At 40.7% G+C, this 474,190-nt stretch overlaps 2 protein-coding genes across 3 annotated transcripts; both read left to right on the forward strand.

The window, feature by feature from the left end:
- Window positions 1–129,861: 129,861 nt before the first annotated feature.
- LOC136857271 (carnitine O-palmitoyltransferase 1, liver isoform) lies at window positions 129,862–466,445 on the forward strand. Of its 2 annotated transcripts, XM_067135788.2 has the most exons (17): window positions 129,862–130,203; window positions 233,724–233,867; window positions 343,983–344,160; window positions 348,466–348,602; window positions 358,146–358,422; window positions 367,794–367,915; window positions 381,651–381,852; window positions 384,983–385,182; window positions 396,933–397,137; window positions 404,851–404,958; window positions 416,953–416,978; window positions 420,092–420,163; window positions 427,963–428,074; window positions 433,949–434,083; window positions 443,303–443,437; window positions 453,002–453,361; window positions 464,374–466,445. In XM_067135788.2, the coding sequence occupies exons 3-17, from the start codon at window positions 344,020–344,022 to the stop codon at window positions 464,467–464,469; spliced, it is 2,328 nt and encodes a 775-aa protein (XP_066991889.2). In that variant the 5' UTR covers window positions 129,862–130,203; window positions 233,724–233,867; window positions 343,983–344,019; the 3' UTR covers window positions 464,470–466,445. The 2 variants fall into 2 exon arrangements, with proteins under 2 accessions (XP_066991889.2, XP_068081220.1); XM_068225119.1 differs by lacking the exons at window positions 129,862–130,203; window positions 233,724–233,867 and adding an exon at window positions 289,027–289,044.
- On the forward strand, window positions 297,596–298,381 carry LOC136885209 (protein GVQW3). The gene has a single exon (XM_068227180.1). It carries the CDS (start codon window positions 297,596–297,598, stop codon window positions 298,094–298,096), a length of 501 nt encoding a protein of 166 aa, XP_068083281.1. The 3' UTR covers window positions 298,097–298,381.
- Window positions 466,446–474,190: the final 7,745 nt, after the last annotated feature.

Consider the following 474,190-nt stretch of genomic DNA (forward strand, 5'->3'; position numbering starts at 1 on the left):
AGCTGCAATTGGTGAGCTTCAATTAGATAAAGCAGGCAATTAGTAAATTCAGTAAAGTAAATTCTAAATCCCTCCATGCTTTAAGGAACTTTTCCGATTCATCTCATTTTTTTGTATAATAAATTCATTTGTATTTTATATTGCGTTAATTTTCTTTCTTAAGCGATACTTAATGGTTAATTATTTAAAATCCTACCGCTGTGATTTAAGTATAAGTCTCTATGCTAGTAAATATAAATTTTGGTTCACAGTTTTGTTTAAAACTGTAACCGTGGCGCCCAAACATCACATAGAGAAATGGGAAACCATGGAATGTTAATTGTTTCTATTTGCGTGGCAATTTGCAGGCAAGCCACATATAGTTTATTTGATATTCATGTGTCCCAAGGTAATAACTTTCATCTCCCCAAGTGTCTTGATGAGGAGAGCGAACAGTTACATTTGTCACACCAACGTGGAGCTCGAAAATCATTAAGTATTCGTGGAAAGAAAGCAGTAAAGTAGAGTCTGTGTTTGTGGGGTTAAGTGAGTGTCCATATAATTTGTATGTGTGATTTTGGGGGAATCATGGCTGCACAAGGTGAAAAGGACATGAAATTACGTAGCGAAAACTTAGTAAAGGGAGGCGAGACGCTGAATTCTAGGAATGTTGTAGATGGAAGCATTGAAGTAGATAAAACGGTAGAGAGTGGTGGGAGCATGGAAAAAAGCACAGAATCTGATGTAGCTAGGATGGAGGGCGAGAAAAAAAGTAATACGAATAGTGAAATGAATATTCAACAACTGTTTTTAATGATGCAAGGGATATTAGAGCAAACGAAAGGGATAGATGAAATTCAGAAGGAAACGAAAGGGATAGATGAAATTAAGAAGGAAGTAGAGAGAACGAAAACCGAAATAAGCAGAGAAATAGAACAGATTAAAACTGAAATTAGCAGAGAAGTGAATGCTAGGATGGATGCTTTAAATCATAGATTAGATGAAGCACTAGAGCAGCAGAAACATTTTGAGAATCAGTTAGCGGAACAGGAGATGAGACGCAGCCAACATTAGAAAGTGGTAGAAAGAAAGTTAACTGCACATAAAAGCGAAGTCATAGAACTGGTAGAGAAAGAAAATAGTAAAGTTAGAGAACGAGTACAACAACAATACGATGATCTGTGTGGTAAGATAAAGACTAATGCTAAAATATGTAATGAAATGTTGGTGAAGTGCAAAGATAGAGTTATTTACCTGTTGTTATGTTGTAAATATTATGAGTGTTGCTGACAAACTTTCGGAAGAAAATCGGCAGGAATTATTACTAATGTTATCTGGTATTGTTGAAACAGACACTCTACAGTGAGATAAAAGATTTGATTATGTATGTTTTTTATTAAGTGTTTGTAAGATGTAATGATGTGTATATCAGCCGTTTTGGTGTAGTGTGTTTTTGTCATATATGTTATATCTGTAAATAACAGGAGGGCGTATGTAACCGTCCAGGCTTCTCCAGCCCTACTAATTTAATATAATATCATTTTACACGATATCATTTGATATCAAGTTTATCCACCATCGGTAATTATTCGTAATAACATATTTATTCTACGTCAAGCATTTGTAAATAAGGTTTTTGCAATCATATTGTATATATTATAACATCATTTATTATTTATTATTATATTATGAAAGATAGGAATTTATTATGTATTGGACTTGGTTAATATGTTGAGACATAGTTGTTGTCATTTCATCTCATATTTGTGTATACGGAGGTTATTCTCATAGCGGAAAATTACATGACTCATGGGTTTAACTCTTGAGCACCAAGAAGTAAACAGTGAACCGCGTGCGAGGCTTGCAAGCTGGTCAGCGACATCATTGCCACGCCTACTGGACTTGTCAAGAAAGAAGAGAAGGGGAGTTGATAATTCGATCCACGAATCAGATACTTCGTTGTATATGAATATTGAGATTGAACTGTTACCAAGAGTGGGGGTGAGCCCGGATATATAGAGATTCTCACCACGAGAACGGGATCCTAACTACTACTTCTGCTGTGAACCTATCTACTATTAGAACATCTACTTTGAACGACGTTATTGATTTTGAAACAGTGTGTGGTCGCTCTGCGACAGTTATTTTTGTACAATGTGTTATCGCTTCGATACAGTACTGAGTTGCGGTTATGTTATCGGATCTGCGTGAGACGAAACAAGCTTACGGCTTGTTTTATATTCAGTAAATCTTCTGGATGAAGAACTATGTTTAGTTCAAGTCTACGGAATTTGGTACAAGTGTGTACCGTATAAATAGTATAGCTCAGTTGGATTGAGATTTCTACTAATATGGAAAAAATTCATATCTCTGAATTTTCCCCTCATACGATCAACGCTGATCAGCTTTTACAAGTATAGGTCCAATGTCTAATTTAAAGACTAGGCAATTCGGGAGTGCTAGTCCAGATAGCCCGTACTACATCAGAGATGGAAGGAAGGATGCCCATGGAGCCAATTCTACATCAAGAAGAAGAGAACGAGTAACCACGGAAACCCGATGACTTCAACGAAAGCTGCAATTGGTGAGCTTCAATTAGATAAAGCAAGCAATTAGTAAATTCAGTAAAGTAAATTCTAAATCCCTCCATGCTTTAAGGAACTTTTCCGATTCATCTCATTTTTTTGTATAATAAATTCATTTGTATTTTATATTGCGTTAATTTTCTTTCTTAAGCGATACTTAATGGTTAATTATTTAAAATCCTACCGCTGTGATTTAAGTATAAGTCTCTATGCTAGTAAATATAAATTTTGGTTCACAGTTTTGTTTAAAACTGTAACCGTGGCGCCCAAACATCACATAGAGAAATGGGAAACCATGGAATGTTAATTGTTTCTATTTGCGTGGCAATTTGCAGGCAAGCCACATATAGTTTATTTGATATTCATGTGTCCCAAGGTAATAACTTTCATCTCCCCAAGTGTCTTGATGAGGAGAGCGAACAGTTACATTTGTCGCACCAACGTGGAGCTCGAAAATCATTAAGTATTCGTGGAAAGAAAGCAGTAAAGTAGAGTCTGTGTTTGTGGGGTTAAGTGAGTGTCCATATAATTTGTATGTGTGATTTTGGGGGAATCATGGCTGCACAAGGTGAAAAGGACATGAAATTACGTAGCGAAAACTTAGTAAAGGGAGGCGAGACGCTGAATTCTAGGAATGTTGTAGATGGAAGCATTGAAGTAGATAAAACAGTAGAGAGTGGTGGGAGCATGGAAAAAAGCACAGAATCTGATGTAGCTAGGATGGAGGGCGAGAAAAAAAGTAATACGAATAGTGAAATGAATATTCAACAACTGTTTTTAATGATGCAAGGGATATTAGAGCAAACGAAAGGGATAGATGAAATTCAGAAGGAAACGAAAGGGATAGATGAAATTAAGAAGGAAGTAGAGAGAACGAAAACCGAAATAAGCAGAGAAATAGAACAGATTAAAACTGAAATTAGCAGAGAAGTGAATGCTAGGATGGATGCTTTAAATCATAGATTAGATGAAGCACTAGAGCAGCAGAAACATTTTGAGAATCAGTTAGCGGAACAGGAGATGAGACGCAGCCAACATTAGAAAGTGGTAGAAAGAAAGTTAACTGCACATAAAAGCGAAGTCATAGAACTGGTAGAGAAAGAAAATAGTAAAGTTAGAGAACGAGTACAACAACAATACGATGATCTGTGTGGTAAGATAGAGACTAATGCTAAAATATGTAATGAAATGTTGGTGAAGTGCAAAGATAGAGTTATTTACCTGTTGTTATGTTGTAAATATTATGAGTGTTGCTGACAAACTTTCGGAAGAAAATCGGCAGGAATTATTACTAATGTTATCTGGTATTGTTGAAACAGACACTCTACAGTGAGATAAAAGATTTGATTATGTATGTTTTTTATTAAGTGTTTGTAAGATGTAATGATGTGTATATCAGCCGTTTTGGTGTAGTGTGTTTTTGTCATATATGTTATATCTGTAAATAACAGGAGGGCGTATGTAACCGTCCAGGCTTCTCCAGCCCTACTAATTTAATATAATATCATTTTACGCGATATCATTTGATATCAAGTTTATCCACCATCGGTAATTATTCGTAATAACATATTTATTCTACGTCAAGCATTTGTAAATAAGGTTTTTGCAATCATATTGTATATATTATAACATCATTTATTATTTATTATTATATTATGAAAGATAGGAATTTATTATGTATTGGACTTGGTTAATATGTTGAGACATAGTTGTTGTCATTTCATCTCATATTTGTGTATACGGAGGTTATTCTCATAGCGGAAAATTACATGACTCATGGGTTTAACTCTTGAGCACCAAGAAGTAAACAGTGAACCGCGCGCGAGGCTTGCAAGCTGGTCAGCGACATCATTGCCACGCCTACTGGACTTGTCAAGAAAGAAGAGAAGGGGAGTTGATAATTCGATCCACGAATCAGATACTTCGTTGTATATGAATATTGAGATTGAACTGTTACCAAGAGTGGGGGTGAGCCCGGATATATAGAGATTCTCACCACGAGAACGGGATCCTAACTACTACTTCTGCTGTGAACCTATCTACTATTAGAACATCTACTTTGAACGACGTTATTGATTTTGAAACAGTGTGTGGTCGCTCTGCGACAGTTATTTTTGTACAATGTGTTATCGCTTCGATACAGTACTGAGTTGCGGTTATGTTATCGGATCTGCGTGAGACGAAACAAGCTTACGGCTTGTTTTATATTCAGTAAATCTTCTGGACGAAGAACTATGTTTAGTTCAAGTCTACGGAATTTGGTACAAGTCTGTACCATATAAATAGGATAGCTCAGTTGGATTGAGATTTCTACTAATATGGAAAAATTCATATCTCTGAATTTTCTCCTCATACGATCAACGCTGATCAGTTTTCACAAGTATAGGGCCAATGTCTAATTTAAAGACTAGGCAATTAGGGAGTGCTAGTCCAGATAGCCCGTACTACATCAGAGATGGAAGGAAGGATGCCCATGGAGCCAATTCTACATCAAGAAGAAGAGAACGAGTAACCACGGAAACCCGATGACTTCAACGAAAGCTGCAATTGGTGAGCTTCAATTAGATAAAGCAAGCAATTAGTAAATTCAGTAAAGTAAATTCTAAATCCCTCCATGCTTTAAGGAACTTTTCCGATTCATCTCATTTTTTTGTATAATAAATTCATTTGTATTTTATATTGCGTTAATTTTCTTTCTTAAGCGATACTTAATGGTTAATTATTTAAAATCCTACCGCTGTGATTTAAGTATAAGTCTCTATGCTAGTAAATATAAATTTTGGTTCACAGTTTTGTTTAAAACTGTAACCGTGGCGCCCAAACATCACATAGAGAAATGGGAAACCATGGAATGTTAATTGTTTCTATTTGCGTGGCAATTTGCAGGCAAGCCACATATAGTTTATTTGATATTCATGTGTCCCAAGGTAATAACTTTCATCTCCCCAAGTGTCTTGATGAGGAGAGCGAACAGTTACATTTGTCCCACCAACGTGGAGCTCGAAAATCATTAAGTATTCGTGGAAAGAAAGCAGTAAAGTAGAGTCTGTGTTTGTGGGGTTAAGTGAGTGTCCATATAATTTGTATGTGTGATTTTGGGGGAATCATGGCTGCACAAGGTGAAAAGGACATGAAATTACGTAGCGAAAACTTAGTAAAGGGAGGCGAGACGCTGAATTCTAGGAATGTTGTAGATGGAAGCATTGAAGTAGATAAAACGGTAGAGAGTGGTGGGAGCATGGAAAAAAGCACAGAATCTGATGTAGCTAGGATGGAGGGCGAGAAAAAAAGTAATACGAATAGTGAAATGAATATTCAACAACTGTTTTTAATGATGCAAGGGATATTAGAGCAAACGAAAGGGATAGATGAAATTCAGAAGGAAACGAAAGGGATAGATGAAATTAAGAAGGAAGTAGAGAGAACGAAAACCGAAATAAGCAGAGAAATAGAACAGATTAAAACTGAAATTAGCAGAGAAGTGAATGCTAGGATGGATGCTTTAAATCATAGATTAGATGAAGCACTAGAGCAGCAGAAACATTTTGAGAATCAGTTAGCGGAACAGGAGATGAGACGCAGCCAACATGAGAAAGTGGTAGAAAGAAAGTTAACTGCACATAAAAGCGAAGTCATAGAACTGGTAGAGAAAGAAAATAGTAAAGTTAGAGAACGAGTACAACAACAATACGATGATCTGTGTGGTAAGATGAAGACTAATGCTAAAATATGTAATGAAATGTTGGTGAAGTGCAAAGATAGAGTTATTTACCTGTTGTTATGTTGTAAATATTATGAGTGTTGCTGACAAACTTTCGGAAGAAAATCGGCAGGAATTATTACTAATGTTATCTGGTATTGTTGAAACAGACACTCTACAGTGAGATAAAAGATTTGATTATGTATGTTTTTATTAAGTGTTTGTAAGATGTAATGATGTGTATATCAGCCGTTTTGGTGTAGTGTGTTTTTGTCATATATGTTATATCTGTAAATAACAGGAGGGCGTATGTAACCGTCCAGGCTTCTCCAGCCCTACTAATTTAATATAATATCATTTTACGCGATATCATTTGATATCAAGTTTATCCACCATCGGTAATTATTCGTAATAACATATTTATTCTACGTCAAGCATTTGTAAATAAGGTTTTTGCAATCATATTGTATATATTATAACATCATTTATTATTTATTATTATATTATGAAAGATAGGAATTTATTATGTATTGGACTTGGTTAATATGTTGAGACATAGTTGTTGTCATTTCATCTCATATTTGTGTATACGGAGGTTATTCTCATAGCGGAAAATTACATGACTCATGGGTTTAACTCTTGAGCACCAAGAAGTAAACAGTGAACCGCGCGCGAGGCTTGCAAGCTGGTCAGCGACATCATTGCCACGCCTACTGGACTTGTCAAGAAAGAAGAGAAGGGGAGTTGATAATTCGATCCACGAATCAGATACTTCGTTGTATATGAATATTGAGATTGAACTGTTACCAAGAGTGGGGGTGAGCCCGGATATATAGAGATTCTCACCACGAGAACGGGATCCTAACTACTACTTCTGCTGTGAACCTATCTACTATTAGAACATCTACTTTGAACGACGTTATTGATTTTGAAACAGTGTGTGGTCGCTCTGCGACAGTTATTTTTGTACAATGTGTTATCGCTTCGATACAGTACTGAGTTGCGGTTATGTTATCGGATCTGCGTGAGACGAAACAAGCTTACGGCTTGTTTTATATTCAGTAAATCTTCTGGACGAAGAACTATGTTTAGTTCAAGTCTACGGAATTTGGTACAAGTCTGTACCATATAAATAGGATAGCTCAGTTGGATTGAGATTTCTACTAATATGGAAAAATTCATATCTCTGAATTTTCTCCTCATACGATCAACGCTGATCAGTTTTCACAAGTATAGGGCCAATGTCTAATTTAAAGACTAGGCAATTAGGGAGTGCTAGTCCAGATAGCCCGTACTACATCAGAGATGGAAGGAAGGATGCCCATGGAGCCAATTCTACATCAAGAAGAAGAGAACGAGTAACCACGGAAACCCGATGACTTCAACGAAAGCTGCAATTGGTGAGCTTCAATTAGATAAAGCAAGCAATTAGTAAATTCAGTAAAGTAAATTCTAAATCCCTCCATGCTTTAAGGAACTTTTCCGATTCATCTCATTTTTTTGTATAATAAATTCATTTGTATTTTATATTGCGTTAATTTTCTTTCTTAAGCGATACTTAATGGTTAATTATTTAAAATCCTACCGCTGTGATTTAAGTATAAGTCTCTATGCTAGTAAATATAAATTTTGGTTCACAGTTTTGTTTAAAACTGTAACCGTGGCGCCCAAACATCACATAGAGAAATGGGAAACCATGGAATGTTAATTGTTTCTATTTGCGTGGCAATTTGCAGGCAAGCCACATATAGTTTATTTGATATTCATGTGTCCCAAGGTAATAACTTTCATCTCCCCAAGTGTCTTGATGAGGAGAGCGAACAGTTACATTTGTCCCACCAACGTGGAGCTCGAAAATCATTAAGTATTCGTGGAAAGAAAGCAGTAAAGTAGAGTCTGTGTTTGTGGGGTTAAGTGAGTGTCCATATAATTTGTATGTGTGATTTTGGGGGAATCATGGCTGCACAAGGTGAAAAGGACATGAAATTACGTAGCGAAAACTTAGTAAAGGGAGGCGAGACGCTGAATTCTAGGAATGTTGTAGATGGAAGCATTGAAGTAGATAAAACGGTAGAGAGTGGTGGGAGCATGGAAAAAAGCACAGAATCTGATGTAGCTAGGATGGAGGGCGAGAAAAAAAGTAATACGAATAGTGAAATGAATATTCAACAACTGTTTTTAATGATGCAAGGGATATTAGAGCAAACGAAAGGGATAGATGAAATTCAGAAGGAAACGAAAGGGATAGATGAAATTAAGAAGGAAGTAGAGAGAACGAAAACCGAAATAAGCAGAGAAATAGAACAGATTAAAACTGAAATTAGCAGAGAAGTGAATGCTAGGATGGATGCTTTAAATCATAGATTAGATGAAGCACTAGAGCAGCAGAAACATTTTGAGAATCAGTTAGCGGAACAGGAGATGAGACGCAGCCAACATGAGAAAGTGGTAGAAAGAAAGTTAACTGCACATAAAAGCGAAGTCATAGAACTGGTAGAGAAAGAAAATAGTAAAGTTAGAGAACGAGTACAACAACAATACGATGATCTGTGTGGTAAGATGAAGACTAATGCTAAAATATGTAATGAAATGTTGGTGAAGTGCAAAGATAGAGTTATTTACCTGTTGTTATGTTGTAAATATTATGAGTGTTGCTGACAAACTTTCGGAAGAAAATCGGCAGGAATTATTACTAATGTTATCTGGTATTGTTGAAACAGACACTCTACAGTGAGATAAAAGATTTGATTATGTATGTTTTTATTAAGTGTTTGTAAGATGTAATGATGTGTATATCAGCCGTTTTGGTGTAGTGTGTTTTTGTCATATATGTTATATCTGTAAATAACAGGAGGGCGTATGTAACCGTCCAGGCTTCTCCAGCCCTACTAATTTAATATAATATCATTTTACGCGATATCATTTGATATCAAGTTTATCCACCATCGGTAATTATTCGTAATAACATATTTATTCTACGTCAAGCATTTGTAAATAAGGTTTTTGCAATCATATTGTATATATTATAACATCATTTATTATTTATTATTATATTATGAAAGATAGGAATTTATTATGTATTGGACTTGGTTAATATGTTGAGACATAGTTGTTGTCATTTCATCTCATATTTGTGTATACGGAGGTTATTCTCATAGCGGAAAATTACATGACTCATGGGTTTAACTCTTGAGCACCAAGAAGTAAACAGTGAACCGCGCGCGAGGCTTGCAAGCTGGTCAGCGACATCATTGCCACGCCTACTGGACTTGTCAAGAAAGAAGAGAAGGGGAGTTGATAATTCGATCCACGAATCAGATACTTCGTTGTATATGAATATTGAGATTGAACTGTTACCAAGAGTGGGGGTGAGCCCGGATATATAGAGATTCTCACCACGAGAACGGGATCCTAACTACTACTTCTGCTGTGAACCTATCTACTATTAGAACATCTACTTTGAACGACGTTATTGATTTTGAAACAGTGTGTGGTCGCTCTGCGACAGTTATTTTTGTACAATGTGTTATCGCTTCGATACAGTACTGAGTTGCGGTTATGTTATCGGATCTGCGTGAGACGAAACAAGCTTACGGCTTGTTTTATATTCAGTAAATCTTCTGGACGAAGAACTATGTTTAGTTCAAGTCTACGGAATTTGGTACAAGTCTGTACCATATAAATAGGATAGCTCAGTTGGATTGAGATTTCTACTAATATGGAAAAATTCATATCTCTGAATTTTCTCCTCATACGATCAACGCTGATCAGTTTTCACAAGTATAGGGCCAATGTCTAATTTAAAGACTAGGCAATTAGGGAGTGCTAGTCCAGATAGCCCGTACTACATCAGAGATGGAAGGAAGGATGCCCATGGAGCCAATTCTACATCAAGAAGAAGAGAACGAGTAACCACGGAAACCCGATGACTTCAACGAAAGCTGCAATTGGTGAGCTTCAATTAGATAAAGCAAGCAATTAGTAAATTCAGTAAAGTAAATTCTAAATCCCTCCATGCTTTAAGGAACTTTTCCGATTCATCTCATTTTTTTGTATAATAAATTCTTTTGTATTTTATATTGCGTTAATTTTCTTTCTTAAGCGATACTTAATGGTTAATTATTTAAAATCCTACCGCTGTGATTTAAGTATAAGTCTCTATGCTAGTAAATATAAATTTTGGTTCACAGTTTTGTTTAAAACTGTAACCGTGGCGCCCAAACATCACATAGAGAAATGGGAAACCATGGAATGTTAATTGTTTCTATTTGCGTGGCAATTTGCAGGCAAGCCACATATAGTTTATTTGATATTCATGTGTCCCAAGGTAATAACTTTCATCTCCCCAAGTGTCTTGATGAGGAGAGCGAACAGTTACATTTGTCCCACCAACGTGGAGCTCGAAAATCATTAAGTATTCGTGGAAAGAAAGCAGTAAAGTAGAGTCTGTGTTTGTGGGGTTAAGTGAGTGTCCATATAATTTGTATGTGTGATTTTGGGGGAATCATGGCTGCACAAGGTGAAAAGGACATGAAATTACGTAGCGAAAACTTAGTAAAGGGAGGCGAGACGCTGAATTCTAGGAATGTTGTAGATGGAAGCATTGAAGTAGATAAAACGGTAGAGAGTGGTGGGAGCATGGAAAAAAGCACAGAATCTGATGTAGCTAGGATGGAGGGCGAGAAAAAAAGTAATACGAATAGTGAAATGAATATTCAACAACTGTTTTTAATGATGCAAGGGATATTAGAGCAAACGAAAGGGATAGATGAAATTCAGAAGGAAACGAAAGGGATAGATGAAATTAAGAAGGAAGTAGAGAGAACGAAAACCGAAATAAGCAGAGAAATAGAACAGATTAAAACTGAAATTAGCAGAGAAGTGAATGCTAGGATGGATGCTTTAAATCATAGATTAGATGAAGCACTAGAGCAGCAGAAACATTTTGAGAATCAGTTAGCGGAACAGGAGATGAGACGCAGCCAACATGAGAAAGTGGTAGAAAGAAAGTTAACTGCACATAAAAGCGAAGTCATAGAACTGGTAGAGAAAGAAAATAGTAAAGTTAGAGAACGAGTACAACAACAATACGATGATCTGTGTGGTAAGATGAAGACTAATGCTAAAATATGTAATGAAATGTTGGTGAAGTGCAAAGATAGAGTTATTTACCTGTTGTTATGTTGTAAATATTATGAGTGTTGCTGACAAACTTTCGGAAGAAAATCGGCAGGAATTATTACTAATGTTATCTGGTATTGTTGAAACAGACACTCTACAGTGAGATAAAAGATTTGATTATGTATGTTTTTTATTAAGTGTTTGTAAGATGTAATGATGTGTATATCAGCCGTTTTGGTGTAGTGTGTTTTTGTCATATATGTTATATCTGTAAATAACAGGAGGGCGTATGTAACCGTCCAGGCTTCTCCAGCCCTACTAATTTAATATAATATCATTTTACGCGATATCATTTGATATCAAGTTTATCCACCATCGGTAATTATTCGTAATAACATATTTATTCTACGTCAAGCATTTGTAAATAAGGTTTTTGCAATCATATTGTATATATTATAACATCATTTATTATTTATTATTATATTATGAAAGATAGGAATTTATTATGTATTGGACTTGGTTAATATGTTGAGACATAGTTGTTGTCATTTCATCTCATATTTGTGTATACGGAGGTTATTCTCATAGCGGAAAATTACATGACTCATGGGTTTAACTCTTGAGCACCAAGAAGTAAACAGTGAACCGCGCGCGAGGCTTGCAAGCTGGTCAGCGACATCATTGCCACGCCTACTGGACTTGTCAAGAAAGAAGAGAAGGGGAGTTGATAATTCGATCCACGAATCAGATACTTCGTTGTATATGAATATTGAGATTGAACTGTTACCAAGAGTGGGGGTGAGCCCGGATATATAGAGATTCTCACCACGAGAACGGGATCCTAACTACTACTTCTGCTGTGAACCTATCTACTATTAGAACATCTACTTTGAACGACGTTATTGATTTTGAAACAGTGTGTGGTCGCTCTGCGACAGTTATTTTTGTACAATGTGTTATCGCTTCGATACAGTACTGAGTTGCGGTTATGTTATCGGATCTGCGTGAGACGAAACAAGCTTACGGCTTGTTTTATATTCAGTAAATCTTCTGGACGAAGAACTATGTTTAGTTCAAGTCTACGGAATTTGGTACAAGTCTGTACCATATAAATAGGATAGCTCAGTTGGATTGAGATTTCTACTAATATGGAAAAATTCATATCTCTGAATTTTCTCCTCATACGATCAACGCTGATCAGTTTTCACAAGTATAGGGCCAATGTCTAATTTAAAGACTAGGCAATTAGGGAGTGCTAGTCCAGATAGCCCGTACTACATCAGAGATGGAAGGAAGGATGCCCATGGAGCCAATTCTACATCAAGAAGAAGAGAACGAGTAACCACGGAAACCCGATGACTTCAACGAAAGCTGCAATTGGTGAGCTTCAATTAGATAAAGCAAGCAATTAGTAAATTCAGTAAAGTAAATTCTAAATCCCTCCATGCTTTAAGGAACTTTTCCGATTCATCTCATTTTTTTGTATAATAAATTCATTTGTATTTTATATTGCGTTAATTTTCTTTCTTAAGCGATACTTAATGGTTAATTATTTAAAATCCTACCGCTGTGATTTAAGTATAAGTCTCTATGCTAGTAAATATAAATTTTGGTTCACAGTTTTGTTTAAAACTGTAACCGTGGCGCCCAAACATCACATAGAGAAATGGGAAACCATGGAATGTTAATTGTTTCTATTTGCGTGGCAATTTGCAGGCAAGCCACATATAGTTTATTTGATATTCATGTGTCCCAAGGTAATAACTTTCATCTCCCCAAGTGTCTTGATGAGGAGAGCGAACAGTTACATTTGTCCCACCAACGTGGAGCTCGAAAATCATTAAGTATTCGTGGAAAGAAAGCAGTAAAGTAGAGTCTGTGTTTGTGGGGTTAAGTGAGTGTCCATATAATTTGTATGTGTGATTTTGGGGGAATCATGGCTGCACAAGGTGAAAAGGACATGAAATTACGTAGCGAAAACTTAGTAAAGGGAGGCGAGACGCTGAATTCTAGGAATGTTGTAGATGGAAGCATTGAAGTAGATAAAACGGTAGAGAGTGGTGGGAGCATGGAAAAAAGCACAGAATCTGATGTAGCTAGGATGGAGGGCGAGAAAAAAAGTAATACGAATAGTGAAATGAATATTCAACAACTGTTTTTAATGATGCAAGGGATATTAGAGCAAACGAAAGGGATAGATGAAATTCAGAAGGAAACGAAAGGGATAGATGAAATTAAGAAGGAAGTAGAGAGAACGAAAACCGAAATAAGCAGAGAAATAGAACAGATTAAAACTGAAATTAGCAGAGAAGTGAATGCTAGGATGGATGCTTTAAATCATAGATTAGATGAAGCACTAGAGCAGCAGAAACATTTTGAGAATCAGTTAGCGGAACAGGAGATGAGACGCAGCCAACATGAGAAAGTGGTAGAAAGAAAGTTAACTGCACATAAAAGCGAAGTCATAGAACTGGTAGAGAAAGAAAATAGTAAAGTTAGAGAACGAGTACAACAACAATACGATGATCTGTGTGGTAAGATGAAGACTAATGCTAAAATATGTAATGAAATGTTGGTGAAGTGCAAAGATAGAGTTATTTACCTGTTGTTATGTTGTAAATATTATGAGTGTTGCTGACAAACTTTCGGAAGAAAATCGGCAGGAATTATTACTAATGTTATCTGGTATTGTTGAAACAGACACTCTACAGTGAGATAAAAGATTTGATTATGTATGTTTTTTATTAAGTGTTTGTAAGATGTAATGATGTGTATATCAGCCGTTTTGGTGTAGTGTGTTTTTGTCATATATGTTATATCTGTAAATAACAGGAGGGCGTATGTAACCGTCCAGGCTTCTCCAGCCCTACTAATTTAATATAATATCATTTTACGCGATATCATTTGATATCAAGTTTATCCACCATCGGTAATTATTCGTAATAACATATTTATTCTACGTCAAGCATTTGTAAATAAGGTTTTTGCAATCATATTGTATATATTATAACATCATTTATTATTTATTATTATATTATGAAAGATAGGAATTTATTATGTATTGGACTTGGTTAATATGTTGAGACATAGTTGTTGTCATTTCATCTCATATTTGTGTATACGGAGGTTATTCTCATAGCGGAAAATTACATGACTCATGGGTTTAACTCTTGAGCACCAAGAAGTAAACAGTGAACCGCGCGCGAGGCTTGCAAGCTGGTCAGCGACATCATTGCCACGCCTACTGGACTTGTCAAGAAAGAAGAGAAGGGGAGTTGATAATTCGATCCACGAATCAGATACTTCGTTGTATATGAATATTGAGATTGAACTGTTACCAAGAGTGGGGGTGAGCCCGGATATATAGAGATTCTCACCACGAGAACGGGATCCTAACTACTACTTCTGCTGTGAACCTATCTACTATTAGAACATCTACTTTGAACGACGTTATTGATTTTGAAACAGTGTGTGGTCGCTCTGCGACAGTAATTTTTGTACAATGTGTTATCGCTTCGATACAGTACTGAGTTGCGGTTATGTTATCGGATCTGCGTGAGACGAAACAAGCTTACGGCTTGTTTTATATTCAGTAAATCTTCTGGACGAAGAACTATGTTTAGTTCAAGTCTACGGAATTTGGTACAAGTCTGTACCATATAAATAGGATAGCTCAGTTGGATTGAGATTTCTACTAATATGGAAAAATTCATATCTCTGAATTTTCTCCTCATACGATCAACGCTGATCAGCTTTTACAAGTATAGGTCCAATGTCTAATTTAAAGACTAGGCAATTAGGGAGTGCTAGTCCAGATAGCCCGTACTACATCAGAGATGGAAGGAAGGATGCCCATGGAGCCAATTCTACATCAAGAAGAAGAGAACGAGTAACCACGGAAACCCGATGACTTCAACGAAAGCTGCAATTGGTGAGCTTCAATTAGATAAAGCAAGCAATTAGTAAATTCAGTAAAGTAAATTCTAAATCCCTCCATGCTTTAAGGAACTTTTCCGATTCATCTCATTTTTTTGTATAATAAATTCATTTGTATTTTATATTGCGTTAATTTTCTTTCTTAAGCGATACTTAATGGTTAATTATTTAAAATCCTACCGCTGTGATTTAAGTATAAGTCTCTATGCTAGTAAATATAAATTTTGGTTCACAGTTTTGTTTAAAACTGTAACCGTGGCGCCCAAACATCACATAGAGAAATGGGAAACCATGGAATAATAATTGTTTCTATTTGCGTGGCAATTTGCAGGCAAGCCACATATAGTTTATTTGATATTCATGTGTCCCAAGGTAATAACTTTCATCTCCCCAAGTGTCTTGATGAGGAGAGCGAACAGTTACATTTGTCGCACCAACGTGGAGCTCGAAAATCATTAAGTATTCGTGGAAAGAAAGCAGTAAAGTAGAGTCTGTGTTTGTGGGGTTAAGTGAGTGTCGATATAATTTGTATGTGTGATTTTGGGGGAATCATGGCTGCACAAGGTGAAAAGGACATGAAATTACGTAGCGAAAACTTAGTAAAGGGAGGCGAGACGCTGAATTCTAGGAATGTTGTAGATGGAAGCATTGAAGTAGATAAAACAGTAGAGAGTGGTGGGAGCATGGAAAAAAGCACAGAATCTGATGTAGCTAGGATGGAGGGCGAGAAAAAAAGTAATACGAATAGTGAAATGAATATTCAACAACTGTTTTTAATGATGCAAGGGATATTAGAGCAAACGAAAGGGATAGATGAAATTCAGAAGGAAACGAAAGGGATAGATGAAATTAAGAAGGAAGTAGAGAGAACGAAAACCGAAATAAGCAGAGAAATAGAACAGATTAAAACTGAAATTAGCAGAGAAGTGAATGCTAGGATGGATGCTTTAAATCATAGATTAGATGAAGCACTAGAGCAGCAGAAACATTTTGAGAATCAGTTAGCGGAACAGGAGATGAGACGCAGCCAACATTAGAAAGTGGTAGAAAGAAAGTTAACTGCACATAAAAGCGAAGTCATAGAACTGGTAGAGAAAGAAAATAGTAAAGTTAGAGAACGAGTACAACAACAATACGATGATCTGTGTGGTAAGATAGAGACTAATGCTAAAATATGTAATGAAATGTTGGTGAAGTGCAAAGATAGAGTTATTTACCTGTTGTTATGTTGTAAATATTATGAGTGTTGCTGACAAACTTTCGGAAGAAAATCGGCAGGAATTATTACTAATGTTATCTGGTATTGTTGAAACAGACACTCTACAGTGAGATAAAAGATTTGATTATGTATGTTTTTTATTAAGTGTTTGTAAGATGTAATGATGTGTATATCAGCCGTTTTGGTGTAGTGTGTTTTTGTCATATATGTTATATCTGTAAATAACAGGAGGGCGTATGTAACCGTCCAGGCTTCTCCAGCCCTACTAATTTAATATAATATCATTTTACGCGATATCATTTGATATCAAGTTTATCCACCATCGGTAATTATTCGTAATAACATATTTATTCTACGTCAAGCATTTGTAAATAAGGTTTTTGCAATCATATTGTATATATTATAACATCATTTATTATTTATTATTATATTATGAAAGATAGGAATTTATTATGTATTGGACTTGGTTAATATGTTGAGACATAGTTGTTGTCATTTCATCTCATATTTGTGTATACGGAGGTTATTCTCATAGCGGAAAATTACATGACTCATGGGTTTAACTCTTGAGCACCAAGAAGTAAACAGTGAACCGCGCGCGAGGCTTGCAAGCTGGTCAGCGACATCATTGCCACGCCTACTGGACTTGTCAAGAAAGAAGAGAAGGGGAGTTGATAATTCGATCCACGAATCAGATACTTCGTTGTATATGAATATTGAGATTGAACTGTTACCAAGAGTGGGGGTGAGCCCGGATATATAGAGATTCTCACCACGAGAACGGGATCCTAACTACTACTTCTGCTGTGAACCTATCTACTATTAGAACATCTACTTTGAACGACGTTATTGATTTTGAAACAGTGTGTGGTCGCTCTGCGACAGTTATTTTTGTACAATGTGTTATCGCTTCGATACAGTACTGAGTTGCGGTTATGTTATCGGATCTGCGTGAGACGAAACAAGCTTACGGCTTGTTTTATATTCAGTAAATCTTCTGGACGAAGAACTATGTTTAGTTCAAGTCTACGGAATTTGGTACAAGTCTGTACCATATAAATAGGATAGCTCAGTTGGATTGAGATTTCTACTAATATGGAAAAATTCATATCTCTGAATTTTCTCCTCATACGATCAACGCTGATCAGTTTTCACAAGTATAGGGCCAATGTCTAATTTAAAGACTAGGCAATTAGGGAGTGCTAGTCCAGATAGCCCGTACTACATCAGAGATGGAAGGAAGGATGCCCATGGAGCCAATTCTACATCAAGAAGAAGAGAACGAGTAACCACGGAAACCCGATGACTTCAACGAAAGCTGCAATTGGTGAGCTTCAATTAGATAAAGCAAGCAATTAGTAAATTCAGTAAAGTAAATTCTAAATCCCTCCATGCTTTAAGGAACTTTTCCGATTCATCTCATTTTTTTGTATAATAAATTCTTTTGTATTTTATATTGCGTTAATTTTCTTTCTTAAGCGATACTTAATGGTTAATTATTTAAAATCCTACCGCTGTGATTTAAGTATAAGTCTCTATGCTAGTAAATATAAATTTTGGTTCACAGTTTTGTTTAAAACTGTAACCGTGGCGCCCAAACATCACATAGAGAAATGGGAAACCATGGAATGTTAATTGTTTCTATTTGCGTGGCAATTTGCAGGCAAGCCACATATAGTTTATTTGATATTCATGTGTCCCAAGGTAATAACTTTCATCTCCCCAAGTGTCTTGATGAGGAGAGCGAACAGTTACATTTGTCCCACCAACGTGGAGCTCGAAAATCATTAAGTATTCGTGGAAAGAAAGCAGTAAAGTAGAGTCTGTGTTTGTGGGGTTAAGTGAGTGTCCATATAATTTGTATGTGTGATTTTGGGGGAATCATGGCTGCACAAGGTGAAAAGGACATGAAATTACGTAGCGAAAACTTAGTAAAGGGAGGCGAGACGCTGAATTCTAGGAATGTTGTAGATGGAAGCATTGAAGTAGATAAAACGGTAGAGAGTGGTGGGAGCATGGAAAAAAGCACAGAATCTGATGTAGCTAGGATGGAGGGCGAGAAAAAAAGTAATACGAATAGTGAAATGAATATTCAACAACTGTTTTTAATGATGCAAGGGATATTAGAGCAAACGAAAGGGATAGATGAAATTCAGAAGGAAACGAAAGGGATAGATGAAATTAAGAAGGAAGTAGAGAGAACGAAAACCGAAATAAGCAGAGAAATAGAACAGATTAAAACTGAAATTAGCAGAGAAGTGAATGCTAGGATGGATGCTTTAAATCATAGATTAGATGAAGCACTAGAGCAGCAGAAACATTTTGAGAATCAGTTAGCGGAACAGGAGATGAGACGCAGCCAACATGAGAAAGTGGTAGAAAGAAAGTTAACTGCACATAAAAGCGAAGTCATAGAACTGGTAGAGAAAGAAAATAGTAAAGTTAGAGAACGAGTACAACAACAATACGATGATCTGTGTGGTAAGATGAAGACTAATGCTAAAATATGTAATGAAATGTTGGTGAAGTGCAAAGATAGAGTTATTTACCTGTTGTTATGTTGTAAATATTATGAGTGTTGCTGACAAACTTTCGGAAGAAAATCGGCAGGAATTATTACTAATGTTATCTGGTATTGTTGAAACAGACACTCTACAGTGAGATAAAAGATTTGATTATGTATGTTTTTTATTAAGTGTTTGTAAGATGTAATGATGTGTATATCAGCCGTTTTGGTGTAGTGTGTTTTTGTCATATATGTTATATCTGTAAATAACAGGAGGGCGTATGTAACCGTCCAGGCTTCTCCAGCCCTACTAATTTAATATAATATCATTTTACGCGATATCATTTGATATCAAGTTTATCCACCATCGGTAATTATTCGTAATAACATATTTATTCTACGTCAAGCATTTGTAAATAAGGTTTTTGCAATCATATTGTATATATTATAACATCATTTATTATTTATTATTATATTATGAAAGATAGGAATTTATTATGTATTGGACTTGGTTAATATGTTGAGACATAGTTGTTGTCATTTCATCTCATATTTGTGTATACGGAGGTTATTCTCATAGCGGAAAATTACATGACTCATGGGTTTAACTCTTGAGCACCAAGAAGTAAACAGTGAACCGCGCGCGAGGCTTGCAAGCTGGTCAGCGACATCATTGCCACGCCTACTGGACTTGTCAAGAAAGAAGAGAAGGGGAGTTGATAATTCGATCCACGAATCAGATACTTCGTTGTATATGAATATTGAGATTGAACTGTTACCAAGAGTGGGGGTGAGCCCGGATATATAGAGATTCTCACCACGAGAACGGGATCCTAACTACTACTTCTGCTGTGAACCTATCTACTATTAGAACATCTACTTTGAACGACGTTATTGATTTTGAAACAGTGTGTGGTCGCTCTGCGACAGTTATTTTTGTACAATGTGTTATCGCTTCGATACAGTACTGAGTTGCGGTTATGTTATCGGATCTGCATGAGACGAAACAAGCTTACGGCTTGTTTTATATTCAGTAAATCTTCTGGACGAAGAACTATGTTTAGTTCAAGTCTACGGAATTTGGTACAAGTCTGTACCATATAAATAGGATAGCTCAGTTGGATTGAGATTTCTACTAATATGGAAAAATTCATATCTCTGAATTTTCTCCTCATACGATCAACGCTGATCAGTTTTCACAAGTATAGGGCCAATGTCTAATTTAAAGACTAGGCAATTAGGGAGTGCTAGTCCAGATAGCCCGTACTACATCAGAGATGGAAGGAAGGATGCCCATGGAGCCAATTCTACATCAAGAAGAAGAGAACGAGTAACCACGGAAACCCGATGACTTCAACGAAAGCTGCAATTGGTGAGCTTCAATTAGATAAAGCAAGCAATTAGTAAATTCAGTAAAGTAAATTCTAAATCCCTCCATGCTTTAAGGAACTTTTCCGATTCATCTCATTTTTTTGTATAATAAATTCATTTGTATTTTATATTGCGTTAATTTTCTTTCTTAAGCGATACTTAATGGTTAATTATTTAAAATCCTACCGCTGTGATTTAAGTATAAGTCTCTATGCTAGTAAATATAAATTTTGGTTCACAGTTTTGTTTAAAACTGTAACCGTGGCGCCCAAACATCACATAGAGAAATGGGAAACCATGGAATGTTAATTGTTTCTATTTGCGTGGCAATTTGCAGGCAAGCCACATATAGTTTATTTGATATTCATGTGTCCCAAGGTAATAACTTTCATCTCCCCAAGTGTCTTGATGAGGAGAGCGAACAGTTACATTTGTCACACCAACGTGGAGCTCGAAAATCATTAAGTATTCGTGGAAAGAAAGCAGTAAAGTAGAGTCTGTGTTTGTGGGGTTAAGTGAGTGTCCATATAATTTGTATGTGTGATTTTGGGGGAATCATGGCTGCACAAGGTGAAAAGGACATGAAATTACGTAGCGAAAACTTAGTAAAGGGAGGCGAGACGCTGAATTCTAGGAATGTTGTAGATGGAAGCATTGAAGTAGATAAAACGGTAGAGAGTGGTGGGAGCATGGAAAAAAGCACAGAATCTGATGTAGCTAGGATGGAGGGCGAGAAAAAAAGTAATACGAATAGTGAAATGAATATTCAACAACTGTTTTTAATGATGCAAGGGATATTAGAGCAAACGAAAGGGATAGATGAAATTCAGAAGGAAACGAAAGGGATAGATGAAATTAAGAAGGAAGTAGAGAGAACGAAAACCGAAATAAGCAGAGAAATAGAACAGATTAAAACTGAAATTAGCAGAGAAGTGAATGCTAGGATGGATGCTTTAAATCATAGATTAGATGAAGCACTAGAGCAGCAGAAACATTTTGAGAATCAGTTAGCGGAACAGGAGATGAGACGCAGCCAACATTAGAAAGTGGTAGAAAGAAAGTTAACTGCACATAAAAGCGAAGTCATAGAACTGGTAGAGAAAGAAAATAGTAAAGTTAGAGAACGAGTACAACAACAATACGATGATCTGTGTGGTAAGATAAAGACTAATGCTAAAATATGTAATGAAATGTTGGTGAAGTGCAAAGATAGAGTTATTTACCTGTTGTTATGTTGTAAATATTATGAGTGTTGCTGACAAACTTTCGGAAGAAAATCGGCAGGAATTATTACTAATGTTATCTGGTATTGTTGAAACAGACACTCTACAGTGAGATAAAAGATTTGATTATGTATGTTTTTTATTAAGTGTTTGTAAGATGTAATGATGTGTATATCAGCCGTTTTGGTGTAGTGTGTTTTTGTCATATATGTTATATCTGTAAATAACAGGAGGGCGTATGTAACCGTCCAGGCTTCTCCAGCCCTACTAATTTAATATAATATCATTTTACACGATATCATTTGATATCAAGTTTATCCACCATCGGTAATTATTCGTAATAACATATTTATTCTACGTCAAGCATTTGTAAATAAGGTTTTTGCAATCATATTGTATATATTATAACATCATTTATTATTTATTATTATATTATGAAAGATAGGAATTTATTATGTATTGGACTTGGTTAATATGTTGAGACATAGTTGTTGTCATTTCATCTCATATTTGTGTATACGGAGGTTATTCTCATAGCGGAAAATTACATGACTCATGGGTTTAACTCTTGAGCACCAAGAAGTAAACAGTGAACCGCGTGCGAGGCTTGCAAGCTGGTCAGCGACATCATTGCCACGCCTACTGGACTTGTCAAGAAAGAAGAGAAGGGGAGTTGATAATTCGATCCACGAATCAGATACTTCGTTGTATATGAATATTGAGATTGAACTGTTACCAAGAGTGGGGGTGAGCCCGGATATATAGAGATTCTCACCACGAGAACGGGATCCTAACTACTACTTCTGCTGTGAACCTATCTACTATTAGAACATCTACTTTGAACGACGTTATTGATTTTGAAACAGTGTGTGGTCGCTCTGCGACAGTTATTTTTGTACAATGTGTTATCGCTTCGATACAGTACTGAGTTGCGGTTATGTTATCGGATCTGCGTGAGACGAAACAAGCTTACGGCTTGTTTTATATTCAGTAAATCTTCTGGATGAAGAACTATGTTTAGTTCAAGTCTACGGAATTTGGTACAAGTGTGTACCGTATAAATAGTATAGCTCAGTTGGATTGAGATTTCTACTAATATGGAAAAAATTCATATCTCTGAATTTTCCCCTCATACGATCAACGCTGATCAGCTTTTACAAGTATAGGTCCAATATCTAATTTAAAGACTAGGCAATTAGGGAGTGCTAGTCCAGATAGCCCGTACTACATCAGAGAAGGAAGGAAGGATGCCCATGGAGCCAATTCTACATCGAGAAGAAGAGAACGAGTAACCACGGAAACCCGATGACTTCAACGAAAGCTGCAATTGGTGAGCTTCAATTACATAAAGCAAGCAATTAGTAAATTAAGTAAAGTAAAATAAATCCCTCCATGCTTTAAGGAACTTTTCCGATTCATCTCATTTTTTTTGTATAATAAATTCATTTGTATTTTATATTGCGTTAATTTTCTTTCTTAAGCGATACTTAATGGTTAATTTAAAATCCTACCCCTGTGATTTTAAGTCTCTATGCTAGTAAATATAAATTTTGGTTCACAGTTTTGTTTAAAACTGTAACCGTGGCGCCCAAACATCACATAGAGAAATGGGAAACCATGGAATGTTAATTGTTTCTATTTGCGTGGCAATTTGCAGGCAAGCCACATATAGTTTATTTGATATTCATGTGTTCCAAGGTAATAAATTTCATCTCCCCAAGTGTCTTGATGAGGAGAGCGAACAGTTACAATGGTTGCCACTAACATCTTTTGTTATTGCTCTGAAGACGATCGTGGTTGCAGGTTCAAAACACGTCACCACATATTAAGTATTACACGATCTAACATCCCCAAAATTATATATTATAGCAATGATATACCTCAAAAATGTAGTTCCCATTAGGGAACCATAATTTGATTTCACCAAAAGAGATTATCAAATCAAGAAGTATTGATAGCATTCAATCTTCTCGATTTTAAAATAACCAGCGTTTCGCTCCAGTGTGCCTCTGCATTATCCTGCATTAATAATCACAGATTTAACCCTTGACAAGACATTGCAAAATACTTCCTATTTTGAGTTTTCCTCAATTTTTTAATAAAGATTTTGTTAATTAGTTTGATCTCATCACTTATGAAAGAAGACCTCATATTGTCAGTTTTTCAGATGATGTGTGCACAAACTGAAAATCATAAAGAACTAAACTTATTTTTTGTACTAAGCATTTTGATTATTACCAAATTTAATTTATAATTTGCAGTTGTTATAATTTGTTTTCCATTTTCAACCATTAGGACAGCTCTTTTTCTCTCCTGTAAAATCTGGTTTTTGTTACATACAAAGTCTCCATTCTCAAGCGATGGTATGTGACTATCCTGTTTCTAAGAGTAGGCTACATGAAGGTTACAGTATATTTGTTGCTTGGAAAATTCATAATTCATTCATTTTAGGGGCACACAGCAGTGAGCTTACATTCTGGAGGTAGTGAGTTCGAACCCCACTGTCAGCAGCCCTGAAGATGGTTTTCCGTGGTGCCCATATTCACACCAGGTAAATGCTGGGGCTATACCTTAATTAAGGTCACGGCCACTTCCTCCCCACTCTTAGCCCTTTCCTCTCCCATCATCGCCATAAGACCTATTTGTGTTGGTGTGACATAAAGCCAGTTATTAAAAAAATGTGTACATGATGGTTAAAATATTACTAAGCGGTCCAGTAGAAGGACTGGAAATTTTCTATGTAAGGGTATACTTTGCCTTCCATTTCTGCGTTTGACAGTTTCCACTTAATCCAGGGTGATTTACTTTACATTTTGCAGTAAAATTAAGGGACTGGGAAAATTTTCCATTAAAGGCAAGTTTCCGCTTAGTAGACAGGTTTTACTGTAATTTGTTATGCACATTTATAAAACACGATTTCCAAGTGTCATTTTTGTGTTATTAGCAGTTGCTACTCATCATTGATGGGTTAGGCTTTTTAAACTACAGCAGTAATGCCATCTAGCAGAGATGAGTGGCAGCAACAATGACATAACAACCCCAACAAATAACACTAGTCAGTCAGCATAATGTTATTGTTGATAAGGAGTTTGGAATATTGTATCGCCCAAAAGCGTATTTTATTGTTTTTTTGGTTTTTTACCGTAGTAATGTTATGGGGTCCCTCTCCCTTTTTCGTACGCGCAGTAGCCGTATCTCAAAAGTTTATTGAAATTCTAAGCTAATTAACAGTGTCATGTTTTCCTTAACAATGTAGCTATAACTCTGAGATGGGAAAGTCAAATTAGTATCTATATGTAACATAAAATCTTCAAGCTTTGTTTTGAAAAGTTATGTTTGTACTTTTAGAAAACTGCTTATCTACCAAATGTTTGAAGTTCTTGAGATACGCATTTAGGATTCAATCTTTTCTTTTATAATTCTATTTTGCCCTCATCAAATTTTTCTTCACAACTCGTTAGTCATCTTAATTTTTTTCCTAATAACCACATGGTTTTGCAGCTTGTAAAAACAATCATGACAACCATTGTAAATTAGTTTGTTAACATCAGCATGACGACTGAACGTGAACAATATTTTTGCATCAGCAAACTTGCCATTGATGGACTTCATAATGAAAATCTAAATACGTAATTATCTCTATCTTATGGGAAAAATCTATCAGATACAAAATATTGTAAATAGCATTTTCTATCATTTTAGTTATGTACAGTATTTAGATACCTAGAACTAATATTTGCCGAGATGTTTGAGTGTGTAAAAATTTTAATAAGAACACCCCAGTTATTATTTGTCAAATGCATAAAACGTATGCCTAATGCATAACCCAGCTATCCCTGAACTGAAATTATTAAAGCCTTTTTCTCGTGATGTCGCCACAAATAGAAGACAAAATCAAACTGAACCTATTTTCAACCTTTGTATACTTAATCTGAGATGAAAACGAAGTATGAGGCGAAAATTTGAATTATTTATATAGATGACATTACTACCTACCAATGTAAAGAATTTTTTTTTTTTTTCTCTACAAATTTGTGGGAACCAAAGCTTTCTGTGTTAATTGATTAAAGGAGGAGAATTTTGAATAGAACCACATGAGGGTAGAATATTGTTCTAAATTGAACTTGATAAATGTCAGAGACTTGTTTGTAGATTAGTTTCTTGTCTAATATATACCATCTTTATTTCAAAGATATAAATTATTTTGTACAATGTAAGTCACGAGCGTCAAAGCTTGCCTGCCGTAAGTGCTGTGCCTGTGCTAGAAATACCAGTGCACGAGGGTGCAAGTCGCTTCCCCTCAGTTGGTTTTACTTCGCCACGTTGCTGACTCAGGGCTGTGCACGCCTACCGGTGATAGGCTCCAGTTACCTGTTTTGGTCTACAAGTAATGGTTGAAACATTCAGATGCATAGGTTGTGGCTTAAGGATTGACAGATTAATTTTTCAGTTTGTGTTTGTGTACTTCTATATCAACACGGTTGCTTGAAGAGATGCTACTTCAATCATAGCCTATTTTCCTTTGTCCAAGTTTATTAAAAAAATGTTATGCTACAGAAGCGATGTGGAAGCAGCATACTATTCGGTATTATTCTGCTTCATAATTGCTCATAGGAGAGTTGAGCATGTTAAGCCTCTAAACAAGTAAAAGCCTTATATTTTGTACTTCATTCCATGTGGCAACTTTTAAATTAGTTATTTATTTTCCTGGTACACAGTGATTACAAATCATGTTGTTCAGCTCATTTTATGCAAACGCCATCTTGAACACATTTAATTATGTATCTCCTTATATGAAAGAATATATGCATGAATTGCACAGAGTATCATATTTATGAACATGTAATGTACACCCCTCCACACTTACGCTACCTGATAACGTCTTGGACTAGCGTTCGTAACACCTGTTTCTCATCCACACAGAGCTGTCAGTCAGCTCGTGATCTTGACATGCCTGCTGTAGGTAATCTAAAAATGTCAAGTTTTCTATTTTTAAGATTTTTAATATTTCCATACCACATTAATCAGCAGTTCCAAAATTCTATGTGTGGAACCCTAGGATTTTTGCAAAATCCTTGTAGGAGTTCAGTGAAAAAACTTAAAGATCAAATTGAAAGTGAACTGAAAAACCAAACAGTTAGGGAAACCGTGATCGCCAACCCACGCTCCCAAGTTGAGAGCCTTTGGTGGTCCCACTTTTAGTCGCCTCCTACGACAGGTAGGGGATACCGCGAATGCTATTCTACCAACCCGCTGACCCGGGGTATGACGTCAACGTCGAGTATATTCAGCTAATGACGTGCATTAGTAAGAGATTATGTACACTGACTGAGCAAATGTCATGGGATAGCGCAGCACTGATGCGCATGTGTGTTGTCTGCGCACTACACGCCCCCTGTGCCAGCGGCAGTTGTATAGGAGACCTTTGTGAGCAGTGGCTGTGCGTGTCACAGGTGTAACATGGAACATCGTCGTGAGCTGACACCGTTCGAACGGGGTATGGTAATCGGTGCCCGACGGATGGGAAGTGCGATTTCGGAAGTGGTGCGGGAATTCGGCTTCACACAATCAACCGTGTCCAGGGTGTATCGTGAATGGTTGAATGCGGGTGTCACCGTCCACAACAAACGAACGACCGGCCGTCCAGCCACCCTCGATGACCGTGACCGGCGACATCTGAGGCGGATTGTCAATAGTGACAGACGGGCAACCGTGCAACAAATCACGCCTCAATTCAACACAGTCCGTGCTAGACACGTCTCCAAGTGGTCAATCCGTAGGAACATGGGTTCTATGGGGTATGGGAGCCGGCGCCGCACACGGGTGCCACTGTTAACCCAACGTCATCAGCCACAATGACGCGCATTTGTCGCCAGTCACCAGGGATGGACACTGGAACAATGGCGTATGGTGGGACGAATCACGATTTCAACTGCACCATGCCGATGAGAGGCACCGTGTATGGCGCAGACCACATGAAGGATGGATCCCACCTGCCTCGAAGGTGTGGTCCAGGGGCTGGTGTCTCTGTTATGGTCTGGGGTGCATTTTTCTGGTATGGAATGGGCCCCCTAGTTGTTCTGGAAGAGACTTTGAATGGTACGCGGCATGTTGGGCTGCTCGGAGACCATCTCCACAGATTTTTGGCCTTCCAGCGCCCAGACGGTCCTGCGGTGTTTCAAGATGTTAACGCGCCGCCACATCGCTCCCACGTCGCCCGGGAATGGTTCCAGGAACATGCAGCGGAGGTCTAACGACTGCCATGGCCACCCAGGAGCCCCGATATGAACCCTATCGAGCACATCTGGGATGTCCTGGAACGCAGGCTCCGTACCATGGATCCTGCACCCACTAACAGACCAGCATTGGCGGCCGCTCTGCAAACGATTTGGTATCAGCTGCGTCCAGAGGATTACCAGGGACTTGTTGACTCACTTCCACGGCGTCTCACTGCAGTTCGCAGGGCCAGAGGAGGCCCCACACGCTATTAGGTGACTATCCCATGACATTTGCTAAGTCAGTGTACATCAAGCAATAAATAATATATAAATATTTTATATAGTATAAAAATAATATAGCACCGGGCGAGTTGGCCGTGCGGTTAGGGGCGCACAGCTGTGAGCTCGCATCCGGGAGATATTGGGTTCGAACCCCACTGTCGGTAGCCCTGAAGATGGTTTTTCGTCGTTTCTCATTTTCACACCAGGAAAATGCTGGGACTGTACCTTAATTAAGGCCACGGCCGCTTCCTTCCCATTCCTAGGCCTTTCCTGCCCCATCGTCGCCATAAGACCTATCTGTGTCGGTGCGACGTAAAGCAAATACCGGTAGCAAAATAATAATAATAATAATAATAATAATAATATAGCCATAAATTCTCAAAGAAAATTCTGGAAAAGGTGCAAATTTGGACTTTTGTTATGACAGTGGCCTGGATGAGTGACTCAGACGGCTTTCTCAGCCCGAATTGGTGGGTTCTATTCCGACTATGGCCGGTGATCTTTGAGGGAGCTGAAATACGTTAACCTCGTGTCGGTAGATTTACTGGCACATAAAAGAACTTCTGCGGGACGTAATTCCAGCACCTCAGCACGTTCAGTACATCACTGAACGTATGGCATTTTGTTGTGGAACGTTCGTTTAACGTTTTGGGCATTTGGTACTTCATATTTTTGATAGAAACTTCATAGAGTGTGGATACATCATGTCAGTTTCGTTCTTCAGCCTTGACATATTTGTCTAAAATTAATGTCAATATATTTTATTGCTTTCGTTGATTTCCCTGTTATGTAAAGTGTCTTAGCTATCATATATACAAATAACCGTTAATTAAATGATATGATTATAGTAGGTTCGAGTCCCACTATCGGCAGCCCTGAAGATGGTTTTCCGTGGTTTCCCATTTTCACACCAGGCAAATGCTGGGGCTGTACCTTAATTAAGGCCACGGCCGCTTCCTTCCAAATCCTAGGCCTTTCCTATCCCATCGTCGCCATAAGACCTATCTGTGTCGGTGCGACGTAAAACCCCTAGCAAAAAAAAAAAAATGATATGATTAGTGTGTATCCAGAACTCGAGCTCATAAGGCTAGCGCACTACAGTTTGAGCTGCTCAGCCCGGCTGGCTCTTCATATTTTAATTCATGTTCCTCATTCTTCCTTCAACGTCTTGTTACTATCTTCTGAATATTATTAATATCAATTGATTGTCAGTTTTGTTCTCTTATGTGACACCATATAGTTCTTCTGTACATACTCTCCTCATTTTCCTCTCAGCGTTAATCTGGTTTTAAATATCGTACTGATACAATTGTCCTGCATTAAATATTTTCATACGTAGTTGAAGTGCAGCTGTGGTGAATCATGTGTTTGTGCTGTCCCCAACATCCCTGCAACTCACACACCACACATAACACCATCCTCCACCATAATAACACGCAGTGTCCTACACAATGGCATATTTACTACGCAAAATGAAACAGACGTTACAAAATTGTAGCCTAGAGTTGTGAAAAAAATACGTTTATAAGATTTTATTTGGATATTTATGAATATGTTCTGTTCGAACATAGTAAAATAAATATACCGTAACGTGATATAATAATAATGATAATAATAATAATAATAATAATAATAATAATAATAATAATAATAATAATAATAATAATAATAATAATAATAATAATTGTACCGGGCGGTACACCTCTACACCGTTTATTTAAAAGTTGCGCCAGTTGAAACTCCTCTTCTGGAGGAAGGTTGAACTTTATCTATTCTATTAATTCTCTACTTTCTCAGAAGATGTCACCACGTGGAAAATTTTGAGTTTTTGAACTGTGTCACTTTTGATGTGTTTTTGTTTCGCTTGAAGTAAGAAGTGTGAACTTTCTCTTCTAGAGGACACTACTGAAGATCAACAATAGCGCACCCTAGTGCGGAGTCAAAGAACTATTTTGTTGGAGAAATTTTTATTTCAAAAGTTTGTTTCTTGTTAAATTTCTTTCTGTTATTGTTTAAGTTGGCTGTATACCCCTCTTTTTCCCCTTGTTTTAGATTTATCCAATCCCGAATTTCTTTTAGTAATTTCTGACCAATCTGGTGTATCTTCCCCCAACTTGTATCTGTTGCGGGGTCCTATCCAATAAAAACATTGTGGGCGGGTGTTTTCATTCCCCTAACGCCTAGAAACTTCCGCGAGAGTATATAAACTGCTGATTTTGGGGTCTCCGGGCCACTTCTGTTCCATCTTTCAGTGTATTAAGTACATAGCAGGAGGCGGGAAGCGCCTCTTTCTTCTTCAGCCGTTCAACACCAGGTAATGGCCTATTAATAACTTCTTTTCTTGCTAGGTAGGCAGTTTAACACTCGCGGCGGGTTCGAAGCATTTCCATCATGTAACCTTTTCCTAAAATGTAATTACTCTTTTCATCTTTTTCTTGTAAAGCTACATATTGGGATAGAGAGTGCTAACCCTCTCGAGCTCCCACTCACATTTGTTTTGAGGTGAACTTATTTTCTCAAACTATTCTTCGTTTATGTAATGTAAAGTGTTCTTCTCTAAGTCACCTCTGTAGTATGGGATTAGCCCTTGCGTTAGCGGCCCAGAGCCAGATTAGGTTTTAAAAACAAAGTGTATTAGGAGTGCAAGTTCGCCTCCTCTCAAATTGTTATTTTAGAGGTCATGTAATCAATCTTCTTTTCATGTAATAGACCTCCGTAGGTTGGGTATTTTACCCCTGTGAATACGTCCTTAGAGGACAGCTTGAAGGTAGAGTTTGGTGTGGCCTTGTGATAGGCTTACAATTTTGAGAGCGGATCGCTCTTTGAAATTTGTTTCTGTATGCCTCGTGCAGGCTTTATGTGTAATGTTAGGAGCCAGTGCTCCTGGGCATGAATGGGGTTTTCTGCCCCTTGGCTAAATTTTTTTTTTTTTTTTGGAGTAAGGCGGGGCTGATCGCCCAAGAGTTATGAAGTAAGGGCACTGAGCCCGAATCCAGTAATATTGTACCTACATTTTTGCTACTCTGCACCTGTTATGATTGTTATCTCTTGTTTTTGAAAAGAAAATATAACCTAGTTAAATTTTAAATTAATTTTACATTGCACGTTAATTTCGTAGCTTGAAACCCATTCACACCCGCACCTTCTTTCACCTCTACCTACCACGGATATCTCCGTAACAAGTGGTAGCAGAGCGTGGTTGAATGGGTCTCAATTTAGCCCCTTTTGACGGCTAAACATTGCTTTAATTCGAACTCTAACAATTTTCTCAGTTGCTGGAATTTTTTGAGTTTTTTTTATTGTTCTGTCATCATGTCCGGCCCTCGCGATGTTCTCCTCCTTAACTATTTGCGCAAAGAGGAGTTGATATACGAGTTAACTATCAGAAACGTTCAATCTGGAGGCACGGTTGCAATAGACACTAACAAGCTTAGAGAGTCCCTTGATTTGCCCATTTCCATCCCCAATTTGGGAGAGAAAGAAATTGACGACTCTCTTTCCACGATCACGGAGAATATTACTGGGCTAGCTTCCGTAGTTAGTTTTTTTGATGAAAATGATCCGTCTCCTAACCAAATTAAGCGTGTGCAAGGCAGATTATATCACTTTTCAAATAGAGTTAATGATCTGTTGTCTCTGAAGGTGAATGACGTTCAGAGGAAGCAAACTAATACGCTCCTTGAAACTATCTCTGAATTGTCTAGTAAAGTCACTCAATTGTTAACTGGGGAAGTTCCTCCCAAATCTGATCAGCCCACCATAGTGAATGTAAGTAGGGAGGAAGAACCTGCTAAGGGAGAAGGCAATAGGATAACCGTTGCTGCTCAAACTATCTCTGCCCCATTGGACAACGAGTCTGAACGCCGCACATCGTTGAACAATGTACGTGCTGAATTAACTTCCTTGCCATTGAAACCTTTACCTACTATGTCGCCCGGGTTTAGCAGCTTGCCTCATCCATTGGCAATGTTGCTCAGAGGTATATCCAAGTTTTCCGTTAATACCACCAGTGACGTAATTTCATTTTTAAGATTTCTAGTGGAATTTCAGGATCATGCCCTTGTGTTTTCTCTTTCCCCATGTCAAATTTTGCAAATTATCTATCCTTATGCTATTGGGGTTCTCTCAGATAAAATAGTAAGAGCCATAGCTGAACAGTCATCTATCGAAGATTTCCATGCACATCTGCTTGCAAATTTTATTCCTGCCCGCGCGAGGTCATCTCTTATTCAGAAATACTATTATCGGGTACAGCGCTTGGATGAAAACCTGGCAGACTTCATCCAAGATATTAAGTTTTATACTAGGGTGTTTGCTCTCCACTTCCCTGAGGATCAGATCGTGCAAGCTATTGTCGAAGGGATTTCACCACCCTACAGGTCATATTTGTGTTTCGCGGCGTGCCCGCAAACCTTCTCTGAACTGGAAGCATTAGCCGTCTCTGCGGAAGGAGTTAGGTATGCCGATTCCTTGCGTGTGGCAAAAGAACCCCCGCCTTCTTTTAGTAATACTCGGCTTCCACCTCGCCGATCAGTCACCCCTCGTAAATGTTATGCTTGCGGGTCGCCTGACCATCTGCGCAATAAGTGTCCTCTGATCAAGTCTAGTAGGGCAAATAATGGAGCTGGTTCATCACAAGGCTGTTTTAAGTGTGGGGCCTTCTCACATATCGCCAAAAATTGCCCAAACTCAAATAGCACCCCCTCCTGCTCAACTTCTGGTGCAAATTCCACCTATGCCAATAATAAAAAGTGACTAGTGGCATCGGCTGAGTCGACTAATCCATCTTCCCGAGACTCAGCCCCTAGTAAACAGGTTGTAAATGCAGAGAACAATCAGCCTTCAAATTCATCTTTTGAATGCCCTAAAGAATGTCTTAGGATTGCGGCGGATACCCCCGCACCTGTTCCTTTTCTTAAGATTGAGTTAAATAACGAGCCTATAACAGCTCTCTTAGATTCAGGCAGTGTTTGTTCGATTATTTCGGCTGAATGGTATTCTAAATTGAAATCTGTTTGTAAACTACCTGACCATGTCTCAGCTCTTATTCAATATGTTTCGGCTAATTCATCGCCATTAGAAATTCTAGGTTCCGTACTGGTCAAAATTCGTATTTTTAACTTTACATGGAAAATCAAACTGTTTGTGGCTAAGCACTTGTCTTGCCCCATCATATTGGGAGCGGACTTCATTTCTCACACTGGTCTTGTGCTCGATCTCCAGAGTAGGTCGTGCACATTCAAATTTGCGTCCAATTGTAGAATTCCCTTGTTAAAGTGTAATTCTGTATCATGTTCATCTATTTCGCCTACCCAGGATGAGATGTTGTTAGACCTTAGACATCTACCTGAGGAGCAGGCTGATAGTATTCGGAAACTGTGTCAGTCGTTTCCCGAGGTGTTCTCTGATACTCTTGGTGTTACTGACCTTATTGAATACAAAATTGAGGTCACGGATTCGATTCCTGTCCGTTTTCCACCGTATAGGCTATCTCCACCTAAAATGAAGGCTCTGAAAGAAATCATCGATCAGATGTTGAAGGATGGTATTATTAGGCCCTCTAAGTCAGCGTATTCTTCGCCTATTTTTCTAGTCCCGAAACCCCAAGGAGGCTTCAGGCCTGTCATTGATTACAGGGCTCTCAATCGGAAGGTGGTGTTGCAATCTGTGCCCCTTCCCGACCTTCATTCTTGCTTTTCATGGTTTCGTAAGGCCAAGTTCTTCACCATCTTGGACTTGAATCAGGCCTATAATCAAATTCCCCTTGCCGAAGAGTCTAAACATCTTACAGCGTTTGCCACGGACTGGAACTTATACGAATACAACCGCGTGCCTTTCGGGCTCCCCACGGGGGCAGCTGTGCTCACTAGGCTACTAGATAGGGTCTTTTCCGACATCAAATTTGAGTACTTATATCACTACTTGGATGATGTCGTCGTATTTTCCGAGACTTTTGAAGAACATCTAGATCATCTGCGAGAAGTTCTGAATCGCCTTCGTAAGGCTGGGTTAACTGTCAAGTTGTCCAAGGTTGCCTTTGCTAAGCCCTCTATGTCATTCCTAGGGCATATTGTGTCACCCGATGGGGTAGCTGTCGATCATTCTAGAACACAGGCCATCCGTGATTTTAAACCTCCTAAGGACATCAAAGGTATCGCTAGATTCATTGGTATGGTGAATTTCTTCAGGAAGTTTATTCCTAACTTCGCTAATAGAGCGGCGCCCTTAAACCTTCTTCGTAGGAAAGGCATCAAATTCGAGTGGGGACCTTCTCAACAAGCCGCTTTCGAAGATCTTAAATTAGCTCTCTGTAATGCCCCTGTACTTGCTATGCCTGATTTCTCGAAGAAATTCATCGTCCAAACGGACGCGTCGTCGTCAGCTGTAGCTGCAGTCCTTCTTCAAGAGACTGAACTAGGGAGGCGTCCCATCGCCTATGCATCTAGGACTCTATCGGCTCAAGAAGCCAAGTATTCCATCTATGAGCTCGAAGGGTTGGCAGTCTTATTCGCCTTAGAAAAGTTCCGTCTCTATCTGGAACATGTCAAATTCGACCTGGAGACAGATAACCAAGCCTTAAGCTGGGTCTTAGGTAGACCGCGTCGTACTGGTCGTATAGCCCGTTGGGCCATCCGTATTTCCGCCTTCCAATTCGATGTCAGGCATATCAGAGGTACCGAAAATGTTGTGGCTGATGGACTCAGCCGTATGTTTTCAAACGAGGTCGAGACCCATGAACCGGTCGACAGTTCATCACCTTCCGAGTCCATACTATCCGAGGTTAATGCCATCCTAACCGATGCTCCCATGCTCTTTAGGGATATCGAGAAATACCAACGTGAAGATCCTACGCTGGCTCCGATAATGGAAACCCTTTCTTCTGGGGAACATGCTGTCCCTTATGTTCTGAGGAATGGTGTTCTATGTTGCCCTTCGAGGCATGATAAGTTGATGAAAGTTGTTGTTCCAGCGGTTCTTGTACCTATGATCTTCAAATACTATCATGAGACCCCATTGGGGGGGCATCTTGGAATCTTTAAAACTCGTGAAAAGATTCGTGAAATGTTCATATGGAAAGGTATGGACGGTGAAATTCGGGAACTTGTAAAAGCTTGTAAATCTTGTTTGATCAGTAAACCCACCATGTCCACTAAAGTAGGCCTTTTGTCTTCTCATCAAGCGTCGCGCCCCATGGAACGCCTGTATATTGATTATGTGGGACCCTTCCCCCAGTCAAAGGGTAATGCCAACAAGTTCATCTTTGTGTGTGTAGATGGTTTTACAAGATTTTCCTGGTTATTTCCGACTAAGCTGGCTACCGCTCAGTCAACCATTACTTGCTTAAATTCTATTTTCGCTTCTTTTGGTCCGTGCCAATACATTGTATCTGATAATGCTAAGGCTTTTACATCTAATTTATTTCGTAAATTCTGTTTTGACTTGTCCATCTCTCATGTAACTACTTCCGCTTATTACCCTCAACCATCTCTGGCTGAACGGGTTAACCGTAATCTCAGGTCCGCACTTATTGCCTATCATCATGAAGATCATTCTAGGTGGGACACGTCCCTGCATTGGTTAGCTTTTGCTTTGAATTCGGCGGTCCATGAATCACACAAATTTACTCCAGCTTCTTTGATGTTCAAGTTTGTTCCCAACTCGCCGCTCTCTAACCTCTGGTCTTTGAATGACATTCTACCCGAGACAATAGATCCGGATAACATTAAAGATCTTTGGAAGAAGGCTAAAGCCAATCTTAAAGTGTCTCATGAAAAGGTTAGGGAAAGGTATGATCGTGGACGGAGACCCACCACTTTGAAGGTAGGTGACCAGGTTATGGTCAAAAATTTTGTTCCCGCGGGCAAGCTTGCCCCCAGATTTCATGGGCCTTGTATCATTCTCGATTTTCTTACGCCGGTTACCTTATTACTAAGTAATCCAGCCACCGAGAGGATATTTAGAGTTCACCTGTCCCAGGTGAAACCGGTGTAATTTCTGTGTTAACTTGCTTCATATTATTTTGAAAGGATATGAAGGTTATTTTTTTTTTTGAGTTTCACTTTTAAGGCATTCTGCCCCTTCTGTAATATTTTGGTTTTAGATGTAAGCCTTGTGTAAAACCTGCCCCGACCCGTTAAACTGCCATCCTGTTCTTGCCACGGCCATTACCACGCTCCCGTCTCCTGCTCCACCTTACACTGTGGCTTCATAATAGTAAATGCCATGGATATCTACACGCCGCTGGCCCCTCAACCTCTCCACAAGCCTGTACCCTCAAAGAAGATGATAGTCCAACACAATTCTGCCGCCTAGCTTTAATGTTTCAGCGCCCCCGCAGCCGCGCAGCGCCGTGCAGCGACTGGGGAGGGGGATGGGCCCCCTCCTCTCCAGCGAGGACGACATGTGCACGGCGAGCCGGAGCTCTCCTCCCGGCCAAGGCTGATGTGCGGCGCACGACCTGCTACATGCCCGCAGCCTGTATCTGTTCACCGCGGGCGCGGCGTACTTCAACACCTCTGCTCCCCTCATAGTGCGGGCGAGCGGTATCTCAGGGTACTTGAGGGGTCCGAGCGGCCTCCGTTGGACGCAAGCTGCAACGGCCGGTCTGGCCATCCGACTCAATCTACATCAACTACATGGACAGTCACCATAAGCAATAACTACACTTGGGAATTCAACAACAATATTTGGTGGACATTGCAAAATTTTTCTTCACCTTTAAGTATTAAAAGTTTATCTTCAGAAATTCAAATTCTACAAACATAAAGACTTTCATTCACCTGCAACAACAACATTTTGAAACTGAATTAAGAAATCTTGTAAATGCTTCTGCTATCTATCTTCGTATCAACATCATTACTTGGACTTTGTTTCAAACTGATTTCATGTGTCACCCCTGGAGGAACTTTTGGGGGGGGGAGGTCTGTACCGGGCGGTACACCTCTACACCGTTTATTTAAAAGTTGCGCCAGTTGAAACTCCTCTTCTGGAGGAAGGTTGAACTTTATCTATTCTATTAATTCTCTACTTTCTCAGAAGATGTCACCACGTGGAAAATTTTGAGTTTTTGAACTGTGTCACTTTTGATGTGTTTTTGTTTCGCTTGAAGTAAGAAGTGTGAACTTTCTCTTCTAGAGGACACTACTGAAGATCAACAATAGCGCACCCTAGTGCGGAGTCAAAGAACTATTTTGTTGGAGAAATTTTTATTTCAAAAGTTTGTTTCTTGTTAAATTTCTTTCTGTTATTGTTTAAGTTGGCTGTATACCCCTCTTTTTCCCCTTGTTTTAGATTTATCCAATCCCGAATTTCTTTTAGTAATTTCTGACCAATCTGGTGTATCTTCCCCCAACTTGCATCTGTTGCGGGGTCCTATCCAATAAAAACATTGTGGGCGGGTGTTTTCATTCCCCTAACGCCTAGAAACTTCCGCGAGAGTATATAAACTGCTGATTTTGGGGTCTCCGGGCCACTTCTGTTCCATCTTTCAGTGTATTAAGTACATAGCAGGAGGCGGGAAGCGCCTCTTTCTTCTTCAGCCGTTCAACACCAGGTAATGGCCTATTAATAACTTCTTTTCTTGCTAGGTAGGCAGTTTAACACTCGCGGCGGGTTCGAAGCATTTCCATCATGTAACCTTTTCCTAAAATGTAATTACTCTTTTCATCTTTTTCTTGTAAAGCTACATATTGGGATAGAGAGTGCTAACCCTCTCGAGCTCCCACTCACATTTGTTTTGAGGTGAACTTATTTTCTCAAACTATTCTTCGTTTATGTAATGTAAAGTGTTCTTCTCTAAGTCACCTCTGTAGTATGGGATTAGCCCTTGCGTTAGCGGCCCAGAGCCAGATTAGGTTTTAAAAACAAAGTGTATTAGGAGTGCAAGTTCGCCTCCTCTCAAATTGTTATTTTAGAGGTCATGTAATCAATCTTCTTTTCATGTAATAGACCTCCGTAGGTTGGGTATTTTACCCCTGTGAATACGTCCTTAGAGGACAGCTTGAAGGTAGAGTTTGGTGTGGCCTTGTGATAGGCTTACAATTTTGAGAGCGGATCGCTCTTTGAAATTTGTTTCTGTATGCCTCGTGCAGGCTTTATGTGTAATGTTAGGAGCCAGTGCTCCTGGGCATGAATGGGGTTTTCTGCCCCTTGGCTAAATTTTTTTTTTTTTTTGGAGTAAGGCGGGGCTGATCGCCCAAGAGTTATGAAGTAAGGGCACTGAGCCCGAATCCAGTAATATTGTACCTACATTTTTGCTACTCTGTACCTGTTATGATTGTTATCTCTTGTTTTTGAAAAGAAAATATAACCTAGTTAAATTTTAAATTAATTTTACATTGCACGTTAATTTCGTAGCTTGAAACCCATTCACACCCGCACCTTCTTTCACCTCTACCTACCACGGATATCTCCGTAACAATAATAATACACAAAATTGAAAATACCCATAATAACAGTTGTGAACAATTTTAATAATGACCCCTTAACAAAATTCTGCGTAGTTATAATCACGATATCCCGGATTCTTCCTCGGAAGGCAACGATACGAAGATGCGGCAATAGTAAATGAACATATGCGAAGTACTGGATATGATTCAATCTGATATAATACGAGATAAAGTTAATTGACGCCGTTAAAAGAGTACTGGAAATATTTAAAAAGCACGGTAATTATCATAGGCATATTAAACTGCTCGTGTCATTATATTCATTACACAATTTCACGTATATGCTGTGGGTATTCAACGTTCATCAATCAACAAATTGAAAGAGTAAAGTCTAGCACGCGATTATAAGTACGATTACGACGACGAAGTCCGACTCGTTGGCTGAATGGTCAGCGTACTGGCCTTCGGTTCAGAGGGTCCCGGGTTCGATTCCCGGCCGGGTCGGGGATTTTAACCTTCATTGGTTAATTCCAATGGCCGCGGGCTGGGTGTTTGTGCTGTCCCCAACATCCCTGCAACTCACACACCACACATAACACCATCCTCCACCACAATAACACGCAGTGTCCTACACATGGCAGATGCCGCCCACCCTCATCGGAGGGTCTGCCTTACAAGGGCTGCACTCGGCTAGAAATAGCCACACGAAATTAAAGTTAAACGACGACGAATATTTTTTTAAAATTTAATTTAGCTATTCCTGGCCCGGTTACTTAGAAATGAAAATGAAGGTAGACCTTCTGACAAGCGGCGGCGACATTTGCCGTCTATAGGAAGCTGCGTGTAATTGTGGGAGGACAGTGTTGTGTGTGTGTGGTGAGTGAGTTGCAGAGATGTCGAGGACATAACAAACACCCAGTCCCCGAGCCTGGGGAATTAACCGTTTTAAGGTTAAATTCTCCGAGGAAGATGAAGTATTGTGTTGTATTAAGGTAATAATGCTGTCAGGTAAGTCCTATCGTAAGAATTACATTCATAAATCTATGAACACAATAATTGTAACTATTTTAATTTAATTTTTGAACTTATATTTAACTAGTGAATTGGTCAGAGGAGGACGATGTGGCGAAATTTGCCCAGAAGAGGACATAGAATGATAGGACACATCTTAAGACACCCAGGACTTGTTCAGTTAGTTTTTAAGGGAAGTGTAGGCGGTAAGAATGGTATGAGTAGATAAAGGTATGAATGCGACAAACAGATTAGCGTAGATGTAGGATGTAGTAGTTACTTAGAAATGAAAAGTTTAACACAGGATAGGATGGCATGGACAGCTGCATCAAACCTGTTTATGGACTGATGACCGAAACAACAACATAGTGTAGGCGAGTCATCGACGAAGGGTAGTTTTTGCAATTGCTAGATCTAGCGGAGATGAGAAGTAGCAAGAGAGACGGTATGCACATGTTCATGAAATACAGTCAGTCACTGAACTAGGTGGCCTGCTTACCAATTTCGACATTCCGATTGTGCTGCTGTCTACCAACGAAACCGGAATTCTACTGGATGGCTCGTATGGCTCAGTTAATTTAATTTTGACAGACCGAGGTCTATAGCTGCAGTCGCTTAAGTGCGGCCAGTGTCTAGTATTCGGGAGATAGTCGGTTCGAATCCATCTGTCGGTAGCACTGAAGATGTCTTTCCCCATTTTCACACCAGGGAAATGCTGGGGCTGTACTTTAATTGAGGCTACAGCTGCTTCCTTCCCACTCTTAGCCCTTTCCTGTCCCATCGTCACCATAAGAAAAAGACCAATTGCTATTATTGCGTAAATTATACCTAAAGTACCGAAGGCTTCCTTTTTTCCTCTTTCCTGACTAATAATATGTGAGACTATACCAAATCCTGGAAGAATTAAAATATATATTTCATGGTGTCCAAAGACATAACTGTGTCGGAACGACGTAAAACAACTTGTTAAAAAAAACATTGACAGATGACACTGAGAACGCCACCAGAGATCTTTAACACGCTAACAACATGGAGAGCTAAGGCCTTTCACCGCCCTTAAAAAATCCACAATCTCAGCCGGTATCGAACCCGTGAACTTATCATGAAGCGGACACTCTACCACTCAGTGAGTGCTGCCACTTTGAACAACTTCAGCACAGTACAGAACTCATTAAATATACTAACGTGCAAATACATTATTATTATTATTATTATTATTATTATTATTATTATTATTATTATTATTATTATTATTATTATTATTATTATTATTATTGAACAAGTGGAAATACGAGGAAAACTTCAACTGAGCCGTTAAATGATGTGATAAAAAAGTGTACCGAACACCTAATATGAATAAACTCAAATTAATGAAGAAAAGAATAGCATTTCTTATTTTGATTGAGAATTGCTTTGTTTACTTTATAAAAACCTAATTTAATTGTAGTGTATCAGTTTTTCAAGACACTGTTTGACACTGGGAATGCACACCTTAGGTTTAGTGGAGAAGGAGAGGAAAGTACCACTCGCTGGAATGAATTCTCGATTGGAACATACATTAATTCCAGAGTAAAAGTAATCGAATTACTTGTAACGAATACTATTTTGACAATTTTTACTTTAAAGCGTTAGGTTTTACAAAATGTAATTCTACTGGTAATTTACTTCTTGAAATAAACTTCTCCACGAAAGGGACTTACGTTCTAGTAAACGATATACAGAGTGGCCGGAAACAACGTGAACCGAGTATATGAGCGTTGGTCATACTGATAGGTAATTTGAAAAAAATTATGTCGATATCTCGCACCGTTGTTATTTTATTCAGCTGCTGAAGTTAGCCTATCAGATCTCTCCGCGGGCGAATTCAAATCGGCTTTACGAGGCGGTGTTGCTAAATCTGCTTGTGGCTTGGTGGGGCTTGAGAGCCATGGCGAGAAATGAGCATCAAACACTAACACACCCTGGGTTTCAGCCAGTGCCATCTATCAGCAGGGAGGACCTTGTTCAAGACCCTCCCCTGGAGAAGTTTATTTCTTCTAATGGTGCTCTCAAGCCGGTCATAAGCCACGTGCAGAATTAGCAACACCGCCTTGAAAGCCCATCTGAAATCGCCCGCGAAGCGATCTGATTGGCTTACTTCAACAGCAGTTAAATGGCAACGGCGCGAGATATCGAATTATTTTTTTCCAATTACTTTTATGTATGACCAACTCTCTAACGTCAATATATCCGGTTCACGTTGCTTCCGACCACCCTGTATAATGCATGGAAGCAGAAAGAAAAAAAAAGTGATACCAAGCTCGATAGCTGCAGCTGCTTAAGTGTGGCCAGTATCCACTGTTTGAGAGACAGTGGGTTCGAATCCCACTGTCGGCAGCCCTGAAGATTTTTTTCCGTGGTTTCCCATTTTCACACCAGGCAAGTGCTGAGGATGTGCCTTAATTAAGGCCACGGCCACTTCCTTCCCACTCTTAGCCCTTTCCTGTCTCATCGTCGCCATAAAACCTGTCTGTGTTGGTGCGACGTAAAACCAATTGAAAAAAAATGATAAAGATAACTTTTTCAGTTCCACTACAGCAAAACCAGTAGTTTCACCAGAACTGTACGAGATAATTTCTTACCTCTACAGCACGCCTCATTCTCAGAGGCATAACGAATATGATACCTGCTCGCCTGCAGGAATTAGTTGGGCTCCCTCAAAGAAACGGTTTATGACCTAACAATAACACACATAAATTAACCGCAGCAAATACAAACATAACTTCAATGCAAACTATATCCCATTAATACAGTGTATGCAAAAGACTAGCTGTAATATTACAAGACTAATTCATAGATTATATTTTTTAAATTAAATATTTTGTATCTACTATCTTTTGCTTTGTTTTTTAACTCACGTCAAAGCCTAATGAAGCTAGGCCATGCGGCATGCTTTCTGGGATGCGAAAGTATTGACGTTTCACTGATATTCAGTGCTGAGGAGACTGATTTCAGTGAGTCTGTCTTGGGTCATAGTTAGTAGTTTGTAAGTTCTAGTTTGGAAAAATGATCGCCCGGCGGAAGAAACAGTAACAGGAAAACTTAGAAACTGGTAAAAGCCCGTGCATAAGTCTGAGACGCTTGCAAATATGATTAGTTTATCTACTATTGATAGCTGCATTTAACTCATATCTACTTGCGAATTGTAGAAACAGTCTTTTTCAACCCATTCTCCAAAAGCATCATTATGTAAACTTTCTCGTTCAGAATGGTTTTCGGGTATATTTTTTATTAATTTACTTATTATTTGTGAGGAAATCTGCGGACCCTCTTAAGCCCCAGGCTCGTTTGCATTGCAGGCCCTAACGGCAAAAATAATAACAACAATAAGATGCATGTTTATGCTCATCTTTCATGTGGGATTTTAAGAGAACTGTGGAATGAAATCTGGCGATGAGCGTAGTATTATAGTTTAAATACAATGAGTCATAACCATTATAAAAATAAAATCCATTAGGCCTATATGTTTTAAGCATATTCATTAGGTTTAAAAATTTCTGCTAGGTTAGCTTATTCGATTTTCTATTTCCATTACAGCACAACCGTCCTTTACATTTTAAAACCAAGACGACACAATTATGTGGATTTTAATATTTTAATTGTATATACTTACTGATGATGGAACTAAGTTTCCGAAAACCGGTTCTGAATTAATAAATGTTATTTTGTGGTGTCCGGTTCCATGGCTAAATAGTTAGCGTGCTGGCCTTTGGCCACAGGGGTCCCTGGTTCGATTCCCGGCAGGGTCGGGAATTTTAACCATAATTGGTTAATTCCGCTGGCACGGGGGCTGGGTGTATGTGTCGTCTTCATCATCATTTCATCATGACGACACGCGGGTCGCCTACGGACGTCAATCAAAAGACCTGCATCTGGCGAGCCGAACTTGTCCTCGGGCACTCCCGGCACTAAAAGCCATACGCCATTTCATTTCATTTTATTTCAATATGTGGTGATATAGACTGCTGTTAATTTTAAGAAATGTAAATACAATCAGTCAAGTCAGAAAATGTCGGCATAATAGACCACGGGCATTTAATTGCACGTCTCTATTTGTCGAGATCAGGAAAAATGGTATGGTATGCTAAAACCATGAAAGATGAAAACATTAATCTAACATGGGTGAAGCCATGAAAAATAAACAAAATTCTAGCATAGATGTATGTCCAACCCTTGTCCTGTTCCTCTACGGGGTAATGTATGAAGTCAGATGAATCTTCCTAGCGAGGTTTTATGACCGGATGTCCTTTCTGACGTCAACGTCATCAGAGGTTCTGATGGCGAAAATCAGAACGGGACTCGAACTGGCTAACCACGGTGTCCGACCGTTTAAGATTTCAATGCCTTAACGATCATGGCCACCAGGAGGGCTAAAATTCTGACTTAGATAAAAACCATTAAATTTAAACACAACGAATGAAGCTGTAGCATCTTGGCCCTATGAAAGAAAATATAGAAACTCATAGAACTATTTTTTGCGAGATCAAGGAGGCATGGAGTAAAAAGAATGGTAAAAAACATGTATATCTATATATAAAATAACTTGTCCTGACTGACTGACTCATCATCGCCGAGCCAAAACTACTGGACATAAAGAAATGAAACTTTGGGATACATTCATATTAAGATGTAGGTAATCGCTAAGAGAGGATGTTTGGAAATTCCGTCGCTAAGGGGGTGAAAAGAGGGGTTAAATTTTAAAATGAGTGTATCTATATCTCAAAACTTTAAAAGTTTACAGATGTAAAAAGTTGGTATTTTAAATCTTCTTTAAAAATAAGGAAACACGTATTTTTTGTTTTCGGAAAATACCAGTAGAAGGGGTGAAAAGGGGTGAAAAAGTTGTTGAATGCCTTTAATCAGGATACCGGTACTTATATTTCAGAAACTGAAGATATTACAGACCTGAAAATTGGTACTTTTGATCTCTTTTAAAAATAAGGAAACACGTATTTTTTTGTTTTTGCAAAATCCAAATAGTGGGAGGGTGAATAGGGAGGTGAATTTTTAAAATGAGTGTATCTATATCTCAAAACTTTGGAAGTTTACAGATGTAAAAATTGGCATTTAGAATCTTCATTAAAAATAAAGAAACACGTATTTTTTTGTTTTCGGAAAATCCCATTAGGAGGAGTGAAAAGGGGTGAAAATGGGGTTGAATGCCTTTAATGACGATACTTATATCTCAGAAACTAAAGATATTACGGACCTGAAAATCGGTATTTGGGATCTCCTTTAAAAATAAGGAAACACATATTTTTTGTTTTTGGAAAATCCAATTAATGGGAGGTTGAAAAGGAGGGTGGATTTTTAAAATGAGTGTATATATATATACATATCAAAACTTTTAAAGTGTGCAGATGTAAAAATTGGTATTTAGAATTCCCTTTAAAAAAGAAACACTTTTTTTTCGGAAAATCCCAATAGGAGGGGTGAAAAAGGGATTTAATGCTTTAAATGAGGATACTTATATCTCAGAAACAGAAGATATTACAGACCTGCACATTGGTATTTGGGATCTCCTTTGAAAATAAAGGAACACTTTTTTTTTTGAAAATATACTTAATGGGGGTTAAACAGGAGTGACAAATTGGGGTGAATTTTTAGAAAGACTATATCTACAGTATATCTCAGAAACGTAAAATGTTCAGACGTAAAAATGGGTATTTATTATTTATTTATTATATATTTGTGTCTTTATTAAGTGGCGAAGTTAGGGCTCTTGGCCCTCTAACACTTTGGAATCTCCTGTAAAAGTAAATAAACATAGTTGATTTGTTTCTGGAAACTCCACTTAAGGGGAACTAAAAAGGGGTGAAATTTTAAAATGAGCATTTCTACAGTTTACCTCAAACTCTTAACATGTTACCGAAGTGAAAAATAGTAGGTATTTTTTTATCTCTATTGAAAATGAAGAACATGTATTTTTGTTTTCTGAAAAACCACTTGGGTGGAGGGGTGAAAGTGACTGAAAATGGGGTTGATTTCTTTTAATTAGGATACTGATATCTCAAAAGCTGAAGATGTTACAGACGTGAAATTTGGGGTTAGGAATTTCCTTCAAAAATAAAGGAATACATATTTTTTGTTTTCGGAAATCCACCTAAAGGGAGGAGGGAAATTGAAAATTTAGTTGAATTATTTGTATGAGGATACTATTATCTCAAAAGCGAAAGATTTTGCAGATGTGAAAATTGGTATTTGGAATCTGCTTTAAAATTAAACAAACACGTATTTTCAGAAAATCCAATAAAGGGGGGGGGGCGGAGGTGAAAAATTGAAAAATTAATTGAATTAATTGTATGAGGATACTTACATCTAATAAAAACTAAAGTTGTTACAGACGTAAAAATTGATATTTGGATCACCTTTAAAAACAAGAATAAAGCGTTCTTGAGCGAAATCATTTTGGGGGGCGGGGGTGAAAAGGATTTGAATTCCTTTTATGTGGACACATATCTCAAAAACTGAAGATGTTAGAGTCGTGATAATTGGTGTTTAGAAGATCCTTTACTATTAAAGAGACAAGTATTTTTAACGGGAAATTCAATTAGGTGGGGGGGGGGGGAGTGTGAAAGGAAGTGAAAAAAATGAATAACTTTTGTGGGGATACTTTTTATCTCAAAACTGAAGGTAACAGACGTGAACATTGGTATTTGAAATATCCTTTAAACATAAGGAAATACGCCTTCTTTTTGGGGGGTGGGGGGGAATGGGGGGTCAATCAACTCAACGGCAGTGGGGTGAAAAAGGAGTTGAGATCAATTGATTTTACTGTTCATAATGTACTTATTCTGATCATAAACTGATCATTTTTAATCTTTCCTGGGTTCGTTTTCAAGAACCATATTTTCCTTTGGAGTACATAATATTAGATTACAGTAGATTCTCATGGCATATAAATAAAAATTTAAACACATTTGAAATAAACTATATGAATGATATTGACCGTGCAATTGTTCACCTCTATAATAAGGTCAATAAATCACCGAAGTACACTGACTGACAGAGCAAATGCAACACCAAGAAGGAGTGGTTCGAAAGGGATGAAAGTTGGGGAAAAAACAGAGACGGCACGGACGAATAATTGATGTTTATTTCAAACCGATATACAGGTTACACAATGCGCACGGCATCGACTCAGTAGGATGTAGGACCACCGCGAGCGGCGATGCACGCAGAAACACGTCGAGGTACAGAGTCAATAAGAGTGCGGATGGTGTCCTGAGGGATGGTTCTCCATTCTCTGTCAACCATTTGCCACAGTTGGTCGTCCGTACGAGGCTGGGGCAGAGTTTGTAAACGGCGTCCAATGAGATCCCACACGTGTTCGATTGGTGAGAGATCCGGAGAGTACGCTGGCCACGGAAGCATCTGTACACCTCGTAGAGCCTGTTGGGAGATGCGAGCAGTGTGTGGGCGGGCATTATCCTGCTGAAACAGAGCATTGGGCAGCCCCTGAAGGTACGGGAGTGCCACCGGCCGCAGCACATGCTGCACGTAGCGGTGGGCATTTAACGTGCCTTGAATACGCACTAGAGGTGACGTGGAATCATACGCAATAGCGCCCCAAACCATGATGCCGCGTTGTCTAGCGGTAGGGCGCTCCACAGTTACTGCCGGATTTGACCTTTCTCCACGCCGACGCCACACGCGTCTGCGGTGACTATCACTGACAGAACAGAAGCGTGACTCATCGGAGAACACGACGTTCCGCCATTCCCTCATCCAAGTCGCTCTAGCCCGGCACCATGCCAGGCGTGCACGTCTATGCTGTGGAGTCAATGGTAGTCTTCTGAGCGGACGCCGGGAGTGCAGGCCTCCTTCAACCAATCGACGGGAAATTGTTCTGGTCGATATTGGAACAGACAGGGTGTCTTGCACATGCTGAAGAATGGCGGTTGACGTGGCGTGCGGGGCTGCCACCGCTTGGCGGCGGATGCGCCGATCCTCGCGTGCTGACGTCACTCGGGCCGCGCCTGGACCCCTCGTACGTGCCACATGTCCCTGCGCCAACCATCTTCGCCACAGGCGCTGCACCGTGGACACATCCCTATGGGTATCGGCTGCGATTTGACGAAGCGACCAACCTGCCCTTCTCAGCCCGATCACCATACCCCTCGTAAAGTCGTCTGTCTGCTGGAAATGCCTCCGTTGACGGCGGCCTGGCATTCTTAGCTATACACGTGTCCTGTGGCACACGACAACACGTTCTACAATGACTGTCGGCTGAGAAATCACGGTACGAAGTGGGCCATTCGCCAACGCCGTGTCCCATTTATCGTTCGCTACGTGCGCAGCACAGCGGCGCATTTCACATCATAAGCATACCTCAGTGACGTCAGTCTACCCTGCAATTGGCATAAAGTTCTGACCACTCCTTCTTGGTGTTGTATTTGCTCTGTCAGTCAGTGTATATCATTCGTGTCGCCAGAAATCTCGCGCACTTGCCTACGCGCGTCGATGGTGCTGGTCACATTGTCAGCAATGACAATGGCAGAGGATGTAATTTACCGCCAAGTAGCGGTCTTGCATCTTGCTGTGGATTCCAGACTATCAATAATAATAATAATAATAATAATAATAATAATAATGTTCTGGACCGTCGTCAAAATGTGCGGACCGCGCTGGAAACGGGTCCTGGCCGGGTAATGACTACGATTGCAGTCCGGCCGCGGGTTCAGTACCGCCAAGGCACCCAAGACGACACCACGCCGGATCTCCTCAAGGATTTGATCCATATTAAAATGCTTATAGGAAAAGATGGTAAAGATTTAGGGACCCAACTGGCCGGAATACCTGGACCTAGCCCGGGAAGTACGAAATCGATTGCTGGAAAGAAAGATTGAAAAATGGGAGGAACTTTGCCATAATCTCTCAGAAAACGAGTCAGATCACGAATTTCGGCAGATTCTCTCAGAAAACGATTTAGATCGCGAATTTCGGCGGATTATATACCGTATAAAACGTTAAGCATTCAATTATAAATTTCATTATAATACCGTAGCGAAGCACTGGTATCTTGCTAGTTCTTTAATAAATAAAATGTTGTCCGCCTCTGTGATGTAGTGGTTAGTGTAATTAGCTGCCACCCCCGGAGGCCGGGGTTCGATTCCCCACTCAGCCTTGGGAGGTTAGCTGAGTAGAGGGGGTTCGATTCTCTCCTCAGCCATCCTCGAAGTGGTTTTTCGTGGTTTTCCACTTCTCCTCCAGGCAAATGCCGTAATGGTACCTAACTTAAAGCCACGGCCGCTTCTTTCCCTATTCCTTGTCTATCCCTTCCGATCTTCCCATCCCCCCACAAGGCCCCTTTTCAGCATAGAAGGTGAGACTGCCTGGACGAGGTACTGGTCCTCCTTCCCAGTCGTATCCCAGACTCAATGTTTCACGCTCCGGGACACTGCCTTTGAGGCGGTAAAGGTGGGATCTCTCGCTGAGTTCGAGGGAAAAACCAACCCTGGAGGGAAAACGGAATAAGAAAGAAATAGAATGTCTGTGTATTTAACATTGGTTATATTTAATTATAAATACATTTAAAAATCAAACGTGCATCAAAGCCTTAACCAAACTCGCCAGTGTTGACTCCATACACGTTGGTGGCTATACTAATAAATAAAATCGCTGTATGCCTACTCAGCGTACCTAGTGTCACAAGAATGAGCGATACGGGCCTTGGCCTGCCAAGCGACCACTGCTCAACCCGAAGGCCTACAGATAACGAGGTTACTCGTGGACAGCACGGCGAATCCTGTCGACCGTTATTCTTCGCTTTCTAGACTGGGGCCGCTACCTCAGCTTCAGGTAGCTCCTTAATTGTAATCACGTAGGCTCAATGGATCTCCAACTAGCCCTCAGATCCAGGTAAAAATCCCCGATCCTAGGCTGTGGAGCCGGCTATGATGATGCACACTAATTGGTTAAAATATTTGCTGTAAAATCATACTGTAGACACTCGCCCATTTTTCTGTTTCATGTCATTGAAGTGCAAATTGCAGATTATTTAAATGTAGTCTGCATTGTCTTATTTATTTATTTATTTATTTATTTATTTATTTATTTATTTATTTAATTTATTTTAGTTCCGTTTGGGCCTGCTATGGACCACGTGGTTCTTACGTCTAGCAACTTTCTTCTTAGACCAGTACTCCTTCATTCTTGCACTGTGAACGTCTTTCCGCTCCTGAGTCCATTTCACACCTCCTCCCGGACGCACAGTTTTTTCTGTTCGTGAGTGGAAAGAGTTTGATGTTCTGATCAACGTTCTGTACCTATTCCTGTCATAGATTTCACTGGGAGCAATGTCCAATTTGTTGAAGGTCTTTTCTGACAAGTATTGCCCACTTGGCATTAGTGGCTTTCCTTCTAGAGATAGTGAAGATTCTGGAGGTGAGCCTCTGATTGTCCATTCTCATGACATGACCATAGAAGTTCAATCTCCTCTTCCTCATAGATGTTGTAATGCTCTCTAATTATTGATACAGTTCGTTGTTGTGCCTGATTCTGTACTTGCTTTCTTCTTTAATAGGGCCCATTATTTTTATTTATTTATTTATTTATTTATTTATTTATTTATTTATTTATTTATTTATTTATTTATTTATTTATTTATTTATTTATTTATTTATTTACATCGTTCTAGCCAACTGTGGACGACGATTACACAAGCTACCTCTCTCTTTCTCTTTCTTAGGCTCACGCCTTTTTCTTTACATTGTAAAACCAAAGGTTTTTCAACCTCTCGCTCCTTTTCAGCCATTCTTCCGCCGAGGTGTTTCTTTAGCAGGTTTTTCTCTGAATCATCCGTAAACATCGCAGGTTTCTTTCTATACATGATCCTCTCCATTATGTCCTCCGGTCCTATATCATTTACCTGGATGTTTTTGTGCACCTCCTTCAGCCAGCAGGGATGAGATTTACATTTTTCCTGGAAAGTGAACAATTCGTGCGCTAATCTGTCCGGGTTCATTCTCTTCAGGTGACCGTAAAACCTTCGAGTTTTCATAACGATAGTAGTAGTAGTAATAGTAGTAGTAGTAGAGCCTCCGTGGCTCAGGCCTCTCACTTCTCGGTTGCGTGGTTCAAATCGCGATCACTCCATGTGAGATTTGTGCTGGACAAAGCGGAGGCGGGGCAGGTTGAACTCCGGGTACTCCGTTTCCCCCGTTATTTTTCATTCCAGCAACACTCTCCAATATCATTTCATTTCATCTGTCAGTCATTAATCATTGCCCCAGAGGAATGCGACAGGCTTCGGCAACCGGCACAATTCCTTTCCTCCCCGCTAGATGAGGCTTCATTCGTTCCATTCCTGACCCGGTGAAATGTTTGGAAACAGGCCATCATTATTGTTATCGTCAAAATGCTACATTATCAATAACGATTATAAATTGAAAACCAAACCAAAACCAAACTCCATGGCACTACAGCCCTTGAAGGGCCTTGGTCTACCAAGCGACCGCTGCTCAGCCCGAAGGCCTGCAGATTGCGAGGTGTCGTGTGGTCAGCTCGACGAATCTTCTCGGCTGTTAATCTTGTCTTTTGCATCCGGGAGATAGTAGGTTCGAATCCCACTATCGGCAGCCCTGAAAATGGTTTTCCGTGGTTTCCCATTTTCACACCAGGCAAATGCTGGGGCTGTACCTTAATTAAGGCCACGGCCGCTTCCTTCCAACTCCTAGGCCTTTCCTATCCCATCGTCGCCATAAGACCTATCTGTGTCGGCGCGACGTAAAGCCCCTAGCAAAAAAAAAATCTTGTCTTTCGAGGCCGGGGCCGCTACCTCACCGTCAGATAGCTCCTCAATTCTAATCACGTAGGCTGAGTGGACCTCGAACCAGCCCTCAGGTCCAGGTAAAAATCCCTGACCTGGCCGGAATCGAACCCGGGGCCTCCGGGTAAGAGGCAGGCACGCTACCCCTACACCGCGGGATAATTTTCTCTTTGTTTTATCGTACAAGTTATCAGGGGAGGAACGCGAAACTATAGTAAATCACTCTTATAGGCTCCGAGCGTATAGCAATGTGCTGCTGCGGGTGGATACTACGAGAACTACTCAGAGACAAGTTCATCAACGAATTGACCATACGGAACTGGAGTTCGGGCGATGTTTACATGCATGTATTCAATCATTTTATAGTGCTTTCTTTAGATTAATAATTTTTAATGCCATAACGTTCCCGCAGAACAATGTGCTTACTGTTGGGTCCTTAAATAGGTACTGTAATACACAGTTTTCTTTCACGATCTAGTGAAATTGATTTCAAAAGACGGAGAATCTTCACAGTAAACTGCAAGAAGTAAATCGGTTTAAATACTTTAATACAAAATAACTGTTTATGAAACTTATTTTATTGTTTTACAAATAGGTTAACAGTTACAAACAAATTATTATAGCAATGCTAAGAGGACTGATTAACAAAGACTGAGACGGATTTTTTCCTGTAGCTTCCGTGATACCGGTAGTTTCCTATCTGTAACATAAATATTTGAAAAGAGCAGGGTTTTATGTATAATGTGCGTAGGCGGCAGCACTCTCGTATCGGTAGGTTGGTAGTAATGATCTATTTTGTAGACGCTACGTGCATTTCGCATACCAGACAATGGTGGTGACACGAGAGGAGCAGTACAGGGCAATCAAATTCTGTTTTCGTTTAAACTATACAGGCACTGAAACTTACGAAAAGCTGAAGCATCATTATGATCCTGAAGGAAAACAAGCTTGCACAGTGTGGGAATCGCCAAAAAAAGGCAAAAGTTGTTCCATCTGCAAGGAAAGTGATGGTGATCACATTTTTTGACTGTAATGGAATGATTTACCAGCCTCACCCCCTCACACTACTGTTACTACACGTCAGTATTTGCTACACTGAGGAAGCACATTGCAAATAAACTAGCAGAGCTTTCTTGGACTAGATGGCGACTTCATCATGACAATGCACGGCCTCAAGTCGCAAATCAAGTCATGCAGTTTCTGGCTCGATTTAACTTTACCTGTGTACCACATCCACCTTATAGCCCTGATCTTTCACCCTGTGATTTTTTTATACCCATCACTAAAGGCAAAGATTAGGGGCATTCGATTTGAGAACTCTGAAGCAGTGCTCAAGAAAAGTGAAGCGATTCTCAAGGCCCTGACAAAGAATGGTCTGCAGCATGTGTTCAAGACTGGCAGAGACCCTATAAAAAGTGCATTGAAGTAGGAGGGGACTACTTTGAAAAAGATTATGTGAACATTGAAATGGAGTAATAAACATCTTAAAAAAAAAAAAAAACCAGTGTCACTCTTTGTTGATCAGCCTTCGTATATTTGCAAAGTAAGCTGCAGTAGGCAATCTTTTTTTAAAGCACACTAGTCGACACAATGTTGTAGTCTATAACCGTACTCTTAATGATAAGCAGTATATAATAATAATAATAATAATAATAATAATAATAATAATAATAATAATAATAATAATAATAATAATAATAATAATAATAATAATAATATGTCATATTTCAATACAGAGCAACGTGTGAATTTCGATAGTATTCAGTCACAACCTCAAATAATTAATTTTAAAATGCAGTATATAGAAATATAATGTTCGGCTGCATGGCTGATTGGTTAGCGTACTGGCCTTTGATCACGCGGGTGCCGGGTTCGATTCCCAGCAGCGTGAAGAATTTTAACCATCACTGGTTAATTCCGCTGGCACGGAGTGGATGTATATTATGTCGTCTTCGTCATAATTTTACCCTCATCACGACGCGCAGGTCGCCTACGAGTGTCAAATAAAAAATGACCTGCACCTGGAGAGCCGGACATGCCCTCGGACACGCCCCGGCACTAAAAGCCATATGCCATTTCATTTTAGGAATATAATTACATAAATAGGCCTACGTTACACAATAGCAATAGCTCACAGAAATACCTTATTTTACAAATGCGTGATCGTACGTAAATTCGTGTCCTCGTCTCGATGTGGTGTAACTATTTTCAAGCACAGCCGTAGTGGAAATGATCTGGATATACCGTTTTAACCACACAACAGCCTTAATACCAATCTTACATTTCTGGCAGTATCAGGAATCAAACAGGGAACCCTAGGACGGTGGCTAATAGCGCTAACGATTACACTACGGACGTGGACTTCATCACTGGTACTATAAATACAGAAATATAATGTAAATAATCATTCATTGCGTCAGTGCATCATCAGAGTCAAGGATGTCGGTTTCAGAGTCAGCAGTCTCGACCCGTCACGACATCGTTTGCAACACATTGCTACTGTACAGTCGATATCTTGAATAGCTGTAATTAGGTACGCAACTATATAAATCTACGCGCATGCTTCGTTCATACCCTTTCCGCGCATGCTTAACCTACACCTCGATAGGGACATGAAATGTAGTAGTGTTGGCTACTGAATGCATGTTTCGAAGCAGTGTATCGATTCATTCAAGTGTCCGAGTGAATCGATTCACAGGAACGGCGAGCTCACGGCACACGATTCAGCTTACTCCCGGCGGACAGTGCTGAGTGGCGCACTCACTGGACGTTGACGGGGAGCCGAGCTTCCGCTGCAGCGAGACAGTGAATCATGGCACATCGAATCGTGAACGAGCACGGCTCAGTGAGACACAAGATACGCACGGCTCCTTATCGGCACACTGGACACTGGCGGAGAGCCGAGCTTCCGCTGTGAGACATACAGTGAGCCATGGTACACTGAAAGATTCGTATGTTGTAATGGACTCTCGAGCTCAGCTCATTTGAAAATAATACCCACTTGCATTCACTGTCCTCTTCTTACAGGGAGGTTTAAATAATAGATGGATTTATTTGCAGTGTTAAAAAGGTAGTCAAAACATAATTCTGAGGTAGCTAGTAAGTAGGTAGGCTATTAGGTTGTACTATTTATTAGTTTAATGAATCTTATATAATAACTTAGTTGACATTTGACAATTAAACTCGACTCTAGCCTGCCCTATGACTATGAGTCATGCTCATGACCACTCAAAAGTACCGGTTTTATATTGGGAAGAACAGCTCAGTATTCTCTCAGTTCATATGTCACATCGTTTCACAAGACTCCAATCATATGTGGACAGTAAATGAACCGACTGACGCAGTAACTTAACCAACAGTATGTTGAATCAGAAAACCAGCGGGCTACTGTACATCTCGGGTAGCCTACATAAAATATGACAATTTAAAAAATCCTCAGCTGATAGAAAATTACATATTTTAAAAAATGACAGCGAGTTGGACGTTCGGTTAGTATCGCGTAGCTATGCGCTTGCATTCGGCGGATGGTGGGTTCGAATCCCACCGTCGGCAGCCGTTAAAATGGTTTTCCGTAGTTTCCCCATTTTCACACCAGGAAATGCTGGGACTGTACCTTTATTTTTTATTTTTTATTTTTTTGCTAGTTGCTTTATGTCGCACCGACACAGATAGGTCTTATGGCGACGATGGGACAGGGCTAGGAGTGGGAAGGAAGCGGCCGTGGCCTTAATTAAGGTACAGCCCCAGCATTTGCCTGGCGTGAAAATGGAAAACCACGGAAAACCATTTTCAGGGCTGCCGACAGTGGGATTCGAACCTACTATCTCCCGAATACTGGATACTGGCCGCACTTAAGCGACTGCAGCTATCGAGCTCGGTGTACCTTAATTAAGGCCGTGGCTGTTACCTTTCACATCCTAGACCTTTCCCATCCTGCGTCTCCGGAAACCTTCGATGTATTAGAGTGACTAGCATTTTTTTCTAAGAAAGGCGTTCATAGTATTATGAAGACTAGATGGCAGCTGCGAGCACTGAATATTGTTGCTGCTGTCTTACCAGTACATACTACACAGATGCAGTAGGAGCGGTGACTAATGTGCCGTGAATCGGATCACTGTATCGATTCAGTAACGTGAACATAATCAAATGAATCGATTCAGTAAAATGAATCGAATGTCCCATCACTAAAATGTAGCAATCAAATATTGGACAGACTCTCCCCCGAGTGGCATTTACCCACAAATTATACACTACTAAATAGTTCTCAAATTATGTTTATTTTTGAACACGGTGTACTCCGTATACCATGCAAACCAAAATCATCGGGGCATCAAGGTCGGATAAGAAAGGTCAAAGATGTAAGGAAGCCTGGCCCATGTACGTGGAAGCAATGCAGGCTCAGATAAAGTAGGGTTCCTATCGTCGCCTACCCACGTGTACAAGTTGAGAGCTTCTGGGGAATCACTACTGTTAGTTGCTACTTATGACAGCAACCATGCTCGGTTCACAAAGCAAAGCAAAGCAAAGCAAAGTAAAGTCACCTCCGTAGAGGCCATGAAGGCCCTTGGAGGAGTCTAAGTTAAAGGCTTCCACCATTGTTAACCTCGGCACATGATGGGGTAGAGTGGATAGCTATACGCCCGGCCGCCTTTGCCCTCAGAAATTAACCTGGTACTCATTTTTGGTGCAGGCTGAGTGAACCTCAGGGCAATATGCACCTCCAGAAGTGGAAATCTCGTTTATTAAATTTTACGACTTTCTGATGGGGATTCGAACCACGTCCTTCCGAGCGAACCGAGCACGCCTTTACCGCCTCGGCCAGGCAGCCCCTATGGTCGGTTCACGCGGGTTTGATTCCCATTCAGGAAGTCGAAATATTTAGAAACGAGATTTCCACTTCTGAAGAGGCCCATCCTCTGAGGTTTAGTCAGTCTACTACAAACGAGAACAAAGTTAATTCGCAGGCGGCCGAGCAAAGAGCTAATCGTTCCGCCCCGTTTAAAACCGAGGTTACGGATAGCTGAAGCCTTTACCTTCTGTTTACTCTCAAGGCTTCCATGATTTGACTATGACAGGCATGGGATATTGGGTTTCTCTTCCATTCCCCACCTACAGAGGCAACAACTAACCTAAATTAACCCTAAAGTAGGTGAAATATAGAACTGACATGAAAGATTTTAAGTTCGAAAGTTTGTATTCTCTCCAGAATAATTATAGGCCTTTTATTTTTACTCACACAAATATTAAACTGTTCTGGTTTAGCGTCCTTATCACACACTTTCACTATATCTTGCAATTGTATTGCGAGCCTCACTACGAATAACCTCACCACGCTTCCTTTTACTTGGCTGAGACATCGTAAGTTAATTGACTCATCCATTGACAAAGATTGACTGATGTAATGGTGCCCACTGTAGTGATTTAAATTCTTACCATCCCGGAGAGTTAAGTTTCACCTTTCTCTCAGACTCAAAGAGTAATAAGTCTACAGTAAACATAAAATCACGACAACATGCAGTCGTTGCTTGAGGAAAACACAAATACAGTATTTATTACCTACACTTCTTGACTACTTAATGACCAAGAGCGGCGGACGTTGAGTTGTCACGTTTCAGTTATACAGATAGCTGACCACAGTGTTGCCAGGTCTCCCGAATTTTTGTAACACACCAGAAAACACGAAAAAACAAAACAAATAAATCTCCCGAAATTTCTTCTAATCCAAAGTTAAGGAAAATGAATAATAATCATTAATGGTACATAATAGATTTGTGGCACACAAAAAAACTCTTTCCTCGTCTCGCTGCATGACGTTTTATCGATAACATCACTCGTTAGGTACTTCCCCGCATTCACTTTAGGCTCGAATTACACGATCTCTTCCCTCTTATTGAACTCAAAACTCAGGCTTGATTGCATCATTCGAAGGGAAATCCCCGACCCACATATAGAATATAAAATCTGCATCCTGCTACAAATTCAAAATTGGTACACAATTTCTACGCCTGGTGAAAAACTAGATCTACAGGAGAAGTAGGAAGAAGAAGAAGAAGAAGAAGCATAGAATGCTCAGAGAGTACAGATGAGTGAAATTGTAAATATTTCTCATAATAACTTCACATGACTATTGCATTCTTTAATTTAGTTATATTATGAAAATTAAATGAAATGGCGTATGGCTTTGAGTGCCGGGAGTGTCCGAGGACATGTTCGGCTCGCCAGGTGCAGGTCTTTTGATTTGACTCCCGTAGGCGACCTGCGCATCATGATGAGGATGAAATGATGATGAAGACGACACATACACCCAGCCCTGTGCCAGCGAAATTAACCAATAATTGAATCGGTCATTGTTAGAAGGCACTAAGTCAATTTTTGTCAAAATTGAGATTTCCATGGATACGTATAGTATGAATGTAGACGCATCTAGCTATGTTAAAAGGAACTAAGTCTGCCCGTCCAGTATGCTGTAAAACTACTAGCTGAATTAAACGTTCAGTGTTAAAGAGAACTAAGTCATTGACTTAGTTCCATTTAACAGTGAAGCAGATTATGTTGGCAGCAAGCAGTGTTGTTCTTCTGTCACAGAAGAACACGGAAGTGTGTTGTACAAGCTTGTTTGCCCAACGTAATAATGGAGGGAATAAAGAAAGGCAAGAAACGTTGCATAAATACTGGTAATTACCATAGAAATACGGTTAAGAAGGCAAGAGTGAAAGGTTCGGAATATGTTACAGCTACAGGAAAAATAATGCCAGCCAAGAAAACTGGAGAAGATTGCCGGTAAGTAGTAAGGTGAAGCTTAATTTTACTGATAGGTTATGAGCAGGGAAAGCATCATATTATAATATCAAGATACTAGGTGTGGTGGAAATTTTAGTCTCCAATATTAATTTTCCTCGTTCGCGTATTGTTACAGGTGCCGAAAGAGATGTTTCCTCCGTACCAGTGATTGTAACCAAATCAATATTCTTACAGCATTTCATGACCTTGAGACTAAAAACAAACAAGATCTTCATTTGCAGCGTCTAATAGAAGCAAAACAGGTGAAACATCGCAGACCACGCAAAGTAGATATCAATGGGAAAGCAAATGAAAGGCAAGCTGCATTCAAATATCATGTGCTTGTTGGAAGTGAGAAAACTGAGGTATGTAGGCGAGCATTCTTGAGTCTTCATGCGGTGTCACAAAAGAGAATATACCGAATTAACAGTCTGCTGCTTAGAGGGGAAACACCAAGGGATAGGCGTGGGTTCCATCCAAGTACCCGTAAAACACCATTGGAAGTGGAGCAACTCATACACAATCACATTGAAACATTTCCGGTAAAATCAACTCACTATTCTGGTTCTGAGATAAAATATTTGGATGCTAGGTTAGATGTGAAGCAGATGTACCATCTTTTCAGAGAGAAACATCCAAACTTGAACGTGAAATACAAATTCTACCTGAAATATTATAATGAAAACTTCGCTCTCCGCTTTGGAAGGCCACAGATAGACGTATGTAGTACATGTGAAGAGCTACAGGTAAAAATGAAATCTCCACACTTGGCTGAGAATGTGAAGCGCGCAGCCGCCTCCGAGTTAGCCATTCATAAACGTCGAAGTGCCAAGTTTTATAGAGCTTTAAAGAAAACACAGGAAGCTTGCAAAATGAACGCTCATATTGGTGGGCTTTTTTTTGATTTCATGCAGAACTTACGCTCCCGCATCTTCCAGTGCAGGAGATTTTCTATCTGCGTCAGCTATGGGTTTATTGCTTCTGTGTGCATGATTTGAAATCCGAAACCAGTTTTCTCTTCTTATACCACGAAGACATTGCAAACAAAGGTGCAAATGAGGTTTGTTCTTTTCTAATGCACTACATTAATGCTTACTTGACTCCAGAAATCACGGAACTTCATCTTTACTCAGACGGTTGCGTAGCTCAAAATAAGAACCACGCTGTCATTCGCATGTGCCTGAGTTTAACACAGTCTGGAAGATTTAAGGATATAATTCACCGGTATCCTGTGAGAGGCCATTCCTTCCTCCCTTGTGATAGGGATTTTGGAATCTTCAGAAGAAAAATCAAGAAGACTGATAGGATATATACCCCACAAGAATACTGTTGTCTGCTGGCAAACAGTAAATCAAATGTACTTGTGCACATGGTGGAATCGTCTGAAATCCTAAATTTCAGTGCCTGGTGGCCTTCCTTCTACAAGAAAACCTGCATCGCTAATGAAACTCAAACTGCTCCTCGTTGTGAAAAGGTCACCTTTGCCCCCATGTCATTCAAGGAATTCAGGTATTCAGTTGAGAAACCAGGTGTTATAGAAGCATATCCATTCATTGACGGACTTGTTAAATACACATTTCCCGTTGCGAAACCTCACGTATATGATACCTTCAGCATGAATATTCCTCAGGCTTATGTTTTGGAGAAAGTCCCCATTAACAAGAAAAAGATTGTGGATATCCAAAAAGTGTACAAGTATGTTGAAGTTGATAAGGAAGCCGTTTCGTTTTATAAGGACATATTGGTGTGGCCAACAACGGAACACAATAATGATGAATAAAGTGTTTAACACATATCACAGCGTCATCATCAGAAGGTTATTAGGCAATTACCTACCTAGGCATTACAAACTGTAACTTCCTTTCTGAACGTTTTGGTTCTATTTGCCCACTACTGTATTACTAGCATTGAAAATATAGTAATATGCTATAACGGTAAAAATAAATCTATATATTTGTCATGAAAGTGAACTAACTACTGTTTAAAGATCTGATTCATTGTTAAAGGGAACTAAGTCATAAATTTCTTTTTCTATTTTCTCACTTTTTAAAAGGATAAATCTGTTCAAATAGACCTCTCTAGAACAGCATTATTGCAGGCAATGATACTTACACGTGACAGCAACTATGCTTTACAAATAAGTGAGAGAAACAGTTTTTGTCAATTATCTCAATTCTTACAAAAATGACTTAGTGCCTTCTAACAATGACCGATTCAATTGTTAAAATTCCCGACCCTGCCGGGAATCGAACCCGGGACCGCTGTGACCAAAGGCCAGCACGCTAACCATTCAGCCATGAAGGCGGATAGTTATATTATAACATTTTAGTACTCGAGATACTACCAACATTTTTATTAAAACTCCCGACATTTTGTGTACAATCTACCGATTTTTTATTTGTAGACCTGGCAACACTGGCTGACCACATGTATAGCTTGCAGTGGTGTCGCTACCGGCGTGCTAGCCGGGCATTTTCTTGGGAAGGTGCGGTGTCCAATTGATGAGCCCATGACGCACTGGGGTGAAACACTGGTAATTTTTGACGATTGAATTTCCTGAATTTTATTTATACAGATTGTTGTTTGGGTCTTCCGTCCATAAATTGATTTGATACAGCTCTCCTATCTTGTGTTATTCTTTTCATTTCTATATAACTACTACATCCTACATCTACTCTAATATGTTTGTCACATCCATGCCTTAGTATATCCCTACAATTCCCTCAAAACAACTGAACAAGTCTTGGGTGTCTTACGATGGTTTCGCCAAATAATTCTCCTCTCAGTAATTCAGTACCTCTTCATTCATGATTCGATCTACCCATCTCACCTTCAGCGTTCTGTAACACCACACACTAGCTTCTATTCTCTTTCTGAGCTACTTATTGTCCGTGTTTCACTTGCATACAATGCCATGCTCCTAAATGAATGTTCGAAGTGAACACATTTATTTTCTTAAGAAAGGCCTTTCTTGTTTGAGTTATGACTATTGCTCACGGTAAAATGTTTCGTAAAATTTGTTGTACAATTAATTTTATAAAAATTATGTGAAAACAAGTTGTGTTGCCCATGGTAAAATTATTTTATAAAATCAGTGGAAGCATCAGGATGGCCATCTATGAACTCACTTCTGAACTAAGACGTGTATGTGCTGCCATCTATCAATACACTGTTAAATCAAGAATCAGCTGTTGAACTTACATTGCTTTTGAGAGTATGGCTCCAACAAACAAAGCAAAACGTGCTGCTTTAGCTGCAATTATATGTTGTACAGTGGTAAAAAGGAAGAAAAGAAATGCCAGGAAATGCTGGACTCGGGATTGGATCAAAAGAAGAGAAGAAGGTAGAGGATTGCTGTCCTTGGTCGAAATTTACTTGAGGTTAGAAGACCAGCATTCATATAGGAAGTAGGCGAATCTGTTTTCTGCCTCTCTTCTTGCATTTCTGTTGTGGTAATGTGGCGTTTTAATTTCATGCAGACAAGGATATTTCTGGTATTCGTCCAGTAAAACGCTAACAGCTTCCTTAGTTCACCCGAATCCTGCCATTTTAGAAAAAAGTGTTTGTTTACAATCGAGCTTCACAATGTTCTCACGACGTAGCGCCAGCATCATCGTGATGTCAGCTTCGCTGATTGGTTCGTTTCGTAAAATTAATTTTACGGAATAGAACATGTCCTATTTTATGAAAAGTTTTATCAAAGGTTTTACAAAACTTGAATTTGACCGTGAGCAACAGAAATTTTATAAAATTAAATTATTGTACAATAAACTTGACAGAAAATTTTACCGTGAGCGACAGGCATTAGTCTATTTTTTATGTCCTCCTGACTTCTGCCATCGTTATTTATTCTACTATCAAAGTAACAGTATTCGTCCATTTCCTTTAAGACTTCATTCCCTAACCTCATATTTCCTGCACACAGATACTAGTGATAAAATACGGTATGTCATAATTATTACATAAGAATCCGGACCCTGCTTATTACCATGAGCTCACTAGCAAGTAACGGCGCATGTAAAGACCTAGCGAGTATTGCCAGGTTAATTTAAATACAAATGCTCATTCTGTATCGTACTGGAAAGCAAAATAGGTTGTCCTCAACTTACAACTGAGCATGTGTGTGTGTTGTAATATCTAAGGCAATTTATAACTGTTAAGTTCTTCAGTTTGTAGAAATTAATTTTGAGTAATAAATGTATAAACTGTCTGAAAAAGAAAACATATGGTAACAGAATCATACTTGAAAAAGAAACAGTTAAAATAGAATGGCATATTTAGTTCTTGAAAGAATATCATCAGATTCCATCAAATCACATTCAAATTTTTAGAAAAGGTATAAATATTTATGTTTATTTCTGTTTAAATACTTAGGAACTTGAACTGGAACTTATCTTTATGAAGATCTTCTGTCTCTCCACTCAAGCATAGGATGGGATGTGTTGAAAAACCATTGTTCTGTGATTGGCGTGAGTCCAGCCGGCTAGCCAGTCATATCGCTCAGTGTTGCTAGATGGAGGGAAATTTATTTCGGAGTTGGGAAAAATTACTAAAAATTTGCAGTGATGGTAAAAAGGAAATATTCTGAAAATTTTTAACTTCTACTTGACAGATTATTTCCTGTAGCTTGAACTTAAAAAAGCCTACAATGGTGTAGTATAATAAGTAGCGACGATAATTCGTGACATTTACTGATAAAGAAGGCAACACTGTGAAATAGTGATAATTGTTCGTGATATTTACGGATACAGAAACATAAGTGTTTGAGCATAATAAAAAACTTTTAAGAAATCTGTGACTCCAAGTTCGATTATGAGAAGAGAGAAAATTAGAGCATGTCTCCATTTAAAGTTTTGCAAGAACCACATTTCTGGCAGACTTCTTGATATACGAAATGTTTACATTAGATTGTGTCCGGCTCCATAGCTAAATGGTTGGTCTCACGGATCCTAGGTTCGGTTCCCGACCGGTTCGGGGATTTTAACTTTCATTAATTGATTCCTATGGCTCGGGGACTGGGTGTTTGTGCCGTTTTCACCATTAGGAATCATCCTATGTAGGGCTCCATCCTCATGGACGCGCAGGTCGCCTGTACGAAAGACCTGCGCCAGGCCTCTCTGGACGCCACACGTCATTATTAATACTAGATCGTTAGGCCTATTTATTAATTTGTATTGATTTACGTTATATTATTTCTACATTTACAGTACGTTGATGGTTGTAATGCTAGCCATAGTAAATTTGGGGCGTAGAGTTCTTAGTAGAAAAAAGGAAATTCCATTGCTTTATTCGGGAAAACTATTATCAACTATCTGGGAGCACTGCATGTCGGAAACTGTACGTTTCCGGACGAGGGTTCCTATTGATAAGATTAATACTCAGTCCCCTCTACAAGCCCTAGACCCACCGTGGGTGGAGGCTGTAGAACACATCCACGGTATCCCCTACCTGTCGTAATAGCGGACCCAGGGGCTTTAATCATGAGAGTGTGGGTTGGCGAGTTCGGGTCTCCTAGCCGAGTCTGGTATTGTTCCACTTAATGGTGTCAGTCTCTTTCCCTTCATCTTTCCTATCCGAACGCCCTTGGTAGATTCTTGTTTTCTTCTAACCCCGTTGATATTTTGCAGTAGCGGCAGGTGAAGTTTGTATAGGAGGGGCATGTTTTGGTTTAAATACAGACGGATAATACCTATACTGTAAATCTAAAATACTCACATATACTTACACATGCAAGTAAAAATAATAAAAGACAATATGCCAAAACACACCTGAGTTTACATTGTTATTAATTCCTATGTCAGATCCACCCTTCTTTCTTTAGCTGTAGCAAATAACTCGATCATAGCCTGCGCATTTTTACGTCATAGTTTTCATTGTACTTCTCAGGAATATCTTTATTCTATCTAATGTTGTTGGTATGGTTGTAGTATTATTTTCAACAATAGCACGTCCGGAAATACAAATCAATGAACCGTGCAGCCATTTTTTTCTTTTTTTCAGAGAACTACCCTTCTTGGTCACTATTTGCTTGTGACCGAGGCTCTCTCATTACAATCGATCTCTTTCCCAAGAAACATAACCAGCGGCAACGTTTGCAGACCATTTACTTTAAAAGACTGTTCTACGGTCACATGGGGGTTGTGACCAAGAGCTAATATACAGTACACGATTTTACGCTTTATCCTCAAGCCAGACTTCGCAGTTTAGACGTAACAGTCATCTTCCTTATGAGCATAAAACCTGAATCTTCCTGTGTATGATGTACTGAGAAGTAAAAATTAAAAGATTACTGTTTATTGGGAGGGCACGTGACCTTATTTTGCCTGCCTGAGTGGCTCAGAGGCGCTGGCTTTCTGACCCCAGCTTGGCAGGTTCGATCCTGGCTCAGTCCGGTGGTATTTGAAGGTGCTCAGATACCCTCCTGTCGGTAGATTTACTGGCACGTAAAATAACTCCTGTGGAAAAAAATTCAGGCACCTCGACGTCACCGAAAACCGTCAAGAGTAGTTAGTGGGACGTAAAAATAACATTATTATTACACTTTATTTTGCTGACACCGCCATTCTTCGAAGAGTCGGACCTTTCCCACTTTCCTTCTGATTAGTGTTAATAGAGAATGGTTGTCCAGTTGCACTTCCTCTTAAAACAATAATCACCACCACTACCACAAGCTAGCGACATTGAGCCATGTCTTCTCTTGTCTACAATTTCCTATTTTCATTGCAAACACCGACAGTATATTTTTTTTTGCTAGGGGCTTTACGTCGCACCGACATAGATAGGTCTTATGGCGACGATGGGATAGGAAAGGCCTAGGAGTTGGAAGGAAGCGCCGTGGCCTTAATTAAGGTACAGCCCCAGCATTTGCCTGGTGTGAAAATGGGAAACCACGGAAAACCATCTTCAGGGCTGCCGATAGTGGGATTCGAACCTACTATCTCCCGGATGCAAGCTCACAGCCGCACGCCTCTACGCGCACGGCCAACTCGCCCGGTACCGACAGTATAAACACGGAAATTATATTTATGTAACATTATTATGATATAACATATTTTGCTTCTTTTCCGTAGGACGCAAATTATATCTGATTACTCTATCAGTTGAGAGCTATTGCGTAAGCGGATATTACTTTAAAATTCATTATTTGGTACTCACTGACCGTGAAGCTCTAAGCAGGTCTCAAAGTAAAGTACCCTCAGGGGAATATTCGAGTCCCGTCTCGCCGTTAGATTCCAGGAATTCTGTTTTGAGTTCCGTTCCTATACAAACGACGTCTCCATTCCCATTTTGCAGGCTTAGGACTGTCTCTAATATTTTATGTAAATTACTTTTCGAACCATTTTCTTATAAATATGAAATATATTGTGTGTTGCGAAACGATCACCAATTCGTGCAATCAAAAACAAATGAACACAGATATTTAATTTGTCCGCCTGTTAAGTCTTCAGCCCAGAGGCTGGTTGGATCCTCAAATAGCACCATCAAAGATTATAAGGTTATAAGTAAACTGCTAAGCCGATGGTGGCACTACAAGGCTTACAAGACATGGTGAGGAGTGACATAGTTTGCCATTGTTTTCCTCTCTGGAGATAGTGGGTTCGAATCCCACTGTCGGCAGCCCTGAAGATGGTTTTCCGTTGTTTCCCATTTTCACACCAGGCAAATGCTGGGGCTGTATCTTAATTAAGGCCACGGCCGCTTCCTTCCCATTCCTAGGCCGTTCCGGTCCCATGGTCGCTGTAAGACCTATCTGTGTTGGTCTTTCCTCTCTGGGACAGAAACTGTTATTGCAGCACGACCAGCTCTATGAGTAGAACCTTCTGTAACATCCGAAATGATGCAACTATTCGTTTATAAGGAAAGGAATTAGGGCTTGGAATAATTTGCCAAGGGAGATGTTCCAAATATCATTTAAGAAAAGATCATTGGTAGATTATGTCCCAGTTCGTCCACTCCGCTGCTTGTTCCTAACTGAGCCAAGAAGGAACGCACGTTCTCCCAATCCAGTAGTGTTGCTTTCCGTGGAGGAGCCTTCTTAAAAGCATTCCCGAAATTCATTCATAAAATGGGCCTTTGAATCGTGTGCGGTCTCTCATGCACCCATACACAGGCCACAAATAGCTTTTCAATTGAGTGACTGCCTGTGTCTGCCATGGTACATCCACGGTATCCACCGCCTCCCGTGATCACTCTTGTTCTCTTACAACTCCGACGGTATTAGGTCTGCCGTGTCGTCTCAAAATATCCGAGTCTCAAAACATTTGAATGTCAAAATATCCGAATTCCAGAGTACAGTGTAACAAGGCAGTGTGCTACCTGGACGACGAGTCTCAAAATATCCGATTTTTCCAGTGTTGGTACTGTTTCAAAACACCCTGCATGTATAAAGTATTGTCATAATAAGCATAAAGTAATACAAGAAGATGTGAAAAAGTTCATTCTTAGCATCAGCTGGGGCTGTGTGACCTCTTCTAAAATGGTAACTTAATCTTGAGGTGTGCTTGCCAAATAGCCTCGCACAAACATATAGGATAGGGACCAGTAGACCGAATATGCTAAATCTTGCGGCCTACAAAGTTACGCCTAGTCCCATTTTTAAAATGCAGCAATTGCGTTGTCAGATATGAACAGCCTTGATCATTTATTAATTTGACTATGAAGATGTTACAGGTTTCCTACAGGTTGTTGCCACAGGCTTCACATTTTGATGACGTTAGAGATTATTCTGGGGAAAAAAAGTCGATGTCTCCAGTGTCCTCGTATTTAGCTGTAGACCTCTTGATTCTTTGATCTAAAATGCAATATTTCTTCCTCCTCTTCGAACCTTCCACATTCATATTCATCCTGGCTCTTTGAAAATTAGATATTCCAGCTTCTTTTTTCAAACAAGATACCAACACATTGAAGCGGGGATGAGGTCTTTGTACCAGACGGTTGAACTTAGAATACCATCCTCCAACGGCATTGTTTGTTCGGTGACCATTTCCATAACAATTCCACGGCTCAAGTAGCATTTGTAGATTTTTCAGCCACTGGTCGTCGAAGTAACCGAAAAAATCTTTCAAATAAAATTAATAATAACTTAATAATAATTAAAATATCACCCTCAACTTAGCAAAGTACGGGCACCCAGCCAGTAAACTTAAGAACTGTTTGTTTTTAAAGTCCCTATCACCTACGCAGCTACCTACACTTCTTGGATAATTTGCGACTCATTAGCTTATTTATTTCGACTACATATTTCTTGCAGATATTTTGATACTGCTTTCTGTCAATTTCATGTTCGGATATTTTGAGGCTGCACCAGGTCTGCGAGGCCTTTCATGACCGTTCTCTTTCTTTTGTCAATGCCTTCATTCTTCGGGGTGTCGGACCTCTTCCTGTTTTCCTTCTGATTATTGTTAAGAGAGGATGATTGCCCAGTTATTCTTCTTCTTAAAACATTAATAACCACTACCACCGTTCTGCCATGGTAACGCAGCAACGGGACAGACAGTCTCTCAACATTCAACATTCTCTATTTGTCGTGTGCTTCCGTGTGATCGATTTTGTTGCAAGGCACAGATATATTATTACGTCGGGGTAATGTGACATCTGGCAGTTATATCGGTAATCCAGGTTAAGTACGTGGACACACCTGGCGTACAATACAGGTAGCTAGGAACATAATTCCACTTGACCTTCTAATGATCCTGAGTCAGACCTCAACCTCTCAGTTTTTAAACACCTTCACACAGTCCTCTGCCCTGGGGTATGACATTGTATCAAGGTCTAACGTGCGGTGTTGGAATCGAGTGACGTGGACATTGGGCCATCGATTTATTCCTCACCATCTCGTTATCTGTGACAGGAGGACTATCAACATCTCCACCCACTTCGTTCTAGTGAACAGATTTGCTTTTACTCACTCCTCATCTAGTAGTGTACGAGAAATTAGAAATGGAACAGTGTATTTGTTTTTAAACAACTGACCAAATCAGTGTGCGTGCATGTGGAATTCATTGCGAAGTGAGCGAACTTAAATAATTAGGGTTAGTACTGAGAATAAGAAGCCAGGTATGTACTAGTGGTTCTTTAAGGATTGTTTGGATATTGTTTCATAGCCAGAACTGCCCTTCTTCATTTATGGAAGCAGCATTTTTTTAATTTACCTGTTGATATAGGTTTCGTTTATAAAGTCGTAGGAAAGACGCTTCGGAGCTAATAATAATAAGAAGAAGAATATAGTCCAATATAATTAGCTCCCTTGCCTTTTCCCCCATTTATTGGGCTTGGCGCTTGATAAGTTGATTCGATCTAGTTTTACGGTCAGATGCCCTTCCTGACACCAACCCTACGCGGAGGGATGTATTCACTGTTGCATGTTACCGTGGTAGTTGCTAGTACGGTGTATTGTATTTACCAGGCGAGCAAAATACAAGTGGTCCGGAACATATTTACAATAGAACTGATGCGGGATTGACCCTCCTTAAATGAGCATTACAGAAGATGCTCGAAATGGTCTCATCTGAAGAAATAATTAAATGAAAAACTGAGGATCCTATCAATCAATCACTACTGATCTGCATTTAGGGCAATCGCCCAAGTGGCAGATTCCCTATCTGTTGTTTTCCTAACCTTTTCTTAAATGATTGCAAAGAAATTGGAAATTTATTGAACATCTCCCTGGTAAATTATTCCAATCCCTAACTCTCCTTCCTAAAAATGAATATTTGCCCCAATTTGTTCTCTTGAATTCCAAATTTATCTTCATATTGTGATCTTTCCTACTTTTAACGACACCACTCAAACTTATTCGTCTACTGATATCATTCCACGCTATCTCTCCACTGTCTGGCTCCATGGTTAATGGTTAGCGTGCTGGCCTTCTATTCTAGACGGCAACCTGACCGTAATGGAAAATGCTTGCGGCCCGTGCAATTCCGTTATGGGCAGGTTTGACTGTACTACGATCCCAACAGTTTCACGTAGTTGAAACAGGGTAAAGCAACAACATTTCAAGAGTGGTTGAGTTATAAGGGAACTATTTGGGTGGGAATAGACCGAATGCAGGGAAACTTGATAGGATGATCAAGTAAGACATCTTAAACTTAAGAGTAAAAGTCATTCTGCAGTAAAGTAATACTTACACCGAGTGAATTGGCCGTGCGGTTAGGGGCGCACAGCTGTGAGCTTGCATTCGGGAGATAGTGGGTTCGAATTCCACTGTCGGCAGCCCTGAAGATGGTTTTCCGTGGTTTCCCATTTTCATAATAGGCAAATCCTAGCGATGTACCTTCCATTTCCCAGCCATTTCCTATCCCATCGTCGTCATAAGATCTTTCTGTGTCGGTGCGACGTAAAGTCAATCGTAATATATATATATTTGCATATCTAAATAATAGTCACTTGTTGCTCCAGTTTTACACTGAATGTGGTGTGCTGGAGACATTGATAGCAATGAAGCTTGTCAGGGTATCAGAACATCGCTGCGAACCAGGCTCAGTCCGATGCTATTTGAAGGTGCTCAAATACGTCAGGCGACGTACAAATAATGATGATGATGATGATGATGCTTGTTGCTTAAAGGGGCCAAACATCGAAGTCATCGGCCCCGTACAAATATTATTATTATTATTATTATTATTATTATTATTATTATTATTATTATTATTATTATTATTATTATTATTATTATTATTATTACATAGGCAATCACAGCATGACACAATGAGTGGTTCTGAATAGGAATTTGGCAGTTTACTTGTTTGTGCTAATAAAATATTATATTAATCATTGCACGTTTATCTATAGTTGCCCAGGATTTCAATCTGCATGACGGGGTATTTTAGTTTCCATTAAAATGATACTGAAGTATTAAAACCCTAATAATGATATATTCGTATTCGTACGTGTTATTACTGTAAGTCTGCAGAGTGTGAAATTCTGTTCTTTTTGCCCTTCGGTCTGAGGGGCAGCGTGTTTGCCTCTCATCCAGAGGCTGTGGGTTCGATTGTCGGCCAGGCCAGGATTCGTTCGTAGAGGTCCACTCAACCTTCGTGATTACAATTGAGGAGATATCTGACGGTGTGATGGCGCCCCAGTGTAGAAAGCCTAAAATAACGGACAAGAGGATCCGCCGCACCTCGTGGTCTGCAGGCCTTCGGGCTGAGCAACGTTCTCTTGGTAGACCAAGATCCACCAGTTCTGTAGTGCCATGGGGTTCGTTTTAGGTAACTTTAAAACAGAACTATTGGTATTTGTACAGTGCATGCTCAAGGTAAATTTACGTCATCAGCTAACTGCTCCAAGCTCTTCAGCCATTCTTCAGGAATTAATTATAACACTACCGTCAGAGTGGCCATGATCGTTAAGACATCGTGGTTAGCCGGTTCGAGTCCCGTTGGTCGAAACAAATTTCATCATCAGAATGATGGCCGGCAGGATAGGAGAGCTGGTGGTATACAAATTCTGATCAATAGGTAGCGTGCCAAAAGCGTGGATTCAACTCCAAAACATCTCCGCAGTATTCATATTGAGTGAGGGCATATGACGATTTTGACGGCGATTCTTCCGTCGGATGGAGACGTTAAGTCTTCGGCAGACCCCTTGGTGCTAATCGACAGGCTATATGTCGGCTTCGAGTTTCACCCTCTCCCATTCTTCTATTATTCATTTCATCTCATTAAGTCCTCTGACAAGGTGGACGCCAGGAAGGGGTCCGGTCGTAAAAACTCGCTACGATGACCCCGTACGAAATCGGGACAAAGGTTGGACATATTGCCGTTGATACTACGACAAAATTAATATTACCATTACATTCAGGATTTTTCCGACTCCTTGGCCGAATGGTCAGCATTGATGCCTTCGGTTCAGAGGACCCCAAGTTCGATTCCTGGCCGGGTCGGAGATTTTAATCGAGTCTGATGTCCGGCTCCATGGCTAAATGGTTAGTATGCTGGCCTTCGGTCCAGGTGGTCCCGGGTTCCATTCCCTGCCGGGCCGGGGGTTTCAAACTTCATTGGTTAATTCCGATGGCTCGGGGGCTTCGTGTGTGTGCCATCTTCATCACTAGAATTCATCATAGATAGTAGGGCCCCGTCCTCATAGACACATAGGTCGCCTATACGGCGTCAATTCTAAAGATCTGCACACGGCCTCTTCGGAGCCACACGCCATCTATCTATCTATCTATCTATCTATCTATCTATCTATCTATCTATCTATCTATCTATCTATCTATCTATCTATCTATCTATCTATCTATCTATCTATCGAGTCCTTCTGGCTTGGGGGATGGGTGTATTACAATAGGCAATTTAAAACGTTAAGGTCCGAAACTAAGTCTGCAATTAAATCCTCATATAACGATTATGTAAAAACTGTAGTGCAGGATATCACTGATAACACCAAAACCTTTTGGACGTGGGTTAAGAATAAAAGGAAAACAACAATAATCGCAATACCTATGAATACGACTCTAAAGTATTAGAGAGAATGATAGGAACATTACGGAAGGGTTTGCAACGTACTTTCGGTCTGTATATTCTCAAAATAGAGCTCAGTATAACATTCCAAACGTTCCATCAGGAACCACTGGCAATATCCACATTGACAGCATTACTGTAGAGGATGTTGAACTAGCGTTAAAAAAGCTGAAGCCAAAGTCTTCCGCGGGACCAGATCAGATACCGCCGTATGTTATAAAAGATTGCAAAGATGTACTGAAATATCCTCTCCTCTTCATTTATAACTTAATTCTCAAAACATCCGTATTTCCCACAGTATGGAAACTGTCCCGAGTATGTCCTGTGTTTAAATCGGGTAATCCAATGTCAATAAAAAACTACCGACCAATATCAATTATTTCAGCTATAGCCAAGGTTTTCGAATTTATATTATTATGTCGTAGACTCACAGTCTATACAAGACCTTTAATATCAAAACAGAAACATGGATTTATTTCAGGACGATCTGCAGTAAAAAATGTCATAAATTTTACACAGTCAATATCCGCAGAACTTGATAGAGGTAGCCAGATAGATGCAATATTTACTGACTTCGAAAAGGCCTTTGACAAAATTGACCACGACATACTCCTAAAAAAGTTAAATATGCTTGGATTATCTTACCCACTACTATGTCTTTTCAGCTCCTACCTAAGAGATAGAAAGCAGTATGTAATTTATCAAAGAAACTCATCCAGAGAATACCCTGTAAATTCAGGAATAGTCCAGGGCTCTAATCTAGGGACGTGGATGTTCCTGGTGCTAATTAATGGCTTACCTGAACGAATAAAATTCTCGGACTCTCTCTTATACGCCGATGACTTTAAGGTATTCAAATTCATTATCACCATTAACGACTGCGAACTTCTCCAGGCTGACTTCAGTAATTTACTACTATGGACGACTGAAAATCAACTATATCTAAACGTAGAGAAATGTGTATCCACGTCGTTCACTCAAAATAAAACGTGTATTTCCTTTAACTATAAACTAGGTTACGATGACCTGAAACCAGTAAATGAGGTTAAAGACCTCGGGATATTTTTAGACTCGCCTACACCCCACATATACAGAAGGTAGTTGCTGAGTCATACAGGCCATTAGGAATTGTGATGAGGAATGTCAAACCCTTTAAACCAATAAACTCCTAAAAACCTGTATACACCTCTACAGCTCTCTCGTCAGGCCCAAAGTAGATACGCAAGCGTTATATGGAATCCAGCAAAACAAAATATATATTGCACAGATCGAAAAAATAAAATACATTTTAAAAAACGGTAGGGTAATTATCCACACATAGCATACAACGAACCTCTCCTAAATTTTGAAATAGAAAGCTTGGAACTGAGGAAGCAAAAGGATGACATGACGTTTCTGTACAAAACTATGAATTCTATTACTGACAACCCTGACTTTTAATGCCTCTTGAGCTTCCACGTGCCCCGCTTTAATGCGAGGACAAGTGTAACTTTTCATAATAAAAAAGTCAGAACAACCGCTCACAAAAATTCCCCACTCTACAGGCTATACAATGTCTACCAGTGCAGTTCAGAAAAATAATTCTTTAGACTTCTGTATATCTCTAGACCTGTTCTTACAACAATTCACCATCTCCGCGAAAACTCTAATTTGTAATGCTGATTTGAACCACAAAATGTATTATAAACATTCTACATTAAGCCCTATCCCGTAAGTGTTAGAACTAGAAGAAAATAATAGTTTAGATATGAAATTGCGATTTTTTAATTTTTATTTTACTCTTTCATGTAAAGATTAAATTAGATTAGGTGTGAAATACTGTTCATTTCTCTTTGTAACTATGATATTAAAATAGTTTAGGTATTAGGTTATTAGAGTAGTTTAGATACGAAATTATGTTTTTATCTACTTGTTTCTTGTAAGGATTAGATATGTAATATTATTTATTTCTCAACGTTAATATAATATTAGAATAGTTTAGATATTAGGTTATTAGACTGACTGAAACTTTTTTTAAAACGTGTAAACATTTGCCACTGTAATTGGGATTAGAAATCCTGTAGTGCGCAATAAATAAATAAATAAATAAATAAATAAATAAATAAATAAATAATAGCAACCACCATATAAATACGCAATAGTGATTACATCCCTCCATGCAGAGCTGGCACCAGGAAGGACATCCGTCTGCAAAACTGGGCCAAATCCACATGTGCTACACAGTTCGCTTCCGCGATCCCACTGGTGTGGGAAAAGCGGCAGAAGATGATGATGACATTTAGGATACCTTTATTGATCATTTACCCATGTTCATTAAAATCTGTCTCGTCCGACCCAAATAGTACCCTTGTTAGAGACTCGAACTCACTCGTCTCGAGAAGAAAAGCTTGAGCAGACTGAAATGTTCCACGTGCGCATTTTCATACGAAAACCGTGCCTGGCTGTATTCATTTTCTGCCTTCAGTGGGCTGTTATTGATCTTTCAAAGTATGCTCTTCATGTCAGCGTGCACGGTGTCTATAAAGCTGTACATGGCCTGTCATTTTACTGGTCACACGTGTCATATAATCATTACTTATTGACTGTTAGTGAACTATGGAGTAGAAGGCACAGCCAACGTCCGTAATTGTAGGCCAGCGAGCTGACACTGCTCTTACCGTACCGGCGGTCAATACCTGTTACGACCTAATTCCAACATTGGTATGCTAGCGTTGTGCTCAGCACTGTACAGGTCGTGGGACCGACTTAAAATTCTTCGTCACTGTCTCCTATCCTGTAGCTCTGCCGTGGAGTCATAGTGAAAGTTGTGGCTATTAGCAGTGACATCGTACACACTTGGAACTCGTCACATGTCAACAGCTGTCTCACCTGTTCGCCACGAGGTAAGGGATTGCACTGAAACTTCATTCTCATTCTTGCTTAACTTAAGAGGCCATAAATCATTTATCATGAGTAGAGTTCGGAAGTGTATGACCTAAAGAAGTACAAAATATGCTTTAAAAACTAGCTAAATACGACATAAAAGAAGTAAAATATGACTTAAGCATTTTAGGGACAGGTAGCAAGTATAGAGTGTTACTAGCATTAAACGTACCAAGAGGGGATTAGCGATAATACAACATTTATCATGCAAACTGACAGAGCAACAGTCTTCTTCTTCTTCTTTTCTACCGCTTTTCCCACACCTGTGGGGTAGCGGGTGCGAACTGCGTCGTACATGTGGATTTGGCCCTGTTTTATGTCCGGATGCCCTTCCTGACGCCAACCGTATATGGAGGGGTGTAATCACTATTGCGTGTTTCTGTGGTGGTTGGTAGAGTGGTATGATGCCTGAACATGAAGAGGAGAGTGTTGGGACGGACACAACTTGCCAGTCCCCGAGCCAGAATAATTAATCAGAAGCGGTTAAAATCCTCGACGCGGCCAGGAATCGAACCCGGGACCCTCTGAACCGAAGGCCAGTACGCTGACTATTCAGTCAACGACTCGGACTGTCAGAGCAACAGTAAGTACGTTAAAACTCAGGGGCGTAACGAATGCGCCCTCTCAAATAAAACGCAAAATCCTATGAATAGCTAATGTAAATTTCATTACAGCAGGTAGAAGTGATGCAATATACTGTCAAATTACTGTATATGGATAAAGGGATTATTCGTTATCATAAGGTTATTAAAAATAATGTTTAATAGGTTTCATTTGACTGCCACCGTGGTTTAACGGCTAAGCTGCTGAGCTGCCAACCATGAAGCAAGGTTACGAACATGCCGAGTGGATTACTTCTCATTCAGCGCTCATCACTTCTTTCTTTTCACACAGGAAGCTGAGAGATGCAAAACAAACCCATATATTTCAATAGTAGCGTTCTTGCCGGCACTTCACTCATCCCTCTTCTCTCCGCTCCTCCGTCAAGAATCAAATCGGTTTGATTCTGGAACGATGTGCTTCTTGAGCGGTGTTCTGTGATTGGTTGGCTCAAGGACACGGCCGCCTACTCATAATATTATCGGCCTACGTTCACTGAAGGTGAAATATCAATCTATACTAATATATGAAGAGGTAAAGCTTGTTTGTGTGTAATAGCTAATCTCAGGGACTACTGGACCGTTTCTAAAAATTATTTTATGTTATCCCTGAGGGACATGGGCTGTATTTTATTTTCAAAACAATTCAAGGGGAGGGAGGCACGGTGGGAGATATAAAAATACTAGCCTAAGATAGGCGAAATATCGAATTTGTCGTGCAAGGACGAGACAAAGTTCAATTTAAGCCCCTTGACGCAAAGAACAAAACTCGGTAAGGCCCTAAAACCAACCGTTATGGAGAAATTGGCACCACACTAACCCTGCTCTAGGAATCGGATAAAGAAATGAAATGCCGTAACCATGGCAACGTCAGCTCCAGTATTCTTACAGCAGCGAGAGTATCTATATCACAAAAACCTAACGTGTTACAGACATGAAAATTGATACACAAATTTTTGTTTTCAGAAAATCCTCTTAAGTGATGAGGGGAGGTGGAGGGGGTGAAAAGAAGTGAGGAAGGAGTTGAATTCTTTATATGGGGATACATACAGTAGTGGCATTAATTCTGGACGGATTATTGATATGTTCATTCATTGTAACATCACGAAATATACGTAAGTTGTCGTACACTTTATCTTTTGTTTATGATATGTGTACTAAATATTTATCATTTTTCGAAAGTGGGATATGTTGTATATTTGTTAAAAGTAAGTAAATAGATATAACTAACAAGGATTAAAAAAACATTATTTTACATGCTTTTGCAGCTGTAAAACAAGTTTTTAATTTGTTTTGTTCCGACAGATCAAACAATGAATGCGTATTATTATTGCTTTATCCAGTGAGAAAAAGCATTATGATCATTGTTGTAACAGTAACAGCCAGCAAAAAAATGATGATGTTGTTGTTGTTGTTGTTGTTGTTGTTGTTGTTGTTGTTGTTGTTGTTGTTGTTGTTGTTGTTGTTGAAGTGTAAGATTTCTTTAAAGTGAGCTGTTTTGAGACGGAATACAGTATTGAAAACAATGTATCCTGTACCGAAACGTGCTGATTGGTCACCGAGTGAAAGGAGTAAGGCAATAATACTCCGTGAAGACGGTTATACAGTACTTACAAAGAAATACACACTTGAGTCTAGGGAATGTCGAACGAGCAGCCATCATCGGCTTTGCTCGTGACTGCTCGAGAAACCTCGGCGTTTAGTACCGCCTACCTAGCTATTGCGCGCCACGTGTGGGGCAAGGAGAAGAAGAAGCTCTGTTTTGTTTGTTGTTGGTTGCAGCTTTTCGCGAAGCCAGTATTTCTTTTAAATCGTGCTGCTGTGTTCAGACTGTGTTAATAGACTTCTGCAGTATTTGGAGGTCCACTTCATGAAACAGTGAATTAGTTACGTGCATTAAGTGGTTTATTGCGCATTGTAGTGAACTTTTTGTGCTTGCACAATGGACAATTTCGTATGTAGTGAGTGTAATCAATTTTTCAATTACAGGAAAAATTTAAATCATCACGTAAGAACAAAGCACACTAACAAAAACCCTAAATTTTCGTGTGATTTGTGTAGTTTTACCTCTCACACAAAATACAATTTAGAACGACATAAAAATTCACAACATAAGACTGCGAAGTGTGAACAACCTCAAGTAAAATGTCCGCTTTGTGTAGAAGAATGTGCTACAAAATCCGAAATGGTGGCACATTTTATTAATTTTCATGAGATTCGTATCGCAAAGGAAAGTTTAAAATTTGCGAATGAAGAGGATTTCCTTAAGTGGAAACGTGAAAAAGAAAGTGAGCAAGTGTGTGAATTTGTTGTATGTCGCTCCAAGTACGAATGTAAAGATGGTTCTTCTAAAATGAAATACAGGTGTCACAGGGATGGGACCTTTAACTCAAGGGGTAATCATGAGCGTCACCAGAAAGTACTTGGAAGCAACAAGATAAGTGGTCATTGTCCAGCAAATATTGATGTTACTTTTCAGTCTGGAGAAGTGCATGTTTCATTTTGTGCAACACATGTAGGCCACCAAGAAGAGTTAGGTCGCATGAGGTTATCGCTGTCGGAAAGAAATGACTTAGCGAGGAAGATTGCGATGAAAATTCCTTTCGATAGAATCCTTGATGAGGTTAGAGATTCTATTGGTGAAACTGACATTGAACGCATTCATCTTCTGACCAGAAAAGATCTATTTAACATTGAGCAAGAGTACAATTTAAAATCTGAAGCTGTGCGGCATGAGAATGATTGTACGAGTGTCGAAGCATGGATTCGTGAAATGGACGAACGTGGAGGAATAGTACGCTTTCAATCAATCAATCAATCAATCAATACTGATCTGCATTTAGGGCAGTCGCCCAGGTGGCAGATTCCCTATTTGTTGTTTTCCTAGCCTTTTCCTAAATGATTTCAAAGAAATTGGAAATTTATTGAACATCTCTCTTGGTAAGTTATTCCAATCCCTAACTCCCCTTCCTATAAATGAATATTTGCCCCAGTTTGTCCTCTTGAATTCCAACTTTATCTTCATATTGTGATCTTTCCTACTTTTATAAACGCCATTCAAACTTATTCGTCTACTAATGTCATTCCACGCCATCTCTCCGCTGACAGCCCGAAACATACCACTTAGTCGAGCAGCTCTTCTTCTTTCTCTCAATTCTTCCCAACCCAAACATTGCAACATTTTTGTAACGCTACTCTTTTGTCGGAAATCGCCCAGAACAAATCGAGCTGCTTTTCTTTGGATTTTTTCCAGTTCTTGAATCAGGTAATCCTGGTGAGGGTCCCATACACTGGAACCATACTCTAGTTGGGGTCTTACCAGAGACTTATATGCCCTCTCCTTTACATCCTTACTACAACCCCTAAACACCCTCATAACCATGTGCAGAGATCTGTACCCTTTATTTACAATCCCATTTATGTGATTACCCCAATGAAGATCTTTCCTTATATTAACACCTAGATACTTACAATGATCCCCAAAAGGAACTTTCACCCCATCAATGCAGTAATTAAAACTGAGAGGACTTTTCCTACTTGTAAAACTCACAACCTGACTTTTAACCCCGTTTATCAACATACCATTGCCTGCTGTCCATCTCACAACATTTTCGAGGTCACATTGCAGTTGCTCACAATCTTGTAACTTATTTATCACTCTATAGAGAATAACATCATCCGCAAAAAGCCTTACCTCCGATTCCACTCCTTTACTCATATCATTTATATATATAAGAAAACATAAAGGTCCGATAATACTGCCTTGAGGAATTCCCCTCTTAATTATTACAGGGTCAGATAAAGCTTCACCTACTCTAATTCTCTGAGATCTATTTTCTAGAAATATAGCAACCCATTCAGTCACTCTTTTGTCTAGTCCAATTGCACTCATTTTTGCCAGTAGTCTCCCATGATCTACCCTATCAAATGCTTTAGACAGGTTGTACCCTCAATTAAAACCAGAGGACTTCGTTCTAATTATAATGAATGAGGCGCAGCAAGAAATGTTACTACGATACGGCGACAAGTTCATTTGTATTGACAGCACACATGGTTTAAATAAGTACGGATTTGAACTAACTACCCTCCTAGTCGTAGATGACAAGTTCCAAGGATTTCCGTGTGTGTTCATGCTATCAAATAGGACGGATGCATTTGTGATGGAAGTGTTTTACAGAGTTATTAAAGAGGCTCTGCAAGTGACACTACAGCCAAAAGTGTTCATGTCAGACATGGCAGAAACATTTTACAGTGCCTGGCTATGCGTAATGATGCCTGCCAAATTCCGCCTGTTCTGTTCGTGGCATGTTGACCGTGCTTGGAGGAAAAACCTTTCTAAAGTTAAAGGCCGAGAGAAACAGGTGGAGGTGTACAAGGAGCTCAGAGTATTGTTGGAGGAAAGAGACGAGGCTGCTTTTTCGAGAATGCTCTATCAAGAAATAAATAAATTAAAAAGTGACCCTGACACAAGAGATTTTGGTATTTATTTCGAGGCCAATTATGAACACTCTGCAAGTAGCTGGGCTTATTGTAAACGTCTCAATGCCGGCCTTAACACTAACATGCATCTAGAGCGCATGCATGGAGTAATTAAACACATATACATGGAGGGTAAGAAGCCTAAGAGACTGGACATCGCAATCCATATCCTCATGCGATTTGTGAGAGATAAACTTTATGACCGCCTTATTTACATGAATAAAGGCAAACTTACAAATAAACTCTCACAAATAAGACTAAGGCATGCCAATTCATTATCGTTACAACCAGGAGAAATTATTTGCAGTGAGGATGTATGGACTGTTCCATCCACGAAGAAAAGTGAACTGTACGAGGTCAGAAGAACGGGTGAAATGAATTGCGGCTGTGACCTGAAGTGTACAGAGTGCAATACCTGCATTCATTCGTACGTTTGTACATGCCACGACTCTTCAATTAAATTTAATATGTGCAAACATATACACCTAGTGGCTAAATATATTGGTGGTGCTAATGAACACATTTTAGAATCAGATACAAATTTAGTCATTCAGGAAGCACCTTCAAATGAAGAAAAGGACATTATCCTGAAGGAACTGCGTAATCCCATGAAAAGAAGGCTAAGTGAGGACATAGAAGAGCACAAGGCCAAGCTTCGAGAAAAATTTGAAAGCATTCTCGCAACAATAGAATCACCAAAACATGTAGATATAATTGAGAAACAGCTCCAACCAATAATCCCAACTATACATGCCCATAGCACAAAAGCGATGATCAGCACACCACCTTCTACTTCAAGGGGGATAAAGTGTGAAACACAGTGACGATTATTTTCCACAAAAAAAGTCCCATACGAAAACTTCTTCTTCCTACAGGCAATTGCTGCAAATTTGTTACTCCACTAAGAAAAATGTGTTATAGGCCCTACTTCAGTACAATTGTTGGCTGCACCTGAGCAGTACTGGTGGAGAAAGAAGTTTTTAAGTGAGAAACAAATAGTGTTGCGTAGGCACAAGGATAATCCGAGAGTTATTGCTTGGATAGTTAAAGAGTGGATCAGCGAAAATAATCTGAACAAATATTTAAATGCCATGAGGAATCTGTGTGAAAAGAACGTGAATTCGGAAGGTTGCGCAGTTGTAAATAGTGATGATGTAAATGACCAAACAGATCGGAATTTAAATGGTTAAGAGTACAGACCAGCTTCAGCAGAAAAAAGGTTTTGCGCACTCATCAAAAGGTCATGTTCTATCGGGACCAAGTGACAGTGGTATATCGTAATACTAGGTCGGTTGGCTCCTTGCAGGGAACAGATGAGTAAGCACCAGGCATTAGTTTGCATAATGTTGTGCTACTTATTTACTATATTTTTTCATACTTACGAAGAAATAGCAAAAAGGTTGGGTGGAGGAGCTACGAAGTCGGGTATGAGGAAAGTTTGCAAGCGGTATGAAGAAACTGGGTCAACCAAAACTGCTCCAAGAACTGACAGAATACAAATATTGACTGATCAAGACTGTCCTAGAATCTGTCGTCTTTCTCTAGAAGATCGTCGGCGTACCGCAAAATATATGAATGTCATCTTGAAGACTTCAGGGGTTGAAGTTTCACATCGAACGGTCAGACAGAAACTTTGTGAAAATGGTTTACGAGCGAGGACTCCAAGGAAGAAGTCTTATCTGAACAAAATGCAGACGCAGAAACATTTAGCACACAAGGAATGGACGCAAGAAGACTGGGCTAGAGTCATTTGGAGTGACAAGACAAAGATCAGCAACTTTGGAAACGATGGAATAATCTCAATGCTACTTCGCACCCTACATTAATAATTTGGAACTCATTTTGCAAATACTTATGAAGTCTTACTTTAGTCTCCTCTGTCCATTTATATTTAATGAATCTCACATCTTTTTCTCTCTGACTCGTGCCTTTTCCCAACCTATCCCCGTGCTCCAGTCTCCTCAAGTTTGTAGATATCGGGGCGTGATGAAATTCAGCCCAGTTAACAACCTCCATATTATTTATTCTCGCTAACATCTCCGAGCTGATTACCAAGTCGATAACACTCCCTCCTTGCTTTGTAATATATGTTAACTCCCCCTCTTTATCCCCAGTCCACCATCCATTCAGAATGTACCTGCCGAATATAATTCCAGCATTTTCTGCCCATACCCATTTATTTCAATATCTTTACTCCTTCTTTCGTTCTTCCTTATTCCTTTCGTCTCTTTATTGTATATGGGACTTAAGTTCGCTATTCTAGCATTCCAGTCACCCATCAATATCATCCCCGCTTCTTCATACTTCTCATTGAACCCACTAATTTCCACCATCAGCTAGATTAACCCTCACCCAAATCCGTCTTCCATCCGATTTTCTAATACTTCAATCATATCGCATATTTCTTCCTTTATTAGCAATGCTATTCTGCCTGGGTTTCTTCCCCTCCTCCCCAGTTTTTCTTCGTTATGTTCCTTACCACAAACCCTTTCCACGTCAAACTCATTACTTCTCCTAACCATGTCTCCCAAAGGGCCACAATGTCAAAACGCTCCACTACTTCCATCACCCCCACCCCTTCACCCAATTTACTTAGCACCCCTTCAATATTTACAAATCCTATTTTCCAATATAGCTATTTATTCCCCTCTCCATCCACTTCCCTTCCTCCTTTAAATGTATTTCCTTCTGATGTGTTGATCGTTCTACTTCTCGTTACCCCCGCTCCTTCTCTTCTGCTCCCCCTTCTTCCTTTATATTTATTTTGGTGCTCTCCTTACCAGCCTTATCGTCCTGACCTTTGTTTTTCTTACCTCACAAGACTTTTAAACTTAGGCTCCTTCCCCTACCCAGACCTTCTCGGCGTCTTCTTTCTTCTTATTCCACTGCTCCGCTTCCATGTGACAGCACCAATCCCTCCTCCCTCGACGATCTTCCCAATACTCCTTCCTCCTCTGGACACTGGACTTCGGTTATTTCGTCATGATTATTCACTACTATGTCAACACACTCAGCACTTGCTTCGACATTCCTTCCACGTTCACCCGCCGATTGTTCGCCAACCTGCTGATGTTTGTCATCCATTTCCTGAACCTTGTTCACGCCCCACACACGTGACCACCTGCCGTTTCCAACTACCAACTGCCGACCTCTAATGTGTGCTCTTAGGCCTTGTTTTCTCGCTACCCAAAGATGTTTCCTTAAAATTCTCAGCTCTTTACTTGCTTCGCTACCAATATCACTCTTCAACCACACTTCCTCCCCTTTTAAATTTCCTGCGTTCCTTAACACAATATCCGCCTTCAGGGTGGATAAGAGCGACACTTTAATGGGCCTATTGCCCTTCCTTCTCCCCACTCTATACACATCATCAATGTCAACCTCGCTAAAGTTGATCTTCAATTTGTTTTGCACCACATCCACCACGTTATACACTAAATCCACTTTATTTTCTCTGACCCCTTCTTGAATACCATAAATAAAGATGTTTTTCCTTCTTCTTTCCTGGTCATCATTAATTCTTTCCATCTTCACCTTTACCAGCTCCTCTTCCAGGTTTTTGATCTTCCGTAATATTTCTACCTCTTCTCTGTTGTTTTCCACCTTCCCCTTTAGTTCTTTCATCTCCTCCTTGATGTACTGCTTAATGTCCTCAGCCTGGTTCGTTATCAGTTCCCTTACTTGATCTGCCTGACAAGCCTTCTTCACCAGCTATTGTATTGCCTCAATTTCTTCCCATCCAAGAGCGCCCATATGACCTGGACCCGGTCCTGGATTCGTCTCCACTCCCCCTATCATTAGCAACACTGCTACCACCACTGCGACAAGCAGCGCTGCCATTAACCCCTCTTTCGTATCATTCGTCTTCTTATCCTTCACCTCATTACTCTTCCATCTGCACTGCCAACTTCCTATCGCAGATCTATATTGTTGCAAAGTGTTCCCCATTCCGCAGCACTCATTCAGCACATCCGTTCCCTCTGCTTGCTTACTCAAGACTGTTACTGCAAATGCTTTCACTCATTCTAAGCTCGGCGCACAGCCTACAGCTGACTCGGGCTTTCTCTACCTGGGAGACTACCTTGTTTCTGCACAGTGGCACAAAATTATCTGTGACAAAAATAACACACAGCCCACACATTCACGCGCATAATAACAGGCTGACTTATCAATACATACATAAATCAGGACTCCCAGTAAAACACCATGGCTTTCTAGCCTTTCTCTTGTCATTTCAGCCCCGTCAACATCTCACGGCAATTCTAGCCTCACACATAAAAGTTCCTTGGTTCGATAACCGTTACATTCATGAACTTGCCTGCCGGCAAAGTTGAAGACCCTGTTCTATATTCAACGTTGAATATAACTCTACCATCACATCTCCTTGCAATTGGAAATGCATGCGTCATGCATAGAAAACGTCCTGACCTTATGCTGTCTCTAATCTACTCCGAATAAAATTGTGACGCTGACAGCGCGCAGCCCATTTGGTATTACGAAGAATCTGCCCAACATCTCTATAAAAAATCAACTCATACAGGAATAAAATACTAATAACTACTGCACATATCTAACCTAGTATGTCCCTTGTTCCCATCTAATTTATATATAACAATTAGCTCGGGGCCTAAACATGCATACAGCCTTGAACGTATTTAATCTCACTAAAACTGAGCAAAGCAAATGCCGCACTGGCTTATATTTAACCATTAAGTTATTTAAGAATGAACTAGGAACTAGTGCATCAAGTATTACTTTACATGCTTATAGAACAAAAGGACTTAACACAGCAGCCATCTCTCCATCAGCGAAGATTCACATGACCGTGCCTAGCCCATAATGACAGCAGTCAGCACAGGGATGAAGGTCCTCGTCTCGAGTCCTGGATACATCTTCGTAGTCGTCTGCTTGATCCTGGTCGTGTCTGGAATTTGCGAAGTTACTTCAGAACATCTACTTCACCACTGAGCGTGATCGTACACAAGATTTCAACCTTAGTGTTAGGCTACCATTGACTATAGTCTCCGCGCAAATATTAGACCCAATCTGTGTGGCATCTAATTACGGGATTTAGTCCGGTTGAAATCAGTCCTTGACAGCGGTTATATTTACACGGTCCGCACACGTTACTACCGTGATCCGCGTACACGTTATAAATGTGTATGGTACTTAATATCCTATCATTCGATAATTCTGTTCTTAACTATGTGTGGTGTCAGATATGTGGAATTTAGCATAGTGGCGGATTTACTGACTTAAATTCAGATGACTCCAGCCCTGGGGATGAGAGGTTTGTCAAACTGTGACAATTGTTCTGTAGATCCCCTCGTTTAAATCTCACTCCCTCTCGGTTGCTGCCCTTGGGCTTAGTGTTCTATTAGCGATCTAAATGAATGAAATCACAGCTTGCGGTTCAATTCCAACTCGAGGAATTCGTTCCTTCCGGAGCAATATGGGGTTCTTATGGCCTATAGCACGGCCATCCAGGGCTCCTTCCTTCACTCCCTGCGACTCTATGACGCGCTAAATAAAATTATGCCACAGTGTTTTTTGAATATATTGAAGCATATTACGATATGGTTCAATCTGCCACCCATTCTCTTTCTATATCCTTAAGCTGCTTGTTGTCTAATGTTTGAAACCTTTCACTATTTTTTCCATGTACTTCTGTCTAACTTCCTCGGTCCTAGAGATTTTCTACCTTACCGAGTAAGTTGGCCGTGCGGTTAGGGTCGCGCAGCTGTGAGCTTGCATTCGGGAGATAAAGGATTTGAACCCCACTGTAAGCAGCCCTGAAGACGCTTTTCGGTTGTTTCCCTTTTTCATTCACGGTCATTTCCTTCTCACTCCTAACTCTTTTCTATCCCATCGTCTCCATAAAATCTATCGGTGTCGGTGCGACGTAAAGCAAATAGTTAAAAGAAAAAATACCCTTATTTGTCTGCAGACAGATTTCATTTTCTTTACGCTAGGCCTAGAGTGACTTAGTTCACTATAGATCAGATCGTGGTCTGTATCTTCATAAAGTATCCGGAGTACCCTCAATTCCTAACAGATGTCCTGAATTCGAAGTCGTTTAGAATAAAGTCTGTTATGGATCTCTGGTGCCCCTGCCCTCCCATGTGTAGCGGTGAATAGCCTTATACTAATCCCATACTAGCACAGAAGTCCAGTAAACGCTTCCCATTCCTATTAGCTTCCGTATCGTCTCCACATTTACCAATCACACTCTTGTGTCCTTCAGTTCTATTTCTAACTCTCGCATTGAAATTCTATCCTTGGTGTCGACGCTGACTATGATGTCACTCAGTGCTTCATAAAACTTCTGAACATCACCCCCGCATAGTGAATAGACTGAGACGATTCTGGTCCCAATTCCTCCAAGTGCTAAATCTACCCACATCATTCGCACAGAAACTATATTGCAAGCAACAGAATTCCTGATGAACAGTCTTACCCCATAGCTTATCCTTCCCTTTTTTTTTAACACGTGTTAAAAACGCTTGAATCTCGTATCTCTTCCTCGTTATCTCACTTACTCAAATATCGTCAACCTCCCATAACACATCCAGACGCATCCTATTCGGTGACTCAGCCAGTTCTACTTTCTTTATTCCATAAGTCCCACATAGCTGGCCGAAACAACAACAACAACAACAACAAAATAATAATAATAATAATAATAATAATAATAATAATAATAATAATTTTTCTAGTGGTTTAACGTCGCACTAACACATCCAAGATTTTCAGCGACACGGGAATGGTAAAGGGCTAGGATTGGAAAGGTAGCGTCCGTGGCCTTAATTAAGCTAGAACTGGTGTAAACGTGGGGAACCACGGAAAACCAAATTCAGAGCTGCCGACGGTTGGTTTCGAACCCACCATCTCCCGAATGCAAACTAACGGCAAACTGACTCTTACCGCACGTCCAACTCGTTCGATGTAATACTACAATAATTAAAAAGACTCTAATAGACACCAGATCCAAAACTTAATACATAGGAAAATTATCAGAACCCTTCGAAATAAGAACGGAAGTCAGAAAGGCGTTACCACTATTCAACCGAATACTAGATAGGGGTCCCGGGTTCGATTCTCGGCAGGGTCGGGAATTTTAACTATCATCGGTTAATTCCGCTGGCACGGGGTCGGAGCGTATGTGTCGTCTTCATCATCATTTCATCCTCATCACGACGCGCAGGTCGCCTACAGGAGTCATATCAAAAGACCTGCACCTGGCGAGCTGAGCATGTTCTCGGACACTTCCGGCACTAAAAGCCATACGTCATTTCATTTCAATACTTGATAGAACAATCAGGGAATAGAAAAAAGGACTAAAGACACAGGGCTCGCATATACCTATCAGGTTAGGAAGGAAGGCCAAAGGAATAGACATCAGTTGTCTGGCAGAAACTGTATACACATAAGTTATATTGATCATGAGTCGGATAGGTGAACTAGAAACCATTCAAACGACTATAAGGACGAAGCAAGGACGAATCACCAGAAAAATTCTAGGACCCAATAAGACAGAAGAAAAACAGGCTGTGGATTACACAAGAGATGGAACAGATATCGAACATAATACACGACATGATGAAACACTACTGAAATTCTACGGGTATATCAAGAGAATGCCGGACCCCAACTGACTCAACAGATCATGGAGTTCACAGGAAGTTTCAAGAATATGAAGTGGGGTCACCGAAGTCAAAGAACTCTTGAATGACGCTGGCATAACAGACTTAGACATTCAAGACAGAGAAACATTCAAACACAAAGCACACAGGTGAAAAGTGAGCGGAGATATCAAGGAAATGGAACAACTTGGTCTCAAGAAAGGAAGAAAGCGTACAGTGAGGAGAAGAATAAAGAAGTGTGGCGCCTGAGATAATCTCACATCAAGCAGACGCTTCATGTGGTCCACTTAGGGGGCCATACGTGTAATAATAATAATAATAGAGGTACACCTCATCCCTGTGCATTTAAATAAATCTCCTAGAAGAACGCTATCTAACATACAAAACTTTAAACACCTAGTGCAACAGATGTCACAACTAAAGTGATAAAGTAATATGTTATTTTAAAGTTTCCTAAACTGACTGGATTTCTTTGTTTTGTTTTGATGTATCACTGGTTGCAACAACTATTTCAAGAAATTTGAACTTTTCTCCATAGATGTCTCTATTAAAGAACTGAGGTCATGCACTCTGGTGCAAACTGGAATAACTAGAAATTTAAAGAAGCTTTGTGTTTATAGGTTTTCTCAACAGAATTAACTTTCATTATTTTTGATACTTCAAGGTTTGCAACACTTCCTTCTCATCCCGCCAGCTTTGGAGTCTGGCCAATCAGAAATTTTGTGCATTTATTTTTCAGCCAATCGTAGGCTTCTTTTAACCTTTTTTCCGTCCAATAAAATGAGAGGGTGTGTCCGGATTTAGTCCAGAGCCTTCTCGAAACTTCCTCTTGGGTATAAAAGCTGTCACTTTTTCGAGTTAACTTGTCTTATTGATCGTCGAATTACTGAGTCTGTGTGTTAAGAGAGGAGGCGGGGTGCCTCATTCTTCGGCAGGCAGAATATCAGCCCAGGTAATGGCCACCAGTTTTCTATCTCTGTAGTTATCTCCGCAAGCCGAACTCGAGGGGAAGGTTCCAATTTTTAAATATGTAACACCAATTTCCTAAAATGTTAACTTTCTTCCTTCTCGTGTAAAATTTCATGTAAGTCCTGATGACTTAAACTGTAAATCGGGGGTAGAGAGTGTGTTACCCTCTCGAATTCCTCCTTCAATTAATCTTGAGGTGACTACGATTTTGTAACTGCTTATCTCTTGTAAATTATAAATTAACTTCTCCATCTAGTCACCTCAGTAGTTTGGGATTAGCCTCTGCATCATCGGGGCGCATGCCCAAGTAGGGTTTTAACCGAGGTTTTCAAGGAGCGCAAGTTTACGCCTCCATACATTTTTGAGTTTGGGCCAGTAAGTTATCCTGTTCTTTTTCACGAAGGCCCAGTAGAATGGATACTAGATACCCCTTTATAAACTAAAAAGTAATTAATATGGTATCGTAATTTGTAGGTTGTGTTTAGAGAGGCCTGAAAGTGTAATTTTATTGAGGAGAGACGCTCTCTTCCGTCTTGTAATAGTTGATGGTTGCCTTGAGTAGGCCGTAAGAGTTCGGGAGCGTGTAGAAGTTGTAGAGCATGTAAGCTCTCTTCTGGTAATGTAATAGATAGTTGTGTAATATTGAGTGGTGCCTTTGGAAGACCGTAAATTGTAACCATTGGAGCAAAGTGCTCTTGAAAATTGCGTTTTGGGAGATATCTCTTGTTGTGTGTGTCCTCCGCATCGCAAGCTCTGCGCCTACAAGCTCCGCAACCCGCCGTAGCACCGAAGTTTCTAGCAGCTACGAAGTGTCACTGCGCCTGGCACGCTCACCGATGACGTCAGCCAGCGGTATATAAGGAGCTTCGTTCCGAGCCTCTCCAGGACTACCCCAATGTTCCACGACCAGACCACACCGCAAGTCAGACACGGAGGCATTCCACTTAAAAACGTGTTTTGAACAGGTGGACAAATTGCTGGCCGTGAGGTTTCACCTCTGAACATTGCCTCATTATCCTGATCCCCGTAGCCACGTCGAGCCCCGAGTATAGCATTCTGCTACTCCCTTTAGTCCTCACTAGTGCTCCGACGTCCACCTTAGCATTCTGGTATTTGAATAAATTAATGCAAGTTCCTTGCAAGTATAAACCTAGTACCAGCATTCTGCCTCTCTCTACAAGTTACGCTTGTAATTTTACAGAAGATAGTTTTCGACTATCAGGACAATTTATTAGTGAACCAGACTATCTCCTCAAGATAGAACTAAGTGTATACAGAACTCTCGTATTGTATAATTGTACATATGCAACAGACATTCAATCTAAGATTTAATTTCAACATTAACTGCGTGCATTCAAACAAGTTTCAAGAAGAATTCAGTTTTATTTCTTATATATATTGTATCAAATCATTGAAACAATAAACTTTATGTTGTGTCACTGTATACCAACTTCCTTGTATACAACATCTCTCCTTGTTTATCTAACTAAACGCAACATTAGCGATGTTGGGACCTTTGTAAATTATGAGCTTGAAGCTCAAAATTGTAAATTACCAATTCTTGGTTTTTCTGTTTTATACCAAAATTGCTCTTTACCTGAAATCTTGTTCTTTCACCCAGTGAAGAATTTTGTTAAAATTTAAGTTCTGAAAAGAAATATAACCTTTATTTTAAAGTTTTAAATTCATCTTTGACTATCGTAGATAGACCCATTCCCACCAGCATTATTATTATTATTATTATTATTATTATTATTATTATTATTATTATTATTATTATTATTATTATTATTATTATTATTGTAGCCAGTCCCTGCTATGAATGGTGTGAAAATGTTGCTCATAGGGTCGGTTGGTGCATGCATTTCAGTGGGCTTGGCAGACTGATATGTAATAGCAACTTCTGGCTCGGTGAGGAAAGCAACGGGAAACTACCTCACTCCTCATTTTCCCTAGTACGCCCCTTAGTGATGCCTAGGCCATCTATGACAGCTGATGGTAGAGCTGTTGAGGATCCCACCAGCGGAATCGCTGACGGACTGAACATTATTATTATTATTATTATTATTATTATTATTATTATTATTATTATTATTATTATTATTATTATTATCTTGAAAATGTCAAATGTAGGAATTTAGTCCTTAGTAAAATTGTTTAGGTCACGGTAAATTATCCGATTGTAAAAGAGAGAAAGAGGAAAACAACACCAATAAAGTCAGCACTACTCAATCTCACTGCATACTATTTCTTCTAATAGGTATTCCTATCAATAATAATTTAATTTCGTGTGGCTATTTCTAGCCGAGTGCAGCCCTTGTAAGGCAGACCCTCCGATGAGGGTGGGCGGCATCTGCCATGTGTAGGTAACTGCGTGTTATTGTGGTGGAGGATAGTGTTATATGTGGTGTGTGAGTTGTAGGGATGTTGGGGACATCACAAACACCCAGCCCCCGGGCCATTGGAATTAACCAATGAAGGTTAAAATCCCCGACCCGGCCGGGAATCGAACCCGGGACCCTCTGAACCGAAGGCCAGTACACTGACCATTCAGCCAACGAGTCGGACTCCTATCAATAAAAACTATGTAATAAAGTGACCACTAATTCCAACGGAGCACTTCGGATTCCACACAGCCATTATTCTAATTTCATTCATATAGTAGTGTTCATGAGGGCTGCCTAGCTGATGGGGCAAAGGCGTATTCGGCTACCGGGGCAGGAGGGGGGGGGGTCGATTCCTCGACAGGGCGACGAAAAATTCACCAAGTCTGCATTAGAAAAGAGTACCAGGTTAATTCCTGAGTACAAAGTTGGCCGGGCAGAGAACTACAGTAACTTAGTGCCGAGGTTACGGGAAGCCTTTATCGTCCGCTCCTCCAAGGGCCTTAATGGCCTAATGCGGAGAAAGCTTTGCTTTACTATTTTCATTCTAATACAAAACTAACGCACAGGAAGAAGTTTGAAGCAGATTAGCTTGCTTGCGAAATTCTTATCGGTCGTTGGGAACAACTTGTCGAGCTTAGACATGGAAACCACGTTCCTTTCCTCGTTGTATCTCGCACAGACTGTACTTGGTTTATGTGAGAGAGGAAGTTATCTGTTATCAGGTGTTGTTGAAAATGAGTCAGCCAGGGAGGCTGGGACAATGGCTCTTATTTAGAAAGTTGGAAGAATGCTTCACTATATATATCCTGTGAAATCTAATAAATTACTAAAATAGTTTTCCTACTGTTTCATACTGGCAGGTTCCTCGAATTACTCACTCTGTCAAGGAAGTTAACGTTTTCTCCTTAAATACCGAGCGTTAATCATAGTATGAATAAAAGTAGAATTAAGAAATTACCTTTCTAGCCTGTGTTGCCGTGCCTATTGAATTTCCAACAGATCTCGTAATGTGATTTTCTGTTCAGCAGCTGACGAACAACTGAAATAGGTCTCCATTCTTTGCTGTTTTGAAGCTTAATACAACAAATCTTTACGAAACTAAGATTAATTAATCAGTCGCCTCAGAAGAACCATATATAGCTAAATAGAAAAACAATATTGTATGTACGCTTGTCTTCGACAGCCGAAATTACTATGTGAAAAGTAACTTGAAATTTGAAATGTACATAAACTTGCACAAGGTCGACAGTCGTAATTATTGCAATCTCACCTTGCTGAATTAACGACATTCTATTGATAAAGAACCAAGCATGCGGAATTCCATCTTTACCGAATCATATCCCTACAATGGAGCATATACAGTAGAATCAAAGGTTGTTAGATTCTCCATATTCACCGGCAACAGTGCTGGATGGAGGTAATATCGTTGCATACGCCAGAATGGTGAAAATGATTAACTCTCTTCACCGACAGAAGGTATTTTTCACTAAACATTTTAAGAGTGATGATCATCTTTGTATTGTTCTTATAACCTATATCTGGAGTCAGTTCCAGACTTCTAAACGTCCTCACTTTCCAGGGGCATGCACTGGTCGAAGCAAATGAAGCACTGCTTTACTAAAACAGCTAAAACAGCAGTCAAATTAGTTTCAAAATTCCTTTAAAATTGAAGTAATGTTTACTATTTTATCTTGGGTGAGCGTTCAGGTTTGTTTTCATCCGTGACTAAATTCGTTGCTTCAGTTAGTGCTGAAGGTTACAGAGTGAAGCTGTAGGAGTTTGCTCCTACAACATCCTACGCCCGCAAAGCATTACTTGCAGTATATACCAGAGGTGTTCAGCTGGGCACCCGTTGAGGCTAGCCCAGTGCGACCGGGCTGGCGTGACGTAAATGCGGGCAGCTAACGTCACAGTGAAGCGAGAGAGCGAACACGCTTTGTAGGGAAGCGAGGGAGCATTGACGTCGGTTGTGATTATGAAGCTCTTCTCCACTACCCAGTGAAGTGCTGACTGGGATAAATTATTTAAAATAAAACTCTATAACCGCAACAAAAACTGACCTTTTCAAGATATTCCGGTTTGATTTATACTGCGCTCGACATAGTTTTATTTTATTACATTTTTTTATTGAAAGAAAACTGACACGTTAGAATTCTTGTGTTACAATATACAAAAGTACAGGGTTTAAGCGTACAAGCTACGATTTACAATTCTTTGGGTGGATTTTCATTTAAAGAAAGTAAAATTCCTGTTATTAATATTAAGCATAAAGTAATATAATTACACAGTGCAACCATGATTTTGCACAGTGTTGTAATGTTGTGTGACTTCCCTGTTCACTGTATTTCCGAAAATAGTATTTAAAATTTAACAGGCGTCCGTTGATAATAGCTAGCCTCTAAATAGCTAGAGGGAGTTTCATTACGAGTGATGACATAGATATTTACTACAAATAGATATACAGTATGCCTACAAATAAATTACCTCATTGATTTTATTCCCGGTAAGCAATCTAATGATTGTTGATGAGTTTATCAGATAATTTAAACCGAAACAACCACAAGCCACAGCTTATCCACATTAACTTGGTATTATATTAGGAATGTTTGTAAAGCACCTCTTAAGATGTAATAGTGAAAATTGTAATTAATTACGTACATTATAAAAATATTTGAGGTTATAGGCCTAACTCTTTATTGTATCCGGTCAAAGTACATAAAGTGCAATGAACATAAATAACTTATTTCTTGCAAGGTAAGGTAAGGGTTATTCTGCCCGAAGGCAGGTCCGAACCTCCGCAGAGGTGTTCCTGACCCGGAGTTTACGTGCGGTAGGGTGGCCAGTTCCTTTCCGCTCCTCCATTCCCTTACCCCCACCACACCAACTCCTGACCACGCCCAATGTTGCTTAACTTCGGAGATCTCACGGGATCCGGTGTTTCAACACGGCTACGGCCGTTGGCTATTTCTTGCAACGTAAATTGAAAATGGCGTGAATTTCTTCCCTCTTTCTTTCATTATTTTCTTCCTCTATTTCAAACTGGGGTATCGCAGCAGTGACCTTCACGGCTTGTGACGTAGCCACGTCACTGTGACTGATTAGCATACGATGCGCTTATCGCCTGCACTCTGATATATACTAATCTACTGTTTGGAGCTCACTAAGTGCTAGGTTGAGGAATGAGACCGCCGGAAACTCGCCGCCAGCCAGTCTGCATGAAGCGACTTTAGGCTCTTTTTTCGGAAGCGACTTTCGATTTTTTTTTTTCAGTTTGATAGAGCTATCCAAGACTCACAATTTGAAACCTTTCTGGGCTCTTTAGCCCTTCAACTTTCGGCACAACTGAGGAAATTGCTTAGTTTTACGTTTTTCGTAGTATGGGGATTCCTACCTTGCTAAGAAATGGTTTCAACATTAAAACAAAATGCTATCAAACCTTGCCAAATCTTTTTAAATCTTGTCAAACCTTCAGCAGTGGTGAACAGCCTTTGATAAGATTTGACAACTTTTCTTATGAAGTAGGTATTGAATTGAAAGGAACATTTGATGGTGTACAACAGGCATTAGACCGAGAGAAGCGAGCGCAGGCAGCTAGTAGTATTATCTGCGCACTTTTTATCGATAGATTTGTGTACGGGTTTGAGGAGTAAGGAGGGAGCAATTCCGGTTCCGTAAGTACTGCCAACTGAATGGAAATGAAATCTGAATTGAATCGATAATATGATCGATCGATATGAATTTTGCTAAACCTTTGTTATCTTAAGCCAATAACTGTGTCACACACACATTGTATAACATTTTTCGATGCGAATCTTATTCCTAAAGTGAATTCTATAGTTTGGCTTTGCTGTGTAAATAACAACAGTACTAGTACGTAAAGTGTACGCCAGATGTCGCACAGCGATGCATAAGCGATTCATAGTTTGTGTTTCAAAGGTTGCCAGTACGAATCTCGAAGATTGCCGGGGTCGACCAATTCAGCACTAGGGTGTAAATCTATCCAGAAAAGGTGCGCAGATAATACTTACTCGGTGCATCATCATCATCATCATCATCCGGCAGTGCCTGTACTGCAGTTCCTTCGTTCATCACCATACCGTGGCGCCTTCAAGTATGGAGTCGAGGATAATAATCTGTCTGAAGTGGATTGAAAAGAAGAGAAACTTTCGCTCTGTACCCATGTTGCAAAGATGCTAAGCCAGCACTGGACAATGAGGGACATAGTGAAATGAAATGGCGTATGGCTTTTAGTGCCGGGAGTGTCCGAGGACAAGTTCGGCTCGCCAGATGCAGGTCTTTTGATTTGACTCCCGTAGGCGACCTGCGCCTCGTGATAAGGATGAAATGATGATGAAGACGGCATATACACCCAGCCCCCGTGCCAGAGAAATTAACCAATTAAGGTTAAAATTCCCGACCCTGCCCGGAATCGAACCCGGGACCCCTGTGACCAAAGGCCAGCACGCCAACCATTTAGCCACGGAGCCGGACAAGGGACATAGTAATAACGGCTTTTGTTTCACACTTAAGAAACGCTAGTACCTAAGGCCTATACATTTATACACTCAAAATATTTTTAAAAAATATTTTAATAGTAGAATATCTAAAATTAATAGTAATATCTCACACTATATTCTATAACTGATGTATTCAGTTTTAAACTGAATTATTTTCCCCATTGCAATGCTTATTACTTGAACTTCGATCACATTTATTAACTTATATCTTACAAATATTTCGTGTTTATGCTGTATGAAGAATATTTTTTTTTTCGAATTTGTTTCTTATTTGATCGCTGTGGAAGGCGACAAAGGTGAGCGATGGACGTAGATTGAACTCATGCCGATAGACAGTAACAATGCAATAAAATAAACGACTAAGTAGTCACTGGGCTAGCTCGCAAATAGCCCTAATTGCATTACAACCTCAACCCAGACCGGATACATACAGAAATCAAACACCACACAAGTAAATACATATCAAGAACAAATAAATCAACTTACCTGTAATGCATCCCGTCTGGAGTTATTAATCAAAACATATGTGGAAACGCTGGGCTCGAGAGAGCGCATTAAAATTACTACCGAAACGCGAAAATTAACGGGATACTGCGCTAATCTACTTGAATTAAACCAGATATTCAAAATTAATCAAAATATTTTATAATAATAATTTGAATACAATCAGTAGGTGGAAGATATGTATAGATTAAACAGGGTAGGTGAATAAGGTAGGTTTGATAATCTTGAACTTGTAGGTTATGAAATAGTAATTAATGTACGAGTTACTAACAGTAGGAAAATACATTTACCAGAAGGAAATTAAAATTCGCGCAGCATAATCGCTGAATACTTTCACAGTAACATCAAATAATATCAAAATCACTTCAGATTATGACATTCAGTTACCTTGCTCATACTGGAATTTGAAGAACACACAGATGTTAAATCAAGAAGAAGAATGAATAAATTACTGACCAAGAAAACACAATTCACAGCACTGCGAGGTAAGGATGAAACTATCTGCGACAAGATGAGAAATGCATAATGAATGGAACAAAACATTGCACGCATTACCACACCAAGGCACGTCCTTAATATAAAACAGCTGATGAGCAAGGTACGTAAACATAAACAACATGAGGTAATAAGTAAGTACCCGGAAGTGGCCTTTAAATTACTTGATGTACATTAGGAACAAGGTACAGTATGTTATATGATCAGCAATAAAATTCAATATGCCTAGAGTCAGTTAAACCGAAAATGCACTAGAGAACATACTTCGGAGATAATCCATCCTAAAATCAATACACACCGAGCTCGATAGCTGCAGTCGTTTAAGTGCGGCCAGTATCCAGTATTCGGGAGATAGTAGGTTCGAACCCCACTGTCGGCAGCCCTGAAAATGGTTTTGCGTGGTTTCCCATTTTCTCACCAGGCAAAAGCTGGGGCTGTACCTTAATTAACGCCATGGCCGCTTCCTTCCCACTCCTAGCCCTTTCCTGTCCCATCGTCGCCGTAAGACCTATCTGTGTCGGTGCGACGTAAAACAAGTAGCAAAAAATCAATATAACATATATTATTACTTAAAGTCGCAAATGACTAGACATATATCATTAAAAAAGGATAAGCAACTTAAGTTAAAGGTTATTATTATTATTATTATTATTATTATTATTATTATTATTATTATTATTATTATTATTATTATTATTATTATTATTATCTTCCACACTACATTCAAATTAGAAAATAAAGTTGAAGATTTTTCTTAATTCAGCATTAATATGAGAAGGACAATCGAGTACATTCATACTCAATAAAACACTAATAACGTAAGTAGAAAATTAACGGTCAGCAGAAAGAATAAAATACCAATAAATAATAAATTGGAACGACGTAAATAGTGTCTAGTCAATACATCGTTAGGTTACATCATGTGAATAAAGTTGGTGGTGTCACCCACTATACATATGGATTGGAATCCTTTCAATCACTAGGGCAACACATCTGAATTATGGCACATAGTAAACCCATTAGAATAAATGTGAAGATGATTTGATTTCAGGCTTCGGCATCCTTCGCAACCCGTTGTTCACCAACTTTTAGTAGATTATGCCCATCACAAAATGTTCATACACAAGGAAATTTAAAATGCTTTCATTAATGACATAAAAGGAAATTATCACTTTCTGAGTATGTAGTGGACCTCGAAAATACCCAGTGAACTAATAATTAGATAAACATGCATTACCTTCAGAATGCATTGTGACTTGACGTAAAAATAAACACGAAAATAGTTAAGAAAATCTCAAATGCTGACCCAACACAAGGATAGTGCAAATGTCCCTTTCATCCAGGGTCAAACTTAGTTGCCCATTCCATCTTTCTCGCCGTTAGTAAAACTTTCCTTTCGACATCACTAGCCATCTTGCCTCAGAAACAGGCTAGTTTCAAGTGACGGTCAACTAATTATTATATCCATCACAACAATGTGTCACGTGAATCCCAGCTACGATACTTTCATGACTGATGTCAGTGTGTGCCACAGTATAGAAAGAAATAAACTTTCTCGTGCAAGAGTGTGCAAGAGCGATTAGTGAGGACTTTTAAGAACCAACTTAACTCTCGCGAGAAGTGGAAATTACAATATCATAGGAAAAGCTACAGAATGCCATTAGGCGAATAATTAATTAAATAATAGTGATACCAATTTCAAATTACGCTTAAAGCAACCACAAAATAATAAATAAAGTGGTACCTCAACATGGTGAAGATGATGATCGCCTGCTGAAAGAAACGTATTTTTCTTATAAATCTGATGCCAGTTTCAGAAGTTGAAACAGTTGAAACATTCTCTCTTTTTTTATTTTTTATTTTTTTATAGTATCGTTGTGAAAGACAGAAGGACACAAGGGATGTTAAGAGAGTACAGAGTCGGGTTTGGCCGTATCGGTGGCCACGGATGGACCGTGGCTCCACAGCTCTGCATTCCAACTGAGCAGAGTGAACTTCGTCTTACCGGTTGCCATGGCTCTACCGTCGCTCTGTAGTTGTACATTCGGGAGGTGATGGGGCTGGTCCCCACCGTCAGCTCCCTGGTTTTCCATTCTTCTTCACTAAGGCGAAAGAAAGGAAAAGGAAAAGAGTTCGAAAGAACATAATGGAAGAAGCGATGCGATACGATGCACTGCACAGTATACCGGAACTACGAAGAAATGAAAAGGACAGCTAAAAGAAGAAAAGAATGGATGCAGTGCCTTTTTTCTTAGCTAGTGGCTTTACGTCGCACCGACACAGATAGATCTTATGGCGACAATGGGATAGGAAAGGCCTAGGAGTTGGAAGGAAGCGGCGCCCTTAGATGCTCTGGCCCGCACGCGCTACACTGAAGCAATCAGCGTGTCCTCCTAGTCCGAAAGGACCGGGCAACCCGTTGAACCTCCTTCGTGCTAGGGATCGGGGCTTGCAATTGTTCCCCATGAACGAGGAATTCCCAGTAAGCGCGAGTCATAAGCTCGCGTTGATTACGTCCCTGCCCTTTGTACACACCGCCCGTCGCTACTACCGATTGAGTGATTTAGCGAGGTGTTCGGACCGGTGCGCGGGATCTGCTTCGCGCAGTTTCCGACGTGTCTGGAAAGATGACCAAACTTGATTATTTAGAGGAAGTAAAAGTCGTAACCGGTCTAGAAAGCAAAGAATAACGGCCGAGAGGATTCGTTGTGCTGACCACACGACACCTCGTAATCTGCAGCCCTTTGGGCTGAGCAGCGGTCGCTTGATAGGCCAAGGCCCTTCAAGGGCTGTAGTGCCATGGGGTTTGGTTTGGTTTAAAAGACGTAACAAGGTTTCCGTAGGTAAACCTGCGGAAGGATCCTCCCTCGAGGAGCGAGAGCCCCAGTATTTGCCTGGTGTGAAAATGGGAAACAACGGAAAACCATCTTCAGGGCTGCCGACAGTGGGATTCGAACCCGCTATCTCCCGGATGCAAGCTCACAGCCGCGCGCCTCTAACCGCACGACCAACTCGCCCGGTGCAGTGCCTTTGGATGATGATCTTGAACATCTAGGTCATCGGCCCAACCACGCAAAATAATTAAAAATCCCATTCCTACTCACGAGTAATATGGTATGCTTTACGGTTCACGTGCGTGCTAGTTTAAGGTAATAGGGAAGGGTCTCAGCCAAACAATTTTAGGCAGTCCGGCGGCCTAAAATATATTAAAGGAAAAATAATGAAACTTGTTGTTTTTACGTCCGAACAGTGGCGGCCTGGCCTAAGGTCACAGGGTCATGTGCCCTCCCAGTAAACATTAATATTTTCAATTTTACTTCTTAGTACATTTTACACAGGGCATCAGTTTTAAGCTCATAAGTCATGTTGATTAGTGCTCTAAATTGTGATGTCTCACTTCTATATTCTTCGACTTTCTGGCAGGGAATTGAATCCACGACCTTCCGGATAAACCGAGCACGTCTTTACTGCCTGTGCAAGGCAGCCCGAGGTCACGGGTCGCCCAGTTCTCCGCAGTCTTTTCTACAATTACGTTAGTATAAATCACAGGTTATGTAATCCGAGTCTTGCTGTAGACCTACTGTTATACTATACAATATGGAGAGAATCTTCAAAAGTTGACCGCTCACGTGTGGGATTGCTCGCGTGTCAACTGCTAGCTGCGCAATGGTTATTTTCTCACGGTCCTCTTATCCTACCCAGTGATGTGTGGAGTGCATGTTGCACTATTGTTATCTTAGAAACCTCTAAATAATCAGAGACTGTGTTAACATTTATTTCGTAACAGATGAAGTATTGAAGAGAAGAAGATAAAATGTCATTGCAGTCACTTAAGTCCGGCCAGTATCGAGTATTCGGGAGATAGTGGGTTCGAACCCCACTGTCGGTAACCCTGAATATGGTTTTCCGTGGTTTCCCATTTTCACACCAGGCAAATGCTGGGGCTGCACATTAATTAAGGCCACGGCTGCTTCCTTCCCATTCATAGCCCTTTCTTATCCCATCGTCGCCATAAGACCTATCTGTGTCGGTGCGACGTAAGGCAACTTGCTAAAGAATAAAATTTCATAACTTTTTGGCCGCAGTTCAAAATTTCTGAAAGTACCGACATGCAGCCAAAATCTTCTTTATGATTTTCAAGGATATCTTCTGGAAAAAAAATTGTCGAAGCAATTTTTCGGTGGAAATTCAGGACTTTCAAAAGTCTCCACAGTCAGGAAATAACAGAGCGAGTTTTCGGCGAAACGACTAGACATTAAGAGTGGGCATGAGAAACAGCAGACTCTTGACAACTGGAACTTCTTATTGACAACGAACTCACGATCTTCTAAAGCAATTTCAGCATTGAAATTTTTCATTGCCGAAAATCGAACTCTTCGAACAGAATTACTTTATGAAATTCCTCATTGAACTCATTAAAAGCAAAGCGGCCTGTAACTGGTGAGAACACGTGGCTCTGTAGTTCTTTCCCCACTACGTACTTTGTGCAAGCACTCTTACCAACATTACTAGGACCATATAGAAACATTTGTTTCCTTTTTTTTTTCTCCACCACCTCTTCTTCTTAATCTGCTTACCCTCCAGGCTTGCTTTTTCCCTCCGACTCAGCGAGGGATCCCACCTCTACCGCCTCAAGGTCGGGGATACAACTGGGGAGAATGGCCAGTACCTCGCCCAGGCGGCCTCACCTGCTATGCTCAAAAGGGGCCTTGTGGAGAGATGGGAAGATTGGATGGGACAGGCAAGGAAGAGGGACGGAAATGGCAGTGGCCTTAAGTTAGGTACCATCCCGGCATTTGCCTGGAGGAGAAGTGGGAAACCACGGAAAACCACTTCTAGGATGGCCGAGGTGGAAATCGAACCCACCTCTACTCAGTTGACCTCCCGAGGCTGAGTGGATCCCGTTCCAGCCCTCGTACCACTTCCCAAATTTCGTGGCAGAGCCGGGAATCGAACCCGGACCTCTGGGGGTGTCAGCTAATCACACTAACCACTACACCACAGAGGCGGACTTTTTTCACTATTTCGAACAATTTTGTTCCACCAATTTATAACTGTTATTTGCCATATACTAAAATACCTATCAGCTTATAATCATACAGCGTATTGCGTTTATAATCATCGAAATAATTCTGTAAGTATTTGTACAGATGTCGATGTTCAAAAACAAAAGGATTATTAAGTTAAAAACGCTCGGTCTGTTATTTACATTCTTTGTATTTGAAAGAGAAATAGGTATGTTTTCCTGAACAGACTGCAAATCTTCCTTAATCAAATAAGCTACAGTATGATTTTTTGAATCTCTACATGACCACAGCACCACTGTCAAAAGCAAAAGTTCTACAATACTAAAGATAATTAACAGACACCCCCCCCCCCCCCCCGCCATATGGCGCAACAGCTCTTAAGGGTCATGTTATGGCCTACCAAGCGACCGCTGCTCAGCCCGAAGACCTGCAGATTATGAGGTGTCATGTGATCAGCACGACGATTCCTCTCAACCGTTATCCTTGGCTTCCTAGATCGAGGCCGCCATCTCACAGTCAGATACCTCCTCATTTGTAATCACTAGGCTGAGGTGACCTCGAGCCATCCCTCATATCAGGTAAAAATCCCTAACCTGGCCGGGAATCGAACCCGGTGCCACCGAGTAAGGGGCAGGCACGCTACCCCTACACCGCGGGGCCAGCGAAGATAATGAACATATTTTAGGTAAACAACATGACTTTGATATGGTCTCCACTGGAGAGAATTTACCGAATATAGTTAATTAAACAACAATAGTCTGACATATGGACTATTTCTTCCTTAATCCGTTTTCCCTCCAGGGTTGGTTTTCCCATCGGACTGAGCGAGGGATCCCGCCTCTACCACCTCAAGGGCAGTGGCGTGGAGCGCGAGTCTTTTAGGTCGGGGATACAACTGGGGAGAAGGACCAGTACCTCGCCCAAGGCTGAACAGGGGCCTTGTTGAGGAGTAGGAAGATCGGAAGGGATAGACAAGGAAGAGGGAAGGAAGCGGCCGTGGCCTTAAGTTAGGTACCATCCCGGCATTTGCCTGGAGGAGAATTGGAAAATCATCGGGCGAGTTGGCCTTGTAGTTAGGGGTGCACAGTTGTGAGCTTGCATCCGGGAGATAGTAGGTTCGAACCCCATTGTCGGCAGCCTTGACGTTGGTGTTCCGTGGTTTCCCATTTTCACAGCAGGAAAATGCTGGGGCTGTACCTTAATTAAGACCTTGGCCGCTTCTTTCCCACTCGTAGACCTTTCCTACCTAATTGTCGCCGTAAGACCTGTCTGTATCGGTGCAATGTAAAGCAAATTGTAAAAAAAATGGGAAACCACGGAATACCATTTCGAGGATGGCTGGGGTGGGACTCGAACCCCCCCCTCTACACAGTTGACCTCCCGAGGCTGAGTGAACCGCGTTCCAGCCCCCATGCCACTTTTCAAATTCATGTCTGAGCCGGGAATCGAACCCTGGCCTCTGAGGGGGCAGCTAATCACACTAACCACTACACCACAGCGGCAGTAATGTGAGTGTTTACCGAACATAATTAATTATTAAACAACAGGACATTAACAAGAGTCTCTAATGGATATAATTAATCGAATATAGCTTTCGGCTAAACACTGTCAAAACTCGATGGGCTTCGGTCTGCAGGCCTGAAAATTTAATTATCCACCGAGCAAGTTGACCGTACGTTTGGGAGTGCACAGGTATGGGCTTGCATCCGGGAGATAGTGGGATCGAACCCCAGTATCGGAAGCCCTGAAGGTGGTTTTCCGGTGTTTCCCGTTTTCACAGTAAGCAAATGCTGGGGCTGTACCTTAATTAAGCCCAAGGCCACTTCCTTCTCTCTCCTAACCCTTTCCTATCCCATCGTTGCCATAAGACCTATCTGTGTCGGGTGCGGAGTAAAGCATGTTGTGAAAACTCCTACCTGTAGGATGCCAGCCGAGTAAGTACAAAAATGTTAAAGCCTCGGTTTTCCGTGATCTTAGTCATGGAACCTCCAGTTTAACGTGAAATCGGAACCACAGAAACGTGGCATTTCATTTTAAAATACTCTACGGGCATTAGCCGAGATTCGAATTGCGGCTGCCTTAGTAAGATGCCAGTGTTACATGTAGTTCCAAGCAGATAAGAAAACATTTGTAAAATGTGCTATCAGGTGTGAAGGAGTTGACACATAACTCACCTAGGTTTCACTTTTAATATATCTCTCTCTTGCTTTCCCGTCCGACTTTGAAATTCTTATTAGTTGCGCTGTACATGCAAGGAACACCTGTGTGTGAATTCTCATGTCTTGCACAGATGTTGTGCTCCTTTGTTCCGTAAGAACGCTATGGGGTTGCTGCACTTTTGATATTTTGCACACTCCCAGTCTTCTTGAAGCCGAAATCACACCTACCGAGTACTGGGCCGAGAGAGTGCATTCGGCCGAGTGCTCGGCTAATATGATAATGATAAAGTACAGTCAGTACTCTTGGCGTAGTCGCGAGCGAGTGATTAGGGCGAGACTGTGTATAGAAACGTGCCCCAATTGTGTAGGAGTGTTCTTATGTTTGTCTGGCGCTCTTTGATTCGATTTCGCCAGTAACCTGTAATTTCACTTTTGTTGAAATAGCAGCTCGCAAAACAGTATCTGCTTTTTGAATTGAAGGAATTATCGTTTCGAGCAAAACTCCACAGCAACTTCGGGCAAGCAACTCAATGTTGAAAACATCCTCGGGATATGAGCTACGAATTTTAGGTAAATAAAAGTATGATAATATATTCTTTATTTAAACCTACAAATTAGAATCATTTTCTTAATCATCGTTATCCCAAGATTGGAGTCGGTCTCTGTTATCCGGTCGATTAGATTAGCAGTTTGCCTTTTTCTACCACTACGCGTGCTAATGTGAGTCAATGAAGAGTTTCACTTAAGCCCTTATAACTACGATTGCCTTCGTGATGTACAGGCCGTACTGTAGCTCTGATTACCTCATGCTTTGGGTGGGACTTGAAGGCGATACACATCAGTATTGATTGATTGATTGATTGATTGATTGATTGATTGATTGATTGATTGATTGATTGATTGATTGATTGATTGATTGATTGATTGATTGATTGATTGATTGATTGAAGGCCAGCGCCTCGACCATCCGAGTCACTCAGCGTGGCTTTACAATGTTTCTTCCCTAAGGAGTTTAGATGGAGGTTGGCAATCACAATATTCATTCTTCTTTAGGGATGGAATGTTTTAAAATATTTCCTCTTTTATGCCTAGGATTTAAAAATATATACTGCCATTTGGAATTTTGTCTTCACAAGTTAAACAGTTTCGGGAGGAATGATTTGTTTTTTTTCCGGGTCTTAACCCCCTGTGATAAATATGTTTCCACACCAGGTAAATGCTGACTGGAGCTTTACCGTAATTAAGGCCACGGTCACTTCCTTCCCGATCTTGGTCCTTTCCTATCCCATTATCGCCATAATACCTGCCCGCGCCGGTGCGACGTAAAGCAAACTGTAAAAAAATAAAAAAATAAAAAAAATGTTCTGTAATTTAGCATCTATGATATCATTTCTAATAGTGTGCTCTTTTGTGGTATTCACGATCGACCTGTCAAAAGCATTTGATAGGGCGGATCATGAGAGACTACTGGCAAAAATGAGTGCAATTGGACTAGACAAAAGAGTGACTGAATGGGTTGCTATATTTCTAGAAAATAGATCTCAGAGAATTAGAGTAGGCGAAGTTTTATCTGACCCTGTAATAATAAAGAGGGGAATTCCTCAAGGCAGCATTATTGGAGCTTTATGTTTTCTTATATATATAAGTGATATGAGTAAAGGAGTGGGATCAGAGGTAAGGCTTTTTGCGGATGATGTTATTCTGTACAGAGTAATAAATAAGTTACAAGATTGTGAGCAACTGCAAAATGACCTCGATAATGTTGTGAGATGGACAGTAGGCAATGTTATGATGATAAACGGGGTTAAAAGTCAGGTTGAGGAAAAGTCCTCTGAGTTTTAATTACTGCGTTGATGGGGTGAAAGTTCTTTTGGGGGATCATTGTAAGTATCTGGGTGTTAATATAAGGAAAGATCTTCACTGGGGTAATCACATAAATGGGATTGTAAATAAAGGATACATATCTCTACGCATGGTTATGAGGGTGTTTAAGGATTGTAATAAGGATGTAAGGAGAGGGCTTATAAGTCTCTGGTAAGACCCCAACTAGAGCATGGTTCCAGTGTATGGGACCCTCACCAGGATTACTTGATTCAAGAACTGGGAAAAAATCAAGGAAAAGCAGCTCGATTTGTGCTGGGTGATTTCCGACAAAAGAGTAGCGTTACAAATATGTTGCAAAGTTTGGGCTGGGAAGAACTGGGAGAAAGGAGACGAGCTGCTCGACTGAGTGGTATGTTCCGAGCTGTCAGCGGAAAAATGGCGTGGAATGACATTAGTAGACGAATAAGTTTGAGTGGCGTCTTTAAAAGTAGGAAAGATCACAATATGAAGATAAAGTTGGAATACAAGAGGACAAATTGGGGCAAATATTCATTTATAGGAAAGGGGAGTTAGGGATTGGAATAACTTACCAAGGGAGATGTTCAATAAATTTCCAATGTCATTGAAATCATTTAAGAAAAGGCTAGGAAAACAACAGATAGGGAATCTGCCACCTGGGCGACTGCCCTAAATGCAGATCAGTGGTGATTGATTGATTGATCCGCTTTGCTTGAATAACACACTCGTTTAAATTACTTAAGAAACTGTTAACACCTTATAAAACCAAAAACTATACATAAATGATATTTAATTCTGACATACAATGCATCCTTCTCCGTACCTTTCTATTTTTCGCGTATATCCGTTCGTTTCCGTGAGTACAGGCTAACGCTTTGAGACATAATCTTACGATCTTTACATTTTCCAGTCAATTGGAACATTCACATCATACACACTGATAGATAACATGAAACCAATTACCTTTACAATGTACTACAAATGTAAAATATTTCTGTGCCACCACTTCAGTGCCTACAAGAGAGATTACGAGTAAGCTAACCTCCAACAATAACAAAACATTTACTGTCACTGTCATGAAATTCAGTTATTGTTAAAGAATTGGATTTTTAAACAACAAATAATGCCTATACAATTATTTTCATATTCCGTTTTTATGAAATACCCTGTTCCATTGCCTATGGTATGAAATTTGATAGGAAAAATCTCAGCAGCCTTATTTCACAATACATTTCTAAAATGGATAAATTGGACTTGAATTTTCAAATACACCGAATTTAAATAAGATGTAAGTCTAATTACATAAAAATATACCTAATGTTAGCCATGTTTTTGATATAACAAGAAGTTTTAATTCACCATCTGGGCGAGATACTCTTATTTCCCCTCAGGATTTAGTCTTCAGGAAAGTGGTTGATACAACTGTGTGGTGATTAACTATTAATTTCTTCCTATGAATAGCCTTCTTCCATAACCTAACTCTTTCTTCATCAGAAGGAAACACAAATACTGGAGTGTACTCTCCTCGTTTATAATTGGCTTTGCAACCAGACACACATCAACTCTTAGCAGGGTGATATCTCTCACTGACAACCTTAATTCAATTATATACACATCGTGGTTGATAATAAAACACCGAAGACTAACTCAATTCATTTTACACAACGGATATAACATTACACAAATAAACTACAAAATTAAAACAATGCAGAGCGATGTTCTTAACCTATAGCCTCACGTGATTACACACTCACACTAAGTTTTCTTCACTAGTTAAGGACTTCTCACTTAATAATGCAGTCGATGACGACTCAGTCTCATATAGATCTGAGTAAGTAACTACATTAGGTGCGGTCATTTTTCAAAAAGTCAAAAAACGTCTGAGGGTATTGAATCAAGAAACACATTACAGATAGAATTATGTAAACAAGTTAATTTTGGTACGATTTGAATAAAAAAAAGAGAACAGCCTAAAATCACTTGTTTAAAGAAACAAGCGATTTTAGGTGTTTTTTCCGGAACTGCATTTAGGCCGGAAGTTATTTTCGATTTTTTTGTTAGTTTGATAGAACTATCCAAGGCACAATTTGAAACCTTTCCAGGCCATTTAGCCCTTCAACCTTCGGCACAATTGAGGAAATTGCTTAATTTTACGTTTTTCGTAGTATGGGGACCCCTACTTTGTCTTCTAAGAAATGTTTTCAACATTAAAAATCAAACTCATGTAACCCCATTCTCATAAAACATCTATATTCTTTGGGATCTTCAGTTTTAATTTCCCTTAACGGGGTGGCAGTTCCTCCTTTATTATCTCTTCTTAATAGTCAGGGTCTTGTCCATAACATCCACTTATTAGTATTAGTGTCAGTATTGTTTACGATCGCATTATTTGTGAGGTTATGTCATGAAACATGTGCTGTGTACATATATTTATATGAGTTTAGTTAATGTAAGAACCTGTAATTAATAGTATATTATTGTTAATTTCATCTTCGATTTCCTCTGTTAGGGCAGGTATGATGAAGATGCAATAGTGTTTAAAAACTCTCTTAATTTTTCTTATTTTCTCCTTCGTTGAATCATGTTACTGTACCCTTTAAATATTTCAATGCTCTGACTCGTCCACTGTGTCTTCCTCATGTGACCACATCTGCTCCTCAATAATTTACTCGGCCGAGTACTCGGTAGGTGTAAGTCCGGCTTAAGTGAGGGAGAATTTTCAGGGACTAACACTCAGGCTGGTTGAATTCTCCAGAATGCGTCTGGCTATGGGCTATGGCCGGGCTGAGCAGGTCAGAAGGTAGAGAGCGCTGCCCTTCTGATTCTAGGTTGGGTCAAATACGCCAGCATCGTATAGATAGATATACCGCCACGTAAATGAACTTCTGTGGGACAAAATTCCGTCATCGCGGCGTCCCCGAAATCCGTAAAAGTAGTTAGTGGGACGTAAAACCAATAACGTTATTAGCAGGGCTAGGATTTTGATGACATGCCATCTTTAAATTGGTTCACAACAGGCATTGTTAACTTGTACAGAAATCCTGATCATAGTTTCCACATTGTGGAATGTTCATTTACTAGATCTTGGCGCAGGTGTAATAAACTGATGTAGCTTGAAAACAATATCCTTTAACCCATTGATAAATAATACAAATATTGAGCTCGAATAATTATTGTTATTATGACTTGTGATGTACATGCACTTATTAAAATTAGTGTCAGTATTGTTTACGATCGCATTATTTGTAAGGTTATGTCATGAAACATGTGCTGTGTACATATATTTATATGAGTTTAGTTAATGTAAGAACCTGTAATTAATAGTATATAATTTATTATTACCTGTACAAGGTATATGTGATGTGTAATCCACTACAGTATTAAAGCAAAACATTGTAATATCCAGAATATCACTAGTTAAGACGAGAATTATGTAGAATATTCTTCACATTATCTCCAGGCTTTAGTCATTCTATAAATTACTAGAAGATATGTTATGGCATATCTTTCTAGAAGCCTGGCCAGGCAACCTATATAAAGAGACGGTCTCGATGGTAAACAGGAGTTATTGTTTAACATGAGTTGTGTTGTGTTTAAGGTCGACATGCTAATGTATGCATTCAGCAGTCAACTGTTTCAAGGTTGCAGTCTCCATGTGCTTAGCGATAGGCAGTTGTTAAAAATGGTGGTTTGTTGCTGTTTTCGGAGTGAAGTGTTTTGTTGTGGGCAATGATTAAGGTTATGCGTGTTAATATGTAAATAATATGTCCGGCTGTATGGCTAAATGGTTAGCGTGCTGGCCTTTACTCACAGGGGTTCCGGGTTCGATTGCTGGCAGGGTCGGGAATTTTAACCATCATTGGTTAATTTCTCTGCCACGGGGTTTGGGTGTATGTGTCGTCTTTATCATCATTTCATCCTCATCACGATTCGCAGGTTGTCTACGGGCTTCAAATCAAAAGACCTGCACCTGGCGAGTCGAACATGTCCTCGGACACTCCCGGCACTAAAAGCTATATGCCATTTAATTTCATGTGTAAATAATTAGTTCTAATTAGTGTACCAACTGGCAGCATTTTGTGTGCGTCTTTGTGGATACATCAGTCCTTTTTTGTATTTTTTGCCATTTTGTATTTTTAGGTCATTTCTAAAATTATACGTCATTATTTGGTCATTTTATGGAATTTATTAAACGATTTTATACTTTTTGAGTCGTTTTCTTACATGTTTGAGGATTTTGAAGCATTTACGCGTGTGGTATTGGACTTTATCGCAATTTTAAATGAGGATGAATACGAAGACTTGAGAATCTTACAACACTTTGTCAATCTGGGGATTAGAGAAACTTTGTTCACCATTACTTCTTGGAAATGTCCACATTCCAGGAGAGACGCCTCCAATTGGAGAAGTCTTCCTCGTGAAAAGTCGGGATTTTCTCCTGAATACGCGGAGCAATTTCTCTGTAAAACGTAAAGAATTTCATCTTGTTTTCTTGACATGGCAAAAACCCAGAAGATAATTATAATGTCTATAACATGAATATATGCTGTACAAAATCGGTCAGTAAATTGATTCTAAAATTTCATTTAAAATTTGTCATTTTTAAAATTTTCGGATCATTTTACGGGATTTCTGCTGTCATTTTATAGATCATTTTTTAAACATTTTTAGGTCATTAAAATTCTGATCCTGGTTATTATTACGTATTAAGGGCTATGAGGTAATAGGAAAATTAAAAAGATCGAACGCAGTGATGAAGTAGCGTACCAAGTCAGAGACGACTTCTTCCTGACCTTTTGCCTAGTTTATTCGAGTCGGTTATTTGATGAGGAGTTTGGCTCAGTTTTACGGCCGGATACCCCTAATGACGTGAATCCTATCTGGAGGGTTGTATTCACTATTGAGTGTGTAATGGTTTTTAGCGTGTTGTGTTGTGTTGTGTTGTGTTGTGTTGTGTTGTGTTGTGTTGTGTTGTGTTGTGTTGTGTTGTGTTGTGTTGTGTTGTGTTGTGTTGTGTTGTGTTGTGTTGTGTTGTGTTGTGTTGTGTGTAAGTGAAGAGGAATTATTCAGAGAAACACAAATACCCAGCCCCTACAAGCTAAAGGAATTAACCATACGCAATTAAAATCCCGGGCTCGGTCAGGAATCGAACCCCGGGCTCTAAAAATGGCAGTAATAATTCGTATGACAGAAAACAGTGTAACACTTCCTGCTTCGCCGGGCTGAGTGGCTCAGACGGTTGGCAGGTTCGATCATGGCTCAGCCCGATGGTATTTGAAGGTGCTTAAATACATCAGCCTCTTGTCGGTAGATTTACTGGCACATAAAAGAACTCCTGCGGAACAAAATTCTGGCAGCTCGGCGTCTCCGAAAACCAAAAAAAGTAGTTAGTGGGACGTAAAAACAATAGCATTGTTATTTATTTAATCCTGCTTCGAGCACCACACAGATAATTTACAAATTTCTTCTTCCAGAACTCAGGTTCCTCCCTTATGTGCAATAGAAATATCCTACGAGGGACTGGCGAACAAAGTATGTGGCTTCCCATTGAGTAGCGTACAACAGTCAATGAGTACATCAATGAGATTATTTCTAGGCCGAAAAGTTGATGCGACATGGACTTAGTCCCCAAGATACATGTCCGGAATTTGAACAGCTTGTCGTACTCAGGCGCATGAGGAAGGAACGAGTGTTGGTGTGTACAATCAAGAACAGAAATACGGCCTGCCTTGGGCATATTAGGAATGATAAGTACAACCTCTTAAAACCGATCATTAAAAAAAAAAAAATGAAAATCCACAGCCTGTTTCCAGTCATTTGACCGGTCAGGAATGGAATGAATGAAGCCCCTATCTAGCGGCGAGGATAGGAATTGTGCCGCCTGCCGAAGCCTGTCGCACTCCTCTGGGGCATGATTAATGAATGACAGATGAAATGAAATGATATTGGAGAGTGTTGCTGGAATGAAATATGACAGAGAAAATCGGAGTACCCAGATTGAAAACCTGTCCTGCCTCCCCTTTGTCCAGCACAAATCTCACATGGAGTGACCGGGATTTGAACCACGGAACCCAGCGGTGAGAGGCCGGCCGCTTGCCGCCTGAGCCACAAAAGCTATTTAAAATTGATGCTATAGGGTAAAATTATAGATGAACGTTGAGATCGAAAAAATCACTCTTGGCTGAGGAGCTTACAGGTTTGGACAGGATTAGATTCGAGAGGGAAGTCAAATATCGTGCAGATTTCGCTGTCATTGCAGTCAACCTCCCATCATGGAAATGCACTGCAATTATTATCATTATTATTCTTTCTTTCTTTCCTTTCTTAATCTGTTTACCGTCCAGGGTCGTTTTTTCCCCCTCGAACTCAACGAGGGATCCCACCTCTACCGCTTCAAGGGCAGTGTCCTTGAGCGTGAGACTTTGGGTCGGGGATACAACTGGGGAGGTGGACCAGTACCTCGCCCAGGTGACCTTACCTACTATTCTAAACAGGGTCCTTGTGGAGGGGTGGGAAGATTGGAAGAGACAGGCAAGGAAGAGGGGAAGGAAGCGGCCTTGGCCTTAAGTTAAGTACCATCCCGGCATTTGCCTGGAGGAGAAGTAAACTCCGGTAAACCACTTCGAGGATGGATGAGGTGGGAATCGAACCCACCTCTACTCAGTTGATCTCCCGAGGCTGAGTTGACTCCGTTCCAGCCCTCGCACTTTTTTTCAGATTTTGTGGCAGAACCGGGAATCTTACCCGGCCCTCCGGAGGTGGCAGCTAATCCGCTAACCAGTGCACCACAGAGGCGGATTATTATTATTATTATTATTATTATTATTATTATTATTATTATTATTATTATTATTATTATTATTACCTATCGTATTTAGTGCAAGGTTACGAATAGTGGAGTTATTTACCTTCTATTCCTTAAAACACCTTCATGGCCTGGAAATTTAACAGCAGTCACTTGTTAACCTAAAAAATGGAAGAGCAGTTGACCTAGATCCTACCCTTCAGTCATTTAAAAACTTTCTACAGCATGTGGGAGAAGTTCGGAATGCAGATGTTTAGGACAGAACTGATAAATTGTAATGGGAGTTGCTTGTAACTGTGTGTAGTAGTAAACCGGCGTTTCCGAGTTACTTGTTCGCCAGTATGATGACTTGTGGAACGTGTGTGGGGCAGATACCCAGTTCAGTCTGGCATAGCTTCCACTTACTCTGCTAGTGTCCTCTCTTTCGCTCTTCCAGTTGCACCTCCCTTGGCCTAATTCAAAACAAGCAGAGTTTTCATTAATCTCCACCCCGCCAATGGTCCAAAAGTTCCGAAATGATGGCCTGCAGATTACGAGGTGTAGTGTGGTCAGCACGACGGATCTCCTCGGACATTATTCTTGGTTTTCTAGACCCACTGTCAGATAGCTCCTCAGTTGCAATTACGTAGCCTGAGTGGACATCAAGCCATCCCTCAGATTCAGGTAAAAATTCCCTGACCTGATCGAAAATCGAACCCGCGGTCTCCAGGTATGAGGCAGACACGCTACTCCCACACCGCGGGCCGGCTGTTTAACGAAAATCCGAAACTAAAAACAGCAAAAGGTACAATACTATAGTCATAACATTAAAAGAAAGAAGCATTCTGACAATTGACGCGGCAGGGGGAGGGGGGAGGGGGGAGGGGGGAGGGGGGGTGTTGCTGAGAAGTGAAAGGTTTGGCAACTTCAAGCAACTCCACGCGAACAACAGGCACGTCTCCGCGTTTCCATGGCAACCATACCCTACTCTTTTCTGCCCAGCCGGGCAAGAAGTAAACGGACCTCCCTACACTAGCTGTCAGAGCGCTTCGTTTAATATCAAGACTATACAAGTAGGCCTACTGGGTAAAAATTGGAGCCATAGAAAAGAGTCATTTGAACAGTGGCTGTTCGTGGAGTTCACAACAAACGGGACACAATGTTTTAGGTCTTTTTCGTCGGTCTTAGACTCGCCCCTACCCAACAAAATACACACATCCATTCCCCATTTTCGTACATATTTTTGTAGTTCATGTTATATGTTCTATATCCTCGACCCCTACCAGGAAACGGGAGTAAGGAGTAGACATACTACATACCTACATTTTATATATTCTATTTTTATCCTTAAACACCTGCGCTATACATAGTTCTAGTCGTGATGGGCCTCATTCCTTTGCAAGTAATCACTCCTCATAATTTAGAGTTTTAGTTTGTAAATACCAGTATTTCGCCTGATTCATTTCACCATGGTGGCGTCTCCACGTCTTTGCATTAATTCAAGTGTAGCTTTTCACATGTGGTGGCGCGGCCAGAATTCCTAGTGGCAGGCAATGCGATTTTTGGAGCGGTCAAGTTGGCAGCACCATCACATGTTTACATTAAGTCAAACGGAGCTTTTTACGCAAGACGTGACTTCCTGCGCGGCCAGGTCAGGCGTGTGGTTTATGTGATAGTGTTTCAAAATAGATATCTTACCAGAAAAGAGTGATTTCGATACAGATAAATTCATATCCTTCATTCAATCGACAGAGAATATTTTGCAAGTAAAAAGAACTGTGCAAAAAGTGCTTGTGTAAAATTAATAATTATTTTTTATAGGCTATGTTACTTAATAAATAGAACGCCCTTTAACGTAAATCTAAAATGTGCAAATTCTTTTTACCTCAGTGTCACTAGGAGTGTTCCTCTGGTGGTGTCCACACCGGTCAATTGATCTTTTACACACAACAGTAGTTCATCAAAAGATGAAATGCTCATTCGTAGGAAGGTTAAACATTTGACTGGATTCTAAGATCAGTACAAAATGCAAAGTATAGCTTTTATTGATCGATCCAAAATATTGTGTTTGTCCGTTTTCGGCGTTTGCGTAACCTGATATATATAAAAGTAGTAAGTGCTGCTTCTTCCACCTCCATTTCCAGACTGATGGCCATCAGCGCCCATATGACAGTTTCTGGGCGGGGGGGTGCAGGCCTGGGGGTACGTAGTATTTTTAATATTTTGGAAGATAAATGGCGACTTGTATTCTGTGGTAAAATAAGCCACGGAATCCCCTGCCTGTTGGTGGGGAACGGTACTACCGCTTCTACGTAATACCGACTTTTAAATCATTTTCTTGAAAGGAAAACGCCTGACTAGACTAGATTTTTGCCTTTCCCTGAGAGCTGAGGGGGGGGGGGGGCCCACCTTGCCCTCTGGTATGGACGCCCTTGTTGATGGCGTATTTGGTGGCTAGAGAAAATATTCGTTGGAAAAGAATCCTTAATCCCTTTACCGGAGTCAGCGAGGGATCCCACCTCTACCGTCTCAAAGGCGTGAGACATTTTGCTGAGGATACAAATGAGTGACCTCACCTGCTATACTGAACAGGAGCTTTGTGGGGGATGGAAAGATTGGAAGGGATAGGAAAGGAAGAGGGGAGGAAGCGGCCATGGCCTTAAGTTGGTAACCATCCTGGCATTTGCCCGGAGAAGTGGAAAAAACCACTTCGAGTATAGCTGAGGTGGGAATCGAATTCCCTCTACTCAGTTGACTTCCCGAGACTGAGTTGACCCCGTTCCAGTCGTCCTACCACTTTTCAAATTTCCTGGCAGAGCCGGGAATCTAACCCGGGCCTCCGGGAGTGGCAGTTAATTACACTGACCACTACACCATAGAAGCATACAAATAGTGCTCGAATATTAACAAAGAGCCTTCTCTAAAACGTATCGAACTGCGACATGCACCAGCACTGCACTCCACAATAAACAGTAAGCAGGGATTTACTTTCCGCTTATCACTTGTGTTTGGTTCAGCCTGTCCAACAAAACTGCATGGAAAACCGACGAGCACGAAACGAAAACACGCTAAATTCCCTTCTCATAAATGAAAAGGAGTGTTTCTATGCCGCTAGAAGAAGTTCAAATAACCACCAAATCCCTACATGAACATTATAGTTTAAAAACTCTCCCTGCTAGAAACATCTCGAATTCACTGGGTCTAGTGGAAAATTGCTACATTGGCACCACACAATGATAGCAAATAGTGCACGAAAATTTATCTTTTTACTTTATATTTTTCCTCACATTATGTGTGTTTCTAGTTTCATACAGTTTATGCGAAAGCACTTCTGCATTGGAGAAAGGGGGTTGAAATTTTCTACGAAAAAATCTTCGACCTATCAGACTGCTTTAAAGAAAGTTAACAAAACTGTTCCTGTCCACATCAAGTGTACAAATATCAGTTATGCGAAGGACCTACTAAAGTACCCAAGTGTTCGGCCTCAAAATCTTTGTGACCTTAGTCAGTGGTGCCAAGAATCTTCCAAAATACTGGAAAGCAGCGTAACGCATAAAAACTACTAAAGGATATTTTAAAGAAAATAACGTCATAAATTCGCGTGCTTTCAAATGATTCATGGACAGCAGGAAACGTTGACCGTGTGACCAAAGGGTTGTGGTGCAAAGCTGGCCGAAATGTAATGAATAATAATAATAATCGTCATAATCATACTAATGGTATGACGTTTTCGATGAAGAAAACACCGTGATTGTGAAATCACGATCAGTTACGATTGTTCTCCCTGCTGTATGGGAAAAGAGAAAATATCAACACAATAGTAACTTGGAAAGACGTCATGGGTATTGTTTGTCCGTGTTTTGTTTGCTATCGTCGATATGTTATGGACTCTGGACATCTCTGGTCATCGACCTCTTTGGAATTTTAACTGCTCGTTATTTTGTATTGCTAGGATTAGCGAAAGGAGAGTTTGTGTGTTCGGTAGTGAGCAACGAATGGAATACACGCCCAGGGTCTAGAAATATGATATTATCCCAATATTTCCATGAAGTCCGCTTCTGTAGTGTAATGGTTAGTGTGATTACCTGCCACCCCCGGAGGCCCAGATTGGATTCCCGGCACTGCCACGAAATTTGAAAAATAGTACGAGGGCTGGAACGGGGTCCACTCAGCCTCGGGAGGTCAAATGAGTAGAGAGGGGTCGATTCCCACCTCAGCCATCCTCGAAATAGTTTTCCGTGGTTTCCTACTTGTCCTCAAGGCAAATGCCGGGATGACCTAACTCAAGGCTACGGCCACTTCCTTCCCTCTTCCTTGTTTATTCCCTCTGCTCTTCTCATCCTCCACAATTCCCCTGTTCAGCATAGCATATGAGACTGTCTGGGCGAGGTACTGGTCCTCATCTCAAGTTGTATCCCCGACCCATAAAGTCTCACGCTCCACGCTGCTTGGGGGCGTAGAGGTGAGATCCCTCGCTGAGTCCTAGGAAAAAGCCAAACCTGGAGGGTAAACGGATTAAGAAAGAAAAAATTGCATGAGAGATTGTAGAAAAAAAAAGCACTTAAAATACGATATAAATTGTCGCTGCAATCACCGCGATTCTTCGGTGACGTGACCTAGACGAAACGTCAGTCAAAGGCTGTGGAATCAGTTTAAAATACGACGACATTTATACCTACTGTATATAGAATAAAGAAAAGGGTATCAACATTCCCTTTGGGAAAATCAAATGATCATAAATATATCTTATATGTCTCTCGGCAATAGCCATCCATCAACGGTTGCTAGGTAACACCGCGTCACACGTGTCGTTAATTTCAAACGACCGCCAGCCATAACAAGACTATATAGTTAGAGCCCTGCGCGGATATACAAAATAATATCCGCACCCGCATCTGCATCCGCGAACGCTTATTGACATCCGCAACATGGTTATCCGCGGATACATTAAATATTAACTACAGTATATTACACCCAAGTTATTGAAACGGATAGATCTGTTAACATAATACAATAGGCCTGACACCTGGCACCAGAACCCCTACAGTCGCAGGTGTATGAGGGATTTTCTCTTGCGACAACTACCGACGTATTGACCTTTGTTTCTTCCTTCCATTAATTGCGGGCAGAAGCCAGTTAGGCTTAGATCAGATTTACGGCTTTATGGTTTCAAGGTTCTTTAGATATGTCTATTCTCCCATACCAATGTCAAGGGTCGCCTAACCACAAGCAAAAACAATAAATCAATAAACGGCATTATTTAGAAATGATCAGGAAAATTATCCGTACTGCCATACAGTTTGTATTCGCCAAGACACTAGATTCGCGGATATCCGCGGGTAAGTCCGCGAATATCCGCATTCATGCAGGGCTCTAAATATAGTCTGCAAGACTGCTAGGTAACCTAGCGTTATACGTTTCGTACAATTTCAGATCCCCCCACCCGCAGCTGTAAGACATATTTATGTCTTAATAGTTTATGCTCGACGATACTTATAACTCCATTTTTTTAAAAATATTCATAAATTTCTGTCGAGATTACGCTTGACAGTTGAGTTTACTGAGCAGAGCGTATACGCTGGGTTATTGATTTTCCGTGAGTGGATCAGAGACCTTGCCAATGTCATATGTTTTCATAACGTTGATAGAAGGTTATCATAACCTAGCTTTGTTTCAAATAAAAATTGTTTATTGTACAATTGGTGAAGTGAATTTGCGGGAATGTCCCGTGTGGTTGTGGAATATTGGAAGTAGAAGGTGCATATGTGTGTCCGACATGTTTGATTTTGGAAACAAGTGCGAAGATAGTGTGTTGAGCGCAGGTGCGATGCTATCCTTACCTAATTGGTCAAACAGTTGTATCATAATGAAAATCTGAACACTGATTGGTGACGAACCTGTTTCTTTCATTATTTTTTTTCCTTTCTTTCTTAATCTGCTTACCCTCCAGGCTCCAGGGTTGGCTTTTCCCTCAGACTCAGCGAGGGATACCACCTTTACCGCCTCAAGGGCAATGTCCTGGAGCTTCAGACTCTGGGTCGGGGGATACAACTGGGGAGGTTGACCAGTACCTCACCCAGGCGGCCTCACCTGCTATGCTGAACAGGGGCCTTGCGGGAGGATGGGAAGATTGGAAGGGATAGACAAGGAAGAGGGAAGGAAGCGGCCGTGGCCTTACGTTAGGTACCATCCCGGCATTTGCCTAGAGGAGAAGTGGGAAACTACAGAAAACCACTTCCAGGATGGCTGAGGTGGGAATCGAACCCACCTCTACTCATTTGACCTCCCGAGGCTGAGTGGACCCCGTTCCAGCCCTCGTAACACTTTTCAAATTTCGTGGCAGAGCCGGGAATCGAACCCGGACCTCCGGGGGTGGCAGCTAATCACACAAACCACTACACCACAGAGGCGGGAAGAACCTGTTACATAATGAAAATCTGAACCCTGAATGTATCTGTATCATAATGAAACGTGAGTTATAATGAACCTCATTAAGATTCAGTTTTCTGGCATATAATATTTATATTTCGGGATCGTCGAGCATACAAGTTATTATTACTCGCGAAACTTTTAGTGATAATTCTTTGTACGGGAAGACGACTGAGGAGGGAGCTAGCCCGGTTCCGGTAATACTGCCAACTGAATGGAAATGAAATCTGAATTGAATCAGTAGTATGATCGATCGATAGGTATTTTCTAAACGTTTACTGTATTACCTTAAGCCAACAACTGAAATGAAATGGCGTATGGCTTTTAGTGCCGGGAGATCCCAGGACGGATTTGGCTCGCCAGGTGCAGGTCTTTTGATTTGACGGCCGTAGGTGACCTACGCGTCGTGATGAGGATGAAATAATGATGATGAAGACAACACATACACCCAACCCCCGTGCCAGGAAAATTAACCAATGATGGTTAAAATTCCCGACCCTGCCGGGAATCGAACCCGGGACCCCTGCGGCCAAAGGCCAGCACGTTAACCATTTATCCATGGAACCGAACAAGCCAACAACTGTGTCTCACACACACACATAAAACATTTCTCTATGCGAATCTTGTTCCTAGCATGAATTTTATATTTTGGGTTTGCTGCGTAAACAACAACAGTACTAGTACATAAAGAGTACGTCAGATGTCTCATGGCGATTCATAGTTTGTGTGTCAAAGGTTGCCAATACGAATCTCGAAGATTGCCGAGGACTATCGATTCAGCACTAGGGATTCCACGTATCACTAAAAGTTTCGCGAGTAATACATTTCCCTTGGGAAAATCAAATGATCATAAATATGTCTTTCAATAAAATGTGTGACGCGATGTTACCTAGCAACCGTGCAGGCTGTAATGTGAAGTACTGATGGATGGCCATGACATACAGATCCATGGCCTGTGCAGCTCTCAAGGTTTTGTTGCTAGGTAACATCGCGGCGTACATTTTGTTACATGACACTGTTCCGTTACACACATTTTCGGATGACCCCAGCTTTAAGACATATTTATGTGAAAAAAAAAAATCCTCTTGTTATTGAGTGAAGGAAGGCTTCATGGTACAAAGCTCTCTGGAAGCTAGCGACCTTAGTTATTGTCTGTCGGTTGTGAAAGGGGCTCTGACGTACTTGCTACCTCCCACGCTCGAACAGGTAATAATCCTCCACCACTCCTATATACAGACCAAACGTCGGGAAATAGTGAGTCACCTACCAATTATTAATTTTCTTCCTCACTGATGCTACGACTTATTTTCTCGTAATGCTCTCATTACATAATTTATCGAAAATATTCGACCCAAAGAAATGATCTTGGAATTTGCTTCAAGATCCCGAAGTAGCCTGAGTAACAAACGTCCAACTGCTCTAATTGTGTTTTCGTGGAAGAAGAAATTAATATCAGTTCAACCTACAAGGCAGTAATTCGCATGTTTCAATAATAATAATAATAATAATAATAATAATAATAATAATAATAATAATATAGAGCGAGTGGGCTGAGTGTATCGGACCGCGTAGCTGTTGGCTAGCATTCGGGAAATAGTAGCTTCTAACCTTACTATCGGTAGCCCTGAAGACAGCTCTCCGTAGTTTCCCATTTACACGTCAGATAAATGCTGGGGCTGTCCCCTAATTAGATCTCTGTTACTTTCTTCCCAGTCCTAGCCCTTCCCTATCCTTTCGCCGCCAAAAGACCTGTCTAAGTTGGTGAGACGTGTAATAATAATAATAATAATAATAATAATAATAATAATAATAATAATAATAATAATAATAATAATAATAATAATAACAATAATGAAAATTAAACGAAAATCCACAGCCTGTTTCCGGCCGTTCGACCGAATGAAGCCCCATCTAGCGGCGAGGATAGGAATTGTGCCGGCTGCCGAAGCCTGTCGCACCCCTAAGAAGCAATGATAAATGGCTGACAGATGAAATGTAAATGGAGAGTGTTGCTGGAATTAAAGATGCCAGGGAAAACCGGAGTATTCGGAGAAAAACCTGTCCTGCCTCCGCTTTGTCCAGTACAACTCTCACATGGAGTGACCGGGATTTGATCCACGGTATACAGCGGTGAGAGGCCGGCGCGCTGCCGCCTGAGCCACGGCGGCTTCTCCCACTTTTTATTCCCTAAGTTAAATTAAGATCTTAAACCTGATGTAGAATTTACATGGCCGGATTACATTAAGAAAGAATTTTGAAATTTCCACTCGAGTTAACTTTCTGAGATTGTTACATGATCAAAATATGACTGCCATTACCTTGAGCTGGTGAACCTTCCGGAGATGGACGAGGCAAGCCCTCCCCTGCCTCCTCTACTAACACACTCTGCTGCTGGACTGGAGTGATCGAAATACAGCATGGCTCAAACGGTCCCAGCTTTTATAGCCGAGAGGAAAGTTCCAGATGTCTCTGCGCCGATGCCCTGTCGAACCCACAATTTCCATTGGATAGTCTAATACATATCAAAAACCCTGGTTGGTTACTTAAATAAATGTACAAAATTTCCTATTAGCTAAATTTTAAGCTGGCGGGAAGAGATAGAAGTGCTGATAACCTTAAAATACCACAAAAAATCTACAAACAACACAGTTTAGGAAACCAATGTTTACAAAATTTCTCTTGAAAATTAATTGTCCATCCTCTCATGAGAGGGAGCACATACGTTGATACTATAGACATCTGTCGATGAATGTTCAAACTTTTTCGGAAATTAGTTTCATTTTTCATGTTAAAGATGGCCTTCTAAAAGGCGCTTAATTTAAATGCACGGAGCGGGTGTACCTCCGGTGCAATAATAATACAGTATTTTCAGTACTCCCACATTCACCTCACGTGACGTCACCACGGAAGGTGGTTTTACGTACCGCTTTATTTATCCAGTTAATTCCTAGCTTAGCTTTTATCTCCTCATTCCGAACACCCTCCTACCACGGTTCCCATCGGTTTTTACCTCCTATGATTATCGTACTTTCATGTCTGTTAGTTCTGACTTATGGATAACATATGCAGATTCCACCCAGCTTTCATTCCCTTACAGCAAGCCTGATGGCAACCCAAGGTCTACATTATTTCTTTTATTACACACTAGCATTTATTTGTAAATTTGCTTTGTGGTATTGTTGATTATTATACAGAAATGGATGTCCCGAATGAATTATATACGCTGAAATCAAATGTAAAGGTCTGGTTTATTTCCGTCCATCATGAGAAATATATCTGCAACATATTAATGCATCCAAAATTGTGCACTTTTCTAATACGTCCTATTACACTCAACGAGGAACTTCTGTAAAGAAGTCAGCACGAACCTCGCCGCATTGAACAGAGCAGAGACTGGATCTATTCGAGATAAAAGGCTTTGTTTTGTAGATACAAAGAAAGTTCGACTCGAATTGAGAAGAAAAGCTTTTGACAACTGGAGTACGAAATAGTATAAAAGCTGTAGTACTATTTAAACAGTATACTCCAGCGAATACATGGATTCGCAATCATAAAGGTTTGTCTTGCAATGAATGGCGTGAGGCAATAAAAATGAATGCCAATGTCTCTGCTGTGCGTACTGTACCTGGTAGATCGCAGGCCAACAGCCTCTGTCGGCGTTACCACCAGTAAGTGTTCACAAAATTTAACACTAGTAATAAAGTATTAAGTGCCTCCGTGGCTCAGACGGCAGCGCGTCGGCCTCTCACCGCTGTATACCGTGGTTCAAATCCCGGTCACTCCATGTGAGATTTGTGCTGGACAAAGCGGAGGCGGGACAGGTTTTTCTCCGGGTACTCCGGTTCTCCCTGTCATCTTTCATTCCAGCAATACTCTCCATTCTCATTTCATAGCATCTATCAGTCATTAATAAATCACTTTGGGAGTGGCGACCCCATCGTACTAACAGCCTATATCTACTTCATTCATTACATCCCTGACCCGGTCAGTGACTGGAAAACAGGTTGTAGGTTTTCATTTTCAATAAAGTATTAAGTAAAACGCTCGTTACTCGACCAACTTCGCAGGTTGGTATGCAAAGTTATCACTTTTTAATAATTGACAAACACGATTACTCTGCACTTTTTCGAAGCCAGTACATACACAATGATACACTACACAATAACAGTAACTGAAACTAGTCTTCACCAGCTGAAAGACCGCGGGATACCAAAGAGTAGAATATTGACGTATACTGAAGTCTAAACCAAGACTCCCACTTTTCAAAGAAGCATGAGTTGGCACAAAATCCGTAGAGATGGCAGCACCATCCAGTAAGGGGTTTGGTTACAGTAGCACATTGAAAGTGTGCACTTTCCATACAGTAACACCTCCGTAAGATATGGTGTCACCATCACTCACGCATGCGTTAAACCTACAAGAGCGAGAGCACAAGACCGATGTGCACATGCATGTGCTGGAAGTTTGAAGCGTAGAACCCGGCAAATTTAAAATGCGGCAGATCTAGAATTCTAATAATAATAATGTTATTTGCTTTACGTCCCACTAACTACTTTTTAAGGTCTTCGGAGACGCCGAGGTGCCGGAATTTAGTCCCGCAGGAGTTCTTTAACGTGCCAGTAAATCTACCGACACGGGGCTGTCGTATTTGAGCACCTTCAAATACCACCGGACTGAGCCAGGATCGAACCTGCCAAGTTGGGGTTAGAAGGCCAGCGCCTTAACCGTCTGAGCCACTCAGCCCGGCGATCTAGAATTCTAATTAATCAGTTAGATATAGAGTAATATAAGGGTAACATGGGTTCCAGTTCCAAATACTGGGCGTTAACGTGTACTTGAGCTCTTGTACACGGGCCGCCGCTGATTTTCACAAAGTGTTCGACACTTTTTCACACGTCCTGGGAGCCTGTCCACATGGTGATTTATACGCACCTCATCACCTCATGCCATATTGTAGCCAGATCGATGATAGCTAGCGCTTTGAGAGGACAATGTTATAAGACTCCTTTCACACGATCCACTGCTTTCTACCCACTCCACTCTACCAGGGTGCTGTCAACCGGCCTGAAGTGTCTTCCACTCTTGGCTACTGCAAACTCACTAAATCAGATTAGTTCGCCCAGACGGTCAACATTGTGTGCGCCACAAGTTCGAAGTTTTTTGTTTCAAAATGTCGGTTCCATTCATAGATGCTGAAAGATTAATAACAGAAATACAAAATCGACCTTGTCTGTGGGGTTTACGAACGACAGACTATTCAAATAATTTTTTAAAAAACTTGAAATGTGGACTGAAGTTTCCCAAGAAGTGTTTTGACAAACTGGACGACTCCGAAAAGAGGGAAGTTGGTAAGTACAATAATATTGTATGTGTTATATGCTGACTGTATGGATGTTGGGTATTCAGCCCGAAGGATGGTTTGATCTTCCACAGTTCCGCCAACAGCTGTCATGGATAGCCTACGCGTCAATGAAGAGGCATACTAGCATGTTAAGTATGTATTCAATATTAGGTCATTGTAAAAATAATTAATAAAGGTTTTAGCAGTCTTTATTTCAAAAGAATAGCTTCCAATTAAATTACATAATAACATTTTCTTACTCGTGAGAACTAACAGTGTTTTATTTACAGAAGTTAGGTATAGGTAGCAAGACCATACTGGTAGCTCATTGAATCAGTCGTTCAGACGGTCAACGTTGTGTGCATCACAAGGTCGAAGCTTTTGTCTCAAAATATCGGTGGAATGCGTGTTCTCATGTTGGTGTCCTGACGCTGTAAACTCGCTTCAAGGATTGACAACAATTCATCAAATTAATTCCCATTCATACGAAAGTAATTAAGGAAAATTTTTGGATGACTGGTACGTTCATCTAGAAGAAAACGATGAGCTCCTCGTTCTAGGTGATTAGAATTCAATGGATGGACCCAATGAACCCTAGAACTCTTCTTTCTCCACAGTCTTCTTTTCGTAAGAATATAAATCCTGAGGATAACTTTCGCGTCCATGGTCCAAAATCAAACTGAGACGCAGAAGATGTGGTGGGGACAAGAAGTTGCTGGCAAGTTGCCGGAAGTGGACAGCAAGGAAAAACAGTGCGTCTGAGAAGTGGCGTGGTGTGGAAAGCAAGTGGATCGTGTGAAAGGAGCCTAATGTCTATGAAGGAGTACACGGTCTCTCCAACTGTGGCAGCAACCGACGCTTTGACATTATTATTTTTATATGATGTATTGGGACACAATACTCCTTCAAATTGTAAAACAAAAGATTGTGTCATATTGTGTTATTCTTTGATCTAACCACTGATGAAGGGAATGGTTGAGATTTCCCGAAACATGTATGGTTTAATTAATAATGTTTCTTTCATTTAATGAGTGTATTGATCAAGGCGGATTTAAGTAAACTATTATAAATAGTTATATTATACATTGAGCTTTGAGACTAACGTAAACCAGCCAGAAGGGGTTGATACGGAAAAAGGAAGAATTTATGAAGAAATGGTGGACTTCTATAAGCAAAAGTACAAGCTGTCATCCATCTCTGTAATTGGCTTGATGTTACGTCAGGGCCTCTCAGAGTGCATGCACTGTGCACGGTGCAAAAGACGACTTCGCTTGGTTGACCAGAGTGCAGACCCCCACTCCTCGATTTGGAGCAATAGCGCTGTCTCTCTCTTTTCCCACGCCTGTCTCGCTCGCTCACCCTGTCTTCCTCGTCCTCACTTGCTCCGTAGCGCTCTAAATCCGAGCCGAGTTGAGCCGAGCTTAGCCGAGTAGCCCAGAGACGAAGCGTTGGTCCGAGCCGAGTGTGACCGATGCACTGTGCACAGGAACTCTGCGCCGCAGTTTGCACGCGTGAGATTTTGGGCGGTTGAGAGGCCCTGTGTTAGGTGCTCGAGGAACCATAACTAAATGTTTTGTCAACTTTTGCAATAACTTTGGGCTGAATAGAAAGTTCATCCAAGCCCTATAACATCGTCATTACTACTCTCAAGAATTCCAACATGATCTTCAAGAACCTCAGATAAATGTTTGACGTACCTCAGTCTTTTGCCTACTCTTTTGTAACTTCATGCTAACTCTTGCAGGGTTAATCCGTTCTCAGCGGCGGCTCGTGGCTGTAAAGTATGGTGAAGAGCTATAACCCGTTCGGTTTCAAGCGACATTATTTGCTTACCCTCCAGGGTTGGTTTTTCCCTCGGACTCAGCGAGGGATCCCACCTCTACCGCCCCAAGGGAAGTATCCTGGAGCGTGAGACATTGGGTCGGGGATACAACCAGGGAGAATGACCAGCACCTCGCCCAAGCGGCCTCACCTACTATGCTGAACAGGGATGGGAATTGATAGGCTAGGACGAGGGAAGGAAGCGGCCGTGCCCTTAAGTTAGGTACCATCCCGGCATTTGCCTGGAGGAGAAGTGGTAAACCACGGAAAACCACTTCCAGGATGGCTGAGGTGGAAATCGAGCCCACTTCTACTCAGTTGACCTCCCGAGGTGAGTGGACCCCGTTTCAGCCCTCGTATCACTTTTCAAATTTCGTGGCAGAGTAGGGAATCGAACCCGGGCCTCCGGGGTGGCAGCTAATCACACTAACCACTACACCACAGAGGCGTACAAGATTTAGGAATTAGGTGTTGTTTTTGGTTGTTTTGTACTCGTACCTCGTACTTGTGACGTGACCACGATTTAATGAATTTAATGTTTCGTCATGACCACGAAAAGCTAGTTCTTGCTTACTTAAATATAGCACTGCATCAATTACCAACTGAAGGAAAAGCCTATTTAAATGTATATTTTTATTGGACTGTACAGTTACAATATACAGTCTGGCATTTTCCTTCACGACATCAGAGATCGTATTTTGGTTTGCTTCCAAAGTCTTCAAATCTAGCTGCCATATTATAAGTTCTGCAGAGTCTGAGTGCTTATGTGAAGAACGTGTTATGTTCAAAAGGGCTGAAAATCCTTTATTCCAAACGTTATTTTTATTGATAAAAGGCAAGCGGGCCCAACAGAACAACTTCTGTAGAGCTGGAAAGGAGCACAACCATGGAAATTCCTTAAACCACGATCGTTTGAAACTAAGATTGTAAGATTTACCGGAATGTTTCACTTCTTTTGTAGTACAAATCTGCAGTGATTCAGTAGGGCGATCAAAACGTAGAACTTCATTCTGATCGTTTCTCCAACGTGAAAATGGTGTTTATAATAAAATACACACTATGTCATAAATAGAATACATGTTTAAATAAAACAGCACAACACTACGAATGAAGCACTATGCATAAGTACTCGTTCTTCACACAGGACGACGCACGGAAGACGAAACATTCCGATCCTCCGACGACTTCACTTGCACATTCTGCTATGTGGAAGGTACGCGGGTGACGTCACGGTTGTCATGGCAACCGCCAAGGCCAAGCGCTAGGAGGGAGCACTTGGGAGGTAGAGGCAACTGCGGAATCTCTCGTCTTCACTCAGTCTCACGCACCGTACTGTAGCCGACAGCTGGCACTTTCATGAGTTCCCCTGGTTCTCATCAAGTAAATGAAATGAAATGGCGTATGGCTTTTAGTGCCGGGAGTGTCCGAGGACATGTTCGGCTCGCCAAGTGCAGGTCTTTTGATTTGACACCCGTAGGTGACCTGCGCGTCGTGTCTCATCAAGTGATGCGAGCTCTTGGTGCTCCAAACGCCGTACAATAAAACATTTTCTTTCCGTAAAACCAACAAATGTCATAAGAAAAATAAATTTAAGTAATTAATTATGGTAAAAATAAGTGGTGAAGTGGCACTTCACCTACTTCACCTGAAAAGCCGCCCCTGCCTTTCATCTATATCTATTATTATACAGGTACTCTTTGTCCTTGGGCAACCCGCAGCTGTTGCAGGAAGGTTGTACAATAAATAAATAACCTTGTTTTGCATGATATATTAGGGCTATAATTATCAATTAGATAAGATTCGCCACAGATGAAACATTTTAGTGAAAGCTTATAAGAATTTGATGAATGAATGTTAGAAAATGAGAATAGCAGCATGGTTTTATATGTTATATAGAGGTTTTCCCAGTTCATTTTCAAAATACCGTAGTTCAGGTGCCAGTCTAGTAGTCTTGCTCTTCCAAATACAGGACCTTCATAAATAGGGGACACACAAATGCATGAATAATCATCTGGAACAATGATCTTAATTTGCTCAAAATTTGACTTAAATGTACCATGATCGGGTAAGAATTGAGTAAGCACGAAGTTTGGCACAAGTATTTTGTGTGCGCGCGGCTGTGAGCTTGCATCCGGGAGATCGTGGGTTCGAGCCCCACTGTCGGCAGCCCTGAAGATGGTTTTCCATGGTTTCCCATTTTCACACCAGGCAAATGCTGGGGCTGTACCTTAATTAAGGCCACGGCCGCTTCCTTCCAACTCCAAGGCCTTTCCTATTCCATCGTCGCCATAAGACATATCTGTGTCGGTGCGACGTAAAGCCAATAGCAAAAAAAAAAAAAAAAAAAAAAAGTATTTTGTACTGAACTGAAGTCGATGCTGGATCTCGAGAAATAATATTTTTCTCATAATGGGCCTTTTCAGTGCTGCAGTCTAGATGTTATTTCACTGAGGAGTTGTGTGTTCTTTAATCTTTCTCTTCAGGTAACATATTGGAGCTCTGTTGTTAGAAATTTCATTGGAGATTTCGCTGCTTATTTTGCTAGTAAGTCTGATTTTTTGTTTCCGATTGCTCCTATGTATTCATGAACGCAGGAGAGACAGGCGCGGAAGCCTTGCTGAGTTATTGTCAGCAACTATTGGGCTCATATTGTATTTATCATTTATTGAGTTCATTTGTACTTTTTTGTTATCTTGACATCACTGAAGTGCTGACTTTATGGCCCAAAGTTCAGCTTGGAAAACTGTTGATCATTGCTTTATCAATTGAATACGGAACTGTAACTTTATATCGACTTTTTTCACTTGTTCATATCACCCATTCATAATCAGTTGCGAGTTTACCCAACGTCATCAGTAGCGAGTTTACCGAACGTCAACAATATTCTACATACAGGGGCCGGACTGAGTGACTCAGATGGTTGAGGCGCTGCCCTTCGGACCCCAACTTGGCAGGTTCGATCCTAGCTCAATCTGGTGGTATTTCAAGGTGCTCAAATACGTCAGCCTCGTGTTGGTAGATTTACTGGCACGTAAAAGAACTGCGGGTTAAAATTCTGGCAACTCGGTGTCTCCGAAAACCGTGAAAGAGTAGAACGAAACCTTCAATTCTATTATTAATATACTGTTTCCTCTTTCAAGTACGTACTAGTAGCGCCTCAAGGGCTGTGTCCTGGAGCGTGAGACTTTGTGGTGAGTTCGGGGGATACAACCGGGTAGGAGGACCAGTACCTCGCCCAGGTGGCCTCACCTGCTATGCTCAACAGGGGCCCTATGGGGCAATGGGAAGAAGGGAAGGAAGAGAGGTGGTGGTGGTGATTATTGTTTTAAGAGGAAGTACAACTAGGCAACTATCCTCTATGTAATACTAGAGAGAAAAATTGGAAGGGATCCGACACTTCGAAAAAACGAAGGTATTGGCCAAAGGAAGACAAGGGCCACGAAGGGCTTGAAAATGAAAGACTTCCTAGGCCTCGAGTGCTCTAATACCGTCGGGGTCGGAAAAGAACAAGAGTTGACCAAGAGAGGTCGGATAGGATAGATGCAATTGAGGAGCCTATCACAAGTAAGCGGAAACAATGCCAGGACTCAGCTAAGGCCCCATGGCCGCCAACCTACGCTCCAATGTTCAGAGCCCCTGGGGCCCCTTTTAGTCGCCTCTTATGACAGGCAGGGGATACCGTGGGTGTTATTCTACCGCCCCTCACCCACAGGGGGGTGGAAGGGAAGGACGCAGCCGTGGCCTGGAGTTAGGTACCATCCCGGCATTTGACTGGAGGAGAAGTAGGAAACCACGGAAAACCACCTCGAGGATGGCTGAGGTGGGAATCGAACCCCCTCCACTCAGTTGACCTCCCGAGGCTGAGTGGACCCCGTTCCAGCCCTCATACCGGGAATCGAACCCGGGCCTCCGGGGGTGGCAGCTAATCACACTAACCATTACACCACAGAGGCGGACGACTGGAAAACTTAGAGGTTATAGGCCTATTAGGTGAATGATTAGTAAAAATGAAGGTTTTTTAACAGACAGAGTAATATGTTCTAAATATGTCCTTAACGACAATAATAATAATAATAATAATAATAATAATAATAATAATAATAATAATAATAATAATAATAATAATAATAATAATAATAATAAATTGGCAACAGTGAATACTATTCCTCCCCTCCAGTAACAGAAAGACTTCCGGATTCCGCTGCTCAACTGTTCCCCACCTGTTTGCTACACGGGGCTTGGCAGGGCTATCCCGCCCTGAGGTTAGCAGCAAATGGATGAATGTATGAGCGAGCGCCGATAGTGGTTGCATTGGCTCACGAAAACTGGCGGGTAAAAGCTCGTGAATCCTCGTGGCTTCGTGTGGGCCGGCCATCGTAGAATGCATGAATCAAGCCGGAGCACACTTCACGCAGTAACATCGAGCTGTTCGATCGAGATATTTTGTAAAAGTGAAAGTTTCTGTGTTCCATACTCTGACGAATGATTCACTAAAATCTTTTGCCTGGAACGTTGAGCGAGACAAAATCCGTAGTTGCTTGTGCTGCCGTGACGACACTAGCTGGCAGAGGTCTGCATCGCCACGCTGCACGGGTGTAAACAGTTGTGTCGAGGGAGTCGGGAGTGCAGTTCGTTGTTTAAGCAGTTGTGTGCTGTCCGGAAGAAGGCGTGGACTAACACGGAAAGGCTCGGTAAGTTCGATATGTGTGTGTGTGTGTGAGTGAATGTGCCGGAAACCATACAACTGTGTATTAGACTGTAAGTATGCGCATTATTACTTCGCTACGTGGAGCACATGGGGATAATTTGAGAACGCTTGAATTCATTATGTAACGGGTGTGTGTGTGTGTGTAATGCAGTTGCAAAGCAGTGTTAAGTGTAATGAAATTTTTAGTGGCCGTTGATACGAAGTTTGTTTTGTGTTCTTGGAGACTATGGGGGTATTCCTACGCGCCAGACCTTGGAGTAATCTGTACATTACTCATTGTTTTGTAAATAATGTGTTCATTTCCAACCTGATTTCAATGCAAAATTAAACGTGTGTATCCTAGTGATGCTAATAGTAGTAGTAGTAGCTGGAGCGAGGAGGATTCTTTTTAAGGAGGCTTCATAGTGTCGGTAATAATAATAATAATAATAATAATAATAATAATAATAATAATAATAATAATATAATCAGCGAACGAATTGGCTACGCAGTATAGGCCCACGTCGGCAGCCCTCAGGACGTTATTTCTTTTTCATGGTTTCCCGTGTTTACACCTGGCAAACGCCGCGACTGTCTTTAGGCCTATACCTTCCCAGTTCTGGCTCTTTCCTCACCCACCGTAGCCAGAAACCTATCTGTGTTAGTGCAACGTTCGAACGCACTCGTCTCCAAAATGCATACTCGGACTCCATAGCCATAGTGCGTTAACACGGTCCCTGGTGGTGATGATGATAATAATAATAATAATAATAATAATAATAATAATAATAATAATAACAACATATTCAATTTACGAGCTTCAACTCGAAGTAAAATTCCGGTATTGACGGCGTTGTCTCTTGGCGTCATTTGAATTAAACTTGTTAATTATTAAACGAATTCCTTTTATAATAGGTAAGAGTAAGGGTGTATTCTGCCCGAAGGCAGGTCCGAACCTCCGCAGAGGTGTGCGTGAGCCGGAGTTTACGCACGGTAGAGTGGCCAGTTCTTTTCCTCTCCTCCATTCTCTTACCCCACACCAACAGCGCGTTGCAACCCATCCAAATATTGACCACGCCCATTGTTGCTTAACTTAGGAGATCTCACGGGATCCGGTGTTTCAACACGGCTACGGCCGAAATTCCTTGATAATTCTTGTACCATGAAGACCTCACCAAGACTATTTCCGTTTACTTATCATTATATATTCATTATCAGGGCCGAATTTTGTTCTCCTTAAAATACTATCAAAATTCAAAAATAATGTTCTAAAAACTACCATAAATAAGTTTGTCGTGTGATTAGGGTCGCGCAGCTGTGAGCTTGCAATTTGGGAGATAGTGGGTTTGAATTCCACCGTCGGCAGCCCTGATGATGGTTTTCCGTGGTTTCCCATTTTCACATCAGGCAAATGCTGGAGCTGTATCTTAAGGCCACGACCGCTACCTTCCCAGTCCCTAGCCCTTTGCCATCCTCCCGTAGTCGAAAACCGTATACATATTAGTGCTACGTTAAGCCATTAGCAAAAAGCGCACATTTCTCGTATGCACAATATTCATAATTTATAATTTTTGTAATTTTTACATTACAATATTTCAGTACTTTGTTTTGGAGTGTTTTCCTTAGAAAAAATATGTATGAAGATCTATAGGTCGTAATCGATTTCACACGATGTAGTTCGTAAAAAGAAATTATATGAAAAGGAAAATAACTTTCCTAAGAAAGATCATCGTACTCAAAAGTTCCGAAGACCGAGCTCGTTAGCTGCAGTCGCTTAAATGCGGCCAGTATCCAGTATTCGGGAGATAGTAGGTTCGAACCCCACTATCGGCAGCCCTGAAAATGGTTTTCCGTGGTTTCTTATTTTCACACCAGGCAAATGCTGGGGCTGTACCTTAAGGCCACGGCCGCTTCCTTCCCACTCATAGCCCTTCCCTGTCCCATCGTCGCCATAAGACCTGTCTGTGTCGGTGCGACGTAAAGCAACTTTCAAAAAAAGTTCCGAAGATGAACATTCATGTTGACTTTAGTATGTAAATAGAGAAACTGGTTCGCTTATTACGTAAAATATGGAAAATACTTAAAAATCAACAATAAGGAAAACAAACAAACCGGTAAAGCCGGTATTTATCTGTCCAATTTATATTCATATGAGTCGTGGAATCGCGTGGGTCAGTCTTGATGTATCTCACTTCGGTGAACATTGTATACAGAATGAGATCACGCATTGACTTTGGAGATGCCGTTTTGTTGGCTTTAAATTCCTGAAGATTCCTTTATACTAAACGTACGATTACTTAGACGGAGGGACGTTGTACTTTTATGTGAGGTTACAATTATCCAGCGTCTTGTCGGTATGCTTGATACGGGATCTTCCTCACTGATTCACGATGAGCGAAATTAATTTCACTCCCAGTAACCTGTACCTACTGCACTTCTAAACACGCAGACATTTTTTTCGAGAAATTTGACTAGACTTTCAGAACTTGTTGATAGGCCATAATTTTCAGTCTTTCATAATAATAATAATAATAATAATAATAATAATAATAATAATAATAATAATAATAATAATAATAAGGGCTTTTTCAGGGGGAAACGCGTACCCCTTAAACATTTGAAGACTGTTTAAGAACAAATGTTGGTATATTTCTACCTATACTGCTAATAATAAGAGTTGGTGTCTGACATTTCTTGGAGGGAGGTCCGTTTACTGCCTGCCGAGGCGGGAAAAAGGGAGTGGCTGTGTGGTTGCCATGGAAACGAGGGTGGGGCGACTGCGGTTGCCATGGAGATAACACTTCAGGGTAGCTCGTCTTGCTGGGAGTTGCCAAACCTGTCACTGTCACTGATAAGAACCTGATTGTTTGTATAAGAGTGATCGCAAATGGGACGACACCGCCTGGCCAGGTGGTCTACAGCAGATCACAGCGGTCAGAATGAAGGAGGGAACAAGTGAGCCGGATGCGAGGGGTAAGAGCATGTAGAAAAGAATGCTGGAATGTGGCAACATCGTGAAATGGCACGTGCAGTGCTCCTCCCTCCAACCTTACCTGTCAGACGCCAACTCTTATTATTAGCGGTATAGTCCGGCAAATATAACTTCCGACTTGAAAGTTCATCGATCAGCTTGCGCCAACGCGCTGTTCACAACTGGAGAAGATTTCGAGTAATCTTCGATTTAAATTGACCTATCGTATTAGTTCCTCTTGGTTGGCAACTCGGCATTAAGCAAAATGAGTAATTAAATAAGTGAAATGCTTAGAAATACTGAGTACAGTTACCATTTTGACATGCTGACCACAAATAAAATAGCATAATCAATGTTTCTATAAATATGTCATCCCCAAAAGTAATAACCGGACTGTGTATAATTACCGAAAATTGCAATAATAATAATAATAATAATAATAATAATATGCGCTTTACGTCCCACTAACTTCTTTTACGGTTTTCGGAGACGCCGAGGTACCGGAATTTAGTCCCGCAGGAGTTCTTTTACGTGCTAGTAAATCTTCCGACACGAGGCTGTCGTATTTGAGCACCTTCAAATACCACCGGACTGAGCCAGGATCGAACCTGCCAAGTTGGGGTCAGAAGGCCAACGCCTCAACCGTCTAAGCCACTCAGCCCGGCACCGAAAATTGTAAGATCATGATGTTTTGTCTAGTACAACTGAGAGTACCCCTTAAACAATTCTGTAGGGAAAAAAGAACTGATAATAATGATAAAAAGGAAAGCAAAGTCATCTCCGTACAGGCTATGAAGGCCCCTGGAGGGGTGGAAGGTAAAAGCTTCCAGCCTTCCACTATCAGTAACCTCGGCACTTGGTGGGGTAGGGTGGTTAGCTCTACGCCCGGCCGCCTTTGCCCTCAGGAATTAACCTGGTATTCATTTTTGGTGTAGAATAATGAAAATGAAAATCCACAGCCCGATTCCAGTCATTCGACCGGGTCAGGAATGGAATGAATGAAGCCCCCATCTAGCGGCGAGGAAAGGAATTGTGCCGGCTGCCGAAGCCTGTCGCACTCCTCTGGGGCAGTGATTAATGAATGACAGATGAAATGAAATGATATTGGAAAGTGTTGCTGGAATGAAAGATGACAGGGAAAACCGGAGTACCCGAAAAAAAAAACATGTCCCGCCTCCGCTTTGTTGGTGTAGAATAATAATAATAATAATAGGGCCTAATAATAATAATAATAATAATAATAATAATAATAATAATAATAATAATAATAATAATAATAATAATAATAATAATAATAATAATGAAAACAAGTTATGTCCTAAGCTACCGAGATGCTCACTTTCCAAAATGGTGTCATCTAGGCGGCCTACCAACGAATTTCGACGTTCTGATAGTGCTACTGTCTAGTAACGATAGCGGAATTTCACTGGACTGACTCTGTGGCTGAGGTTATTTAATGGCACTGAGTGTCCCACCAGAGATCTTTAACTTGCCAACAACTATGACATGACGTGCCAAGAATTTTTTTGACCGTCCTTCAAAAAATCGACTACCTCAGGCAGGCTCGAACCGACGAACTTGAGATTATGAGTCGGACACACTACCGCTAGGGTGCCAGGCACCTGAAAAAAGAAAAAAAAACGGGATATGCCATACAATTTGAGTTTATTTATTAACATTCCCAAATGATCCCCCTTCCCCGTTTTTTTTAACATTCGAAACTTTCGGTGGTTTTAAAATATATTTTCCATTCACGAAAGACATAATAAATTTGTAAGAATCTTGACTGCATGAACAATTGTTTTTTAGGTGAAATGGGGTTTTTCAAGAGGTTTTTATGGTTGCAGGAAGTAAACTATAGTCACGTATTTTAGTACCAGTAAGTATGAAACAGCATTCTTCATATATTTTATGTGACAGTAACATGCATTGTATGTCGCTTATTTCCTATGTTCTACATTCTGCTAAAACCATATTTCGGAAAGAAAACCAGGACAGTTTTAACATAGGAAAGCAAAGTCTTCTCCGTACAGGTCATGAAGACCCTTGAAGGGGTGGAAAGTAAAGGCTTCCACTATCTGTAACCTCGGCAATTGGTGGGGTAGGAGTACTTAACTCTACGCCCGACCGCCTTTGCACTCTGAAATGAACTTGGTACTCATTCTTAGTGTAGGCTAGTGAACCTCAGGGCCATGTTCACCTCCGGAAGTGGAAATCTCGTTTGTTAAATTTCCTGACCAGGTGAACCGAGCACGCCTTTACCGCCTCGGCCAGGCAGCCCCGACATTTTAATAAAACATAACCTTATCTTAGAAATGTGACTCGTTAGACAGTAGATGAAGATGGTTCGGCGTTGGGCTCCTACATGTACCGTGTGCATTTTCCTGAGAATGCAATGTTTCGCACGAAATCATAATCACTTTTAATAGTTCACAAATCTCACTGCAGCTGTAATCGTAATTAAATTATATTTTTAGCGAAGATTTGACCCTTTCCGTCGTCATGTTGCCTCTTTCTTGTTCTCCAAACGAAGTGAGAAAACTCTTTCTACACCTGCTGATGTTACAGGTAAACATAATATTATTCCACAGTTTTTAGGAGATTTGGACTACTGCATTTGAGGAGGCTGAAAATATTGACTGAAGTCACTTTGTCCGATTCCTTGGCTGAATGATCAGCGTTGAGGCCTTCGGTTCAGAGGGTCCCGGCTTCGAGGCAACATGACGACGGAAAGTGTCAAATCTTCGCAAAAATATAATTTAATTACGATGACAGCTGCAGTGAGATTTGTGAACTATTAAAAGTGATTACGATTTCGTGCGAAACATTGCATTCTCAGGAAAATGCACACGGTACATGTAGAAAATATTGATTTAAAATTAATAACCTTACTGACTGAAGTCACTTTGTCCGATTCCTTGGCTGCAGGGGCGAATGCTGGTCATGAAAGTCAGGCTTGCTCTTCCATTCGTGAAAGTTGGTGGGGTGGGACATGCATAGTTCTGAATGAATAAAATTTATAAACCCAATAATCGCTAAATCACGTGAACATTTTAATCATCGGTTACATGAACATGCATTCAAACTGGTTACGTCACACCTTCAAGAATGGCCAAAAGAATAACAATCAGACACATTTTATAATTATTAACAAATCATGACAAGCCAGTGATTATATAATTTAAACAAGTAAACGTCAAACTATGTACACAGAAAAAATGCAACTATTTATTAGATCTTCCTACTTGAAAACAAACTCTACTCTGCGGCTTCTCTTTACAAAACCATCAATAACTTCATCATAGAAAGAGGACTGTAATCTAATTTTTGCAAGCAATCCTTTTTCAATCGACAACATAGCTAATGATGATAGCCTCTCCTGACCTTGGGTCGATCTGCAATATGTATTAATGCGTCTCAGTGTTGAAAAAGAACGTTCTGCAGAGGATGCAGTAGCAGGAATTGTTGCTACAAGTTTGATAAGCTTGAAAATTTCTGGCATACCCATGTACAATTTATTAGTATGCATAAACTGCATTAAGTCTGAAACACTTTTCTCTTTAAAATCAGATGAATACATCATACTTAATTCGGTTTTTAAGCGAACAATGTCGAATATGACCCATAGGTCCTTTCTAGGGCAGTAACATCACTGTCTGGAAACCTATTTCTGTGCTTCTCAAACAAATAATAATCCAACAGCGAGAAGAACACAAATTTCTTTATGCATGTAAAACGCTCTCCTATTTGGACAAGTACATTGTCAAGAATTTCATTGAATAGACGTTGTATTTTGATTTTCTGGTTCATCGCTAATTCTTCGATTTTTAGAGCGCGGCTGTTCTCCATAAAAATCAATTTCAGTATTAACATGTACATACACACTATCAAAACCTTCATCTCTCATAGACTGGATATTTAAAAAGAACTCCTCAACCTTCTTGCCACAGTACTGAATATCCAGACTTCTTGTTAGTAAAATATTGAACAGTATCGGTGAAAAAAATCTTGGAGAACACTGCCAGCAGAAATCTAGTGTTGAACTTAAGTAAGAAGTACAAAAATCCTTGTGCTTTCAATGTAGTGTCTTCATCCCAGTCGTCTGAAGTATCCTGTACATGTTGAAAGAATTTCACCAGCGTATCAGAATATACCTTCACAGTATTAATAAGACGTGAAGCAAAATTCCATCTCGTTGGTGCTACTGTTGGCAACTTCTTCTGAACAAAATCTCGAAGAGCAGCTGTTCCCTTTGTAGACTTTGAAAAAAAAAAAAAAAGCAGCAAGTTCTGACATTGTTTGGAAGAAAATTGTACACTCTTCGATTTTTGAAGCAGACTGCTGTAGTGTTAAATTCAATAGGTGGCTATAACAATGCACAAATGTCGCATATGGATACTGGTCTTGAAGTAGTTTATAAAGCCCATTCACATGACCGGCTAAGACAGCAGCACCGTCATATGTTTGAGGCACAATCTTTTCCTCACAACTGAACTCTTTTAAAATAGCACGAACATGATTTAAGAGGGCTCCAGCAGTGCGATCTTTACTAACATCAGCAAAACCAAGAAACCTCTCTTGAATTTCATCACTTTCATCTACAAAACGGAGTAGAGTAGAGAGTTGTGACTTATTAATAATATCGGACGTTTCGTCCAACATTATTGCCACAAAAGTTGCTTGTTTAAGCTCCTCCTTTATTCTTCTCACAATTACTGAACTTATTTCTGCTATTAAATCATTTTTGATTGCATACGACGTCCCTCTAAAAATGGTGGAGTCTTTCAGATGAGCTGCCAGAAGAGGATCATATTCACTAATAATTTGTAGAAGTTCTATGTAATTCCCTCTGTTTACGGAAGTTGCAGACTCATCATATCCGCGAAATGGTAGTTCCTGTTTTGCAAGAAAAACACACTGCATCGATCAGTCGTTTAAGTATGTCACGATTTTTCTTTACATTTTCGTTATGAAGTTGGTCACTGATGCGTTTTGTTTTTTTTTTTTCATCCAGCTGGTGGTCGATCCTTGTACGCCCAAAGCTATTTAACTGCAAGAAACACTTCATATGGTTTGCAGATTTCTCATGTATTTTAATGGACAGTGTCAAGGTGTTCAAACTGTCAAAGCCTCTTTTACACTATACACCGTTATCAGCAGAAAATAGTAAACACCGCCAGCAAAACAGTCTATTCAGTTTCTTGGACCCTGTCAACCAGTGCGTATTATTATATTGAGATACAGAGAACGAACGTACATATTCTCTGTTTTTCTCCCTGTGCTGAGTCTTTAAATCTGGCAGCGCCGGACAGGGCCTGCCATTCTTAATAATGTCTGTTTTCTCTTGGATAGTCCTCCGAGAAAATGGATTTGATAATAAGCTGTCAATAATGCACGGTTCGGAACCCATTGCAGCACATCAAATAATCCAGAATAGATGATCAGGAACTTACAGTACACTACTCACTGACACAACACACTAGATTGTAGCTCTCAGACCAGAGCTTCCAACTACACATTACAAACGTGACAGCTTGCAACCGGCCTTGGAGAGAAGAAACCTGCGCGCGCATATATTTCTCGCTGTGTCGACAGCTCCGCTGAAGCTCTTAAGACACGAGCAAGCCTCGCTGGACTCGCCAAGATATATGCAACATGCGATTTGTATAATGCAGATCTATTACAGATACGGTAGGCCTACATATTGTAATTTTTTAACTCGTCGCCTGCTTTAGAAAAATATTGCGCTTGCGCAGCAAGCGTAGCATGCTCGGAGAAATCGCCCCTGCTTGGCTGAATGATCAGCGTTGAGGCCTTCGGTTCAGAGGGTCCCGGCTTCGATTCCCGGCCGGGTCGGGCACTTTAATAGCTTTTGATTAATTCTTCTGGCCCAGGGACTGGGTGTTTGTTTGTCCCAACACTTTCCTCTTTATATTCAAACAACATACTACACCACCAACCACCACAGAAATACGCAATAATGATTACATCCCTCCATATAAGGTTGCGTCAGGAAGAGCACCCAATCGTAAAACAGGGCCAAATCCCCATCTGCGACACAGTTCGCACCCGCGACCCCACAGGTGTGGGGAAAGCGGTAGAAAAAGAATAGTAATAAATAATAATAATAATAATAATAATAATAATAATAATAATAATAATAATAATAATAAAATTGACTGAAGTCACTTAATCGAAAAACAAGTCTATGTCGGTTATTAAATTAGAATTCACTTTTGAATTGTTGTTATTGGCTGAAGTTTCAACCTTGGTTCTCAATAAACTGTTGTTCAGCAATAATTGGTTAGCCAGACGTGTTCTAGCCAAGGTACAATACCTTACATGAAATATTAATACTGTAAAACAAAGTCAGAACATTTCTCTTAGAAATATCCCCGCTTTGCAAATTGTAAATGGAAGTTTTTAAGTACTTTACAAGAAAAATCGAGGACATGTGACGAATATTTTCTTATACGTCCGGATGCCTGCTCATAATATAAAATTGCGTAACATTCCGGGATAAACGAGGTAGCCCTAGCGAAAACCACCTGGTAACCGCATCAACCACTGATCTACTTAGGTAGTTTTCGAGCTGGTAAAGTAAACTCATGTCCTCATCCAGAGGTGGTGCAGCTCTTTTCAGGCACACCCCCAATGGAGGTGAGCTGCATGTTTACCAGCCCTCCCGCCATTCTTAAATTTCTGGCAGTACCGGGAATCGAGCCCGGGCCCCCGAGGACGGCAGCTAATAACACTAACCGTTACGCTACGGAGGCAAACTTCGAGCTGGTAAATCTACCGGCTTGAGGCTGGTGTATTTTAAGTACTTTCAAATACTTGACAACTGGTATCGAAAGCGCCAATGTAGGTTCAGGTCAGCGCTGTTCCGTCTGAGCCACGCAGTCTGATTTTCAGAGCTTTCACGTATAATAAAAACATGAGGCTGTTTGTTACCATCTGCCAAGCTCACAGGAGGATACTACAACTGACCAAACAACAGTGACCAAACCAGAGTCCCGCTGATCAAACAGGTCTGCCGCTGACCGCGAAAGACGCTTGTAGTTATCTACCTGCATTCCTCTGCAGCAGTCCGAAGTTATATATTCCAAGGCTGAAAGGAATCGTTAAAATAATCCCGTGGGGCTTTTTGTTTGGTCAACAAATGTCCCAGATTAATTAGTCAAATCTAGAAGTTTCTCGTCGGTTACTGAAGCAACCGTGTTTGTTATATTTTTGTTTAATTTCTATCTAAAACACCCAGCCCCGAAGGGCCTTGGCCTACCAAGCGACTGCTGTTCAGCCCGAGGGCCTGCAGATTACGAGGCGTCGTGTTGTTAGCACGATGATTCATCTCGGTCGTTATTCTTGGCTTTCTAAGTTGGGGCCGCTATCTCACCGTCAGATAGTTCCTCATTTGTAATCACATAGGCTGAGTGGACCTCGAACAAGTCCTCAGGTCCAGGTAAAAGTCTTTAACCTGTCCGTGAATCGAACCCGGGGCCTCCGGGTAAGAGACAGACACGCTACCCCTACACCACGGGGCCGGCTTCATTTCTATCTACCGATTATTTTACAATTAATTTGAACACCTTTTTTTCCTGGCCGTTTTTCAATTAGGACTATCTGGCGTCGGCACTTTGTCTGGATTTAGCCCAGTTTTACGGTTGGATGCCTTTCCTGACGCCCAACCCTATGTGTAGGATTGTACTCCCTGTTGTGTGTGTCTATGGTGGTTGGTAGTGTGAGGTGTTGTATGTGAATGAAGAAGTGTAATGAGACGAATACAAACCCCTAACCCCCGAGCTAGGGGAATTAACCGGATACGGTAAAAATTCCCGACCCGTCCGAAAATCAAATCAGCGGCCCTTTGAACCTAAGATCAATTCGCTCACCATTCAGTCAAAGAGCCAAACAAACAACTTTTTTCAGGCTATTCCATTTACTTCTAAGGTCGATAAGTAATCTGTTATTCATGGTTCACTGTCGAAGTACAGAGTATGAGTCGGATTGATGTCGGAATGCAGTAATAATGCACTACACGTCCGTGAATAAATTCGGTGACCGGTGCAAGAAATCATGGTCTTGATAGAAATGCATGCTGTTTTGCGGCTTATGCAATCAACCCAGTCACGTTCTTGGAGTTGTATCGTCCACAGACATGTGCCAATCTGTTTATTTAGTATCAGTGATGGGTAGAGTACAAGAAAAGAGTAATTGGGCTGAATTACAGTTACCTGAAAAATATTGTACTTATTACAAATTACCGTACTTTTTTAATAAGTAATCAGTAAAATTACAATTACTTAACAAGAACGCTAATCTGAAGGAAATCGCTGACATTTTAATATTGAAAACATTTCTTAGCAGACAAAATAGGGGTCCCCATGCTATGACAAACGTAAAATGAAGCTATTTCCTCAGTTGTGTCGAAAGTTGAAGGGCTACAGGGCTCGGAAAGGTTTAAATTGTGAGTCTTCGATGGCTTTATCAAAAGAAAACAAATTTCGCAAATCACTTCCGGAAAAAAGCCTCCGTGGCACAGACGGCAGCGCGTCGGCCTCTCACAGCTGGGTTGCGTGGTTTAAATCCCGGTCACTCCATCTGGATAAAGCGGAGGCGGGACAGATTTTTCTCCGGGTACTCCGGTTTTCTCTGTCCTCTTTAATTCCAACAACACTCTCCAATATCATTTCATTTCGTCTGTCAGTAATTAATCAGTGCCCCGGAGGAGTGCGACAGCCTTCGGCAGCCGGCAAGATTCCTATTCTCGCCGCTAGATGGAGCTTCATACCTGATCCGGTCATTGACTGGAAAACAGATTTTAGGTTTTCACTTCCGGAAAAACAGCTTAAAATCGCTTGTTTCTTTACCCGTTTTCTTTTTTTTTTCGAATCCTAGTCAAATGAACTTATTTACATAATTCTTTCTGTAATGTGTTTCTTGGTTCAATACATCAGGTGATTTTTTATTTTAAAAATGTCTACACCGAAAGTAATTATATGGGCTTAAGTGAAACTCTGCACTTACTAACATTAACGCTCGTAGTGGCAGAAAAAGGCAAACTGCTAATATAATCGACTCACATTAACGCTCGTAGTGGTAGAAAAAGGCAAACTGCTAATATAATCGACCGGATAACGATGATTAAGATAAGGATTGTAATTTTTAGGAATAAAGACAGAATATATTCTCATACGTTATTATATTGTATTTACCTGGAATTTGTAGCTCATATCCTTAGGATGTTGTCAACATTGAATCGCTCTCTTGAAGGGCTAGCTAGAACTGTGGATTTTTCACATGCGGTTGGAATAATACCAAGTTTGTAAGGAAAATGTATTACTTCACTTTGTATGTATGTGTGTGCTTTTAGCATAGAGACATTAAGTGGCCATCATCATTTGGTGAGACTAAATATGATACCTCGAAACTTTGTAAATGATCTTTCCCATCATTTTTATTTTAATTAATGACATTTAGCGTTTCAAATAATTTGCATTTACTTTGCAAATAAATTAATTGGTGATTAAGATTCTCATCGCTAAGCCTCGACGTCTTCGGGAGAATGTACATCTTTGCATTTACTGAAAAGACGCCCTACAGGGCCACTTCATTTTGTGTGTGTGTGTTTTGTTTCGTTTTCTTAGCATTGGCCATCATCACAAGGTGAGACTAAACAGGATGGGTAGCTCTTGAATGAGTTGTTCAAAATGAACGCTTCACTTGTATGAAGTGTGAACTAACTACTCAATTTCAGTGAACTGGTAGTTCAAACAGTTCACAGTTCTCACACTTCATGAAATTCACAACTCATTCGATTCGTCATTCGCTCGCTTACCCGCTCTCTTCCCCCCTCCCACTCTCTGCTTCAAACATGTACCCCTTCACTCCTAGGCCTATTCCCTTCTTTAAATGAGATAGGCTTCTCCGTATATCTTTTCCTTGCCCTTATCAACCATCATCTATAGTTCCATTTCTATGAGTTTCGACCTGGCAGTTAACCGGGAGTCAGACATTGGTGCCAAATTGTTACGAGTACGAACAGCTGACTCCCAACACACGACACGAACGGACATGTATACACTTTAATATAAGTCCAGAATCAATTCTTCTTTGTAGAAAAATGCATAACTCACATAAGATGAACAATAACACGTAACGTATTTAGGATAAGGCTATGAGATAAAAAAAAATCAATGCTCGAACAGATAAAACACGAGAAAATGAAATGAAATTTCTAATCACCATCTAGAAGAGCTCGCGTTGCTGATATATTCAGTTTCTCCTAAGGAAGGAAAACACTCTACAAAGGGAATACAAGACTCATTTCTGAGTCACTATCGGCATTGTCATCGTCTGTTGAGGTTTCACTCACCGGGCGAGTTGGCCGTGCGCGTAGAGGCGCGCGGCTGTGAGCTTGCATCCGGGAGATAGTAGGTTCGAATCCCACTATCGGCAGCCCTGATGATGGTTTTCCGTGGTTTCCCATTTTCACACCAGGCAAATGCTGGGGCTGTACCTTAATTAAGGCCACGGCCGCTTCCTTCCAACTCCTAGGCCTTTCCTATCCCATCGTCGCCATAAGACCTATCTGTGTCGGTGCGACGTAAAGCCCCTAGCAAAAAAAAAAAAAAGAGGTTTCACTCTCTTGGCTATTTCATCCACCATGTAAACTGGGTACTAGGACTTTTTGTTTCACAAGGTGCACGAGTTTCCCCCTGCCTTATGTTATCGTGAACCGAAATATTGTGCTCCTTCAATCGCTCAAGGAACTCATTATTTCTAGCCGCCTTGTTGGTGCTTTGTCAAGAATGACCGAGTGAACTGACAAAGACTGCGGAAAGAACTGAGCACAATACAATACAATACAATACAATACAATACAGAACTGATAGCACGTGGTTACAGAAAACAGATCGACAACACTGGTAACCGGAGCTAGAGTCTAACGCGCTCTATCGGAGCGATCGGCTGCCTATAATTGGCTGTTTATTAATTCACCTAGCCTCCGCCAAAAGGCAACGCTAAAATGTCTAGTCGAAACTCATAAGAACTCAACTACCTATATAAATGCTGTAAGCGGGTAAGCCATTGGGTGTCCATAATTACATAGCTCTGCCATCTGAAGGTAATATTATTAAGTATTATATGAAGCTTTATTGAGTGAGTGAGACACTGAACGAAGTCTCTGCTGAATGACATAGTGAGCAGTTTCGTCAGATTTCATTAACTTTATGAACTTACTACTTCATTTGAACGATTCACAGTAAAGTGCGTATGAGTGAAGTATAGTTCATACGAATGAACTGGTTCGACCCATCGCTAAACTTTCTAAATGATCTTTTCCCATAATTTTTATTATAGTTAATGACTTTTAAGAATATCGTTGGTATACATATGTCTTTTAAAGAACTGGAGTACGTCATCCAGAACGGATGAAGTTACTGGTTCTGCTGTAATAGAATTGAAAAAGTTATCATCAGTATGTATTTTTTTTTTTTTTTTCCGTTTCCGCTTCCGTGCGATGCACATCAGTTACTAAACAGTTACCAGAATGTAACGATTCCAATTTTCCTTCAAGAAGTAAATTATAATTTTAAAAATGCATTTTCTACAAAGTAACGATTGCAAATAAAAATTACTAAGAATGTAATCGTTACAAGTAATTCGATTACTTTTATTCAGTTACTTCCCAGCTCTGCCTATTTTCTCTCAATAAACGAGCGGAGTGACCGTGTGTGCTAACGCGCTACGCCTATGAAGCCAAGCTCTGCATTCGGAAGACGCGTGCGTTCGAACCCCACCTTCGGTTGTCCTGAAAATGGTTTTCTGTGGTTTCCCATTTTCACTTCCAGACAAATGCTGGGACAGTCCCTATTCATAGGCCACAGCGGTTTCTTCCACTTCTTTACCCAATTTCATTCACCATTATTCATTTTATCCACGAACCTGCTACGCAGGCGTAGCAGGGGGAGAGGTGATACTCCCACGTGGCGCGTCCCAGGTGGCGGATAGGGGGGTCCTAACCGGCTTGCCGGCGGACTTGAGGGAAATAAAATACCTCTCGCGGACCAAACACACACCCCCTGTGGGTGGGGGAGGCAGACGAATAATACACCCACGGTATCCCCTGCCTGTCATGAGAGGCGACTAAAAGGGGCGACCAAGGAATGATTGAATTAGAACCATGAAACTATTTTTGATTCGTACCATCACGCGAGGAACACCACGGGTCGCCTTTACTTGCGAGTAGTACCACTCTGTTAGGTACTGAATAGTTTTGTGATTCGTAGCACTCAAGCGGGGTTCAGTGTGGGTTTCCAGTACCCGTGAGTCCAGGGGCGATTTCTCCGAGCATGCTACGCTTGCTGCGCAAGCGCAATATTTTTCTAAAGCAGGCGAGTTAAAAAAAATACAATATGTACGGTACCGTATCTGTAATAGATCTGCGTTATACAATTCGCATGATGCATATATCTTGGCGATAGGAGCTTCAGCAGAGCTGTCGACACAGCGAGAAATGTATGCGCGCGCAGGTTTCTTCTCTCCAAGGCCGATTGCAAGCAGTCACGTTTGTAATGTGTAGTTGGAAGCTCTGGTCTGTGTGTTGTGTCAGTGAGTAGTGTACTGAAAGTTCCTTATCATCTATTCTGAATGATTTGACGTGCTGCAATGGGTTCCGAACCGTGCATTATTGATAGCTTGTTATCAAATTCATTTTCTCGAAGGACTATCCAAGAGAAAACGGACATTATTAAGAATGGCAGGCCCTGTCTGGCGCTGCCAGATTTAAAGACACAGCACAGGGAGAAAGATAGAGAATATGTACGTTCTTTCTCTGTATCTCAATATAATAATATGCACTGGTTGACAGGGTCCAAGAAACTGAATAGACTGTTTTGCTGGCCGTGTTTACTGTTTTCTGCTGATAACGGTGTATGGTGTAAAAGTGGCTTTGACGATTTGAACACCTTGACACTGTCCATTACAAGACATGAGAAATCTGCAAACCATATGAAGTGTTTCTTGCAGTTAAATAGCTTTGGGCGTACAAGGATCGACCACCAGCTGGATGAACAGAAACGCATCAGCGACCAACTTCATAATGAAAAGGTAAAGAGAAATCTTGACATACTTAAACGATTGATCGATGCAGTGCGTCTTTTAGCAAAACAGGAACTACTATTTCGCGGACATGACGAGTCTGCAACTTCCGTAAACAGAGGGAATTACATCGAACTACAAATTACAAATTACTGGCAGCTCATCTGAAAGACTCCACCATTTTTAGAGGGACGTCGTCTGCAATCCAAAATATTTTAATAGCAGAAATAAGTTCAGTAATTGTGAGAAGAATAAAGGAGGAGCTTAAACAAGCAACTTTTGTGGCAATAATGTTGGACGAAACGTCCGATATTATTAATAAGTCACAACTCTCTACTTTACTCCGTTTTGTCGATGAAAGTGGTGAAATTCAAGAGAGGTTTCTTGGTTTTGCTGACGTTAGTAAAGATCGCACTGCTGGAGCCCTCTTTAATAATGTTCGTGCTATTTTAAAAGAGTTCAGTTGTGAAGAAAAGATTGTGGCTCAAACATATGACGGTGCTGCTGTCTTAGCCGGTCATGTGAATGGGCTTAATAAACTACTTCAAGACCAGTATCCATATGCGACATTTGTGCATTGTTATAGCCACCTATTGAATTTAACACTACAGCAGTCTGCTTCAAAAATCAAAGAACGTACAATTTTCTTCCAAACAATGTCAGGACTTGCTGCTTTTTTTTTTTCTAAGTCTACAAAGAGAACAACTGCTCTTCGAGATTTTGTTCAGAAGAAGTTGCCAAGAGTAGCACCAACGAGATGGAATTTTGCTTCACGTCTTGTTAATACTGTGAAGGAATATTATGATACGCTGGTGAAATTCTTTCAACACGTACAGGATACTTCAGACGACTGGGATGAAGACACTACATTGAAAGCACAAGGATTTTTGTTCTTCTTACTTAAGTTCAACACTAGATTTCTGCTGGCAGTGTTCTCCAAGATTTTTTCATGCTCCAATACAGTGTTCAATATTTTACAAACAAAAAGTCTGGATATTCAGTACTGAGGCAAGAAGGTTGAGTAGCTCTTTTTAAATATCCAGTCTATGAGAGATGAAGATTTTGATAGTTTGTATGGGCATGTTGATACTGAAATTGATGTTTATGGAGGACAGCCGTGCCCTAAAAATCGAAGAATTAGTGATGAACCAGAAACATCAAAATACAAACGTCTATTCAATGAAATTATTGACAGTATACTTGTCCAAATAGGAGAGCGTATTAAATGCATACAGAAATTTGTGTTCTTCTCGCTGTTGGATTGTGATTTGTTTGAGAAGCACAGAAATAGGTTTCCAGACAGTGATGTTACTGCCCTAGAAAAGACCTATGGGTCACTTTTCGACATTGTTCGCTTAAAAACCTAATTACTCGTAAGTGTGATGTATTCATCTTCCGATTTTAAAGAGAAAAGTGTTTCAGACTTAATGCAGTTTATGGATACTAATAAATTGTACATGGGTATGCCAGAAATTTTCAAGCTCATCAAACTTGTAGCAAAAATTCCTGCTACTACATCCTCTGCAGAACGTTCTTTTTCAACATTGATACGCATTAATACATATTGCAGATCGACTCAAGGTCAGGAGAGGCTATCATCATTAGCTATGTTGTCGATTGAAAAAGGATTGCTTGCAAAAATTAGATTACAGTCCTCTTTCTATGATGAAGTTATTGATGGTTTTGTAAAGAGAAGCCGCAGATTAGCGTTTGTTTTCAAGTAGGAAGATCTAATAAATAGTTGCAATTTTTCTGTGTACATAGTTTGACGTTTATTTGTTTAAATTATATAATCACTGGCTTGTCATGATTTGTTAATAATTATAAAATGTGTCTGATTGTTATTCTTTTGGCCATTCTTGAAGGTGTGACGTAACCAGTTTGAATGCATGTTCATGTAACCGATGATTAAAAGGTTTATGTGATTTAGCGATTATTGGGTTTATAAATTTTATTCATTCAGAACTATGAATGTCCCACCCCACCAATTTTCACGAATGGAAGAGCAAGCCTGACTTTCATGACCAGCATTCGCCCCTGCGTGAGTCGTACCCATGTGAGCAACACCACGGGTCTGGGCGTTGCCTGTGAGTTGTACCACTATATGAGCGACACCGTGGGTCTGCGTTGCCAGTGATTAGTACCCACTATGTGAGGAACACCACGGGAATACCGGCGCCCGTGGTTAGTACACCTAGATGAGGAGCCTCATCGGTTTGCGTTGGCTATGAGTGGCGCCATTGTGTGAGAAGCACCATAGGTCTGCGTTACCTGTACGAAGTGCAATACTTGTAAGTAGTGCCATCTTGTGTGGAACACCGTGAGTCCTCGCTACTTTTGATTAGTACCCCAACATGACAAATACCATGGTTCTTCTTCACTCGCGACATGTACCATTATGTGGGGCCTTAGACGTGGATTTTGCACCCATTTAGACATCAAGCATCATTGTGCTTTATAAGTGGTCCCTTGGTCAGTATCCACTATTATTTACGATCTTTTTTTGAGTCTGATCCACTGTTTTTGGTTTGTTTGTTTTTGTTTTTTGTTGCCTTTTTTGTTGGGTTCATGTCCATTCATTCTTCATGCCATTTTTTAAATTTTATTTTGGTCAGTGGATGAATTTGAACTTTTAGTTATTTCATTTCGTACCATTAGGGGCCGATGACCGCGATGTTAGGCCCCTTTAAACAACAAGCATCATCATCGAAGCATATTCATTTTATCTTCATTAGCTCCTCAACTCATTTTGGTGACAGGAAGGGCATTTGGCTTTAAAAACATGCCTTATAATTATCTCACTTCATCTCCGGAAATTTCACACCCCGTATCAGGAAATGAGACTAACGTGTAGATATGCGATCACTTTCAACAATAGTTCTAGATGAAATGCGAGGTCGAAGCTCCTTAAGTATATCAAATGCTGTAAATGCCAGACTTGTCTGTTTTCAGCCCACAGGCTGGTTGGTCCTCAGAAAGCACCATGAAAGATCATATGATTAAAAATAAAAAAATAAAAAATAAAAAGGCCCTTGAAGAGGAGTGGGAGGTAAAGGCTTTTATTTTAATGTTGAAAACAATGCTTAGCGGAGAAAGTAGGGGCCCCACTATACGACAAACGTACAATTATGCAATTTCCTCAATTGTGCCGAAAGTTGAAGGGATAAAGGGCCCGGGAAGGTTTCAAATTGTGGGTCTTGGATAGCTCTATATAAAAAATAATTTTAAAAAAATCGAAAATCACTTCCGACCTAAGTGCAGCTCCGGAAAAAACAGCCTAAAATCGCTTGTTCCTTTATTCGTTTCCTTTTTTCAAATCCTAACTAAACTTATTTACGTTGGCCTAATTCCTTAGTTCAATACCTGATGCGTTTTTATTTTATTTTTGAAAAATGTTCACATCGAACATAGTTGAATAAAAACCTACAACCTGTTTTCCAGTCAGTGACCGGGTCAGGGATGGAATGAATGAAGCCTCCATCTAGCGGCGAGGACAGGAATTGTGCCGGCTGCCGAAGCCTGTCGCACTCCTCTGGGGCAATGATTAATGACTGACGGGTGGAATGAAATGATATTGGAGAGTGTTGCTGGAATGAAAGATGACAGGATAAACCGGAGTACCCGGAGAAAAACCTGTACCGCCTCCCCTTTGTCCAGCACAAATCGCACATATTGTGAGCGGGATTTGAACCACGGAACCCAGCGGTGAGCGGCTGACGTGCTGCCGCCTGAGCCACGGAGGCTACATCGAATATAGCCTAGTTATAAGGGTTTAAGTGAAACTCTGTATTGACTCACATTAGCGTTCGTAGTGGTGGAAAAAGGCAAAGTGCTAATGCAATCGACCGGATAAAGACGATTAAGGAAAGGATTGTGATTTTTAGGAATAAATAAATAATGCATTCTCATGCTTTATTATATTTTATTTACTTCAAATTCGTAGCTCATATCCCCAACATGTTTTCAACATTGAGTTGCTTTTCTGAAAGTCTACAACTGCGGATTTTTTATCTCTTAATGTTCGGAGATGTGTGCAGGGTTACCAATAAAACCACTATCTGGCCATTTCGAATATTGCGTTAATCACAAATTTTCGAAAAACGACTAGTGGCACTTTAGCCACTTTCTTTTGCTAACTTACCCGTTACAATATTTATTTATTTATTTATTTATTTATTTATTTATTTATTTATTTATTTATTTATTTATTTTGGACGTTTTTATTGTGATTTTCAATGTAGTTAGAGATTGTAATATTGCTAATTTGGGCATATTGTGAAATATTTCTTATAATAATGATAATCAGTATGAATGGATATCAGCAAACCACAGAGTGAGAACGTAGCCATAGACACCAAGTGCACCAAGTTTGAGAGGACCTACCACTCCTGCAGAAGGATCTACGCATCAAACTGCCCCTCCAAGAAACTCAAACTCGGGCGCTATAATACAGTAGTAAAACCATCTGTTCTATGCACCTCTGAGTGTCTCGTGATGCCCAGGAAAGGCCCTCTCAGGAAGGTAGAACTCAAGAAAAGGAAGATCCTGAGGAGAATACCGGGACCCGTAAGAGAAGAGGGAGGCACCTACAGAATTTGGCACAACGATGAGCTATACGCATATCAGGAAGGCATCGTCCAATGTGCAAGAAAAAGGCGCCTGGTCTTGTATGGGCACCTAACCCGCATGAACCCCTGCAGACTTACCAACAGGATCTTTGCTATGCCAGATAGAGGGAAGGCATCCAGGAACTAGTAGATCTCTTCGGTCAAGTTGGATCTGGAACAACTGAGGATCCCGCATGGGTTCATAAATGACTGCCCACAGTTTCGGCTATCCATCCAGCGAGGAATTTTTCCAACGTCACTTCCCAGTAGGAAGAATACAGGGGCCAGCAGACTTACGTGGACGGAGGAAAGAAAGCTAGCTCACAGCCAAAAAATGGAGTACCGGAATAGGAGAAACAGGAGGCCCAAGTGACGAGAAGATACGAGTCCCGTGATCCGTAGTAGGTCCAAACGACAAAGAAGAAAGAAGAAAAATGATAATAAAAGTAATTGAACATCCCTGTTCCATAAATAACCGCCAAAGATTCCGATTCGACCTCTGTCACATGTTCATCTCCATTGTGCGCACAGCACATCTTGGTTATTTAGTCGAGAATGAATTGAAAAATCCCAATTTACCACGTGACACCAAGGAGAGTTTAAGAGCTAAGTGTGTACATTTTACAAAAAATAAAATAGGTCAATAATTTCAAGTATTTAGGTTGTGTGTTCTTCCAGGATGGTAATATAGTAAGTGAGATTGAATCAAGGTGTAGTAAAGCTAATGCAGTGAGCTCGCAATTGCGATCAGCAGTAATCTATAAGAAGAAAGTCAGCTCCCAGACGAAACTATCATTACATCGGTCTGTTTTCAGACCAACTTTGCTTTACGGGAGCGAAAGCTGGGTGGACTCAGGATATCTTATTCATAAGTTAGAAGTAACAGACATGAAAGTAGCAAGAATGATTGTTGGTACAAACAGGTGGGAACAATGGCAGGAGGGTACTCGGAATGAGGAGATAAAGGCTAATTTAGGAATGAACTCGATGGATGAAGCTGTACGCATAAACCGGGTTCGGTGGTGGGGTCATGTGAGGCGAATGGAGGAGGATAGGTTACCTAAGAGAATAATGGACTCTGTTATTGAGGGTAAGAGAAGTAGAGGGAGACCAAGACGACGATGGTTAGACTCGGTTTCTAACGATTTAAAGATAAGAGGTATAGAACTAAATGAGGCCACAACACTAGTTGCAAATCGAGGATTGTGGCGACGTTTAGTAAATTCTCAGAGGCTTGCAGACTGAACGCTGAAAGGCATAACAGTCTATAATGATAATGTATGTATGTATGTATGTAAAATAAATTAAAGAAATTCAAAATCGGCTGCTTGACAACATCGAAATCCTCCGAAAATAATGCCACAACAAAGTGTGAATAGTCTTAAAAACAGTTAAAAAGCCTCTCGCATAATTTTAGTATTTAAAAAGAGTACTGGTAAAATGGAAAATCAGTGGAGCAATATACATTAAGTTTTCATAATTGATTAAATAGACCCTCCACGACTGAATTCAGGCTAGAATTTAATCAGTATAAGGATGCTCCAGTAGAGAACTATAGAATTAATGTCGTTGGCTCTTTCTGCTCTTTATTCATTCAGATGCAGAAGTCGGCGTGCGTTCAGTCATGTTATAATAATGGCGTGTGGTCTCCGAAGAGGCGACCTGCGCGTTTGTGAGGATGGGCTCCTATCTATGATGAATTCTAATGACGAAGACGTCACACACACCCAGCCCCAGAGCCGTCGGAATTAACCAGTGAAGGTTAAAATCCCCGACCCGGACGGGAATCGAACCCGGGGCCCTCTGGACCAAAGGCCAAAACGCTAACCATTTAGCCATGGAGCCGGTCAGTCATGTTAACGTCAAAAAAAGAAAAAAGAAAAAAGAAAAACTAGATTTATAAATCGGGGTAAATACCCGGGTATTTTAGATTTTTCATTAAAAAGCCTGTCTCGTGGTAAGTTGAACCTTAAAAAAGGGTATCCTTATGCTAAGTATCATACAATAACTATTCTACATTAACTTTTTAGAAATGTAACATTAGATAGTTAATAAAAATAAATTTAATTAGAATTGGGACTTAAAAACAGAATTAGAATTGGGAATTAGATCAGGAGATAGAATACAATAGTTATAACCTGAAAAACTCAGAATTGAATTAGGCCTTTTGCAAACATTGAGATAAAAGTTAGGGGAAATTTATTCAGAGCATTGGCGAAGTTCTACAAAAGGTGTAATATACAGTTTTCAACACACTGTATATGTTTTTCAGAACAGTTTGTAATATCATTCATATATAAAATAATCAAATAATCAAAAAGTCTAGTAAATAGAAAATTAACAGTTACACTAAAAAGTTATTTACAGTATGTTTTAAAAAATAATATTTTTCATCATCATCATCATCATCATCATCATCATCATCATCTGTTTACCCTCCAGGTTCGGCTTTTCCCCCGGACTGAGCGAGGGATCCCACCTCTACCGCCTCACGGGCATTGTCCTGGAGCTTCAGACTCTTGGTCGGGGGATACAACTGGGGAGTATGACCAGTACCTCGCCCAGGCGGCCTCACCTGCTGTAGTGAACAGGGGCCTAGTAGGGGGATGGGAAGATTGGAAGGGATAGGCAAGGATGAGGGAAGGAAGCGGCCGTGGCCTTAAGGTAGGTACCATCCCGGCATTTGCCTGGAGGTGAAGTGGGAAACCACGGAAAACCACTTCGAGGATGGCTGAGGTGGGAATCGAACCCGCCTCTACTCAGTTGACCTCCCGAGGCTGAGTAGACCCCGTTCCAGCCCTCGTACCACTTTTCAAATTTCGTGGCAGAGCCGGGAATCGAACCCGGACCTCCGGGGGTGGCAGCTAATCACGCTAACCACTACACCACAGAGGCGGCAATAATATTTTTAATGTTTAAAATAGAATGAAAAATAACTTAAAGCACTTCTACTAAGCGTTTTTTAAAATGTCCTTTCTATTGAATATATTTTGTTACTTTTTGAGTTTTGGCATACCCTGGCCGATGCGGTAAAGGCGTGCTCGGTTCGCCCGGAAGGACGTGGGTTCGAATCCCCATCAGGAAGTCGTAAAATTTAAGAAACAAGATTTCCACTTCCGGAGGTGCATATGGCCCTGAGGTTCACTCAGCCTACACCAAAAATGAGTACCAGGCGGCCGGGCGTAGAGCTAACCACTCTACCCCATCACGTACCGAGGTTAACAATGGTGGAAGCCTTTACCTTCCACTCCTCCAAGGGCCTTAATGGCCTGTACGGAGGTGACTTTGCTTTGCATAGCCTACTCTTACTACAGAAGTAGCTTTTCCCTCCCACATCTTTGTTGCTCATTTCCATTACCGTAATAAAACTCGACCTTCTCAATATCTTGCAATTTATTAAAAGTTTAAAACACAAAACAACCGAAAGGTTTTATCCAATATTTTACTTTAGTTTAAGGAGAAAATACACTTTAAGAAGTAAGAAAGACAAGGTTACAGTGCCAAAACATATAAATACCCAAAAATACCCGGACGTCCATTTTCATATTTTTTTAGTTTTAAAGGATCAATATTGTTCCTGATTTCAATTTAAGGCATCAAATACCCGTGTTTCAGTCCTTGTTTGTCCAACACTTCATCAACACATCAAAAATTATTGTACAAAGCTCAAAAACTGAAAATACCCTCATTTTGGGTATTTAATTGACCACTGGGTATATACCCGGGTAAATACCCGATTTATATTTACCTACCCACTGGGTATTTACCCGGCCCACATCGCTAGTCGTATGTAAAAATGATTATTTTAGATGAGGTCCCATCGGAAGTTCAATTTGTTGGAACAAGCAGTTCAGCGTATACGTCTTCAGAAAAATCAATGGACACCCCAAGTGCTTCTGGAAGGGGTGCACATGAGGAGGGATGAGGGTGATGATGACGTAGACATTTTGTTAGACGAGTTCAGTATCATTTAAAACACGTTCGTTTAATTTTTCTCCTCATCCCACAGATGTTGTACTTAGAAAAAACGTTCCGTGTGTGTGACAAACTACACCTACACTCTCTTACGATTTACAACCATGCATCTGCCGACTATTTTTAAGCCACTCCCTATATTTATCAATTTCCGGCTATCTTAGCGATCAGTTTTAGCTGCTTTCCCTCATCAAGTGTAGGGTACACTGGATGTCTCGGGTAAGCTGTTTTAACTGGGGTAGAGCGGTTAGCTCTATGCCGCCTTGTCCCTAGGAATTAACCTGCTACTCACTTTTGGTGTATACTGAATTAATCTCTGGATCATGTGCCTCTTCAGAAGTTGAAATCTTGTTTCGAAATTTTTCGACCTCCTGGTGGAGAATCGAACACACGTCCTTCCAAGTGAACCCGAACACGCTTTCACACCTCGGCTAGGCAGCCGCTTATGTGATTATGAAGAAGTTGGCATAAACCGATTGTTGCGTTAAAATGAGGTGTACAATCGCGATCACAAGATTTCCGGTTGGAAATGGAAACGGGTAACGTTTGACGAAGATTTTGGCCAACCCTGAAGATGAAGAAGTAACCAAGGCTACGTCACATGTGCTCGTCTTCCAGGAGGTGTGGCTTGCGACGTTACACACTCAGAGGTCACTCCCAACTCCATTTTTTCGGAAACTGATTAAGATGTTTCTATGGTTAACCATTAGCTTTTCCTAATAAAGGAAAACAATTAATTGACTGTAATTTAAACGCGGTGAAGTGTGCACGATGTACTGTAATCCTACCCCAATGTATGGCATTTAATTGTTTGATCAACGCGGACAATAACAAATGCCCTTGCGTCTCTGATAATCATAATTATTTAATGCCAGGTTATTATTACTTTAGTTTTTGAGGATAAAAGTTATTATTATTATTATGGCGTATGGCCTCCGGAGAGGCCAGGTGCAGGTCTTTTTCTAGTAGACGGCCTATTAGACGACCTGCATGTCTGAAGATGAGGGCCCTACCTAGGGTGATTTCTAATGTTGAATACGCCACACACACCCAGCCCCCGAGCCATTGGAATTAACCAATTAAGGTTAAAATCCCCGACCCGGCCGGGAATCGAACCCCGGACCCTCTGAACCGAAGGCCAGTACGCTGACCATTCAGCCAACGAGTCGGACTTTATTATTATTATTATTATTATTATTATTATTCTTATTATTATTATTATTATTATTATTAGTAGTAGTAGTAGTAGTAGTAGTGTAGTATTTAACAGGGTCTATATTGACGAAAATAAGGGTCATTCTTTGTTACAGTGCTTGAGCGCGATGCCATTTGATAATGAGGTCATTAGTCGAGACCGCTAACATTTCAGCCAGACTTCGCACACAATAATTACAAAGAAACCGGATAATTTGACCCTTAATGAGTTGACATGCACATTACGTCTGTTGCCTTGAAGGAACCGTGTGGTTCCTCCCTTCATTCTCCTCTCCCTTCATTGTCGAGCCAGTGGAACATGTGGGCAGGCGGGGAAGCAAGTACCTTTCCTCCGGGTGTGTTTCGTTCATGCTAGATATCCTCTTCGTTTTCTCCACCTCCCCTTACTCTGCAGATGTGTGCATGTGTTAACGCGTCTAATGGATGTGACCAATGATAGAGAGTGTGTAAGCAGGTACTGGGTGGTTCTGAGGGCTGTACTGATTTCTTGCCTGAAATGAATATTTCTGGCCACGAGACACTAAAGATTTCGAGTGTACACGACAAAACGAGGAGCGAGGTGGTTTGTGAGGTAGTTTTGTGCTCTTGTAGCACGACCAACTGTATGAATAACACTTTTCACAGAATCGAGACGCACTATGATCTGTTTGGTGAAGCCAGAGACCCGGTAAACGAAGGCACAGTATCCCTCTGCTGGGAAAATCCTGTGATTAGTTTGAAAATCTATTGCATGAAATGAATATCATCATAAAGCCCGCATTGTCAGTAGTATATTCTTGTAAGATTCTCAGTGAAAGGCTCCACGTTTACAATATGTTTTTAATCAAGTCAACATTAATAACTATCGGAACATGTTTCGTCCATAGCTATGGACATCTTCAGCGGACTGCATACAAGATAAGTAAAAATAAGACAAGGACATTGAAAAATAAAAATACGATTCGTAATGCCGAATGCGTCAATGTAAAATGTATGACATGTTTAAAATACAGTGATAGATCCATATTAATGGCATAGCCTATTTAGCTAAAAATGCTGGTATAAGCGTCAGTAGTACACAAAAGTTCCGTTGAAAGTCTAGCTATTGGACAAGCTCTTCATGTACAGTCACTCCCGTAAATATTCGGCCACTGATAAAATCCTTGAAAAGGTGATGACAATAACGCAACCATGAGCAGAATGCGATACCAAATGTGTTTAAGTAATGGAAGTACATGTGGTTGCTTATGCCGAAGAGGAATCACGGAGCATTGATTTACAGTATGCTGTAAAAGAAAAGACATTGCTCACATGGTTGAAATGATACGCCTCAACTATATTCGGTCACCCGGAAAGGCTGGGATTGCCGTTATGTTCCTTGACAGAAACAGGGCAGATAGCGTTGCAAAACGTTCAGTTCAGTAGTGTGGTGCCGCAAGACACGTCGTGCCGAAGTCGTTTGCTGCAGTGTTGCGGACTGGTATCAAATGAGGTGCAAAAGGCAACACAATACCACGTTTGAAGAACGCCAGCTCGTGATATTCCATCATGCTCGAGGTAAATCCCGTAGAAAGATATCGCAAATGCTTAAAATAGCAGAATAATAGTTGGAGATATGAGACGATTGTAAAATGAAGACAGAATTGATTCAGTTTCCCAGACAAGCAGACCAAGAAGGCTGACTGAACGAGAGGAGCGGTTTGTCCTTCGCAATGTGAAACGAAATCCGAAAATTAGTGCTCCCAAACTGGCAGCAGCTGTTTTAGAGGAGTGTGGAAAGAAAGTGGGTACTGAAACAGTGCGAAGAGCACTGCGAAGGAATGAGTTCTTTAGGAGAAGAGATAGGAGGAACCTATTCATTAGCGCGGTAAATAATAGGAAGCGTCTAGAGTTCGCAAAAACCTACGTGAGCAAACCCAGTGCTTGGTGAGAGGATGTGTTATTTGTTGATGAGTGAAAGTTCAACGTCTTTGGATCCGATGGAAAGCAGTTGGTACGGCGGAAACGTCATGAGGAACTGAAAACAAGCAATTTACAAGCAACTATAAAATATGGCGGAGGAAGTGCAATGGTATGAGGATGTGTTGCATCGAACGGGGTTGGTGCACTGAGTTTCACTGAACATACTTTGACAAAAGAGGGCTATTTGGCTATCCTCAAAAACAATTCGCGACAATCTGCGGAACAACATGGTATACAACGTACTTTCAAGTTCTACCAAGATAACGACCCCAATCACAAGTCTTAACTTGTCATGGAGTGGCTGCTGTACAACTGCCCGAAGGTTTTGGAGACTCCACCACAATTACCCGACCTGAACAACATCGAGAATGATGACAGCTCTGCAATTACGGCCGCCAAGTTCCCTCACAGACTTGAAGAGGAGACAGCTACAAGAATGGGCGGTATTAGACCCTGATTATGTCGAGAAAGTTATCGCCAGTATGCCGAATCGACTGGAAGATCATAAAACATCAGGGTGGACCTACAAAGTACTGAATGTGTAAAAGGATTGTGAATTATGCGAATTTATGTTGCGTTTTTGTATAGTGGCCGAATATTTTATAGGCGGCACTGGAGTTATTGCTTTTATTTAATGTACGACAGATGGCGTACTAATGACTGTCAGAAGAGTTTGACTTACATCGCAATGTTTCTAGAACGTGGTATTATGTTTTCCTACATGTTTCGTTGTATTGTACATTATCTTTATAGTGTAAGAATAATACCCAATAAGAGTGTGTCAAAAATCAGTGTGACCGAATATTTATGGGATTCTGTATCAAACACAATAGACCAGTACGGGTTGTGTTTTGTTTCGTTTTGATGCAGGGTAATGAACAGGCGGAATTTTTGATTGTGATGCACAAGAAGGATGACAGGTTGTGCCAAGAGTTGAAGAGGTGGTCAAAAACTGAAATGAAAATCTATAAGCAAAGTTGAAAATAGGCAAACTTTGAAGAAACTTCGGATGAAGATGTCTACAGTTATGGACGAAACATGTTCCGATAATAATGTCGACTTCATTAAAAACATAATATCAGTATTGTAAAGGTGGAGTCCTTGATTGAGAATCTCGGAAGAATAGAAATATCTGGCAACTTGGAGAGCTGTTCAGTGAATTTAAGTCCAAAATTAGTCACCTAATAAGCTAAACGTTCGCAGTCAAAAGTAAATCTTACAGGATGTGAAAATAATTATATTCAGCCAATGAAATTGTTACCGTGGTTTCGTGGAGCAGAAAAAGGTGAAAGAAGGCCTATCAAAGATTAACTTAAAATTTTAAAAATGAAGGTTATATTTCTTTTCAAATCGCAAACTTAACAACAATGTATCAGGTACAATGACAGTTTTGATATAAAAGTAGAAACCCCAGAATAGGGAATTTAGCACATTTGGGCTTCAAGCCGCTAATTTGCCACTTTACAATATCGCCAATTAGCGTTTACATAGACAAGGAGAGAAATCTCCCAAAACAGAGCACCTTGCTCCAACCGATACAAATTTTACAGCCTTCCAGAGGCACCCCTCAATGTTACAGTAACGTTGGCAATTTCGGAAAAGAGATTACATGCTCCCCAACTTTATCTAAGGAGACTGCGCTCCCAATTTCTTACAGCCCACTCAAGGCAACATTACACAAAATCTAACACTTTCCGGCCTCTCTAGGCCCAACCTAACATTTACGATTTGTACACAGGGGTATCTATTACCCAAACTACTGGGCCTTCGTGGAAAGAAGAACAGGTTAAATTACTGACCCAAACACAACATGTATGGAGGTGTATACTTGCGCTCCTAGAAAATTTATAAAACGCTAATAGGGCTCGCGGCCCGGTGATACAGAGGCTAATCCCAAACTACTGAGGTGACTAGAACGAACAAGTTACTTGGAAATTTACAGGAGAAAAACGGTTATAAAATCGTAGTCACCTCAAGATAAATTGAAGGGGAACTCGAGAGGGTAAAGCACTCTCTATCCCCGATTTACAATTAAAGTCTTTATGAAATTTTTACATTAGCAGAAAGAAGGTTTACATTTTAGAAAACAGGAGGTTACATAGTTAGAAATTAGAACCTTCCCCTCGTGTAAGTCTGCGGAGGTAGCTACAGAGAGATATGACTGGTGGCCATTACCTTGGCTGTTGAACACACACACTCTCAGAGATACGGCGATCAAAAGACAAGGTAGCCTGAAAAAGCCGCAGTTTATATACCCGAGGGGACGGTTCGAGAGTGTCTGGACTAAATCCGGACACACCCTCTCATTTTTATTGGTTCAACCAAAAACCTACAAGAAGCCTGTGATTGGCTGAAAAATAATTACAGGAAATTTGTTATTGGCCAAATTAAAAAAAACTGGCGGAATGAGAAAGAACTGTTGCAAACCTTGAAATAACAAAATAAATGAACATTAATTTAGTTGAGAAAACATATGAACACAAAACTTCTTTAAATCACTAATTCTTTTACCTTGCACCAGAGTGCATCACCTCAGTTTTTTGTAATGACTTATATGAAGAAAAGTTCAAACTTCTTGACGTAAAACAAAACAAATAAATCCAGTCAGTTTAGGCAACTTGAAAATAACACATTACTCAATAATTCACTGGTGACATCTTCTGGTCAATGTCCCAACTTCATGCCGTAGCTGTTTCACATTTTGTTAGAGAGATAGCGTTCCTTAAGGCGCTTCTTTTAAAATTACGAGGTTGAGGTGTACCTCCCGGTACAGAAATAATTGATATTGCAAAATAAAGCCAAAATAATTTTGTAAAAGCAACAGTTGCTTCCAGATCTCGCATGGCAGCATTATCTTTATAAAAAGGAACCTCTCTGAATCACGAAACTCAGCCACCGTTGTCAGTCAGTATCAAAATAAATAGCTCAAGAGTAGACTGAAATCCTATAGATTTTAGCAGTGTTGGTGTTTACCTCATAAAACTTGACAAATCGGAATTTCAATATATCGAATTATAGCACTCCACTTTCAAGATTTGGGCTCTTTAGTTATAAATTAAATTTTCGTAGAGACAAGTTTTTGGCATCCCATGTCATTGTGTTCTCTAAACTTGGAGGCTTTAAAGTTACTCTAATTGCCGGACTTGAACGATTAAAATCAAACTAGCCTTCATTCCAATTGCGGTACAAACCAGCGGCGAGATAAATTACCTGGTGCGGTGCCATGAGTCTCGGGGTCTTCAAAAACATATTTGGGACTTCTTGGTCGAATCTGGTTCCAACAAGATGGGGCGCCAGCACATTTCGCAATACGTATAAGGGAATACTTTACTGATGTGTTCAGAGACACAACCCTGGGGTGGGGGGCGTAGACGAAGAATAGGCCCACGGAATCCCCTGCCTGTCGTAAGAGGTGACTAAAAAGGGCGACCAAGGGATACTGAATTTTGAACCATGATATTATCTGTGATTAGTACCATCACGCGAGGAACACCATGAGTCCAGTTGTCTTGCTATTAGTACCACTATGTGAGGAATACCATGGGTCTTCCCACTATGACGGAGACTCCCCTCTGTCCAGGCTCGGTTGGAACACCCCAATAGGAAAAAAATAGGCTATCCTCACTGGGGTATTTCATCATCTGGTTGTGGACATCATGGGTCTGCGTTTCGAGGAACACCTGTGATTAGTACCACTATGTTGGGAACACCGTGGCTTTGCATTGCCTATGAGTGACGCCATTATGTGAGAAACATCATAGGTCTGCGTTACTTGTGCGTAGTACACGCAGGCACAGAAATGGTGTCCCGACATAAACAATCTACACTGCCCCACTCCATTACTGAAAAGAGGGGAGGGAGTGAACGAGTAATGTTGAAGACCACTCCAGTACTGAAAAGGAGGGGAAGGGAGTGAACGGGTACTGCTGAAGGCACAGTGTATGTAATGCTATACATCCACTACTGTGCCCATTTCAATCACAACAGTGTTGTAGTGGGCTGTCTATCTGCAGCAATGCGTTAAGCCACGAGATGGAGGGACGTCATGCTTTATTTATATCGGAACACCATTTCTGTGCATGCCTGTACATTGCCTGCAAGTTGTACCATGATGATGTGCGGAACACCGTGAGTCTACGTTACTTGTGTGATTAGTACCGCTACATGAGGAACACCATGGTTCTACTTAACCAGCGATTACATTAGTGCCATTATCAAAGGCCGGTGACCTGGATTTTGGACCCCTTTAGGCATCAACCATCATTGTTCAGTTTATACCATTGTTTTAAATTATTTTATGGGAAGTAGGGACATAGCGGGTCGGATCCATTGATAGTTTTAAATTCAAATCATTGTTCGTCGTCTTTTTGAATTCTGTCCGACTCCATGGCTAAATGGTTAGCGTGCTGGCCTTTGGTTACAGGGATCACGGGTTCGATTCCCAGCAGGATCGGGAAATTAACCATCATTAGTTAATTGGTCTGGCACGGGGGCTGGGTGTGTGTGTTTGTGTGTGTGTGTGTGTCGTCTTCATCATCATTTCATCCTCATCACGACGCGCAGGTGCCTACGGGCGCCAAATCAAAAGACATGCGAGCCGAACATATCCTCGGACACTCCCGGCACTAAAAGCCATACGCCATTTCATTTATTTGAATTCTGGTCAGTGGATGGATTTTGGAATTATTTTAACTTTCACTATTGTGAGTTGGATCCGCTGATTATTTTAAATTCATATTCATTCATTCATTCATTCATTCATTCATTCATTCATTCATTCTTCATGATCGTGTCAGTGGCGGCTGGTGGACTCTCAGGACGGCCACATTACTTTTTCCCCATAACTCTTTCTTTGCTACTGACCAGTACCATCTCACTCATTCAAGTCTTCCGCGCGAAAACAAACTAATTCACAGCTGCCAATCCTCACAAAACGCGGGATGCAACCCAGAGGCCCAATTTGAATAAAAATTCCTGGTCCCAAATGTTACGTTTCAATATAATTATCTATTGTTTTTCTTCTTAAATAATAGGGCAAGCGAGGTCATAAATTATTATTTAATTTTATTGTATGCAACCACGGAGATTTGGCTGGCTCATGCTCGTACAGGGGCTTGTGAAGACATCTCTACTGCTACACTGCTACGGACTCTGCCCAAGTGAGAGCTCTTCCCGCACCTTGCCTCCTCCCGAAACCGTCCAACAGCACGCTTCCCCCTTACATCTCAACCCCCTCACCCACACTACATCCTCGGACGGAAGCATGAGAGTCCGTGCCTTATCTTCAACCTGAAAACATTTACCAGTGAACTGCGCGCTAAAGTCAGTCAGTCAGTCACCCAAGATTGATATTGCCGAGCAGTCTTCCTTATTGATGAGAATTTACAGTTTTACAAAGAAATGTCATTTTCTTAGCATTATTCGAGTCCAATATTTGTCTTCAGATGTCGAGAGAAAATAAAAGAACCTTTTCGTTCTCTAGGGAGGACACCGTCCGGAAGTCCTTTAAGGGCCGGTCGCTAGTGGATCATGTTTTGGATTTTGGAGGCATTGTCATTACATTTCGTCTCATTTCGTACCGTTAGGGGCCTGTGGCCTAGATGTTATTCCCCTTTAAACATCAACAACAACCATCATCGTCGTCACTTGTGATTGAGAATAAACAAAAATATCTTAGTGAGCTCCTGAGCCTCGCCGTTGGTAATGGCTAGGGTTAAGAACTACGACGAAAAATTAAGATTCCCCCTTTTTTCTTTCTTTTCTTCTTTATTTCGCTCTCCCTCTTTGTGAAGGGGTGCTAAACACCCCGCACGCCAATTTTGCAGATTGCTGGAGCACCGTGGCACCACCGGATTAAATTTGTTTCTGTTACACTTTACAAAGCCGGGCTGAGTGGCGTAGACGGTTGAGGCGCTGGTCTTCTGACCCCAACTTGGCAGGTTCGATACTGGCTCAGTCCGGTGGTATTTGAAGGTGCTTAAATACGTCAGCCTCGTGTCTGTAGTTTTACTGGCACGTAAAAGAACTCCTGTGGGAATGAATTCCGGCACTTCGGCGTCTCAGAAAACCGTCATACTAGTTAGTGGGACGTAAAATATTATTATTATTATTATTATTATTATTATTATTATTATTATTATTATTATTATTATTATTATTATTATTATTATTCGTATTAGTATTATATGTTTAATTTGTGAATTGACCACTTAGGATCACGCTACAATTTCATTTTTTTCTTTGTCTGAAGTTTCCTCTTCGTCCAGTACTCCTTCATACGGTTGCTATTCTGATTCTTCTGTTCAACCGTCCGGCCTCTTCCCTTCTTTGCTGTTCTTACGACTTGAAATCCTTCCAAATTTTGAATCATGGGCCGAAATGTTTTCCTGTCTAACATCTGAACTTCCTGGATGTTGGACTTCTCTAGATCTTTACGAACTTCCTTAAGCCATGCTGTCGTTGTCTTCTTGTTCCACAGGTAGTCGAATAACTTTTTGGTTAGTCCGAGAAATGATAGCCTCCTGTTTTTCCTGGTCTCTGAAATTTTCTCCACATTTTTGTAGACTTCATTGTTGTTCCGAAGTTTCCAGCCGGTTTCAGTCTTGATTGTGCCCAAGACTTTCCGTAGTGTTCCTCTTTATAAGAACTCCAGCTTCTCCAACTTGTAATTCGTCGACAGGCATTCGCTGGCATGCAGGCATTCTGTTTTTGCTACAGTGTTTCAATGCCTTATTTTGGGATTCCATGAGATGCATTTCTTGTTGTAGATGTTTTTAGTTAGTCTGTAAGCTCTCTCCATTTTTGAGATACGATCTCTACAGCAGGGCCTCTCAAACGCCCAAAATCTCACGCGTGCAAATCGAGGTTCAAGAGCTCCGTGCACTGTGCATCGGTCGCGCTCGGCTTGTTTCGGACCAACGCTTCGTCTCTGGGCTACTCGGCTAAGCTCGGCTCTACTCGGCGCAACTCAGCTCGGATTCGGAGCGCTACGGGGTAAGTGTGGAAGAGGGAGACAGGGGGAGCGAGCAAGACAAGCGTGAGGAAAGAGAGAGTAAGCGCTATTGCTCCAAATCGAGGAGTGGGGTTCTGCACTCTGGTCAACCAAGCGAAGTCGTCTTTTGCACCGTGCACAGTGCATGACCAAGCGCATGCACCCTGAGAGGCCCTGGTCTACAGTTTCTTCTTCTTCTTCTTCTTCTTCTTCTTATTATTATTATTATTATTCACATTTTACAATCCAAAGTTTTGGGGCGGTTGTCATATTTATTTAAGGAAAGTTTCAGTTACCGTATCTTCATGGAGAGTGAAAGCTTACATACGGTGCCGACTGTGCTTGACTTGGCGCGGCGTGAGAATAACTTGGATCAACACGGAGCTTCCTTGGATACGCGTGGGGACTAACTTTCCCTCCCTTCCTCAGTAAGCTGCTTCCGCCCCTCCAAAGCGCCGAGCAGGCTGGCTCCGAAGGTATTGCGCTCTAAAGTTATCGCTGGCGTACAATATCGCTTTCTGTGCCGACCTCGGTAGTAAAGGTGTGACGGTCCAGAAATAATGTGTCGCTGCTCCAACTGCTTCAGTGACACGAATGGAACTCTGACTCGTTACCGCTCCAGTCACGAACCGGTACAACTAGTGATGGGATAATGAATGAGGCAATTGAATAGTAAATGCTTTCGAAATAAACGAATGAAAAAATGAAATTTTAGTGCCGGGAGTGTCCGAGGACAAGTTTGGCTCACCAGGTGCAGGTCTTTTGATTTGACTCCCGTAGGCGACCTGCGCGTGGCGATGAGGATGAAATTATGATGAAGATGACACACACCCCCAGCCCCCGTGCCAGCGAAATTAACCAATGATGGTTAAAATTTCCGACCCTGCCGGGAATCGAACCCGGGACCCCTGTGACCAAAGACCAGCACGCTAACCATTTAGCCATGAAGCCCGACGAAAACAGATGTTATTAAGACAGTTAATTCACTCATTTTATTTCAACATTTGGAGATACGTTTGGAAAAAGGCGTATTTCTATTTTTCATGAGAGTTCACCTATTCGCTTATTTCAATCGATTATCCATCCGACACACTTAAAAAAAAAAAAAATGATACATGAGATCATGGCGCATCCGAATATTCTATGCGATACAATTTAATATTTGAAATTCGTTCGATTATTTTGATTCGATTATTTAAATAATCGGACGGAGGTTATTCGAATATTAGAAGTATTCGATTATCCCATCACTAGGTACAACCAATGATGGAGCAGTGCACGCAGCTCGGGGAAGCACGATTTGCTCTGATCTTCGATGATGTCATTACCACGCCGGTCTTTGTAAAGTAGCGCGGTAATGGTAGACAGGTTGTAGGTTGAATATAAATATAATTTGTTTTATGCCGAGGTACCGGAGAAGTTATTTTACGTGCTAGTAAATCTGGTCGGCGGATGCAGAGTAGTTTTCGGTCTACAAGTGGCTTTGGCTGGTCCGTGGTATTACGTCCGACCAGCCGAGCTCTACCGTGGCTGTAGGGCTCTTTAACGTTGGATAGGTCTTACGGCGACGATGGAATAGGAAAGGGGTAGGAGTGCGAAGGAAGAGACCGTGGCCTTATGGTACACCCGCAACATTTGCCCGGTGTGAAAATGGGACACCATGGAAAGCCATCTTCAGGGCTGTCGACAGTGGGGTTCGAACCCCCTTTCTCACGGATACAAGCTCACAGCTGTGCGCCCCTAACCGCACGGCTAACTCGCTCGGTATTTCCACTTGTGTCAAGCTCTTCACATTCATCTTTCTTATCCGACCTTCCTTGGTTAACTCTTGTTGTTTTCTAACACCGACGGTATGCGAGGCCTGCAGGGGAGTCTTTCGTTTTCACACCCTTTGTGGCTCTTCCCTTTCTTCGAAGTGGTGGAACTCTTCTATTTTCCCCTCTTATTAGCGCTGAGAGTGGGTGGTTGCCCGGTTGTTCTTTCTCTTAAAATAATAAAAGATATATGTAATGTTCTCAGCTACACGGCAGTCACCCCCCCCCCCCCACTTTGTGGAGGAAAAATATTTTATTCTGTTTTAGCCACCTGGCGTTTTTAATTTTCGGCAGACCGGGCGAGTTGGCCGTGCGGTTAGGAGCGCGAAGCTGTGAGCTTGCATCCGGGGGATAGTGGATTCCAATCCCACTATCGGCAGCCCTGAAGATGGTTTTCCGTGGTTTCCCATTTTCACACCAGGCAAATGCTGAGGCTGTATCTTAAGGCCACGGTCGCTTCCTTCCAACTCCTAGCCCTTTCCTATCCCATCGTCGGCATACGACCTATCTGTCTCGGTGCGACGTAAAGCCACTAGAAAAAAAATCGGCAGACTGTAGAACCTAACAGTTATTTAAAAAACACCTGAAACTAGGAATTATAAAAAAAAGCAATTTGTACAATCCCTATTGTTTTTTCAGCTAATTCCTTCCTTTAATTATTAAGAAAAATACTTAGCGAAAAAACGCAGAAAATGTCATTCTTCGCGGCTAATCAGTTCATACAATGCCACAGGAAGTAGCATGTGCTGTGAGGGGTATATTTTTTGCCAAGGTCATGGACACTGAGGTATGATTTACCCACTTGCCGCGCGCATTCGTCAGTCTGGCAGTTTCATTCTGTAAATGTGTCTGTGTAATTCTATCTAGTGCCTGCTACTCTGTTAGTGTGTACTAAGATACAAAATTACTTTTTTAAATTGTATAAATCATGCCGAACTTCTATTTAATTGTAATATATGTGTAATTATTGCCCTTTGGTGAAAGTTTTATTGTATAGTATTATTATTATTACCACACTACAGCTGGTAGACTGTCAACCTTTACGTTTCTATCGAAATTCGCTCAGAGCATTAAAAAACTTACCATTTTGTAGTTTTTTTAAGTTTTGATGTCTTCCCCCCTTCCCCCGCCGCTATAGGCCTCATACCAGGGTAATTTTTGTTGTCTATTTTTCTGCCCCCCACTTCGCCGCTACTAAATGAATGCATCCTTTCAGTCCACTCGCAAGGGAGATAAAGAACTCCGAAAAATTGAAATAAATAAATAAATAAATAAATAAATACTGTAAATTTATCTTCCTTCCCCAATGTTCAGAATTTTAATTAATGTTTTTCAGTTAAAATTATTCTCCATTGCTTTGTTTTCAGCCTCTCTTTATAGGTCTAATGCGTCTAACATCAACATCTTCCAAAAAGCCCGCCTTTCCGTCTACCAAAATGGCGCCGTTCTTTCATCCATATGACGGTGGGGTAGTGATTATTGTTTTAAGAGGAAATGCAACTCGGCAACCATCCTCCTCTATAACACCAACACTCAGAAAGAAAAAAACGGAAGGGATCCGACACTTAGGGGGGGAAAAAAACCCAACAAGATATCGGCCAAGAAAGACGAGGGCCACGAAGGGCGTGAAAATGAAGGAAACCCTAGGGGAGGGGTGGCGAACCTTTGACACGCGTGCCACGAGATGACACGAGAACACTACTTCTGTGGCACACCACACCACATACACAAGAACCTCATTTATCCGGATTAAGTGGGACCGGAACTGATCCGTATTATCGAAAATCCGGAAAAAGGTAAAAAAACAAAAAAACAAATACAGTACATGTTACGTAATCTATTAACATAAGTTGTACAGTAATACCTTTTCTCAATTGTACAAATAAATATGAGAACACTTTTCGTACATTTACGACTCTGTTTTATGCACTGAAATGAAATGAAATGAAATGGCGTATGGCTTTTAGGGCCGGGAGATACTAGGACGGGTTCGTCTTGCCAGATGCAGGTCTTTTGATTTGACTCTCGTAGGCGACCTGCGCGTCGTGATGATGAAATGATGATGAGGACAACACATACACCCAGCCCCCGTGCCAGGGAAATTAACCAAAGATGGTCAAAATTCCCGACCTTGCCGGGAATCGAATCCGGGACCTCTGTGACCAAAGGCCAGCACGCTAACCATTTAGCCATGGAGCCGGGCACTAAAATAATGTGTGAGATTTTTCTGTTTTACATTTTTATAGAGTTTGCGCGCAGCATGATCACTGAGACGTTTTTCTAACAAGAGTTTTGCCGGTGTGGTTTCAGTCAAGGATTGTAAATAGGCCATCAGTTTGTCCAGCTGCATTGTTGCCTCTCCATGAGTCATTGTTTCTTCTGATGGAGGACCGGTTTCACTTTCGAATTCACCATCAGTGAATTAATAGTGCGTTGCATTCAGAAGAGCGTGGGTTCGAATCTCACATCGACCGTCCTGGGAATGGTTTTCTACGGTTTCCCATTCTCAATTCCAGGCGAACGCCGGAACGGTACCTTTGATATACAGTGGCCGAATTACTTCTAATTCCTGTCCTTAACTATCTTTGGCGGAAAAGACATTCAAGAAGAGTCGACGCCGTAAAATAAATACTTCTTCTTTTCCTACCGCTTTTCCCACACCTGTGGGGTCGCGGGTGCGAACTGCGTCGCACATGTGATTTGGCCCTGTTTTACGGCCGGATGCCCTTCGTGACGCCAACCCTATATGGAGGGATGTAATCACTATTGCGTGTTTCTGTGGTGGTTGGTAGTGTATGTTGTGTGAATATGAAGAGGAGAGTGTTGGGACGGACACGAGCACCCAGTTCCCGAGCCAGATGAATTAATCAGAAGCGATTAAATTCCCCGACCCGGCCGGGAATTGAACCCGGGACCCTCTGAACCGAAGGCCAGTACGCTGACCATTCAGTCAACGAGTCGAACTGCCGTAAAAGAAATACTGTACGAGTAAAAATAAATTTGTATTATTTTCGATCCGGATTCATGAGGGCCGGATAAACGAGGTTCTTGTGTACTAACATATTTTAACATTACGTTTTAATAAGTGTGGTACAATTAATTCTATGACCATATATTTTTAACAGATTTTGTTAGGTTAAAGCAGAGCCTCCGCAGCACAGGCGGCTTCTCACCACTGAGTTGCGGGGTTCATTTCCCGGTCACTCCATGTGAGATTTGTGCTGGACAAAGCGGAGGTGGGACAGGTTTTTCTCCGGGTACTCCGGTTTTCCCTGTCATCTTTCATTCCAGCAACACTCTCCATTCTCATTTCATAGCATCTATCAGTCATTAATATATCACTTTGGGAGTGGCGACCCCATCGTACTAATAACCTATATCTGCTTCATTCATTCCATCCCTGACCCGGTCAATGACTAGAAAACAGGTTGTAGGTTTTCATTTTTCAATTGCAAATAGACGCCCAGTCTAAAAAAAATCCATGTCAATAATCACCACCACCATCGAGGACTGACGACGTATCAGATTGCATACACAATGCTATACATTGTACACAAATAAACGATAGACAGTGTACACCGAATAGGTTTATGAGTTGATTTGGAAACTGTAAACACCGCCCGAGAGGCCAGAATTACTTAATTATACATTACAGAAAGTTCTTGAGACACCGAGTGACGAGGAAAAGGATGAAGATAATTTCATAGTAGGGAAAATTTGGGTACAAAGTTTACGGAATACTGTTTGTGACTTGACGTAAGAACATTTCGTTCTCTGGACCTTAGGTTTAGAAATGATCGTTGTTACGCTTACGTTCTTTCATGAGGAACATACGAGAATCGTTTCATAACAAATGGTGACTAAGCATACAACCAACCACATGTCTTCGACTATGTTCGCTACCTACGCACCACGTACGCACGATTTTCCCCACTCGCTCTACTTTTTAAATGTCTTCCTTTTATCCTGATAAGCTAGCTTAATAATATCAATCAGTCACTACTGATCTGCATTTATGGCAGTCGCCCAGGTGGCAGATTTTATATCTGTTGTTTTCCTAGCCTTTTCTTAAATGATTTCAAAAAAATTGGAAATATATTGAACATCTCCCTTTGGTAAATTATTCCAATCCCTAACTCCCTTCCTATAAACGAATATTTGCTCCAATTTGTCCTCTTGAATTCCAACATTACCTTCATATTGTGATCTTTCCTACTTATAAAGACAACACTCAAACTAATTCGTCTACTAATGTCATTCCACGCCATCTCTCCATTGACTGCTCGGAACACACCTCTTATTCGAGCAGCTCGTTTCCTTTCTCCCAAGTCTTCGCAGCCCAAACTGCAACATTTTTGTAATGCTACTCTTTTGTCGGAAATCACCCAGAACAAATCGAGCTGCTTTTCTTTGGATTCTTTAAGTTCTTGAATCAAGTAATCCTGGTGAAGGTCCCATACACTAGAACCACACTCTAGTTGGGGTCTTACCAGAGACTTGTATGCCCTCTCCTTTACATCCTTACTACAACCCCTAAATACCCTCATAACCATTTGCAGAGATCTGTATCCTTTATTTACAATCATAATTATGTGATTACCACATTGAAGATCTTTCCTTATATTAATACCTAGGTACATACAATGATCCCCAAAAGGAACTTCCATGCCATCAACTCAGTAAAACTGAGAGAACTTTTCCTATTTGTGAAACTCACAACCTGACTTTTAAGCCCGTTGATCATCATACCATTGCCTACTGTCCATCTCACAACATTATCGAGGCCATCCTGCAGTTGCTCACAACCTTGTAATTTATTTATTATTCTATACAGAATACCAATGTCTTTGCTGGCAGGACGTAGTGTTTACAGTGCACTGTCTCTTCTGTTATGGACTAGAGCAATATTGTTACTTTCATTGATCTGTCTCAGCTTTATCCTTGGCTTTGACAAAATGAAAGTGACTGAGGTATGAGTGATGCTAGTAATGCCATTCCTTATGCAGCCAGTCCCTGTTATGGTGTGAAAATGTTGCTCATAGGGTCGGTTGTTGCATGCATTTCAGTGGGCTTGGCAGACTGATATGTAATAGCAGCTTCTGGCTCGGCGAGGAAAGCAACGGGAAACTACCTCACTCATTTCCCTAGTACGCCTCTTCAGTGATGCCTAGGCCATCTATGACAGCTGATGGCGGAGCTGTTGAGGATCCAACCAGCCTTTGGGCTGAGGACTAAAGATAGCTTACATACATACACAGAATAACATCATCCGCAAAAAGGCTTATTTCTGATTCCAATTCTTTATTCATATCATTTATATATATAAGATAACATAAAGGTCCAATAATACTGCCTTGAAGAATTCCCTTCTTAATTATTACAGGGTCAGATAAAACTTCGCCTACTCTAATTCTCTGAGTTCTATTTTCTAGAAATATAGCCACCCATTCAGTTACTCTTTTGTCTAGTCCAATTGCACTCATTTTCTCCAGTAGTCTGCCATGATCTACCCTATCAAATGCCTTAGATAGATCAATCGCTATACAGTCCATGTGACTTGAATCCAAGATATCTGCTATATCTTGCTGGAATCCTACAAGTTAAGCTTCAGTGGGAATAACCTTTCCCAAACCCGAACTGCCTTCTATCGAACCAGTTATTAATTTCGCATACATGTCTAATATAAGTAGAAAGAATGCTTTCCCAGAGCTAATATGCAATGCATGTCAAACTTACTGGCCTGTAATTATCATATATATTTTCATATTTTCGTTTCGTTCATGTCGCCATACACAGATACACTCTTACTTACAATGAATACTACGTGGAAATTCACAGAAGAGGATTGAAGAAAAACATACTATAGAACACAGAGAAGTTTACTTCACTACCAGAATGGGCAAAATATACAGTTGCCTGTCATCCAGAAAAAGTCTAAACTATCGTAAAACAATCGATATGAAGTCCGGAATGACGACCAGAAAAGCAGGCGCTAAGAATTAGCAGATGCAGACTTCTCACCCGCTTCCGGTCGGCGGATGCAGAGCGAGTCTCGGCCCACAAGTGGCCACGGCTCGTCCATGATCCGACAGCTCTGCTCTCCGACCGGCCGACCGAGCAAAGGAAGGGTGGCCACGGCTCTACGCCTCTGAATTCGGGAGACGGGGACGGGCTGGTCCCCACCGTCGGCTGTCCGGAGAATGGTTTTCCGTGGTTTTCCATTCTCCTACACGAAGGCGAATGCCGGGACAGTTCTTATTATAGGCCACGGCCGTCAATCTTCTCACCTTCACTGCGCATCTCCTTCTCTGATACGGCGTAACCTTAAGAGGCCAGCCTCCCCCTCCACAGGAGGAATTAAAACATGCACTATGTAGTCCCCCTATCCTCCTGATAGCGTTGACGGTATTCAGTGATCCATTTAAAGCGAAGGTATTTAAACTATTTTCTTGCAAATTTAGCACGATTTTCAACTTTTCAATGCCGGGCTGAGTGGGTCAGATGGTTGAGGCGCTGGCCCTCTGACCCCAACTTGGCAGGTTCGATCCTGGCTCAGTCCGATGGTATTTGAAGGTGCTCAAATACGTCAGCCTCGTGTCGGTAGATTTACTGACACATAAAAGAACTCCTGCGGGACTAAATTCCGGCACTTCGGTGTCTCCGAAAACAGTGAAAGTAGTTGGTGGTATTATTATTATTATTATTATTATTATTATTATTATTATTATTAGTCTATTATTCACAACTTTTCAACTCGCCTGGTCACCAAGTTATGGTGGTTAATGGTAGTTAGTATGATAGAGTTCTACGGAAAAATCCCGTAACGATACCACTTGCAACACGTCAGCGCCACGAAGTCGCAAGCGATAATAATTTTACTGCAACGCGATAAGCTCTCTTTCAACACAATTTGCCGGGCGCCCCTGCCACTCACCATGACGTCACCTATTATTGAAACTAATTTCAAGCAATAGTTTCGTCCTTCACCTTTTTAAACTATAATTTAACCACCTAAATATAGTTTATAGTTGCAGAGTTATTCTTGCGAGACGCTCAAAATTCTATGCGGGGCACAGTACACGAAATATGTAGTCTACTTCAAAATCCCCAAATTATCCATCCTGAATGTATTTAACTTTTTTTAAGAACATATAAACTAACCATGACTACCTTCTGTAACATATGATAACATACAACTACTAAAATTGTACACAAAACTAACTCGTCAACAACGGGTGCAAAGAACTAACGACAACAGCAAGGGATGACCGGCTCCATGGCTAAATGGTTAGCGTGCTGGCCTTTGGTCACATAGGTCCCGGGTTCGATTCCCGGCAGGGTCGGGTATTTTAACCATCGTTGGTTAATTTCTCTGGCACGGGGGCTGGGTGTAAGTGCCGTCTTCATCATCATTTCATCCTCATCACGACGCGCAGGTCACCTACGGGAGTCAAATCGAAAGACCTGCACCTGGCGAGCCGAACATGTCCTCGGACACTCCCGGCACTAAAAGCCAACCGCCATTTCATTTCAATAGCAAGGGATGATAATAGAAATAATATGATGAAGGTGGCGGTGATTATTGCTTTAAGAGGAATTGCAACGAGACAACTATCCTCTGTATAACGCTAATCAGAGAGTAAAAAAGGAAGGGATCAGGCACTTCGAAATATGAAGGTATTGGACAAAGAAAGATAAGGGCTATGAAGGGCGTGAAAATGAAAGACTCCCTAGCACTCGCAAACCTAATAGCGTCGGGGTCGGAAAAGAACAAGAATTGACCAAGGGAGGTCGGATAGGATAGATGAAAGTGAGGAGCCTGGCACAAGTAAGTGGAAGCAATGTCAGGACTCAGCTGAGGGCCCCGTGGTCACCAACCCACGCTCCCAAGTTGAGAGCCCCTGGGGCTCTTTTAAGTCGCCTCTTCCGACAGGCAGGGGTTACCGTGGGTGTTATTCTACCTTCCCACCAACAGGGAGAAATATGATGATTCTGGAACAGATTTAACATTCCTCTTGGTTACAAGAGAAACCAAAGTGCTGGGTATTTGCCAAGCGAATGGCTTCTTAACAGTCAATTAACCTACTGATCTGAGTGTATGTCTGAAAGGCAAGAGTCGCGTGTCAGTAGTTTTACTGGCACATTAACCTTCTGTTGGTGAGATGGAGTTAATACTTTAACTGCTACCATTTTGGTCGCCATTTATTACTGCATTGATTCTAGTTGACTTGAACTTCATCATCATCATCATCATCATCATCAGCATATGAAGTTTCCGGCTGCTGTGACAGAGCTCGATAGATGCAGTCGCTTAAGTGTGGCCAGTATCCAGTAATCGGGAGATAGTGGGTTCGAGCCCCACCGTCGGCAGCCCTGAAGATGCTTTTCCGTGGTTTCCCATGTTCACACCAGGCAAATGCCGGGGCTGTACCTTAATTAAGGCCACGGCCGCTTCCTTTCACTTCCTAGGCATTTCCTATGCCATCGTCGCCATAAGACATTTGTGTGTCGGTGCGACGTAAAAACAAACCAAACCGTTTCCGGCTGTTGGTCCGGTCTGCTTGGAACATAAGCTTCTCCATCTTCTCTTGCCTTCCTACCACTTCTCCCTTTTCACTCTTGCCCAATCCTCTCCTCTTCTCTGTACACATTCTTTCACTACTTTTATCCACCTGTCTCTTAGTCTTCCTCCTGGTCTTGAATGGTCTTGAAGTAAATAATTATAATAATCTGAAATGTCCGTAATTTGGGAGTCACGAATCAACCAGTCAATCACTACTGATCTGCGAGGCGATGCATGTTTTCCGGTTCCATTCTGCCCATACACTCCAATGCTAGATAGTTTCAACCAATCCGCTTTGCCCAGCAAAAACTGCTTGTGAACCGACCAGGAATCGAAACCGTGGTTCAGCGGTAAAACGGAAGTGACTATAACCGCTTCACTAACAGAGATCACTCGAAGTAGCAACAAAAATAACATTAATAATAAAAATGGCAATATGATATTCAACTGAATACCATGACGAATTCGTCATGTGAATACTAATAAAATCCGTAAATGAGGCTTCAATCCAATACAGTAACTGTTGATGGTAACCAAAACACGCTGACTGTCACAATATTAAGAAATAATATCGTTCCTAGGACTAAATAATGTACTACTATTTACAACTCAACCGTCCATCGTAGACCTACTTAGCTACACTGACTGCCAAGAGTTATAAACAGCCTCGAAACTTCAGTATTTAGAGTTTGGATGAGGATATCTTTGTTATTGCATCTTCGCTGACTACTGAGTTCTCAGAATTAGCTAATTACTTCAAAAGCCTTGTTGATTGTTGTGAGTGGCAGCAAGGGATGGTGTTATTGGAAAAGGTTGGAAAACTCACATTCTTTCAGAAATAACTACCGAACTCCTATTGAGGAAAGAAGCTCTGCACTACGACGGCGTAAGTTTGCAATAACCCTCTCTAATACAAGTAATATTGTGTTGTGTGCTGTAGCTTTATCAATATGTAACATCACTCTTCAGCTACTGAATTAAGAAACAGTCATGGGCCCTCACAAGCTTTGGGCCACGCGGGATCCTTATCGCCACCATTGAGCTTAAAATAATACTCTGGTCCGTTTGTACAATCCTACTAGCTGAGTCAGTTGTTGCAGAAGTTCCTCCTAAATATTTCCAATGTTTTGTTTGTCTTTTATAAATACTGTAGCTCTGAATTTCCCAAATACTTTATACAAATATATAATCTACTTTGGGCAACTTTTCAGCTTCTACACTTAACATATGGAATTAATAATAACTTAATACAGAACAGACGTAATAATAAATATAATGCGGGGATTTGACGTACTATCACAAGTTTGTTGAACCACAACAAAAATACAAGGCGCCATTGCTCGATGTGTAATGCTGTGGGGGCTATGACAGCCCAGATAGCTTTCAGTCAGTCTATTGGCAGTCGTCCAAGTGAGTGCATGTGATATACCGCAGCTTGCGTTCTGAATTAATGTCATTTTTTATGCATCAAGGTTTCAACACACTGCAGCTTACTAGGTACGTAACAGTTTTATGGCCCAGTATTTTGCATAATGTATGGGAATGTTATCCTAGTTTGCAAGATTTATAGCGTGCAAATTTTCTTTACATTTTAATAATGATGTCATCGAAAAGAGCTTTGAATTTGAATGATCCTGTGTTCGGGGCCTGGGTAAATGATACTGTCTACACTGAAGAGAGTGATTACTGTGTAGTGGCAATGAAGGTGATTTAGTTGCATCAGGTTTTCAAAGCAATCATCACCGCAAAGCGGAACAATATTTCTTCGATCGAGACGATGAATCAGGGAAGTAATCATCAGATGAATAAAACGCTATCCATGGCACACGTACAGTGAAATTTTGCACTGGTTGCGCCCTCTAAACTTGTCTTCACAAACATCAGTACAATTTCTCTCCCACTATGACGATGAATAGAGAATAGATCTTAGTTGCTCATATAAAGACCATAGGAGTGAATTTCTCCTGAATGGTTTGAAATATACTACATTTATGAAGTGAAAACAACTCTGCTGGCAATTTTTCAAAATACGCAATTGAAATTACGTTTATGATTACTGTAATCAGTCACCACTGATCTGCATTTAGGGCAGTTGCCCAGGTGGCAGATTCCGTATCTGTTGTTTACCTAGTCTTTTCTTAAATAATTGCAAAGAATTTGGAAATTTATCGAACATCTCCCTTGATAAATTATTCCAATCCCTAACTCCTTTTTCTATAAACGAATATTTGCTCCATTTTGTCCTCTTGAATTCCAACTTTATCTTCATACTGTGATTTTTCCTACTTTCAAGAACAGCACTCAAACTAATGCGTCTACTAATGTCATTCCATGCTATCTCTCCACTGACAGCTCGGAACATACCACTTAGTCGAGCAGTTCGTCTCCTTTCTCCTAAGTATTCCCAGCCCAAATTTTGGAACTCTTTTGTCGAAAATTACCCAGAACAAATTGAGATGCTTTTCTTTGGATTTATTGCAGTTCTCGAATCAAGTAATCCTGGTGAGGGTCCCATACACTGGAACCACACTCTAGTTGGGGTCTTACCATAAACGTACATGCCCACTCCTTTTCATCCTTACTGCATCCCCTAAATACCCTCATAACCATGTGCAGAGATCTGTACCCTCAATTTACAATCCCATTTATGTGATCACCCCAATGAAGATCTTTCCTTATACGCCTATTAACACCTAGGAATTTAGAGTGATCCCCATGAGGTACTTTCACCCCATCAATGCAGTAATTAAAAGTGTTACTTTTTGTCTTAGTTATGTGTATGAAAAATAAATTTTCTAAAAAATAAATTTCATACATTTTCTAAAAAATACATTTTGTAAATGCCAGTTTCTAACTAGGAAATCCCTCCAGTTACCCCATTAAGGTCAGGTTCTATTGGAGTATAACAAAACCCACATCACCAGATATATTACAAACAATCACTTCACCAGTTAAGGGTTTTAAGGAACGTGATTCCAGGTCAAAATTCCGCCCAACTGGTGGCTATGATCGGTACGGCTTGTTGTCTATATGGTCTAACACCAGCAGGATATTGGCCGGCAGGGTAGGGGAGGTGGTGGTGGTGGTGGTGGTATACAATTTCTAATCACTTGATTGCTTACCAAAAGCCTGGATTATATTTCAACCCCCTCCGCGATGCTCATGTGTAATGAGGGCATATGACGCTGTTGATGATGATTAGTCCGTTGGATGGCGGCGATAAACATTGAGAAGACCCCTTCGTGTTATTCGAGAGGAGCAGGCTATGTGCCGACACCGGTTTCATCTCCTCCATACCGTATTATTATTATTATTATTATTATTATTATTATTATTATTATTATTATTATTATTATTATCATAATCAGGGTAGGATTATGACGATATGTCATCTTCATCTTTTAATTGGTTCACAACAGACATTGCTAACTTGTACAGAATTGCTAACCATAGTTCCCACATTGTAGAAATGCTAATTTATTAGGTCATTTTTTGCCATTTTCTATTTTAGGTCATTTCTAAAATTATACATAATTATTTGGTAATTTCATGGAATTTATTCGACTATTTTATACTTTTTTTCTTATTTTCTTACATGTTTGAGGATTTTGAAGCATTTACACATGTGGTATTGGATATTATTGCAACTTTGAGTGAGGAAGAATACGGAGACTTGAGAATTTTCACAACGCTGTGTCAATCTGGGGATTAGAGAATGTTCACCACTTACTTCTTGGAAATGTCCACATTCCAGGAGAGACACCCCCCAACTGGAGAAATCTTCCTGGTGAAAAGTCGAGATTTTCTTCTGAATACTCGGAGCAAAGTTCTCTGCGAAACGTAAAGAATTTCATCTTGTTTTCTTGACATGGCAAAAACCCAGAAGCTTATTATAATGTCTATAACATAAATATACGCTATACCAACTCGATCAGTGAATTGATTTTACTGGGCGAGTTGGCCGTGCGGTTAGGGGACGCGGCTGTGAGCTTGCATCCGGGAGATATTGGGTTCGAGCCTCACTGTCGGCAGCCCTGAAGGTGGTTTTCCGTAGTTTCCCATTTTCACACCAGGCAAATGCTGCGGCTGTACCTTAATTAAGAACACGGCCGATTCCTTCCCACTTCTGGGCCCTTCCTATGCCATCGTCGCCGTAAGACCTATCTGTGTCGGTGCGACGTAAAGCAAGTTGTAAAAAAAAAAAAAAAAAAAAGTAAATTGATTGTAAAATTTCATTTAAAATTAGTCATTTTCGGATCATTTTACTGGATTTTTGCCGTCATTTTAGAGATCATTTTTTTAACTTTTTAGGTCATCAAATTATTGGCGCTGTTCATCATCATTTTACTCCGGGTAGAGTTGCTCAGACGGTTGAGGCGCTGACCTTCTGACCCCAACTTGGCAGGTTCGATCCTGGCTCAGTCTGATGGTATTTGAAGGTGCTCAAATACGTCAGCCTCGTGTCGGTAGATTTACTGGCAAGTAAAGCAACTCCTGCGGAACTAAATTCCGGCACCTCGGAATCGTTAAAGTAGTTAGTGGGACGTAAAGCAATTATTATTATTATTATTATTATGATTATTATTATTATTATTATTATCATTTACATCCAGACGTGCAGGTTGCCCATGGGTTTCAACTAGAAAGACATGCACCAGGCGAGCCGAACAAGTCTCAGCATTAATGCCATACGATACATACCTAAACGACAAAATTCCGATACCCGGACGACTCGTAAGACTGATAATAGCCGAAGTACACTTTACATTATTATTCTGGCCTTATCCCAATTCTCGGGTCCGGCACTTGATATGGATTTGACCCAGTTTTAGGGCCAGATGCCCTTCCTAACGCTACTATGTGGAAGGTAGCGTATTTTTGTGGTGATTGTGCGTAGATGAATAAAATGATCTTCAAACAAATACCCTGTCCCCGAGGTAGAGGAATTAACCGTACCAGACCGGGAATCGAACGTGGAGCCCTCTTACCCATTCAACCAAGGAGCAGAAATATTATTTTTGAGGCACAGCTGGTCAGCTACTCGGTTCGAAGGTTCGAAGATAAAAACTTTCACAGCCTTACGCAATGTTCTGAGACAAACAACACATTCACTTCTTAAACGGTGACTCGTTTCGTCAGAGGAAAGAAGAAACTTTGTCCTTTAATCTTGTTTTCCAAGCCATAGCAAATAAAGGGAGCAAGGAGAGAGAAAAGAAAGCAGGCTTCATTTGCATTGAACGAGACAAGTGTTTCAACCACAGAAACGAAGAACACGTGAGTGTTGAGGCTAAGCTGAATAGCCAATAGACAAGCAAAGGAAGAGAAGCGTGAAGTAGGTATTATATTATTACGCAAGGTAGTTTGGTTTAGAAACTCATGTTTTACGAACTGTAAAACAAGTGTTGACAACATTTCTTGGCAGACAAGGTAGGGATCACCACACTACGAAAAACGTTAAATTAAGCAATTTCCTCAATTATGCCGAAATTTGAAGGGCTAAAGGGCCCGGAAAGGTTTAAATTGTGAGCCTTGGAAAGCTCTACCAAACTAAATAAACACATTTCAGAAATCACTTCTGGCCTAAATGCAGTTCCGGATAAACAGCCTTAAAATCGCTCGTTACTTTACACGTTTTGTTTTTTAAATCCCAGCCAAATTAACTTATTTACATAATTCCATCTGTAATGTGTTCCTTAAGATTTTGAAAAATGTTCACACCGAATTTAGTTATATGGGCTTAAGTGAAACTCTGCATGATTTACATTAGCGCTCGTAGTGGTAGAAAAAGGCAAACTGCTGATCTAATCGACCGGATAACGATGATTAAGATTTATATGAATAAATAAATAACATATTCTCATACTTTATTATATTTTATTTACATAAAATTCGTACCTCATATTCCTAGGATCTTTTAAACATTGAGTTGCTTGCCTTAAAGGCTAGAACTGTGGATTTTAACTCCTTTATTTAAAAATTCGAGCGGATCTGTGTCGGGGTCATGGCCGCAGGTTTTGACGTTGAATATGCTGTTATTGTCGAAATAATGTATCTAGTCAGACTGGGTTTAAAATTTCATTGACATTTGTTTCTAAATTTCAAACAAATTAACACATCTTGAAATCAAAGTCCATCAGATTAGGATGATCAGTGTCCACATCCATGATTTCAAAATCATTTTCCATCACTGGGATAGAATATCATCTTGGCTGGGGCTCCAGTCACGTGGAGACACTCCCGATAAGCCGTTTGACTCTCAGCCTCGGTAATTTTGGACTTCTGTAATTATGACAAGCCGCTTTATCTTGTGAAATAAATTTTCGATAATTTTGAAGCCATTTATTGTCCATTTGTCGCGACGTTTTGCGAAATAAATTTTATTTTTTCTTCGCACCACCATTTTCTTAAATGTTAACTGTTTGATCTCTTCATCGAATACAACGTCCGGCTCCATGGCTGAATGGTTAGCGTGCTGGCCTTTGGTCACAGGGGTCCCGGGTTTGATTTCCGGCAGGGTCGGGAATGTTAACCATAACTGGTTAATTTCGCTGGAACGGGGCTGGATGTATGTGTCGTCTTCATCATTTTATCCTCATCATGACGCGCAGCGGGCGTCAAATCAAAAGACCTGCATCTGGCGAGCCGAACTTGTCCTCGGACACTCCCGGCACTAAAAGCCATACGCCATTTCATCGAATAAAACCAGCTAGAATAACATAGAGGGACCTCTGTGCCTGACATCAGCAGTCCTTGCGGAGGCATGTTCATAAGGGGCACCCATGTTTCGAGTTTTCAAAACAAAGCGAGTTGGTGCGAGAACATATGATCAGGCGATTGAACCTCGTACGTTTAAAAAAGTGAAAAGTTTGGATTTTCGTATTCAAGAATGCCAACCGTATGCTCAGCGTACGGATGCACTAATCGCAGTAAGGTGTTGCGTATGTATGGTGAGTGATAATGTTCCCTTTTACGTGTAATTTCTTATGTGACGATTTCTTGGTACCTGTTTGTCTTTTACCCTTGAGATTTCATCTTTGTCGCCATCTGTTGTCGGTGGTGTACGATTCACTGAAGGTTTTATTTTTTTTATTTTTTTTCCATAATGGTCCTATATGTTATTATCTCCGTCTTATGCTTGGGCATTGGTTTTGTGTAAGCCTATTTCAGTCAAATATATACCAAGCATGGTAAATACAGTATTTTACTGCTGTTTGTGAAATTTATGAAGTGCTTATTGTACTGTAAATGTCAGTCGATTAATATTTAAAATTAGGCTACTTCATAACGGACAGCTTTCAAGGTTACCTTTCATCTAGTAATCCCAGTATGATGCGGTAATGGGAAAAAATTATATATTTCCTCTATTATAATAAATAATTACATTAAACAATTATAGTGGTACTCATGGAGTTGCAATACGGAAACGATTCGATCAGAATGAGGTTGTAACCTATCGTAGGTCCCTTTCTTTTTAAGAATTTCTGTCATGAATACTCATTTACTGTATGTCCACTTTTTTAAAATTGACGCTTAACCACAACAGTCAAGCAGGGCAACGTTCTTGTTCCGATTACGTGGCCTGTTCGTATGTCACTGTATGGTGATTCTCCTCATATCCTTTTCGAACTACCCCTGAAGTACTCTGATCGTTATGTTTGCCTTACGCCGCAACATGGATCAAGTGGCGCTATTCTCAATCTGTGATTACTAATGCTGTAAGCTTTCGGCTAACGGTCTTTAGTTTTCTACAGGGTATCCCGGGAAGAAGGGACCATACGTTAAGAGGTGATAGTATTGGTCATTCTATACCGAAAACCTTATATGAACGTATGCTTTATTTTCAATAGTTTCCGATATACAGGCCGTATTATGTAATTACCAATTTCCCTTTGCAACTTATGTGTAATTGTCCATTTCCCTATACAACTTATTTTCAAAAATACCCTCACCACGTTCAGTGCATTTTGCAGCTCTTGCAGACAGATGCTGTGTTGCTAATCGGAGCTGACGCCTCTCTTATTTAATGTGCGCACAAGCATTTAAAATGCGAGCAAGCAAGTTCTCCCTTGTTTGCACTTTTTCCCTGTAGACTTCGTTCTTTAACCAATCCTAGAAACAATAATTCAGTGGCGTAAAGTCGGGTGATTTTGGTGGCCATTCAACATCACACCCGGGACCGATACAACGTCCAGGATAAATTAAATTGATATACTGTACTACTGGTCATGTGGAAGTACATTCCAAACCTTGTAGCCAAAGCGACATCCTCCAAGTTCATTAAAAATATCTTACTACAATTACACAATGCGGTCTGTATCCCGGAAACTATTGAAAGTAAAGCATATAATGTTTTCGCTTTAGAATGACCAATACTATCACCTCTTAACGTATGGCCCCTTCCTCCCGGGACACTCTGTATAATGAAAATTTTCAACATTTTTCGTCATTCGGCAGCCACGCCCCCTTGCTTAGTGACTACTGAAAGCATGGCGGACATACGTTCAATTAGCTTCAGCCAGGCAGCGCTTTCGCCTCCCTGTTATTCTAGCTCGTTGATCGTATACTTTTGGAACTCGCTGAGACGAATTAAAAGACACTTCGTATGACATGTTTCCACGCCGTAGTCCAGAGCTAATCTACTTATTAGCCGAGCGAACTCAAGATGGCGGCACTGTTGCATCACATATGACATGACGTCATATACTTGTTTCGAGGTACATTGGCCCTCCTTCTTTACAGTGAAATATCGAACACTTTCGTCTTATGTGTTGTCCAGTTATTTCGATTTTAAAACTTCCATGATTTTGTGACGCTTACAGGCCCAAGTACGGATGCGAAACTCGAGACTAACGCTGTATTTAAAAAAAATCGGCGGAGGCAGTGCCGAAAACGTCTGAAACAAAATATTTTTATTTTGTCGTTTCGTTTAATTGTTAACTGACTTTTAAATGCCTTTCTGTTCCTTGAGAATATAGTTCGAGGAATGAGTAGAAGGTAAACACAAACAATTAAATTTAGTTGTGGAACGTTCTTCTTCTTCCTCCTCTTCCTGCGCTGACGACATTCTTTTGACCGATCGGGTTGGCCGTGCTGTTTGGGTCGCTTAGCTGTGAGCTTGCATTGGGGAAATGGTAGATCCGAATCCCACCGTCGGCAGCCCTTTTCGATAGTTTCCCATTTTCATACCAGACAAATGCTGGGTGCTGTGCCTTAATTTAGGCCATGACCACTACCCTCCCCATTCTTCTAGCCCTTTCCCAAACTTGCATCGCCGAAAACCTTCGATGTGTTAGTGTGACGTAATAAATAATGTTATTTGCTTAATGTCCCATTAACTACTTTTTTTAAGGTTTTCGGAAACGCCGAGGTGCCGGAATTTAGTCCCACAGGAGTTCTTTTACGTGCCAGTAAATCTACCGAAACGAGGCTGACGTATTTGAGCACCTTCGAATACCACCGAACTGAGCCAGGATCGAACCTGCCAAGTTGGGGTCAGAAGGCCAGCGCCTTAACCGTTTGAGCCACTCAGCCCGGCTTAGTGTGACAAACTACTAACAAATAAAGTAAAATACAATATTTTGATCGCTGTGTTCTCGATTTTGTTCCTGCAGAACTGTTTTCGGTCTCATCTTGTTCGGAATTCAGTCCTCTTGTCATTGGCGGAGCAATCGGACGTTTTCGCTTGCGTTGCTGTTGTTTAAAGTTGGACATAGGAAATTTTATCGAAAATATCACAAAGTTTTTTTTTTTTTTTTTTTTTTTTTTTCAAAGAGATGTCAGTCGCTAACGACATCAGCAACTGAAATGATTTTAAGTCGTTTTGTAGAATTGTATATAGACTTCCAAACGACACTGTGTTTTTCGAAATCGGACTGGCGGTTTCGAAGTTATAACGATTGTCCTCGAGCATCAAACCGGCAAAATGGGGTCTAATTTGGTGGCCATCTTGTTTTGACGGCTGACGTTACATTTTTTGTTGTCAAGTTGTAGTTTGAGTTGTTCTGTGCAACAATATAGTTACAATGGCGATATAATAGATACGGAGATATCAGTGTTGCAAAATAGCGTCACGTTTGGTGACGGACGTTTCAGCGCCGGACCGAAAATGAAGATGTTTTCTCGTCAAAACAGATCAGGAAGGAGACCTTTGAGGTTGGATGTTCTCTTCGAAGGATGACCACAAATTCGCGAATAATTATAATAAACACTAGAGAACCCCTGTTGCAATGGCGGCCGGTGGACTCTCAGCTGGGGGTGGGCACAGTACTTTTCCCCACAAATCTTCCTTTGCTACTACCGCATTCATCATGTCTTCCGCGCGAAAACAAACTGATTCACTGCTGCCAACCCTCACAAAACGCAGGATGCAAGCCAGAGGCCCAATTTAAATCAAAATTCTTGGTCTCAGATGTTACATTTCAATGGAAATCCACAGCCTGTTTCCGGTCATTCGACCGGGTCAGGAGTGGAATGAATGAAGCCCCATCTAGCGGCGAGGATAGGAATTGTGCCGGTTGCCGAAGCCTATCGCACTCCTCTGGGGCAATGATTAATGAATGACAGATGAAATGAAATGATATTGGAGAGTGTTGCTGGAATGGAATAAGACATGGAAAACCGGAGTACCCTGAGAAAAATCTGTCCCGCCTCCGCTTTGTCCAGCACAAATCTCGCATGGAGTGACCGGGATTTTAACCACGGAACCGAGCGATGAGAGGCCGGCACGCTGCCGCCTATGCCACAGAGGCACACTTACATTGAAATAAAGTTATTTCATATTGTTCTTCTTAAAATATAATTAATAAGGCAAACAAGGTCATAAATTATTACTTAATTTTATTGCATTCAACCATGGAGATTTAGCTGGCGCATGCTCGTATAGGGGTCTGTGAGGACATCTGCACTGCTACACTGCTACGGACTCTGTCCAAGTGAAAGCCTCATCCCTTCCTCCCCCCGAAAAACCGTTCACCGGTGCGCTTCCCCCTTTCATCTGAACCACACCTCGTAACCTGCTTGTCTTGTTTTCATATCCTTCAGATACCGCATTTTATGCGATGTCTTATGTCTGTCTGTCATGGCTGCTTGGCATCATGTGTAATTTACCTATGAGGATCGCCAAGGCATTTCTTTCTGTCTTATCTCCATATTGTGTGTTCTTTGACAGTCTGACGTCGAGAAAGACCTATAAGATGGAGACGGTGTTTTGTGATGTGGCATCCGTCTCTTACTGAAGGTATTATAAACGTTATGAAACGTTAGCCTGTTCGCCTCTCATAGTTTGGAGTCGGAACTCTGACTACTTCTTCTCGAGGTAATGTTCGTTCCTATCATTCATTGTTTGAAATGTCCGACTCGTTGGCTGAGCGGTCAGCGTACTGGCCTTCGGTACAGAGGGTCCTGGGTTCGATTCCCGGCCGGGTCGGGGATTTTAACCTAAATTAGTTAATTCCAATGGCACGGGGGCTGGGTGTATGTGTTGTCTTCATCATTTCATCCTCATCACGACGCGCAAGTCGCCTACGGGTGTCAAATAGAAAGACCTGCACCTGGCGAGCCGAACCCCTCCTGGGATATCCCGGCACTAAAAGCCAGACGACATTTCATTTTACTGTTTGAAATGTTTATTCCTAGCATTCCCGATTTGCCATAGGTAGTAAGCATGTTTATAAGGAGGTCTCTCGTCTTGTGTGTTATTTCATTTATTATCTGGTTGCAGACTTATTTTCCGTTACCTCCCTTCCTTTATATGTCTGCTTGTATGTGCTCATTTCGGCTAAGAGCGAACGGTGGCATCGGCCCGATTGTTCTTGTGCGTGGTGGGTTTGCTTGTTGTATTTGATTGGGGACATACAATTTTTCTTTATCGTCGATGTCTAGGCTCGAGTTCGTGCTATACATTGTATGTTGTCGCTGATACTCTACGATTCATGTTCGTCTTTCTGCTCGATATTAATACGTGTTATGCAGCGAGTAAGTTGTTTACGTTGTGTGTTTGGATTGGATGTGCCATGCCCCTTTTGCGGCAATCCAGGTTCCTGATCTGTGACTTCAGATCTAACTCATGAGCCGTTGACAGAAGCATTTTATGCTGCACGATTCTTGTCGTCGTATGTCGTGCCACTGTACTATTGAACTTCATATGTATGCTGGTCTCTATGTGTGTGTGCGGGAGTGTGGTGTGATTACCGAGCCTATGCTACTTTTCACTATCTAGCTATTATTTATTATCCTATTTTGTCTTGCTTTCATTTCTGGTCTTTCTAGACGATTTATCTGTTTTGGATTTTAACCTCATTTTTTCGCCTTTCTGTCGCGTGTTTATTTCTTGTTTCTGTGGCAACCCTTCTCTTTACTCTTTTGTGTTCCACGATTTTTCTTTTCAGCCGGTCTTGATTTCGCTGGCATCTTTGATTTTATTGGGGATTTAATATCCGTGGGGATTGTTATATAAAACGGTGAGAGTATAGATTCTGATGATGTACCTCGGGAGGTTTATTTTACTTATTTTGAGAAATAAATACTTTTGGATCTGATTTTAAGCACTTCGCTCACTGTGTGGCGAGAGAAATATTATATTACCACACAAATTCCTCTGCCGTGCTTTCGAGAAGTATACTTAAGGAATATGTGATTGTGTTACACTTCCTTTCAATGGACCGTTGCTGTACATCATGTATTTGAGTAACTGACTTCCAATATCCGTATTTATTTGTTCTTTTATGCCAGTGTTGGATTGATTACATTAATAAATGTGTTTCACTTAATTAACCCTAGATCTCTGTTAATTTGTTCTTATTTTTGGGACGTGCCTCTTTCACTCTGTTTACAAGTCTAAGAGAGCCGGATTCACCTCCTGGTGATTTTATTAGCCAGTTTCGACCGATCCGGTGAAAATAGGTAGTAGTAAGTTTGTTGACATCTCAACTCCCTCATCAACACTATATCCTCGGACGGAAGCTCGAGAGTCCGTGCCTTATCTTCAACCTAAAAACATTTACCAGTGAACTGCGCGCTGAAAGTCAGTCACCTAAGTTTCATAACTTATTGCCGAACAGTCTTCCTTATTGATGAGAATTTACAGTTTTACGATGAAATGTAATTTTCTCAGCATTATTCGAGTTTAATATTTGACTTCAAATGTCGAGAGAAAATAAAAGAACCTTGGGAGGACACTGGCCGCTACTGCCGTGCTGCTCCGCAGCATTCGTTATAAATAGGTCAGATAACTCGTCTTGATATGAAAGTGCTCCGTGCGCTGCCCGGGTACTTTTTTAATGTCTACTTTTACGATTTGTTACCTCATAATTATGTGTGAAGTGAATTTTTATAAATTTCTTTATTATGACTTTGACCGATATCTTAGGAACTATTTTGTAGTTTTAGAGCTATTGTTATGTGTTTAATTAAAAGTTTTATTTTTCGATTACTTTGCTCCGCGTGGAACTTCGTCATTGTTGCAACCCATATTGTCTGGGAAGTTGTTGTTCCCTTCAAATCTACACTAATATACACTGACTGACAGAGCAAATGCAACACCAAGGAGTGGTTCGAAAGGGATGAAAGTTGGGGAAAAAACAGAGACGGCACGGACGAATAATTGATGTTTATTTCAAACCGATATGCAGGTTACACAATGCGCACGGCATCGACTCAGTAGGATGTAGGACCACCGCGAGCGGCGATGCACGCAGAAACACGTCGAGGTACAGAGTCAATAAGAGTGCGGATGGTGTCCTGAGGGATGGTTCTCCATTCTCTGTCAACCATTTGCCACAGTTGGTCGTCCGTACGAGGCTGGGTCAGAGTTTGCAAACGGCGCCCAATGAGATCCCACACGTGTTCGATTGGTGAGAGATCCGGAGAGTACGCTGGCCACGGAAGCATCTGTACACCTCGTAGAGCCTGTTGGGAGATGCGAGCAGTGTGTGGGCGGGCATTATCCTGCTGAAACAGAGCATTGGGCAGCCCCTGAAGGTACGGGAGTGCCACCGGCCGCAGCACATGCTGCACGTAGCGGTGGGCATTTAACGTGCCTTGAATACGCACTAGAGGTGACGTGGAATCATACGCAATAGCGCCTCAAACCATGATGCCGCGTTGTCTAGCGGTAGGGCGCTCCACAGTTACTGCCGGATTTGATCTTTCTCCACGCCGACGCCACACTCGTCTGCGGTGACTATCACTGACAGAACAGAAGCGTGACTCATCGGAGAACACGACGTTCCGCCATTCCCTCATCCAAGTCGCTCTAGCCCGGCACCATGCCAGGCGTGCACGTCTATGCTGTGGAGTCAATGGTAGTCTTCTGAGCGGACGCCGGGAGTGCAGGCCTCCTTCAACCAATCGACGGGAAATTGTTCTGGTCGATATTGGAACAGCCAGGGTGTCTTGCACATGCTGAAGAATGGCGGTTGACGTGGCGTGCGGGGCTGCCACCGCTTGGCGGCGGATGCGCCGATCCTCGCGTGCTGACGTCACTCGGGCTGCGCCTGGACCCCTCGCACGTGCCACATGTCCCTGCGCCAACCATCTTCGCCACAGGCGCTGCACCGTGGACACATCCCTATGGGTATCGGCTGCGATTTGACGAAGCGACCAACCTGCCCTTCTCAGCCCGATCACCATACCCCTCGTAAAGTCGTCTGTCTGCTGGAAATGCCTCCGTTGACGGCGGCCTGGCATTCTTAGCTATACACGTGTCCTGTGGCACACGACAACACGTTCTACAATGACTGTCGGCTGAGAAATCACGGTACGAAGTGGGCCATTCGCCAACGCCGTGTCCCATTTATCGTTCGCTACGTGCGCAGCACAGCGGCGCATTTCACATCATGAGCATACCTCAGTGACGTCAGTCTACCCTGCAATTGGCATAAAGTTCTGACCACTCCTTCTTGGTGTTGCATTTGCTCTGTCAGTCAGTGTATAAAAATGAAATGGTGTGTGTCTGTGTGTTACTCAATCACGCAAGAACCACTGGTCCGATTTACATGAAATTTTGCATGAATATAGCTTATTTACATGGTTAACATATGGGCTACTTTCGATTTCGATATTTTGTACTATTTAAAGATGGCGACCATTTTAGTGACGTCACTACATTCTTTGGTTTCAAACATTCACAATTCCATTCAAAATAAAAAGAGAACGCTAAGAAATTGCAAACTTTTGATGGCATATACGAGGTTTAAAATTTAATTTCCTATACGAAAGGTCTTATCACTTTTCGTGTATCTCCAGCGTTTAGCGAGTAAAACATAAATTTGTGCAAAAAACACGGCCTCCGCGCCGCGCCGCGCCGCACCGCACCTCGCCTCGCCTATTTCCTCCACGCGTACCTGCCGGCCTTGCATAATTTATTTATGTCCCGTTGCGAAGCACGGGTACTTCAGCTAGTAAATAATAAAAATAAATGATAATTGTATGTATTTGCGTTTTGTCATATATATGTGATGTACACGATTCCAGCTGTCATTGAGACTGTCACCAATCAGCCTAGCGAACCCGTAAACTGTGGATTCAACACTAATATCCATCACTTTGGACATTTTTCACACACCCGTCCCATGCCGATAGCGGCTGAACTTGAACTTAAACGGCATCATCTCAGCGACCCAAAAAAATGTCGTGTCGCCACTAATATTGGTGGTAGGATGCTGTTTGAGTTCAGGGATGGTCGTTTACGATTTATTTTCGTGTCACTCCATCCCAACCCTCAACCGAAGGGGTGTTACAGGATTTCATACCCCTATAGTAGTTTTCTCCATGTGTGTGCCAAGTTTCATTGAATTTGCAGGCTTTCCTATAGTCACCGTCATTTTTAATCGTTAGGTTCGTCGATATCTTGACTTTAAAATGTTGCTCCTTAACTGTGTGCAACCCGCTAAGTGCAGAATGCGTTGCGGGCTAGGGTAAACCTTCGCCTGCTATTATTGGAGTAGTCATTTAGTGATTTGATTTTAGGATTACTCAAGGTGGTCTGAACTTCGAGACCTAGCAATGCCTGGTAATTCACCGGCAGGTAATTCTGGAGAGAATAAAACAAAAATGAAGCAAATCGGTCCAGTAGAACAGGCGGATGGGCTGGACAAACCTGTTTTTAGTAAACCTTTTTAATATACATATTTTTTAAATATAAAGTATCTGAGCGTCCTAGGAAAATGTCTGAGGATGGGTACTAACCTTACTTACAAAAAAATCCCAGTAAGAATCACCCCTCTAACGGTTTAGGGATCACGGTAGGTTTTTATAGTCCTGGGGAGTGTGTGTGTGTGGGGGGGGGGGGGGTGGCACGACTCAGAAAATGTCCGAGATGCTCACGCCTATTCCGTAGTAACTGGTATCCTGACGCTCAGGTCCACTCAGCCGTTGCCCATGGGTCATGAACTATAGCGGTAATATTGAAAGAAGCGTTCTGATAAATAACGCAGGAGGGAGGGCGTACTGTACTGTCTTTGCGCGGTGCTGCCACATTCCTACATTCCTTTCTCTTCTCGCTCTCGTGTTTGTTCAAACCGCTGTATTCTGTTGTAACGTGCCAGACTACTTTGTTTGATACTTCCTTAGCGGCAACACGACATAAACAGAAATAGAATAGCACTCACACTGAACCATTCGCAACAAGATCTAAGTTAGAAGTGAAAGGTTTGACAACTTCAGGCGGACAGCAGGCACGTCTCCTTGGCGACCGCAGTAGATCCGTCCACGTTTCCATGGCAACCATACCCCTACTCCCTTCTTTCCTTCTTTTAATATTGCGACTATAGGACGTGACACCAGTTACCCCACACCTTTTTGATTCAGGGACTGGGTGGTGGTGTTTGTCCCAGTACTTTCATTTCACATACACACAACAGTGTCATCCACCACAGAAACACATGGCAGTGAATACATTCCTCCACATAGCGTTGGCGTCAGGAAGGGCATCCGGACGTAAAACAGGTCCAACTTCAAATGTACTACACTGATCGCACCCACGACCCCGCACGAAGTAGGAGGATGATTATGATTTTCAAGACTAAAGGGGTGCCAGTTAGGAAGGGGTGTAAGAGAATTGAATGTCGGGTAGGGAATACAGAAGGAGAGCAGGTGAATATTTCAAGTATTAAAGATATACAGTATGTTCTCCCAGGATGGTAGTATTATAAGTGAAACTGTGTCAACGTGCAGCATGGCAAGCAGTTGCGATCGACGGTATTGTATAACGAAAAAGTCAGCTCTCGGACGAAACTATCTTTACATCGGTCTATTTTCAGACCGACTTTGCGTACAGTGGAGGAAGCTCAGTGGACCCAGGACATCTTATTCGTAAACTGGAAGTTATTAATGTCTCTATCAACAATTTTCACACCCATCCTAGATTCAGACAGACTGTCCTTTCTCGTGATAGCTTCTGAAACTGAAAACTTCAAAGCGATAGAATATGATCTTAATTATAATGGCATGTGGCCTCCTGAGAATGGAGCTCTACCAAAGATGATTTCTAATGTTGAAGACGGAACAAACGCCCAGTCCCTGAACCAGAAGAATTAACCAATGCAAATTAAAATTCCCGGTTTTACCGAGCTCGTTAGCTGCAGTCGCTTAAGTGCGGCCGGTATCCAGTAATCGGGAGATAGTGGGTTCGAGCCGTCCGTGGTTTCCCATTTTCACACCAGGCAAATGCTGGGGCTGTACCTAAATTAAGGCCACGGCCGCTTCCTTCCCGCTCCTAGCCCTTTCCTGTCCCATCGTCGCAATAAGACCTATCTGTGTCGGTGCGACGTAAAGCAACTAGCAAAAAAAAAAAAAAACCAAAAAAAAAACCCACAACGTTTTCTTCACATTACATTTCATGCAAGCCTTGTCTCATGACAGCCGTATCTTATGACTGAAAAAAGTGATGGTGCTCGATTTCCATATCACAAATATTAAAATAAATGTTTAATTGCGCACAATGTGCATATAAGTAACAATGCGTAGGCCTCACCATACTAACAGTATAGAGGTAGCTATCTACCACCTACAGAGCCTTCACATTGTAGCGGCTATGGCTGGCTTGAAGATCAACAATAGGAAGACTGAATTCATGACCAATATCAAGGAAGTCCATTCCACAATACCACTAGAAGACACCACCATCAGAAAGGTCCCAGAGGTCAAGTACCTAGGAGAGTGGATCTCTCCAAACCAAAGTGGGAACCTAGCCATAGACACCAGGTGCACCTAGTTTGAGAGAGCCTACCACTCCTGCAGAAGCATCTACGCTTCAAAGTACCTCTCGCCGCTGCTGTCAGCTTGCATCCGGGAGATAGTGGGTTCGAATCCCACAGTCGGCAGTCCTGAAGATGGTTTTCCGTGGTTCCCATTTTCACACCAGGCAGACTGTACTTTAATTAAGGCCACAGCCGCTTCCTTTCCACTCCTAGCCCTTTCCTATCCCAACGTCTCCATAAGACCTATCCATGTCGGTACGACGTAAAGCCACTAGCAAAAAAAAATTACCTCTCAAAGAACTTCGGGCACTGTAATGCAGTACAGTAGTAACACCATCAGTTCTCTACGCCTCTGAGTGTTTCGTGATGACCAGGAAAGGCCCTCTCAGGAAATAAGAACTCAAGGAAAGGAAGATCCTGGGGAGAACACTGGGACCCGTAAGCGAGAGGGAGGCACATGCAGAATTCGGCAAACGATGCGCTATACGAACATCAGGAGGACATCGTCACGTGTATAAGAAAAAAGTGCCTGATCTTGTATGGGCACCTAACCCGCATGAACCCCTGCAGACTTACCAACAGGATCTCCGCTGTGTCAGGTAGAGGGAAGGCATGCAGGAACGAATGGATCTCTCCGGTCAGGTCAGATCTGGAACAACTGGTGATCCCACGTGAGTCCATACATGACTGTCCAAAGTTTCGGTAAACCATCCAGCGGGGAATTTTTCCAACGTCACTTACTAGTAGGAAGAACATAGGGACCATCAGATTTATGTGGACGGAGGAAAGAAAGATGGCTCTCAGCCAGAAAATGAAGGAGTACTGGAATAGAAGACAGAAGGCCTAAGTGACGAGAAGATAAGAGCCTCGGGGTCCTCATCAGGCCCTAACGACAAAGAAGAAGAAGAAGAAGAAGAAGAAAAAGCTATAAAATTCTGTCAGTGAGATTGTCCTCCTAGAACACCAGTATGCATGGTATCTGTCGCACACCTTTTCACACAGTTCATAAGCACAATCTAAATCTGGTTGTTGGAAGTTCCTTGTTTTGCAAATCTTGTAGTGAAAACCAAGGATGGCGAAGCGGGTTACAGTGTCATCATGGCAATAGTGCTATAAAATTTACTCCATATGTGTTCCTTCTTGTCGCTGATTTGTTGTGTCGTACAATTATATGCAGATTTGGATGGTAGAATTAAACCTGATTCATAGCGCAGATCTAAAAAAAAAAAAAAAATGTTTCTCTGTCGAGCTAATATGTAATTCGTGAAGGTGAGTATTTTGAGATGCATAAGATTTTTTTCAGGACGATTGTTTTTATCTTTTCGGTATCCTTCAGGTTGCTTTTGTTTAATTTCTCCCAAATTAATGCAAGCCAATATGCGACTATTGGGGTGATTTTTACTTTAACGCGTGAGATAGCTGTATCTATCGAAAGTTGGCGAATCTTCTGGATATCCTGCATTGCTCCAATAATTTTTCTTTCACATGTAGCGTGAAAGTTCTTCCTATCGTTAGTAGCGTTATCCCTACGTATTTGTATAGCTTATTGACTTACGTTCAAGATATAGGGTATCTCCTGCGGCTTGTCTTCCACCTTGCCAGAATATCATTGCAACAACATTCCTGCTAACTCTCCCGATTTAGGAGGGAGACACGCGATATTTTACGTTAATTTCCGACCTCCCGATCAGTTAATTTGACTGCATAACTTGAAATATCACTATAAATAGCTGAAGTAGCTCTTATTACCTGGCGTGTGGCCAGAAGTCCTGATCATATTGGCAGCTTTCAAATGAAAAGTAAATATCGTGATGGACAAATTTTCTTTTCTTTTTCCTCCATTGCGTTGCATCATGTTTTTGTTTGCTATGATTGTTGTACTGTTTAGAAGGTGCGTCAGTTTGGCTTGCATAAGTTCAGCCATTGAGACAAATTGTTAATGCAGTTTTTTTAGCAGGTATTTGTTCATGTCAAACAGTCGGATACGGTACTTCATTTCTTGTAAGTAGTTTAATTCACCGTATTGGTTGTCATTACGATACGGCATAGTGTGTTCATTCAAGATTTGATGTTTGCTTATGGCCAAGAAATACAGTAGTCTTTTTCTGATATAAGTTTGAAATAGTTTTCATTTATTACTGAATCGAGAAAAGGCTCATGTTCTGTATTCTAGACTACTTGATTACGTGATTTTTCGATATTACATAGCGGCAACAGCGATGTTTCTATAATCTCCCGATTTTTTGTTTTCGGAGTTGGCAGATATGCAGCAGTCTGTTGATGTCTAGTTCATTCTCTTGAAGCCACACTGTCAGACGATTTTCTTGCCTGGGTGGATTGATGAAAGGGCAATATCATCCGCATATGTGTAAATGTGTGTTACCTGTCAGAATGGTTTTTGCTATATCTGCAGTCGCTATATTAAATAGTAAGGGGCTCAGAGGCTCCCCTTGAAGCACTCCATTTTTACTGTTGAATAGGATCTGATATTGAGATGCTGTCGTTGATCTCTACTTGATATTTGTGTAAATTTTTTCACGATTATTGTTGTTAGGTAGTGTTCTTTTCCAATCATTGTTTCCAGCTTTCTTGTCAATAGTTTTCTGTTGATGACTTCGAATGCTTTGGCATAGTCAATGAAAATTGGGCATAGTTTTACTCCGGGGTGTTTCAGAGTCTGTTAGGAGACATAATATTGCTTGTATAGCATATCTACCTTTCCGGAAGCCAAATTGTGGTTGTGGTATTTTGACTTCAACTAATTTCGTGAGTCGTGCTGTCAAAATTTAAAAAATATATATATATTTTGAACAATTTGTAGTGCAATTCTCTTATAGGAATTTGGGTCTTCTGGTACCCCCTTTCCCTTTGTGTAGTAGCCTTATTCTGGAATTTCGCCAGCCGTCTGGAATGTGTCCTTTTACTAGATATTCCGTCATCAGTGTTGCCCTTACCTCTTAGAAGACTTCTACTGTTTGTTTCAGGTATTGATTGTATATATAATCTGGCCCGGCAGCTTTCTTAACTTTTGCATTTCGGATTGCCTCTACAACCTCTCTTTGTGATAGGCTCGATGGATTGAGGTGTCAGTTTGTCACAAAGGAAGATCACGAATATTGAAGTAATGTATACTGTGTTTGGCTTAGCAAACGAAATATACATGAACATGAAGGAGTCAGTTGCTGATCCCCGCGACTGGTGTTTATCGGCACAACACACAGGATTGGTAAGCGACTGTTAAACTGAATATCTGAAATATAACCATACGAAATCGGTCCCGTAGTTCAGGGGTGACTGAGGAATAAAGAAACATATATGATCTCATTTCAAACTATTACGCGATTTAAAAAAAGTAATTTTTCAAATGTTGTATTTTCAGGTCAATATTTTGAAATAAGTAGTTTGACAGTTCCTTCTGAGAATATTTGGTGAAAATTGTATGAAATTCCACCCAGCTGTTTACACGGTAATGTCGTTTTGGAAGGCAGACAAACGCCATTTTATTTTTATATAGAGACTAGCTGTTATTCACGGCTTCGCTAGAGTGGTTTTCTTAATTTGATAAAAGAAATCATTCCTCGGTACTGCACTGAAACATTATCTGAACATTCCGAAAGTATAAACATCCACCGAAAAATTGAGTTTCATTTACTCCAGTACCTCTTTGTAAACCACTCTTTTGGTATTACCTTTTGGAGCAAATATGACCAAGCTACTGGCAGAGCTACCTCTGGAACATGCGACATAAAACTGTCCAAATGAGAAACACTCCTCTCTCAACTCGAAAAGAAAAAAGAATACGTGTTTATTTTTAAAGGATATTCCAAATACCAATTTTCACGTCTGTGGCATGTTAAGTTTTTGAGATCCTTTTATAAAAATTCGCCCACTTTTTCACTTCTTTTCACTTCCCTTAAGTGAATTTTCCGAAAACAAAACATATTTCTTTATTTTTCAAGAAGATTCCAAATACCAAATTTTACGTCTGTAAACTTAAGCTTTTGAGATATAGATGTACTCTCTTAAACAGTTCACACCCCCCTCCCTTTAAACCCCTTAGCGACGTATCATCCAAAAATCATCCCTTAGTGCGCACATACACTGTAATGTATACTCAAAATTTCATTTCTTTATAACCAGTAGTTTTGGCTCAGTCAGTCAGTCAGTCAGTCAGTCAGTCAGTCAGTCAGTCCATGCTATTTTATAAGAAAAACAGTTAACAAACGAAATGAAAGACAACGAAAAAGGAAAAATAGTACATAAAAATACGCGCGTATTCGAATACAACGTTGTTGCAAAATTCCAAAGTAATCGGTGAAAAACTTTCGGAGATTTTAGATTTTGAACAAACGAGCATTTACTTTTCCATTTATATAAATTTTAATGTCAAAAAATAACTTTATAGGTCTGTGTAAGGTATTCTGAATAGATTACACTTTGTCCTTGCAAATTTTGAAGAGGGGATTCATATTTAACTAGAGGACATGCGCTGCTCCGCAGCATTCGTTATAAGTAGGTCAGATAACTCTTCTTGATATGCCTGCCGTAGTCATACTTTTTGCCTATCCTTTTCAATGGTTTTATGAACATTTAATTAAGAAGCGCGTTATGGTATGCAGTAATTCGTAGTCGGAATTCATCCCTTCTGACGTCATCATGCCGTCTGTTTGGTGAACATCTATGCATATCTTCGCTTTTTCAACCTGAAGTTCTTGATGCAAAGCTTGGTATAGTGTCGTAGACGCCAATGGTATTTTTAATCGCAGTTCTTCTATTTAGAACGGTTGGCTTGGGAGCTCATAGGTTAGTCTTGAATGAGCGTTCTTTACCAGGCAGGCAACATTTTTAAGATAACATGGCCTTCACTATCCTGCGATAGGTGTTCCTAGATAATGTCTAAAGCGTGTGTCATGATAGTCTGTTTTTAAGTAGACATTTTTTTCTCTTAGCAGCATGTAAGTTATTATGAACACTCTGCCATCTGTTGAATATATTTGGAAGGTGGGAAAGGTTAGGGAATCAAAGAGTATCTAGCGGGGAATAGTATTATTTCATGAGAGGAAGTGTATACTCTCTGGCTTGAATGGTAGTGATCAAACATGGCTGCATGCAATGAGGTTGCCAAAGATGAAAATCACACATATCAGAATATTAACGAAAATGTTAGTCGCTTAGCAACCTGCTAAGTACCGAGTGTATTGCGGGTTAGGGTAAGCCTTCGCCTGCCATTATTGGAGTGATCATTTAATGGCTTCATTTTATGATTACTCAATGTTGGCTGAACTGAGAGACATCTCAATGTCTCATGACTCACCGGCAGGTTATTCCGGAGAGAATAAAATAAAAATGAAGTAAATCTGCCCAGTAGAACGGACGGACGGATTTGTCAAAGCTGTTTTTAGTAAACTCTTCTAATATAGAGGTAGATGGCATCTTAATGTGGTATTATACATTCAAATTCGGTGGCATCCCAAGTTTAAACAGTCACAAAATTACACACCACCTTTTCTCAGAAACACAGTGAAAAAAACTTCAGGGCAATATTGGCTGAATCAAATCATCTGAATTTAAATTGTCGATGGTTAACTCAAACAATCAGATATAAAATACTGTACAGGGTGTTTGGGTTGTGGTTAGGGCTCCAAAGCACATGAAGACAAAATAACGTCCTATTTCAAAAATGCAAAATGTAGTTGAAAATATGATGTTTGTAGTTGAAGTAGTATTTCATTAGGGCTTACAGAGTTTTCGTACAATTTACGCATACGTACTACCTGAAGCTGCAGTGCAGTGATGCACTTACAGTTATTTGTACTGTCGATGTCAGTATGGGAGTACGGCGATCTCAACCATGCCCTAATACCGAGCTCGATAGCTGCAGTCGCTCCAGTACTCGGGAGATAGTAGGCTCGAACCCCACTGTCGGCAGTCCTGAAGATGGTTTTCCGTGGTTTCCCATTTTCACACCAGCCAAATCGTTGCCATGATGTGATCTTTCCTACTTTTATAAACGCCACTCAAACTTATTCGTCTACTAATGTCATTCCACGCCATCTCTCCGCTGACAGCTCGGAACATACCACTTAGTCGAGCAGCTCTTCTTCTTTCTCTCAATTCTTCCCAGCCCAAACTTTGCAACATTTTTGTAACGTACTCTTTTGTAGGAAATCACCCAGAACAAATCGAGCTGCTTTTCTTTGGATTTTTTCCAGTTCTTGAATCACGTAATCTTGGTGAGGGTCCCATACACTGGAACCATACTCTAGTTGGGGTCTTACCAGAGACTTGTATGCCCTCTTCTTTACATCCTTACTACAACCCCTAAACACCCTCATAACCATGTGCAGAGATCGGTACCCTTTATTTACAATCCCATTTATGTGATTAACTCAATGAAGATCTTTCCTTATATTAACACCTAGGTACTTACAATGATCCCCAAAAGAAACTTTCAACCCATCAACGCAGTAATTAAAACTGAGAGGACTTTTCCTATTTGTGAAACTCACAACCTGACTTTTAATCCCGTTTATCAACATACCATTGCCTGCCGTCCATCTCACAACATTTTCGAGGTCACATTGCAGTTGCTCACAATCTTGTAACATATTTATTACTCAATAGAGAGTAACATCATCCGCAAAAAGCCTTACCTTTACTCATATCATTTATATATATAAGAAAACAATAAGGTCCAATAATACTGCCTTGAGGAATTCCCCCCTTAATTATTACAGGGTCAGATAAAGCTTCACCTACTCTAATTCTCTGAGATCTATTTTTTAGAAATATAGCAACCCATTCAGTCACACTTTTGTCTAGTCCAATTGCACTCATTTTTACCAGTAGTCTCCCATGGTCCACCGTATCAAATGCTTTAGACAGGTCAATCGCGACACAGTTTATTTGACCTCCTGAATCCAAGATATCTGCTATATCTTGCTGGAATCCTACAAGTTGAGCTTCAATGGAATAACCTTTCCTAAACCCGAACTGCCTTCTAGAACCAGTTATTAATTTCACTAACATGTCTAATATAATCAGAAAGAATGCCTTCCCAAAGCTTACATACAATGCATGTCAAACTTACTGGCCTGAAACTTTCAGCTTTGTGTCTATCACCCTTTCCTTTATACACAGGGGCTACTATAGCAACTCTCCATTCATCTGGTATAGCTCCTTCGACCAAACAATAATCAAATAAGTACTTCAGATATGGTACTATATCCCAACCCATTGTCTTTAGTATATCCCCAGAAAACCGGGCGAGTTGGCCGTGCGCGTAGAGGCGCGTGGCTGTGAGCTTGCATCCGGGAGATAGTAGGTTCGAATCCCACTATCGGCAGCCCTGAAGATGGTTTTCCGTGGTTTCCCATTTTCACACCAGGCAAATGCTGGGGCTGTACCTTAATTAAGGCCACGGCCGCTTCCTTCCAACTCCTAGGCCTTTCCTATCCCATCGTCGCCGTAAGACCTATCTGTGTCGGTGCGACGTAAAGCCCCTAGCAAAAAAAAAAAATATCCCCAGAAATCTTATCAATTTCAGCCGCTCTTATAGTTTTCAACTTTTGTATCTTATTGTAAATGTCATTGTTATCATATGTAAATTTTAATACTTCTTTAGCCTTAATCTCCTCCTCTATCTGGACATTATCCTTGTAACCAACAATCTTTACGTACTGCTGACTGAATACTTCTGCCTTTTGAAGATCCTCACATACACACTCCCCTTGTTCATTAATTATTCCTGGAATGTCCTTCTGGGAACCTGTTTCTGCCTTAAAATACCTATACATACCCTTCCATTGTTCACTAAAATTTGTATGACTGCCAATTATGCTTGCCATCATGTTATCCTTAGCTGCCTTCTTTGCTAGATTCAATTTCCTAGTAAGTTCCTTCAATTTCTCCTTACTTCCACAGCCATTTCTAACTCTATTTCTTTCCACTCTGCACCTCCTTCTTAGTCTCTTTACCTCTCTGTTATAATAAGTTGGGTCTTTACCATTCCTTACCTCCCTTAAAGGTACAAACCTGTTTTCGCATTCCTCAACAATTTCTTTAAACCCATCCCAGAGTCTGTTTACATTTTTATTTACCGTTTTCCACCGATCATAGTTACTTTTTAGAAACTGCCTCATGCCTGCTTTATCAGCATATGGTACTGCCTAACAGTCCTACTTTTAAGACCTTCCTTTCTGTCAGATTTATTTTTAACTACCACAAAAACAGCTTCACGATCACTAATACCATCTATTACTTCAGTTTCTCTATAGAGCTCATCTGGTTTTATCAGCACCACATCCAGGATATTTTTCCCTCTGGTTGGTTCCATCACTTTCTGAATCAGCTGTCCTTCCCATATTAACTTACTTGCCATTTGTTGGTCATGCTTCCTGTCGTTCGCATTTCCTTCGCAATTGACATCTGGTAAATTCAGATCTCCCGCTACAATCACATTTCTTTCCATGTCGTTTCCTACATACTTGATTATCTTATCAAATAATTCTGAATCCGTGTCAGTGCTACCCTTTCCCGGTCTCTACACTCCAAATATATCAAGTTGCCTATTATCTTTAGAAATGAGCCTTACACCTAGAATTTCATGTGTCTCATCTTTAACTTTTTCGTAGCTTACACATTCTTCTTTCACCAGAATGAATACTCCCCCTCCCACCATTCGTATCCTATCTCTACGATACACACTTCAGTTCCGTGAGAAAATTTCTGCATCGATTAGATCATTTCTCAGACATGATTCAACTCCTATTACAATATCTGGTAAATATATATCTATTAAATTACTCAATTCTATTCCTTTCTTTACAATACTTCTACAGTTCAACACTAACAATTTTAGGTCATCCCTACTTGATTTCCAGTTCCCTCTTCCCTTATGACCGCTCCCTAGGCCACCCCGTTTCCCCGAATGTACCTCCCTATCACCCTTCCAAACAAATTTCCTAACTTATATGTACCACTGCGGTTTAAGTGAAGGCCATCTGAGCGCAGATCCTTATCTCCTACCCACCCATTAGGATCTAGAAATGCACTCCCAGTTTCCCATATACCCACTCCATAGTCTCATTTACATCCCCAATCACCCTCCAGTCAGTATACCTCCTACACAGTATTCCACTAATAACAATCTCCACTTTCTTAAACTTCACCCGTGCTGCATTTACCACATCCCACACATCTCCAACTATGTTGGTACTTATACCTGCTTGCCTTACGTTGTTGGTACCAACGTGAAACACTACCACCTTCTCCTTCCCCTCCTCCCTCTCTTGTACGTTCCTCAACATCTGCCTCAACCTAATTCCTGGATAACATTCTACCCTGGTTCCCTTTCCTCCACACACTTTCTCCGCATGTCTAACAATGGAATCCCCCATGACCAGGGTATCAACCCTACCCACCGCATTTGATCCCCTCCCCTCCTGGTCAGCCCTCTATTTCCTGATAGCTGCAGAAGCTACTTCCTCCTCCCTTTTCTCCTTCCCATGACCCTGTTCCACCTGTCTTTTCCTATCCTCTACTCTACATTTCCCTTTCCTACCTTTTCCCTTCCTCCTACTTCCACACATCTCAGCAACAGTTCCCCGTCCCTCATCTTCCCTCTGTTGTTCTACCTTGAGTGACTCATACCGATTTCGCACAGACACCTGTTCTGAATTCTGATCCTGAATAGCTCCCTTAGCCTGCAATCTCCTTCCCCTTAGAACATTAGACCACCCGTCTTCTACAACTCCCCCCTTTCCTTCCCTCCCTCTTGTACACCTACTGTAACCTGTACATTGTTTGAGGGAGTCCTATCTTCCTTCCTGTCTTCTGTGAGAATCCTAATTATCTCTCTCAAACTCTCCAACTCCTCCCTCATACCCCTCAATGCCTCGCCACATCATGCTGCTCGATACTGCTTTTTATCTCCTAGATCCGTTCCCAACTAGTGCTACATTAGTGTTACAAGGACAAAACCGTTTAGTACTTAATGCACCGGGCGAGTTGGCCGTGCGCGTAGAGGCGCGCGGCTGTGAGCTTGCATCCGGGAGATAGTAGGTTCGAATCCCACTATCGGCAGCCCTGAAGATGGTTTTCCGTGGTTTCCCATTTTCACACCAGGCAAATGCTGGGGCTGTACCTTAATTAAGGCCACGGCCGCTTCCGTCCAACTCCTAGACCTTTCCTATCCATCGTCGCCATAAGACCTATCTGTGTCGGTGCGACGTAAAGCCCGTAGCAAAAAAAAAAAAGTACTTAATGCTGTGATGAATTTCTTGAAGACGGCTGATTTGAGAATTTGACATTTTGTCCACCACTTTGTGATCATTGTTCTCCCTCTGTCCTCCAAATGTTAAGATCCAATTTTACTTGTTAAGTACTTGTGGAACGTAAGTATTAAGAAAATAATAAATCTTTATAGGTGCATTGCACTGCCAGCTCATACTTTTATTTGTATGTTATGTGTATCAGTTGTGCATAGGTCAGTGAAATAAAATACTTATATAATTGTTTCTTACACATTACGTATGCACAATACGTCCTGAAGCCGCAGTGAAGTGACGCGTACAGCTGCACTACAGTGATGTACTTAGGATTGCTTCTTACACATTACCTATGTAGAATTCGTCCACTTAGAATTGCTTCTTGTACACATTGCCCATGCACAATACGTCCTGAAGCCGCAGTGAAATGTTGTGTACAGCTGCACTACAGTGACATATTAAGCATGCATACCTGCTGAAGTATGGTTCGACGGGAGGCATAAGCAGAGGGGCAAACTAAGCTACTACCCCCCTCGCAAACACCGTACTCTACTTCAGACCTCTCCCTCGAACAAATCGTTCGCTAAATTAAAAATCATATTTTACGAACGGCGGACCTTCATCCTGACCTTCCGTAAGGATATTTGTACTTAAAATCACCCTGTATAGGTCAAGAGACGTGTTAAGAAATATTAGGCTGAATGCTGTACGCGAATTCTTTTAGCCGGCGTTCTTTTATTGGGCTTCCAGTAACATAATCAATCCATTAAATGTCTGGTTCCTCCACCACGTGTTCCCCTGCGTCCTTTTCGGGCGGCTCTGACCATGTTCACTTGTTCTTCTGCTCTGTTTCCTTAGATATCTCATTTCATTTTACCTTTAATCCATTCCTGAGTTAATGGCGTCGGGGAATACCCCAATTTGTAGAATTGTACTTCTCCATAAAAAGGCATTGCGTATCATAACTGAATCCTCCTACGACTGTCCACTGGATGCCTCTTCTGTATTTGTTAAGCTGTCATGAGCTAATGCCCGGATTGTTAAGCACTGTTGGGTTGGAATAGGGGCTCCCTAGCCGAAACAGTAAAGGCGTTCTCTGTTCACCCTGAAGGACGTGAGTTTGAATCTCCATCAGTTAGTAGAAACATGTAAGAAACGATATTTCTACTTGTAGAGATTCACTCAGCCTACACCAGGTTAATTCCTGGGGACAATGGCAGTGCTCTATCCCACATAGTGTCGAGTTTACGGATAGTTGAAGTATTTACCTTCCTCTCCTCCAAGGACCTTCATGGTCAATAGGTTGGAATGAAAACTTATTTAAGTGCGCAGCAAATATTTTCTGTCCTGCACAGTGGCTCTGCCGTGAGATCTTCATACATGTTAGGGATACTGTCTATTAAAGAGCATCCGTGGCTCAGGCGTCACGCGTCGGCCTCTCGCCGCTGCGTTCCGTGGTTCAAATTCCGGTCACTCCATGTGAGATTTGTACCGGACAAAGCGGAGGCGGGATAGGATTTTCCCCGGATACTCCGGTTTTCCCTGTCATCTTTCATTCCAGCAACACTCTCCAATATCATTTCATTTCTTCTGTCGGTCATTAATCATTGTCCCAGAGGAATGCGACAGGCTTCGGTAGCTCTCACAATTCCTATCCTCGCCGCTAGATGTGAGCTTCATTATTTCCATTTCTGACCCGGTCGAATGACTGAAAACAGGCTGTGGATTTTCATTTACTGTCTATTAGAACCCCTAAAATTTATGCAACTCGTCTACAATACGTAACTGCAGAGCGAGTTAGACGCCACTTGCTACCTGCTAAGTGAGTCTGCATTCTTATTGCAGGACTAGGATTTATATCTATATAAATAAAGTTGTAGGGGTTCCGTTGTCTGTAATTTCGTTTGTTTTGCAAATTTTTCAGATATTTATCCGTTTTAGGTCAACTCAAGACCGAATCGGTGGTTTTTATTTTTCGTGTCTCTGTTTGTCTGTCTGTTCCACTATCACGGCGAAACGGCTAGATACATCTCGACCAAACGTCATATTTAGTGTATACTCATCCCGGGGAAGGTTTTGATATGCATATCATTTTAAAATCTTTGAATAGACGGGGAGTTTATAGGAAAACCAGAACGGTTTTCCTCCATTTTTGCTTATACTATTGATTTTCTGTAAACTCTTACTCTTCAAATGACGGAGAAAATTACTATTTTCTGCGGGTATCATGCTCTGTATTGAGTGACCGACAGACCGACAACGAACCTACAGGTTACCATGGCAACGTGCTCTGACTGGTTGCCAGCAGGGAAGTAACGTATTGCCATTTTCGTCATCATTCCTGTAAATTCGTGGTTGTTCCTTGGGTAGAAAGCAAGAGAGACGTCAATCGGCCATTCTGCGGGATATTGGCGGAATATCGTTGGAGGTTATAACCGTCCTCGAATAGCTCAAGTAATAACACCATTACTCATCTTCTTATCTGTTTAACTAAGAATCCCTGCGCCTAAATTTCTCTTCTGTTACCGCTTTCTTATATCCATAACTCACACCAACATAATTTATTGAGGGGCATTTGATTTTCCAATACATTCACTTGGTATTTACATATTTGTCGTTTTCCGGCTATCCTCAGTTATAATCCAGTAGAGTAGGCGTCGGCTTGACAGCGACTAGTTTTACTAGCCTGACAACTCTGCATCCGAGAGGTGGAGGGGCTGGCCCCCACCGCCTGCTGTCCGAGAATAGTTTTCCGTAGTTTTCCATTCTCCTGCACTAAGGCGAATACCGGGACAGATACTTTTATAGGCCACGGCTGCCACCCCCTCATCCTCTCCACATCGCTAATCTACCTGACCTGAGAGAGGAGGTTACCCTTTAGGAGGCCCGCCGTACCCCCATCGGGGTACGGAATGGTAGTAGTAGTAGTAGTAGTAGTAGTAGTACGTCTCTTTTACGGTACAACAGTGTACTCTAGAAGTAAAACTTTGCTGATATGAAGCGGTGTTCTGCATCTCCAGAGGTTTATTTTAATCGACAGTGGGAAAAATTATATTTATTTATGGAGCATGAACGAAAGGCGAAATGTTACGCTCCTGAAAAAGCTGACAAACGTCAAATATGTTCATATTCAGAGACATTATTCTAGCTGTTATGCGAGTTATGAGGATTCTGACCGTGCTGATGAGGTACTTGCTGAAAGAGAATTTGTTACAATACACGTGCATAACTCTTGCGTTTTTAAATCATTTTTTCATTCACTTCCCTTTTAGCGATGACTGTGTTGCTAATATGCCTGGTTAGTCTTCTATATTTTGTTGCCGACTTCTTCATCCACTTTTCCATTTCCTCTGTTCCCAGGTAAAATGTTTATTCATTTCCTCTAGTTGTTCACTTTCCATAACACATTAAGGGTTCCAATTTACCCACCCTTAGCGACCACCATCACTTTGTTTTTACCTTCTTTTCCTTAAAGAATATTAATATTTTTTTAAAATTCACTCTCCACGTAGCGACGACTGTGAGGAAGTTGATAATATGCCCGGTTAGCCTTCTCTACTCTATTGTTCTGACCTTTAAAGGTCAAAGAGAGAAAGATGACGAGAATAGTTTTTTAATGTGTGGAGCAACAATGGAAAGTACACATGCTGAGAGTGTGTAGGAAAACAACTCACTTAAAAGTCAAATATCCGTCCAGTGAATCTAAGGTTACAATAGAAAGAGAGAAAGAATTCCATATTATATTTGTCAAATTAATAAACGAAGAATTGGTCACAGAGGGATGGACGGTAAAATTGTTTTGTAATGAAGGGTATGTGGTGGAGGAAACTAAATAATTATTAATAATTATTATGCTTTACGTCGCACCAATACAGATAGGTCTTATGACGACCATGGGATAGGAAAGGGCTATGAGTGGGAGGAAAGCGACTGTGACCTTACTTAAGGTACAGCCCCAGCATTTGCATCGTGTGAAAATGGGGAAACCACAGAAAACCATATTCAGGGCTGCCGACAGTGGGTTTCGAACCCACTATCTCCCGGATGCAAGCTCACAGCTGCGCGACCCTAACCGCACGGCCAACTCGCCCGGTGGAAACTAAATAAAATAAGCAGTAATGTAAATAATGAAGGGTAGGGTACATGTTTGTCCTAGAATATACACAATAACACTGTTTGACATCTAGGACAGGAAAAACTGATTATGTAAAATTGTTATAAAACACATGTCAGAATCGTTGGCACCGGGCGAGTTGGCCGTGCGCGTAGAGGCGCGCGGCTGTGAGCTTGCATCCGGGAGATAGTAGGTTCGAATCCCACTATCGGCAGCCCTGAAGATGGTTTTCCGTGGTTTCCCATTTTCACACCAGGCAAATGCTGGGGCTGTACCTTAATTAAGGCCACGGCCGCTTCCTTCCAACTCCTAGGCCTTTCCTATCCCATCGTCGCCATAAGACCTATCTGTGTCGGTGCGACGTAAAGCCCCTAGCAAAAAAAAAAAAAGAATCGTTGGCTGAATGGTTAGCCTTGAGGCCTTCAGTTCAGAGGGTTTCGGGTTCGATTCCCGGCCGGGGTTTAGATTCGCTTCTTAGAATTCTTCTAGCTCGGGGACCGGATGTTTGTCCCAACGCTCTCTTCTTCATATTCACACAACTCAGCACACTACCAACCACCATAGAAAAACGCACTAGTGATTAAGTCCCTCCACATAGGACTGGAGTCAGGAAGGGCGTTCGGCCGTAAAACAGGACCAAATCCACATGTAATACACAGTTCGAACCCGCAACCCCACAGATTTGGAAAACTCTGCAGGGGAAGTGATGATTATTGTTTTAAGAGGAGGTACGACTAGGCAACAATCCTGTATAGAACACTAATCAGAGAAAAAAATGGAAGGGATCCGACACTTCGAAAAATGTCCGACTCGTTGGCTGAATGGTAAGCGTACTGGCTTTCGGTTCAGAGGGTCCCGGGTTCGATTCCCGGCCGAGTCGGGGATTTTAACCTTCATTGGTTAATTCCAGTGGCCCGGGAGGCTGGGTGTTTGTGCTGTCCCCAACATCCCTGCAACTGACACACCACACATAACACTATCGTCCACCACAATAACACGCAGTTACCTACACATGGCAGATGCCGCCCACCCTCATCGGAGGGTCTGCCTTACAAGGGCTGCACTCGGCTGGAAATAGCCACACGAAATTAAATTTAAAACTTCGAAAAATGAAGGTATCGGCCAAAGAAAGACAAGGGCCACGAAGGGCGTGAAAATGAAAGGCCCTAGGCCTCGAATACTCTAATACCTTCGGGGTCGGAAAACAACAAGACTTGACCAAGGGAGGTCTGATAGGATAGATGAAAGTGAGGATTCTGGCACGAGTAAGTGGCAGCAATGTCAGGACTCACCCAAGGGCCCCTTCGTCGCCAACCCATGCTCTAAAGTTCAAAGCCCCTGGGGCCTCTTACGACAGGCAGGGGATACCGTGGGTGTTGTTTTTCTTCTGTGGTTGGGGGCGATAGAATAAGAAGTGGTATTGGTGATTATTGTTTTAAGAGGCAGTACAGCTGGGCAGTAATCCTCAATAAGAAGAAAACTATATTAGTGAATATTATCTGACGACGAAAGAAAAAACTGGGATGTTCAGGGTGGAGGATTATCTTCCAAATTAAATATGAAAGGTGCCGGCTCTGCGATCTAGAGTAGTGAGCCTGCCTCTTACGGAAGGCTCCGGTTTCGATCCCCAGCCAATTCAGGACTTTTTACCTGGAGCCAAAGGCGTAGCCAGGTGGGGGGGGGGGTAGAAATCGCCCCCATAGATTTTTTACAAAATTAAACAAATTGACAATAAGCAATAAAATACACATACAGAGACATACAAGTAATTGTAAAACTAACGCACCTGTTAAATCTATTTTCTAAGAAGCCACGAAAATTGGATCTTGGACTGTAAATTGAACATACAGTTCGCTGTAAACTGCTGACCTTGAACTATTTTGTTCTCTTTCTGTATTTTAATGTAAGATTTTGTAGTTTACTGCAGTTTGAATATCAACATATTTAACCTGTATCAGTGTTTTTATCATAACATGTCATGCATGCGCGCACCACACACACAAGCACCTTCGTTATGTTCTATCAGCATTTTGTAACTATCCGCGAAGTTAGTGCCTGGAGGATACAAACTGTACGGCAGTGCGGATAATTTTGCGGATAATTTCTAAATAATGATGTTTATTGATCTTCACTCAGGTATACTCTTATTTTTGCTTGTGGTTAGGCGACGCTTGACATTGGTATGGGTGAATTGTGATATATAAAGAGCCTTGAGACCATAAAGCCGTAAATCTGACCTAAGACTAACTGGCTCTTGCCCGCAATTAATGGAAGGAAGGAATAAAGGTCAATACGTCGGTAGTTGTCGCAAGAGAAAATCCCTCATAAACCTGTGATTGTAGGGGTTCTGCTGCCAGGTCTCAGGCCTATTGTATTATGTTAACAGATCTATCCGTTTCAATACCTTGAGTGTAATATACTGTAGTTAAATATTTATAATATCCGCGGATAACCATTTTGCGGATGCGGATAACCATTCGCGGATGTGGATGCGGATGAAGGAAGTGCGGATACGGATATTATTTTGTATATCCGCGCAGGGCTCTAACTATAACCGCCCCCCTCGGCCGATCCTGGCTACTCTACTGCGTGGAGCTCATCAGAGCTGTAACGCCATGTGACTTGGTTTGGTGTATCTTCACGATATTCTCATGACCTACTGAAAAAAATTGGGAGGAGGTTGTGTAAGCTCGAGAGTAAATATTCTGAATTCTGAATAACAGTGTCGATCCTACCGTCCTTCTTTGACATGAAAAATCTCGTAAAAGGAGGGAAGACAGGCTTGTCTTTTGTGTAATATTGTCTTCTCGACGACGCCTGTGGGTGGGGGACGCAGATGAAGACTACACCCACGGGACCCCTGCCTGTAAGAGGCGACTAAAAGGGGAGATCAAGGGATGATGATTTTAGAATCATGAGACCACTTGTGATTAGTACCATTACGTGAGGAATACCAGGAGTCGACGTTACTTGCGATTAGTACCACTGTGTGAGGAATACATGGATCTGCGTTACCTAGAAGTAGTACCTAATGTGCGGAACACCACGGATCTGTGGTTAGTACCATCGTGTGTATTCCACCGAAGGAGGGGGGGGGGGACATTGGGCTGTGCGGACTAATGTCCATGTGCCGTAACGCTGCGCTGGAATGTGTCGGCTTCCCTGTGTTCAGAATGGGTCTGCGCTACCTATGAGTAGTACCACATTATGAGAAACACTGTGGGTTTTTTCAGACAATCACAATTGATCTGTAATAGGGCAGCCGCCCAGGTGGCAGATTCCCTATATGTTGTTTTCCTAGCCTTTTCTTAAATGATTGCAAAGAAATAGGAACTCTCCACTGACAGCTCGTAACATACCACTGAGTCGAGCAGCTCGTCTCCTTTCTCCCAAGTCTTCCCAGCCCAAACTTCGCAAAATTTTTGTAACGCTACTTTTTTGTCGGAAATCACCCAGAACAAATCGAGCTACTTTTCTTTGGATTTTTCCCAGTTCTTGAATCAAGTAATCCTGGTGAGGGTCCCATACATTAGAACCAAACTCTATTTGGGGTCTTACCATAGACTTATATGCCCTCTCCGTTAAATCCTTACTACAACCCCTAAATACCCTCATAACCATGTGCAGAGATCTGTACCCTTTATTTACAATCATATTTATGTGATTACCCCAATGAAGATCTTTCATTATATTCAACACCTAGGTACTTACAATGATCTGTGGGTCTACGTTGCCTGTGATTAGTTCTTCTACGTGAGAAACACCACGGGTTTGTCTGGCGCCCGTGAGTAGTACCACTGTGTGTGGAAAACCATGGGTCCGCGTTACCTTGAGAGTAGTTCCATTATGTGAAGATTACCATCGGTTTTTGTTACCTGTGGGCGTTACCACAATACACCGTGCTACATTGTCTATGATTAGTAGCACTGTGTGAGCAATACCATGAGTATGCGTGGCCTGTGCTTAGTTCCACTAAGTGAGGAACACCACGGGAATACCGGTGCCTGTGATTTGTCCCACTATGTGAGGAGCACCATGGGTCTGCGTTGCTTGTAAGTAGTGCCGTTATGTGCGAAACACCATGGATTTGTTTTACCTGTGAGTTGTGCCGTTGTGTTCGACATACCATGGGTCTACATTACCTGTGATTAGTACCATGATAGGAGGAACTCCATGGTTCTGCTTTACCAATGCTTTGTACCGTTATGAGGGGCCGGTGACCCGGATTTTGGACCCCTTTGGACAAGCGTCATCTCAGAAAATACGGCATTGTGAATTGGATCCACTGATTGTTTTTGTTTCACTATCATTTTATCATTGTCATTCGTTTCGGATTCTGGTCAGTGGATACATTTTGAAGTTTCAATGTCATTTCGTTGCACCTCGTACGACAAGGGGCTGATGCCCTAGCTGTTAGGCCCCTTCAAAAAACAACAATCATCTCGTCATCACTATTCTAGACAATGTCATATAAACGAGCACTTCTTAGTGTATGTAGTATCTCGGCGCAGCCGGCTCCACAACTGGATACATTGTGTAATACTGTTGTCTGAGTGGCATCTCCCTAAGTACACTCTTGGTAGATCGTGTTTATGACCGCCCTTCCCCCTAGTAAATAAGTGATAAGAGCTACTTACCACCTCCGAGGAGGGCGTTGACTGATAGCTCTGGCTTAACCAAGCACTGTTACCACACTACCCAAATAACGAATCTGAACATATTCCACACGTCTTGCTACCAGCCTACAGAGTGGCGTATACTAACCGAAGAAGTTCTAGAAGTTTTCCTTTGAGGCTTACATAATGAGCAGCCCCCCTGGTGGCCATGATCGTTAAGGCGTCAAGTCTCTGTGGTCCAACACCGTGGTTAGGGATTTCGAGTCCCATTGGTGAGAAAAAAAAAACCCCATCAGAATGTTGGCTGGTAGGATAGGAGAAGTGATAGTATGCAATATATAATCACTAGATTGCGTGCCAAAGAGATGGCATATGGCGCAGTTGATGTTTCGTCCGTCGGATTGAGACGTTAAGCTCCTGGCGTTCTTGGACAGGAGTGGGCTGTGTATCGACGCTGCGTTTTCACATCGATTGATGATCGATCCGAAGGGATCCTCCAGCAATTAGTGGGGAAGTATAAAGGTTCCTGAGGCATTTGTATGCTCGTTTCAAAGGGATTGATGTCGGTTCGACTCGACTCGACTCGACTGAATGGTCAGCGTACTGGCCTTCGGTTCAGGGGGTCCCGTGTTCGATTCCCGGCCGGGCCGAGATTTTAATCGCTTCTGATTAATTATTTTGGCTCGGGGACTGGGTGCTTGTGTCCGTTCCAACACTCTCCTCTTCATATTCAGACAACATACCACACTACCAACCACCATAGAAACACGCAATACTGATTACATCCCTCCATATAGGGTTGGCATCAGGAAGGCCATCCGGCCATAAAACAGGGCCAAATCCACATGTGCGACGGAGTTCGCAACCGCGACCCTACAGGTGTGCTGAAAAAGTGGCAGGAAAAGGAGAAAAAGGAGGATGATGTCGGTAGAAACATTTAGATACACGACTTAAACAGAAGCCCAGTTTTACGGACAGAATTATTTCCTGATGTCTGTCTGTTAGGTCATCAGCCCAGAGGCTGGTTGGATCCTCAAATAGCACCGCCAAAAGTTATGCGGTTATAAGGAAACCGTAAAAACCAATGGCAGCACCAAAATGAGGCGTACTAGGCAAGACGAGGAGTGAGGTAGTTTGCCATTGCTGTCCTCACTGGGTCAGAAAGTGTTATTGCAGCACGACTGACCCTATGAGCAACACCTTTCATAACACTCAGATAAACTAGTCGTGCTCTGAATGTCATTACTCGGCACCACCCATACCCCAGCAGCTTCCATATTGTCACAGCCATGGATGAGACTGGGACTTCGGTGAAAGCTACCCTTTACTCTGGCCTGTGATCAACCCTATATGGAGGGAAAATATTCACTTGTGTGTGTGTGTGTGTGTGTGTGTGTGTGTGTGTGTGTGTGTGTGTGTGTGTGTGTGAAGAGGGTGAGGACTTAAATTCCTAATTCTTTGTTACTTCTGCGGTATTTTATTCTTTGTATGCGATTCAGTACAGTTGAAACTTACCAAATCAGTATGCTTATGTGCTTAAGTGTGAAACCTCTGGATAGGTATCTGAAGATTTGCGACTTCATAAAGACTTACGAGTAGCTGAATAAATTTCGGCCCTCGACGTGGTAGTTTCATATTCCGTTCTTTCTAGCTCTAATTATCTGGAGCGACGGGAAATATTTTTGCATCAATTGTAAAATTTAAATCCTGACTACGAAGTTACCAATATTTTTCTCGTACTTTTAGCATCATTGGCCTGATGCAATTGATTTAATCTTTTTTTCCCTTTTCTTTCTACAGTTTGCTTTACTTCGCGCTGACGCAGATAGGTCTTATGGCGACGATGGGATAGGAAAGGGAAAGGAAGCTGCCGTGGTCTTCATTAAGGAACAGCCCCAGCATTTGCCTGGTGTAGAAATGGGGAAACCACGGGAAATCATCTTCAGGGCTGTCGACAGTGGGGTTCGAATCTATTACTGTATCTCCCGAATGCAAGCACACAGCCGCGCGCTCCTAACCGCACGACCAACTCGCCTGTTCAGTTAATCATAGAAGGTTACGTAGTGTGAAACAGAAATGCAATTATAAGTTATCCTCAAGGTGAATCTGAAGAATACAAACATTGTATTTATGTTACCGTTGCTGTAACGAAAACTGATGCAATAACACTACAGGTACTAAAACATTAGGGACAAAGCTATACGAAATATTTTAGAAGATCTATAAACGTAGTAACATACTTGCCAACTTTCCCGATTTAGGCGTGAGACTCCCGATTTTCGACAGTATTTCCCGCCTCCCGATTATTCTATTATTTCTCCCGATTTTAGCTTTGCTTTTTTTTTTTTTTTTTTTTTTTTTTTTTTTTTTTTTTTTTTTTTTTTTTTGTGAACTTCAAACATTTTTCCAAATCCTGCCATTTCAGCATTCGGAAGTCCTTCGCTCATTGCCGCTTTCAAATTAAATATGCATGTTTATTAAGACGAGAATGTGCGATGTTTATTCAAACCTGTAGATCACGACGCGTATTTCGATCGTCAATCTCTCGTTCTCGCGTGCTATGTTCGTGTTTGTTCACATCAGTCTAGTCAGTTGTAGAGACTCGTCGGTAGGTTTGGAGTTTTTTAATAAATTAGTGACAGAATTTCAAAGATAGCGACTAGTGACTTTCTAGAGATTTTAGGACCCATTCGGAGACAATTCTGGCGAACTTGAATTATCACTTGATAAAAATAGTACTGTGATTCGCATAATCGCGCGAGCGCGTGATGCACTTGCTAAGCAATGGCATCTACAGTAATTGCACACATGTGGAGCATGAATTCATACTATTTTCGGAAGACTTATCAGAGGCAGATCATCTCACTCGCATACTTCCTGTGAGGGACTAGAGATGTGTAACCTTGTATAGCAACAGTCATGTTTTCAGACAATAAGTATTATAATACAGCATAGTACACCTGTATTGCGCAAAATATGTAGAATAAGCGGTTTTCACCAATTGCATCTCCCGATTTTCATATCCAACTCTCCCGATTTTTGGTTTTGTAAAGTTGGCAGGTATGAATTGTTATATACTGCGCATGATAATGTCACGTCTTTAGTGAGACCAAAAGTAACTCTACTATACATACATACATACATACATACATACATACATACATACATACATACGTACATACATACTGTTATACACAATAATCCGAAACTACAGTGGTGAAGTCGTGAAGGGTGAGGATTTGAGAGCGTGCAGAGCTGGTGAATTTAGTGGACAGATGGTTCCGAGGATAAAAAAACTAGCTATGTTTCTGAGTCCTAGTTCGATGCTTGCTCAGTCCGGTGGTATTTGAGGGTGTTCAAATACGTCAGCCTCGCGTCAGTACATTAACAAATACGTAAAATAACTCCTGCGGAACAAAATTCCGGCACACCGGCTCTCCGAGAAACCATGAAAGCTAGTGGGACGTAACACCAATAACCTTATTCTTCTTGTTAATGAATTTAGTAGCTGTAGACCTATCAGCCGGAGCAGCATCACACAACGTAAAGTGGGTAACTGTTGGCTAAATACGCAGTTATTTATTGTCATACTGTCAGTAATTATACACTGCATGTATGTCCAACTCTTGTCCCGTTTCTCTACGGGGTCGGGTAGAAAGTGAGATGAGTTTTCGTAGCGAGTTTTTACGACCGGATGCCCTTCCTGACGTCATCCTCATCAGAGGAGTTACAGAGATGAAATGAATGACGTGATGCATGGTAGTGGGAAGGGAGGAGGTAAAAACCAGTACCGGCACATAGCCTACTCCTGTCGAACAGCACCAAGGTGTCTGCTCAGGGCTTTATGTCCCCATCCGACGGACGGATCACCAGGTGCGTAGCCAAGGGGTTACTGGGGGTTAGAACCGCCCCCATGGGAATTTTACAAAAATAAAGTAAACAGAAATTGACAAAAAAACAGACATTCAGAGAGATCTGTTGAATATATTTTCTAAAAAGCCTCGAAAGTTGGAGTTTAGATTATAAACTGAATATACCATTTGGTGTAAAACTGTTGACCTTTCGTATTGTTCTTGTTCTGTATTTTAATGTGCTGCAGTCTGAATAACAACATAATTCACCTGTATCAGTGTCTTTATAATGACAAGTTCTGCATGCGCGCACCACAACTATAAACCCCCATCGGCCGATCCTGGCTACGCCACTGCGAATCACCATAAACAGCGTCATATGCCCTCACTCCATATGAACACTGAGGAGAGGTTTGGAATTAAATCCAGGCTTTTGACATGCCATCTAGTGATTATAAATTCCGACTTGCAAAAAAGGATGTTAAGCGGCCAGAAGAAAAGGAAATGAAATTAAACATAACGTGTTGAGGGGTTATGCGATTTTCAGTGATTAGAAAATCAGGGCAAACGTACAGCGAAGTTGGCAGTACAATCACACTGCTGGGTCCTTACCGGTGGGATATTGCACTCTCTCGGGCCTGGATACATGCAGTGATTCGGTTAGGAAGGGTGGCATACAGGTGTTGGAATCTCTCCTGAGGCAAGTTGGCCTACAACTGTTGTAACTGGCCCTCGATTATCCTGGTTATTGGCACTGTGATGGAGCTGGTCCCACACATGTTCTTTCTGGGACAAATTGGGGGATCGTGTTGGCCAAGGGAGTTCATCATATCATCATGCAGGAAGTTCATAGAGACTCGTACCGTGTGTGGACGAGCATTGTCCTGGGCAAAGATGGCACCAGGATACTGTCTCATGGGAGATAACACACTAGGACGCAGGATGTCCGTGACGTACCGTTGTGTCGTCAGAGTTCTCTGAATCACTGACAGAGGTGACCTGAAGTCATACCCGATGGCTCCCCACACCATGACGCCAGGAGTAACACCTTTATATCTCTCCAAAACATTGCCAGAATATGTCTCTCCTCTCCCCCCCCCCCCCCCCATGGCGCCGCCATACTCGCAGACGATGGTGATCCGACGTAGTGCAGATACGAGATTTATCGCTGAAAATGATGCGACGCCGCTCGTCAGCAGTCCATGCTTCCCGGAAATGGCACAACTCCAAACGCAGCCGTATGTATTGGGGTGTTAACTGCAGCCTACGCTGGGATGACGATTCAGTAGTCCGGCTGTTGCTAGTCTCCGACAAATTGTGTGGTATGGCACGGTGTGTTGTCCATTACTTGTACCCGGATGGTAAGCGCAAATGTGAAGGAATTGCAATTTGCTTGGCGTACAATCCTCTCTTGGTGTGGTCAGTCTTGGTCGACGGGAATCTTGACGACGCGTGAGGTTTCCCTCATGTTTCCATTCAGTTCAACATTAGACTATACTCGTATTCGATTGCTCCACATGATGGATATTGAACGATTCGACTTGCCGGCTACATGGAGGCCCACAGTGAGGCCCCTTTCGAAATCTGTCAAGTGCTGGTAACGTTAGCTCACACAAGCACATGGCCTTCTCCGTGGTCCTACGCAGTGCTCACTAACCATCCGACATTTTGTCTTTTTTTACTTCGCTCCCTCCGCGTGGCGATCGAGGCAAGCTACATCGCCTCCGACATGCTGTTATTTCTGAGAAGAGAAAGTGACAGCAGAGAGGGTTGGGAAGTAGTGATACTAAAGCAAGTATCGTTCCTGTCCCCATGTTAGACATGCTACCGGGCAGATGTGTTAGGAAGGTGCGTGGTACTGGAGGTTGGTGATAAGGGCCAGGAGAAAACCCCATTGGCAGAAATAGAAACATGACAAGTTATACATAGCAGTGTCAGGATGTGGGCTGGAAAAGTCCAGGATAGCGTTAGATAGGAATATGTATCATGCACAAGTCATTCAAGAAATTCCAATCCGCTTCAGTTATTCCTGGCATCAGTCTTTCCAGCCACTATTGTGACTAACGCGGACCCTGCCGCCTACCAAGCCATGTCGCTAGAAGTTCTAAGACCTCCGACACAACCTGGTCTCCATAAGTTCCCAATAAGGAAAATATTGGTACAACTTGCATTGCAATAGGCCTATTGGTTCGTTCGTAATTAAAGCCTAAACTCGAGTGTCCATAATAAAAAATCCGACAGTAGTCTCCGATCCCGGAGAATGTGACCTCTCCCGAGGAGCTGGTGGCCTATTGGAGGGGGCTATGGGTCTCCTTTCTCTCTGCAAAAATGTGTTTCTTTCGCAAAATGTCCTCATAAGGGCAAAACGTTGCTTCAAAAATTTCGGAAACACATTCGAGAGGATAGAGAGACTTGTTAAAATTCCTATTGATATCGAGCATCGAGAGCCTTATCGAGGGCGTCTCAAGTTATTTTTAAGTTTTTAAAATAAGCTCTCAAATATGAAAAAGCAGGTTCTAAAATATATATTAATGAAAGTGTTTATCACTATAGCTTTTGCTGGGCTGAGTAACTCGGACAGTAGAGCGATGGCCTTCTGAGCCCAAATTGGTATTTTTATTCAATATAGCCTAAAAAGTAATCACTGTAATTTGTAATGGGTCTCTCAGTTCTGCAAAGTCTGACAAAGCTGTGGTTAGCATCGCTATGAGCGCTGCAGTTACTTATGTCATACCGGTACTCGATATTTATAGAAACTCTACACGTATCCATAATCGGCCAAGCCAGAAATCCATTCTCTTTAGCAGAGACCTTAGTTTACATCTAAAAATTAGACTTCTGAGATGTTATGTCTTCTCCACCTTGTTCTATGGAGTTGAGACTTGGACCATAAAGAAAAGAGAAATGGACAGATTAGAGGCATTTGAGTTATGGACGTACAGAAGGACACTGCGATTAAGTTTGACAGATAAGGTCACAAACGACGAGGTAATGAGGCGAATGGGAAAGAGGTAAGGTAAGGGTTATTCTGCCCGAAGGCAGGGCCGAACCTCAGCAGAGGTGTTCCTGAGCTGGAGTTTACGTGCGGTAGGGTGGCCAGTTCCTTTCCGCTTCTCCATTCCCTTACCCCCCACCAACAGCGCGTGGCAACCCATCCAACTCCTGACCACGCCCAATGTTGCTTAACTTCGGAGATCTCACGGGATCCGGTGTTTCAACACGGCTACGGCCGTTGGCAATGGGCAAGAGAAATACTGTCAAAATCAGAAAGTTGCAGTATCTCTCTCGGTCATGTGATGCGAGGAGAGAAATATCATCTACTGCAGCTGGTCATTCAAGGGAAGATACAAGGCAAAAGAATACCAGGAAGAAGACTCATTTCTTGGATAGATAATCTGAATACAAGGTTCACTATTGAGCTGTTTCGCGCAGCATCATCTAAAACGAGAATCTCTATGATGGTAGCCGGCCTTCTGAGAGGAGATGACACAAGAAGAAGAAGAAGAAGAATACATGTACCCTAGATTTTATCGCGAGGCCCGCTATACCCTGTCGGGGTATGGAATAAGAACTCAAACCCAGATACTCGACCACCGTCTGACAAACGAATGAAAGTGATTACCGTAGATCCCGGAAGTTAGGTAAAATGCCTTTTTATTTGGGTGTTCTTATCGAAGTGTCAAATAGACACAAACATATTCCCGTACGTTTGGTAACGGTAGGACTCGTTTTTAATTTGCCTTTTTTGTGCCTGTTTTAGCTTCCGGTGCCTACTGTATGTGACAGTTTAGTGCCTCTTTTGAGTGGTGGATATTTTCTGCTTTTATTTATATTTTAAAACAAAACAATGGATAGAAAAGAAAATATAATTCCAGTGTACTGTGTTTATAATAAAGAAGACAGTTTCACTTTAACTTCATAAATGAAAAATACATTTGCATAAACGATATTTTAATATTACACAAATGTCCACTGAAAACTCACTCCACAAGCCAAATGGTCGAGAGAACAACTAGCATGTTCAAGCGCTAGTGACTGAAGATGGTTTTCCGTGGTTTCCCATTTTCACACCAGGCAAATGCTGGGGCTGTACCTTAATTAAGGCCACGGCCGCTTCCTTCCAACTCCTAGGCCTTTCCTATCCCATCGTCGCCATAAGACCTATCTGTGTCGGTGCGACGTAAAGCCCGTAGCAAGCACTAGTGAAAGATATGTTCCGTAACCGCAGCCTTAAAGCGCTCTTGCCGTTAGCCCAAGGAGCGGACCTCTCTCGTTGCCCACCTATGGTTTAAGGTATCTTGACTACTATTTATTAGTACAGGTATATAACCCGTGAAAGTGTCACATGGGAAATGTGGCATGAAAATTATTGCAAACGCATCTTCTGTATAAGTTAACAGCGAAACAGCTAGTAACAGCTAGGGCATTCACAGAGTCCAAGATGAAATACTGTAAATACTGTAAACTGAAATGCGATGGTGAAATCTGGAACTTGTAGACATCGGGTCGAAGTGAAATGGAGCCTGTGTACGCTGAATGGGTTTGCTGAACGGAAAAATACTCTCATTTGTTCTTGTGATGAGGTATTACTGTGTCTTGTGCAAGCTACACATTAAGAAATGCCAACCCATATGTTATGTATTTATTTCCTGGAAAGAGGATGTAAGAATCGCATTCTCTCGTCTGAAACGTTGAGTAATCCTCGTAATCTTATTTCTGTTCATCTTGTTAGATGGAAAACTTACTTCCACGGATCTGTTTCATAGTTTAATCACAGTGGTTTAATCATCCATGTAAGGATATGCCAGCTTACTATAATTTGGAAATGGCTGGCTGACTGGCTCAGAAGCGGACGGGTTCGATCCTCGCTTAATCCGGTAGTATTTTTATGTGCTCAAATATGTTAGCTTCTGTCGAAAGATTTACCTGTAAGTAGAAGAACTACCGAGCAAGTGGCCGTACGGTTAGGGGCGTGCAGCTGTGAGCTTGCTTTCGGGGGTTCGAAACCCACTGTCGGCAGCCCTCAAGATGGTTTTCCGTTGTTTCCCATTTTCACGCCAGGCAAATGCTGAGGCTGTACTTTAATTAAGGCCACGGCCGCTTCCTTCCATTCCTAGCACTTTTCTATCCTATCGTCGCCAGAAGGCTTATCTGTGTCGGTACGACGTAAAGCAAATTGAAAAAAGTAGACCTGATGGACATAATTCCGGCACCCGGGTGTCTCTGAAAACGGTGAAAGTAGTTAGTAGGACGTAAAGCAAATAACATTACTGTCCGACTCATTAGCTGAATGGTCAGCCTTGAGACCTTCGTTTCAAAGGATCCCAGGTTCGATTCCCGGCCCGGTTAGGGATTTTAATCTCGTCTAAATAATTCTTTTGGCGGCTCGGGGACTGGGTGTTTGTTTCTTCCAGCACTCTCCTCTTCGTATTCAGACAACACACCACAGGAACGACATCCGGCCTTAAAATAGGGCCACATCCACTTGTGCGACACAGTTCGCATTATTATTATTATTATTATTATTATTATTATTGGCGTTTATTTTGTCGAGGTTTATATTTTTAGTTGATAGCTATTGTCTTATAAAATTTGTAAGTTTCCAGGGTTGTGTATGATTTATGGTTTTCATCATTTTCGGCTGAAACTAATCAACCTCCTTTTGATTTTGCGGAGGGGGGAATCTGAGTTGGTTTCAGGATTTAATGTAGAGTATAGAAATGTTCTATTACTGCAAGAATTACACTTTATCTGTTCATGTTCTTATTCGAGTCTAAAGAAGTGCAAATTTTCTTGCACCGTATTTAAACATAATAATGTTATTCGTTCCAAGTCTATTAACCCGTTGCGCTCGGGTATTCTCCACCATCATAATCTCCTGTTGTCAAAGGTGTACCGTTAGGGCCTGCAGTGTAGGCGGGCTGGGACTTGTGTGGGGCCCACAGACTTCCCGAGAAAAAGGTAAATAAATGAATAAATAATTTTACCCGAATGCCACTTAGCACGGGAAAAGTGGCATCTTGACTTGTTTGTAGAATGGATCGAAAAAGTTTTTTACAGTGCGTATGTAGAGTAATTGTCGGATGGTTGCATCTGCCTGCAAATTACTATTATTGTGCTGAGTCGTGTCTCTCGTAACACGAGCGGCACGCTTTCTCACAAATATCTGCGCAAAGTCATTGTTAAAGAAACAGTGAAAATTGGTACCAGCTTTACAATTTTTTTTTAAATTATTTTTTTGCTAGTTGCTTTACGTCGCACCGACATAGATAGGTCTTATGGCGACGATGGGACAGGGAAGGGCTTGGAGTGGGAAGGAATCGGCCGTGGCCTTAATTAGGGTACAGCCCCAGCATTTGCCTGGTGTGAAAATGGGAAACCACGGAAAACCATCTTCAGGGCTGCCGACAGTGGGGTTCGAACCTACTATCTCCCGAATACTGGATACTGGCCGCACTTAAGCGACTGCAGCTATCGAGCTCGGTTTATCAAATTTTAGACCTAATTATTCCTGTTGTTGTTTCTTACGCAAAGCGATCTTTTTCAAAACTGAAACTCATAAAGACCTGCCTATGAAATCATAATTGGATCACGAAAATTACTGAGCTGCTCAATGTCGCAATCCCGCCTATCCTGCTGAATTGTGACATAATTCTCTACAGTAAAACGGTTAAAAATCTCAGCGTAGTTATAAATGAAACACTTGATTGGTCTGATCACACGAAATAAACCCGTAAGAATCCTGCCTGCGATTTATTTACAATATCGGATACGATGTTCATATCACCCCCATACTATCAGGCTCTCTCATGGCTGAAGCCTGATGAACGTCGGCAGCTACACACTTTAACGATGGTGCTTAGAGTGTTGGCTGAAATTAGCCACTGTATATTTTTTCTAAATTCACCTTTTTATCGTCATTGCATAAATACACGTTCGAGATCCTTTATTTCTATTCCAGTGCACAGCACAAATAAAATTAATAGATCACTTGTGGTGACCGGCGCCATATCATGGAATTCCTTGCCAGCTCAGGTCAAAGAAACTCTTTATCAAGATTTAAGGTTGCCTGCCGAGACTACCTGCTGAGGACAGCTGAATGGTTGAAGTATGAATGTGTGCGTGCCTAAGGATTAGTCAGTGTTAAGAGTTTTTAATATGAATTAGTCTTAATGTTAATTTAGTTAGTAATTTATTTAAATTAATCTTCAATTCTATTAATTTCTGTAGTTTTAAGTATTTTATTTCAGATTTTGATTAGTATGTGGTTAAGTGTAAGAGAGGGCCTCGAGCCCTAACGTCGTTACTGTAAAAAAAGGCACTCATAAATAAATGAAATGTTATGACCCAAGACAGACTGTGTGAACTTATCTCCTCAGCACTCAATGTTTCACGCAATGGGTATCATTCAGATCGTCAGTGCCTTTGCATCCCAGGAAGAACGCTGCATGGTCCAGTTTCGGTAGAATTATATGCGAGTGCAGTCAACATTTCTTAGCAGACAAATTAGAGGTCCCCATACTACGAAATACGTAAAACTAAGCAATTTCCTCAATTGTGCTGAAGGTTGAAGGGATAAAGGACCCGGAAATGTTTCAATGCAGTTCCGGAAAAACAGTCTAAAATCGCTTGTTTCTTTACTCGTTTTCTTTTTTATTCAAATCCTGGCCAAATAACTTATTTACATAAATGTTCATGTAATGTGTTCCTTGGTTCAATACCCTCAGGCATTTTTTGATTTTTGAAAAATGTCCTCACAGAATATAGTTATAAGGGCTTAATTGAAACTGCATTAACTCACGTTAGCGCTCGTAGTGGTAGAAAAAGACTAACTGTTAATCTAATCGACCGGATAACGATGATTAAGAAAAGGGTTGTAATTTTTATGAATAAAGAAAGAATATATTCTCAAACTTGATTATATTTTATTTACCGGTAGCGGTACCTAAAATTCGTAGCTCATATCCGTAGGATGTTTTCAACATTGAGTTGCTGCATGAAGGGCTTGAACTGTAGATTTTTAAAACGTTAAGACGAAAGATAGAAATATACGTATTTATTTAGGTTGTATCGCAATCGCCACAAAATATATTTGATTTTAAAAACACAATATATTAATAAATAATTAATTAGTTTTGTAATATTATAGCAAGTCCTTTGTCTACATTAAATGGATATTGATTGCATTAAAATATCTGCTGTAGTTAAATGTATATAATTATATTATTGACGGGTTTTGTACAGTTTTCTTGAGAGGGGGTTCAATTTTGACTTCTGCATATATCATACGCATCTGCTTGTTGTGCTCGTAGGTTGGGACTCATCCTACTTCAGTTTATTATAAGAAGAGATTTATAGATTCATTAATCATTTATTTTTTCCTGCCAGATTAAGGCCAAATGGCCTTTTCTTACCATTTAATCAGGTTAATACGTATTAATACTACCTACAGCAAGCTGTTTACAATTCAACATGTGTACATAACTAAATATTTGACCATTACGATGAAATATTTACTGAAATAATTTATTCTTCACCCCCTGTGGGTGAGACGTAGACGAAGAATACACCCACGGTACCCCCTGCCTGTTGTAAGAGGTGGCTAAAAGGGACGACCAAGGGATGCTGAATTTTGAACCATGAGATTACTCGTGATCACTATCATCACGCGAGGAACACCATGATTCGACCTTTTTTTTTTTTTTTGCTAGGGGCTTTACGTCGCACCGACACAGATAGGTCTTATGGCGACGATGGGATAGGAAAGGCCTAGGAGTTGGAAGGAAGCGGCCGTGGCCTTAATTAAGGTACAGCCCCAGCATTTGCCTGGTGTGAAAATGGGAAACCACGGAAAACCATCTTCAGGGCTGCCGATAGTGGGATTCGAACCTACTATCTCCCGGATGCAAGCTCACAGCCGCGCGCCTCTACGCGCACGGCCAACTCGCCCGGTGATTCGACTTTTCTTGCGATTACTACCACTATGTGCGGAACACCATGCGTGTGTGGGTGGATCACTATGGGTTTACAGTACCCGTATATAGTATATGCCACTATGACGGAGGCTCCCTCTTTGTCCAGGTTTGGTTGGAACACCCCAAGGAGAAAAAGAGACTATCCTCACTGGGCTGTTTCACCATCTGGTTGTGGACATCGTTGTTCTGCGTTTCGAGGAAAATCACGGGTTTGGGCGTTGGCTGTGATTAGTATAAACTATGTGGGGAAACACCACGGGATAGTACGGGTCTCTGTGATTAGTAGGCCTACCACTATGTGAGGAACACCATGGATTTGCGTTACCTGTCCGACGTTACAATACTTGTGAGTAGTACCAAATGTGTGGAACACCGTGAGTCTGCGCTACTTCTGATTAGTACCGCAACATGAGAAATACCATGGTTCTACATTACTAGCGATAAGTACTATTATGAGGGGCCGTTGACCTGAATTTTGGACCCCTTTAGACAACAAGCATCCTCGATTTAGGATTGTGCTTTGTAAACAGTTCCTTCGTCAGTAAAACTATTGTTTTAAGATAGTTTCTGGGAAGGTGTGGCATTGCGGCTCTGATCCACTGATGGTTTTAAGTTCATAATCATTGTTCATCGTCGTCTTTTTGAATTCTAGTCAGTGGATCGATTTTGGAATTATTTTTAACTTCAGTATTGTGAGTTGGATCCGCTGAATATTCTAAATCTCTATTCATCCATTAATTCATTCATCATCATCACGTTTTGAATTCTGGTCAGTGGATGAATTTGTGCTTTTAAATTGTCATTACATTTCGTCTCGTTTCGACCATTAGGGGCCGATGACCTAGATGTTAGGCCCCTTTAAACAACAAGGACCATCATCATCTGATTTTCTGCCCACAACCAAGCAACAGGACTACAGGAAATGGTCTGAGTGCTGGAAAACGTCACAGCTAGCAAGAGGAAGCACTATGCTAAAATTCATTCCACCATCCCAACGCAAATCTAGTTGAAACAGACACGCAGACACCTTTACCCTTTAATAAGAATGCCTCTGAGTCATGGATGCTATCAGTCATCTACACAGGATCAAGGTATTGGACAACCCTCACTGCCCAGAAGACCCTGGAGAAATAGCCAACTTGAACCACATCCTACTGTCATGTAAGAAGTACTCTCAACAGCAGAACCAACCTGTTATCATCCTCTTATCAGACCTAACTCCATCGTTATACGCTGTAATTTGTCAATATTTATCAGACTGTAGTATTAATTTATAAGTAAACATTGGATTTATATGCTGTATAAATCACCTATCGGTCTAGAAAGCCAAGAATTAACGGCCGAAAGGATTCGTCGTGCTGACCACACGACACCTCGTAATCTGCAGGCCTTCGGGCTGAGCAGCGGTCGCTTGGCAGGCCAAGGCCCTTCAAGGGATGTAGTGCCATGGGGTTTGGTTTTATAAATCACCTATGTAAGCTTATAACTATGCTTCAAAAAGTGGTGAAATATGCATTTAAGTATGCACTAATTTCCATGCTATTAAACACTTGCATGGAATGCAAACATAGCATTCCTTTACTAGGCTCACGCGATTCACCCACAGCAATACAGAAAAATCATTATCATGAATTAAAATCTGAATTAAAACAAAAAGTCATGCTAGTTACAGCTACAATTCGTGCATAGTTTGTGAGACGTAGTATCAATCTATCAGTAATCTATATACTAAGAGTTTACTAAAAACAGCTTTGGCAAATCCGCCCGTCCGTTCTGCTGGACAGATTTGCTCATTTTTTTTCTCTCTCTCTCTGGAATTACCTGCCGGTGAATCGTCAGGCATTGATAGGTCTCTAAATTCAGTCAGTATTGAGGAATCCTAACATAAAATCACTAAATGGCCACTCCATTAATTGCAGGCGAAGGCTTAACCTAGCCCGCAATACATTCCGTACTTCGCGGGTTGCACACAATTAAGGAGAAATATATTTCCTTAAAATATATCAGCCAATTTATAGGATTTAAAATGACGACGACTATAAGCAAACCTTCAGTTTCAACCAAACTTTGTACACATGTGAGATAATACTACACTGAGCGGCACGAAAAACGCAACACTTCAATTTCTTTCAAAAATGAAATTTATTTTAAATTTATGACTCTAATCCACTATCTTATGTTAGAATATTGTGTTTCGGTCCCATCTAAGTGTCTTAACAATGAAAAGAAAAATACGATTATAAACAAATTGAACAAATTAAGCCAGAGATGCACATTTTAAGGATATATTGAGTAAGCTCATAAAAGGAATGCACTTCTGTTGTGATGTTATACACTTCCCAGACCTCCGAGACGATCTGGAGAGAAACATTGTCGGAATAAGAAAAACCTAGCACCGCTGGGGGTGGAGTAGGGAGGGGATGACATGTAAAAAGAATCGAAATCGACCTACGGAATATTAGTGTTTAATCCATGGTTTTCGGGACTTACTATCTGAAGCGTCCGTCTCTGTGGTGTAGTGGTTAGTGTGATTAGCTGCCACCCCCGGAGGCCCGGGTTCGATTCCCGGCTCTGCCACGAAATTTGAAAAGTGATACGAGGGCTGGAACGGGGTCCACTCAGCCTCGGGAGGTCAAATGAGTAGAGGTGGATTCGATTCCCACCTCAGCCATCCTGGAAGTGGTTCTCCGTGGTTTCCCACTTCTCTTCCAGGCAAATGCCGGGATGGTACCTAACTTAAGGTCACGGCTGCTTCCTTCCCTCTTCCTTGTCTATCCTTTCCAATCTTCCCATCCCCCCACAAGGCCCCTGTTCAGCGTAGCAGGTGAGGCCGCCTGGGCGAAGTACTGGTCATCCTCCCCAGTTGTATCCCCCGACCCAGAGTCTGAAGCTCCAGGACACTGTCCTTGAGGTGGTAGAGGTGGGATCCCTCGCTGAGTCCGAGGGAAAAACCAACCCTGGAGGGTAAAACGATTAAGGAAGAAAAGAAAGACTATCTGAAGCAAAATACTGTGGGTGTGACACCCCCACCACCCCTATGGCTGGGGGTTGGGATGGACTGACATGTAAAAATCATCAAGAACGTCCAATATTATTGTCGAATCCATACTTTTTAGGGTCGCTGAGATGAATTGTGACACTCTGGATGCACTCTTGATAAACTTAACCATGATAGGTTAATATGGTTGTTTGATCCGTATTGACTAGTCTGAAAGTATTACGGAACTATTTAAAACAGTTTTATTTGAATCCGAAACATGTATGATTAAATAAATAGTTTATTTCATTAAAAAGTTGTATTGACAAGCCGGATTCAAATAAAACGATTTTAAATAGTTCTGTAATACACTCTGGATGCAGTTTAAGTCCAAGTTCAACCTCCATCGGTATGGGGAGGGGTTTGAAAGAGGTTGAAAAAAAATTCCAAAATGATCGAGATTAATGTTGAGTTGGCAGTTTTCGAGCTCACTAGGCTGATTAGTGACATTGTCAGTTGGAATCGTGAACGTCATTACTATAGGGCGACGTGTAAATAGGTATATAGAGTTATAAGTTGTTGTTAATATTTATTTGAAGGGATCAACTACTTCCCAGAGAATATGGTCTGCAACAAACACAAAGCTCCACGTGAAACATTTTTAACACACAACTATAACTCTAAAACTACAAAATAGTTCGTAGGATATCAATCAACATCACAATAAAAACTCTACAAAAATTCACTTGATACATAATTAAGAGGTAATAAAATTCCTAAAAGTAGACATTCAAAAAGCACTTTCATATCAAGAAAAGTTATCTGACCTATTTATAACGAATGCTGCGGAGCACCACGGGACCTACTAAAACAATATGCGCACTTCTCCTAGGTAAAAAATAGTGTGTTGATTAATACACATAATACAGGAATTAGTAACGTAAGTAAACCGTGATGTGGTTTCCCATTTTCACACCAGGCAAATGCTGGGGCTGTACCTTAATTAAGGCCACGGTCGCTTCCTTCCCATTCCTAGGCCTTTCCTGTCCCATCGTCGCCAAAAGGCCTACCTGTGTCGGTGCGACGTAAAACAAATAGCAAAAAAAAACCGTAAGAAAAGACACAAACGTGAAGAAACACACTTAAATACACATTCTTCTTTAATTTTTCACTACACACCTTTTCTTCCGTCCATTATTTGCTTTGCAGTACACTACAACAGTCTTCTCCAACTTTTCTGGTATAAATCTGTGGAGTTTGTCTGTTAAAACCAGCTACATATATGACAGGGTAGTTCTTGAATTCGGGAGCGAGTGTAGTGTTAATCATTCTGGTAGATTCACATTATCAGCACCAGCCAAATATTTGTTTATAGCTACACGATGGCGTAGCCCGAATTTCGTTTAAGGATATGTCCGAGGTTTCCTGGGGCACCTTCCTGTACACGCTTTACCTTCTCCATGATGTCCAGCGAATCACCAAGACGCAATCCACGTGTTTCTAACTTCTTGACTGATTCTGGTATGATTTGGAAGTGTGTCTTGATAAGTGCCAGTTCCCTTTGAACCGTTTCATTACCGAAAGAGTTCACGGCATTAAATACTTCACATTTTCTTGAAAACTGCTTGTAAAACATGTTAAAATATGCACAATAAAAGTCGAAAACATGCACAAAAAGTAAGTAATTTGAAATGTATGCACGAATCTCAAATATATGCAAATTTGCACATTTATGTATATGTGCACTATTAAACTTAATAATTAATCTGGTTTCACCTTCAAACGCATTTCCAAGTCTGTTTTGGAGGTCTACATATCGGCAAACAAAGTATGCATTTGCATACAAATCCTGTGTTTAGTTACAAAAGTTATGACACTTTTTCAACCACAAAGATCTGTAGAGGTATGCTCCTTCGCTCTGTAAATAGTCTTCTGAGGCCGAACGCCATTAGTAGTATTTAAAAATAAATCACTGACAGCACGGTTGCTAGGTTACACTTCCGGCAAACATTTTGTTACATACACTATTTCCGTTACACACATTTTCGCATGACCCATCTCTAAGTCGTCATAAGCAAAATTATTTTAATCATGATTACATATGAATTTACGTTGAGTTACGTGGATATGAAGAACATACTTCGTTAATTAGTAAGATGGAAAGAAGATACCCTTAATTAATTACTCAGGAATTCCCACATTGCTGCTTTGATACTATTTCCACTTTATATAGCCCTGATGTTCTTGGGAATGTTATTCCATTCGCGGGATGCGAAAACTGTGCATTAAGTATGTATTTATCAAGAGTTAGCGTGTGACGCTGGGAGCATATAAATTATAACATACTTTACTTAGTAAGATGAAAAGGAGATACGCTTAATTAGTTACTCAAGAATTCCCACACTACTACTTTGATAGCATTTCCACTTTGTATAGCCCTGATATTCTCAGGAATTTTGTTCCATTGACGGGATGCGAAAACTATGAAGGACTTTATGAACGTTGTGGTTGTCTGGGTCGGCAGTGCAAGAAGTGTGGTGGTAATATGTGCTCGGTTATTTCTGTCATGGTGCGAGGAGAGGTAATTGAAGGAATTTCTCAGATGGGTGGCTTATAAGTTATAACGTATTCTTTTATGAAGGATGCGCAGGGTGTGGTAAGTACGGCACGTCACACACTTTAGACATGGCCAAGATTGCAATAAATGGTCAGAGTAACTCAGATCATGGGCGTCGTTGCTTGGGGGTGGAGGCGGGGGACTACGGCAGGCAGGATGTGTCCAACCTAAAAATTTTCTGTTTATTGGTCTCACGCCAGTGTTTTATTTCTTCTATAAGGGGCGTGGTAATCTAGTGGCATTGCCTCTGGCTTATCAGTGTTGGTGGTGGCGGTGGTGACTATTATTTTAAGAGGAAGTACAACCATCCTCTTTATAACACTAAACAGAGAGAAAAAATGGAAGGTCTCCGACACTTCGAAAAATGAAGGCATTGACCAAAGATAGGCCTATACAAGGACCACGGAAAGCGTGAAAATGAAAGACTCCCTAGGATCCGCAAACCTAATACCGTCGGGATTGGTAAAGAACAAGAGTTGACCAAGGGAGATCGGATAGGAAAGATGAAAGGGAGGAGCTTGGCACAAGTGGAAACAATGCCAGGACTCGGCTAAGGGCCCCGTGACCGCCAACCCCGCTCCCAAGTTAAGAGCCCCTGGGGCTCCTTTTAGTCGCCTCTTACGACAGGCGGGGATACCATGGGTGTTATTCTACCGCCCCCACCAACAGGGGGATCTGGCTTCTCACCATAGCTGTCGAGGTTCGAATCTCGGCCAATACACGTGGGATTTTTGAAATGAAGAGTCACGTACTTATATTTTGGGTTTCGCGTAAATCAGGAGGTCATGTGGCTATGATGACGACATCAGCAGTCACGTACGATAATAATCTTGCTTGCGTTTATTTATCTCACAATACTAAATGATGCTAACAACGCAATATTCGCCTAAGCGACATTTTTTTTGTTTCTTGAAGTGCAATATCGGTCTATAATAGCTCTTTATGGCATCGGAACCCGGTGCACTAGCATGTTGTTATGCTGAAACATTGTGAATGTTGGTGGCAGACGGCTTTGGCCACTCGAGACACTGAGATTATTATTATTATTATTATTATTATTATTATTATTATTATTATTATTATTATTATTTTAACAAATACATTGCACTTGGGAAATATCGCAGTGGCAGTGGTTACTTACAGCAGTGTGATAATAAACTAAAGTTAAAATAATAATAATAATAATAATAATAATAATAATAATAATAATAATTTGTGGCTATTTCTAGCTGAGTGCAGCCCTTGTAAGGCAGACCCTCCGGTGAGGGTGGGCGTGTTATTGTGGTGGATGATAGTGTTATGTGTGGTGTGTGAGCTGCAGAGATGTTGGGGACAGTACAAACACCCAGCCCCCGAGCCACTGGAATCAACCAATGAAGGTTAAATCCCCGACCCGGCTGGGAAACGAACCCAGAACCCTCTGAACCGAAGGCCAGTACGCTGACTATTCAGCCAACGAGTCGGACAAAACATAATTACCCAACAACAACAATAATAACTACTACTACAACAAGCAAATCCATGGAAAGAAAATATTACAATAAATACAGTACTACTAGTAGTTTAACATTCTAAATTCAGCATCATCATATTAACGGCCGATTCCGCACTTCATCCAGAAATGTTGATTAGACCACTATTGCACTGATAGCTTCAAATGTAGTTTGGTTGAATTGCAGCAGTAAAACGTGTAATAAAATAGAATTATCATTCTTATCAGTATTTGATATTCCAACATCGAGCAAGGAAGCAAGACTCGCTCATGTTGGAGAATCTCATTACAGTACAACCCCCGTTAACCGAACTAGGGGGAAGGGGGGAGACGTTTCATATAACGTTTTCAGTTAAGCCATGAACATCTAGAGCCTCTGTGGCTCGGGTGGCAACGCGCCGGCCTCTCACCGCTGCTTTTCGTGGTTCAAATCCCGGTCACTCCATGTGAGATTTGTGCTGGACAAAGCGGAGGCGGGACAGGTTTTTCTCCGGGTGCTCCGGTTTTTCCTATCGTCTTTCATTCCACCAACACTCTCCAATATCATTTCATTTCATCTGTCAGTCATTACTCATTGCCCCAGAGGAGTGCGACAGACTTCGGCACCTGGCACAATGCTTATCCTCGCCGCTAGATGGGAGCTTTATTCATTCCACTTCTGACCCGGTCGAATGACTGGAAACAGGCTGAGGATTTTCATTTTTTCATGAACATCTATTACTATGTCCGACTCGTTGGCTGAACGGTCAGCGTACTGGCCTTCGGTTCAGAGGGTCCCGGGTTCGATTCCCGGCCGGGTCGGGGATTTTAACCTTAATTGGTTAATTCCAATGGCACGGGGTCTGGGTGTATGTGTTGTCTTCATCATCATTTCATCATCATCACCACCACCACCACCACCACCACCACCACCACGACGCGCAGGTCGCCTACGGGAGTCAAATAGAAAGACCTGCACCTGGCGAGCCGAACCCGTCCTGGGATATCCCGGCACTAAAAGCCATACGACATTTCATTTTTTCATCTATTACTATTTTTTATCTACTATTGTATTGTGTAATTCTGAAATCGTTTGGAAGCCCAAACGATTTAAGATTTGTAGGCTACACTTACGTTCTGTATTAACATTAAAATTACAGGATTACTGTACATCAGTATGAATTACTTATTTAAAAACTTAATTATGGTTTTCTTCTAGGAACCTTATTTTTAAAATCATTTTTGTTTTGTTTCTAGCGTCCCTCCCAACGTTTTCGACCAGCAGTGTCCCGAAGGACGTCAGCCGGCTTTGACGCACTGGATTGTTCAACACATCTCAGGCCAACCTAAACTAATAACAACAACAACAACAACAACAACAACAACAACAACAACAAAAATGTACGTACTACAGTTTATGTATTGCTTTAAAATAAGTATTAATGTACAGCATACAGCTGGTATAACGGTCACTTTTAATTTTCACATTTTAAAAAGCAAGGCATGAAATACTGTACTGTAGTAGGTTATTGAAAAAACAAATTCTTAACTTAGGTTTACCTCTAGTGCTCCAAAACCATTGTCAGCTGTCACCTGACTGGGGAGTTGGTGGCTGGGGAAATTAACTAAAGGTCGGGCGTTCGCATCTCCGCTAGCCACTGCCCAGCGCTCTCTCGCCCCCGCGATTATTCCTGTGCAGTACAGTACGTGTTTTTTGGATATGCGACTTCTGAGGCATATCACATAAGCCGGGTTTTAATTAACCCGAATTCGCTTAACCGGGGTTTTTCTGTACTTCTCTCCAGTAAATAAGGACTTTTAGATGGTATGATCCAGAGACACGTTAAGACAGTGATAAACTAGCGCTCTGAAATCAAATGGTTATGATTACATAAATGAATATATTGTAACCGAGCGAGTTGGCCGTGCGGTTAGGGGCGCGCATCTGTGGTGGAGGTGATTATTGTTTTAAGAGTAAGTATAACTAGGCAGTCATCCTCTATATAACACTAATCAGAGAGAAAAATAAAAGGGCTTCGAAAATGAGACTTCTTAGGACTCGCAACCTAATAACGTCGGCGTCAGAAAAGAACAAGAGTTGACCAAGGGAGGTCGGATAGGATACATGAAAGTGAGGAGTCTAGCACAAGTAAATGGAATAGCCCCGTGGTCGCCAACCCACGCTCCCAAGTTGAGAACCCCTGGGGCCTCTCTTAGTCGCCTCTTACGACAGGCAGGGGATACCTTAGGTGTTATTCTACCGCCTCCACCCGCAGCGTGACATTCGTGAGATAGTGGGTTCGAACCCCACTGTCGGCAGCCCTGAAAATGGGTTTCCGTGGTTTTCCATTTTCACATCAGACAAATGCTAGAGCTGTACCTTAATTAAGGCCACGGCCGTTTCCTTCCCTCCCCTAGTCCTTTCCTACCCCCATCGTCGCCATAAGACCTATCTGTGTCGGTGCGACGTAAAGCCAATTCTAAAATATATATTTATCCGTTGAACTTGAACAGGAAACTATACCTTGCACAGTTAAAAAATAACTTACAAATTTGTATGTCCCCCTCCCCGAGTAGTTAATAGCTTAACGACGCCAATGTCTCACTTTTCATATATTGTATATTGTATACATGCGTTCTGCAGGGCTTGTTTATAACAACCTTTAAGCATTTGGAAATTCTTGGGCAATATACTATCTGTAAAATAGCTGGTCGTGATTTTTGGAATGGATTTTTTTTTTCTCGTGACAAGGAGCCACTAAACGGAATGCCACGTATATTTGTACGATTACAATGGACTGGTCCGTGTGAGATAACAGGCAGGAGGTGCGCTCTATAGAGATAACCTGAATAAGAGAAGCACACCTGCGAGTGTTGCATTCCAGCATTTATGTAGGTTAATCATGTACATTATTTATATAGGTCTATTTTCAGATAGGCTTTACTGTACGGGAGTGAAAGCTGGGTGGACTCAGGATATCTTATTCATAAGTTCGAGGTAATGGACATGAAAATAACGAGAGTGATTGCGTGTACAAACGGGTGGGAACAATGGCAGGAGGGCAATCGCAGTGAGTAGAAAAAGGCTAGGTGAGGAGTAAACTTGATGGAGCCGGGCTGAGTGGCTCAGACGGTTGAGGCACTGAAGCCTTCTGCCCCAACTTGGCAGGTGGTGGTGATTTCTGTTTTAAGAGGAAGTGAAACTAGGTAATCATCCTCTCTGAACAAATTAAGTGGAAAAGAAATTTAAAATAAAACAAAATTATTTATTCAACGAAGGAATTTGGAAAGGAAGTACAAAATAAATAAAATATTGAAATAAGCCGAAAATTACAAACGAATCATAAGAGAACGTGCGTTTAACCGGCTTCGGTGGTGGGGTCTAGTGAGGCGAATGGAGGAGGATATGTTACCTAGGAGAATAATGGACTCTGCCATGGAGGGTAAGAGAAGTAGAGGGAGACCAAGGCGACGATGGTTACACGTGGTCTTCTAGATAGTATGTTATCCTCTCGGGGTCGATTGTATATTGTATAATCAGAGTAGTAGCCTACACCAAAGGCTCTTCTAAGGTCATTTCCAGATCCCTGGCAGTACTTAAAGGGCCGGTGTAGTGCTGACAACAGAACAAATTGTCCTGTTGAGTAGTAGTTCGCGACCTTGTCCATGCCATCTAACATCAGCTCCTGTTTCTCTATAACGATGTCAGAGCCTTGTAAATGATGGATGACTTTTAAGGTCATTAACCACTATCACATTGTTCTGCCTTCGTGAAGTAGAGCAGCAGCTCGACACACTTCCGCTTCGTTTGGATGGCTCATGCTGTCTAATACTGGAATGATTTGAACCTGTATCATGAATCGTATTGAGTGGTTGGTTTGTATACAGAGGGCTACTTGCTATTTAGCACAAGCAGGACTTGAACAATGAGGCAGGCGCTAAGCCATATCAAGAACTTGACTGCTTTACAAGAGTGTGTAGGAATAACTATCGTCAAATAATTTTATTTATTTATTTATTTATTTATTTATTTATCCTGGGTAACTTATACTCTTCAATTTGCTGTTTCAAACTATTTCGATCAGTCAAGTCAATCGTCTGCATTTTAGGGCTGTCGCTCAGGTGGCAGATTCCCCATCAGTCCTTATCTAGCCTTTGCTTAAATGTTTTCAAAAAACTTGGAAATGTATCGAACATTTGCCTTGATAATTTATTCCAATCCCTTACTCCTAGTACAATAAATGAGTATTTGCCCCAATTTGTCCTCTTGAATTCCAACTTTATCTTCATACTATGATCTTCCCTTCAAGCTTATTCGTCTACTGATGCCATTCCACGCCATATGTCCGCTAACAGCTCGGAACATACACTGAAGAAAATGGAAATTGCAACACCCAGAAGGAGGGGTGCTACATTGCTGCAATTGAACATGCAGGACGTGTGTTCGGTTGTGATTCGATTATTACACTTTCAGGTCCCTCTGACCGCAAGTTTGAACAACAATCAATACAGGATGTGCCCACAACGAGCTGCAGTATATTGATGAATTCGTCGAGGCGTGGAGTCAATAAGGCCCTGGATCGCTTCCTGAGGAATTGTGGCCCATGCTTGCTGCACTGCACGGGTCAATTGGTCCCGAGTTGTGGGTGGCTGAGGACGGTTGGCCAGTTGTCGACCCATCATGTCCCACACATGCTCAATAGGACTGAGGTCCGGGAATCTGGCGGGCCATTCTAAGGTTGTGATGTCGTGGAAAGCTTCTCTGGAGATGCGTGCAGTGTGAACCCGGGCATTGTACTGCTGAAACATCCCATTAGCAACGTTCGCCATCATAGGGGCAACCACTGGATTGAGTACCCTATCAGCGTACTGTCGAGCAGTCAAAGTGCCCTCAACAAGCACTAATTGTGATTTCACATTAAAGCCAATAGCTCCCCAGACCATAATGCTTGGTGTTGGCTCTGTGTGCCTCTCGAGAATAAGATCTGGGCGGCCCCTCTCCCCGGTACGTCGGCGCACACGATTCCGGCGATCACAGCGCGATTCATCACTAAAGACAACCCTATGCAATTCGTCGGCCCACGTCGATCTTTCTCGACACCAGCCTGGTCGCTGTTGTGGGGTCAATGGAACACCTTCTGCAGGGTCACGGGCTCGTAAGCCAGCTGCACGCAGGCGATTGCCAACTGTTTGTTGTGTAACGTGGGGTGCCACAGCTGCTCGAATTTGCGCTGCTGTTGCATGGGGTTCCATCCGGGCCATCCGATTGATGCGGCGATCCTCTCTCATAGTTGTCTGTCAGGTGCCTGTGCCAGGTTTACGAGTGTGGGTACCTTCATTTGACCACTGCTGCCATGCACGTTGTACCGTAGATACCTGTCGGCCAACACGTGCAGCGACAGTCCTTAGCGATAATCCAGCCTAACGCAGCCCAATTATCCGAGCCCTCTCAAACGGTAACAGTTGATAGCGTGCTCTTCTCTGTCGTCGAGGCATGTTTGACGGGGAACACTTCACTGCACAGACTGCAAGTCAACTACGCTACACCAGAGTCCGTATACTGGAGTTGATTCCTCCGCGACCAATCACGTGGGGAGACCTGTAGCAACAATCCAATGGGTCTGAAACTTCGATCGTTTACATACCTACATGGTATCGTTCCATACCTTGAAAATCAACACAAACGACCAATGCGTTCATGGTGTTGCAATTTCCATGTTTTTAAGTGTATTACTTAGTCGAGCACCTCGTCTCCTTACTCCACAGTCTTCCCTGATCAAAGTTTGCAACACTTTCGCAACATACTCCTTTGTCGGAAATCACCCAGTCCAAATCTTGCTGCTTTCCTTTGGATCTTTTCCAGTTCTCGTATAAAGTACTCATGGCGTGGGCCCTATACACTGGAACCATACTTTAATTGGCTACAATCCCTAAATACTTTAAATTTGTCTCTCGTGACCTTTAGGACGGTTCATATAAAAGCATGCGGGGATTTTTAAGTATGGTCGTGCATAACGTCGTTTGGGAAAGGATGGAGTCTGACAGCGCATATTCCTTACTTTCTCCCAGCCAATCTCATGATGAAGGAAGCAAGCGAATTTTTTAAGATCCCTTTGAGGTTGTCACGTATCGTTTTGCGCTTAACACAGGTCTATACCAGACTTTCTAACTCCGGTGTGATGCACCCGACTTTTCTTAGGCTAGGGTTATTTAAAAATATTAGTACAAGGTCCCTCATTTAAACTAAGACCGTCGAAGCGGCGTTTTTATTCTCCCATACGCAAGCTGCAGTATGGGAGGCGCGCGCATAGTTCTTGACCTTGCAAGCATCAGTCACCAGTCTGAATCTCAGCTGTTAACATGGTGAGACAGTTATCATTGCAACACTATATTTTCGTATGTAGAAGTTCTGGTTATCTTAATGATCGTGTGCAGTCATACTCATAACTCTATTTAAGTGTGCAGAAAATCCTAACGGTGTTTATGAAGTCCCTCATTATGATAAGAAGAATGATGTTTGGTGTAGAAGACGAATAATCGGAACTTTTTTCGAGACGACAGTAAATGTACCAAGATGACATTTTGACGCCGTTCTTCCATCAGTTAACGGAACGAAAGAAGAAAAATCGCGTGGGTGGTTTCCACAAGATTCAGTCCGTGCTCATAGCAGAAGATTCCCTTCTTGCAATCTCGGATGTGTTTGCAGACAGTGATCAGTGTTTGTCTATTTCCCCTCTTGTTCTCCAGATCTAACAGTACGTGATTTTTACTCGTGGGATAAACTGAACGAAAACGTGTATCGAACAAATCCTCACACTTTAGAGGAACTGCAAGAAAATATTACGAATGAAATCAGAATCATTACAGTGACAGAACTCACTCGCGTCAGCTAGAATGTGGTTACCAGATACAATGTCTGTATAATCCAGGAAGGACGACACTTCCAGCATCTTTTATAAGGTAAGAAGATTTCATGTAAGACTGTATACACGCTTAAAGCAGGGCGGCCGCGCGCGACGAAAGTTCGGCTTAGGCAGCTGCCGTAGCGCAGAGTACAAACAGCGTGCATTCGGTCTGAGTTTATATGAGCGATCCTGTATGCATTTGACATGTTCTCTGCTTCAAGATCAACAGCCAACGTGTTGTATTCCCTCTCCCACTCTTTTCCTTTTTGCGCCAGCTTCTCATTGGACCAGCCATCTATGACCCTGCCTGTGCAGGTTTGTTTTATCCGTTGCTGTTATTATACAAGGCTGGTATATGCGCAATAAGTGGGGTCACCGAATTTAGTTTTCAGTTCTCCTGCTACGATTGCCTTTCTAAGGCACAAGTTTTGAATGTCTTCCTATGTTCAGGATCTTGTGACAAGTGCTTGTGAAAATTCGCGAATGTATACCAAATTATGATACTTACGGAGACACCACATGTTCTTAATGTTGCTTATGATTCATTTTTGTTATAGTGCAAATAATCTCTCAATATGAAGTTAACAGGTCTTGCTGGAAACTTATTTACATCAGTATTTTGACGTTATGAGTCGTCGTAGTATGGGCCCACAGTCAACACGAATTTATACATATTTACAGATATTTTAAAGTGTTTATGAGAATCTATTGTCAATTACACACGTAAAAGGTAATGCTTAAAAAAATAATGGGTCTCCAGTTCAGAGACACCATTTGAAACTCACATCACTGCACAGCCTAACTTAGCTTTAATACTTTTCTGTTCAGAGATTTGCTGTGTGTAAAGTAATATGCACAGGAATCCTGTAATGTGTGGAAAGACCTTTGAACAGAATGCAGAGCAATTTATTAGAAAGCTTGTCTTCAATACCGACAGCATCTCTCTCTACAGTACATCAGTCATTCCAACAAGCTTATCCAAATTCCTGTCTTAGACCAGTTTTGATTTTATTGCCATCTCGTCTGTGATGAGAGAAACAACCTTTTTCATTATCGCGCTGTAAAAATTTCTTTTCTGCAATCAGACGAGCTCGTACCAAAGAAGTAATTCCTATCTCTCCTCCAGAATTGCTAATGTAAGTTTTTTAAAATTTTTGGTATGCTAGGTGCAAAATATTAAGAGAGCTTAAGAACCTATAACCTGTGAATGACCTGTAATATGCAGATCTTTGTAGCATTCTCTCTGAATTTACACTTCTTTTTACAAAATGCTTGAATCTGCTCAATCAAGAAATTTGCTTTCAAATTACTTTGTTCAGCTAGTTCTGTAATTTTATTCAGTTAACTCTCAAGTCCATGTTGATTTTTTTCATTTTTGAGTTGATGCATCCTTTCTTTTAAAGTGTAATAATATTTTTTGTCTGCTTCACTATAAGTACTGTTTGTTTCCTACATTTTCTAACTATCGGTATTCTTTTCAGTTTCAAACCTACTTTAGTGCTGTATAGTTGAAGTTTAATAGAACACACTGTGGCTGTGGTTTTATATAACAGTTTACTGATAATTACAGGTGGAGGGTCCTGATTTCGCTGGCTGTAGATGTGTTTGGTTCTATATGAAGTTCAACTTTCTTGTAGAGTTTAGCTTCATTTCCCACTTCTGTACCCTTGCTCTGATGTGATCTTTCTGTATGTGATTGTGTTTGTTTGTGTCCGGGAAAAACTTGAAATACACATTAAATGACATTCGAAAGTAGGATTTATAGTGCTGAGCTTACACTAATCTGAGTCTTTAAAATGCCTCCTGAAAACTGGAATGCACACTAGGTTTCTATAGAGATCCCAGTCTATTTCCTTGACGAGAAGTTGCCAAGCACCATTTAGTTTTAAGTTCCTCATCTTTCGGAAATCTGTGAAATGAAATACCACATTCTTTTGAGGTTTTTGATTTACGGTAAGGGACACTACAGTACCCCTTGCTTTTTAAGAACTATCTGATGTTCACATTACGTAAGTACGGTAATTAATTTCAGTTACTAAATTAAAATCACCCGCATTAGCACAAGAAAGCTCATAAAGTACAAAAATACGTCTTGACACGCTCGTGAATGTTTGAATGAGTACTTCGCCCACGCAATTTTATACTTATGTCTGGCGCCTGACCGTTGCCTACGGGATAGGTAAAGGCCTCTGCATGCGCGGTCTTTTCAGGTACTAAATTGGCAGAGTACCAGCAGTTCTAACAGCGCCGCCAGATGTCAGGCTATCCCTCCATTCCTTAGCAGGATTCCAATGGACATTACGAGAATAACTTGCATATAAAAGCACATTACAAAGATAAATCATTGCGTTTTGACCAGAGAAGTGATATTTCTATGACGTTTAATAAAGAAAAAATAAATGTATCTCATAGTAATTCAAGAAAAGCTCAGATCGTATAATTGCGGCCGGAAAGTAGGGCCAGACTAACAAGGTGACCCTGAGAGGTGTCTGCTCTTTTTTCTTCATGTCTGCATCTATTCTCACCTTAAATTTCATTCCTCTTACCGGGCTGCTGAAGAAATGTTAGGAAGGAAGAAAAGATCAACTAAGAATCAGTGGATAACTCAGGAGATACTAGACCAGATCGATGAACGACGAAAATACAAGAATGCTAGAAATGAAGAGAGCAGAAAAGAATACAGGCGATTAAAGAATCAAGTGGATAGAAAGTGCAAGGTAGCTAAGGAAGAATGGCTGAAGGCGAAGTGCAAGGATGTCGAAGGCTGTATGGTCCTGGGAAAGGTAGATGCTGCATACAGGAAAATCAAGGAAACCTTTGGAGAAAGGAAATCTAGGTGCATGAATATTAAGAGCTCAGATGGAAAGCCACTTCTAGCGAAAGAAGACAAAGCAGAAAGATGGCAGGAACATATCCAACAGTTGTATCAAGGTAACGATGTAGATAATTTGGTTCTGGAACATGAAGAGGCTGTTGGTGCTGATGAAATGGGAGACCCAATTTTGAGGTCAGCGTTTGACAGAGCTGTGAGTGACCTAAATAGGAACAAGGCACCTGGAATTGATGATATTCCTTCTGAATTACTGACTGCCTTAGGAGAAACCAGCATGGTAAGGTTATTTCATTTAGTGTGCAGGATGTATGAGACAGGAGAAATCCCATCCGATTTTCGTCAGAATGTTGTACCTATTCCCAAGAAAGCCGGTGCTGACAGGTGTGAAAACTACCGCCCCATTAGTTTAGTATCTCATGCCTGCAAAATTTTAACACGTATTATTTACAGAAGAATGGAAAAACAAGTTGAAGCTGAGCTGGGAGAAGATCAATTTGGCTTCAGAAGAAATGTAGGAACACGTGAAGCAATCCTGACTTTACGACTGATCTTAGAGAATCGAATCAAGAAGGACAAGCCCACGTACATGGCATTCGTAGATCTAGAAAAGGCATTCGATAATGTTGATTGGAACAAGCTATTTATGATTCTGAAGATGATCAGGACCAAATACCGAGAACGAAGAATTATCTACAATCTGTATAAAAATCAGTCTGCAGTGATAAGAATCGAGGGCTTTGAAAAAGAAGCAGCAATCCAGAAAGGAGTGAGGCAAGGCTGCAGTTTGTCCCCTCTCCTTTTCAATGTTTACATAGAACAGGCAGTAAACGAAATCAAAGAGAAATTTGGAAAGGGAATCACAGTCCAAGGAGAGGAAATCAAAACCTTGAGATTTGCCGATGATATTGTTATTTTATCTGAGACTGCAGAAGATCTCGAGAAGTTGCTGAATGGTATGGATGAAGTCTTGGGTAAGGAGTACAAGATGAAAATAAATAAGTCCAAAACAAAAGTAATGCAGTGCAGTCGAACGAAGGCAGGTGATGTAGGAAATATTAGATTAGGAAACGAAGTCTTAAAGGAAGTAGATGAATATTGTTACTTGGGTAGTAAAATAACTAACGATGGCAGAAGTAAAGAGGACATAAAATGCAGACTAGCACAAGCAAGGAAGAGCTTTCTTAAGAAAAGAAATTTGCTCACTTCAAACATTGATATCGGAATTAGAAAGATGTTTTTAAAGACTTTCGTGTGGAGCGTGGCATTGTATGGAAGTGAAACATGGACGATAAGTAGCTCAGCAAGAAAGAGAATAGAAGCTTTTGAAATGTGGTGTTACAGAAGAATGCTGAAGGTGAGATGGATAGATCGAATCACGAATGAAGAGATACTGAATCGAATTGGTGAGAGGAGATCGATTTGGCTAAATTTGTCGAGAAGAAGAGATAGAATGATAGGACACATCTTAAGACACCCAGGACTTGTTCAGTTGGTTTTTGAAGGAAGTGTAGGTGGTAAGAACGGTAGGGGTAGACCAAGGTATGAATATGACAAACAGATTAGAGCAGATGTAGGATGCAGTAGTTACGTAGAAATGAAAAGGTTAGCACATGATAGGGTGGCATGGAGAGCTGCATCAAACCAGTCTATGGACTGATGACTCAAACAACAACACTATCTAGTTAACCTCTCTACCTCCAGTAGTACCCCCTTTGGGTGGGGCGGTAGAATAACAGCCACGGTAGCCCCTGCCTGTCCTAAGAGGCGACTACTAAAAGAGGCCCCAGGGTCTCTGAACTTGAGATCGTGGGTTGGCAACCACGAGGACCTTAGCTGATTCCTGACATTGCTTCCACTTACTTGTACCAGGCTCCTCACTGTCATCTATCGTATCCGACCTCCCTTGGTCAACTCTCGTTCTTTTCCAACCTCGACGGTATTAGAGTATTCGAGGCCTAGGGCGTGTTTCATTTTCACGCCCTTCTTGGTCCTTTTATTTCTTTGACTGACACCTTTTCAAAGTGTCGGATCCGTTCCATTTTCTCTCTGATTAATGTTAAAACAATAACCACCACCACCACTACTCTCTTCGCTCTAACTGTACATAATCTGAAACATTTGTATTTCCTTGTGAGCATGCATTTTTATAGCTTCGTTTCTTGGGTAGCTTACGCACTTGATTCATCTTACTCTTATCATACAAATACGATGAATACACTAAAAGAAGCGCTGGAATTGAATTTGTAAGAAGGCGTCTGAATTTATCAGAAATGCTAAAGCACGTGCTGTCAAAATGTTCACTACGTACTACAGATTTCAAGGAAGATTGCCACATGCTATTTTTCTCGTCAAACCTACGTGATAAAATTTTGACCCATTTTTCTCGTAATTCTGCTGGGAACTCGTGAAAAGAAATTTCGTTACCTTTCTTGGGTTTAGTTTTGCAGAATGGTACACATCAATAAACAATTGTTTAGCACGCGCAATAAACATCCTGTGAATAGAATGTTTACAATAAATTCTCTCTCTCGCCGAGCTCGATAGCTGCAGTCGCTAAGTGCGGCCAGTATCCAGTATTCGGGAGATAGTAGGTTCGAACCCCACTGTCGGCAGCCCTGAAAATGGTTTCCGTGGCTTCCCATTTTCACACCAGGCAAATGCTGGGGCTGTACCTTAATTAAGTCCACGGTCGCTTCCTTTCCAGTCCTAGCCCTTTCCTGTCCCATCGTCGCCATAAGACCTACCTGTGTCGGTGCGACGTAAAGCAACTAGCAAAATAAAAATAAATAAAAAATCTCTCTCAGTGCTAAATATAGAATCTCGTATATTTATAACTATGCACCAAAAATTATCTTAAACTTATGTCTAAATAGAAACTATATACTCACTACAAGCTGAATACACAAATCAACAACTTAATTACTTTTAACGTCTATCTCACCTAAAAACTCACTAACTTTTTCTGTGTGATTTCCGACAAAAGAGTAGCGTTACAAAAATGTTGCAAAGTTTGGGCTGGGAAGAATTGAGAGAAAGGAGACGAGCTGCTCGACTAAGTGGTATGTTCCGAGCTGTCAGCGGAGAGATGGGTGGAATGACATTAGTAGACGAATAAGTTTGAGTGGCGTCTTTAAAAGTGGAAAAGATCACAATATGAAGATAAAGTTGGAATTCAAGAGGACAAACTGGGGCAAATATTCGTTTATAGGAAGGGGAGTTAGGGATTGGAATAACTTACCAAGGGAGATGTTCAATAAATTTCCAGTTTCATTGAAATCATTTCAGAAAAGACTAGGAAAACAACAGATAGGGAATCTGCCACCTGGGCGACTGCCCTAAATGCAGATTAGTATTGATTGATTGATTTTTGCTTGACAATTTCCTTGTACTTCAGAATTAAACAGTAGAGGGCTAACACGAAGTCTAGCGGCTAGTCTGGAACTAGAACGTATTTCGCGCTGTGTAAGCTGTCATGCTTGCCTTTGCTGGCAGGACCTAGTGTTTACAGTGCACTATGTGTTCTGGTATAGGCTAGAGCGATTTTTTACTTTCATAGATCTGTCTCTGTCTTATCCTTGGCTTTGACAATATGAAATTGACTGAGGTATGAGCGATGCTAGTAATGCCAATTCCTTATGCAGCCAGTCCCTGCCATGAATGGTGTGAAACTGTTGCTCATAGGGTCGGTTGGTGCATGCATTTCAGTGGGCTTGGCAGACTGATATGTAATAGCAACTCTGGCTCGGTGAGGAAAGCAGCGGGAAACTACATCACTCCTCATTTCCCTAGTACGCCTCTTCAGTGATGCCCAGGCCATCTATAACAGCTGATGGCAGAGCTGTTGATGATCCCACCAGCGGCATCGCTGACGTATTGAGCATACATACAAGCTGTCATGCGGAGGCCTTTATACTAATCACTTAGGCAACGGCCTGACAATGTGCAGTCACTCGGTGCAACTCAGCGAAGTTCGGTCCTTCACCTACAAAATACAATATGGCCGGCAGATAAGCAGTTGCCGGTAGTCAGCAAGCTAATTGTTCGACAATCACTCACCAGGTTCGCAGTTAAGTTCCCTACTTCCTCAACTTTCATATGCGCACAGTTCGCAGCAATTAAGTATGTTCATCTTAAATCCTCTCATATCTGATATCGATATTTAGAAATCTTAATTTCTACATTACCAACTTTAGCATGCCAAGGTTTTTGAAAGTAGGTAAATACATAAATAGTTGCCACATTAAGGCTGCATATGTTTCATAGATAGAAATTAAGCCGCTTTCTTGGTTTTGCCGTTAAGATTTCACTGAAATTTTAAAGCCCTCCTGTTTAGAGGGTTCTTATTGAGTTTTATAAATCGTTCGCACTTCTGTAAATGATTTGTGACAATGTTGGTTAAAAGTCGCTATAGAAATATTTCTAATAAGAGCTGTGGAAGCCTATCATTACAAGTATCATATTTTATTTCTCTTGTGAGTTTCTCTTTCATGAGATTGGAGCAGTTTAGTAATTAATTTCGAGGAAGGTAATGCAGAGCTGCAATAAGAAACTCAGAGATAATTGTCAGAAGCGATACACAAGATGACTAGGGTCATTACAAAGAAATAGTGATCTTTCATTATCAGATGGATGTATTATTTCATGCTTCAAAAGTACCACGTCCCCCACATAATGTTTCAAACATTGAAATATTAACCTGGTAATTATCGGTTACTATTCGAAAAACCTGAAAACCACCGAGTGAGTTGGCCGTGTGGTTAGGGGCGCGTAGCAGTGACCTTGTATTCGGGAGATAGTGGGTTCGATCCCATTGTCGGCAGCCCTGGAGATGGTTTTCCGTGGTTGCCCATTTTACACCATGCAAATGCTGGGGCTGTACCTTAATTAAGGTCACGGCCGCTTCCTTCCCACTTCTAGCCCTTTCCTATCCCATCGTCACCATAAGACCTACCTGTGTCGGTGCGACGTAAGAAGACTGATAAGAACTTAAAAACCATATTCTTCGACTGCTTCAATGGCATCTAATGTAAATTTTGCCACCTGATTTCCAGTTAGCGAATAAGTGAAATATAATGAAACCGGTAGACTATTCTATCAAATGTTGGCAAGCCCTTGAATATAATAAACAGTAGTTTGATAGCCAGCTTGACTTCAACGCCCAGTGCATCTCTGTCGACATCTCTCATGCCGAAACATGTCTCAAGATTCTATCATATTGTCTAATATTTGAATACTGGTGTCCCATTGCTATCGGAAAGTTCAATATTACAAAAGCCATAACAAATATACTAGTTAGTAATTGTTATGACGGTACTGCCTAATATTTGGACACTGATATTTCATTAATATTTTAAGGCGCGCCAGTAGAACATAGCCGACAGGTCTCATCCGAGCACGGCCGAGTATAGCCGACAGATCTCGCCCGAACGCAGCCGAGTGGCTTCACATTGTCAGGCGCTAGACTTAAGCAATTAAGCTATTTGACTTAAGTCAATTTTATGACTAAGAAGAGCGCACCTAGCGGCAAAAACGAAGCGTTTCACGAGACCGAGCGGGAACCAGTTTCACGACCAGCCAGGTCTTGTATAATAACGTAAGCAACGGGTTTATCACTGCTACGTTACATAGTCTGAGAACGGACTTGAACTTCATTCATAGACTTGATTTTTATTTAATCTTTCTCTTTGTCTCTTCATTACCGAGTTCCCTCCTACAGTGTTTCCACTTATTTGTGATAAATAAAATACCAGCAATAAACAAATAAAATAAATAATTAATGAATAGCCTAAAAAATTATCAAATCCGAAATTGTACTGCCTTGATGAAATACTGTACCATTTAAACATTTGTTCCGAAGCGCGGCTTGTGGCAGCTTTGGAAGTGAACATGATTCATTGTTGTATTTATTTCCAGTATAACGTGCACACTGTCTGTTTTGCTGGAAGCGTTACGTGATATATTGTGCACTGTAATTAATCTAGTCGATATAGAAGTAATAAAACGAATTTGTTCAAGACAACTGACGCAATGAGGACAACTCTCTACGTTGGCTTTTGGAGGTTAGTGACGAATTTGCAAATTCCCACATGCAGATATGTCAGGAAACATGACCGAGTGGGTGCTCTCTTGATTCAGTACAGTCATCCTTTGATAACATGCAGGTTCGAATCCCGGTCAGTCTGGACTGAGATTTGAATCTCTAAAATCACGTGGCATCAGGAAGGGCATTCGGTCTTCAAGCCCCGGCCAAAAGCATAATGAGCCTGGGTGGCTCTAGAGACCCCAGAAGTAACTGGGATGAACTGAAATACATTTAGTTTATCCTTCGTCAAACATACGAATGCTGAGGAGCATTGAAAGAAATATCTGTTCTTCCCAAGTCAAAGTAGGACAGAATGTTATATTGTTTGACTGACTGACTGGAGGATAGTGTTATGTGTGGTGTGTGAGTTGCAGGGATGTTGTGGACAGCACAAACACCCAGCCCCCGGGCCATTGGAATTAACCAATGAAGGTTAAAATCCCCGACCCGGCCGGGAATCGAACCCGGGACCCTCTGAACCGAAGGCCAGTACGCTGACCATTCAGCCAACGAGTCGGACAATAATATAATCTGCGTTATTTAACTAAAAAAGTACATGCACATTTTCCCCATGAAATGAAATGAAATCTATAGTTACGAGATGTAACCAAGGTAAATCCATTGTTTTGTTATTTTGCATTGTAGAGAATATTTTAACCATCAAGTAGATAAAGTATTCGACAAGATAAAACAATAATACTGTGAAAATGAAAATCCACAACCTGTTTCCAGTCATTCGACCAAGTCAGGAATGGAGCGGTGAGGAGAGGAAGCTTGTCGCGCTCCTCTGGGGTAATGATTGGTGAAACGAAATGATACTGGAGAGTGTTGCTAGAATGAGAGATGACAGGGAAAACTGGAGTACGCGGAGAAAAACTCTGTTCCGCCTCCGCTTTGTCCGGCACAAATCTCACATGGACTGATCGGGATATGAACCACGGAACCCAGCGGTGCGAGGACGGCGCGCTTCCGCCTCGGCCACGGAGGCTATATATACTCTGTTAATAATAATAATAATAGTAATAATAATAATAATAATAATAATAATACCGTAATAATAATAATAATATTTGCTCCACGTCTCACTAACTGCTTTTACGGTTTTCGGAGACGCCGAGGTGTCGGAATGTTGTCCCTCAGGAGTTATTTTACGTGCCAGTAAATCTACTGACACGAGGCTGACGTATTTGAGCACCTTCAAATTCCACCGGACTGAGCCAGGATTGAGCCTGCCACGTTGGGGTCAGAAGGCCAGCGCTTCAACCGTCTGAGCCACTCAACCCGGCTATACTGTATGTTAGCAAATGTTTTCAAGTCACAACTTTGGGGTTACCGATTTCGAGTAAGGTTGAGTAACTCAGATAGATTTACTAGCACGTAAACAAATTCCTGCGGGAGAAAATTCTGGCACCTTGGTGTCTCCAAAAACCATAAAAAGGTAGTTCGTGGAACATAAATAATAATAATAATAATAATAATAATAATAATAATAATAATAATAATAATATGTATATTATATGCGTGTCCGATGGTTTGTGTCATTGGACCTTTATATTTAACAACGTGCATACCTGTCGGTGATTAATATCGTAGTACCTGTAACACTGCTGATCTAGTGGTCAGCGTCTCTGACTTCCACACGGGTGCATCGGGTTCGAGGCGCACTAATACCTCATTTTTACCCTTTTTCTTCTTCTTCTTTCTTTCTACTAATTGATTTTGTCTTCGCTCATGCGTAATTTTTGTTAGAAAATGCGATTTGTCAGTACTCAGTACATGCGTTGCAAGACTGAACGGTAAAAAACAAGTTTATAATATAGCTCATCAATGAATCAGTCAATCCTAGGAGTGGGAAGGAAGCGGCCGTGGCCTTAATTAAGGTTCAGCCCCTGCATTTGCCTGGTGTAAAAATGGAAAACCACGGAAAACCATCCTCAGGACTGCCGACAACAGGGTTCGAACGCACTATCTCCCGAGTGTAGGAACACGGCTGCGCGCTCCTAACCGCACTGCGAACTCACTACTTAACAATTCGATTGACTGAAGCTTCATAAATAACTGGCTAAAATAAGTATACTTCGCCACAGTGATTTCATTGTAACTTCCTGTCTGATTGGAGTACGATTCGTGCCAAGTCGTCCGATATTTCCGAAGATTTTCCGATTCTTAAAAATATTCCGGAAAATATGAAATTGTATGGAAATCTCCCTCATTTGTTTTCCATCCTTATTTCATAGATTCGTAAGATTAGGTGTAATCTTTATCCAGGGTTCCACACCACTGTAATGGTATTTAACTTCTCTTCAACTACTATCAAAAAAAGCAATGTCATTTCCGCACAGGCCATGAGGGCCCCTCGACGGGCGGAAGGTAGAGGCTTCCACTATCCGTAACCTAGGCTCTTAATGGGGGTAGAGTGGTTAACTCTACTCCCGGCGACCTTTGTCCCCAGGCATTAACCTGGTACTCAATTTCATTCAGCTACACTCTTTTTTAAGAAACTCTGGAGTGTAGATATTTTGTCTTTAAAGGGGTCCTTCAACGTACCGCTGGTAGGTTCTCTAGCTTGTGAGCATTCATTGTCCAAAGATATACCAATATTAGAAGTAGTATGTTATTCTCAACGGCTCTCGAAGCGTACGAAGATGGGCCGGTGGATGCAGAGTGGGTCTCGGCCATAGGTGGCCACGGCTGGTCCGTGGTCCACCAGCTCTGTACTCTGATCGGCCAACCGAGCAGAGGAGGGGGCGCCCATGGCTCTACCGTGGCTCTACGCCTCTGCATTCGGGAGACGGGACAGGGCTGGACCTCACGGTTGGCCCGTCGATTGTCCTAAGAATGGTTTTCCGTGGTTTTCCATTCTCCTGCACTAAGGCGAATGTCGGGACAGTTCCTAGTATAGGCCACGGCCGCCAAACCCCTCACCTTCTCCGAGCATCTCCTTCACAGTCACAAATCTCCCGGCCTGAGAGACGACGTCATCGTCTAAGAGGCCCGCCTCCCCATTCAGGGCAGGAATGAAAGTAGTAGTAGTAGTAGTAGTAGTAGTAGTAGTAGTAGTAGATATCAAACTTGCAGCAGCGTTTCCACATCTGATAACGAACGATAGTTATAAGGGCGGACAGGAAGATTGAGTGAGAGTTGTAAAAGTCTTTTGGTGTTATTTATACTGCATGTCTACTTTTCAGCGAGTTATAACATGACACATTTCTAAACATGTTCTTCATTTTTGACTAAATGTGCCGAAATATTTTAGTCATATATTCCGAAATACTAGAGCCTCCGTGGTTCAGACGGCAGCGCGTCGGCCTCTCACCGCTGGATACCGTGGTTTGTACTGGACAAAGCGGAGGCGAGACAGGTTTTTCTCCGGGTACTCTGGTTTTCCCTGTCATCTTTCATTCCAGCAACACTCTCCATTCTCATTTCATAGCATCTATCAGTCATTAATAAATCACTTTGGGAGTGGCGACCCTATCGTAATAACAGCCTATATCTGATTCATTCATTACATCCCTGACCCGGTCAGTGACTGGAAAACAGGTTGTAGGTTTCCATTCATTCCGAAATATTATTTTTGGATGTGGCAACACTGAGTCTCAGTTGTTTGTACTCCAACCTGAGCGCTCAAATACACATATTACAGCGTAGGCGCAGACCACATGCGCCAGAAGGCGCGTGTGCCTTCAACGAACTCGTCGTTAGGGGACATTGCCCCCGACCAAAGAAACTCACCGTCGGGGAAAAATGTCCGAGTTGCTAATGCCTTTGTTTCACTTAAAACTCCTCTATGTGAAAGGAGTGCTTTATGTTAAGGGATAATTTCATGTTATAGTGTTGGTTCTATAGTTCTCTGGCCGAAATGCCAAGAATATATATTTTTTCAAACAGTATCCGCTGTAACATTAAACATCTCAACTTGCAGCTAAATATGAAGGCATTCCATTAGCAGTTATTTGTAACATGTCGGTCGCACGTCAGGAGGCCGCGACTTCTTTGTTGATACAGAAACGGGAAACGACTTTGAGTTTGTTACCAACAGAATTTCAGCGCAAAACTCAGTCCATATAAATAGACTTTGAATGCCCTGTCAACAAACCAGTTATTGAGAGAGGGTGTCGTGCAATTAATTTCCATGAGATTTTAAAACAATAATTGAAGTTCTTAATTATTATTATTATTATTATTATTATTTTTTTGCTAGGGGTTTTACGTCGCACCGACACAGATAGGTCTTATGGCGACGATGGGATAGGAAAGGCCTAGGAGTTGGAAGGAAGCGGCCGTGGCCTTAATTAAGGTACAGCCCCAGCATTTGCCTGGTGTGAAAATGGGAAACCACGGAAAACCATCTTCAGGGCTGCCGATAGTGGGATTCGAACCTACTATCTCCCGGATGCAAGCTCACAGCCGCGCGCCTCTACGCGCACGGCCAACTCGCCCGGTTTTATTATTATTATTATTATTATTATTATTATTATTATTATTATTATTATTATTATTATTATTATTATATCCATTCAGGAAGGCTTGGATTATGCCGGTAACACAATGGGCTGACTCGGCCTAGAAACTAGACAGATATCTACAAATACTTTTACAACATACATACATGCATACATACATACATACATACATACATACATACATACATACATACATACATACATACATACATACATACATACATACATACAACAAATGTGTGTCCCTAAACACTTTTTTCATGCCGTGCTGAATGGCTCAGACGGTAGAAGCTCTGGTCTTCTGACCCCGAATTGGCCGGTTCGATTCTGGCTCAGTCCGGTAGTATTTGAAGGTGCTCAGATACATCAGCATCGAGTCAGTAGATTTACTGACACGTAAAAGAACTGCTGCCGGCCAAAATTCCGGCACCTCGGAGTCTCCGAAAACCGAAAAAGTAGTTAGTGGGACGTAAAGCCAATAACATTTATATTATTATTATTATTATTATTATTATTATTATTAAAATGAAATGCCGTATGGCTTTTTTAGTGCCGGGATATCCCAGGACGGGTTCGACTCGCCAGATGCAGATCTTTCTATTTGACGCCCGTAGGCGAACTGCGCGTCGTGATGAGGATGAAATGATGATGAAGACAACACATACACCCAGCCCCCGTGCCGTAGGAATTAACCAATTAAGGTTAAAATCCCCGACCCGGCCGGAATCGAACCCGGGACCATCTGAACCGAAGGCCAGTACGCTGACAGTTCAGCCAACGAGTCGGACATTATTATTATTATTATTATTATTATTATTATTATTATTATTATTATTATTATTATTATTATTATTATTATTATTATTATTATTATTATTGTTGTTGTTGTTGTTGTTGTTGAAAATCCACAGCCTGTTTCCAGTCATTCGACCGGGTCAGGAATGGAATGAATGAAGCCCCCTTCTAGCGGCGAGGATGGGAATTGTGCCGGCTGCCGAGGCCTGTCGCACTCCTCTGGGGCAATGATTAATGACTGATTAATGAAATGGTATTGGAGAGAGTTGCTATAATGGAATATGACAAGGAAAACCGGAGTACCCGGAGAAAAACCTGTCCCACCTCCGCTTTGTCCAGCATAAATCTCACATGGATTAACCGGGATTTGAACCACGGAACCCAGCGGTGAGAGGCCGGCGCGCTGCCGCGTGAGCCACAGAGGCTTCTATTATTATTATTATTATTATTATTATTATTATTATTATTATTATTATTATTATTATTATTATTATTATTATTATTATTATTATTGTTATTAATTTTTCATTACCCTTTTTGGGAATCTGTCCTTCATTATCACCGGAACTGCGGCTCGGATTTTCAGGCTGTTTAGTGTAACTCAGAGGAAAGGTCGTTCCTAGAAACTTCCGCACAGTGTGACAGGTGCTCAGGATGGCGTCTTTCTGCAGTTCAACGTACAGACATGGACAAAAGTATTCATACCCCCACCCATCCAATACAAAATGCTTTATTTGCTGGACCAATACGGAGCACAGGTCAAAATTACAAACCCAAACGTATACCTTGTAAGCAGTAGTCATTACAAAGCACAAAATAAACTGGAGGTAAATAACAGTACATAACAATGCAACAAAAGTGCACTCCTTGGCACTACTTGTCTGGACATAAGTATTCATACCTTACGTGTAAAAATGGGACTTGAACGAGTAAAGAGGAACATGTGTTGTTCCGTGGCGTTAGTTGTGTAGTAGATGCAGACAGAGACGGACTGATCAGCTGGTCATAGACGGTACTAGTCCAATGGCGAGGAAAACCAAGGAAGCGTCTGTTGAAGAGAGACGACTTATTCTACGTCTTCACCACCAACGAAAATCGTATTCTGAGATCGGAAACATCATTGGAAGAAGTAAACCAACTGTGCAAAGAATCATACAAAGTTTAAAAGGACAGGATGTTCTTATAAGCAAGAAAAGAAGTGGACGTCCGAAGAAACTGACCACACGAGAAGAAAGGTTCATAGTAACCACAATTAAAAAACAATCACACAATACATCTTCGGCAATAGCATCTCAGCTGTCAGAATATTTCCATCATGCAGTGTCAAACAAACCACTAAGGAGGGCCCTTCATCGTGCTGGGTATCGATCTAGGGTCCCAAGAAAGAAACCGCACATAACGAAAGTGAATCGACGGAAGAGACTACAATTTGCAAAAGAATTTGTGACGAAAGATAATGCGTTTTGGTCGACAGTGATATTTACGGATGAGAGTAAATTTAATATTTTCCGAAGTGATGGACGCATTTTAGTGTGGAGACGCCCTATCACAGAGCTCGATGAACAGAACCTCGTTACCACTCTGAAGCACGGCGGGGGTGGGGTTATGGTGTGGGGCTCAATGGCCGCTTCAGGTGTCAGGGAGTTGGTATTTATGGACAGATTTCAATATTTGAACATCCTAAAAGAAAACGTTCGCAAAAGCGCCGAAGAGCTAATGAGTTTTACTTCCAACACGACAATGACCCCAAACATACGGCGGAAATTGTTCGTTTGTGGGTACTCTACAACGCGCCGCTCACATTAAAAACACCTCCCCAATCGTCGGATACCAACCCCATCACTCATCTATGGAGTGAATTGGAGTCCAGACTAAGAAAACAACACATAATAAGTAAAACACACTTGAAACTGTTACTACAACAAGAATCGGGGGACATTTCATCTGAACTAACACGGAAACTGGATTTATCAATGTCCAGCAGGTTAAAAGAAATAATATGCAGAAAAGACAAACAAACGCGCTACTGATCGAGTTGGTAATATTTGTTTCTTCATTGAGTTGTGAACTCTTCTGGAATACGGTATGAATACTTATGTCCAGACAAGTAGTGTCATGGAGTACGAATTTGTTGCTTTGTTATGTACTGTTATTTACTTCCAGTTTATGTTGTGCTTTTTAATGTACACTGCTGTACAAGGTATACGTTTGGGTTTGTAATTTTGACCTGTACTCCGTATTGGTTCAGCAATAAAGCATTTTGTCGTAGATGGGTACTTTTGTCCATGTCTGTAGGTGTGGTGAAGCAGGTTTAATGTGGCCAGAGAGTTATGCAAGCTTTTCGGAATAACATGATATCACTATTGGAACTGTGATGGCTGGTTCTAGTTTCTTCTTCTTAATTCTTGGTGTCAGAGGGAGGTGTTCAGACCTCACTGATCCGATCACGCTGTCTCAGGCGTTTTGTACGAAACTACAACCAGAACCGAGAAAACGGTCTTGGGACGAACAGCATTTAACAGTTTTGGTGTCAGGCTGGACTTGATCAGATGTACGTAGCTACAGCTTAGCAAGCCTGTAGTTTTACATGACTGTTAATATCGTGATCACGGCCACGGTACCTGGAGTTATACGTTGATTCTCATCCACTGAAATGAAATGGCGTATGCCTTTTAGTGCCGGGAATGTCCGAGGACATGTTCGGCTCGCCAGGTGCAGGTCTTTTGATGAAATGATAATGAAGACGACTTATACACCCAGACCCCGTGCCAGCGAAATTAACCAATGATGGTTAAAATTCCCGACCCTGCCGGCACGCTAACCATTTAGCCGTGGAGCCGGACATGTCATCCACTGGAATATGCCTTTTCATTTCAAGAAACCCACGTCCGTTGGGAAGGATTTGAACCGTAGCCGAGCAGATGAGAAGCCAGTTATTATGTCATTCGGCTATCACGCCCTCTTATACTGCTAAGCTGACTGTAAGTGTCCTCCATTCAGTAAAATGAAATAATGTCCATCCCATCATTTTCATTCTGCTGAATGCAGCATGAATAATGAGAAACGTATAAGCCAAGCCGTGGGATTAGGGCAATAATTTTATTCAAATGCCAAACACTCATGCGATATGGCAACACTGAAACTAAACAGTCAGCCGGAGTTCCGTGACGAACATTTCAATTGCCTGTTGACACACATTAACTAACACAGACATTTTTTGCGCTTTATATGCAACGGCGGCCTCGCGATTAGTCTCCAACAGTTCTTAGGGAAGCGGTAACACATAACATATTAAATAATAATAATAATAAGTTAAAATTATGGGTGAATTCGCCAATCCATTTGAGATAAAAGCAGACTTAAGACCTTTTCTCCGCTCGTCTTCAGTTGCATGGAGATCGAGAATGCCTGAAAATAAAACTCAGAATCGGGTCTCCAGTTCCTGAACCAGAAGAATTACCATGCGCAGTTAAAATCCTTGGCGTGGCAGGAAATCGAACCAGGAGCCCTCTAAACAGAATTTTCAGGACTGCCGACAGTGGGATTCGAACCCACCACCTCCCGAATGTAAGTTAACAGATATGTGACCCAAAACGCATGGGCAACTTGCCCGGTCAGATGGTCTGTGAAATTGCGAAGTGCTGAGGAAAAGACCGAACCGAATTAGGGCAACTGGCACGGGACAAAACCGAGTACCGGAGTTGGTTGGAAGGCCCAACATCGAGGAGGAGCAGAAGAATTCATTGGCGATTGTATTAATTTAAGACCTAGCTAGTAAGCATTTGGAAGTCTTCATTTTCTTTTTGGCTGAGCAAATGCACAGATTTCTAGTGTAGATCACTCGTCAGTGAAGCGTGGCGGTTGCTACTGAAACCTTAAATAATGCACCAGGTGTTACAGAGGAGCTGCTTCACAAGCTAAACAGCATCACTGCAGCTGTGAATCTGGAAACGAATGGCCAGTAATCTCTTCTAAATGCATACAGCATATCCACCAAGGTTTACTTGTTCAGTATCAAGCGCTCAGGTCGGTTTATTTTTCTGCTTATCAAAAGGCTTTTGTAATGATTAAACTATTGAAATAATGACTAGAAGAGTTAATACGTACACAAATTCGTATGTGTAATATGGGAAACACCAGTACCGTACATTGTGGTAAATAAGCATGTACTTTTAAAAGAGCCAAATTATATGATTTGACTCCCCAAATGAAAATGTTTAAGGTCTCAGGAGGTTAAAAGTAAAAGCATGTACCATTTCAACCGCAGACCAGCCCTCCTTCCATTCTTAAATTTCTGGCAGTACCGGGAATCGAACCCGGGCCCCCGAGGACGGCAGCTAATAACACTAACAGTCACGCTACGGAGGTGGACCTCGGTATGAGGACACGATTTTCCTTTTCCTTTTCCTCAGGAGGTTAATGAAAACAGATAAATCTTTAAAACTTGCATTTGGAGAGGAGTCGAAGTAGAACGGAGATGGAACGCTAACGTTATTAGATTTGTCTCGCTCTTAGTGCGACTTAGAATTCCATTGCATATTGAGAACTAACTACGATTTTAAACTGAAAATTAATTTTCAGTGTTTTTTTATTGCGGGGAGTCCGCTGTCGGTTGAGCCTGTAAATAATCCCTCAGTTAGTACGTCAAATGGTTTTGGAGGAATGACTATTTACAGTCGAATTTCGATATCTCAGAGTGCCTGCGGAGGCTGAAAATACTTAGTTAACGAAAATTCGAGGTATAAAAAAACTGCTACGGCTCCACGAAAAAATATCAGCTGTACTCTTACTTCCTGATGTTGGACACTTCTTTTTTTTCAGCGTCTAACATTTTAATAGTATTCGAAAGCGTATTAAAAGTTTTATTTTGCCATAAGAAGCAACATTCTCATTTTCTTATACTTACACATTCGTATTTTTTAAAAGGTAGAGCCTCCGTGGCTAAGGCGGCAGCGCGCCGGCCTCTCACCCCTGGGTTCCGTGGTTCGAATCCCGGTCACTCTATGTGAGATTTGTGCTGGACAAAGCGGAGGCGGGACAGATTTTTCTCCGGGTACCCCGGTTTTCCCTGTCATATTTCATTCCAGCAACATTCTCCAATATCATTTCATTTCATCTGTCATTCATTAATTATCGCCCCGGAGGAGTGCGACAGGCTTCGGCAACCGGCACAATTCCTATCCTCGCCGCTAGATGGGGGCTTCATTCCATTCCTGACTCAGTCGAATGACTGGAGACAGGCTGTGGATTTTCATTTTTAAAAAGAAATATGTTAATTTCCTGCGTTGTTTTCTCTGTAACCATGTGCTCTCTACAACATTATCTAATAATAATGTTATTTGCTTTACGAACCAGTATCTACTTTTTTATGGTTTTCGGGGACGCCGAGGTGTCGGAATTTTGTCCCGCAGGAGTTCTTTTACCTGCCAGTAAATCTACCGACACCGGACTGAGCCAGGGTCGAACCTGCCAAGTTAGTGTCAGCAGGCCAGCGCCTCAACCGTCTGAGCCACTCAGCCTGGGTCACAACATTCTCTACCAGATACAGCACCACATGCGTCTCGCCAACTGAGGACTGTCACCTCATCCACGTACTGTAAACTGCTCGCTGGGGGTTGCGAAGTGGCTTAAAGGAGGGTTTTAAGCTACTGTAGTACGTTGTTACTCAAGTTCTCAAAGCGCGTATGGGATGGCGAATCACAAAATATACCGACTAAAAGATAGAGTCTGTTTAATTTTATATAAGGAGACTCTTGAAGTTTCTCCTACAGGAACTAATTTTATCTGGGGATAATCGAGAACACACAAGCATAATGTTCTGCATAGACTTCGAGTTGCAGAAAAAAGAAACACCCCTGGGCTTGAAATATCCTTCGAGATATCGATTAATTCGAGTAATAAAATTTCGAATTACCGAAAATAAGCTCACTGGACGAAAAAATAGTCACCACTGGAGAAATCATTACAAGCATCATTTAATACCAGGTAAATCCGCCTCTGGACTTGATAACCGCCTGGATTCGGTTAGGAAGTGAGGCCACAAGGTTGTGCAAGAACTTCGCGTCCAGGTTAAGCCACTCGCTGAGGATTTGATCTCGCAGTTCCATCCAGTTGCGTGGATGCTGATGTCGGGGTTTTAGCCGTTGTTCCAACATGTTCCACAGATATTCGAATGGGGTTCAAGTCAGGTGATTTTGCAGGCCAGTCGAAATGTAATAGGGTGGGGGAGTGTTCATAAAACCAGTCATATATGCGTCCATCTTGATGTACATTGCTGTTGTTATCTCGAAAAATCGGGGTATCAGTAGCAAACGCATCATGCAGATGTTGACTGAAAGGCAACACCTGATCATCCAAAATGTTTAATTAAAACATGCTGATTCATGTTAGTGGTCACCTCAGTGGCCGGGCCCAATCCATGATACGAACACCCCCAAAACATCACAGACTCACCTCCGTGTGTAACCTGACCTTGCACACATCCAGGATGAAATGCTTCATTTGGTCTACGGTGCACTCGACGACGTGCGTCATTGGGATTCAGGCAGAAACGTGATTCGTCAGACCACATTATGATCCGCCAGTCAGCTACGGTCCACGTTCGATGATTTCTAGCCCATTGAAGACGCACAGTATTATGTGCCTGTGTAAGCAATGGCCTCTTGCGAGATGACCGACTCCAAATGTTCATTGCATGCAGTTCCCGTCGCAATATTCTCTCGCTAACAGGGGGGATGGACCTTCATCCATTGACTGCAGCAATTCCTGTCGGGTTTGGAAGCGATTTTCATTCACAGGCCATGAAACGTGTCTCCGGTCACTCTGTCAGGATCTTTTTCCGACCTCAATTCCGACGTCGTTTTTCGTGGCCACGTATAGTACACGCACGCACATTAATAGTGTCCCGACATAAACAATCAACACCGCCCCACTCCAATACTGAAAAGGAGGGGAGAGAGTGAAGGGATAGTGTTGAAGGCCACTCCAGTACTGAAAAGGAGGGGAAGGGAGTGAACAGGTAGCGCTGAATACACAGTGTGTGTATTCCGGCGTTATACTGTAACATTGTTGAATAAGATGGCTCCTATCCTATCACAGATGAATCGAGGCCGTATTATTGGCATGTGGGAGGCTCACATGGTCCCCCAAGCAATAGCACAAGCAATACCATGCAGTCTTAAGACAGTTTGGAGATGGATGGAAATATGGCAAGAACGAGGTGAAGGATTGGTAGACCCGATATAACGCAGCTACAAAATATTCCTAACTAGTATAAAATACTTTTCGGTTGAAGACATCCTTTACTTCTTAATACTGTAATTAACAGAGTAGGCTACTTTTTAATTTTTTATGTTAAAATGCTATTTGTTCGGGCCACAATATATGAACCTGCATGTAATTGGAATTGCGGAAGTGTTGAGTGTTGAATGTGAGGAACGTTAAGGACAACACAAACACGCAGTCCCCAGGCCAGGGATATAATCATTTACAATTAAAACCTCCTGACCCGGCCGGGAATCGAAGCCGGGGCGGCCGGACGCGTTGCCCCGTACACCGCGGGGCCGGACGAGTAGGTAACCTAATGCTGTACTTCAATACATCCACCACTGTGCCCATTTCGATCACAACGAAGTCTTGTAGCGGGCTGTCTGCATGCACTCCATGCAGCAATGCGTTAAGCGAGAAGGTGAGTCATTGTGCCTTCGGCACTACCCCTTCACTCCCTTCCCCTGTTTTGTACTGGATTGGCCTTCAACACTACCCCTTCGCTCTATCCCCTTCTCTTCAGTACTGGGGTGGGGCAGTGTTGATTGTTTATGTCGGGACACCATTAATGTGCACGTCAGTACACCACTGCTTGTAGACACGTTGAGCAGTCCGCTGCGAAACATCAACAAATCCAGCAACTTTACGCACCGTATTGCCATGGGCACGGCCAAACATGATTGCCCCATTTTGCCACACTGTCACACCCTTATATCTACCTATGTTGACGTACACGGTCCGCTGGAAACATCAATGTGTCACTGATCGCTACTGCCTTACGCTCACGTAGAGGCAATGCGCGTGCGGTTGACCACGAGACTTGTCCGCTGGGCCATCTGTACAGGCTTAACGATCTATCTGTGCTTGCGCACTGGGGGTGGACTAATTTTTTGTCCGATGAGCTTATATAATACATGAATTTTCGTATAGGATTCGTTGGGGAAGGAACATTCCTTCGAGATATAAAAAAATCGAGTTATAGAAGTTTGACTTTTTTTCGGATCTGCTACTCATTTGAATCCCATAGAAGTTGAATTATTTAAAACCCTATCTTATTTAACTTCTAGGACATAGAAGCGACCAACACTTGAAATTTTGACTTCGCACGCCGAACAGTAATGAATGAATGAACTTTGTTTTAGGAGTAGAATGTTTTTAAATTATTTCTTATTTAACATCTAGGACATGGAAGACAAACACTCATGTAACATTTTAATTTTGTTCCTGAAATGGTTTCGGAAGAATGAATATAATGGTTTTCAAAGTCAACCCCCATCGAAACCTCTTAGGGGAGAAATATTTGAAGTATATGATATTTGACGCCTAGGGCATACAAGAGCAACCTTCTTGTAAAATTACCAACTTCGTACGTCAAACAGTTCTGGAAGGATGAATATTTTCTCTCGGAGCTGACCCTATTTAATGCCTCAGAGGTGGAAGGTTTTGAAATAGTTCATATTTCACATCTAGGATATAAAATGTATACCGCAAATTGAAATTTTGTTTTCGTATGTAAAACAATTTTGGAGGAATAACTATTCTGGTTTTCGGTCCTTAATCCCCATTTAACTCCCTGATGGGTTATTACTTTTTTTCGAACCCCACTGTCGGCAGCTCTGAAGATGGTTTTGCGTGGTTTCCCATTTTCACACCAGAGAAATGCTGGGGATGTATCTTAAGGCACGGCCGCTTCCTCTCCATTCCTAGCCTTTCCTATCCCATCGTTAGAGCCTTGCGCAGATATACAAACTACACAGTTAAAAAAAATTAGAGGAACATGTTTTGTAACGTCTGGTATGTGAACGTTAATTTGGTCGATGGGGTTCCAATGGTCGTACAGCATACCTTGAGACCTTAGCTACTCAGGGTCAGATCGAAGTTATACTTCATCTGTAGGCGTAGCCATGCATTAAACTGTCAGGGGACCCCTCAAAACAGTGAATAGCGGTGCGTCCGTGTATCGTTGTGAGGTACACAGACTACTGAGGTCATGTGAGCACGTTGTACGTAAACCAGCACATCCCGTGAGACATCTTAACGAGGTTCAAGTCGCAAGGGCCGTCACTTTGATAGAGGAAGGATGGACTTTTCGTCGTGTTCCTGTGGATCTCAACGTCTCTCCGTCAGTTCTTCAACGCTTGTGGAATCGCTACAATGAGACAGGCCAGTTCACAAGGGGGGTTGGACAAGGTCGTAGACGCATGACAACCCCACAGGATGATAGATATCTGACCATCTGTGCGTTGCAGCATCGTTCAGCAACTGCCAGAGAACTGCAACAAGACCTCAGAAGGGTCACTGGAGTTACGGTGTCTGACCAGACAGTAAGAAACAGGTTAAGAGAAGTGTCCTTACGACCCAGACGTCCTGTTCAAGTGCCCTGTTGTACGCAGCAAAGTCGCGCAGCTCGCTTTTTGTTTGCTCGTACCCACGTCAACTGGCAACTTCGCCAATGGAAACCTGTGTTGTTCACATACGAGTGCAGATTTCCCCCGACACAGGGTGATGGACATCAACGTGTATGGGGATTCCGTGGTGAGTAGTACATGCCATATGTTGTCCAGGAAGGCGACCGATTCGGACAAGGTTCTGTGATGGTGTGGGGTGGCATCAGTATTGATGGCCGTACGGATCTTGTCGTCCGTGGTAATCTTACCGCTGCGGGGTACATCGAGCAGATACTGCTACAGCATGTGTTGGTTGCTGCATACGGTGTTGGCTCTGAATTCGTACTCATGCACGACAATGCCGGGGTTCATGTAGCGCTCATCACCAGAGCTGTCTTGCGAAAACTGGACATTCAAGAGATGGAATGGCCGGCAGTGAGTCCCGACCTTAATCCCATCGAGCATGTGTGGGATAGGCTTGACAGAAATGTTCGTGGACGTTCTGTTCCACCACACACTCTCCAAGACCTCGAACAGGCTCTCGTTAAAGAATGGGACATGTTACCGCAACGTTACCTCCATCGACTTATACGGAGCATGCCACGTAAGTGCCAAACTGTGATAAATGCTCGTGGAAGACATAGACCATACTGAAGCTCTCCAACTGTGATAAAAATCCACCCTGGAGGACTGTTATCACTTTGTTTTCGTCCCTATTTGGACATTTCCATTTGTGTTCTGAAAATGAACGCAAATGCCTCGATGTTATTTTGTATACTTCAACGGTAAAGAATAAAGGTTTAGTTGGTAATATACTTGGGTGTGAGGTATTGTTTTGTGGAGCATGACATACGTTCAAAAACATGTTCCAGTGGCGGCGCGTGACTTTCGTCACTGGGGGTTCAACAGAAGAAAAAAAATTGCACCCCCCCCCCTCCACCTCTCCCGTCGTGGGCCGTAACCTCCCAAAATAAGATGATAGAAGTTTTGAAAATGTGATCGAATACGAGAGAAGCAGACAATACATGCCGATATTTACCACATGCAAAATTAGAAATGTTTCACAATCGACTTACCCTATGTAGACAGCTTATACAAAAAATCCATCCTGCGCTCCTTGAGGGATGCAAATTTATCTATAACTGCTTCGTTGAAGTCCACAGAGTCTCGAACCAAGTCCTTTTCAATTGACAGCATAGCAAGAGCATTAAGTCTATCCTCGGTCATTGTGCTGCGCAAGAAAGTCTTTATTCTTTTCAGGGTTGAGAAGCACCTTTCTGCTTCAGATGTCGTCATGGGAATAGTAATAACTATATTTAAAAGTTTTATGCTTTCACCAAAGACACTCTGCAACTTATTTTCTAAAAGAAACTGCAACAAAGTCGTAGCCCCAGAAACAGTTCGAAAATCATTTCTCATGTATAATATTTCAAGTTCGGTTCTCAGTTTCGGTTTGTCGAGAAATGGGTAGGCCTCACACGCTTTGTACAGAAGTGAGTGGGGAAACTGCTTCTCAAAGCTGCCGAAATTTTCAGCTTGAAACAAGTTTGCTGCAAGAAGGTGGTTTGTGAATTGAAACCGTTCCTTTGCTTGAAGAATGACTGTGTCACAAACTTCTTTTGCCGCAACTCGTTTCGAGGTACGCAGCGGCCCTCGTGATACCTTCACTGGCGGGGGCAGTATATCATGTTCGTCAGCGATGTGGTCAATTTTATTTTCCCGAACCATTTTTATAGCAGCCTCGAAACCTGAAAGTGCGCCTTTGACTTCCAACGGATCTGAATTTCGCTTTTGTAGCTGACTGTATAAAATGTCCACATGAGGCATTATCTGATGGAAAACAGCCAACCAGAACTGAAATAACGGGTGCTCCAATTTTAAACGCAAACCTCTTGCTTGCGATATGGTGTTAGGCTGTCGAGAGGTAGTTTCCAGTTGATCAAGGCATTCGATGAGGGCATCTCTGTTCTCGTAAACTACTTCAACGGTCCTTGATTTAAAATTCCACCTTGTGTTTGAAGCATGAGGTACTCTTCTACCAACTATTTCGGTCAATACACCTGATCGCTGCGGGGAGTTATTAAAGAAGCTGGGGATTTCACTTAAATCTGCAAAAAATATACGGACATCCGTATTCTGGCTTGTCGCTTGTGCCATGACTAAGTTCAAAGAATGGGCGTAACAGTGAACATAATGTGCATGCTTAAAATCTTCCCTGATGAGAGCTTGCACTCCTGAATGGCGACCACTCATTACATTCGCCCCATCGTAACTTTGTGAAACTAACTTATCTGGGCTATCAACAACATCGCTCAAAGAAGATTTTAAACACTCTGCTATTGTCTTAGCATCATGACTAGCGGGTGAGAGGAAACCCCAAAATCTTTCAACTGGCTTACCGTTGGGAAGAACGTAGCGCAGTACAATAACTAATTGTGCTGTAGTTGATATATCGGTGGTCTCGTCTGCGATTACCGAAATGAAGGGCGCAGTTGTGATTTCTTTCTTTATTTTCTCGCGACAGATTTCAAACATGCACGAAAGCAGTTCATTCTGAATGTCTTTCGAGGTGCCTTTGAAAACAGTAGCTTTGGACAGATGGTCCTTTAATGCAACGTCAATTTCAGAACTAAAATTAACGAGGCCTCGGAATATGCCAGGATTCGAGGATTCACTTGTTTCGTCATGCCCGCGCAATGCCAACTCAAACGCGCCACAGAACTTTACACAGTCGATAATTTTTGACAGCACATAACGATTTTTCCGTACTTGATCGTTGTGTCTTTCGACAGACTGCCTGTAAGCACAATCAAGTTGCTGCCGGATATCGTGTTTTCCCAGAAGATCGAATTCTAACTGGGCAAGCATATGAGATTTAGAACTTTCGTGTTTCTTTATTTTTTGGGACAAATGTCCTAAATCTACTACTCCGACTTTGGTCCAAGTCCCTTCGCTTTCATCACTCACGAAGCATAAACACGGAAAACAAAACAACCTGTTAGTAACTTCGCACCCACAGATCCACTCGGTTCTTTTGTATATATCCATTCTGAATTTACGCACGATTTCTTTACTTTTACTTTTAGTCTGCTTCGTTATAACAAGATCAGGCATTGGGCGCCCGGCATTCTTAATCTCAAGTTTTCGCTCAAGAGAGAGACAAGAAAAGTTTGTCTTCTTAAGTATCTGGACACTGTTCAAACTCATTATGTAGCTCCTTACCTTTCCGGGGCACAAAGATTGTGGACGTAACTACAACGCACAAAAACACACACACGCACACGGACAAAAGATTGTAACTTCTTTATATCCTAAAAATTAAGTTTCAGAACGGCACAACGGTGCAAAAAAACACTCACACGCTTGCACAGCGTACAATAATGTTACGAATTATGATAATTGCTAAGTACAAACGTTTACAAACACTAGTTTCACACTTGAAAAACACGAGGAAACTATAGGAATGAATGTTCGCACTTTTCACAATGTTGGTAACTTAATTTTAAGAACTAGTGTGAGCTGGTCAATTAGCGTTTTCATTGGTATTACCTTCCCGCTACTCTTTGCCTCAATGATTTTTAAGCTATGTTTCTCTCCAAAAAAGTAATTATTCCAAAGAAGGCAAATGAATAGATGTTTAGTAAGTATTGATATATTTGGGACAAGGTATCAATTGGAATTTGGCAATTTAATATGACTTTTGGTAGTAATGATGCTGTTCAACACTAGCGCTAATTATGTGCACTATTCTCTGCTGCCTGGTTAAATTCCTGTAAGGGCAACAGATGGCAGGCACATACTATTACAGTTTTCTTACCCCAACAACACGACTTGCGACAGACTTGAGAGAGAGTGGCATACTGCGCATGCCTACACCACGGATATTCTTTTCTGCGATATCCAGGTCTTGCTTTAATGCTGACAGACTTCCCCCCGCACCTCACTGGTCCCTTCGCCTAAGTACGGACGGAGATGCAGCCTTGTATGGGGGTTCATTCCAGACGAGTCTCCAGCCACAGACTATGCGCAGCTCACATGAATTAAGAGCCAGTACGAGTATATTACGGACAGATGGGCTTAGCACGAGCTTTGAGAATGACAAGGGAATCGTAAAAATTAAGTAGCTGAGTACAATTTGATATAAACTGGAGGTGCATTGCTCCATTGCGCTATACCAGAAACCGCCACTGACATGTTCCCCTAATTTTTTGAACTGTGTACTATCCGCATCCGCTCCGCATCCGCACTTCCTTCAGTTTCATCTACGAATGCTTATACGTGGGTATTATAAACATTTATTCTTTTTTCTTCTTTTGCTACCGCTTTTTCCCACACGGAATGCTATTATTTCCAAAAAGAAAGAAATGGCAGGGAAGAGTGGGGAGTGATACAAGGAGTATCTGTCTGTTTCCATGTTAGACACGCTACCAGGCAAGGTTTGTATTGGTAAGGTAGTGTTAAGGTGTGGTGATCACCACCACAGCGGTTGCACCTCAGTAAGAGCCCACACCTCTCCTGCCGGTGGCACCTCCTCAGACAGCGGAAACACTGCAAGAGCTGCTGAGGGGGACGTTTCAATCTCACCTGACTGTCACTACCCGCTGAGGTCCTCTGCTGATTGGCTCCTCGCTTGGCTGCTGTCCTGGGAGCAGTCCTGGGTTGCGGCTGGGTGGCCCTTTCCTGGTGGCCAGCGTCTTCTTCTTCCTCCTGGTCCTGGGGCGGCGTCTTCTTCCCGGGGATCTCTTCTCAGCAGGGGAAGAAGCCTCTTCCTGGTGGCCCTCCTCCCGGCCTGGTGACCCCAGGGTAACGGGTGGATCCGCTGGGCGCCATCTTCTTCCTTCTCCTGGCTGGTGGCGGTGGCGTCGGTCGGTGTTAACACTCGACTGCGTTCCCTTTTCTGTGGGGTGCACATCGAGGTCTGCAGCTCGACAGACATGCAGGCAGGCTGGGCCTGGGCAGCAGTCTTAGATCGCCAGGCGGCGTCCTTCTCCACTGCTGTGCTGCTCTCCACCATCACGGGCGCTTTCCTGGTTTGCACCCGGGTAACAGGCCCTTCCTGGTAGGCTTGCGTCTGCGTCCACTTCATCCTGGCAGGTAGTCGACGATCCTGGTTGGCGGCCTTGTTGGTCTGCGTGCATTTCGTAAAATACAGCATTCCAACTGGGGTCGCGCCGTCGCGGGCTGTCGTCCTCGGCTCCGTCTGCGTCGCTGCCTCCTGGTAGCTTGAGACGTTCAGGTGTTCCCTGAGTCCTGGTAGCCGGACAACCTGGCGCGTCTGGGACACCAGCTCCTTGTAGACCTGGAAGTGGTTAGCGTCCTTGGGGTGTATGACCACCGCCCAGCCAGTAACCACCTCGCCGATGATCTCGTTGGCCGGCTCCCCGATGAACTCTGCGATCGCCGTGAGGAGGGGTCCTTCTCCCACCGGTTGTACACCAACAGCATCGGGAGCCTGCAGTCGGGGGCGGGCAACGAACTGAGCGCCGCCTGTAGCTCACTATGTCTCCCCTGTAGTCGTAGTCGGACGGTTGCGCTGGAACTGATAGCTTCTCTCGCTTCTCCATCCTGGTCCTCCTGAAAAGAAATCCTGAAAGAGAACAGCAAGCGAGCACTGAAAAGAGCTCAGCTCTAACGAATGCTCCTTCGAAGATGTACTAATTACAGCACCTGGCTAGAGAGCGCCTGGCGAGGAGAGGGACAGCGGAGCGAGAAGCACGTACGTGTTCTCGCTAGCACAGTCAAGCTCGTCCTCGTAATGCCAACAATTGCATGTTTCTGTGGCGGTTGGTAGTGTGTTATGTTGTCTGAATATTATGAGGAGAGTGTTGGGACGGACAGATACACCCAGTCCCCAAGCGAGATGAATTAATCAGAAGCGATTAAAATCCTCGACCCGGCCGGGAATCGAACCCGAGACCCTCTAAACCGAAGGCCAGTACGCTGACCATTCAGCAGATATTGTAAACATTTATCTACAGTATATTACACCCAAGGTATTGAAACAGATAGATCTGTTAACATAATACAATAGGCCTGATACCTAGCACCAGAACACCTACAGTAACAGGTTTATGTGGGATTTTCTCTTGCGACAGGAGCCAGTTAGGCTGAGGTCAGATTTACGGCCTAATAGTCTCGAGGCTTTTTATATATTAATACATATTCTTCCATACCACTGTTAAGGGTCCCCTAACCACAAGCAAAAATAAGACTATACCTGAGTGAAAATCAATACACTTAATTATTTAGAAATTATCAGCAAAATTATCCGCCCTGGCGTACAGTTTGCATTCGCCAATACACTAACTTCGCGGATATCCGCATCCGTGCAAAGCCCTACCTAGTGTCGCCATAAGACTTACAGTATTTCTGTGTCGGTACGACGTAAAGCAAAATTATGAAAATAAAAATAAAAATTCAAACCTTCTGTTATTTAACATCTAGGATATCATTTGAAATTTTAACTTCGTAAGAGAAACGACTTGAAAAATTAGTATTTTTGTCAACGGGCCTCACCTCACCAGTTCAAAATTCCTTAGGGGTATATTGTTTTAAGACCATTTCTTATTTAACTTCAAGATATAGAGAAGCAACCACCATGCGAAAGTTGAACTTCTTAATCAAAACGTTTCAGAGAAATGAATATTTCTTTCATCAGGCCTCCCCCACCCCAGTCAAAACACGACTTATTATTTCAAATCTAAGATGGTGCTGGTGGTGATTACCGTTTTAAAATGAAGTACTACTGGGCAACCATCTCCTATATAACATTACTCAGAGAGAAAAAAATTGAAGGGATTCGACACTTCGAAAAATGAGGGTATCGGTCGAAGAAAGACAGGTGCCACGAAGGGCGTGAAAATGAAAGACTCCCCAGGCTTCGCAAAGTAATACCTTCGGGGTCATAAAAGAACAAGGATTGACTGAGGCAGGTCGGATAGGATATATGAAAGTGAGGAGCCTGGCACAAGTAAGTGGAAGCAGTGTCAGGACTCAGCTAAGGGCCCCATGGTCGCCAATCCACGCTCCCAAGTTGAGAGCCCCACCCACAGGATTAAATCCAAAGTATAGAGGACCAACCTTCATGTGAAATTTCAACTTTATTTGTGTAATGGTTTCAGAGAAAATATATTTTGGGTTCAGGCCTCGCCCCCGTGTCAAAACCCTTTGGGGGGTGTATTGTTTTAAGACCGTGCTGAAATAAGTGTTTCATTATTTATGTTGAGTATCTATGTTAAGTTTCAAGAAAATCTGACCAAAACTATTTTTTCCAATGCAGACACTTGTACCCCACTTTTTACCCTTTAGCCGCAGGGCCTCTCAGGGTGCATGCACTGTGCACGGTGCAAAAGACGACTTCGCTTGGTTGACCAGAGTGCAGACCCCCACTCCTCGATTTGGAGCAATAGCGCTTACTCTCTCTTTCTTCACGCCTGTCTCGCTCGCTCCCCCTGTCTCGCTCTTCCCCACTTGCTCCGTAGCGTTCCAAATCCGAGCTGAGTTGAGCCGAGTAGAACCGAGTTTAGCCGAGTAGCCCAGAGACGAAGCGTTGGTCCGAGCCGAGCCGAGCGGGCCCGATGCATAGTGGACGGAGCTCTTGCGCCTCGATTTGCACGCGTGAGATTTTGGGCATTTGAGAGGCCCTGCTTTAGGGGTTGATTAAAAACAGTGTTTAATTATTTACATTTTGGAGTACTGTACTTTTACCGAGAAGTGAGTCGATAGACGCGTTAATAGCGTTTCTCCATATAAGCTTTGTTCCCCTTTATTACTCGTTTACGGGTTGAATTTTGAGAAATCTCTTCATAGTGAGACTCTTAGGGTCTACATGTGAAATGAAATCACTGACCAAATTTCATATTTATAGCTTCAGCGGTTTCGGCTTGGCGATGATGAGTCAGTCAGTCAGTCAGTCAGTCAGTCAGTCAGTCAGTCGGTCAGTCAGGACATATTATATAATATAAATACGGATTGCATTTAAAACCTACTTGCTCAGATAATTCCAAAAGTTTCGTACGACATGCAGGCTGCCGACAACATTCCGTCTCCCCTCATTAATCGCCTCGCGCGGTCTGACAATATTTTACTGTATAACCAATAAAGATAACGCTTTACTTGCTCCTTTGTGTTCAAACCCGTACAGTATGAAGAATCAAAGATTTGTATATTTAGCGGATGGCTTTTATTGCCAGGAGTGTCCAAGGAGATGTTCGGCTCGCTTGGTGGAAATGTTTCTATTTGACGTTCATAGATAGAATAGTTAGATGCATATTTTCATTCCGACTCTGTGGTTGAATGGTCAGCATCGAGGAATTCGGTTCAGAGGGTCCCGTGTTCGATTCCCGGCCGTGTCGGGGATTTAATCGCGTCTTCTTCAGCTCTTCATATCGAGACAACACATTACACTACCAAACACCATAGAAACACGCAATAGTGATTACATACCTCCGTATAGGGTTGACGTCAGGAACGGCATCCGGCCGTAAATAGGGCCAAATTCACATGTGCTACACGGTTCGCATCCGCAACCCCGCAAGTGTGGGGAAAAGCTGTAGAAGAAGGAAAAGGGAGGCCATATTTTCGCATTAACGATAAACGCGACAAAAATGTTTTGAAGCGATTTCGCGATAAGTTAACAAATCACATGTAGGGCTGTGTGGTTCAGACGGTTGAGGCGCTGGCCTTCTGACCCAACTTGGCAGGTTCGATCCTGGCTCAGTCCGGTGGTCCTCAAATAAGTCACCCTCGTGTAGGTAGATTTACTGTCTCGTAAATCAGTTCCTGAGGGACAAAATTCCGGCACCTCGGCGCCTTCGAAAACCGTTAAAAGTAGTTACTGGGACATAAAAAACAATAACGTTACGCTATAAAGGAAATCAGAGGTAGGTAATGGGGATCTCATTGCCGCGGTCTTTGCTGGTGATGGAAGCTATATGGGGAGAGACAGCTATAGGTGAAGAGAACGAGAGAAGATTAGAGAATGCTATTTGCTTTACGTCGCACCGACACAGATAGGTCTTATGGCGACGATGGGATAGGAAAGGCCTAGGAATTGGCAGGAAGCGGCCGTGGCCTTAATTAAGGTACAGCCCTGGCATTTGCCTGGTGTGAAAATGGGAAACCACGGAAAACCATTTTCAGGGCTGCCGACAGTGGGGCTCGAACCCACTATCTCCCGATTACTGGATACTGGCCGCACCTAAGCGACTGCAGCTGTCGAGCTCAGTAATTAGAGAATGGAACTCCAAGTTTAAAGAGTATTGGCTGACAGTAAGTAAGAGCAAGGGCGTAGCAATGAGCATGAGCAGGACACATACCCATACTAGAGGGAGATAAAATTGAGTGTGTGGAAGCTGTCATTTACATGGGAAGCACAATATCAAGTGATGGAAGTACCAAACATGAAGTGCAGAATAGAATAAGGAAGGGATCCAAAATCTTTCAAGTGCGGGACGTAGTATGTGATAAGAGAGTTCCGGTGAGTCAAACGAATCTTTTTAAAACATATCTCCCTCCCTACCTACCTACCTACCTACCTACTCACAAAACTTCAATTCCGTGCCCTCAAGGAGTGCGGTGGGCCTACTACAGGGTGACGCCCTCACTCAGGCCAGGAGATGTGTTGCGGTGATTTAAGGTGCGGAGAAGGGTGTTGCATAGCCAGCCGTGACACATCCTCAATTTTAAATTCCGAAAATGGTTACTTGGGTTCGGACCTGAGTCTTACCTCGAATCCGAAGAAGACGTCAAATCAGAAGTCCTAGAGATGATAGATTATTTAACGTTCCAAGTACACGTTACCATCAGTAGTCGCAAGTATGGTACTCTGCCCACATTTAAATAGTAGGTCGTACTTTTGAAATACAAACGAATAAGATTGTATTTAGAGTTTTCAAGTAAAGTCCTCCAGCGTACAAGTTAGCAAGTAACAAGATGATGAGTTACACTGACACTTTACAATCGCTTCACAATTCAGTAATAGACTCGCCCCTGCGAACCATGTGACCTTGCCGCGGTGGGGAGGCTTGCGTGTCCCAATGAAGCACATAGCCGAGCCGCAGGTGCAACCACATCGGATGGGTATCTGTTGAGAGACCAGACTAAGGAATGGTTCATCGAAAGGGGGTAGCAGCCTTTCGGAAGTTGCAAGGGCGGTAGTCTAGATGATTGACTGATATGGCCTTGTAATAATACTCAACATGGCTTAGCTGTGTTGATACTGCTACACTGCTGAAAGCAACGGGAAACTACAGCCGTAACTAACTCCCGAGGACATGCAGCTCTCTCTGTATGAATGATGTACTGATTATGGCTTCCTCTCGGGTAAAATATTCCGGAGGTAAACTAGCCCCCCATTCGGATCTCCGGGTGGGGACTACACGAGAGGGGGCGATCATCAGGAAGATGGATACTGACATTCTGCGAGTTGGAGCGTGGAATGTTAGAAGTTTGAATCGTTGTGGTAGGTTAGAGAATCTGAAAAGGGAGATGGATAGGCTAAAGTTAGATGTAGTTGGTATAAGTGAAGTACGTTGGCAGGGAGAACAGGATTTTTGGTCAGGCGACTACCGAATTATCAACACAAAATCAACCAGGGGAAATGCAGGAGTTGGTTTAATAATGAATAAGAAAATAGGGCAGCGGGTAAGCTACTACCGACCAGCATAGTGAAAGAATTATTGTCGTCAAGATAGACACGAAACCAATGCCCACCACAATAGTGCAGGTCTATATGCCTACTAGCTTAGCGCATGATGGGGAAGTCGAAAGAATATATGAAGACATAGAAGATTTAATACAATATGTACAAGGTGACGAGAATCTAATTGTGATGGGAGACTGGAATGCAGTGGTAGGCCAAGGAAGAGAAGGTAATACAGTAGGAGAATTCGGATTGGGACAAAGGAACGAAAGAGGAAGTCGGCTGGTTGAATTCTGCACTGATCATAATTTAGTCCTTGCCAATACTTGGTTCAAACACCACAAACGACGGCTGTATACGTGGACGAGACCTGGAGACACTGGAAGGTATCAAATAGGCTTCATTATGATTAGGCAGAGATTCAGAAACCAGGCGTTGGATTGCAAAACTTTCCCAGGAGCAGACGTGGACTCTGACCACAACTTGCTGGTCATGAAATGCCATCTGAAGCTGAAGAAATTGAAGAAAGGAAAGAATGCAAAAGGATTGGATCTAGCCAAGTTGAAAGAAAAGAGTGTGAGGGATTGTTTCAAGGAACATGTTGCAAAAGGACTAAATGAAAAGGCTGAAGGAAACACAATAGAGGAAGAGTGGATAGTCATGAAAAATGATTTCAGTAGGGCTGCTGAAGAAATGTTAGGAAGGAGGAAAGGATCAACTAAGAATCAGTGGATAACTCAGGATATACTAGACCTGGTTGATGAACGACGAAAATGAATGCTAGAAATGAAGAGGGCAGAAAAGAATACAGGCGATTAAAGAATCAAGTGGATAGAAAGTGCAAGGTAGCTAAGGAAGAATGGCTGAAGGAGAAGTGCAAGAATGTCGAAGGTTGTATGGTCCTAGGAAAGGTAGATACTGCATACAGGAAAATCAAGGAAACCTTAGGAGAAAGGAAATCTAGCTGTATGAATATTAAGAGCTCAGATGGAAAGCCACTTCTAGGGAAAGAAGACAAAGCAGAAAGATGGCAGGAACATATCCAACAATTGTATCAAGGTAAAGATGTAGATAATTTGGTTGTGGAACAAGAAGAGGCTGTTAATAATGATGAAATGGGAGACCCAATTTTGAGATCAGAGTTTGACAGAGCTGTGAGTGACCTAAATAGTAACAAGGCACCTGGAATTGATGACATTCCCTCTGAATTACTGACTGCCTTAGGAGAAACCAGCATGGCAAGGTTATTCCATTTAGTGTGTAAGATGTATGAGACAGGAGAAGTCCCATCCGATTTTCTGCAGAATGTTGTTATACCTATTCCCAAGAAAGCCGGTGCTGACAGGTGTGAAAACTACCGCCCCATTAGTTTAGTATCTCATGCCTGCAAAATTTTAACACGTATTATTTACAGAAGAATGGAAAAACAAGTTGTTGCTGAGTTGGGAGAAGATCAGTTTGGCTTCAGAAGAAATGAAGGAACACGTGAAGCAATCCTGACTTTACTTCTGATCTTAGAGGATCGAATCAAGAAGGACAAGCCCACGTACATAGCATTCGTAGATCCAGAAAAGGCATTCGATAATGTTGATTGGACGAAGCTATTTACGATTCTGAAGGTGATTGGGATCAGATACCGAGAACGAAGAATTATCTACAATCTGTATAAAAATCAGTCTGCAGTAATAAGAATCGAGGGCTTTGAAAAAGAAGCAGCAATCCAGAAAGGAGTGAGGCAAGGCTGCAGTTTGTCCCCTCTCCTTTTCAATGTTTACATAGAAGAGGCAGTAAAGGAAATCAAAGAGAAATTTGGAAAGGGAATCACAGTCCAAGGAGAGGAAATCAAAACCTTGAGATTTGCCGACGATATTGTTATTTTATCTGAGACTGCAGAAGATCTTGAGAAGCTGCTGAATGGTATGGACGAAGTCTTGGGTAAGGGGTACCAGATGAAAATATATAAGTCCAAAACAAAAGTAATGGAGTGTGGTCGAACAAAGGCAGGTGATGCAGGAAATATTAAATTAGGAAATGTAGTCTTAAAGGAAGTAAATGAATATTGTTACTTGGGTAGTAAAATAACTAACGATGGCAGAAGTAAGGAGGACATAAAATGCAGATTAGCACAAGCAAGGAAGAGCTTTCTTAAGAAAAGAAATTTGCTCACTTCAAACATTGATATTGGAATTGGAAAGATGTTTTTGAAGACTTTTGTGTGGAGCGTGGCATTGTATGGAAGTGAAACATGGACGATAACTAGCTCAGAAAGAAAGAGAATAGAAGCTTTTGAAATGTAGTGTTACAGAAGGATGCTGAATGTGAGATGGATAGATCGGATCACGAATGAAGAGTTACTGAATCGAATTGGCGAGAGGAGATCGATTTGGCTAAATTTGACGAGAAGAAGAGATAGAATGGTAGGACACATCTTAAGACACCCAGGACTTGTTCAGCTGGTTTTTGAAGGAAGTGTTGGTGCTAAGAATGGTAGGGGTAGACCAAGGTATGAATATGACAAGCAGATTAGAGCAAATGTAGGATGCAATAGTTACGTAGAAATGAAAAGGTTAGCACAGGATAGGGTGGCATGGAGAGCTGCATCAAACCAGTCTATGGACTGATGACTCAAACAACAACAAACAACAACAATAGACTCGACTGAATTTAATACTTATAAGCTCGTGTATATTCGAGACTGGATTTTTTTTAATTACACGGGTCTGGTAATAATATAAGGCACGCCGCCTGGCTCTTATAATGACAAAGCAGTTCATCTTGGTGGTGATGGTGGTGTTGATTATTGTTTTAAGTTGACAATCGTGCTCTATTAACACTAATCAGAAAGGGGGGGGGGGTTGGAAGCCATCCGACACTTCGAAATGAAGACATCGGCCAAAGAAAGACGAGGGCCACGAAGGACTTGAAAATGAAAGACTCCCTAGGCCTCGGGAATCTAATAATGTCGGGGTCGGAAAAGAACAAGGGTTGACGAAAGGAGCTCGGATAGGATAGATGAAAGTGAGGAGCCTGACATAAGTAAGTGGAAGCAGTGCCAGGACTTGGTTAAGGGCTCCGTGGTCGCCAACGCACGCTCCTAAGTTGAGAGTCCCTATGGCCCCTTTTAGTCGCCTCTTACAACAGGTAGGGGATACCGTGGATGTTGTTCTACCGCCCCCACCCACGGGGGGGGGGTAGTTCATCTCGTTTTTATGCTATGTTATATTAAAATTTGGTTTACGTCGCACCGACACAGGTAGGCCTTATGGCGACAATGGGATAGGAAAGGGCTAGGAGTGGAAAGGAAGTGACGGTGGCCTTAACTGAGGTGCAGCCCAGCCATTTGCCTGGTATAAAAGAGGGAAACCACGGAAAACCATTTTCAGGCCTGTCGACAGTGGGGTTCGGACCCACTATCTTCCGAATATAATAATAATTTCGTGTGGCTATTACTAGCCGATTGCAGCCCTTGTAAGGCAGACCCTCCGATGAGGGTGGGCGGCATCTGCCATGTATAGGTAACTGCGTGTTATTGTGGTGGAGGATAGTGTTATGTGTGGTGTGTGAGTTGCAGGGATGTTAGGGACATCGCAAACACCCAGCCCCCGGGCCATTGGAATTAACCAATTAAGGTTAAAATCCCCGTCCCGGCCGGGGATCGAACCCGGGACCCTCTGAACCGAAGGCCAGTACGCTGACCATTCAGCCAACGAGTCGGACATCTTCCGAATGAAAGGCTCGGTTTATGCCGACTACTGTGTTCTTATATTAACACTCCTTTAGCCAAGCAAGTCGCCAGGCTTTTTATAGTAAATTAAGATAATGATATTTAGCCTGACTAGGACAGTTATACAAATTTTAAAAAATGGCATGTTGTGTCTGGAGTAACATACTGTAGTACACTCCAGTGTTTATACTGATAACAGAACGTGTGGTTATGTCACAATAGTGAGAGGGGCGTGGCCGTGCCTATAAAAAGAACTGCTCCGGCCTTGATGAGGAGTAGAGATGGGCGAAGTTGTTCCTGTTCCGGAAAAAGTACTATGTTCCAAGGTTTGGAGGTGGTGAAAATTAGACCATATCAACAAACCTTGTGTATGCTAATGCGATAATTGCTTCCTCACTGCTAGTTTAATCCGTTGCTTTTAATTGGATCGTTAGCCTAAATAAGGTAAATTAGTATCTTATATTCTTTATCCAGGGGGAACTAGAAGGAATATGAACAGGATCGCAAGAACTCAGTGCGAATGGTTAGCTGTAAAAAAGTACAAGGTTGTAAAATTCAGGTTTAGGTAGCTTAAACAAATTATTTTCAGATTAGATTTGTTTTACTCACATGTCCTGACATCATTAGTCAAAACAAATCTGAATAGCTTGCCGCATGAAGGGTTCATACCTTACAGGCCGTAGGGAAATGCAGCAGCAGTTCTTTAACTGCGGTGTTAAGTTTAAGGAATATAAGTTAAAACACATTATGATGTGTAACTGAACAATATATCGCACAAAAATATCTTGTTTTACTTCTATCCCTTTACTTACGAATAGGATTATCTGACTGAATAAAGCATCTTGCAGCAAACTAATGAGTCGACAGTTGTGATTCTGTCAATTATTTCTAGGGGGCTGATATTGTTGAAAAATGCGGGTATGCCATGCCGTGTACCTGCCAACCCTCCTGTATGGTGCAGAGAGTTGGACAGGGCATAAAATACTGGAGAGTCGTTTGGTCGCCACTGAGATGAGATATTTGCGGGAAGTTGCCGGGAAAACTCGAAGAGACCATGTTAGAAACACCACAGTGAGAGATGAACTTCAGGAGGAGCCAGTAATGGATGTCATTGAGAGGAGATGATTGGGCTGGATTGGTCACCTAGAAAGAATGGAAGATCAAAAGGAAAGCGAAGCAGGTGTGGCGAGCCAGACCAACAGGAAGAAGAACGCGAGGGAGGCCACGGATTGAATGGAAGTACATCTTGGGATTGATCAGGAAGCGAGGGAAGACCCTGGGTGAGGTTCATAGAATGGCGCACGACAGAAGAAACTTTAATAAATGGCTGAAATGCCCCGACGCCAAACGGCACAAAGGGAAAGAAGAAAAAGATATTGTTGAAATGCCATTTGTTTTCCCTTTGCATTATGATGTTGATCATATCGGGAGATAGTGTGTTTGAGCCCCACTGTCGGCAGCCCTGAAGATGGTTTTTCGTGGTTTCCCATTTTCACACCAGGCAAATGCCGGGGCTGTACCTTAATTAAGGCTACGGCCGCTTCCTTCCAATTCCTAGGCCTTTCCTATCCCATCGTCGCCATAAGACATATCTGTTTCGGTGCGACGTAAAGCGAAAAAAAAAAAAAAAAAAAAGGGACGTTGCTCAGCAGTAAAGAAATCCATTGTGCGATGTAACATGCGATAATAGCACGTTTTTATGTTGTATTCTTTCGTAGCCCGCGTGATGGCGATGATCGTTAAGGCGTGGAAACCTAAACGGTTTGACACCATGGTTAGCCGGTTCGAGTCCCGTTGGCCGAAAATAATTTCACCATCACAATGTTGGCCGGCAGGGTAGGGGAGGTGGTATACAATTTCTAATCACTAGATTACGTGCCAAAAGCCTGGATCCAATTCCAAACCTCTCCGCAGTGTTCATATGGAGTGAGGGCTGATGGTGGTGATTCGTCCGTCAGATGGGGAGGTGGTAGTGGTGTTATTGTTTTCAGAGGAAGTACATCTAGGCAGTCATTCTCTATATAACACTAATCAGAGGGGGAAAAGTTGAAGGGATCCGACACTTCAAAAAAGGACGACTTCGGCCAAAGAAAGTCAAGGGCTACGAAGGGCGTAAAACTGCCTAGACCTCGGGAATCTAATACCGTCGGGGTCGGAAAAGAACAAGAGGTGATCAAAGGAGGTCGGATAGGATGGATGAAAGTGAGGAGCCTGACACAAGTGGAAGCAATGCCAGGACTCAGGTAAGGACCGCATGGTTGCCAACCCACGCTCCTAAGTTGAGAGCCCCGGGTGCCTCTTTTATTCGCCTCTTACGACAGGTAGGGAATACCGTGAGGGACGGGTGGGGACGTTAAGCCTTGAGCAGACCCTTCGGTGCTATTCGACGGAAGTAGGCTATGTGCCGGCACCGGGTTTCACCCTCTCCCTTCCTACTATCATATATCACGTCATTTATTTCATTGTGTTAACTCCTCTGATGAGGACGTCGGGAATAGCATCCGGTCATTAAAAAAATCTCATATCCAACCCCGTAGAGAAACGGGACAAGGGTTGGACAAACATACTTTGCATTCTTTTGCATTTTTCGCCGATTTGGGATGCTCAGTCATTATTTCAACTTTCAAGAAGGTTTTGAATAATTTTAGATAATTTTGCATTTTTAAATTTATGCATGCATTCTTTATTCTCAGACTGATAAAAAATCCACAAGTGACAACATAGAATATTATTATACATATTGTTCTGCAATATGGTTAAATTTGATAAATGTCTTTCATGTCCAGACAAACTGACCAGCAGTTTAACGTACCGAGCTCGATAGCTGCAGTCGCTTAAGTGCAGCCAGTATCCAGTAATCGGCAGATAGTGGGTTCGAGCCCCACTGTCGGCAGCCCTGAAGATGGTTTTCCGAGGTTTCCCATTTTCACACCAGGCAAATGCCGGGGCTGTACCTTAATTAAGGCCACGGCCGCTTCCTTTCAATTCCCAGGCCTTTCCTCTCCCATCGTCGCCATAAGACCTATCTGTGTCGGTGCGACGTAAAGCAAATAGCAAGCAGTTTAAAGTTGACAATACGGGCTAAATATGTCACATATTACTTCTAATGACCAGCAGTTTTTGGTAACTAATAACGGGTAAGGAAAGGATTTACACTTGCGAGTCTTGTCTTTCGCAGATAGAACACAATACAGAACTCTGATAATTTCCTAACGTGTCTCAAACACATGAATGCACCAGCCTTCGCACCCGCCCACTTCATGCACTCCCTAGTACGTCAGGACCAAGAACAAATGGAAACGAGAAGGGATTGGAAACAGCCGTTATATACCTTTCCGCTTCAGTACAGAATTATCCTCCCAAACAGTTCTGTGCAAGAAAAATTCCACAAGTGAAACCATCACAGAGTGTTTTTAATTCAGCTAGTGAATACAATTGGAGAAGACGCGTTAAAGTGAATACGAGAAGGAAGATTGTTATAAAACACAAATTAAACGAGAAAAACATCTGGAAATTGTAACGAGTGCGATTTCCCCCCTAAATTTAAGAGCATTTTATTGATTATTTTCAGTGATTATTTTAAATTTTATTTTCTAGATCCTCAGCCCGCTAGTTATCACTCATCGAAGACCCTGCCTTTACATGAAGTTCTGAAGGATAATTATAATTTCGTGTGGCTATTTCTAGCCGGGTGCAGCCCTTTAAGGCAGACCCTCCGATGAGGGTCGGCGACATCTGCCATGTGTAGGTAACTGCGTGTTATTGTGATGGAGGATAGTGTTATGTGTGGTGTGTGAGTTGCAGGGATGTTGGGGACAGCACAAACACCCAGTCCCACTGGAATTAACCATTGAAGGTTAAAATCGCCGACCGGCCGGGAATCGAACGCGGGACCCTCTGAACCGAAGGCCAGTACGCTGACCATTCAGCCAACGAGTCGGACAGTTCTGAAGGAAGTGGTACTGTAATTTGAAAATATAAACAACGCATCGGAACATCGGTATCCTGCTGACTTGATTCATCGATGCTCAAATTTACAGTGGAATGCTTCCGGTAAATGTGTCGCTTCAGATTATTGTCATGGGAGATTCTGATTACCTAAGTCACACCTAGATAACTTATTAAGTCCTCTACTAAAAAATGGACCCACAGTGGGCTTGTTTTTGGCTCCTCTACGCTTATGTTAAAATAAGAATTTATGATTTTTCTGCCTTTTACGCTATATAAAAACTGTATAAATAAAGACCACTTAAAATAATTGTTAAAGGATCTTGTAATATTTCTCATTTACAAATTGCAGCAGACAGTAAAACAGAAACAGCGGTAAACCACGGTTTAAAAAAAATGCTAACTCAGTAGTTGACGATGCACGTTGCTTTAACGAGAATTAATGTCCGACTCCATGGCTAAATGGTTAGCGTAGCTGGCCTTTGGCCCAGAGGGTCCCGGGTTCGATTCCCGGCCGGGTCGGGAATTTTAACCTTCATTGGTTAACACCGATGGCTCGGTGGCTAGGTGTGTGTGTGTGTGTGTGTGTGTGTTGTCTTCATAATTAGAATTCATCATAGGTTGGGCCCCATCCTCATAGACGCGCAGGTCTCCTATACGACCTTAACTCGAAAGACCTGCACGAGGCCTCTTCGGAGACCACACGTCATTAATTATTATTATTATTATTATTATTATTATTATTATTATTATTATTATTATTATTATTACGAGAATGAATATGAACAAAGGTATCTGTCATGCATACTTACCGCAGATTCACTGTCTGTCGAACTGCTGACTAAGATGCTCGTCTCTTACAATTCGATATTTCGTGGGCTCTCTTCCCTGGTCCCTTGGTGCTCCACTGCTGTTCATTGCTAACAAGGACTTGTCCAAAGAACATCAAAAACAGTGTAGAGAACTAGCACTCGCGTTCTCCCGGAGTCGGAACAATCAGCCAACGAAGGGAGCTTTCGATGTTCTTAAACAGCTAGATCAGCACCACTGGACTGCAGACGATACAGAACACTGTTATTTCGGAACAGGATGTTGCGACATATTGTTCATTTAAAGAACAGTTCAGAGTCCGGAAGAGGTCTAAAATACGTAACTGTTATTATTTTTTGCTAATCTCTGCCCGAGGAGATTGGAAAATCATGGAAAAGGATTCGCAGGACAGCAGATGGTGGCCGCCTCCCGATTGCAGAACTCGGTTTCAAGCCATCACTGCTCAGTGAAACGTATCTTCCGCCAGTCATGTCATGCAGCCTGGAGTGAGAAGAACTGAGCAAATTAGAACCGTGTGAAATGAAGTTTCTGCAGTCAGCCGTGCAGAAGACTTGAAGAGATACAATTAGGAATATGGATATCAGAGAAGAGATGCAGAGGTGGGCCTGTCAATGGCAGACTGACAAAGGAATCGCCAATTGCATCTAGTATCGCATCTAGTAGATGAAGTGGTGCGAATAAATTCACGCCCACGACGTAGAAAGGGCGTCTTTCAAAGCTGACCAATGAAAACGATTGTTCGTCTGTTTCTAGGATCGTAGTATGTAAGTGCAAATGGTTTCGAGAGGACCCGCTGCAATCGCCGTTGCCGATTAAGATGCCATATACCATACCACCTGGACTACATTTATGAAATAAAAGACATACGCCTCAACCCAGGATCGACCCCTCGACCTCCTGCATGCTAACCCAAAACTCATCCACTGCACCAACTGTACAGCACAACTAATGTGTGCTGACAGAGGTAGTTACCCTACATGTGGTTACAGTGTTGCCAGATTGCCACTATTCAACGTCCTTTTTCTGCCGGATATACTCGCATGACGAACTTTAGTGAGGCTATGCCCAGTTCATCCTGTATATGACGAAGGTAGGTCAGATAGAAAAAAGAGGTGTGATACGTGTGGAAAGATGGAGCCAACGGAGGTTGCCGGGGTAGAAGAAATATGCGACCTCTGTATCATGTGACTCTCGCAAGGTAGCCATCCCCGCGTCCGTACATCCCAGAAGGAAGTCCTGGAAGTGTTCACTTTTAAGAAACGACCACGTTTTGAAAGGATCATATAAAATCAAACAGTCGTATCAGCACACAAGTGTTCGGTTCAAAACCGTGTTTCGGACACTAAGGTCCATCATCGGTGATCTAAACTTATTTAAAACATACTGATCCATATGGGTGTGTCGTCAAGATAAATGGAGCCTAGACGCAATAAACTAAAAATAAAGAAGAAACGAATGACAGTGTGTGTGAACCTAAAGGTCGGTCTCCACTGATTAACATTCAACAACATGTTAAATGTTAAAACTGTTAAGTGTTCACTGGTGACACCATCAACATGTTGACTGTTATATGTTAAATCCTGTTTCGTTTAACATTGTGTCCACAATTATAAACATGTTAAACTTGACTTCGTCGGGCTGAGTGGCTCAGACGGTTGAGGCGCTGGCCTTCTGACCCCAACTTGGCAGGCTCGATCCTGGCCCAGTCCGGTGCTATTTAAAGGTGCTCATATAGGTATTCGTCAGCCTCGTGCCGGAAGATTTACTGACACGTAAAAGAACTCCTGCGAGACAAAATTCCGGCACATCGGCGTCTCCGAAAACCGTAATAGTAGTTAGTGGGACATAAAGTGAGTAACATTATTATTAAACATGACTTCTTTTGTTTATATACAGGTAGTACATCATATCAGTTTGTGGTAATACATTCAGATAGTATCTTCCATTTTCAAACAAAGATAATGAACTCAGATGAAGAGAATTTGGCCTTTGTTATTGCCACTGTTGCTTCTTACAAGATCTTGAGAAGGAAGGAAAGGAGATTGTGGGTACGACAATATCTCAATACAAGGCACAATATGGATGTCATTCTGAATGAGGAAAAAGTAGAAGACAGGTTTGGATTTGAAAACGTTCTGAGAATGTCTGAGCATGATTTTAATGTAGTTTTGAAAAAAAAAAAACTTTCTACCATAAGAAAGGAGGAGACACAGTTACGAGCAGCTATTCCACCTCACCAGCGTCTTGGGATAACTGCGTTTCCGCACAGTATAATTATTTTTTTTTTGCTCGTAGCTTTACGTCGCACCGACACAGGTAGGTCTTATGGCGACGATGGGATAAGGCGGCCGTGGCCTTATAGGGGCTGTTTGCAATTGTCTGGTGTGAAAATGGGAAACCACGGAAAATCATCTTCAGGGATGCCGACAGTGGGATTCGAACCCACTATCTCCCGGATGCAAGCTCACAGCTGCGTGCCCCTAACCGCACTGCCAACTCGCACGGTGGTATAAACTTCGTCCACTCCCGTCCCCAATTTCAGACTTCTCTGAACTTTTTGCAATTCTCGACTGTGCTGGGAGCGGAGGGCGGCTAGTTTTTTCAATGCACTCGTGGGAGCAATTATAGATTATTTCGAGTTCCTGGAAACTGTAAGCTTTCCTCGCTTTATCTCGGCATTCCTTCGATGTGACATCCCACAAAGAAGGCCTTTCTATTATATCACTAATTAAGTCGAGTGATCTCCTTGGTTCACTCCATTTCTGACTATAAGTTTTAGTATAGTGCAGAGAGAACGACACACGTGCGCGTACTGTATTCGTAGCTTGTAACTATAATCCTACTTTTTTCACGAGAAAGCTACTGTATTTGTTGGCATGGAAACAGCACGGAAGTAGCCGAAGCTGTGCCGACATCGCACGAACAACGAATTGACAAGTTTTCCACATGGACCGGAAAACACACCAACATGTTAAAAATGTTAACCTCGACATTCTGAGTTAACATGCAAAGTCAGTTGGAAGACACGACGACAAATACATGTCAATTCTAACATGTTCAATTTAACACGTTGATATTAAATGTTAATCAGTGGACACTGGCCTTAAACGAGACTTTAAATGTTCTTTAGAAGGGCTGGCTGGACATGCCATTATAATATAACAACTTCAACAGCACTGTTCATAACATAATGGCTTGAGACCATATCTAACAGTAGGCCTATATTATTATTTTACAGTGCGGTTAGGGACGCGCAACTCTGAGCTTGCACCCGGGTGATAATAGGTTCAAACCCCGCTGTCGGCAGCCCTGGAGATGGTTTTCCGTGGTTTCCCATTTTCACACCAGGCAAATGCTGGGGCTGTGCCTTAAGGTCACGGTCGCTTCTTTCCTACTCCTAAACCCTTTCTATCTTCCTCCTTCCGCCATAGACCCTTCCTATGCCATCGTCGCCGTAAGACCTATCTGTGTCGGTGCGACGTAAAGCAAATTGATCTGTATTATTTTATAGGGCGTCTAAAAGTGACAGTTGGGATGAGTTGCAGGCGATTTGCTCTTCATTTCAAACACAGTATGAAAATACCAATCGATATTGCCGTGTACCTGCGTCATTTTACACTGCAAACGGTCGCCGGACACTTGAGTCCTTCAAGTGTTTTAAATTCTGTCTGACTCCCTTCCTTCCCACACTGACGGCAAGTTCGTGACCCCACGCGTCACGTCCAGAACAGCTCTGTCTTGACAGCGCCACAGACGTCTCAATAGTCACACAGGCGAACTTTCTTCCAGTAATTGAAACATGGCGTTTTAAACCGCAATGAATGAATGAATGAATGAATGAATGAATGAATGAATGAATGAATGAATAAATAAATAAATAAATAATACTAATTTTTCCCTGGACTTTTCCCAATTATTATGACAGGCAGTTGATGTCGATTTGGCCCAATGTCATGTGAAGTACAAATAGGCAGCCATCCTCTATATAATCCTAATTTGAAAAAATGTAAGGGAACCGGCACTTTGAAAAATGGAGGTATCGGCCAAAGAAAGGCAAGAGCCACGAAAGGCGTGAAGTGAAAGACTCCCTAGGACTCGAGTGCTCTAATACCGTCGAGGTCGGAAAAGAACAAGAGTTGACCAAGGGAGGTTGGATAGGATAGATGAAAGTGAGAGCCTGGCGCAAGTAAGTGGAAGCAATGCCAGGACTCAGCTTAGGGCCCCGTGGTCGCCAACACACGCTCCCAAGTTGAGAGCTCCCGGGGCCCCTTTTAGTCGCCTCTTAAACAGGAAGGATATACCGTGGGTGTTGTTCTACCGCCCCCACCCCACAGGGGGAGGACTGAGCTAAAAAACCATGGTCGCCAACCTACGCTCCAGAGTTAAGAGCCCCTTGGACCAATGTATTCTTTATCGCTTGTTTGTGTGGAGTTGGGTAGGTCATAAATTCAAGATCCCACTGTTGGAAGTAGGCTAACAATGACCAACCTCTAGGCTGATGCACTGTTTTTTTTATTTTTTTAAATTTTTTTTAAAATGCTGTTTGTTTGGAGCGTCGACCTATGAAGATCTTTTCCCCCTACCTGCACCATATGTGAGGAACCTGCGTGTATTATGTAAATGGCGGAAGTGTAAAGTGTTGAATGTGAGAAAAGAACGTTAAGGACGACACAAACACCCAGTCCCCAGGCCAGGGAAATTAATCATTGACAAATAAAAAACCCTGACCCTGCCGGGAATCGAACCCAGGGCCGCCGGGTGATATACTGTTACTCTTCATTATAATCAGAAGGTAATGTTGATTTCTGCCGGGCTGAGTGGCTCAGACGGTTGAGGCGCTGGCCTTCTGACCACAACTTGGCAGGTTTGATCCTGGCTCAGTCCGGTGTTATTTGAAGGTGCTCAATACGTCAGCTCGTGTCAGTAGATTTAGTGCCACGTAAAAGACCTCATGCGGGACTAAATTCCGGCACCTCGGCGTCTCCGAAAACCGTAAAAGTAGTTAGTGGGACATAAAGCAAATAACATTATTATTAATGTTGATATCTTGACATAACTATTTCTTACAGTACCTACCTACTGATAATATTGGCAGGTTTAATGTAATTGGTTGCTCATGGTCATGACTCATGTTTTTTAGAGATTAACCTGATGGATTAAATTACATATCTTTCCTTTCTTGTAAAACCATTGACGTGCTCTTTTTTGTGTGTTTATAGTAGTAACAGCTATTGAATATATTTTCTGTATAGCCTATACAGTTTGTTACTTTTCCTTCATACAATATGTGTAGAAGCCCCCTATTCATACCTTACTAGATATTTGTTCAACACCATGTGAACATTTGAGTCCGTTATTTTCGTTGTTATTATTATTATTCTTTTAAATGTCATAAAAAGGAAGTGATTTTACAACCTGAAATCTTGAAGCAAATCAGACATTTCAGGAAAAGCTAAATAAAACTCCATAACAGACTAAAAACCGAGTGTCATATTTCCACTTTTAATGACGTTTAAAAAAACTTGTTCATTGGCTTCGTACAAGAGATGTTTTTATTCGATGGACAGAATTATGCCGAAATTCCTGGCCATTTACACAAAATATAGAGAAATATACGTACCCCCAATCTTAGAGTATAAAGACTTAACATGAGCAGGTGTTACTCAATCGCAACTGAACATCGTCCTCTTTTATCACGCATTTCTCATAATTATATTTATGCTTTTTGGGCTTTCTTTCTACTGAATTGAACTATGCTGTAGTTTACATGTAAGAATTAAAAACCGTATCAGTATCCACATAGTTTTAAAAGTTCTCTATTTACATTGATGAATACTGTACAGCGGAGGGAGCTTTTTGCTAAACATCTGAGATTTTAACATGCTCCACTCGCTACAGCGACTCTCGTAGACGGTGGCGCCGTTGCTATACTGCCATGTAAGCGCATACACTATACTCACCGCCGTCTCAATCCTACAGTATTATAGAGATTGAGACGGAGGTGACTATACCTTCCCTGTTATTGAAGGTAGTGCTTTATAGTAATTTTCTAACTGTTGGATTCGATTAAGTGTCGCTAACCACACAGTTTACGGATCCTACTTGCCGATAAGACATGTTACCGTTATTGTTAATCTAGCATGTTGGCACTGTGTAATCAAGATTTTTTTCGTGACTCGGAAGATTATACGTACTATCCGCGCACTTTTTAGCGATAGATTTACACCCTAGTGCTGAAGCGGTCGACCTCGGCAATCTTCGAGATTCGTACTGGCAATCTTTGAAACACAAACTATGAATCGCTTATGCATCGCTGTGCGACGTCTGGCGTACACTTTGCGTACTAGTACTGTTGTTATTTACACAGCAAAGCCAAACTATAGAATTCACTCTAGGAATAAGATTCGCATCGAGAAATGTTATATAATGTGTGTGTGACACAGTTGTTGGCTTAAAATAACAAAGATTTAGAAAACTCATATCGATCGATCATATTATCGATTCATTCCAGATTTCATTTCCATTCAGTTGGCAGTACTAACGGAACCGGAAGTGCTCCTTCCTTACTCCTCAAACCCGTACACAAATCTATCGCTAAAAAGTGCGCCGTATTGTGAAAATCACTAGTTATATTTGCGAATATAAGTAAAATACATTTTCTTTTTCTGTAGGATTGTAAATGTGTTCGGGTAATGCCAGGTAGGTAGAATTTTGACATATTCGAATAATGCAAGTTTATTTAATAACGTTGTTGGTGTGAAATAACGAACGCAGCATTTTATTACTACGGTCTTATTTCGTCCAATTCGTAATGGAATTCAGTTCGGATGTATTAGAAGCAAGCAAAATCTGCAAGAACTCCTCCGAAAAGGAAAGCACAGTTATCTCCTCTATACAGATCAGTTCAGTTAAAATGGAAGGAAATTTTGTTATCAACCTAACCTAACCTAACCTAACCTAACCTAACCTAACTTATCTTGTCATGACTTTGGTACGGTTTGCGCACTTAGCCTTTGTGTATTCTTACTGACTTAGGCATATGTACTTATTTTCTTGTGTGTATTATTAAAGCGTAGTTTCACTTCATTTCGACACGCAATAGCAAATTTTAAGAAGGGAGCTGAATTATTTACACCAGGCGGCAAACACCCAAGAATACGGTTGTAGTAATGCGTACCTATATCAGAATAAAGGCAGAAATATAATAACATTCAATTGATGGTGGTGGTGGTGATGGTTTTAAGAGGAAGTACAACTAGGTAACCATCCGCTATATAACACTAATCAGAGAGAAAAAGCGGAAGGGATCCGACACTTCGAAAAATGAAGGTATCGGCCAAAGAAAGACAAGGGCCACGAAGGGCGTGGAAATGAAAGACTCCCTAGCCCTCGCAAACCTAATAGCGTCGGGGTCGGAAAAGAACAAGAGTTGACCAAGCAAGGTCGGATAGGATAGATGAAAGTGAGGAGCCTGGCACAAGTAAGTGAAAGCAATGCTAGGGCTCAGCTGAAGGCCCCATGGTTGCCAATCTACGCTCGCAAGTTAATAGCCCTTGGAGTAGTAGTCTCTTACGACAGGCAGGGGATACCATGGGTGTTAATCTACCGCTCCCACCTACAGGGGGTTAAGTTGAGTGAGAATGGGTGTTTATTTCCTTCATTCCTCAGTGAGCTTGAAAACCGACTTAATTACGAATATCTTGAATGATCATTTACTTGGGTGAGGACACCTCCATTACTGATACCTACACTGAGGTTACCTTGTTGATGGTTATATCTCGTGATTCAGTGTGTGACTAGTCAAGTTGGCAGCAGTGATGAGGCATTAAAAAAGAGAATAGAGCGGCGATATTTGCTTTTTAGTGTATAGCCTTATGTGCCGAGTTCTATACCTCTAGTATATTTATTAATTACTAACTCTGTGCTCCAAAAAATCTCTGTCCATTACGACAGGCTGTGCTGTGGTCATGAAACATTATGAATAATGGTGTTGGCTTTACGTCCCACTAACTACTTTTACGGTTTTTGGAGACGCCTACGTGCCGGAATTGAGTCCCACATGAGTTATTTTACGTGCCAGTAAATCTACCGACACGAGGCTGACGTATTTGAGCACTTTCAAATACCACCGGACTGAACCAGGATCGAACCTGCCAAGCTGGAGTCAGAAGGCCAGCGCCTCAGCCGTCTGAGCCACTCAGCCCGCGAATAATATTGTTAATAATTAAAATAATTAAATGAAGAATCAGCTGATAAGACAGCAGGGCTTGCACAATTAAAAAAAAAAGTAATTCCTATAATTCCTAGTTTCAGCCGGCTAAAATGGGATATAAATGTAATGTTTTCTCCACAAAGTGGGGAGGGACTGCCTGAATCGGTTGAAAAGGCCGCAGCCTTTGCCTGAATAAGCTTTCTGCTATCTCATCTTTGCTATCACAAGGTAATTCTCCCGACCCTGACTTCTCCGGAAGTTATGCAACGTATTACGACACAAATAGCACGAGGGTCGGTAGTTTTCTGCCAATCACAGTTATTGTACCAACGGTCCGGAGAGGGTCTTTGCTTAGCACGACAGTCTCCAGAGGCATTCCGCGTCATGAAAACACGACCGTCCTAAAAACATATCTTGCAGCGTATTGATCTGCCATACAAAGAGTTAAGTGATCTGGTGTAGGAAGAGGTGAACTTAACGCGGAAAAGTTTGTTGCATGACAGTAGTTATTGTTTAGAGAGGAAGAACAATTGGGCAACCATCCTCTATATAACACTAATCGCAGAGAAAAATGAAAGACTCCCTATGCCTCCATACGTAATACCGTTATGGTCGGAAAAGAACAAGAATTGACCAAGGCAGGTTTACTTAGGATAGATGAAAGTGAGGAGCCTGGCGCAATAAAAGGAAGCAATTTCAGGATTCAGCCAAGAGCCCCGTGGTCGCCAATATACGCTCCCAAGTTAAGAGCCCTTGGGGCCCTTTTAGTCCCCTCTTATGACAGGCAGGGATACCGTGGGTGTTACTCTACCACCCGCACCCACATGAACAGGTGGTGGTGGTTATTGTTTAGACAGGAAGTTCAACTGGGCAACCAATAATCTGACGGAAAAAGTGGAAGGGAGCCGACACTTTGGAAAATGACGATATCGGCCAAAGAAAGGTGGCGGTGATGGTGGTGATGGTGATTATTGTTTTACGAGAAAGTACAACTAGGCAACCATCCTCTATATTACACTCTTCAGAGAGAAAAAATGGAAGGAATCCGGCACTTCGAAAAATTAAGGCATCGGTCAAAGGAAGGCAAGGGCCACGAAGGGCGTGAAAATGAAAGACTCCCTAGGCCTCGAATACCGTCGGCGTCAGAAAAGAACAAGAGCTAATAACAATGTTACTGGCTTTACGCCCCACTAACTACTTTCTATGGTTTTTGGGTGACTCCGGGGTGCCGGAATTCAGTCCCGCAGGAATTCTTTTACGTGCCAGTAAATCTACCGACACGAGGCTGACATATCTGAGCACCTTCAAATACCACCGGACTGAGCCAGGATCGAACCTGCCAAGTTAGGGTCAGTAGGCAAGCCCCTCAACCGTCTGAACCACTCAGCCCGGCAAGAGCAAGAGTTGACCAAGGGAGGTCGGAAAGGATAGATGAAAGTGAGGAGCCTGGCACAAATAGGTGGAAGCAATGCCAAGAGTAATCCCAAGTTAAGAGCCCCTGGGACTGCATGGAAAGGGTATACAGTGGTGAAATGGGCTTGACTCTATGTTACACTTCATACTATTCCTGAGGGTGTTGTCGGCATGGTTGCAAGAGAATAATGTGGGTTTTGTCAGTTTCTCTGTTTGCCTATGGTTTGAATGCAAGCAGGGGGATTCTTTAAATATGAATCTGGAGATTGATTGTTAAAACTTTGTGCCAAATGCGACTGAGAACATATTAGGTTATGAATGTGCGCTGCCTACTGTATATCCGACTTGTATACGGTTTCAGTGTAAGTTAGTCTAGTCTAATGGATATTCCTCAGCTTTGTATTCAAACAGCCGGTTTAAGCGGCCCCGGCGGAGGAACACTAGCTTTCTGAGATCGAGAAGGCAGTGACTGATGATGTTCGCGAGTAATTACCTTGCTCAAGTTTTGCTATATAATAGAGGTTCGTAATCGTTACATTGGTGTAAGAATGATCAGAAGTAAATATTTAGATCACCTACTACATTCTTGTAAGTAAGTAAGTAAGTACTAGCTTTCTGAGCCCAAGTCGATGGGTTCAATCAGTCGATCTCTTCCTGTAAATTAATAAAACCCAAAAGCAAACACCATGGCGGAACAGCCACGAAGGCCCGCCGTGTGGTTGGCACGACGAATCCTCTCGGCCGTTATTCTTGGCTTTCACTGTCAGTTGGCTCCCCAATTGTAATTACGTGGAGTGAGTGGACCTCGAACCAACCCTCAGATCCAGGTAAAGATGCCTGTCCTGGCTGGGAATCGAACCCGGGGTCTCCGGGTAAGAGGCAGGCACGCTACCCCTACATCGCTGGGCCGGCCCTATACATTAATATGTGCCCCAATTTGTCCTCTTAAATTCCAATTATTACACATTTCCTACTTTTAAAAGCTCCGCTCAAGCTTATTCGTCTACAAATGTCATTCCTCGCCATCTCTCCACTGACAGCTCGGAACATACCACTTAGTCGAGAAGCTCGTATCCTTACTCCCAAGTCTTCCCAACCCAAAGTTTGCAACATTTTCGTAACACTGTTGTTTTGTCGGAAATCACCCAGAACAAATCGTATTGCTTTCCTTTGTATCTCTTTCAGTTCTCGTTTCAAGTAACCCTGGTGTGGGTCATATCAAGACCGACTCCAATCCTTCGACCGTAATATAAAAAAGACGTGGCGGCCGATGTAGTCGGATTAACGCGAAAATACCACGTAACATGATAAATATAACATCATAGGGTTGGTTCGTCGGACACGAAAATCACTTTTTCTCGTATGCAAACGCTTCGCCAACAAGTACGTACCACATATAATCGACTAGAATTACATATATTGTACTAGAAATGAGAACAACAGTCTGATTATTTATAAATTTCATTTAGCCAAATAACGTTTTCTCTTAAATTTCACTTCGCTGGATAGATGATGATGATAAAAGTTAAAAATTATATGTATAACATCATTTTGAAAATTAAGATGCGAGGTTCGTCAATGTATTCGCTCTCATGAGAACATAATTTGTTGCCTTAGTTTTGAAGTGGTGGACCATTTCTTATATTTAGTACCCCATGAAAGGGACGTACACCCGAAATGATAATGTTATTGGCTTTATGTCCCACTGACTACTTTTTACGGTTTTCGGAGACGCCGAAGTGCCGGAATTTAGTCCTGCAGTAGTTATTTTACATGCCAGTAAATCTACCGACACGAGGCTGATGTATTTGAGCACCGGACTGACCCAGGATCGAACCTGACAACTTGGGGTCAGAAGACCAGCGCCTTAACCGTCTGAACCACTCAGCCCAAGTACACCCGAAATGATTATGTTAACCCAAATGAACGGCCCTGATAATGCTAACATAATGTTGACATATGGTATAGGAACACTTCGCACAATTATGGTAACCTTAGTAATGAAATGAAATGTCGTATGGCTTTTAGTGCCGGGATATCCCAGGACGGGTTCGGCTCGCCAGGTGCAGGTCTTTCTATTTGACGCTTGCAGGCGACCTGCGCGTCGTGATGAGGATGAAATGATGATGAAGACAACACATACACCCAGCCCCCGTGCGATTGGAATTAACCAATTAAGGTTAAAATCCCCGACCCGGCCGGCAATCGAACCCGGGACTCTCTGAACCGAAGGCCAGTACGCTGACCGTTCAGCCAACGAGTCGGACACCTTAGTAATGAAACGTTCAGACACTAAAGATATGTCTGTATGTATGTTCAGTCCTCACTCCTAAGGCTGATTGGATCCTCAACAGCTCCGCCATCAGCTGTCGTAGATGGTCTAGGCATCACTGAAGAAGCGTACTAGGGAAATGAGAAGTGAGGTAGTTCCCCGTTGCTTTCCCCACCGAGCCACGAGTTTCGATTACATATCAGTCTGCCAAGCCCACTGAAATGCTTGCACCAACTGACCCTATGAGCAATATTTTCACACCATTCATAGCAGGGACTGGCTGCATACGGGATAGCATTACTAGCATCGCTCATGCTGTACCTCAGTCACTTTTATATAGTCAAAGCCAAGGATAAATCAGAGACAGATCAATGAAAGCAACAAAATTCCTCTAGCCTATAACTAGAGCCCTGAGCGGATATACAAAATAATATCCGCATCCGCACTTCCTTCATCCGCACCCGCATCCGCGAATGGTTATCCGTATCCGCGAAATGGTTATCCGCGGATATTGCGAATATTTAACTACAGTATATTAAACGTACGGTATAGAAGGAGACGGATCTGTTAACATAATACAGTAGGCCTGACACCTGGCACCCGAACCCCTACAGTCACAAGGTTATGACGGATTTTCTCTTGCGACAACTACCGATGTATTGACCTTTGTTCCGTTCTTCCATTAATTGCGGACAGGAGCCAGTTAGGCTTAAGTCATATTTACGGCTTTATGGTCTCAAGGCTTATTATACATCACCATTCTCCCAGACAACTGTCAAGGGTCGCCCAACCACAAGCAAACAAAAGAGTATACCTGACTAAAAATCAATAAAGTTCATTATTTATAAATTATCAGCAAATTTATCCGCACTGCCGTAAAGTTTTCATCTGCCAGAACACTACCTATACCAGAAGACATAGTGCACTGTAAACACTGAAGGCATAAAGAGTATGAGTGCAAAATCTCTTTTGACTCTTATACATTGATATTTAACCACATGGGCGAGCTTCAGTTCGGTGTAGTCTGCTTGATAACAGATAACCACAGCGTGAATCGAAAGGTGTGGTAGTGTAAAACCCTGCGTTACAAACCCAGCTAAGTCCTCCAAGTCACTATTTCTTCTTTGTAACATTATACAGATTGCTCCATCTGTCACACTTGTAAGTTTTGTTATACTCCAAGATCCAAACAAACATTTCCGCAGGCAAGCACAGATTCTTGTAAAATACACTTGCATCTAAATCACTCGACTCGTTAAAGCACATAGACACTGACGGAATATCACAATATCAATTATGAAAATTAAAACCTACAACCTATTTTCCAGTCATTGACCGGGTCAGGGATGTAATGAATGAAGCAGATATAGTCGCCACTCCCAAAGTGATTTATTAATAACTGATAGATGCTATGAAATGAGAATCGAGAGCGTTGCTGGAATAAAAGATGACAGGAAAAACCGGAGTACCCGGAGAAAAACCTCTCCCGCCTCCGCTTTGTCCAAATCTCACATAGAGTGACCGGGATTTGAACCACGGTATCCAGCGGTGAAAGGCCGACGCGCTGCCGTCTGAGCCACAATATCAGTTATATTCTATCTAAATTAACATTTTTGGAGGAACAGGAATAGGTTCACTGTTTGGAATTAGAGAAAAGCCTTCCTTAACCTCAGACGTATTCTCAGAACGATGTATGCACACTAGAGTTCTGTCATCGACTTCAAAATAATTACGATGTATATTCCTCACCCATTTCTCTCTTATTGTTTTATTCCGTAGAAAACTTAAGAATAGTTGTATGAGAGGTATTGCCATAGTCAGACTTAAAACTGGTTCGCAACACGATCAAAACAAATACATTCTCACATTACTGCAGTGGCGAGCACTGAACCCAATTTACCCCAGCGCTGCTGGGGTAAAAGAACTTTGTACTAATATTTCCTAATTATTCCTTAGAACGCTTTTTATAATGTTTAAAAAATTGCGAACATCTAAGCTAAGCCAAGTGCAGCTGTCTCGACAATCCGCTCGCACTACCGCAGTTCAGCTTCTCCAGCGAGCTGGGATTCGAACTCACTATCTCCCGGATACAAGCTCACAGCCGCACGCCTCTAACCGCACGGCCAACTCGTCCGGTCCAGCGAAATTTAAGGGCGCTTGGGTGACGTATGCACTTGAAGTTTCCTGGAGGCGGAGCTGTGCCCCCTCCCCCGACAGCAGTTTACGGTGACAGGCAGCTAACTTTGGTAAGGGGTGTTAGTTTTAATACTTGACACTCGAAGTATTTAGCGCCACACACTAGGGACTGCAAGAAAAAATCCATCTTAACAGTATAGCCACTTGCACATCGTCTTGCTAATAAAAAAAGAGCCAGTGTATGAAATAGATTGCAATATAGAGGAATATATTTTAGTCTGGGGTTTCGGCATGTATACAGTTTTTTCGAGCAATTCAATTATGACACGTATAGAGTATGTGTTCCGATAGCCGCAAAAAAATATTTAGGTTGCCCAGCATGAACACAGAGTTAAGCGCGAACGGTTGTCTGTGATGATGGTATATAGTGAATTTTTGTAGCGTTCCTCTTGGATTATAAGTGAAGGTTTCGCGAGTTCTGTGGCATTCTTCATGAATATAACATGTTATACGTCGTAACAAATATTTCCCCTCGTTTTTCGTTGATGAACGTACACTCAGTATGCGAGTGAGACTATAAAACTTCAACGATGGTAAAATACCAGTTAAATTTTGCTGATTAGTTTAGATTAGGCTTTTTAAGTTAAAAAAAAAACCAGTTAGTCCCAGTGTATTTTTGTGAAAACCATGACTGTACTATCACAAAGCGTCACCGGATGAAACTGTAAGTACGTCTGCTATAGATTAAGTTATGATGGTGTCGTCACTGCCGTGAATATCAGTTTGGAAGTATGTGCGAGCGTGTGGTTGAAAATATTCTTCAAAGATCTTTGTCAGGTAGACCTTTCCACGAAAAATACAGGCTTATAAAATGGTAATGTTCACTTTAGAGAGTGTAGTGGGGCTACGATTTTATAAACGATGTGCATTCAAGTTCTAAGGCCTCCGATTTTTTTCTCCAGACTGGAAAGAAATAGAAACATGTGCATTGTTTTAAAAGGAGCCCGCGTTCGTTGTCAAAACGTCACAGAGATGGCAGCACTATACGACAGATGGATTTTTAGCGCCAGCCGCGAGAATGACAACTGTTTTAGATACTTAAAATGGCGACGTTTTCCTTACGTGAACAGCGTGCAATCATTCGTTTTTTGAATTTGCGTGGTGTGACACCAATTGAAATTCATCGACAGTTGAAGGAGACATGTGGTGATGGAGTTATGGATGTGTCGAAGGTGCGTTCGTGGGTGCGACAGTTTAATGAAGGCAGAACATCGTGTGACAACAAGCCGAAACAACCTCGGGCTCGCACAAGCCGGTCTGACGACATGATCGAGAAAGTGGAGAGAATTGCTTTGGGGGATCGCCGAATGACTGTTGAACAGATCGCCTCCACTGTTGGCATTTCCGTGGGTTCTGTGCACACAATCCTGCATGACGACCTGAAAATGCGAAAAGTGTCATCCAGGTGGGTGCCACGAATGCTGACGGACGACCACAAGGCTGCCCGTGTGGCATGTTGCCAAGCAATGTTGACGCGCAACGACAGCATGAATGGGACTTTCTTTTCGTCGATTGTGACAATGGATGAGACGTGGATGGCATTTTTCTATCCAGAAACAAAGCGCCAGTCAGCTCAATGGAAGCACACAGATTCACCGCCACCAAAAAAGTTTCGGGTAACCGCCAGTGCTGAAAAAATGATGGTGTCCATGTTCTAGGACAGCGAGGGCGTAATCCTTACCCATTGCGTTCCAAAGGGCACTACGGTAACAGGTGCATCGTACGAAAATGTTTTGAAGAACAAGTTCCTTCCTGCACTGCAACAAAAACGTCCGGGAAAGGCTGCGCGTGTGCTGTTTCACCAAGACAACGCACCCGCACATCGAGCTAACGTTACGCAAACGTTTCTTCGTGAAAACAACTTTGAAGTGATCCCTCATGCTCCCTACTCACCTGACCTGGCTCCTAGTGACTTTTGGCTTTTTCCAACAACGAAAGACACTCTCCGTGGCCGCACATTCACCAGCCGTGCTGCTATTGCCTCAGCGATTTTCCAGTGGTCAAAAAATACTCCTAAAGAAGCCTTCGCCGCTGCCATGGAATCATGGCGTCGACGTTGTGAAAAATGTGTACGTCTGCAGGGTGATTACATCGAGAAGTAACGCCAGTTTCATCGTTTTCGAGTGAGTAGTTAGTTAGAAAAAAAATCGGAGGCCTTAGAACTTGAATGCACCTCGTATTTACCACGAACCTACTACGCTGGCGAAGCAGGAGGAGAGGTGATACTCCCACGTGGCGCGTCCCAGGTGGGGGATAGGGGGGTCCTAACCGGCTTGCCAGCGGACTTGAGGGAAATAAAATACCTCTCGCGGACCAAACACACTACCCCCCTGTGGGTGAGGACGCAGACGAAGAATACACCCGCGGTATCCCCTGCCTGTCGTAAGAGACGACTACAAGGTGCCCAAGGGGCTCTCAACTTGGGAGTATGGCTTGGCGACCATGGAGCCTTTAGCTGAATCTTGGCATTGCTTCCACTTACTTGTGCCAGGCTCCTCACTTTCGTCTATCCTGTCCGACCTCCCTTGGTCAACTCTTGTTCTTTTCCAACCCCGACGGTATTAGAGCATTCGAGGCCTAGGGAATCTTTCATTTTCACGCCCTTCGTGGCCCTTGCCCTTCTTCGTCCGTTACTTCATTTTTCGAAGTGACGGATCCCTTCTTCTTCCCTTTCTCTCTCTCTACCCCCTGTGGGTGGGGGACGCAGACGAATAATATACCCACGGTATCCCCTGCCTGTCGTGAGAGGTGACTAAAAGGGCGACCAAGGGATGATTGAATTAGAACCATGAAACTACTTTTGATTCGTACCATCACGCGGGGAACACCATGGGTTGCTGTACTTGCGAGTAGTACCACTATATTAGGTACGAAGTAGGTTTGTGATTAGTAGCAGCAAAGAGTAGGTTCTCCTGTGGGTTTCCAGTACCCGTGCGTCGTACCCATGTAAGCAACACCGCGGGTCTGGGCGTTGCCTGTGAGTTGTACCACTATATGAGCGACACCGTGGGTCTGCGTTGCCTGTGATTAGTACCCACTATGTAAGGAACTCCACGGGAATACCGGCATCCGTGACTAGTACACCTAGGTGAGGAGCCTCATCGGTTTGCGTTGGCTATGAGTGGCGCCATTGTGTGAGAAACACCATAGGTCTGCGTTACCTGTACAGCGTACAATACTCTTGTGAGTAGTACCATCTTGTGTGGAACACCGTGAGTCTTTGCTACTTTTGATTAGTACCGCAACATGACAAATACCATGGTTCTACTTTATTCGCGACATGTACCATTCTGAGGGGCCTTAGACCTGGATTTTGGACCCCTTTAGACATCAAGCATCCTCGATTCAGGATTGTTCTTTGTAAGTGGTCCCTTGGTCAGTAATACTATTATTTATGACCTTTTTTTAGTCGGATCCACTGTGTCTTTGTTTTTTTTTTGGGTTCATGTCCATCCATTCATTCTTCATGACATTTTTTTATTTTGGTCAGTGGATGATTTTGAACTTTTTGTTGTCATTTCATTTCGTACCATTAGGGGCCGATGACCTCGATGTTAGGCCCTTTTAAACAACAAGCATCATCATCATCATGTAGGCCTATATACCTATTTAAAAACGTTTTTTGCAGCTGGGGTATTGAATATGTTCACCCCACGCCACTGCATTACTGCGTATAATTACCGATCCTAAGTGTCCCCTGACTCATATAAATACATGCGCACACTTATATTCTACAAATAAACTACCATTTACCGTCAACATTCATGAAACTACACGGGCTACATACAATAACAACAAACCAAAACAAACCCACATTTCCAACATGTCCGGCTACTCGATTCGCCATCTTTGAACGATCCAGAGTAGCATTAAAGTCTGAGGATTGGAGGCGGTCTTGGTCATATACACTGTAGTATCAGACCTTAATATAAAATCAACATGGCCGACGCATCGGTTGAATGTAAACAAGCCTGTGATACATAAACATAACCTTCTGATTATCGTATTGAATTGCTAAGTTGCCAATAGTAACGTAAAAATGGAAATTTTCATGTTAAGTGGGTACGGAATGCCCTATGCCTCCAATGATAAATTCGGCTGTTTATATTGTACCTTTTCTATAAAACCACTGGAGTTAGACACTTCAAATTTTTGCAGCTTGTAGTTGAATGTCTTGGTCTTCTACTGAAACAAGCTAATTTTTGAAACGACCTACTTAAGGAAGATATTATTTTTTATTTTGATACTAGATATTTTTGGTATTTTAAGAATATATTTTTGCTAATAAAATTTGTAATATACAGACAAATTAAAAACTGTTGTTTCAGCAGTTGAAAGAGGTAGTTATAAGTATGTCCTACAAATTTCAAGTTCATATATTCAAAACTGGCTGAGAAAATGCACCTTAAGTATTAAAAAAGTAAACTTACGGGAAACGGGCTTCAAATTTAACACATCAATGCCTGCTTGGTCCATAGCTTGGATTATCTGGATCTTCTTCAAATTCCACTTGTAGTCTCTTCTTGGCACCTCTCCTGTCCTTTCTGGCTTGAAGAGCTTTTCTTTTAAATGACATTTTCAGCAGACCTTAGTCTTACCAGGTCTCTATGCAACATTGCATCAACAGTTCGACACCCAACACTCAACCCTAACACTTGCAGAACTTTGCAATTTGTGATGTTACCCTGGTTAAAACTTGAAACAGCATCATATACACCAAAATCAAGTGTGCTGATACCCATAAACACTGTTTTGGGTAGGCGGTTCCAGATGACACTATTGACACATTCCTTTGGGTTGGCCGTGGAGGTATTTTTTCAGGTGATTTTTGTCAGAAAGATCCCTGAAAATTTGTTTGATTTCATCCGTAATGGCTGGTAGCAAATTGTGAGGATGGTTATATTTCTCCCCTATTACTTTGCTCCTGTTATATTTGCACCAGCTGTCTGTCCCTGAAGGACACAAGCCATGTACAGGATTTTCATTACTGGAATAAATGTTGAAACATGATGCCCAGACAGCTATCCTCATTGCTTCCACATTATCAGTATTTTGCCTGATGGCCAAACCACAGTAATTCTGGAGAGTATCAATGACTGAATCAGTCAATCTGTTCTTACCCTCTAATGTTCTACCATCACTAAATTTCTTTCCCTTTATGCTTGATTTTAGTCTTCTCAATCTTGTCCCCATACGTTTCTGAACGTGACCAATACATTCCATTTTGGTTACATTTACATCATTTCCATAGGGTTTAGAATCATGAACAACTTTGAAAGCCTTTAGAGTCACCATCCTCTAAGTAATAGAAATACCTAGCATTGTACCACTGAATAGAACGTCGGTCAAGCGAATAGCAAGAGACCGTCATGTCTACTCACAGCAGAAATCTAGCGTGCATCATCATGTAAATTATTTTAAAAAGCACAATTGTAGTTATCATATCATCATAATCCATACACTATTTTAAAGAGGGCATTTGACACATTAAGAAATAACAATAATATAAAAATGACAAATTTTTGGCAAAATACCCATTCCATATCCCCTAAGTTAAGATAACAAAATAAGGAGATCCATCGGAGGTTATGTGAACGAATCGTATTCATGAAATTTCATTGTAACTTTTGTCCTAAAAGGAGGAAAATATTGGCTTTCACAAAAATCAACAGTAAAATTGGCGGTAAATTAATAAATACCATTATTACTAGAGAAATATAGATACGTAACTGTGGCATTCCGCTTCATCGTACCGTCTTTTGTTTCCTTCCTGAGGTCGTGGGCTAGCACCAATGGATGGAAGTTGTGTGTCTGTGAATTCTGAATATCGTAAATAGCACACACAAAAATTTTGTTGAAAGAAAAATAGCATGATCCCTGGAGCAATAATTAAATAATGAGTTATGAGCATAAGTCAACAACTCGCCCAACCAAGTAACATCAAGCAAAGCAAAGAAGTGAGCAAAGACCTCAAACACAAAAGTGTTACATGAACAAAAGACATACTGAAGCGCTGTGACATAGTAGAATAATAGTCGTAGTTGCAAAGTATGTATTAAATATGTATATATTTCACTAGTAATAATCGTATTTATTAATTTACCGCTAATTTTACACTTAATTTGCTTAAAAGCATTTTTTCCATTTAGGACAAAAATTATAATATATCATGGATACGATGCGTTCACGTACCCCCATCTGAAAATATCGATCATTTTGAACTAAATATTTACACTAGACACGTGTAACGCAGATGCCTATTTGCAAGAAACGTATTTGTGCACTAATGGCATTGATACATCAGCGATAATGAACACTAATTATTGTATCACTAGAATTCTCTCAAGCTCATGCGTTACATGTAAAACGTCAAGTATGAGGTTATACGGTGTTTCAGTTGAAAACATTTAGCAGGGAAGGTCAATAATATCCTTATTTCATGGACATGACATTGAAGAAATAAAAACTGACATCTACTGTATTGCCATACGCAATACGCTTCATCCTTTGTACTGTGATAGTACATATATCACACCCCCGAATTATATGTAGAAGGTAGAGATATTATTGTCAGTATTCGATTTATTATTATTATTATTATTATTATTATTATTATTATTATTATTATTATTATCGGTATTTCATTTGTATGTTTTGTCATTTATATTTATAAGTTGGAAGATATCCACATATGTAGGCATGGGTAATTTGTTTTGCATGAGTGGGAAAACATTGCTTTAATAACTCTGGTAATTTGAATGAGTCATATGGCTGCCCCAGTGTTTGTTGTGATGTACTTGTGTCGGGAAATCCATGAGTCATGTATTATCCGCACACTTTATGTTGGTGCATTTACACCCTAGTGCTGAATCTGTCGATCTCGGCGATCTTCGAGATTCGTACTGGCAACCTTTGAAACACAAACTATGAATCGCTTAAGCATCGTTGTGCGACATCTGGAGTACACTTTACGTACTAGTACTGTTGTTGTTTACACAACAAAGCCAAAGTATAGAATTCATGCTAGGAAAAAGATTCGCATCGAGAAATGTTTTATAATGTTATATAATGTGTATGTGACATAGTTGTTGGCTTAAGATGATAACGGTTTAGAAACTTCGTATCGATCGATCATATTCTCGATTCAATTCAGATTTCATTTTCCTTCGGTTGGCAGCACTATCGATACCGGGACACCTCCCTCCTTGCTCCTCAAACCCGTACACAAATGCACCAACATAAAGTGTGCGGACTATATATATCCCAGCCTGATGAGATGAGCTTGTTGTTGTATTAGGAAAGTTTGGTGATTCATGGAATATACCCCAGAGTTTGTTATTGTCTTGGGAGGAAGAAGTAGTTCAGGGCTTGGTCTTGACAAGAGGTTCACTCATGATTGGTGGGCAAGCACCAATCCAGACGTCTCATCTGAGAGGAGGGGGATGTTGATGTCTATAAAGGTTGATGATACGGCGGCAACCTGGAACATTGTAAGAAACATTGTAAAGGTGATTGTAAAGGAACGAGAAGGAAGACAACTATAACCATTGACTACAGAAGAGAACGACAACTGGCATACTGTACGGGAAGGAAGTGGTGCTGATACACGGTACTGGAGTGATACGGCTGCAATGGACTGGACTTCAAACGTTCGTGGAGCGTAGTCTTGTTATGTTCTTGGAAAGTGGCTGATTGTGGAGAGTGCTTGCGCATTAAGTATTGTAGCACTTGTGGCGGCCTAGCATTATATGTTGGTGAAAGCTATCTCAGACGTTCCATAAATTTATATGTTGAGGATCGACAGACGTGTGTATATATCTTTACAACAAGTGTTAAAATATGTGAACACAGTAGTACAAGGTACAGTATCTGTGTGATGTGATAACTGCCGATTATGAGAATCGGTAAGTCGAATTGATATAGAGACAGTGAAGGGTATTTATCTTCATACATGTACATTGTTCATCGGACTATCTACAAATGGTAGCTTAGTTCTCGCTTTCGTTTTCCCACGATTTTCATTATTATTGTTGTTGTTGTTGTTGTTGTAAATATGGAGTCTTCCAGCAATATTTTATGTGTGTATTATATGTATAATGTTGTATGTTGATGAGGTGCTCGTGCACGGAATTTGTTAAGAATATAGTTAGCTATTTTAGAATCAGTGTTATTGATGAACCTAGGTGCAGTTCCTACCTAATTAGTCGTTTTCAGGAGGTTAGGTAAGGCCTGCAGCAGATGTACCAGTACGCAGCATTATGTACACGCCCTGGGATATAAAGTTTATCATGCTCTTATCTAAATTCGAGGGATCCATTCTGGTGAACTCTGGCGCCCATACTACGGACATTTCGGTTAATTATGCTTATTAATTTTATTAAGTTTTTGAGTAATTTTATTTATATATTTTTATTCATGATTTATTTTATTATTAATATTATTTATTTAGTAGTCATCAAAAAAAGTTGCAGTACGCCATATCACACTTCATTCCTAAATTACGGTACTATTTTCATTGAAGAATATTTACTTTGGGTAATAGAATCAATGCTATCTAGAAATAGCCTAAATTCAGGTAAGCAATATGTGAAAACTCAAAGTATAAGTCCTTTCTATGAACTAGTATGGTACAGGAAAGAGGTAAGATAGGATTAGATTTTAAAATAACAGACCTGGAGGAATATGTGATGCGTTTCAAAGAGTGGCAGTTTCAATCAATCAATCAATCAATCAATCAATCAATCAATCACCAGTGATCAGTATTTAGGGCTGTGGTCCAAGTGGCAGATTACGTATCACTTGGGTTATCTAGTCTTTTCTTAAATCATTTCAGAGAAGTTGGTAATTTATCGAATTGGTGTAGATAAAGTAGAAGGCACCCTTCGTAAAAGATTCCTGTTCGTAATTCTTCTTCCTATAAGTGAATACTTGTTTTAGAAATATATTTATTTGAATGACCTTTCTATTACCATACGCTTTTAAATATAACTTAATGGCCTACGTCGTTCAAGAAATTTATTAGAAACATAACTCTGACACGAATTTCACTTCTCTCATAACAATGATTCTGATAATGATTCACCTAACTGTTATACTACATCTGTTTCACTTCAAATAATCTTTGTCTCTCAGTAGGAGAATCGATTCGAAGTTCTCTAGTGGCACACGATTTTTCGTATAAAACACATTAGCTTTGTTCGTGCTGCAACACGAAACTATCCAAAACAGTCAGGCGCATGCGCACATACACTTCGCTGTATTTGAAGCGTTCTTGTAGGGATGATTTGGTATTCGGACTGCTAGTCTGCTGTTCTTGCAAGCGTGAATTCCAGTTTCGTACAGTTTGAGAACGGTCAGCAGAATTTGGGGATTGTTTTCGGATTTTTAAATGAGGCATGAGCGTTAGCCCTTTTCACACATGGTTCACGAAGCACAGATCCTTATAAATATATTTTTCCTTGTCTTTTTTTTTTTTTTTTTTTGAAAATAACATTCCTTGACGGTGGTATTCTGAAATAAATTCTTAATTAAATGTAGCAATTGAACATTCCGCATCCCTGCAGGCCTCCACCTGTTGTTTCCTTGACTTTCGGATCGCTCCTCTACTAGGATTACTTGAAAGTAAACAGAGCTAGTTGGCTAAGCTGTTTGGCTCATGTAGCTGTGAGTTGCATTCGGGAGGTAAATGGCTCAAACCCCACTGTCGACAGCCCTGAAAACAGATCTTATGCTGGTGATCAGATATGACAAGGCTAGGATTTAAAAGGTAGCCTTAATTCATATTTTTGTGGTTTGCTGGTCATCAGACAGCTTCATATCGTGATGTAAGTGATAGATTCAATATTACCTTAAGTACACTGCACAAAATCACACGACGTATGGTGTACTTCATAAGTAATTTGTCGGATGAAATAATAAAGTGGCCTACAAGAGATGAAATCACTACTATTGAAACACACTTTAGGCATAATCATTTTCCCGGAGTATTAGGAGTTACAGATGATACACATATTCGCATTGACAAGCCAAAAAATGATCCTGATTCCTACCTTAACAGGATTTTTTTATTTCATCCAGGTAAGATACAAAGTTGACTCTGCCGTTCATTTTATACTTTGCAAATCGGTAAAATGGTTTCACTTTATCAAAGGAATAAAATACGCCTAATCACGAAACCGATTTTTTTCATTTACAGGTTGTGCGCGATAACACAAGGAGAATAAGGGACGTGTTTCTTGGATTCCCTGGATCTGTCTACGACAGCAGTGTATTTCACAGATCACCATTACAGCAGAGCTTTCCAGAGAAATGTGGTGAATTTTATATCCTGGGTGATAACGGCTACCCTTTTCTGCGCAACTTGTTGACACCATTTAGGGACCGTGGTCAACTGAGGCGTGCAGAGAAAGAGTACAGTGTAAAACTAACCAGAAACCGATATGTGATAGAACATTGCTTCGGCTTATTAAAACAAAAGTTTCGTCAATTATATCACATAAAATTGTAGAAGATCCCCGATATTGTGCACTTCATTCGTGCTTGTTGTGTTTTACATAACCTTGCTCTTGTCGACAACTTTGAATATCATGAAAATTGAGAAGCACGTTATGAAGTACCGATTGCTCAAGAGGAGATAAGAGTTCGTAGGAGTAGAGGATAGAGATGACAGAGATGGGATAGCCGGGAGAAATTATGTTGCCTTTAACATAGTGTGAACAGTTGTCGCAATAGATTTTACATTTAATGGGTAACAGAAATATAAATCTTAAATTGTACATAAACACATCACATATCAGTTGTAGAAGCTACATTCATATTCTCCTCTAACAACTTCAGGATGTTTAATCATCTGTTCAATGAGATAATTTCTTCTCATTTCTTTTCTTCAAATTCCATTTTTCTTTCGAATTTTGCGTTCTCAAAATCTAACTTATCCTTCTGATCCTTTAAACTCTCCTGTCTGATATCCCCTAGCACATCAACTCTATATTTCCTTCCAACTGACCTTACTGAGCGCCTGTTTTCGGGCGGTAATATATTATTAGGAGTTTGATTTGCTACAGCCGGTATAGGATCATAAACTGTTCCGGGGCTGCCTCACTGCAGGAAGCACGACTTCCTTCTGCTCTTTCACATTGTGTGGTTACCGGGAGATGGGCAGTTGTGGTGGTTGATGAGAGAAGTTCAGGGTAAATATTCCTTTTCTTCTGAAAAATCTCGTCCATTGCGTTTGCATACTCAAAAGTCTTCCGACCCCACCCTGTTTTATTCATATTGTCTATGCATTTCTTGTAATTTCTCTCTATTACACGCCATCTATTTTCACAGTTGGCTGGGGAAACTTTCACACTAAACTCTTTATTCATTTTCATTGCAAGTAACTCCCAGAATCTCTTCATATTCCTAATTTCCATCGATCCTACATTGTTCCTTTATTTCTGGAATAGGTCTATTAAAAGTTTGGTGGTACGATGTGACCATGACCTATTCAGCATCACTATTTGCTGATGTGTCATGAAGATTCAAAAATTCTTGTAGTTCTTCTGCAAAAGACAAATGATTGTATTGTATTACAATTTAATATGCGATCTTATTTTCATTGTATTATTAATGGATACAGTTATTAATACTATCCTGTAAAACTCTGTAGAATTTACATACTATTGACAAATAAGTTGTTTTATTCGTACCTTGCATGTTGCGTTCACATGTTCCTGCTTTTCAGTCCAAATGAGTAATATATTTACGACAAAATTGTAACGTTATTTCGAGACAACGCGTACACAATCATAATAAAGAACTCGAAAATAATAATAAATGTTGACAGTCAACATAAAATGTGAATAAGGGAATAGTACTAAATAATATAGACACTTAATAATATGAATATGGAAATAGTAAAATGACGTAGTGGCGGAGAATTCACATCAGAACATGGACACGTGAGGAGTATCTTTCGATATGCAATATTACATCAAATACAAGGGAACACTTACAGGCCTAAAAATGACAACTAAGAGAGGAGAGTGGAATGTGCTGGAAGCCCTATGAGGTCCATGGAAACGTATGACGTTATGGGGGAGAAAAGATTTACTATAATACACCCTCTACCACAACTATATTAAAAATAACAAACGAAAAATTACAAGAAACCAAGTTAAATCACAAAGCTGCTGATACTTAACGCTTTTGACAAACGGATACAATTACGAATCCAAAAACACAAATGAATGGATTGTTGATTGAAAAAAAAAACAGGCGAAAGACTTGAAATTACCAACAGCGGGAATCTAGGGTAAACTCAAACACGTTGAATTTAAAACTTTGAAAATAACGTTAAGCAAGAATTTACCGAAACGCAAAGGAATTAACTCAAACAAAATCAAAAATCAAAAAAAAACAACATTGAAATGGCACTTACCAATAAGGAGGTAGGGACTCGGAGGGGAAACCCTCGAGCACAACCGCACTCGAGAACGGTCAGATGGAATAGACACCGCCTAATTGCCTCTCGCACGCGAAGCGGCCTAAGGCCGAAAATTGACAAATCACAATTCACCAATGGGAAACAAATTCCACTAGATTCCCTATATTTTCGCCAATAGGAAATCTGGTTATTCTAGCGAATGAAATTGCATGACCATATATGGTCATTTTAAGATAGTTAGCAACTCCTCGAGATGTCCTATTGCGACACCTATTTCAACAGCAATAACCAAACATGCAGTATAGGATGTTTCACAACTAAACCACCTTTACTTTTTCATCAGATTACAATTTTGACATATATAATTACAAAAAATTATTTTCAAATAATTCTTCAAGAAATTCTTCAAGTTAAAACGTCCCAAGTGTATTTTTAAATGCTTGCTGACATTAATTTAAATTATCAATTACATAAAATTTACATACAAAAAATCATTGTTTGCATCTTGCAATGTTCATACTGTCCAATATATCTTCCCTATTGCCTAAAAGAAAAATATTACACACATATTTAAATTAATATTTCTTGCTGATACATAAAATAATTTCAGTAGAGTCCAGAGTTCCAAAAAAAATGAAATCCTTCAGACACGTTAAAAAAACTTCAAAATTATATTTCCCATAGTTGTAGTTCTCCGTCTCATCACATATTACAAAAATATTACGCTCAGTAGAACACAACTGAAATCAATGTATCAATCAATCAAACCAATCGAATAGAAATTAATTGGGAATGGTGTTGATATCTACATTACTTACATACATACATACATACATACATACATACATAATCATTATAGACTGTTAAGCCTTTCAGCGTTCAGTCTGCAAACCCCTGTGAATTTAATAAACGTCGCCACAATCCTCGATTTGCAACTAGTGTTGTGGCCTCATTTAGTTCTATATCTCTTATCTTTAAATCGTTAGAAACCGAGTCTAACCATCGTCGTCTTGGTCTACCTCTACTTCTCTTACCCTCCATAGCAGAGTCCATTATTCTCCTAGGTAACCTATCCTCCGCCATTCGCCTCACATGATCCCACTACCGAAGCCGGTTTATGCGTACAGTTTCATCCATCAAGTTCATTCCTAACTTAGCCTTTATCTCCTCATTCCGAGTACCCTCCTGCCATTGTTCCCACCCGTTTGCACCGGCAATCGTTCTTGCTACTTTCATGTCTGTTACTTCTAACTCATGAATAAGATATCCTGAGTCCGCCCAGCTTTCGCTCACGTAAAGCAAAGTTGGTCTGAAAACAGACCGATGTAAAGATAGTTTCGTCTGGGAGCTCACTTCCTTCTTACAGAATACTGTTGATCGCAATTGCGAGCTCGCTGCATTAGCTTTACTACACCTTGATTCAATCTCACTCACCATATTACCATCCTGGGAGAACACACGACCTAAATACTAGAAATTATCGACCTGTTCTAGCTTTGTATCACGAATCTGACATTCAGTTCTGTTGAATTTCTTACCTACTGACATCAATTTAGTCTTCGGGAGGCTAACTTTCATACCATACTCATTGCACCTATTTTCAAGTTCCAAGATATTACACTGCAGGCTTTCGGCACAATCTGCCATTAAGACCAAGTCGTCAGCATAGGCCAGACTGCTTACTACATTTCCACCTAACTGAATCCCTCCCTGCCATTTTATACCTTTCAGCAGATGATTCATGTAAACTACGAACAACAAAGGTGAAAGCTTACAGCCTTGTCTAACCCCTGTAAGAACCCTGAACCAAGAACTCATTCTACTCTCGATTCTCACTGAAACCCACTTGTCGACATAAATGCCTTTGATTGATTTTAATAATCTACCTTTAATTCCATAGTCCCCCAGTATGGTGAATATCTTTTCCCTCGGTACCCTGTCATATGCTTTCTCTAGATCTACGAAACATAAACACAACTGCCTATTCCTCTCGTAGCATTTTTCACTTACCTGGCGCATACTGAAAATCTGATCCTGACAGCCTCTCTGTGGTCTGAAACCACACTGGTTTTCATCCAACATCCTCTCAACGACTGATCGCACCCTCCCTTCCAAGATGCCAGTGAATACTTTGCCTGGTATACTAATCAATGAGTTACCTCGATAGTTGTTGCAATCCTTCCTGTTCCCTTGCTTATAGATAGGTGCAATTACTGCTTTTGTCCAATCTGAAGGTACCTTACCAACACTCCATGCTAATTTTACTACTCTATGAAGCCATTTCATCCCTGCCTTCCCACTATACTTCACCATTTCAGGTCTAATTTCATCTATTCCTGCTGCCTTATGACAATGGAGTTTATTTACCATCCTTTCCACTTCCTCAAGCATAATTTCACCAACATCATTTTCCTCCTCCCCATGAGCTTGGCTGTTTGCAACACCACCAAGATGATTTCCTTTAACATTGAAATGTTCAAAATATTCCCTCCACCTCTCCAGTGATTCTCTGGTATATATTATGAGTTTACCTGAATAACTCAAAACGCTGTTCATTTCTTTTTCCCTCCTTTCCTAAGATTCTTTATTACTGTCCAGAAAGGTGTCTCTGCTGCTTGACCTAGCCTTTCCAGGTTGTTACCAAAATCTTCCCATGACTTCTTTTTGGATTCAACAACTGTTTGTTTCGCTCTGTTTCTTTCATCTACGTACAAATCCCTGTCTGCCTCTGCCCTTGTTTGGAACCATTTCTGATAAGCCTTCTTTTTACGTTTACAAGCTGCTCTCACTTCATCATTCCATCATGATGTTCGCCTTTTCCCATCTTTACACACAGTTGTCCTAGGCATTCCCTTGCTGTTTCTACTACAGCATCCCTGTATGCCATCCATTCACTTTATATATCCTGAACCTGCTTACTGTCTACTGTTTGAAACTTCTCACTAATCATATCCATGTACTTCTGTCTAATTTCCTGGTCCTGGAGATTTTCTACCCTTTTTCGTTTGCAGACAGATTTCACTTTCTCTACCCTGGGCCTAGAGATACTAAGTTCACTACAGATCAAATAGTGGTCTGTATCATCGAGAAATCCGCGGAAAACTCGTACACTCCTAACAGATTTCCTGAATTCGAAGTCTGTTAAGATATAGTCTATTATGGATCTGGTACCCCTAGCCTCCCATGTGTAGCGGTGAATAGCCTTATGCTTGAAGAATGTATTCGTAACAGCTAAACCCATACTAGCACAGAAGTCCAGCAAACGCTTCCCATTCCCATTAGCTTCCATATCTTCCCCACATTTACCAATCACCCTTTCGTATCCTTCAGTTCTATTCCCAACTCTCGCATTGAAATCGCCCATTAGCACTATTCTATCCTTGCTGTTGACCCTGACCACGATGTCACTCAATGCTTCATAAAACTTGTCAACTTCATCCTCATCTGCACCCTCACATGGTGAATACACAGACACAATTCTAGTCCTAATTCCTCCAACTGACAAATCTGCCCACATCCTTCGCTCATTTACGTGCCTAACAGAAACTATGTTGCGTGCAATGGAATTCCTGTTAAAGAGCCCTACCCCAGACTCTGCCTTCCCTTTCTCACACCCGTCAAATACACTGACAATCTCCTATCTCTTCCTCGTTATCTCCCCTTACCCGAATATCACTTACTCCTAGCACATCCAGATGCATCCTCTTTGCTGACTCAGCCAGTTCTACTTTCTTTCTTCCATAAGCCCCATTAATATTGGTAGCTCCCCATCGAATTCCATTTCGTTCGCCAAGTTGTTTCCAAGGAGTCCCTCGCCTGTCAAATGGGAGTGGGACTCCGTTACTCCCATAGGTCCGAGGCTTGCTTAAAATGTTCTGAGCTCGGTAAATTCATGAAGCAGGATGCTGCCCTACTTTACATAGTCCAAGTGAGGATCTCTCCTCTAACGGGTTATGGGCCAACATAGAGATTGTCAAGTGTATTTGACGGGTGTTAGAAAGGGAAGTCTGGGGTAGGGCTCTTTATCAGGAATTCCATTGCACGCAACATAGTTTCTGTTAGGCACGTAAATGAGCGAATGATGTGGGCAGATTTGTCAGTTGGAGGAATTAGTCCTAGCCGCCTGAGCACAAGGAGGGCCATAACTCAGAATATGTCCGAGATACCCACTCCCATTCCATAGCAACTGGTATCCCGATTTTCAGGACCACTTACTAGGCCACTCAGCCGTTGCCCATGGTTCACGAACTAGGACGTGACTACAGTAACGCACAAACATATTTTTACTACGTGACCGTTCGCGCAGGAAAGAATTGGAAATTATGTTACTGCACGAACAAAGCTATTAACACCCAAATCGTTGATCAGTAAATTCACCCATGTTCATATTTATACATATGTATAAAGAACACCTTGAAACTAGAGATAGGAAGTTATATTTAAACAGAACACCTTGAAAGACTAGAGATAGGAAGTTATATATAAACAGAACACCTTGAAAGACTAGAGATAGGAAGTTCATATTCACATGACATGTCCATTAGTATGTTCTGCAGAAACGATTAGCATTTCAGTGACCTAGGTTCAGCATGTGTCCTGTTGCCTAGTAGGCACTGCTAACTTGTTCCATGCGTGATGGCATCGACGCGTATAAGGTGCGAATGGCGTCCTGGGGTATAGATAGCCATCCATGCTGCATTCACATGGTTCCACTTGTCATCTTTGGTGGTTGGCATTGGGTCACAGCGCCGAACCCTTCATTTCACCATATCCCACACATTTTCGATTGGCGACAAGTCCGGTGATCGGGCCAGTCAGAGCAGTAGTCTTAACATGCTGTGACAACAAGAAGGCACGTGTTCGTGCAGCAACATGTGGTCGCGCATTATCCTGCTGAAATATGGCGTCTGGGGTGTCGTGCAGAAAGGGTATGGCTACGGGTCGCAGGATGTCATTCACGTAGGTCAAATTAGCCACGGTGCTCTGGACACGCACCAACTGTGATTTTTGGTTGTACCTAGTAGCACCTCACACCATAAGGCCTTCCCTCCTGTGGGTGGGGGCTGTAGAATAACACTCACGGTATGCCCTACCTGCCGTAAGAGGCGACTAAAAGGCCCCATGGGCTCTTAACCTTGGAGCGTGGGTTTGTGATCACGGGGCCCTCAGCTGAGTCCTGGGATTTCTTCCTCTTACTTGTGCCAGGCTCCTCACTTTTCATCCATTCTGTCCGACCTTCCTTGGTCAACTCTTGTTCTTTTCCGACCCCGATGGTATTAGATCACTCGAGGTCTAGGGAGTCTTTCATTTTCACGCCCTTCGTGGCCCTTCTTTTCCTCTGACCGATACCTTCATTTTACGAAATGTCGGATCTCTTCCATTTTTCTCTGTGATTAGTGTTATATAGAGGATGGTTGCCTAGTTGTACTTCCTCTTAAAACAATTGTGATTAGTGTTATATAGAGGATGGTTGCCTAGTTGTACTTCCTCTTAAAACAATAACCACCACCATCACCACCACCACCACCACCACCACCACCATAAAGCCTTGAGTTGGCGCTGTATGTCTTGTGCGAATGCGGTCAGTGTGATGCCTCTCCCCCTGTCTGCAGCAATCCAAAATGCGGCTATCATTTTCAAACAAACAGAACCTAGATTCGTCCGAAAACACTATCTGCTGCCATTCCTGTCCCCAGTGACGTTGGTCCATACACCATTGCTGTGTAGCATGTTTATGCACATTAGTCAAAGGTAGGCGGAGAAGAGGACGACGCGCCCGTAACCTAGACCATAATAAAAGGCGACGGACTGTCACTCCTGATATTGTACGATGTGTTACACTGTTCCACTGTTGCGCCAGAGCCGAGGAGGACGCAGATCTGTCTTGCAATGCCATTCGGATGAGGTGTCGATCTCCTCCCGGGGGGGGGGGGGGGGGGGGGGGGTTCTGGGTGGTGTGACCAGACCCATTTCGTTGTGTTCTGCGGCCTTCTGTAACCATTCTGTACGCACCCGTTGCACTGCCGACTGGCACACTTAGTCCCACACGAGCAGCAATTTCCCGGATTGATGCATCCCGTTCTCTCATGCCGATAATGCGCCCTCTTTCAAACTCGCTCATTTTAACGGTACGATTCTCGCATTCGTCGCGAGGCATCCTGCACGTCTGCGCAGTTCTGGCCTTATCCGGAAAAAGTAGCTCATCAAGTACATGGAAAACATCCTCTCTAATGACAAATTTATCCTCGAATGTTTTCATGCACCCTAAGGAATTCTTTGTAACTACGAAAACATATCACGATGCTTTAAGTTCACTTGATCTGAATGTGAGTGTATTTGCTTTAATGTGAATTACATTCAGGCACACAATACGTTCGACACGTCCTAATATATTAGTTTTAAAACCAAATGTCAATAAAAAACATCACTGCACTAATGTTTCGAAATTAAACCAAATCAACAGAATGAACTAAACAGATGCTTCGCACATCCTCACGTTTACATTTAAACAAACCGAACACGGCGCCATTTTAGCTAATATCGATAGCAGCATTAAGGTCTGATAATTGTATTGTAGTTGGTCTTGATTGGGGTCTTACCAGAAACTTATGCTCCCTCTCCTTTACATTCTTACTACCAACCCCTAAATACTCTCATAACCATGTGAAAAGCTCTGTACCCTTTATTTACAACCTCTTTAATGAAGATAATTATTTCCTTACCTAGGTTCTTACAGTGATCCCCATGAGGTAATTTCACCCCATCAAAACAGTAATTAAAATTGAGAGGACTTTTCCTCTTGGTGAAACTTACAACCCGATATTTCATGACGTTTACCATCATACCCTTCTCTACTGTCCGTCTCACAACATTATGTAGGTCCTTTGTAGTCTCACAATCCTATATTATTTTCTACTCCGTACAGCAGGCCCTCTCAAACGCCCAAGATCTCACGCGTGCAAACAGCGGCGCAGAGTTCCTGTGCACAGTGCATCGGTCCCGCTCGGCTCGGCTCGGCTCGGACCAACGCTTCGTCTCTGGGCTACTCGGCTCAACTCGGCTCGGATTTTGAGTTTTAAGGAGCAAGTGAGGAAGAGGGAGACAGGCGGAGCGAGCGAGACAGGCGTGGGGAAAGAGAGAGACAGCGCTATTGCTCCAAATCGAGGAGTGGGGGTCTGCATACTGGTCAAACAAGCAAAGTCGTCTTTTGCACCGTGCACAGTGCATACACCGGGCGCATGCACCCTGAGAGGCCCTGCTGTACAGTATAACATCATTCGCAAATAGCCCTATCTATAGTTCCAGTTCTTCACCCAAATTTTTATATATAAGAAGACATACCTGCCAACCCTTACGATTTACCCGGAAACTTTCCGTTTAAACTCGTCTTACGATTTTCCGATTTATTTTTACCTCTTCCTATTTTTTACCAATACAACCTTCAGTATGGTCGATACTCGTCCTCTAGGATAAATTCTTATGTGCTTGTGTAATTTACGCAACCTCATTTTCAATTTTTTTCAATTTGCTTTACGTCACACTGATACATATAGGTCTTATGGCGACGATGGGACAGGTAAGTGCTGGGAGTGGGAAAGAAGTGGCCGTGGCCTTAATTAAGGTATAGCCCCAGCATTTGTCTGGTGTGAAAATGGGAAACAACGAAAGACCATCTTCAGAGTTGCCGAGAGTGGAGTTCGAACCCACTACCTCCGAATACTAGATACTGGCCGCACTTAAGCGACTGCAGCTATCGAGCTCCAACCTCATTTTCAAGCGTATTTATTTGGTGAGTGTATCGTCCGTCGCCCTCGTGTATCGCGTTTTCCGCTCACTACTACTACAGCTGGGAATTCGCGCGCTAGCGACTCCGTTAATCACAGTTAATATTTGCTTTACGTCCCACTAACTACTTTTACGGTTTTCGGAGATGCCGAGGTGCCGGAATTTAGTCCCGCAGGAGTTCTTTTACGTGCCAGTAAATCTACCGACTCGAGGCTGACGTATTTGAGCACCTTCAAATACCATCGGACTGAGCCAGGATCGAACCTGCCAAGTTGGGGTCAGAAGGCCAGCGCCTCAACCGTCTGAGCCACTCAGCCCGGCAAATCACAGTTAATCGGGACGAAAGAATGAGTTTGTTATTGTGTGGTTCGCGGGCTGTTAACATCGCTTCTGTTCGTAGTTTCGTTGGAGTTGTAGGCCACGTATTTTTTTCCTTGCGGTTCAGTGTTTTTCCCCCTGTCAAAGTCATATGTTAATAATGTATGAGGCATATTGGTCTGTTCTGTATGTGGTAGTTTCGTATATTTCAGTGTATTTGTGTTTATTCTTAGTTCATCATTTTAATGACTTGAGTCGGTGACAGTTTCTGGTATTTTCTCTTCACATTATGGCCTCAAAACATAATAAACGTTATCTCCAAGTGTTCAGAGATACCTATACAATTGAATTTCCGTTCATTTTAATAAAGGAAACTCTTATGCATTTTTGTTCCGTGTTTGTTACATTTTTCTTGTAACCATTTTTATGGTTAGTTTAAATTTTAAATGTAATGATCAGTTCACGTTGTAACTGTAGGCATGTAGGCCTTTTATCTTGTCTTTTTTCACCGAGGCCGTGGTGCAATATACATGAAGAAATGCAAGAACATCTTATTTTTGATTTCTAAAAGGTGGCTGGTATGAGAAAATATATTGTGCTTTGTTCCTGCTGCTGCTGCTATATACTCATCTGCGCTAGATGGCTGTACAGTGGCTGCTGTGCAATTACAGAAACTATAATCTGAACATTATAGCTTCTAAATTGACGTTTACCAGGAGAGTTGGCCGTGTGGTGAGGGGTACGCAGCTGTGAGCTTGCATCCGGGAGATAGTGGGTTCGAACCCCACTGTCGGCAGCCCTGAAGATGGTTTTCCGTGGTTTCCCCATTTCCACAGCAGGAAAATGCTGGGGTTGTACCGTAATTAAGGCCACTGCTGCTTCCTTCCCACTCCTAGGCCTTCCCTGTCCCATCGTCGCCATAAGACCTATCTGTGTCGGTGCGACGTAAAACCACTTGCAAAAAAAAAAAACACAATTTTTTCCGATTTTTACGCCATCTGGTGGTTGTGCGTGGAAACACGGACATCCAGCCAATCCCAAGCTGCCATTCATACAGATTCTTATCGGCTGAGCTTGGTTGAGTGCGAGCTGGAAACTTAGTTGCCAACTGTATTGTGTACATTCACCGCGTGCTTAAGCTATCTCGCTCGGCGTGTATGGTTTTAGGTACGGTTCGCGACCGATAGAATTTTCTTCAGTGATTTGTGTTTTTCATATGTTATTTCTAGTTTTTCTCTCTATACTAAAGCTTAGTTTACAATTTAGCATAGATTAGTACAATCGCCTATTGTTATTTTCAACTTTAATAGTTCAGTGTAGCTGTAGTTTTATTTACATCCGTGTGTTGGTTAGTGTATCTAGTTCGTCTGTCTATACCATGTCTCAGAGTAGTTCGGGAAAGACAAGCTGGCCAAGAACTGACAGATCAGGGGAGTGTTTCTTTTGTAGGCCGAAACCTCCTTCATGTGCTGTGACCAGGGCAGAATTTAACTACTGCAACGCCCCTGCGCCCAAATAATTTCGCGTCCCCCTTCCTTAAACTTCATAAGACAAAATTACAATGACTACTATTTGATATAATGGATAAGGTAATGCAGTAGAATGTCTCCAAGGTAGAATATCATGACATTCATGCCATTAAATAATAATAATAATAATAATAATAATAATAATAATAATAATAATAATAATAATAATAATAACACCGGGCGAGTTGGCCGTGCGGTTAGAGGCGCGCAGCTGTGAGCTTGCATCCGAGAGATAGTGAGTTCGAACCCCACTGTCGGCAGCCCTGAAAATGGTTTCCCATTTTCACACCAGGCAAATGCTGGGGCTGTACCTTAATTAAGGCCACGGCCGCTTCCTTCCAACTCCTAGGCCTTTCCTATCCCATCGTCGCCATAAGACCTATCTGTGTCGGTGCGCCGTAAAGCCCCTAGCAAAAAAAAAATATTTCACCCCCCTTTTTTGACCTATAAGTGGATTTTTCGACAGCAAATTATGCGTGTTTCTTTACTTTTACAGGAGATTCTAAATGCCAGTTTTCACGTCTGTAACATGCTACATTTTTTTAAGATATACTCTTCATATACTTATTTTAAAAATTCACTCTTTTTCACCCCCCTCCCCAAGTGGATTTTCCGAAAACCAAAAATACTTGTTTCTTTATTTTTAATGGAGGTTCCAAATACCAATTTTCTTGTCTGTAACACCTTCAGTTTTTGAGATATAAGTATCCTCATAAAAGGTATTCAACCCTTTTGTCACCATTTTTCACCTTCCTTAAGGGAATTTCCCGAAATAAAAAATGCGTGTTTCTTTATTTTCAAAGTAGATTCCAAATACAAACTGTAAACTGTTAAGTTTTGAGATATAGATGTACTCATGTAAACAGTTCACCCATCTTTTCACCCCCTTAGCGACGGAATATCCGAAAATCCTCCCTTAGTGAGCACATACACTGCATTATAAATACCGGGTGGTCCAACAGCCCAGTACGATTCTGTTTTATGCATCCCTTTACATTTACTACAATTCTGAAAGACATCGGTCCCTCTCCCTAAATCGGAGTAATATAACGAGATGTGTGTTTACCGGCTAGAAGACAGCAGCACCACTATTATTCATTATGGGTTCCTCGAATGAACCCGTAAACCGACTACAGATACGCTGAACACTACTTTAAAACAGGAGGTGGACGCACAGACCGGGAGCACGGTACTGTATAAGCTGGGAAGTGGGCGCCGTAGGTCAATAATCGCAGTAGCTCACATGGCAAGCGGCGGGGGGGGGGGGAGATATGTGATAGTGGACAGTGCTCGAGGTAGGAGGTTCGAATCCCACATAAGAATTTTTTTTAACAGCCAGTTGCCTGAGATGTGATAGGGTTGATAGCTTCAAGGACTGATTTGTTTATTTGACCCTGTAAAAGACCGTATGTATCGTTGCATTGGGTATGGTGTTGGGTTGGACGAGGATGAGGTATAGCTCCAGCATTTGTCTTGTATGAAAATGGGAAACCACGGAAAACCATCTTCAGGGCTGCCGACAGTGAGATTCGAACTCACTATCTCCTGGATGCAAGCTCACAGCAGCGCGCCCCTAACCGCACGGCCAACTCACCCGGTAATATAGGTATGGCGATGCTCACGTGTTTTGCGAACTGTCAATTTAGAGTGAAGACGTGACAAGAACTCGTTACAAATACGATCGAAGATAAGAATCACTCTTGTATCTTACCCTTTTCATAAACGAAAGTCACACAGCTCCTGTCAGTTGCGGTTTAGAGATACACAAAAGAAAACCTTGAGAATTACTCAACAAATGGCTTCCATTGATTTGCATGATGGAGCTAATACAGACTGTAAACAGTAACTTTAATACCCTCCACCATTTCAACAAGTCATTATTCGGCTGGCAACACGTGTGTACACGATTTACATCACTTTCCTCATGACAAATAATTTAAAATAACTATGCTAGAAGGCACGACCTTGATCTTCCCAGTGATGAAACTTTTTTTACAATTTGCTTTAAGTCGCACCGACACAGGTAGGTCTTATGACTACGATGGGAGAACCCACTATCTTCCGAATGCAAGCCTACAGCTGCGTGACCCTAATCGCATGGCCAACTCACTCGGTGGTGAAACTACTCTGTCTCCCCTCTCACACAGAAATTGTGTTGCAAATTGCATACTAGAAGTGTTATCGACGTTGGGAGAACTGCGCCCATAGCTGCTGCCAGTAGTCGGACCGACCTAATATTGAAAGAAGCGTTCTGACAGATAGGACTGGAGGGAGGCGCATTGCCATTGCACGGTGTTGACACATTGCTGCATTCCTTTCTCCTTCCCTTCACTTCCACCTCACTTATTCGTTCGTTCAGACCGCTGTGTTCTATTGTAGACTACTTGACCAGACTGTGTCTGACTTGGTCTCATGTTCGGTTATCTTTAACAGGGACCGGGCTGATAAGCTCAGACAGTAGAGCGCTGGCCCTTTGAGCCCAACTTAGCAGGTTTGATCCTAGTTCAGTCCGGTGGTAGGCCTATTTGAAGGTGCTCAAATACGTCAGCCTCCTGTGGATGGGTTTCCTGACACGTAGAAGAACACCTACGGAATTAAATTTTGGCACCTCGTCATCTCCGAAAACCGTAAAAGTAGTTGGGAGGATCTAAAATCAATAATATTGTTGTTCTTTAACAGGAGTGGTACCTACAACCTGTCAAATAGCGAATAGTATCCTCTTCAAACGGATCGAGCTTTGTAATTCTGGAGGTTGTAAGCTTTTTCTTTATAGGCGCGGACAGTTTAGATGAACCGTCTTCCGAGTTGTTGTGTTCCTCCATCATAACTCTAAGAGCTTTGGGAGTGTGTTCCTGACTCTCTGGAATGAAATGAATAGAACATTCCTTTCCGAAAAACTTGTAGTCTCCTCTCCGAAGTATTGCCTTGCGGCACATATCATTGCCTTTCGTTGGTGATGAATTGTCACACCACAGCCGGCGGTATTTTTTTCACGAGGTGGACGAATCCTGGGCCTCCCAGGAGTACTAATTATGCTCGTAATATGTATTGAAATACAATGAAAAAATGAAATGGCGTATGGCTTTTAGTGCCGGGAGTGTCCGAAGACATGTTCGGCTCGCCAGGTGCAGGTTTTTCGATTTGACTCCCGTAGGCGGCCTGCGCGTCGTGATGAGGATGAAATGATGATGAAGACGACACATACACCCAGCCCCCGTGCCAGAGAAATTAACCAATGATTGTTAAAATTCCCGACCCTGCCGGGAATCGAACCCGGGATCCCTATGACCAAAGGCCAGCACGCTAACCATTTAGCGATGGGGTCGGACACTGAAATACAATAATTGTACGGAATTAGTATTTAAAATATCGTTAGTTACTTAAAGGCCACAAAACAGAATAAGAAAATAACTCACAATGAACTACTTGGGACAAGATCAACTCAGAAATGAGAGAGGTTTGGCAACTCCAAGCAACTCAAGCTGGCCACCAGGCTTATCTCCATGGCAACCGCAGGGGGTCCACCCTCGTTGCCATGGTAACAATACCCTCCACTCCGTTTATCCCGCCCCGGCTGGCAGTAAACCGACCTGCTCTAAGAACTGTCAGAACGCAACTTTCAGCATTGACTTTAATTAGGCGACCGAAGCACAGTTTTGAGAATTTCACAGGAATTCTTCAAAACTGGTGTGAAAATTTGTATAAATGTATAGGGCATCATGCACTGTAAGAATTGACATTCAGTCTTCATTGTGAATAATATGACATCCTGAACTTGAAACTTCCACCTATTGTTAGAGCCCTGCACGGATATTAAAAGTATTATCCGCTTCCGCGAATAGTTATCCGCGGATATTGTAAATATTTAACTACAGTATATTACACACAAGGTATTGAAACGGATAGATCTGTTAATATAATACAATAGCCCTGATACCTGGCACCCCCCCCCCCCACACACACACACACGCACAATCACAAGTTTATGAGGGATTTTCTCTTGCGACAACTACCGACGTATTCACCTTTGTTCCTTCCTTCCATTAATTGCGGGCAGGAACCAGTTAGGCTTAAGCCAGATTTACGGCTTATGGTCTCAAGGCTCTTTATATATCACCATTCTCCCATACCACTGTCAAGGGTCACCTAACCACAAGCAAAAATAAGAGTATACCTGAGTGAAAATTAATAAACTTAATTATTTAGAAATTGTCAGCAAAATTATCCGCACTGCCATACAGGTGCATCCGCCAAGACACTAACTTCGCGCAGATATCCGGATCCTGTTGTTTCCTTGACTTCCTTATCGCTCCTCTAGAGCTAGTTGGCTATGCGGTTTGGCTCACGTAGCTGTGAGGTTGCATTCGGGAGGTAAAAGGCTCGAACCCCACTGTCGGCAGTCCTGAAGACGGTTTCCCCATTTTCACACCAGGCAGATGCTGGGTTTGTACCTTAATTAAGGCTACGGTCGCTACCTTTTCAATCCTAGTCTTGTCCTATCTGATCGTCGGCATAAGAACTGTCTGCGTCGATGCGACGTTAAACAAGTAGGCCTAGTAAACAAAAAAGTAAAGAAAGTTGACTTAATCGGATGTTTGACCTTGTTAATCCGAGTCTAATGTACCAATGCAATGTTTTCTTTCTGGCCCTTTTTTTTTTCTTTCAATTTATTGGAGTCCACACTTGGTGAGGATTTCGCCCAATTTTACGACTGAATACCCTTCCTAATACCAACGCTATGTGGAGGGATGTACTGTATTTACTATTACATGTTTGTGTAGTAGTTAGTACTTTATGATGCATAGGTATCCTACGTGCAAACTTATCTTCAAAAATATCAGTCTGCATAATGGTGTTGAGGAAAATACGAGGGCCAGGGCATTCTACTTTGATCCGGAGCGTAATGTGCTCATGACATGTTCGAAAAGATCCCTCTGCAGCGGACTGCAGTTGATCACATGGGTAACAACGCGCGGAGTGCACCTTCTCGGGCCTTCCTCCTAATTCTTCCCTCCTTCGCTGTCTTATCACTTGTATCCCCTTCCCTGAACCCCCAGGTAACCTCCGATAATCTTAGAAATAACGTAGGGTCCTCAAAAAATTTGGAACCAAGGATTCTATCAATGTTTTACAGTGGTGGCTAGTGGAGTTTGGTAATTGCGGTTCAATATAAATATAATTATAAATTATAGCATTTTCCCCCATGTATTCCCCCCATGGCACTACAGCCCTTGAAGGGCCTTGGCCTACCAAACGACCGCTGCTCAGCCCGAAGGCCTGCAGATTACGAGGTGTCGTGTGGGCAGCACGACGAATAATTCTCTCGGCCGTTATTCTTGGCTTTCGAGACCTGGGCCGCTATCTCACCGTCAGATAGCTCCTCAATTCTAATCACGTAGGCTGAGTGGGCCTCGAACCAGTCCTCAGGTTCAGGTAAAATTTCCTGACCTTGCCGGGAATCGAACCCGGGGCCTCCGGGTAAGAGGCAGGCACGCTACCTCTACACAACGGGGCCGGCTTCGCCCCATGTATATGAACATAAAATCAGACCATTAGAAAAAAATAAACTCACCTAAGTCAAAAAGTTGTTGCTGAATGTTTATAGCGAAAATAAATTTTAGGACACTCTGCAAAATGTACAAGATCGTTCGTGAGAAATGTTTAGAAGTGGAAGAGGCCTTACCAAAGCCTTGATTCCAAGAGTTTTTCTCCTCCTAATGGAAAACTGTAATCTTAGTTTCCCGGGGAATCGAAATGCTGTTTTCCGTCACCATAAAAAAAAATACTGTAGGCTGTTACTGTTGCAACGCAGACTACGTAAACATATTTGCAGTAATACCAGTTTTCACGAGTAAACAAAAAACTGCACACCAGGAAAACAATCTGGTAACTACTCTCCTTAGAATTCGATTGGCCAGTCTGTGTGTTAGGATGTAGGACGATGATAATGAGGCAGGGAGAGGCTGAAAACCAGTGTCGGCACTACAGCCTACTCCTGCCGAATAACTCAAAGGGGGTCTGATCAACGCTTAACGTCTCCATCCAACGCGCGTGTCACCATCAGCAGCGTCATATTCCCTCACTTCATATGAACATGTGGCCTCCGGAGAGGCCTAGTGCAGATCTTTCCTGTTGACACCCAGTAGGCGACCTGCGTGTATGAGGATGGTCCCCTTCTTAACATAAATTCTAATGTTGAAGACGGCACGTACACCCATCCTCCGAGCCAAATGAATTAACCAATTAAGGTGAAAGTCACCGCCGACTCAGCCGGTAATCGATACGCCTTGAACTAAAGGCCACTATAGTAACCATTTAGTCATGGTGTTGGACCTCTCTCCATATGAAGTCTGCGGAGATGTTTGGAACTGTATCCAGGCTTTCGGTACTAATCCATAGGTCATTCCATGTTAAGAAAACCGTATTGCTCTTATGACAACAGTGTTGCCATGTCGAACGGCTCTACTCAACACCATCACGGGAAAACGGCGGCATATAAATATGTGAAATTCAGTATTTAAGTTCAAGATAAAAAGCGGAAGAAACTAAGCTGCAAATTATTTTTATAAACGAAAGGGACGGGGGTTTACAGGGGCTATTTTTGGTTTGTACAGAATCAGAGGTAAACTACGGCACGTGAAAAACCTCAGCATTGAAGTGTAAGGCAAATTGAAGGAGAACATTTAAAAAATATATTTTTATGGGCCCAATGGGTGAGGGATGCATTTAATTGCATTTATTAAATTTCCCCAGGCAACACGGTGTACTTCTGTGCTGTCGTATCGCTCACAAAACAATAGTCATAATTAAATGCGGTCGTAAATAAAGTGATAGAATTAAAATGCGCTTAAGAAAGAACGGATAAATAACAAAACCAAACACAAATAAAACACACGGCAAATATGTTCTTAGTACAAGTTATGACATGACGCACACCACAACACCAAATCTTCAGTAACAACTTCTGTACAGTACGAAAATGAAAGATACACACAAATACTATGCAATATACAACAACTCTCACTCGACACAAGACGAGTACGCACCGATTCAAAGCCTAAAAACACATACGCAACAAATAAATACTGTAGATGACTTCACTAAAGAAGTAAGCTGGCGGCGGTTTACAGAGTGAGGGACTGCACGATGCTTGTACCAGAGCAACACAGAAGAAGAAAAATGAAGGAAGGCAACGAAGCGATGGCTGTTCCTGCCATTGTGCTTCCTCCCTACGAATATATGTATGAAAAAGAAAATGCTATGTAGTTATTGTAACAACTTACAGGCAAAAATGCCTCATCCTTTTTATCTGTCTTTCATAATACATTGCAAAATACAGTATAATATTCCTTACTCACGAGGAATTATGGGTATCTTGGGGGAAGGGGAGTATGTTCACTCCTTGTAGGTCCGTAAGAGCAATACCGTTTTCTTAACGTGAAATGGACTATAGTGATTGTATAACACACCTATCCTACTCTACCGGCCAACATTCTGATGGTGACATTTTTTCACCAACGGGACTCGAACAGGATAACCATGGTGTCAGACTTGACGCCATAACGACCATGGCCACTAGGTGGGCTAAATTAGTGCAGCTCTTTTCAGGCACACCTCCAGTGAAGGTGAGCTGCATATACCATTTTAGCCATATACCAACCCTCCTTAAATATCTGGCAGCACCGGGAATCGAACCTGAGCCTCAGAGTATGGCAGATAATATTGCTAACCGTTACGCTACGAAGGTAGACGTTCTAAGTGACAAGATTCATAGCGCCGGGCCGTCTTAAATGGGCGGTTATCGACCACTGCGCGCTGGTTAGCTTGCCGTCTGGAAGATATTGGCTTAGCAGCTGATCGAATGACTTACAAAACATACACTCATTTGCTCGTAAATTTGCTCCTTTAATAATTATTTTCAAAACAAAGGTAATTTTAGATGGACAGTCGAAATAATACAAATTACAAAGACAATGAATATTCCTTTACTCACTCTATTGGGTACCAAAATACCGTATGAAAGTTCGATAAATAATCTAGGTATCACTATAAAGGAGAATCTAGATTGGAATGAACATATCACACCTCTCTGTAGGAGAGTATATGCCTCACTTCCCTGAAATACTGTACCGTCAAATCTGCTACCAATAAATATGGAAACATGGCTTATAAAAACAATTCTTTCAATATTTTTCTCCACCCTATGGCACATATGTCACATTTTATTACAAACAAATTTCTGTCCTGAAATTTGAAGAACCTAGAAATCTTCATGTTCTTTGTCTTGGTGTTCAAATCCTTAACTGAGAGATTTCCCCATTAACCGTCCTTAACATTGGATTACCTTCCCTTTTTCCAACAGCATAGCACCCTTGCCATTCTCTTTGGCAGGTCAGCTGACTATAATTGCTTATTTATTTCGCCGGGAACTAGTTTATGGAACTCATTTCTATACAATATTCGCAACATGAATTAGAGTAATTTTTGTCTTCTTGCATAAAATACCTCTTAGATGCATGAACCAACAGTGTGAATCGTGAAAAGTGAATGATTGTGTGTGAATTAGATAATTTTCATTAATGAGACATTTATTGGGAAACTCTACGACTTTCCAGACATTCTGGATTGCCACAACGAAAAGGTTTAACTATATCGACAACAAAAAAGTAACAGCATTAAATTTAAAAATTAACATCATCTAATAAATAAATCTAAAATTCAAAGATTAATAACACAATATATAGTCTATAGCTATATAAACATTTGGACATTAAAAAACGAACAATACATTAGCTATTAGGACATTCACGGGAATGCAAAGGGAACTATTGTGAATACAGATTTGATTTTAAAATAGACAAAGATCCTCGTAAAGTGGTGACTACCAAAAGATTGATTCTGGATTTTTATAAGCCGAATCTGTTCCAGATTTTCATTTAAGAAACCCTATTTATAGAATCGCGTGCCCTTAACATTAAACCCAGTACTTCAAACACCTCTAAATGGTACTTTCCCCTCCAAAATTCTATTGTAGGTATGTAGATGTGGCCCCTTTCAAAGTTTACTTCCTCAGGCTGGCCGGTGTGATGCTCCATTTTGACTGCGGGATCGGTTATATAACCTTTCTTGCTGTGTTTAAAGGCTATCATGTATACTCTTCTGGTGATTCCCTTTGTTGACACACCGTGAACCTCTTCGTGAACGGTATAGCCCTTTCCATGAAGCTCTTCGGCAATGAATGATCTTATTCTATGATGGCGGACGTTTGGTAATGTATCGCCCATAAGGGCAGTTTCCCAAGACGTGACCCAGTGTTTAATTCTCTCTGCCATATCTGCGACAGAGGCTGACGTCTTGAGATCTCCCGGGGGATGCATCTAGCTGAGGAAACATTCGTTGTCATTTTCATTGCCTCGCGCCATGCGCCATTCTCTACATGTAAGACCTTGATGGTACTTCACCCAGGTGTTGGCAAAAGTATATTCCTTATACAGCTCTACTCCTAATCTCTTTTGAGGTAATTTACACCACTTAACTAATTCTCCTTTACTGCGTATTCTACTTGTATGGGGAAGATTGGTGTACTGATTTAACATGGGAATAAGATTCAGGATGCCGAGTGTATTCAAACAATCCATAGTCTCGGCCGCGGGGTCCCGAGTTGTAAATACGTAATCATTAGCAGTCCTAATGAGTGTGTTGTAGGCATTTATGTGCTGTAGGCTGACTTCCCATTAGGCTTTAAATAGTCCAAGGCCTGTATACTTATTTTCCTGTGTACAATTCACAGTCTGGAAGATCCGTTGGTACAGGAGTATTTCTTTTAAAACACTTTCAATAACTATGTCAGAATCCCTCAGAAAACACGTGGTATTGTATTCTTCTCGGCAGTTTGAAACGAGTTCGTAAATTAAAGAGAGACAGACTGCTGTATTAAGGACTGTACATTTCTGATCAGATTTAAGCAGTGGCGAGGATACCAACGATTCTATTTTATTGTGAAGGTTAGGTCAAGTTTTGAGTTAAAAGTAATGATATCTCTGAAAGGCACGCCAAGATATTTGACTTATTTTTGTTTTAAGCGATGGATTGCAGTATTTTCTTCGATCATCAGTTAGTTCTGCTTAACTTTTTAATACATATGCTCTGGGACTTCTTAAGATTTATGTCTGTCTGTCTATATCGGTCCTTCCATCCTGAGGATCGTGATCTCTGAAGATATTTCTTTGTACCCGTTTCCATCCTCCACGGTCTTCTGTTGTACGGGTAGATTGTATGAACGACGTCTTTGTTGCATGTTTTATGCCATCTGCCCAGCGTATAGATGCTCGCTCACGCTCCCTCTTTGCAGGCACGTTTCCCAAGATTATGTGCTTTTCAAGGCTTCCTTCTCCACGACGCATAATATGACCAAAGAATTGGAGAATCCTCTGTTGATATTTTGCCGATAACCTGGCACTGATGTTCAGTTCCTTGAGGATGGATTCGTTGGTTCGAAATTTTGTCCAAGGAATGCGAAGCATTCTTCTCCAGCACTACATTTCGAATGAGTTGATCTTATTCAAATCTGAAGCTCGTAAAGTCCACGTTCCAGCACCATAGAGGAAGATAGAGAATACCAGTATCTGTACTAATATCATCTTTAGCTTTACAGAAATGGAGCGATCCTTCTAAATATGAGACATGATGTTCTTGGATGGCAATTCTTCTCCTGATATCTATTTCACAGCTGTTGTTGCTAGTTATAATAGCACCCAGGTACAACATTTCTGAAACCATTTTTCCATTTCACTGAAGGCACCGAGTTCGTTCAGCTTGCCAGGCCTATCAACTACCATAATTTTTGTCTTTTGCATGTTGATCTGCAAACCCAAACTGATGCTCTCAGTTCTGACACGGTCTAAAAGCTCTGTCATTTCTGCCTCATCCATGGCAATCAGTACAGTGTCATCTGCATATAGGAGATTCGATATCTTTCTGCCACCAATAGGAAATCCACCAGTCCATCCAGCCAATGCAGTTCTCATGATGTACTCGCCATAAATATTAAAAAGCTGGGGTGACAATATACAGCCTTGGTGAATGCCCCTTTGTGTCTTGAAGATTTCGGACATCTTGCCATTTATCCTGACAACTGCTGTGTTAGACTCATATAAATTCTTTATCAACCAGATAAGATGTTTTGGAACTCCCATTTTCAATAACACTTGCCAAAGTTTCTTCCTTTGAACACAGTGAAAGGTTTACCTATAGTCTAGACAGCAAATGATCATAGGAAGCTGGAATTCTCTGGTCTTTTCTATTAGTTGTCGGATGTTCAACAGCTGTTCTCTTGTGCCTTTTCCTTTGACGAAACCAGCTTGTTCAGGGGGGATCTGTGAACTAATATAATTTTGGAGCCTGTCTTTCAAGATAGGTCTAGAAAGCCAAGAATAACGGCCAAGAGGATTCGTCGTGCTGACCACACGACACCTCGTAATCTGCAGGCCTTCGGGCAGAGCAGCGGTCGGTTGGGTGGGCCAGGGCCCTTCAAGGGCTGTAGTGCCATCGGGTTTAGGGGGGTGCTTTCAAGACAGTATACAACATGATCTTGCTAGCATGTGAGATTAACGATAAAGTCCTATAGTTATCACATTTCATTGTTGAGCCCTTTGTATGCAAGGGGACGAAGATGGATGTAACCCAGTCATCTGGTTTACACTTATTGCAAATGTCTGTGACAATTTGAGCACCAGTATCGCTCGACTCTTTCAGTAGTTCAGCTGTTAATGCTGTCAGAACCCGGTGGTTTGTGCGGTCGCAACGGTGTGATCGCCCTTTTTGTTTCCTGAAGTAAGATCTCTGGTTCTTGTTCATAATCTCGCCATTAAATCATCGGCTGTACTGTCTCTTCTTTATACAACTCCCCACAGTACTGTTTCCATCTATTCAATACAATTTCAAAATAATGTATACTATGACCATTAAAATCTTCTATGGACCATGCACGAGGTTTGTATTTATTTGACAGCTATTTTACTTTACGGTCCCGGTATATATCTCGTGTCTCATTATGATGGCCATGAGCTTCAATTTCTTCATAGATTCCTTTTTTTTTTTTTTTTTTTTTTTTGCTAGTTGCTTTACGTCGCACCGACACAGATAGGTCTTATGGCGACGATGGGACAGGAAATGGCTAGAAGTGGGAAGGAAGCGGCCGTGGCCTTAATTAAGGTACAGCCCCAGCATTTGCCTGGTGTGAAAATGGGAAACCACGGAAAACCATTTTCAGGGCTGCCGATAGTGGGGTTCGAACCTACTATCTCCCGAATACTGGATACTGGCCGCAATTAAGCGACTGCAGCTATCGAGCTCGGTCCATAGATTCCTGACAGATACTTATGTTTGTCTAAGCGGCAATTACGTTGCATTTCACGACACAGCTCAAAGTATCTGTCTTGAATGTGCAAGCCTGTTTCTTTCAGTTGTTTCCGCTGTTCTATGAGCTGCCACGTATGATCACTGATCCAACACGTACGATGACTTTGTATTGGAGAAGGATGTTTCATTGCCATGGTCACTATATTTTGTTTGAGGTCTTCCCATGTGGACCCTTCATCAGTACTGTGCTCCCTTCTAGTGTTCAAAAGAACATTTTGGATTTCCACACCAAAACTCTTTGAGTTTTCACCTTTTGCATTTTACAAGGTACACGGCGCATATCTCTGAGTTTCAACCGGAACACCGGTAGTTGGTGATCTGTGCCACAAGCTGGACCAGGTATGTTTTTGCATTGATGACGTAGGATTTCCAGCGATTGTTAACCAATATAAAATCAGTCTGATTACTATGAAGACCATCAGGGGAGCACCATGTATACAGTCGACGAATGTGATGTTGAAAGAATGTGTTGGTTACACATAATTCACGTTCCATACAAAACTGTAGTAGCCTCTCTCCACTATAATTTCGCTTTCCAGTGTCATAATGGCCCACGATGTGTCTAAACTCACTGTCAGTGGTCGTTACATAGGCCAATTTCCTGAAACAGTTGTATTGCCTTCCTGGACAATTCAAGTGCTGCCTCCTTATTCCTTCCTATAACGAGAGTGTCGTCAGCAAAGTGAGTGATTTACAATACTGCAAACATACGCTTTCTTCCGAAAGTTGATCGAAAATGTAGTCCGTGGATAGATTGTACGAAGTTGGTGACAATGGAGAATTTTGCAAGACTCATCTTCATATAGGAATCGGTTTGGTTTTCCCTTTCAACGTCTCTACTTGAGTGGTGGTATCTGTAATTTTATTATTAAGTCGGTCAGTTTATAGAAGGAATAGATTTAGCTAGAGTCGTTCTGAAATGTTTGAGGCCTATATTATCGAATACTTTCGATGTATCTAGGAATACTACTGTGACCATTTACTTTTCTCTTTTGATGACTGGAGGATTCTTCATAATATAGATGTATTAATTAGAGTTCCTGGCCGATTACTAAATCCCCTTTGATGATGGTTAATATTTACGAAAAATCGTAACTGTCCATCGAGAACTCTTTCAATAACCCTTCTAATAACCGAGCAAATTGTTATTGGTCTCCAGTTGGAAAGGTTGCTAGCATCACCATTTTTGTACAACAAAATCGTACCTCCCCTATTGTTAGCATTCTTGTCGCAGTCATAGCAATTATTTCGCAGACACTATCATGATCCTGCTGCGGTGTCAACAGCGATTCGGCGAGTTGCTAATGCTATTTCTTGCTCAGAGATGGTGGTAGTGTAGCGTCCAGCTCTGCTTGATCATTTTCACTCCGTTTATATATTCACTCCTTACATTAGAATTTACCGGGCGAGTTGACCGTGCGGTTAGGGACGCGCAGCTGTGAGCTTGCATCTGGGAGATAGTGGGTTCGAACGCCACTGTCGGCAGCCCTGAAGAGGGTTTTTCGTGATTTCCCATTATCACACCAGGCAAATGCTGGGGACTGTAGCTTAATTAAGACGACGGCTGCTTCCTTCCCACTCATCGGCTTTTCGAATCCCATCGTCGCCATAAGACCCATCTGTGCTGGTGCGACGTAAAGCAAATTGTTTACAAAAAAGAATTTTCCACGGAAAATGTTTCCATGAAATGTTCATCACTCTCTTTACCTTCAGTTGGATACGTTTTATATTTATCATCCAGAACGCGACGTGTTGCCTTTCTTCTTCGGTTGTAAAATATAGGACCTCGTAATTGTATCTAGCTTTACGTTTTTCACGGGCCCTTTTCATCGCACGTTCTCGATTAGATGTTTTACTGAAAGTTTTGTTATTGTTGACGAGATGGGTTTTTCCCCCTCCTGGCTTCATAATATTTAGTAGCTGGATGTTTCGGTCCCTGTAAGATGTTTATACTGTTGCTCAAAAAATTGGCGAAGTCTTCAGCATCTTTGTCATATTCTGTAATGTGCTCATTACTCAATAAGACGAACCCCTGTTTCCACTCACGAAGTTCTTTTTTAAACTGTGAGATAGGTTAGTCAGAGGCATCACTAGCAGCAGTTGGTTGGAGCTGACATTTCTTCATTAACATTACAGATGTCTTGTCGTGATCCCTTAAGTTGATGTCTATCCGTCAGATTCGCACGGCGAACTTGTGGGTACGAGCGACTAATATGTATTTTTACTTCCCTCTCTCCTTGAAAATATCCACCACAGTGTGTGTATTTTGTATCCTTGGAACTCATATTCACATATAAATGAACTCATCATCCTTGTTAGAGATTAAGCAGTATAACTATAACCTTAATTTATAGTTTGTGGAGCCTCCGTGGCCCAGGCGGCAGCGCGCCGACCTCTCACCGCTGGGTCCCATGGTTGAAATCACGGTCACTCCATGTGAAATTTGTGCTGAACAAAGCGGAGGCGGGACAGGTTTTTCTCCGGGTACTTCGGTTTTCCTGTCATATTTCATTCCAGCAACACTCTCCAATACCGGTATCATTTCATTTCATCTGTCATTCAATAATCATTGCCCCAGAGGAGTGCGACAGGCTTCGGCAGCCGGCACAATTCCTATCCTCGCCGCTAGATGGGGGCTTCATTCCTGACCCGATCGAATGACTGGAAACAGGCTGTGGATTTTCACAGTATACAATATTTGAATAACTGTGTTAGTAGTTTGGTTAATAATATGGTTAAAAACAGTTCTACACCGCATATGATTTGTATTATTATTCACATAATTTTTGAAGTTTTTGTAATTTTTACTGTAATGTGAATCGAGAGTTCTAACTCCGCCACTACGTAAGACAAGTGAATAAAATGGTATGCGGGCTGGAACGGAGAAAGCTCAGCTTCGAGAAGATAATTGGGACGAGATGTAGTTTAGTCCATTATTGATCATCGTATTACAACTCCGGAAGAGTACTATAGTGGTTTTTAACATACAGGCTACAATTCTTGCCAAAATTAATTACAAGTGCATCCGTACATTTACTACAGTGGGCATCCTCACAAATTATATTGTTACGAATAAAACGCTGTATCTTTTACTGAACTAATTTATTCTAGAATCGCCTAAAATAGTTCACACACGCGTACACGTCATTAGATTTGAGAATGGATGACGTTTCCCTAATTAGTGGCTATTAACACAGTCTTAAGCCCTCGCAACACATCTCCAACTGAGCACTTTTTGCCTGGAACGGGAACCCTCCCTTGATCTTGATTGACAGTTCACCTTTCACTTCGCTTCGCACGCTCAGTCACTCCACTCAACAGCTTCACGCACACAAATTCGAACACACAGTTTGTTAGCAATAACGACGCACGTCGACTGTTCGTGGCTCGACTCCAGAAAAGTCCGTCACGCACACAAATAATTTCACATGGCCGCTCCGCACAGTGAACTACTCGTCACGACAGTAACACAGCACCACTAAACAACAGCGATCACACTGAGTGAGTTGGCCGTGCGATTAGAATCGCATTCGGAAGATGGTGGGTTCGAGTCCCGCCATCAGCACCCCTGAAGATCGTTTTCCGTAGTTCCCCATTTTCACATCAGGCAAGTGATGGCGCTGTACCTTAATTAAGGCCATGTCCGCTTCCTTCTCAATCCTAGCCCTTTCCCATCGTGGCGTCGCTAAAAGCCTTCAGTGTGTTAGTGCGACGTTAAACCACTAGCATAATCAGAGACCACGCTTAAAATTACTCGCCGTCGTACTTCATACACAGCAACGACGGCCACGGCAAGCACCGCTTCTGCTCACTAAGGCTGATGACACACGGAACGGTTTTCGCCGAGTCGGCCGCCGCGTCGGCGCATGTTTCTATTGTATCAGATGGGATGAAACAGACAGAGCGGTGCTCGCCGACAGGCGGCAGATTTGCCGACTCGGCCTGTCGTGTAGCTGGCGGTGCAGCGAGCGTTTTGAAGACTTTGTGCGCGCTCTAGCGCCATAGATTTATTACATTCAGCTGAATCACGGCTGACTTGATGCTTCGCTCTAGTCGGGCGTGGCTGAATTTACGCGGCGATTGCATCATTGGTAGGTATTCTTGTATTAGATATCATGAAGTATCTTTGAAATTCAATAATATACACGTAAAAGGACATATAGAGTAAGTAGTCTTTTGGAATAAGAATAAGAACAATCCTTTATTTTTCGGTAATTTTAGCTAGCTTCCTCACCTAACGTCACGCTCACTAATGTGTTTTGTCCACTGCCTGCTCGATACGCACCCGATGACTGCTTATAAGCAGTCATTTTAGATGCAGTTCGAGCAGGCAGTGGTTTCGTCACAGTCGGCAAAAACCGCTCTGTGTGTCAATCACAGGCGGCGGCCGACGCGGCTGCCGACTCGGCAAAAACCGCTCCGTGTGTCATCAGCCTTACTCCAGTACAACAGCCGCTGTCCAGCTCTACAACATAACGACAACAGTGCTAACCAACACTCCTCTCCAACAGCCCACCACGACAGCATTCACTCTAGTGAAACACTCACCACTCACACCACCACCACCACCACCACCACCACCACCACCACCACCACCACCACCACCACCACCACCACCACTCCGACGATAGCCAACACTACTGCTGTCCAACTCCCCTATGTTGACAGCAAGCCTTCTTTCTATCCTGGTGATGGAGTACTAGAATCTTGGCGATGCGGCCGAGAAGGAACATTCTCATTTCGCGTTCCAGAAGGCTCACGCGAAAACCAGAGGTAAGCAAAATAGCAAAATAGAAGACGGCGGCTGGGAGGTCACCGGTCTAATTCGCTTATTCCTTCCCGGAAATACCTCAGGGGACTACGATTGGACTGACTATCGCATGAGCACGTAACAATATCAGACAGACAGGTGGACCTGTTGACATCTAAGTACCATTCCGGTAAAAACAAGACGGTAACATTAATATTAATCTGCGCAGTGCCATTCTCCATGTCAGTGGTGGTGATTATTGTTTAAAGAGGAAGTACAACTGGGCAACCATCCTCTGTTAACACTAATCGAGGGGAGAAAAGGAAGGGATCGGACACTTAGAAAAATGAAGGTATCGGCCAAAGAAGGGTCCACGGAGGGCATGAAAGTGAAAGATTCCCTGGGCCTCAAATGTTCTAATACCGTCGGGATGGGCAAATAAGAGTTGACCAAAGGAGGTCCGATAGGATAGATGGCACAAGTAACTGGAAACAATGCCAGCTAAGAGTCTCGTGGTCGCCAAACGACGCTTCCAACTTAAGAGCCCCTGACATGCATTTGTTACTAATCCAGCTTATCTTTCTAGATACCGTAATCATAACTATTTCTTTCTAGGTATTGCCATCTTTATCATATGAAGGCCGCTCGGCCAGTATACTTATCATTGCAACACCCTGTTTCGACACGGTATGAAGTAGTGCAGTTTCACGCGAAAGTGTTCACCAATAATTTTCTTAGCTTTTCTTCAAAAAAGAAAAAGCCTTATTATTATGAAATTGAAATGGCCTTTAGGGCCGGGAGTGTCCGAGGACATGTTCGGCTCGCCAGGTGCAGGTCTTTCAGTTTGACGCCTGTAGTTATACAGCCGATGCCTTTCCTGACGCCAACCCCATATAGACGGATGTGGTAGTTGGTAATGTGTAGATCCCTGCACGGATGCACATATCCGCGAAGTTAGTGTCTTGGCGGATGCAAACTGTATGGTAGTGCGGATATTTTTTCTGATAATTTCTAAATAATAAAGTTTATTGATTTTCACTCAGGTATACTCTTATTTTTGCTTGTGGTTAGGCGATGCTTGACACTGGTATGGGACAGTGGTGATATATAAAGACTCTTGAGACCATAAAGCCGTAAATCTGACCTAGACTAAGCCTAACTCGTCCCTGTCCGCAGTTAATGGAAGGAAAGAACAAAGGTCATTACATTGGTAGTTGTCGCAAGAAAAAATCCCTCATTACCCTGTGACTGTAGGCGTTCTGGTGCTAGGTATCAGGCCTATTGTATTATGTTAACAGATCTGTCCGTTTCAATATCTTGCGTGTAATATACTGTAGTTAGATATCTACAATATCTGCGGATATCCATTCGTGGTTGCGGATGAAGGAAATGCGGATGCGGATAATATTTTGTGTATTCGCGCAGGACTGTTAGTAATGTGATGTGCTGTATGTAAATGAGAATGTGAATTAAGACTAACATAAAAAGCTAGCCTGCGAACCAGAGGAGTGCCCCGGCCGAGAATCGAACCTGAGGCCATCTGAACTGAGGGTTAGTACGCCGATCATTCTGCCAAGAAGTCTGAGTTCTTTCCCCATATAACTTTCATTTAGCTCATCCCAGGTATTACTGGGCTCGCTAGAGCTACCTTGGCTCATTGTGGAGTCAGGGTGGGGGTTTAAGGTCGGATGCTCTTACTGACGCCACATGATTTTTCTTGTGAAAATTCCAATCCGGGATCCCGGAATCAAACCTCGGCTGTCCAGGTGAAAAGCCAGCAGCTAAGCCACTACGTTAATAGCACGCCATACGAATCTAAAGCCATTTCCTTGAATTCCGGCGCTTGTTCTATTACTTCATCTCACACACTACTTACTCTGTATTTACACGTGATCAATTCTTTCCATCAGAAGGCAATGGAATTTGTTTTTCAGGATGAAGTATTCACCTGACCCCCCCCCCCCCCCTCCTGTGGGTTGGGGACACAGATGAAGACTACACCCACGGTATACCTTGCCTGTTGTAAGAGGCGACCAAAAGATGATGAAATTAGAACCATGAGAATAACTGTGATTAGTACAATTACGTGCGGAACACAATGGGTTGACGTTACATGCGACTAGTACCACCATGCGAAGGAAACCATGGGTCTACGTTATATAGGAGCAGTACCATTATATGAGGAACGTATGGGTCTGAGTGTTGCTTATGATAGAGGTCATCGTGTGTATTCCACTGGTCGGTTCCACTGTGTTCAGATTTGTCTGTGTTACCTGTGTTACTTTATGAGAAACGCCATGGGTTTACGTTGCCTGTGGTTAGTACTCCTATCATCTATGTGAGAAACGCCACGGGTTTGGTCGACCCCCGTGATTAATACGATTACTTGAGGATAACCATTGTTCTGCGTTGCCTGAGAGTAGTACCATTATGTGAGGAACACCATGGGCTTGCGTTGCCTGTGGGCGTTACCATAGTGTGCGATACACCGTGGGTCTGCATTGCCTACGATTAATACCACTATGTGAGCGATGCCATGAGTATACGTGGCCTGTGATAAGTTCCACCAAGTGAGGAACGTCACGGGAATACCGGCTCCCGTGATTAGTCCCACTATGTGAGGAGCACCATGGGTCTGCGTTGCTTGCGAGTACCCTTATGTGCGAAACACCATGGGGTTGTGTTGCCTGCGAGTGGTGCCATTGTGTGTGACATACCATGGGTCTACATCACCTGTGATTAGTACCACCATGAGTCTACGTTACCTGTGATTAGTACCACTGTAGGAGGAATACCATGGTTCTGCTTTACTAGTGATTAGTACCACTGTGAGGGACAGGTGACCTGGATTTTGGACCTCTTTAGATAATAAGCATCGTCCCATTAAGGCATTGTGAATTGGATCCACTGATTATTTTTGTTTCAGGATCATTTTCTCATTACCATTCGTTTCAGATTCTAGTCAGTGAATACATTTTGAAGTTGTAATTTGCATTTCGTTACACCTCATACCCCGTTAATCATCATCATCATCATATTATTATTCACCTGAATATTGTTTGCTGTTTTCGTAAGCTCGCCTGGTATCATGTTGATGCTTCTCTTCCAAAGTATTGCGTGCATTCTCTTACACTTTCCTCTTATAATTAAATTATATTTATTGGCATTGTCATTATTCGTAATTTCCTTGCATCGGCTGTCAAGTAAATTACCGTCCATGTCCAGTAATGCTGCTCCTCGTAATAAACCCCTGTGCCGGGAAGGTACTGTCACAGGCAAGGTCAATCAGTCGTAATGCTGCTTATCACGAAATGTTGAAATACAACATCGACGCTACTGTTACATAATAGACAGCGTTTCGTTGTTCAACTAGCTGCAGTTACAGGTGAGTTGTCCGGCTCCATGGCTAAATGGTTAGGGTTCGATTCCCGGCACGGTCGGGAATTTTAACCACCATTGGTTAATTTCTCTGGCACGGGGTCTGGGTGTATGTGTCGTCTTCATCATCATTTCATCCTCATCATGACGCGCAGGTCGCCTACGGGAGTCAAATCGAAAGACTTGCACCTGGCGAGCCGAACTTGTCCTCGGACACTCCCGGCACTAAAAGCCATACGCCATTTCATTTTACAGGTGAGTTAGCAGCGAAATGGTAAACTGATTCCTTCCTCCATTCCTGCGCGGGGTGTTGTCGAATTGGTCCGATGGTTATAGGAATTTGGAGATTTACCAATTAGTGGGGTCCGATGCTAAAATATCAAAATCAAGGATCGAAGAAGCCTTATCGTCTGCTCGTATATTTTACCAACTGTCCCCGTAAAATTACATAGGACAATACAGTAAATATACTGTACGTAGCAGCCTTGCCTTGTCAAATAACGTATATATGTAGTGGCCTTTCGGTTAGGTTAGGATCGCTACTTTTGACATGATTATGTCCTGTCACCTTGTCATATTTAAATCTCTCAAAAACGACTAACTTAAAGCCCCTCTCGCTTAACACGAAAATCATTGCACACTTCTACTATAGTACAACACTGCACTGAGACTGTGTGTGAACTGACACCGAGTCTAGAGTAAAGAGGCAGTTGTTGAGGGGTTAGGTTAGAAAGTCATTCGTTCGGACCAGTCAGCAGCGACCTTTCGTTATGGAACAAAAATATCTTTGGGATGTTTGACCGTCGGACCAGTTCCGTACTGCCCCCTGTGCGTGTTAAGGGTAGAGATCAAGACTTTTCCAGCCGGTACGGGTACATAGCCTACATCTTAGCGCCGAGATTTTTTTTTCCCCCTAAAGAGAATAACATTCAGTAACTTGGAGCATTTGACAACGTTAAACATTCTTACACATCGTCTAAAACGTACTGGGTTTCACAGTGAAGACGTTCCGTTAACATAATCAAGAGGCTGTATTGGAAACAGGCAGCCCACATAAGTTTGAAAAGCACGTCACTGAAGAGACCAAGATACAAAAATATGCGAGACAATCCTCCCATTCTTTTTAACTTACAGGCTGCTCTCAAGCTATTTTTCGAAGTGCACTTGATAAAGATGCTAAATGAATCAAGATCAACAGTAAAATAATACAGTATACCCATCTACTATGCAGATGACACATGCTGTATGCACAAGACACAGTCTTCAGAACCTTCTTTCTCATAATTGATTTCTATTTCACAGACGCGCTGAGAGCAATGCTTTCAATCTTCGGCGTATATTCCTCTACTAACACTGATAATACGTAATCCTACTGCCTTTCAAATCATATAACACAAGGTATACGTTCTTAGATGATGATTATTATTATTATTATTATTATTATTATTATTATTATTATTATTATTATTATTATTATTATTATTATTATTAATCTGTTTACCCTCCAGGGCCGGTTTTTCCCTCGGACTCAGCGAGAGATCCCACCTCTACCGCCTCAAGGGCAGTATCCTGGAGCTTCAGACCCTGGGTCGGGGTATACAACTGGGGAGGATGACCAGTACCTCGCCCAGGCGGCCTCACCTGCTATGCTGAACAGGGGCCGTGCGGGGGGATGGGAAGATTGGAAGGGATAGAAAAGGAAGAGGGAAGGAAGCGGCCGTGGCCTTAAATTAGATACCATCCCGGCGTTTGCCTGGAGAAGTGGGAAACCACGGAAAACCGCCGAATCGCTGTTGACACCGCAGCAGGATCATGATTCATGATACTGTCTGCGAAATAATTGCTATGACTGCGACAAGAATGCTAACAATAGGGGAGGTACTAGCTTGCTTAAAGAAGGCTCGAACGATTTTGTTGTACAAAAATGGTGATGCTAGCAACCTTTCCAACTGGAGACCAATAACAATTTGCTCGGTTATTAGAAGGGTTATTGAAAGAGTTCTCGATGGACAGTTACGATTTTTCGTAAATATTAACCATCATCAAAGGGGATTTAGTAATCGGCCAGGAACTCTAATTAATACATCTATATTATGAAGAAGCCTCCAGTCATCAAAAGGGAAAGTAAATGGTCACAGTAGTATCCCTAGATACATCGAAAGTATTCGATAATATAGGCCTCAAACATTTCAGAATGACTCTAGCTAAACCTATTCCTTCTATAAACTTAATAATAAAATTACAGACACCACCACTCAAGTAGAGACGTTGAAAGGGAAAACCAAACCGATTCCTATATGAAGAGGAGTCTTGCAAAATTCTCCATTGTCACCAACTTCGTACAATCTATCCACAGACTACATTTTCCATCAACTTTCGGAAAGCGTATGTCTGCAGTATTGTAAATCGCTTCCAGTATGGCTGAGGTGGGAATCTAACCCATCTCTACTCAGTTGTTTAAACTAAGAATACTCTTAACATCTTTCTGTATATTATTTTAAATTTGTCTTACATTCTGGTGTAGTACCAATGAATAATCTTTCCAAATTATCACTTGCCTAACACTGGTTCTGCTGTAGTAGAAATGAAAAAAAAAAGAAATCATCAATTTATTTGTTCACATTTCTGATTCTGTGCTATGTATATCATTTACTAGAATGTAACATTTACAGTTTTGTTTTAAGAAGTAAATTACAAGCTGTTACTAGTAAAAATGACTAATGAGTAATTTGATTACTTTTACTCAGTTACTTCCAACTCTGGAAATAACAACAGAATATGGTACACTGTACAACTGAAATTTAAAATTACACAGAACCAGAGTATTCAGAAGCTGATAACTTACAGAGGAAAATAAACTCCCTAGTCATAGAAATCTTCGTCTTAAGCTGCCAGTCAAACAGTGCAGGACTTATGATTTTTGATAGAACAATGCTTTTGTCTCAACCAAGTTCCACGAACTTTCCAAGAAAATGTTAATTAAATCTTTCGTGGCCTTTTCCTCTGTATGTCATTAGCCCATTTTTATGACTGGATGCCTTTCCTAATACTAACCCTATGTGGAGGGATATATTCACTATTGCGTGTTATTGTTATTGTTGTTATTATTATTATTATTATTATTATTATTATTATTATTATTATTATTATTATTATTATTATTATTTATTTTCCACTAATTGTAGGTACAATTTATGGATGGTGAATGGAGAAAGGGCACAACCCCACATACACGAAAGTGCCTCCATCACCACTTAAAATTACAATATTCAAATATACAATTAAATTCTACATAGTGTGCTTATATACAGTTACCGTATTTACAGGCATACTTATATACTACTCACAAGACATGGTCAACATTCAAGTAATTTGACACACTCACACTCACACACTCTCTCACTCTCTCTCTCTCTCTCTCTCTCTCTCTCTCTCTCTCTCATCCCCACATATACTTTAGCTAGGCCGGCTCACTCATACCCACATACAGTACAGTCTCACTCACTCGGGATCACATAAACTTTCATCCGTCCTCTCACTCATACTGAAAATTCACACAGTAGAAAAATTATATTATGTACAGAAGGTTTCATTATATATACATCCTTTTTACCTCTTTACAAAATTTCTCTGGAGGTAGTTCTTTCATCTGTGGTGGGAGTTCATTCCACAGCCGAGCAGAACGATTAAAGAAACCACTTTGATATGATACTGTTCTTGCAAATAGAGGGAAAAGGGACACACCTCGACCTCTTTGAGCGGAACGATAGTTCAGCTGTAAGCGGTTGAAAGGGTTTATATGAATGTTACCTGCGAGGGATTTTCTCAGGCAAGCAATATCTATTTGTTTACAGAGGGATGTTATGGAAGGCTGTGACCTGGCTGTATTTAAATGACCGTGTTGAGTAATTAGTCATTCTGCTCGGCGTTGCTCTCTAGTTGCGTGTGGTTTGTAGTGTAATATGTTGTATGTAAATGAAGATGTACATGAAGACGAATACAAACTTCCTGTCCTTGAGCTAGAGGAATCAACCAGACAAAGTTAAAATCCCTGACCCGGTCAGGAATCGAAGCCGGGGCCTTGTGAACCAAAGACACTGCCCTGACCATTTAGCCAAGGAGCTGGACAAGTAACAGGGCTATACTCCAGTCAGGTAACTATGACAAAGTTCGTGTTGCTCTTACATTGGCATAACGATGACGTGATTGGGGATATACGTACTTACGATAATATTTTGAGGACATGCCGCATAATTTCCAGACATATAGTTTCATGAAATCCCACTGAAGTCCCTTTCATCAGAAGATAGGTTGTTGGGATGTGCAAATAGTTTCACCCATTGTTTCCAACACTAGCAGGGTATTAACAAAATTATTGCTCTTACTCAACACTTCTTGTCTGTTACAAAGGCCAAACTACTGAACATTTATAAGTTACAATGTTAAGATATATAATCATTATAAAAACCTCTTTCAGACAACCAGATGATGAATTACCAAAAATTGGCCTTTCAGATGGATGGTCTTCTTAAAGGAAATATATCATACTATGGGGTAAAAAAATTCAGTTTGTAAACTGGAGGTTCTATGGCTGTGATCACAATACATACAGTCTTGTAAAGCTTCAAGCTGCATCAGTTCCTTACATTTATGTGAAGTGTAGAATAAGTGTAGAAATTATTCTAATTTAATGCAATATTATGTAGTATTCAGTAGATCAGTGCAGTACCATGGTCACTTGCTGTATAATAGTTTGTTCTCTGGTTGAATCCTTGATTAATTTGCATTGAAAGGAAAGAGTAAGACATTAGAGGCTTCATGTGTATAGTTTAAGATCTCTGAAAAGTGAATTTCTTATACAGCTGTTATATTACAAATGTTTCTGTTGTAAATGGACCAGTTCATTTATACATCAAATTTTAATTGGACTGTTTCAGATTGGTTGTGAACACAGGAAGTGATAAGTAAACAACAATGGCTGAAGCTCACTCAGCTGTTGCCTTCTCATTTGGTATCACTCATGAAGGCTGGGATGTTAATTTTGACCGTGAAGTGCTACATCTGGTCTGGCAGTCTGGTATCCGCTCCTGGAAGAAACGTATTGCAAGATACAAGGTAGGTATCATCATCAGGTACAGTTACTCCTTGTACATCTTCTTCATACTGAACCACTTATCCTCCATAGATAAGTAATAGTATTACGGTAATATCATGAGCATTGCAAGGAAAATTGATGTTATAGGTGAAGGCTACAGCAGCACTCTTTCCCCTTACCCATGTAAAATGTAGAAAACAGACATAAATTTTTTTGCCAGTGGCTTTACGTCGCACCGACACAGATAGGTCTTATGGCGACTTGGGATAGGAAAGGCCTAGGAGTTGGGAGGAAGCGGCCGTGGCCTTAATTAAGGTACAGCCTTGCCTGGTGTGAAAATGGGAAACCACGGAACACCATCTTCAGGGCTGCCGACAGTGGGATTCGAACCCACTATCTCCCGGATGCAAGCTCACAGCTGCGCGCCTCTAACCGCATGGCCAACTCGCCCGGTAAACACACATTCAAAAAGTTCAGTTGTGAATACATAGTATATATACAAAACATAAAAAAGGCATGCTTTAAATTTTGATTATAAATAGTGGAAATCATAATAATAAATTACACGTTGGTGAACAAACATCATTTTGCTGAAAAAGTCAAGATAAGAACCACCACTGCGTGGACCGAAGAACAGAAGAGAAAACACAGCAAGAGGATGAAAAGATTCTGGGAAGAGAAGAAAGCAAATTCATCTGCTAAATAAATTCCATAACGCTCCTCAGTTGGGTACAACATTGTGGTAGGAAAAAAAAATCATCATCATCATCCATTTCCATCGTCAGACTCCCGCTGGGTTGGGATGTTTTGGCACCTTTCCATCTTCCTCTATCCAACCTCCATTGTTCCTCCTTGACTGTGTTCCAATTCAGGTTTCTTCTAATTATACTATTCTTGGTCGTTTTCAACCACCACATTTTTATTATATATAATCAGCATAAACTTAAAGAAATAAGATTCCTAGAACGAAACCAAAGACCAAAGGCAGGCATTTATACAAGTAGAGGCACATGCTTTCCCTAGTGCAGTGTCACTGCATTGTCCTACATAGGAGGCTTGTAGTGGTGTCTCAATGGCGTACTAGCGCCACCGTCTTGGAAAGGTACAACATTCCAGCTGATGAGCCAGCTGGTGCACTGTGGTGAAACGCTGGTAATTTCACAATTGAAAAAGCCTAAACACTTAAGAGCTTGCATGTTTTAGCATTAACGTATTTATAGGAACAAAAAATGGTTGATGCATATTAAAATATATATTTGTTGAGCAATATACAGTACAATTAAAGGACAGGGAACCTAGTCTAGAACTTAATCTTCCTTGCTTTCAGCTTTGAGAATGTAGAACAAGGTCAGTTGCCTGAGCTACATATTTGAAACCACTTTATGTACACAGTGATTAACTTTCCTCAACAGTCATATTACACTAACTGTTTTTAGATAAATTTAACCTTTAAACAAACACAATACACTCCTCTGACATCATCTTACACTTTCACAGTATTAACCACTTAACAGAAACTCCTCAATATTTTGTTGGTAACTACTGATCAGCTTCAGTCTCAACTCTGCCCCACGTGGTGAACAGCAAAACCACACTCAACCTGGACTATTAGATGCGCAGTCTTTAGCATGTGTCTTTCCATTAAAAGATTATATTGAAATTGCATTTATATTTACAAACTACCAGTATTTCATTAATATAAAGCTAATTAAATAAATTATTTTTGTATATATTTTTGATATACTGTAATTCATTTAAACAGAGACAAGCAGCATAGCCCCCAGTTTATGGCACCTTATGAGATCACTTTGTTCACCTATATCAGGCATGTCAAGGTCACAAGCTGACTGACAACTCTGTGTGCATGAGTTACGAGCTCTAGCGCAGAACATTATCAGATAGCGCAAGCCTGGAGGGGTGTACATTATACTTTAACTACGGTACTCTGTGCAATAGTGTATATATTCTTTCATATAAGGACGTACATAATTACATCTGTTCAGCACAGCGTTTGTATAAAATGTGCCGAAGAACATGATTTGTAATCACCGTGTACCATGAAAATAAATTATAACTTTAAAGGTTGCCATAAGCAATGAAGTACAAAATAAAAGGCATTTTCTCTCCTATGAACATTTGTGAAGTAGAATAATACCAAATACTATACCGCTACCATATTGCTTGTGTAGCAGAACTCCATGCTTTTATAAACTTAAACAAAAGAAAATAGGCTATGATAAAAGCAGCATCTCTTCAAGCAACCATGTTGATACAGAAGTAAACACACATTAACAAATTACTGTTTCAAACCTTATGCCACAGCCTATGTAGCTGAATGTTTCAACCATTACTTACAGATCAAAACAGGTAACAGGAGCCTATCACCGCCGGGCATGCGCAGCCCTGAGTCAGCAACGTGAAGAAGTACAAGCCAAGTGAGGGGAAGAAACTTGCGCCCTCGGTCACAGGTATTTCTAGCATGGGCACTGCACTTACAGCAGGCAAGCCATGACCTACATGGTCCTAAGTAGTATTACTCCATTTTCATAAGATACATTGCAGATGACAATACAAAAGCAACTGGTCCCATATATACATATACACTACAGTGCTGCTTTGCTACACTCTTCTAAACATTACATAATCATTTGCTCTTTCACACAGCGTAAACTCAAAATATTATGTCTATTATTCTGAGCCTTTTTAGCATATTAAAAAATCTCTCGGTTCTCTACATCATGAAGCAATAGAAATCACTGTGTAAAGAAAAATGCAGAGCTGATAAATGTTCTCATCAAGGGAGTAATGTTGCTATGGGCATCCTCTCAAGCAAGACTGATTGGAAATGATTTGCCAACTGTCCTTCAGGGAAATTTGTAGCAAACGTTTTTCCATTCTTTTCTATCAGACACTCAATTTTATTATTATTATATTTTTTTTGTGCTAGTGGCTTTACGTCGCACAGACAGAGATGGGTCTTATGACGATGATGGGATAGGACAGGGCTAGGAGTTGGAAGGAAGCAGCCATGGCCTTAATTAAGGTACAGCCCCAGCATTTGCCTGGTGTGAAAATGGGAAACCGCGTAGACGTGCGCGGCTGTGAGCTTGCATCCGGAGAGAGTGGGTTTGAATCCCACTGTCAGCAGCCCTGAAGATGATTTTCCGTGGTTTCCCATTTTCACACCAGGCAAATGCTGGGGCTGTACCTTAATTAAGGCCATGGCCGCTTCCTTCCAACTCCTAGGCCATTCCTATCCCATCGTCGCCATAAGACCTATCTGTGTCGGTGCGACGTTAAGCCCCTAGCAAAAAATAAATAAATAAATAAATAAATAAATAAATAAATAAATAAATAAATAAATAAATAAATAAATGGGAAACCATGGAAAACCATCTTTAAGGCTGCCGACAGTGGGATTCGAAACCACTATCTCCTGGACGCAAGCTCACAGTTACGTGCTTCTAACCGCATGGCCAACTTGCCTGGTCCCGACACTCAGTTTATTCAAATGTCTGCCTGTTAGAGACTACGCGTGAGCACCATATGCAAGAACAGGCAGTTAGCACATGTATGTTGAATATGTCTGTACTTATCATATAAACTATAAGAGGCTAAATCATTGCATTACTGGTACATTTGATGATTATCGTTGAAATAAATTTTAATCATTACATTACTGATAATGTTACAATGAAAACTGAGTCCAGTTTCTTTGATGGAATAAAGAGTGATTTAAAATATCACAACAATGTATTGGGCAACTTGGTCGTGTGGTTAGGGGCGCGCAGCTGTTAGCTTGCATCCGGGAGATAGTAGGTTCGAACCCCCCTGTTGGCAGCCCTGAAGATGGTTTTCCATGGTTTCCCATTTTCACTCCAGATAAATACTGGGACTGTACCTTAATTAAGGCCACAGCCACTTCCTTCTCACTCCTAGGCCTTTCCTATCCCATCGTCGCCATAAGACCTGCATGTGTCGGTGCAGTGTACAAAAAGAACAACAATGTAATTACAAAGTAGAACATGCCAACAGCCACAACCTGTCAGAATGTAAAACTCTTGTTTCATTTTTGTCTTTGGAAGAAAATATGGTAAATTCTCTGTCTTGAAATCTTGGTGAAATCTTGTAAAATCCTGATGACCATCACTACACCCATTTTGCTTATCTACATCTAATGTGTGAACAGAGGACATGTTGACTTGTTTCATATGGTTCTGAACATAATCCCTTCATCACAAGATAGGGAGAGTGTGTTGATAATTTTATTACTTCTACAATAAAAGGTATGGAAAGGAAGTAACATGAAGGTATTTTGTTTACAGAATGGTTTAAAGAATGGTGTGTATCCAGCCCCGTTACAGAGTCTATGGTTCATTGTCGCCATCATCGCCTTGATCAAATTTTCTGGCTACAAAAATGTTTCGGATATTATCAACAGAATTTCACCACACTTACCTGGGTGAGTTACCAGTTACAATGATGATGTTTTAGATTATAGTTCATCCATTTGTCAAGACATTTTTTGTGTGTTCTGGAAATATAACATTCATTATGATTTAATTGCTCCAAATTGTGTGCATGCTGGCATATTTCATATTTTTTTGTCTATAGTACTAAAATTCCACTTCCGGAGGTGCATATAGTCCTGAGGTTCACTCAACCTGTACTAAAAATGAGTGCCAGGTTAATTTCTGGGGGCAAAGGCAGCCGGGCATAGAACTAACCACTGTACCCCATCAAGAGCCGAGGTTACGGATAGAGGAAGTCTTTTCCTTCCACTCCTCCAAGGGCCTTCATGGCCTGTATGGAGATGACTTTGCTTTGCATTATTTTGCTTTACAATACTAAAATATGGCATGTTAGGCAGTTTTCTTTGGATATCATGGAGTATAATCCAGAAAATGATTTCATAAAATTATTAGCTTTGGAAATTCTTTTAACAGGTAGTTAGCAATTCGAATATGAGAAATAAGGGTTTTAACGTAGAACATAGGAAATTTTATTTCAATTTCAAAAGATTTACCTTGGTCAGATTGAATATTCTTTCAATATTACAAGCTGTCGATCCTATTTTGTAGTCATTTAAACAATCAGTCTCCTCAGTAGGAACCAGATGTTTGACATGTCATATTTTATTTCTTTATACTATTTCCATGGAAAATAAAAAAGTTTAGCATGATTTTATCTACATTGACTAAAAATATGAAATTTTCAAGAATCCTATAACATCATATTTTGGTTAGTTTAATGTTTTTGGTCATTTTTTCAGTAATTTTTCGTATTATGGTCATATTCCCCTATGAATTTTAGTCTTCTTTCATTTTTTATCTTTTCATTCCATTTTCACATACCTGCTTGCAGTCATCTCGAAGACGGATTTTTCACATCTCTTAATTGTTGTCTGTAATTTCTTACAATTATCTTTCTTAGAAATATATATTTATGTGAATTAGGAGGGTAAGCTGTATAGAAAGAGACAGATACATATAAAGTGACAGAATAATGAGCCTTAATTGAACTCCAATAATTTGATGTATTTCAAATGTGCCCCAGTAACATCCTGCGATGTTCAATGGTCTTTTCCCCATTACAAGTCAATGTTGCGTGAAAATAGAAGATTGTTCCTATTTGAAAACTTTAAAATACATGTAATTTGCTATTGTACTTCTTCCCGATCGCTCATCGGAATGTGACATTTATTTCATTCTGTGCAGAGTCGAGAGTTACCTCTGGATTGAGTACGGTAATTAAATAAATTCAAAATGTAATAATAAAATTTATATTATTACTTACTTATTATTATTGAATGTTCTAGATTTTAAAAGTATATTTTCAATATAATGTTAATTTTAACAGCGGCTAGATTTCGAAGATTTTGAAGATTTCAAAAATGTGACCGAAAAACTTTCATCATCATCATCATCATCATCATCGTCGTTTATCATAGTTAGTCATTATGCTCATTACTGAGCATCGTGACCTCATAAATCTATCATTTCCTTGTTGCAAGCTTGATGAGATGTCTCCATCCCGAGCGGTTTTCACATTTAAAAAAACTTTCAAGTCATATTTATTGTCATATTTTAATACATTTTTAGGTCATAAGTGCTTGCATATTTCTAGCAGTTTTAGGACATAAACATCCGGGCCCTATTCATCAGTTTCAAGTAGGTTACATAAATAAAAGTTTCATAGGTTCATCATGTTGTATTATAAAGAGAGGAACATGGATAGGATAAACACAACGACAGATCGTGAAAAGGAGCAGATAATAGGATGACATAGGAAGAGGGAACAACACCCCTGTGGGTGGGGGATGCAGACTAAGAATAAACCAGCTCAGCAGTGAATGCCTCAGCTGCCTTAGCATCCGAACTGGAAGCCTCACCGTGCCTCACAACACTATGGATGCCACTTCTCCTCTTGAAGTTATCAAACCATCCTGTGCTGGCCTTGAAGCTTTCTTCGACTTCTGTTAACGTACATGTACTACATGGTAATTTACTTACGAGGCCAACCTTCTCGCAGATTAAATTCTCGGTCACTGTATCGACTGCTAGTTGCTTATCATTTATCCAAATGAGAAGCAAATTTTCTACATCTTCCAGAACACGTGGCCATTGCTTTGATAGTCTTGTGACTCCTTTTGCTGCATCTACGGCTTTTAGTTCTTCTTTCTTGTTTAATATTGTGCGAATCGTTGACGTAGACGTGTTATAAAATCTAGCGATATCAGCCACTCGCATACCTCGTTCATACTTTTCGATCATTTCCTTCTTAACTTCCATCGTAATCATCTCCTTCTTCCAACAGAATTCCTTTTCAGCCTTTTTTTCGTTCACTGGGCCCATCGTTGCAGTACAGTTATAACTAGGGCCCGGATTTTTAGGTTCTTAAAAACCACGTTTTAGTTTTTTTAATAGCTCAAAATAGTTTTTTTTAGGTTTTTATCTTCCTGATATAGTTTTTAATGATCATTTCAATCATTACTAAAGTTATACTATTCATTCAAATTTTTTGTAACGGTACTTTATTGTAACCTTCCCGCCTCTCTAGTACAAAACTATACCACTCATTTCAAAATATGGGACAGAATGGCTTAATGAAAGCACTTCAAACACATCATACCAACTGAAATTCAAAATAACATAAAATATTTATGCGCAAATACAATGAATGGTTCATGTAGGTTAAATTTTTGTCACTTCCAATCCATCAAGAAACATTTTCAGAAGCACAGAACACAGTTTTCACTTGCTGTTACATTGTACAACTAAATACATTTCCAGATTTTTCAGAGTAAAACTTTTCTGTTATCTCTCAAAATATTCTTATAGCAGGAAAATGTACGCTCCACACAACGAGAAGTCCTTGGAGCAAGCTTCATTGAAGCAATAGCTCTAGGTCCCCATGGTACCTCGCCTGCAATTTCTTCTCCCTGAAGTATTGCAGACACACTGTTCATTGCTGAAAATTCAGGGTTCCACTGTAGAATTTTGGTGAGCTTGAGTGAATAGGCTTCACCCACTGGTCCTGGTATTTCCTTCTTCGAAATGGAGTCTACAACTTCTATTGAATCTTTTAACGGCAACGATGCCGACTCAACACGCTCAATAGCTGCAGGAAGATCAGCAAAGTGTGCCCCAATGAAGGCAAGTGAAACAGCGTTCTTGTTCGTGAGAGCTGTTTTAGCCTTCACTATGCAGAGTGCATCATCGACATCAAAAGAATTTATAACATTTTTAATGTCTTCAAAGTGATTGGCATAGTATAGGGCTGCATTGAGCCATGTCCCCCAACGAGTGATTATGGGTTTGGGAGGAAGAGGAGTTTGAGGCAACACTTCCTTGAATGTGAGAATGCAGCTAGGAGCTTTAAGAAACACCTTTCTCACAGAATAAACAATACTGTTTACTCATGGAAAATTATTTCTAACCTCTTCAGCCAATCTGTGTAAGCCATGGCCTATGCAAGTTACACGCAGCATGTTAGGGCAGAAACTCTTCAATACTTCACCAGCTTTGGCAATATATGCCGCACTATGACTCAAAAGAAGTAAAAACTTGCCATCCTGTTTTTCTCTTGGCCAAAGAATGCGAAGAGCATCTCGGGCAGTGCAAGCTATGTTCAGCGTATTCCACAGCACATTTGCCGAAACCAGCACTTCACATAAACGGATATTACCGAGCTCGATAGCTGCAGTCACTTAAGTGCGGCCAGTATCCAGTAATCGGGGGATAGTGGGTTCGAACCCCATTGTCGACAGCCCTGAAGATGGTTTTCCGTGGTTTCCCATTTTCACACCAGGCAAATGCCGGGGCTGTATCTTAATTAAGGCCACGGCCACTTCTTTCCAGTTCCTAGGCCTTTCCTATCCCATCGTCGCAGTAACACATATCTGTGTCGGTGCGACGTAAAACAAATAGCAAAAAGAAACTTACTTTTCATTATAGTAATGGGAATTTTTTATTTATTGGAGGTATGCTAAATAATTCCTTACCTGCTTTTGGCAGACTTGACAAAATATAATTTTGCCATCTGTAGTAAAGTCCGGATCGTTACCAATCCACTGGCGAATCAACCAACTTTGAGATGACTTGCCTTTAGGCATCGCTACTTCGTAGATGCGTAAGCTTCTTAAACTGCCTTCAATAATAAATAGATTTATAGGGAAAATTAATTTTAGTCTGTCGCATAATAATGTGTATAGAGCTAAACAGTGAACAGCGCCGTAGCTGGCGGTAGTCGACCGTACACAATGAGAGATGCACTGAAGCTGGCAAGTTAGGCGGGCTTGTACCTGCTAGATACAGGTCAGTGAACGCTAGTGGGTTGTCTCTTGATTTGTGGTGTACCCTAGTTGAATAGTATCGTATCACGTTGTTTCGTTCGCACTAGTTATACTTACAAACCACTTCCAGTTCCAAACCATGAAGTTATTTCAAAAAGTCTTGAATAATGTTTATTTTTAAAAAAATCATTCAATTTCATTAATATTTGGTACTTCTATTTCAAAATAACGTAATACTGTCTTGAATAGCCCATTTAGTTTTTTTAGGTTTTAACGTCTTATTTAGTTATTTTTAGGTTTTATAAGATTCGAGTAATTTACTCCACTGGTAATGAAATGGATAAGTAAGTTAAAATACTGCAGTTAACTAGCAAGGAATAAAATAGTTTAAAACCTAAAAATCCGGGCCCCAGTTATAACACTAATGAAAGAAACAAAACATGTACACTCGTACGGTGTTGACTGTACGAGCGAGGCATGCCAACTGAAGTCCAGCGCGGGAGATGATTACGCTCACTCTCACAGGAAAGAGAGAGGCAGGCGGAGGGGAGAATGTAGGCACACGCGACACTCACATTGCGGAACCTCACTCGCTTATCAAGTTACAATTCATTTAAAATATTTGCTCGTCTTGCAAACCACTCATAGACCAAGTTACTCGCATTCTGAGGTTTCACAGTATAAAGATAAAGTTGGAATTAAAGAGCACAGATTGGGGCAAATATTTATTTATAGGATGAGGAATAGGGAATTGGAATAATTTATCAAGAAATGTTCAATAAATTTCCAAGTTCTTTGAAATCATTCAAGAAAAGTTTAGATAAACATCTGATAAGGAATCTGTCACCTGGATGACAACACTAACTGCAGATGATTGATTGATTTAGTGATTTGATTTTGTACTCTCTTCCTTTCCTTTTCCATTAGGAAACTTAATTTAATTCTTCTGATTGAGAACATTAAATCAAAAAAATTGGGTTACTTAACCAGAGTGCTCATTTTATGTGATTAAATACCATACTAGCTCTCTTTGAAACACCAGTGTTCCTTGAACACTTCTGATCTTGCCGTTGTAGAGTTACCGTACAGTCTTGAGTTTTTACCCCATATATTAACAAAAAATTAATATTAGCATGATGTTCTTGAAAATCCTTGTCACTTCACAGCACAAACAGGACTAAGAAACATACTTGCTTTAAAATACTGTTAGTTGTCAAGCATCTGACAAGGGTAATAAGCATTGTCTTAATGTTCTTCTAGCTCTTAATTTTTTGGTGAGGATCTTGTCACATGAAATTGATGTGGCTATGATAGTTCTGAAATGATTTGGAGATCTAGGGATCAAATTCTTGTTCTGGCAGCAGCGAGATTTAGTGTGGTTTTTCTCTGGGTTCTCCATATCTTTATAGACTTGACTTATATCACATTATTTGAGATTCAGGAGTTCGTATCCCAATCCTACATCCAATTATTTATTATTACTCACTTTTCTACAGACCTTGCATGACATAGAAATGACATAATTTATTTCCACACTATTACACATAGGCGATGGTCAAAGATCCCAGTCCCCTAAAATTAATCAATAATAATCTATTTGGTTCTGTACAAAGCATCATCAGGATCTAGATGAGCATAGCACACATCTTTCTCTATCTGATCGAGCCACTATTTCTAGGGGCAACCACAACGTTGATTTCTGGATGAAGTGTGATGAAATACAATCTTCACCCCTTCGTTGCTTGAGATATGGCCATACCTTTTGAGGCGGGCTGCATGCATTTTGTCCACAGTGGGGAGCAAAACCCATGATTTTCTGGATAATTATATTGTTACATGGTCCAGTCAGGTCAAGCCAAGTGACCTGCGAAACATGCACATCTGCATGCAGCGCTTGTTCAGGTTTGACTGTCACGGCCAGTATTCACACCTATTCAGGGCGACTGGTCGGGAGATGGTCTTTTAGACTTTGGATTTAAGGTGAATGGGCATCTGGCAAATGCAGAGAACTCCAATAGTTCACTGCCACTCCATCCAGACCATATTAACTTGACTGTGGACATCTAGGAGAGTCACTGGAAATTACAGAACTCTTTTTTTCTCTCTCAATTTACTTTACGTTGCACCGACACAGATAGGTTTTATGATGACGATGGGATAGGAAAGGGTCAGAAGTGGGAAGGAAGCGGTATGGCCTTAATTAAGGTACAGCCCCAGCATTTGCCTGGTGTGAAAATGGGAAATCACGGAAAACTATCTTCAGGGCTGCCGACAGTGGAGCTCGAACCCACTATCTCCGGGATGCAAGCTCACAGCTGTGCGCTCCTAACCACATGGCCAACTCACCCGGTAATTACAGAACTAAGAACCAAGATACGTGAATTGGTTTACTTAATAATAATAATAATAATAATAATAATAATAATAATAATAATAATAATAATAATAATAATAATAATAATAATAATAATAATAATAATACCTTTTTTTTTACAGGGAAGTGTGGGAAATCTTTCATGGGACACTTGTGAGGGTCCGCACTCCACAAGCGTGTGAGATTCCTACTCACTAAAACCCACGCATTACTTCAGGGTGGTGTTGTGCTAATTTCTCAGGTTTCTTCTTCCTTTATTTCTCCTTACTGTCATTCATGGGCATTCATATCCCTCTTTTTCTGACACAGGATGCCTTGTACATATACTGCTACCTGATTCCAAGATTCTTGGTTTCGTAGCATCACCTGCACAATAATTTATAGAACTAAATGAGGCCACAACACTAGTTGCAAATTGAGGATTGTGGCGACGTTTAGTAAATTCACAGAGGCTTGCAGACTGAACGCTGAAAGGGATAACAGTCTATAATGATAATGTATGTATGTATGTATGTATGTATGTATGTATGTATGATTAACTCTCCTTGCTCAGTATGTAAACATCTTCTCTGAGTTGACCAGTGATAGCATACAAAAAATGTGTGAAATACATCGTCTACATCATTGCAGTAAATACACGCTGAGTCTCTCGCTCTACCTACCTACTCTATGTAGAAATTTCTGGAAGTATCCGTGACCTGTCAATAGTTGCGTAATGTAAAAGTTAACCTCGCCATGAGTTCGGGCAACCCAATCAGCTAGATGTGGTATCAGCCGCTTAGTCCATTTTCCTCGAGGATCTTCCTCCCATCTTTGCTGACACCGCTCCATTCGTTGCCTATAAGCTAGCTCCTTAGCGCGCTTCTTTCCAAGCTCCCCTTAAGTTCACCAGACTTCCTCTCTCTCTAAGGCAAGTAAATCAGTCGATGCTACCATTGCTACTGTAAGAACCGCGATATGTGCTTGTCTGAAAATGTGCTTGTAATACGCAAAGCTGATCTCCGCTGTACAGCAGCTATCCTTCGCCGGTATTTTTCAAACTTCAGTGATTCAGCTCAGACTTTGGCACCATATAGAAGTATTGAGTGCACTATCAACATCAGAAGTCGTCGTTTGCTAGACTTCGGACCTTTAACGTTGCTCATTAATCTTCTCAGCGCAATTGTTGTTTTCACTGCCTTATCTGTCACCTTTTTGATATGATCCCAAAAAGTAAGTTTGGTATCAAGTGTCACACCGAGATACTTTATACTTCTAGACATTTCAATTTCTGTTTGTCCAATATACATTGGAATGATGGTCATGATCCTTTTTCTTGTCAAGAGAACGATCTCTGTTTTCTGCCAGTTGCAATCTGTGATTCGCCATCCAATCTTTCACCTGTCGCATCCCTTGATTTTAAACTGAGCCAATTCCAAATTTCGAGCTACTATCAAGACAGCTATATCATCAGCATAGCCCACTAGCATTGTGTCTTCCGGCATCTCTAACCTCAACAATCCATCATACACAATGTTCCACAGATTTGGCCCAAGGATGAACCCTTGTGCTGCACCAGCTGTGAGCCGTTTCACTCTTTGCCCATCTTCTGTGTGATATACTAAAGTATGATCTTTTAAATAATTTCTCATTATGCGCACGAGATACTCGAGTAGTTTGAAAGTATTTTGAAGCGCTTTCAATATGTTATTCCACCTTATCGAGTTGAAAGCGTTCTTAACATCCAGAGTCACGAGGAGTGTCACTTTTTGACAATGATGATTACTCATTTGTGCACTTTTCGCTGTATTCAACACTTCCCATACTGCATCGATTGTCGAATGTCCTCCTCGGAAACCATGTTGACGATCAGAGAGGTCTCCAGCTAGTTGAACTGCTGAAAGTATTCTTAGCTGCAAAAGTTTCTCTAATCCTTTACCAGCAGTATCCAGCATACATAAAGGCCTATAGTCCCCAGATTTCCCTTTGCTTATTAAAACTAGCCAAGCTGTTTTCAAGCGAACACTAAAAAACCCAGATAGCTGGCAGCTATTGCACATTTTCAGCAGTACTTGTGGACAGAAATCTGCTATCAGCTTTAGTATCTCTGCTGGAATACTATCTGGTCCTGGGGCCTTTTTATTTCGAAGGGACCTAATATCTCTCGTCAATTCTTCTTGTGTAAAAAGTGGTACATCATCTATGAAGTCATCATCATCATCATCATCATCATCATCAAACCTTTCACGATGATCTTGGAATAATGTATCTACAATATCCTTCATTGCATTTGAGTCCATCATCGAGTTCGAGAAACTTCTAAGTTTCTTTATAACGATCTAGTATCCCAAACCCCACGAATCGTCATCCACTCCCTTAGCCATTTTCCACCATTTGTCGACTTTACTCTTTTTGATTGCATTTCTTAGTTCTTTCTTCGCCGACTTATACTCTGCTGTGAGTGAGGTGTCTTCTTGGCTGACTCGTGCTCTCTGTGCCTTCCATCTAAGTTGCAAACAACGTCTTCTCTGGTCAGCAATTTCTTTGGTCCACCAATATTATTATAATATTATTATTGTTGTTGTTGTAGATGTTGATGATGTTGTTGTTGTTGTTGTTGTTGTTGTTGTTAAAAAATACATTTAGAACATGTTGTACAAACTTTTACAGTATCATTCTGTCGCTGATGGAATGACTTGTTTGCAGTAATTAATTAGTTACTGCTGTTAATTCATCACTTAGCTCTCTCATTTAAAATTGAAAGTAACTTGCTCAAGGCCTGAGTGTTTTGAACATTTGCAAATTGATTCTGTTTGGGGTATTATTAATCCTTATTACATACAGTTGCTTTGTTTCAGCAATGAACACATGAAGGAGTTGGAAAGCTGTTTCCTTTTTGGAACTGTTGTGTGGCTGTCTCTCATCTTTATATGTCGCTACACTTTGAGACTCCTCCTCATGTACAAGGGTTGGATGTATGAAGAGCGTGGTAGTGGTTCTAAAATATCATGGCAAACCAAACTGTGGATTGTCATGGTGAAGATATTCTCTTCAGGTTCCAGGCCTTTACTGTACAGCTTTCAGGGATCCTTGCCACGTTTGCCGGTTCCTTCATTACAATCATCAATGCAAAAGGTAAATGGAATACAGTATTGAAACAACAATTAATTAATTTTTTTAATATATACAGTTGAAACAGTTTATTGCGGCATTGCTTATAATGACGTATTAGGTATAACGGCAAAATCTAATGGTCCCGTCTAGATCCTGTATAAACACTGTGTTTAAAAAATCGCTTAATACGGCATCGCTTATTACAACATATTGTATAAATCGTCGTAATTTTATCGCGTTTTTCGAGAAATGTATCGACTATAACGTCCAACGTTTATTGTTTGTTATGCATTTGGGAATTGCTGACAATAGTGTAAAAATTATTTTCATATTGTTGTTTTCAGTAGATTGTAGATTCATATTAGTCTGTCTGTTAAACAGTCAAGGCAAGCATTGTTGTGAAGATGTCACAAAAGAAAGGGAAATTGTTTAATATTGAAGCAAAGTCACAAATAGTATGGCAATTTCAAAATGGAAAAACAAATGTCAGCATTGCAAAGGAATTGGGAGTATTACATTCATTGATTTCTACTATTTGAAAGGATAGAGAAGCCATCTCGTTTTTTTAGCCAAGACCATGTGGGACACTACTGATCAATTTACATTGTTCTTCCTTCCTTCCTCACTTATTATTTTATCTTATTTATTTATTCATAATTTATATTATTATATTTTATATTATATTATTTATATTATTTTAGATTATATTATTGTTGTACATCATCGTCATATTCTAAAGGCTAAGCCTGTAGCCACAGATGTCTTTTCAACTCAGCGTAGGTCTTGCACTTCAACCTCAGAAGCAGGTTCTTGAACTAAGACACTCTGGGTCATCCTCTTCCTCTTTTTCCAGGATTCTTCCTTCAGTGATGTTGCAAAGTAACTCCTCATGCCGCAGAATGTGACCAATAAATTTTATTTTCCGTTTTTCAATTTCAGTTATTAGATTCCGTTCTTCTCCTATCTCTCTGAGGACTTCGGTATTACTCTTCATTTCAGTCCAACTTATCCTCTGCATTCTTCTCCAGATCCACATTTCAATTGCCTCTAGTTTTTTTTCTTTTCTTGCATTCCTAATGTCCAGCTTTCGCAGCCATACAGAAGCATGCTCCATACAAAGGTTTTTGCAAAGGCCTTCCAAGTTTGAATATCTATATGTTTGTTGGCTAGCAGCATGGACGCCCATATGACAGTTTGTGAGGAGGGGGCCCAGACCTGGGGGTATGTAATATTTTTAATATTTTGGAGATAAATGGCGACTTGTATTCTGCGGTAGAATAACCCGTGCCATCCTCTGCCTGTTAGTGGGGGATGGTACTACTGCTTCTACGTAATACTGACTTTTAAATCATTTTCTTGAAAGGAAAACACCTGACTACACTAGATTTTTGCCTTTCCCTGACAGCTAGAGGGGGGGCCGCATCACCACCTTGCCCTCCCCCCCGCGGTTTGGGCACCCTTGGGTAGCAGATGCTTTTTATCTTGGAATGCTCTCTTTGCCATTGCTGTTCATACTGAAGAAAAATTCCTCTCAGTCCCATTCTGCAAATACAGTACTTATTTCACTTATAATTTTTCAAGTTTTAACTTTATTCTGTTAATTAACCATGTAAAATTTACAGACACAACATTTATAACAAAAAAAGAAAAAAGAAAAGGAAATCACTTTGTGCTCCTATTGCCTGTCTTCTTCTTCTTCTTCTTCTTCTTCTTCTTCTTCTTCTTCTTCTTCTTCTTCTTCTTATAATAATAATAATAATAATAATAATAATAATAATAATAATAATAATAATAATAATAATAATAATAATAATAATAAACCACAAACCTACTACGCTGGCGTAGCAGGGGGAGAGGTGATACTCCCATGTGGCATGTCCCAGGTGGCGGATAGGGGGTCCTAACCGGCTTGCCGGCGGACTTGAGGGAAATAAAATACCTCTCGCGGACCAAACACACAACCCCCTGTGGGTGGGCGACACAGGCGAAGAACACACACACGGTATCCCCTGCCTGTCGTAAGAGGCGACTAAAAGGGGCGACCAAGGGATGATTGGATAAGAACCATGAAACTGCTTGTGATTAGTACCACCATGCGGGGAACACCATAGGTCTCTATTATTATTATATTATATTATTATATTTGCCTTTATTTGTAGTGGCGAAGTTAGGACTCATGGTCCTCTCTTACACTTAACCACACTTCATTAACATAGTACATCTGAGAGCAATATTCATAATCTTATCTTAAAACTACCATTACAAACTAGAAACAAAATATGAAACATAATAACATAAACTCTATAAATATTCTTAGTCATGTCTTAAACTATCGTTACAAATTAAAAGTTGATTGACACTAGATACCCTAAGCACAGTAAACGTACATTCATACACACATTCACTCTGCCAGATTCATTCAGCCTGGCGGCACATATCGAGGAGATGCTCACGGCAAGACAACTTGAAGGAATTTAAGGATTGTATGGCTCTAATGTTGTGGGGGAGAGAATTCCATATTCTAGCTCCATTTGCAACAAAGGAACGGCTGAATGCTGCTGACCTGCTGAGAGGGATAGCAAGTGTACTGCCAGAGGGTGTATTATGCTGGTGGAAAGAGGATAGGAAATTGAGTTGTGAAGATAAGTAGTATGGGATATTCTCTTTTAATACTCGAAAGATTAATACTGCCACGTGGAGGTTTCTATATTGTTAAAATTTTAAAAGGGAAAGTTGTCGATAATAAGGGGTAACATGAACATCATAGCGTAAGGAAAAGATAAATCTAATACACGAATTCATAGCACGTTGTAATCGGTTTAGTTGTTCTCTCGTGGCATCAATTAGTACTACGTCACAGTAGGAAAATATAGGGAGGATAAGAGTATTTATAAGCCTAATTCTCATGTTTAGTGGCAGCATATTTTGATGATATTTTAGTGGGTGAAGGGACGCGTACACTTTTCTACAGATATTTGTAATGTGCTCTCCCCAGTTAAGTTACTTGTGCGTAGTACCACTATGTTAGGTACCAAATAGGTCTGTGATTAGTAGCACGCAGGAGCACCGCGCGGTCAGGCTTTTACGGTACCTGTGATTAGTAGCACTATATGAGCGACACCAGGGTTCTGGCTTGCCTGTGATTACCCACTATACACGGAACACCACGGGATAGTACGAGTCCCTGTGGTTAGTACATTTATGTGATGAAAACCATAGGTTTGCGTTGCCTGTAAATGGTGCCGCCATGTGCGAAACTCCATAGGTCTGTATTACATGTGCGAATTTCATTACCTGTGAGTAGTACCATAATGTGTGGAATGCCGCGAGTCTACGATACTTTTGATTAGTACCACACCATGACAAATACCATGGTTCTACTTTCCAAGCGATAAGTACCATTGTGAGAGGCTGATGACCTATATTTTGGACCCCTTTAGCTTGCAAGCATCATCGCTTCAGTATTTTGAGCTATAGAAGTAGTCCCTTGGTCAGTATTACTATTGTTTTCCATCAGTTTCTGAGATTGAGGCATTGCGGGTCGACTCCACTGATTGCTTTAAATTCATATCCATCCGTTCATTTTTTGTCCTCCCGCTTTGAATTCTGGTCAGTGGAGTATTTTGGATTTTTATTTTGTCGCTGCATTTCGTCTCATTTCGTACTATCAGGGGCCGATGACCTAGATGTTAGGCCCCTTAAAACAACAATCATCATCATCATCATCATCATCATCATCATCATCATCATCATCATCAATAATAATAATAATAATAATAATAATAATAATAATGCCTTCTCCATTACTGAAGGTTGGCCACAATCACAGCGAAGTCTGTTCGATGTTAATTGGCAGTTCCTTCGGAGTAGTTATAACCGGTTTTATATTATTTTATTATTTATTTATATTTATTTAAATTATATTTATATTATGTTATTTATATTATTTTAGATTCATTTAAAAAAAATATATTAACAACAGAATGATATTTTCAAACAATGTTCTTGTAGAATGTGTTGTTTAAATTTGTTAATATAGAAGACATTTATTTCAGAGTCAATGTTTTTAATATAACCTCTGACTTTTTAAGTCTGTCAAACACAAAATACAAATTTAAGAAACACTGAACATGCCTGAAAAAGAAAAGACTTGGTAGAATCTGAGAGTGTTCTTGTAGAATGAAATATATCATTCTGTTGTTAGTAAAATGTTTTCTTTTTCAGGTAGGTTATATTGTTTCATAAATTTGTGTATTTTGTACATTAGACCGAGAAACCTAAAGGCTATGTGTTGCTTAAATATGATAACATCTGCAGGAGTCATTAAAATGTTGTTGAAATGTTGTGTTACTTTCAGTGTTTTCAGATGTTTTACACATAAATCCTAAACTAAAGTATCCTGAACAAGTTTCGTGGAAACTATTGTAGAGTGAATCATTTTGAACTTTCATCTATGAACACTAACTTGGAAAGGAAAAGCTTTCACATGATCCAGTTTTCATACCTGAGGATCACTTTAGGTTAAGAGCAGGTGAATGTTGCCCTTTTCTGAGTGTGTGCTCAGTTCTGCATGGCAATGCTGCACATGTGCAAAAGCACATTAGGTCACTCCTATACTTCCTCTTTGCTCCTGGAGAGGCTGTTGTAGCAGCAGTTGTGGCCACCGACGTAAGGGTTTGCCCTTATATCATTCAAAACTGACTGGAAGGTGCAATTTTTCTTAATATAAAAAGATGGTAATTCCAAGTGGTTGCTATGGGCCATATATACCTGCAGGTCAGCAAAAGTTTGATTCCACATTTATATGCAAGATATTATTCTTTAGATGCTTGCTTTTGTCTGTGTGGAGAAATTTTGTCCAAGACATTAAATTTGTTACTTCAACCAGTAGTAGCTAAAAATCAAAGTTATGTTAATTTTATAAAATGTTACATAAAAACTTTCCAGTCTGTCAAACACACAACAATTTCAATGTAAATTATAACACTATAAATATACCTAAAAAAGAATACACACTGTTATACTAAGAATGACATGTTTTGTTCTACAAGAACATCCTCAGATTCTATCAAATCACTTACAACATGCGTATATATGTACAGTGTAGTTTACGTTACATAAACTTGTCCTAAAATAGTGTTTGTTTGGAGCAAACGGACTTACCATCGGCAGTTCATATTAGGTTAATCTGCTATGGTAAAGGAGTAAACCATACAGCCAGTGTCTCCACACCGAGTGATGGGCGGCGGTAAATTGCCTAACCCACTATAAGGACCAACGGCTAAGGGCGGAGGAGTCCTTATAGAAGGGAAATGGGCCCTCAGTGGAGGAAATGCCATTGACACACCATATCAACTCTAGCATCTCTACTGCAGAGGAGCGGCTACAAAAGGCGTCTGTTCTCCATGTTAGGAGCGACCTACAAGTTTCGACTGGCAGTAGCTCTAAAATGCCTTTGGGAGTAGCGAACCCATCGTAATAAAAGCCTATATGATTACAAGTGTACTGAAGCCTCGGAAAATGCTGGGGCGTTCCCCACAAGCGGCATGCAATTCTTGTGATGCTGGGAGAAATGTGAGAAATGGGCGAGCAGCAAGCAAATACATCAAGATAGCGACCATCAGTGTAGTGACACTAACAGAGAAAGTGGAAGAAAGTGTAGTTTTTATGGTTGACAAAGATATAGCATTGTTGGGAATCAGTGGGACCAAATGGAAAGGAAAAGGTGAGAGGAAACTAAAGAAAGGATACACCTTATACTATAGTGGAAGAAGAGAAGCCAAAAATGGTGTAGGTCTCATAATTAGAAGAGACCTAAAGGAATACCTAGAATTAGTGGAAAACATAAAGACAGGTTGATTAAGGTCAGACTTGAAATGGGTGTTACAGATATAATTCAGGGGTATGTTCCACAAACAGGAAATACAGATACGGATCTAGAGCAATACCTTGAATATCTGGAAGGCCATATACAGAATAAACAAGTTGTGATCATAGGAGACATGAATGCCCAAGTAGGTCAGGAAAGAAAAGGAGATGAAGAGCTTATAGGACCATTTGGATATGGGAAGAGAAACAAGGCTGGAGATATTTTGGTAGACTTTTGTAGAAGAAATGAGCTGATCATTGGTAACACATTGTTTCAAAAGGAAAACAGTCAGAAGATAACAAGATATAGTTGAGATAACAAAATCAAAACTCTGATATATTACTTTTTGGTCGAGAAAGGTAACAGGATAATGTTTGTAGATGTAACAGCTCTCCCAAGTGAATCTTTCGAAGGAGATCACAGAGTTGTGATAGCTATGTTAGAGATGGGAGAGATACAAAAGAAGACTGAGATTAGGCAGAGAAAGCTAAGGGTGTGGAAATTGCAGGAGAAGGAAATCAATGAAGAGTTCCAGACACACATTAAAACAGGCATACCTAAGGAAGACATCGGAAGGGTCAAAGAAGAATGGGCATACTTTAAAACAGTCATTGTGGAGTCTCCATAAAAGACCTGTGGAAGAGTATCAGGAAGACAGGGTAAAAAGATATAGTTAAAAGGAAGAAACAAGCTTGGAAAAGATGGCTGAGAAATAGAACAACAGAATGCAAAACAGAATACAGGCACTGCAAGAAGGAGTACTCCAAGGTAGTTCAAGAAGAGAAAAAGAAATGCTGACAAAAATTCACTGAATCTCTGCAAGAAGATACAACTGGAAGCAAAAAGATCTTATTCCAGTGGGTTAAAAAGAAGAAAAGCCCAGGTTTAGGTGCTAACTTCATTAAAAATGAACAGGCGGAAGTGATGACACAGAAGCAGGATATATTGCAGAGGTGGGGAAAATACTTTGAACAGCTTTACAATGTGCAAAATACCTTGGTACAAGGAGAAATTGAAGAACCAGTTTGAGTGCAGATGGAAGATAAGGAAAATGATGTGTCCATGGAAGAGATTGAGTGGGCCACTAAAAGAATGAAACAAGGCAAGGCAGCTGGAATTGAAGAGGTTACCATAGAAATGATAATAACAGCAGGAGCAGTTGGTCTACAGTGGTTGTATAGACCCTTCAGAATGATATGGAGAGAAAAGACTATTCCAAAAGAGTGGACAAAAGGGGTCATTATACCAATTTTCAAGAAAGGAGACAGGAAGCAATGTGAAAATTATACCCAGGGGAGTGACACTGATCCCTCATACAGCCAAGATCCTTGAAAGAATCTTTCTTAAACTGATAAGAGACAGAGTAGAGGGAAAATAGGCAGAACACCAGTATGGATTCAGAAGAGGCAGGTCCACATTTGACCCAATATTTACATTGCATCAAATGATGGAAAGGTATTGGGAATATGGAAAGGACATGGTAGTATCATTTCTAGATATTGAAAAATCATATGACAGTGTCCCAAGGAATTTGGTATGGAAAACATTGACAGAGGCACAGATGTGGAATGCAACAATGCAGATGGTAATAGCATTGTATCAAAATTGCAAAAGCTGTGTTAGAACCAAAGTGGGTTAAACTCAATGGTTCAGAGTTAAGACAGGGAAGTGTATTGTTTCCCTTACTCTTCATTATCATCATGGATAGAATTCTAGGAGAAGATGATGGGTGAGCAAGTAAAGTCTATGCTCTTTGCTGATGACTTTGTAGTTTGGGAAGTTAATGAAGAGGAAGTACAGACACAAGTTGATTTATGGAATGAGGAGATAAGAAATTTTGGAACAAATGTTAGTACCGCAAAAAGCAAGACTTTGATCATGACGAGAGAGAACAGAAAATCCAGTGGAGTGATAAAAATAGGAAATTAACCTCTTGAAGTAGTGAAAAATTTTAAAAATTTGCGCAGCATGATGTCACAAGATGGAAATTTGGATGGAGAAATTTATTTAAGAATACAGCAGTCTGCAAGTTTCTACCAGTGTGTGCAAGAAGGTTTTATACTCGTCCTATTATAAACCTATACTGACCTATGCTTCAGCAGCCTGGACATTGACTGAGCGGAACCAAAGTAAGATACAAGCAGCTGAAATGAGGTTCTTGAGGAGCATATAGGGAAAGACAAGATGAGATAGAATACGAAATGAGGAAAGAAGGAGAAGCGTGGGAGTGTGTAAACTACAAGAAGGGATTGATATAGCAAAGCTAAAATGGTTTGGACACATGACGAGAATGCCAGGGGAGAGAATACCAAAGAGAAGATTGATGGGTACAGAGACTGGAAAGAGGCCTAGAATGAGATGGAGGAGCTCTGTTGTGGACTGTATTGCAAATAGAGGAGTCGATAGCAATAAAGTACTAGAAGAGGAATGGTGGAAAGATCGAGTAAGGTGGAGGGCTTTGGTACGTTAACCTACCCAGATCGAATCGTGAAAAGGGAATGGAAGAAGAAGAATAAGAAGATGAAGAAGAAGAAGAAGAAGAAGAAGAAGAAGAAGAAGAAGAAGAAGAAGAAGAAGAAGAAGAAGAAGAAGAAGAAGAAGAAGAAGAAGCTTGTTCATATTATCACCTAGCTCTCTATCATTGACAAGTTTACTCAACTTAAACAATACTGTACATATATACGCATGTTTGATGTGATTTGATAAAATCTGAGGATGTTCTTGTAGAACAAAACATGTCATTCTTTGTATAATAGTGTGTTTTCCTTTACAGGTATGTTTATAGTGTTATAATTTACTGTACATTGAAATTGTTGTGTGTTTGACAGACTGGAAAGTTTTTATGTTACTTTTACTAAGTCGACACTGGAAAGTATGTCTTTCTTCTTAATTTTCTAAATGCAGGACTTTCTCTATCCCACTTTGACTCAAAGAGGGACGCAGGAACTTTTTTCTGGAAATCAGGGCACGTTCTGCCAAATTGATAGGTCTGACAGCCTATGGTGGTAAAACACTATAAAGAAAATGTATTGTATGTAATGTAATACAATGTAATATAATGTATTTATGAAATAAACAAACCCCCATGGCACTACAGGCCTGAAGGGCCTTTGTCTACCAAGCACATTACATGGTGACGCATGGTCAGTTTGACAAATTTGCTTGGCCGTTCGTTATTCCTTGCTTTCTAGACCTCGGTCATCATCTCACCGTCAGATAGCTCCTCAACCGTAATCATATATGCTGAGTGAACTTTGGACCAGGCTATAGATCCAGGCAAAAGTCCCTGACCTGACCAGGAATTGAACCCAGGGCCTCCGGGTGAGAAGCAGGCATGCTACTACTAGATGGCGGGGAGAGCTTTTATGTAACAAACCATCCTGAAAATTTGAATCTCAAGTTTGGGATTGAAAATTTTGATTTTTGTTTCATATTTATATTCACCATTCATTCATTCATTCATTCATTCATTCAACCACTTTCCAAGTAAAACCTAATTATTTCAAATGTTATCTGTTTTCAGTATTTAAACAGTGTACGTCCACTGATGAAAGATGATCAGTTTGAGCGAACTCAGAAACTGGCGGAAGAATTTCAGAAAGGAATTGGCAAGAAACTTCATCGCTATCTAGTACTGAAATCATGGTAAGTTTTTGTGCATTTTCATTTTTATAATAATTATAATAATTATAATAATTATAATAATTAAATAATGAAATATGTCATTACATGCTTTAGAAACAAGAACTCTTAGCTTCTGAGGAAATATTTAATTTATGTATCTTCCTTACAGTTATTAAAGATATAACATAGTGGTAATCTATACTGTGTGCCTACTACAGGGTGGGCAAAATAAAACTGACCCGGAAAATATCTGGGATTGACCCTTTTAATGAACATCACAAAAGATGCTGCAATGGCCTCATCTGAAAAAAGTAAAAAACTGAGGCTCCAAAAGTCCTCATTCCACTTCACTCAGAAACTGTCGGCAGAATTCAACACGCAAATTTTCGTCTGGATGCTTTAATGCAAGCACAACAGCAAATTTGTAAGGATACAGGTGCAGGTCCATTTTGATAATATTTTGACACAACGATCTCTTTAATTCCCACTTGGACAGATAAATGGCATTGAGATTTCATCGGACTTCGTTCTAAATTTCCCTTCATTCGAGCAATGTTTCCTCACTGTTGGATAGCTCCTCAATTGTAATCACACTGGGCGAGTTGGTCGTGCGGTTAGGGGTGCGCAGCTGTGAACGTGTATCCAGGAGATAGTGGGTTCGAACCTTGCTGTCGGCAGCCCTGAAGATGGTTTTCCATGGTTTCCCATTTTCATACCAGGCAAATGCTGGGGCTGTACCTTAATTAAGGCCATGGCCACTTCCTTCCCACTCCTTGTCCTTTCCTATTCCATCGTCGCCATAAGACCTTTCTCTGTTGGTGCGGCGTAAAGCAACTAGCAAAAAAAATGTAATCTTGTAGGCTGAGTGAACTCCAACCAGCTTATAGATCCCTGACCTAAATAGTGTTTGAACTCTTTTCAGATAGTTACGGTTTTTATTCGCTACAGAGCCCGTTTCATGCCATTTTGCCACTAAGTTTTGCATCGCAGACTTAGCTGAAGGTTAAGCTAAAACACTTCCACTCTTAAACTCTTCTGCAAACAATTCTGCACAGGTTTTCCATGAATCGTGCTTTGCATAACACTCAACAATGAACACGTGCTGTTTTAATATGAGCACCCTTTTGTGTTGCATTCAACTTCTCACTAAACACGTCTGCTTCTCTCACTCACTCACACGTAATGACACAGCGACGTACTCGGGAGATGCGCCTGCGCAGATATGTGACAGCAACCAAATGGTGCATCGAAATCACAGTTTCCAGCATTTCCTGTCGACAACAGTTTTCAGAACAAATGTCATCAAGATGTGGACCAAACCATATAACTTTGTTTTCTAGTCCTCTCGTTGGAGAGCCACCCTCATCATCAGGTCTGGATTTTAATGACATGTCATCTTTTAACTGGTGCATCATACACTTTGCTAACATACAGTATAGTCCCTGCCCCCGCTATATATGCGCATACATCAAGGCTACAACCTTAATCTTTCTCTCCTGTTGATATTGAAGGTATTAATTTATACAGTCAAACCTCGATATCTTGAATCTCCATTACTTGAATTTTCAGTATCTCAAAGTAACTTAAATTTCCTGGCCGTTTGTCCTATCCTTCACGTGTATTTATTTCTCTATTACTCAAAAGTCGCTTTCATGAATTTCTCGATTTCTCGAAGCGAACATTTCCTCCCTTGAAACAAAAAAAAAAATCTCGAATTTTGTGCAACATTAACTGTGCAGTACGGCATTTGTGTTTTGTGAAGAACAGATAACAAGTAAAGAAAAGTTTACAGTGATGCCAGGAACTTATATGACGTGAACCAAAAAACTAAAACTTCTAATAATCGAAAAATCAGCGAAGGTTCGCTGTTTCTCAGGTGGGAATTAATTACCAGTTACGTACGAAAGCAACCCCCGAAGTTGCGAATGACAAGCTCCATTTACGAATCTCGGCTGCGGGCTATTGACGAGAAGTTTCAACATGACGGGAGGAAAGGTTAACAGTAACAAACAGAAGAGACTAACGGATTTTTTGCAAAGATGTTAACCGAGGTGTGTTTCTTGTTTCACTACTGTATGTACTGTATATCTTGTAAAAAGTTACTATAATAAGGGTTATAAATAAAGTGATGCTATAAAAGTGTATATTCTTAAATATTGTTAAAAATAATGTGTTCAGTATAAGCTCGTAGATACATATGAATCAATTATGTGCTATACATACTCAAAAATGGTATTCTCAATATCTCAAAATAAAATTTAGCCCCCGAAGTGACTCAAGATATCAAGGTTCAACTGTAGTTATTTTCTAACTGTTGGGTTCAATTCAGCATCACTAACCATACAGTTAAGGGACCATACTTGCCGATACGTCTTACATTTACTACTGTTAATCCTGCATGTTGGCACTATGTAGTCATGATTTTTTCATGACTTGCGAGATTATACGTATTGCCACTGCCGTATGGGAATATCTTTAATGTTATATTTGCAGAGATAAGTAACGCATATTTTCTTATATTCTAGGGTTGTAAATATGTTTGAGTAATACTAAGTAAGTAGAATTATGACATGTTCAAATAATGCATTTAATAATGTAGTTGGTGTAAATGACGAACACAGCGTTTTATTAATACGGTCTTGAGTAAGAGTAACTCCATTATTGATACTTACATTGGGGTTAGTTTGTTGATGGTTATGTCTCGTAATTTCAATATGTAACTAGTTAAGTTGGCAGCAGTGATGACCAATTTAAAAAGAGAATAAGGCAGTGATATTTGCTTTTTAGTGTATAGCCTTACGTGCCGAGTACTATACATAAATTCTCATCACGGCCCCCTGATTACAGAAATGCATATTTATTCATTCTTTTCTCATTTTTTTTGCCACTTTACTTTTATGACTTTTTTCAATTTTGCCTTATTATTTTCTCATTTTCAGCAGTTCATTCCAGTATTTTTTAAAAGTAATTTTTCTTTATCCCACTCTCTCCTTATCAATTCCTGTTCTACATTCATCTCTTCTCAGCCCCCAATGTGAGCTTATTCCTCCTTCCCAGCTTCGTCAGGAGAATGGGCATCAACACTCATTGAGTGGCCACTTTGACAGATCTTCAGTATTCATGTGGGATAATTGTAGCATAGAAAGAAAGTTGGATAAGGAGGAAACATAAGACAAAAATACAGGGATTAAAAGAATAAGGACAAACACAAAAGGAGAAAAGGAACCCATTGGGGTAATAATATAAGTATACGAAAGGAACAAACCAAACCGAACCAAACCAAACCCCATGGTGCAGCAGCTCCAAAGGGCCTTGGCCTTCCAAGCAACCACTGCTCAGCCCGATGGCCTGCAGATTACGAGGTGTCGCGTGATCAGCATGATGAGTCCTCTCGGCCGTTATTCTTGTTTTTCTAGACCGGGGCCGCCATCTCACAGTCAGATAGCTCCTCAATCGTTATCACGTAGGCTGAGTGGGGCTCGAATGAGCCCGCAGATCCAGATAAAAATCCTTGACCTGGCCAGGAATTAAATCCAGGGCCTCCGGGTAAGAGGCAGGCACGCTACCCCTACACCACAGGGCCGCCAGGAAAGGAACAAACAAGTGTCAAATCAAGTTCGAGGGAAGGGGAGAGGGGAATAAGAAAGGAACACACATAATAGGACAAACAAAATGGCACATCAGTGTGGGAAGAGGGGACAACAGAAATTGGAGATGAGGACAAACATGGAAAGACAAAAGGTCAATATTCAGATGTTCATACCAGGTGTATGCATAAGTCTTTTCCGGTTTCACTAAGAGATGGCGCCAGCAAACAGTACACAGCGTATGAATTTGAAACCTACGTCAGTTTTTCATCTGACATTAACCTACAAACACACACACACAAGTTGAGTCCGCCAAACAGTAATGTCTGTGTTGTATCATTCAGTGATCATGTTGATGTCTGTGCCTGAAAAAGAACATTTGCTGCACGCATTGCTTTTCTTATTTAATCAAAAGAAAAAGGCTGTGGAAAGTCATCGTTTGCTGGTAGAAACATATGGTGAACATGCTCCATCGATTAGAACATGTGAGTCATGATTTTGACAATTTAAACTGGGTGATTTCAGTGTGAAAGACAGTGCGCGCTCTGGTAGACCACAAAAGTGCATAGAACTCTTGAAGCCCGGCGAAACCATTAATGCACAACGCTGTCGCCAACAAATGATTAATTTAAATCATGCATTGATCGAAAGACGACCGGAATGGGCCAGAAGTGATTTTGTTACACGACAATGCACCGTCTCGCACAGCAAAACCAGTGAAAGGCACCTTGAAATCGCTTGGATGGGACATCCTTCCGCACCTGCCGTACTGCCCCGACCTGGTGCCTTCTATCACCTTTTCACATCAATGGGGCACGCGCTCGCTGAGTAGCACTTCAGCAATTTTGAGGAAGTTGGAAAATGGCTCGATGAATGGGTTGCCGCAAAAGACAAGCAGTTTTTATGGCATGGTATTCATAACTTACCTGAAAGATGGGTGAAATGTGTAAAAGCTGATGGCCAATATTTTGAATAAACAAAAAATGAATTTCCATTGAAAATTACATTCTTTCTTTACCACAAAAACCGGCAAAAACTTATGCATACATCTGGTACACTGCCGTGTTTAGGCTCTCTCCTGATCAATCCCAGTTCTACACCCATCTCTTCTCAGCCCCCGACGAGCTCATTTATGCAGTGTATAAAGATCTTTTTCAGATAAAACTTTTCTGTGATTGTGTATCGGTGCAAAAGTTGCCAGATATTATTTTATAGGACAGTGAAAAAACAGAGTGTCAAGTCAGGATGATCATATTTTAGATTGCAGTGCCACCTGTTTATTTTAATCCTTGACTTACATTGTGAAAGTGATGGCAGTATTGACTGTGTAAATAAAACGGATGGAAACTTTCATAGAAAAGATCACTACCTAGAATTTTTTCTTCAGATAGTTTTCTGTGCCCAAACTTTAAAAATTCAGTTAAAAAAATGCTTTGTGAGCTAGAACCATAAAACTGTGTTTAATCCAGTTCTGCAAAAGATGGAACGTTGATATTTCTGACTTTCCGTGTGATTTTGTATGAAATGGAAACTGATTTCACCAGCTTGAGGATGAACTTTTCTCCTCTGGCCATTATTATCCTTGAAATTATCTGGGGTCATGAATTAAGCTCAATTGTATGGCCAGATGGCCATTTTGGTGCCAATCCTATGTGAAGGGAGGTATTAACTGTTTTGTTGTCCAGTAATGATTGATAGCATGATGTGTTGTACAGTAGACCCTTAATTATCTGCCTTGCAAACTAACCATGGTCGTCTAGCAGAATGTATTTTTTTAAAAATAGTCAAGCTCCAAGTATTTATTTCACTTGACTGTACATAACATTGACCCTCCAAACGGTTGACATGCAGAGGCTTTCAGGATTGACCGTTTTGGAACTCATCTTAATAACTGAGTGCGTCCAGAAGATATGTTCATCTGGATTTATGGGATTCGGATTACTAGCGTTCTACTCTTATATGTATGAAGACCTTATGGTTGTTAACTAACTGGGGGTTGCTTGTATGTTAATATGTGTTAAATATTAATATAGTAATGAATCTGGTTTTACATCCCCCTAACTACTGTTATGGTTTCCAGAGATGCTGGAATTCCGTCCTGCAGGATTTCTTTTATATGCCGGTAAATGTACTGACATGAGATGCTGGTGTATTAGAGCACCTTCAAATACCACTGGACTGAGTCGAGAATGAACCTGCCAATGTAGGCTCTACTACCGTCTGGGCCACTTGTATCAAATATGAATCTCCATTATATGGGAAGGTGTGGAAATAAGTAAAAATCCTAACAATTTCAACAGGGACACTGGCTATCAATTAAGTAATACATGGTTGCCAGCTATTAAGGATTTACGTAGGTAGTTCTCTTCCCTTTCTATATTATTTTGTTTCGGGTTTTCCAAATTCGTACGTTCGTCATCACCAGTTGGTTCATTCCAAGCTATGTTAGGAAATTTATTTAGAAGAGTAATAGGGAGGTACATTCAGGGAAACGGGGTTGTCTAGGGAGCGGTGATGAGAGTACAGAGATCTGGAAGTCAAGTAGGGATGACATAAAAATGTTAGTGTTGAACTGTAGAAGTATTGTAAAGAAAGGAATAAAATTAATTTAATAGATATATAGTATGTTTACCAGATATTGTAATAGGAGTTGAATCATGGCTGAGAAATTATATAATGGATGCAGAAATTTTCTCACGGAACTGGAGTGTGTATCGTAGAGATAGGATAGGAATGGTGGGAGGGGGAGTATTCATTCTGGTGAAAGAAGAATTTGTAAGCTACAAAAACGTTAAAGATGAGAAACATGAAATTCTAGGCGTAAGGCTCATTTCTAAAGATAATAGGCAACGTGTGTCTTTGGAGTGTACAAACCGGGAAAGGGTCGTGTTTACACGGATTCAGAATTATTTGATAAGATAATCAGCTATGTGGGAAACGACATGGAAAGGAATGTGATTGTAGCAGGAGATCTGAATTTACCAAACGTCAATTGGGAAGGAAATGCGAACGACAGGAAGCATGACCAACAAATGGCAAATAAGCTAATATGGGAAGGACAGCTGATTCAGAAAGTGACGGAACCAACTTGAGGGAAAAATATCCTGGACGTGGTGCTGATAAAACCAGATGAGCTCTATAGAGAAACAGAAGTAATAGATGGCATTAGTGATCACGAAGCTGTTTTTGTCGTAGTTAAAAATAAATATGATAGAAAGGAAGGTTTTAAAAGTAGGACTATTAGGCCGTACCATATGGCTGATAAAGCAGGCAAGAGGCAGTTTTTAAAAAGTAATTATGATTGGTGGAAAACGGTAAATAAGAATGTAAACAGACTCTGGGATAGGTTTAAAGAAATCGTTCAGGAATGTGGAACAGGTTTATACCTTTAAAGGTGTTACGGAATGATAAAGACTCACCTTATTATAATAGAAAAATAAAGAGACTAAGAAGGAGGTACAGATTGGAAAGAAGTAGTTAGAAATGGCTGTGGAAGTCAGGAGAAATTGAACGAACTTAATAGGAAATTGAATCTAGCAAAGAAGGCAGCTAAGGATAACATGATGGCAAGCATAATTGGCAGTCATACAAATTTTAGTGGTAAATGGAAGGGTATGTATAGGTACTTTATGGCAGAAACAGGTTCCAAGAACAACATTCCAGGAATAATTAATGAACAAGGAGAGTGTGTGTGTGTGTATGTGAGGATCTTCAAAAGGCAGAAGTATTCAGTCAGCAGTATGTAAAGATTGTTGGTTACAAAGAAAATGTCCAGATAGAGGAAGTGACTAATGCTAAAGAAGTATTAAAATTTACATATGATAACAATGATATTTACAATAAGATATACCGAGCTCGATAGCTGCAGTCGCTTAAATGCGGCCAGTATCCAGTATTCGGGAGATAGTAGGTTCGAACCCCACTATCGGCAGCCCTGATTATGGTTTTCCGTGGTTTCCCATTTTCACACCAGGCGAATGCTGGGGCTGTACCTTAATTAAGGCCATAGCCGCTTCCTTCCCACTCCTAGCTCTTTCCTGTCCCATCATCACCATAAGACCTATCTGTGTCGGTGTGACGTAAAGCAACTAGCAAAAAAAAAAAAAAAAAAAAAAAAAACCAGTAAGATATAAAAGTTGAAAACTAGAAAAGCAGCTGGAATTGATAAGATTTCTGGGGATGTACTAAAGACAATGGGTTGGGATATAGTACCATATCTGAAGTACTTATTTGATTATTGTTTGGTTGAAGGAGCTATACCAAATGAATGGCGAGATGCTATAGTAGCCCCTGTGTATAAAGGAAGGGGTGATAGACATAAGGCTGAAAATTACAGGCCAGTAAGTATGACATGCGTTGCATGTAAGCTTTGGGAAGGCATTCTTTCTGATTACATTAGACATGTTTGCAAAATTAATAACTGGTTAGATAGAAAGCAATTTGTTTTTAGGAAATGTTATTCCACTGAAGCTCAACTTGTAGGATTCCAGCAAGATATAGCAGATATTTTGGATTCTGGAGGTCAAATAAACTGTGTCGCGATTGACCTGTCTAAAGCATTTGATAGGGTGGATCATGGGAGACTACTGGCAAAAATGAATGCAATTGGACTAGACAAAAGAGTGACTGAATGGGTTGCTATATTTTTAGAAAATAGATCTCAGAGAATTAGAGTAGGCGAAGCTTTATCTGACCCTGTAATAATTAAGAGGGAAATTCCTCAAGGCAGTATTATTGGACCTTTGTTTTCTTATATATATAAATGATATGAGTAAAGGAGTGGAATCAGAGGTAAGGCTTTTTGCAGATGATGTTATTCTCTATGGAGTAATAAATAAGTTACAAGGTTGTGACCAACTGCAACGTGACTCGATGAAATGAAATGGCGTATGGCTTTTAGTGCCGGGAGTGTCCGAGGACAAGTTCGGCTCGCCAGGTGCAAGTCTTTCGATTTGACTCCCGTAGGCGACCTGCGCGTCATGATGAGGATGAAATGATGATGAAGACGACACATACACCCAGCCCCCATGCCAGAGAAATTAACCAATGGTGGTTAAAATTCCCGACCCTGCCGGGAATCGAACCCGGGACCCCTGGGACCAAAGGCCAGCATGCTAACCATTTAGCCATGGAGCCGGACAACCTGACTCGATAATGTTGTGAGATGGACAGCAGGCAATGGTATGTTGCTAAACGGGGTTAAAAGTCAGGGTGTGAGTTTCACAAATAGGAAAAGTCCTCTCAATTTTATATTAGTGCATTGATGGGGTGAAAGTTCCTTTTGGGGATCATTGTAGGTATCTAGGTGTTAATATAAGGAAAGATCTTCATTGGGGTAATCACATAAATGGGATTGTAAATAAAGGGTACAGATGTCTGCACATGGTTATGAGGGTGTTCAGGGGTTGTAGTAAGGATGTAAAGGAGAGGGCATATAAGTCTCTGGTAAGACCCCAACTAGAGTATGGTTCCAGTCTATGGGACCCTCACCAGGATTACTTGATTCAAGAACTGGAAAAATATCCAAAGAAAAGCAGCTCAATTTTTTCTGGGTGATTTCTGACAAAAGAGTAGCATTACTAAAATTTTGCAAAGTTTGGGCTGGGAAGAATTGGGAGAAAGAAGACGAGCTGCTCCGAGCTGTCAGCGGAGAGATGGCGTGGAATGACATTAGTAGACGAATAAGTTTGAATGGCGTCTTTAAAAGTAGGAAAGATCGCAATATGAAAATAAAGTTGGAATTCAAGAGGTCAAATTGGGGCAAATATTAATTTATAGGAAGGGGAGTTAGGGATTGGAATAACTTACTAAGGGAGATGTTCAATAAATTTCTAATTTCTTTGAAATCATTTAAGAAAAGGCTAGGAAAACAACAGATAAGGAATCTGCCACCTGGGCGACTGCCCTAAATGGAAATCAGTATTGATTGATTTCAGATGTGTGATGTCATACTTTCATAATGTGCGTACACTGGTTATAACCCTCCCCTCTCCTCGATCACACCGTCTCACATAATTATCATCCTCTGGTTTTCTCCACATACTTTCTTTCCATTCATCAGCTCTGTTCTATTCTATCCTGGTGTTTTTCGTTGCATTTTATTTTATTAGTTTATATTTATTTCTTCTACCACATTCATCTGATGTCCTCTCTGTTACTCCTCACGCACACACAGTGCGATGAACATCTTAATTGGAGCTTAAAGTTGTGGTCAGCTCCCGTTTGGAGCGCTGTGCCAGCATACAGCGAGCCATCTGGTGATGAACGAGCATACCACTACAGGTCCAACGGTAAAGTATTCTTTAATTCAAACCCTCATTGTAGAAGACTTTCTCATGAACAGTTGAGATTTTCTTCTGAAGACGCGGAGCAAAGTTCTCTGTGAAATGTAAAGATTCCCTTGTTTTTTTATACAGCATAAGCCCGAAAGCCCATATCATGTCTACAAGTATGGGCCATAAAAACATCAATGTTAACATGAATCGCCATTTCTGATAGTGTCTATCAATTATAAGTTGTCTTTTTCCTCAACTACTCAGCGAGGGATCCCACCTCTACCGCCTTAAGGGCAGTGTCCTGGAGCTTCATACTCTGGGTTGGGATACAACAGGGGAGGATGACCAGTACTTCACCCAGGTGGCCTCACCTGCTATGCTGAACAGAGGCCTTGCGGGGGATGGAAAGATTGGAAGGGATAGACAAGGAAGAGGGAAGGAAGCGGCCATGGCCTGAAATTAGGTACCATCCTGGCATTTGCCTGGAGGAGGAGAAGTGGGAAACCATGGAAAAGCACTTCCAGGATGGTTTAGGTTGGAATCGAACCCACCTCTTCTCAGTTGACCTCCCGAGGCTGAGTGGACCCCGTTTCATTCCTCTTACCACTTTTGAAATTTTGTAACAGAGCCGGGATTCGAACCCGGGCCTCCGGGGGTGGCAGCTAATCTTACTAACCACTACACCACAGAGGTGGACTTGTATAATATTACTGAAGATTTTACTGGTACATTTTTTTGCCCAAGCTTTGTCCAGCTCCTGCATTGAATGGTTAGTGTAGTGGCCTTCAGTTCATAGCTCTCCAGTTTGATTTCCAGCCAGGGCCGGGTATTTTAGCTGCGTTTGGTTAATTTATATAGTTCAGGGTCTGAGCGTTTGTGGTCATCTTAACACACATCTTCATGTACATAGGCTCTTGATTATCCATGGTAATTGGAGGAGTGGGGGAACCCTGGATAACCACAATTGAGGAAAAATAGATATTGCCGAAGTAATTTTCTACATTAAAAATAATTTTGAGTTAAATGAAGCTAAATGACTTTTAATATACAGTTTCTAATGGTTGTTTAAATCTTGTTAGCCAACAGACGGTGTATTAAATTCGCATCCAATCCCCAAAACTTTGAAAAGAAGTAGGGTCTGTTTGGTGAATATTATGCCAGTTACTTGTGTGCCTTCTGCTCGTTTCTGTTGAAACTCTATTCAGTTTTGCATAGTAGACTTTCTCATTGTTTTCTGGTTTGAAAAACAAAACTTTAAAAATGTATCTTTGTTTTTCTGATTATTCCAGATCATTGTTTGACCGAAGCCATACGTTGAAGACATATGATGTATAGAATTGCCTTCTTCTAGTTCACACACTATTGCCAGCTTCTGTTATGTTGTTACACATTTGTTTTACAGACATTGTTCAGCACTAACAGACACTGATAACCTGAATAGAATCTGTGAGAGAGAAAAAAAAAGTAAAGTCCCACTTGCAATTCTAGCATACTCTAGCTGTAGAAAAAATGTTATTTAAGCCAGCATTTAGCAAAATAGAATCCAAATACTGTACAGTACATTGTTAATTGCATTCTAGTATACTGTAGCTCTAGTAGAAGTCAAGCTGTAAAATAGAAATGACAAATACTGTAAGCATTTTTGTACTGTATTCTGCACTTTCCTTACAGAACACACTTGTTGCTTTATTTTACACTTCTGAATTATATTTGGGCTTGTCTCTTGGGGCAGAAAAAGTTTATTCTTGGCTGCAACTCTGATACAATTCTTCGATGGGCAAAAGCCCTTTTTGTTGTTTGGTTTTAATGTTAATCAAACATGTGAATGTTTGTTCTCATAAATGAGATGCAGAGAACTGAAGTAATTTATGGCCAAACCCCTAACCTGGGCTGGGAATCGGTGGGTTAGGCTAAGAGAGACTATCAATACACCTGTCATGACTAATGTTCCTACTCAGTAAAAATTACTTGGTAGACTGTACTGTGTGCACCTGCTAGAGTTATTAGTGCTAAACGTTTATTGTGTATTGTGATTAGAAACAATAAACAAGTTGAAATTTCCTCATCATTTTATTTATCCATTTAAATTTCAATTTTCACTATTTTTAACAAACCAAGCGAGTTATTGATGCAGTTAGGGTCGTGCAGCTGTGAACATGCATTTGGGAGATAGTGGGTTTGAACCCCACTCTTGGCACTCCTCAAGATGGTTTTCCGTAGTTTTCAATTTCCACACCAGCCAAATGCTGGGGCTATACCTTGGTCGGTTTGTTCCCGCTCATATCCCATCGTCGCCATAAGACCTATCTGTGTCAGTGTGACGTAAAGCAAAATTATATTAAAAATATTATCAGCATTTTTTAAAACAATTGTGAATGATGTGAGAAGTGAGAAATGTGTGATTTACAATGCTATTTGTGTTGTCATTTATTTTTTACTAGGGGCGAGCTTTGCACGTTGAAATTTCCAACACTTTCATAGCCATCCCCCTTTCTTTCTTTCTTTCTTTCTTTCTTTCTTTCTTTCTTTCTTTCTGCAGTTGTAATTTTGGTCTTATTCAATCCATTATTGAGTCTAGTTTCCTCTTGCATACATTTTTCCTAAGACTTTACCCACTTATTAGTCATATATTTGGATATTTCTGTAAAGTATACCAAAGTTTATCCATTTTCACTCACAAAATCTTCAATCATTTTTTTAATGTATAGACATATGATTTTTTTATTGCTTTCTGACAGATATCATCCAGGCAAATCAATTTACCTCTCACCCATCTCTGTGCGACATCTACATGCCAAGCTACACCACACAGTAACCTCCTTTCGATTGTCAAAAATGTACCGGTATCTTAATTGCAACTTATACTAACTGCAATGAACAGTACGATAAGTTTTGAACAGGTGGAACGTAAAGTGTTCTCTTCTGTCAAGGATTAAAATTGATTTATGTACCTTAACTGGGCGGCCATCTTGTGATGACATCAGCTACTGTGGTCATATCTTGTACATTCATCCTGCTAGTTTAAAGTAATATACACCGGGTGAGTTGGCCATGCGGTTAGGGGCGCACAGCTGTGAGCTCACATCTGGGAGATAGTGGGTTCGAACTCCACTGTCGGCAGTCCTGAAGATGCTTTTCCATGGTTTCCCATTTTCAAAGCAAAGCAAAGCAAAGTCATCGCCGTACAGGCCATGAAGGCCCTTGGAGGGGTGGAAGGTAAAGGCTTCCACTATCCGCAACCTCGGCACTTGATGGAATAGAGTGGTTATCTCTACGCCCGGCCGCCTTTGCCCCCAGGAATTAACCTGGTACTCATTTTTGGTGTGGGCTGAGTGAACCTCAGGGTCATACGCACCTCTGGAAGTGGAAATCTCATTTCTTAAATTTTATGACTTCCTGACGGGGATTCGAACCACGCCCTTCCGGGCGAACCGAGCACGCCTTTACCGCCTCGGCCAGGCAGCCCCAGTTTCCCATTTTCACACCATGCAAATGATGGGGCTGTACCTTAATTAAGGCCATGGCCACTTCCTTCCCATTCCTAGGCCTTTCCTGTCCCATCGTCGCCATAATACCTATCTGTGTCGGTGCGACGTAAAACAAATAGCAAAAAAAAAAAAAAAGTAATATACAAACCATTTCCGTATATGTAATATTTTTTCAGCTATAATGACCTCTTGCATTACATTAAAAGCATAGCATTGATTTTTAGCTGGGACGCACGATCCCAACTTGAATGACGTTTTATATCAAAATATTTTATTGTTGTTGATTCTTGTAAGCGTTTAGGAACATACTGTCCCTCGCTCCATGCTCCTGGTGTTTCTGTCAAATAACCTGTGTTTAATATTCATTGCATTGCAGTCTGATAAGAATTACATTTTTTCCTGGTAGGTGGTCCATAAACTACGTTTCTGACTGGTGGGAAGAATACATTTACTTGAGAGGACGTTCTCCTCTCCTGGTCAACTCTAATTACTATTGTACAGATGCTGTGTTTGTGACTCACACTTCCTTGCAATCAGCTCGTGCAGCAGGGATAATATATGCTATTCTTCAATTTCGGAGGCTTATAGATCACCAGGAACTGAAGCCGGTATGTATGTATATATGTATCTATGTAGGTATGTTAGTATGTATCATATTATGTATTCTCTGGAAATGAGTAATGGAAAAGAAACAAGCAGATATTTAGTCTTAATGTGAGACGTGTATAATTGGAAAACTCCAGATAAACACATGAAAAGGGGAGAGGCAAAAAACAAAGATGAATACGGGTGGTAAAGGACCTGTCTAGATAGCCCCTCATTGAGTGTTGTGCCAGCCATCCTGATGAAGCTGGGAAGTAGAACTGAGCTGCTGTAAGAAAATGGATGCGCCGGGCTGAGTGGCTCAGACTGTTGAGGCGCTGGCCTTCTGAACCCAACTTGGCAGACCCGATCCTGGCTCAGTCCGGTGGTTTTTCAAGGTGCTCAAATATGTCAGCCTCTTGTCGGTAGACTTACTGGTACGTAAAAGAACTCCTGCAGGACTAAATTCTGGCACCTCGGCGTCTCTGAAAACTGCAAAAGTAGTTAGTAGGACATAAATCCAATAACATTATTAGAAAATTAAGAGAGAGAGAGTGCGTGCGTGCGTGCGTGCGTGCGCGCGCGTGTGTGTGTGTGTGTGTCAGATTGATTCTTGAAAAGTAGCAGATTGCAAAATAAGTTGTTCCACATCACTGCTCCATGAACAATAAAAGATTTCCCATTCCTAATATACATCTTGCCGTATAAGAATTGTGTCCAGCAGGTACAAGCTGAGAATATATCTTTCCATACTTTTCTAAATACATACATAGTTTGTTTCATTTCCTCAAAAGAGTATTGCTTATTTTCACGACTTTAATTGGGAAAAAATATTTTTGAAGCATAATTTTCACATTTACATTAAAACAGAATTAAAAATGGAATTTTTTCAGAGGATGGCCCTCCCCTTTCTAACAGTACTGTAAAGCACTGCATCAGTTTGATTTAAACACTGCTGTCTTCGTATCTTAATGAACGCTGTAGTCGACAATCGGTATTAGCAAGAAGACAGAGTAACAATCAGCGAGAATTCAGATTCATTCTCATTTTTGTTAGTTTAATTTCTTTGTACTGTTTCATAGCCCTGCAGGTGATTGTATTCATTCTGTTATTCTTCTGTGTTGTATAGCCACAAGCATAGGAGAATGAAACTTGTCAAGAATGTGTAGAATGAAGGCTGAATGCTGAATGATGCCGTATTTTGTTATGTGTCTTTCTGTCTTCGGACTGATATTTCCTCATAGTATACAGCATCCTTACAACATAAATAAAATAATGTTTTCTTTACTGGTTATAAATACAGAATTTTGACCATCCTGTGTGTGTGTGTGTGTGTGTGTGTGTGTGTGTGCGCGCGCGCGCGTGCGTGCGTGCGTGCGTCCGTGCGTGCGTGCGTGTAAAATTGGGAGAAGCTTTTATGGCTTAAAATACGGAATATCCCGTACAATATGGGTCACCGGGCAACCCTACTTCACATACATACTAAGAAAATAATACATCTCTCCATTGGAGAGATGATCCCAAGAGCTACTGGAATACTATCCTTGTGTTTATGGAGGCAATCTTGATGGAATGATGCTTAAAACCTTTCCAGTCCTGTCAGAAATTTTGAGAATCTGTGGAAGAATGCCTTTCTCTCATCTGTTCTGCCTTCTCAGAAAGTGGAGGAGACTCAACAACCCTCTTGGTCTCATATTTGCTCTATCCATTAGCTCCTAAGGCCAAGAAGAGGTGCTCCACTTCCTTCCGGTACTGAGCTGGTTGTCAAAGCAACCTAATATCCTGAAAGAAGTCCATAACTTGTCAGTTGAGACTAGCTGTGGAAACCTTCACCATTATAATTTAACTGTGTAAGAAATAAATTCAGAATTTTGAGTATCATCAGATCTAAGGTGCCTTGTTGCTGATGTGGTGGGAGGATTCCTCCTTAAGTAGGGAGTTACTTACATAGACTTTGAGCAAACTGCGACCACAGTCTGGCTCCTTGGTTGAATGATCAGCATAGTGTTCTTGAATTAAATGGGTCCAGGGTTTGATTCCTCTGTCTCAGGGACTAGGTATGTGTGTTTGTCTTAGTACTGTATAGCCAAGTTCATATGTGCTACACAGGACACACCCACCACCCAAACAGAGTGTGGGGAAGCTGAGAAGGAGGAGGAGATAATGACTGTATTTTGAGGTGATTTTAAATAGCAGAGCCCTTTTGATAAGACTTGCAATGGTTTAAATTAAATCAGTAACAAGGTTCCTTCTGCATACATTAATGCAATATTGTCCTTCCTTATGAACAGGCCTGTCTTCCTTCCTGAGGGCTGCCTGGCTGAGGTGGTAAAGGCGTGCTCGGTTCGCCCAGAAGGACGTTGGTTCTAATCCCCGTCAGGAAGTTGTAAGATTTAAGAAACAAGATTTTCACTTCTGGAGGTGCATATGGCCCTGAGGTTCACTCAGCCTATACCAAAAATGAGTACCAGGTTAATTCCTGGGGCAAAGGTGGCCCGGCATATAGCTAACCACCCTACCCCATCACGTGCCGAGGTTACGAATAGTGCAAGCCTTTACCTTCCACCCTTCCAAGGGCCTTCATGACCTGTACGGAGATGACTTTTTTATCTTCCTTCCTGGTTTCCTGTCTTTGTTGATTTATATGTATGTTTACTTCTTTGTTCCTTTTTTCATTAGTCATTTTAAACCCTTTGGATTTTTTTTGCAATTGTCCCATGTCATAATGGTATCTTCTCTTCTTTTTACCTCTCTTTTTTTCTTGCCCTTTATACGACTTTCACCCTCATCAAGAAGGCAAAATTCACATGAATAGCCCATTAAGGACTGTGGATGCCACTCTTTTGATGAAGCAGGGAAGCAATGAGGAACTTTTTAGGGGTTGAAAAGGGATAAATTTGGAAGAACTCTGCTTAATGTGGAAAGAGCCTATCTGTGAAGATGGCAGTAAGATGCACTTTTCTCTTTTATCTCCATGGTTATTCTTGTTTGTGCTTTCTTTGGTGTGTTCCTATCCTTCACGGTACATAATGGTTTAAATACTTCAATCATTTTGTTGTATCATCTTTAACATATTAAATTTAGTATTATTTTCCATTTATTATGGAGAACATTGTTAATTATTGATTAATTTGAACATTTTTTGTTTTCCTACAGATCATGCTCCAAGGTGCTGTACCATTATGTTCATCACAGTATGAGCGTCTGTTCAATACTACTAGAGTACCAGGCGTGGAGACAGACAGTATCATTCATTACAGCGACTCTAAACACATTGTTGTATATCATCGAGGGCGTTATTATAAAGTGATAATTTATTATAGACATCGGATTCTGACACCATGTGAAATAGAAGCGTAAGTTTGTTCATATGATTCCTTATATGAATAGTCTAATTTTAAATTAATACAATTGAATATTAAAATTCTTAATATTATTAGAAATGTTACTTTTATAGACCTCTTTTTTAAACGTAATAAAGATTGCTATAGCTGTGACAATATGGAAGCTGCTGGGGTATGGGTGGTGCTGAGTAATGACATTCAGAGTACAACCAGTGTCTGATTGCTGTGAAAGGTGTTGTTCAGAGTCAGCCATGCTACAATAGCACTGTCTAGCCCAGTGAGGAAAGCAATGACAAACTATCTCACCCCTCATCTTACCTAGTATGCCTCATTTTAATGCTACCATTGGTTTTTGTTGTTGTCCTATAACTGCATAACCTTTGATGGTGCTATGTGAGGATCCTACCAGCCTCTGGGCTGATGGCCTAATAAACAGACAGACAGACTTGCAAAATTAGGTCATTTTTCAGACTGAATTGAAAATTAGTGGTTGATGTGGTAGCATAATTAATAGCTGGTTGTTCCTAGTTCAGTTCCAAATTCTGTCATTTTTTTAAAGCTTGATTGTTGTAATAAGAGTGTACCTAGCCTCCAATAGCATAACAAGAAAGAAGCATAGGTTAAAATTTTGCACTTTGAAGTTCCCCCTCTCTGCTTCAGAACTAGGTGAATGTCAGGATGCTACATGAAATAAAAGGCCACTGCTTTTGTCTCCTTCTCAGTGTGAGATTCAATGACAACTCTACACATACACATCAGGAGAGATTACCAGACAGGCTCGATGTTCACCGAGATGATTGTAGTGATTATTGTTTTAAGAGGGAGTAAATGCAACTATGAATATAATCCTCTCTTTACTCTAATCAGAAAATAATAATAATAATGTTATTAGTTTTACGTTCCACTATCTACTTTTATGGTTTCCAGATGTTGTGGAATTTTGTCTTTCATGAGTTCTTTCATGTGCCATTAAATCTATGAACATGAGGCTGACATATTTGAGCACCTGCAAATATCACCAGACTGAGCCGGGACCAAACTCACCACTCTACCGTCTGAGCTAATCGGCCCAGCAAGAGGAAACTAGGTCTGACGCTTCAAAGAATGAAGTTAGCAGCAAAGGAAGTGTCATGAAGGGCATGAAAATGACTCCCTAGGCCTTACAAACCTACGAGAGTAATCCCAAAAATAAGGTCTCCTATTTTTTTATAAATACAGAACGTGTTCATGTGGCTGATGGTCACAATATTGTGAAGAGTGTTTCCCGCGCTCGCATATAAACATGTGCATGCCACGCTGAGGCACTCAGTCTTGGATTGACAGTTGTTGAGAATGAAGCTCCTGTTGGATGTTACCGCAAATTGTGCGCAGTTATTTGGTTTTTGAACGCAAACGGTACTGAACCGATTGAAATCCATCGCCAGTTGTCACGGGTGACGAAACGTGGGCGTTCCACTTTACACCTGAGACCAAGCAAAAATCACGCCAGTGGCGGCATCCCTCTTCGCCAAAGCCACAGAAATTCAAGCAAACACAGTCTGCTGGTAAAGTCATGACAACTGTGTTTCGGGATCGAAAAGGGGTATTGTTGGTCAACTTTATGCCCGCTGGGACCACAATTAATGACGAGGTGAAAGATGAGGTTCACAACTTCCTGAACAGCATGGCGGCGAGCTGGTATGACATGGGCATACAAAAAATGTCACAGCGTCTACAAAAATGCATCGACCAAAATGGTGATTACGTAGAAAAATAATGTTAAAACTGTAAAATGATGTAAACCATTGTAGAAATAAACTGGTCTATGTATTTATAAAAAAATTAGGAGACCTTATTTTTGGGATTACCTCCATAATATCACTGGGATTGGAAGAGAATAGGATTTGTCAGAGGTAAATTGGAGAAGAGAAATGAAAGTGAGAGCCTGGCATAAGTAAGTGGAAGAAAACCTAGACTTGGCCAGAGGTCCTATGACTGCCAGCCCATATTTTCAAGTTGACCGGCCCCTGGGGAGTCTCCCCTCTTGTTTGCCTCTTATTGTAGACAGATGATGATAATGATGATGATATTTTGTAATTAAGGACAATTTGTCAGTAAAATAAGAACCATTATACATTAATTGTTACCAAGAAAGTGGCTACAGGGCCTGGGTCACGTAACTATCAGCTTGCATTCGAGAGATAGTGGGTTCAAACTCCACTGTCGGCAGTCCTGAAGATGGTAGTTGCAGAGTGGGTTTCGGCCCTGAAGTGGCCACGGCTGGCCCGTGGTCCAACAGCTCTGCACTCTGAGCGGCCAACCGAGCAGAGGAGGGGTGGCCACAGCTCTACAGTGGTTCTACGCCGCTGCATTCTGGAGACGGGACAGGGCTGGACCTTGCGGCTGGCCCCAACCGTCACCTGTCCTGAGAATGGCTTTCCGTGGTTTTCCATTCTCCTGCATGAAGGCGAATGTCAGGACAGCTCCTAGTATAAGCCACGTCCGCCAACCCCCTCACCTTCTCCCGGCCTGAGCAACGGCGTTACCATCTAAGAGGCCCACCTCCCCTTCAGGGGAGGACTGAAAACATTTTAGTCGTAGTAAGATAGTTTTCCATTGTTGTAGCATGGGACAGATTTTTGTAGACCCTCATTGTAGAAATCTGCTGCCTGTGAGGAAACCCAGTTCTGAAGCATCATTTTCACCTTGTCATCAGTGAGAAAACACTTGCCACTGAGGAACTTCTTCAGGTGCAGGAATAGGGGGTAGACTCTAGGTGCTGTTCAAATGCAAGTACTTCAGCCGGCAGCAGTTCAACCACTGTCCCTATAGCTCTGACCATGCGCCCAGTGGCTACCATCTCTTTTTGCGTCTGAAGAAGCTCCTTGTTGCCAGCTGGCATTTTTGCACAGACAACAAAGTGAATGATGATTATTACATGTAATGAAATTCATTTTTTAATATCCATATTGATGTAACTCAAGTCAATAATTGAGAAGGGTCCACCATTTTCAATACCAGATATTGTATTATCTTTAAAAGAAATGCATTTTGTAACTAATTTATATTAAAAGTACATTTCCTCCCTCATTGGGAACTTCTTCAGCTTAAAAAACACATATTCCAAAATATGTAGCAAAACAAATAAACACACTAAAATTATTTAAAAAGTTTGAAATGCTGCATTTATATAACACTATTGTCTTCCTTGTACTGATTTTTAATGCACAGTTCTTGCATAGTACATCTATTGTTAATGGTTTTTCAGTTTATAAAAAATTATGTGATATGTGACCCATTGCATGGAAAGGGACTGAAGCTCTGCAAAGGAAATTTTACAGTAGAACTGAACAAAAGTGTCTGAGGTGTAAAAATTGCTTTTCTGTGTTTTGATTTCTTGTGCTACCTGTGGGTCTTCTTAACAAAATAAGTTATGCAGCAGTTTGAGTCTTTGCCTCTCGATGTCATGAAAACTTTGTACAGTTGGTAAGAAAATTAGTAAAAGCTGTAATTGCATTTTTCTCAAAATACAGTTTTCTTAATAATAATGAATATCTTCTGGTCAAGAAGTTGGAACTAGTGGAGAGAAAGATTCTAAGGAAGGTACTGGGACCCCAAAGAACAGAGGATGGGTCATACAGAAAGAAAGGAAACCAAGAATTATATCTCAAAGTGGAAAACCTCTCATATACCATCCAGAAGAGAAGAGCCATGTTCTTTGGACATATCTACAGAATGAACCCGGGAAGACTCACTAATCAGATAATAAGATTTTTTGAGATCAGTAAAACTACAGTTCGCTGGTACCAGGAGGTGAAGAAGGACCTGGAAGAAATGGGAATACAAAGGACAGAAATCAGCAACAGGAATGCTTACAAGTCGAGGATCAAGGCCATGAAGAGGCTTCAAGGAAAAGTTAGATCCCGTATCCAAGCGCCATGGACAGAAGAAAGGAGGAGATTGCAGAATGAAAAGATGAAGGAGTACTGGATGAGGATTAAAGCCCAGAAACAGATGAAGCTGAATTTGAATTAACATTGTCCATATTCGGCCAAAAGGAAAGAATAATAATATGTAATTAATATCTTCTAAAATATTACACCTAGAAGCATGAACTCTTTCTTAAAATGCTCAGTGTCTTATGCCACTTTTAAAACCGCAAAACCCTCATAAATGAAAAATCTGACTCTAGGTCCCTTTCCGGGCAATGCAGCACATCTGATTTTATATAAAATAGATTGAATTAAAATCTCTTCTTGGAAGTTTATTTGTACTTAATATTAGTGTCTTGTTAAGCCTCCGTGTCTTAGGCGGCAGCGCATCAGCCTCTCACCGCTGGATACCATGGTTCAAATCCCGGTCACTACATATGAGATTTGTGCTGCACAAAATGGAGGTGGGACAGATTTTCTCCGGGTACTCTGGTTTTTCCTGTCATCTTTCATTCCAGCAACACTCTCCATTAACATTTCATTTCATCCATCAGTCATTTATCATTGCTCCAGAGGAGTGCGACAGACTTTGGCAGCCGGCGCATTTCCTATCATCGCCGCTAGATTGGAGCTTCATTCATTCCATACCTGACCCGGTCGAATGACTGGAAACAGGCTGTGGATTTTCATTCATTAATGTCTTGCTGAATTTTGAGTTTGTTTTTGTAATTATCCTAGCAAGGGAAACTCCTCTCAATATTGTTTAACAGCTGTCTGGCTGTATAGTTTGCCAGTTGAACCTGAAGGATTTGTTCCAAAATATTTATTGAGGGATTTTTCTGGTGGTCCCTTTAGAATGTTGAACATGTAGCTGTATTACATTATTATTACTTAAAAATTTGAACAAGATTCAACCTCATCACATACTAACAGCAGGCAAGTCACAGGTAGGAAGTTGGAGCGATAGAAAGAGAAGAAAAGGATAAACACGAAAAACAAAGAAGTCGAGGACAATCTCCACATCACTATATACAGCCATCTTCAAATATATGGGCTCTCTCTGCATCATTCTCAGTTCTAAATCTATATACGAGTTGATCTGATGCTTATTTTATCACTAGATGACTCATTTTATACTGGCTTTCCAAGTAGGAGCTGGCGACTTCATCTAAACTACAATTAAGATGTTTCTTGTTACACTGTAAATGTGAGGTCATCAGACAAACAACGGACGAATGTGGTAGAAGAAATAAATAGAAATAAAAACAATAAAGTAAAATAAAATAAAGTGCAATGAAAGACTCGCAGTATAGAAGAACAGAATGGAGCTAAAAGAATGGAAAGAAAATGTGTAGAAAAAGCAGGGGATAATGAGTGAGAGTCGGTCGGGGGAGGAGAAGTGCGTGCAGGGGCATAACAGGTGTTCACACATTATGAAAGTATGACACTTAACACACAGCCAGAAATGAACTACCTAGGGATGAGGAACGTTCATCTCTGACTCGCGTTTACTATGTAACAAGGAATATCTTACGAAGGTCGATCAAATATAAACAGAATTTCTGTTCCTGAACATCAACTGTTGGTAGTACTGGCCCTGCACTTCTTCTGTGCTTAGGCGGGACTGTTAGGAGTGGGGAGAGCATGCTGTTGGATATTTCCCACCGTTTCGTCTGTAACGCTCACGATGTTGGAGAAAGTGCACCCCACCACTGCGCAACGCATAATTATAAAATTTCTTGCTCGTGAAGGAGATACAGCGGCAGAAATTTGCCAGAGATTGACTGCACAGTTCGGTGATCAAACATTGTCAAGGACGCGTGTGTGTAAGGAGTGACGGAGGAAAGGGGAGGCAACACCAGTGAAAGCCAAGACTTGACTGTCAGCTGGCAACGTTCTTGCAACCGTTCTTTTTGATCGTCGAGGCATTTTTCTGATTGATTTTTTTTTGCAGGAGCAATGCACAATCAATGCCGTTTACTACTGCGAGCTGTTGAATAAGGCGAGGGTTACATATCGCCGCAAAAGACGAGACCAACCGACAGGTCATCCTCCTCTACGACAATGCACGGCCCCATACTGCAGCTCTGTCTCCGAGCTACAGGAAATACACTGGACTTCAGTTGATCATCCTCCTTACAGCCCGGACTTATCGTCCTGCAATTTCCATTTGTTCGGACCGCTTAAAGAAGCTCTAGGAGGGCAACGATTTGAAGACGACAGGAGTGTGCAAGACTTTGTGCGCAACTGGCTGGTGACACGATCCGTTCTTTTTAAGATGAGGGCATCAAAAAGCTGCCCATACGTTGGGAGAAATGCATTTCCAAAGCAGGAAACTATGTGGAAAAAAAAATTGTAATTGCCTTGTGTTTTTCGATAAATGAATTTAAATAAAAAATAAAATCCCGTTTATATCGGATCCCCCCTCGTAATTGGACCTTGGATGGTTTCTTCAGCTCCCACTTGGAAAGCTAGCGTACAATGAGCCATCTGGTGATGAACGAGAGTACCACTTACTTTAGACCAACAGTAAAGCTCTCTTAAATTCAAAACTTCATTATTACAGAAGTCTTCCTCGTGAACAGTCGAGATTTTCTTCTGAAGTCGCAGAGCAAAGTTCTCTGCGAAACGTAAAGAATTTCAACTTGTTTTCTTGACACGGCAAAAGCCCCAAAGCTAATTACCATGTCTACAATTATGGGCCGTTAAAGCATCTATCTAAATGGTAAACAGTTGATTTAGTTGCTCATCATAAAACCAAATAAGCTGTTTAATAAGACCCTACCATACTTCTTATGTATTTTTGATTTATTTAAATTGTATAGTGAGGGCTGGTTAGAAAGTAGTAAGAAACGCTGTCGTTGCTTATGAACAAATGAGGCAGTTGCAGTTTCCAGCATGTCTGGGATAAAGGAATAACTTTTCAACACACTCCGAATCATTAGTACAGTGCGTGTAGACAGACAAATATGAAGCTGTCAAAGAGGGGTGTGAAATTGAATCACTCTGAGGCAATGTTTTCTTATGGTTAGTCTACACCAAAGTTAATAAACAATGTTCATGAAAACATTTCTCAAGTTTTGTTAACGAACTTCTTCAACATTGTGTCCACACCAAAATGGCTGTTTGTGAGGAAGAAGAAAATACTTAAAGCTGCAGCTTTCATTATTTTAGCGAGTACAATTAGAGAAAAGTGCAGCCACGAAGTGCGGCAAAGAAAAATACTGGAAAGGCGAGTAGAATTAAGTTTGGAAAGAACACTTATGTCAGAACCTTTAATTCATGATGCAGCAGGCTTTCAAAATTCTCTTGAGAATGCCCCCACATGACTTTCAGTTCTTGTTGACAGTAATTGGGCCTGAAATTGCAAGTAACGATACAGATTATTGGAAAGCCGGCTCCACTAATGACAGGCTATTTTTTTTTATAGATAGGCTATAACTTTAAAGATTCCTAGCAACTGGTGACATTTCACTTATATACCTATTTGTCTAGAGTATCATAACAAGCAATTTCTGTTATTGTGTCTGAGGTGCTCTAATTGCGTCCTTGTGCATGTGCGAACCAAAATGTTAACGAAAACACGAAATGTTAGTGAAAAGTTTCATTCTCAAAAGTTAAAGAAATTTTATTTATCAACATGCTCGAAAAGTTAATGAACATGCTATTTTGTTTATTAGCATACAAAAATGTTCATGAACAGTGTTCATTAACAGTGTTTATTAACAAAGTTAATGAAAACATCTTGGTGTGGATGCACCTTAAGAGGGAGCAGCATGCATGGATTAAAACTGAGGCAGGTGAGATAAGGAACACAAAGAAATGTCATGTAGGCCTTTGAGAAGCATGTGGCAATGGGGGCTTGCCATACCGGATGGTAGCCTGTTGTGTCAGCCTTTTGACGAGGACATAAATCATCACCTGATGAGAAGTCGCCTGGATGCACGGTAAGGGATGTGAGGGGTAAGTATGGTTGCTGCACATGCACCTATCTCAAGTCTCAAGCCCTAACAATAAACATCTATTCCGTCTGTGATACTTTTGCAAATTGAGGTGCTGTCGTAGATTTTCAGAATGGCAGTACTGTTGTACTTTAGTTTCACATTTGCTATAAATACTGCATAATGAACAGTTTAATTATGAGCATGGATCTGTTTCAAGGAGCTCGCACAGCCTTCATGACTGATGTTTTATAGCTTAGAGCGTAGTATCTGTTACTTGTGCTGTAACGGTACCTACAAACTGCCACGACTTCTCGTCAGATGCAGGTAATAGTAGTGTAGTGGCTGTCATTTGCTTGAAATACATCACAGCAATTTGAGTTGCTCACTACTGGGGGTGGATAAGTTATGAACAGTGAAGGAATTAGCTACATACATTGTAACAAGTCAAATTACAGTATTCCATGCCTGGGAATCACAAGATGAGTGCCACATCACCTTATGGAGGTTCAGGAATTGTGAGTGCTACACCTTGGCTAGTGCCTAAATGGTACATTACAAACTGCAACAACGCTGAGTGAGTTGGCCGTGTAGTTAGGGTCGCGCAGCTGTGATCTTGCATTCGGGAGATAATGAAATTGAAATAATAAATAAGGTAGTTCAACCTATTCAATACAAATAAATATGAAATGTAGTATTACATTCCTATTTAATTAAAAGCGGAAGCGGTACTGGTTTCGACCCTAATCTGGGTCATCATCAGCCGAATAAAATGCAAAAAACAATGCATAGGTAAATAAGAAATTAAAGAGTGATTCTTTCACAAAAACAGTTGAAGAGGCAAAATATGTTAATGGGGATTGGCACTGTGCAATTTTAAATCGTAAAATCTAGAAGAAGTAGAAAGTCAGTCACTGACTGTTTTTTTTTGTATTTTATTTGGCTGATGATGACCCAGATTAGGGTCGAAACCGGTACCGCTTCCGATTTTAATTAAATAGGAATGTAATACTACATTTCATATTTATTTGTATTGAATAGGTTGAACTACCTTATTTATTATTTCAATTTCATTGTGATACATTTCAATATGGAACATTATGAAATTTTTATCTTTAAATTCGGGAGATAGTCAGTTCAAACCCCACTGTCGGCAGCCCTCAAGATGGTTTTCCCTGGTTTCCCATTTTCACACCAGGTAAATGCTGGGGCTGTACCTTAATTAAGGCCATGGCCACTTCCTAGCCCTTTCCTATCCCATCGTCGCCATAATACCTATATGTGTCGTTGCAAGTTTAAAAAATAAAAAGCAACACCATAGGTCACACTTTTCTCGATAGGAAGAAAGTAGGCATGATACGATGAGTTAGAACTGAAATGCCAATGCAATGAATGGACTACCCATTGTTCTTCCTCCCTGAAATAAATTCACAGTGGTGATACCCACAAGGGAGGAGTGGGCTGCGGATGCTGGGGCCCGTCTTAGGTCTGGGGGCTGTACATGGTACACAGATGGCTCGCGGACAGAGACGGGCACAGGCGCCGGGGTCTGGGGACCTAAGACAAGGCTCTCCCTACCTATGGGTAAATACGCTACTGTTTTCCAGGCCGAAGTATACGCAATACTGGCCTGTGCTGTATATATATGGAACATGCCTGGACACAGAAGATGCATCACTATTTGCAGCGATAGCCAGGCTGCGTTAAAAGCACTATGTGCAGTTAAAACAACATCAAAAATGGCATGGTAATGCCAAAGGATGTTAGATCAGCTGTGTGAACTTAGCTCAGTTACCCTATTATGGGTCCCTGGACACACAGGTATCAGTGGAAATGAAGAAGCTGACAAACTAGCGAAACAAGGCTCAAAAAGTCCTTTCATAGGACCAGAGCCCTTCCTGGGAGTGTCACTCCGAAGCGTGAAACTGGTAATATCCCAGTGGACAAACCAGTCTTGCTTAGACATTTGGAAGAGGTTAACTATAGCAAGGCAGGCACATGAACTTATCGAAGGGCCTAGCCAAAGTTATAAAAAGGTCTTGATAAATTTGAATAGGACCAGAATGCGAATGGTAGTTGGACTGTTGACAGGCCACAGTACCTTACAGACACCTACACATCATGAAAATCAGTCAGGATCCGATGTGTAGAAGATGCGGTAGGGAGGAGGAGACCTCCGCGCATGTGTTATGTCAGTGCGAGGCTTTTGCAAGCACTAGACATCGATACCTTGGCTCACATTTTGTGAGCCTGGAAGACATCAGGAATGCCAACATTCGGACACTGGTATCCTTTATAGGAGCACTAGGGCTGGACTAGGCAAACCCGTTCAAGGGACACAAAGGGTCTTCATAGACATACGTGTGGAGCCCTGCGAAGGCAGGGTTCACCCATTCTTTATCTATCTATATCCTCCCTGAAAATACTGCAGAAACACAGGAATGTGGAAGTAATGCTGATAGTTGCATATACAAGGTGTCCCGGGACGAAAGGACCATACGTTGAGGTGATAGTATTGGTCATTCTAAAGCAAAAACATGATATAAACATATACTTTATTTTCAATAGTTTCCAAGATACAGACCTTATTTGGTAATTGTACTAAGGTGGCCGTGGTAGCCAAGATGGTTGCCATGGTGACGTTTGTTGATAAAATAGTACGTTTAACGTCATTAGCTTAGCAGTAAGTATCGTATTTCACAGTTTGTACATTTCATTTGTTGCAGTGGTACAGTATCTCAATCAAATTTATCCTGGACGTTGTGTCGGATGTGATGTTGGATGGCCACCAAGGTCATGCCACTGGATTATTGTTTCTAGGGTTGGTTAAAGAACGAAGTCTACAGGGAAAAGTGCAAACAAGGGAGGACTTGCTTGCTCGCATTTTAAATACTTGTGCGCACGTTAAAGAAGAGAGACATAAGCTCCGAATAGCAACACAGCATCTGTCTGCAAGAGCTGCAAAATTTATTTTTGAGAATAAGTTGTAAAGGGAAATGGACAATTACACAATAATTACACATAAGTTGTAAAGAGAAACTGACATTTACATAATATGGCCTGTATCTTGGAAACTATTGAAAATAGAGCATGTGTTCATATAATGTTTTCGCTTTAAAATGACTAATACTATCATCTCTTAACATATGGCCCCTTCCTCCTGGGACAGCCTGTATATGGAGGGTGTCATATTCCATCACGAAGCTTCTCAGGGACTGACTGTGAATGCCAAGTACTACCACAGGTTCCTGGATCATCATTCTGTTCTGCTAAGGCAGCAGTGGCATTAGCACACATCCACCCATAGTCATCTATGATTATGCCTGCTGTCACAATGCTGCTACTTTGAGTTTATTTGAAGGCTTGCCATACCAGATGGTAGCCTATTGGGTGTCAGTCTTTTGACAAGGATATTGTAGTATAGAGGATGTGCTACTTGTTGGCTGTCATGGGAGATACTTGAACATTCTCCATGTTCTTGCTGATATGAGCCCCTGCGGCTCTGATATGTTTACCAAAACCAAGACACCACTGTCATGACAGCATTTCCACGTATTAGAGTTGCCATCCTACAATAATTGAGCACTTGTTCATGGATATCAACAAAAACAAAGTACAGTGCTTTCCTGAAGTGTGGCAAACAATTATATTGAAGGAATGTAAGTTATACAGACCCCATCATTGCTATTTATGAGTATGCTACCACTATTTTCTGTCCAGCCCTCATATATTTTAACTGTTTTGCATTAAGTGATGATAATATAAGAAGATTTTGTGTGTAAAGTGATTTTTCACACTCATGATTTTAGGTCGCATGCTTCTTCTTGGGATCTAATTCAGACACTCACGCTAAAATGAATGTAGCTGGACTAAAAGCTATAATACACTACTTCTGGTTTCTTTGTTACAGTCAAATCATAAAGATTCTTGAAGACAAATCCCCACCTGCAGAAGGAGAAGAAAAATTGGCCGCTCTAACTGCTTGGGATCGTACCTCGTGGGCTAAGACGCGACAGGAATATTTCTTCAAGGGTACAAATCGCCAGTCTCTGGATGCTATTGAAAAGGCTGCCTTCTTTGTTGCACTGGATGACTGTCCATACGAATTTGATTTGGTACAGTTATTACTTATTTTTAAAATTATGAATTACACAATTCCATATTTATTCATGGAATGGATGCTACCGCACAGTGGATGCACTCCAAATTTCCCCTTAAAATTCTGGAAAATTAAAATCCATGCCTAATTATGCATTTCATTTTTAAGAAAAATATTATTTAAAATCTTAAAATTTGATGGTTTGCAGTATGAAATAGAACTGCTAAACAGAGATGAATGCCTGCTGAACACACTATACACTTTCCATGAACGTAGCAATTATTTCCATAGTATGTATATAAAGTGGATGATGATGATGATGATGATGATGATGATGATGATGATGATGATGATGATTGATGCGGTTAGGAGCATGCAGCTGTGAGCTTGCATTCAGGAGACAGTGGGTTCGAACCCCACTGTCGGCAGTCCTGAAGATAGTTTTCCATGGTTTCCTCATTTTCACATGAGGCAAATGCTCAGCCTGTACATTAATTAAGGCCGTGGCCACTTCTTCCCACTCCAAGCCCTTTTCTCTCCCATAGTCACCACAATACCTATCTGTGTCGGTGCAACATAAAGCAACTTGTAAAGAGATTTTTTTAAAAAGAATTGGCTTGCAACAGCAAATTACGCTAGTTAAAACCACTAAGGATAGTCTTAGTGCTTTCTTACGAACTATAGCATGATTTTCTAGAAATTTGATATTTGCTTTCAGTTATTACTCATGACTCTTAAAACATCGATAGGTTTTCTCACATGCTCTGGATGTTTTGTCTGGAAGAGTCTTGTAAGTTTTATAAGTTTCAAACTATCGTTGGCTAAAATATCCAAGCAAAGAACACACTGTGGCCATTCCTCGTTATTCAAAAGAATGTTAGTGAAACGTAGTTTTAGATAATCGTCTTGATATTTGCGCACTTTTGTTTTTGTTGAATAATTAACCTTAGTGAAAACTGAAGCTGATGTAGAAGGTGAACGTACAACTAAATTCGCATCCTGTTCTTTGCCATTGATGCTTTCACGGCCCATACTTATAGACATGATACTGTATAGGCTTTTGGGCTTTTGCCGTATCAAGAAATAAGGCGAAATTCTTTATGTTTCACAGAGAACTGTGCTCTGCGTCATCAGAAGAAAATCTTGACTTCCACGAGAAAGGCTTCTTAAACAATGACTTTTTAAAATTTAGACGTTATAATAGAAGTGGAAATGGTACATTCACTTGCCACCAGATGGCTCCCCGGATGTGGCACAGTGCTAGCGTTTGAAGCGTAAGCTGATGGATTAAAAAAAAAAAACTTGTGTCCTCATCCCGAGGTAGTGCAGCTCTTTTCAGGCACACCCTCAATGGAGGTGAGCTGCATGTAACATTTCAGTGACATACCAGCCCTCCTGCCATTCTTAAATTTCTGACCAGTCAGCTTCCGCTTCGAACGCTAGTGCTGTGCCACGTCTGGGAGCCATCTGGTGGCGAGTGAACGTACCATTTCCACTTCTATTATAATGTCTAAATTTAAAAGAGTCATTGTTTAAGAAGCCTTTCTTGTGGACAGTCGAGATTTTCTTCTGATGACGCAGAGCACAGTTCTCTGCGAAATGTAAAGAATTTCACCTTATTTCTTGACACGGCATAAGCCCAAAAGCCTATACAGTATCATGTCTATCCTGTTCTTTGTTAGGTATTTTTCTGGATTAACAGGCACGCAACAAAACACTTTCATGGGATCGCTTTTTCACTTGTTCATGATTATGATGATACATCTATATATATAAAATAAGAGTTTTGTCTGTACATTGCTCAGAATTTGAAAAAAATTGTATTTCTGTATCGGTCATGTTCACAGTAACAAGGTAATGCACTTTTTACTTTTCCGTAATTTCTGTCTGTCTGTCTGTCTGTCTGTCTGTCTGTCTGTCTGTCTGTCTGTCTGTCTGTCTGTAAACGCATCACGAGAAAACGGCTGAAGAGAATTTAATGAAAATCGGTATGTAAAGTCGGGGAATTAGTCACTACAATCTAGGCCATACATAATTTTATTCATGCTGAGTGAAATGGTAGTTTAGAGGAAGGCCTAAAATGTAATTTTCAAATGTTTATGTTATTAGCAGTCGTATCTTGATTAAAATCAGTAGGCAAAGTCAAGGAACAAGTCCCTACAATCTAGGCTATAAATAATTGTATTCACGCTGAGTGAAATGGTAGTTTAGGGGAAGGCCTACAATTTTATTCTCAAATATTTGTTATTAGTGGTCGTATTGATAAATCCTACATAACTAAAGTTATATAGCATTAAATTTCAGATCATTTATATCTTATACATTGTTACCATCCCAGCTATGATCATGAAGATATTCATGAATTTGGATTTTTGTTACTCCATCCATATCAGCGCCGAGTCACGAGAAAATAGGTAAACCAAACTTAATAAAAATCGATATGTAAAGTCGGAGAATGAGGAACTACCGTCTACGCTATAAATAATTTTATAAGACACTCTAATATCGCAGACTCGAAAGAAAACTAAATGTGAAGGGCTAAAATAGAGAAAGTTCATAAAATTGATCAACAGTAACATTTCATTGACCATTGTATGTTGTGATGTGCTTTGTGTCTTCTGTTGCCACTCATCTCCGATAGATTACTGCTGTGTACAGAGTTTTTTAAAATCTGCTTTACGTCGCACCGCAACAGATTGGTCTTATGGCAACGATGGGATAGGAAAGGGCTAGGAGTGTGAAGGAAGCGGCCTTTGCCTTAATTAAGGTACAGTCCCAACATTTGTCTGGTGTGAAAATGGGAAACCACGGAATACCCTCTTCAGGCCTGCTGACAGTGGGGTTTGAATCCACTATCTCCAGGATGCAAGCTCACAGCTACGTGCCCCTAACAACACGGCCAAATCGCCCGGATGTACTGAGTGTAACAGCCTGCCTGAATATTTGCGGGAAGTAGCTGGGGAGTTAGATAACATTCTTCTTCAGCATGCCATTCCTCTGGTTCATAAATTTTCTGATACTACTGGTACGTAACACACTATTTCATCATAGTATTCCAGCTATTCAATCCCTACTCTGAGGCACTGATTGGAATGATCAGTGTGCATATTTCACGGAATAATGGCAGAGAAGTGTTCACAGCTGTCTGCGGCCTGGTCATTCCAGCACTGGAAATTTGGACTGTTAGATTGGCACCATACTACTGTTTGTTAAAAGTGAGAAAATGTTCAGTTTTTTTATTTGATTGAGTATTTTATATGATAACATTGCTTTTAGTCGCTACATTCCTACTGACGTTTTTTTAATGACCTATATTGCCTGGCCGAGACGGTAAGGGTGTACTTGGTTCGCCCGGAAGTATGTGGGTTCGAATCCCTGTCAGGAAGTTGTAAAATTTAAGAAACAACGTTTCCACTTCCGGAGGTGCACATGATCCTGAGGTTCACTCAGCCTACATCAAAAATGAGTACCAGGTTAATTTCTGGGGGGCAAAGAAGGCCGGACGTAGAGCTAACCACTCTACCCCACCAAGTGCCGAGGTTACGGATAGTGGAAGCCTTTACCTTCCACCCCTCCAAAGGCCTTCATGGCCTGTACGGAGATGACTCTCTCTCTGATGTTGACTTCAGTTAGGAAAACCACAAAGTCAGTCTTTCTGAGAATCCCATAGCGAAGCACGGGTACATCAGCTAGTTTACCATAAAAAAAGTTAACTACCCCTACTTAGAACACACAAAAATTGATCTGTACAGCACAGTGTACTGTTTACTCATAGTCCTGCAACTGATGAGTTTCAGGATGAGGAAGAAGGATGTATTCTCGTAGCATAGTGAGGTAGTCAAGCGGCTTATTGTCATTAAGCTACAAGGGGTGGAAGCTGGCATCACAGGTGGTAGGTTTGGATCTGAAAGTGCGCTGGGATAGCTGTGGTCAAAGTCGTGAGACAGCACCTAATCTCCGAACTTGTGCGGTCAGGGTCCGATTGCCAGCCTTTCTGGTCAGCACTGGTGTAAGTCTAAGTAAGGTAGTGTGTTTCTGTTTCTGTGAAAGTATACTAGTATACTAGTTTTGAATAGGAGGGGAAGAGCTTCCTGCCTGGTTTACTGTATTGAGAATCTGGGAATAACAATAATTGTTCAAAAACGAGATGAAGTTCGTATCGTCATATGAAATTACGATCTTAAATGTGCCTCCCCACTTTGCACACTACTGGTCTAACATAATGGATTTTTAAAAACTTGTGACCTCATCCCGAGGTAGTGCAGCTTTTTTCAGGCACACCCCCATTGGAGGTGAATTGCATGTACCATTTCAACCACATACCAGCCCTCCTGCCATTCTTAAATTACTGGCAGTAACGGGAATCAAACCCAGGCCTCCGAGGACAGCAGCTAATAACACTAATCATTACGCTACAGAGGCAGACACGCAATTGATGATTAATTTGCCTGTAATACTGGAACTAAAAGAGTAAATATATTTATGTTTCACATTCTAATATTACAAAAAGTTTTGAAGTGAGAAACATCATCTGTGCTTACAACACCAACATAAAGCTGCTATAGGGGAGATTCGGGAGGTATCGGATGGTGGCTGGTATCGGACAATCACAGATGTCTTTGTTAGCAGCATGTGGCAGAACCTGTTTAGTTCCTCACAGGTCCGCCAGCATGTTTGAAGGGTGGGTACATCCTATTCAGTCGAGAGGTAGGGTCGTTTATGGGTGGGGTGTATTTTTGTCTTTTGTGTGATTTTAGGCTGACCCATGGATTTATTTTTAACAAGATTTAGCAGGAACAAGTATAAGTTGTATTGAATTTTAAGTACATTAGCAGAAACAGTATTCCTTACTTTGTAATATTGTGGGTTTAGAATCAGTTTCTTTTCGTTCTCGTTCAGTTCCTGGTGTTTCTTAAGGGGGTCATTCGGGCGGTAACTGACACGAAACTGGCGTGTGGTATTGGTCATCATAGGTTGCTGTTCCGTCCAGGTTTGTTTTAGGTAATGGGAAGAAGGCAATGTGATATTAGCCATGAATAGTGTCAGGAGCAATAAAATGATGATTAGAAAGGCCAGTTAACGTTACTCTGTTCCAAAAACCATGTTAGGTGATAGAATTAAAGCTCTTGGAGCTGGTAAAGAGATTCCAGTAAAAGTGTGTACGGCGAACAGTGGGACTTACTAAGAGAACATTTTCAGATGAAGAAGAGAATGACTTGTGCATGCATATCAAGATCCTGCCACTCAACAAAATAGAATTTTTAAAATTTGTGTATCAGTTTGCTGAGGAATTGAGAGTTGAACATAGGTTTAATAAAATTAAAATGATGACAGGGAAAGACTCTTGTTATGATTTTATGATGAGGCACCAGGACCTTCATTTGAGGATGGCTCAGTCTACAAGCTTGCAGCGAGCAGTAGGCTTCAACAAGTAGCAAGTGGACAAGTGTTTTGATATATTAAATGACCCTATGACAAAATATTTGTTTCAACGCTAATGAGTGTGATATTTGCAGAATGGCTAAACATTAATTTGTTTGTATTTTCAATGTGAGAAATCTCTTCTTTTTTAAAAAATTTTTATTACAAGATATTAGAATCATTCCATATTGACGGTTTTCACTTTACAAAGGAAAAATTAAAAGACGTATCCTCCTAATTCAATACAAATCATATAATATAATCTAATGATGGAATTATGATTTGTATTGAATTAGGAGGGAACTTTTAATTTTTCCTTTGTAAAGTGAAATATCTTTTTGTTAAAAAGATAAAGACTGTCCAATACTACCCTCCATTTTTTCAAACATACGAGAGTGTAATGAACTCTTAATTTGTTAATATTGCCCGAGTTTTTAATTGTGATTTAATATATTCTAGTGAGTAAGTTAATATAAGTATATAGATGCTTATAAAATGCATTATATGACTTATTTCCTATTCCATAAAAGAATGATGACAAAAAAGTTAAACTGTCCAATACCTCCCGACATTCCCTTATAAGTTTGGTAAGAACTCAGATTTTGCCACTTTGTTATTTAACCTTTTCACTGCTGAATTCTTGGACAGGTTGGTGCAACTTCAATGCTGAATTATTTTAGCCAACAACATCAGCATAGATTATCACCAATTTGAACATAAAATACAAAACTAACTACAGAATAATATTTTGAGACGATATTTTAAATCACGAGTGTGTTCATACGCGTGTTGGAGACAGTTCATGTTCGGGATCCAGGGTTCAATTCCACACGAGGTGGCAAGAATTTAATCCATTAGAAAGATGCTTAGAAATTTTCATTTGCATTACGGGCTGTGTCTACTACTGTGTATCTACGCACAATACCAATCCATATACATGATTAATAGCAGAAAGATTAAATTAAACGCACAATACTGGTAAAATGAGAGTGGAACTTATCAATGTAGCATCAACTGTCTGTTTATAAAATCTGTTTGTTTCATCCGCTACCTTTTGTCTTCATTCATTCATAAACAGTTTGAAATAATCAATTTCAGGGCATTCGGTGGTCAAATTATTATTTGACATACCTAGGTTTGGGAAATATTCACCCAGGAAGTAAAGGAAGATTTGAACTGTGGGAAAAAAATATTGTTTGGAATTTTAAGGAACTGTAGGAATGAAACAGTGAACAGAGGATTTGTGAAGAAGAATGGAGTAATACTAACAAAACCAGAAGAGATAATGAACAGATGCGAAGAATATTTCAGCAAACTGCTGAATGTGTGAAACCAGATGTGGAGAAAGTATCCAGGTAGCAGGAATAGAAGAAGTAACAGAGAAGGAATCAGACATTTCAGTGATGTTGATGGAATGGGCAGTTAAAAAGACGAAGATGGGAAAAGCTGAGGGAATAGATGAAGTAGCCATATAAATTATCAAGGCTGCAGGACCAGCGGGACTCCAATGGACTTAAATAATACTTAAGTGTGTATGGAGGGAGAAAAAAAGTGCCCAAGGATTGGGAGAAGGGTATAATACCTATCTTCAAGAAAGGAAATAAGATCTGTGGTAACTATTGAGGATTCGTCATCCTCTTCCATATTGCCAAGATAATGGAAATTATATCGGAAAGAAGAATTGTAGAAAGTCAATTACAAGAGGAACAATTTGTATTCAGAAGTGAATGGTCAACAGTAGAACCATTTTCATTCTGAGACAGATAGTAGAAAAGAGCTGGGAAATATGGGAAGGATTATTTCTTAATCTTATCAGATGTTTTGTTAATGTGATTATTCTTGTCCTTTTGGCATCTTACCTATACAGGGTTGTTCATAAAGAATAACGTTCAACCTTCAAATATTCACTATTTATTAATTTTTTAAAAGATCATTTTGAACTACAACTTCTTTCTTTGTTATCGATTCAAGGCAGTTACTAGGAGAGTCATAAAAACCTTCTACCTCATCATCAACTACTGGTGATGCATAAACTTTTTCTTTAATGCTATTTGTTTGGGGCGTCAACCCTTGTAGATATTTTGCCCCACGCATATACTTGATATTGATTTAACCTCTAGGATCTGATATTGAAGTACTAGAAGTATTTTGTCAAAGCAAAGCTAAGCAAAGGCTTGTGTAAATAATCTGACATAGCAACACTATACAAGAGTGACATGATGGTCATTTAGTTTTGGCATTCAAGGTTCTAGTTTATTCTTCTCATTTATGAATATTATAATTAATGTATCTTTGTATTTTATTTTAGGAACATCCAGAGAAGATAGATCACTATGGACAGGTGCTGATTACTGGAAAAGGCCATGATCGGTGGTTTGACAAGTCCTTCACTCTTTGTATAGGTACAAATGGGCGGGTAAGTTTCTCTTATTTTCTTGAATATATCACAATTAAAGAAAGAAAAATTATAGTTGATAATTCTTACGTTTAAGTACACCAATTCATTATTATTATTATTATTATTATTATTATTATTATTATTATTATTATTATTATTACAAGGGCAGATCAAAAAATAAGTTGCACTTCCCCGTTATGGCCATTTATTACACCACATATACAACAGCAACATGACTATAACGACATACACTGTTATGTCACTTTTCCACATAGTTTCCAAGAGACTCCAAACATTTCTGCGAACGCACAACCAACTTGTCGATACCGGATGCATAGAAATTTCTTCCAGCGGCCTTCACCTCCTCATCAGTCTGGAAATGTCGACCACCGAGCTTCGTTTTGAGCTTACCGAACAGATGAAAGTCACATGGCGCTAGGTCAGGACTGTAGGGTGGATGTTGCCAGACCTCCCACTTGAAACGCTGCAGCAGTTCTCTCATTTGGCGGGCCTTGTGAGGTGTTGCATTATCGTGCAACAAAATCACACTGGCGCTCAATTTCCCCCAGTGCTTCTCTTTAATCGCTTTACGCAACCAGTGCAACGTTTGACAATACGACGCCGCGTTGATTGTCGTTCCTTTCGGCATGAATTCCACGTGCAGCAAACCCTCCATGTCAAAGAACGCTGTCGCCATAACCTTACCGGCTGAAGGTTGAACCTTGGCCTTCTTTCGTTGTGGTGATGAGGGGTGCACCCATTCCATTGATGTTCTCTTCGTTTCGAGGGTGAAGTGGTGGACCCACGTTTCGTCGCCTGTGACGATTCACCATACAAACCCGTTGCTGTCTGCAGCATAGCGTTGCAAAAATGCCAGGGAGGATTGGAAACGTTGTCCCTTGTGCTCATTGGGTAGAAGACGTGGGACCCATCTTTGACACAGCTTACGATATCCAAGCTCCTCGTGAACAATGGCGAACACACTGCCATACGACATGTTCAGCTGCATCACGATTTCTCTCAGTTTAATGCGCTGGTTCTGTCTAATGATCGCATTCACACTGTTGACCTTTGCACGGGGCCTGGACGTTGCAGGCCTGCCTTCGCGATGGTTGTCCGTGATATCCATGCATCCGGCTTTGAATTGCTGACACCACTTTACGATACCTTGCTGGGAAATGGCCATCCCCATACACAGCACTAATTTCACGATGAATGTCCGTGCAATTCTTCCTTTTGGCCCATAGGAATTGGATTGTCGCACGCACCTCATATTTGGAGTGAACATCCAGTTGATGCGCCATTGCATTTGACCGCTATTCACACAATACTAGACGAGACACCACAGCGACCTGCCAAACAGACGTGTGGGCAGTGTCTGTCCCTTTCTCCACTGTGCCCACGTTTGCGACACACAGCAGCGCGTTAGTGCAACTAACCTTTTGATCCACCTAATTATTATTATTATTATCATCATCATCATCATCATCATCATCATTATTTCCAATAAGGCCTGCTAAGGACCACATGACAATTTCATTTCAATTCTTCATACTTTGTTGTTTTCTCTTCCGCTCCTTCCAATATTCTTCCATCCTTTCACTATGCTGTTTCCTTCTGTCCTCGGACCACTTCGCACCAGGCTTCTTGTTCAATCTTCCTTGGAATCCTTCCATACTTAACTACCCTCTTTCTAAAAATTTCTCTGTCCATAATTTCTTCTTCCCTTATATTATTTCTTTCTAAATCTTTCTTTACTTCTGGAATCCAGCTAGTTGTTGCCTTTTTGTTCTAAATGTACTCGAAAATCCTTTTTTGTTAATCTGGAATCATCCATTCTGTAAATATGTCCAAAAAATTGCAATCTCCTTTTTCTTATGGTTTCTTGCTTGTTGTTTAAAGGGGCCTAACATCGAGGTCATCGGCCCTTTTTGGTTTCTGTTATGTTTTTCTATGTTCCTGTATATTTCATCATTAGATCTTAATTTCCATACTTCTGTTGTTTTCACAGGGCCTAAGATTTTTCTCGTGATTCTCCTTTCTAGTACCTCAAGTTTATCTAATCTATAGTTTAGTACCAGGCATTCACTTGCATATAAGCATTCAGATTTCACCACTGTAGTGTAGTGCCTATTTTAAGATTTTTAGATACACACTTTTTGTTATAAAAATTCTTTGTGATACCATATGCTCTTTCCATCTTGTGTACCCTTCCTTCTACTGCAGATTTGTCTAAACCATTTTCTTGAATTATTTCTCCCAGATATTTTTAAATTTCATTACTCTTTCTTTTGAAGCATTCTTGATGTTTGTAATAAATTTTGTTTTTTCTACGGAGATTCTCAAACCTGTCTTGTTGGCTATTTCTTCAAAGAGATTGATTTGTGTTGTTGCACTTGTTAGGTTTTCTGACAATATAGCTAAATCGTCTGCAAATGCTAAGCAATTTATTTCAATGCCTTTGTTTTTAATCCCCAAAGTTACTGGCAAAATGTTACGCTCTTTAAGCCTTACGTTCCAAATTCTTACAATTGTCTCTAGAACACAGTTGAATAAAAGGGGTGACAAACTGTCACCTTGCCGTACACCTGTATTTATCTTAATAGGTTTTGATATCTCACCCATAAATTTCACCGTTGAAATTGTGTCAGTAAAGGTTTTACGTATTAGGTTTGCCAATTTAGTTTTCACTCCAACTTCACGAATTGTTTTATCTATGGTTTCTCTATCAACCAAGTCAAAGGCCTTTTCAAAATCTACAAAAGTCACAACAATGTCTTTTGAATTCAATATCCTATGGCGAATTATGGATTTTAAGTTAAATATTTGTTCTGAACAAGATCTACCTTTTCAAAATCCAGCTTGATACTCACCCAGTTGCTTGTCAAGTCATGTTTCTACTCTATTCAGCAATATTTTTGTGAATACCTTGTATCCAATTTGCAGAAGAGAGATGCCTCTATAGTTATCAACCTTTTGTTTGTCCCCTTTTTTATGCATTGGGTGTATTAGAGCCACTTTCCATTTTTCTGGAATCCTCTCTGTTCTCCAAATATCTTCCAAAGATTAACTGCAGTTATTATTATTATTATTATTATTATTATTATTATTATTATTATTATTATTATTATTATTATTATTATTATTATTATTATTATTATTATTATTATTATTATTATTTATTTGTGTTTGGACCCTGTTGGATCACGCATTACATTTATGATTCGCCTTTCTAACAGACCATATTGCTTTCATTCTTTCGCTGTGTGCCTGTTTTCTTTCTTCTGACCACTTAGTCTCCGATCTTTTAGGAACTTCATTCTCTGGCTTTACTACCCATCTATGTATCTTGTGACGGTAAATGTTTCTGTCCACTATTTCTGATGGTTCTATCTGGGCCTTTTCCAGATCATTTTTGACATCTTGTATCCATGGTACGTTCTTCAGTTTTTCGGTGTATGTCAAAATCTTGTGGGTTAGCCTTTTTTTTTTTTTGCTAGTTGTTTTACGTCGCACCGACACAGATAGGTCTTACGGCGACGATGGGGCAGGAAAGGACTAGGAGTGGGAAGGAAGCGGCCGTGGCCTTAATTAAGGTACAGCCCCAGCATTTGCCTGGTGTGAAAATGGTAAACCACGGAAAACCATTTTCAGGGCTGCCGACAGTGGGATTCGAACCTACTATCTCCTGAACACTGGATACTGGCCGCACTTAAGCGACTGCAGCTATCGAGCTCGGTGTGGGTTAGCCTTGAAGACGATAGTCTGTGAACGTGTCCATAGAATTTCAGTCTTTGTTTCCTGACGTCTGCGGCAAGGTTAGACAGTCTTTCCGTAGCTTTGCGTGATTTGAGCCTATACCCTTCTTCCTTTTTATCTGGGCCCAGAATTTTCCTCAAGATCTTCCTCTTCTCCTTCAAGATGTTTTCCAGATCACCTTTATTATTAAGAGGCGGCCGGAGCTGGAACGGCCGGCCACCAGCTCAGTAAGAGTTTCTATACGGAAACGGAACAAGGTAAAATTATTTTGTTTTTATAGCGTACGGTAGTCTGTGATACACTTCTCATTAGTGTAAAAGCATTTTAAAAAGAAATGCAAGTATAGTTATAAAATGGTAGTTAAAATAACGAATCTCCATATGAAATTGAGCTCTGAACCGCGGTTTTCCTAAACTTGTTTTAAGTCAAGGTGGTGTTCAAATTAGAAGCAAACCATACCGTAGGGAAGTTTATTTTTTTCTCTAAGCGGCTACTTTAACATACTTCAACATTAGGGATTCTTTATATATTTAATCGTGATTTTAATAAAGCTCTGCTTATTGACTTCCGAGTGTCAGCCGAATTCTAGTGCTGGTAGTTCAGCCAGTTTCCGCCAGATGCCGCATTGTCACAAAGCCTTGTCCTTGAAGAGGGATGATGACAGATTAGCTCTTACACATGCAGGGATGTGGTGAGTGAGGTCTTCAGCTGCTATCAGTTGCTTCCTTACCCTTGCTTCATAACAGGCGGCAGTGGACACGCTGACATACTTCGTTACTCGCTAGTTGTGGTATGACCTTTCAATAGCACGTTATATTTTTTACTGAGTGCAATGGAATGGCAAATTGCTTGATTTGTAATAAGACAATAAACTTTATTAAAAATTTTAACACTGGGCGAGTTGGCCGTGCGGCTGTGAGCTTGCATCCGGGAGATAGTGGGTTCGAACCCCACTGTCGGCAGCCCAGAAGACGGTTGTACGTGGTTTCCCATTCTCACACCAGGCAAATGCTGTGGCTGTACCTTAATAAAGGCCGCGGCCGCTTCCTTCCAACTCCTAGGCCTTTCCTATCCCATCATCACCATAAGATCCATCTGTGTCGGTGCGACGTAAAACCACTAGCAAAAAATATTAACATTCGACATTATTCTTTAAAACACGCCGAAGAATATGACAAATATGTTGGTGAAGAACACCATGAAATTGCGAATGAACTTAAAACAGTTGCCTTATCTGAGGTAGATGTTACCTGACTTTAATGAATTGTCTTTGTTATATTAGTGACGCAATGATGCTTACTATTCAAAATAAGACAATTAACTAATTTTTATTGGTAATTGTAGGTCGGAGGTGAATCGTCAGTTCGAATAAGCTACAACATATCTTACTAAAAGAATGGCTAAATGGCGTAACGTTACAGAAAGAGATGCAGTAATGGTTGAGAATCCGCATACTGAATAGTAGTTACTAGTAGAATAAGAATAAATTGCTATAAATATACGTTGTTCCTCTTTCAGTTGTAGCCTATTACAATATGGGCAGTGGCGGGTCTAGATACTCAAAAACCGAGCTTGATAGCTGCAGTCGCTTAAGTGCGGCCAGTATTCAGTATTCGGGAAATAGTAGGTTCGAACCTCACTGTCGGCAGCCCTGAAGATGGTTTTCCGTGGTTTCCTATTTACACACCAGGCAAATGCCGGGACTGTACCCTAATTAACGCCACGGCCGCTTCCTTCCTACTCCTAGCCCTTCCCTCTCCCATCGTCGCCATAAGACCTATCTGTGTCGGTGCGACGTAAAGCAACTAGCAAAAAAATAAAATAAAATAAAATAAAATAAATGGAATTGAAAGTCTTGGTAATGGAATTCAAAAGAAAAGTAACCATGTTTATGAAAATACAATGGGCAACATTAGCACAACCATTAACATATTCATTTCAAATACGTTATATCTGTAAACTAGCTGATGTACCCGTGCTTCGCTACGGGATTCTCAGAGAGACTGACTTTGTGGTTTTCTTAACCTGAAATCAACATAGGTCATTACAAAAACGTAAGTATGAATGTAGCGATTAAAAGCAATGCTATCATAAAATACTCGATCAAATGGAAAGCCGCATGTTTTATCACTTTTAACGAACATTTCTGCGGTTTGATTGCGGTGCCAATCTAACAGTTCAAAGTTCCAGAGCTGGGATGATCAGGCCGCAGATTGCCATGAACACTCATCTGCCATTATTCCGCTAAATATGCACACTGTTCATTCCAATCAGTGCCTCAGGGTAGGGATTGAATAGCCCGAATGCTATGATGATCCAGTGTGTTACATACCAGTAGAATCAGAAAATTTATAAACCAGGGGAACGTCATGCTAAAGAAGAAAGTTATCTAACTCCCCAGCTACTTCCCATCAATATTCAGGCAGGCTGTTACACTCTGTACGACTGGGCGAGTTGACCGTGTGGTTAGCGGTGCACAGCTGTGAGCTTGCATCCGAGAGATAGTGGATGCGAATCCCATTGTCGGCAGCGCTGATGATGGTATTCCGTGGTTTCCCACTTTCACACCAGTCAAATGCTGGGCCTGTACCTTAATTAAGGCCTAAGACACTCCTAGCCCTTTCCTATCACATCGTCGCCATAAAACCTATCTATGTCGGTGCGACGTAAATCAAATAAAAAATACTCTGTACGCAGCAGTAATCCTATCTACCGGAGATGAAGGGCAACAGGTGACACAAAGCACATCACGACAAACAATGGTCAATGTAATGTTATTGTTGAACAGTGTTTTGAACTTTCTATATTGTAGGCCTTCACATTTAGTTTTCCTTCGACTCTGTGATTTGTAAAATATTTTATACCATAAACTGTAGTTTCTTATTCTCCGACTTTACATACCGATTTTCATTAAATACTGTTTACCCATTTCTGGTTACTCGGCGCTGATATGGACTTAGTAACAAAAATCCAAAATCATGAATATCTTTGTGATCGTAGCCAGTACGGTAACAATGTATAAGACATGAATAATAGGAAATTTAATACTATATAACCCTAGTTGTGTAGCATTCATCGATTACAACTCTAATAAGAAATATTTGAGAATTACATTTTAGGCCTTCCCCTAAACTACCATTTCACTCACCGTGAATAAAATAATTTACAGCCTAGACTATAGCGACTTATTTCCTGACTTTGCATACCGATTTTCATCAAGATAGGACTACTAATAACAACAATATTTGAGAATTATATTTTAGGCCTTCCCCTAAACTACCATATTACTCAGCATGAGTAAAATGATTTATAGCCTAGATTGTAGAGGCTCATCCCCTGACTTCACATACCGATTTTCATTAAATTCTCTTCAACCGTTTTCTCGTGATGCGTGTACATACATACAGACAGACAGACAGACAGACAGACAGACAGACAGACAGACAGACAGACAGACAGACAGACAGACAGAAATTACGGAAAAGTAAAAAGTGCATTTTCTTGTTACTATGGACATGACCGATACAGAAATACCATTATTTTCAAATTCTGAGCAATGTACAGACAAAACTCTTATTTTATATATATAGATTATCAATTTCTTTATTAATCAAGGAATTTTAAAATAATTCACTAAAACCGAGCCCCCAGCCCCGCCAGGGCTAGAATCGCCACTGGATATTGGTTTAAATCTACGTTTGTTACTAGTGTGCATGGAAACTCACCGCTGCACTTCTTCCCTTGCTCACGATATGAGGCTTGCAGGCGGACCTCCCCTATTTCTGCATTACAACCCTCCTTGAGGCTCCCGTGCATGTGTCACTGTTTGTAATACCCATTACAGCTGGGACAGATAGAACGCAACCGTTTCGGGAACACAACCGTTGTTGAATGAAACAATTACAAGAATATAACCGTTTTTCAGTTGCAGTGTGGTGGTGGTGATTATTGTTTGGTTTTTTGCTAGGGGCTTTACGTCGCGATTATTGTTTTAAGAGGAAGTACAACTAGGCAACCATCCGCTATATAACTCTAATCAGAGAGAAAAAATGGAAAGGATCTGACACTTCGAAAAATGAAGGTATCGGCCTAGGAAAGACAAGGGGCCACGAAGGGCGTGAAAATGAAAGACTCCATAGGCCTCCTTACGTAATACCGTCGGGGTCGGAAAAGAACAAGAGTTGACTAAATGTGGTCGGATGGGATAGATGAGAGAAGAGAATATCGTCTACTGCAGCTGGTTATTCAAGGAAAGATACAAGTCAAAAGATGACCAGGAAGAAGGCGCATTCCTTGGATTGATAATTTGAAAACTTGGTTCAACTGTTCCACTACTGAGCAACATCCAAAGCAAGAATCTCTATGATGGTAGCCGATCTTCTGAAAGGAGATGAACTGAGCTCGATAGCTGCAGTCGCTTAAGTGCGGCCAGTATCCAGTATTCGGGAGACAGTAGGTTCGAACCCCACTGTCGCCCCCTGTGGGTGGGGGTGGTAGAACAACACGCACGGTATCCCTGGCTGGCGACCACGGGGCCCTTAGCTGAGTCCTGGCATTGCTTCCACTTACTTGTGCCAGGCTCCTCACGTTCCGACCTCCCTTGGTCTACTCTTGTTCTCTTCTGAACCCGACGCTATTAGGTATGCGAGAGCTAGGGAGTCCTTCATTTTCGCGGCCTTCGTGGCCCTTGTCTTCCTTTGACCGATATCTTCATTTTTCGAAGTGTCGGATCCCTTCAATTTTTTCTCTCTGATTAGTGTTAATAGAGGATGGTTGCCTAGTTGTACTTCCTCTTAAAACAATAATCACCACCACCCTACTGTCGGCAGCCCTGTAAATGGTTTTCCGTGGTTTCCCATTTCACACCAGGCAAATGCTGGGGCTGTACCTTAATTGAATCGATTATTTCAGAAACAGTCAAGCGCCAAGTCTGTTATTTTTGGGAAAATGAAAAAACTGTCTAGCATCAGACAAAATGTTATGGTAGGGGTTTTAATAGTTTAGCACGAAAGTATTATATCTCTTAATAATTTCTATCTAAGGAAAAATATTTTGTGCTTATTAACTTTGCTATAAAAAACTGGAAAATATTTCCACTTAACTGGTTTCTGAAATAAACGAGTGTTGCAAACATATTTTTATGGGATAATTCTTGAGTTTTGAAGGGATTTTGTCATAAACCCCATATTTGTTTAAAAAAAACATATTTTAATAGGTCTAGACTGTATTGCTGATACAAAAGGATGAAATCAGCAATGCCTGCTCATCATGACAAGAAGTAATCAGTCCTCATAAACAAACTCCACAGCACATTCTGTCTCTGTATTAGGCCATTGTAAAATGCTGTCATAAGTGTTCATATTCCATCAGGTAAGGTTTTAAGGCATTTAATTCACGTATCGTCTTGATATTGATGGGCACCTAAAACAAACAGTAACAAAGAATAATGTAGGGCTCAGACCAGGTACTTCCTTGTCTGAGTAAGAAATATAACCTTCTCCTTTTACCCTTGCATTCCGAATAATATTACGCGTGTGAGTTTTTTTGTCTACCACTCCTCGTTTCCTTTTTAGATACAGGTTCGTCTTCTGAATTATTTTTTTTTGCTAGTGGCTTTAAGTCGCACCGACTCAGATAGGTCTTATGGCGACGACGGGATAGGAAAGGCCTAGGAGTTGGAAGGAAGCGTCCGTGGCCTTAATTAAGTAACAGCCCCAGCATTTGCCTGGTGTGAAAATGGGAAACCACGGAAAACCATCTTCAGGGCTGCCGACAGTGGGATTCGAACCCGCTTCTGAATTTTCAGACATATCACTAAGAATATAAAAAACACTGCACTAAACAAAAGAAACATTTTTTGAATCAGTTGTTCACAAAACTAGGAACATGCGATTCCAGAAACACAACAATGACGACAAAAACAGATGAACAGCTGGTTATTCTGGATTCAGAACAGCAGCGTCAACCGGAAAGGTACCAGCAGTTTACCGCAGAAACCAACCAAGCGGTGTCACTTATATGGTTTCTGAACTAAATACGAAATTCAACGTAATGCCTGACCATTATAGGACAACGTTTCTTGACTGGTTTCAGCACCAAAATGTGTGTATACCCTCTTAGTAACATATTCTGCCATTAACACATTTTTCCATTTTTTGGCACTTGACTGCTTTCTGAAATAATCGATTCAATGAAGGTCACGGCCGCTTCATTCCCACTCCTAGCCCTTTCCTGTCCCATCGTCGCCATAAGACCTATCTGTGTCGGTGCAACGTAAAGCAACTAGCAAAAAAAAAAAAAAGATGACACTTGATGAAGAGGGATATATCAAAGTGAGGAGCCCGGCACAAGTAAGTGGAAATAAAGCTAGGACTCAGCTAAGGGCTCCGTGGTTGCCAACCCAGACTCCCAAGTTCAGAGCCCATGGGGCCCGCTTTAGTTGCCTCTTACGACAGGCAGGTGATACTGTGGGTGTTATTTTACTACCCCCACCTACAGAGGGAAGTTGCAGTGCCCCTCAGCTGTGGCGTTCTTTACCAGCACCGTTTCAGAGTTTCATAATGGGTAGGTATACAAAACCGTCGTTTACAATTCTTGTATTTCTTGGAAATGGGGTTTTCCAACGTAACTAGAATAACTCACAGGTCAGATAGGTCATTCCGGTGAGCAGCGTTGCTATTGGCTAAAGCGCCTGACGTCACCGAAAGCGAGAATGAAGTGGTATTCTTTTGAGCTTAGTAGGTACTCTAATTACACTCCACTCAAGTCATGAAATACAGAACTAATGGATCTTTAGATGCTGTAACATTTATTATTTAAAATTTATACAAAAACATACGACTTCAAATCCGTCTTTGTAAAGACAAAGAGACTCTCACAACGGCTCAAAGGTTGGAACGCAGGCCTTCTGACCCTTGGTAGGTTCGATCCTGACTCAGTGCGGTGGTATTGGAAGGTCACCACGTTAAGGAACTCTTGCGGGACAACATTTCGCCACCTCTGCGTCTCCGAAAACAAGTTATTTTATCGAATTCAAATTTTAACACAATATGCAATGGGATATTTTATACATTGTATATATATTTCAGAACTGTTTGTTTCCAAGGGAAAAAAACTGTTATAAATTTGTAAGGCTTCTTTTTTACTCAAGGTTGTTGGAAAATTCCGTTCTTGGTCGCGTTACAATCTTTATCGTATGTCCAAAGTATCACTGTGTGACTAAAAAATGCGTAAATGAATTCTTCTGTTATATCAGTTTGTATTTTCATTGGATAGAATTATATTATGTATCACTTACTGGCCGGTACAGGGAAAGACGTGAGGCAGGGACGGGGTTGATGCACTACTTCATTTCAACATCGGAAACAGTGTCCGGCGTGCTGGCCGTTGGTCACAAGGGTCCCGGGTTCAATTCCCGGCAGGGTCGGGAATTTAACCATAATTGGTCAATTTCTCTGGCATGGGGGCTGGGGGTATGTGTCGTCTCCATCATCATTTCATCCTCATCACGACGCGCAGGTCGTTGCCTACGGGAGTTAAATCAAAAGACCTGCATCTGGCGAGCCAAACTTGTCTTCGGACACTCCCGGCACTAAAAGCCATATGCCATTTCATTTATTTTTGTCGGAAACAGTACCTTATTTTGACTGCTTTGCTCAGCACTAACCAATGCTCAATAATTTCCTGGAATGTTTCGCATTCCTTACAAATGTCAACACCATTAGCTCCGTGCAAGTACTGTATCACAACTTCCTGGTGACAGACTATGTGACGCTGGAGGGTGAGAGGGGAATCGCTCGTTCGGCCTTGGCCTTTCTTACTGCCATCTATGCACCCGCGATGTAACTATCAGTGGAGTTAGTTGTCGACATCAATGAGACTAGTGGCGATATTTTGAAATAAAAGATGGATCTTGAGCTGACTATGGCTGCCTCTTAAGAACCAAGATTTCACTTGCATACAGCACTTCAGGTTTAATCACCATATTATAATGTTTGATTTTTGTATGTATGGACATGCACATCTTGTTGTAGATGTCACGGGTTCTCCAATATGCATTTTTGAGTTTTTGTAATCAAACTTTCTGTTATTATTATTATTATTATTATTATTATTATTATTATTATTATTATTATTATTATTATTATTATTATTATTATTATTATTATTTAGTTTTTAAAATTCTCTTTTATTTAGTTTCTCTTGATATGGTGAATTATTTACTGCTATTTAATGTTATTTCCTTTTTTACAGATAGGTGCCAATGCAGAACACTCATGGTAAGTGTTTCTTTGCACATAAAATGAATCTCGCCCACCTCAAGTGTGACAAAGAGTTTTATAAGCCACTATAAGCAAGTTGAGATACTTTAGGAAATTGTATGAAATTTTAAGTGGTTAGGTTTCTTAGTATTATGTGTGTTGAGTAATTAAAATGCAGATGTGTGTATTTTTAATTGTTTAAAGTTTTGAACAAAATCTCTAGAATATGGCTCAGTCATTTGTTGCCCTTACCAGCGAGGTCATATTGATCAGATTCAGTGCATTCAGTGACATTTGATCAGAATTCTTGCATTAAGAGCCGGTTATACTTTCAAGTATGTTCCTGTTTCTGAGTTTGAATCAAATTTTTGCCTTCAGCAGTTATTTGAGATAATAATGGCTGCTGATCTGTCATTTCTATATTTATTTACATAATAGACTTCATAATCTCTTGTGACAGATCAATATTCATATCTCTGTAGACACTCGCTCTCAACACATCTTCGAGAGAAGACACCATGACCATAATTACGTTTTTTCATAGTCCTCGACCAAGATTTCTGCGTGAAGGGAATATAATTTGTTCCCATTGTGACTTCTTCCATGACTTCTACAGATCATTCAGACACACTGTATTTGCCGTTACCACAGACAAAATTAATAAATAATTTATCATCATCATCATCATCATCATCATCATCATCATCATCATCATCTAAAAGGAGCTAGTATCCAGACATTCAGGGCCAGAAAACAGTACATATAACAACACTAATGTAATGTTGTATGCTTCTCAGCTGGGATTTAATAGGTGTTGCCTTCTGGGCTGTTATCACATTTTTTATGATAATATAGATGTTTTTTATGATAGTCGATGTTTGAACAATTTGAATAAAGCGTTGCACAACAAATGGAACACTTCTAATCACAACAGTCTTGGTTTGTTCTTGGATCCTTGCACTGAAATTATTTTAATGCTTCTCTATATCAGAGCATGGTACCGATAGTGGTAGCCATCAAATCGGTTTAATTGAATTTTAATTTGTGGTCCAGATGAGCGAATGCATATTCAGTACAGCGTATATATCTCTTTGGACTTGACTGGCTAGATAAGTTTGAGAGAGGCTGCATCGTTGGACTAAGAAACGCAGGTTGGACATTTCAGCATATTGCTTGCCACTTTAACTGTTCTGACTACACTGCATTGGAGTTGTATGCATTGGGAATGTGAGGGTACACGCTTAATTCGAGCCTGGTGGACCCCTAGGAGGGAGGGTCGTTTCATCGTGCGACAGGTTGTAAGCAGTCCTCGGGTATAGCTGCCCACCTTCCACAGACATCATGGCAGCTGGGGATTCGCCTGTGTCCTACAGTGGCTAACAGAGTAGAAACTGTCATTGAGGTGTCCAAATATCACAGAACACCTTTAAATTTCTGTTGGGAACAGGCAGCATGGCAGCTTGCAGATTGGCAACGAGTGATGTTAAGCAATAAATCAAGATTCTGTCTGCATGCAGACGACCAAATCTGGAGACGTCCTGGCCAGAACAGTGATCCACGTTTCATTTTAGAGCATCACACCACCCCAATGAGAGGTATCATGGTGTAGGGGTGCCATTTCCTATGATATCTGCTCCCCACAGATGGTGTTTGAAGGAAGCCTGACAGCATAGTGATGCGTCCAGAAAATTCTGCTGCTTTCCTGGTGCAGCTCTACAGTTACATTTTCCAGCAGGAAAATGCCCGTCCTCACACAACATGGGTATCTATGGCATACCTTCATTATGTCAACATGCTTGCTTGGCCTGCAAAGTTTAGACCTCTTGCCCATCAAGAATGTTTGGGATCAGATCGGATGGCAAATACAGTACGCGAAACTTTTAGTGATACCTGGTTTTACGGGGTTAAGGAGTAAGGAGGGAGCTCTCCCGGTTCCGGTAGTCTGACACATCCCACTCTGACGAGTCTAGTGTCAGACCTAAGACGAAATGCTGGTTAATAGAGCAAACGCCTGAAAAGCCAACATCTAATTTTTGATCTGATTTTTGATATGCTCTATTGGTGGAAAAATATCTAATTCCCTCCATGGGAATTTAGAATTACCATTTGGAATTGCTAGGCGGGCATTAATTCCATTGTGGAGTTTTATCTCCCGTATGCAGTTATCAGACTGTGCCACATAAGAGGCTTCTGATAAGTTCACCTGCATACACCCCAGCATCAGTGGGTAGGGTCTGACACATCCCACTCTGACGAGTCTAGTGTCAGACCTAAGACGAAATGCTGGTTAATAGAGCAAACGCCTGAAAAGCCAACATCTAATTTTTGATCTGATTTTTGATATGCTCTATTGGTGGAAAAATATCTAATTCCCTCCATGGGAATTTAGAATTACCATCCGGTAATACTGCCAACTGAATGGAAAGTAAATCTGAATTGAATCGATAATATGATCGATCGATATGAATTTTCTAAACCTTTATTATCTTAAGCCAACTACTGTGTCACACACACATTATATAACATTATATAACATTTCTCGATGCAAATCTTGTTCCTAGCATGAATTCTATATTTTAGCTTTGCTGTGTAAACAACAACAGTACTAGTACGTCAAGTGTATGCCAGATGTCTCACGGCGATGCGTAATTGATTCATAGTTTGTGTTTCAAACGTTGGTAATACGAATCTTGAAGATAACCGAGATCTACCGATTCAGCACTAGAGAGCCCAGGTATTACTAAAAGTTTTGTGTACTGTACAGCATATGTGGAGGTCAGTTGCACCAGCTGTGCTAGGATCATCTGAAAGAGAAAATTTGTTGTCTGTATACCTCTATGCCTGACCATATTGCCACCTGTCTCTGCACTGCAAGTGGTCCAACACATACTAAGTGCATCCTGCAAGTGTTGTGTTACCCTGAAATAAATATTTGGTGTGATACAATATTTTTATATTTTCTTTATACTACTTTGCCCTGTGCCCATTGTCATGTGATGGCTCCTTCATGATGCTCTTATTTATTTTTAACAATGAGTGCATTTGAAAATATAACTCAACATTTTAAAAATTCAGCAAATCCTGTCATATTCCTGTTTAACTTAGGAGCCTGAATGATTCTGTTTTTACAGGGGTGATGCTGCTGTGATGTCTCATCTGTGGGAACACAACATTATCGAAGAAGCTGAATCTGCACATTCCTGGTGAGAAAAATCAATATTGTTTCTTAAATAATTGAATGATACGGTTCATAGTAAACAAAGATTATCTGTAATGGGTTTAAAATATTGCATAGGGGTATTCCTCACCCTCTTCTGTTTTGAACCATCTGAACCATCCCACCTTTTGATTATAAATGAGCCCACTCAACTAGGGATAATTATTTCCCACCCACTGGATAAGTATAAACTAAGGAGTTGTGGCTAGTTTTCAGGGTTCTTAAAACTAAACTTACTTCTCAAAGATGACGTGTTTTATTGTTGACTAAATTTATTTAACTACTATTTACCATTATTTACAAATACACTGGAGTTTGGATGTTCCATTTCACACAGTTTGTACTCGCGAACTTGGCCAAACACATGGCCCTCTGGAACATCGAAGTCCTGCTCTCCAACAGAGCCTCTTGCAGCACAGCATTGTCCCCGGAGCAGTTCGCTCCACAACACAGCTGAGCTCAAGAACTCGATTCATGCTCTCTGGTAAATTTCATGTAGCCAAGACCACCTGATTGAGTCACTCATCGTTGATACACTCTGAAATAAGTCGCTCCTCTTTCACTGGCCGTTCCATAACTGATTTGTGACAGTCTTGTAACTGCCTCGTGCCCACTCATGACTGACTCAAGACTGACTTGTGCTCTCAGCTTTACTCTTTATATAGACCCACAGAGTATTCTTGAGGAAGTATCTCCAGTTTCTGCTTCCAGTTCATTCTAGCTCTCTTATTGTTAGCCTGCTTCCAGCATATTTGTGGTGTCATGACTAACCTAATGCTTCAACAATTTGCCTGGGTTATTGTTTTGCTCATTGCTGTGGCTCCTTCCACAATTTCGCTGCACTGCCAACATTGCTGCTTCTTACTATCCCCATGCTCTCGACCTTCTTTGTCACGATATTTGCCTGACATATGCGTTCACAAATATAGCAATAACTACTGTATGGAAAGAAACAAGGTTTATAATTTCATTAAGCAATATATATATTTAAAAATATAAAATCCTACTAATTAAATGTTGATAACAGAAACATTTTCAACTAAATTTTAATTCTTTCATTGTCACAACCTTTGTGTGAAGCAGGAGGCAGTTATTACTTTGAACATGGTCATAGTTTTACATTTAGGTCTGTCTATGTGAATTATATCAATTCAGTATGTCCAAACAACAAAGTAAAATTTTATCATTCGTTAAGAACAGTGAATTGCTGGAAACATGTGTGCCTACTGATAGCCTGGACAATTACAGTGCTACCTAAAGAGTTAAATAGACACCAAATCTGAGATGCAGAATGATGACCTTGCTGGCAAGAATAAAGTTAGTGAATTTCCAGGGAACCATTGCCAATGGCAATGATGAAGACAGTTCATTTACAAAATCCAACCCCCATGCTCCCACTCTGTTCTGGTAAAATCACAGTGAACTGTGCTTCACTATAAACTCTTCATGATTGGTAGTTCTTCACGTGTGTGAATGGTGAGTGTTGAAATGTTCTGTCAAAAAAGTATCACTGCCTTAATTTGTTCTGTATGTTAGTTTCATCATAGACCTGAAACAGGTGTTCTGTTTCCAGAATTTCACATCTTGACATTATTAATATAAGGTAATTCCATGTCAAAGTATCCACTATACAAAACAAATAGCATATTAAAATTAATTAATTAATTAATTAATTAATTTATTTATTTCAGACAGGTATAAGCCTAATGATGTGAAGTATATATACTATTACATTAAATGAAAACAAATATCAAATTATATTATCATAATAAATATTCAGTTACATATGCACAGTTACATATAACAAGGTTGGCTTTAAACCTGTATTAGTACTGTAATTATACATGATGGTAGAGATATTATTGAAGATGATGATAATGATGATGAGAGATAGAAACTGGGAAGTGAACTAAAACTAAGAACTTCACAATAAGAGTCACCTTTCTTGAACAGAGGTGCAATGATGCCCATCATCCAGTCCTCAGGAATAGTATTTTCCTCCCACATCTTGTTGAGCAGTCTGTAGAGTCATTGGATTCCTGGAATTCCCGCTGCTTTCTGTATATCTACACTTAGTTCATCTATGCCCACTGCCTTTCCTTTCTTCATGCTCTTGAGCACATTTTCAACCTCAAGCCATGTAATTGGTGGTTCAGTTGTGGTTCCTCGACTTGGCTCTCCTCTATCCGTTGTTATGTTTTCTGTATCTCCATTCAGCAGCTTTTCGAAATAGATCTTGAGTTCTTGTTTAATTTCTCCCTCTTCTTGTGCCAGAGTTCCATCATCACGTTCTATTGCTTTTATGGTCTCTTGATCCCTTTGCTTGTTTTTCACTACTCTGTATAGCAATTTCATATTTCCTCTACTGTCCTCTTCCAGTTTGTCTGCAAACTCATTCCATTTCTTCTCTTTTTCTTCCCTTACAATGTTCTTTACAGCAAGTTTCTTGTTCCTGTATACTCTTTGAAGTCTCTGTATTTCTTGTTCATTTCGTTCTTGTCCCTGTTTTTGTTTTTCCTTGTTCAGTGCCTTTTTTATTTGGTTTCTTTCTTTCACCGTTGTTTTCACTCTATCATTCCACCATGGTGTCTCTTTTTTTCTTTTGATAGAACTTGTAATTCCACATAGGTTTTTGGCTTCTCCCACTAAGGTGTCTTTGAAGGCCTTCCACTCTTCATTAACGCTGGTTACTTCACCCTTCGGCAAACTCTGTTGAATCCTTAGTTTGTATTCTTCCTTTATTTGGACTTCTTGTAACTTCCAAGTTTTAAACCTTGGTTTTTTCATAATAATTTTTTGCGTTTCATTAGTCTTATGTTTGAAGTCTACTACCAACAATCTGTGGTCACTGTCCATGCTTTCACTAGGGATGACCTGTACATCTGTGATATACCTGCCACCATCTTTATTCGTGATTACATAGTCAATCAATGTTCTATACTGGCCATCCCAACGGTACCTTGTTATTCTGTGACTGTCTCTTTTTTTGAAGAATGTATTTTTGATTATAAGATCATTTCTTCTGCACAGATCTAATAGTTGTTCTCCTTCTGGGTTCCTCTTTGTCTTCCTCACTGCAGCCTGTCTGTGGAGCATACACTTCTATGACGGTGTACTTAGTGTTCTCCAGTTTCATGAACATTTTAATGATTCTATCACTTTTGCAGATAACTTCAGCTGTAGCATCAGTCCCTTCCTTAATTAAGAATCCAACACCATTTTTCGCTACCTTCTCCTATCCACTCCAGTATAATTTATATCCTCCACGAAGTGTCTTACTTCCAATCCCTTTCCATTTGGTCTCACTTAATCCCAATATTGATATTTTTCTTTTATCCATCATGTCTAGGAGTTCTTCTACCTTTCCAGTTAATGATAGAATGTTCATAGTTCCAATTTGGTATTTGGGTCTCTTTTTTATTTGGGGTTTCCTTTCAGAACATTGTATATCATCAGCCTTATGGTCATCATACTTTACAATTGTCTGAGAGGACGTGTCAGTCCGGTCTATAATCTTCTTTCCGAGGCTCTTTTTCTTATTGAAAGCGACTGTACTCAATACTCTCCTGCTGACTTGCTAGGCCTAACGCATATGAGGATTTTCTTTCAGGGTTTACTCCCTTAGCCTTTGAGGATGCCTTCCTCGTCCTACAAGGCAGTAGGTTTCATCTGTACACCCCAGAAGGATGGGTTGCTTCTTCCGCCATCTCCACCGTACCGAAGTGCATCTTTTCCGCCGTAGATGCCGTTGAGGTCTTCACCCTTAACCCAGAACAAGGGCCCTCCATATTTATGACCCCTGGAGAGAGGGTGTCCCAGTATTTTAAAACCCCCAGGAATTGGGCTACCTTTTGGTCTGCGGGTTGTATTGGTTATTTCAACCAGCCCTACATACTGTAGGGGCCCCCTATCCGCCACCTGCAGACGCGCTCTGTAGAGGTCAGGTTCCCCTGGTTACTTATTGGAAGTTAGCCCCACCCACAAGGAGTGAGGTTATTTGCAGAGATTTGGTTGTTAAAAGAAGTGGTTGTTAAAATTAGATGAAAAATGTCGCAAATAAAAACGGAAGATTACTCTCTTTATTGACAATTGCACTGCTCACTACTGCATTCTGCCTTTGGAAAACGTGAAGGTGAAATATTTCCCACCGAATATGACATCTGTTGTTCAGCCCATGGGCCAGGGTTAATAAAATATCTGAAACACTTCTACAGGTGATTGTTGGTCAAGAATATTCCCACAGAGGACTGTAATGCTTGCTGTAATGCTGTGAAGTTGATATTCTCCAAACCTCTAGAATGTGTAAGCAAGAATGGGATCAGGTGACAGCCGAAACAATCGCAAACTGTTTCAAGAAAGCTGGTTTCTTGATAAAAGACAATGATAGTGCCGACGAGACTGTGGATGGAGCCGTGCCTTTGGTTGATTGTTGGGAGGAAATCTTGTTTGTTCCTAACTCCTATGAAGAATTCCTTAATGTTGATAAAGGTGTCGCTCTGTGTGGCAAGCTAACTGACGTGAATATAATCACAGAGGTAATGAGCAACTCCCACCAAGCTGCAGACGGAGATGAGGACATTGATTCTTTAGAGGACGAGGAACGACTGATCCCGAGTACGGCTGAGGCATCCAATTACATCCATCAAATCAGTTTCGTCATCATCATCATCATCATAATCATCATCATTTCCCTTTATCCAGCTGTAGCTGGGTAGGGGCAAATATGGTTCCTCTCCACTTTCTTCTGTCTTTCCACCACTCCTCCTCCAACAGTGTGTCCCAGTCCAGGTTTCTTTCTATAATGCTGCATTGGATGGCATCCTTCCATCTCAATCGTGGTCGTCCACGGCCTCTCCTTCCTTGGATTTGAATTTCCATCACCTTTTTTGGCATTCTTTCATCGCTCATTCGCTTTATGTGCCCAAACCATCTTAGTCGGCTCTTCTCTATTCTATCATTCATTTTTTCCACTCCAATTTCTTCCCGGATTTTCTCATTCCTTATTTTGTCTCTTCTACTCTTCTGTATCATACTCCTCAAGAACTTCATTTCGGCTGCCTGTATTTGACTCTCATCCTTCTTTGTCATTGTCCAAGTTTCTGCTCCGTAAGTTGTTATGGGTACGTAATACATCTTGTACATAGTATCCTTTGCTTCCGTTGGCACATCTTTGTCCCATAACATGTTTCTTACACTATGATAGAAACAAATTCCAGCTTGAATCCTTTTACTAATCTCAGCATCCAGTCGAGCATTCTCCATTAATTCACTCCCCAGGTATTTAAACGTTTCCACTACTTCCAGGGGCTTGTCTGCAAGTCTAATCTGACCATTCCCTTCTTTCTCCCCTATAGTCATAACAAGAGTTTTACTCTTTTCTACACTTATTTTCAATCCACATTCTTCAATCTTCCCATTCACCACATTCAACTGTTCTTGAACCTTCCTGTCGTCTTCTCCCCAAATCACAATATCATCTGCAAACAACATCATGTTCATCACTCAGTTTATTTTTTGAAAATCAGAACAATGTAAGTGATTCTATTTTTCAACCACTAAATCAAATAGATTTTACATCATGGGCAAAAGAATTAAATCAAGAAAGCAAGCTATGATCTCTTGAATTTTTTAACGAAGAGCAAATGTGATTTCTAATGGCGTTAAGATTAACACGTAAGGTATTTTCAATATCTACCTAATGTCTAAAGAATAAATACTGTACTGTATCTATAAACAGATATAGTAGATTGTAAAATATGTATGTATATGCCGATAATGTCTTAAGATGAAATTTCTTTTGTAAAATGTAATGTTGGAGTTATTTTTGTAACTTTTTTGTTTAGTTCAGATTTGTGGATAATGTGAATTTTTAATGGTCCGTTGAGGTTCGAATTATCCATGTTTTACTGTAATACCATAATAATGTTATTGATTTTATACACCACTAACTACATCTTTATGGTTTTCGGAGATACTGAGGTGCTAGAGTTTTGTCCTATAGGAGTTCTTTTATGTGCCCGTAAATCTATCAACACGAGGCTGACGTATTTGAGTGCCTTCAAGTACCACTAGACCTAGCCAGGATTGAACCTGCTAAGTTGGGCTCACTATACTCTATGGACTATTCATCCCGGCAGATAAATATATAAATTTCGTATATGTTTCCATGTGACAAACAGTCATGTACACAACATTTACAGATTAAAATTGACATTAGGTTATTAATATATTTCATTAACTTGTACTAAATCATCTTAAAAGGAATATTTTTTTATACCAACAACTTGTTTTGCCCGAATTGATGTAATGACATAACAGAACAGAATTTTTAATAAAACCTTTACTTCTCTGCGGAGGAGATAAATGGGGTTAAAAGTCAAGTTGCGAGTTTCACAAATAGGAAGAGTCCTCTCAGTTTTAATTACTGCGTTGATGGTGAGAAAGTTCCTCATGGGGATCATTGTAAGTACCTAGGTGTTCATATAAGGAAAGATCTTCATTGGGGTAATCACATAAATGTGATTGTAAATAAAGGGTACAGATCTCTGCACATGCTTACGAGGGTGTTTAGGGGTTGTAGTAAGGAGTTGAAGGAGAGGGCGTACAAGTCTCTGGTAAGACCCCAAATCGAGTATGGTTCCAGTGTATGTGACCCTCACCAGGATTACTTGATTCAAGAACTTGAAAAAATCCAAAGAAAAGCAGCTCGATTTGTTCTGGGATATTTCTGACAAAAGAGTAGCGCTACAAAAATGTTGCTAAGTTTGGGCTGGGAAGAGTTGGGAGAAAGGAGACGAGGTGCTCGACAAAGTGGTATGTACAATTTACGAACTTCATCATATAGACAGTTTAAACTAACATTGTTTCTTAGTATTAAGTGGTATGTTCCGAGCTGTCAGGGGAGAGTTGGCGTGGAATGAACATTATTAGATGAATAAGTTTGAGTGGTGTCTTTAAAAGTGGGAAAGATCACAATATGAACATAAAGTTGGAATTCAAGAGGACAAATTGGGGCAAATATTCATTTATATGAAGGAGAGTTAGGGATTGAAATAACTTACCATGGAAGATGTTCAATAAATTTCCAATTTCTTTGCAATCATTTAAGAAAAGGCTAGGAAAACAACAGGTAGGATATCTGCCATCTGAGCAACTGCCCTAAATGCAGATCAGTAGGGCAGCTGCCCTAAATGCAGATCAGTATTGATTGATTGATTGATTGATTGATTGATTGATTGATTGATTGATTGATTGATTGAAAAAAACACGCATGGCTTTCTTTTAATCCTACACTTCCCAGATCAAGACTGAAGATCTGTCAAGATGGCCCTTCAGTGAGTGTTGAAGCCTGTTCTCTGATGAAGCTGGGAAGCAGAAACAAGCTCGTCAAGAGCTGAGGAGAAATGTATATAAAAAACTAAAATGGATAAGGAGAGAGCCATTCTAAAAGAAAACAGTGTATGAAGTTGTGGAGATTGTCCTTGATCTTTTGTGTTTTCTTTCTATTTCTCCATCTTTCTCACTGACTTGCCATTGTTTGCCCTATTTTGTGGTCCTTCCATTGTTCCTATCTTTCTATAGTGACTTTGTAGTGTTATCAGTTGTGTCTATTTGCATATTGAACATATTAGCATCAGATACGGATGATTACTAAATTGATGTGAAACTGGCGGTATCAGTATGTTCAAAACATTAGTGCTAACATTCTGAGGCTAATTACAGAAATGTTGAACATAAGACACACACAAGGAAGTGATATTTTCATTTTCATATATTATTTTGCAGGTATGGTTCTGATGGCCATACTCTTGGTACACCTCAGTACAATTTGTCACCCATTCGATTGAAATGGGAACTACCTCAGAATTGTCTCGCGGCCATTGAAATTGCAGACCAGGTAAGAAATTTGCATAAAATTTGTCATATACGTAGGTCGAGTCATAAGTCATGGCAACTATTTTGTTTTCTCGTGAACAGGAGACAACACGGAAAATCTAAGATATGCATTTGGTAATGTACGGTATGTACTTGCGTATGATGCCACTAGATGGTGTATGAAAACAACAGTGTGGATCTAAGCATGCCTCCAAGTTCAGTGTGTGAGTGAGAGCGTCACAAAATGGAAGTCAACAAGCAGGAGCAACGATCGTATATTAAAATAGGAGTTCTTTGCGGCAAAAATGCACGCCAATGCCATGCAGAGCTGTGGGAAGCATTAGGTGTGCATGTCATGCCCTATAGAACAGTGGCAATGTGGGTGGAGACGTTCAAACAGGGTAGAGTATCAACTGCCGATTTGCCTTGCCCAGGCCGCCCAGTGTCCATGGACAAAGATGTACCTCTGGCAATGCACAGTGGAAACCTTGGGTGATTATTTCAAAAGTCTGTAACCAGTGGAGACCTGTCCTTTGTACATAGTCTTGTGTATTTGCTGTCTATATCATAATAAAACAATGTTTACCACTGGCCTGTGTTCTGTCACTTTCGTACGAGAATCTCCGTAAGTCAGAATTTGTCTTCAGACACTATGCATAAGTACAGGCCCTATATTTCCAAATGCATATCTTAGATTTTCCATGTTTTCTCCTGTCCGCGAGAAAAAAATAGTTGCCATGACGTATGACTCGACCCTCTTATTAATAGGGTGTGGTTTGTTGTTAATTTATTTTAACATATCATTTCAGCCTCTTAGTACAACAGTTACAACTTGTCACCCTTTCTGGACTTACAATACTCCTTCATCTTGACAGAGAATGCAGTTCTTCACTCTTTGGGCCACTTTGTGCCAGATAGTCTCCTTACTCTTTCCAGAAGATCTTTTAACCCATGTACTCTGCTCCTGAACTTGATTCTTTCTTGAACCAATGCCTCAGAGACATCGGCCAGATCCTCCTACACTTCAGTTTTCCTGGAATAGTATATTTCCAAGTCACGAGAAGGAAGAATTCTTCCTGGAGGAGATGGACACACTAACAGTCATGTTCGAGGGTAATGGTTACATTAATGTACAGTTTTATAGAGCCCTGCTTCCCAGGGGTCAACGAAGCAAAGCTCACAGGTCCTCACAGCACAATATATAAACCGTGTTTGGCACAGTCACATTTCTTACAGTTTAGGCAAAAGCAAGGACAAATTGTCCCCACTTTTAAACCTGTGTGTACAAAATTCCCTGTACTTTGGGCAAAGTATGCATTGGCCAAACATGCCAATCCATTGGTACTCATACCAAGTAACACCAACGAAATATCATTCACATCCAGCCAGACAAATCTGTGATAGTTGAGCATGCCCTATCGTCGGGTCATGATGTTGTATTCCAAGATGTTTCTCATACCCACACTGAACACTACAGGTGTACGATTGTACGGGAAGCTGTGGAAATACGTAAAAATCCTAATAACTTCAACAGGTACACTAGCTATCAGTTAAGTAATATGTGTTTGCAGCCATAAAGTTGTCTTTTCACTATTGTTATTCCATTTTGGTGTTTTCCAAATTCATACTCTCATGCCGGGCTGAGTGGTTCAGACGGTTGAGGCGCTGGCCTTCTGAACCCAACTTGGCAGGTTCGATCCTGGCTCAGTCCAATGGTATTTGAAGGTGCTCAAATACATCAGCTTCATGTCAGTAGATTTACTGGCACATAAAAGAACTCCTTTGGGACAAAATTCCAGCACCTCGACGTCTCCAAAAACCGTAAAAGTAGTTAGTGATACATAAAGCAAATAACATTATTATTACCATACTTCCATTAGCTGTGTACCCGTGTTATTGTTTTATTCTTACTTCCTTTTATTCTCATGCCTTTAACCTCGTATACATTCTTCTTCCCCACCAACCCCCCTTCACCTTCCTCTCATTGTTTCTCTTCTCATGCTACTCGCTTTTCTTTCCATCTTTAGCTTTATTTTATTCCTCTATCCTTGACAGTCTTCTGTTGCACTTTATTTTATTTTTTTAATCACATTTGTCTTTAATTCATCTTATAACCTTGGTGTTTATTTGCCAACGCACATGCCTACTATTGAACAGAAACCTCTTAATTAGAGCTAAGATGGTGTCGTCACTTCCTACTCAGAAGGCTAGTACACAGTGAACCATTTGGTGACAAACGCGAGTACCACTTACAGTCAACCAATGATAAGTTTTCTTCAATTCAAACAGGCATTGTTAGAGAAGTCTTCCCTGTGAACAGACAAGATTTTCTTTTGAAGATGCAGAGCAAAGTTCTCTGTGAAACATAAAGAATTTAATATTGTTTTATTGACACGGCAAAAGCCCAAAAGCTAATTAACGTGTTGATAATACGGGCTGTGAAAGTATCAGTCTAGATATTCCGGTGTCAGGCATTTGAGACTGATAACTGTAAAAGTAAGATGGCACCTCCTCATAACAAGTGAGAGCTTTTCAAATTTAAGGTACAGATCTGTATTTGACCTCGGATGATATTCAACCTCAGAATTTTGACATGGTCCGAAGTTCTTCCTTATGAAGATTTTATAGGCAACTGAATGACAAGATATGCTTCTCTAGTAATTCTCTCTTTCATTTGGATCTTATTTATGTCACCATGGTGAATGAGGGCCAAGCATTCAGCTGCATATAAGGCGTCTGGACATAATACTGTGGTATAGTGTCAATATTTGGCCTACTGTGAGATCGATCTGGACTAATGTGTGGGTTTTCAGAGGTTAAATGCTGTTTCCATGCATTTAACCTGATATTTCAGGGCTTCTTTCTCCAATAACAAAATAATGTATTAAAGGAAATTATCTCTCAAAGGTACTTTAAATGAATGCAACGTTTGATTTTTCCATATTTGGCATCAGGAAATGCAGTGGTATTATGATAAAAGTCAGAATATCATTACACCAGTTTTTCCAAAAGATATCTGGAGACCTACAGTTCAGCTACTTCAATCAATCAATCTATCAATATCTGTCTATCTATCTATCTATCTATCTATCTATCTGTCTATCTATCTATCTATCTATCTATCTGTCTATCTATCTATCACCACTGAACTGCATTTAGGGCACTTGCCCAGGTAGCAGATTTCCTATCAGTTGTTTACCTAGTCTTTTCTTCAGTAATCTCGGAGAATTACATATTACATTGCCAGTTTTTACTCTGTTGCTATATCCTGCAAACTGTTTTCCTTGTAAATTTCATACATGTCCACTTTCTTCAAGTTTGGAAGAATTGCTGTTATATAAAACACTCTAAAACACCAGTTATTATTTATTCGGCCATGGCAACACAAGGTGAGACTACATCAGATATTTGCTTAGTGACACACGTTAAATTAAAAAGTTCACCACTCACAGCGCAGCGGTGCATTTCTCTCATTAACGTACAGAGTCTATAGTGGAAGCTATTTCTTTTCAGTTTTGACTCGGTTAATCTATGTTAGGTTCTTCAGTCTGTCAAAACTAATGTATGATTTTTAAAAAATTAGAAAACATATGAAACAAGAAAACAGTCAACAACAGGTTAAACCTGAATTATGTTGTTTCTTTTTAAGGTTTAATCTGTTGTTGAATGTTTTCTTTTTTTCAGATCATTAAAAATTGCATTCAGTTTTATCGACGGAATTTGTGGGACACACTGTACCGCATGTGTCAATTTTTCTGGGACTTGCACAAGACACAAGCGTTGAGAAGTGTCCAAGGACAAGATAACCTGCATCAAATTAAAAATTTAAATTTGATTGATTTAAATAATCAAAATTTAACTCCCGTGTGTTCATTGGTCATTAACTTTGCTGTGCAGTTTCCAGTTGCACCACCCAGCACAGGCTACCTTCAGGAAGTGTGTCACAGGGTAGTTGCGTTCTGTCTTCGGGATCATGTCGAGCGGACATGTTGTCCGGGAGCTCTGGGTTTTCTTGGGATAAGCATATCTTAATATTTCCCGACTTGACTTAATTCCTCTCGTTCCCACTGGAACATAGGGCATCCGTGAAAAGTCTCCATTATAGTCATCGACTTGCCAATGCTTTAACTTCCTTCCAAGTCTTCCCTACGCCAAGGGCCTCCTCCTCCAGGTCTTTCTAGGATGACCTCTTTTCCGTGCACCTTGTGGATTCCATTCCAATGCTATGTGTTCTATAAAATTCGCTGACTTTCTCATTTCCATTTCCTTCTCATGATTTCCATTTAACTACTAAATTTAACTTGATTTTAAATCTTAATTTGTCACGAGTTTATCCATCGTTATCACTAACATGGGATCAACATAACTTCACAATAGTTTCAAAGTGTTTTACATCCATCCTCACCTTTGCACGAGGCAAGCTCTTCTAACAGTGTCTGTACCTTAAAATTAAATTGTTCACTAAGCTTGACCACCATAATTCTGCCTTTACTTTAAAACTGTTGTTCTATGACCTGTATTTTTCTTTAATGAAGGTGGTTGCTTCAAGTTTTCAACTTTTAATCATTTAAGTATATTTCCTTTGAACATCGGCCCACACTGTGCAGTAGACCAATTTGCTTTCGCATCCCAACTTCAATTTTATTTTGCACCTATAGTAACTTAAACTATTTTTCACCAAGACTAGTATTGGTAAGATCGTCGTAAAACTGTAACTTAATTCCATTATGTTTCACTTTTCTATATTCATGTTTATGCTAGTGTTCTATTTTCTTTTGTTTTGTGAGTTTAATAATAATTAGGCTAACTGGAGGCCAAATATAGAAATACTTGCATCACATCTCACAGAGATGATGGGTTTAAACTCCACTATTGGGGCAGCCCTGAAAATATTTTTCAATGGCTTTTCATTTTTATACAAGGCAAATGCTGGGGCTGAAGTTTAATTAAGGCCATGGCCACTTCCTTCCCAATTCTAGACCTTTCTTATCTCATAATTGCAGAAAACCTATCCGAGTAAGTGCAAAATTAAACCACTAAAGAAGAAAAAAGAATTAAGAAACTACCACCTTTATCTGTAGTTACCGGGTGAGTTGGCCTTGCAGTTAGGTGGAGTGGTGGTGGTGGTGGTGGCTATTGTTTTAAGAGGAAGTACAGCTACGCAACCATCCTCTGTATAACACTAATCAGAGAGAAAAATGGAAGGGATCTGACACTTCAAAAAATGAAGACTTTGGCCAAAGAAAGAAAAGGGCCACAAAGGGCATGAAAATGAAAGACTCCCTAGGGTTCGCAAAGCTAATACCGTCGGGGTCAAAAAAGAAGAGGAGTTGACCAAGGGAGGTCGGATAGGATAGATGAAAGTGAGGAGCCTGGCACAAGTAAGTGGAAGCAGTGCCAGGACTCAGCCAAGGGGCCCATTTTCACCAACCCACGCTACCAAGTTGAGAGACTCTGGGGCCCTTTTTTGTCGCCTCTTACAACAGACAGGGGATGCCGTGGGTGTTATTCGACCACCCTCGCTCACAGGGGTTGGTTAGGGGCACGCAGCTGTGAGCTTGCATCCAGGAGATAGCGGGTTCAGACCTCACTGTTGGCAGTCCTGAAAATGGTTTTCCATGGTTTCCCATTTTCACACCAGGCAAATGCTGGGGCTGTTTTTTAATTAAGGCCACGGCCGCTTCCTTCACACTCCTAGGCCCATCCCATCGTCAATATAAGACCTATTTGTGTCGGCGTGACGTAAAACGAATTGTAAATAAAAATAAATAATCTATAGTTACATTTTATGCTGTACTGATAGCAGCAAAGAAAAGTCTTAATTTCATAATGTACCAGAAACAAAGATGTTTCAGTTTCACATTTTTTATTGTTTGTTTGTTTTCCTTTGTTTCAGGCAGCACAGGCTATTTTAAATGATGTGGATCTTCACATAGAAGTACACAGAGAGTATGGAAAGGGCTTTATGAAACAGTGCAGAATAAGTCCCGATGCCTTCATTCAAATGGCTGTGCAGTTGGCATACTACCGGGTGAGTAAATGACATACACATAATAACCAAATCATCATTATCTTCTTCTCCTTCTCCTCCTCCTCAGCTAGTGTTTATCCTCGCTTTCAGGTGGGGTTCATTGCTTTAGTTCCATGTAGTCCTTTGCAGAGTTGGGAAGTTATTGAGTAGAAGTAATCGTATTACTTGTAACGATTACAATCTTAGTCATTTTTACTTGTAATTATTACTTTTTTAAATGAAACTTTTTGTAATTTACTTCTTGAAATTAAATTGTAATCGCAGTATTCTAGTAATCGTTATATTCTAGTACAGTAGAAGGCCATTAGAGCGAGAATTCATAACAGCAAAAAATGTACTCGCTATAGCGGACTGTCGTTATACCCGATTTTTGTATGAAGTCAGAAAAAAACCCATACACATTAGAATCGGTATGAAACAGCAATCAGTTTGTTCAAAACTTGCATTTCCGTGGATGAAATCCACACTATGGATTACTTATTTGTTATTTTTCGTGTAAGTGTGTGTTTAATTCCATTCTGAAAAATTATAGTACCATATTTCTCCGAATTCAAGACAAACCCCACCTTTTCCTTCAAAAAATTTAAATCAGGCTCAAAAAGTGCTTTGTAAAATCATATGAATGCCTTTGTTGTACAGTACACATTTTTAGAAGCAAAACATTGACTTTCGTTATGCCTTTTTTTTTTTTTTTTTTTTTTTTTTTTTTTTTTTTGAGGCTGTACAATTATTCTTTATTTCCGTGGGTGTAATGACCACTAACTTAAAATTGGCATCATTATACCGAAGAGAACCCGTTGAAAATTTGCCGGCAATACCTATTTCATGCGTCTCTACAATATGACGATCCATTAGGAAAATATTCTTGCTGTCTATAAAACTGTTACTTTTACTCAGCGTCAGATATAACCAGCTACCGCTACACGCAAGTCTCGCTTGCTGGGTTCGGACGTTGAAGGTCAAAGAATGAATTTATTGCACCACGGTATGGCCATTCTGCCCTTCAGATTTTTGTGCACATGCCTCACAATTTCATCTTAGACTTCTTTAAAGCATCCTTGTTGCGACCACTGAATGCATTTTTTGTACAGTACGCATTTTTTAGCTATCTTTGTCTTAACGCTAATGTCAAATATTGGCTTTAGTTAGGCCTATGTCATATTTTCTTGCAGCTGCACAATTATTCTACATTTCCTAGTGTTTAATAACTGTTAACTTAAAATTGGCATCATAATATCGAAGAGAAACCGTTGTTAATTTGCCGACAATACCTGTTCCATGTATCTTTACAATACGACTATCCATCACAAAATTGTTCCTGCTGTCTATAAAACTTAATTTTACTAAGCATCGGGTACAGTAGATGTGTTATAACTCTGCCACTGAGTAGCCATGGCCTTTCTAAGAATTTGAAGGCTCGCATGTTTTGATGCCATTCTGCAGATTTGAAAGACGTTTTTGTAGAGGCTAATAGAACGTCATTCTCTCTTCGCTATTTGCTGAGATCCAGTGACGTTACTCACAGGCACTGTAGAACTGTTATTGCAGCTAGCGATATATAATAAAGAGGCGGTCGTTTCTTGTCAACGAGTTTTGTGTGTGCGCGTGCGGGGGTTAAAAGTAGCAGCGTGGTTACCGTGGTAGTTGCCAGTGGTATCCATTAACTTACTGTTAGGCTGCGAATGCAAGACAACCCTTGATTTTTCGCATGAGATTCTGAGAAAAAACCGTCGTCTAGGATTCGGAGAAATACGTTATCACTCCAGAGGCTTCTGTGGCCAACATTTAAGTTTTCTTTAAATGCCATCATCTAACCTAACAGTATATGTATCATGAAAACATATTTGAAACGCATGTAGAGAAATGATAACTTCCTCGCTAAAAATTTACATGTGAATAGCCTTTTCAAAATTTAACTAGACGTGAGAAAATACGAACTGCCCTCTGAAATCAGTGAAGTACTCTGCCATATCTTGAGGTGTATCACATTCTTACTTAATTCCAGTATATAACATTAAAATTAAGCGATCGTTTACTTCAGCCTTTATCTTTCACGAGTCAACAACTGCTATCGGCAACGTTATTTACGCATTTATTACGAAAACGTGTTATCCTCTTTCATTTCAAATTTTCTTTAAAGAACAGCAGTCGACGGGTATTACTAATCGACTCCCAACATCGCCTTCGAATGTCTACGAGAGAGCTCACAAATGCACATAGTGAGAAAACTATATCGTACCGAAGATGATCAATTGCATTTTGTGGCAAACGTTCCTGTTTTCTTATGCAAACAGCGTCACCTATCCTAACTTAACCATGCTATATGTATGATGAAAACACGCTTCAAGCGCCAGTAGAGAAATTACAATCTTCTCACAATAAATTTACACGATAATAGCCTTTCTGTAATTTAACCAGACGTGAGAAAATATAAACTAACCTCTGAAATCAATTATGCACTCTGACATATCTCGAGGTGTATCCCATTCTTACTTAATTGCATTATTTAAAATTATTTAAAATTATTTAAAATTAAAATTAAGCGATCGTTTAGTCAGCCTTTATTTTTAATGAGTTAACAACTGTTATCAAACACGTTATTTACGCATTTATTACGAAATATGTCCTCTTTTATTTCGAATTTTCGTTACGGAATAGCAGTCGACGGGTATTACTAATCGACTTATAATTAAATAGGAGTGTAACACTACATTTCTTATTTACTTGTATTGAATAGGTTGAACTACATTATTTGTTATTTCAATTTAATTTCGACATCGCCTTCGAACGTCGACGAGAGAACTCGCTAGTGGAAGTAGCGAGGGAACGATACCAAAGGTAATCAATCGCATGCAACATAATCGCTGTGGTGCATAAATACCGGCAACGGAAAAAATTGTGCATGCATAATCACTCGTAATAACGGATGCGTCAGTGATAGGGCTCTCGCTGTAACCGAAGGATAATGCACAGTTTAATATAGGAATTTTGAAGGGACAGCAAAAAATTGCCGTTATAACAGGGTTCTCATTATATGCCGTACTCGCTATTTCGGATTTCTAGTGTAGTTGATATACATCACACAGAAGCAGAAATGTGAAAAAATAAATGATGAAGAAGATAACTTTTTCAATTCTATTATGGTAGAAACAGTAGCTTCATCTGTTCTAGATAAGGTACTTTCTTACCTCTCTAGTACTTTCAAAGACATGCCAACGATGTTCTTAAAATTAAACGCAGGCATTCCTTCAAGTGCCCCTGTACAGTATTGTTTTAGTGAATGCAAAGGTGTACTTTTCCCCCTTAAGATGTTGAGGATTAGCGATGAAAAATTTAAGAACCAATTTATTTATTTTCAAAGTAAATGGAAAATCATTTCAACTGCTAAAATTGAAAATGAAAATCCACAGCCTCATTCGACCGGGTCAGGAATGGAATGAAGGAACCCATCATTAATTAAAATAAAATTATGGAAAAACATTTTGAAAATTCCATGGTATCATGTTTAGTCTCATCTAGTGATGATAGCTACTTAATGCCCCTCTGCTAAAAAGTAAATCTCACACAAAATGAATTAATATATTCCTTTTCCTTGCAAACTTTTGTATTATTCCAGCCCCAAGCAAAAAGAAATCGGTTATTTCCCTAAGACTAACATTTTGTAAATGAATTGTTATTGTAATTTTACTGATTACTTTTTGTATAAGTAATTTGTAATCTTGAAATGAAAACCTACAACCTATTTTCCAGTTATTGACCAGGTTATTAGTACGATGAGGTCGCCACTTCCAAAGTGATTTATTAATGATTGATAGATGCTATGAAATGAGAATGGAGAGTGTTGCTGGAATGAAAGATGACAGGGAAAATGGAAGTACCCGGAGAAAAACCTGTCCTGCCTCCGCTTTGTCCAGCACAAATCTCACATGGAGTGACCGGGATTTGAACCACGGTATCCAGCGGTGAGAGGCCGACGTGCTGCCGTCTGAGCCACGGAGACTTTAATGTGTAATCTTAATCGAGTAAAATATTTCTCGGGCAGCTGTAACTGAGCCCAATTACGTTTTCCTTATACTCTTCCCATCACTGGTCATTTGTCACGATCATAGCCCTGGTCTGGGTGAAGGTCTACAATTCTGAGGTGGTTTTCCTATTGATCCTTTGCCATCCATCGACTTGCAATGCCAAAGTCCTCGTTACCACAGATGATTCCTCTGCTTGAAGTACTAGATTTACAGTATATCAATATATAAATCACTCATCTTGGGGAAAAACCAGATAAGTCAGTTTTTCTTCTTTTTTTTAAATTTTTTTAAAAATTTTTGCAGTAACCTACTAAGGTCAATGCTCTCCATTTTTTGACACTAGCAACGTAAGTCGTTTTGTCATAACAGTGAAGAAATAGCCAAATTTTACTTCCAGATTATTCAGGAATACAAAAGAGTCCCTGGTAAGAACCATGTAAGTTGAGTTAACTTGTTAAAATTGTTAATAAAAGTGGCTTTAACAAGATAAGTCAGTTTGTCTTGTGTGTAATATATTTTCTGTTGTTATTGTGGACATGGGCATTATTATCTAGTAAATGCATTACTGGTAGTGAATTTACACAGCTGCCTTTGTTAAAGAGAACTATTAAATCTCACTAGCTAACAGTACACAAATGTGACTTACACGCTTTGGTTTTGACTGGTCCACATGCAAAAATAATGCCTGGTCAGTATAGGGCAAGTCTGTTTCATTCTCCATCCAAAGCAGGTAAGTCATTAATATTTTGAAATAAACAAAAGAAAACCAAAACTATTATTTAAAAAGCTGTTTGATATAATCCAGATCCCTGGGATGAGTGAAATGTTCTAGTAATAGTAGAAAGCTGTCCTATGTAGCAAGTCACATATAGGAAGATAGGAACATCAAAAGGAACACTTAATAGGATGTCTGCCTCCATAGCATAATGGTTAGCACTATTGGCTGCCATCCTCGGGGGCACAGGTTCAATTCCCAGTACTGCCGGAAATTTAAGAATGGCAGGAGGGCTGTTACGGGGGTTAAAATGGTAAATGCACCTCACCTCCATTCGGTGTGTGTGCCTAAAAAGAGCTGCACTCCCTCGAGATGAGGACATGAATTTACTTTCATTTCATAGATTTAACACAATGATAGGTGAGTGTGGGAAAAGGGAAAAAATAGGAAACATAAAAGAACAAAATTTTGCATATCTTCGTACAGTGCTCTTTTCAAATAGATCAGCTATTTCCTTGTCAATCCCAGTTCTATATTCATTTCTTCTCAATATGAGCTCTTTTCTGCTTCCTTGGTACATCAGGGTAGCAGGCTTCAACATTAATTAACCCCTAAGTACTCGTGTTACAGAGAGGTACATAAACACTCGCGTCGGGTGTTTTTGACCCACAGTTGCAAATGGAAAAGTATAGATATAATATGAGGGAAATTATTAATTCTTGTGCATAATATGAAGTCCTGATCCTTGGCTGAATGATCGCCGTAATGGCCTTCGGTTCAAAGGGCTCTGTGTTCGATTCTTAACCGGGCCGAGGATGTTAACTTCGTATGAGTTATTCCTCTCTATTGGGGACTGGATGTTTGTGTCAGTCTTAATACACACACTACACATCACTCTATCAACTATTGCAGAACGTTATAATGTCGATGGTCTTTGGAGAGGCCTGCGCAGGTATTTCGAGTTGATGCCCAAGGGCGACCTGCCACTTGTAAGAGTGGGACTATACATGCTTTGAAATCTAATGTTGAATGGGGCACATATGTCCAGTCCCAAGCTGGAGGAAATAACCAATGAAGGTCAAACTCTCTGACCCAGCTGAGAATCGAACACAGGAACTCTTGGACTAAAGATCAGCATGCTAACCAGTTAAACCATGGAGCATCACCATAACATAACATTTACACATAAAATAAGAAATTTGTTTAGCCGCTCATTAATTTTCTAGTAATTTCTTTGTATATCTTTTTGCAGAACATACACACTCGCGTCGGGTCAAATCTCATAACCATAGCAGAAGCGCAAGAAATTGTCAACAATGACAACTCGACAGCAGATGAAATGACATAGTGCTAGCAATAATTTATATTACTATATATCGAATAAAATTGATAAAAGAAATTCACTCGGGTCTCTGTGACCTGACGCGAGTTCACAGATCTACAGTCTTGATGTAGGTAGAGTAAGTTAAGAAGAAATCTGGATAAACACAGGAAAAGTGAAAAGATAGAAAGATAAAGATAAATACAATAGTAAAAGATTAGGAACTCAGGATAACACTAAAGGGGAAAAAGGAACCCAACGGGTCTCTTCCATTACTTATATTCTATACTTTTATTTCTAGTCATAAGCAGTGATTGCTGATGGAGCAACAGGGTCATATATGAAGATGTGATGATTTTCCTTATCCTTTTGTGATTTCATGTTGTCAGTGTCTTCTCTTTCTGCTGTTCCCTCTTCCCACACCAACCTGTCATTGCGTTTATCCTATTATGCGTTCATATGCATGCTCCTGTCTTTCTGCGTTCATCTTGGTTCATTTGGCAGTGAATGTAAAATTCTTTTTCCTTAATGTGTTTTTAATTTTCCTAGGCCTAGGCTCCGTATATTACCTGGACATTATGAAGAATAAACAATACAGAAGAGCAAATCCTACTAGAGGTTTTAAATGATGATATTGAGAAATATGGTATTAAAATCAGCATGGAGAAGAGCAAAACAGTGGTGATGACAAGGAGAGAAAGAGAAGGAAAGGGAATCATTAGTATTTTGGGACAAAACCTTGAGGTTGTTGAAGACTTCAAATATTTGGGAAGTGAAATAATGCAAGATGCAAGGTTTTTTTTAATTGGCTTTCGGTCCGATCGACCATTTAGCCAGCTACAATTTTGTATGTTTCTTATTAATTATGAATTGACTTGTTGAATTTTGTATGTCTCTTATTAGTTAGTTACTTATACATTTAAGACAAACACAAACACCCAGCCCCCAAGCCGGAGAAATTAACCAGACAAAGTTAAAATCCTCGGCCCCGGCCAGGAATCGAACCCGAGGCCCCTTGAACCAAAGGCCAGCACGCTAACCATTTAGCCATGGAGCCAGACAAGATGAAAGGTTGGATAAGGAAAATCAGCAGAAGGGTACAAGCGGGAAATACGTTCTACCAGAATGTAAGGAAACTGGTGAGGAACAGAGAAGTTCCTATGAAATGTAATGTACAAGATGCACTATACCCCTATATTAACGTCTGCGTCAGAGACTTTTTTGGACTCTGACAGCAAGAAATGAGAGTAAAATTTAGGCCAGTGAGATAAAGTTCCTGAGGAGTATGGTAGGGAAGACAAGGAGAGACAGAGTAAGAAATGTTGAGGTCAGAATAGAGATACGGGGTAGAAACACTGAGTGATAGGATGGAGAAGAATAAATTGATGGTTTGAACATGTTATGAGGATGGAGGAGGGAAAGATACCAAAACAAGTGTTGGAGGCTAAGGTAGAAAGAAAGAAAGAGGGCTAGAGGGAGGCCCAGAGCAAGATGGATGGACTCTGTCAAAGACAGTATAAGAGAAAGAATACTGGACCGGAATACAATTACTGAAGAGCAGTGGTGAAAGGAGAGGCAATGATGGACCCGACCCGGCAGGAGCTGGACAAGGGGAAATGAAAATGATAATCATCATGATGATGATGATGGTGATTATAATGAATGTCAAAAGTTATCTTAGAGTTAAAGCTTCCATGGTCTGTTAAACTACTACAGTCAACACTAGATGACTCACACCCTGGTGTCCCTGACTTTAAACAACTTGGACAGAATTTTAATTATTAATGAGACAGCCACATTCTGGGAGGCTAAAATGTTAGAGGCTAGCAGAGATCTTGCAACACAGCTAATCTGCACTAAACACAAGAAGCATACATACTACACCAGTGCTGCATGCCAGCACGTCACCAGTGTGTCTCAGCCAATTGAAACATTGGTGTCATCACTTCGCTGAAAAACTGTACTTCTGATAGGAATTCTTTTGCCCAATAATCATCAGGTAAATTAATTATTCCCATATTGATAAAATAAAATGGCGTATGGCTTTTAGTGCCAGGAGTGTCCGAGGATATGTTTGGCTTGCGAGGTGCAGGTCTTTTTGACGTCCATAGGCAACCTGCGTGTCATGATGAGGATGAAATGATGATGAAGACAACACACACACCCGTGCCAGCGAAATTAACCAATGAAGGTTATAATTCCTAACCCTGACGGGAATCGAGCACGGGACCCCCGTGACCAAAGGCCAGCACTCTAACCATTTAGCCATGGGATCGGAACCCATATTGATGATGATGCCTAGGGATGCTTAGCTGTGTTGATACTGCTACACGGCTGAAAGCAACAAGAAACTACAGCCGTAACTAACTCCTGAGGAGATGCAGTTCTCTCTGCATGAATGAATGAATGAATGAATGAATGAATGAATGTACTCGTGATGACTTCCTCCCGGCTAAAATATTCCGGAGATAATAGTCCCCCATTTGAATCTCCGGATGGGGACTACATGGGAGGAGTCAGTCATCAGGAAGACGATTACTGACAAAACAGTACTGTTAACTATAAGTTATTACATTCAAATCAATGTTGGAATGACATTACTTTTCATCCAGTTTACAAAGAAAACTCACCAGGGGTTTGGGGATTGAGCCCCCATCGAGGAAAGCGAGTATCTATATATGCTGTATGCTGCTCTCCATGTTTCCTACAAATAAATATACATATATATTAGAACAAATCTGATTTATGACTCTCAGATCTTTCCAGAGTTAGCCTCCTATCACAAAATATTTTATTTTTTGAGAGTAGCTAAGAAAATCTTCACCATTCTAATTTGTATAAATACTGTAGCTTCTACCACTAGCTTGTTAACATAAGAAATAAATTCTGTCAGAGATAGATCCAAGGCAAAAGAAGGGAAAGGGATATGAATAATTATCATTCCTTACTGTAGGTATGTAGAATTACTTTTGTTTTGTTATCTATAAGTCTAATATACCATGTATAAAATAGGGTTTGTAATTGGAATATGAATGACCTGCTTAAGCAGAAGCGTATCAGGAAGAAGAGAAGAAGAATTAGAATAATGATAATGATGATGTATATAGAAAGGAATCACATTGGATTTCTTCTTACTGATTTAATTTAAAATCTTACAGGATGCTGGGAGATTTTGTCTGACCTATGAAGCTGCCATGACAAGGCTATTTCGAGAGGGCCGCACTGAAACAGTAAGGTCTTGCACTATGGAATCTTCAGCTTGGGTCAAGTCCATGATGAGCAATGAATATTCAGTGAGTATATTTATTTTAATGTAAACCACATTAATATTTTGTTAATCATACTTTCAAAATGATATTGGGGTTAGTAGACAAGCACATTGGCATATTTTCAAGAAATTGTGGAAATTAATGGGTTTGAGGTACAGTGAAACCTTTACTATGGACATGTTTCCATATTCCATGTGAAATAATACAGAAATAATTATATAATCATCTCATTTATGGACACACTCGGATATAGATATGGACAACTGTTTAAGAGTCCTAAAGCTTGCTTAATTTCTTGACAATGGGCAGAACAGGGATTTCAAGACCTAATGCATTGTTCTGGGTGAAAGTTTAGATTTTATAATTCCACCTTTACAATACTGTAATTGTCTTTATTACAAAGACTACATTAAATTACACTCGTGAAACATGTTTCGTCCTCTTATAGGACATCTTCAGTCACAAATACAATACATAACATTAAAAATAAGGCAAGGACACATTAAAATAAGTAAATGCAAGTCTTTGTATACTGTGACGTGACGTGATAGAGTCTTGTCAATCTTCAATGTTAAAATGGTGCGGTGTGAACATGATATGAAGCATGAAGTCCAATTAAAATCACATTTAAAAACTGTTGTTCAAAACAATTTGTCAATTATAAAACTCTTATAGCCACTTACGGAGTTTTATAATTGACAAGTTGTTTTGAACAACAGTTTTTAAATATGATTTTAATTGGACTTCATGCTTCATATCATGTTCACACCGCACCATTTTAACATTGAAGATTGACAAGACTCTATCACGTCACGTCACAGTATACAAAGACTTGCATTTACTTATTTTAATGTGTCCTTGCCTTATTTTTAATGTTATGTATTGTATTTGTGACTGAAGATGTCCTATAAGAGGACGAAACATGTTTCACGAGTGTAATTTAATGTAGTCTTTGTAATAAAGACAATTACATTATTGTAAAGGTGGAATTATAAAATATCAACTTTCACAAGTTGATACTTTGACAATACGGGCTGTAATATGAAATTTATTACGTGCAATTGTTCTGGGTGTTAAAAAGATCGAAAAATAAGTTCTGGGGACTAGTGTGGAAATGTCAAGAAGACAATAAGCGTTACTAAGTACAGTATGTACCTGCTAGCCCTGCTGCCTAGCCATCCATTCCCATTAGCTGGAAGTGGGTGAATAAAGAAAATTATGAAATGTTTCCTGACTGATGGATCCGCAGTTTAGTTAAACGCGATCAGTTTGAAACATAACATAACATAACATAACATAACATAACATAACATTTTTTCTCTTCACTCACCCATCAGTTGTTTTGTCTCAAGTGCCATGGCATTAAACGTAAAGATTTGACAGTTTGCGAAAAATTTGAAGTTGCCAAGTGTGCAGAAAACCCTAAATACATTGTAGTAGACAAACAAGTTTCACCAGCTTATATAAAGGAAACTTCGTAATGCTGTACTGTACATGATTTGTGAGTTAATGACCCTTTGACCTTTTCTAATTCAAAGTTTTAAAGTACTTATATTTAAGTTAGAATTAAAGAATCAACTTCATTTCAAGAGCGGAGGTATACATAATGCATGTTTTAAATTTATAATTAAATTGAACAGCAGCCCTCCCAATAAAGTACACCTCCCAGTTGCGGACAAATTATGTCACTTGAATGTCCTTAAGTAATAGGTTTCACTGTAATTGTAAGACAATTATATTATAAAAAATTAATATTTATTTGTCACAAAAATAAAATTTCGAAAAATTCCGAAAAAGAAAGTCTGATGCCAGAAATCTTGAATACGATTAGCCTGTGTAAGGAACTTCTTGAAATTATCACTTTGTTCTAAAAACATAAAAAAATCAAAATGAGTAATCTGTTCGAGTTGGTAATGTTATTTTATGAATTATGTTAAGATAATTAAAAATTATGTAAGGTAACTGAACTATGGAATAGAATGTCAAACCATGATTCAATGGAGATAGAATAGGTAGGATATGCATACCTTCATCACCAATGATACCTGCTCTAAATTGTTCAAGTACTTCTGTAAGTTATACTGTATAACTAAAAATATATGGACTATGGCTAGTAAGCCTAGTAATAAAGTTTCCAAATTATCAGACATATTGTATTTTGCTCAGAAAATATTCTACAGTATACTGCATATTATGAGAAGTGAACAGACAATTGTATTGATATTCATTAAAGACAGAAAATTGAAGAGGAAGACAGGAACACACACAGGTTTGAAAGAATGGCAAACTAGTGTGAGTAGAAGGAGCAATAGATAGGAGGGACAAGGACAAACATAAAGACATAAGGAACTAGGAAAAACTCTATTGGTCTTCATACACTGTCGTCTTCAAAAATGGACTCTCACATCATCATCATCTTCTTCTTGTAGCCATATCCTCATAAGATGTCGGCTGTCATCAGGGCGATCTGATTCTTGTTCTCAGTAAGTCTGAAAAGAATCGGGGTACTGAGTAAAGGTCTGCAAACTGTCCAGTTCGTTCGCTCACGCTCATTTGACCCTCATGCAGTTGACCGTATTTCAGTCGACATAGAGCGGGTTGACTTGCAGCATGTAGTTACGGGTAGAGCCGCTGATGAGCCTACGAACAGCATCACGACCAACAGTAGGGAGGGTCCACCTATTCAGTACAATTAATTTAATGTTTCTATGTTTTATTAATAATGATACTAGTTTTGACCTCTTTACTTTGGTCATCTTCAGCCGTGTATACCAAAATGGAAACAATATCAAGGCAAAAACGGTCACCAAATATAAAACCAAATTTGGCATGTCTTAAATTTGTTGTCAAAGGAACATGTTCAAAAGCACATCACGTCGTAACAAGGCTGATGTTGATCAACTAGTGAATATAAAGTGTAATGGGAGTTGTGAGACAACGTATGTCCCTATGTTAGAAGGATTAGAATCATAATTCATAAAATTGTGTGCGGGAATGTGAAACAATACAGATAAAAATGAAGTGGAAGAAACCCATTCAAAATTATCTATAATTATGCTAAAATTGTGGCTATTTTCCTTGTATTTTCTTCTTGATTCTTGACTTGTCTTGCAGTCTGTTCATGAAACCGTTCATGAAAGTACAAAGGGGCAAGGACAGTCTCTGAATCTTCTTGCACTGCCATCTTCACATAGATGGTACCTCATCTAATCAATCCCAGTTCTTCATTATTAATTTCTCTTTGGCCCCCAATAAGCTTATTTCTGCTTTCTATGTTCATTAGGAGAGTGTGCCTGGATAGTCATTGAGGGACCATTTTGACAGAACTTCAATCATGATGTGGGAATTTCGGGATAAAGAGAAAGCCTGATAAACAGAAATCTTTCTATACACAGCTTGTTTTGCCACTTGTCTGTTCCTTTCCATTATATATCTTATCTTACTTCTTACTATATATAAAAATGGATGTATGTGTGTAAATGACATATCTCCTCCTAATCCACTGGAGCAATTTCAATCAAATTTTGAACACTTATTATTTGCTATCCGGAGACGAGCACTGTGGGGTAAAAAAATAATCGAAAATAGGGTCGAATCCATAGTTTTGGGGGTCGCTGAAGTGAATAGTGACACTCCTGATTTTTTAAAAGTCAAATTTCTGTTCCCATTTGGGTGGGGGGCGAGGGGGGCCTGATATATATACGACAAAAAGTCATAGGACCAAAGTTGTAGATCACTCCAAATTGAACAGAGACTGTGCCGGAGACAAACCACGTGGGGGTAAGACAGCCCAGGAAACATTAGGGGTGGGGGGCGAGGGGGCTGAGATATACAAATCATCGAATGTAGTGTCGAATCTATACTTTTTGGGGTCACTGAGATGAATAGTGACACTCCGGAATTTTTTAAAGTCCAATTTCAGCCCCCATCGTGGTGGGGGAGATAGGAGAATGATATATAAAAATAATCAAAAATAGTGTTCAATCCATAGTTGTCGGGGTCGCTGAGATGAATAGTGAGACCCCGGATATTTTATCGGTCCAAGTTCATTCCTCTTTCTGGTGGGGGGTGAGGGGGATTCAGATTTTAAAATAATTGAAAATAGTGTAAAAGCCATAGTTTTCGGGGTCGCTGAGATGAATAGTAACACTCCCGATTTTTTAAAACTCAAAGTTTAACCCCCTTTAGCGGGGAGCGAGGAGTGAGATATAATAATAATCGAATATACTGACTAATCCATAGTTTTCCGGGTCACTGAGATGAATAGTAACATTCCGGATTTTTAAAGTCCAACTTCAGCTCCCTTTGGCATAGAGAGTGAGAAAGGGTGAAAAAATAAATTGTCAAAAATGCCCAAGATAATAGACGTGTGTATGTTCCAGTATGACTACCTGGAAAACGTACTGTGGGAGTAAGACGCTCCTAGAATCACTACAGAAGTGGGTGAAATATAATCCATATTAATAAATAGAAGTCAGTTTGGCACGATCTATATATGCTGTACTATATATATATATATATATATATATATATAATTATAAATTAAGGCATAAACATGAAAATGGACGTGAATTAATGAGACCATTCTAGGCATCCTAGAAACTTAAAACTTGGTACCAGAACAACCTGATGACTTCAGGATCCCTAGAAAAATCTAAAATTCTCAAAATTCTCTGAGAGGGACACGCTGGGAGTTTCAAATCTGCATAAGAACACAGTTGGTGATATTTATCCGAACAATAACCTATAGGTTTCATGGGCTTAAAAGTTTCCTGAAAGTCCTAATTTTTAACCCCCTCCCCCATATCAAGATGGCAGCACAATCTCCCAGATGAGTTAGAAAATCGAAATTTGGCAAAATTATAGCTTTTAGCCTGTAACCGACGGAAAATTTACGAGATGTTTATAATTTTTTACTCCCGGAAAATATATAATATGGAGGCAATTTTAATGACGGTGCAGACCTTCCTTTCGAGACATTTGGTGGCTAAACGGTAAGTCGTATCACAAAACGGATGGCACAGTCTCTGTTCAATTTGGAGTGATCTACAACTTTGGTCCTATGACTTTTTGTCATATCTCTATCCCTTATGTTAAATTTGGCTCTATTTCTGGATTTACCTAAATTTTGCACTTTGTACACATATAATTGATGGTTTGATTCACTTATGGGAGAGATGGGATCATCAAATTCTACACGAATATTGGCTCACCCAGCCAAATTCTATGTTTAAAGCTGTCACCTAAGTATCTAAAAAGTAATTCACTGTGTGAAAACCTTACACAAATTTCACCCTATTCAGCGTTTCTAAAATAATCTTGCCTTTAAATAGATGAGATATGAGGAAATATCATAGGGCCAGCTGTTTAGATCGCTAAATGAGGCCAGAGGCAACTAATAAGAGACAAAATAGTAAGATCGAAGCAGTAGAAATGAAAGTTTTAAGAACATAGGTTAAAAAGACAAGAAGAGATAGAATTCAGAATATTAAAATCAGAGAAGGGCTAAATATAGAACTGTTAGTGCAGAAGATACAGAAAGCAAGACTGAGATGGTTCGGACATGTAAAAAGAATGGGAAAGGAACGGGTAGCAAGAAGGGAATTGGAAAGAAAAGTTAAGGGAAAGAGACCAGTTGGAAGACCGAGAAGATGGATGGACCATATTTGGAAGGACAATAGAGAAGCTGGACTGGGTGTGGTGGAAGTAATGAAGTGGAAAAAGTAGAAGGACAGAAAGGAGTGGAGGAGGATTGTTAACCACACCCAGGCGACTGGAGTGGGACATTGATGATGATGATGATGATGATGATGATGATGAATATCTTTATAATTTTCTCTTTTCTTTTCCTATTGGTGATGCTATCGATAGAGACTGCGGAAACAACATGACTTTCGAGGCATGACTGGATATATTTGTTCCCATGTTCTTCAACAACATGAAATTCCTGTAGGTGGTTAGGAAGGGACAAAATTAGAAGAGAAAATGATATGTAACTAATAACCTAATAAGTAAAGAATAATTGAACTTTGTTTAGAATTTATTTTTCGGTGTAGTTATTAAATTATTTTCTCAGTGTAGCTTTCCTTTCTCAGTATTCCAATACTGTTTTGCAGCTGAGATAAAATATCTTAATGAAAATACTAATGAACGAATATAAATAAGTTAACATAGAGATAGATTTTCATACATACTGGTACATAAATCTTCATTGTAGACTGTTAAGTCTTACAGTGTTCAGTCTGCAAGTCTCTGTGAATTTACTAACTGCTACCAGAATCCTCTGTTTGTAACTAGTTCTGTGGCCTCATTTAGTTCTAAAACTCTTATCTCTAAATCATTAGAAACTGAGTCTAACCATCGTTGTCTTGTTCTCCCTCTATAACAGGGTGCATTATTCTCCTAGGTAACCTATCTTCCTCCATTCACCTCACATGACCCCACCACCAAAGCCAGTTCCTGCGTACAGCTTCATCCATCGAGTTCATTCTTAATTTAGCCTTTATCCCCATATTCCAAGTATCCTCCTGCCATTGTTCCCACCTGTTTTTACCAGCAATCATCCTCACTACCTTCATGTCTGTTACTTCTAACTTAAGAATAAGATATTCTGAGTCCACGCAGATTTCACTACTATAAAGCAAAGTTGGTCTGAAACCAGACCAATGTTAAGATAGTTTCGTCCAGGACCTGACTTCCTTCTTACAGAATACTGTTGATTGCACCTGCGAGCTCACTGTATCAGCTTTATTGCACCTTGATTCAGTCTTACTTACCAGACAACCATCCTGGGTGAACATACATCCTAAATATTTGAAATCATCTACTTGTTCCAGCTTTGTATGCCCAATCTGACATTCATTTCTCTTGGATTTCTTACCTACTGACATCAGTTTATTCTTGGAAAGGCTAATTTTCATACCATACTCATTCCACTTACTTTCAAATTTGAAGATAATAAACTGCAGGCTTTTGGCACAGTCTGCCATTAAGACCAAGTTGCCAGCATAGGCCAAACTAATTATTACATTTTTCACCTATCTGAATCCATCCCTGCCACTTAATACCTTTCAGTAGATGATCCATGTAAATAATGCTATTTGCTTTACGTTGCACCGACACAGACAGGTCTTATGGCAACGATAGGATAGGAAAGGCCTAGGAATGGGAAGGAAGCAGCCGTGACCTTAATTTAGGTACAGCTCCAGCATTTGCCTGGTGTGAAAATGGGAAAACCATGGAAAACCATCTTCAGGGCTGCCGACAGTGGTTCGAACCCACCATCTCTCGATTACTGGATACTGGCCGCACTTAAGCGACTGCAGCTATCAAGGTCGGTTGTAAATAATGAACAACAAAGATGAAAGATTACAGCCTTGTCTAACCCCTGCAAATACCTTGAAACGAGAACTTATTCTACCATCAATTCTCACTGCAGCCTAGTTGTCCAAATAAATGCCTCTGATTGATTTTAATAATTTACCCTTAATCCCATAGTTCTCCAGTACGGTGAACATCTTTTCTCTTGACGCTCTGTCATATCCCTTCTCTGTATCTAAAAAACATAAACAACTGTCTATTCCTCTTGTAACATTTTTCACTTATCTGGCGCATACTGAAAATCTGATCCTGAAAGCCCCTCTGTGGTCTGAATCCACACTGGTTTTCATCCAACTTGCTTCCAACCACTGATCGCACCTTCGCTTCCAGAATCCCAGTAAACGCCTTCCCTGTTATACTCATCAGTGAGATACCTTGATAGTTGTTGAAATCCTTCCTGTTCCCTTGCTTTTAGATATGTGCAGTTACTGTTTTTGTCCAATCAGAAGGTATCTTACTAACAGACCATGCTTACTTACACTGACAGAAGAAAATATTCAGACACCAAGAAGGGGTTGTGCTAGATTAACGAATATTGGTAGGCATGTTTATACATCTGGAAGATGACATGGATTCAAATTTCCCGCAAATCGCATTAGCATGGCGCTAGTAGTGGCCCCATGACTTTGCACATCAGGTTTGCTTTAAATACGAGCTGTACTGTGCGAGAGCATTAGTTACATGTGAGATTGGACGGAATGACTGAGAGTGGGTCAAGAATGCCTTTACAATGATGAAGAGGCCAGTATCAACAGCTCACTGCGATTGAACGAGGAGGTAAAATAGGGCTACGCGAGGGTGGATTTTCCTTCCGCACTATTGCAGAATGACTTGGCAGGAATGTCTCCACTGTGCATGTGTGCTGACAACAGTGGTCACGAGAAGGTACGTTTGCAAGAAGACTGAGCTCCGGACGCTCCCATGGCACTACAGAGAGGGAAGATGCCATTATTCGGCATATAGCTGTGGCGCAACGGACTGCGTCTGCAGAAGCAAATTGAATGGCAGTTGGCACCACAGTGACGCAATGAACTGTTCGAAATCGGGTACTTGAAGGACAGCTCCGAGCCAGTTGCCCTGTGGCATGCATTCCACTTACCCCAAACCACCACCGTCTGCGATTTCAGTTGTGTCAAGCAAGAGTTCATTGGAGGATGGAGTGGAGGTCCGTTATGTTTTGCGATGAAAGCTGGTTCTGCCTTGGTGTCAATGATGGACGTGTGTTGGTTAGAAGGAGGCCAGGTGAGCGCCTGTATTCCACCTGTCTGCAGCGTCGACACACTGGACCTACACTGGGAGTTCTGGTTTGGGGAGCTATTTCCTATGACAGCAGGAGCACTCTCGTGGTTATCGCACAAACCCTGATTGCAGACGTGTACGTCATCTGGCGATTCAATCTATTGTGCTGCCATTCACGAACAGCATTCCCAGGGGTGTTCTCCAACAGGATAATGCATGCCCCATGCCACTGTTGTAACCCAATGTGCTCTACAGAGTGTCGACATGTTGCCTTGGCCTGCTCGATCCCCCGATCTGTCCCCAATTGAGCACATATGTGACATCATTGGACGACAACTCCAACATCATACACAACCAGCATTAAACGTCCCTGTATTGGCCGACCAAGTGCAACAAGCATGGAACTACATCCCACAAGCTGATATCTGGCAATTGTATGGCGCAATGCATTCAACAGTGAGGCGTTTACACCAGTTATTAATGGACCAGCATGGCACATTTGCGATGGCTTTTCTCGCACGGATATAAACCTGTAGTCTTGTATCTTTAATCAATGAAATATGTTACCTTGACAAATATATTGCTAAAATTTCCATATTCTACATTCCTTATTTCATGGTGTTTGGATTCCCCCCACCAGTGTATTACTCTATGAAACCATTTCATCCCTGCCTTCCCACTTTATTTCACCATTTCAGGTCTAATTTCATCTATTCCTGCTACTTTATGACAGTGGAGTTTATTTACCATTCTTTCCATGGTACTCAGATGGATTCAGTTCAGTTTCCTCCTTTATGGTGATTTGGAAACGGTCAGCCTGTTTTAAAGTGAAGTTTTTTGTATGATTAAAATTCACATGCCGCTTAACTTCAACTTTTGAAAATGAAGGTATTTAATAGAATCATTGATAAATATTATCAGTTCAAAAGTGCAAATGTGATTTACTTTCAGATATCTCTTGTTTTACAGGCGGAGGAACGTATTTCCCTGTTCCGTAAAGCGTGTGACAAACACCAAATGCTATATAAGGAAGCAATGTGTGGCAAAGCCATTGACCGTTACCTGTTCTGTCTCTATGTTGTGAGTAAATATCTTGAAGTGGACTCTCCATTCCTAAATGAAGTACTTCGTGAACCGTGGCGTTTATCTACATCTCAGCCGCCTCATGGACAGACATCCAGATTGGATCTGAAAAAGTGTCCACAATACATTTCCCCCTCAGGTGGTTTTGGACCTGTAGCAGATGATGGCTATGGAGTTTCATACATCTTGGGTGGAGAAGACATACTTTTCTTTCATATCACCAGCAAACGAAGTTGCCGCAATACGGTAAGTTTATTTTAGCATTGTCTTTTACAACAATTACAAATGAGTAGGTAGCTAATTAATTTGTGGAATATAAACAATCCTTTGTCTCTCAGACTGACTTTTAACCCCATTTATCCATCTCACAACATTGTCGAGGTCTTTTTGAAGTTGCTCAGAATCTTGTAACTTATCTGTTACTCTATACAGTATAACATCATCCGCAAAAAGCCTTACCTCTGATTCCACTTCTTTACTCATATCATTTATATATATAAGGAAACATAAAGGTCCAGTAATTCTGCCTTGAGGAGTTCCCCCTCTTAATGATTACAGGAACAGATAAAGCTAAACCTACTCTAATTCTCTGGGTTCTGTTTTCTAGAAATTTAGTCACCCATTCAGTCACTTGTCTAGTCCAATTGCACTCATTTTTGCTAGTATTGTGGAACCTCAATTCTCCGTTTTTGGAGGGACTATGGAAAAAAAAAACATACAACACGGGAAAACGGAAAATCCGGGAACGAATGGGCCATTTACAATTTGGCTAAGCATTACAAAAATGAAATATATATATACTTATAATCTTACAAACGCCCTTAAACTAAACCAAACTACAGCCCCAATGGGCCTTCCGCTTACCAAGCGACCACCCTCAGTCCGAAGGCCTGCAGATTACGAGGTGACGCATGGTCAGTGTCACGAATCCTCTCAGCCGTTATTCCTGGCTCTCTAGACCGGAGTCGCCATCTCACCATTAAATAGCTCCTCAATTAAAGATAATCGTAGAATGAGTGAACCCGGAACCTGGTAAAAATGCCTGACCTGGCCTGGCCGGTAATCGAACCCGGGCCCTCCGGGTGAGAGTCAGGCAAGTTAGACCACGGGGCTGCCTTGAAACATTAATTACCGGTACCATACGTGACTTAAAAATCTCGAAACTTTACATTCAGTTTTGCCGGGGAAACTTTGTCAGTTTCCTCTGAAAACTTTGTCAAATTCTTTTGAAAACTTCTTTCAGTTCAGCAACTTTGATCAGCCAAACTCTTCGAAAACTCTAATACCCATAACGCCAAGCCAAGCAACAATCGACCACAAGTAGTCTTTAATTCTCTAATCTAATAAAAATAAAGCACATTAGATACAAGAGCGCCCAACATGATGGCGAAATCCCTTTTCCATTGTAATTTGTTCACCGGTATACTGTTCCTAGTCAGTTTATGGAAATCTTGAACCGTGTAAATTAGGCCTACATCGACTTTTAAAGGTTACGTTGAACTCGATAATATGGTTTTGAATATAAGTATCGATCTTCAAGTTCTCGAATGCATTATATTCAATTCTGCCCATCACTAATTAACTTACAATCAAACTGGAAAGAGAAAAAATATCATTAACACTTCTGAAATTACGATTATTCGTGAACTTGAGCTCAGCTGGAAAGCGCGCTCGCTGTAAAAGTCGGTACGAGTGCAAAATGATACAAAGTTTTTAAATGTGACGTGCGCCAGTTTTTATAACATTTTAACAAAAAAAACGTGAAATTCCAGTCTTATATTAGGACGAAAATAGTAATAGGCAATCCCAAAACCTCCCATGGCTTATGTATGTAAGGTGCAACATCTGTTCTGGTCTCGATAACATAATCATATAGATAATATTAATATGCTAAATTTGTGTTACTTAAGAAGAAGCAGTTTTGATTCCTGCCAGAAAGCCCAGTGACTATGCCCTGAGGCAAATGCCGAAAACCTGTTCGGCGATACACTCGAAAAAAATAAAAAATAAACATCTAACCCTGGACATAATGTTCCATGTAGACGTTTTGCAAGTACAAATACGGTATTTGATGAAACTCGTTCCGTCTTCAAATAGAGCTGTCGATATGCGCTCTGTCTCCTTCCAAATGTTGTGGGCACTCTCTGCTTTATGATTTCCAAGGATTCACTAAACAATACCACCCGAATGCAATGCTAAGATGATCCCTTATGCAAGTTCACCGCCGATCGCTTTTCCAGTACAGTACTTCCTCAAATTACCGCAATGACGGGACATCAACACCAAGATCTGTAAGTATGCCGCAGCCGTCCTTTTGTAAAATACAGTTTCTTGATAAACGTGTGATCAAGGATTTAGCGTTGATGGAACTGAAATTTCTGGACGGTTGATCCGGGAAATTGTTTCTTCGAGGAACGGATAATGCGGGATTCACAATCGCAACGAATGGGTACCGTCCACCTAATCAATACTTTATTATGTCTTGTTACTATGCAGTACCAGTTTCGACCTTCACAAAGGTCATCCTCAGCTGGTCATGAGATCTAAAGCTAACTTAATGTATAATTTAAAAAACATTACTAAATCTAATGAAGAATGTCACATGATATGAGTGATAATATTAAAATATACAATATATAAAAAGCCTCCATGGCTCAGACGGCAGCGTGTCGGCCTCTCACCGCTGAATACTGTGGTTCAAATCCCGGTCACTCCGTGTGAGATTTGTGCTGGACAAAGCGGAGGCAGGACAGATTTTTCTCCGAGTACTCTGGTTTTCCCTGTCATCTTTCATTCCAGTAACACTCTCCATTCTCATTTCATAGCATCTATCAGTCATTAATATATCACTTTGGGAGTGGCGACCCCATCGTATTAATAGCCTATATATGATTCATTCATTACATCCCTGACCTGGTCAATGGCTGGAAAACAGGTTGTAGGTTTTCATTTTTCACAATATATAAAATATACAATGATATGATGTATCTTCTGGTTTAAAAAACAAGTGTCGATATTCTATGACATGTATATGTTACATAAAATTCTGGTGTACTGTTCGTGAGTTATAGATAATTTGGTGAAATACAATTTCTACACTTAAAATGTTCATAGCATTCTTGAGGTACACTTGGAAGTTTAGTTCATATTGGTGAATTGTTGCATACGTTCATTGGTATGTTTGTACTAAGCATTCTAGAACATTCTAGGATATGGATGTGATAAAAACTAATAACATATAATACATTAAAATACACAGTATTCTTGCGGTATGCTTTGGAGTTATATTAATGTTGGTAAAGCATTATATACGTTTACAGGCATGTTTGTACCAAGCATTCTAGAATGTTCAACAATGTGTATTGTTTATCTTGTAAGTTCATATAGTTAAGAATGTTGGATGATTTACATCAAAATATTGTGGTGTGTCATTAGTTTCCTTGGTACTAATCTTGTTAGAAGATATTGAGTAGGTGCACTTGTAGTTTTGTTGTTGGACATGCAGTAATCTGCAAGAACAGAGAAGAAAATGAAGTACAAGAATTTTGTCAATGGAATGTCTAATGAACGTGTGGAGTAAGTGTTTACTTGCATAGTACTGTTGACTGGTTGAATGTGTACAGTTAAGGAGCACGTTCTGCACTGCACCGTGTGCGTCTAGGGCTGGTACTTGCGGTAACGGAGAGGGGAAGTGGAGGGGCATAAGGGATATTGATTGGGGAAGGTAAGGTAGAGGTGGTAGAGAGGGGAAGTGGAGGTGCAATAGAGGCAGTGATTGGGGGAGGTTAGGTATGGCTGGGCGTGTCTTCGGGAAGTTCCTTGATATGTATTCAATTCTGTTTTTTAACTATTTTTATGTAGGTGTTTTTTTCAAAGAGGATTAAAGAGGATATTAACTTTATCTGTAATTTCATTTAAGTTAAAATTTTGGTTTGCGTATTGATCTATAGTAATGTAAATTCTTCTGTTATATTGAGCAGAGGGCCCTTGGGGATCATACTTAGAATATGCATGTCGTTTTCATTATTTGTAAAATTATGCTTATAATCCTCGTTATGTTGAGCTAGAGACGAAAAGTGATTATGCTTTAAGGCGTTAATGTGTTCATTGTAACAGATAAAGAAGTTTCTTCCAGTACGTCTGATATAGCTAGCCTCACAATTGTTGCATTTCATTTGATACACTCCTGAACAACTGTATCTATTATTATCATTAACAGATTATCATTAACGAATTTGGCATTGTGTAAAATGTTAGCGCTGTTGTATGTTTTATATATTGTATATTTTAATATCATCACTCATATCATGTGACAACATAGTCCATTTGACGTCATGTATCTAGAGTTAGTAATGTTTTTAAATTATATATTAAGTTAGCTTTAGATCTCATGACCAGCTGAGGATGACCTCTGTGAAGGTCGAAACCGGTACTGCATAGTATGACCTCTGCAGGTTTTTCACAATGTGATTTAATTAGAATGCTCACGGGACCACGTAATTTGAACGAATAATACGGGAAAACATAGTTTCCGGGAACGTATAATCGAGGTTCTACGGTAGTCTCCCATCATCCACCCTATCAAATGCCTTAGATAGGTCAATCACAATACAGTCCATTTGACCTGAATCTAAGATATCCGCTATATCTTGCTGGAATCCTACAAGTTGGGCTTCATTGGATTAACCTTTTGTAAATCCAAACTGCCTTCTATCGAACCAGTTATTTATTTTACAAACATGTCTAATATGATCAGAAAGAATGCATTCCCAAAGCTTACATGCAATACATGTCAAACTGACTGGCCCGTAATTTTTGGCTTTGTTTATCACCCTTTCCTTTATACACAGTGGCCACTGTAGTAACTCTCCATTCATTTGGTATCGCTCCATCATGCATAAGTACTTCAGATAAGATACTATATCCCAACCCATTGTCTTTAGTATATCCCCAGAAATCTTAACAATTCCAGCTGCTTTTCTAGTTTTCAACTTTTATATCTTTTTGTAAATATCTTTGTTATCATAGTTAAATTTCAATACTTCATTAGTATTAGTCACCTCCTCTATCTGGACATTATCATTGTAACCAACAAACTTTACATACTGCTGGCTGAATTCTTCTACCTTCTGAAATTTTCTGTTCTTGAAATATGCTATTGTAGATGGACTCGTATCAGTAACAACATAACTTTCACCTTTCAGAACAACCCGAGTACATTCAAGTCATTCTAGAGCCCCATTAGCACTCAGCACATGTGTACAATTTTTACTAATGTCCAATCCTATGATTTCTGGTGCTTCCAGCAACTGACATACATTATCTTCAATGATTGGCAAGGAGGACACCGGTGTATCGCCTCTTTTCTCTAACTTAGTTCTGGCTTTTGTTAAAAGACCATAATGTAAAATGCGTGATCATTGCAGATATCTTATTGCCACAGCAGATTTTTCACCTTTCAAATTAAAGAAGCTTTGTCTTCTGACACAGTGTCAGTTACCTCATGTATCTAGTTCAAATTACTGGTATAAATGCAGCAGCACAGATCCAGGTTTGCAATCTCGTCAAAAGTGGTTTTGGAAGTAAAGCAAGCTCTGGTGCTACTGAAGGAGATTTCAAGGGGGAAAAATTGTGCTTGAAATCAACTTGTCCACATATGGATATGAACTCCATACTCTTGCTGCGATTCTATGCATCTCTTGGGCTAGACACGTAACATGAAGCATATTTGGAAAAACAACAAATATATATCTCCTTTATATAAAATAAAGGTGTGTGTCTTATATGCTCAGCCATGGCTAATTATATGTTGCAATGTTAAGAGTGTGATCTTTTGCTGCCATTTTTAAGTTGCAATAGTGCCAAAGTAATTGTACAAAGAACATTGGACATAGGGAAATCCTTCACCTGTATTTATCTCATTGACCAGTCATCTTTTAATGGATTTCAGCTAAAGATTTTTTTAATCTATTAAATTAAAATGAAATTGTTATCCTTATTATTAACAGGCCTACCATACACTGGGATTTGTAAATTATCTTTCTGTTGATTAATTTTAATATTTAAATAACAGCAAAAACGGGACAAGTACAAACATGGAAACATAGAATTACAAAGACAAAGTCCACATCTTCAGTAGATGGGCTCCCTCCTCATCAGTCCTATTTCTTCTCAGCCCCCAATGAGCTGATTTCTGCTCCCCACCTTCATCAGGAGGACGGGCAGCCACTGTCATTGAGGAGCCATCTGGATAGATCTTCAGACTTGATGCAGGATGAGAAGAAACCCGAATAAACATGGGAAAAGGGAATAGAAATCAGTTAAAGGTGAATACAAAGACTAGCTACACAGGACAAACACAGGGAGAAAAGGATATTAATTTGTGAATATACGTAATTGTTTTGTATTTTCATCTTTGTCCATGTTTCCTCTTTCTCCTGCTCCTTCTTCCTGCACTAACCCTTCATTGTATTTATCCTATTAAGTGTTCCTATCCCTCTATATATGACATACATCGTAGCACTGTGAGTTCTCAATTTAGGACTACTGTCTGTTGTTTTGTTAGAATAATAAAGAACCCCTATAAGGTAAAATTCTGACATTCTGGCTGCTGTTAATAATATAGTAGTGATAGCAACATTTCTTCATTATGTTATTCTTTTTATAATAATTTTTCTCATGGCTAAATACTTAGCAAAATAATTTAATGTGTTCACTTCAGTTATTTTTCATTAGGATTCTTTAGTATTCACATAGATTGAAATTGCATGATTTTGTATTCTCTGCTTGCTATGATTTTTCAATCACTGGTTTAACCTGTTTTTCCCATAAACCTAAATACATACACACTTTGCCATTGAGAAAGCTGCACCCAGAAAGAATTATTCCCATTTAGTCGATAACTCTATAACTTCAGCATCTTGTAGAATTCAACACAAATTAAACAGTGTATTATGGTTGGGCATAATAGCAGACTCTATAGCCTGAGCCACACCATACAAAACAAGACTACAGTAAAATAAATAAATAAATAAATAAATAAATAAATAAATAAATAAAAACTTGAGTTTGGCGGCAAGTGGACCAGCATAACAGTCACCGGTGCCACATTAGTAACTGCAACGACCATAGGATGATGCTGTTCACAACGATTACAGTGCGCCTGTGAAGGAAACGTCAGTGAGTAGCTAGCATGCCTCAACAGTGCATTTGACAGCAGTATGAACAACTCCCAGATTTCGAGAGAGGGCAGAATATTGGACTCCAGGAGGCAGAATGGACCAAACTATGCAACAGTTTCGGGAGCAGTGAACACCGGAAAGATTCTGGGTGGCATAAAAACTCCACCAGACAAGAACCACAACGAGCAGTGTTCTCCATCAACAAGCATGAGAGGTCCACCTATTCAATACTGTATATAATAGTTAATGTTATTTACTACATCAGGATTGGTTTCGACCCTTGTATCGGGTCATCTTCAGCCTTAAATTATAAATGGAAAAGAACATTAAATTTAACTTGAAAACACCAACACCTAATAAATATAACACTATTGGCATGTCTTGAAGCATTGATGAAATATGTTGTGGTTAAATGAGTCCATTAAAATTGTCTCATGCACATACGTCCAAAACTTTTATGTCACTTTTTTCTTTAAAGATAAACGTAATCTTAATTTAAACTCTTTCCCGTAGGCTGCGTAGTAAAGCGTTATGAAGTCTCACATTATCCCCCATGGATTCCGCAGTAGAGCGTACTCGACTTTCAAATCGACTTCCTCTGCCATCTGTCTGCTAAACATACACCTTCTTGGAACCAGTGAATTCCCTATGCTTCGTAGATACAACTAATATGCATGGAATGCTAAAATAGTGTTTAACCCCTTGAAGGTCACGGCGCAATATATTGCGTGTAGCGGTAAGTGCCGCTGTGGTTACGGCGCAATATATTGCGCGTCGGAGTTTGAAGTGATATATCTTCGTAACTGTATGTCTTTGGACAATGATTGAAAAACGGATAGCTCCCTACATCTGTTGGCTATACTTTGAAATTATTAGGTTATTATTATCACCATGGGAAGCGCTAGAAATGAAATGTATTTAAGCGGATGTCTTCAGCTTTAGGGAGTCAATTGCAAACAGTTGAACATGGCTGCACGAAGTCGAGCTGACTTGCTTACAAGCGATGATACAGTTCGTGAAATTCTTATGAATACTGAAAGTGATTGTTCAGTATTTGAAGACAGCGATGAAGACGATGTAGGAGGTATATTTGGAAATAATTCAAGTGGCAAAGACTTAAATGAAAGTGAGGATGAGGTCTTACAGCCGCCACGTCCGATGCGAACGTAAATAAAGCACCTAGTAATCACAGAGTTTAGAAAGACGAGACTATAACTAACCAATTCACGCAAACCCCTTTTAACTTCGATGGCAGTAAGTCAGGAATTCATAATGTTTCACTGATGAAAAATTCTTCAGAAATTTACATTTTCAAAAAATTGTTGTCCGCCTCTGTGGTGTAGTGGTTAGTGTGATTAGCTGTCACCCATAGAGGCCTGGTTTCGATTCCCGGCCCTGCCACGAAATTTGAAAAGTGGTACGAGGGCTGGAACGGGGTCCACTCAGCCTCGGGAGGTCAACTGAGTAGAGGTGGGTTCGATTCCCACCTCAGCCATCCTGGAAGTGGTTTTCCGTGGTTTCCCACTTCTCCTCCAGAGAAATGCCGGTATGTTACCTAACTGAAGGCCACGGCCGCTTCCTTTCCTTTTCCTTGCCTATCCTTTCCAATCTTCCCATCCCCCACCAAGGCCCCTGTTCAGCATAGCAGATGAGGCCTCCTGGGCGAGGTACTGGTCATTCTCCCCAGTTGTATCCCCCGACCCAATGTCTCACGCTCCAGGACACTGCCCTTGAGGCGGTAGGGGTGTTGTCCCTCGCTGAGTCCGAGGGAAAAACCAACCCTGGAGGGTAAGCAGATTAAGTAAGCAAGTAAAAATTGTACCTTGTTTTGAGGATTATCATACCAAAAATATTACTAAAAATGATGTTTCACAATTTTTGTGCTCAAACTAGTTGTTTGATGTCTTGTTAACATACTATGTTAAATTCATTCGTTTCATTAAAATATAATGCCTCTTGAGGGTTGTTTTGCAAGCTTGTGCAATAACCTAAATTTTGGGGTGTGCAGTGGACTAAGAAACCTGACTCTCAAAGGGTTAATTATACATTTACTTAGATAGAACAGACAGCTGACTGAATGTAAACACATTGCAGCAACATGGCTGCACATAACCAGTTGAGTGAAGAGGATATGTGTTACAAATTATATTAATATGTTGGTGAATGCAATGGTAGTGAGCTTGAAGTTGTAGATATAATAATAAAATTGGTGTGGGAAGCAGTTGGAACAGAAGATGAACCTGAGGAAAATCAAAATACAGTATATTGCGCAGGACAAGAAATGCTCATTCAGGTACCATCCCCTGTTAAAATATTAGGCATTCTTGGACAAAATATAATTATGCGTTTTAATCCTCCAGTTAATTCTTTTTTGGACTATGGGCCTCTACGTAATTACAAAATATTCCAATATTTATCTTCCAGTCCCATTCAGTGAAAAATAGTTTATAATTTGTATGTCCGAGAGGCAGTATGGTTTGCTATCTAAATATCTTCATCCGACGGATCCCGAAAATGAAATAAATTGGGGGATTCAAGGCGAAGACCTGCGTCCTCTGCATTACCAAGAAAATAAGAGCCCTATCAGGTCGAGCAGTTCAGACTAACTTTAAGAACAAGCAATTTTACATGAACTTGCACCATGTTGGATGCTTCTTGATGTATCATTCCAAACTGGAGGGGTTGCTGCGTATAATTAGTGATCTCATTGTATCATTTTAGAATATGTATAGTGTATTTTCCCTTGTTGCAAAATTTGAAATGGATACATTATCTTAAGTGATTTTTACAGAATAAATTATTTAGTGAAGGTACTCCACAACTATTGGTATACCTGTTAAGCAAATAATTACTCTAGGTTTCGCCAGACAATGTGTCAAAGATAGTCCGTGGGAAAGGATTAATGGACTCGTGTGTAACCACAACATATTTCATCAATGCTTCAAGACATGCCAGTAGTGTTGGTGTTTTCAAGTTACATTTAATGTTCTTTTCCATTCATAATTTAAGGCTGAAGATGACCCAATACAAGGGTCAAAACTAGTCCTGATGTAATAAATAATATTAACATATTATATACAGTATTGAATAGTATACAGTATCTCATCCATGTTGATAGTGATAAATCATCAATACGGACCAAAATGAAATTCATTTCATATTACCAGCAGTGTTTACTGTGCATTGTCCAACAACATGTAGTGGCATCACTAGAGACCTGTGTCCACCAACACCATTTTATAAGGTACCTTGCCGAACAGGGCTTGTATTCACGAAGTCCTTTATGCTGTCTGTCATTGACACCCCAACATTGGTGGCAGTGTTTGGGGTTTTATCATAAGCAGGCGGCAGAGATGACTAAGAACTGGTGACGTGTTGTCTTTAGCTATGATTCAAGATTTTGTTTCAGCATGGATGACTTCCTTCTGGCCTTTGTTCTTGAGCGACACACCTCCAGAACTGGGTCTGCAATGGTATGAGCAGCAATTTCCTATACTTCCAGGACTCCTCTGGAGATTCTGAGGTGAACCTCAATGGCACAAGTATACATTCTGGGCATTTGAGGCCTCGTGTGCTTCCCTTGATGGAGCAACTCCACAATGTGATGTTTCAACAAGATAATGCCCACCCTCACACTGGCACATTTTCTTAGGATTGTCTTTGTGCTGTTGACATACTTCTCTGGCCTACTAGGTCCTTAGACTTTTCACCCATAGAACTTGTATGGGACCAGCTGGGAGGGAATATTCTGCCATCATCGGCTCTATTGGATCTAGGGCAGCATTTCCAGTAAGTATGGTCTGATTATCCACAGGAGAACATTCTATGTCTCTACAATGCTATGCCTCACGGAATCCCTACGTGTATACAAGCTTCGGTTGGTGCCACAGTATACTGAAACGTACAGTTTTGCACAATAAACAGTTCGTTTGATTTTATATTGTAATCAGTTATTTGCATCCCCGTTCCCATTGTCTGTGCCGAGCTTCATTCCACTCCTTTTGGACGTGGCTTTTTTAAATGGCAAAATGTGTATTTTCAAACAAAACTTATGAGTAATATTATTTTCTTTTACAGAATTCTAGTCAGTTTGGTGCTCAGATTGTACAAGCTCTTGCAGATATCAAGAACTTGTTTGCAGAAGAAAAGAAAAATGGCCAGAAGCTCAAGTAGTTACAACTATGAGGAAGTGATTCTACAATGGAAACAAAGTGATGCTTCTTGGATGTTATTAAAAGACTAAAGACCCTGTACAGGGTAAGAATGTTTGTGAAGCTGTCTTATATATTGTTAATTTTGTCAGTCCTTTTTTTATTTATGGACTATTTTTTACTATTTTTGTATTCTGTACCTTGTTAGTGTTTTCCCAGCTACCTGTTTTGTTTCTCGGTGCAATAACATGAAATACTAATGTTTTTGAAGTTGTTATGTATAAGAGATTTAACTAAATACTGGTGTTCTGGTGAAAGGTTTTAACATGGATGAAAATCGGCTCAAGAGTAAGTTCACTTATAGTGGATATTAAAACAGAACCCTGTTTATTCAGTGTACTTAGGGGAAAATATGTTGTCGTGAGCAAAGGGAGTGATGCACTTAATATTGTAGTTCAGCTGCAATTTAGTTTCCCTCTTCCATCAATAATAGTAGATATAAGCAGGCATGAGTGGAGGAAACGTATTGATTCAATTTAAAAGTATTCATCGGCAGTTGGATTAAAATATAGTATTCCTTGAAAAACCAAGAATATGGATCAGTGATGGAAGAAGGGAACATTCATGAAGGATAAACATTATGATTGATGCTAGAAGGAGTGATAGAAAGGACAGTCATGGGCAAACATAAAAATTCAAGAAAACAATATGGTCAAAGTCAACTCTTCACACATCTTCATGAGTTTCCAGTTCTTCCACACCAATTCGTTATCAGCCCCCGTTAAGCTCAAAAGCAGAAGGAAAAAAAAGTTCCTTTCTCATCCTCCAGTGACTCAAAAGAGAAGAAATCATTCATAATTCCATGAAAAAAATAAAGACCTCATATTTAGACTTTCTCGAAAATGCAGAACAAAAGATTTTGGGTCTACCAAGTTCCATTCCATAAGGACAGCTTGTATTCTAGAATTTTCTGTTATTACAGTATCCTTTCCATGAATGTTAGATATTTAGAGCCCAGAGTTTTCTCCCACAAATAAAGAACCAGTGAGCCTGTTCCACCCTCTGCTTTTAATTAAATTGTTTTGTACCCTCTTCAAGAAAGAGAGAATACAACTGATGAACAGTTACTCTCATGTCAACATATCTTGAAACATAAAACTGGGGTATTTTACTACTCTGAATAGCCTATAAATACCAAAAATTTAAAACAGAGTGAAATGTTTAATAGGTTTTGTATACTTAATATTTTGAGAGTTATGATGTTACTCTCTTATTATATATATAAATACAGAAAGGAGGACAGAGTGATTTTGAAATGAAACTGGACAGAACCGTGAAGGAGACAAAGATAAAGTATGTTTGCAGATAATAGTGGTAATAATGATCTAAAACTTGAAGACAAAAGACCAAGAGGGCGACCAAGACTCAGGTACAAGGACGTGGTGAAGATTTGACATTGAACAGCGAGGACATACTTTGGAAAGCATCGAAGAAGGAGAGAAGCCTCCTTTTCCGACCCATCGCTTAAGATGGAACGACGTGAGATATGTATGTATATATGTAGTGGTAATAATAATAATAATAATAATAATAATAATAATAATAATAATAATAATAATAATAACAATAATAATGATGATGATGATGATAATGGTGTGTGACCTCCGGAGAGGCCTAGCGCAGGTCTTTTGATTTGATGCCATGCAGGTGACTTGCACATTTGTAAGGATGGGGCCGTATCTGAGATGAAATATAATGCTGAAAATGACACAAACCCCAGCCCCCGAGCCATAGGAATTAACTAATGAAAGTTAAAATCCTCGACCCGACTGGGAATGGAACCTGGGATCCGTTGAACCAAAGGCTAGCATGTTAACCGTTTAGCCATGGAGCCGGACGATACTGTGGTGTGGGGAGCAAACAGAGAGGAAGTACAAGGGCAACTTGACATGTTGAATGAGATGATTGAAAATTATGGAGTGAAAATCAGTGTGGAAAAGAAGGGCAAGGGAAGGGAAGGGAAGGGAAGGGAAGGGAAGGGAAGGGAAGGGAAGGGAAGGGAATTATAAAAATAAAGGGACAAAACCTTGAAATTGTGGAGAGCTTCAAGTACTTGGGAAGCAAATACATGAAGGATGCAGGGCTGGATATGGAAATCTCTAAAAGGATTCAATGGGAAAAATGCATTCTACCAGAGAGTGAAAAACCAGATGTGGAGGAAGGACGTACCAATGATGTGTAAAGAGGTGATGTATAAGATGTACTACTGCTCAATACTGAAACATCCCAACTGGGCTGCAGTTGGACGGGGGGATGGATGATGATGATAGGAAATGTATAAAAATTACAGCTATTAAATTCACTGTTGAGTCAAATTCCAGTTACTTGTGTTCCAGTAGCACCCCAATAGATATTTTTCTGTTAAGATGTTTCCATATAATGTTATATTTTCTAATATGTGCAAACAAAATACTACACAACTGAAATTACTTCAGTGCATATCACTATAATAATTCTTTTACTGACTGCAGAGCAAGATATTTCTACTCCTAGAGCCTGCCAAGAATCTGAGGTAATTAGCATGGTTATAGCTTTTGTGGTTCAAAAACTACATACTAAAAAAAATCCACAGATTTATTTATTTATCTATCATATGGCCTTTGGTGCCACAAAGTGTCCAAGGACATGTTTGGCTCACCTTGTGGAGGTCTTTCTATCTGATGCCCATTGGCAACCTGAGCATCTTGATGTGGGATGATGATAATGAGGAAGGGAGAGGGTGAAACCTAGTGTCAAATAACACCAAGGGGTCTGCTCAAGGTGTAACATACCCATCTGATGGATGAATCACAATTGACAGTGTCATATGCTCTCACTGCATATGAGTCCGGTTCTATTGCTAAATAGTTAGCATGTTGGCCTTTGGTCACAGGAGTCCCGGGTTCGATTCCCGGCAGGGTCAGGAATTTTAAGCATAATTGGTTAATTTTGCTGGCATGGGGACTGGGTGTATATGTCATCTGGAAAAAACTCAACTTCACAGTTCGCCCATCCTACAAAAAAAATTGTTATAGGGGTAATTTTAGTCAAAAAGGTGGTTAGGCTTAGATTTAAACACTCTTAACTTATTTAATGGGAAGGATCATGAAGTTAACCACAACCTGGAAAGCAGAAACTCCATTGCTGCTGAGCTGCTGTTGGCTAGAACAAAGATGCTTATTGTGCAACAAAATTACCCTCATGGTGATGTACCTGTCTGCTATCTCATCTCTTTCACTTTAATACTGAAGAACTTACTTTTGTGATTCCTTTTTGAACACAGTGTTTATATGAGAAGTTATTGAACACTCCTTTTCTGTTTCCCAAAAATGTATTAACTTCCAGTAATATCATTATAAAATATCAAATCCACATTAATAACAGTGCTGATGATAGTATTTATTATTATTATTATTATTATTATTATTATTATTATTATTATTCACAAACAGTAGGATCAGCACACTGTTTTATTCCATAACTGGTTTTTTAACTCTAAGGTCCATCATCAGTGTTAAAACTAGAGTATTTATAACATTTTCGTCTACATGAGTGTATTGTCAAAATGAATTAAAATGGAGCCCTGTTGAGATCAACTGTAAGATAACAAAAAGAAAGAACAAGCGTGAGAGTATGAAAATAATATGTATAAATCTTACAATATTGTTATATGAGTTGCAACATACCATAGGAAAGGCTGGCTGGGAGTATATAGGCTCACTTGTGACGATTGCAAAATGTTTTATATAGGAAGGACTGGATGAACCTTAAATCAAAGATACCAAGAACATTTCAAGGCAGTAAAGTACAACAGATACTCAGCTTTTCTGGAACACATTTATTATAATAATCATAGCTTTCTAGGGATCAATAAGGACATGAAATTAATTTTCAAAGGTAATTACGGATTTGACTTAAACACCTGCAAAAGCTTTGAGATATTCTTGGCACAGATAAGTTAATCCAATCAAATTTTAAATGAAACAGTTACAAGTAACATATTATTCACAACTTTGAGGTGACATAATGTCATGTGTTTCCAGCGCACTCAGCACTTAAAGCTGAACGTCTGTTTAGTACTTGACCAACAGCCTTAGCACCAGGACCAGCCAGCCTTTCCTATAGTATGTCGCATTTCTCATAACAACATTGTAAAGTTTATATGTATTATTTTCACACTCTCACACTTATTCTTTCTTTTTCTTATCTTACAGTTGATCTCAACAGGGCTCCATTTTAACTCTTGTTTAATTCATTTTGACGACACACTCGTGTGGACTTACATGTTGTAAATAGTTTTAACGCTGATAATGGACCTTAGAATCCGAAAACCAGTTATGGAATAAAATAGTGTGCTGATGTGACTGTTTGTGATTAATAATAAATCCAGTAATATCAGTAGCTATTCAGTTGTGTGCAGAGTTGTTACAGTTACGCTCACTGAGCTAAGTTGTCAGTATGGTCACACAAGTAAACTACTAGGAAAAGTCTTTGAGCTTGAGACAAAATGAATGAACAGTTTGTGAGCCATTGTTTTTTCGTTTTTTTTTTTTCCTTTATAATCTCTATTCTTCTTCTTGAACTATCCCTCAGCAGCTTGTTGCCAGCCACTTTCTGTATGCATTCCTATTTCCAGTAAGCTGGCTGACTTGATGTAGAGTCTCTCCCTTAGTCCTTTTCTTACAGGGCCGTATTATGTTTATCTGTCAGGCTCTTCCCTTTATTCTCCGAATTTGAGGATTCACCCAACGTGGGCTAGCACAATAGAGGGGCTTCCCATTCACAGCCTCCTTGCGTGCTGTGAGGATTGTTCCACTTTAGCTCAGTTAGACTTTTTAAGTGCCAGAAACTTGCCCTTGCTCCTCCCCATTATTATTATTATTATTATTATTATTATTATTATTATTATTATTATTATTAATATTTAACGTATGCCATAAAATCCACATATATACAGTTCAATATATTACAATAACAAGAAAACAATTTCATATCAGGATGTCCAGCCCTTCCATCCATTCTAACACTGCCTCTAATGGTAAAAAGAAATCAGCCCAGCTACCAGAGTAAGCACGTAACTTGCAGCTGCCAACGATGTGAGCAGTGGTTTGCCTTGGGGCACCACAGTCGCATTCCAGTAACGTTATGCAGTTCCACTTTTAGAGCGAGTCCCTGCATCTTCCATGGCCTACCCAAACTCTGTTAAGAGCGACCCACTGCCTGCGCGGTAGATGAAATCCACTAATAATTTGCGCACCACAAAACATGTTGTGAAGGGGCAAAGTCTGTTGAAGATGCTGGTCACATACATAGAGCCTTTCTTGGTATTTCGAGACTTAGTAATCAGCCATTCACTGTGCTCCTATCTCTACCGGGCTTGGGACCAGTTGTGTCAGAGTTTAAAGTTTCACATGTATGATTAATAAGTTCAAAGTAGCTAGTGCCTGCAGCTGTCTATGGGACCAAATTATTCTAAAATATAGCCATTTGCCCTGAAAGAGAACTTGGTGTTGTACGGTTATTTTTTTTTTTTTGCGAGTTAGCCTACAATTGATTTTTATATAATAGTCTGCAATTTTATAGATTTCTTCAGTTAGCTCCCTCTGTGAAGTGGTAGATAGCCTGCCTCCATATAATAGATAGCAGGTTCAAACTCAGTAGAGGTAATTAGCTTTTTGAAGTTCGGGACTCTATTGCCACCAAAGTATTAGTAATATTTTTTTGTTTTAAAAATTTCTTAAACACTGCAATACTGTTAATGCTATAATTGTCTTTGGAAGGTTTGTATAATATCTGGACACATTAGCTTCTAGACAACCAAGAAGTTGTTGTTGTTAAGTGATCTACAGCCACATAAAATGGTCTATTACCCTAGTCCTATGTCTCATAACACCTGTATCCCAAATATTGGAGTCGAATGGGCGAACAGAAACTATTAATTAAACAAGAGAAACTCTGTATACAGGGTGGTTGGAAACAATGTGAACTGGGTATTTGAGCATTAGAGAGTAGATCATACTGCTAAATAATTTGCGAGACTGTGTTACTAAATATGTGCATAGTTTAAGACTGACTTGAGAGCACCACTCAGAGAGTGAAACTTCACCAGAGGAGAGGTTTGAATACAGACCTCCGAACTGACAGGATCGCACCATAGCAAGTATGCTACGGCGACACCGGCCGAAACCAACGGTGTGTTTGTGTTTGATGCTGATTTCTCAGCATGGCTCTCAAGCCGATCTTAAGTCGCATGCAGATGTAGCAATAATGCCATGCAAAGCCCATTTGAATTCACCTGCAAAGTGATCTGATTTGTTAACTTCAGCAGGTGATAAAATGACATCGGTGCAAGATATGGAATTATTTTTTTCCAATTATTTATCAGTAAGCCTGTGACCCACCCTCTAATGCACATATAACCGGTTCACGTTGTTTCCAACCACGCTGCACATATTTTAAAAAAATTATAATAATTGCCACCATGAAGACCCCTTTGTGGTTCAGACATTTAGACAGAAACCTTTCACTGCTGTGTCAGAGATTCAAAGTTTGGTGATTCCATGTAAGAATTATGCTGGATAAAGCAGGAGGCAGGCAAAATCCTCTTCAGCATCTCCAGTTTTCACTGTTGATTTCATGCCAGTAAAACTCCATTACCAACATTCCCCAAAGAGGATTACTACAGACCTCATCAGCCAGCGCAATCCTGTATCACAATACTAGCATGGACTTCATCACCTGACATTGTGAAATGTTGGCAAATACACTTCAATTGATATAAAATTTAATTTCCCTGTTGTCTCGGCCTTCCAACAGAACACCATCCTTCAGGTTCAGTTACAAGAACTTTCTTGTTTGTTGTCCATCCTCTGCACATGTCCCATATCATCTTGCTAGAATGATTTCTCATTGAAATATTTTAAATCATATAATGGGCAAGTTCTGCAAGTTTTCCTCAGTTACAGGTACATAACAATTGGTTCCCAAACAAATACCACAAAGATTCATTTTTGAATATTTTTACAAATATTTATTTAAGAAGATTGGACTTTATTTAATAAAATTTAATTGGATTTTCTATTACAATAATTCCTATAATATTTCTACACTTGATAACTCGCAGTGACATCAGTATATCCACACAAATGTACCGATCCCCTATATACAAATTAGAGGACTTGTTTATGTGACCCTTATATCCATGAACAGAATTATCAACAGATTTTTGTTAGCAACCAAAGAAAAGAAATCTTCTGAGGTTCTGAAAAAAAATTTAAATGAGGGCCATGAGCTGTGTCATAACTCTGCATATTTGGTGAGTTATAAATTATTATGGAGAACCATATATTTGCTTTATGTGTATTTTACAGAATAGAGAGATATGAAAGATTGCTTCTCCTCCAGGAGAGTGGAAATGCCAAACATTCTAAGCGACACTTTTTTGTGTTGTAGAATTGTTCTATCGAGGGCCATCTCTATGGAACATTTCCATATCTATCTCTGCCCTCCCTTTCCCAGAGCTTTGTCCTTTCCAACAATAGCCCACCACTGGTTTGTTAATGATGCCTTCTGCCACCAGATTTGCACCCCCAGATGCTGCAGATTCTCCTCCACATCACCCAACCAGTATTTCCTCGGCTTTCCAACAGAACGCCATCCTTCAGGTTCAGTTAGAAGAACTTTTTTTTTGTGTGTGTGTGTGTCCATCCTCTGCACATGTCCCATATCATCTTGCTTGACCTCATTTCTACAGTGATGAGTGGCTTCTAGTACAGCTGCTGAAGTTCTCTTTTGGACCGTATGCTCCAGACTCCATAATTCCTTCAGATTCTTTCTCTCCCAGATTTTAAGAAGACCTTTGTTAATGACCAAGGTTTCTGCAACATTCATGGCCATGGGTTTTATTATAGCCTGGTAAACACACAGCTTCAGTTGTTTGGTGATAATGGATCATTTCTGTGCTATTAACCAATTTTGTTTGTGTTATAATTAGTAAATTAGGACTTACACTATGTGATCTGTGAGGTTAAATATACCAAACCACACCAAACCCCATGGCACAACAGCCCCGAAGGGCCATGGCCTACCAAGCGACTGACTGCTGGTCAGCCGGAAGGCCTGCAGATTATGAGGTGTTGTGTGGTCAGCACGACAAATCCTTAGCTTCCTAGACCAGGGCTGCTATCTCAGTCAGTCAGTTCCTCGATTGTAATCACATAGGCTGAGTGGACCTCGAACCAGTTAAAAATCCCTGACCTGGCCGGGAATCGAACCCGGGGCCTCCGGGTTAAAAGGCAGGCACACTACCTCTACACTGCGGGGCCGACCCTTGTAAACTGAGCCAGCTCCATTAAGAAGATGCAACATGCCTTCCTCTTTTCTGAAGGCCTTGGCTTTGATTCCCAGTCTGTCCAAGGATTCTAATTCTGCAATGAGGGCTGGAGTGGTGTTCACTTGACTGATTAGCTGAGGTTTCTATTGTTTAAAATATGATACTTTTAGAGTTATGTTCATTCTCATTTTCAGTTTTGTTCTGCAATCCTTCATTTGTATGAAGAAAAATTATACTCTTCTACACAAAGTTCTATCAGTTTCAGTGAAAAAAAGTATCTTTCTTCAGCTTATCCCAAATATTTCTGGGGTCGCTGCAGACACCTGGCTCTTTTTGGTTTTGACTAGGGGTTTAAGACTGGATGCTCTTCCTGGTGCCTCATGATTATTCAGGTGACAGTTCCAACCCAGGATTGACTGGGATTCAAAACTTGGCTGTTCAGACAGAAAGCCAGCAGCTAAGCCATTGTGCTAATAGTGTCTTTACACCCCCCCCCCCCCCACACACACACACAATGATAAAAGAAATATGACCGGGTGAGTTGGCCGTGCGCGTAGAGGCGCGCGGCTGTGAGCTTGCATCCGGGAGATAGTAGGTTCGAATCCCACTATCGGCAGCCCTGAAGATGGTTTTCCGTGGTTTCCCATTTTCACACCAGGCAAATGCTGGGGCTGTACCTTAATTAAGGCCACGGTCGCTTCCTTCCAACTCCTAGGCCTTTCCTATCCCATCGTCGCCATAAGACCTATCTGTGTCGGTGCGACGTAAAGCCCCTAGCAAAAAAAAAGAAATATGGATATAAAATATGTTTATTCTGGTAATTCTACAATTCTACAATTGACTGCCCTAGAGTAAGAAACATTGATATTGTTCAAACAATCATTGCAATATCTGGCCTCTGCTTTAATATATTTTTGTCACTCTGAACATTTGGTATTTCTACTCTCATTATGGATTATCTAACCTCTGACTGTTCGTTTTTCTTCTGATCATTAATGTTATTGTTGTTCTTGTAAATCCCGAGCATTATATGTTTTATAATATTTTTAATTTTTAAGGTTATAAACTCTACAATATTTTCTTCACCCATGCCCTTGTTACCCATAATATACTGTAGTGTTATATTTAAACTGTAAAATATAGGATCTCCTGTGTTCACTGATGTGCCTTTTACTTCTTGTAGGCCCTACATACAAACAGGATAATAAATTTATTTAAATATTTATATGTAGTATTGATTCCTCCAACATGAAAATTTCCTTTTAGCCATATATTTACTTCTACAAGCAAAATAAAGCAAAGCCATCTTCATACAGGCAAAGAACGATGGAAGGTTGCCTTTGCACCCAGGAATTTACCAGATACTCATTTC

This window comes from Anabrus simplex, chromosome 1 (genome assembly GCF_040414725.1).
Source record: "Anabrus simplex isolate iqAnaSimp1 chromosome 1, ASM4041472v1, whole genome shotgun sequence".
Lineage (NCBI taxonomy): Eukaryota > Metazoa > Arthropoda > Insecta > Orthoptera > Tettigoniidae > Anabrus > Anabrus simplex.

Bases quoted from the DNA above. Each gene is read 5' to 3' on its own strand.
- LOC136885209 (XM_068227180.1), top strand. From the start codon at position 297,596: ATGGATGTGTCGAAGGTGCGTTCGTGGGTGCGACAGTTTAATGAAGGC.
- LOC136857271 (XM_067135788.2), top strand. From the start codon at position 344,020: ATGGCTGAAGCTCACTCAGCTGTTGCCTTCTCATTTGGTATCACTCAT. The intron at 404,959-416,952 runs GTAAGTTTCTCT...CCTTTTTTACAG, and splicing joins GTATAGGTACAAATGGGCGG to ATAGGTGCCAATGCAGAACA. The intron at 428,075-433,948 runs GTAAGAAATTTG...CCTTTGTTTCAG, and splicing joins CCATTGAAATTGCAGACCAG to GCAGCACAGGCTATTTTAAA.